The sequence below is a fragment of the Hylobates moloch genome, unplaced genomic scaffold (genome assembly GCF_009828535.3).
Source record: "Hylobates moloch isolate HMO894 unplaced genomic scaffold, HMol_V3 SCAFFOLD_4, whole genome shotgun sequence".
NCBI lineage: Eukaryota > Metazoa > Chordata > Mammalia > Primates > Hylobatidae > Hylobates > Hylobates moloch.
The window spans coordinates 16,050,390-16,592,808 of record NW_026652279.1 but is presented as its reverse complement, the minus strand read 5'-3'; the positions used below and the strand labels follow the sequence as shown (position 1 = coordinate 16,592,808).

General features: G+C 37.2%; 1 protein-coding gene and 1 non-coding gene across 3 annotated transcripts; both read left to right on the top strand.

Annotated features, from left to right (window-relative positions):
- Positions 1–60,660: 60,660 nt before the first annotated feature.
- Positions 60,661–60,763, top strand: LOC116467651 (U6 spliceosomal RNA). The gene has a single exon (XR_004247866.1). It is a non-coding gene; the product is annotated as a U6 spliceosomal RNA (small nuclear RNA).
- A 73,204-nt stretch (positions 60,764–133,967) lies between these two features.
- CNTN3 (contactin 3) lies at positions 133,968–482,682 on the top strand. Of its 2 annotated transcripts, none has more exons than XM_032149509.1 (23): positions 133,968–134,345; positions 225,259–225,393; positions 246,975–247,101; positions 260,349–260,524; positions 318,134–318,229; positions 377,534–377,737; positions 378,937–379,039; positions 379,549–379,733; positions 383,202–383,338; positions 384,304–384,433; positions 386,836–386,986; positions 411,497–411,624; positions 413,238–413,413; positions 441,048–441,165; positions 442,062–442,220; positions 442,320–442,469; positions 443,932–444,002; positions 445,687–445,921; positions 448,651–448,766; positions 459,767–459,953; positions 477,875–477,987; positions 478,606–478,774; positions 480,750–482,682. In XM_032149509.1, exons 2-23 carry the CDS (start codon positions 225,339–225,341, stop codon positions 480,848–480,850), a joined length of 3,087 nt encoding a protein of 1,028 aa, XP_032005400.1. In that variant the 5' UTR covers positions 133,968–134,345; positions 225,259–225,338; the 3' UTR covers positions 480,851–482,682. The 2 variants fall into 2 exon arrangements, with proteins under 2 accessions (XP_032005400.1, XP_058293149.1); XM_058437166.1 differs by having other exon boundaries at positions 442,062–442,136; positions 480,750–482,674.
- The last annotated feature ends 59,737 nt before the right edge of the window (positions 482,683–542,419 follow it).

Here is a 542,419-nt window from a genome sequence, read left to right as displayed (position 1 = left end):
CTTGCTTTATGAATCTGGGTGCTCCTGTGTTGGGTGCATATATATTTAGGATAGTTAGCTCTTCTTGTTGAATTGATCCCTTTACCATTATGTAATGGCCTTCTTTGTCTCTTTTGATCTTTGTTGGTTTAAAGTCTATTTTATCAGAGACTAGGATTGCAACCCCTGCCTTTTTTTGTTTTCCATTTGCTTGATAGATCTTCCTCCATCCATTTATTTTGAGTCTATATGTGTCTCTGCACATGAGATGGGTTTCCTGAATACAGCACACTGATGGGTCTTGACTCCTTATCCAGTTTGCCAGTCTGTGTCTTTTAATTGGAGCATTTAGCCTGTTTACATTTAAAGTTAACATTGTTATGTGTGAATTTGATCCTGTCGTTATGATGTTAGCTGGTTATTTTGCTCATTAGTTGATGTAGTTTCTTCCTAGCCTCGATGGTCTTTACAATTTGGCATGTTTTTGCAGTGGCTGGTACCGGTTGTTCCTTTCCATGTTTAGTGCTTCCTTCAGGAGCTCTTTTAGGGCAGGCCTGGTGGTGACAAAATCACTCAGCATTTGCTTGTCTGTAAAGTATTTTATTTCTCCTTCACTTATGAAGCTTAGTTTGGCTTGATATGAAATTCTGGGTTGAAAATTCTTTTCTCTAAGTATGTTGAATATCGGCCCCCACTCTCTTCTGGCTTGTAGAGTTTCTGCCGAGAGATCAGCTGTTGGTCTGATGGGCTTCCCTTTGTGGGTAACCCGACCTTTCTCTCTGGCCACCCTTAACATTTTTTCCTTCATTTCAACTTTGGTGAATCTGACAATTATGTGTCTTGGAGTTACTCTTCTCAAGGAGTATCTTTGTGGCGTTCTCTGTATTTCCTGAATCTGAATGTTGGCCTGCCTTGCTAGATTGGGGAAGTTCTCCTGGATAATATCTTGCAGAGTGTTTTCCAACTTGGTTCCATTCTCCCCGTCATTTTCAGGTACACCTATCAGATGTAGGTTTGGTCTTTTCACATAGTCCCAAATTTCTTGCAGGCTTTATTCGTTTCTTTTTATTCTTTTTTCTCTTAACTTCCCTTCTTGCTTCATTTCATTCATTTCATCTTCCATCACTGATACCCTTTCTTCCAGTTGATCGCGTCGGCTACCGAGGCTTCTGCAGTCTTCGCTTAGTTCTTGAAACTTGGCTTTTAGCTCCAGCAGCTCCTTGAAGCCCTTCTCTTCATTGGTTATTCTAGTTATCCATTCATCTAATTTTTTTTCAAAGTTTTTAACTTCTTTGCTATTGTTTTGAATTTCCTCCTGTAGCTCGGAGTAGTTTGATTGTCTGAAGCCTTCTTCTCTCAACTCATCAAAGTCATTCTCCATCCAGCTTTGTTCCATTGCTGGTGAGGAACTGCGTTCCTTTGGAGGAGGAGAGGTGCTCTGCTTTTTAGAGTTTCCAGTTTTTATGCTCTGTTTTTTGCCCATCTTTGTGGTTTTATCTGTTTTTGGTCTTTGATGATGGTGATGTACAGATGGGTTTTTGGTGTGGGCGTCCTTTATGTTTGTTAGTTTTCCTTCTACCAGACAGGACCCTCAGCTGCAGGTCTGTTGGAGTTTGCTAGAGGTCCATTCCAGACCCTGTTTGGCTGGGTGTCAGCAGCAGTGGCTGCAGAACAGCGGATTTTCGTGAGACCACAAATTCAGCTGTCTGATAGTTCCTCTGGAAGTTTTGTCTCAGAGGAGTACCTGGCTGAGTGAGGTGTCAGTCTGTCCCTACTTGGGGGCGCCTCCCAGTTAGGCTGCTCGGGGGGTCAGGGACCCACTTTAGGAGGCAGTCTGCCCGTTCTCAGAATTCCAGCTGCGTGCTGGGAGAACCACTACTCTCTTCAAAGCTGTCAGACAGGGACATTTAAGTCTGCAGAGGTTCCTGCTGAATTTTTGTTTGTCTGTGCCCTGCCCCCAGAGGTGGAGCCTACAGAGGCAGGCAGGCCTCCTTGAGCTGTGGTGGGCTTCACCCAGTTCGAGCTTCCTGGCTGCTTTGTTTACCTAAGCAAGCCTGGGCAATGGAGGGCGCCCCTCCCCCAGCCTCGCTGCCAGCTTGCAGTTTGATCTCAGACTGCTGTGCTAGCAATCAGTGAGACTCCGTGGGCATAGGACCCTCCAAGCCAGGTGCGGGACACAATCTCCTGGTGTGCCGTTTTCCAAGACCATTAGAAAAGCGCGGTATTAGGGTGGGACTCACCCGATTTTCCAGGTGCCGTCTGTTACCCCTTTTTTTGACTAGGAAAGGGAACTCCCTCACCCCTTGCACTTCCTGAGTGAGGCAATGCCTCGCCCTGCTTTGGCTCGTGCACAGTGCGCTTCACCGACTGTCCTGCACCCACTGTTTGGCACTCCCTAGTGAGATGAACCCGGTACCTCAAACGGAAATGCAGAAATCACCTGTCTTCTGTGTCGCTCATGCTGGGAGCTGTAGACCGGAGCTGTTCCTATTCGGACATCTTGGGTCCCCAGCGACAACTCTTCCAAATTAAAAGTAAGAAAGAACCCAAGCCAAATTGATTTTTGAGACCAGCATAACCCTAATACCAAAACCTGACAAGGAAAATACAAGAAAATAAAATTAGATCAATATCACTTGTTATCATAAATTCAAAATGTTTATGGCAATACTAGCAAATAGCATCTAACAGTATATGAAAAGACAATACATTATAAACATATGGAGTTTATCCCAGGGATGCAGGGTTAATTTAACATTAGAAAGTCAATCAATGTAAATGACAACGTTAACAGATAACAAAAGAAAAACATACCATCATTATAGTAACTGGAATTATAAAAACACTTAGCAAACTAGAAATATAAGAAAATGTTTTCAACCTGATTAAAAAAAACATTTACTTAATCATAAAATATTGAAGGCTTTGTCCCTAAGATCACAAACAAGGCAAGGATATCTGCTGTCACCATTGTACCAGAAGTCCTAGCCACTGAAATAAAATAAGCAAAAAAATAAAAAATAAAAAGCATAAAGACCGAAATAAAATTAAAAATTTAATTATATCTACATGAGATCATTGGGTATATTTAAAGCAACAAGAATTTCTAAAACATGTACCAGAATTTATGGATTTAGCAAAGCCAAACAATACAAAGTTAGTGACAAAATGTCCTTGTAGTTCTACATCTTATTAATGAATAATGGGAAAAATAAAATCTTAAAAATACCTTTCATGTCAAAATATTAGATTGCCAGGAACAAATTTAGTAAGATCTCTACTCTGAAAACTATAAAATGTTGTTGCAAGAAACCAAAGATGATCTCAATTAGTGCAGAAATGGGCCATGATATGAGTTAAATGATACCAATGTCTATTCTCATCAAAACCAACAGTAGAATGATCTAAATCCCAATCAAATTCATAGTAGGATTTTTAAATAAATGGACTAACTTTTTCTAAAATTTATAATCAAATGCCAACAATCTGTTTTAATCAACGCAATCGTTTTCTTTTTTGTTTTTCTTTTTCTTTTTTTTTTGAGACGGAGTTTCGCTCTTGTCACCCAGGCTGGAATGCAATGGTTGATATCGGCTCACTGCAACCTCCGCAATCTTGAAAAATTAGAAGTCTATATGTGGAACTGTAGTAATGAAGATAGCACTCTAGTGGTATAAACAGAGGCAAATAGATAAATGGAACAGAACAGGGAGTTCACAGAAACACATATTTGACCAACTGATTGTTATCAAAGCTGCCAAATTCTTGTTGAGAGAAAAACCATTTAACAAATCATCTCAGAAAAGCTAAGTATCTGTAAAAAAAGGAAAAAAAAAAGAACATCGACTACTACCTCATATCATACACAAAAATTAATTTAAGAAGAATCGTTAACCTAATTGTAAAATCTAGAATCATAAAGAGTTTGAAAACTATCCTTATGGTCTCTCAAGACACATAAAACACTGACAATAAAAGTTTTTCTAAATGAATATATTGGAATTCATCAAAATACACAATTAAGGAAATGAAAATACAAGCTACAAGCTTAGAAAACATATTTGCAACAAATATGTCTGACAAAAGACTTATATTCACAACAAATGTATATTATATATATAAACATGTATATATTAACCCAAGAGAACAAGAAAAAATGAAAACCGTAAAGAATGAAAAGGAAAAAATTTAACTTTTAATTATATTTATATTACATTATTTTGTACACAATAAAACATCAAAAATTTCCAAAACAGGTGTCAGAATTAGCGAAGCTGGCAAAACCAAAGAAGACAAAATGAGTGAGCAAAATTCCACTGTAGTTCTGTATCTTACTCATGAGCAATATACCAACAATGGTATACCAACAATATACCATTTAATATAAATACATATATATTAACTGCTTCAAACCAATACTAAAAAGAAAAGCAACCCAACAAAAAAGTACAATGTCTGCAATGACACTTCACAAGTACATAACTGGCCGATAAACACAAGAAAAGCTGTTCAACATTGTCAGTTACTAAGCAAATGAAAAGCAAAACCAGGGTGAGATTTCCTTTATTTATCCACTGGAATGGCTAAATTAAAAAAAAATGTTGGTAAGCAGGTGAAATAACTGAAATTTTTATACATTTTGATGGCAACATAAAATATTACAAAAACTTAGGATTCATTATTTTGCAGGTTCTTATAAAGTAAAACATATCAGCACCCTATGAATCAGCAATCCACACTTAGCTGCTATGTACTTAGGGTACGTGAAAATGTATCAAAAATGACTTAAGGATGTGCTTAGCAGCTTTGCTTATAATCGTGCTAAATAAAACATTAGTCAGTGGCAGTTGTGAAAGCACAGCCAGGAAGACTTTATTGAGGACCATCACATTAAGTATAGGAACCAGTGCAACGGGCTTTTGCAGTGGGAGAGAGATTGGGCTTAACTCCAAATATCGCATGAATCAGTGGGAATTTATAGCCACGAAGCAGTGTGGAGGTCAGTGGATAGAAAATTACTAAGAGGAAACATCAGAGGTAAAGGGGATTCTGGCTAAACCAACCTAACAAGATTCGTGTTGAAAACAGGTCGGGGTGATGAGGCATCACCTGCGGATAATGGAGGATGAGGAACCTGACCAGATATTGAGAATGATCAAATATTTAGGATGAGATGTTCTTGCTAAACTGACTTAGCGGGATTCTTTGATAAAACTAAATTTTATAAGAAAATGCACGGATGCGCCTAACAGAAGATACAGAAGCCTGACTAACGTTTGGCTAAGTAAAGAAGGTTTGTCAATAGTCAAAGACTAGAAGCAACCCAAATGCCTTCCTTAGGAGAATGATATAAACAACTTGTAGTATATTCATATAATTAATACTAGTCAGCAAGAAAAAGGAACAAATGATTCATATGTGCAGCAGCGTGGATGAATCTCCACATTATGTTGTATGAAAGCATCCAGATACAAAAAAATACATACTTCATGGAGCCATTCATATGAAGTCAATGAACTGGCACAACTAATCTGTAGTGATAGAAACCAGGGCATGTGGACTCAAGGAGGAGATTGGCTGAAAAGGGGTAGGAGGGTAATCAAAACGTTATTTACCTTTTGGTGCACAGAACTGTCAGAATGCACCAGAATAAACATTTGAGATCTGTGCCTTTTACCACATGTGAATTATAACTCAATTAAAAAAGGTGAATGGGATTCTTTCACAAATGTTCAAGCAGAATTGTTATTTGTTAAAGTTCCATTGTTAATTTCACTTATACATACAAATTAGCTTTCCTCTTAGAAGAGTATTTTTGGTACTTCAGAAACAAAATGCCCTGCCTGGAACAAAGTGCTCTTATGATTCTGCCACATAGAAAATAGTGTTATTGTTGTGTCTCATTAAATATTACTATATGGATTGATGATTTTGTAGAGACTAAATTACCCATGTCTTTAGTACTAATTCTGACAACACAACAATGCAAGTGACTGTATTTATCATTTCTTTAAATGCTTGGGAAAGTGTTAAACACTTAATGTGTTGTCTCATGAGTTTCTCCAACAATTTTCTTTTGCCAATGAAGAAAATCAAGCTCAGAGCAGTTATGTAACTTGCTCATGGTCACGTTGTTTGGAAGCCTGAGCCTGTTATTGAATATAGGTCTAATTACACAAACACTGCTCTGTTCCCTATACAATATTGTCTCTTAACTGTACATGACATCATTTCTTCAATACAACAAACTTATTGATACTTTAAAATTGTTACAGACTGATGTAACACTCAGGGCCTAATTAGAAATGCAAAACCACCAGGACATTTTACATATACCCAATTGTACACGCATATAATACTAATTATATAGTATACATTTAAAAAAATAAAATTACCTATCATCTATAGTGTGGGTGCGTGCGTTTGGGGTGTGTGTGTGTGTGTGTGTGTGTGTGTGTGTGTGTGTATCAAGGGATTTAAGGAATTTGTTGCAGGAGTTTGACCTTAATCTCTCTGCAGGCAGTTGGGAAACAAGGATGGATATGCAGCTGGGGAGGTTTTAGCAAGCTGAGATCCACAAGCATGAGCTAGAGTCCATGAGACAGCAGAGCTGCACCAGTTCTTGTTGACTTTGATCTTGGTGCTGTGTGTCCAGCAGGTGCGGAGACCCTTCATCACAGAGCTAAACACACACACATCCAATTCAGAGTCCAAGAAGGCAATGGAGGATCCAGGGAAAGGAAGATCAGCCATAGGCTGGCTCCTTCCTCATAGCAAGAGGTGAGCCAGACAAGGGACAGTATGTCAGAGTGGCTGCTGCCTCCCTTCTGCCTCTCAGCTCTTCCATAAGAATCTCTCACATAGCCCAGGCTAACCGGAAGCATATCAGAAGGAATTCTGCAAGATGCAGTTCAGCTCAGTCAAGTTGACACATTAGGAAGACACCATGAGTGATTTGCACATGAGTTCTAGTTATAATCAGTTCTAGCCAACGAAAACCTAAGTAGAATTGTAACGGGCCTTCTCCAGAGTGTGAGCCTTGCTTCACTGTTTTCCAGTTGTGTGACTGTGGACAAGTTACTGAAATTCTCTAAGCCTAAGAATCCTCATATGGAAAATGAAGATAACAAGAACACCTATTAATAATACTACTATTAAGAGCAAAAGAGAACCATGTTAAAAAAAAAAAAAAGAAAAAAACTTAGAACAGTGTTTGGTACCTGAAAACCAATCAGTAAATACAACTGTTATTATTATCAAGCGAACAAAATTTTTCAAATCACAAGTAAAGGCGTGTTTTTTATTTAACCGGGTAAGGTTTATCATTTAAAATATCTTACAAATGTGAATTTACAAAATTACAACAGAATGTACCTCTGTAAACTTAGTTCATACATATACATGTAAATATAAATATATGTTTTAAAAATTGCTGAAAATCTGCATGTATCAGTGAAAGTTCAGTTTGAAATAGGTATTTACCAAGTAGTCACAGTGCTAATAACTATCATTTAATAGAAGCTGTCTAAAATAGCCTTTCACTATGAGTCTCTACAGGATTCATAATGAGAGTAGGACTTTGGAATTATATATATACAATCCCAGCTCTCCTATAAGAATCTCTCATGTGGCACAGGCTAACTGGAAACATACAACACATGAAATTCTGGGAGGTGCAGTTTAGCTTACCCAAGCTGACACATTAGAAAGTCATCATAAGTTATTTGCACATGAATTTTTGTGCAGATATATATCTGCACAAATATTGCTGCAAAAGTAGAATTTTTTCTGGTCTATTTAACAATCACATTCTATAACAAAACCAGTTGGTTGTGGGCTGATGTGTGACATTTTAGAAAACGTTGGCGGGGCGGGGGGCGTAAAAATGCTCAGCTGAGCTACAACTAAATTATTTATTACTCTCTTTGAAGGACAGAAGTAGAGCAAGCAGCTGCTCAAAACAAATATCTGATATTTCACAAAACTTAGCTACCAAAGCAAAAGCATCTGGTCAAATGTGCAATGGCGCAGAAGAAGAAGATCCACCTTTATTTAATTATATGCAAAATACATTTATCTATGCAGAAATTTCTAAGGAATTTACAAAAAAAGCTAAGAGAAGTAATAAGTGAGTTTAGCAAGGTCTTAAAATACAAGGTTGACATGCAAAACCGAATTGTATTTCTGTGTACTAGCAAAACCAAATATCAAAATATATTTTAAAATATATTTTTGAAATACTACTTATTAGTGCCTCAAAAAATGAATGCTTAAAAATAAATTTACCCTAAAGTATAATAAAAAAAAATAATAAAAAAATAAAATATATTAAGGCAAAAAAAAAAAAATGACGAGTTAATGGGTGCAGGAAATCAACATGGCACATGGATACATATGTAACAAACCTGCACATTGTGCACATGTACCCTAAAACCCTAAAGTATAATAAAAAAAATAAATAAATAAAATAAAATATATTAAGGCAAAAAAAATAAAAATAAATTTAACAAAATATATACAGGGGCTATACACAAAGAAACTATATAATATTGCTGAGAGAAATCATAGAGCACCTACATAAATGGAAAATTAAACCATGTTCATGGACCAGAAGACTAAATATTATTAAGATGTCAATTCTCTTCAAATTGACCTCTAGATTCAACATTACAGCAGTCAAAATACCTGGAGGATTTTTTTGGAGAGCTTGACAAGCTGATTCTGAACTTGATATGGAAATGTATACAAGGTCTAGTTTAAACCATTTTGAAAACAAAGAACAGAGTTGGAGGACTTGCATTGTAATAAAGCTGGAATAGTCAGTAAATTAGAGTAAGAATAGATATCATGATCAATAGAACAAAAAAAGAGAGTCCAGATACAGGTACACAGCTATACAGCCCATTGATTTTCTACAAAAGTGTCAAGGTAACTCAACTGGGAAAAAATAAATAGCCTCTTGGACCAGTAGTACTGGAACTACTGCATTTCTATGAGCAATAAATAAATAAATAAAGCTTGATCCTTACTTCACAGGATAGGCAAATATTAACTTGAAATGGATCATAAACTAAAACATAGATAAAAATATACAGTTTCCAAAAGAAAACATGGTAGGAAATCTTTATGAACTTGGGTTAGGCAAATCTTTCTTAGATTAGACATATTAAACACTAAGTATAAAAGATAAAAATGCTAAATTGGACTTCATCAGAATTAAGAAGTTTTGTTCTTCAAAAGATATCCTTCAAAAAAGGAAGACAAGCCACTGAATGGGAGAGAATATTTGCAAAACTTATATGATAAAGGACTTGTACCTAGAATATAAAAATACTTAAAAATCAATAAGAAGACAAACAACCCAATTTAAAAATATGGTCAAGAGCCAATAAAGCAAAAAAGACATACACATGGATATGAGCAAATGAGAATATGAACAACAGTATCAGTCATTAGTGAAATTCAAAATAAAAATGCAATGGAATGTTATAACACGCTTACTGGACTGGCTAAATTTTTTTTAAAGTGTCAAGAACACGAAGGAACTGGAACTTTTGATGTGTTGTTTGGGGTGGGAATGCAAAATGGTACATCCACTTTGAAAAGAGTAGGGCTGGGTGCGGTGGATCACGCCTGTAACCCCAGCATTTTGGGAGACCCAGGCAGGTGGATCACCTGAGGTCAGGAGTTCGAGACCAGCCTGGCCGACATAGTGAAATCCCATCTCTACTAAAAATACAAAAAATTAGCTGGGCGTGGTGGTGGGCACCTGTAATCCCAGCTACTCAGGAGGCTGAGGCAGGAAAATCACTTGAACCCAGGAGGTGGAGGTTGAAGTGAACTGAGATTGTGCCGTTGCACTCTAGCCTGGGTGACAAGAGTGAAAATCCATCTCAAAAAAAAAAAAAAAAGGAAAAAAAAGAAATGAAATGAAAAGAGTCTGGCAGTCTCTTATAATGTTAAACATACATTTTCCCACACATCTGAGAACTTTTACTCCTAGGCATGTATCGAAGAGAAAAGAAAATACATATTAACACAAAAACTCATACACCCTTGTACAGTCATATTCACAGTAGCTTTGCTCCTAATAGTCAAATACTGAAAAGAACCTGCCCCCATCAAATGGTAAATAGTTATGTCTGTTATATGTATAAATATGCTGTCATAAGAAATTCATTTCAAAAAAGCTAGAATGAGTGTTTTGTGCCAGATCTTGTGGCATGCAGTAGCGTTAGTCAGTACAGCTATTAAGATAAATCTGGATTTGAATCTATCACTAAGTCCTTTTCTAGGCGTATGAGCCTGGTCTAATCAATCACTGTCTCAGAACTTCTGCTTCCTCATTTTCAAAATAGAAATATTCTCATTACCTATCTCATAAGGTTAGTAATAAGCAATAAAGAACAAAGTGCATGCCTGTTGTGAACATGGGCCATATAACAAAACAGATATTATAGCTGTTGTTTTATTATGATATCTAAATTATTCCTGGGAATGTATTTATTGAACATATTTTCATCATCATGAAATAATTTGGAGATTTATAAAATTTGTGAAAACAGAATTTTGCTTGACCAGAATACTGCATATAAACCGAAATAATATCCTGACCGAAAGTCAGGATATTTATTAATATTGATATGAAATTTTATTAAATAATTCATTCAGATCTAAGTGTAACTGGACTCCTATCCACTGAGTTTTCCCAAAATTGTCAAATGTAGGGAATAAAGAATTCTTTGTCAATGAATATTCTTTTTTCTCTGATAACTTATTTTTGATTCTATAGTAAAACAATAAATATTATCTTAGAGATATAATTTCATATATATTCTAGATCACATGTCGTTTATCCAAGATGTGTCAGCTCTGAAACATCTTTTCCTACAGAGAATCAAAAAAAGGGAGTAGAAATACATTGCAAATGTCTTCAACATAAAAAAGATATATAGATAGATCTTACAGATTGATAGACCTTATTTTTCTGATGATAGATAAGTGATAGAGAAGTAGACCTTACTTTTCTTAATGTAAAAATTCTCACTTGAAAATCAAATTCAGCAAACCGATATTCTAAAATCATTTTCTTTTCTTGACAATCTCTCACTTAGAAACTAGATGTATCAAACAAACCATTTTTCTTTGGAAGACTGAAAAAAAATATTTCCACCAACCATATGCCTAATTCATCTAGAAGCATGAGTATTTGGTGAAAAATAGAATTTACTTCTGCTTCCTCATTCATCTAGAAATGAAATTCCATATTCTATTCCAGCATGAATCTTTGTGATTAGACATTAAGCATAAGTATCTTTCATCCTAGAGCAAAGATTTAGAAGGGAAATAAATCCACACTAACATAAGGCAAATACCAAAACAGCCACCTCAAAATACCAAGTTAAGGACATTACCAAAATTAGAGCAGTCTAGGAAATAAGCCAACTATCTGTTATGATATAAAAAAGATAGAGTAGCCTTTTCCCTTCATCTCTTTACTGTCACTTTCACCTCCACCAAACTATGGCTAAACTGCATATCTGAAATCAATAGCTACAATCTCCTTTGGGCTAAGTATATAATGCCAGTATTAATAGCCAAATATTAATACTCTCATAAACAGTAAATGCATTAAATATTATCAGTCATTGAAGAAGGGATGAGTAAATGAAAACTATTCCATATTCATGGACTGCAAGATACAGTATTATAAAATCTAAGTATTCCTCAAAATGTATCTACATATTAGTGCAATCTCTCAATATCTCTGCAGATTTTTTTGTGGAGATTGGTCATTGACTCCAAAATATTGTGATAATGCAAAACCAAGAATAGACAAGGCATTCTTGAAGACAAACATGGAGGGCTTATGATACCACATGGCAATACTTACTATAATTGAGACAATGAAGTATTGATGCTAGGATAGGTTAATAGACCAACGGAACAGAATAGATTTGATAATCAGATTCACACATATATAATCACCTTATTGGTGGCAAAGGTGATAGTGCAATGCAGTGTAAGATAATTATCTTTTAAAAAGTGGCTTTTGGTGTAGGAGTATACACATGGAAGAAAATAATTATGTCTCCTTCCTTAAAATTTACACAAAAAATAACTTCGGATCTGAATGTGAAAGCTAAAACAGAAATTCATCTAGAAGATAACACAGGAAGGTGTCTTTGTAATCTGAGGTAGTCAAAATTTCTTAAATAATACACTGAAAGAACCTACCATGAAGTCAAAGATCAATAAATTGGGACTTCATTAAACCTCCAATTTTGTAATGATAAAGATTGATAAATTTGACTTCAGTTCATAAAGTCACCATTAAGACAGTGAAAAGGCAAGCCACAAATTTGAAAATGATAATTGCCATTCATATATCTGACACAAGATTTGTATATAGAATGTATACATTATATACACACATACTTATAGTATATATCAATAAGAATATGTATCAACAACAAAAATAGAAACAAGAAATTTGCAAAATACTTTAATTATCACTTTCTGAAAAAAATTCATATGAAAAGATGTTCAACCATAATAATCATAGGAAGATGCAAACTAAAACCACTATGGAATAAGATTATATAGCCAAAGGCTAAGATGAAAATGTCTAATAATCCCACTTACTGTCTAGGATCTAGAAAACCTATCATTCTCATATGCTGATTATCAGAGAGTAAAATTGCTATAGCACTTTGGAAAGCTACTTACTATAGTTTATCATAAATTGGCTCCATGACCCAGCAATACCTCTTCTTGGTGTACATCCAACAGGCATGTGCATATATGTATAGCTAAGGATATGTAAAAGAATATATCTAGCAGCTTTCGTTGAAATTACCAAACACTGGAAATAAGGCAAGTGTCTAGCCACATTAGAATGGAGATAGTATTCTCAAACAGTTGCGTACAGCAATGAGAATAAAGAAATTAACAATAATGCAAATTAACATAGATAAACCCCCTAAGACATCATGTTGAGCAAAAAAAACAGACAAAAAACCTTAAGTATGTATAATTCCATTTGTAAAATAAAAACAGTAGAAACTAGTCTCAGGTATTGGAAGACAAAGTAGTGGTTACATCTGGGCAAAGCAGTGATGACTGAGGGAGGTTTTTGTGGTGCTGGTAATATGCAAATTCTTGATCCAGATACTGACAATATATGGGTGTGTTTACTTTATGAAAATATGTGAAGCTTCACCTTAAGTAACTCTTTCCTGTATGTAAGTTAAAAAAATTTTAAAAAGAAAACCATCACTCAAACTAAAAAAATTAAAAAATGGTTACTTCAGGGATGGGATGGGATGGTATATTTTATTTTCATTTGGTATTAAAATGACTCTCCGGTCCTAGAGTGGTGGCTTACACCTGTAATCTCAACACTTTAGGAGGCCAAGGAAGGTGGATCACCTGAGGTCAGGAGTTCAAGACCAGCCTGGCCAACATAGCGAAACCCCATCTCTACTAAAACATACAAAAATTAGACGTGCATGGTGGCTGGCTCCTGTAATCCCAACTACTTGGGAGGCTGAGGCAGGGAGAATTGCTTGAACCCGGGAGGTGGAGGTTGCAGTGACCCGAGATCGTGCCACTGCACTCCAGCCTGGGCCACAGAGTGAGAGTCCATCTCAAAAAAAAAAAAAAGACTATCTGAATATATTTTGTTTTATCATATGTAAGTCTTATTTTTATAAAGTTAAGATTCATATAAACATATTTATAAATAGAACCTAAGTAACCATGTCTATTTACCATGACTGAAAATCCACGTTCATCTCAGATTTGTCCTCACCTCCAGGGGTTGGCCTCAACAAGTGTAATTGTCCTACACACCACTTTCTCCTGGAAATTGCTAGACCATCGACACCAGCCTAGGTCAACATCTCTATCCTATTGACTTGTAACAAAGAGACTGATAATGTAGTCTTCGACTACAAACATGAAATTGAGAGCTCTAGCGTGGACATGTGCATGGAGAAACAGTTTTGTTGTTCATATAAGAGATGAATGCAACAGACAAGAAACCACATTATCCACAGGGGAGTAAACAAGTGGAATATTTGCTCAAATGCCCGATAGCTCTCCAGTTCCTGATTCTAGACAGTCCTTGGGCTGTCCAGTCACACTCTAAGACACCGTCATGTTCCATTGATACGGTGTCCATTTATTATTATTAAAAGATACATTATCAGGCACAGAATAAGCTCACTTATCTGATATACTAACAGCACCAAGAGAGGCAAAGGACCAGTCAATTTTCATGGAAGCATCAATGAAGTTCAGAAAAGGATTCTAAAAGCAGATTCCTCTTGGATGCGTTCTTGTGCGGGTGAGAAAGGGGCAAGGCTTGGAGAGGGATTTAGGAATTGTGGTAGCAGAGGGTTCTCTGAAGGCATTGAGAGTTAAGGAAAGGAGGGAGGACTAGAGCACAGAAAAAAAAAGATAGAAACTAGGAGCAGCAGTTTTCCACATTAAAAACCCTCAAATAATAACACAATAATCCTTTTTGCGGTTAAATCAGTGGCGGTTATACAAAAGATTGTTTGAATATCATAAGTTAGTATGTAATACCTTCAGCTGTGGACCATTACACATTTGTCTGTCCCTGTTGGCAAAACTGAAGACCTAGCTCCTATACACATAGGAAAATGATACATATTTATAAAATTTTAAAAATACAATTGCAAATTTTAAAAAAGGGAAAATATTTAGATGGTCAAAATTACAAAAAAAAATATGCAAAGTAAAATTCAAATGATACAATTCAAGTAAATCCAGATAGAAAAATTATTAAGAAAATAATGAGAACTGAATGAGAACAAGAGCAATCACTAACTGAAACTTCAGGAATCATGTGAAAACCCAGATATATTTTTATCATATGTTATATAAGTCAATCATCAAATATAAACCTGGTTTGAGAGAACTAGCAGGAAAAATTCACTCTATGTCCTTAGCAGTGAAGATAAAGCTAGAAAGATTTGTGAAAAATGAGTGAGAACTAGGCCAGTGCCTGTAATCCTAGCACTTTGGGAGGTCAAAGCAAGAAGATCACTTGAGCCCAGGAGTGTGAGACCAGCCTGGGCAACATGGTGAGACCTCATCTCTACAGAAAACAACAACAACAACAAAAAAAAAAAAAAAAAAAAAGGAAAGAAAGAAAAAGAAAACACACACACACACACAAACAAACATGGCCAGGCACAGTGGCTCACACCTGTAATCCCAGCACTTTGGAAAGCTGAGGCAACAGAATTGCTTGAGCGTTGGAGTTTGATACCAGTCTGAGCAACATAGTGAGACCCCCATCTCTACAATAATAATAATAATAATAATAATAATAATGACAGCTAGCTAAAGAAGTGACAATTGATATTATAAGACATAAACATTAGAAAAAGATCAGATAAAGAAAAGCCAGAAGAACCATTCTCAGGGTTTGTAAGACAATAACATCACAAGGACCAAAAATCAAGGGAACAGCTAAAGGAGAAATCGATTTTAAAATACTTTGCAAGTCCATAGTAGATACTGATGAATCTGTAGTAAACGTGAATTTCAAGTAGGATCATTTTTGTGTGTGGGACCAGTAGGGATAACCAGAAAGGTAGAACATGGGGTAGAGTTAAGCATAGAACTCAAGCTAGGGGTCAAAGTCATTCTTCCCAGGGTGTCGTTAAATCTTCTTAATGCCCTTGAAAGGTTAAGAATACATCAAAATGCGAAGACCTTTTTTCATGGTTGTGACTGAGGAGGGGTAGAAGTGGGAGGTGATTCAGACCTCTTTATGTCAACGGGCAAAGTATTTAGTGACTGAACCTTTGTTAAAGCCTGAACTATTCAGAGCACAGAAACATTTCATCTATTCATAAAATTGATGCCATTTGGTCTTTCCAGATAACGAGAGTTTTGTGGTCCTAAAGTACTATAAGCAGAAATAGATCCAGTAGGAGATTTATCCTAAGATTCAGAATCATTAGGGTTAATGAGCTTAGGTCAGTGAATTAGGTTGTCAAAGTCAAGATAAAAAGAACTAACTTACTGCAAATAATTTGGAGGCACTCCTTACCTTAAAATAGTGTTTCATTATTTCATGTGGATTTATTCCCTTTAGGTATAGATTTATTCTCACATGATGGACTGCAATAAACAAATGAACAAGAAAGAAAGATGGACCAAATAACTTATAGCAGTGGTTCATAAAGTGTGGTCCATGAACCAGCAGTGTCAGCATGTGGAAACTTACTAGAAATGCAGTCTCTTTTCACCTCACTAGACCTTGTGCACCAAAATTATTTCCCTTAAGTATTTAAAAACAAACATTGTGATATGGTCTCATAATAGAGTTGACATAAAAGAAATCAGGATACTTCCTGAAACTTTGGCACCCCTTTACCGAATTCATTTAGCCACTGCAGTAAAATTTCATCTTTTCCCCCCAAAAAACTTTGAATAATACATAATTTATTTATTATTGTTATTAATATACAGTTATGCATCACTTAACAATGGGGAAATGTTCTGATTAATGCAGTGTTAGGTGAATCTGTCACTGTGCAAACATCACAGCATATACTCACACAAACCTAGATGAGATAGCCTACTACACAACTAGGCTATATGGTATAGCTTATTGCTTTTAGGCTGCAAATCTGTACAGTATGTGACTGTACTGGATACTGTATTGAATACTGAATCGTAACGCAAAGATTAGTATTTGTGTTTCTAAACATAGTAAAGTTACAGTAAAAGTATGGTCTCACAATCTCTTGACTACTCTCATATATGCAGTCAGTTGTTGATCAAAATCTTATGTGACACATGACTGTAGTTGAATTTGAATGAAAGCAAGTATTAGGATATAAGACTGGAAGCATAGTTTGAAACATTATCTTCCAGGCTCTTGAATGACAGGCCTGAAAGTATGATCTTTATTTTACAGGGCAGTTAAAAACCTTTGTTGAGTTTTGAGCACTCAGTAAAAACACAGTATTATAATCTTATGAAACCATCATTGTATATGCAGTCCATCATTGACTGAAGCATCATTTTGCAGTGCCTGACTGTACTTTTTGAATTGTGAATAATAATTACAGTCATAATTTACTGGGCAGCAGTTATATATTCTACTACATTCCATTCTAAGTCATTTCAATTTAGAATTATCACATTGTTAACTCAAGGACAGTAGTCCTGGTATGTGTATCACTGAAGAGACACACACATTTGTCATATTGGTATTTATGTATTTGTTTTCATATGAATTAGAAGAAATAGAGCTTCCATTTATATTTTCCTTTTAAATACAAACGCCAACATGTAGGTACATATAGAAATATTAAGTAAATAACAGGTAATATACAAATATGGAAACAATTATGAAAGTATAAATGGAAAATTAATATTTTGGAGAGATTGCTTTTTATTATTAAATTTTCAAAACAGTGACATAAAATAGGTATTGAAGATCAGAGAATTTATATATAACTTCCCCCAAGATCCTATGGCTCACATATGCAGAGCTAACACTTAAACCCAGAGCCAATACCCAAATCCATGCCCTTAATCTTATGTTAACCCTTCTTACACATTTCCAATATCATACTTCCCTCTCCCCTCCAGCCATATATGTGGTATTAACACAATAACCTATGAATTGTTCTAATATCAATTAATTTCAGTCACTTTACTATGTATTAAAGGAATGCTATTTTAGATATTCTCTATTCTATTGTTATTCCAGGGTTAAACTTTTTGAGATCTTTTTATATAACAATGTAGTTCTAGAAATGAGGATTGTGTCTCGTTATTTGTTTTGTAAAATAAAATGAGTATATAATAAACTGTCACATGCAGCAAAAATCCTTAAATGTGAACCAATTTGGTGATGTATGTTGCTCTGCTAAGTAATCAAAAAATCATACTACATAGAACTTTCCTTGAGAGTGGGAAGGCTTTGATGAACACATTGATTCCATTCATTGCAACTGAGGCATAAACTGTCGGAAGGAGGAAAAGTTGTGGTTCCTATCTGCAAGGAGTTTTCCACGAGTGAAAGAGTGTGAGTGTGTGTGTATGTGTGTCTGTTGTGCACATCTGTAATTGAAAGGGGTCAGGCTAAAGAGGTGAAGGGAGGAAATAATGAATAAAATGTTAGAATTTGGGCAGTCTATGGAAGAATAATAATGTGTTCATACTCTGTGATTTAGAGATGGTGAATTCTGTGATGATCAAAAAGAGTAAGTAATTGGCATAGGGAACTTGGACATGAGACTTCAGGCTTTTGTTACTTATTTATTGCATTTACCCATTTATTCAACAAATGCATAATGAATACTATTAGAGTATGTGCAAAGTGCATTGGGAGGTGCTGGAATATAAATAAATCTATGTCTAGAGTAAAACAGAACAGATTGTCATGGTAAGGAGATCTTTGGAGAAATGCAAATGGTGGTCAGCTTAACTATAAATAAACATTTATATATAAATGAATTAGAAATTGGGAATATATTTGTAAATAATGATACCAATAACTATAAAATGAAAATAAATAAAAGACTGAGATGAACTACATAATGTTTCTAAGACTTTGAATGTCTAATGGATACTGAGAATAATTTTAACAGAGAAATGTTCTTCGTACTCTCCCAAAAGACCTCTAGCTTTAGGTTTTAAAATTACTTTTTCAGAAAACTACTAAATCATACCTAATAAATTCACATTTTTTTCTAAAGAGAAACTAATATCTATTTGTACTTTTCTGAAGTGAACCTAAGTTCATGACCTAGTGAGCACGTAATTTTTCTAAGCATTTACTTTTTTGTGTATAAAATGCATGTAAAAATAGTTGCTACTTTATCTGTCTTCTCATTTGTAATGTCAGTAAAATAATAGTAATTACCCTTAAAGACAGTGTAGGGTTTCAGTGCAATAAACTATGTAAATATCTAGCTCAGTGACTGGCACTTAATTAGGGCTGGATAAATATTAGTTAATTTTATTATTTATTCTAGTTAATTTTAATCTATTTTTGTGAGTTTCGAATGTGTACTGAGAAACTCTGGAAACAGATCTATCAATTGTCAAGTAATTGAATAACTGGAAAACAGTATTAATATGTGGATGTGCACAGAATGCAAAACAGAAAATTAAGAAATAAATTCTAAGAAGAGAATTAGCTACAAATAAGAAAACTAAAGTTCTTTAGAACTTAAAAAATAAATCTTCATAAAATTGAGGTTATTTTGTGGTTACATACATAATTTAGTGTCCCATTAACTTATGGTGGTTTATATCATGGAAATTCAGTGACGTGAAATATAATTAAGAACTTTTTCTTCTTAGGAAAGAGTTACTAGTATGAAACTTGCCCTCCTACTTTAAATAATTAGAAAACTTGACCAAATATAGGGAGAAAAGTTGCTTTCACATATTTGGAGAAGAAGCAGTGCAGAACTGTGATCGCTGAGAGAAAAGTAAGAAATGAGACATTTTACAATTGCCACAGCTTCCAGCTGGAGCCAATATCAGGATCATGCCATGGTTAAGAACTCAAGCAGTAAATAGAGATATTGCTAAGTTGAGGAGACACTAGTTGGAGTTTGGGGAAGCTAAATCAGTTGTGATCTGTGGGACAGAGCATTGGTTGGGAAGGAGTTATAGAGAAAAAGGGCTCCAATAACCTGCATAGGTTTGTTTAGCCTTCAGGTAAATACTAATCGTTACTTTCAACAGAAATATTTCATCAAGTGAGGCAGAACAAAATAAAACAAAAAAAATAAGCAGGAGATCTATAAGCAGAAGCTCCCAACTCACACAGAGCAACTAGATTTTGTTGGGCATTGAGGCAATCAGCAGAGACAGCAGAGTCACCCATTAATATTCAGACTTAACTAGCCTTGGCATAAAGGTTATTCTAAACCTATTCTACCGAAGCTTAAAAAGAAGGATCTTAAGAAATAAAAGGAATAAAACAGATAAGCAACAAATAACTTAACTGCCTGACCAAAGAAACTTCTTCAATGGATATGCAAAAGAGCAGCACACAATATTGTAACCCAATGTCCCCAACCTTTTTGGCACCAGGGACCAGTTTCCTGGAAGACAATTTTTCCACGAATGGTAAAGGGTGGTGGTTTGGGGGTGAAATTGTTACATCTCAGATCATCTGGCATTAGATTCTCATAAAGAATGTGCAACCTAGATCCCTAGTATGCACAGTTCACAGCAGGGTTTGTGCTCCTATGAGAGTCTAATGCTGTAGCTGATCTGACTGGAGGTGGAACTCAGGCGGTAATGCTCACACACCTGCTACTCACCTGCTGCTGCCTGATTACTGACAGGCCATGGACAGGTGCTGGTCTGCTGCACAGGGGTTGGGGATCACTGTTGTATCCTACAATCTTGAGGAAAATCAGTAGGTTTAAAAAATAGAAAAGCAAAGAAAAGACAGAAATGAGGGGTATAACAGAGAAGGACATATGCTTAAGGATTTAGACAAAAACATTATGAGGAGATAAATGAAATATATAAAAAGGAAGCAAATAGAAATTCTAGAGCAATACACAATATTATGTATTTAAATTAACATCCTCTGAGATACTGAAGAAGGAAAGCTCAGCGGGCTTGAAGTTAAAACAGCAGAAATTATCCAAACAGAGGCACAGACAAAATGAAAACTGAATAATAAATGCACAGATATCTGTTTTCAGTTCTGACCTGAAAAGAAGTTGGAATCTGCCCTTATAATAATAATAAAAAAAAGGTAAACAAACTGACAGTCAATGACTTTCTTTGGACCCACTGGTGAACTGAATTTTCAGGATAAACTACCACTCCTAAATCTGGATAAAAAGGAAAATAAAGGGAAACAAAGCAAAGATCTACTTTACTTGGAGCAGACGATATTAACTGGTAGAAGCACTTTAATGGTAATTTTAAAGAATTGCTGGAGGCTGAGTGTGGACTAGCATGAAAGGGAAAAAAGCTCCTGTGGTCTCATTCTTATGCCTGACACTTTAGTGGACTTTACCTCCTAAAACCTCCCTGGATTCTCTTGGGAAAGATCAGAGAAAGATCTTCTTATAACTCTAGAAAGGTGAAGAAAAGAGTAATCATTGTGACATATTCTCAGAACATCCTCCATAACAAAGGTATATTCTTCAAGAGTAAAGTCCTTACCAGAGCCTTCTCCCAGTTAAGGGAAGGTCATTCCTCCTACTGCGGACCCTTCCAGTCTTCCCATCTCCAATTAGCACAGTGAAAAACGAACCACTAGAAAAACACTTGTGAAAGGCAAAGCCCGGCCCAGAAACATAGGCCCAGTAAAAGACTGAGCTTTAATCATAAGATTATACAATGCTCCCCCTCTCCTATACCTTACCACCACGCTAATAGAGCTCCATGCAGTAGCAGTGGCTTACAGCTGAAAAAGTGGCAAAACACAGTATTTGAAGAAGAGAATTAAGGGAAAACCAAAGTCAACAAAGAAGGCAAAAAAAAGACAACAAAGAAAATAAAAGGGGGATTTGAACCCTCTGGTACCTATAGCTACAGCAAATATCAAACACAATTCCTAGCCAGATTAACATATATCCTCACATTAAAAGCATGTCTCCTTTAGTTCCTATTAGATGATAGAACATATCCAGCTTTCAAAAAAAATTATAGGCATGCTTAACAGCAAGAAAAACACAATATGAAGAGACAAAACAAACAACAGAACTAGACACTGGTGTAATACAGCTGTTAAAATTCTCTGACAAGAAATTTAAAATTACGATGATTAATATGTGAAAGGTCCTAATGAAAAACATGAACAACATGCAAAAACAGACAAGTAGAACTACAAGATTATGTCAGAAAAAAATGGAGTAAGAAGTCCTCAAAATGTGCCCCTACATAAAAGCCAGAAAAGCAACCAAAAAATGGGCAAAGACTGTGAGAGTCAACTTTTTCAGAACTCTGGAAATGAACCAAAATCTTCCAGCAATTCAGGGAGGGTTTATTCAACTCACAGAATCTCAGTGAGAACAGTGAGCTTTGTGATAGTCTTACTTAACCTCTTCTCTCAACCCTTGCATTTCTTCACTCTACGTCACTCCTTAGCTCAGCAGCCTTGAAAATAACAGCTTGCATTCTAGGTTCCAGTTTCCATGAAAGCATAGCTGACTTCACTTGCAAAGATTTGTTCTTTAGCTGATCTTTCTGGTGACTACAGAACACTGGCACAAAAGGCTTGCCTAACTCAGAATTGGCCCAGTACCAAAGTCATCCAGAGGGTATTTGTGGAAAACATGTACAGAAAAGCTTTTTAGTCTTTGCTAAGGCAGGGGATAATGCAGGGAGGGTGGGAAGCAAAAAATATACTATCTAAATAGCCTGGGAGGAAAAGCTCAGAAACGAGATGCTTTGGAGAATAAGGGCTAGGTAAACTTCAGAGATATTATTGGGAATATAGAAGGCTAAATTCATTTTCAGAACTGGGTGCATGCTCAGAGAAGATATGAGAAGTCCCTATGGGAGGTCTTATGTCTAGCACACTTTCAGGATCTGCACAAGCAGAAACTGAAAGCTAAGGTAGGGTTGGAAAATACCTGGCTGAGGTGCTCAAAATATACCCTTATACACATGGAGCCCGTCTGCCAAGTCTAGGAAATTTTTTGTTTAAGCAATTAAAAAAAATATTTGTCTAGTCACTAGCTGATGGATAAGAGATCTCAATTGCCACAAACAGCAAAAAAATACAGATTTAAAAAATTATTCCAAAAAGTTACTAAGCAAACAACCACAACAAATCCTAAGGGAGATTAATATAATTTCCAGAGATGCCACATCATGGTATGAAAAGTATTCAGTGTTCAATAAAAAATTAAGAGGCATGAAAAAACTAAGAAAGGATGTTCTATACACAGGAAAAAAGCAGTCAACAAAGCCTGTTTTTGAGAAAATCCAGACATTGTCCTAAAAAGACAGAGCACTTAAGTCAGCCAGTTTAAATATTTCCAAGGCTAAGGTAACCTCATCAAAAGAACTGAAAGCATGGGAATTATACTTTACCAGGTAGAGAATATCAACAAGAAGATGGAAATTACAAAGAGGGAACCAAATAGCAACTCTGCAGGTGAAGAGTACAACAATTGAAAAGAAAATTTTTTTTTTACTTTAAATATAATGAAGTTTTTATTAGAAAAATGAAATGTTTTATTCTTAAGTGAAGGAAATTGAGTTGTGAGCTATTTCTACTCAGACATAATCTAATACAAAAATTAAACTTTGTAGTCATGGAAAAAGTAGGGGTATATATTGAAGTTGATTACCATATTTTCTGCATGAACATTTACATGTAGTTATACAAAAGCTCTTAATAATAATTATTTCTTCACAGTCGACCAGCAGTTGCATTAATTCAAAAGTTAATAGCTGTACTAGAATCTATTGAACGTCTACCTCTCCATTTGTATGATACACCAGGATCCACATATAACCTCCAGGTAACCATAAAAAATTGAGTAGCTAGTATTGCTGAATGCATCTAGGAACAGTGTGACACTTTTCTTTAAAAAAATTATTTTCTTTCACATCGGATTAAAATAAAAATGATTCTACTTAATCTTTAAAGATTTTAGTTTATATGCCATTTGATCTTAATGACTTGAAGTCTGTTTTGTTTCATCAAATCACTGGAAAATGATGCATTCATTTAATATTTGTTAAAAGAATTTAAAAGAAATGCTTAACAGCATATTTGAGGTGACAGAAGAAAGAATCAGCAAACCTGAAGACAGGTTGGTTGAAATTTTCAGGTCTGAGAAACATAAGCAAAAAGGATTGAGACACCATCAAGCGAAGCAACATACATGTAATAAGAGCACCAGAGGGAGAAGAGAAAAAGGGACAGAAAGAATATTTGGAGAAATAATGACCCAACGTTCCCAAATTTGGTGAAAATATTAATCTACACTTCCAACAATTTCAATGAATCCCAAGTAAGATAAACTCAGAGATCCACACTGAGACACATTATAGTCAATTGTCAAAAATCAAAGACAAAGAGAGAATTCTGCAAACAGCAAAAGAGAAGCAACTCAGCTCCTAAAAGAGATCCTTGGTAAGATTAACAACTAATATCTCATCCAAAACAATACAGATCAAGTATATACAGTCATATGCTGCATAACAATGTTTCAGTCAATGACAGCCCACATATAAGATGGTGGTTGCTTAAGATGATATTGAAACATGTGTAGACATTTGACATATGGCACTTAATATTGCCATGGCAGATCAAGTAGGAAGAATAATTGATATTCAGTGATAGTGTGGGATATTTGGTTTTCCATATGAAAAAATATATACAAATGAAATATATATACTATCTATGTTTGTGTAAATACACTTTATGATGTTCACACAACGACAAAATCATCTACCAATGTATTTCTTAGAATGTATCCCCATTGTTACATGGCATATGACTGTAACCATACAGGTGTATATAAAAGAAGATATCAATGTATTTTGGTCTCATCTTTTCTCCTATATGACTTAGAATCCAACTGCGTAAATAAATAATTATAAATATATGTTAATGGGCAAACAATGCATATGGAAGAAATTTATTAATAATACATCACAAAATGGGTAGGGAACAGAGTTATACATGAACAAAGTTTTTCTATGCTATTGAAATTAAGTTGGTGTTAATTCAAACTAGATTTTTATAAATTAAGATGTCAATCATCACTCCCCAGGGCAACCATTAAGAGAATAACTCAAAATAATAAGGTAAAAGAAACAATAGTAGAATTAAAATGCTATACTACAAAGTAACTAACACAAAAGAAGACAGTTGCAAAAGAATTGAGAAGAAATATGACAAATGGAGAACAAATGGCAAGACAGAAAAAGTAAGCCCTTTTTTATCAGTAATTATTATATATTAAATTAAATAGATTAAACTCACAATTAAAAGCAGCGATTAGAAGAATGGATATAAAATCATGATCCAAATATATGCTGTCTAGAAAGACTCACTTTAGATTCAAACCACAAATATGTTGAAAGTACACGGATGGGAAAAGATTTTCCATGCAACTAGTAAACCAAAAAAATGGTTGAAGTGGCTATTAGCCTTTAAAACAAAAATTATTACTAGAGGCAAAATCTGACATAATATAATTCTAAAAGAATCATTCCCTCAAGAAGAGATAACAATTTTAAACACATATGCACCTAAAAGCAGAGCTCTACAGTTAAGGGAACAAAAAACTGATAGAACTGAAGGAAGAAACAAATAATAGAAACAGTTAAATAATAATAGTTGAGGATTTCAGTATCTCACTTTTAATAAAGGACAGAACACCAAAACAGAAGATAGTAAAGAAATAAAGGGATTGAACAACACTATAAACCAAGTAGACTTAGCAGACATTTATATAGCACTCCACTCAACAAGAGTCAATATATATCTTTCTCAAATAGGCATGAAAATTATTCATAATAGACCATAGGTTAGGCCACAAAACAAGTCTTGATGCATTTTCAAAGACTGAAGTCATACAAGCCAGGTGTGGTGGTTCACACTTACAATTCTATCACTTGGAAGGCCAAGGCTGTCAGATCACTTGAACCTAGGATTTTGAGACCAGCCTAAGCCACATGGCAAAACTCATTCTCTACAAGAAATACAAAAGATTAGCTGGATATGATTGCATGTGCCTGCAGTCTCAGCTGCCCAGGAAGCTGGGGTGAGAGGATTACCTGAGCCCAGGAAGTTGAGGCTGCAGTAAACCGTGACTGTGCCACTGCACTCCAGCCTGGGTGGCAGGGTGAGATCCTGTCTCTAAGAAAAAAAAAAAAAAAAAGTTTTTGATGAGGTTGAAGTCACTCAGAGTATGTTCTCCACCCACAATTGAATGAGATTACAAATTAATAACAGGAAAAAGTTGTAAAAATTCACAAATATATGGAAATTAACACACTCCTGAATAACCACTGAGTCAAAGAAATCAGAAGGAAAATGACAAAAATTACTAAAGAATTTACAAGAATGGAAACACAATGTACCAAAACTTATGGGAACTCATGAATGGGTAAGTAAATTAGAGCATATCTAGACAACAGAATATTACTTAGACACAAAAATAGATGAAGTACTGATAAATACTACAACATGGATAAATCTTGAAAGCATAGTGCCAAATGAATAAAGTTAAACACAAAAGGTCAAATATTGTGCAATTCCACTTATAAAACACGTCCAGAATAGATAAACCTATAAAGACAAAAAGTAAATGTTTGGTTGCCAGGGGATGGCAGAAGGAGGGAATTGAGAGGTATGCATTTTTTTTTCTTTTTGATAAAAATATTCTGGTATTGGATACTCTTAATGGACAAAACTAAAATTTGCCAAATTATACACTTTGAAATGACCAAGATAGTGAATTTTACTTTCTGTTAATTATATCTGAATGAAAATGTTTAAGACACAGGTGGATATTGTAAGGGTATAGATGGAATCTCTAAGAAAGATAGAAGAGTAATGCTAGAAAAGAAAAACACTGTTTCAGAAATGAGGAATGCCTTTTATGGGCTTATCAATAGACTGGCCACAGCTGAGGAAAGAATCAGTGAGTTTGAAAACAGGACAAGAGAAACTAGCCAAATTAAAATGCAAAGGGAGGAAGGAAGGAAGGAAGGAATGAGGGAAGGAAGGAAGGAAGGAAGGAAGGAAGGAGGGAGGGAGGGAAGGAAGGAAGGAAGGAAGGAAAGGGAAGGAAGGAAGGAAGGAAAGGAAGGAAGGAAGGAAGGAGGGAAGGAAGGAAGGGAGGGAGGAAGGGAGGGAGGAAGGAAGGAGGGAGGGAGGGAAGGAGGGAAGGAAAGGAAGAAGGAAGGAAGGAAGGGAGGGAGGAAGGGAGGGAGGAAGGAAGGAGGGAGGGAAGGAAGGAAGGAAGGAACGAGGGAAGGAAGGAAGGAACGAGGGAAGGAAGGAAGGAAAGGGAAGGGAAGGGAAGGAAGGAAAGAAAGAATGTTATAGATTTATAATTTTAATGTGAATATGGAACATAGTTTACTTTCACATTAATGAATAGAAAGACTCAATATTGTTATGATGTCAATTCTTTCCTACCTGGTCTAATAGAGTCAATGAAATACCAATCAAAATCCCAGCCAGTTATTTTGTGAATATTACCAAACTGATTCTGAAGTTGATAAGAAAAGTCAAAAAATAGCACAGCCAACAGAAAACTGAAGAAAAAATTTGGAGAACGGGCACTCCTTTAAACTTCAGTATTTAGTATAAAGCTACAATAATCAAGACAATGTGATACTGGCATAAGAATAGACATACATTAATGGAATGGAAGTGATTAAAAACTATCCATATTAGTAATAAAAGGGAGCCTTCCATACAGATCCTACAGACACTAAAAGAGAAAAATAGTATTCAATAGTGAGAAAAATATTTAAGAACAATTTTTACTGATAAATATAAAAACAAATGAAATGGACAAATTTCATGAAAGATACTTTTTTCCTAACACTGATACAACAAAAATAAAACTAACACTGATACAAGAAAAATAAAAATTAATACAATAATCCTGTATCTATTAAACAAAATAAATTTGTTGCTAGCCTTCCAACAGAAGAAAAATTCATACCAAGGTGCTTCACTGAAGAATTATTTAAAACATTTGAGATAAAAATCTTAAATAAACTATTTTCAAAAATAAATGAGAAAAGAACAATTCCTTCTTAACAAGGAAGCATTACTAAGATACAAACCAAGTCAAAGACAATCCAAAGAAAGAAAAGTAATATCCACTGTGAATATAGATGCAAAGTATTTACCAAAATTAGCAAATAATACCTGGAAACACATAAAATCTATAATACATCATGACCAAGTGATATTAAGTCTAGAATTTAAAGGTTGCTTTATCATTAGATATTAATCACCTATGTTTTCAGAATATTTTATAATAAAGGACAAAAACCATTATCTCAAATAATACATAAAAAGCATTTGATAAAAATTAGCACATAGTAATGACGAGAAGTCTCAAAAAAATAGGAACAGAATGAGATTTTCTCAATGCGATCTGACATTTACGAAAAACTACAATATCACATACAATAGTAAAAGACTGAATCTTTTTCCCCTAAGATTGGGAACAGTTCAAGGTTTTCTGCTATCCTTATTTCTACTCAACATTGTGCTGAAAGTCCTTGTCTACGTAATAATACAAGAAAAAAAAAGGTATACAGATTGAAAAGGAAGAAATGAAAATGACATTATTTCTGGAGAGCATGATTACGTGCATAGAAAACGTGAAGAAAGGCTGGGTGTGGCGGCTCATGCCTGTAATCCCAGAACTTTGGAAGGCTGAGGCAGGTGGACCACTTGAGGTCAGGAGTTTGAGACCAGCCTGGCCAACTTGGTGAAACCCAGTCTATACTAAAAATACAAAACTTAGCTGAGCCTAGTGGTGCATGACTGAAGCCCCAGCTACTGGGGAGGCTGAGGCAGGAGAATCGCTTTAACCCAGAAGGTGGAGGTTGCAGTGAGCTGAGATTGCACCACTGTACCACTGTACTCCAACCTGGGTGACAGAGCAAGATTCCATCTCAAAAAAAAAAAAAGGAGAAGAAAACGTATAAAACATTTTACACTATTAGAAATAATAATTGAATTTAGTAAGGCTACAAGATATAAGATCAATATACATAAAATTCTATGGCATTTAAATATTTTCTAGTAACAATTAGAAAATAACTTTAAAATGTCATTTATATATTCATCATAAAACATCAGCTTCATAGAAATGAATGCAATAAAAATCGAGAGATGTCTCTACAATAAAAACTGCGAGATTAAAAAAATTAATGAAGAGCAAAATAAATATGGTGATATGCACTGTTCATGTCTTAGAAGACTCAATGTTGTTGAGATACGAATTCTTCCCTTACTGATGTGTAGTTCCAATGCAATCATGATCAAAATATCTCCTTTTTAATAGAAATTGATAAGCTGATGTTAAAATGTATATGACAATACCAAACACCTAGAATAGACAAAAAAAAAAAAAAAGAAAGAAAAAGTCAAGCTCGAAATAAGAGCAAAGTTCTTACTTGATTTTCTAATTGTTTAAAGCTATAGTAGTTAAGACAGACTTGTGAGGATAGACAAATAAATCAAAGGACTAGAATAGAGAATCTTAAAACAGACTGACAGGTTGATACTCAATTGAAATGTTGACAAGGGTGCCTAGTCAATTTAGTGTAGAAAGCGAAATACGTTTTAACAAATGACTAGAATAACTGAATATCCATATGGAAAAAGTGAACATCAACTGATATTTTACTCCAAGTCCTTGATAACCAAAAAATAATTTATGATAGCTCACATCATATGAAAAAAATGAATTTGAATGAATCTCAAATATAGGCTCAATAAGCCAGGTACAAAAGAGTACATACTGTATGGTTTCATTTATGTGAAATTGTAAAAGAGGTAATATTGATCTACAGGGTCAGAAAGAAATGCAGTGGTTGCCTGGAGGTAGAACTGGGAGGAAATGACTGCAAAGAGAAATGAAGGAACTTTTAAGGTGGTGGAAACAGCTAGCATCTTAATTCATGGTGGTTGAATAAGGATACACATTTGTCAAAATTCATTAAGCTGTACACTTAAGTGGGTTCATTTTATTGCATTTAAATTATACCTCAATAAATTGATTTTTTTAAAGCATGCAATATTTAAAGTTATAATATGGTTAAGAAGCAAACAGTTTCAATCACAAGTTTTTATGCAGACAACACATCTTTAATTAGATCAGAGAAAGTTTCAAGGGCATGGAGAAATAAAGAAATTTTTCTTTTTGGATGTGGGTTTATCTTTTCAATGTCTGAAAAATAGCTTTGTATTTTCAGATGAGTCACAAACATTCAATGCTAAAGACAGGTGCTCTTTCCTGTAGATACACATTGAATCCTATACTTCAGATAAACATTTAAGGAGCTCATGCAGTATTTCAGTCATTCATTCGCCTCATAATCCAATTTATGAGTATTTATGCTGAGAAGTATATATGGACTAGGATTAATGACGGAGAGAGGTAGAGAAAATTGATAGGGATGGAGAAAGAACAATTTATTTTTTATTTTTTATTTTCTATTATGTTTTGAGACAGAGTCTTGCTCTGTTGCCCAGGCTGGAGTGCAATGGTGTGGTCTCAGCTTATTGCAACCTCCGCCTCCCAGGTACAAGCGATTCTCCTGCCTCAGCCTCCCGAGTAGCTGGGATTACAGGCCCCGGCACTATGCCCTGCTAATTTTTGTATTTTTAATAGAGATGGGGTTTCACCATGTTAGTCAGGCTAGTCTCGAACTCCTGACCTCAGGTGATCCACACTCCTCAGCCTCCCAAAGTGCTAGGATTACAGGCGTGAGCCACTGCACACAGCCAAAAGAACACTTTTAAAAGAAGTGGAAATTAGACATTAGTATTGTACATTGCTTGTTAATCTCTGTCACAACTCTAGGTGAATGTACCATTTTCTGTGCTTGTTTTTTATGCAACATCCATTCTGAGACTCAGTAATCAACTACAGGAAATTAGTATATTCAAAAGGAAAAAATTAAAAATAAAAATAGAGATAATTATCTCCAAAAAAAAAGGAAGTTTTTAGGAAGGACGCTAATATAGGCGATTTTGTTATTGTTGTTCTTTATGTGCATTTGACGTGTTCACTTAACAGTTACTGAGCACCAGCTACGGTTGAGAGACAGTGAACATTAGATACAGACTGTAAAACCTTTGGCAAGAATTTGCTTTCTTCAGTTACTTTAGGAGGTCAGTGATAAGGATTAAATGACATGACACATGTCAGTACTTAGCACCCAGTCTGGCACATAGAAAGCAATTAATAACACTTAGCTACCATGGTGATGATAAAGATGGCACTATGAGTTGGTGTAGTACTATTTCTAGCTCTCAAAGAGTATGATATAAAAATAAAACAACTTTTATTTTCATTATAATTTATTCACTAGCAGTATAAAACATGATTAGTGACAATGCCATCAAAAATGTTTTCATTTGTTTCTAAAGGGTGGTTAGACTTCATGTGAAAGGAAGTTTGTTTGTTTACTGAGGAGACTACTTGGAGCCATTCAGAAAGGACCACAGTGGTGGCCTTTGGGTAGACAGTACCATAAAGATTTAGATTTCTAAAACAAAAGGTAAGAGAGGCCTGCCAGAGGGAGGAATGGTATGGGTAAAGACACTGCAGAGAGATAATAGGATACATTAAGAAAACATAGGCCGGGCACGGTGGCTCACGCTTGTAATCCCAGCACTTTGGGAGGCCGAGGCGGGCGGATCACAAGGTCAGGAGATCGAGACCACGGTGAAACCCCGTCTCTACTAAAAATACAAAAAATTAGCCGGGCGTGGTGGCGGGCGCCTGTAGTCCCAGCTACTCGGAGAGGCTGAGACAGGAGAATGGCGCGAACCAGGGAGGCGGAGCTTGCAGTGAGCCGAGATCGCGCCACTGCACTCCAGCCTGGGCGACAAAGCGAGACTCCGTCTCAAAAAAAAAAAAAAAAAAGAAAGAAAACATAAAGTACCATGCTTTGCGTATGGCATGGGGTCCAGCAACGAGATTCCTGCTACTACGATAACTGATAGCTACACATTCCTGGCATTACTTATTTATTAAGTGCTTTATTAGTATTACTTCGTGTAGTTTTTACCTCTCCTGTTTGTCTCCTTCTGTGTTAAATAATTTGCCCAGTTTCTAACGGCTAGTATGGGGTAGAGTTAAGAATTTGAGATCCGTCTGACCTCAAAACCTCTATTGGAAGATTTGAAAGGTATAAGGAAATGTCAAGACTGGCAAAGACTCTAAAGATTTGGGACAAAATTGAGGGCAGGTGTTTATTTCTGGCTAGGTAATGCACTTTACAATTAAGTCAGTGAGAAATGATGGCTTGTGCAGGTTTTGGAGAAAAAAAGCATAGGAAGTTATCAGAGTTCTGTTTTGAGCAACTAAAAATTTATGTAATATTTCAAAATATACCTGATATTGAGGCACATGTGGTAGTTGTAAAATCTGCCAAGGACAGCTATAAAGGCAAATCCTTTTTATAAATCCACCTGACAATTAGCAGAAGCTCAAATTGTTCTTTGGTTTCTGACATTTAACCCTTGCCCTACAAAATGACCTCTTACAGCTAAAAGTAGCTCAGTCTTATTTTAATTTTTACATTTTATCAAGCTGTGATGACAGTGACTAAATCATTGACACTTAGACTTGATGACAGTTAGACTCATGGTTCTTGAAAAATACTGGGTACCGAATTCTCTTTGAAGTTAATAACTTTAAAACATTAGTTGTTAATATTAACGTGAACTCACATGCACTGCAGATGGAAGTGTAAAATCATGCAACCACTTTAGAAGTGAGCTTAGGAGAATCTCAAAAATTAACCCGTACTCTAACTATATGACCCAGCAGTTCTGTTTTTAAGTATTTACCCCACATAAATAAAGCATGCATGCACAAAAATAACTCGTATAAAAATGGTCATACTCTTAATCATAATAACCCCAAATTAGAAGCAACCTAAATATCCATCAACAGAATAAACAAATGTTGATATATTCCTACAGTTGAATATTATTCAGCAGTAAAAAAAAAATTACTGATATATGCATGAAGCTCAAAAACGTGATAAAAGAAAGAGGCTAGACACAGAGTACAGTTTCTATTTATATGAAGTCTTAGAACAAACAAAACTAGTCTATGGAGAAAGGAGTAAAAATATTGATGTATCTGTGGCATGGAGTGGGACAGAAGATATTGATTGAAAAAGGGCAGGAGAGAAGGTCCTGGGAAGATGGGAAAGTTCTATGTCTTGACAGGGTTGTGGATTGCATGTGTATGTTGTCAAGACTCACTGAATTTGACATATATATTTCATAATTTAAATGGGACCTGGCGCTGTGGGGGAGGCCTTGGGAGGGTCTGGCGGGACCCAGGCCGGGGGGGGGAGGGAGGAGGGGAGGAGGAGGGGAGGGGGGGGGGGGGAGGGGAGGTGCAGGTCCCAAGCCCTGCCCCACGGGGAGGCAGCTAAGGCCCAGCGAGAAATTGAGCGCAGCAGTTGCTGGCTCAGGTGCTAAGCCCCTCACTGCCTGCGGCTGGTGGGACCGGCCGGCCACCTGCTCGGAGTGCCAGGCTGGGGAGCCCATGCCCACCTGGAACTCACGCTGGCCGGCAAGCACCACGTGCAGCCCCCGTTCCCGCCCGTGCCTCCCACTCCACACTTTCCTGCAAGCTGAGGGAGCCGGCTCCGGCCTTGGCCAGCCCAGAAAGGGGCTCCCATAGTGCAGCGGCGGGCTGAAGGGCTCCTCAAGTGGGGCCAGAATGGGCGCCAAGGCCGAGGAGGCTCCGAGAGCGATCGAGGGCTGTGAGGGCTGCCAGCATGCTGTCACCTCTCAGTGAGAGATAATTGATCATGGAGGCAGTTTCCCCCATACTGTTCTCATGATAGTGAGTGGGTCTCACAAGATTTGATGGTTTTCAAAAGGGGAGTTTCCCTGCACAAGCTATCTTTTTGCCTGCCACCATGCACATAAGATGTGACTTGCTCCTCCTTGCCTTCCGCCATGATTGTGAGGCCTCCCCAGCCATGTGGAACTGTAAGTCCATTAAACCTCTTTCTTTTGTAAATTGCCCAGTCTCAGGTATGTCTTTATCAGCAGCGTGAAAATGGATTAATGCAGAGGTGATATATGTTTTAAATTGGCCAAATGAATTTGGATCTGGACGTAGTTTTACTTGGTAATGTTTAAAATATTTTTTTGTTTGTTTGTTTTGAGACAGAGTCTTGCTCTGTCGCCCAGGCTGGAGTGCAGTGGCGCGATCTCAGCTCACTGCAAGCTCTGCCTCCTGGGTTCACGCCATTCTGTCACCTCAGCCTCCCCAGTAGCTGGGACTACAGGCACCTGCCACCACACCCGGCTAATTTTTTGTATTTTTAGTGGAGACGGGGTTTCACCGTGTTAGCCAGGATGGTTTTCAATCTCCTGACCTTTTGATCTGCCCGCCTCAGCCTCCCAAAGTGCTGGGATTACAGGCGTGAGCCACTGCGCCTGGCCTTTGAAATATTTTTAGAATAAGTGAAGAATGAGTTGCGGAATGTGTGTATGTATGTGAGAGTGCACATCCCTACTTTATAAATTTATTCATTTGTACCAAAAATCTTCATCGAATGAGTGAATAAAATATGAAATGATACACACCAAAAACAAATGTGTACTCCCAGTTATAAAGTTCCAGTTGAGTGTTGAATTCAAATTGTGACGTCTCAAATAAGCAATAGGTATTAAGAGTCAAGGAAGAATAAGAATATTTCATGTTCACATATTTCAAAAATTGTAGTAATTTGTATCAATATAACAATTTTTAAGAAAAGGAAATTTTACATGTTTACAACCAACGAATTATACATTTTTTAGTTTATTTAGCTATGGGATAATTATTGTTTTCAGGCACACACACATTTACATACAATCACAGAGATGATTTGAAAAAATTTTAAATAATTTGTCACTTTTTTGTTTTTAGTTAAACTTTCAGCTCTACAGGAGTTAATTCCCCAAAATGATTATTCATGTGTTTTTCAGTATACAGAATATAGTTCTGTTCCTTCAGAACACAGAAAAATATATTTTTTTCTATAGGAATATTTCTTTTTGATAGGTAGTCATTTTTTTCAAAATCGCCTTTAATGAAATCTAAATTACATACAATAAAATGCATCCATTATATTTGTATTGTTAGTGAGTTTTGGAAAATGGATATACCCACGTAATTATAACCACATTCAAGATATAACCTATCTATTGCCTCAGAATGCCCCTTGTGGTGTTTCTCAATCAGTGACCTACCCAATATCCATCCCTATTTGACCGTTCTTCTTTTCGTCACTGTAGATCAGGGAACTAAGTTGGTAAAGCCCATAAAATATTAGGCATTTCTTGTCTCCATTATAACCAAGTAAAATCATTTCAACTGGTAAGAGGTAAGAAGTATATAATCCAGGAAACTCTTCCCTGTATTTCACCTTTCCATGACAGTAGTTCTATCTATGCATTCCTCCTCTGCGCAGAAGTGTGGCAAAGGAAAATGATGGCAGCTGAATCTGAACACAGCATATGTTAGTACATCGAAACACTCTTTTCTCTGTTCACGGTTCTTCAGTCTATGATATCGCATCCAAATATATGATACACTACAACTTATATGCAGAAGGTACAAATAAAATAAGCTTTTTTGTCTCCAGTCACTTAAAATATCTTAATCCTGCTGCATTAGTTTGAGGATGGTTTGGGAAAGACCCAGGAAGAGACAGAAGAGTTAAGCTAATATATAATGGCCACATTTTGTGCAGAGAGATTTCCTTGCCACTCCACTGAAGATCCTACAACAATTCAGGCATACAAAAAACATAAGGTTCATTTCACCAATTCATTTCTCAAAAGCAGCTGATACAGAATCTAGACAAACAACAGAAACTGAAATAAAATATTTTTCTTATCCCTTCAGGAAAGTCTGTGTCAGAATCTTGCCATATGGATCCTTAAGGGATACACAAGCCACTGATAGTAAAATTACATCATTACCATCACTTGTACTGACTTAGTCATTCCTGTTTTGAAAATCCTGCCCGTCTACTTTGTAATGAATCTTCACTTTGGTCTTTGGACTCATTTTTGTTACTAAATATTTGTTTAAAAATTAAAAATCTTCCCAGGATTAAGTACAGGAAGGTTACTAATACATACAGGGCTACTGCTTATGGTAGTGAAAGTGTCCTGTGCACAATTGCAGAGGAGTTCTCTATAGGTGATAATGTCAATGCTGTCCTCTAAATTTGCACAGTGCACAACCTAAACCACCACACATGAAAGCCTTGTCATATCCTTAGCATTTTACAATAAAAAATGATCTGCTGATAACTGCCTATTCTCCATTCTATTTTACAGGAGCTACTAAGTTTTACAGTGCTTAATGTTTGATTTGACAAAATTGCAATTTTATGTAGACTTTATATAGGATATGAGAAGTATAGTATTACTCCACAAAGGCTTCCAAATAGAATATTAAAGTAATCATTGTTAGCCAGGTGTGGTGGCTCATGCCTGCAATCCCAGTACTTTGGGAGGCCGAGGCGGGTGGATTGCTTGAGCCAAGGAGTTAGAGACCAGCCTGGGCAACATAGTGAGATCAGGAAGGAAGGAAGGAAGGTCTGTAGTCGCAGTCACTTTGTGATGCTGAAGCAGGAGGATCACCTGAGCCCAGGAAGTGGAGGCTGTAGTGAGCCATGATTGTGCCGAAGCATTCCAGCCTGGGCAACCAGAGCAAGATCATGTCTCAGAAAAATAAAATAAATTGGGTGGGCACGGTGGCTCACGCCTGTAATCCCAGCACTTTGGGAGGCTGAGGCAGGCAGATCACGAGATCGAGACCATCCTGGCTAACATGGTGAAATGCCATCTCTACTAAAAATGCAAAAAATTAGCTGGGCGTGGTGGTGGGCGCCTGTAGTCCCAGCTACTTGGGAGGTTGAGGCAGGAGAATGACGTGAACCCGGGAGGTAGAGCTTGCAGTGAGCCAAGATCGTGCCACTGCACTCCAGCCTGGGCGACAGACCCAGACTCAATCTCAAAATAAATAAATTAATTAATTAAAATAAAATAAATGAAAGAGGAAAAATGGTTGAAGCTTGTGAAGAAAAACCACCATAATCTAGATTTGATCATTGAGTTGTTAGTAATTATAAAAAGATATTTCTGGAAAATTAAGCCTCAAAACCTGTATGTTTCCTTTTTGTGTATAAAAATGTCATTAAACATCATTCATTTGTTGTATTTTAGCATTCAAAATAAATGTCAAACATATCATCTTTGATATTAGACAAAGCATATCAGGGCTGGTTGCTGATTTTAAAATATGTTAACAGAAAAACTAAACTCAGTAAAATATTTTAAAGAGGTATTCTCAGTCAATATGAATGACCATGGCCCAGAGAAACACAGTTTCAAGGAGTCCTGAAGAGGTATATGAAGTTAGTTGGATTACACTTTGGTTTATACATTTTATGGAGGCAGGAGTTATAGGCAAAGACATAATGTGTGAAAGGTATACATTGGTTTGTCCCAAAGAGTTGGAATATCTGGAAATGAGGGCTTAGAGATTATTGATGGATTCAGAGATTCTTTAATTTGCAATTGGTTAAAGGAGTAAGGCTCTATGTAAAACTTGGAGTTATTAGAAAGGAATGTTTAATTTAAGGTAATAATGCTATGTCAGAGTCAGCCACAATACAATGACCTGTTAAGGAAGATTGATGGTCTAAAGGCATGACTTAACACTTGCTTTACAGGGCCTTAGGTCTTATGTATGATTTGGTACTTCTTTGCCACAAGGAATCTGTTTTGGCCTTCTTATGTCCTCTATTTTAACATGAATGTGAGTTACTTGAGTCTAAACTTCAAAAGGGGGAGGGCATAATGAGGACTGTTGGATCTCCCTTTCTATCATAACCAGGAACTTGATTTTTAACATTTCTCTGGGGTCCTCTTGGCCAAAAGAAAGTTCATTCAGCTTGTGGGAGCTTAGGATTTTATTTTTAGTCTACAAATATCATGTCAAAATTGAAGTAGGTTACTTGTAGCCATTAGAAGTAAAGGGGACTACCATGTTTCTAATTGAAGCATGTTCTATATGTTACAGTTTCTAAAAGATCGTCTACTATTTATACAAACTCATTTTAGACAGTAAACTTCAAGATAGTAAAACATCAAATTCACTCAGTATAATTCCCTGTTTTCTTTCCAACACAGTAACAATATTTAGAAAAGCAAAACCGGAGCCTCCTGGCTACATAATGAAGATTTTCCACATGGGACTGAGTTAGTTTGTATACTGTGGAAAATGAATTATTCAATGAAATATATATAAGGGAAGATCACTCTACTTGTAACTCACATGTAATCATGGCTTCCCCAATGAATACGTTTGTCAATGCTTGTTTCATCTCATGTTTCATCTCTGAATGTAACATAGTTACCCTCAAAATATATTTACATGATCTGTAAACCAATAATAATATTCTGAGCCTCCCAAAACACCTGAATGGACCCCTCTTCTCGGCCAGGACATTCCAAAGTTTGCCTGAAAAACTGTTTCAAACCATGATGGGAAGGGAGGGACACACCTCATTATACTCTCTTCCCTTTTGGATTTCAGGAAAAGCTGACCAGCATGAACATCAACACAGACCTTAAATCTGATGAGCAACATTTACTATCTATTCTCTCTGAAGCCTGCTACTGGAGGCTTCATCTGCATGATAAAACTTTGGTTTCCACAACCCCTTATCATCATAACCCAGAAATTCCTTTCTATTGATTCCAGGTTTTTAGATAATAACTTAACTCTTTCAACCAATTGCCAATCAGAAGATTTTTTCATGTAACTACAACCCAGAAGCCCCTGACTCAAGTTATCTTGCCTTTCTGGACTGAACCAATATACGTCTTAATATGTATTTTATTGATGTCTCATGTCCCCCTAAAATGTATGAAACTAGGCTGTGCCCCAACCACCTTGACCACAGGTTGTCAGGATCTCCTGAGGGCTATGTCATGGGCCATTGGTCACTCATTTGGCTCAGTAAAAATCTCTTCAAATATTTTACAGAGTGTGATTCTTTTTGTCAACAGATCTAACATTTATTGAATGTTCCCTATAGGCCAGGCATATGTAAGTGCTTTAAATGTGTTTTCTCACTCAATCCTCTTCACGGTCCTGTAAGTATCCTTAATATCCTCTAACTCTTCTCATTTTACAGATGAGAAAAGTGAAGCCCAGGAATTGAAAGTTTGGCTTGCTCAATATCTCACAATTAAAAGTAATTAAATCAGGGCTTGAACCAAGCATGACTCTAGAGCCAGCCTCTTTGCCTCTACATTAAACTCTTCATTTTAAAAAGCTTGTGTATTTCATCACATTTTCTCTTGCTTTGAAAATATAACTGCTTTGGAACTGAGCAGGAGTTACAAAGCAAAGAGTAGCAAAATATGCCACTTTTGCATAAAGATTATTTTTGATCTGAAAGCAATTGAGAAGATACAGGATTAGCTCTCTGCCCTCCCTATTTGCTTAATAGCAGGACATATAATTGTCACGTTCTCCATCTCCCCAACAACCAGGAAGGACAGAAGTTAATCACTGAGACAACTCTCTTGTCAATCAGCTAGAGACAGCACCAAGGAATCTACATAGCAATTCTTACTAAAAATACCCCTTATCTACATCTAGTTTTCCCATATATTTGCCTTCCCACAATTTGCTGCCCCAAGAAAGTGAAAGTTATGTTCCTTTATATTGTCACTTCTTGAAACATTTGTTGTTCTTTTGTTAAGATGGTATATAAGCCCCAAGTTCTAACTACCTCCTTGAATTACTCATTTCTGAGTGTTCACATGTGTACACATGTATGCTCAATTCACATGGTAATAAGCTTCGGTTTGTTTTTCTCTTATTAATCTATCTCTTTTTAGTCTAATTTACAGAGTGCCTAAGATGGGCTGAGAGAAAAATTTTTTTTTTTTCCTGAAACCATTGCAAAAGAGGAGCATCGGCTTGACCTATAAAATTCTTTCATGTTTTCACATGTAGAAACTGGGAATAAATTCTAAAGATCATATGTTTTGGCTGAGAAAAATATATGTATAATTAGAAACAAAGGCACATGCTAGAGTTTCACAATAGAAAAGACCACATTTTTAAAATAAAAGATACATGAGCCTTGTTACATTTTTTGGCCAGGGCATACCTCCTCGTGAAACTTGGGTCCTTGTTAAATTAGAGACTAGTGGTAAAAACTCTAATTTATAAGCTTTGTGATCAATCTGGTAACTTTATCCAAGCAGACTGTGATGTTACAGAGATGTATCAATTATATAGAAGATAAACTTCAAATTTTTAAGAAAGAGCTTTCATCACTAACTTCTTATCTCATGGAATCATGTAAATTAAACCCTATAATAACCACATACTTGTTTTCAGGTAATTGCCAGATTTGGCTTTTTTAATCTACTCATTAGCCATATTGTTGGCACATGAATTACAGACATTAGAACATCAAAAACAAACTCTGGCAACAGCGCACAGTGTCCCTCATAAATATTGTTATGTATCTAAATGCCAAGTTATATAAAATTGGCATAGAGAATTCACATTTTGGTAAGCTAATAAAATTGATATCCAAAGGCTCTCATTTTTATAACAGGAACACTGTGTATATTCAGCACTTGGGTAACAGGCATGGCTGATGTTGTGAATTGGTCCTAACAAGAGATGGAATGGAAAACTCTACCAATAACCCTAGCTAAAAAGTGCTGAAGAAAGAATGTTAATCCAAACAAGGACTTGCTCTTATTGTCTAATGGTAGCTATCAGCTAAATCTTAAACATGAGAAGATGAAAGAGTCTGGAAGATAAAGTAAAAAGCTATCATGAAAAGAAAATAGAAGGAAAGTAAAGAGTGGATAGAATTGGAAAGAAAACAATGTAAAAAAGATAGCTGGTAGTCTTGTCCCTTGGAGGTGTGGAGAGACTAAGAAAAACACATTGAATAAAAAGTAGGCGAAAGAGATGGCGTTAACCAACAAAAACTCATTAAAGTATGTTCATATCGGAATTAACTGGCACATAAAAGCTCTCACAAAACATTGGGGTTTTTTTTTTGTGTTGTTTTACATTTTTATAATTGCCATTCAGAAAGTTTGTAAAGATGATCCTGATTTGGGGGTCCTGTAAAATAAAGTTGAGTATGATCTGTGTAAGACAGAACAGAAAACAATATATCTGCAGAAAGAAATCTCATCCAAGTGGATAAGATTTAAAGTTACGCCAATTAAAGAGAAATTTGTCAGATACCTAAAAGTCTCATGGTTCTCCATTTCCTGGTATACTTGGCTTGCTGTGTAACAAATACATCACAATTGCTCAGAAATGGCTTCACTGTGTATTAGTTAGACTTTCTGTAATTTCACCATATCTGCAATTACAAAAGGAAGTTATGTAACTTACAAAGAGAAACTTCTAGCAATAAAATTAGAAATGAATTTTTCAGGAAATGTTAATGGTAGTTTTACCATATGATATAGAGAACATTTATTTTATTACTGATATTTAACACACAAAATAAAGCGCATAAATAATACAATCCCTTATGCATTTTTTAAAATGACGTTTGCTCAGAAAAGTAGAAAAGTATTACTTTTTTTTTTTTTTTTTGAGACGGAGTCTTGCTCTTGTTCCCCAGGCTGCAGTGCAATGGCACGATCTCAGCTCACTGCAACCTCCGCCTCCTGGGTTCAAGCGATTCTCCTGCCTCAGCCTCCTGAGTAGCTGGGATTACAGGTGCCTGCCACCACACCCAGCTAATTTTTGTATTTTTAGTAGAGACGGGATTTTGCCATGTTGGCCAGGATGGTCTCGAACTCCTGATCTCATGATCTGCCCGCCTCAGCCTCCCAAGGTGTTGGGATTACAGGTGTGAGCCACTGCGCCTGGCCAAGTATTACATTCCTAAATCAAAACCAATAATTGAAAATTCAGATTTCTTTTAATAATTGAAAGGACTTAATTTTATCTGTCAATAGCTAAATTGATCAAAAAACTCTAAAGGTGGTAGCCATTGAGAATAATTTGAGATGCAGTAGGAAGAATTATTTCCTTCCTCATTGCACCAATAATGTACAGGAAAAATCTCTCTGTTCCCTACCTTTTTGTTTTTAAGAAAAATGCTAAGTTTTTACATGTCCTGTTTGTAGTTTGGCATGGGGGAGGAAGCGGGAGGAAGGGGAGTGATAACTAAAGACCAGGAACCAGAGAAGCTGGAAGAGAAACTGAAACTGTGATAGTCATCAAAAGCAGTTAAGGCATGTTGTCATTTTTTACTACCCTGCTATTTCTCTTTAATCATGCTGTTAGACAATCAATTGTACTCAATTGTCATAATCATAGTGGTTGAAAACTTCAAGTCTACCTGCACAACACAGCAATAGCTATGCAAACATAATTAAATTTACAGAGAAAACTGCATCAATTTTATAAGCAACTTAAATAAGCTTTCAGAGTAGTAGAAATGAAAAAAATCTAAATCATGCGAGAATGAATGCATTAAAGAAAAGATATAACGGTTTTCAAAAACCTGACAACTGCTCTGAATGACAAAATGAGCTAGTGAATTGACTTTTTATTTTCCTGCTGATAGCTTACAGGTATTATTTCGTAATTTGAACAAAACCTTCCTTGTTTAATTGCAGCAGATGCTCTAGCTTTTTTACCTGCTGATCAGTGAATGTTCACGTGTAAAAATCCAAAAGGGTGATATTTTTTGTAGTCGTTTTCAAACAGAAGGATAATTTTGCCCCCATTTGAAAATACCTATTTGCGGCTGGGCGCGGTGGCTCACGCCTCTAATCCCAGCACTTTGGGAGGCTGAGGCGGGAAGATCACGAGGTCAGGAGATGGAGACCATCCTGGCTAACGTGGTGAAACCCCGTCTCTACTAAAAATACAAAAAATTAGCCAGGCGTGGTGGCGGGCACCTGTAGTCCCAGCTACTCGGGAGGCTGAGGCAGGAGAGTGGTGTGAACCCCAGAGGCGGAGCTTGCAGTGAGCCGAGATAGCGCCACTGCACTCCAGCCTGGACGACAGAGCGAGACTCTGTCTCAAAAAAAAAAAAAAAAAAAAAAAGAAAATACCTATTTGCATGAGTAAAAGTAAAAAGCTATTGGTTATAAAATTATTGTATTTCATATAACCTAAGACACCTATAATTGATGATTATAAGAAGAACCAATGATTCATGCTCTACTGAAAATGAGAAAAAGTTGCTCTGATTATCCATTCTTTGATTATCCATTCTTACTACAGTGTCTGGAGTTTTTGTCTTAAATATTGCAGAGCTCTTTTAAACTTAGCTAACATCTTTAACATATCACACTTGTGTACACATAAAAAGGGAACTATAAACCAGAAAAAATGGGTAGCGTATTCTCAAAACATCTTTACTCTGAGAGTACAATTTTCCTGAATGCCTTTTCTACTCATAACCATGTATATCTATGTTTTTTTCCCATATAATATCATCCCCGGACCATCAACAACATTGGTGATACCGTACTTCTCAAAATACCGCTCCCTTAATGTCTGCAGTGGTTTGTTGCTGTTGTTGTTGTTTGTCCCCTAAGACACGCTTCTTGCAAGTTTTGGTTTGGTATTTTCTTGACCATACACATGGAACTAATGAAAGGTTTCAGTCCACGACAAGGATTCATATTCCTTCACAAATGATGCTTTAACTGCAAGGGCAAGGGGCAGTGATTGCCCCTCCTGTCACCACGAATTAAATCCCAGTCTGTGCCTGCACAGCCCGTGCTAACTTGCATTGCCTCTGCTGCCCTGTGGATGATTGTTACATCCTATCGATTCATAGAAACGGTCTGTTTTCAGTGCCACCCAGTATGGGAAAATGTGTTTCTGAACAGCAGAATACATGAAATTTGGAAAAGTCAAACTAGAACTTGTTTTATATTTTATCCAATACACTTGAATATCCAACATGGATAATTTAAATTAAATCATTTTAAAAATTGCTAAATATTTAATCAGGATTAAAGTTTCATTGCTTTGAAGGAGGAAAAATGGTTAATAAAAAATTGCATACTTCATAATTTTCTTTTTGGTGGTTGCTTTTGTTTTTGTTTTCATTTTCTTTTTTCTTAAAATTTTCTTATTTACAGTAGTTGTGATTTAGTTTCTGTCTCACCCAACTAGTGTGTTAGCCCCACCAGAACAAGGATTTTTTTGTCTTTTATTTGCTGATGTACCCCAATATTTAGAATAGGGCTTGCAACATAAGTATTTAAGTATTTGTTGTGAAAAAAATAGATCACAAAGAATTTCGATTATTAATTATTCATTGGAATTCATGGTTGTGCCATTAGTGCTTCTTTTTCCTATACTCTATGTAATTTTATTTACTTTTTATCTTTACCATAACTCTTCTCATATCATAAGTTGTATATGAATGAATCATGAAATTGTGAGGTCAGGAATGCTGGTGTCTTTATGAGTAGGCACTTAGTGCTTATCAGAGGGTCAGGCATAGAGTAGGGGCTCAATAAGTATTTGTAGCATTCTTAGCATTTTAGGAATTATCAAAGTTTATTGAAATGTTCTGCTAAATAAAAATCCAAAGAAATTTGACCAAACTAAGAGTTGGATTAGAGAAGCTACAATTCATCGATGAAACCAAAATATTAAATATGTAACTTCATTAAAAATCAGTATCTAGACTAAATTTTGAAAAACTCTGTTGAGTTTTTATATCAGTCACTGAATCACCCAACAGTCATTACTAGTGATTAACTTTACACACATTGGATTTTTCATATGATATTTTCATATTCAGAGAATCACTTGAATGTTGTCAAAAGGCAGGGATGCAAATTTTATTTAAAAGAAACTGTGGTAGCTACATTACTAACCCATTTACATCACTAATAATAAAAACAATAATAAGAACAGCTCCATGAATGTGTTCAATATGGTCAGTATGAAAACACATAGCCTTGGCTGTCTATTCTTTCCTTTTTTTTTTTTTTTTTTTTTTTAGAAGAGTCTCGCTCTGTCACCCAGGCTGAAGTGCAGTGGCATAATCTCGGCTCACTGCAACCTCCGCCTTCTGGGTTCAAGCTATTCTCCTGCCTCAGCCTCCCAAGTAGCTGGGATTACAGGCACGTGCCACTATACCTGGCTAATTTTATATTTTTAGTAGAGACGGGGTTTCACCATGTTGGCCAGGCTGGTCTCAAATTCCTGACCTCAGGTGATTCGTCCGCCTCAGTCTCCCAGAGTGCTGGAATTACAGGCATGAGCCATCATGCCCTGCCGGCTATCTATTCTTATCAATTAAAGTAAGAGTCTCTCCCACGTAGAACTCCATTAATAGAAAACAGTACTTTAGGAGTTTTCAAAGTTTAATGTTTATAGATAACACTGTTCATGGAAATGTACAAATGATTACATTATAACTCTACTCCTAAAAAAGTAAGACCCTTTTGTAACATGATGAAATAAGTATATAATTTTTCCTACCATATATTATGTCAATAGGGGATTCAGGACACAAACAAGGATATCAGTCCTCTTCATAATCACCTGGAAGGTAATGTTGATCCCTGTCACTCATACTATCCATCTCGATTTGCGAAAAGAGTCTTCATTACATGATGCAAACAGCATGTTACTGCAGAGTGAAGGGGGCTGGTAACAATAAAACCCACCAAATATTTCTGCTTGAGACATTCTTGTAGATGAGGTATTCAAATGGTATCTAAGGGTGAAGAAAGATAGGAAGAAAGGTAAGAAAAATGAAAGAAAGAAAGAGAAAGAAAGAAAGAAAGAGGAAGGAAGGGAAAGAAAGAGAGAGAAAGAAAGAAGAAAAAGAAAAAGAGAAAGAAAGAAAAAGAAAGAAAGAGAAAGAAAGAAAAGAAAGAAAGAAGAAAGAAAATACACTTATGTATGTTTTAAGTCACTCACTTAAAATAGGTAAAGTGTGGTGAGGGTTGGCACATGGTTTGCCTATAGGACGTAATCTTTAGATATAGTTATTATTAATAACAGAAAGAAATGCATTGCAGAATTGCAATTCTGCCAAGTTCAAGAACAAGAACAATAAATACACATTTTGAACAGCATAATGTTGATTTCAGTTGAATTACATGTTTAAAAATAAAGCTGCCTCCTTCAAAATAGGTAAGTCTCTGTCAGAATGTAGCCTGCATCCCCCAAAATGTGTCATTAGTCATATTAAATAATAATGTTTAAAAGCCATAACTCCAGTAAGGGAAACTAAAAATTGACAAGCAGATACTATATTAGAAAAGCAATCAGCTAAACTTAATAATATATAATACAAAGGCATAATAATGTACAATAGATGATCAGTTTACAAAATGTAAAACTAAAATGGTCAAAGTATGAGTTCCTGTAGTAAATATTTCTCTCAATGATACAATGAAGTTGCATTTTGATGCTCAATGGAGAAGTCCCAAAGTGAAATATTTTGGATTGCCTGGAACGGACAGTCAGAAATTTAGAAGGTTGGTTGGACTGTAGAAATATTAAAGGTTCTTTGCCACCTTCTAATATTATTATTGTTTTCACTTTCTATAGTAATGATTAAAGTGAATTAAAGTATCCTAAATGAGCATTCTGCTCTTCCTTACCTCATGCAGACAGGCCTTTGAGGTTTTTTGGAGGAAGAAAGGAGAAAATTAAACTTTAAAAGCAAATAAATAATTCGGTACACCCCACAGCATGTTACCTCAGAATAATGGGAAATACATAAAAACAGATTTATTTTTATTTATTTATTTATTTATTTATTTATTTATTTATTTATTTATTTGAGATGTAGTCTTGCTTTGTCACCCAGGCTGGAGTGCAGTGGCATGATCTCAGCTCACTGCAACCTCCACCTCCTCGGTTTAAGAAATTCTCCTGTCTCAGCCTCCTGAGTAGCTGCAACTACAGGCATGCACCACCATGCCCAGCTGTTTTTATAATTTTAGTAGTGACGGGGTTTCACCATGTTGCTCAGGCTGATCTCGAACTCCTGACCTCAAGTGATCCACCTGTGTTGGCCTCCCAAAGTGCTGGGATTACAGGTGTGAGCCACCATGCCCCGCCGTAAAGACAGATTTTTAAAATCGTAAATAAAGGCCTCATAAAGAGGAATGTACATTTCCCATAACTCATCCTACATATGTGAGGCATGGAAAGTCAGAAGAAAGAATGAAATCAAAAAAGCCTATATTAAAATTAGAGGTCATATTTAACAATGCATATACCTACTGTAAAAGTAAGCATAGCTGTGGTTTATGAAAATCTATGTGGAAAAATGCAAATGATCAATGTCTAGTACAAATCGGAGATCATTGAAGGAAAACAAACTGTTTTGTGCACTGAGTAGCTCTTGTGTTATCTATGATTTCCAAGTTTCAAAACCCTGCCTTCTTCCCACATCAAATAGTTAGCCTTTCTAGTTTTCCCATTGTGAAATGGAGTTTTCCTGAACTGACTGGAGCCTGAGGAGAAAAATCAAGGTTATGCACTCTTGAAGGCACAACCAAAGCTCCAAGTTCAAAAATGAGTTCATCCACCTTCATATGGCTTTCACGTACTGTGCTTTGCCGTAAATGTCTCAAATTCTTTTTCAATACTGCAAAGCCACATATTTTACAAAATATGTGATAACTTCACACATCTGAGATTAGAATTTGGCTGATTGTTCTTTCAAATGCTAAATAAAAACCAGGTTGATTGCTATAGCACTTTGTCAAAGATACCAATTGGAATCCATACATCACAAATGGAATTGGGACAAACTCACACAGGATTTGATGTCTAAATATATAAATTAGTTCTTCAGAAATATCTTTCAGTAAACCGCCATTAAAACTGGCATCTTTCCTAGTGTTAGAATCTCTTTGGTAACATAACTAGCAAAAACTATTTAAAAAATAGTTCCATTGGCACAATCCAAATGTTTTAAATAACATTTGTATGTTTTTAATAGTACCAAACTTTTCATCTTAGAACAACCTTCTATAAAATATTTATTCAATGACATCTAAAATGTGTAAAAAGTCTTTATCTATCATTCCTGCCCTATTTTAACTCTCTACAAAGAAAGCTGTAAATAATAGCAGGAAATAAAATGTGTGATAAATGCGACTGTGTATAAAAATTATGTTGTTTCTAACCAGATTTTGAAGGAAGAAGTATACTTCAGCAGAAGAGAGTTAATTAATGGCATGGTAGTAAATTGTTGTAATTGGCATAAAAATAATCTGTACTGATACTCTTTCCTGAAATGAAATTTAAAATAAATTGAACTTTTTTGGCCACAGCTTTTGAGAAGTTCATGTAGACAATTTATTTTTGCTTTTGGGGACTTAAAATAGACCTATAAGAACACAAAGTGTGGATTGATGCTGAACATCTCAGCAGCTAAACTTTTCTTGTTCAAGATTTGTCCCATCTAAGAATATCACTGGAGTATCTGCTATTCCTTTCTGGAAAAGTTACGATCTATCAGCAGTTATTCAAATAGGGTTGAAAGTGGTCTTTACCTGATTGAGTAATATAAATCTCAAGACGATAGTAGAAAAACAACAGGGGAGGAGAAATAAATCCTTCAGTGACCCGGAAATCATGTAAAACAGCCTTCAGCCCCTATGTATCAGGGTGAAATTTACACATTTTAGCACACTTTAATATAATGCGTGGACAGAGATGAATATTGCATTGGGGGTTGATTTATACTTGTTTTAGAAGTTCCTATAAAACTAATTTTGTGTTTCCTTATAAATTAGTATCACACACCTATCTGGAATGAGTATTTAATGGTAAGCTTTCATTAATATTTAAACTGTAAATGTACACAAAATATGGAAAGCTTCCAACAAACACCATTTTCTGGATAGAATTTTGCCAATTCTTTTGAGTTTAATATTTTTCCCGAAGAATAAATCAAGTAATAATGTCAAGGTATTTCTAACAGCCATAGATCTAGATGTCAAGGACAGTCTGCCATTCATTAATCCATAATGAAAAGTGAAAACCCAAAGAAAAACAGACTATTTCTTCCTTGGTGTCAATTTAATTAATCAAGTAGTTAGACAGTAGCAGGACAGTAGCAGGACAAAAAATGCTGAAACGAAAGTGAAGTAATTTGTCTACGTTGTAGAGGAGGTTGGATTAGACACACTAAAAGGAGCTATGATTTTATGAATCTAAAATATCACAAGGGTAATAAGAATCAGGATCAAAGAGTACTGAGTCTCAAAATAGAGAAGTTTAGTAAAAACACATCATAAACAATTTATAGTATAGAATCCGTATGTGAACTCATATTTGGCTGTAAACCTGCCACATTATGCTAGAGTAGTTGTTGCCGCCTGCCATGTCATCTTGGCACTTGTCACACCAAAGGCTGCTTAACATAAACATATGTGACTCGCTTTGACCTTTGTCTGCCTGTAGACTATACTTGGCCAGTGTGGAAGGCAAACCAGAAGTAGTTGAGAGTTAAATCTCTGAGAGCAGCTTTCAGCCAATGGTGAAAGCGAGGTGATGGATATATACCCCAGCTTCCTTGGCCTTCAGTTGGGATAGCTTTGGTCACAACTCTACCCTAATACCCAGGTTCTCCAGCAGGATTTAGCTCAAGTTGCCCAAAGTGGTAAAATATCTGAACAATGCTGCGCCATTGCTTGGCTTCCTTTTTGCTCTCTAACCCTCTTCCCTACTTCCTACTGGTATCTCTAGGGATCACCTCCTGAAGAAACTACTTACGCAGGACATTTTGTCTTTGGGTTGACTGCTGGGGAACCCAAACGCTAAGTAGATGCATTCATTCTAGAATGAATCAAAGAACTTTATCTGTGATTAGTTAAGTGAGACTGACTAACATTGGACAAGAAAAAGCAACTAGCTAATTATTGACTAAGATGTCATTTTATAAAGTATGAATAAAATGTGTGAATGACAAAATGTTGCTAGGTATTCTAGCAGGATTTCTCAACCTTGGCAAACTGACATTTTGACACAGATAATTGTTTGTTATGGAGACTGTTCTGTTCATGGTAAGATGCTTTCCAACATTCCTGGCCTCTACCCACTAGATGCCAGTAGCTTTTTCCCTCCTGTTGTGACAACCAAAAATGTTTCTAGACATTGTCAAATATACAGGAAGGAGGGCAAAAATCATCCCCAATATCCCCCATTAAGAACCACTGAATTGGCCAGGCACTGTGGCTCAGGCCTGTAATCCCAGCACATTGGGAGGCCAAGCGTGGGCAGACAGCCCGAGCTCGGGAATTCAAGACCAGCCTGAACAACATGGAGAAACTCCTATTTCTACAAAAAGAAAACACACACACACACACACACACACACACACACACACACACGAATTAGCTGGGCGTAATGGTGCATGCCTGTAGTCCCAGCCACTTGAGCCCAGAAGGTTGAGACTGCAGTGAGTTGTGACTGTGCCATTGCATGCCGGCCTGGGAAACAGAGTGAGACCCTGCCTCAAAAAAAAAAAAAAAAGAAAAAGAAAAAGAAAATACCAAATGACTTCACTTAATGCATCCCAATTAAAGTCTTTCAACTACCACACAGTGAATGCTATGTACCACACATTATGTTGTGGATGAAGAAAAAAAAAACACATATATGCCTGTTTTCACCGAGTTTTTCAGTCAGTCAGAGGAAAATAGTGAAAACAATTACCTCACAGTGAGAAACTATCCTTAATTGAGACATTTTCCAATGGAGGCTGTGGTATGAATAATTTCTTCCTTACCCCACCCCCTCCATGTCGTAACTATTTCAAAAGCGTGAGTGTCTGTCTGCAAATTGTGTATGATTTTAGTTCTGATAAAGCAAATGACTGTGATGTTTCACAGTAAAATTTCTGTATGACGATGAGATATCTGCCCTTGGTTCTTACTTCATGGCTCTGTGCTGAAATATGATGGGAAACTGAGCACATTTTGCTGTCTGTCACTACTGTAGCTTTATTCTTTTCCTTTCATTGTTGCATGTACTTTACCAATACCTTCCACCTACCTTCTCCCTAGAAGTTTTATAAAAGAGCATACATGCTGCAATTGAACAAATTCTAATGACTATAATAACAGCAAAAAAAAAAAAAAAGTTTAAGAAGCACTGGAAGGTGATTTTTCTTTATTTTTAGATGAATTTGCTTAGAATTTCTGTGAAGTTTTTCTCCTAACCTTATATAATTTGTTTCTTATGAATCATACTGAAATTGTCTTCACCATGTCCTGGTATGACTGTTGTAGGAGGCATAGTCGGGCTCCCCCTACCCCACCATATCTCTTTGTGTTTACCAATCCTGCAGGTATGGAAGGCCTCCTTGGCTGACACTCTACTTGAGAGCTTTCTCTTTTCCCATAGATCTGTGCATGGGATACACAAAAATTGAAAAGTGCAGCAGCGTTAATGACTCCAGAGCAACCCTCAGCCAATGATGTATGACAGCTGGAGAATAATCCCACTTCTAAGGTGCTTCCTACACTCTTTTATAGAGTTTTCCAAAGGGTTTGAGCCACAGTGCATCTTGTTCATTGGTTTTCTTTCCTTCCATGTCTCACTTCTTCATGTCCCCACAATGTCATCTAGGATCGCATCCCCAATAAAGCATTCCAAAGCACACTGCATTGTAAGAACTCAGCATTTCAACTCAATTTGAAATAATGGATCAAAAGAAAAAAGATCATCACTTTTGAGAGTTAGCAATCTAGCATGAATGGTAGAAATTATTAATAATAAATAAAATATTACTATTCTGTTAAACACTACATTAGATCTGAAGTTAGAAACTCTGGCTGGGGATATCTATGTATTTTCTCCCTATTGATTTTCTTTTGAGGATTGGGAGAGGGTAATGTTACAATAGTATTAAATAAAATCCTTTTGTGTTTTGACTTGTTTTTTAATATCTTGAATATTTTTTAATGCCACCCTGTTCTCTTGAAAGTCAGAATTGGGATAATCAGTTCTCAGAGAAGCATATAAGAAAAATCATAATTTGTTCAGAAAGCACATAATCCTTCTTATTCATACTCTGATCTGATGAAAGCTACATTAGTGGGTAATGTCATCACTTTGGTAGTTCTAAAGACACATTCCAGCACCTGGTATATCTGCAGTGATTGCATTTCTGCAGAAATCCACAGCTGACATTAAGATTAAGATGCTGCTTGGTACTCCACCGTGTAGAAAATGTAAAATCTCCTAGTTGTAGCAGAAAATAGTGGCGTATTGTTGAAGTAACAGACGCTCAAAGTTACTGAAGTAAAGGAGAACAACTGCTATTTAAAATTTAACACATGCTTTATCCGGGTTTTCAAAATTCATATCGCAAGTGGTTTATACAGTGCTATTTTGCTATTTTAGTCTCTGTTAATATAGTGGTGGGTGTAATACACTCTTAATACATAATGTGAAACCATTTTGTGCTCCTTTTAGCTAAACGTGTTAAAAGATAAAATGTGCATATAATTGTGTTTGTGAGAAGAGTGTTTTCAAGTAAAGAAATATTGACTAAAGGAATAGTTTTGCAACTGGGAGATAAATATTTCCAATTTCTTTACTTCTCTAAATACAAAAGATCATATGACAGCACAGAAATGACATGTACATTGTTTTGAACTATAAACTACTTTCTGTGTATAAAGGAACATTGCTTTAGAGCAAAAGGTTTTTTTAATTTATTTTCTTTTTCTCTTGTCAAGATACTTCTCAGAATAATGTTGTTAAGTGCATGAAGTAAAGCACACAGGAATACCAAGGCAACAAATGATTTTTCAAATACAATTAGTAAGCTACAAATAGAACATACATGTGATATAGCAAAATACATGCACCCCTTTAATAGCATATTAAAAAGCAAGATTTAACAGTGGTTCTAATGACCACCATAATTTTTAAGTAAAGATGAGCAATATTTTAAGATGTTTTCAAAACTTATAATGTGATACAAAAAATGTTTGTGATTTCTATTAGCGATGGAGTCAAAAATACTGCTAATACTATAGTGGTTTGTTACATACATGCATAATTAAAGGACTTACTGAAAATACAACTGTAAACTTTGTATATCTTAACACTTAAGTTCACAAACTCCCTGAGTTCTATCAGGAACCACTTGATAAGAACTCCTGTTTTAGAGTATCAATATGACATTGACTGATAATGCTAAAAGAAGCTTGAGGATCTAATCTAACTGAAACTTGTGTTAACAGAGAAGCAGCTAGAAGTTTTCAATGTTCCTACAATATAAGGTTTCATTTTTCAAAAAGAGGATTCTTTTTTTTTTTATACTTTAAGTTCTAGGGTACGTGTGCACAACGTGCAGGTTTGTTACGTACGTATACGTGTGCTTTGTTGGTGTGCTGCACCCATTAACTCATCATTTACATTAGGTATATCTCCTAATGCTATCCCTCCCCCCTCCCACCTTCCCCCCACCCCACAACAGGCCCCAGTGTGTGATGTTCCCCACCCTGTGTCCAAGTGTTCTCATTGTTCAATTCCCACCTATGAGTGAGAACATGCGGTGTTTGGGTTTTGTCCTTGTGATAGTTTGCTGAGAATGATCCATGTCCCTACAAAGGACATAAACTCATCGTTTTTTATGGCTGCATAGTATTCCATGGTGTATATGTGCCACAGTTTCTTAATCCAGTCTATCATTGATGGACATTTGGGTTGGTTCCAAGTCTTTGCTGTTGTAAATAGTGCCGCAATAAACATATGTGTGCATGTGTCTTTATAGCAGCATGATTTATAATCCTTTGGGTATATACCCAGTAATGGGATGTCAGGGTCAAATGGTATTTCTAGTTCTAGATCCTTGAGGAATCGCCACACTGTCTTCCACAATGTTTGAACTAGTTTACAGTCCCACCAACAGTGTAAAAGTGTTCCTATTTCTCCACATCCTCTCCAGCACCTGTTTCCTGACCTTTTAATGATCACCATTCTAACTGGTGTGAGATGGTATCTCATTGTGGTTTTGATTTGCATTTCTCTGATGGCCAGTGATGATGAGCATTTTTTCATGTGTCTTTTTTTTTTTTTTTTTTTGAGACGGAGTCTCGCTCTGTCACCCAGGCTGGAGTGCAGTGGTGCAATCTCGGCTCACTGCAAGCTCTGCCTCACGGGTTCACGCCATTCTCCTGCCTCAGCCTCTCTGAGTAGCTGGGACTACAGGCGCCCACCACCACGCCCGGCTAATTTTTTGTAATTTTAGTAGAGACGGGGTTTCACCGTGGTCTCGATCTCCTGACCTCGTGATCCGCCCGCCTCGGCCTCCCAAAGTGCTGGGATTACAAGTGTGAGCCACCGCGCCCAGCCCTTCATGTGTCTTTTGGCTGCATAAACGTCTTCTTTTGAGAAGTGTCTGTTCATATGTTCGCCCACTTTGTGATAGAGTTGTTTGTTTTCTTCTTGTAAATTTGTTTGAGTAATTTGTAGATCTGGATATTAGCCCTTTGTCAGATGAGTAGGTTGCAAAAATTTTCTCCCATTTTGTAGGTTGCCTGTTCACTCTGACGGTAGTTTCTTTTGCTGTGCAGAAGCTCTTTAGTTTAATTAGATCCCGTTTGTCAATTTTGGCTTTTGTTGCCATTGCTTTTGGTGTTTTAGACATGAAGTCCTTGCCCACGCCTATGTCCTGAATGGTGTTGCCTAGGTTTTCTTCTAGGGTTTTTATGATTTTAGGTCTAACATTAAAGTCTTTAATCCATCTTCAGTTAATTTTTGTATAAGGTGTAAGGAAGGGATCCAGTTTCAGCTTTCTACATATGGCTAGCCAGTTTTCCCAGCATCATTTATTAAATAGGGAATCCTTTCCCCATTCCTTGTTTTTGTCAGCTTTGTCAAAGATCAGATGGTTGTAGATGTGTAATATTATTTCTGAGGGCTCTGTTCTGTTCCATCGGTCTATACCTCTGTTTTGCTACCAGTACCATGCTGTTTTGGTTACTGTAGCCTTGTAGTATAGTTTGAAGTCAGGTAGCATGATGCCTTCAGCTTTGTTCTTTTGGCTTAAGGTTGACTTGGCAATGCGGGCTCTTTTTTGGTTCTATATGAACTTTAAAGTAGTTTTTTCCAATTCTGTGAAGAAAGTCTTTGGTAGCTTGATGGGAATGGCATTGAATCTGTAAATTACCTTGGGCAGTATGGCCATTTTCACGATATTGATTCTTCCAACCCATGAGCATAGAATGTTCTTCCATTTGTTTGTGTCCTCTTTTATTTCGTTGAGCAGTGGATTGTAGTTCTCCTTGAAGAGGTCCTTCATGTCCCTTGTAAGTTGGATTCCTAGGTATTTTATTCTCTTTGAAGCAATTGTGAATGGGAGTTCACTCACAGTTTGGCTCTCTGTTTGTCTGTTATTGGTGTATAAGAATGCTTGTGAATTTTGCACATTGATTTTGTATCCTGAGACTTTGCTGAAGTTGCTTATTAGCTTAAGGAGATTTTGGGCTGAGATGATGGGGTTTTCCAAATATACAATCATGTGATCTGCAAACAGGGACAATTTGACTTCCTTTTTACCTAATTGAATACCCTTTATTTCTTTCTCCTGCCTGATTGCCCTGGCCAGAACTTCCAACACTATGTTGAATAAGAGTGGTGAGAGAGGGCATCCCTGACTTGTGCCAGTTTTCAAAGGGAATGCTTTCAGTTTTTGCCCATTCAGTATGATATTGGCAGTGGGTTTGTCATAAATAGCTCTTATTATTTTGAGGTATGTCCCATCAATTCGTAATTTATTGAGAGTTTTTGGCATGAAGGGCTGTTGAATTTTGTCAAAAGCCTTTTCTGCATCTATTGAGATAATCACATGTGGTTTTTGTGGTTGGTTCTGTTTATATGGTGGATTACATTTATTGATTTTTGTATGCTGAACCAGCCTTGCATCCCAGGGATGAAGCCCACTTGATCATGGTGTATAAGCTTTTTGATGTGCTGCTGGATTCGGTTTGCCAGTATTTTATCGAGGATTTTTGCATCAATGTTCATCAGAGATATTGGTCTAAAATTCTGTTTTTATGTTGTGTCTCTACCAGGCTTTGGTATCAGGATGATGCTGGCCTCATAAAATGAGTTAGGGAGGATTCCCTCTTTTTCTATTGATTGGAATAGTTTCAGAAGGAATGGTACCAGCTCCTCCTTGTACCTCTGGTAGAATTCGACTGTGAATCTGTCTGGTACTCGACTTTTTTTGGTTGGTAGGCTCTTAATTATTGCCTCAATTTCAGAGCCTGTTATTGGTCTATTCAGGCATTCAACTGCTTCCTGGTTTAGTCTTGGGAGGGTGTATGTGTCCAGGAACTTATCCATTTCTTCTAGATTTTCTAGTTTATTTGTGTAGAGGTGCTTATAGTATTCGCTGATGGTAGTTTGTATTTCTGTGGGATCGGTGGTGATATCCCCTTTATAAGTTTTTATTGTGTCTATTTGATTCTTCTCTCTTTTCTTCTTTATTAGTCTTGCTAGCGGTCTATCAATTTTTTTGATCTTTTAAAAAAAACCAGCTGCTGACACACATAGGCTCAAAATAAAGGGATGGAGGAAGATCTGCCAAGCAAATGGAAAACAAAAAAAGGCAGGGGTTGCAATCCTAGTCTCTGATAAAACAGACTTTAAACCAACAAAGATCAAAAGAGACACAGAAGGCCATTACATAATGGTAAAGGGATCAATTCAACAAGAAGTGCTAACTATCCTAAATATATATGCACCCAATACAGGAGCGCCCAGATTCATAAAGCAAGTCCTTAGAGACCTACAAAGAGACTTAGACTCCCACACAATAATAATGGGAGACTTTAACATCCCACTGTCAACATTAGACAGGTCAACAAGACAGAAAGTTAACAAGGATATCCAGGAATTGAACTCAGCTCTGCACCAAGCAGACCTAATAGATATTTACAGAACTCTCCACCCCACATCAACAGAATATACATTCTTCTTAGCACCACATTACACTTATTCCAAAATTGACCACATAGTTGGAAGTAAAGCTCTCCTCAGCAAATGTAAAAGAACAGAAAGTATAACAAACGGTCTCTCAGACCACAGTGCAAACAAACTAGAACTCAGGATTAAGAAACTCACTCAAAACTGCTCAACTACATGGAAACTGAACAATCTGCTCCTGAATGACTTCTGGGTATGAAACGAAATGAAGGCAGAAATAAAGATGTTCTTTGAAACCAGTGAGAACAAAGACACAACATACCAGAATCTCTGGGACACATTCAAAGCAGTGTGTAGAGGGAAATTTATAGCACTAAATGCCCACAAGAGAAAGCAGGAAAGATCCAAAATTGACACCCTAACATCACAATTAAAAGAACTAGAAAAGCAAGAGCAAACACATTCAAAAGCTAGCAGAAGGCAAGAAATAACTAAGATCAGAGCAGAACTGAAGGAGATAGAGACACAAAAATTCCTTCAAGAAAGGAGGATTCTTAAAAGCTGTGGTAGCAATTCAAATACCCACAGGAAATGTAAATGTAAATTAGGAAAATTGGCCAATTATAAAACAATAAGAGTCATAAAGAATATGGTGAGCTGCAGAACACAGGCTCATTCCAGTGGAAATTACGTATATGTGTACTTTACACATACATATTCCAAAAAAAAAGTCTCAGGCTCCAGCTGGTCCAAAGTCCTCCTATACGCAACCTCCTACAAAAAGTGCAAAAGGAAAAGACTGTTTTATACATTTTGTTTGTATAAGCTATTCGCAATTAATATCTTCTGTCTCCCACATCCCTATGTTCATACAAGTAAACAGACAGTATTACTTCTGTTTCACAGGGTAGGAGAACAGATGAGGAATAATCTATGTCACCTAGCTTGCTAGAAACCTTAAGCATAATAGCCAGCATAATGACTTACTGCTAAGATCCTGTGATAGTGAGACATATTTAGGAAAAAAAGTCAAATTCAGCTTAGTGCATAAAGAAACAATAAAACTTACTTTCAAATGCATGCATAAGAGAATAAATCCCTGTGTTCTGAATTCTCTACCATACGTGTTGTGCTTAATTTTTTACTGGTAGGTAATTCTGGTCATAAAAATTCTGCAAGGTAACTGTTGGCATCAGTATTGGATACTAGAACTAGGATTACACAGAAAGGGGGTACGATTACGGAAATCTCAGAGCAACCATTGGCACCATATATTAAAACCATCATTATAACACTGTCTCACATTTCTACTCCCCTCTTGGCATAAACTGAAACTTCTAAAACCAGTACCAACATAGAAATAATCTTTTGATTGGAATGTTGCTGTGTCCAGCTTTATTAATTCAACATCTCAGAGAGTCTTGTGGCCTTTGTATCTCTGTTGACTTTATATTAAGGATATCTTATTTGTGCAGGTTAATTCACTCTGAATCTTTTAAAACTAAAATTATGTGATCCATAACTCACAAGAGAAGCAAACCTATGGAAAAACTCAATTTTGTTTGAAATGTTTTATTATTTTTTACTTAGTCAACTAAAAATAAAATTGAAAAAATACATATTTATACATCAGTGTCAATTAAATAACAATTAAAATCTCCAATTCGCTAAACAATGATACATTGTTGAAAATTTTGATTTAAGCATACTCACCACAAAAAAGTGATGTGTCAGGTAATGCATATATTTAGTCATTCCACAATGCATAAAGATTTTAATATAAAATGTACGTGATAAGTATATATAATTTTTATTTGTCAATTAAAATAGATAAATTAAAGTTTATGTTATTTTTACTTTGTTACAGACACTTTTTTTTTTTTTTTTTGAGATGGAGTCTCACTCTGTCACCCAGGCTGGCATCCGGTGGTGCAATCTCAGCTCACTGCAATCTCCACCTCCCAGGTTCAAGAGATTCTCCTGCCTCAGCCTCCGGAGTAGCTGGGATTACAGGTTCCCACCACCACACCCAGCTAATTTTTTTTGTGCTTTTGGCAGACACAGGGTTTCACCATGTTGGCCAGGCTGGTATGGAACTCCTGCCCTCAGGTGATCTGCCCGCCTCGGCCTCTGAAAGTGCTGGGATTACAGGTGTGAGCCACTGTGCCTGGCTGATGAATTGATCTTGATGTCAATAAATCACTTCTAGTTATAGCTTCATATCACATAGCTTTCAAAATTTTCCATCTACCAAGTAGTTAAAATTAATAGTATATAATAGCTTTGTAATTTTGATTTAAAATGTGATGATAAACGTCTTATTGGTATTTCAAGCTTTAGGAATACAAGCAGAAAACAAAATCGTTAATATTTATAAAGAAAACCCTGGGAAGTGTTAAACTTAGATATTAAGAATGTTTACCTCATTGCATAATAAAGATATTTTTTCTTTTATTTATACAGTTTCTAGCTTTTAACAAAGAACATATATTACTGTCACAATAAAAATCAAACTTACTTTTAAAATGTGTTAGAATTTCTTACTTTTTTTCTTTCTATAGAAACATGATAGTTTATTTCATAAGTGAAGAAAAATAAAGCAGGATAATGGACTAGGAAAACCTGCGGAGGGAGAGTAAAACTAAGATGATAAAAGTCCTCTATAACAAGATAATATTTGATCAAAGGCTGAAGGAACCAACACAGCCACATGTGACAGTGTTGAAAGAGGCTTCCAGGCAAGATGTCAGGGAGGCAGCAAACTTTCAAATAACATGTATTAACACTTACTGTGCGTATTTTCCTTTGTTACTGTTGGGAAGTATGAAACAAAGGTCATGATCTCTTCTCTCAATGAATTTTAACTTGGACCAAGGAGAAAGTGTGCGACAAGTAGAGAAGAACTATAAAACAATTCAAGGTAATTTCTCTTAAATGTGAAAAAAAATCTATAAGTTGTTTTAATCTTCTTTTCCATTTAATCTAAAGTATTTAAAACAGATTTTGCTTTATTACTAAAGCTTGCAATATCTATTCTCCTATAATTAAAAGCCATTCGTCTTTGAATTTAAGTCTTTTCAAATGAATCAGCATTAGTAGTCTATACTTTGTCTATAATTTTTATTTTTAAAACTAATTTGTATTTTTCCACGGTAATAGAAAAACAGACCCTATACCTGTAAATTATTTCTGACAAATCCTGAGCAGACTAAAACATCAAAGTGGCAAAGATATAGGAGATTTAACATTTATGAAATGCTCTTTGTGAAATGCTATTATTGCCATACCTAAAAATGTCTAAGTGTATTTTTCCACAAATTCATGTATGTCTTGCCTTATAATGCCATGGCACACCAGTTAACTTGTAGCATCTTTGTGTGCCAACATTATCAATCATGTGTGAAATTTACTTCTGCTACAGCTGAAGAGCTGTCTTAAACTGACCCATCTGTTAAATGGAATGTTTAGTTTATCAAAATGTGGATATCATGTAGAGTTAAATAGTATAATAGCAAGTGAGCATTGTATCAGGCCAGCCTTGAAAAAGGCTGACCAAGAAGAACTTTGACTTAGGAGAAAGAAGGCAGTGATTAGAGGATTGGGAAATAGTTGTACTCAAATAAAAGATGAAAATAAAAGGTTAACAAGCACCTTGTGCAAAAATAGTGGGTATAGTTCAGTCCCCTTCAAATGTGTTGCTGATACTCTCAGATGAGACTCAGCACAAAATAATTGAGAACTAATGAACAACCACGAATTAAGCTCACCAAATGAAATTTATACAGTGAAATTCTATGAAGCTGCATTAATACACAAATACATTAATTAATACATTAAATATTCAACAAATATTTATTTTCTACAAGGTTAAGACAGGCAATTGTAAATGAATAAACATTTTCCCTGTCCTCACAAGGCTCTTAATTTAGTAAGGATATTAGCAAGTCAGAACATTTTTACAGAACAATCACTTTGGCAGTATGTATACTAAAAGCGGAACATTACGGAGAAGATTTGCATGGCCTCTGAGCAAGGATGACATGGAAATTCAGGAAGTATTCTCGCTTTCCGAAGCTTGGCTTTCAAGAAAAATATTACTATAGAAGATAATATTAAAATGGCTGTGAATATGTATGTACAAACACACATATATAGCTAGATAATACAAGATGCAATCTTATGCGATGCACAAGAAAACTGTTTTCATATAAATGTTAAGTTAAAGGTAAAATGTTGAAAGTACATTTACCATCCAAACACTAACCTAAAAGAAAAAAAAGGGGTCTTTAAAACTGGAAGAAAGAGGTGGAAGAGTCAGTCAAACTGATTCAATATAAGAAGAAGTACCTGTTACTGTTGGCTTTGATGTTGGAGATAGAGAGCCATGAACCAGGAAATATGGGCAGCCTCTAGGAGAGGGGAAAATCCAGGAATTTTGTTACTACAGGTGGCTTGAAATAACATATTTACTAGCTTACAGTTCTGTAGGTTACAGGTGTAATACAGGTTTCACTTGGCTAAAATCAAGGTGTGGGCAGGGCTTCATTCCTTTCTGGAGGCATTAATGCCCTGCCAAGACCTTCATTTTAGCCAAGTGAAATCTGTATTGGACTTGTAACCTACAGACCTGTAAGCTAATAAATCAGCGGTTTCAAGCCACTTGTAGGAACTTGTTAAAGCAGCAATAGGAAGCAAACATATCATGTAATGAAATATTATTCAGCCATGAAAATGAGTGAGTATTGATACATACTACAGCATGGATGAATCTTGAGCACATTATGTTAAGTAAAAGAAACCAGTCACAAAAGACCATGTATTACATTTTTCCAATTTTATGAAATGTCCCAAATAAGCAAGTTTATAGAAACAGAAAGGTAGATTCGTGTTGTGTAATGCTTGGGGCAGGGAATGAAACTGACTACTAGTAGGTAAACGGTTTCTTCTGGGAGAACAAAATGTTCAAAAGTAGATAGTGGTGATGGTTTTACAATCCTTTAAATGTAAGAAAAATGTACTTTGAGTGAGCTATATGTTATGTGAATTACATCTCAATAAAGCAATTTTAAAACAAAGTAAAAAGAAAGTTACTGCTGTAAAGACACATGCACACGTATGTTTATTGTGGCACTATTCACAATAGCAAAGACTTGGAACCAACCCAAATGTCCAACAACAATAGACTGGATTAAGAAAATGTGGCACATATACACCATGGAATACTATGCAGCCATAAAAAATGATGAGTTCGTGTCCTTTGTAGGGACATGGACGAAACTGGAAAACATCATTCTCAGTAAACTATCGCAAGGACAAAAAACCAAACACCGCATGTTCTCACTCATAGGTGGGAATTGAACAATGAGAACTCATGGACACAGGAAGGGGAACATCACATTCCGGGTACTGTTGTGGGGTGGGGGGTGGGGGGGGCGGGGACAGCATTAGGAGATATACCTAATGCTAAATGACGAGCTAATGGGTGCAGGAAATCAACATGGCACATGGATACATATGTAACAAACCTGCACATTGTGCACATGTACCCTAAAACCTAAAGTATAATAAAAAATAAAAATAAAAATAAATAAATAAATAAATAAAATAAAAATAAAAAAAAAGAAAGTTAGAATGGCTATATTAATATCAAAGTTGACTTCAGCACAAAAATATTACCAGAGATAAGGATGGACATTCTATGATGAGAACTATGTCAAATTACCAAAGAAACATAACAATCCTAAATGGGTATGTACCCAACAGCAGAGTTTCAAAATACACAAAATAAAAATTGATGAAATATTAAAAGGAAAAGTAGACAAATTCACAATTATAGTTGAAGACTTTAACTCTCTTGTCTATTTGCTGGGTTTGTGATATGATTTGGCTCTGTGTCCCTACCCAAATCTCATCTCAAATTGTAATCCCCATGTGTTGAGGGAGGGATCTGGTTGGAGGTGATTGGATCGGGGGGCGGTTTCTTCCATGCTGTTCTCCTGATAGTGAGTGAGTTTTTACAAAATCTGATAGTTTAAAAGTGTGTGACGTGACAATTTGCCGCTTGTTCTCTCCCTCTCTCTCTCTCTCTCTCTCTCTCTCTCTCTCTCCTGCTCTGCTGTGGTAAAGACATGCTCGCTTCACTTTTGCCTTCTCTCATGATTGTAGGTTTCCTGAGGCCTTCCAGTCGTGTTTCCTGTAAAGCCTGCAGAACTGTGCATCAATTAAACCTCTTTTCTTCATATAAATGGCCCAGTCTCAGGTACTTTGTTATAGCTGTGTAAGAATGGACTAACACAGTGTGTTTACTGAAAAGACCTGGCAGCAATGAAACTATTACAAAAGGACACCCAGCATTCATATCTTGGTTTCTAAATATCCTCACTAATAAAATGTAGTGGGTGTCTTTGATAAAATGGCTGATTTCAGAAGGATGAAGCCGGAAATATCATTCTCAGCAAACTAACACAAGAACAGAAAACCAAACACTGTATTTTCTCACTCATAAGTGGGTGCCGAACAATGAGAACACATGGACACAAGGAGGGGAATATCACACACCGGGGCCTGTCAGGGGGTGGGGGGTCTAGGGGAGGGATAGCATTAGAAGAAATAACTAAGTAGATGACAGGTTGATGGGTGCAGCAAACCACCATGGCACATGTGTACCTATGTAACAAACCCGCACGTTCTGCCCATGTATCCCAGAACCTAAAGTATAATTAAAAACAAAACAAAAAAAGAACTACGACATGGAAAGTATAAGACGAGCATACAATATTTTGCACCCGATGTAGGAAAGTGTTCAATGAATCATGGGGACATATCAGAACAACACTGAAGTCAGTTTGAAAGGACTACCATGGGCCAAATCTGAGAAAATTGAACAACAAAATACGTGGTCATAGTAATGAATTATGATCCATAAAATAAAATAAAAATCCATAAGTCCATATTGATTTAAATAATAATGCAATAAGCTTTTTCTTAAAAGATAATTCTAATAATAAATACAGAAGTAATAGTAGAAAGAGAAAACAATAGTAGGAAATTATTATAGTAACAATTTTTTTTTTTTTGAGACAGAGTCTCACTCTGTTGCCCAGGCTGGAGTGCAATGGCACAATTTCAGCTCACTGCAACCTCCACCTCTGGGGTTCAAGCGATTCTCCTGCCTCAGCCTCCTGAGTAGCTGGTATTACAGGTGCGCACCCCCACACTTGGCTAATTTTTGTATTTTTAGTAGAGACGGGGTTTCACCATGTTGGCCAGGCTGATCTCGAACTCCTGACCTCAGGTGATCCGCCCACCTCAGCCTCCCAAAATACTGGGATTACAGGTGTGATATAGTAATAATTTTAAGGCAGGGATCATAAATAGATGCTAAAACTAATGGGCAAAGGTCTAAAAGTATCTCCTTACAAGACATTTGTTAAATATAAGGAGGGAATTAATAACTTTTTAGTGGAGAGAACTGGCAGAAAACTGCCACCTTAAACAGGTGACCAAAGTTAATATTATCAGTAACAGGAGAAATTGGCATCATATACCTACTAATATGATGCACTGAGGACACTTTTGTGATATTCCTGCCAAAAATGCATGACCTGAATCTAACCATTAAAAAAATCAGATAAACATATTGAAGCACTTTCTGCAAAATAATTGGCCTGTACTCTTCAAAAATGTCATTAACATGAAAGACCAAGGACTGAGGAAATACTTCAGAAAAAGACTAAAGAGGCATGAAAACTAAATGCACTGTGTGATCCTGCCTTGATCCCTTGACCAGGTCAAAAAAATGATGTCAAAGACACTAATGAGATGATAACATTTGAATAAGGACTATAGATTGAAGTATTGTGTCAATATTAATTATCAGATTTTTATAAGTGTCCGTGATGGTGTAAGAAATTTCCTTGTTTGTAAGAAATACATGCCGATGTCTTTAGAGATTATAAAAGTGCTGTGGACAAGGGGCAGTGGGAGGATTTCTGAAGAGCGTGTAACCTGACTCCGAATGTGATGAAAGGCTTTCCATAGGAACTGAGAGACTCACTTGTCTTTTAGTTTCCTGTGGCTGCTATAACAATTCACTGCAAACCTCGTGGCTTAAAACAACTCAAATTTATTATCTTAAATTTTGCAGGCCAGAAGTCCAAAATGTGTCTCAGTGGGATAAAATGAAAATGTCACTAAGGCTGTGGTCCTTCTGGAGGCCTCAGGGAAGAACCCCTTCTGTACCTTTTCCAGATCCTGGAGATGGCCACATTTTTTAGCACTTTGCCTCAGTCTTTCATCTTTAAAGCTAGAAATGGTGGATCAAAATTTTCTCAAATTGTATACATTTGGCACTAATTCTGCTTCTTCTGCCCTCTTCCAATTTTAAGGATGTTTGTGATTACTCTGGGCCCACCCTAATAATCTAGGATAATCTCTCTAATTTAAGGTCATCTGATTAGCAACCTTAATTCCATCTGCAATCTTAATTTTCCTTTGCCGTGTAGCCTAACCTATACACAGGTTCTAGAGATTAAGGCATGGCTATCTTTGGGTGGCCATATTCAGATGACTACGAAAAAGCTTAATTTTCCTTCTGTACCAGGTATGATACTGTTATTTAGTACAGAAAACCAACTCATATTGGCATGTTGGTTTATTGATTAACGGCATTTTTTGGTTTATGCAACTGAAAAGTGCAGAGGAAGGAGTTAGATTTAGAATAGGCTTAATACATTGATACGGATCAGCTGTTTCTTCCTTGCATTTAAGAGCTAACCAAAGACTTCTTGTTTTCTAATTATCAGGGAACACAGAGAAAGTATCCGTGCAGAGTCAAAAACAGTGTCTGGTTGGTTTTACCTTGAGATTAGGTAACTCATGCAATATGAGTTTGTGATCAAAAAGTGAATTTATGAGACCTGTGACAAACATCTTGGGATCACAAGGGTAAATGACTTAGGGTGACATCAATGTGAAGACAACAGAGCAGAGAGATTGGCAGAAACCAGGGTAAGCAAGAACTTCACCTGAGCCCCTTGAAAAGAAGCATTGTCTGGCCAGAGGACTTTGTCTCTGGGGACAAAAAAGAAAGAGACGCTTGCGGTTATAACATTCAAGTCCCTTCCAATCTCACCAGATGACAAGGCAGCACATAGTACTGTGCCTTAACTTTAGGCTTTGCTGTAGTTTGAGTATTTATTTCCTTTAAAACACATGTTGAAATTTAATCCCCAATGTGGCACTAATGAGAGGTAGGGCTTTTAAGAGGTGATTGGATCATGACGACTCTGTGCTTATGAATAGATTGGTCCATTTATGTATTAATGGATTAATGGGTTAATTTGGAAGGGAAACCAGTTACTTTAGAAGAAAATCTAGCATGTTATTATGCTCAGCTCCCTTGCCCTCTGATGACTGGTGCCAACTGGGGACACCTCAGAGAGACCCCACCAGCAAGAAGGCTCTCACCAGATGTGTCTTGTTAACCTGGGACCTCTCAGCCTCAATCACAAAACAAATAAATTCCTTTTATTTATAAATTGCCCAGTTTCAGGTATTGTTATAAGCAACACAAAACAGACCAAGACAGGCCTTATACAACAGATATTTTCTTCTATTCCTAGTTTGTGAAGAGTTTTTATTATGACTGGATGTTGAATTTTGTCAAATGCTTTTTCTGCATCATTTGGGTTGATTATGTAGTTTTCCTCTTTCTACTGTTAAAATACGGTGCATTTTATTGATTAATGTTCTAATATTTTAAAGCCTTACAATTCTACGATAATTCTCACTTGGCTGTGTGTTGTGTATGTTATCCACAATATATATTGTGTGTATTATTCTTTTTATAGATTACTGGATTCCATTTGCTAGTATTTATTGGGGATTTTTGCATCCATGCTCATGATTCATATCGAACTGTAGTTTTCTTAATTCATACTGCCTTTATCTGATTTTGGAATCAGGATAATCCTGGCCTCAGAACACAAATTGAATGTAATCTGCACGGTCTATTTCCTGGAAGAGATTGTGTAGAATTGTTATTTCTTCATGAAACATTTGGTAGATCTCATCAGTGAAATTGTTTGTGCCTAAAAATTTCTTTTGTTGAAGGTTGTTAGCAACAAATTTAATTCCTTTAATACATATGAGAGTATTTAGATTAACTATTTCATTTTGGGTAAATTTTGGTAGTTTGTAGTTTTTAAGGAATTGGTTCATTTTATCTCAGATGGCAAGTTTATGTTCATAGAGTTGTTGGTATATCACTTTATTATCATTTTTTTATTTTTGTAGGGATATTTTCTTTTTCCTGATATTGATAATTTATGTCCTTTCTCTTTTTATCAATCTTGACAGAGATTTATTAATTTTACTGATCTTTTCAAAGACTCAGATTTTGGTCTCATTGAGCATTCTTTATTTTTCGATATTTTTAATTTCATTAATTTTTGCTTGCTTTGCTTCATTTTACTTGTTCTTTTCTAGTTTGTTATGGTAGAATTTTAGAGTGTTGACACTTTCTTTTGAATTTAAGTATTTCATGGTATAAATTCCATCTAACGACTGTAGTAACTGCATCACACAAATCTTAATATCTTGTACTTTAAGTTTCATTCAAATAAAAATGTTTTCCATTCCCTGGAGACTTCCTGTTTTACCAATAGATTATTTGAAAATGGATTGTTTCATATCCAAATGGTTCAAGATTTTCCTGTTTTCTTTCTGTGAATGATTACTATTCCAATGCTGTTATGATCAAAACACACACTTTGTATGATGTCAATTCTTTTAAATTTGTTAAGATGTTGTTTTAAGACTCACAGTTCTCTCTTGATGAATGTTCTGTATACATTGGAAAAAATGTGTGTTCTGCTGATGATACCAATTAGACATATCGGTTAGATCCAATTGGTTGATGGTGTTTTTCAGTTGTTCTTTAACTTTGTGATCTTCTGCTTCTTAGCTTTATTAATCACTAAGATAGAAGGGTTGAATTTTTTAAAGATGTCTGTGGTTTATCTGTCCCAGCTTTCAGCTTTGTCAGTTTTTTCCTTATATTTTAATTTCTCATTGTTTACTTTGTACACATTTAGGGTATTATGTCTCCTTGGTGAACTGAACTTTATAATTATTGCTGCAAATTTTCCTTGCTGTAATCTTTTTAGAAAGTCTACCTAGTCACTCAAGCTTTCTTTGACGGTTGTTTGCATGGTGTATCTTTTCCTATTCTTTTACTTTTAATTAACTTATATGACTATATTTAAAATTAATTTATTGTGGAAAAAATATAGCTAAATCATGCTTCATATACATTTTGAGACTTTCTCTCTTAATTGTTGTGTTTAGAACATTTACATATTATGTAATTATTGATATGTTTCAATATAGCTCTACTGTTATTTGTTTTTTCTCTGTTTTTGTGTCCTTATTTTCCCTTTCCTGCCATCTTCTGGGTTATTTGAACATATATTTGCATGTCATCTTAATTTACATATTTTAGTTTTTGACTATACAGTGGTTGCTTAACTTTTCACAGTCCCCTTGCAAAAAATATTTGACCACTTTCAGGTGTATAGTCATGTTATGTATTTTATGTACAAACACTAACAATATCCAAAAATATTATATTTTTGCTTTAAATTATCAAATACATTTTAAAGCACCAAATAACAAAATAATTATATGTTTTCCCAGATGCCATGTCTGTTGCTCTTTCTTCAATGTTGTATCACCTCACTTTGTTCAACACATTTCCTTTGGCGGATTTTTTAGAGCAGACCTTCTGATAAGAAGTTCTCTTAGTTTTCCTTCATCTGTATTTCACCTTCATCACTGAAGGGTACTTGCATCCTTCAGTACGTCTAGAGCGTTATCTGTGTATTTCGACTTCATTACTGAGGGATATTTTTGCTGGATATAGAATTTTGGCTTGACTGTTCTTTCCTTTCGTCATCTTAGAAATATTGTACCTCAGCATTTGTCCTCTCCAGAAGCTGCAGCAGGGCACTACCTTGGAAGCAGAGAGACTGGGCTGTCACCAGCTATCACCTTGGCCTTAAAGTTCCCAGCCTCCAGAACTGTGAGAAACAAATTTCTATTATTTCTTTTAAAATGTTATGCCTCCAGAGATTTTTTATGATAACTCAACAGTCATTCAAATTGTTGTTCTGCTGTAATATGTCATGTATCTCTCTTTGCTCTCAATTATATATATATATATGTGTGTGTGTGTGTGTGTGTGTGTGTATATTTTATTATCATTTCTTATGTCTGTAGGGATATTTTCTTTTTCCTGATATTGATAATTTTTTTTTGTGTGTGTGTATATATATATATATATATATATAGTTTTAAATAGTTTGATTTTGATGTGTTTAAAAGAGGACTTAGAAGAGTTATGTTTGACGGTTGCTTGAGCTTCTGAAAGATTTATGTCACCAAATTTGTGAAGTTTTTAATCTTATTATTACTTCAATTTTTTCCCGCACCACATGCTTTTTAATCTCCTTCTGCAACTGCAATGGCATGTACATTAGACTCTTTGATACTGTTCCATAGGTCTGTGAGTGAGGCTCAGTTCAAAAAAAAAAATCATATGTCTTTCTCTTTGTTATTCAAGTTGAATCATTTCTACTGATCCATCTTAAGGTTCAATGACTTTTTTCTCCATCATTTATATTCTGTTATTGACTCTATCTAGTGAATTTGTTGTTATTATATGTTTTCAGTTCTAAAATTTCTCTTTGGTTCTTCTTTATGTCTTATATTTCCTTGCTGAAACTTTCTGTCTTTCCATTTGTTTTAAAACTCTTCATCCTTAACTTGTTAGAGCATTTTTGTAGTAGCTGCTTTGAAGTCTTCATCAGGTTAATTCCGACAATGTATTATGTTACGATTAACACATTTATTTACTTTTTCCAAGTGAATTTAAATTTGTTTGTGTTCTTTATATGGCACGTAATACTGAATGATATTCTAAACATTTTGAATATTACATTTTGGAACTCTGTGGATATTGTGTAAATGTGAGGTAAATGTGTATATTTTTGTTTTGGCAAGTAATCAACTGGGCTGGCCTCATCCTGCAAGTTCCATTGAGCCCTCTATAGAATGTGGTTCCAGGAGCCGTTATGTTTTCCAAGACTCTGCTGTGCTATTTGAATCTGCCTCATGTGTGCCTCACCAGGCAGTCAGTCTGGGACCTGAGTAGTGGGAACTTCTCCTGGACCTTTCTCTGTCTACAACAATGTTGATTTTATGTTGAGTTTCACTGAGTTGAGGTGAACAGAAAACCAGAGGGGGAAAAATGGTAACCTCGCCATACATCCTAAGTCTTCTTTCTCAATCCACCTGGTACTATTCCTATTTTTTAATTGTAGTAAAATAAACTTAATATACATTGTAGCATTCCTGTTTGCCTGCTACAGCTGCCATCAAAAAATTCCTCAGACCAGCTAGCTTCAATAGCAGCAATTTATTTTCTCAAGTTGTGAAGCCTGGAAGTGAAAGCTCAAGGCGACAGTGGGTCTAGTTTCTCCTGAGGCCTCCCTGCTTTGTTGAAAGCAGATATCTCTTTGTTATTTCCCCACATAGCCTTTTATCTGTGTGCACATCCCTGCTGTCTCTTCCTCCTTCTTATAAGTTCCACCCTTATGATCTTATTTAAACTTAATTACCTCTTCAAAGTTCTTAACTCCAAATACAGTCACATTCTAAGGTAATAGGGGTTAGAACTTCAATATATGAACTTGGGAGGGGGGACACAATTCAGTCCATAATACCATCTTATACAATGTAAGTAAAAAATTCAGTAGTATTAAGTACATTAACATTGTTGTGCAACTACCACCGCCATCCATCTCCAGAACTCTTTTCATCTTGCAAAACTGAAATGCTATACCCACTAAACAACTTGCCATTCTTCCTTCTCCCCACCCCCTGGCAACTACCCTTCTACTTTCTGTCCCTAAGAGCGTTACTACTCTAGGTGTTACCAAACAAAAAAGGCTCACTGCCCAATGTGCTAGAAACCAACACTATGGCACTCGGTTTTGAGGAAAGAAAAGCATTTTATTACAGATCGACCAACAAGGAGACAGGAGTCCTGACCAAATCTGTGTTCCTGTGCTGACTTTAAGGCAGTCCATGTATTAGAAAAAAGTTTAGGTGGTGGATTCTGGGATTAGCAGGTGATTGATGGAAGGAAAGGGAAGGTCTGGAAAGTCCTTAGCCATACATGGGTCCCATGTGAAAATTTGAGAAAGTCAGTATGAAACATGTAGTGGAAATTCAGGCTGTGATGTCAGCAAGTTCATTCAATGCAAACTCTGGTGAGCTATATTGGCTCCAATAAATTTCAGCCAATTTTGTTATCATGGAAGTGAAGGGAGTTTCAGCTTTTCAGCAAGTTGTTTCTTTTCTTCTTTTCTGCCATCCTGCAAACTTGACAATTTCTGTTAGTCATGGGTTTCCTTAATTCTTTGGGGCACAACTTTTTAGGTATCTCATGTAAGTGGAATTATTCATTATTAGTCTTTTTGTGACTGGTTGGTTTCACTTAGCATAATGTCCTCAAGGTTCATCCATGTTGTAGGTTGTGTCCCAGTTATATTCCTTGCATGTGTATACCATATTTTATATATTCATTCATCATCAATGAACATTTGGATTGCATCCACCTGTTGGCCATTGTCCATATATTTAATTTTTAGAGTCCTCAAGTAGCTGGTCCAAACCTGTTGTCTTAGTCCGTTTTGTGCGGCTATAACAGAATACCTGATATTGGGTAATATATAATGAACAGAAATTTATTTTTTCTCTGTTCTGGAGGCTGGTAAGTTTTAAGATCAAGGTGCTGGCATCTGGTGAGGGCCTTCTCGCAGCATCATCACATGACAAAGGGTGGAAGGGCAAAGAGCAAAAGGGGGCCAAATTTGCCCTTTCACAATGGCATTAATCCCATCTCAACCTACTTCCTCCCAAAGGTCTGACCTTCTCTCCCCACCAGAGTAACAACCAAATCTCACCATGAGTTTTGGAAAGGACAAATATTCAAACCATAGCACCTGTTCTCCAGGTTTTGTAGTTGCTTTCAATAGGACAGACAGGGTGGAGTGTTCTTACTCTATATTATCCAGAGCCAGAAGCCACTGAGAAGTTTCATTTTAACCTGCAGGAAGACACTCCTTATAGGCATAATAGAAATTGTTCTGTGGGATAGTATTTGAAAGACAGCATTCATCCAAATGTGTCTCCTATTTCTTCTTCTATCTAGAGATAGTTTGTTTAAATAAAAATATATCCACTGCCTGGCATCCTGTTTGAAGATATGCAAAAAAACTTGGAAAAGGTAATACAAAATTTTAAATACGATATTAGTCACTGACATCTTAATGTGACTTTTATGGGTACTTACTTCTTTACAGTTAGTTGAAAAGTGGGACATTGAACAGCTTATGAATAAATAACAACCCACGATGTAAAAACATGCTGTTTTCATTCCCTCTACTTATTGCCTGCCATTATCCTGAAATGATATTTGTTAGCTACTTTGAGATAATTATACATGACAATAAAAAATATTTATGAAAAAAATATCTCTATCAATGGAATTACCTGAATTCCAATCACCATACTAGGGAACTCAGTGCAATTTTTAGATTCTCATTAGGCTTTATTTAAATTAGACACAAAAATAATTTTAAGCCAGAAACTTTCTACAGATGTTGCCTGATGATGCTGAATTGGAGATTAGGTTTACAGGAATGAAGAATTGACCATCTCAGTAAATGCAGTCTAGTTACCAGCAAACAATCAATCCAATTCCCTTAGACCTAAGAAGTTTAAATTAAGCCTTTCCTAATTTGGAGAAGGTTTCAATTGCTAATATTATAATTGCACCTGATTTCAAAGTACATGCTGTAGTTTTCTTTTTTTAAGAACTCATTTTTGGAAATAGAGCAATTCCCTCAGCAGAAGGATGATGAAAAGAAAACAACTGAGCTTTCTCTCATCCTCCAGTTTACCACTATATCTGATACCTGATATAACTAATAATAAACGAACAAGTCCTTTTCTTTTGTTTGTTTGTATGTGTTCCCATATTGTCTTACTACATTATATTAGCAATTAGTGAAGGAGGAATTTGTTCTGCACCTTCTTATTACCATCAACCTATTAATTTACATTGAAACTCCCTCTATGCTTTGCCATTCTATACTCTTCTGTCTTGAGCCATCTGAGGTTTCAGAGAGAGCTCTCATTATCAAATTAATTCTGAAAGAAGTAAGCTTTTGCCCTTCCCATTTTTTCAGGAGAGACGTACTAACAGATGTTCTTTTATATTATACACATACTTCCGTTATCCACTTTGAGGGAGTACATGACTTATCTGCTTTGTGTGATGCAAATGAAGTGTGAATTTGAAAAAAAAATAGTGTCATGGACTTCTTTGTACTTATTTTTTAACCATTTAAATTTTAATAGAGAGTAACCTTTTCCTTATTTCATGTTTAATTAAATCTCTCCCACTCTTCAAGGAAAATAATTTCTTTCCTTCATAAGGTGAATTTGAGACTGCTATTGAACATTTCTTCTCAGTCAATAGCTATTTAGTATCCTTTTCTCAATCAGCAAATGTAGTGCCTGGAAAAGATGCATTAATTGAGTGAATACTTATTAATTGTATGTTTATGTGAAAATGGCTATGTCTCAAAAGATATCATTCTATAAAGTTACTTTATTTTTCAGGGTAAAAGTTAACAAAATTTTTTTCAGATTTCATTTGAATATAAACTAGGAGACAGTAACCAAACACCACCTGTTCCCCAGAAACCTATTGAAAATAAAAATAAATAATTAATTGTTAAAAACAAACTAGGACACAATGTAAAAGAGATAAAATAGTTTTACAGCTATAAGATTAAATTTTTTTAGTTTTGTTTTATAATAGCATTCATAATTTAGAAAAAAACACCACAATATAGAAAACAAAAGTTATTTTTTACTCTGGGTGAAACATCTCCATTAGTCTTTAGAGACTCACAATGTACCATGTATTTCAGATGTCTATAATTACAAAACTTACACAGCATACCTGCTTCTGCTCCGAAAATTTTCTATGATCTGTGATTGTACTGGTGTTGAAATGTTAGAATGTTTTTATTTCAATAAATACAACTCTGTAATAGTATTCTTTCTAAAAGATGAAACAAGTATTCTGAATCTTTGTGTGAGTTGGGGCTAACAATACAAAATGAGCTATCACATCATATTTTTGCTTACTACTCTGTAGTTCTCAGTAATTATTTTGTCCCATTTGCTGAAGCCTGTGCTTTAAACCTACCTTTTAAAGATAAAGAATATTTTGGTTACCTTTTATTTCATGGCTTTGCAATTATAGTAAATATAAAAGATCAAGTCTGTCATATAAAATGATTCATTGATTGAACAAATATTTATTTAGCTCCTACTGTGTCCCAGACACTGTCCTAGATGATTAAAATATATCAGGGAACACTACAGACAAATATTCCTGTCCTTATGGGGGTTACACTTCAGCATGGACGTTAAGAAATATGTGATAAATATAGTAAATATATAATCTAGTGTTTAAAATGATAAGCACAATAGATCAAAGAAAAAGTCAATTGGAGTGAAGGAAAACAGGAGTTGTGGTTGGTGTGGAAATACATGTTTTAGTACTAAACAGATGGTCAGGATAGGTGGTTAAGGGCAGGACAGAAGGTGGGGAGGAAGTTAACACTGGATGTTCTTGGGAAGAACATTCCATGCAGAAAGAATTGTTGATGAAGATTCTAAGGAAAGATTGAGGAGAACAAAGAAGTCATATGCTTGAAGGTTAAAAAGCAAGGAGGGAAACGTCAGGTCCTCGAGGAAGTGAAAGTGCTAAGTATTAGGCTTGATTGCTGTCCACCAACCAAACCACCTCTCATTGCGTTAGGGCTTAAGTTTATATCACCTGCAAAACTTTCAGCTTTTCAAAAATCCCCCATCTATCTTTTGTGAGTAAATATTACAACTGAATATTTAGATTATTCTGAATTATTTTTAACACACTTAACAAATTAAATTGTATAGGATTGCATCATTAAAAAAGGTAATGAATCAGGTTGGGCACAGTGACTCAGGCCTGCAATCCCAACATTTTGGGTGGCCAAGGAGGGAAGATTGCTTGAGGCCAGGAGTTCGAGACTAGCCTGTGCAACACAGCCAGGTGACGTCCCTACAAAAATTTAAAAAATAAAACAATTAGCTGGATGTGGTGGCACATGCCTGTAGCCCCAGCTACATGAGAGGCTGAGGTGAGAGGATCATTTGAGATGGGAGGATTGAGGTTGGAGGCTGCAATGAGCTATGATCATACCACTCTGTTCCAGCCTGGGTGACAGATTGAGACCCTGTCTCAAAATAAATAAATATAGAAATTAAAAAGTAATGAATCAAATATGTTCTGCTTCTAATAGGGGGAATAAACAAGTCATCCGCAACAATCATCCCATTTCTATCTCAACATCTTATTCTGATAGGTTGTTTCCCTGGCTAAGAAGGCTATGAGAGTGGGTCAATGTTTAGAGTTTTATCATTGTAAAAATGTTCACAAAAATTTTGGTTCTAAAAACCAAGTCTCAGACCTAATATTACAAATAACCATAGAAACGAAGCATGCATCCATTGTGTTCCTCTGATTTAAACTGAAAAGAAAGGAAGGAAAGAAGGAAGAAGGGAGAGAAAGAAGAGGAAACAAAGGTATAGGAAGCCTGCACAGTGACTGAGCACACCAGATACAAAATGAGGCTTAAAATCTTGACAAGGCATGTCTACTATTTCAATATAGAAATTAGATCTGTTGAGAAAAAGAGTATAAAATAAGCAACCAGCAAAACACATTCACTTCTCCTACACTTTGACTAAATGAACACAGTTTACTAGAAACTATATGGACATTAAGATGAAATGCCTCTAGCAGTTCTCAAGCAATAGAGGACATTTTAATTGGTGATACATTTTAAAAGCACAATACATTGGACCTTAATGATTCAAACCAAAACCTTTTCTTTTCCAATGTAGCAAGGGCCCAGTCGGCTATTCATTTCCTATCATAAATGTCAGTATGCTTGATAAAGAGCTAAGATTACCCAGTTTAGTATCATTTGGGAATTCAATAATTGTTATTTCCCTTTCATCAGGCCTAGGATGAAGTTCACTTATTTGATGTTAAAATTTCTATAACCCTACAGATTTGAATAAGGGATCTGTCATTTTAAAAACATCAACAGACTTGAATCTAATTAAAACTTGGAATAATATGAAATTCAAAGTCATATGATTGAAACCTTTGCACTAATTGAATTCCTTCATCACTAATTTAGAAACACGCATCAAACTATAATCAGCTACTTTTATTAAGTGTAATAAAACCACAAAGTTTGTCTTATCATCCGTAATAGCTCAGGTGCTCTATTACATGTATAAGGTATTTTTATTTTATATTTATAACCTGCCTATTTATTTTTAACTCTGTCAAAGAGAGAAATGTTTATATTTTAACTAAGGTTGAACTTTAACCTCCTATATAAATTTTAATTCTCATACAGTTAACTTCAAAACATGACAAATTCCAAAAAACTCTACTGTGATCATGTACTATTGCACTTTCCTTTTATATTTCAAGGACACTAGTGATTATGGGGTTGAACAAGCTCATTTTTAAGGAGATGATTCTCACCTCTAATTACAGCAATAGGAAGTGTGTGCATAAACTAATATAGTTGTTTAAAAGACTATTCTCAGCTTGATAACTTAGATAATTCTCTTCCTTTTTGCATCTACAGGTAAAACAGTAAACTCCTTTTACAGTAAACCCTATGGCCTGTAGAATATCATCTTTAGAAAAAAATGATGCCAAATCTAGAGAAAGCACAATCAATTGCCTCTCAGAACTGGCAATCGTCAAGAGTTGGCATTTCTGTACTTTCTCTACACACTTAGTCTCAAGCCAGTGAAATCTGCATCTTTCCTCTTCAGAAATTCAATATAAATTTTAAGTAGAATCCACTAACAAGAAAATGCGTTCCAAGTAACTAACAACTATTATCTTTCCAGAATAGAAATGAAGAAAATTTTGCCAAAATAGCAAACATCACTTATCCTGCTTATAATAAAACCATGGCATTTACAGTTTACTGTATTCTGTGATGCCAATTCACCTCTGCCAATTTCACTAAAATCACATGCGTTTAATAGGGACAACGAAAAAATACAAAAGAGATTTGTAGGTTTCAAATCTCTGCAGAAAAGAGATCTCTAGTGACATATAGCCCAGAAGCTGCTTTTTCTCTTATCATTCTCTTTTCAGCACATATGTTTGTATATAGGAAAATTATATATATATGTATGTATATACAGGAGATGCTGAAATGAATATATTTTGTGGAACTTACAATGTAAGAGGTTCACAAAAATGAAAAGAGAATCCAACAGTGAGGAAAGAAGAAAATATGATGGGGTAGATAATAAACTTTGAGCCTACCAGAGGGTACACTACAGAAGTAGGGTTGGCTTTTGGAAATAAACCTGTATCTTCTGGGACATGAAGAAGTCTAACATTTAATAAATGGCTACCACAATGACCATGATACCATTATCCACTCCATTCTATTCTCTGATGACATATTCTGCTCCTAACGTACCTATTTTACCCTAAAATTCTCAGCTCTCCCAGAACTTTAGCATTCCTTATATTTCAGTGTTCATTCCACATTTTTCATGGGTATCACTTTTGGCGATATAGTGGGATATTTTTGGACACCTACCAGGAGGAGACAATATAATCTTGGTCATCTTTATGTCATCCACTGAAATTTATGGCTGGATCGCATTATCTAATACTCTATCCTACTCATAGTCCACAAAGGTTGGGAAAGTGAAGTTACAACAGCGTTGCTTCAACCTTCTGGCTATTTGCTCTGATTCTGTAAAAGATGCAATGGGCTACACAATTCTCTTGCGATTCGTGGTATCTCATTTCTTGAGTTAGTCACATTGGTGGTACATACCGAGGATTATTTTTGAGGGGCTGTTTTTACATGTTTCAGTTAGAGAGTATATATGAAGTTGTGCAGGAACATTTGCATACTATTAGCAGTGGTTTGCAGATCCTATAAAGTTTATCACTGTAGCCCCAAGTTATCCATGAACTTCAGGTTAAGAGCCCTGGCTGCAAGAAATCCTTAAAGCACTCCCTGCCTACTTTATCCCCTATCAATCACCATACAGACCAGAAGCAGGCAGCTGTGCTGAGTTGCTTTTCACTTCTGTCTATAGGGAGATGAATTATTGACTCCAGCCCCTCCAAGAAACTGGATGGTGTTTGTGCTCAATAAGGTTTACCTTCAGTGAGTCAGTGAATAATATTTTCTCAGTATTTTCTGTGTATGATAACTTATATTCAGCATTATGGGAAGAGGTCAAAAATAAAAACAAAAATTGAGATGTTTATTTTACCATAAATGACCTCAAAATATACTTGGAGATCAAACCCCCTATATGTCCCATATCTTACCCCAATGAATGGTATCTTTATAGACTGACCTTTAATATAAGATTTGTACTTTTCAAATTGGGTTTATCTTTGCAAACATGCTTTTCCTAAGCAAATATTGAACACTGTGTTAGGAATCCCAAGGAGTAACCAAGTGGACATAATATCTACCATACACAGGCTTTTACTTTAACTTTATTAGCATAGCATATTATTTTGTTAATATGTTTCCTATACATAAAGATTTTTCTTCTTTTGTCATATTGAGTTTGAGACTTGAATCATTCTCATCTCCTAGTGTAATTAAAGCATAATTATGCTTAGGACACAGCTGTCATGTCAACTGACTGAATAGTTGATGGGAAGAAAAATAATTTTCATCCCAAGTTAAAAACTACCCATTGCAAAATGTCCTGGACCAAGCAGTCTTGAAGGTCACCACCAACCTAATGTGAAAGAAAGAGCCCTTAATCTAGAATACAAAGACTAGACTCACATCCTGCCTATCAGTGACTGTAGCTGTATGACCTTAGACAATTAATATAACCAATCTGGAGCGATTTCTCATTTAAAAATTGGCTGTAATTATGCCTGCCCTATATACCACACAGGGATATTTGAAGGCCCTATTAAATGATGAGCTAGATCTTCTGTCCTAGATATGAGGAAAAGAAACAGAGAAGAAGAAAAAGAATGTGAGAGCAGATAAAGTAAGTCAGAAATCTTTTCTAAGTTACTACTTTTTATGTTGGCTAGACATTACCATTGCAGGAAATGAAAGCCAAAGAATAGTTTTAAATGTCATGAAGGAGCCATCATTAAAGATTTGTGTCCTCTCTTGCAAACTAGTGCTGCTTCCTAGGTCTCCATTTTCTGATCTGATCCATCAACTGAAAAAAATTGCAGTCCCTAAAACACTACAGTTGTATATTCTTTTAAAAATGAAGCTAATTTTACTATATGCATGAGAAAGGATTTTAGCAGAATACAGTCACCCGTTGGTATCCTTAGGGGATTGGTTCCAGGACCCCTACAGATACCAAAATTCGAGGATGCTCAAGTGCCTTATGTAAAATAGTGTAGTGTTTGCCTATAACCTGTGCACACCCTCCCATATACTTTAAATCGTTTCTAGATTATTTATAATACCTAATGTAATGTAAAGACTAAGGAAATAGTTTTTATACTGTGTTGTTTAGGGAATAAGAATAACAAAAAAATGTCTGTACACATTCAGTACAAATGTAGCTATCCAATTTTTTCCCCAATATTTTTGAACCACAGTTCATTGCATTTGTGGATGCAGAATCCAAGGATATGGAGGGCTGACTGTGTATGTAATCAGTCCACATTCTTATACAGTTTCTTTCTAGTATTTTTGATGATTTTTAAAACGATGTGAATTTTTTTTCAGGTAGCAGCAATAAGGGAACTACCACACTAATAGTGTACTGTGTGCCAGGTTCTAAGCTAAGTTTCTCACATAGTTTATGCTGTACAAACCTAATAATAACTGATGATCTGGATATTTTCATTATTCTAATAAATGAGGCTGATTCTTAAGTATCAGAACCTAGATTTGAGTTTGTATTTGAAGCCATCTCTTTCTGACCAAAAAGCCCACATTCACTTCAACGTGCTGAAACTGTGTAAGGTAACAGGCATTAGAAAACAAAGTTAGGTAAGGCAAAACCCTTGTTCTTAAGAAGTTTACAATTTAAAACAGATGATTAGATGAGTACACAACTGATAAAAAAAAGATTAAAAAGAGAGTAAAAAGAGCTCATATTTAATGATTGTTTATACAATGCCAGTTCTGTGTTAAGCATTTGACACCCCCAACAATCCTATGAGATCAATGTGACTGTCATCTCCACTTCACAGATGGGAAGACTGAAGTTTCAGAAAGGTTATGTAATTTGCCCCCACTCACATAGCTAGGGAATAGCAGCAGTACTGGGACATGAATTCAGACACTCAGACTCCAGGGGCATCTTGAAAACTATTAAGAGAAGCACAAAAGTCAATGGCTAACAGTGTATAAGCTAGCAAATGCTGACTTAGGGAGATAAGAACATAATAATCTTCATGATAACGTATGTGTGTATATATATATGCATGTAAACTAATATATGTTTATGTATATAAATAACTTGAAGGTTTGACTTCTTATCTGGAAATTTTCTACCCAAAGTTTATGAAAGTATCCAAGAAATGAATTCCTTTTGCCTGCTGAAATCTGTCTGGCAGGATTTTGTAGCAGGTAAACAGGAAACGAATTAGAAAGCATGATAAAGGATGGCACCACGTCTCAGAGTACTTGATCCTCCCACAAATACCAAATCACTATGCAGACCTCCAGGCTTTGTCACTATGTAAGAAAGCTGACTGGTTTCCCTCTTCCAACTGTCCTCTGACTTTACATACCCACCATCAGTGCTATGACCCCTACCACATCTTGAGAATTAAAGGTGAATGGGAACCAAGAAAGAAGGAAAGGGAGCTAGTACTAATTTGGAAGAATTGCAAGACAAAGTTCATGATGTTAAAATGTTCAGTCATGCTACACTAAAATGAACTTGCTGAAGCCTTACAAAAATGATCAGGATAAAAGAAAACTCAGGGAGGCAGAGCAGGTGTGCAAACATGGACAAGTGTGCTTACTGAGGCTGAGAGCAACAGATTGTGGTGTTACAGTGTTTTTTAATAGCATTAGAAATTAATGTAGGTGCAATTGAGTCCAAGAATACACACATTTAACATAAGCAAATTATACTCGATGAAGTTAGCAAAATGGGGGAGCCATTTCTTTATTTTCCACCTAGAACTCATCACCTTCAACCCCATCCCCAAGTTAAATCTTAGCCCCCAATAACTCACAGCATAAATCCAGTAAAACTAAACAAGTTACTTTATGGCTGTTAAATCTTGAAAGCACTGGTCAAAGACATTATGAGCAATTTAGCACTGACTTTCCAACCTAATCCTCAAGTAAGCTACAGCTTCACTGCACATATATTCCGATTTCCCATGATTCCAAAACTTCTATCTTAATGTACCATACTATGCATAATAATTAAATACTCTCACCTTACAATGCTATGGCTGGATATAAGGTCAAATATCTTCACTGGTTATATAATACCCATTTTTGTTGAATGTATCTAAGCAACAGTAGGGTGGTTGGACTGAAATAATTTAAAGCACTTTCCAAACCTGGTTTCCTGTGATGGTAATGAGGAATATATTTATATACCAACATGCACCTAAGAAAGCTTATTTGACTCTCATTTTAGTTACTCATTGTCTAACTAATAGAAGTGGAATTTTACAGAAACAAATTGCACATGTATGGCATTTTTATTTTTATATACTCTATTAACATATGGTTTCTTTTTATTTCTATCATACGAAGGAAATAACACAGATTACAAATTGTTCCTTAATGTAGAGGCTCATTCCTGTTCATAGAGCCAATTAATGGCAGAAGAAATGCCTACATTTCCTAAATCACAGAATATGCTGCCATTCTTATCTATGCTACTGTCAGCAACTTTATGATCTCAGTCACCTCTCTGTGACACATTAATCAAAGACAAAGCAAAAAGCCACTCAGACAAGAGAACCAAGGATGAAAAATTGGGTAAAATTGGAATTTTAAAAAATATGAGTCTAATTCTGTGGCTGTACCCATAAGGCACAAAATGGAATGATCAGACACTGATCCTCTTGATGTGATCATTGTGATCAGTCAATTCCAACACAGTCCTTTGGAATGTGACCATGACCAGCTAGCAACACCTGGGTTCTGTTAGATACAAAGGTTTGGCTTGTTCAGCGTCCTTGTTATTTGTTCCCTACTTCCAAAGCCAAACTAACTTCCTTATCCTTTGTGCCTCCCTGTTTCAGTTTCAGCAACAACTTTCCTGCCTGTTCTTATCTACACAGCCCACATCTGCTACCCACTCTGTAAATTACCCCTCCTTTCACAATGGCTTTTCCCACCAAAACTGCCCTTCCTGCCAGTGTAACCACATGCCTGCACCATTCAAGTTAACCAATCGGGTTCAGCTTAGATTTTGTGGTCCAACTCCAGCCAGTGGAGGTAAGACACAGTAGCAGAGACAAGCCGCGTTAGGGATAAAAACCCCTTCCCTCCTTCATTCAGTGTGCTCTCGTGGTGACCACACTTGTGAGCAGCACCCTTTTGCAGAAATAAATTTTGCCTTGCTGAGAAATCCTTTAAGTGCTCATTTTCTTTTTAACTCCAAGCTTTACTTCCAACAGTTCCAATCCTAGCTCCAGAACTTCTGGACTTTGTGTCCTTCTGCAAATCATTTCTCTTCCTTAATCCTTAATCTCCTCAGCTGTTAGAGAAGGAATATAATTAATAACCGCTAAGTACCTGAAAGCCCTAACATTGTTGACCCCCATCATGGCAACCCAAGCCTCAATAACCTTAACAATAAAATCTAGTTTTAGACCTCTCCCTCATATCTCATGGTTTTTGTTGAGATGATTTTAAATAATATCTGTGAAGGCATTTTATAAATTGTGGAGCACTCTATTGTTTGTTTCTAGGTCTTAGGGAGTTGATTTGATTGTCCATATTAATGTTAAGATTTGAAAATCTTCAAATTTGCACTTCTGTTCATACATGTTGCAAACTTACCCCTCTTTTAAAAACAACTGGTTATCCCTCAGTTCTCTATTTTAAACTATTCATCTTTTAAAGAGTTCCAAGAGTTATATGTGAATTGTGGATTTCAGCAATGTTTACTTTGAAGGCATTGGTAAAAAGCAGTCTTCATTTTTTTATAAATTCAATGGATTCCATGAATGGAAATGATCAAATTCAAGGAATTATACCTATTCTTCACAGACTTCAGCTTGCTCAGAGAAATAACCAAAGTTTTGTCTTTAATTTGTGTCTGAAATTACAGGTTAAAGAGATGATAAAAATTGTTGTTCCATATGTAAATGAATATTTGCAACAGCAATTAGCAGAAAAGAGCTAAATTTAGACTAGCAGCCAATAACAAAATTCGGGAAAAGAAACATAATAAAAAAGTAATACTATCAGAATAAAAATCAAAATATTATGATTATTCCACAGTTCTGTAGCCTTAACATTATTGTTCTCAACTTTTAGTTTAATGAAGGTATGAATAGGTATATGCCCATGGATCAATTATTACCTGATACTAGTCTCTTTCTTAAAATTAAAAGATGTTTGTTTCCTATTTTTGCATAAACTAGAGATTTGAGTCTTTCTATTTTCTCTCCTCTTCTGTTCCTTGTCTCCATCATCTTTGTCTTCTTCTATTCTCTACAGCAATCTGTTTCCCTCTGATAAGTCTCATATCAACTTTTCTACATGATTCTGAATGTGATGTGTTACATAATCCTGGCAAAGAGAGATAGGGAGATTACTCCTGGGATTCAGAATGAAAGTGGAAATGGCTCAGGGTCACTTGTGATGCAAGTGTCACAAGGTATTCCACAGATCCACTTAACTCACCCTATATCTAATCACTTTGCCTCTCTGTACCCATATTTGTCTATCCACTATGTGGCACTCCTTCTTTCTTAATATCTTGCAGGCCAATGATTTGCGCACTTCAGATTATTTAACAGTCACCTGAGAAGAGTGTTGAAAATACAGATTTGGGGGCTCTCTTTCCAAAATATTCTAATTTAAAAGACCTAGGATGTGGCCTGGGAAATCACCAAGCACTTCAGGTAGCCCTGATGTAGTGAGTACGTTAGGTTTTTTTGTTTGTTTGTTTTGTTTTGTTTTTAAATTAATTTATAAATTTATAATAACCTGTCCTTGGCTTCTTATAAATGGAATCATTCATATATAATTGGGAAGTTTGGCTCCTGGTATGCAACATAATGCCTTTAGTATTGGTCCATGATATTGATAAATAGTGTTGTTCAAGTCTTCTGTTTTGTTATATTTTAAGTCTGTTTCACAAAAAATAGCATATACATCTAGTTAGAGAATGTCTGAATTTTCATCAGTGTTAGATCATAACATTTAAAAACCAAACTAAACAAAAAAATTAGGTCCCTATGAACATATTTTGATAAGTGTAGAAAAATGTGCCAAGAGCACATCTGGTGCTGTATATTTTGTACTTTTTCTGGCTATATTGATGTGTCAACTTAGTATTCCTGACAATAGTTGGTTAGGAGAACAATGCAAATATGTATGCATAAACTGGTGTTGATGTTGCACCATAGTTTTATAGGTTTCACTATGAAGCACAGGCATATACAACCTTCAGAAAGTGTTATTGGTAAGAATATATCTTAAAACAGAGAGGAAGTTGGAGATATTTACAAATCTGTCAAGTTTATAAGCCAAACGAATAGACACAGTTGTCAAACTAAATCCAATAATTTTATTTTAAAAGTATCCTTAAAAATAAGAGATATGTTAATAAACTATTAAGACCAGAACTAAAAGACCCAAATGAAAAGAAAAAAATAAGTATTGCCAGTGGAAAATTTTTAACTAAAAAAAAAAAAGGTAGTGGTTGGGATAACACAACAGAAATGACTTTTGGGAAGTTATGATAATAGACTCTATTTTCCAAGAGTAGTTATTAACTATATCCCACAATTAGTGATTAATTATACATATAGGATTATGTTTAAATCCTTTGTCTAATATAGTAAATCTTTAGTTTGAAAATGGAAATATTCCATTTTCTTCAGGAATGTCTAATTTACTAAGTATCAGAATGAGGCTTTTATTACTCAATATGTTCAATAATATTTGTGAACTGATTTTCTAAATCCTTAATATCTTTGGTTTTTATAAACAAAGGAAGCATTCGAAGGGGATCAGAAATATGTGAGTGAATTACCATTTAAATAAATTTGATTCAGCCCAGAAGGGACAATAGAAAGACTTTCAGTCTCCATAAATCCACTTTAATGTCAGTAAACAAATGGCCTAAAGTAGTTTTATCTGGTTCTGGCTGTAAAGGGTGAAATGCAAGAAACAAGACCGGGAAAACAGTCCTTTCTGTATTGCAGCCAGGAAAAAGGAACTGGCTTCGATTGTGTGCTGGTATGATTTTAGCTCCTTAGCATAAATGTTATCTGTTTGTATAATCTCCTAACTTAATTTATTCATCTATTTTAATATATTTCTAAAATGTAGTTCTCATACATGGCCTCAATTTCTTTCTTAAATGGTCATAATAAAAAGCCCCAAACTAGTATTATAAATGACTACAATGGAACTTTAAATGATTCATTTAAAGATTCAAAATATGTTGCCCTTCTTAATGATTTAAATTCTGTTAAATTATGTTCATGCTATTTACTGATTTGCATATTAGAAGAAGGCAAGCATATATACATAAACATACATATATGTGTATATGTTATTTCATAGTTGATAGAACTAAAGCAAAGGAGGGGTAGTTAATGATGATAGTGCTAGTAATACCAGATTCATGTATCTGATGCTTGTAATAATAATAATATAGTACTTAACATATGGCTCATAGCTCTGTATCTTCTGCTGTATGAGCATTGTCTCCATTAATCTCCACAGCTCTATAAAGTATCATTTTTATTACCCCCATTTTACAGTTAAATAAACGGAGGCACAAAAGGATTGGGCTCCAACAGCCAGTCTCTAGAGCACATATTATATAATGTAGGTGGATGGCTGTTTATTTCCAGTGCCTAGCAATAGTGGGATCTCAAAAATTTATCCTGGAGGACTAAACGATTTGAAAGATTTGAATGATTAATTTTTTTCCACATTTATGTGGTATTCCTCATATTGGTGTTTCTAGATCAAAAGCCAAAATAAGATTAATCCATTGCATTAGTTCTGCTATTTTCATTCAATTATTGACTTTCAGCTATAAAAGTTTCTATACTGAGGCAATGTTTCTCTATATATAATACAACTTTTTATTTGAAAGTAATTTTGGATTCTCAGGAAAGTTGCAAAGATAGTAGAGCAATTTTCTGAATAACTTTCATCCAGTTTCCCTAATGTTATCTTGCATAATAGCAGGTATAGAACATTTGTCAAAATTAAGAAATTAATATTGGCTCAACACTATTATAATTTAACCTCAAACTGTATTTGGATATCAGGAGCTTTTCCACCAATGAGCTCTTTATGTACTAGGCTCCAATCCAGAATATTGCATTATGTTTAGTCTTCTCTAATCTGTGGCAGTTTGCCAATCTTTTCTTGTTTTCCATGATATTGACAGTTTTGAAGAATATTAGATTTTTGGTAGAATGTCCCTTAATTTAGTTTGTCTGGTGTCTTCAAAGGATTAGGCTAGGTTATTGGTTCTGAAGAAGAATGCCAGAGAGATAAAGTGCCCAACTCATGACATTACATCATGGGGTACATGATATCAATTTAAGTTACACAGAGTATGTCAACCTTGATCATTCGGTTAAAGTAGTATTTGTCAGGTTTCATCATTGTAAAGCTATTCTTTTTTCCTGTTCATAACCTATTCTTTGGAAAAGAGATACCAGGTCTAACTCGTAGTGGAGAATTAATCTCCACTTCCTGGAAGGGAAAATATGTACATATATTATTTGGAAAACTTCTGCAAGGATGATTTGTCCTTTATTAAAGAATGCCTCATTCGCACCTGAAAAGAGAATGAAGGCAGTCAAGAAACCTGGGGAGAAAACCATTATCATAAATTTTATAAATATGATCAATCACTGTGGTCAATTTAGAAATTTGGTCAAGCTACTGGAGTGGCCCTTTCCAATATTCAGCCACTGAGCACATTTTCTACTCAAATCTCAAAGCTCTCTGTCCCCAAGAACCTGGGGAAAAAATATACGTCCTCTCATACTCAGCTACATTATTTATTGTCTTCTAAGACCTCGCCTAAAAAAAAACTTAAAAGCTTTGTATTCCCAATACTACTAAGCTATCAAAAAGAGTGAGGGGAGCAAGAATGGGGTAGATAAAGGAGATGAGCAGGATGTGGTCTCAGTTAAGTCTAGCCTTGGCCTGGTCCACAGTGGGCTCTGGATGTAGTTTCTATCCACTGAAGCAGTGTCTTTGGAGAAGGGAGTAGCTGCCAGCTGTTATTTGCCACCATTCACAGTAGCTGTTAAATGGGTGCACTGGGCTGTAAAAGGAGAATCTAGGTGGGAAACCAATGGCATCCGTTATGTTGTATGCTTCACCTCTCAATTCAAATGACTAAATATTTATGAAGAATAAATTATGCTCCATGTAGATAGATAGAAGGTATTATAATAGATATACATGATTTTATGTAATTGAGGCATGGTTCCAAAACTCTGGAAGAGATTAATAATACACTAAATGTTAATAATTGCCTTCCTTTATGTTTTTCATGTATCTAGCAATAGTGAGATCTCAAAATTTATCTTGGAGGATTAAACTATTTGAAAGATTTGTATACAAATGTTTCAAATGTACACATATACACACATATTTACATATTGCATATTTGTGCACATATATAATGTATATATTACATAACATAAAATGTGTACATTATATATAATATATAGTGTGTGTTTGTATTAGTTTGGAGAATTATTTATTTTTTTCCCCTTGCAGAAAATAGGCAGAAATCTGTTTTGAATGGATATCGTCAAAAATAATAAGACAAATTTTAGAAAGTAGATTAAGATTCAACAATTTCCAGTGGAAAATACTCCAAAGCACTAGAGTATATTTTCACAATCTGTAGAGTACTAAGAACAAAATATAATTCTTTATGTGAAAAGCAAATGCCATGCTTTTCCTGTGTAAATGGCATGAAATTACCCTTATAAATAGGGTATCTGATAGCAAAAAGGAATCACGTTTGTTTAATCCAAGCATTCAAGATAGATGGCTTAGCATTAAAAGAATTCGGAAACCAATGTCTTCAGACAACAAGTGCATGAGTAGCCACCAGTGCATATCTTGTGACTGAAGAAACGTATAAAGATCTGTTGTGCAACAATAAATCAATCCTTTAGAGAAAACAGGAAGTGTCAGGGATTGTAACTAGGTCAGATACAGAATATAAATTCTATCACTTCCTGGTTACTAAGAAGAATTTGTACTCTTCTAAGCATGGAGCAGTGAGGTGATTTTAGGACAGAAAGGTGCTAACACCAAGTAGCATTTATTTTAAAGGCTCAAAGGCTCAAAGGAGAGAAAACATCTCAAAGTTTTGAATAAGCAACTGAATTTATGCCACAATTAATAACTGCCCATAAGTGTAGAGACCATGCCTGATTAGAGTGGTGTCCTTATGACCCAGCTGAGGGCTGGAAATGTAGAATATTCTCCAATATCAGCTGAATGAATTAATGTGGGAATGAATGAATGAAAATATACCAGGAAGCTGTAGAATGATCATCTTTTCCTTTGCTCCTATAAATGTAAACAGCCACATTGCTTAGCAGGCTTAAGTCTCTGTGCTAATTCTGCTAATAGCTACCTCTCTGACCTTAATTAACAGCCTTAACCCGATGTAGCCCTCCTGTTTCATCTGCAAGATAAATTATTCAAAAAGGGTTCAAAGGTCTTCAGCAGATCTAAGTTTTGAAAATTTGCTCTTTAATCAGAACTATCATCTTAGTGCCAAGAAGGAGAACATACAGCAACAATGAAGATCAGTATTGTAAAGTCACTAAGTACATGGACTGAGATTCCAGAATGGTCAGACAGACATGGTTTGAGCCCCATGTCAGCCATCTTCTAGTCTTATGATCTCAAGGCGGCTATTTAACAGTTCTTTATTTATAAAATTCAGATGTGATGAAGAGTAAATAATTTAATTATGTAACACACCTAGCATAATGTGTGGCACATAGTGAATGCTCTCTTTTGTTACTATGGCTGCTGTCAGAGGTTGACAAAGTAACGTGAAGTTCCTCCAAGCAGAATTGTTGTCTTTGCTTTCCTAAGACCAGATACTTTTTTAGTTCTCCAAACTAATAGTGTCATATGAAGTCAGTGTTCTAAGAGCAGACACAAATAATTTAAATACTGTTCTCAAGAATAATTATACAAAAGTAACGAAACTTGGCCAGCCAGGTGACTCACACCTGTAATCCCAGTACTTTGGGAAGCAGAAGCAGGAGGATTGCTTGAGCCCAGAATTTCAAGGCGAGCCTTGGAAACAAAGTGAAACCTTGTCTCTACAAAAAAGAAAAAAAAAAAAAAGGATTAGTAGGGTATGATGTTGGCATGCACTGATGTTCCCAGCTACTCGGGAGGCTGAAGTGGGAGGATCGCTGGAGCCCCAGAGGTTGAGTCTGCAGTGAGCTGTGATCACGCCACTGCACTTCAGTCTGGGCAACAGAGTGAGACACTGTCTAAATACATACAGGTATATACAAAAGTAAGAGAACTCAGGAGATTGTTGTTATGACCCCCACCTCCACATACACAAGTTTGTAGGTTCTTTGATAGTGTGACTATTCCAGGTCAAAAATAAAGATTTTATGTGTGACATTATTTACCTAGGGAAAGTAGAAGCCACAAATATTTTACAGAGAAAAATAATTTTTAAGCATCACATAGTTCCTAATTTTGCTGTTGTAGTAAAGGCCTGTTGGTTTGTGTAGTTGTTATTAATGCTAGTTCACCAAATAGCTTTTCGTTTCTGCATTTAGTCCAGGTAGGTGTATTAATCAGGGTTCTCCAAAGAAACAGAATCATTTATAGTGTGTGTGTATATTAGTGTATATATATATGTGTGTATATATATATACACACACACACACAGTGTGTGTGTGTATACTAGTTTGGATAATTATTTGTTTTTTTTCCCTTGCAGAAAATAGGCAGAAATCTATTTTGAATATATATCAGCAAAAATAATAAGACAAATTTTAGAAAGTAGATTAAGATTCAATGATTTCCCGTGGAAAATCCTCCAAAGCACCGGAGTATATTTTCACAATCTCTAAAGTACTAAGAACAAAACATAATTATTTATGTGAAAAGCAAATCCCATGCTTTACCTCTATAAATGGCATGAAATTACCCTTATAAATGGGGTATCTGCTAGCAAAAGGAATCAAGTTTGTTTAATCCAATAGAAGATAGATATGTTTGTACATATATCAAAGGCCTGAGGGCCAGAGCCAATATGTAGATTCCAGTCCGAGTGTGAGGGCCTTAGAATCAGGAGTGCCAAAGGTAGAAGAGGACTGGTGTCCCAGCTCAGGAGGAATCAGGCAGAAAGTAAATCTAAACTTCATCCACTTTCTTGTTCTATTCAGGCTCTCAATGGTTTGGAAGATGCCAACCCAGGTTGTGGAGAATCATTTACTTTCTTCATTCCATCCAGTCAAATGCTAATCTCTTCTAGAAACACTCTTACAAACACACTCAGAAATAATGTTTAAGCAGATATCTGGGCATCCCATGGCCCATTCAAGTTGACACATGTAATTGCATTTCCTGACTTTATTGATGCTGGCTGGGGCCATGAAATTGGGTGGGATCATTATTATAAGCCAAAGTAATGTGTGCTGCTTTCGAGCTAAAGCATTTCATTCCTAGCCCAAGACCTACCAAAAGTCTCTTTTCCTCTGCTACAGTGACCAGCAATGTTCTAGATCAGCACTGTCCAGTAGAACTTTCTGCAAAGATGGAAGTATTCTCTGTATTATCCATTATAATAGCCACTAGCCACATGTGGCTCTTGAACGCTTGAAACATGATTAAGGAAACTGAGGAGTTATATTTTAAATTTTATTTAATTTTAACTAATCTGCAGTTAAATTTAAATGGTCACCTGTGGCTGGAGGCTACCATATTGGGCAGCATAGCTATAGGAACTGGCGGCTGTCTCTCGGTTCTAGAGAATGATGTAGAACAGAGTCTCCAGCAAGTGTGCTGAGAATTAGAATTAAAACTTGTTTAAGTTCCTGAGACTTCAAGGCTGTTACCAAAGCCTAGCTTAGCTTTTTCTTGTAGGTATGGGTTCCCTTCCAGCTCTTTTAGTTGCTGAAAACTAGCTACCTCACAAACACACCCAGAAATAAAGTTACCCACAGGGATAGTCTCCAACAAACATGTTTTAAAGAGGTGACGCTTCCCTTCTATAGCTGATGGGCACAAAGTTGGACACTTCATCCAAACTGGGATAATTAGATCATCTTTCTTGAAAATTTAAAGACAGAGTGTTTGGGAGCTATTGGAAGCTGAATCATTATGCTGATACTCTTGAATGTGCTCTTTTTCTTACCCTTCATTGTCAATTTTTTGTTTAGATTTAGTGAAGTAACCCAGTATCTTTCTAATACACTCTCCTTTTGGCACACAAAGAATAATAATTAGTACCAAGGAATATGGATTTATATGTCTGCAATAAGGTAAAAAAAAACTTGAAAACTGGATAAGAAAATTGATTTGCTAATTTCTTCAGAGTGCTAGGAGAGTAGAAACTTCTCAAGGGTATTGTGTTTCAGGCCAAGCGCAGTGGCTCACAGCTGTAATGCCAGCACTTTGGAAGGCCAAGGTGGGCAGATCACTTGAGGCCAGGAGTTTGAGAACAGCCTGGCCAACATGGCGAAACTCTGTCTCTACTAAAAATACAAAAATTAGCTGAATGTGGTTGCGCACACCTGTAATCCCAGCTACTCTGGAAGCTGAGGCAGGAGAATAGCTTGAATCAGGAGGTGGAGGATGCGGTGAGCCTAGATCATGCCACTGCACTCCAGCCTGGGCGATAGAGCTAGACTCTGTCTCCATGAAAAAATTTTTTTTAAGTTTTGTTTTTCAGTGCCCTCTCTGATAAATGTATTCAATAAACATGTATTTAGTGCTTATTATATTCTGGATTCTATGCTAGGTACTGAGGATTCAGTGGGAAACTAAACAGATTTGGTCCCCGTCTGCATGGCATGTGATAGAATACAAATAGGTTTGAGTACTCCAATGGAGTCAAGTGTCTTCCACTTCTAAAGTCTATGCATGGAGTCACACTGATGGCTTGGGAGCACTTTATCATAGCTCAAGTGGCTGAGATCATAGCACATGTCACTCCTTCCCTCTCCCATTTTCTGTGCTTAAGAAAATCCCGGCAGATAGAGTGAGCTAAAGATTGGCATTAAGAATTTGGTTATAGGCCAGGAGCGGTGGCTCACGCCTGTAATCTCAGCATTTTGGGAGGCCGAGGCTGGTGGATTACTTGAGGTCAGGAGTTCGAGACCAGCCTGGCCAACATGGTGAAACCCCGTCTCTACTAAAATACAGAAATTAGCCAGGCATGGTGGTGTGTGCCTGTAATCCCAACTATTAGGGAGGCTGAAGCAGGAGAATTTCTTGAGCCTGGGAGGCAGAGGTTGCAGTGAGCTGAGATCACACCATTGAACTCCAGCCTGGGTGACAGAGTGAGATTCCAACTCAAAAAAAAAAAAAAAAAAAGAATTTGGTTATAAAAATATAAATATCCTAAGATATTTTATCCTTACTAGCTTCCCCCAGACATTCATAGGTAATTAATTATTACTATCTTAAGTGATCAAAATAGTGTAATTCCCTGATTAACAAACCATCTTACCAGCAAGAGACAACAACAATAATAACAACAACTATAACATGGTAACAGCCACAGCATTAATTATTCACTGACTTTTATCCAGACAGTATGCCAAGGGTTTCTATATATTTGTCATTTGATCCTTACAGCAACGCTGTGAAGTAGGTTTTATTGTCTACGATGTATAAGTCAGGAAATTGATGAAAACCTAGTGGGAGGTAGAAACAGGACGCACACATAATTATACCTGACTTCAAAGCCTTGGTGTCAAATCACTATCAGGAAAAAAAAAAAAAAAAGAAGAAGAAGAAGGCACAATAACCAATGAGTAATGACACCGGATACACCTCCAACCTGCAGTATGTGAGATGTTTTAAGCTTTTTGAAATAAATTTTTTCCATTTTTTCATGCTGATTCTGTAATTGATGTATTTCAACATATTGATGTGTTTTTAACATTGGTCAACACAAAAGTTTTACTATAATCAGACCTCTTTCTTGGTATTTTCACTGAAGCCTGGGATTGATCTAGAATCAATATTTGAAAACAAAATTACTTTAGCTGCTATACTCACAGTATAAAGGTTTGGGCAAGATGAGAAATAACCACTGCAGTCTCTAAAGTGTATGTTTGTTGGCTATTTAAAGGATACCCAAATCCTGTGGCATTCAGCTTTGTATATGCTACCGGTTCTAACTCAGTAAGTTAATCTTAAATAGTTAAAACATAAAACTCTAGTGGGTAAGCACACAGATACACAGAAATATATACAAATTTCACCTGAATGACAGTAAATGATGTCAAGCTCTGCCTTCTTTTATAGATAAGTATGGTATTATACTAAACATTAGTGAAAATAATTAAGAGTAATCTTTCTGAAGACTTATTATTTTAAAAAAATCCCTTAGAAACTAATACTCAGTTGCGAAGATTACAATGTGGAAAATTATAATACGAGGAAAGTTAATTTGCCCACATTACTGACAGCTAACCAAAACTTGGGAATTCTTCTTAGACAGAATAAATAAAATTCTGCCTGATAAGGCAAATATAGAAGTGTAACTTGAAAAGATATGTAAAAATTGTAGTGAAGTATAGTGCCACTAATATTACATGGTGCCATTTTCTCAAAGATAAATTTAGAATCAATACATTTGGTTTGTAGAAAAGTACACTTTTAATTGGTAAATGGAGAAACTAATTTTCATACTTATCTGATTAGTACCTGTCTGTAGGTTCACATGAAAATATGTTTAAATTTGAAAAGTTTTTCAGAAAACACTGTCGAAATGGGAGAAGTTCCCTTATCCCACTGGCAGGGCGTGTGCGACAGGGCTGTGGCTCCCTTCTTCAGTGCCCTGCTGCTAAAACCCCTAGGGGGAGCATGCAGATGGGCAGGTAGTGGGGGGAGCGTTTTTGGGCTCTGACCCCACTGCAGTGTCTAGGGTTGAGTGTTTACCCTTCCCAAAGCCCCAGTGGGTGGGTGTTACAGTGTGCTCTTTCAGCTTTGCCATCATCTGCAGTTGGCTTGTGTTAATGAGCTCAATTAGACCCTTTGCCTTACCACAAGGACAGAGGGCTTTCTGTATCCTGAGTTCTTGCCTTAATGTCTCAGAAAAATGGGATCACATGTGGGCTTGGAGGATGAGTGCAAGATTGTATTGGGTGGTGGAGGTAGCTCCCAGTGAGGTGGATGGGGAGCCAGAAGGGGGATGGAGTAGGAAGGTGATTCTCCCCTGGAGTTGGGCTGCCCAGCTCCTCTGACCACCCCTGGCTGGATTCCCCTTGACGTCTGCATCTTTTCACGATTGCTGGCCTGCCAGTGTCTGCCAGTGTCTGCTGGTGTTTTCTTCTGCTCCTCTTGACATCCAGCCACTTGTGTGTGTGCCCACTATGGTCCTAGATTTTTATGGGTACAGGATGGGGGGCATGGTGGGTCATAAGGCAATTTGGGGGCATGAAAACAGAAATGCCTGTCCTCATTTAGGTCCTTGGACACAGGACCAAAGGTAGAGCCCTGGCCAGGGACCCCAGCTTTCTCTACCTGGAACTTCCCTGGCCCCCACCATATCACTATCAGAATTCAATATTATTAAATGAAAAGAAGTAAAATTAATTTCTTTTAAAACCACAAGGGACATTGTATTATAACATAATTTTGACCATTAAAATCTGTATCTCCACATCTATAAACACACACAATAGATTCAATACACATTCATTCCAACAAATTCACTGATTTACTCAAAAGCAAATATGTATATCTGGTTTTAAAAATACTTCAATCTATTGTTTTTATATTTGTCTAGTCAGATTTTATTTTGCTTTGGGAAGACTCAAGCTGATTTTAAACACTGTTCTTCATCTTTTTAAAGTCTCCTATCTCTTATTATTGGTAACATTGCAATGATAAGAAAAAAGATCCCTGAGAGAGGAAAAAGTTCCTTATTGGAGTAGTAACCTGGGTTTAATGTAATCATCCTCATTTAGGTAACATTACATAGTGTTGGGATGGTGAGATTAATGAGGGATTAATCACACTGATATATCTTCCTATATTCTTTATGAGATGAATATATTCACCTTTTAAAATATACATTCTATACATATAGTTGCCTAGTACAGTTTAAAAGAGTGATGGATTTATTTATTTTTTGAGACAGGGTCTCACTCTGTTGCCCAGACTGGAGTGCAGTGGCACCATCATGGCTTACTGCAGCCTTGACCTCCTGGGCTCAAGTGATCCTCCTGCTTCCGCCTCCCAAGTACCTAGGACTACAGGCAGGTACCACCATGCCTGACCAATTTTTAAATTGTTTGAAGAGATGAGGTCTTGCTGTGTTGCCCAGGCTGGTCTCAAACTCCTGAGCTCAAACAGTCCTCCTGCCTCAGCCTCCCAAAGTGCTGGGATTACAGGCATGAGCCACCACACCCAGCTGGTGGTGGATTTCTGAGAGAAAACTTTCCTCCAACATGCTAACAAAAAGTTCTCTGCTTTAAGTCATTCTATTCATTGCCACTATCCTCTATTGAATCCCATCCAAAATATTCAAAGAGTAATGGAAAAACATATGAAAATATTTTTAGAAAATAAAAATCCTCCATCTAGTATATTGCACCAATAAGTGTAATAAGTTGTTGGAGAGAGAAGGGTTTACATTTTTCTTTATAGCCATCCTTTATATCTTATTCCAAAGTATTGCTTAGTGGTGAAAGTAAAAATGATCGTTTTTGTCATCTGTGTCCTACATAAAAAGTTTACTACCATAGCAATCATAACAATGACACGTTGACCTCTGCTATGAAAGCCAGATAAGAGTGGTAAAGCACAGACACTGAAGAAAAGTGCCCATTCCACCCTTTATCTGATGCTGAATTGTATGCTCTACTCCAGTTGGGTTTTGTTTTGTTTTGTTTTGATTTTGTATCCTCTCACTGTTTTCAGATGAGTTTTGGTGTGATTCGGAATCTATATTTTTTTAAACAACAAACAGTCTGGGCACAGAGGATAAAGAAATATTGGCTTTTCTGGAGGAAAAGAAATTCATCATCCAAAAGATACCATCAGTCTTGATTCTGCTATAAAGAAACATTCCCTTCTGATGCTCCTACCAAAAAAAAAGTGTGTGTGTGTGTGTGTGTGTGTGAGAGAGAGAGAGAGAGAGAGAGAAAATTGACTGTGTGTGTTTGGTTAAACACCAAAACTAATATGTTCAAATTATTTCTCACTTTCCTTTATCTTTCAGCTCTATTCTGCCTTGCTGAAGACTTGAACATCAATGTATTTGTCCTATGTTTAAATCAAAGAGCTACTTTTGACGCTGCTTTTATTCTAACAGTTTCACTGAATACTACACTTCCTCCCACCAAAATTAATTTGTCTTACAGTTCTCCCTGAATTTTAGATTAATTTTAATTAACTCTTATATTAGTCTTTCAACCAAATGCATTTTTCCACTAGATATATTGTTTAATTATGGGAAGAAAAAATATGTCTTAGTCTTTTGTTTTTTTTCTCTCCATCATCTTTCCTTTGAAGAAACCATCTCCTCACTTTCTATTTTTATAATGATTATGCTGAGTTATAACATTGAGTGGACCCAGTCTTCTCCCCTTAAGCCAAGAGCAAGTGATCCAGGTCCAACCAGGGCTCTGGTGCCAGATAGCCTAGATTAGAATACTGGTTCCACCACTCACTAGCTGTATGACTTCCAGTAAGTTACTTAACTTCTGTGTGGCTTAGTCTTCCCATTTCTAAAATGGGGAAATAGGCCAGGCTAGGTGGCTCATGCCTGTAATCTTAGTACTTTAGGAGGCTGAGGCAAGAGGACCACTTGAGGTCAGGAGTTAGAGACCAGCCTGGGCAACATAGCAAGACCTCATTTATACTTTTTTAAAAAAATTAGCTGGGTGTGGGGGCACATGCCTGTAGACCCAGCTATTTGAGAGGCTGAGGTGAGAGGATTGCTTGAGCCAGGGAAGTGGAGGCTGCAGTGAGCCATGATCAGGTCATTGCACTCCAGCCTGGTCAACAGAGTGAGACCCTCTTAAAAAAAGTTAAGACGGAGAAATAATAGAACCTGTCTCACAGAGCTGCTGTGAGGATTAAAGAGTTAATACATGTAGAGTATTAGCATAGATACTTAGTAAATTATTCTCAATCTTAGTACTTCAATAATAATAATTGCCATTTCAGTTGTCAACTACCATCTGGCTGCCAAATAGAGACAGCTTACATCAAAATGAAGCCAAGATGAGGTAAGTAAGTAGAGCTGAGACAGGAAACCAATTTCTTGATGACAGCATTTGAGCCCTGGACCCAGCTGAGTCAGAAACAGGCCTTTAGACTTCCAATTATGTGAACCACATACCCCCTACTTTTATTTTTGCCTAAGGTCATTTGCATTTATGATTGGTACCTGTTAAGTAAAAGAGTCAGTAAGTCAGTGAGATTGTTACAATAAAAACAGCATCGGGCCGGGCACGGTGGCTCACGCCTATAATCCCAGCACTTTGGGAGACTGAGGCGAGTGGATCACTGGAGGTCAGGCGTTTGAGACAAGCCTGGCCAACATAGTGAAACCACAACTCTACTAAAAATACTAAAAATATAAAATAAAAATAAAAATGAAAAAATAAAAAGCAGCATCAAAAGCAGGAAACTAAATCAATCTACCTGAGAATGGTGATGAATGCAAAGTATAAGCTTTCACATAGGATAAGGTTTTGTTTTGTTTTCTTGTTTTTGCCCCTCCTAAAATGGAAAACTAATTCATGATCAAAGGTACTGTGGGATTATTTGGCCAAATAGATAGCCTGGGTGTAAAATTTTTTGAACTTTCCCTTAAGATAACCTAGATGATTATATATGTGTGTGTGTGTGTGTGTGTGTGTGTGTGTGTGTGTGTGTGTATATATTTTTTTTTTTGACACATTGTCTCGCTCTGTTGCCCAGGCTGGAGTGCAGTGGCGTGATCTCCGCTCACTGCAACCTGTGCCTCCCCGGTTCACGCCATTCTCCTGCCTCAGCCTCCCGAGTAGCTGGAACAGGTGCCCGCCACCACGCCCGGCTAATTTTTTGTATTTTTATTAGAGACGAGGTTTCGCCGTGTTAGCCAGGATGGTCTCGATTTCCTGACCTCACGATCCGCCTGCCTCGGCCTCCCAAAGTGCTGGGATTACAGGCGTGAGCCACTGCGCCTGGCCTAAAGTGTAGTTATTAGGCTAAGTATAAAAGGCATCAAAGGTCTTGCTGCACTGAGAAGTGTCATGACCACCATTCTGAGTGTTGAAGCCTATCTTGGTTTCTCCATGTATACCTATTAAGTTATATTACTTTTTCCCGTATCCATCATGTATCCTGTCCCCAAAATTCCCATCTTGGCTTACCAGGAGTTCTATATCCAATTAATTTAGCCTTTATGATATGTTCTTTTCCTTCTTCTACAAGTTCTTGTTTCATCTTTATGTTGGTTATATATGAAGAATGCATGCATGTCATGTTCCCTGCGTATCTGAAAAGGGTTTTTCTCTGAGCTTTTAACACTTCCCTTTTATTTCATCTCAGAAAAATGTACAATCTAGTTGGGACATCGGGTTCTTTCATAACCATTCATAATGATATTGTGTTTTTTTTATGATGAACTCTACGTAGGTAGATCTGGCCCTCCTACAACTTCCTAGTGTCATACATTTTATATCTGGGAAAAACTTCCAAAAAAGATGGACTATTTCTGTGTTTCCCAAATTTGGTAGCACATCAGCATCATCTTGTTGTGCACAGAATCTGTAACTTTTTCCCCTGAGATTGGAATTCATGGATTTGCCAAACAACTCAAGCACCTGCTTTTCAAAAAGCTCCCCAGGTAATTCTAATAGAGTTCATTGTGAACTACTGTATTGATGAGGAATTCAAGTTTTAGAAAGATCCATAATTGGACATACAACTAGCTTTGGGTAAAGTTTGAACTAGAACCCATTGTACTAACTGCCAAATCAGAACTCCAGGATGCCATGCTGCCTGAAGCTCTATAGTGATCATCTCTTGCAGCCAACTGCTCAGCCTCTTTTATCCCTTGTACAGATCTGAGAGAGAGAGAGAAAGTGAGAGAGAGGAAGTGAGAGACAGACAGACACACACACACACACACACACACAGAATAAGAAAGACAGAAAGAGACAAAAAGAGACACAGAGAGAGGATATATGAAGTGAGTTCTACTACTGGGCTTCCCTATGACATGAATCAATACACACTCTTTTCCCTTAAGGTAATTTGGGCTGGATGTCTGCTATTAAAGAGCGAGACTCCATCTCAAAAAAACAAAGAAAGTGTCCTAAATAATATATATTCACTCCAAATGCTAAATAGGATAAAGACCATATGCAAGTTGAATAAGCTCAACACATACTGATTTGGCATAGAAATTTCCTGGCATCATAATGAGTCGAGTAGTAACAGGAGATGGTCAGTAATGACCAGGACCCTGTACATGAGACAGCAAAGTGTAGGGACTTGCATGATCCAGCAAGAATGGGCACTGGTGTACCAGATTTAACCCGTGGTTCTTGAGTGAAGTATATTCCCCTGTGTTCGTCTTTTAAATTTCCTCCTAGATATGGACCGCTCAGGATCAGAGATGGTGATCAAAGTCAGCAGGTGGCCAAAGGCCTGCAAGAATATCTTGGTTCTGCGTAAGACTAGAAAGAGACGCTATGTTTAGAAAGCCTGGAGAACAGGAATCAGCTTTTGTCCCCCTGTAGTAACAAATCCTTCCCAGCATTGTCTTCGAAACAGGGAAGAGGCAGAATGTGTTCTTTTAAGCGCTAGCTGTAATATTCCTATCTAGGAAAAAAAAATTGCCTTTGTCCAAGAACATTCCTGAATGGGCACATTTACTTATGCAAGTGAAGTCACCTGGGTTCTGGCTGGATGGCTTTGAGATGGAAAAATCAATTGTGAAAACTATTCCATACAAGAAATGTGTGTTTGACTTGCGTGAGGGGAATGAGGAGAAACAGAAAAAATGAGGCCAGGATAAGACAGAGAAGGACTGAGGGGTAAGATGTATGTCACCAAGTGTTGGCCTTAGGCAAAAGCAGGGCAATGTGAAATTCGTAGCTGAATGAGTTTTTAAAATGTGAATGGCTAATATTTAATTTCCATTTGTTTCATAAATTCATAATTCATAAATGTCATTGTGTAGAGTCGGAGTGTAAACTCTCCACTCCACACCCCCCACAACATCCCTGTTACACAGGCCAGTGAGCTGCCTGAGTGGTGTGCAGAGCGTGGTCCAGGCTACATCAGCACTGCAGTTATGGGAGGACAGCCCTGCAGGCGCAGAGAGTTAACAGGGACAGTTCTGAGGCAGCGGGAAATCAGAGAACAAGGTTACCATGAAAGCATATGCTCTTTGGGATTACATCTCAGAGGGAATATTATACTTTCTATGGAAAGCAAGATGGGTTGCAAACTAATTTTATTTGAATCTCACAGGACAGGATCAGTGACTTCAGTTGTTATCTGGGTTATACCTAGAACAAAACTAGTACTTGGTAGTTCTTCCCAAATGACCTACTTCTAAGTGGATTCTTTAAAAGTTGGGAAACCTACTTGCTTTTTATAGTAAAGATTTGCCCTGAGTATTACACATTCTGTCAGGCATTTCAACTAGCACTAATTGTTGGAGTTTGAAAGCCAGAAGGATATCATTTTTTTGCATCTATCATATGCATTATGCAAACTCTAATGACAATACAATTTATTTTAATTACCCGGTGTTGTCTGGAGTGAGAGAAAATAGCCTGCTTACAAACTGACCATGATAAAATCATTCTAGACAGCAGTTCTGAGATCTATAGAAAACCTTAAAAGTATGAATTCTGACCAAGAAATTCTACTTGTAGAGTTTGCTGTAAACAAATGCTCAGAGACATATGCGGTGAAAATTCATGATAATAAATTTGTTGACTAAGTCTTGCCACATCCATACAAAAGATAAAATATGGATGTAACGAGCTTTTAGAAGACTGCTTAATGGCATGGTGTTGGGAGCAAGCCCCCCAAAATCTGGCCATAAACTGTCCCCAAAACTGGCCATAAACAAAACCTCTGCAGCACTGTAACATGTCCATAATGGCCCTAACGCCCACGCTGGAAGGTTGTGGGTTTACGGGAATGAGGGCAAGGAACACCTAGCCCACCCAGGGTGGAAAACTGCTTAAAGGCATTCTTAAGCCACAAACAAAAGCATGAGCGATCTGTGTCTTAAGGGCATGTTCCTGCTGCAGTTAATTCACCCCATCCCTTCGTTTCCCATAAGGGATACTTTTAGTTAATTTAATATCTATAGAAATAATGCTAATGACTAGTTTGCTGTTAATAAATACGTGGGTAAATCTCTGTTAGGGGCTCTCAGCTCTGAAGGCTGTGAGACCCCTGATTTCCCATTTCACACCTCTATATTTCTCTGTGTGTGTCTTTAATTCCTCTAGCGCTTCTGGGTTAGGATCTCCCTGACCGAGCTGCTCTCAGCAGCATGGCAATTATTTTTATAAAGTATGCTTAAAAATCCATAAAGTATATTGTGAATTTTATTTTGTAAACGTGTACATTTGTATGTATATAGGTACATGTACGTAAAAACTATAAATATATGTGTACATGTGGCCTCACTTTTAAAAATATTTATAGTACACATGAGCACAAATAAAAGACTGAAAGCATACCCCTAATAATTTTAACATTAGTTATCTTTCAGTGAGGGAATAGTGAATGATCTTTATTTGTGCCATTCTCTGGATTTTTTTGCAATTTATATATGAAGGATGTCTGTATGGTAGCTTTATAATCATAATCTCCAAAAAATGAAATTTATGGTATTCATATAATAAAATAAAAATAATTTTAATGTTAGAAATAAATATATCACTTTAAAGTGGGGAGACAAAAATTGGGGTGGGTTTCAAAAACTGGGGCTTGAGTTCAAGGGATAGTCCAGATTCCTGACTTGGCAAAGAGCTTAGTAAGTCCAAGTCTTTGATTTCATCTCTAAGAAAATAATATGCTTTGGCATGATTTCCATTTTATCTTATTGATTTAAGTGTATTTTCATCACAAAATAAGCATAAAAATTCCTTATTCTAAAATATTAACAAAATAAATATGTAAATTCTAATGTGAATGTGTCAATGCTCCCCAGTCTTCTAATTTACCCCCTCAACACACACACACACACACACACACACACACACACACACACACACAGCCCTCCTGCGCCCTTTATAATTATAATATATTTTAAAATAAATGTGTTAATAATATATTTAAATAACATGTATGTAAATATATAGTGAATTAAAGATATAAATTAAAATGCTATGTTTTCCCATAAATATTTATATTAATATAATATTATGTCCTGACCATTCCTCTATGTTAATACGTAGAGTTCTGTCTCCTTGTAAAATGTCTGCATATTCTTTTATGGTATTGGGCACTGGAATTTATCCAATGATCCTGCCATTGGGTATTTATTTGTTTCCTATGCTTACAAAATGTAATAAGTATCTGTTTTTTGAACAGGTTATAGAATTTAACATACTTGAGCCTGTACATGATTTAGTGACAAATTTGTGAATAGTTTTTCCATTTATTCTTCAGATATTCACTTGTGCAGGTTTGATATTTCTTGAGTCAATTAAGAATATTTATTTTGATGAGACCTTTCCTCCTCACAATTAAAAGAACTTCATATTTAAGAGAACTTCATGCTCTATGAGTTAAAAACTCAAGGAACTGAAACAGGTCTCTGATTTACTCCCTTGAAAAACATCAAGACTTTTACAGATTTTCATTGTAAAGCCTCCCTCTGATTCCTCAAGGAATTCAAATGCATTTGACCTCTTTTCAGTGGATATTATCAGTGCTTTCCTTTCTAATAGCCTTTTAAAACATGTTCAGTTTATAAGATCCTTCCTCTACTTTGGATCTTAAAATTAATTTATAGAAGCTTTCGCAGGGCTGGGTGGGAGCAGAAGGAGGTCCTTGGGTATGGTCACATGTAAAAAAGAGCTTAGTGTGTTAGCAACTGATCCCTGGCTTCTATTTGATGGTCATTCCCTACATTTTTCCTTTCTACATGCAAATCTTTAAGGAAATACAAACCTGTATCAAAATTTTATACATGTGGTAGTTTTTTCACAAAATATTTGCCTGGGAATTCATGTATTTAGTCAAGATGATATTCACTTTTTACTTTTAAATTTTTTCTGTATCAACAACTGTTCCCTTTTTTCCTTCTTACTTGTGTTTATTCCTGTTTTTTTTTTCTCCTATTTCTAACTCAGACCTGGAATTTGTGTTCACTTGTATATAACATTTTTAGCAGCATGAGTTTTCAGACTTATCTTTAAGCAAGTTTTACGGCTTTTTTTTTTCTTTTTGCCTATGATAAATTCTTTTTTTTTTTTAAATTTTATTTGTTTATTTTTTTGAGACAGAGTCTCTTTCTGTCGCTCAGGCCCAAGTGCAGTGATGCAATCTCCGCTCATTGCAGCCTCCACCTCCCCGGTTCAAGTGATTCTCTTGCCTCAGCCTCCCAAGTAGTTGGGACCACAGGCACAGGCCACCACGCCCGGCTCATTTTTGTATTTTTGGTAGTGACGGGGTTTCACCATGTTGGCCAGGCTGGTCTCAAACTCCCGACCTCAAGTGACCACCTGCCTTGTCCTCCCAAAGTGCTGGGATTAGAGGAGTGAGCCACCACCCCTGGCCTTGCCTATGGCAAATTCTTATAACCAAACTTGTAGTTTCCTCATCTTCTTTCTTTTTTTTGTGGGGGAAAGATGTTGGTGGGGGATGTGTTTTTGTTGGTTTTCTTTGCTGCTACATATCCTGGAGTTACTCTTCCAGACAAACACTGTGTATTAAAATTCTGACTCTTTCCATGATAAAATATGTTTTGTTTGATCATATGCTTGAATCTTAATTTGATTTAGGGAATAGTCTGGATTTAAAATTCTTCTCTTATTGCTCTCTTATATTTGTTGTTACTGAAAACAACCTTGATGCCCTTTAAATTTTCATTTCTTTGTAGGTAATTCATGGTGCTTTGTTCTTTTTCTATTACTCGATGTTTGCCTTTTAAACTTTTTTTTTTTAATCCTTATAATACTTTCTCCGGGATGTCGAAAAACTGGGTACTTTTTGCTTCGTTCACACTGCTAACTGTCAAATGGAACATTTTGCCCTCATTTTCTCTCTTCCCATCTGCATCTCAATGAAGCTTCTAGATGAGTCCTCTTATCCTTCATATCTTTTCATACTTGTTTTCTACCTCTTTTGTCCTTTGCACTGCATTTCCAGAAAATCTCTCGGCTTCCTTTTCCAGCTCTTTAATTTTCACTTTAATTGTGTTCATTCTGCTATTCAGTATTTTTTTTTTTTATTTCACAGGAATTTTTTTTAAGAACTGTAAGTTCTTGAATAGGTTACTTTTCCAGCCTGTTTTTGTGCTTAGGATATTAATCCTCCTTGATCTCTCAGAGATCATTAAAGCATCTTCTGATTCCTCTCTTAATTTAACCCCCAAGTTCTAGTGCTTTTCTTCCATTGTGTCGATTTTCTTCAAATACTTGTCTGCTGAGTACTCACGTTGCAAATTGAGAAACTGATAACAATTACAGGAGCTTGCCCTCAGCCATTTGAGGAAAGTAGCAGAACAAGCGTCTGGACTGGATGTGCCAGTAGCTTATCTGCTGTGGAGAGAACATCCTGTTCCCCTGGGAATGGCCAGCTGTCTGACACAAGGCCTGCTGACATTCCAGCCCTGAATAAACAGCACAGGCCAAGGAAGGCTCAGAGATCACTAACTCGACCATCCTAAATGTAGGGACCCAATTAATCACTCAAGTTACCTTCAATTTTCTGCCCTCACTCCACTGACTCTGAGCCTGAAGCACCCTCAAACAACAGGCCTTAGGTCCCATTGTGAATTTTGCACTATTTTTCTTTGTTCTTATTTTTCTGTCACTTTGTTTGCTCTGTCCGTTTGTTTCTGTCCTCTTATGTTTCACTTATGTATAAAACTCTTATGGATCTCTCTCTCTCTGTCCCCACCTCTCCCTCTCTCAAATTTCAAGGGATGTGGGACAGAAGGGGATGTTAGAGGCATGTGCTTATTTTTCCCTCTGAATTCAGATTCCTCAGCATGCATTTTGTGTATGTTTTCACCCTTGAGTTCCCTTTGCCAAGATTGTCTCACTTACGTCTATTTTGACATGATACAGTGGGTTCATTTTTAAAACCTTCATAATTCATCCCAGAACCAGGTGTGACAGAAATAAATATATAACCTTAACACATAGGCCCACATCTTCCTCAAAAGATTCTTGTGAACATTAAATAGGACAATGTATAAAAGAACCTTGTAAAATGTAGAGTGCTGTGTAAATATGATTAAAATAGTGACTTTCATTTTCAGTTTCTTGAAAGTATGAACCATGTTTTAATCCCTATTTTCTCATAGTGGGTAGTCATCTACTCGACTAATTGATGAGTCAAAATTTGCTGAATGAATGACCTCATTCACATCACATTTTAGTTTCAAAACATCGGAATTATGACAAATATATTTTACATACCTACTAGAAACACTTATCCATGGAGCTAAAATAGACAGTTTACATTTATTCTACACTTAAGATGTATGAGATATAACAGTATATGACAAGTATGTAACAAGATTCTCATTCATCTTAAGTGTAGAATAAATATAAACTGTATATTTATTTTTAAATAAGTTGTGTCCCTAAGATTCGTATGTTAAAGCCCAAGTGTCCGGTACCTGAGGATGTAACTGTGTATGGAGATAAGGTCCTTAAAGAAGTAATTAAATTAAAATATTTAGTCTGGGTCCTAATTCAACATGACTGGTGTCTTTCTAAGAGAAAATTTGAACACAGGCATGTGCATACCTGGGAAAGACCATTTGTGAACACAGTAAGAAGGTGGCTGCCTGCAAGCCACTGAGAGGGGCCTCAGGAGAAACTAAACCTGCCAACACTTTGCTCTTGAACTTCTAGGCCCAAGAACTCTGAGAAAATAAATTTATTTTTTTAAAGTCACCCACTCTGTGATAATTTGCTATGACAGCCCTAGGAAACTAATACAAATGCATTGCTATGCTTTAAAAGCAATATATTTTAAGCCCCCAAACAGCACTGTTGAAGTAGATATATTAATCCCACCCAATTTACAGATACAGTAACTCAAGTTTAGAGTTATTTACTATGGAGATAATAATTCCTTAGGTAAGTAATGGAATAAACTTTGTCCAACACCCCTGTCAGAACTCTTTAGTGCTATTAGGCTTTGAATAGCTTTAGGATGGCCACACATCAATTTTGGACTTTTAAAAATTGTGGTAAAATACATACAACATAAATTTACCATCTTAACCATTTTTAATTGCGTATTTCAGCAGCATTAAGTATCTTCACATTGTTGTGCAACCAATCTCCAGAACTCTTTCCATCTTGCAAAACATTAAAATACTATTCTCATTAAACAACACCTCCTCATTCCCCTCTTTGCTCAGACCCTGGCAACCTCCATTCTACTTTTTATCTCTATTAATTTGACTACTTTACCTCATATAAGTGGAATCGAACAGTATTTATCATTTCGTGATGGGCTTATTTCACTTAGCATAATGTTCTCAAGATTTACCCATGGTACAGCATCTGTCAAAATTTTCTTCCTTTTAAGGCTGAATAATATTCTGTTTTATGTACTTATTCCATTTTGTTTATGCATTCATTTGTCCAGGAACACTTGGGTTGTTTCCATCTTTTGCCTATTGTGAATAATGTTGCTATGAATATAGGTGTACAAATATCTCTTTGAGATTCTGTTTTCAGTTATTTTGGATATATACCCAGAAGTGGAATTGCTGGGTCCTATGAAAATTCTATTTTTAATTATTTGAAAAACTGCCGCTCTGTTTTCATACCAGTGGCACCATTTTACATTCCCACCAACAGTGCAAAAGAGTTTCAATTTCTCGATATCCTTACCAGTACTTGTTATTTTCTTTTTTTTTTCCAATAGCTAGCATAATGGGTGTGAGATACTAATTTTTCACCTTAAACATTATCATTAGCCTGGTGTGGTAGCTCTCACCCATACTCCTAGCTACACTGGGAGGCTGAGGGGAGAGGATCACTTGAGTCCAGGAATTTGAGGTTACAGTGAGCTATGATCATGCCACCGCATTCCAGCCTGGGCTACAGAATAAGATGAGACCCCATCTCTAAAAATAAAAATAATTATTCTTATAAGGCAAAACTTATGTTACAAACCAAAATGCCTGTGTATTCATATACGTGAATTTCTACCCCACCTTAATTCTGCTTATCTTTAGGAAGCAGTATGCCTGAGGCCAAAAGTTCCCCATCATGCCCAAACTGGCTAAGACTGATGGGATTCAAGATGGCAGCTCACTTGACCTCTGAAGAATCCTCTAACTTCATCATAATCTAATTTCGATGCTAAATGGCACTCCCACCAGTGCCATGACAGTTGACAATCACCATGACAATGACGTGAAGAAACTATAAAAAGACAAAAAGAAAGGTTTCGAGGAGTTCTCCGCTCACTCCCAGAAAGACATGAATATTCCTCCTCTTGCTTTTAATGATGAGCCTCTTCTTTAAAGATGCCCTATATCTGTGGCTTCCTGGCTCTCGGGAGCTGAGAATTTGATTTGGGAACCAAACTGCTGCTTCTCAATTCTATGGCCACAGAATTAAGCCTGCACTAATAGATGCTCATTTTTGGTTTTGTGTATTGGCTTTGCAGCATTGAACAGGGAAATACCCTGTTTTTGGAGAGGACCAGCTTTGTCAGTAACGCATAAAAAAATTCATAAATATGGCTAACAAATATAGATACACAAAATAACATATAACAAACAGAGTCACAAAGTGTTTACTTTAAAAACAAACAAAAAATGTCACGTTTTTACTAGCAAATTTAGTATGTGTTGCTTGGATTTGGGTCATTCTCAAAGCTGCAATGTACATTTATATATTCTATTTTTTACAATATTTTTTCTCCCTTTAATCTTCGCTATAATCTTTTGGGTATGGTATTCATTTAATACCATTCTCAGGTATTAAATGAAATGAGGAAACCAACATTCCTCAAGTGTGAATAACTAAGTCAAGACCTCATGACCAGAGAGCAAAGAAAGAGTGTGATTCCAGGATTCCAACTGCAATTTATGCCCTTTTTTCATGATTTCGTGTTGCCACTCTCATTATGTAGTCTTTAACTAAAACTTGCAGGAATCACTTTATAGCAGTATAATACTTGAAAATAGGCAGATGAAACAAATTGTAAAAAAAAAAAAAAGGAAGAATATAAGCTGTTCCTTATCTGTGTAATATAGTAATGTCGACAATGTATGGGTTGTTTTTAGGCACTAATGTCAGGTTAAAGCAAAGCAAAACAAGGACTACTTAATACAATAAAAAAAAGCTAAAAGTATTTGATGCACTAAGATGAATAGATTTAAAATGTCAAAGTTCACAATCCATATGCTCCAGCAATGTAAACTGAGGCCAAAATAACACATTTTTTGAGATTGATTATTAAATATTATGGCTTATACAGGATAATTAAAACATTGTGTGTGTAATATGTAGACACTAATTGTCCTACCATTCCAACACATGCATTCGAGGTTAGTCAGTGAATAGTCACTCTCCCGTTGCTCGGCATTACTGCATTAGTAATAGTAATAATAAAGCAATAAATTTTATTATGCAATTATTACATTACAGATATTTAGATGTAGATTTAGATAGATAGATATCCCTCAAATTACATGGGCTTATGTCCAGATAAACCCATTCAAAATGGAAAACATCATTAAATTGGCTTGTTTTCAGTATAGGATGGGTTTATCCAGAGGTAACTCCATTGTAAGTCAAGGAGTGTGCCGAATGTGTACTGCTTTTGCATTAGCATAACGTTGAAAAATTTTAAATTGAACCATTGTTAAGTCGGGGACTGTGTGTGTGTGTGTGTGTTTGTATTCTTAAAAACAACTATTTAATTTAGGTATCATGGTCCCCATTTTTAAAATAAGAAAATGAGGCTTAGATATTTGACCAAGCTTACAGATCCAGGCAATAAGGAATCAAGATTAGAGTCACCAGGTAGGACTGACCATAAAACTATGTCTTTATCCTCCCTACAGTTTGACAGAGGATGGTTGAACTGTGATCTAAATTCAGCACACATCCCATCAGCAAGTTTTCTTCCAATTGATAATATCTCCAATTGAAATTTTTAAAAAATGTTGTTAAATTGATTGTCTCCTAGAATAGACTTAGATGCAGATATCATTATATCATTTCCTAGTTAGTATTTACAGTTTAAAGGGAGGCAAAGGTATTAATAGCTCCATTATTGGAAAAATATGCCTAGGTTATATGAATACCATTTAGAATGACTAATTCACATAGTCCTGGCAGTATTTGCTTTTTTAGAATTTTCAAAGTGCTGTTCTACTATAAAAGAAAAAGAAAAAAAGTTGCTCTAAAACAAAAATTCAAATGACAAAATTAGCTGAGTAATTGGAAGAGAGAAAGATAGAGTTTGCATTATGTTAATGAAACTGTGGTCCTTTACTGTGATGTTTTACTGAAAATCACTAGTCTAATTCTGCAAGTGGAAAAAGAAAGGGGTTTGAAATAGAAAGAATATGTTCCCATGGAAGTGAAAAAGAAAAAAGTATAAGATCGACAGAATAAGAAATAAAGGCAGATGGGAAGTAAATTAACCTGCAGTTTCATTGCAGCATGATAAAGGGAGATAGAACCTAAAGTTGTATTCAACGTTTCATTCCAGATTGTGAGGAAATATTCTAGCTGTAACTGCTCTTAAGGTGATCTGTTACCAGTAATGAGATGGTTATATTTAGACTATAAATTTGAAGTAGAATAAATCACTGTTTCAGTTAATCAGTGAAATATTCACTCATGTAAAATTCACAAGGAAAGTTTCAAAACATATCTTGTCGAATATTAAATAACTACATTTATCTAGAAGTTTAGTTTACTTTTTTAATGTAAATTAATTTTTATCTGCTCATCTATGGTTTCTGAGTTTAGTTTACTTTTAAAATAAGTTTATTGACAATCTGGTTACAACATCTGTAATACTATGTGATGCATTTTAAGAAAAATGATGTTGGTCCTTTAGTCAACCTTCAAAAGAAACTTGAACACGAGTGAATATTTTGGGGTAAAATAACTCAAATATAATTTTATATCAATTGACAAACCACCTCTTTCTAATTTCCATCTTTTAGTAAAAAATTTCAAGATCAGGATATGATGTGCTGATTTGGGCCAAATCACAAAGAACAGTCTCTCCTTTCTGCACCAATCAAGCACCTGCTTGACTTGAGCCCACCAAACTTGCAGCAGGCATTTTGCTGTTTTTATTTCAATCACCTGTAAAACCCCTCTTATCTCCAAGGTTCAAGGAGACACTCCATTTGAGAGTTTTTCCTATTGCAAAGACCTGAATAAAGTACTCATTCCCTTGCAGTTTGAGTCTTGGAGAATTTTTGAGAGTTCAACACAAGTTTTTAAAATGACACCTTTTAAAATAAATACAATATCATAACGTCCAGTCTTTTGCAGTAATGAAACAGAATCCTAAGGCATCTATGTATTTTAATATATATAATCATGAAAATTAAATAAAAACTGTAGAAATCAGAATGTTGTAAGAAAAATGTATCTATGGTACAGATATTAATTCTTTTTAATTGCAAAAACCACAATTACTTTTGCACCAACATAATACTTACACAAAATGTGGAAAGATTTCCCAGTTGTGTGTAACAAAATTAGTGTTTGTCCATTTGTATTCAACAGTATAAATTCAAAGTGAAGCTTCACTCACAACGAATAGAAATTTTTTTCCAAAAATAATATATAATTATTCCTATGGAAATAATAAAATGATATTTTTATACTTATTCACAGATGGTAACTAAACATTAATAATATTCTCATATGTTCTTCCTCATTAAAAATCATACTTAAAGTTAACGTGACTGTATTCAATCAAATCTGTTGCTGAAACTCTTTAAAAGGCAAAGTCTTGTCTTTTCTGTTATTTCACCTGAATTATTAAGGAATTAACAAACATATGATCAGGTCTGGAATTTAGTTTTTACACTACTTATAAGCTAGTGTGGCCCTGTACTTTTCATGGATGCTGCCTAAGACTTGAGACTCCTGGGTCAGACAGAGACTGTTACTCATAGCACAGCAAGCAACATGAGTATTCGCATATTTGTATCAGTTACCCTTGCCCCCATGTTCCATGGAGAGGGCGATGTGTTGAGTGTTATACACACAGTGGGTTTGTACTGCAGTGAAACACACTGAGCTTGGGGAACCCACAACTCATATAGCAAACAGTAAGTGTCTTAGTCCATTGGAGCTAGCACAACAAAAATATCATAGACTGGTAGCTTAAACAATAAACATTTATCTCTCACATTTCTGGAGTTTGGGAATCCAAGATCAAAGCACCAGCAAATTCTATATCTGGTAGAGCCCTGAATTCAAAGATGGTCATCTTCTCACTGTGTCCTCACATAGCCAAAGAGGTGAGAGAGCTCCCTTGGGTCTCTCATTCAAAAAGGTTCCACTTTCATGACGCCATCATCTCTCTGCGGCCCCACCCCCTAATACCATCACACTGGGAGTGAAGTTTTCAACATACAGATTTTGGAAGTATATGAACATTTAGCCCATAACAGTAAGCAAACCTGCTCTTGTCCAGACAAGATGTAACCTCATCTCTCAATGTTAAGGTTAACAGTTGGATAAAAATTCCTGATAAATTGGGTAAGAGCTTGCAGCCACTACACAGCCAGCCAGATGTATAGAAGAACAAAAGGCCCAAGAGAGATTGCCTCTATGAACTGTCTCTTCAAACACAGATTAGACAATAGAAAAGAACCAAGAAAGAGAAAGAGAGATTTTCTCGGTAAACCAAGCCTAAGCCCTACCCTCAATAAGTAAGCTGTTCTATCTGCACCCTCCATGCTCAAGCACTCCAGCCAGCCATTCTGGTCTCTTTTCACAAGAATGCCTTCTCTTCAATCTCTAAATATTTCTTTCTCATCATTCCGGCCTCAGGCTATATGTAACCTCCTTAGAAGACACATTCCTTACCTGTCCATTTAAATTGGTTACCCTGTGTTCATTACACCCCTCATCATTCTTTGTCCTAGCAACTACTCAATTTTCTTAAGGGGACTTTTCATAATACAAAATATGCATATTTATATATATTCATTGGTCTTCTATTTTTTGTCTGTCTCTTTCACAAGGCTCTAAGCTTCACATTGCAAAGAATTATGATGTCTTGTTTACCTTTGTAGCTCCAGCACTAGTGTTGTCTTGTGACACAGTAGGTCCTCAATACATAGTGGATAAATGACAGAATCAATACAAAGTTTTAATTAATGTGTACATCTCGAATCAAATAAAATTAAGCTAATAACTTAAACTTATAAAAAATAATCAAGATAAAAAATATTCAAGGTCAAAACATACCCTGCCTTCTTCAGTGTTACTTGGTGTAGAGAAGTAATGAAAAGTCTGAGGTCCTTTCTAAAATGGATATTAAGAAATATTTTACAAACTTTTCAATAAAAATATATTCCAGAGTACCCTCTGACTTGATGTATTACACTTAGTTCAGTGCAGTCCACTTAGAGGATTGCTTTTAGCACAGTAGAATGAAGTCCCAAATAGGCAATATTCTCTTTTAATTAAAATATGGAAAGATTATTGGAGGAGGATTTACAAGCCCTGGGTTTTAGTCCTTTCTTCTTTACTAGCTGGTTGTGGGCCCTTAAGCAAGTTATTTTAACTGCTTTAATTCTCAGTTTCCTAATATTTAAAATGTAGTTATAAATAGGTTCTTCATTCACTTTTAAGTTTTGTTATTTTTTCCACAGATAGCATTTAATTTCAGGTGTATTATCTCACAACTTGTTCACCAAAGCCATCAGAGAAATAACATGCACCTAATTAATGTAATTTTTCATATACTTAGGGTATGGTTTTTAATCAGGGTAATCACATAAAAGTGCATTCAAACATTTATGTATATTTATTTTTCATCTACCTAAAATTATTATATTAACTGCCTATTTTGTTCCAACTTTTGTGTTAGGTGTTGCAGACAAAACAATGAACAAAATTGGCATGGCCTCTGTTGTCTTAGAGAGTTCTGGGAATCACAATATAATCTCACACCCATATCTACCCTGGACTAAAAAATCATCCTTTGTCACCGGGCGCAGTGGCTGACGCCTGTAATCCCAGAACTTTGGGAGGCTGAGGCTGGTGGATCACTTGAGGTCAGGAGTTTTGAGACCAGCCTGGGCAACATGGTGAAACCCCATCTCTACTAAAAATACAAAAATTAGCTGGGCATGGTGGTGCACGCCTGTAATCTCAGCTACTCCAGAGGCTGAAACTGGGAGGCAAGATTGCGTCACTGCACTCCAGCCTGGGTAACAGAGCAAGATTCCATCTTAGGGGGGGAAAAAAAAACAGTGATAAAAACAAATGAGTTAAGCTACATCTGGGTAGGGATTTCAGACCTACATAAAAACCCACATATCAATTAATAGTTGGAATGACAGGAAATTGCCATTTCTGTAAGCCAAAAATGGTTGGATACTGGAAATTTCACATGGCTTGTTCAATCATTAATTTTATTCAAATAGAATAAAGTTGGTATCAACCTGTGCTCTTCATTATACCTACAAAGTCCAAGGAAATGCCTGGCACGGTGGCTCACACCTGTAATCCTAGCACTTTGGGAGGCTGAGGTGGGTGGATCATTTGAAGTCAGGAGTTCAAGACCAGCCTGGCCAACATATTGAAACCCCGTTTCTACTAAAAATACAAAAATCAGCTGGGCATGGTGGCACACGCCTGTAATCCCTGCTACTTGGGAGGCTGAGGCAGGAGAATAGCTTGAACCTGGGAGGCAGAGGTTACAGTGAGCTGAGATCACACCACTGCACTCCAGCCTGGGTGACAGAGCGAGACTTTGTCTCAAACAAACAAACAAACAAAAAAAGGCAAAACAACCAAACTCCAAGGAAATAGTAACAGTCTCATACCTGTGGGTTACTTAAAAGACTTTTGAAATATCTTTCATTACAGGATCCCAAGTGAAAAAGCATTCATCTTTTAATATAGGATACTGGCTTTGTGCAAGAAAATAAAGATAGGAAACATTTCGGAATGTGGTCCTCAATTACTTGAGAATTGGGTATGAACTGCCATGAGATTTAGTATATAAAACATGATCAAAGAGCAAAATCCATTTTAGTAAGAAGAATACATGTATGACTATGTGTATAACTGTCTTTACCATTCTAATTAAGAATAACAGAGCTTTTTAGTTTTGGTTTTTTGTTTGTTTGTTTGTTGGTTTTTGAGACGAAGTTTTGCTCTTGTTGCCCAGGCTGGAGTACGATGGGAAGATCTCGGCTCACCGCAACCTCCACCTCCTGGGTTCAAGTGATTCTCCTGCTTCAGCCTCCCAAGTAGCTGCGATTACAGGCGCATGCCACCACACCTGGCTAATTTTGTGTTTTTAGTAGAGATGGGGTTTCTCCATGTTGGTCAGGCTGGTCTCAAACTCCCAACCTCAGGTGACTCGCCTACCTCGTTGTCCCCAAAGGCTTTGTAGATTCTTAGAAACACAATTGATGACCTGCAAAATAACCTTATATTAGAAAAGAACAGGTTTATATTGATCCAGGTAGATTTGCATGAGTCAAATCCTCATGTAATAAAGTCAATGTTATTAGCCTTAAGTTTTAAAAAAATAAAATGTTCTTGTTGTAACCATAATAGCTAATTTTTCAGTTGGCTGGCATTTTCGTCACACCCTTCTTCACATCATAGTAAAAGACTACCTTATGCCACGGTAGCATGTGACTTGGGCCTGACCCTCTTCCAGTTGAACCATCTGAAACTGCCTGTATTTGACCATTTTGAACCTACAGAAACAGGAATCACATATGGTTCAAACCAGTAATTTTTCAACCCAAGCAGCTGTGATTGATCCAAGATGTGAGTATATAAATGAAAACAGGGCCAATCAAATGCCTTTCCTAGATTACTCTTTGTTAGTCCCATGAGGGACAGGCTCATTGCCAGAGTTGCTAAGTTGGTGGTTTGGGTAGCTATGATTCTCACTTCATGCCTAGAGCTTTGCTGATCCAGAGAAAAAGGCCAGTGTAGGGAGGAGATGCAGAGAAGGACATAGACACATAAAGAAAAAATCTGCAAAACAGTGACTCTTCATATTCAGTACCTACGGCCTTAGATCTCCTTTTCTTTCTGAGAACTAGCCTGTATCATTGGCTGCAACATTATGGATATATAAATTCTTTGAGCTAGTCTTATTGTGTTTTCTGTTACTTGCAACTGAAAGAATCCAGACTATGAGAAAGGCAGAAATGTTTATGAAAAAGCTTGACAAGTGCAAATAATGAGGACAAAACAAATTCTAATTTAAGATCTTTCTCTATGTGGCAAGAAAATAAATTGGGACAATCAACTCAACGGGTGTCATTGGATGGAAGAGTTTTTTTTTTTTTCCTCCTTCAGGAGAAAATTGCAAAAGAGATCTGAAAGTACAAAGGTTAATCAACTCAACCCAAATTTGTGTTGAAGAGACAAATACGTGACATAATTAACTAATTAATTGAAATAAGTTAAATAATTAATTAGATTTGTCCTAACATTAGGAAAAAATATCACTGCATGCTGATATTTTTGAAAAAAACAGTTTTATGGTTAATTATTGTACATGGGCTGGGCTAATCTGATGTGAAGAAGTAGAAATAAGAAGGAAAGAAGATACTCCAGCCAAAGTTATAACACATGAATAAACAGACAAGGGTGACATTTTGAAGAGACTTTAAAGGCACTAAGTTCTGCTAAACCAGTATAAATTGTCAAATGTGGTAGAAAGATTGGAAAGGAGAGCCAAGATTGTAAGAAGTCATTGTATAGCATCAACCTGGAAAAAATGCAGCTAACTAAACTTTGTGGTCCTTTTTCCTGTATTGTCATCCATGGCTCTATCTAAGAGGGCTGTATTTACAAAGGTCACATATTTATGTTTCCTATATCGTTAAAGATTACCAATAAAAAGATATGGAAATGTAACTATTTACATCTATATTTTGTTTTATTGGTATATGATTTTTAATATTGGTATAACTGTGTAACATTATGTAGAAAAAAAGAGAGAGAGAGAGAAACAGAGAAGAGGAGAGAAAGAGAAACATCAGAAATTGCACTTTGCTTTCAAGGTCCCTTTCTTGGTGGTAAACTCCTCTATTTTTGATTTAACATCTGAGGATACTTATTTTGCTTATCAAATGATGTCAGACTGGCTTAGCAAGTGCTAGGAGATGTGATTCAGAAAGCAACACACAAGGTCCATGAAAGCCTGAATCTGAACTTGTTACAAGTTGAGGAGAAAATTGAAGTCATAAAGATAATGATCGATAGATGTGCCACCATTCTAATTAAGAACACCAGATTCTGTCAGATGTTTGAAAATAGAATTGATGACCTGAAAAATAACCTTGGATTAGAAAATATCAGGCTTGTGTTGCACCAGGGGCTACTGAGACAGCAGTGTTGGCTGAAATATTCTTTAAACAGTGGACTATAAAAGTGTGGGAAATGGATAAGTTTGACCACTTTCAACAATGTATCATGGCATTCAACAGAAACTAGGACAGCCACACAAATGTTTGTACATGTATAGGCAGACAGAATTAGAAACAAAGTCTGTTGAAACTAACATTCTTCCATTTAAAATGTTTGTCATTCCAAGTGATGATTTAACTCTGATGAAAGTATTCACTTGTTATGAATAAGAGTGTGAGAATATTTTAGAGATAGCTACTTTCTTCTATCTGATGTAAAGCATTATGGAATTCAGATTTATGCTATGTTTTAAACCTAACCTGAAGTAATTTTAGGTTGCTTGTTCCACTATATGAAGACCTTTAAATAAAAGGGTATGTCAGTGAATATTGCCATTAGCATTCTTAGTAATTCACTGTAAGAGGTTATAGCATTTAAATTTACCTTTTAAGCAAAAAGATATTTGTTTCCCTATAATTCAAGTACTGCATAAGTTGACAACCTCTTCTATGAAATTCAGAACAGAAATTTACTAGCTTGTGACTTTCTTAATGGAAAGTACCTTTTAAGCCTCAGTTTTTCAGATACTTAATATTTCCTTTTCTTGCTATTTTGGTTCCTTATCAATGGAATTTACTCTAAGTATATTCCAAATCCACCTGTAGGGAAGGCTTAAAAGAAATATTTCAGATCTCTGAATTCCATAAATTGTAAGTTTGGATATTTTTAGGTTAATGTTCATGAATTTAAATTTCATAAGATATTGTTTATATAAGAAGAGTTACAGAAACGTATTCTCAACGTAATTGCAAAATGAAAGACGTTCATGAGGCAAGTGCACTTCTGATCTAAGTCTTTCACTTCATATCCCAAATTACTTACTTCTCCACATCTGCTGTCATTCTCTTTGTTTTTCCCCCAGTAGAGGGTGCAAAATAGTAAACCTTGAAACTGCTGCAAAAACTTGTATTAAAATCACAGTGATTTGTAAATCCAAAAGAAAAAAAATCTGTAACTGTTTATGGAGGGTGATTCGTTATTAGGAAAAAGGCTAATTAACATTACCTTTCTGAGGAGAGGGTCGTGATTATTAGAAATCATTGAGAAGGCAGTTTCACTTGGGGAATTTGCAAAACCAGGGTCATAATAAGGACAACCTAGACATGAAAGAATCTAATCTTATATTTAGTAAGCATAGCGCAGCAATATTCTTGTATCAATAAATGTATACAATTTTATTTTAAATGCAGTAAAAACACAAATCTACAAGCATTATTTCAAGAGATCTTCACATGCGATTTAAAGTAGAATCTTCTGTAGATATTTTGGACACAGACCACAAATAAATCCGAGAACAGCAATGACTAAATTAAACCATCCAACTCTAGGATGGTTATTTCTTTCACACATTCTCTTTATACCCTGATAAGGCAGATTGAAATGTTGGTCACAATTCTTCACCTTACCTGTATCTATGCCTTTTGTCCCAAGGTATTTCGGTGCTTCTCATAGGCTCAAAGTGTATTTTTACCCACCCCATTGACTTTAGGCTTAGTTATTTTGCTATTTGCACTCGCTCCCCAACTGGATGCTAGTATCATGATGCAAACAAAGGTTTGAAATAGGTTTACATGGTAAAACTTACTGTTTTGCACCTCGGCCATCACCATAAGAAAAGTTTCCCTGGTTTACTATTGCAACTTCAGCTGGGTCCGCATAATCAATGCATGTGGTACAGACAGCAAAATCTATGGTAAGGAGCCGATCCCAGCCCAGGCAGACCCACACTGGGAAGCACAACTGTACAGCCAAGCCAGCAGGACCAGTTGAACCACAGACATATGAGCATGAATAGATGGTTATTTTTAAGCAACCAAGTCTTGGGGCAAGTTGTTACAAGTATTAATATGGTGATAATTAACCAATATGTCAGAATCCATTCTTCCTCCAGGGAACTTGTTTTACAGACAACTCATTGTTCCCTCCATTTCTTATTATAAAAAGTTATTATGGAACAGGTGCAGTGGCTCACACCTGTAATCCCAACACTTTGGGAGGCTGAGGCAGGAGGATCGTTGAAGTGAGGAGTTTGAAATCAGCCTGAGCAATAATGCAAGACCCTGTTTCTAAAAAAAAATAAAAATATAAAAAGAATTATGGACTGAAATTTTTGATCTAGGCCCTGGGGATACAAAAAAAATAGTTCTTGGCTTTTGAAGGGCACAAAATAAGAAAATGTGGCAGGCACATAAACTGATAAATGCAATGGTGTAGTAAAAGAGCCAAAGATAATGTGGTTAATTCTATGTGATTGAAAGTTAGAGAGTGTTGCTAAGGCCAATTTCTTAGAGGGTAAGCGAGCATAGGACAGGCAACAAAAGCAATCCCAAGACCCAAACAAAACAAATATCACAAAGGACAAATTATTTTATCAGGCAGGTTTCCTGAAAGGTGGGGAAAAAAACATCAGATCAATGCTGAATGACCAATATGTTCCCTGCTGGATAAACAAAACACACTCACAAACAATGATTCAAAAGTGTGAAGGAAAAGATGCTGTATTCACTTACTTGAGGGTAGCTCTACATCTTTGCATATGCCTTGAGTGAAGAGATGACCCCAGGTCATTCTCATTTCTGATTTCAAGAACAAGATGATAGTAATAATTATAATTATATTATAAAAAGTCATGTTGATTGGGGAATCACTACATCCTATACACTATTCAAAATACTTGTATCCATTAATTAATGTAATCCTCATGCCAGTAATGTATTTATCATTATTATCCCCATTATAAAGCTAAGGAAACAGAATGTTCAAAAAGGTTAATGATCAAGTCTGACTATAAAGCCTGGCTCTTCATTACGGTCATCTACTAGGATCTATCACCATAAAGCGATAAATATCAGAGAGACTTTTTGGAGTAGAACATACGGCATTGTATTGCTAACAAGCTCCCAAATGATGCTAATGCTGCTGGTCTTCAGGCAGGAGTTTGAGAAGCAAGGGTCTAGAAGGCACCAGAAAATGCCTATACTGCTTGTCCAGCTTTTCTGGGTGGCCACGACTTGTGGGAAACAGGCACAGGCTAGACTCCAAAAATTCGTCTACATCAAAAACTTCTCTTTGCATCCTATTTTCTGCTGGGGATCCACTGCTTAGCAGAATCATAACTTCAAATAAGTCAATGGGGTAGGCAACCAGGGGACTATTCAGACTCTCCTGTTTGACCACTGCACTGCAGTGAAAGTCTGAGGTGCTTAATTCAAATGCGAAGCCCAAGGGGTTTGAACAATAAACTTACCATTGGCTCTTTGTGATCGATACATGACTAAACCTGTGTTGAATATATGATTAAACATCTCAGAGAGGCCACAGCCACTAAAACTCTGAGGCCAAATTTAAGCTTCTACCTTAACAGAGGCCCAGTCTCCCCAGTGACAACTGTCTTTAACAATGAGATGTGATTTCAAGGCTATGTTTTGGGCTCAGAACTGGTAGAAAAACTTCTTGAAAGCCTTATATGGTTAACTACACTCTCTTAGGAGGATGACTATGCCTCCCTAAGACATGACTGAAACTCATAACTTCCAATTAGGCAAAGAATCTCCACTGCCATTCCCCTGGATGCATGGTAAATAAAATCAGGGAGGACTTGATTACAGGGTGTTGGGGGGAAAATTGGGAAGACAAGACGGGAAATGTAGGCTGTGGCTTCTGATGGATGCCTACTTTTCATCTACAGGATCTTACTTTTCCCATGAGTATCACAGTTAATATTTTTTAGGTAGAGTTGATTGCATGACTAGTTCTAAGGGTGAGAATATGGCTCAAGTCTGTCAGTCATGACATTCATCTTCCTCCAATTTCAGAGGCTGGCTCAAGGATAGGTGGGTAAATCAAGGAAGACCAATGAGTGCATCAAGACATCCTTCTGGAAATTATATTGAAAATATTTACATTGCAAGCAGTCTCTTCCTGATGGACTTGAAGCTAAGAACATGTAAGACCGGAGCTGTGAGAGGTCACCAAATGGAGAAGATATGTTTAATACCAAATTCAATACAATGAAGAGAAGAGGCAAGAAAGAAGAGAGAGACAGTGCTGATGAGATGATATGAGGCTCTGAATCTAGCTGTATCTGAAGCTAATGCTAGTCCTGGGATTTTTAGTTCTATGAAGAAATACATTTTCTTTGAATACTTATTGTTTGTTGTCCAAAGCTTTCTGACTCAGACAGAGTCCATATGAGAAAATCAGAATGTAAAGCTCAGAAATGTGTATTTAATTTAAAAGGCAGTTGCAAGTTTCATGAATAGAAGGTGTTGGGTAGGGTACGGAAGTGGTGACAAGCTGTGAAATGAATTTGCTGTTAAGTCAACTACCATTTACTTCAAAAAAAGAGAAAGAGAGAGAGATGGATTGGTGGATAATAAGAGCGATAAATGGATAAATCAGGAAATTCTTTCTAGACTTACTTTACGTATGTATTAAAATATGCAGCAGTCCTCTAAGTCACTTTTACAGTTTGATAATGCAGGTGGGTGGAGGTGTGGATAGAGAAAGTATGTCAGACAACCAGAGGTGTCCTGTTTGTCGTACATATCTGTACAATAATTTTTAATTGCATGGGTTTCAGAATAGAGAGATGATCACATTTAAGACTGATTCAGAAAGACAATAGTGCTTTCCAAATGTCTAATCTACAAAACATTGCAACATATGCAGGAGGTTGGAGGCTTTGACAGTTCTATTTAGCAAGCAGTAAAGAGAGAAATAAGGAAGGAGAGACACATTTTCCCCCGCTCTCCCAGATTTAATGTCCAGAATACTTCCTGACTCATTGTAGCCCATATGCCTCTACCCACTTTATGTTTTAAGACCAAATATTTTATTCTCAAATTGAAGGTAGTTGGACCAAGTGGTTTTCCAGTTTCCAGGATGAAATGTTCTACCACAAGCCAGAAACGGTTTAAAAAATCACCTACTACTCTCCCATGAGTCCCGTAAGCAAACAGATGTGCTACACAGAGAAAATGCATGCATCGTATTGCTGTCTGTGGCATAGGAATACGGTTATTCTAGTAGAAGAAAAGAAATAATGGTATATTGGGAAAATACGTTTTAAAAGAAATATTCATCTTTAAAATTGATATTTAATTAGGGGGAGAAAATAAATGATACATGGAATATAATATAAACATCTCTACTTTAAAAGAATGTTCTCATAATACTAGTTTTTGCCTGTCTTTTACAAACACACTTCGTTTAATTTGGTTTTAGAAATGGGGTTCTGTTTTTTGCATTGATGGGTCTCAGTCAATGATGAGATTCCCTATGACTATTCATTATATGTTACAGCTAAATCTCTAGTGAGGTGTGAATATTTATGAAGGCTGTTCCTTTTTTGATTGGTTCTGATACTGGTAGCCTTATTAAGAATAAGGTTTACAGTAGATTTGCACTCTTAGTAAGCAGGGCAGCGTACCAAACACAGGGTAGAGCTGGAGTGTTTTCAACAAAAGAAGCACCTGGGAGTAGTAAAACTTGGAAGAGTATGAGTAGCCTCCAGGCTGCTTTCTTGTAACGTATGCCAGTTTTGAGATTCTGCCATTCTTTGCTCAAAGTTAGTGATCTAAATTTTAAAAGCAAGAATCCTTTAAAAAAGAGTGGTGGGAAAAGTAGATCAACATTGGGGAAAAGGCAGGTTTACTCTCAAAGGATCTATCACTGAATAATATAGCCATGTGTCTAAGAACCTTATCATCATTTTACAAAACATATGATATAAAAGTTGTTCCTTAAGAGAAAGACATCAATGTAAATAATTACAGTATTTGTGTGTGTGTGTGTGTGTGTGTGTGTGTGTGTGTGTGTGTGTGTGAGATGGAGTCTCGCGCCATCACCCAGGCTAGAGTGCAGTAGCGTGATCTCAGCCCACTGCAACCTCTGCCTCCTGAGTGGAAGCAATTTTCCTGTCTCAACCTCCTGAGTAGATGGGACTACAGGCACCTGCCACCACGCCCGACTAAGTTTTGTATTCTTATTAGAGACGGGGGTTTCACCTTGTTGGTCAGGCTGGTATCGAACTCCTGACCTCAGGTGATCCATCCGCCTCTGCCTCCCAAAGTGCTGGGATTACAGGTGTGAGCCACCATGCCTGGCCTACACTAAGTTTTTAAAAAATACATAAATGCATATAAATGTGTTCAACGAGGGAGGGTGCAACTGTTTGTGAAATTATATTGTTCTCTAGTAAACATGAATTGCCCACACCTTGTTAAATAGATTTCATACATCCAGAATATAGAACATAAGTAGCTCCCAATAGCAAATTTACAGCATGAATCAAAGAAGAAAACATTGGAAAAGGAAAAATAAGAACGAAGAGTATGCTTACCTATTTCACACAAGAAAGCAATTGATCTTCACTAACTCCAAATTAAGATACAATAGCTAAAAAATCAAAGCATTTTTTATGCCACTCAAGTAACCTATTAACTTGAATGTTTTTCACCATTACCCCAAACCTTACATATAAATCCAGAAAATACTATGTTAGTGGAAAAGTGGAATTAAATTTGAAAATTGTAATTATGTAATGGCTTTGCCCAGAGTGGCTTCAGGGTGATATGGCCTGCCCATTCTCATAGCACCACATGCTCAGAAGAGTCCTGTGCTTGCTTTAATGCTATGCTGTAGCTGTCTTGAAATTCTTAATTATTTTATCTTTGAACTTGTATTTTGTATGTGAAATGCAATGAAACAATGCAGCATATGTTTGAGTACAGAATATATGTGCAATGCGCATGTCTGACATACCTTGTTGTGCCATTCACAGATAATGTTCTTCAAGGCCCATGAACACTGATTTCCAGTGCACTAGTGCTGTATGTGTGGAGGTTCAACAAGACCTCAGTTGAGTAAAGAGTAAGCTGATTATTGGGGTAAGCAATTGAGTAAGCAATAGACAACTAAGTAAGTAACTGCAGATAGCCCTGAGAGGCAACACTTTCAGTTGGAATCAGAATTTCACTAGAATTCCAGAAAGAGGCCAATTATATTCTAAGAAATACTAATGACCAAGGAACCTTATATATCCTTTCTCATTTGTATTACTTCCCTGCATTAGTCAACCACTGATGTGAAAATTATGACATAGAAGGACAGTGAAATATAATGCAATTCGTGTTCCTTTTTCTTTCAGTCATTCCTCACTCGTTAGTAAGCCAAAAGTGGAGAGCACTGGTAGAATGTGTGCATAGCAAACTAAATAGCAACATCCAAGTCAGCTTTGTTCAATGTGTTTCCATTGTTCTGGTAAGAAAAATACATAAACATGTAGAAACTACAAATTACGAATTGTATAATTTCAGTGATTCTGTATTTGAGTTAAGTGCTCTTTCATTTAAACTGGCATGGTACAATATAAAGATGAATAGTGAAGTTCATGCTAATAATTAACATTTTAATTATTCTTTACTTAGAATGACATTAAAGAACAAGTGAAAAACATCATGACAAATTAAGAAAGGCCATGAAAGAAAGGAAAAATGTTCATATGCAACACCTGTTTCCTGATTTTTGAACAAGGGGTCCTGCATTTTCAGTTTTCACTGAACACCATGTATTATGTAATCAGCCATGAGCTATGTATAAAATATCTTGGCTTTCATAGGGGAAGAGATCTTCTTCTCCAATCATCTAAGTAACATAATCCTAATTTTCTGCCTTTCTGTGTGTTTCCCCCTCTCGGGATCCTAAGGATGTTAAAGCCTGAAAAATACCCTAAGGAATTTTTCCTAGTGGCAATAATAAGATTAGCCAAAATACTAATAATGATTATTTCAAGGAACTAGCAATATTTGGCAAGAAAAGTTAGAAGCTCTCTCTCTCTACCAGTGGTATTTCTATTCATGTGACTCACTTCTAATTTTAATATATCTCTATTTTCTGTCTTAAATGGTCAACTAACATCTTGCTTGATAACTCTCCTGATGCATTTTATAGTTGCATAACTGCATTGATAGTCATAGTTTCTGCTAGCTTGGGTATCAGATAGGTAAACATTATATTTGGGAGTCATAGTTCATAGTTCATACACTTCTAAACCTGCTTTGAAACCTGAATATACCTCATTAATTGATGTCAAACCTAAAGTTACTTATTTAGTCAGATGGTTGACTGGGAAGAGGATTGCTTTATCAGCGTTTTGATTACTATGTTATTTGCACCTATGTCCAAACCATACCTATACTTTTCTTCCAGTGATTGAGATAATTGTCCTAATAGTTTAAAGATGCCAAAAATCGCTTAAAATTTTTTTGAATCTCATCTTTAAAATTGCTTGTAGTTTAGGATTATTTCATAATTACCAAAGAAATAACGGAAGGAATGGTTTCATGGCAAAATATATTTGTGAACCCATCATTTTGGACAAAAGACTCAAGAAAAAGAAAGCCACCTGTTTTTCATTGATTTCAACTTCTGAAATATTTTGATTATACTGATTGTATCCTGCAACAATTGGACTTAGTTAAAAGAGAAACTATTGGAGTGAGGAGACTTACACAGTATTTTATGGACCATGATAGAAAGTGCTCAGGCAAACAGGTGCTTGGAATAACAAGTGGAAAATTCTAATCCTTGAAACTATAATGACCCAAAGAAATGTTTCATCAAGGTAAGTGCTTTGAATTCTTCTGCCTTGTTTAATGACAGTGGTAGGGCATGAGAGAGGGATGGGAGGACGCAAAATATTTACTCTAGCAAAGTCAGTGGAAATGGCTATCAATTTAGAACCTGCCCACCATCGCGACTAGATGGCTAAATGTTAAAAAGGGGAGGAATTCCATCCTGCAAATGAGCCCTCTCCTCGGGTTGACTAAGAAGTGCTGTATTAGTTCCCCAGGGCTGTCGTACCACAAACTGAATGGCTTAACACAACAGAAATCTATTCTCTCACAGTTCAGGAGGCCAGATGTCCAAAATCAAGGGATCAGCAGGCTTGGTTCCTTCTTGGCAGCTCAGGCGTGGGGAGAATCTATTCCATACCTCTCTACTAACTTCTGGAGGTTTCTGGAAATCCTCAGAGTTTCCTGGCTTGTAGCTATGCAATGCCAATCGCAGCCTCTGTGGTCACATGGCCATGTGTTCTCTGGGTCTGTCTGTCTCTGTGTCTTCATACAGCATTCTCTCCTCTTTGTATGTCTGTGTCCAAATTTCCCTTGTCTGAAGATACAGGTCATCAGATTAGGACCCAGCATAATCCAGTAAGACCTTATCTTAACCAACTACATCTGCAAAGACCCTATTTCCAAATAAGGTAACATTCACAAGTACTTGAGGTTAGGACTTCATCATATCTTTTGGGGGTACACTATTCAACCCACAGTAAATGCTTCTCAATCTTATGTGCACATTGGAATCCCACAGACAATTTAAATAGATTCTGATGCCTGGGTACTGCCCCTCAGAGATTCTAAACTAATCAGTATGAGGTGAAGCCAGGGCATCAATATTTTTAAAGTCCCCCAAGTGAATTCTAATATGCAGCAAAATCTCAGAATCACTAAAGTATTCTAGTGATCGGTTTCTCGGAAGGAATATTTTAGCGTAATAAAGTATATGTTCCGATGAGGAAAATCTCTTCTTTCATTATTTTGACAAAAATGAAAAGAAAATTCAAAAGTCAGTGATGCAAATAAATGACATGAAAGAATTTTAGAATTTTAGAAACCTAACCACTTGAAGTGTGTTCATTCGATGAGCATGTTAACGCATGCTGTATGTGGGGCCATGAGAGAGCACCAAAGGTGGCCTTTAGAACTTTCAACATCAGCTGCTTTTCCTCTGATCTCTGGAGGAAACAAAGGATTCCTTGTGCTTTCTTCAGTTGTAACTTGGTACGGAAATTACTCATTCCCCAAGACACTGCTCACTTGGTAGCAAAGTGAAAAGGGACCTTACTTCTATAGATCAAATGGCCATAGAGAGAAGTTTAACCATATGACCAATTGAATTACTGTGTGATCTTTTATACCAATGATTACTCATATTAAGGCTGCAGTAAGTTATTAAAGTAAAACCATTTCAATGGAGGTAAACTTGTTGAAACAAAAACGACTCTTTTTATCTTCTTTTTTTAGAGCCCAAAACACCCCCTTGATACAGATGCCTATGAATGTTGTCAAAGTATTATTTGTCATACAATCTTATAGATTCCGTCGGGATCTATAAATGAAAATAAATATAAACTTGTTCTTGCTTGTTTCTTAGTCTCCTCCTCCTTCTCCTTCTTTTTGTTTTTCTTCTTTTTTTTTTTTTTAGACAGGGTCTTGCTCTGTCACCCAGGTGGAGTGCAGTGGCGCAATCACAGCTGACTGCGGCCTCAACCTCCACAGTAGCTGAAATTATAGGCACATACCACCATGCCCAGCTAATTTTTCTACTTTTGTAAAGATGGGGTTTCCCCATGTTGTCCAGGCTGGTCTCGAACTCCTGGGTTCAAGTGATCCAGCCACCTCAACCTCCTAAGGTGTTGGGATTACATGCCTGAGCCACAGTGCCTGGCTGGTCTCTTGGTCTTCTATATAATAGTTTCCTATCATCCATAGTATTTTACCTCAACTTCGTTTGTACCACTATTGTAGACTAAATGTTTTTGTCTTCCTAAAATCCATATGTTGAAATCTTAATTGCTAATGTGATGGCGTTAGAAGGTGGGGCCTTTGGGAGGTAATTAGGTTATGAAGGTGGAGCCCTCAGGAATGAGAATAGAATCCTTATAAAAAGAGACCAGAGAGCTTGCTTCCTCTATCTCTGCTGTCCATCTGTGAGGATACCAGAAGAAGATGGCAAGCCAGGAAGAGGGCCTTCACTAGAACGCCACCTGCTGGCATCCTGACCTTGGACTTCCAGCCTCCAGAGAAATTATGAGAAATCAATATTTGTTGTTTAAGGCGTCCCATCTATGATAATTTGTTATAACAGCTGGAGTTGATTCAGGTAACCATTACTTTCATTCTTTATACTGCATCCAAGATACTTTTTTGCCTAATACAAGCCATCCTTCATATATAAGGAGCCATTTCTCCCCACTGTTAAATTACTTTGTGAAGAACTTTTTTCACCCTAAGTTTTAAGAAAATCCTTTGTCTTGGCATATCAACTAAGGTTTATTTAGATATAAAACATTTTAAAGATACACATAAAGCAGAAGTTTAATCTTAACATTTACTAATGTCAGAAAATTAGCATAACAATATGAGCAGAACTAAAATACAAATAAGTAAGGAAATGTTTTGTACATTTTAACAAATGAAAAAAATCTTCATTTTTATTCCAAGAAACGTTGACAGTCTTGGAATGAACATTTTAGGGAGACGATAAAATAGATACCTGTTGAAATCTACCTTAAAAAACTGATCAGCTAAATTAATGAAAGATACATAATTTAATACAAACGCTTACTTTCAATGAAGTGATAAATGTATGTGCATAATAATCTCTTCTTTAAAACATGATATTTAAATGGGAAAGATAGTATTATACCCATTAATATTAGGGGAAAAGAGAACATAGACAGAATTGTTAATTCAAAAACTTATGTACCCAAGAAAGGGTACATCACAAACATTGGGGTGAACGGTCTTTATATATAGTATTCTTTAGCATTTTATGTAACACATTTTCAGTTCAATAGTTGTGAACTTCAACTGATCTCTTCTGTTCCTTATGTTGCAACAACCTCATTCCTACCAAAATGCAACTGATAAACACATTGGTGCACACCTTCTTTACCAACTCTCTTAACTTTGTCAGTGTGTTGCTATTTTAAATTTCCATGAAATCTACCTTTAAAAAACTAATTGAGCGGAGCCAGGGTATTATGGTCAGAAAGAGAAGACAGTCTTCAGGGCATGCTGATTCCTGAATGAACTGGGGAAAGTTGCATGATCTTTGTGTGCCTTAGTTTCTTCTTCTGCCTAGAAAATTAATATTTACTGAGACTTCACTCTGTACTAGCCACTGTTACCTTAGAATAAATAATTCTAAATGGAATTCTATGATTTTTATGACTAAGTAATTCCAATATTGTTTTTAATTTCTATTAGTTTGATCCTCTAACATCTAGGATGTGTCAAGTGGCTTATATGTGAACATGAAAGGTTTAGATTATATCCTAAATCCTCAAAGTTCAGTCTGTGGATCAGAAGCACCAGCAGCATCCAAGAGCTTGGATGAAATGCAGAGTCCCAGGTCCCACCCTAGACCTACTGAATCTGAATCTGCATTTTAACAAGGTCCCCAGGTGATTCATAGGCACATTAAAGTTTGAGAAGTGCTAGACTAGGTGGTTGATAAAATCCATTTGAACTCACAGGGGTGTATAGCACAGAGCAGAGAATCTGGCATTAGATGTCTGGATTATAGTTTGTATAACTTCGAAGGCTGAGCTTCCAAATACATGAGTTTACTTTTTTGTGTCTTAGTTCCTTCGTCTGTAGAAAGGTGATAAAACAGTAGTTTCTTCATGAAGTTGTTGTAAAGACTGCAAAGTACCGAGAATAAGCAAATAATACAGTGCCTGGCATGTTGGAAGTTCCTCAATCATGAAATATACATTTACTGCACACCCATTGTGTAAATATCAGATTCGTGCTGGGAGCTCTGAATGCAACAGTACAGAAAACAAAGCCCCTACCTTCATGAAGCTTACATTGTAGTGAAGGAAATCAGCAATAATCAAAAAAAAGTCATGTAAAAAATTGTCACATAACCATTTGCTCTATGAAGTAAAGAGAATGACAGCAGTGCTGTTATAGACAGGAAATTCAGAAAACGTCTTCGGAGAGGAAAACAAATGAGTCGATACCTGAATTAGTTATTATGTGATTAGTATGTGGAGCTAAGTTCCAGTCATAGTGCTAAGCAATTTTATATGAATGCATATAAAGAATTTTTGACACTGTTATGCACTTATTGTAACAACCTTATTGCCTTACTCCAATTTGGATGCTGAAAACTTATTATTACTCTTTAGTCTGACTCAAAAAACCTCTCAGAGCCATCCACCCCAGCAATGGAGATAATATGACAGTTTTGTACACCCTGCAATTTAATCTCAGCATCTAGATATAAACTAGAACTTTGGATCAGTACCATGGTGATAACAATAAGACTTGTATATCCATGTGTGGAAATTAAGACTCCCTAACCCCTTTTATAGAAAAAGATGTGTTTAACTTAGTAGCTTCGCTATATTCCAATTTATACTTTTACCTAAGAATTTCAGTCTGTGGGTTTAGTAGATATTTTTCTTCATTTCCCTTTGCTACACAATAAACACTCAAACAAATAACTGTTATGTGGTGTCACTGGCATGAAATACCTTCTATATTCCAACACAGATGGGGTATCTTAATAATGGGAAGATGATCTCACACTTTAAAGTGCTTGATTTAAAAGTTGCCATATAAAAAGGAAGTTATTATTCTTAGTTATAATACCCTAAAAAAAAAGGATTTGCCATCTAAATGGCTGCTGAAACTTAACTGCAGAATTGCTTATAATGCTACAATCAGTTGAGGCCAAATTCAATAAAAATTCCATCCGGCATTCACACTGAGAAGACCCACATGTGCCTTTAATTTTTTTTTTTAATTTCCTGGGCTTCTGGCCCAGAAATTGGATGGAAATTGTATTGAAAACTGCTCTTGTGTATCAACTTTTGGTAAATATCAGGTTTTCAGTTGACTCACATTATGCTTTACATTTTGGGCAAAGGGAGGGTATAAAATGATTCACATCTCTCTATATACATATATTTAGACACCTTTTACCTGTCTATGAGACTGTGGCTTATATTAAATGTTCATCATTATTTCTACAATTTTTAGGATCTGCCCACCCCCACCAACCCCCCCACAGCAACCGTAAGACTCAAAATTCCATTAAATCCCTTTCCAGCACTAATCAGCTTTTACTAGCACAGGCAATGTAATCTGAGTTTAGAAATGACTAATTATTTGGAGAGGGCTGGAAGGGGTTAGGGTTTAGATTTCTTTCTAATTTAAAAGAGCTTCTTTCCTGTCTTTCTCCCTGTCATTTTGCTGCCTGGGGCCAGCTCCCCCTCCTTGATGAAAATGCTCTTTCCCTTCCCATTAGACAAGGTATATATGTATATATTAGAAGAAAAATGTATTAGGAGACATCAAGTTGAAAATATCAAAAGAAGAGCCATGCCTGTGATGGCTGTGGGCATGGCAGTAATTGCGCCTGCTAGGTGCAAGGCATGAGCATAATTTGCATGTAAAGTTCTCTCAGCTCCTTCCAGAACACACCAGTTCTACCCAATAAAACATTTTGTCACATGTACGGGGTTTGCCAACATGTTCCCAGATTGCAAGCAAAAAGATTATTTACAGTAACCAATAACAACTGAAACGACCATAAACAACCTTTCTGTACCTGTTCTATTATTTTTTTTTTCCTTTGGCTAAGTAGAGAAACCTTAAGGAGTTCAAATTTACTGCAATTTAATTCTGACGGGGAAAAAGCACATGATTTTTATTTATAGCAGAGTGCTCTATCTATTCCTGTCTCCCCTAACCTCTTTTTAAAACATAAATAACCCCAGAATTTTTTGTAATCCAGCTATTGCTCTTTTAGGGATGAGCAGTTTCCTGATAAAGTGAGAGAGGGCAAATGTGGCCAGAAGTTCCCTAATGTATTCAATAATTCTGTTGTATGCTCATAGAGTAAGGGGGACTGGGGAAAAATCACCTGGTCAAGCCATTCATGCAATTTCTTTTTTTTTGTTATTTTTGTTGTTCTGTTTTGAGACAGGGTCTTGCTCTGTCACCCAGGCTGGAGTGCAGTGGTTCAATCATGGCCCACTGCAGCCTGGACCTCCCAGGCTCAAGCGATCTCCTCCTGCCACAGCCTCCCAAGCAGCTGGGACTGCAGGCACACACCACCATGCTCAGCTAATTTTTAAAGTTTTTTGTTGAGAGGAGGTCTCACTGTATTGCCCAGGCTCGTCTCAAACTCCAGGGCTCAAGGGATTCTCCCACCTCAGTCTCCCAAAGTACCAAGCAACTTCTTTGTGGCAATGGGAAATGCAGGGGGCCTATATGCTGACTTTGCTGTAGGGAGCGGCACCTTGCATCTGACTGACCTGGGTCTTACCTCTTGTCCTCAAACCCCCTCTAGGAGAGTTTTTCCAGAAGTTCAAATTTCATTCTGAATTGCAGGGGACCACACACGTATCTCTTGAGAAAATGATCAAGAGCGAGAAAGTGCAGTTAAACCAGGCCTGGTTTGCCTAGGTTGCTGCTCTTGATGGGGTGTTGCTTCATTCCATCTCCAAGAATCACAGGGAGAGGATCAAGGGGAGGAAACAGGGCCATAAACTGTCAAGTCTAATTAAATGTGACTAGATTATTTAACATGAAGGGACAACATGATACATTTTTAAAACAATGTCAAAGAATTATAAAATGAAAAGTATAAAGTCTCCTCTGCCCCAATTTCAGTCTCACTCACCAGGACTAACAATTGTTAACAGTATCCTTAGACATCCTTTTAGAAATTGTGAATGCGTAAATATGGATACATACACACAAAAGCTTGCCTGCGTGTGTGTGTGTGTGTGTGTGTGTGTGTGTGTGTTTGTAAGCACAAAAACGGTACAGGCACCAACTTTCCTGTGCCGATCAACAGTACATGTCCAAGTTCTAACAATACCGTTTGTTTGTTTATTTATTTATTTATTTGTTTATTTATTTATGCATGTAGAGATAGGGTCTCCCTCAGTCTTTTGGGCTGGAGTGCTGTGGCACAATCATGGCTCACTGCAGCTTCCACCTCCTGAGCTCGAGTGATTCCTCCAGTGATCCTCCCACCTCAGCCTCTCAAGTAGTTGGGACAACAGGTGCGTGCCATGACGCCCACCTAATTTAAACTTTTTGTTTGTTTCTTTGTTTTTTTGTAGAGACAAAGTCTCCCTATGTTGCCCAGGCTGGTCTCAAACTCCTCGGCTCAAGAAATCCACCTGTCTTGGCTTCTCAAAGTGCTGGGATTACAGGAGTGACCCACCCCCGCCCAGCCTCTAAGGATACCTCTTGGAGGTCATTTATGCCAATACTAGTAGATGCACCTTTCTCTCTGCCGCTGTATGTCTCTACCGTATTTTATCAGCCACTCTCCTAATAAAGGACAGGTAGGTTGATCCCAATTGTTTTTCGTACAAGTAAAGTTGCAGTGTTTGCACGAGTTTGACTGGAAGTAAGTCAGCAACGGTTCAGCGCAAAGGCTCAGGACTTCAACAGGCTTGTTCAAGTCCGGGTTCTCCAACCCACCACTGTGAGTATACTTCGGCAAATAAAGGTGGTAAGATCTACTTCATAGGGTCCTTGACAGAATATAGTTGCGATTATTCTCACAACTGACTCATTGAAACCTTTAGCAAATCAATTTCCTCATCATTAAATCCGGGAATAATAATAGATCCAGGTTGCTCTGGGGACTGCATGAACTAATTCATTTAAATAGCGCAGTCTACTACCTGCTACCTAGCGAGCCCTTAGTAATTAGCCGCTTTAATATTAAAATTGGCAATCTTTGCGCACTTGTGGGAGCGCAGCTGCAGGAGGCTTTCCTAAAAGTGGAATTCCTGCCTTAACCCCGTGCTTCCCGGGCCCTGTGTGGCACGAGGCCACCCGGAGGTGACACGGTGACCGTCGCCCAGCCCGCGCCGCCGCCCAGGGCCCTGCGGAGGCCGGACACACGTGGGTGCACGCGGCCGAGCGCAGGGCCGCGCGGGGTCCGACCGGCGCAGAGGCGCGGAGGCAGCGGCAGACGCGAGGCTCGGGACCCAGTTGGCTGCTCCGCCGCGCTCCCCGCCCCTCCCTCCCTCCAGTCCGCCCGGTCTCCCCTCCCTCCAGCGTCCGCGTCGGAGCCGGAGCCGGAGCCGGAGTGGCGGAGGCGCAGGCAGTGCTCGCTGGGCGCCGGCAGCAGCCACAGCAGCGTGGCGCGTAGCGGAGGCGGCGGTGGCGGCGGCGGCGGCGGCGGCGGGCGGGCTGGCGCCGTGGGCTGGGCCGGGAACCGCGCGGACGAGGGCGCTGCGGCAGCGGCGGCGGCTTAACGCGGGCGCGCACGGCGGCCCCCCGGGCCCGGACTAACGGCGGTGGCGGCAGGTGGGCCGGCGGGGCGGACGTCTGGCGAGCTGCAGAGACCAGGTAAGTCCCGGACGCCCGGCTCCTGGCGCCGGCCGGGCCACAGGGATGAGCCACCTGCCGGGGCAAACTTTACGCACTGGCTTCGTGGCTCCTCAGCCTCGAAGTTTGTTTGCAGGGAAATGCACCGGACGGGTCAAGAATAAAAGATGCTTCTGTCATCGGACTTGCTTTGGGGAGATTATTTTTCCCCTTCTGGGGCGAGGATTGGTTTCGGGTTGGGAAGGCTGCATCCCCAGCTGGAGCGCGGAAAATTGAGTGGTAGGTCCCTTGGGCGTGCTCTTCCCGCAGTGGATTTGGCCAGTTAAAGTTGGGGGGGAAAAGTTGTGACTCGTAGGGATGCTAAGGAACAATTCCGGGTGCATGATGCAGAATGTGGGAATGTAATACCTCTTTGCTGGAACCACCCCCCAGGCCCAGATTCCCAGGTCTGAGAAAGCTAGGGTGGAGGATTCTTTCATTAGCGATCAAGTTTTCTAAGCTGCATTTTCTTTCTACTCACAGATCAGCAGCTTGGGACGGAATTCCCTGTCGCGTTTATTTGCCAGGTTTATCTTGATGCACTATAGTCCAAGTTTCTTGAGCTTGGACCCTGGTTTCAGCTGTTTCTGTGTTCTCTGAGGAGCCCTGCAAAGCTAACCAAGCAGGTAACAGAATAGCAGAAACAGAAAACCAGAAGTGCCAACCAGGCACCGGAGTCATAGCACCATCGGGAATTTTTTTTTTGGTCGCGTAAAATGAACGAACAGCTTCTGGGCTCTGCTTGTGCGAAGCTCCGTACAGCTCTCCAATCCGTATGTCCTTCCCTGTATTGCATTTGCTTATTGATTTACAACAAGGAGATGTGCCCAGAGGAATTATTTAATAACAAACGGTGTCCGCTATGTTAAGGACAGCAAACCTCCTTTCAGAGGCAAAGAAAGGGGAACCGAGCTCTGGGAAACGGGTAGCCAGTCTGTTAACCTCAACCCAAGATGCAGGGAAACAGAGCTAGAAAAAGCAACAGACAAGGAGGGAGTGATGTGCAGGAGGGAGGTCAGAAACCCCAGCTCATATGGTGAGTAGGTAAATCCAGAAATAATTTTAAAATGATTAAGCAAGAATAACAAAAAAAAAAAAAAAAAAGTAGGAAGACTGTACGTGCTGTGGTTTCTGTCTACCCCCACAGAGATGAATATCACACTAGCTGAAAAAGAATCCTGATCTGTAAATAGATTAAAAACAGGAATTAATCAGAACAATGAGTCACAGCCCTTCAGAGATTGAAAGGAGGAGTAATTGCCTTTGAAAGAGCTTATATCTCAATATTAAGTCAAATGTGTTACTTTTGCTTTGCTAGATGTATTTACTAACAGTAACCTGACTTTGGCTGCAGTAACCTGGCATCTTGGTTCATGGTTTTAACCATTTGTGGGTCATGGGACTAGGGAGGAAGTTGCCTGCAGGTTAATATTCATATCAATTTGTGCAACATTTGTAAGACGCCTAAGACGTGCATGTCACTGGTGGCAATGGGAGAGGTTCTTGTGAATGTTCATTAAAGAAATCTGATTGGGTTCAGCCTTGCTAAATGGAAGGATGTTGGCTTGCAGATAATAAAGAGTGGGGTCGGGAATTATTGGTCTTTGAACGCTTGCTTGAAATTAGTTGAGAGTCAACATGTGGTTTGAGGACCCCCAAAATGATCAGTATCCACCAGGGAAATATAGCAAATTGCTGTACACTTTTACAAGATGAATAGTAAGGCTGAATGCATGCAAGTGGCCCTCCTGTCTAAAAGTAGGATAACCGAGACACCGACTGGCTAATTGATATGCAGGGTAATAGATTCAGGCTGTGGCCGCCACAGACAATAACATTCAGCCTCATGTCCTTCTCGCTGTCTGGATGTCATTAGTGTCAGCCCGAAGACATGAAGGTGTTAAGTTCATTTCTCCAGGAGAACTCTAACTTTTAAATATTCTTCACAACAAACCAGATAGCCCAAGTGTACCTTAAAATGGCAACAAAGCATTTAATAGGAGCAAAGTGCTGAGCAGTTTCAAGTAGAGCAAAGATTAGCTGTGGACAACAAGCTGTAGACTTTCCTTTGCTGATTTATGTTCAATTTTATCACTGTCACATTTCATATATGCCTAGTTATTACAAACTAATAGCCTCTTTGCTCTGCTTGCAAAATATGCATCTTTCTCTTTTACAAGTTCCTAACTCCTTCTCACACATTCAGTACACATCTTCCAGCTTTGTTTTTACTGCATAATTTTAGTGTCCAACTTGAAGTTCTCGTTAACTCTTAATATGGTTCATGCTGAAATAGTATATAGATATAATTGCCCCTTCCAAACTGCCAGATCTGTATATCGCTATATTGTGGCAATACTACAAAACAGAGAAGCTTTGACTGGTTTCCAATCACCAGTTAGTAAGTTGTTAGCAGTAAAAATAATGCTAATTTTATGTAGTGGAATATATTCAGATGGCAGGAGGATTTATTGATGCTGTGCATGTTTGCCTGCTGTCTCTGATTTAGTTGTCACCACCAGTCTGCCTTTAAGCCTTCTTATTTTAGCAAGGTACTTTGTCTCTATGAAGGTGAGCATCTTTAAGGTGCTCACTTGTAGTTTTTAATATGCACACATGCATATGCATATAATTTTAACATGCATATATAATTAATCACTTAATGCTGGTGGACAATTTCCTTTCTTATGCTTGATAAAAGTGCAATGGAGAATATCATTGTTGCAAAGATGGTTGGCAAGAGAATATGGGGCCACGGAACAGTTTAAGATAGAACGTGTCTTTGAAATTGAGGGGTGACAGATCTCATTCTCTTATCCAATTTGTATAAACATTTCAGAAATGGATCAAGTGTTGTAAATGGTTTTTATCTTATAGTCTCCCCTGCACTCATCTCTTAAACACAGTGGGACATTTCTTTGGAAAAACTGCTGCAGGAGAAATGCACTCCCTGGTTGAAACTTTCTATGCCAAGTTTCAATCCATAGTACATTTTTATTTTCTCCCTTTTATGTACATGTTATAAACAAGAAATAAGGGTTTGTAATAGAAGTGCTGGCAGAACTTTATAGCATTTCAAACAGCTTTGCTACTTGGAATGTAAATATTTGTAGAATCTTTACTGCGCAAGAACCTGCCTTGCAAAGAATGAGGAAAAATGACTATTTTCTTACGTAGGATAAAATAATTCAGTGAGTTTGCATATTTCTTGTTGCAGACATACTGGCATTTGAAGACATAGATTATCTATGTTATAGTGATTCCATAGCACTCTCTTAGGTGCCTTTGTAACTCAGCTTGTAAATTTTCTATGTTCTAAAACAAGAGAACAATTTTGTCCCATTTGTTTTTTAAGTCTCTTGACTTTGATTACCTTTCAGATGTTAAGATATGAGAGCCATATTTCAAAACCGCTTGATTATGTTACTGACAAATGAGGCTGTCGGTATACTGTTTTAATAGGGTAAATAATTCTTGACACCATCACAATACTTCAAGTACTTTTATTTTGGGGAACTAGTACAACTCAGACCTTATGTGTCCTTTTGCTTCTAACCCTGAAATATTTCTCACATTCGCCCACTTCCCGCCATGTTCACCCACGTCCTCCTTCTCCAAGTCCCCATCTTCTCTCCTGGGATAACTACACTGGCTTCCTTGGCTCCTTTCATACTTCTTCCCCCAAATCATCATGCATAGCAGCCAAGAATTTTTTTTTTTTTTTAATGTAAGTTAAATTAGTACTCGTCTACTCAGAATGCTTAAATGGCTTTTCATTGCACTCAGAATAAAATCCAAACTATTAAATATTACCTGCAAGGCTGTGTAGGATTTAAACACTACTGTCGCTTTGACAATTCCTAGCAAGCTTTTAGGAACAAGAGCTTCTTAGACCCTTTTTCATTTCTGCATGTTTGTTGAGCTCTTTCCTATCTTAGGGATAATTCTGTTCTTTTGCCCAGTAGCCCTGTGCAGCCCTAACCCCTAAACACACATACATACACGTGTGCAGACACACAAACTCACAGGGTTTGTGTGTGTGTGTGTGTGTGTGTGTGTGTTTGCGACAGGGTCTCACTCTGTCACCCAGGCTAGAGTGCAGTGGTGAGATCATGGTTCACTGGGACCTCAACCTCCTGGGCTCAAGTGATTCTCCCACCTCAGCCTCCTGAGTAGCTGGGACTACAGGCACACACCGCCATGCCCTGGCTAATTTTTGGATATTTTGTAGAGATGGGAATTCCCCATGTTGCCAAAGCTGGTCTCGAACTCCTGAACTCAAACGATCTGCCCACCTTGACCTCCCAAAGTGCTGAGATTATAGGTGTGAGGCCACTGAGTCTGGCCCACATAGAGTTTTTGACTGCTACTCATATGGTAGGCCACCGTGTAAATATCATTTGCTTAGAGAGGGCTCTCTGATTTCCTTCCTACCCTGAATGAGGGCACCTCTGATAGGTTCTTTCTGTTCATTTCCTTGGTAGTGCTTACTATAACTTGGAACTGTACATTTCCTTACCTGATTGTATGTTTATAATCTGTAAGTACCTTGTAAGCAGTTACCACATCTATTTTATGCACTATTGCAAAGCAGCTTCTGTCAAAGTATCTGGTCCACAGTGGAGTTTGATAAACCTATGACAACTAAGCTTATTGGTTTGCTGAGCTTGCCATATGTAACCAAAGATCCTGTCAAGAAGGTCCATATTCAGCAGAAGTCTGCAGCTGAATTTGACAGTATTCTTTCTGTCACACTGCCCATGATCTCGTACATCTCTTGGACAGCTGCTACTTCAAACCAATCTTGCCCAAAATGGAATTATCATTTTTCCTCTCAATCTGTTTCCTAAGAGCTTAGGTGGTCTGTTCTTCCTTTAGCTATCACTGGGGTCATCAAGGCATCTGGAGTCAGTGGTCTTTGTCACCATCTTCTCCCTTTGCCATTGTAGCCAGTCCACTGATTAAAAATACAAGAACATTCATTCAAGCAATGTGCCAGGCTGGGTTCTAAGTACTTCTTGCCTAAATGCAGGAGATTAAGAAATGACTTTCTCCTCACTCTCTTACTTGTTCCAATCTATTTGATGTGCAGTGCCATAGTAATCCATGAGGCTGACCCCTTGGGTCATTGGACACCCACTGCATAGGGAAAAATATGCTATTGATGCAGCCTGTCTGTATGTGACTTCTCCCTAATTCTCCCCTGATGCTTAACACTCCAACTATAGTACATGGGTCTTTTAAAACTTCCTTGAAAACTCAACATGGCCCTTTTGGCTTCAGTGTTCTTGCATGTGCTTGGAACACCCATGACTTCCACTCCACTCTCTTTATTCCCGTGTTGACTCATTTCTACCCTCAATTCATTGTTGTTTCTTTCATGAAAGCTGTTTACTTCTAACCTTACCATTTGTCAAGGTGATAACCAACCTAGCCATTCCTCCAGGTAGCCTTGACTGTCCCCCTAGACTAGGTTTGACCTCTATGCTATCTACAATCAACCATTTAAATTTTGTTTCTCCTTTAGGGGGTAAATGTATTATGATCTAATTAATATTGTAAAATTGTTTAATATCTGCTTTTCCTGATAGTCTATTGATGGAGTAGCATGCACATATTAAGATTTTGGCATATATTTCTGGAAAGACAGACAGTCTAATCTTTTTAATTGGCATGAAGTTTAGCTATAGTTATAGTGGGGCTTCTTTTTCTAGGGCTAAAATTTATTTTAGTGTATAAAGATTTTATTTTATTTTGCAGAGTTTCTGAGTGACAAATCATTAGTTGACAACAGATGAACATCTTGATATGATCTGAATTTAGAAAATTCTTTGACAAACATATGCTCTAAAGGAAGCATAAGCCAAAGGTTGTAAGCACCGAGGACTGGTCCTTGAAGTAATGAGCTGATTTTAGTGCAAGGAAGTAATGGGAAGTTCTCAAAATTCATTATTTTATTAGAATGAAACATTTGCGTATGAGAGAAATAACTAAATGACTGCATCACAGCAAATCAAAAGCACATCTTCCTAAACCATAAATAATTACTTATAAATGGGGGAAATTTTGTAGGCATTAAACAGTGCAAAGAGGAAGCCCCTGTAATAGAGCTGAGAATACTCTATTTCACTTGCACTGTTTCTCAACTTCTGATGTTTCTGCAGAAATGTTCACTGGGGTTCTGCTGAAATAATGGCGATACCTTAGCCCTTACAAGATCTTCTGAATCATCTCTGGGGTACAGCTTGCTAATCTGCAGTTTTTAACTTTTTATTTTAAAGTAATTTTAAACTCACAGGAAGTTGTAAAACATAGTACAAAGAGTTCTGTATAGTCTTCATCCAACTTCCCCGTATGGTGACATTGTATATATCTGTCCTGCAACACCAGAACCAGGAAATTGACATTGGTACATTACTGTTAACTAGACTGCAGACCTTATTCAGTTGTCATCATTTTTTAAACCTGATTTCATGAATGTGTGTATAGCCCTACACGGTTTTATCCCATGTAGAGGTTCATGTTTCTAGGATTTTAACTTAAAGAACAAATGTCCTGAGAGGTGACATTTCCATGTCAGCGTACACTAATGTGATAATTTTGCAACTGTATTCTAGCATTGGAAAATTCCACTTCCATGGATCTTTTTCCATGCAAATATTTGTCTTGTTCTTAAATATCATGAACTCCTTTACCTTGCAGATGCCTGTATGGAAATGGAAGTCTTGGGATTTTATCAGCCAGGATATGACATTTGGGTGGTTCTCTGTGTCTTTGGTTTGGGCATCTGTGTTGACTTCCCCATGCTACGTTTGAAAAGTTCTGCAGATAGCAAATATGTTTGTTTATCAGTGTGGTCAGACTTGGGCAGGATTTTTATGCCACCAGGGCAGGGCCCCAACTGAATGCTTCATGCAGGTTCTAACTCAGTTGCAGTTCATTTTATTTCTTGCATAGAAATAGTCACTCTTTAAAATAACTTAATGCATTGCAGAAGATGGTAATGACACTTTTCAGGCAATTAAAATCAACCCGAACAATATAGCTAGTGATCTAATCTGATGCCTGCTACTCACTTGGTCTGGCCGCCTCCCTGAATGTAAAGTAGCCGAAAGTTGCTGATTACCAATTACTAATTCCGGTGAATATTCTGAAAGCTCTGGAATACAGATAAGGCATATTTGTACCAAAGTCAGCTGTGTGTGATTGCACCTCCCTCACCCCTGTGCACTCCCTTTGCCTAAGAAGCTTTCACATTTGTATATAGTAGGCAGGTTAATTTTTCTCTTCTTACTAGGGCTTCTATTTATTTTAAATAAAACCGATCAAAAGCTTTGTGCATGGGCTATATGGTTTTGAAATGTGAGCCATGTAGGCCCAAGTTTCTCCTTTTCTTCATTGGAGTAAATAAAATATTTTCTTCATATGTAATGTGGAGATATACATGTTTCTATTTAGTAGTAATGTATTGGGCTGTTGTTTCATTAGTGTTAAGCAGCAGTTGCCCTGTGAAATTAAGTCTGTAAACTTTAGTGGCAACATTAGTTTTTAAAAAGAAAAAAAGGGTCTTAATATATGGGTTTTGTTATATTGTGAAACAAACCATGCATTCTATGAAGATGCTTACAAGTGAAGGGTGTATTTCCATATAATGGGAAATTCTAGAATATAGTCAGTATCCTTTTTAATCTGATAGTGCCATAATTGTCTGTTGCTTTAAATAGTTCTATATTATGACTTGCTTGGAAAATATCATTTTTTGTCATTTTTCTAGAGTTAGGGCGTTTTTCTGAGTCTTGACTTTTTATATTCTATTTTTATAATTGATTATTTCTGTCATTCTTCTTCCTACCCTACTTTGACCTTCAATAACCCAACCCACCCATTCACAAATACATACTCTTACGTGTGTGCATGTATAAACACACAGACACACACCCACACAGACACACACACAAAATGCACAAGACATGGATTAGGATAGGGATAGAGTTAATCCCAAATCATAAACTTGTAAGGGATGAATTACAAACATCTTTTAAGCGTTCAAGCAGAAGAGATTAAAATCAAATGATGGGGAAGCATTTTAGATTCTATATAGGATTAATATGCCCCTGTTTTTAAAGTTATTCAATCTCTTCCTCCTCTGCTGCTTCTTCCTCCATCTTTTTATATGCCTCTCTATATTCATCTCCCTCTTCTTTTCCTTTTTTTAATGTTCTTGTTTCTTTCAGTTGTGTTTTTGAATGGACTCTTCTGTACTGACCCATAGTGGCTGAATGCTTTCAATGGTCTCTAGTGGAAAAATTGCATATGTTTACTCATACTTTTTTTTGAAGGGAGAGGGCAGGATGGGAATAGGGGATATAAAATGTATTAAGTTTGCTATTTAGAGAAAAATAACGTTAGAAAAACATAAAACACACATCAGGCCTATAATAGACTGTTTGCAAGATGGTGGCCACAATACCTTCCTTGGCAGTTTGCATGGTGGCTGTTACCTTCAAGCAATGGAGTCCATTTCCCTTTCCCTTGAATCTGAGTTAGCCTATTGAATTTGAAAAATAAAATGTGGCTCAAGTGATGTTATTGTGAATTCTGCTCCTAAGCCTGGGAGCTTCTATTCTTGCACACTGAGTCTGCCCTGTGGAGAAGTCCAGGCAAGCCTCCTTGAGAAAAACAGGTCACATAGAGGTTAGTAGCCAATAGCTGGCCAGTAGCCAGAACTGGTAGCCAGTCATGTGAGTGAGGCCATCAGTCCCAGTTAAGCTATCAGATGACTCATGTTACACGAGTGGCTCCAGGCAAAACTACCAAACTAATTGCTCAGCTGAGCTCAGGTCAAATTCAAAATCATCAGATAATAAATTCTTTGTTTAAGCTATTTATTTTGGGGGTAGTTTATGTAGCAATAACACACACAAACTTTTTAAAAATTAATATAATTACTTTTAATTGAGAAAATTCTTTATATTTATTGTGTACAAAATGATGTCTTAAAATATGTACACATTGTAGAATGAATAAATTGAGCTAATTAACATGTATTATGTCACATGCTTATTTTTCGTATGGTGAAAAAGCTTAAAATCTATTCTCTTAGTGATTTTCAAGTATACAATACATTATTAGTAGTTATAGTCACCATGTTGTATAATAGATCTCTTGAACTTATTCTTCTTGTCCAAGAGAAATTCTGTGTCCTTCCACCAACATCTCCCTAAACCTCCCTCCACACCCCCTGGTAACCACTATTCTATTCTCTACTTCTATGATTTCAACTTTTTTAGATTCCATATATAAGTGAGGTCAAGTGGTATTTGTCTTTATTTGTCTGGCTTATTTCACTTTACAGAGTGTCCTTCAAATTCATCCAGACTGTCACAATTGAAATAATTTCCTTCCTTTTCAATGGCTGCATAATATTCCATTGTGTGTATATACCACATTTTATTCATCTATTGTTGGACACTTAAATTCGTTGAATATCTTGGCTATTGTGAATAATGCTGCGATGAACGTGGGAGTGCAGATATCTCTGACATACTGATTTCATTTCCTTTGAATATATGCCCAGTAGTCCTATTGCTAGTTCCTATGGTAGTTATATTTTTAATTATTTGAGGACCCTCCATACTGATTTCTATAATGGTTAAAGCAATTTACATTCCCTCTGTCAGTGTGCAAGGTTTCTCCACATCCTCTCCAACATTTACCTTTTGTCTTTTTGATAATACCTCTTCTAATGAGTGTAAGGTGTTAGCTCATTATGATTTTAATTTGCATTTCTTGGATGATTGGTGAGGTTGAACACCTTATCATATACCTGTTTGCTATTTCCATGTATTCTTTTGATAAATGTTTTTTCTGATCTTTGCCTCTTTTAAAATTAGGTTATTTGTTTTCTTGCTATTGAGTCGTTTGAGTTCCTTATACATTCTGAATATTAACCTCTTACAGATGTGTGGTTTGCAGATATTTTCTCTAGTCCATGGATCGTCTCTTCTTCCTGTTGATTCTTTCCTTGGCTGTGCAGAAGCTTTTTAGTTTGAATTGAGCTCATTTAATTGTTTTCACATTTGTTGCCTGTGCTTTTGGGGTTATATCCAAAAAATCATTGCCTAGACCACTGTCAGCGGAGACTTTCCCCTGTGCTTCCTTCTAGTAGGTTTATGGTTTCAGGTCTTGTGTTTAAGCCTTTAATTCATTTTGAGTTAATGTTTGTAAATGGTGTGAGATAAAGGTTTAATTTCATTCTTCTGCATAAATCTAGTTGTCCCAACACCATATATTGAAGAGACTGTCCCTTCTTCATTATGTGTTCTTGGCAATTTTGTCAGAATCAGTTGACTGTAACCGCATGGATTTATTTCTTGACTCTCTGTTCTGTTCTGATGGGATATGCAGTCTGTTTTGATGCCAGCACCATGCTGTTTTGATTGCTGTGCTTTGTAGTATATTTTGAAGTTAGGTAGTGTGATGCCTCCAGCTTGTTCTTTTTGCCCAAGATTGCTTTGGTTATTGAGGGTCTTTTGTGATTCCATATAAATTTTAGGATTTTTTTCTATTTCTGTGAAAAATGTCTTTGAAATTCTGTTAGGACTTGCACTGAATCTGTAGATTGCTTTGGGTGATATGGACATTTTAATAATATTAATTCTTCCAGTCCATAAACATAGGATATCTTTCCATTTATTTGTATCTTTTTCCATTTCAAACTCATTATAAAAAAAAGTACTTAAAAAAAGTAAGTAACTGCTTAAAAATGTGAGATATCTTTTTTGTTGAATAAATGTAACAGTCGGCTTTTGCTTTGATAACAATTCAAAAATTTCCGTGACTTCTAGCAAGCATTACTCATCTGCGTTGCATGAGAGCTGTGGGTCAGCTTTGGATCAGCATTGCTCTTCCATATTGTGCATTGGCTATGTGCCTGCTCTATGTGGCTTCTTCTTCTAGGATCCAGGTTGAAGGGACAGTTTTGTAGTGGATACTGTGGTGCCCAATCCAGGCCCACATATCTATCCACCATCTGACTGAAATATCAGCTGCCATGTAGGTGACATCTTCACTCCCCACTGGGAATTTCCCTTTGCCTTAGGGGAACTGTCTCAGCCAAGGTTGTGCTTCCTCTGGGTAGTGGTCCATAATCAGTGACTGACTGTTGCAAAAGCGCAAAGACTGGAGTTGCCTTAATTTGGACAACTCTGTGCATGTAATTTATATACATGTGACTAAGAATATGTTTTGTGTGTATGAGATCAAGAGAGGAAGCCAAGAGGGGCCATCCCAGCCCTGGAACACCATGTAAGGATCAGCTGAGACCTCAGTTCCAAGTACTTTAAGTTTTAGGGTCCTCCCCTGCCTTTACAGTAGTTTCTTTCAAGAGCACTCCTCAATAAACCTTCTTCATTTCAGATTTTGTCTCTAAGGAGGCCAAGTTAAGAATGACCCTTATCTGGGATATTCTGTTCACATTATTGAGGGCAGAAACACAAGAGACTTAGCTAGACCATGCAATTGCATTCAAAACTTTGGTAGGACTGGTCATATGTCAAGTTTTCTCACATTTCATTGGCCAGAAGTCACAGGGCTAATTAAGGAAGGGGAGGTAAGCAAGTGCTTACAAACAATAGTATAGTTTATATATGTATCCTACCTCTCTTGATCTCATACACACAAAATATACTCTTAGTCACGTGTACATAAATTACATCCACACCCTTAACAAGAACTATGCCCCAAAAGTTCTTATGTAATCAAGTAATCTGACAGGAAGTCTGAGATTTTATTATAGTCTTTACAGCTTATGGCAGAAGTACAAAAAACTAAACCAAACCACTAAAGCTGAGAGTGAATAATGAATATTTGTGAACAAAAATACCATTTACCCACATGTATTAGCTGTTACCACAATAATTCTATGTAGAAAAAAGCACCCCTCCCCAAATTTCAGTAGTCTAAAATAACATATGTTTATATATCTCTCACTCTGTCACATTGGCTACGGTGGCTCTGCTGAACTAAGTTTTGTTTGTTCTTTTTTTTTTTTTTTTTTTTTTTTTTTTTTTTTTTTGAGACCAGGTCTTGCTCTGTGGCCTGGGCTGGAGTATAGTGGTGCGATCATGGCTTACTGCAGCCTTGAACTCCTAGGCTTAAGGCTCGAGTGATCCTCTCACCTTAGCCTCCCAAGTAGCTGGGACTACAGCCATGCACCACCATGCCTGGCTAATTTTTAATTTTTTGTAGAAACAGAGTCTCACTATGTTCCCCATAGTGAGACTCTACTTCCAGGCTGGTCTCGAACCCTGGGGCTGAAATGATCCTCCTGTCTCAAGCCTCCCAAAGTACTGGGATTATAGGCATGAGCCACCATGCCTGGCCTGTTCATATTTTTATGGGTCAGCTGGGAGTTGGCTTATCTAGGCTGGGCTGGTAGGGTTACTTTGCTCAATCTGCAGGACTGTCTGGCTCTGTTGTTTCCATATGTCTCATGGTGGAACTGATTCTGAAGGAGAAGCTCCCTGATGGAAATTATTCTCATGCCAATTGCAGGGATGCAAAGAGATAAGAGGCAAACACGCAAGGTCTGTTAAGATCTTGTATTGCTACTGGAATATTACCGCTTCTGCCTCATACTGTTGGCCATAACAAAAAAACATGGCCAAACCCAAGTCAAGGGTGGGAAATTATCCTCTGCCTCTTTAGTGGGAGGAACTGCAGAGTCACATGACCAAAGGCATAAATACAAAAAAGGGTGAAGAATTTGGGCCAATAATGCAATCTGTCATACCACCAAACCTCATATCCATTAAGCATTGTAAATGCCCTCTAGTTTTTAGTTGCCTTTCAAATTAGAAACAGGAAATGTAAACTGTCACTTTATTGCTTATGAATAAATTATAGCTCTAATTACTGCCTAAGTGAAGGAGCCCTTTGTGAGACCCAGTAACACACAGAGGTGGGAAATATAATGAAATTCTCCAAGAGTGTACCGTTCAATCAAAAGAACTCAGATATGTATTTGGAAATGTAGTGAAGAGCATCAGTTAGTTTTGTCTAGTAGTAATCTGTAAGCTTCTTATTCCATGGAATCTCTGTCTGCCATTTGATAGTTTCTTACCTTGGGCAAATTAACTACCTTCTTTAAGTCTCAGTTTCTTCACCTGTAAAGTTGGAATAATGGTTTCTGCTGTATAAATCTATTGTAAGGAATCTGGGAGATAAGGCCAGGCCCTTAGCAAAACTCATTAGATGCTACCTATTGAGCTCTGCAGTTAGGTTAGTGGTGTTGTCTTTATTATTCACTACCTGTGACATATATATATATATATATATATGAGATGCATATATTGTATATGTAAATATATATGATATACATATATTTATATATGTAAGTCACATGTAGTGAATAATAAAGACAACAACACTAACCTAATAAGAGAGGTGCTGTGTGCTAAAAGAACAGAGAGTTGGGAAGAATTAAAGGAAACTGAGGTAGAATGATCAAGGAAGGCTTCATATGAATGTAGGATTGATGACTCCTCCAGATTTGGAGAGTTGGAAGTCAAAGTACAGGATTTCTGTTTGAAAAAATCTGGCCTGGCATGCTCTCAAACCCACGAATCACTTCCATGGTTGGATTTGAGAGTGTGTTTTAGCGGCTACTTGGTGAATTTTAGTTGCTATAGTGAAAGGCCATGATTTGGGTAGTGTTGACTACTTGAATGTTATTAGAGTGTGAAGGTAAATCTGAGGTCATGGCCTGTTTTGAATCTAAAGTAACAGACTGCACAATGGGGGGATGGATCTGGGTGAATTATCTCTGTAGATGGCTTTTAACTTTCGTTCAAAAAATCTTATAAAGCAAGTCTTAGAATGCATTTTACCAGTGAGACTAAAAAGATTCATAGAGTGCCTCAGGTCAAATAACAGGTTAATGACCTAACCAGAAATGAAACCCATATTTCCCATGTCCAGAAGCAGTGCATTTTTCATTCTAGAACAGCCTCCACTTAGAAGAAAAATTTATGTACCTGTAAATGGGAACTATTGCTTTCTCCTCCGTAGTGATTGAGTGAACTTTTCTACTGATCTCAGACCCCAAGTTGGTCCCACTTTTCTCCACATTTATAGGATTTCATGTATAGGGTTAAAATTGAGTTTCCTTTTCAGGATGTCTTTCAACTCCCCTGTTCACCTTAAACCTTTTTCTTCCTTTCTTTCCAAGGCTGTCTCTCTTTCTCTGCTCTTTAGGTCAGAGAGCCCTTGATTGTCCCACTCTTCTTATCCCCCATGTGATTAATTCGTTTTTCCCTCTCTTTTTTTCTTCCTCACTTGTAAAGAGAGAAACATGGAGATAAATGAAAAACTGTCATCAACGAACTGTGCTTTCCTTTTCATTGCCCTATATTTATGCCTGGAATCCTCTTAATGGTTTTCTTTACTTCTGTCAAGATCATACCCATCCTTTTAAAGGTTCAACATAATGTTCTCTCTTCATGTCTCTGTAGTCCCATCAGTGTTATGTAAAGATCTAGACCTATCTATCCAAATGTTTGCCTTATTGCTATTGAGAAATCATTGGGAGTCATTACTCCCCTTTGGGAGAGAGTCTATCTTCTCTGCCCCATTGATGTTGGAAGGCTTGGTCAGGTGACTTGCCTTGGCTGATGCAATATGAATATTTCACATTCAGTTAGTCATTTCCCACAGAGGCTTTGGTGGCCTGTACGTGGTTTTTTGTATCCTATTACTGCCTGAGTATTACCTGTCACTGCCTGAGCTCTGCCTCTTGTCAGGTCAGTGGTGGCATTAGATCCTCATAGGAGTGCAAACTCTTTTGTGAATTGCGTATGTGAGAGATCTACATGTGGCATGCTCCTTATGAGACTCTAATGCCTGATGATCTGAGTTGGAGCAGTTTCATCTCCAAACTATCCCTGGCCCCCACCTGGTTCATGGTGAAATAGTCTTCCATGAAACCGGTCCCTGGTGCCAAAAAGGTTGGAGAGTGCTGACGTGGGTCGTTCTTACTCATCTACCAAGTTTCAGATTAAATGGCACTTTCTTGAACAGATGACAGTCTTTTGCTCTGCTTTTATTTATCACTCATTACTCTTATTTCCTGTCTGTTTTCCAAATTGAGCAGTATCAAAGCAGGAAACTTGTATTTCTTGGCTACCCCTGTATCCCAGTGCCTGGCATAGAGTAGGTTCTCCAAATTACTGAACAAATTAGATAAAATCCATAAATAACCTACAAACCACTCATGATCTCTCCCTGCTTGAATTCTTGTAACCATTTATATAGTTCAGATTTTTGGCATCACTCCATGTGGATTAATTATGTGTTAAGTGTTATGCTAACCACTTCAATCCTTACAACAAATGAGCAGTGTAGCTACCTTTCTTATGATGCTTTTCATATTGCTTCAACATAGTTATTTTTAGATTTTAAAAATATCTCTACATCTAAATGTTAACTCTTTGTTATGATACCAATTATTTTACTGTATTATATTTGCCTTTTACTTGCCTGTGTACCTATCTAAACTGCGAAATTTCTCTGAGTGCTGGTCACCTATGCCCAGCACACTACCTGGATCTTACTAGACATTTCATACATATTTGATGACTAAATAATCATATTTAAGCTCACATTAAATGGTTGATATTACTAGAATTAATGTTATCTTAGTGCCTTATATGTAGTAGATGTCTCAGGAAGTATTTTTCATTGATTTTTTATAGAATTAGTATGAATTTCTTACTATATTAAAGGACACAGTAATTTTCACTATAACTTAAAATCACATTATATTGAATTCTACTGTAAATTTATTGGCTATCTATGGCTTGGGCGAGAGAGGTCAAGACTTCAGTGAGCTGCGATCATGCCACTGCACTCAGCCTAGGCCACAGAGTGAGACTGTCTCAAAAAAATAAAAATAATTTTTAAAAATTTACTTTATTACCTACAATTCTCTGTGGGTTTGGAGTTTGAATAGGGCTTTCAAAGACATCTCATCTTTGATCCATATGGTGTTGGTTGCTATAGCTTGACTGGGGCTGGAGAATCCAAGATGTCTTCACTTACAAGGTTGGTGCCTCCGGTGGGGCAACCGAAATGGCTGGGATCTGGATGGCTTGCTGTCTCTCACTTATCATCATCCGGCTTTCCAGGTTTGCTTTCTTTTCTCTTATATTCCAAGAGAGGGAAAGTGGAAGCTGGAAAATCTCTTAAGGTCTAAGTCTGGGACTGGCAGAGCATCACCTCTCCACTTTCTGTTGGTTAAAGCATGTCATAAGCCCAGTCTAGAATCAAGAGTAGGAGAAACAGACTCTACTCTTGCTGGAGAGGAGAAGCATGATGTAACCCATTAAAAGGAATTGTAGACTGTCATCTTTATAATGTTCCACTCTAAGGAACTACTTGAGCCCGCATATTTTCTGTGTTTTATTCTAGAAGCTTGCAAGATACACTTAATTGGTATGGGTAGTAGAAAGTTTTACATCTGATGTCTTTTGATTTACTGAAAGTGAACATGACTTGTAAAATTTGAAGAAATCTTTTCAGCTCCTAACTGACTTTTCCTATTTTCTTCATCATTACCACATTTATTTTTAGTATTGCTAGAGTTATCTAATTTTTATGATTAAGGACAATAAACAGAAACTTCTCTTGATGAGTGAATTAGAAGTGTCACCTCCAAAGATGGCTTTTAACATTGTAAGCTTGTTTTAAATATATTGTGATGATGTTTGATTGGCTTTAAAATTTCCATATGCAAAGTACAAATCCCTGAAGAAGAAACTCCCCAGTCCACAGTAATGCAAGTTAGCAAGAAGTTTTCTTCCTATATGAGTGCTGCTCTAACTTCATGTGTTTTTAAAAATAAATGTGCTGATCAATATCATGAATAATTAAGTGAAAGGAGTTGTGGGATTTGGGGCTGTTTTCTTTTTAGTAATTGTAAATTCCATTTCACAAAGCCACAGCTCAGTAGCTAGAAAGAACCACGTCTGGGTTACTCTTTATTCATTAAAAAAATCTGCCTGATAACATGTAGTTCTAGAAAGATTTTTGCTTAGGGAAGATCTTTGAGTGTAGAGAGTTTTTACATGTATTAAATCATGTGAAGAGGTTTATATAGCTAACAAAATCATTCTAAGGACAGTGATAAACTCTTTCTGAAATAGTTATAAAATATGATTTTCTGTTTTAGAACTAAAGCAAGTATGAGTCTGATTTAGAGAAGCTTGTGTACAAACAATATGCATTGACACATTTTTAAATGTCAGACCTGTGAACTGATGGGTAGAGACTGGAGTTTCCCTCCCTGCTTTCATTAAGTTGTAACCTTAGAATTTTAGGTAAATGGAATGGATGGAGTGTTTAAATTGCCTACTTCTGCCAGTGTCATTAGGAACATGGGAGGGATCCAACTGAATTTCAGGGCAACATTGGTCATACTTCACTGGAAGGTAAAGGGATTACTCCCAGGTCATTTGCTGTCCTTATGGCACATAATGATGATGTGTTGAAGATGTTGGATCTCTGCCTCTTAAATAGTAATATCTTCTAATGATGGAATTATACCATTTCCAGATTGAAGAACCTGTGGTGGTCAAGTCCATTGCACATTTTTATTTCATATTCACTGATTTGTTCAGGGGAGAGGCCCACTGATTTCAATTTTGATACTGTATTTTGAGGTGTTTTTTGGTATTCATTGTTTAATCCTTTTTTGAAATAAGAAATACAGTTTTGGATATGTAACCCCAGTATTATGTGTTTAATAGTGCTAGAGACTGGTGGAATTGTCCACTAGCAAACAACTCTAGAGCCTAACAAGGCCACACAGACTACACTAGGAAGTGCACAACAGACTCAATGCTTACAATCTATTCAGAGTTTGCCTGCCCTTCTCAGTGCATCCCCATCTCTTACTGGGTATGTAGCTAGGAGAATAAAATGTTTTGTTTGGAGTTTCATCTCTTCTCTTCCATGCTGCCTACATCTTTAATCCCCTCTATGGCCTCCATTCAAAGTCTTATATTTTTTCTCCACCTCCATAGAGTGAATTATCAGTCACTCTGTTCCAAGTTACTCCGTTCTAGGGTGGCCCAGAGGTGGGAGAGTATTGGGAGAAGAGATATATATTTGATATTTCTTTTCTATTAGAACTTCCAAGTCAGTGAGACGTTTCTCACAAAGCGGGCTTCCTCTTAGCAGATGCTAAAATAATAAAAGCAGCAGCTAATATTTATGCCATTGGTCCCAATCAAGAAACAGACCCGTACACAATTTCGCCCTCCTAACTACGTAGCCTTGGAAAGTTAAACTTAACTAAGCTTCAGTTTCCTCATCTGTATAATCAACCTGTCATAACTCTTGTGAAATTAAAAATAACAGTTGCTGTTACAGACGTACTCGATCATTGATAGTTGTAATTATACTACTCAAATAGGAATAGTGTATTCTTCACATTAATAAAAATCATTTTCCTCCGTATAAGCACGTAGACATTATAGTACCATTAGGAATTCTAGACTAGTTATGTTACATTTTTATATTTTTGGAAATTAAAAGTCACACCAAGTTGTCTTCTATCAACCTTCTATATCTGTCCATTGTTCTTTGATGTTTATAAGCAAATCACCTTTGTACCAGAAGCTGTTATGAAACAATAGAGAAAATAGAGTTTATATTATTTCAACCACTTAGATGCCTTGAAATTTCAGAGAGAGATGATTCAGGAGGCTCTGAGATGAAACTGTCACAAAGCTAATGTATTATGTATGTCAAACCACAAAAAAGTCATTAATTAGCCACAATGCATTATAGACTCCTTGTCATAAATTGTTCTAAAGTGAAAACAAATTTGCCAAGCTATAAAACTCTCAGTTAATTTGCTAGTCAGCTTTGGTGTGACATTTTCTAAAAACAAAACAAAACAAAATGAAAACTCAGCATCCAATAATATATAAATTAGAATATTGAGTCAATTTGCATATTCATTTATATTTTACAAAGCTAAGTTTATTTTAAAACTATAGTTGTGCCTGGAACATACTAGGTATTGAATAACTGGTAGTTTTATGAAGTGATTAAAGGCAGCAATTGCTGAATTAGTAAATTTCACTTTTTTTGTGTAAAATAAGAGAATCTCTTTTTGGGAAGTTTACACAATAAAAATAAGTGCAATTTATGATCAGTGTGACATATAAAATGTAAAGTTTTGTTTAAGGTTTTTAAAAAATCAGTTTATTAAGAACAAGAGAGGTTATTCTAAAGATTAACTTCTTTTTTAGATGTGGGTTAGATGTGACCCACATTTACTGTGAAGAAAATTTCTATCGAGATTTTTCACTTTATTCTCATTTTCCTTCAGGGAAACAGTGACTCAGCATATCACTCTCATGGCCAAGCCATAGAGGACAGCTACTTTCTGAAGTCTGAGGAACTAGAAAAAGTTCTGGTGTTCCTCTTTTTGACTTCTTAAGTAAGAATCGTTGGATACTGTGTGTGTGTGTGTGTGTGTGTGTGTGTGTGTTTCATTCTGTTTTTCTTTTTGCCAAGTGATTTTTAGAGTAAGTGTATTCTTTTTTAACAATTCTTGAGTCTGATTTGAAGCTGCTGTCTACATACATCAACATTTCTCATCATACTCTATATTGCAATCAGTAACGGTGACCTGAAGGTTCTTCCTGTTTAACTCCTTTACTCCACTGAGCTTCTAGAACAGGTGCCCTGCTCCTGCCCCCTGCATTTCTTCTCCTCTCTCATTGATCATTTTCCAGTCTGCCTTCTGATCTGGCCAACATAGAAGTGGCAATCCTGAGGATCACAAGCAGTTTCTTAATGCCAAGTTCTGTGGTTGAGTCCTGGTCCTCATTCCTTCTAAGATCTCAGTGGTATTTCCTGATGGATTTCACCACCACTTTAGCTGCTTTGACTTTTATACCACTGAACTTTTGGAGTTTTTTTGTGTCTCCAGCTGCTGCTCTGGCTGCTTGAGATTTTAGCCTTCTTCCCATGCTTGCTGGTAGATTTTTTTCTGAGCCTCAGCCTGGACTGAATTTTCTTTATTCTCTTTTTGCCTGTTAGGGAGCCCATCCTCTCTACATCTCTGGTGCTTCTGTGTCCTGATTATCTATCCTGTGTTCCTTGGGCTGAGTTCCACAATGCCAACCAAGGCCCACCATTTCCATCTGAATGTCTTGCTCTTGATTTAAACTCAAGGATGTCTGAACCTGAACTCATCCTTTTTCCCAGACATAGCTTCTTGACTTACACTTTCATATTTCTGTCTCAGGACCATACATATTCCCTGTCAAGAAATCCAGGGACCTTGGAGTTACCATTGATTCTTTCCTCACCTCTCCAGCCCACTCACTTATCTCGATGGCATCTTCTTTGCATTTTTCCTTAGCTCCGTCTTGCCAGCTGTTTCCCCGGTTTCAGGCCTTTATTATAACATTACAGTGACTACAGCTGCTGCCTTCCTGGTTTCTCCTCTCCCCAGATCACCCTACACATTACTGTATGAATTATCTTAGAACACAGCTGTCTTCACACCACTTTCCCACTGCAAAACTGTAATAGATTCCTGCTGCTTGCAGGGAAATGTTAAACACACACACACACACACACACACACACACACACACACACACGCACACACAACAAAAAAACTGCCAGCCTGGCATTCAAGGCATCCCACATTTTGACAAACATTATTCTTTCAATTGCTCTTCTTGGAGTTAGTGGTTTTCAAACCTCATTGATATTACTAATAATTTCTAACACCCCTTTATGTACGGACATGAAATAAATAGAGTATGTAACAAACTTACTCATATAACCTCAAAAAAACCAACATAAGGCCCTAAGTATAATAAAAGTAGAAATACAGGGCAATTAATTTGTAATATAATCTGTTGTTTTGGCCTGTAAATGATTAGCCATGACTACACCAGAATCTAAGATGAGGTTGCCAATGCTTTCATCTGCTTGTAATAATTAAGCTTGGATTTCAGAGAAATTAGATAGTAGTCAACTAAATATTTGAGTCATTTTTCTTCATATCTGGCATTTAAAATGATAAATAGTTATGTATATTTGTATATATTTATAACATCACAGTGAATGTGATGGCTGCAGCAGCAGACCAATATCACTGAGTCAAGTTGTTGACTGGCTCCCCATTGAAGGTGTAGTTGGAACTGTTGATGTATTTTGTGATATGTTGGACAACTGTTAGTGACATCTGAATGTTATGAATTCAGTCTTCCTTTGATTGGCATAAAAGTTGCATCTTTATCTATTAAGGTAATGCAAACAATCATTTGTAAACTCAGAAAACAATGAATAGGTTTTTCTCTCATATGACCATCTCATTTGCAAGTCATGTGGCAATTGCATTGCAGGACATCTAGCCCCATGGCCTGTATCCTCTAAAGACCCTGGTATATTCCCCAATCAATGAGTCAACTAAAATGCCCCCGTATGTTTTCCAAAGTGATAGGAGCTCCAAGTGCCGTTGCTCTGAGCACTGCCCAGGCATCCCTGTCTCTCTGTTGTACATTCATTCGCCACCCATTCTTCTTCTTCTCAAATGCTAGTCTGTGCTTAAAGTTTACCATTTGGTCCATTGTCTGCTTAAAAGTGTCTTGTGATAATTGGACATGTATGTTACAGTTGTATATGTTTACTTTACTTTTCCCACATGAATATAGTTCTGTCCTGAATTGGAAAGTATACTTCTGGTTGCAAATGTCAGATGCCCAGGTCAAATTGGCTCAAGCCTCTCTCCTCCACCCCCTCCCAAATGTATTGACTTTCTTTATTGAAAAGTTCAGGATAGATGTAACTGAGCGGAGTGAGGTCCTGGAGTTTTACGATGGTTTTGGGATAGCTGTGCCTGTATATCTGTTTTTCTCTCTTTGCTCATGTATCAGTCCAGCAGGTTAAGTCTTCAAAATCACCTATAGCTTAATGCATCTAGAGCTTATTTCTGCTCATACTGCATATCCACCATAAGTGGCAGATGGAATCTGCCCATTGTAGTTACACAGAGACCCAAGTTGATGGAATCACAATTTTGATGTGTGCTTCCAATCTTGTAATGACGTGAAAAGGGAACATGATAAGTTGTGCAGTTGTTCTCAAGTTTCTGCCAAGAAGAGACACAAATCACTTCTCTTCACATCTCATTGACCAAAAACAGTCTTATGGACATAACTATATTCAAAGGGGTGTATAGTCCTATCTAGTGCCTGAATGAGAAGGAAATAATGACGTTTGTAAACAAATGAGCCCTGATGTTGAACTCAATTGGGCTTCCTTTGTATCTATCCTTAATTGCCTGCCTCCTTCTGCCCCCACCTCCCACCCACGTTACATTACTCTTATGCTTTTAATGCTTTTTTTCCCCTCCATGGAAATAGAGGTCACTTTCCTATACATACCAAGTAATGAAATTAATTCTTTTTGACTAGGTTTGGACTGTATTTCTCTCCTTGCATCTTTGAGAGACAAGGAGAAATGGACAAGGCCCACCTGAATTATATAGAATAAGAGTAGCTGGGAGAGGCAGTTCACCATAGTCAAGTCAAGGCAGGATAGATGCTAGGCAGGCAAACACTACAGATACCTCAGTGCTCTCTAATTAGATTAAAAATTACTTGAGAAAAGAGATTTAATATCTTTTTGTCTGTTTCTTTGGTATGTTCTGGGTAGTGTTCAACATAGGGTCCTGCTTGAGTTACGGCTTTAGTCATTCATTCATTTATTATGCTATTAGTAGATAATGTGTAATAGCTAATAGTAGTTATTACAGTATGTATTGGGTACTTTCTAAGTGCCTTATGAATATGAATTCACTGAATCCCATAACCAACTCGTGAGGTAGATATTACTATTAACCCCTTTGATTAGGTGGGAAAATTGTGGCTCGCACAGGGAAGTAACTAAAAACCAATGCCTCAAAGCTAGACAGTTCTGTAGCAGGGATTTGAACCCAGCCAGTCCAAATTTGTGCTCTATAAATTATTTATAAAGCAATCACCCGATAGAGTTTCTTAATAAATTTTGCCTCAAATTGCATAGTATATTCTTCATGAGTATTGCAGGTTAAAAGACAGAGAAGGTGTATTAATTCTACAAATGAAGGGAAGTGTTTCTGTTAGTCAGTCCAGGCACAGAAGTTTATAGGGTAAAATATACATTTTAGCATTTCCCTGCAGTCTCTCATTTTATTAATGACTTTGTATTTTTTTGATTAAATATTCATTACATGTTTAGTTAGAAACCTCTCCTATCACTATAGAGGAACAAATATTTTGATAAGAGGTTTTCTCAGATTTGGAATCTCTATAGAAAAATAATTTCCCTGGGCTACACACCCTACTTTGTTTGCTGTCTTGTCCTGTGCCAGCCAAGATAAGGATATTTTGCTTTTCTTTGTAGTTTGAAGACATCTAGCAGCTTGTCACAACTTCCAAAATCTTTGAGAAAATGAAGTCTGAATTCCAAGACAGTAATTTTACCATTATCCCAGTGGGTTGGTATTCTACTTGATACATGGTAATTTTAACAAGGAAGTTACAAGAAAAGAATTTCATACTGTGCCTCTGTGGAAAGGTGAAATAAAAGAATGCAATTCTCATTTGTTCTTCTGTAGCTCATTTTGACAGCAAGAAAACTGTCTTAAATGGGCATGAATAGATCCCTTTTTTGTCTATATTTATCCAACATTAAATACATTTTTAGCTTTATTATTTGAAATAGAAAAATCATTGGAGTTTTTTTAAGACAGCCATTTGGTATTTTTGATCATGGATATAAATGTTTTGTCAAGTTAAGTGTTTTGAATTTTAATTTTACAGTGTGCCTAAAAGTGTGTATATACTTACTATTTAATGATCGTCATCATGTAACTTTGTGGTATTTGGTCCTACAAAAGATCGTTATTACTTTATAAGATATTTTGGGTCAAACAAATATTAAATATGGTTCAGTTAATTATACTATGTAGGATGGTCACTTACTTGTAATACTTTACTTCCTTAAGACTTGATTTCAAAATAAGAAATCTAATGCAATTTATGCCCACAAATGTCAATAAATGGTTAATTCTGTAGTTGCCAACACTCCTTCAGCTGTTTTATGGAAAATCCATGGAGTTTGGACATATATATAGTTATTCTTTAATATTTAAAATAATGTGAATTACATACTTCAATTTTGTTTCGATCATGTGTAAAAGCAATACAGAATTTTCAACTTAATTTGTGATTCTCCCAGTAACTCTAGCTTGGTTTCATTTGCACATGTCCACACTTTGTGATTTATGGATACTAACCCATCAGAATCCTTAAATCTAATCACTCTCCATGCATGTAAAAATCTCAGCTACAGTATTTTATTAAACGTAGGTATGCCACTTTCTACTTACCTTCTTTCAAAAAGAATTATAAAACGGGGAAACACTCTGTATTTGTTACCTGACTGGTTAGATGATAAAGGAACAAAAAGGGAAAGACTTATTTCTTCTTTCTGGACTTTGGATCCTGTGTAAATATGTGATGCCTGATCTATAACCATCGTGCAATCATGAGGGGATTGGCCAATTTACTGAGGACATTATGATGGAAGATGGAAAGAGCCAGGGTTGTTAATGATAAGATCGAAATCCTGGCTCTACTGCTTCTCCACCTTGCATCTTGGAGGATGACATTTCTATAAGTCCCAGTTTTCTCAACTCTGAAGTGGAAGTAATAATAGTATCTATTTAATAGGCATGCTGTAAGGATCATATGCAATAATACATATATAACACGTCAAAGTACATTGCAGACCTTATGTGAAACAAGATGTCTTAGTCTGTTTTTGCATTGCTTTGAAGGAAATATAATACCCGAGGCTGGGTAATACATAAAAGAGGTTTATTTGGCTCATGGATCTGCAGACTGTACAAGAAGCATGGTGCTGGCATCTGCTTGTGGTGAGGACCTCAGGAAGCTTCCATTCATGACAGAAGGGAAAGAGGAGCCGACGTCACATGGTGAGAGTAGAAGGAAGCAAGAACTCACTCGTTACCCTCAGAATGGCACCAAACCATTCGTAAAGCACCTATCCCCATAATCCAAATACTCCACACTAGGTCCCACTTCCTACGTTGGGGATAAAATCTTAATATAAGATTTAGAAGGGACAAATATCAAAACTATATCACAAGATTATAATGGACATGCTGTTTTCCTATATATTATCTCATCTGGGTTATAACAACTATGTAAGGTATCAAAGATGAAGCTATGTAAGGTGTCATATTTTATGGTAAATAATGAAATACAAAATTCATTGTGTTGTAGAAAATACAAATAAAGAAATCACATGTAATTATCCAGCCCAGAGATATATTTGATGTAGTATGTAACAATATTTTCATTAATATTAGCTTTGCTGTGATTACTATTATCAATATATGGTGCTCCTGTATTATGATATTACTAGAGTGTTTATGTGGGAAAGAAATAGGTATTGTTCCCTCCGTTTGTCCAAATGAAAAAGCTGAGACTCAGAAGGGATTAGTTCCTTGGTTCAAAAGTCATGCAGATTTCAAGATAAGAACCAGGGACAAGAGCCACGGCCAGAAGTTAGGTCTGTCTACATGTAAAGCCTATGTTTGGAACAACTGTAATTAATTGTTTTCTCTTAGTGCACCCTAAACGAGGGGAAAAATGGAAAAATAGCATCAAAAAATAGCCAGAGCAGTTCTGTCCTTAAAATGTATAATCTTCTCTAATAGATGATTTTCATTTTTGAAAATTGAAGTATAATTAATGCACAACCTAATGCACAACTCTTATGTGTTCACTTTGATGCATTTTGTCAGTTGATTATACCCAGCTAGTCACAGGTACCCCACAGAAAGATATACAAGACTTGCATTCATCCAGAAATTTCCCTCATGGTCATTTCCAGTTAATTCTGTCTCCCCAATTCCCCGCGTCCTCTAAGTCAGCCACTTCTAAATCCTGCTACAGTAGAGTTTTGCCTATTCTCAGACTTCATGTAAATGGAAATGTAATGTATGTATTCTTTAGAGCCTCACTGTTTTGCTGAGTATCATATTTTTGAGGTTTATCTAGGTGGTGTTGCATATATCAGTGGGTTTTTTTTTCTTAATTACTAAGAACTTTTCCATTTTAGGGATAGATCATAAATCGTTTATTCCTTCATCTGCTCATGGACATTTGTTTCACTTCAGCCTCAAGTTATTATTGTTTGACCTATGTTTTCTTAGCTTGTGTGTTTCTCTATCTGGCATCTAACCTGCGACCCAGAGGTCACACTCTGAACCACATCCTTCACCTAACTCTTACACACCAAACCAGGATTTCCCCTGCCCCAAATCACTCTAGGCCAGGTAGCAAACAACTACTGACAGCCGCTATGCCCCAGAGCCTGTTAGAATTGCTTGAAATAGCCCATTCTAAACTATTTTTCTAGCCCTGCCTTCTGCCTCTGAATACTGACCAACTCTGGTGTGTCTCCATATAGCCCTGTGTGGCATGGTGTCAGCCTCTCCATATTGTCATTGAGTCACTTCTGTAAATTAAAATCCCACAGGTTCGAATGAGACAGCTGTAAATATGGATTATATAAGCATTTGTGTTCAGGTCATTTGGTGGATATGTTTTCATTTCTCTTGGGTAATTGCTTAAGAGTAGAAATTCTGTGTCGTAGGGTCACACACACACACACAAATGCATAAATGCATACACATGCACTTGATGGGTATCCACAGTGGTTGTACCATTTTACGTTCCTACCAGCAAGGTTGGGGATTCCCGTTACTACTATCTTTGCTGACATTTGCCAGTCTCTTTTATTTTAGCCGTCCTATTAAAGAAGAAAGTATATCCTACTGTGGTTTTAATTTGCATGGCTGATGCTATAAGCCTCTTTTCATATGCTAATTTATCATGTATAGATCTTCTTTTGGGAAGTGTTTGTTGAAGTATTGCCTATTTTTATGGGGCTTTTTATCTTTTCATTATTTATTTACCTATATTCTTCATAAAAGTGTACTGCTAATATTTTTCCTAGAGTGTGGCTTGTTTATGATTTTTTTTTTTTTTTTTAGATGGAGTCTCGCTCTGTCGCCCAGGCTGGAGTGCAGTGGCATGATCTGGGCTCACTGCAACCTCCGCCTCCTGGGTTCATGCCATTCTCCTGCCTCAGCCTCCCAAGTAGCTGGGACTACAGGCGCCCGCCACCACACCCAGCTAATTTTTTGTATTTTTAGTGGAGACTGGGTTTCACTGTGTTAGCCAGACTGGTCCCCATCTCCTGACCTCATGATGCATCCACCTCTGCCTCCCAAAGTACTAGGATTACAGGCATGAGCCACCACGCCTGGCCTAAATGATATTTTTGTGATGAGAAATATTTAATTTGGGAGAAATCTAGTTTGTCGTTTTTTAAGTTTTGAGATTGACATTTTGTTTGTCCCTCCGTGATCATGAAAATATTCTCATTATATTCTTCTGGAGAATATTTTATGATTTGTTGTTTTATGTTTAGACCTATGATCTATGTCAAATAAATGTTTATGTGTAGAGTAACATAAAGATTGAGGATAATTTTTAAAATGTCAGTATTCGGGCCGGGCGCAGTGGCTCACGCCTGTAATCCCAGCATTCTGGGAGGCCGAGGCGGGTGGATCACAAGGTCAGGAGATCAAGACCATCCTGGCTAACACAGTGAAACTCTGCCTCTACTAAAAAATACAAAAAATTAGCCAGGCGTAGTGGCAGGCGCCTGTAGTCCTGCTACTTGGGAGGCTGAGGCAGGAGAATGGCGTGAACTCGGGAAGCACAGCTTGCAGTGAGCCGAGATCGTGCCACTGCACTCCAGCCTGGGTGACAGAGTGAGACTCCATCTCAAAAAAAAAAAAGCATTCATTTTTTTTTTTCTAGCAACATGTATTAACAAGACTTGCCCCGTGCACTGCCTTGGTGTCTTGGTTAAAAAGAAAAGACCTAATAGTGGGGTCTCTTTCTGAACTCTTCATTCTTTTTTGTTGATCTGTTTGTCTATCTTTATGCAAATTCTACACTGTCTGAATTGTCGTAGGTAGAAATCAGTTAGTGTAAGTCTTTCAAATTTGTTCTTCTTTCAAATTTCTTTTGGCTTTTCTAGATCCTTGGCAGTTCCGCATACATTTTAGAATCATCTTACCTCTTTCTTCAAAGGACCTATTGGAATTTTGAAATGAATTGAATTGAAACTACAAGGCAATTTGGGGAGAATAGACATCTTAACAATGATGAACCTTTCACTTAAAGAATGTAGCATCTCTCTTCATTTATTTAGATTATCTTTAATTTATCTTAGCAATATTTGTGGGTTTTAGTGTAGGAGTATTGAACATATCTGTTAATTCCTGGTTACGTGATTGATGTTTTTATATGCTAATGCAGGTATGGTTTTTAAGCATTTATGTTCTATTTTTTCATTATTATATTTAAAAGTACCAAGGATTTTAATGTATTGACATTGTATTCTGCAGCATAGTTAATTCACGGTATCATTCAAGTAGTTTTTTTCTTTTATAGATTTTATGTTTTTTAAATACACAGTCCGATTATGTGTGAATAATGACAGTTTTACATTTCTTTTCCATCTGAATGCCTTTTATTTTCTTAGTTTGACTTACTACTCCTTCTAGGACCTTTAATATAATGGTGAGTAGAAATATTGAGAAAGGCTATCCTTGCCTTCTTCCTGATGGTAGAGCACAAGTGCTTGATTTTTCCCATTAAGAATGAAGTCATGCTGAGCATGGTGGCTCATGCCTGTAATCCCAGCAGCACTTTGGGAGGTTGAGGTGGGCAGATCTCTTGAGCCTGGGAATTCTTGAGACCAATGTGAGCAACATGGTAAGACTTCATCTGCAAAAAATTTAAAAATTAGCCGATTGTGATGGTGCACGTCGGTACTCCCAGCTATATGGGAAGCTGAGGTGGGTGGGTCACTTGAGCCCAGGAGGTTGACGTCCAGGCTGCAGTAAGCCATGTTTGCACCACGAGTATGATGTTAGTTGTAGGTTTTTTGTTCATACTCTTTATCATATTAAAGCAATTTATTTCTATTTCTACTTGGCTGGTAATTTTTATCATAAAGGTGATTACTTTTGTCTCAATCACTTTCTTAATCTATTGAGGTAGTTATGTTTTGTTAATGTGGCATTTTACACTGGTATTTTGAGTATTAAACCAATTTTGTATTCTGGGACAACTCCATTTTTTAAATATACTAATGTGTTTGATTTGGTAATATTTTTGAGGAATTTTGTATTTTTTAGGACTTTAAGGCATTTAAACATTTTTTCTTGAAAAAATATTGTTCTGTAATTTTCTCTTCTTGTAATATTTGTTAGCTTTTTGGTATCAAGATAATGCCAGTCTCATAGAATGGGTTAAGAAGTGTTCCTTTTTCTTCTATATTTTGAAAGAGATTTTGTAAGATTGATAATATTTTCTTAATGTTGGAATTCACTAATAAGGTCTCTGGCCTGAAGCTTTCTTTATGGGAAGGGTTTGGATTCCAAGTTTAATTTCTTTAATAGATAAAATTTATTTTGATTTTCTACTTTACCTAGCATCAACTGTGATAATTGTGTCTTTGAAATAATTTGTTCCTTATATCAAATGTCGTGAATTTATTGGTTTATACCAATGATGTATAATTATTGTCTCGTCTTATTTTCATTTAATGTTTGTAGCATCTGTTATGATGTTGCCCTTTTCATCTTGCGGTTGGATTTTGCCTTCTCCCTCTCTGTTCTTTTCCCTTTCAGCAGTATTGATAGTGACTTATCAATTCTACTTATATATATTCAAAGAAACAGTATTTTACAGTATTTTACTTTGTTGATTTTCTCTATTATTTGTCCTTTTAAAATGCTTTGTTTGTTACATATATTTTAAGTCTCATTTGTTCCTCTTCTTTTGTTCCTAAAGTGAGAGCTCTGATTGTTGATTTAAAAACCTCTCTTCTTTTCTATTAAGAGTTTAAACTATAAACTTCTGCTGGGCGCGGTGGCTCACGCTTGTAATCCCAGCACTTTGGGAGGCCGAGGCGGGCGGATCACGAGGTCAGGAGATCGAGACCATGGTGAAACCCCGTCTCTACTAAAAATACAAAAAATTAGCCGACCGTGGTGATGGGCGCCTGTAGTCCCAGCTACTCGGGAGGCTGAGGCAGGAGAATGGCATGAACCCGGGAGGTGGAGCTTGCAGTGAGCCGAGATTGCGCCACTGCACTCCGGCCTGGGCGATAGAGCGAGACTCCGTCTCAAAAAAAAAAAAAACACTATAAACTTCTTTTTAACAATGCTTCCACTGCAAACACAATTTTTGTATGTTGTGTTTTCATTTTTATTGATTTTAAAATATTTTCTATTTTATCTTTAATTTCCAATTTAACCCTTGGGTTATTTAGAAGTATGTTGTTTAGTTCTCTAATATTTGTGGATCAGTTTACCCTTTGTTATTTCTAATTTAATTTTCTAAATTTGTTGTCACATAACATACTATTTATTATTTCAATTAGGTGATGTTTTTGTTTTTTTATTTATTTATTTTTTATTATTATTCTACTTTAAGTTTTAGGGTACATGTGCACAATGTGCAGGTTTGTTACATATGTATCCATGTGCCATGTTGGTGTGCTGCACCCATTAACCTGGCATTTAGCATTAGGTATATCTCCTAATGCTGTCCCTCCCCTCTCCCCCCACCCCACAACAGTCCCCAGAGTGTGCTGTTCCCCTTCCTGTGTCCATGTGTTCTCATTGTTCAATTTCCACCTATGAGTGAGAACATGCGGTGTTTGGTTTTTTGTCCTTGAGATAGTTTACTGAGAATGATGGTTTCCAGTTTCATCCATGTCCCTACAAAGGACATGAACTCATCATTTTTTATGGCTGCATAGTATTCCATGGTGTATATGTGCCACATTTTTTTAATCCAGTCTATCGTTGTTGGACATTTGGGTTGGTTCCAAGTCTTTGCTATTGTGAATAGTGACGCAATAAACATACGTGTGCATGTGTCTTTATAGCAGCATGATTTATAGTCCTTTGGGTATATACCCAGTAATGGGATGGCTGGGTCAAATGGTATTTCTAGTTCTAGATCCCTGAGGAATCACCACACTGACTTCTACAATGGTTGAACTAGTTTACAGTCCCACCAACAGTGTAAAAGTGTTCCTATTTCTCCACATCCTCTCCAGCACCTGTTGTTCCCTGACTTTTTAATGATGGCCATTCTAACTGGTGTGAGATGGTATCTCATTGTGGTTTTGATTTGCATTTCTCTGATGGCCAGTGATGACGAGCATTTTTGCATGTGTTTTTTGGCTGCAGAAATGTCTTCTTTGGAGAAGTGTCTGTTCATGTCCTTTGCCCACTTTTTGATGAGGTTATTTGTTTTTTTCTTGTAAATTTGTTTGAGTTCATTGTAGATTCTGGATATTAGCCCTTTGTCAGAAGAGTAGGTTGCGAAAATTTTCTCCCATTCTGTAGGTTGCCTGTTCACTCTGATGGTAGTTTCTTTTGCTGTGCAGAAGCTCTTTAGTTTAGTTAGATCCCATTTGTCAATTTTGGCTTTTGTTGCCATTGCTTTTGGTGTTTTAGACATGAAGTCCTTGCCCACGCCTATGTCCTGAATGGTATTGCCTAGGTTTTCTTCTAGGGTTTTTATGGTTTTAGGTCTAACATTTAAGTCTTTAATCCATCTTGAATTAATTTTTGTATAAGGTGTAAGGAAGGGATCCAGTTTCAGCTTTCTACATATGGCTAGCCAGTTTTCCCAGCACCATTTGTTAAATAGGGAATCCTCATCCCATTGCTTGTTTTTGTCAGGTTTGTCAAAGATCAGATAGTTGTAGATATGCGACATTATTTCTGAGGGCTCTGTTCTGTTCCATTGATCTATGTCTCTGTTTTGGTACCAGTGCCATGCTGTTTTGGTTACTGTAGCCTTGTAATGTAGTTTGAAGTCAGGTAGCGTGATGCCCCCAGCTTTGTTCTTTTGGCTTAGGATTGACTTGGTGATGTGGGCTCTTTTTTGGTTCCATATGAACTTTAAAGTAGTTTTTTCCAATTCTGTGAAGAAAGTCAGTGGTAGCTTGATGGGGATGGCATTGAATCTATAAATTACCTTGGACCGTATGGCCATTTTCACGATACTGATTCTTCCAAGCCATGAGCATGGAATGTTCTTCCATTTGTTTGTATCCTCTTTTATTTCACTGAGCAGTGGTTTGTAGTTCTCCTTGAAGAGGTCCTTCACATCCCTTGTAAGTTGGATTCCTAGGTATTTTATTCTCTTTGAAGCAATTGTGAATGGGAGTTCACTCATGATTCGGCTCTCTGTTTGTCTGCTATTGGTGTACAAGAATGCTTATGATTTTTGTACATTGATTTTGTATCCTGAGACTTTGCTGAAGTTGCTTGTCAGCTTAAGGAGATTTTGGGCTGAGACAATGGGGTTTTCTAGATATCCAATCATGTCATCTGCAAACAGGGACAATTTGACTTCCTCTTTTCCTAGTTGAATACTCTATATTTCCGTGGGTGATGTTTTTGAAACTTGTTTTATAGAGCAAAACATGATCTGTCTTGGTGAATGTTCTACATGCATTTGAAAAGAACATATGCTCTAGTGATGTTGGGTTGGTGTGACATAAATGCCAGTTAGGAACACTGGTTGATTCTGTTTTTCAAGTCTTTTCTGTCTCTACTGTCTTTTTTTTTCTTTTTTTTTTTTTTTTGAGAAGGGTGGTATCTCCTTTTTTATTCATAACTGAAAGTGCTTTTAAAGTCTTCAACTATTATTATGGATTTTCAATTTTTCTCTTTAGATCTGTGAATTTGTGTATCCTGTATTTTGAAGCATTGTTGTTAGGTGCCTACACATTCATAGTCTACTTCGTCTGATATTGGCATGAAATACTAGCTTTCTTATGCTAATTGTTTACATGGAAATTTTTTCAACCTCTTTTTTTTCAAGACATCTGTCACCCATATTGAAAGTGTATTTCTTTAAAGAGCATATAGTTGCTTCTTTGTTTTCACCCTGATAGCCTTTGCCTTTTAATTGCAGCAGATATTCTCTTCACATTTAATGCAGTTATTGATATGTTTGAGTGTACATATCATGTATTGGTATTTATACATAGACCAATGAATGTGTCATTTATTTTATCCTGCCTTGCAGTATTTCAGGGAACCTGAGTTCATATTAATTCACTAATGAAAGTGATGTATTACCTCACTAGAGTCCTTTTGAGGAAGGGACAAATTCACAGGGTTTGAAAATCAAGGCTAGTAAAGCTTTTAAGACTTTTGCAACTAGTGATTAAAATTTTGTGAATTTTTACCCTTTCCAGGAGACATGGAAATGCAGGAAGTTATGAGACCCTTTATATCACTTAGCCTTTCTGTACCTTGCCTCTTTAGCCCACTACAAGTTCTGAATGATACCTAACTTTATGATGGGATAGTCTGAGGGTTGATCATATGCTTATAAATGAACTTGCAAAATGGACTTGTAGAGAACAGATGTCTATATTTCATTGTATGTAAGAAAAGTCCTCTCATTTAACTCTAGCTGACCTAGAAGTAGTTCACAGAATCTTAATTCACTTTAACTTATTAAGAAAAGGGATTCATTGCACAAGAATCTCCTTAAATTGTTTGTTACTTTAAATTTTTACATCAGTTTCCAACAGTGGAGAAACATTGGACTGTGGCATTTAGCAAGAAGTTGCCAGATTTTATTTTATTAATGTATTTTTTTCCAGTAGTATTGGTATAGGTTCAGCTTAAAAAAACATTTTATAACCAGAGTCTGGTTGAGGGGTTATTTAATGGTCTTACCTCTGCTAATAACTTACTGAGCAAAAATGTGGATTTCAAATATGTAGTCATTCATGCTCTCTTTAATAAGGAAATAATAAATATTAAATAGCATCAACTTGACCTTGTAAGGAGGTTGATATTTTCAGTGTTTAATTTGCAAATTGGCAGGGGTTTATTAGAAATTTATTTCAATAAAAGTACGGAACATTTGAAATAAATATATCTCTTTTTTACATTTAAAATGAAACTTTCATCAGTTAGTTAGCATTCATTTGTTCATTTAACAAATACGTATGGAATGCTTGCCTTGTGCCAGGCATGTTTCAAGATTCTGCAAACTGCATATGTTTCAGTAATGTAATTAATATGAGAATATCTAATCACGGATTTCTGTCAGTAACATCTGTCATTAGTTCAAGATAAAACTTTTGGCTAAAATTAATGTTAGTACGTGACCCAAGACCTTAACTTTTACCCATATTATCATGATTATTTTTTGAGATATTCAACCTCCTTTCACTTAAAAAAAAGGCAATAAGTTGTAAATGCTACTAATCAAGAATGGATATGGCTTTCTCTTTTGGGTGAATGAGAACATATGGATGTTGCCGAGAAGGAGTGATCATGAATAATTCAGAATAACTTGAGATCTTGTGAGGTAGTAAAAATGAAATATGCGTTGGTTAAATGAGAGAGAACTATGCTATTTGGGTTTGAGGTCATTTCAGTAACATACACGTACTCTAATTCTTTTTCCCCCCCACCCTTGAGAAAGTATGATAGAATAAGTAATGCTGTGTAGCCAATTGAGGAATGAAGCAAGATACATTTTAATGCAATCACTTGGGAAGTTTTAGCAGTTAGAAATCATACTTCCAGGAAAGAAACTGCTGATATCACTTGGATTAACGACCTGTTTTAGCGAAATATCTCTTCATTTTTATAGTGCATGGAAGCATTTGATACTCATTTGATATTAGTTTGTCCATTCATCTAAAACATCTTTGGCATGGCTCCCTGAATGGCACTTTTCCTAAATTTAGATCGTGATGACTTGACTTTGTGTTTTGGGTGTAGTAATTGTATCTTCTCTAGGGAGAGATGTGTGTTTTGTTTTCCTTTCTGAATGAAGCCTGGGAAGGGTAGACTCTGAGAGGTGTTTATCTACGTCACCCTCAAGTATGGTAAGAGGACTGCTTACCAAGTTGCTGCTGCCTCTCCTTAGGAGGCTAAGGTTGCTCACTAAGATTTGACAGACACTGTTGATTTACCCGAGGAGTAGTAAAAGAAGCTTTTAAGTGGGAGTTCAAGCCCAGAATATAAATATTGTATGTTTCCAGGAGGGAAGTAAGATTTAACGCTTTATTTGAATTTATTTTTTAGAAAAACATGCACTAGTTAAAAAACAGTATGTAGGAAGGAATACTTTCTATATTTCTAAATAGAAAAAATGTCATTACAGGTCAGGAGATTTTTTTTCTTTTCTTTGACCTACCATAAATTTAAAATTATAATGTAAACAATACAGAAAACTTTCCAAATAATGGAAAAAATTTAAGAGTACTTTTAATAGAATAAGTGTGATCACTCTGATTTTTACCTCAGCTACATAAAAAGAACTTCTTTTCTAGTTTACATATAAATGATTAATGTAATTTCATGTCTTATTGATTTATGAAATTTTTTCTTCCTTGCTTGTGTCTAGGTTAAGAATTTTTTTTTTTCTCTGCTCAAGAAATTGTGTGTAGTCTAGTTTTGGGAATGAATTTCTGTTGTTCCATTTTTGCTTGACATATTATCTATAACATTGAATATTTTTATTCGTAAGTGGGAAGGAAGAGGCTATGGAGATGGGAGCACTGGAAGTTTATTTGATATGCCCAAGTTCAGGGGACTGTGTTGTTTTCACATATATGTATGGCAAAATAATTTTTGAAGAAATGAATCTGTGTGATGTTCCTATTGTATTCCTTTGTAATACCTCCCAGGAAAAGTTTGCAACTGTAGATTTGAAGGAAGGAAAATGGAAGAGAGAGGAAAGAGACAAGGAAGGAGGGAAATGAAGCCAAAAGAGGCGGGAGAAGGGGTCTTCACATTAGAAGGAGGCAGAGGGCCGGAATGTTGGAAGGAGCAGACACCTAGGGCCCAACACTCCACAGGAGGCAGACTCTTCTGAAGAGACTTGGGGAAGGGGTTGGTTAGTGTAGGAAGTACTTGTGGTGGAGCTAGGGAAGCTGGACACTGGGTTCCAGGACAGCCATCCTTTACCCACCTGGGCATATCGCTGAAAACTTTACCCACCAGGGCTTGTCTTTGAAACAGTAGAGGCACAAAATTCCAAGGAACCATGTGGGCTTGGACAGTTAGTATCTTCATAGTAAATCACTGGGCTGAGAAGCCTCTTAGAACAATTTCACATGGTTTAAGACAGCCACTATGAAAAATGAAAGAGATGAGGGAAAAGGGGAGCAGGAGTTGATGTCTTCCCCCAAATATCCTCCCTCTAAATCAAAGGACTATAAAAGCCCTGGGTGTGTAGTTTGAACTCTGTGTGTGTGTGTGTGTGTGTGTGTGTGTGTGTGTGTGTGTGTTGGGAGAGACTGAAGAGGAAATGAATCACAGTTGACTATCTCAAAAGTTATCTAATCGGCTGAGTGCGGTGGCTCACACCTGTAATCCCAGCACTTTGGGAGGCCGAGGTGGGCAGATCACGAAATTAGGAGTTCAAGACCAGTCTGGCCAACATGGTGAAACCCTGTCTCCACTAAAAATACAAAAATTAGCCAGGCGTGATCATGTGCGTCTGTAATCCCAGCTACTCAGGAGGCTGAGGCAGGAGAATCGCTTGAACCCAGGAGGCAGAGGTTGCTGTGAGCTGAGATCACGCTAGTGCACTCCAGCCTGGGTGACAGAGCAAGATTCCATCTCAAAAAAAAAAAAAAAAAATTATCTAATCACTCATCTTTAATAGATAGAAAACACTTCTGGGTGGTGCCTCATGCCTGTAATCTTAGTACTTTGGGAGACTGAGGTGAGAGGATTGCTTGAGCCCAGGAGTTCAAGACCAGCTTGGGAAACATAGTGAAACCCTGTCTCTACAAAAATAAAAAGAAATGAACGAGGCAGGGTGGCACATGCCTGTTGTCCCAGCTACTTTGGAGGCTGAGGTAGGAGGATTGCTTGAGTCTGGGAGGTCCAGGCTACAGTGAGCCATAATTGTACCACTGTACTCCAGCCTCAGTGACAGAGCAAGACCCTGTCTCAAAAAAAAAAAAAAAAAAAAAGAAAGAAAGAAAGAAAAAAAAAAGAAAATGCTTCTTGGAAAAGCATTTGCTTTCCTTTCTCTCACAGTGAGCAGTTCTCTCCCTAACATCCCATCTTCACTTTCTCACCAGCCATTTTATCATTTTCATTGATAAGACTAAGTATATAGAGGTAATGTAGATTTTTCAGGAAATGTGTGGCAGAAGCTACAACTTTTGATTTTTCCAATAATTTTCCAAAATGCAACGTGAAGTTAACCCAGTTTGGTAACATGTTTCCAAAGGTGATTGTTGCAAGTGGAATTATTGAAGTTATATGTGTTGCACTGGGAAAAATAAACAGTTTACAAGAGAAAAACAGCATGGCTTCCATGGGTAGTGCTTCCATGGTTCATGCTTTACTGTTGAGAGCAAACCTAAATGGCTTTGTGTTTTATTAAACTGAACCTAAATGTGGTTTGATTATAATGAAACATAAAGCAGGAATTTTAGAAGTTAGATTTCAGTTTTGATAAAATGTTCTAAGCCAGTATACCCTACAAGTCACCCTTTTAAAGTGCACAATTCTGTGGGTTTTAGTATATTCACAAGATTGTGACAACCATCACCACTATCTAATTCTAGAACATGGTCATCACTCTAAAAGAAACCCATACCCGTTAGCAATGACTCCCCAGTCTGTTCTCCCCCTACCTTCTTCTAAGTACTAATCTACCTTCTCTTTTTATGGATTGTCCTATTTTGGAAGTTTCATAAAAATAGAATCATAAAATATGTGGCCTTTTGTGGTTCTTCACTGAGCATAATGTTTTCGAGGTTCATGCATGTCATAGCATGTATCAGTACTTTATTCCTTTTTATGGCTGAATAATATTCCATGTTATACATATAACATATCTTGTCTATCCATTCATCAGTTGATTGACATTTGGGTTGTTTCCACTTTTTGGCTATTATGAACAATGCTGCTCTCAATATTTGTGTATATTTTTTTGTAAATATGTATTTTCAGTTTTCTTGGGTCTATGAATATGAGTAGGATTGCTTGGTCACATAGTAACTGTAGGTTTAACTTTTTGGAAAATGGCCAGCCTGTTTTCCAGAGAGTTTGCACCATTTTAGATTTTACATTTCCGTGAGCAATACTGGAGTGTTCCAGTTTCTCCACCTTCTTACCAACTTGTTATTTTCCTCTTTTTTTTTTTAATTACAGCTATCACTGTGAGTGTGGAGGAGCTTCTCATTTTGGTTTTGATTTGCATTTCCCTGATGACCAATGGTGTTAAACATCTTTTCATGGCCATTTGTGTATCTATCTTCCTTGGAGAAATGTCTATTCAAATCCTTTTCCCATTTTAACTTTGGGTTATTTGTCTTTTTATTGTTGCAATATAAGAATTATTTATGTATTCTGAGTACCAAACCTTTAACAGATACTTGGTTTACAAATATTTTGCCCCATTCTCCGAGTTGTCTTTTCAACTTTCTTGATGGTGTCCTTTGCAACACAAAAGTTTTTAAGTTTGATGAAGTCCACACATGCTCATATGGGTATCATATCTGAGAGACCGTTTCCTAATTCAGAGTCACAAAGATTTATAACTGTGTTTTCTTCTAAGACTTTTATAATTTTCTTTGAGATTGGCATGGGATGGGAGTGGGGGATGGGACAGGCTAAAAAAAAAAAAAAAGCGCTCTTCAATTGTGCACCCTCGGACACTGTCTGCTTTGCCAGTCCTTTCCGTCCCTTTCTCTGAGGCATGGGGTGTCCTAGATCATTTAGGCCTAGAGCATATTAATACATTCATGCTGACTAGGTCTTTCCCAATTCACTGGGTTCCTGTGGGTTCCCTTCATGGGTGTGGGCATGCAGCTCTGGGCTGCAGGCATTTAGGCAGGGAGTCATGTGCCCTGTGGGAATCTACTCTCCCAGGCTTGCCTCAAATGCCCTGGTAATGGAGCTGAGGCCATGAACATCCACACTCCCCACCCTTGTCTAAGTATCAACTGCATTTCAATATGGTGTTTTAAAGATGGCACTGCCCAGGCAGCCATGTAGACCTCCATGAACAGTAGATGAAGTCTTAGACCCTCCTTGTTTTCTAGATAACATGCATCTTTCAATACAGGCAGTTACGTCCTGTCCTGGGCTTCCCCTGGCGTCTCACAAGTTCTCACCCATCATTAGATTGTCTACCATAAGGGGAAGAGCAAAATAGAGGTCTTTTGTTCTGCTTTTAGAAAGTGGAATTTTATAAACAAGTATTTAATTATGCAAGTAATTAATATGTTATTTAATGAAATGCAAAAGTTACAGGTAGGCTTTCTTCGTTGTTACAGAGACAATCAAATTTAACAGTTTAGTGTGTTTGGCGCCCTTTTTACACACATATGCAAAGAAAATGTTAAGTATGGTGTATGTGTTTTATGTAAACAATATCTTGTACCATTTTGCATTTTCCTGTTTTCTTTTAACATTATATTTTGTTATAAATAGATCGAACTTTTCCCTTTTAATTTCTGCATAGTGTTTCTTGGTGGCATCTATCATAGTTTCATTAGCTGTTCTTCTTTGTATAAACATTTATGTTGATCCTAGAGTTTTGATATTACAGACAGGGCTGCAGGGAGTATCATGGGCTATGCCTCCTTCTTCAAATGTGGAAGTTTTCTTTGACATTAGATATTTGGAAGTGCAATTGTTGGTTAATCAGTAAGTGTATTGTACAAGAATAAGTGCATTTTAAGTTTTGATCATTTCAAATTGCCTTCCAAAGTTGTAGTACTAATTTCACTTCCTCTAGTAGTACAGAAGAGAGCTTACTGGCTTACATCCTACCAGTGTTTGATATTATCAGATTTTTAAATGTTTGCTAATTTGATGAGTGAAAAATGATAAAGTATTTTCTTTTAACTTACTTGACCTGGAAAATCAGTTGATGAGAAGAGTTGCAAAGGCTTGGAGCCAGTGGCAGGTGGAGGGCAGGTTGGGGGTAGTTAAGACAGAGGTCATTATGTAACCCAAAGCCACCAGTGAGATATTTCATGTGATACCCTGACTGGAAGGTGAGAATAGCTGCAAAAGACTGCAAGGTCAGAAAGAGCGAAGACATACTTGGGCAACCAGTAGTTGAACAAGAAAAGTGATAAAACATTGTTAATAAAGTATTCATAACTGATATTAGTGAGCCATCCCAAGTTCTGTAAGTTTTGTTTCCCAGTTTCTAAGTATAAAATGATGGTTTCTAATATATGTAATCTAAATAAATGGCAAGATTCTTTTGACAAAAAGCACCAATAAATATGTGAGTTCAAGTTTCCTGTTGTAGCAGTTTTTATTATTTCTGAATAATAACTACCACTTTGTGAACATATACCACGAGAACTTTGCCGAGTGCTTTCTATATATTGTGCAATTTAGCCCTAATCACCCCATAAAAGCAGGCAATGGAATAATTCTCATGTTACAGATGAAGGAGCTGAAGTCATGAGAGGTAGCGTATCCAGGGTTCCACAGTCAATGAGGGGCAGAGATGGGATCCAATTCTTAGGTCTGTACCGCTAAGCTAATCTCCTTCATGTAAGCCCAATGCCCAGGCTGCATCCCAGGGCAATCCCATGAGAATCCTGCAGGTTAGAAGGCAGCATCCCCTGGTGATTTAATGCTCCCCAGCTGAGTCAATGTCTAACTCAAGTGGAGAGCTGCTGCTGCGGATGCCGCTGCCGCTAGAACACTATCTGCAGTACGGTGATGCTTATGATGTGTGGAAATGATATTCAACACTTTATATGTATTAAATGGCTCTCAAACTACTTGTACTGCAACCTAGGGGAAGAAATGCATTCTGTATCATAAACAAGTACAAATATACAGATATATGTAATGGAGAAATTATTGTTTCATGGAAAAGCACTTATCTTTGCAAACGCACTGTGGTGTTTCTATTCTATTATACTTTTATTATCTTAGAGATGCTTCTACTTCAAACGTGAATTAACTTTTCGTTATTATATTCCCAAGGAAAAAGCGAAGTCTACAGATTAAATCCCCTTAGGAGTTAAATACCAAACACATTTCACGTTCAAATGAATTAAATTCTACAGTCAAATTCCTCGTCTTTCAGTTACAAGTTCGAAATTATTATGTAAAAATAGAAGCCCAAGTCCATCTCTCCAATTTACTCTAAGTGATATGTCAGAGAGTCGGTGATTCTTCAGCAGCTGCAAGCTGAGGGAGGAAGACCTCAGAAATTGAGACCAAGACTCTCATATCCTTAGTTTTTAAAGAGCCAAAGAGTTAATACGCCACATAAAAATTTTACATAGCATTGGCCACACTGTAACATAATCAGTTTTATTCAAAAAATTGCCAGTCTGTGTTCTCCAGAGCACTGCCAGTCATCCCAGGTAGGATCATTTTTTTTTTTTTTTTTGTCCTTAGAAGACACTCTTTTTCTTTTTTGCGATTTTTTTTTTCCCCACATTTAATGTTGCAAGAGAGCCAGTTCTCTAAGACCAAGGAGGGTTGAGATAAAACAAGAGAGTTTCTTGATTTCCACTTTCTTTGCAGAATTGTCTACATGAACAGAATACGATCTCTGTAGTAAGAGGTTAATACTATATATTTGCCATACCTGGTAGAAAATCTGCTTTTGTGTACTGCTTCCTAACTCAGAAAATGGCATTTCAGGCACTACTGCTACTTTGCAAGTATGCTAAGCTGGATTCTAAGGTGGCCCACAGGATTCCCCTCCTCCCACTCCATATACATGTCTTGTAGCATCTACTTGGGTATGGGTAGAACTCCACGATACTCCATGATACCATATCCTATGATGTTATTACTTTATATGGTAAAAGAGAGATGTCCAGGCAAGCCCACCCTTGTTGGATGAACCCTCTAAAGCAGAGGTTTTTCTCAGGCTGCTTGCAGAAGCCGGCCGGGGAGGTTATACATAAGAGCTTCCTCTGGCCTAGAAAAAAGCAAACATCCCTGTTGTGAACCGCCTAAGGAGACACTCCCAAGTGCATCCTATGGTAGTAAGATTGGCCTTTGTCCAACCCAACCACCAGCGAGATAATGAGGACCCTAGTCCTACAACTTTAAGGAATTAAATTCTGCCAACAACCTGAGTCAGCTTGGTCAGGGGCCTCAAGCCTCAGGGGAGATCTCAGCCCCAGATGACACCTTGATGTCAGCCTCCTGAGAGCCTGAGCAGAGAACACAGCTAAAATGTGCTCAGACCCTTGACTCATGCAAACCATATGATAATAGTGTGCTGTTTAAACCACTAAGTTCATGGTTATTTGTTAGGCAGCAATAGAAAATCAGTACACAAAGCTAAAGAAAAATCTGCAATGATGGTGGTCCTAATCAAGATCTTATTTAAGATACTTTTCTTTCTTATTCAGTGTATCTCTCTTCATTTTCACTCACTGCAGTGCTGAGTTGAGAGTGAGGTTTCTCTCCCAGGAGAAACGTTCCCTGGGAGACACTGGGCTTGGGCAGTTTTATAACATGAGACAGTAAGAACAGCTGCTGAGGCACAGAGCTGAAACTGCTCAATAACAAGAGAGATACAGGATCAGCGATCTCTGGAGTGTAGATTACACCTCATAGTTTGTTCCACTTTGTGGTAAGGGAGCTGGCTTTCATCCTCCCACACCAATCAGCCATTGGCCTTGGGTCACTCCAAGAGGTGTAATTCCCAGGCATTTTCAGTTTAATGCTTGTGAAGGTGACACAGTTCCAGTAATATAAGGGCAGGCCTGTACAAGAAGTCACAGGTAACAGATATGAGTCTTTAGAGGCAGAGCAGACAGACACTGGGAGCTAGGCATACAGATGCTCTAAAATGGATCTTGGTGGAATATCAGAAATATCTGCTTAATCTGCCAAGTTCAAGGTACCATATGGCTCCAGGCTTAAAGCCTCCCTCCCAGAGCACTGCTCTTAAATTCTTCTGACCTCATGGGCTGTAAGCTTTATTCACCCATCAAGGTTCATCTCCTTTGCCCACACATTAAAGTCCAAGACCCAAAGCCACAGGTCTTTGTGTCAGAAAAGCACGTTTGTTTCACCAACTTAGACATTTGGTGTATTTCATAGTACTCCAAGACAACTCACCAATGGCTGAGGCCTTTGAGAGAGCCCCCAAGAAACAGAAGCCCTTTGCCCGCTTACATTCTGTAATACAATGAAAATAAAACAAAGAAGAGGCTGTGGAAGCCTTTATTACCTATGTATTACCGGTGGAAGCCAGGTTGGAGAACAGAACTTTAGTTTTGTTGGCTAAGTGGGCTTGTTGTTCTGACTTCCAGAATTTAGCAGTAAATATCTACCACTTATAGGCAGAGATGGATTGAAGTAGGCCTTGTTTAGCTATATGTCTCCTCCGTGCTACTCTGAGCATCTTGAAAACTGGTACCCAGAAGCATCCTCAGGTTGTCACCACAGGACCTGCTTCAAAACAGCTGCAGAGCAAGCTTGGAGCCAGGGAGAGAGAAGCATGGAGTAGGCTGAGTTTCTTCAGTTTACCGTTTCCAGATGTACCGGCAATTATGTCTCTCCATATCCCATGGAGCAGGGCAATAAGGAGGTGCCATATTAAGTTAAAGAATTTTGTCCACATGGACGAACTAGTGAGAGAAAGTGTTTTCCCCAAACACATGTACATGTGCTGACATTCATGTGCATACATGTGCTGACATTCATGTGCATACATATGGCAGCAAAGATCATAGGCATACTTAGAGGCAGAATTAAGCTTCCTTTAATACAGGTGAGAATATTCCTGTTTGCCTTCATTAAATCATTAAGTAATTACTATTTAAATGTCATTTAATTTTTTTTAAGTTATCATAGGCGTGAGAGTGGGACCCACTGGGAATCTGTTTTTCAAAAACAGAAAGTTGATGTTGATGACTTCTAAAATGCTTAGAAATTTCTTTCTATTTTGGTTTAGAAAAAGTGGGGGCTGCCTTTGGGAATGTTCTTGGGAACAGTCACCCAGAGGGCCTCAATTAGTAACTCCCAGTTTACAGAGAATGACTGGGAATTGTTAAAATCTTGCTAACGCACATTTTCCCCATTTAGTTTTCATAGATTACCAAGTTTTCAAGGAGAAGGAATCTAGTAAATTATAACCAACAGTGTATTGAATCTACCTAATTGCTTCCTCATTTGTATTCTCCTAGCGCTTTCACATACTCTTAGAACTCCCCTCAAATTGTTTTTGTTTAACTGTGTATCTCCTCCATGCTACTCTGAGCATCTTGAAAACAGGTACCCAGAAGCATCATCGGGTGTCAGCAGAGGAAATGATCCACTCTTTGTCTTCTCAAGATTTAAAAAGGTCCCTTCTTGGAGGATATGCAAGTGCCCCTTGCTCCCTAGTAGCAAAACTGTAGGTATCAGATTTTAGATTTTGTAGTCACTCTAGTGCTTAAAGTGGTATGTATCACACAGCAGGAACTCAAACGTGTTGAAATAATTTCAACTATTTGATAGTCATCTATCAGAGATTCAGAAGTCATACTAGGCCAGGGATGATAGCTCATGCTAATAATCCCAACACTTTGGGAGGCCAAGGTGGGAGGATCACTTGAGCCCAGGAGTTCAAAAAAGCCTGGACAACATAGTAAGACTCCCTCTCTACAAAAAAAAAAAAAAATTAAAAATTTGTTGAGTATAGCGGCATGCACCTGTAGTCCCAGCCACTCAAGAGGCACAGTTGGGAGGATCACTTGAGCCTGGGAAGTCAAGGCTGCAGTAAACTGTGATTGTGTCTGTACTCCAGCCTGGGCAACAGAGTAAAACCCTGTCTCAAATAAATTAAAAAAAAAGAAGCCACATTGTGCTTATAAGGCTTCTGTGGTAGATGCATTATGTGGCCTCTTGTACAGACTGTGCTTTTTGCGCTTTCATATCTGCTACCCTCTCCAGCCTGCTCTGTGCCCCAAGAGGCTGATTTCTATGGACTGCTATAATGGCATTTCTGGCCGTATCTCCTCAAATTCTAATTGGATTCAGCCAGTGGAAAGCAGGACATCATAAGGTGGGAGGAGAGTGCACTGAGGGTATTTGTTCCATCACCTTCTTTCATGTAGGATTGCCATAACTTGTCTGCATTCCTGTACTGGATGCCACAGCTTTTCTTGAGCTGGAATTCTTATCTCCAGGACCTTGTAGCCTCTCTTGCTGTGTGTTGAATTGTGTATCTCAAAAAGATATAAGTCATAATGCCCTGTACCTGTGATTGTTACCTTATTTGGAAATAGACTCTTTGCAGATGTAACCAAGTAAAGATGAGTTTACTGTATTAGGGTGTGCCCTACACCCAATGACTGGTGCCTCTATAAAAAGAGAGACATGTGAAGCCCAGAGGAGACACAGGGAAGAGGACCATGTGAAGACAGAGGCAGGGATTAAAGTTAAGATGTCCTAAGCCAAAGGAAGCACAGAATTCTGAGCAAGCACTAGAAGCTAGAAGAAGCAAGGAAGGATTCTGCTTATTGCCTTTGGAGGGAGTGTGGCCCTGCTGACATTCATTTTAGGCATCTCTCCTCATTTGAACATTCTCAACATTGAGATAATACATTTCTGTTATTTTAAGCCACCTGGTTTGTGGTTAATTTGTTACAGCAGCCCTAAGAACTGAATACACCTTCCCTTTGCTCCCTTCAAAGGGAAGGTGGCCTGGGGGTGGTAACAGCTCTCAGCTGTTGCTAAATTTAGGCTGCATCACCATCTTAGGCTGGTTTCCTTTAACCTTGTTCATATGTTGTGAATAGTTCCTTTATTAAACTCTCCTCAATTGTACCCGTTCCTGCCAGGACAACGGTATTAGTCTGTTCTCATGCTGCTCATAAAGCCGTACCTTAGCCTGGGTAGTTTATAAAGGAAAGAGGTTTAATTGACTCACAGTTTCACATGGCTGGGGAGGCCTCACAATCATAGCAGAAGAGCAAGGCGTGTCTTAAATGCAGCAGGCAAGCAAGAGCTTGTGTGGGGGAACTCCCCTTTATAAAACCATCAGATCTCATGAGACTTATTCACTATCATGAGAACAGCATGGAAAAGACTTGTCCCCATGACTGAAATACCTCCTACCAGTCCCTCCCATGACATGTGAGAATTGTGGGAGCTACAAGTCAAAATGAGATTTGGGTGGGGACACAGCCAAACCATGTCAATAAACCAGGATATACCCAGTTCTCATTCCTCCTATTTTTCTTTAAATTACAGAAACCTTCCCCCTTTACAATTATCATCACATTTTGGCACGGCACAGGCTCGCCAAGATTGACTGAAATTTCCAAGCCCCCTTGTAGTTAAGTGTGTCTAATGTCAGGTTGGAGGATGTGAGTGAAAATAATAGGTTTCATTTCAGGGTTCCATTCTGGGGTAGGTTGAATAACGGTCCCGAAATGTGTCCACATCTTCATCACTGGAACCTATGAATATGTTACCTTCCATGGCAAAAGGGACTTTATATGTGTGATTAATTTAGGGATCTTGAGATGAGGAGAGTGTCATGGATTACCTGTGTGGGCCCAGTGTGATCACAAGGGACCTTCTAAGAGGGAGGCAGGAGGATCAGAGTGGTAGAGGAGATGTGATGATGGAAGCAGAGCTTGGAATGATGTGCTTTGAGAATGGAGGAAGGGGCCACAAGCCAAGGACTGTGGTCAGCCTCTACAAGCTGGAAAAGGCAAGGAAACAGATTTTCCCTTAGATCCTACAGGGAGAAGAGTGGCTCTACTGACACCTTGAATTTGCCTAGAAGACACGTTTCAGACTTCTGACCTCCCGGACACTAAGGCATTGCATTTGTGGTGTTTTAAGCCAGTAAGTGTGATAACTTGTTACAGTAGCAATAGGAAACAAATACAAAAAGGAAAACTACTTGTTCTCCACCCACGTCTTTTTCTTTTCTTTTGGGTTGAAATGTAAAAGTGGTAGAAGGGAGATTTGCCCTTGCAGAGGAGGATGGTGGAGCAAGTTAGAAGGAACCTAGATCCATGGCTCACTTGGTAGCATAGCTCTGGGTTATTAAGTAAGAGAGAAAGAGAAATAATATTCTGTCTTATTGCAGCCACTGTGTGATGTATTTCCTAGTACCAGCCTGTTCTCTAACATCACATATCATTGTTCCACGATGTCCGTATCTTTGGAGTTCTTAATTGCAAGCAGTAGAAACAGACTCTGGCTGTTTAAGCAGAGAGAGAATCTGTTAAAAGGATGTTGGATGAATCAAGGAGAAAATATCTGAGGCTAAGCCAAGAGATTACACAGCCAAGAACATTCAGAACACCATGAACCTCACAGCTTGTATCATGAATATCAGGACCAACCTAAGATCCAGGTACTAGAACTGCAAACTTCTGCTGTCCTTTTATATTCTTCATGCTCACGATTCTATTTCCAGTACCCATACAGGACCTTGTGCCTACTAGGCCCTTCGTAAGTGTTGGTGGAATGAATGGCTTATTGAAACAGCTCTGTAACTGGTCTCCTGCCTTTGCCTTTCTCCAGTACCTTCTCCCCGGGGCAGCAAACACATGTATCTAATCGTGAGGCCACTTTCTTGCTGAAAACATTCCAACAGCTTCTCTTGTTTTTGGAATTTGCCAATTGAAAAGGCTTACATTCTGGCCCTGGTGTCCTCTCTCATCACTCATCATTCTGTACCATATCCTGTAGGTGCCAGCAGCCACTCCCATCCTTGGTCCAAACCTCCTCCACCTCTCCTGCTTCCTGGCCTTACCATTAACTGTTCCCTTGGCCTGGGATCCCCACTCTTCTGTCTCCTTTTGTTTGACCTGCTCATTGTTTCTTATTTCAGCTTGGATATCACCTTGCTGGGATGGGACTCCATCCTTGATCTCCTCCATAATATAAGCATTGTACACACCAGAGTATCTCCCTTGTCACTTGGCTAACAATATTTCATTGCATTTTTAATTGCCTGACTTCTTTATAATATGTACATCATCAGCGAACAGGGACCTCTCTTATCCATTGGGCTTATTGCAGCTCCTGGCTTGGTGCAGACCCAGTAAATCTTTGTTGAATGAATGAATAGATAAACAAATAGCCCAAGAGCAATGTGAATATTGGCTAATATTCCTAGGCTCTAAAAATTGGATGGGAGATAGAGTTAATTCAGGGTTTATTCGGCAAACACACAATAAGAACCGGCTCTGTGTTCAGCCCTGGGATTAGACTGTCATGAAAACGAAGTGTCCCAGGAAATGGTGTGGTGAATAGATAGTCCCACCACAACTGTGCCACTCTGCACTAAAATTAATTCTGTCAGTCTGTGTGTCTTTGTGCCATAAGCTTCCTATTCAAAGTCTGGGGTAGGTGCATTTCCTTTTCAGAGCCTAGATCATGTGCTATACCATGTGCTATAGCCTAGGAAAGCAGGTTTCTGGCAATTGGAGTTTTATTCCAGGGTATTCTGCCTCAGAACTTGGGGACACTTCTTATTTGTAAGAACTTACTGGCTGTCTAGTAGAATTGCTAAAGCCCACTCCACCTGTAAAAGGAATGTTAGGATAACTGTAAATTATTACATATTAATAATAATAATGGAATGAGAAACCTGTTAACATGTTTGCATTTGTAGATTCTACCACATATGCCATTATTAATTCATAATAAACATTCTGGAATTTGGCACTTGTAGATGTAAGCTTTTTTGTCTGCGTTTTAGCTTCCACCATGCAAAGAGCTAATGTAGCATTTTCCCCCACTTTGGGCTTATCGGGTTTCAAGTGAAAAAGGTATTCTGAAGAGGAGAAATGAGAAAGCAGAAACATCTGCGACTTGGCAACCGAAGGAAGCACTAGGAATATGTGGGTTGAGTGGCGGAATGTATAGAAACCCATAGATGGAACCCAGCAGCTGTGGTGGGTATGCTGTTTAAAGCCATTCCCCCAGAAAAGGAACAGTGGGACGATCCGTTATTGAGTTGCATGATGCATTGGAATGTTGAGCTAATCAGGCAATCTAATTGACTGAACATCTGCAACCGCTTTGTCATTATTCTCAAATGGGCATTATCTCTTCGCATGCCAGGGCTGCCTAAGTGTCTCTTAGCCTTTCTAATACTAGCTCGCTGTGGGGTTTACATTTTGACTGCTTTTAATTGCACTAAAATTCAAGTGATCCGCTTTAAGGTCAAATACAGTATTTTTTTTTTTCTGTCTGAACTAGTTGAAGGAAAGGATTGGAAAAGTCGGAATGTCCAGGCAGAGTAGGGAGGAAGTCAGAGGGGCTGCTAATGACTTGGGAGAAAGCACTCTGATAGCACGTTAACATAAAGCATCCAGATGAGTTCAGTGCGGACGCCATGGTAGCAGAAGAGGAGAAACTGTGCAGCCAGTGTTTCTAAGATATAAAAACCTTCACAGGCCTACCATGAACTCATTTTGGAGCAAAAGCACTTGCCTTCATCATTAGTCTCTCGTTTTCCCTTTTGAATGTATTACCTGGATATAATTCGTGTCCATGCTTAAGCCTTAATTATTTTCAATAATCATTTTCTGGATGCAGTTGCCATAGCATCTAATTCTTTGGCAAACACAGAAGGAATAGTGACGTGTGTGCTTTTTAAGTTTATGAAGAAAACATTGAAAGAAATATTTAAAAAGGGAAGAAAACACAATGAACATTTAAAAAGAGAGGAAAACACATTTTGGGAAATTATGAAAATAACACCAGTGCAACCAAAGCAGGTCCTAATTCTGACTATGTAAAACTTTGAATGTGTTTATTTTCACAGCTAGTCATATGTGCTAGAATCCATACCTGCAAACATGTTAACAGTTTTTTTCACTTTGTTTTGTCAATCCTTTCTGCTGGGAATAACAACAGAGAATGATGTGGCTGGTGGAAATATGGGGAAAATGCCAGGAGCCTCATACAGTCTCAGTCCCATGGCTTTAAGTGAATTACTGTCTCAGATGAGTCAGGCTTGGGAAAATAGCATACTTCATACCTCCTGTAAGTTTTTTCTAAAGATCTTGTGAACCTGCATTTTGAATGCTAAATGCAATGCAACTTTTCTTATTTGTGAAATATGTCAGTAAGAAGAAAAATAAATTTTAATTAAAAGACATGATTGTGTTGTTTTGGCACATAAAAGATAGTTTAAATAATCCATTCATTGCAAAGTACCTGTTAAGTTCTAGTGATGCATGAAGTATCATGGAAGGTGGTGAGGATATGATATTGTTACACAGGCTCAGTCTCTTGTAGCTTTCATTCTAGTTGAAATGAGATAAACACTAAACCCCCAAATAAATGAACATCATAAATCCAAGGAATAATTGATCTGAGGAAAATACAGCAATGATTTGTAATGTGGGATGTGAGGGGAAGGAGGATGCTTCTGTGTGGGAGGCCTCTGCTGAGCAGAGACCAGAAACATGAGAAGAAAAGCAAGTCATGGCAGAGTGCAGCACGAGGGAGCTTTGTCGATAGACTTCAGCAAGTACAAGTGCCCTGAGAAGGGGATAAACTTGACGTATATGAAGAACAAAAAGGCAGCTGCTGGGATTTGGGTGTGGTGAAGCAGTCAGAGGGTCAAAGAGAAAGACACAAACCAGAACATGTGGCTCTTGAAGGCAGGATTTTATTTCACGGACAATGGGAAACCATTGAAGACATTTAAGCACGGAGGTAAGTTCTGATTTAGATTTTGAACATTGGCTGCTGGGAGGAGAATAGAATGGAAACAGACTAGTTAAATGTCAGGGTTTTTTTTTTAAGTAAGATTTCTTTTTTTTATATTTTGTTTTTATTATACATTAAGTTCTAAGGTACATGTGCACAATGTGCAGGTTTGTTACATATGTATACATGTGCCATGTTGGTGTGCTGCACCCATGAACTGGTCATTTACATTAGGTATATCTCCTAATGCTATCCCTCCCCCCTCCCCCCACCCCACAACAGGCCCCGGTGGGTGATGTTCCCCTTCCTGTGTCCAAGTGTTCTCATTGTTCAATTCCCACCTATGAGTGAGAACATGTGGCGTTTGGTTTTTTGTCCTTGTGATAGTTTGCTGAGAATGATGGTTTCCAGCTTCATCCATGTCCCTACAAAGGACATGAACTCATCCTTTTTTCTGGCTGCATAGTATTCCATCATATATATGTGCCACATTTTCTTAATCCAATCGGTCATTGTTGGACATTTGGGTTGGTTCCAAGTCTTTGCTATTGTGAATAGTGCTGCAATAAACATACGTGTGGATGTGTCTTTATAGCAGCATGATTTATAGTCCTTTGGGTATATACCCAGTAATGGGATGGCTGGGTCAAATGATATTTCTAGTTCTAGATCCCTGAGGGATCACCACACTGTCTTCTACAATGGTTGTGCTAGTTTAAGATGAGAGTGGTTTGAACTAGAATGCTAGCCTGGAGGTAGAGGAGCATGGATAGATGGAGTATTTCTAAATTTCTATAAATATGTGCATGTATTTGTATGTTTGTATATATGTATCCTTGTCATTTTTATCATATATTTTATTTTTAAATACAAAATTAAAACTCTTAAGGCATTTATAAGCAAGTAAGACATCTAAGGCGTGTATAATAGCCAGCTGCATCTGTGGATATGAGATTACCATCAATAACAACAACATCCATAATAAGTGATAACCCTTATCAGGCAGTCACTCTGTGCCATGCCCTGCACTGAATGCGCTGTAGGTATTAACTTATCTGATCCTCAAGAGGTGGGTGCCATTGTTATTCCTGTTCTAGAGATGAGGAAGGAACTTATACATTAAAGAGTGTGATGATGTGCTTAATGGTATCTAGCCAGTGAGTGTGCTGCTGAAATTTGCACCCTGGGCTATCTCGTTTCACAGCCTGAGCAGGACTGATACCGTATATTGACATCATTTATGGTCATGCAGTACATTCGGGTGACTGAGGAAATAGCATGCCTGTTGAGTTGCCACTCTTTGAATGGATGATGCATGATGTTAGTTTCCTTGGAGGTGCGTATTCTGAACTAGGTGAAATATTTTAGATTTAGGGATATTAGTGTGCCCCAGTGTCTCAGATGTTAATGATTTCATCACACATTAGAGAGTTCACTCCGTGATTCTGGTTGTTGGTCACTGAAATATACTTTGAGAAACTACAAAATTTGTATGTTATTATATTAAGCAATTGCATGGTATAATCAGGAAGTCATTTACAGAGAAGAAAACAAATTGAAATAAAATCAGATGGCTGCATCTTCATTTTTTCTAAGAAGTCAGAATTTTAATCTTTTCCTTTTTCCCCCTTTGAGCAATGCAGAAGTACTAAAACTGTGCTCAGTATTGCTTTTTTTTTTCTTTTCTTTTTTGGTCCAAGTTGGTTGTGTGTGTCTCATTTTATTTTAATCTTTTATGTTTACCCTTTATTCCTGTCAGGACTGACTGCCAGCCACAGGCTCCCTGCTGGTAGAGGTAGGTTGTGTAAGCACAAGGTACACAGCAACTGCCACACTCCAAAGCTCCCTGATAACAAGGAATCCTCTGAGGTGCTGGGGAGCGGGCACTAATGAGGCCCCAAAGGAGCAGGAATGGCCATTGCTTCTCCTTCACTGCGGAAGAATCGTCAACATCTCAGGGGTTGTTAGTACCGAAAAACCACTGATGCAAATCACCGGGTCCTTGCATCTAAAGAATCACAGCTTTTTGGAGCAGAAAGATCGCTCAGTGACTTTTCATCTGCCTTCCTCGTTTTGCTGTTGAGAAAAGTGAGGTCCATGGTAGACAAGGAAACTTTGTAAAGTTTAACCAGTGTCAGAACTGGGGTTTAAGCCCTTTCAGATATGTTTCTTTCTAGTAGTAATATTAATTATGATACTAATAATAGCTACTCTTTATTGAGCTCTATGCTTAGTACTTTTCTATGCCTTAGGTTATTTAGTTATTAAAATGAACTTTGACTGCAGTTACTATTATTATTATTATTATTTTTGAGACAGGGTCTCACTCTGTCACCCAGGCTGGAGTGCAGTGGCACAATCTCGGCTCACTGCAACCTCCACCTCCTGGTTTCAAATGATTCTCATGTCTCAGCCTCCAGAACAGCTGGGATTACATGTGTATGCCATCACACCTATCTTAATTTTTTGTATTTTTAGTAGAGATGGGGTTTTACCATGTTGGAAAGGTTAGTTTCAAACTCCTGGCCTCAAGTGATTTGCCTGCCTCAGCCTCCCAAAGTACTGGGATTACAGGAGTGAACCACTGCACCTGGTCTGCAGTTACTATTATTAATTCCATGTTACAGATGAACAAATTAGGATGTAAAATGTCAAGTAATTTACTGATGGGCAAAGAGATAGTCAATAGTGGATGAAGGACTCAAATTCAGGTTTAATACGCCAAAGACTATGCAGACCATCTCTATGCTGTTCTGTTTCCCATTTGATTCTTAAAATTATGTATGTCTGTCTTTAAAAGTATTCAGCAAGAAGGCTCTGCATACATCAGTTTATCATTTTAGATATATAGCTTAGGGATATGTAGATAAGACTCTAACAGTTGTGAGGAGTGTTGCAAAAATTTACTCCTAATAAGTCTCTTAGATTGCATTCTTTGGGAAATGGACTCTGAGACAGAGATCTGCATATACGAAGTTTGTTTGGGAGTGTCCTCAGGATCAACTCCTGTGTGAAAATAAAGGAAGTAGGATTAAGAAGAGGGAGGAAGGTGAACTATGATGCGTAGTATCGAAGGCTTAGCCCATCCTATGGGGGGTTCTGGGCTGCAATGACCCTTCAGAGTTGTCTCATCTTAAGGCAGGGGACTGGGCCTTCATATATCATGCAAAAACCAGTAATTGCTTGAAGATTATCCCTAAAGAGGGAGATACAGTTTGGGGCAACTCTGGCCACGGGCAGTTCCTAGAGAGACTAAGCTGAGAGCCATCAGCCACCTGTATTTCTAGAGGCTGGGGTAATGAATATTTCATTCTGAAGGGGAACTATTACAGTCCACCCCTTGTGTTCCATACATCCATTTGTTTTGTTTAATAGAGTTTGGAAACAGGTTCTTCAGTGTTCTTGTTGGTTTCTCTACCTGGAAAAATGTACCAGGGGGCAGCTAATAGGACAAAATACTCTTATCTCTGCAGCTGGCCTCAAGGTGGAAATGGACAGTTATTATTTCTGTCTTTTAATATTCATTCTAAGCTCTCTCTGACTAGCATTTCCTTCCTTTTTTTTTTTTTTTTTCATCTGTTGCTGTTGTGGCATGAGAAGCCTGAAGTGACAGGGTGGAAATTATGGCATAAAACTTAATTGTCTCTGGCTGTGTTCCTGGTGGAAATGTTCCCTTTCTAGGAACAAGAATTCTTAAGCCCTTAGAGTTTCAGCAAATAGAAAAAAGAAATTTCCCATATGGATTGCTGAGGCTACTTCTGCTTCTATCCCTTGGTTCCTAAACTTGTATGTCCTACCTGTTGAAGACACAGCATTATATACTAGTCACTGACTCAGGGCGTATATGATGTCCTGGAGGATGATGCCTCATCCATGCAAGAAGGCCTCTACAAGTGGATGTTTCAATCATACTTTCAAAATGCCATCACAGTGATGGGAGAACTGGATATCCATCTGCCAAAGAGGTTGGACCACTGTCTCACACTATTTACCAAATTACTTCAAAATGGATTACAGGTAGAACTCTAACAGCTAAAAATAGAAAGCTCTTAAAAGAAAATGTAAATATAAATCTTCATGGCCTTGGTTTAGGCATGCGTTTCTTAGATATGACATTAAAACCCCAAGTGACAAAAGAAAAAAGAGAAAAATTGGATTTTCATCAAAATTAGGAACTTTTATGCTGCAGAGGACACCAGTTAGGAAGTAAAAAGACAATCCACATAATCGGATGAGATATTTATAAATTTTGTATCTGGTAAGGGACTTATATTAGAATACAAAAAAACTCTCATGATGCAACAATAAAAAGACAAACCTGTTGAAAACTGGACAAAGGATTTGAATTGGTGTTTCTGCAAAGAAGATATACAAATGGCCAATACGCACATGAAAACATGGTTGACCTCATTAGCCATTAGGGAAATGCAAATTGAAGCCATAGTGAAATATATTTCACACCCACTAAGACAACTAAACTTTAAAAGGACAAATATAACAAATGTTGACAAGGATGAGGAGAAATTGGAACTTTCCTACACTGCAGATGGGATAGTAAGATGGTGGAGTTACACTGGAAAACAGTCTGGCAGTTCCTGAAAATGTTAAATATAGAGGTCCCATATGATGTAGCATTTGTACTCCTAGGTATCTACCCAAGAGAAATGAAAACATACATCCATGCAAAAACTTGTACACAAATGTTCATTGCAGCATTATTCACAATAGCCAAAGAGGAAAAATTCTAAAGTCCATCAACTTATGAATGAATAAGCAAAGTGTGGTATATCCATACAGTGGAATATTATTCAGCTACAAAACAAAATTTACTAACACTTCATGAATGTACCTTGAAAATATGCTAAGTGAGAGAAGGCATTACAAAAGATCACATATTTTATGATTCCATTTATATGAAATGCCCAGAATAAACAAATCCATAGAAATAAAAAATGAGTGGTTTCTGGTGACTCCAGGAGGAGAAGAGAAGAGGGGGGCCTGCCACAGAGTGCAAGGTTTCCTTGTGGAATGATGAAAATTAGATAGTGTTCTTAGATAGTGATGATGGTGACACAACTCCGAACATACTATAAACCATTAAAGTATTCACTTAAAAGGTGGATTTTATGGTGTGTGAAGTATACCTTGATAAAGTGGTTATTTAAAAAGTGGGCATTATCACCATAATAAGAAGACAAGCTACAAGCTACAAAAAATATTTGCATTTCTGATAAAAGGCTGTTAACCCAAATAGACAAGGAACTCATAAAACTCAGCAATAGGAAAATGAGCAACCCCACTACAAAATGGGCAAATTAGTTAATTTTCACACTGCTGTAAAGAACTTCCCTGAGACTGGGTATATTATAAAGGAAAGAGGTTGACCTTCAAAAAATGAATGAATCCAGGAGCTGGTTTTTTGAAAAGATCAACAAAATAGATAGACCACTAGCAAGACTAATAAAGAACAAAAGAGAGAAGAATCAAATACATGCAATAAAAAAAGATAAAGGGGATATCATCACCGATCCCATGGAAATACCAACTACCATCAGAGAATACTCTAAACACCTCTACGCAAATGAACTAGAAAATCTAGAAGACATGGGTAAATTCCTGGACACATACATCCTCCCAAGACTAAACCAGGAAGAAGTTTAATCTGTTAATAGGCCAATGACAGGTTCTGAAATTGAGGCAATAATTAATAGCCTACCAACCAAAAAAATCCAGGACCAGATGGATTCACAGCTGAATTCCACCAGAGGTACAAAGAGGAGCTAGTACCATTCCTTCTGAAACTATTCCAAATGATAGAAAAAAATGGTAATCCTCCCTAACTCATTTTATGAGGCCAGCATCATCCTGATACCAAAGCCTGGCAGATACACAACAAAAAAAGAGAATTTTTGACCAATATCCCTGATGATCATCAATGTAAAAATCCTCAATAAAATACTGGCAAACCAAATCCAGCAGCACATCAAAAAGCTTATCCACTACGATCAAGTCGACTTCCTACCTGGAATGCAAGACTGGTTCAACATACACAAATCAATAAATGTATTCTATCACATAAACAGAACCAATGACAAAAACCACATGATTACCTCAATAGATGCAGAAAAGGCCTTTGACAAAATTCAGCAGCCTTTCTTGCTAAAAACTCTCAATAAACTAGATATCAATTGAACGTATCTTAATAAAATAAGAGCTATTTATGACAAACCCACAGCCAATATCATACTGGATGGGTAAAAACTGGAAGCATTCCCTTTGAAAACCAGCGCAAAACAAGGATGCCCTCTCTCACCACTCCTATTCAACATAGTAGTGGAAGTTCTGCTCGGGACAGTCAGGCAAGGGAAAACAATAAAGAGTATTCAGATAGGAAGAGAAGAAGTCAAATTGTCTCTGTTTGCAGATGACACGATTGTATGTTTAGAAAACCCCATCGTCTCAGCCCAAAATCTTCTTAAGCTGACAAGCAACTTCAGCAAAGTCTCAGGATACAAAATCAATGTGCAAAAATCACAAGCATTCCTATACACCAATAACAGGCCGAGAGCCAAATCATGAGTGAACTCCCATTTGCAGTTGCTACAAAGAGAATAAATATCTAGGAATCCAACTTACAGGGGATGTGAAGGACCTCTTCAAGGAGAACTACAAACCACTGCTCAAGGAAATAAGAGAGGATGCAAACAAATGGAAAAACATTCCATGCTTATGGATAGGAAGAATCAATATTGTGAAAATGGCCATACTGCCCAAAGTAATTTGTAGATTCAATGCTATCCCTATCAAGCTACCACTGAATTTCTTCACAGAATTGGAAAAAACTACTTTAAACTTCATATGAAACCAAAAAAGAGCCCCATAGCCAAGACAATCCTGGGCAAGAAGAACAGAGCTGGAGGAATCACGCTACCTGACTTCAAACTTTACTACAAAGCTACAGTAACCAAAACAGCATTGTACTGGTACCAAAACAGATATATAGACCAATGGAACAGAACGGAGGCCTCAGAAATAACACCACACATCAACCACTAGCTGATCTTTGACAAACCTGACAAAAACAAGCAATGGGGAAAAGATTCCCTATTTAATAAATGGCATTGGGAAAACTGGCTAGCCATATGCAGAAAACTGAAAAGGGACCCCTTCCTTACACCTTATACAAAAATCAACTCAAGATGGATGAAAGACTTAAATGTAAGACCTAGGACTATAAAAATCCTAGAAGAAAATCTGTGCAATACCATTCAGGACATAGGCATGGGCAAAGACTTCATGTCTAAAACACCAAAAGCAGTGGCAACAAAAGCCAAAATTGACAAATGGGATCCAATTAAACTAACGAGCTTCTGCACAGCCAAAGAAACTATCATCAAAGTGAACAGGCAACCTACAGAATGGGAGAAAATGTTTGCAATCTGTCCATCTGACGAAGGGCTAATATCCATAATCTACGAAGAACTTAAAAAAATTTACAAGAAAAAAACAACCCCATCAAAAAATGGGCAAAGGATATGAACAGACATTTCTCAAAAGAAGACATTTATGCAGCTTACAGACATATGAAAAAATGGAGAAATGCAAATCAAAACTACAATCGTCTCATGCCAGTTAGAATGGCGATCATTAAAAAGTCAGGAAACAACAGATGCTGGAGAGGTTGTGGAAAAAATGGAATGCTTTTACACTGTTGGTGGGAGTGTAAATTAGTTCAACCATTGTGGAAGACAGAGTGGCAATTCCTCAAGGATCTAGAACTAGAAGTACCATCTGACCTAGCAATGCCATTACTGGGCATATACCCAAAGGATTATAAATCATTCTATGATAAAGACACATGCACACGTATGGTTATTGCAGCACTATTCGCAACAGCAAAAACTTGGAATCAACCCAAATGTCCATCAATGATAGCCTGGATTAAGAAAATGTGGCACATATACACCATGGAATACTATGTAACCATAAAAAAGGATGAGTTCATGTCCTTTGCAGGGACTTGGATAAAGCTGAAAACCATCATTCTCAGCAAACTATCACAAGATCAGAAAACCAAACACTGCATGTTCTCACTCATAAGTGGGAGTTGAACGATGAGAACACATGGACACATGGAGGGGAACATACACATGGGGCCTGTGGGGGTTGGGGGGCTAGGGGAGGGATAACATTAGGAGAAATACCTAATGTAGGTGATGGGTTGATGAGTGCTGCAAACCACCATGGCACGTGTATACCTATGTAACAAAACTGCATGTTCTGCACGTGTAACTCATAACTTAAAGTATAATTTAAAAAAAAAAGGAAAGAGGTTTAATTGACTCACAGTTCTGCATGGCCTGAGGGGACTCAGGAAACTTTCAATCATGGCAGAAGTGGAAACAGGCACCTTCTTCGCAAAACAGCAGGAGGGAGAGAGAGCTTCTGAAGGAGGAACCGTCAAACAGTTATAAAACCATCAGATCTCATGAGAACTCACTCACTATCATAAGGACAGCATCAGGGAAACCAGCCCCATGATCCAGTCATCTCCCCTTTTGGACACGTGGGGATTACAGGTCCCTTCCTTGACACACGGGGATTACAATTTGAGATGAGATTTGGGTAGGGACACAGAGCCAAATCATATGAGACAACATTCCAAAAAAAGATATTACAGATTAAAAATAAGTGTATGAAAAGATGCTCAGCATCATATGCCAGAGGAAATTTCAAATTAAAACAGCAGCGAGATATCACCACACACATATTACCATGGCCACAATCCAAAACACAGGTCACACAGATGCTGGTGAGGACGTGGAGCAACAGAACTCTCACTCATTGCTAGGTGGCAATGTAAAATGGTACAGCCATTTTGGAAGACAATTTAGCAGTCTCCTAAAAAATGAGGCATACTTTTTCCGAACGATCCAGCAGTTGCACTTCTTGGAATTTACTCAAATGAATTGAGAACTCATGTCCACACGAAAATATCCACGTGGACGTTTATGGCAGCTTTATTCATAATCATCAAAATGTGAAAGCAATTAAGATATCCTTCAGTGGGTGAATGGATAAATAAATTGTGGTACAACCATAAAATGGAATATTATTCAGTACTAAAAAGAAATGAGCCACTGGCCATGAAAAGACATGGAGAAACCTTAAATGCATATTACTAAGTGAAAGAAGCAGATCTGGCCAGGCGCAGTGGCTCTTGCCTGTAATCCCAACACTTTGGGAGGCCGAGGCGGGTGGATCACCTGAAGTCAGGAGCTCAAGACCAGCCTGGCCAACATGGCAAAACCCCGTCTCTACTAAAAATACAAAAATTACCAGGGTGTGGTGACATGTGCCTGTACTCCCAGCTACCCAGGAGGCTGAGGCAGGAGAATCTCTGGAACCCACGAGGCAGAGGCTGCAGTGCACCGAGATTGTGCCACTGCACTCCAGCCTGGGCAACAGAGCAGGACTCCATCTCAAAAAAAAAAAAAAAAAAAAAAAAGGAAGAAGAAGCAGATCTGTGAAGACTACATACTAAATGGTTCCAAGTATGTGGAAAACACAAAACTATGTAGACAGTAAAAAGATTAATAGTTGCCAAGGGTTAGATGGATAGAGGGAAGGAAGAATAGGTGAAGTGCTGATGATTTTTAGGGCAGTGAAACGATTCCTGCATGTTACTGTAATGGTGGATACATTGGTCCAAATCCATAGAGTGTAGGACACTAAGAGTGAACCCTAATGTAAACTATGAACTTTGATTGATAATTAAATGTCAGTGTAGGTTCATCAGTTATAACAAATGTACCACCCTGGTTGGGGATATTGATGCTCGGGGAGGATGTGAGCATGTGTGTTGGGGAACAGGAGATCTTTGTACTTTTTCCTCAGTTTTGCTGGAAACTTAACACTCCACTAAAAATAAAACCTATTAATAAAAAGTGACCCTATACCTCTTTATCAGTCTGACAGCTTCTGAGTGTCCTGGAGTGTATTAAGATAAGTGGTCTTTGTGCCTGCATCTCTCCTGCACCTCTTTTGCTGTAAAGTAGGCTAGAGGTTCAAACACTCTGTAAGCCCTTGGATAGTGATGTTAGCTAAGGCTTGAACAGGAAAGACAAACCCATTTCTGGAATATGGATCAATTTTTGTCAGGATGAATTACTGCACCTTCTAAGGTACAAGGAGTCTCATGTAATCAACTTACTGCCAAGTGGCATGTTGGTTTCCTGAAGGCTAGTCAGTATTGGGGACTCCACATTGGACTCTTGATGGCAGGCTGGCATAGCTTTGCTAAGTGAAGAGACCATGCTTTAGGGCCCATCTGTAGCCTCCATCTGTGCTGCTACTCTATTCATGCATTTATTTTGCCAGCCCTATGGAGGCTGATGATAAAAGCTGGCTGCTGGCCGGTACAGTGGCTCATGCCTGTAATCTTAGCACTCTGGGAGGCTAAGATGGAAAGATTGCTTGAGCCTACGAGTTAAAAACCAGCCTGGGCAACATGGCAAGACCCCATCTCTACAAAAAAATTTTGAAAACTTACTTGGGTATGGTGGCACATGCCTGTAGTCCCAGCTACTTGGGAGGCTGAGACAGAAGGATGGCTTGAGTTGAGGAGCTCAAGGCTGTAGTGAGCTATGAGTGCACCACTGCACTCCAGCCTGGGTGACAGAGAAAGACCTGTCTCAAATAATAATAATAGTAATAACAACAACAAGAGCAAAAAGTGGCTGCTATCAACTGACCAAGCAGTTCTTCCTTACCTGAGTATTTGGTGCCTCTTCCAATGCAATTGCAGATGCTTTCTGGTGTTCCTTAAGTTTTGAAACTAAGATCTTCACATTTTGTGCCCACTCCCATGTTTCTGATCACATGCCTATTCCTTATCTACCAGTCTCTTCTTTTAGGCTTCTGACCAAATAGCCAAACAGCTTGCCACTGTCACTCAGTTCATATGTATTCTTCCCTTGGGCTACTTTTCTTTTAACAGAAAATGGATGCCCTGCTCTTGGTGAAAATTTCCATTCACTGCTTTCGTGCAGCATCACCCTTATTGAAGATGAAGTGCAGGAATTTATTTTTGACTTGAACCCACATATGCAGCTAGATGGTCTGACCCAGCTCATGCCTCTTTCCAAATCTACCACTTCCATTTTGTGCTGGATTTCTCTTGTGCCTACCTAGACTTATGACTTGGTGTATCTGACTGAACCCAGGTTATGATGGGCAGTTCTGTCAGAATCATCATGTAATGTACCATTAGCAGGCATCTTTCTCTACTCAGCACTCTAAGAGCTGTTTTTCAAATGGTAAATAGTTCTCCACTGCAGATGTCATGTCCCTGTTCCAGGACCCTGAGGGCATATGCTGTGATTCTCTCATTGGAACTTGCAAGAAACTCTACAATGCATTTACTTCTCGCTCATAGTTCTAATACCATAGCATCTGTCAGGTTGTATGACCCCATGAGAAGGGTCACTTGCACACCACCATAATCTGCTGCAAGGTCTTTTCCTGCTCTGGGCTCATTTAACACTGGCAACCTTTGTGTCCCCTGGTGCACAGCTTAGAGTATTCAGAAGAGGCCTAACTGGTGATGGGAGGTTTGACATGCAGTAATTTTTCCTTTCCTTTGATGGAAATGTCCCAACAAGCCCCAGATCACTGAACCCATTTAAAAAAAAAGTCCAGCTAGGAGGCAGACCTTTAAATCTGGTTAGGATTTTCCACCCATCTTTTGGAACACATGTCAAGGCCTCTAATATACTTGCCCTATGTCGCTCATTTGGTCTGTGTATCAGTCCGTTCTCCCACTGCTATAAAGACACACGTGATACTAGATAATTTATAAAGAAAAGAGGTTTAATCGGCTCACAGTTCTGTGGGCTACAGAGGCTTCTGCTTCTGGGAAGGGCTCAGGAAACTTACAGTCGTGACGGAAGGGAGAAGGGGAAGCTGGCACATTTTCACATGGCTGGCAGAGACAGCAAAGGGGGAGGTGCTACACACTTTCCAAACAGCCAGATCTTGTGAGAACTCTATTATGAGACAACACAAGGGGGGTGCTAAACCATTGGAAACGACCCCCATGATCCAATCACCGTCCACCAGACCTCACCTGCAACACTAGGGATCACAATTCAACATGAGATTTGGGTGAGGACACAGAGTCAAACTGTATCAGTCTGATTAACGTGATGTTGTTCGTATAGTGGACCAATGTAATATTCTGTAGAATGACTACGTTACCTAGGTTGTTTGAGAGTATATCATGTCAATGGGTGAAAGAGTTACCATATCCCTGGGGTAAGACCATGAATGTATGTTGTTGTCTATCCCAAATAATGCCCTAGAAAAATGTAGGAAGCTCAGCAATTCATATTATGAAGCTTACATAATTTTAATGTAAAAGCCAATATTGTATGTAAGTTCTCAAAGCCAGCAGGTTCTTAGAAACTTTGAACTTTTTCTCAGTGAAACAGCATACAGCAGGTGATTGAATAATGTTATTCCCTTCAATGTTGTTTCAATTATAATGTTGATGAAAAAATAATGGTTTCATTATGTATTGTTCCACTTAAAGTCAGTTTCCAAGAACCTATTGGCGACATTGAGGACTTGCTGTATCTAAAGAATTCTAACCAAAATATTAAAAATTAAAATTTAGCAATGTATTAAAAGGATAATAACAATGAGCAAGGAATGTTTATTCCAGGATTACTAAAGTATTTTACTATATAGTCACAGTCAACAAATTCTTTGGAAAAACCATATGCCTATATTAAATGGATACTGAAAAAGCATTTAATAATGTTCAGTTGTCAGTCCTTATTTAATATGTAGATAAAATAGAAATATAAAGTATTTAGATATGACAAAGACTATTTACCAAAAACTATCAAAACCTATATATATTCATCTAAATGGCCAACTACTGAGATTAAAATCAAGAAATTGTCAGAGATGCTTTTCATCACCATTATTTAGAGAGACATAATGTAACCAAATCCATCTGATTTCTCATAAAAATAGACAGTTAGATTGGTGTAACCAAATCCATCTGATTTGTCATAAAAATAGACAGTTAGATTGGTGGACCAAAATATAGAATCCAGAAATAGATCTTGGGGTAGTCGACTGTAAACCAAAGATAGTATTTAAATTTAATGGTGAATGGATGGTTCATTTAGTAAAGTGGCGCTGATGCAAGGGGTTATCCATCTGGAGTGAAATAAAGGTGGGGCCCTTACCTTCTAATATACATGAAAATGCACTATATGGATTAATGAACTAAATATGAACAAAATAAAACTCTTAGAAGGATGTTTAGGAGGCTACGTGTTTAATTTTGTGGAGGGAGAAACATTCTTAATCAAGATAGCCATTCAGAAAATCTAGGCATATTTTCTAAGTAAAACTTAAAAGCTATCATATGGAGAATGTTAGCATAAAGAGAATCCGTGGAAATTATGTTAAGGAAAATTTGTGAAGTAAATAACAGCCAGAGAATTAATATCTATAGTGCACAAATATGTCTTACAAATTCAGGTTTGTAAATTATATTTCTATATAAATAGCTCAATAGGTGAATGAGCAAGGAAACATACCAGCAATTCATTGAAGAGTAAAACCAGGGAGCTATTAAATGTGTAAAAAGATGCTCAAATTCAGGATGGTCATAGCAAAAGTAAAAAAGTGATAACATTTGTTTGCCAGGTAGAAATATGAATAGTTTCACCCTTTCAGTAAAATAATGTTTTTTTTTCTATTGTAACTTTAAAAATTATAAATTACATATATTTTTATTTCTGGGAATCTACCCCATATAAATAAAGGTGTCAATGTGTGTGTATGTGTGTTACCTGATGGCTATCAAAACATTGGAAAAGGTTGAATACATTTTGGTGCATCTACTCATGATAGATAATCATTAAAAATGAAGTGTTAGAACTATCCCAGTTGATATGGAGAAATTTTCATCAGGTGTTACTAAGAATAGCAAGTTGCTGTAGAAATAATATCTGTAAATTTTATGAACCACTGACAAACCCTCAATATATGTATATGTTTGTGCATGTATGTGTAAATGAATATATGTACGTGTAAATGAAATTAAATTAATAAGAGTAGGGAAAATTATGGAAGAATACTTGTTCTATTAGCTTGTTAACCTGGATAAGTGGATGGGAATGACAGTGCGATGTGTATAGACAGAAGCATGAGTGAAGTGGAGAACATAAGTCATAAAATAAAAAGTTAATTTTGCGAAATCAACAGAATAAGGAGAAATGAAACAAAGTAAATGGAAAACTTGAAATTATTTGAATGCTTGTGAACATGAGTATTTGACTGTGTATTAGCCAGGGTTCTCTAGAAGGACACAACTGATAGGATAGATGTATATATAAAGGGGAGTTTATTAAGCAGTATTGACTCACACAATCACAAGGTGAAGTCCCACAATGGCTGTTGGCAAGCTCAGGAGCAAGGAAGCCAGTCCAAGTCCCAAAACCTCAAAAGTAGGGAAGCCGACAGTGCAGGCTTCAGTCTGTGGTTAAAGGTCGAAGAGCTCCTGGCAAACCGCTGGTATGAGTCCAAGAGTCCACAGGCTGATGAACTTGGAGTCCGATGTTCCAGAGCAGGAAGGATCCAGCATGGGAAAAAGATGTAGGCCTGAAGACTCAGCCAGTCTAGTCTTTCCACATTCTTCTGCCCGCTTTTATTCTAGCTGTGCTGGCAGCTGATTAGATGATGCCCACCCACATTGAGGGTGAGTCTGCCTCTCCCAGTCCACTGACTCAAATGTTAATCTCCTTTGGCAACACCCTCACAGACACACCCAGGAACAATACTTTGCATCATTCAATCCAGTCAAGTTGACACTCAGTATTAACCGTCACAGACTGGTTGCTTAAAAGTTCAAGAAATGGGCTGGGCGCGGTGGCTCATGCCTGTAATCCCAGCACTTTGGGAGGCTGAGGTGGGAGGATCATGAGGTCAAGAGATCGAGACCATCCTGGTTAACATGGTGAAACTCTGTCTCTACTAAAAATGCAAAAAGTTAGCCGGGCGTGGTGGCAGGCGCCTGTAGTCCCAGCTACTCGGAAGGCTGAGGCAGGAGAATGGCGTGAACCTGGGAGGCGGAGCTTGCAGTGAGCCCAGATCACGCCACTGCACTCCAGCCTGGGTGACAGAGCGAGACTCCGTTTCAAAAAGAAAAAAAAAAGAAAGAAAAAAGTTCAAGAAATGAAACGAAATTAAGAAGAAACTTTTAAAACTTTCTAAGAGATGGTATGGTTGAATGGCAAGGAGCAGAGATTGGACCCTAGTCTCAAACTTCCCTTTGGGGCCAATGCATAAAGTGTAAACTACTTAGGATCAAGACATCCATATTGGCATTGTGATAGAAATTGTTCTTTAAAAAAACTTATCAGTTTTGGGGGTGGGGATTGGTAATAAATCACACAACAAAAACAAAATTTTAAAAATGGACATTATTTGCTTTATATCACTGAATATCTGGGTACCCCTAAGAAAGTAAATTTAATATTTAAAGATTATCCTGTATCAGAAAAAAGCAAGATCAAGAACTTGTTCCTGAAGTACTATTTAAACAAATTACTTTTCCCTTTACCTTAGTGAACTTATAGCCTAAATTAGTACAGCTACTTGAACTGGGATTATATAAATAAAATAATTATAGTGATGTCTGTGAATAGACAGATGGGGTTTTACAACACTTCAGACATGGTGGTGGAATTTAAATCTCATAAAACTGACACCAAGTGGATTTAAAGTTATGGAAATATCAAGGACTGTGAAGGGATTCCAAAAAGATAGTTTTCACAGAGTCTTAACGATTGAGGAGGATGTAGGTGGTCACACAGCATAAATATCTTCAGAAAATTATTTTGACAGTTTTGAAGAGCCTGAATTGGCATCCCACCAGAGACTGGAGAGATTTTTAAGTAGCTTTCTATTTAGAAATTTTAAAAACAAATAATAGACATCCTACTTTTAGTTTGTGGTAATAGATACTTAATTGCAGTTTATTACTTCTTATTATTTTTGTTTTATTATTACAATTACTTTTACTAATACCAGAGGGTATTTGAAACATTAAGCTGCCTAAACCCCAACCGAATACTAGAGGGTATTTGAAGCATTAACCCTGCATGAACTCCAGCAACCATCCCTAGAACTTTTGTCATATTGCATATGGTGTTTTGGAATGATATAATGTTTTTGGGGATTGCTAATTCTTTGCCTGAAAATTATTATCAAGATTTTTCCATTACTTCCCCATCTTATTGTGCAAGAGATTCATCGGCCGGGCACGGTGGCTCACGCCTGTAATCCCAGCACTTTGGGAGGCTGAGGTGGGAGGATCATGCGGTCAGGAGATCATGACCATCCTGGCTAACACGGTGAAACCCTGTCTCTACTAAAAATACAAAAAAATTGCGGGGCGTGGTGGCACGTGCCTGTAGTCCCAGCTACTTGGGAGGCTGAGGCAGGAGAATCGCTTGAACCTGGGAGGTGGAGGTTGCCTTGAGCTGATATCACGCCACTGCACTCCAGCCTGGGCGACAAAGCGAGACTCTGTCCCCCCCACCACTTTCCCCCCCACCAAAAAAAGTGTTTCATCCAGGACACGTGTATTAAATGAAGATTCCTTGATCTCACACTGATGTTTTCATTGAGTTAGTCCAAGTGGGGAGGAGGGTTCTGTCACTGAATTTTTAAATAAGTGCCCCAAGGGACTCTGGATAAGATGAAGATATCTATACATCATTAAATGTTCTTGTGTTCATAAAACTGTGCTATAAATACTACATTAAAAGCCAAACATTCTGACATGTGTTCAGTAAAGACTTCAACAATATGATCTGAAAACGCAGAAAGGCTCTTTTCAACTTCAAAGTTTCTCAGAGTCAGGCGTGTTATATTCTTGAGCTATTCAGTTATATTGTTATATCGTAAGGTTTTAAGTTCATAGCATAATATATTGAGAAGAAATTCTAATAATGCCTTTTCCCTTTCAGTGCCAACCTGACCTCTATTGTCAGTTCCCTCAATGTATTTTCTGCCCTGTGGTCTGTGATCAGTACAGAGAAATCAGTTTGTGTTCTTTCTGACTCCTGCATTCCTGGAGTTTCTGATTAATTTTGCCTCAATGACTCTACAAACCCCTCCATTGCAAATTGGAAGTTTAACTTGAACTTGTCATTCAAATATGATTAAAAACTACTTTTGAGAAGTGGGTTTTTCAAATATGTTCTTTTAGCAGTCTTTGAACTTGGCCTTCTTTTAAACTGGAAAAACTCGTAATATGAAGACTTGATTAGGTGGTCACAAAATCACTGCCCTCCCCAGTTTCATTTTTTCGACTGTCAGTTTTTCTTCCCGGCTTGAGTGTTCCTGTGATTTTCTGAGAATGGGAAAATGGGGCTGTGAAGTCACTTGTGGCCCACTTACTTGTTTCACTGTATTGCTCATATTTTTGTGGCTGCCTTGATGACAGTGACCCTTACAGTATTTTTTAGGAGGAGGGGTACAAATTAATATCTATACATAAAATGCAAAATCTGCAAGTAAAATTGGAAAATAATACTGAAGATCTAATATGCAGTATTTTCAGTGATCTACTACTAAATTAGTTGATATCATTTTACCTGGAAAATACATAAGCTTATTTATATTCATTAATGTTTCCTATTAATCTGTATTTTCATCTTTCTCCATTTTGGATCTGAGAGTACATTCTCACACCATTCTAACACCTTCTTTTAGAAAACAGTGATAAGTATCCAAACTAGCACTTTGCCTGGAGCATTAAATACCAAAACCCTATCTTGACCAGGTCACTCCTGAGATGTTCTCAGAAGATCTGTTCCCATCAGAAATTAACATTCCCAAGCAATAAATGATATGCTAGTTTTAAATATTATTTTTTGATCATATCATCTTCTTAAATACTCCTATATTCAATTTTATCTTGATTGTTTATATCCTACTTTTTCATGCATTTCATGTACTTTCTGCCTATTGAATACTTTGAAACTTAAGACACTATTTTTTTTTCTTATTTGAGACAAGGTCTTGCTCAGTTGCCCAGGGTGGAGTGCAGTGGTGTACACTCATAGCACACTGCAGCTTTGAACTCATGGGTTCAAGGGATTCTCCTACCTCAGCCTCCCAAGTAGCTGGGACTACACTACAGGCACATGCCACCATGCCCTGTATGGCTAATTTTTATTTTAATTTTTGTAGAGATGGGAATCTTGGTATGTTGACCATGCTGGTCTGGAACTCCTGGCCTCAAGCAATCTTCCTGCCGCAGCCTCCCGAAATGCTGGGATAACAGGCCAAAAATTCATTCTTTCAATCAGTATTTTGTTACATTATAAAGAAAATATAAAGCCATGAGAGAACTTTTTCAATTTTAAAAGTAGAAAGCCATAAGTAGGAACAAAATTCTCGAATCTTTTGAACACTGTTTAAACAATATATATGATTGACAAATTTACACTGTTAGCTACAGTCAAGACTATGATTATGGCCCAGTCATGTCAAACTGAAAAGTTAATTGTTTCTCATTCATCATATTATCTAGTACTACTTAATGCATCTTAGCTGAATAGTTAGTGTACTTAGTGTTTCTCACATCACTGTGTGGATCAGTATGCGTTAAGAACTTTTTCAAAAATGTACATTCTCAGGCTTCAGATTTTGCTTGGGTAGAGGAAATACACATGGATTTTGAAAAATCTCCCTAGTACTAAATCCACTATTTTAATGGTCTGATTTATTTTCTTATAATTATGCAGGTTGCTGCCAGGTTAATTTTCTTAAATCACTTCTTTAAATGAATCTTTGTTCCAAAGCCTTGGTGGCTCTTCATCTCTATAGGATGAAATTTATAATTTTCAGTGTTTCATTAAGCCCCTTTTCACCTCTGAAGAGGCTGGAGTCTACTACATTAAAAAAATTATTTTATTTTTCATCACCCAGGCTAGAGTGCAGTGGTGCAGTGAGCTCACTGCAACCTTTTACTCCCGGGCTCAAGTAATCCTCCTGCTTCAGCCTCCCAAATAGCTGGGACTGTAGGTGGGCACCACCATGCCTGGCTAATTTTTAATTTTTTTTTTTCAGAGACAGAGTCTTGCTATGTTGTCCAGGCTAGTCTCAAACTCCTGGCCAGAAGCAATCCTCCTGCCTTGGCTTCCCAAATGCTGGTTTTACAAGTATGACCCACTGCACCCAGTCCATACTACATTTTTAAACATAGTTTTTCTGAAAGCTACAAACAAGCAGTGAGAGTTGAAAACCAATTTGTGAGATACAAACAATTTTCCATTGTATTCTACCTGAACTCTTTGTTCTAATCTACAGCTTTATAGAGTTTAGAAAAAAATACTATTTTCTTTTATAGTGAAACATTTTTTTCATACAAAAGAATATATGTTGCATGTATGTAACTTATAATGAACAATAAAATAAACTCTCACGACCCCAGCACATAGCTTAATAGGACATTGTCCGTGACTTTGAAGCCTAATTTATGTTCCTCCCTATTTGAGGCTCTTTCCTTGCCCTTGGGGTCACTACTGTTTGGATTTTACATTTATTATTTTCTTACTTTTCCTTTAGTTTTACTATGTATTCATGTAACTCTACGATTGTTAAGTTTTATAGTTTTGTATTTTATGTAAATAATATTATACTCTATTCTTCTGCAGTGTACTTTTTCAATTTGATATATTTTTGAGTTTTGATGAGGTAGATGTGTAAACCTGTACTTCATTGATTCTTTCTGCTATGTGGTAGTGAATCGACTGAATCTTGCTACAGTTCTTTTATCTGCCCACTTACTGAAGGACGTCGGTTTATTTTATGTTTTTGCTATTAGCTATGATGCTGCTATGATCATGTTTGTGCATGTTGAGTAGTGTAAAAGGGCAAGAGTTTCTCTAGTATGGGTGTCAAGGAGAGTAACTGCTATGCCTTCAGCTTGAAATGGAATTGCTATGCCATTTCAGCATGAAAATGGTGATGGCACAATGTTTTCCAACATGGTTAGTATGGACCTACACTCCTACAGTCAGGATATGAGAGTTCCTTTTGTTTCACTGACTCATCAGTACTTGATACCCTGTAACTTTTTACTTCCTGCTATTAGTTTTACCTAGAGTGTGAGATTTTCAGTAATATTTGATGTTACTCTTTTTGGTTTTCTATATTTTATGCAGTGGTTTTGTATTACTAAATTAAAGCAATACATTTAAAGTATCTTGATAGAAGAAATAGGCTACATAACACTCTTACGATTGCAAACATAGAAATTAAATATACTGCCTGTGTATATATGCACATATAAACTAGAATGAATGATTACTTATTAGTATTGATTAAATAGGACCACTTGGCTTTCTAATTTATTTTTTGCATACTTGTTGAATTAGGGATGAGGTATGTGTTTGGAAAAAGAGAAACAGAAGAAAGTTTTTGGCAGGTAGGAGGCAGTGTAGTGTGGAGAAGTAGAGAGGTAGAGCTTTGGGGACCTTCTACCGATATGTCACTTAGCCATGTGCAAATTGCTTGATTACTCAAATTGAAATTCCTCATCTGACAATTGGTATACCAGTAGTACTTACCCTGTTAGTATGAAGATTAATACATATAAAGCGCTTTGTGTAGATGCTGACGTATAGTAAGTAAATACTCAACAAACTTCACTGACTGTTGTTAACTAAGGTGCTTACCATCTGCTTGGAGGAACAGGATATACATAAAGAAAAAAGCAAAGAAAACATATCCTAAGTCCCCAAATCAGACCAATTCATTGTTTATAACCAAATCAATGTTCATATCAACTTGTAGGGAAAGAAATATTAACCGTTAAGCACTATGTAAAGGAAATCCCCTAAACTTTAGAATCTAAAACTGTTCCTTATATCTATTCACACTTCTCCACATGCCCCCACTACTTTTATTGAAAGAGAAATGAGGGGGAATCCATGAAGAAAATCTCGGGTATATGTATACACACAAATAGAAATCAGAGAATTAGGAAGCTCACAGAGCAGCCAGTTTTCTATTTCAGCTATATACTTTTTCAAACATGGCTTCCAGCCCTCAAGAAGGGACGTGTTTTGCTAACTGTGCACTTTCCCAGTTCTTAGAAACATTGTCCCCTGGAGTGGTAACCTTGTAGAAGGCAAGCTTCCATAATAGAATGTGCTTCATGGCGGGTCATACAGGTCTGGATTTTATGTGTGCAGTTCTGGAAGGCTCTCTGCCGAGTCCTTCTGTCACCTCTTCACAGGAAATGGAACCTCCTTTCCGAACAAATACAATGTGGAAATGGGAAATAAAGCCTTTACGTTTGGACTGTATTAAGGGTCTTTCATTGTAACTGCACATTCTTTTTTCCTCCTCATTTCTAATCCTAGTTCTTTACCCACCCACTCCATCCACTCCTTAGAGCCTTAATGGAGCAAAGTATGTGTCAGTAAGCTCAAATGTGAAAATAGGAACGAAGGATAAGCAGCACTTAACAGAAAAGCAGCACCGGAATCCCATCTACAGATATCTATGTAGGGACTGCCTGGATGATGACGTATTATTTTTTTTTTTTTTCATCCCAGAAGAAACTGGTGTTTTCAACTGGTGAAGGAGTCATGTGGCCATTTCAGGAGGTGGAAACATAGCAGCTCAAATTCTAAGATTCCACTGGAGTAGACTCCAGAACCTTGGTGATGGTGGGCAAATCACTTCATTGCCCTAAGCCTTAGTTTCCTTCTTTGTAAATGGAAATAGTCATAGTACTTCCCTCGTATGGCTGGTGGAAAGATTAAACACACTCACCACTGGGCACAAGACAGTCAATAAATGACATGAATTACCATCAGCATTTGACTTTTAATACTTGAAAAAGAAACATTTCTTAGCACCAATATTCAGTACTAACTACTTTTAATAAATTGAACCCTGATGTCCCTAAGTGACAGTCCTGCTTAAAATGGTACATTAAATTGTTGGATCTCAGTGTCATCATCTATCCTGTGCTAGATATGTGTTTACTGATGCTCAGATCCAGGTCTGTGGGAGACCATAGGGTGGAAAGAAAATATCTTAGCATATATTGAAATTAATGGGAGGCTTTCTTTTGAAAATATTAGAAAAAGACCATTTAGATGGTCCTTTTTAAGGTGAAAAATCAACTGAAGTATTTTTCTTTAATGTGAGAAGAGTGACATTTAATATATTTTTGAAAGAGCATGGTACTGCCCAGTTAGAATGGGCAACAGCTGTGCATAATTGGCATAGCTGAGCTGTGTACACCTGGGCTAAATATCAACCTGGAATCTAGCGAATGCAAGGGTTGGGTTGTGGCTACAGATCTTCAGCAATTTCTTGGCTTTCAGTTACGAGTCTCTATAAAAACAGTAGCTTTGTTTTTGATTTCTGTCCTCCACTACTGCCTTAGGGAAGCTTATTTCACAGAAAAGCACCACCTACCAAAGACCTGGATGTCCACACATCCTTTATATCCTTGATAGCATAAAATACGTATGTTTTCAAAATGCTCAAATGATAACAACTTTTATTTATTCAAATACACATGCTCCAATAAAATAGAGCATCTCCAAAATGAACATTAAACAGAAAGTCTTTTAGTAGGATACATTGGAATCCATCCATTTTGTTGTTTCTTGAAAATATGTCTCAAAGCACCCGTTTTGCTAAGTAAAATAATAGATCTCTGACCCTGCAAATAATTGGGCTCAGGAGGCATACACAGGGAGAGAATTTTAACTGAAGTTCAGTGTTCTCGGCTTTCTTAGCTTGTGATAAAACCTTGATCACTCTGCTTTAAAACTGTAAAATTAGTAGATTATGTAACCAAAATAAAGAACATTCTTATTGCACCCAACAAAGTGTTTCACAAACAGTTAGTAATTAATCTGCACAAAATCCTTTCATCTAAGTATCAACACCCACCCCAAGTTTATATAAAAAGCCTCACTGTAGTTGGGTGTTACGGATGTCAGTTGCAACTCATCAGCTCAGATGACACAAGAAATTGTGCCTCCTGTATTACTATAACTCAGCTTTTTTTTTTTTGTTTGTGGGCAAACTCTCATCCTGCTTCCCCAGGTGTCCTGTCACATTTCTGAGCCATTGCAGAGCTTATGAATTATGAAATGTGTGACGAGCAAGACTTAGAAGGATGGGCCATGGGTCATTCATTCATCCATCTATCTAGGTTGTTTCTGTGTACTGTCCCTTCCCCTCAGGCTGCCCTTCTCTGTTTCTGGGTCTTGGAATCTCTTGTAGATCCATCTCCTTGCAAGCTCTGGGTTACAATTCTTCTCTTCAATTTTGCCATTCCCCTGTAGACCTCCATCCCTCCATCTCTGGGAAGTATTGGTCTTGAAGGAAATCTTCCCTTCTCTGTTAATGTACTTCTTGCTGAGGCTTTTGTTGAATAGTCTCAGTGATTTTTTGGAAACTACTTGTGCTTTCGGAAAACAGCTCATTTGGGGAACAACATGAAATTTTGTTCCATCCCTCCTCTGCCTTCCCTGCTGCAAGGAGTCACAGAGCTAGCAAAAGGGGGAGATTTCAGGGAAAATAAAACCAAGTTAAAAATGGTTAAACAACACCGAGGCAAAGATGCCACTGAGTCTTGTTATTGACAGTTAGGACTGGAATTTGGAAGCTCCTTGTGTCCTAGCTAGTGGTTCCCAAATGCATTGACAACCCTGCAGCAGAATTACTTTGGAAAGTTTTTTAAAGATACAAATTCTGGGCCTGGTGCCTGGAAATTATGATTCAGTGGACCAGGGGATCTGTGTTTTTACATAGTTCCCCCACATGGTCTGATATGGAGCCAAGCATGGCAACTACTTCCCTAAATCTGACGTTCATTAATTCAACACATATTGTGTTGAGTGTCTGCTATGGCCTGGGCACCATGATAGGCTTTTGGCTCTTGGGTACTCGTGAGGATGCACGTGGAAATGGCTAGGTGGAAAGTGAGCACAGCAGAGCGTATTTTTATTTGAAGAGGAATCTCTTAATAGTTTCTTCTTGTTGTTAACGTTATCGTACTATTGTTCCTCCTCCATAAGAGTATGTGTTCAGAGGCCTCAAACTCCTGGTCTCAGGACATATCTTGTCTACAGGCAAGTTTTGTTAGGCCAGCTGTGTGTGTGTGTGTGTGTGTGTGTGTGTGTGTGTGTTTTAAATGAAAAGATGACAGGTTTTCAATTATTGTCTAAAACGGAGAAGTAGCCGTCCTTCTTTAGTGAGTGGATAGGCACCTGGCAGCTCAGTGCCACCACCCCTCTGGCACTCTGCTCTGATTTATAAGGCCTACCTGGTTCTTTGATATCCTCAGATTCTAAGTACATTGAGAAAATTGGAATATGTGTTTGTGAAAACTTCCACTTGTTTTTGTCACTCTGAAATAATAGGCTTGGTGAAGGGAACTTGTTCTGCTCCTACAAAATAAAATGTCTCCAAATGTCCATATGGTGGTACCTTATTAGAGGGTCTAAAGAAGCAAGAAGTAAGTAGAGTCCATGCTCTGAACAAACCAGAAATTACAAAGTTCATTCCAGGAGCATATTTATCACAAATGTATTCATCTAGGCAGAGTTCTAGGTACCGAAGAAACAACACTGGTCTGGTATTCAGAGTTGGATCTCTACTGTTGCTTTCAAGTAAATTTAATTTCGTCTCCTAAATCAGTCTTGGGTAGTGGGGGAAATGAAACTACATTGATTACTATTGTGTGATCTGAAATGTGTCAACTCTCAGTTTCACTTCAGTGTTTTCATTAAGGTCCTCAAACTTTTCCTGCTAGTAGTTACAAATGCCTTCCTAATATTTAGTATGTGGTACAATTAGAAAAGGTTAGTATCTGTATGGTGCACTGAGGTACTGAGGAGAGGCTTCTGTGGCCTAAGGCATCCTGTTGACACAGGGCTGAGGAGATCTCCTATCTGGCACAGTCTTTGGGACCCTCTGAACATTTGTTGCAAAGTTTTGGTTCTTACATAGGAGCTCATTCAGGAATGAATGAGGACCATCTCCGTAAATAAAATGTAATACCTTCTTACATAACAGAGATGTCTTTTTCTGAAAAGTGAAAGAGATGCATCCTGTCTCTCAGTGTCCCACTTCCTTCAGTAAAATGAGTAAGAAAATTTTTTTTAAATTTTATTCCTGAATAGAGGAAAATATTGAATTGTTTCTAATACATAGTGTTGCATATTTCTTTGGAGCAATGGAGTGACCAACCCTACGTTTTAGAATTTTAGATGGGAAAATACATTTTGGTTAGAGGTTTCAAGATGGGCTGCAGCTGAGTTGCAGATATATTTGGTTTGGTCGGCACTAATGTCGTGAAGTTGTGATTTTCGACTTCAAAACGTGGCTTGCTAAGGTTAAAAATTGGGAGATCAAAAAATATATTACAAAAATAAAAACTGGAAAATCTCATTAGAAAACTCTGGAAGTCCAGGGTCTTCTGAAACAAAGAGTTCACAGTCAGTCTGGCAGTTCACAATCAGGCTGTCTGGCAGCCCCCAGGCTCGCATTGTATGGCATTGACAGCCCTCGAGGCTGAGTTGGATGTGCTCACACACTCCTGTTCTCAGTCTCCACCCTCCGTATGCTTTCGTATCTGGCCTATCAGACTCGGATGTATCTGCAGATCATTACATACAGGCAGTCAGTTTGTGTCTTTCCCTCTGTCTCCCTCCCATTGTGTTTTATGCTATCATCTTGAATCATTGCTATTTGTATAAAAACAAATGGTGGCTTGTTGCTGCGTGAGTTTGGGAGTACTTCTCCCATCTTCCCTCAGTTGAAGTTGATACTGTGGGTATAAATTCAAGCTGCTATCACAGTTTGCCCCAATTTAGATTTACACTTCCGTGTTGATAGAGTGAATGTTTTACACACCTAGATACAGCCCCTAATAGGTGTGAATTCTAAGCAGATAACTATTCATAGCCATGATTAGCATTTCAAAAACGTGTCAAAATCACTCAATTTGCTGTGATAAAGCAAGTTTTAAAAACACTGTTAAGCAGAACAAGTGTTTAAACAAAAAGATGTAAGCAGCCCAGAAGCAGTGTTTGTCTCTTCAAAATGAGGTAGAGACCTAGGTTTGAGTCCATGCTTTATTTAAGACTGATTTATCTCCAGACAAGGTGTCAATTATATTTAATTTTTTTGAAATCATAGCAGTAACCGTCACAACCAAAATACCAGCTCAGCATATAATCACAGTCTTCATTCTTATAACCAATTTATGTGCACACCATTCCCATTTTACAGTTGTAAAATTTGAAATCTAAAGAGGTTTAAGTATTTAGGTTGGTGCAAAAGTAATCGTTGTTTTTGCCATTACGTTCAATTGCAAAAACCGCAATTACTTTTGCACCAATCTAATAACTCGCCCAAGACTACATATGTATATACTTAACTGTAAGTCATTCTGCCTCTTACACATTTAAAAATGTTCTCTTAGTAAGAAACACAGGTTATTTTAGGGCTCAGTACTTACAGTACATTGCACTTCTATAGCATCATTTTACAAAGCAGTGCTAACTCATTAAATTCAGTATATCTGAATAGTTTCTGTTCTATTCTACTTCATTTGTTTAAAACAAACAAAAGCTCTACATACAGCATCTTAAACACAACCTACAGTTTGAGAAACACTGACATAGAAGCTTAACATAAAATGGAAAGATCTTTTCTGTATTTTATAATAAAAATAGTTCTTTAAGATTCCATGTTTAAAAAATGGTACAGATAAGATTTTTACATTTTGATGTAAGCAAATTACATGAAATCTGTGTGCAAATAATGAAAAAAAAATAAAGTGGGGATATGAGAGGGTGAGTAGAGCTGTAAACAAAACAAGAATAGCAGAATATTAATATTGATTTTTTTTAAGTTGAGTGACGGGCATAAGGGGCTCATGCTATTCTGTTTACTTTTAATTTGTTTGGAATTTCATATGGTAAAAAGGTCAGTTTTAAGAAGTGCACCAAGCTCTTAGATCCTGTTTTCCCACAAGACTCCTGGTTGTATGAGAGCAGAACATGTGAAGGATGAAGTGTGTCCTTTCATTGGTAAAGTTCTGAACAGAAAGTAGCCAGGCTGGATGGTAGCTGATTCTGCAGTCTTCTGATGATGCTAAGCTGCTCTGAAGTTGGGATTCTCACCTTGACATGATTGTCATTTGGTCTGGATAATTGTTTGCAGTGGGCGACTGTCCTGCGGTATGGCTGAGTATTTAGTGGTATCACTAAACCTTAACCCCTAGGTGCCAGTAGCTCATCTGTATCCCTCCCCAGCAAGTGGCTACCCAGAACATCCTCAGATATTGTTGAGTGTCTGCTGGGAGCCCATGTCACTCTCAGTGGAGAATCTCTGCACTAGAGCTTAAAAATATTACCTCATCTTGCATTTATGCCACTCTTGGCTTTGAACAAAAATACAAAGCTTCAGAGGACCACTTTCTTCCCAAGCCTTAGGGTAAACCTGAAACAGATTAAGCCAAATAATAATACCCAGGGATTGACTAGGAAATACTAGATTCAGGCGTCTGTATGAAATTGGGAATGATGGTTAATGTTTTTCTACCTCAGTTATCTCATCTGTAACATGGGGATGGTGGTAGTAAATGACATAACATGTGTGCATATTTATAAAAGCAGTTAGAGTATTGCCTGTCACATGTTCAATTTGAGTGTTTACTATTATTATCTACCTACCACCCATAGTGCCAGAATTGTGGTTTGGATATCTTGGGGACTAAAGTGATTCTCTGAAGTGCTGCATTAGTATTATAGTTATCAGTACTCCTAAATGTATCTGAGTGTTCTGAGCATGTTTGCTTGTATGTTTAGCCTAAGAGAGCTCCCTGAGTAGTTTCAGAGTTAAGAGAAGGAAGTGTGGTGGTAGTATGCAGTTGCTTTCCAGAGCTCCTCAAAATGGAATGACTCTATAAAATCAAACTATGGTTTCTAAATTAATTTACCTATGAATATGAAAATACAACCACAGGCACATAGGACATGCCGAGCATCTGGCACTGGCCAGACATCATCATTTCTGTGACCTCTTGGAGACACTGATAAGGAGCCTCCAAGATGAGCCTGATGGTTCTTCAGAAAATGCCTCCATCCCAGAGCCAGCTTTTCTGTTTTGGCCATGGGATAGGGTTCATCACTTCTCTTCCCTTTTCAGCATACTTTTGACCTTGCTCATGTGATTTTGGCTAAGGTGGAATCATTATCATGCAAGTTAATCCTGAGAAGACTCTTCCCTCTAGAAAAATCAGACCTTTTTCTTCTTACACTTTGAATTTTCCTTCTAACTTTATGAATACAGTAGCCCCCCTTATCTAAGGTATCATTTTCTATGGTTTCAGTTACCCAACGTCAGCTGTAGTCCAAAAATATTAAATGGAAAATTCCAGAGATGAACAATTCATAAGTTTTAGATTGCATGCCATTCTGAGCAGTGTGATGAAATCTCACACCATCCTGCTGTTTCCTGGCTGAGGAATTGAATCCTCTCTTTGTCCAGGGGACGCATGCTGTGGATGCTCCCCACCTGTGAGTCACTTAGGAGTCATCTCAATGATCAAGTCGATTGTTGCCATATTGCAGTGTCGTGTTCAAATCACTCTTGTTTTATTTTTATTACAGTGGATTTCTATAATTGTTCTATTTGATTATTGTTGTTCATCTCTGTCTTATTTCTAAATTAAACTTTATCATAGGTATGTATATATAGGGAAGAATAAAGTATACATAAGGTTTGGTACTATCTGCAGTTTCAGGGATCCACCAGGGGGTCTTGGAATGTATGCCCCACAGATAAGGTGGTCTACTGTATGTTCAGGAATTTTCCAACTTTAAACCATTCATCATGGCTGTCTCTTTACCCTCTACCCATCTCTAGCCATCTCTCTTATTCTCACTTATTGAAAGAATAGCTGATTCTTTCTGTTTCTGGTTCCTCACCCATTATTCACACATCTACCCACTACTATGTGGCTGATCCTTCCCAAAGACTCCACTGAATCTGGGCTTGATAACATCACAAAAAGCATTTATTTAGCAAATTAATTTTCTCTCCTTCCTTCCTGTTTCCTCTCCCCCTCTCTTTATCCCTCCCTCCTCCTGTTTTTTCTGTTTCTTTATGACTTAAAAAATTTATAGAGGTAGTTTACATACCATTAAATTCACTCTTATTAGTGTATAATTCAGTGCCTTAGTAACTTTGATGGTCGACCATCACCACATCCTGTTTTGGAATGTTTGCATCACACTGGAAGGAACGCTCATGCCCATTTGCAGTTATGCCCCACTCCCAGCCCCAGGACATCTATCTGTTTGAATGTTGTCACTCTCTCGCAGAACTGAACACTCTGCACCCTTAGCTTTCCTAACACAGTCCACATGTGAGTCATACTGGGACTCTCAGAATGTTCCTTTTGTCTTCTTCAGAAGGGAGCTCATCTTCCTCTGCTCACACCCTTAACCATTGGGCTTCTCCAACCTTCTCCCTCAGCCCAGTGCTTTCTGGGCTTTCCCCAAGTCATTTCTCTCATTCTCATGAATCACCTATCTGGCCTAGATTTTCCACTGTTCTGTGTCCCTGTGTTTATCTCTTTCCTTGTCTCCAAGGTAAGCCGACCTTTTTCTCTAAGCATGACATCAGATGCTATCTATTCTAGGATGGCGCTGTGATGTCCCCCATTTTCTAATTGTTGGTTGTACTTCCTGCCTATAACTGTACATGGAAGAAGCACCACTCATGAGATGTAACCCTAAGTCAGCTTTCTAGTTTTTCCTGCCTGTTATGGGAGTTCTTCTCTTAGCTCCTTTCCTGCTGCAGATGAAAACTCAGGTAGCCCCACTCACTCCACTTCTGATAATGCTTAGGTAAGGGATACAATTTCAAGCAAAAAAATTAAAATGTCCTGTCTTATGTAATAGTTAAAAGGTAAAACTTGATTTAAAGGGAAAACTAATCTCCCTCCCTGGTGCTAAGCTGGTGCGGAGGGAAGATCTACAGTTAAAGAAATAATGTTTTAGCTTCTTTTCTCACCTAGCTCACCTACAATGCTTCCCCCTAACTCGGTAATTCCAATTCTGCTAAGTTTTTTGCCCAGAAGAGAAGAAAGGAGACCAGCAAATTCCACTTGATGGATCCTGTTGTAGTGGCTTAGCATCGTGTCACTTTGGACTTGCTAGAAGTGCAGAACTGGCATTTTTTTCCAGTGGTTCTTCCATGGGTTCACTTGAGATTCCAAAACACTGGGGATATTTCCCACTCAGTTCCCTGAATGTAGTACTACATTCTCCCTCTTCCCCACCCCAGCTAGCCACTTCCTTCTTTCTCAGCCCCCACAAGTCCAGAGATACCGTAGGTCCTCTGTGAGGTTTCTTTTCCCCAGAAGGGGGTTCTCCTGCCCAGGATTTATAATAACGACATTCCACAGGCACTTACCCGTGTGTGTCTGGCGCACAGGAAACGTCATGTATTCTGTGCCCCTAACATCTCTGAGAATCCCTTTCCTTCACCAGTTGCAACCCTCTATTTGGCTCCAGCGTGTTCTCATTCTCATTTAGTGGTCTCATTTAGTATCATCCCAAACCACTGCATCCCTCCAAAGGCAGCTCTCTGTGGTTTCCTTGATGAGTAACCTTAAAGTGCAACTTAAAAGGAGTACCTGCCTTCCTCTCTGTGAGGTAGAGTTCTTTCCAAAGACACCCCTTTCTCATATCCTCTACTCAGTCTCTGGACAACTCTGATGTGAGTGAGCCGTGAGAACCAGGCAAATGGTTTTGCAGTATCTCCCTTAAATGTTTGCACTTCTTTCTGGCACCTCCCTTTGGGATGTAATACCTGTTGAGTCTTGGTGGTCCAGGAAACTTCGCATGAGCATCCTGTTACAGACCTCTGTCTTCCAGTCTAGAATCTCTTATTAAAATGTAGTATAATTATATTTATGGTCAGTGTGCTTCTTGAGAGTGTAAGTGCCTTGAAGACATGAATTTATTTTAAAATATACTTTCTCTGTGCTTATACCTGACATGCTGCAGGCACTCAGTGAATTTGAGTTTTTCCCCAAGATCGCTCTCCTTCCATGATTATGAGGTGAGGAACAGAATGGTCTGGGCTAGTGTGCACAGTTAGAACTCAGTGTTGAAACTCTTTCTATTTCAGCCAAAAAGTTCTCTTTAGCACTTTTCATTTCATTTACCTTTTTCTACTCAGTGAATTTGAGTTTTTTCCCAAGATCACTCTCCTTCCATGATTATGAGGTGAGGAACAGAATGGTCTGGACTAGTGTGCAAAGCTAGAACTCAATGTTGAAACTTTATTTCAGCCAAAAAGTTCTCTTTAGCACTTTTCATTTCATTTGCCTTTTTCTACTCAACTCTCACAAAAATATTGTTTACAGATTTTTCACATTTTACCATTTCAGGAATAAATTGATTATTTTTCTTTTAAAAATGTTTCATTTCATAATTTATACCACTGTGAACACTAGTGTAATAAATGATTTTAAGAATTTTTGTGGCAGATTACTGGGACATTATCCTTAGTGGTAACCTCTCAGTAGTTTCGGAAAACCTTCAGAATGAGACTGAGGAACCACTCAAATAAGTAAATTATTTTGATAACTATATAAAAACATTTTAATTCTAAAAGTGAATTTATGGCACCCACATACATGTCAAGCTGAAACAAAATTGATTCTTAGAGTTGCCACTATATTTTCCAGTTGGTAAAGTTTCTAAACACATGACCCAGGCAGCTGAGGTAGTGACTATGCAAACAGAATTTCAGTGCCACCTGTTGAGCTCTGTACTGTTTGAAATATTTTAATGTGGAAGGTACACTACTTTTCTATTGTTAATCCGTTGTAAAAGTTTATAAATGCTTTGGATGATAGATATAGGTACACTGAAAAATATTTAAAATTTTTGAGAGACTGTATAGTGAAAATTTTTATCTTTCTATTCTCTATTCCTGACCCCACAGTTTTCCTCCCGAGAGTTAACTGCTTTTAACAGGTCTCATCTATCATACAAGAACTATTTTGTATAGTTATAAATATATATGCTGTATATATATGTACTATATACATCAAATATGGAGACAAAAAATACCCATAATTCTTTTGCACACAGTGTTTTGCACCTTCTGTTTGTGGTTTACTGTGTCTTTGAAGTATTTTCATTTAATCCCAAAGAGAGTTGCTGCATTCTTCTACATTCGTGCCTATTATAGGGGTGGTGCATTACTGCAATGCATATGCTTGAAATCAAGCAGTGGAATTTTTATGTTAATAGTCAAGTCCTTTCCCTTTACGGAAGAAGTAACTGAAATTAAACTTTCAATTGCCAGTTATATTAATACAGACCTTTGAAAATACATAAAATATCAGGTTATACTTTATGGCTCTCTAATGATCTGATTACTTAAGCATTCCATTTGGTATCTATTGTGTGGGGAAAATATGTTGTAAGTACACAGTTTCTATCTTTATTCCTCTTTGACAGATTTGTTCACCCACCTGTGTCTCTATTTCTTTATCTGAAAAATGGGGGGTGATAACAGAAAGATCCCCGTGAGTGGTTGTCAGGATTATAGTGGGTTAATATATAGGAAGCACTTACAGCCATTATGTGCCTCGCACATAATGGGCACTCCATAAAAGTTAGTATTATTACATTACTATTTAGTTTCCTTCCTGCTATTGCAAAATTGTCTTTGCAGAAAAACATTAATATTATATTATATTATTAAGCTATTTTTAAATCCTACGTAAATATATGGTGGCAAGGAATGTTGTTATGTAGACTTAGGAAAGGTACATTCTTCATTACCGTACAAGGAAGTCTGGAATAATTTCCCATTGAATCAAAGGGAAGGAGAATCTACATAACCCTTTGTAATTATTTAAATTTGTCTTTATTCATTTTGTTTCATGTTTAACTTGGAAGATGTCTTGGAAAAGAATAGATCATAGAAGTTGCTTATCATTTAGTTTTCCTTTCATCATTAAATGTGGTAAGACCCTAAAGTCTTAAGTTCCTTTTACGTGTAAAGGTTATTTTTAGGGAAAATAATGGCACTTAAAAATGTTCCAAAAAAGCACCTTAGATTTGGCTACCTTGGAAAAGCATTAGACAGTGCTGTTCTCCTTCAGGGATGAAGACTTGCTTTCAAAATCCTGCAGCACTGTTGAAACTCAGACTTGCTCTTAAACAAAAGGCTTGTCTTGAAACATGCTACAAGTGACATTATTGCATGTCAAGTACGAATACTCATCCATAATTGCGGAGAGGCTTGTAAAGCAGTGTGACCTGGAATTGGCCAAGTTAATTTGAGGTTTAAAGCAAAGCAAGAACGCTGAAGCAAACCCTTTGTAAAGTATACTTAAAAAGTGTTGACATGTTATCTAACATTTTGAAGCATGTCGGTTGGCATGATTAGGTAACTGTGTCTTGTCCCTTTAGCTTGCACTTGGTTGAAACTAGTGGAACCAGTTGAAAAACAGCTTTGTAATTTTTTTCTGGCATAGCATCAGTGATGTTGGTCTTGCCAGAGATCTTCTCTTTGAGTTGAGGACAAATTGAAAGAAGCTCTGAAACCAACACACAGCATCTCAGAATGTTCTGGCAATATTTTTATATTGCCGCCCCATCTACTGCAATATACGTACAACAAGAGCTCTGATTCTGTTTGCTACTACTTATGTCCAGTGATTGCTAGAAGACCAGAAGCAAAAATTAACAGAATGTCAGAGATGACATGCCTCACCATATAAAAAACAATGTCATAATTTAAACTTATTTGTCAAGTTTTTCAACAGTAACCTCAGGAATATTTGTTTCTTTGAACAGGATTTTCCTTTTCTTCAATTTGTATAGTTTAGATTTATTTCCATTTTCATAAAATTTTCATTAATTTATGCATGAAAAATAAGCAAGAAATAAATATTCGAATATACTCACATGAACACACATATCTATATAGGTATACACATGTATACATATGATTCCTATGTAAAAAATTATTTTTCAGTGTAATAAAGCATGGAGTACACACAAGTTAGCTTATATCTGTCGATGTGCATTTGGACTACAGAGATAGATGCGTTCGTAGATTTGGCTGATTCTAAAAAGGGACCTTAACCTATGAAAGGTTACAAATCACTATTTTTTGAAGGTTATTTTCTAGTAGGAGAGAGAAGCCATGATCTAAATAATGCAATAGAAGGTGTTGGAAGTGTTGAGGGTCAAGGGAGAGAATATAAAGTGCTGTAGGTGTTCACGGGAGCACGGGATGACTTCCAGCCGGCATTCACCCTATTTGTCCATTGTTCTGTGGTCAACACAGAACTGTGGGTATGGAAGGTAACATCAAACTGGGCACATGCTATCCTTCCCTCTTTGCTGCTGAACACTTGTGAAGTGCAGGAAAGATGGGTGAGCTGTTTAAGAATTTTGGATTTGGAGCCCAGAGTTCATGTAACATTTATCACCTATCTGGCCAGTTTTCAGCAGGAGGGAGGCAGGGTCAGCATGCAGAATGGATGAACTACATCTCTGGAAGATGTGAAGATTATGGATGAGTGAATGAGTGAGTGACTATGAATGGACAAATCAGTTATGTGATGCATGATTTCTGATCTGACAGGATACACAGTCTCAACAAGCCATTATACTCATTAACTAGTTGACTACCATGCTAGTGTGGTTGCATACCATGAGAGTGAGTTAATGTAAGTTCTAGAAGATTCACAGTACAACACCCATAGGTATCAAACTTTTATCTACTAATAATTGAATATTTTACTATAATAAATGTCTTTAGCCTGCTCAAGTTTTTTTTTTTGGTGAAGATTAGGAATAATATATATTCATAAAATTTGTTTCTGAAGTATCGAAATTGAAGATGACTTTTTGTAGATGCAAGAGAGGGTGGTGTAGTAAGCAATCCTTATGGTTAAAATTGCTGTAGGGTTTTTCTCTTTGAGAAAGAAAATGCTTGTTAGGTATATGTTATCTGAAAGAAATGCTGCCAAATCATTCTCACACCTAAACTTTCTCCACATAAAGAAATGTAACTCTCAGGATTTGCCAAGATGATATTCAAGGTTGTCGGTAAACATTAAAAATAATAAATACGTATCAATATTTCATGATATCTGCAGTCTTAGTAGCAGTTTTGTAAAGTATATGACAAGCCACAAATGGTTTCTTCCTTCTTTTAGAGCAACCAGGCACAACTATTTAGAGCATTTTTGGTTTTGAGTCCAAGGTCTAGCATTTTTTAGCTCAGCTGACATTAAGAATAGATAGTACAGTTGTCAATTTGCACTAAATTTGGGGGCTATTTAAAGATTGCCATGAGAACGTGTTGTGAATATATTAAGCTTTAGCCCTTAAATGCAAATGTCTATTAGCGGGGAAAATTCTAAAGGGTATCTATTTTTTCTTTGGCTTAAAACATTCCTGTGAATAGTAGAATATTCTTATTGTAGCAGATGACATTTTGATTTGTATTTGTCTTGCTTCAGTAGCTTCCTTTGTATTTATTTTAGCTTTGTGATTTCAGAAGTGGGGAGAGCTTTAATATGTCCCCTCTCTCCATGACGATACATGGTGATGCTGAGAAGTCAGATTGTGATTGTATTAATTACCTTCATTATTTATAAAGCCAATGTCCTACTTTAACATTGATTAAAAATAAGCAATATAATTTTAAAAAATCTTCCTGAATGACATTTCTTTTTATCTTCAAACCTTATACAGTGTATGCATGTGTGTACATATAAATGAATATTATATGAGTATTAACCTATCTTTTCTCTTAAATCAAATTCTTTTTCTATTGTTTTCTAGTTTCTAATTTCTACGAATTTGTGGGTGAGAGTAAAATTGGTATGTTGCAAAATGTGTTCTCTTTTCGTCTTGTTAAGCCAGACACAGATTATAATATTTCTAATTTGAATGTTTATTTCAAATATGATTATTTCACCTCCCTGATTAAACTTGCAGTTAACCTTTCAAGGGTTTTATTCTGCGACTGATACCCTTAGCCAGACATACAAGATTGACCCCCATACATCTGCAGTCTCATTTCATACCACGCTGAGCTTTGCCACATGTATTTCATCTCTTTAGTCTTCTTTCTGTTTGTGCAAGCCGAGAGCAAAAACATACCATGAGCACCTAAGCCACAAGGCCTTTGCATATTCTATTTCCTGTGCCCAGAGGTGATTGTTAAAATATTTAACCAGCAGTAGGGCATGCATACTGATCAATCCAAAGTGATATGGGCTGGAGCAGGATTCTGGAGGCCCTCTGCTGAGCCTTTTGGTTGGCTCCAGGGAGGTGTGGTGGGGTCCTGGGACAGCATGGAGATAAGTGGTAGTTGATGGGGGAGTAGTGTCCAGACATTAGCTACTCACAAGCCTATCTGCCACCTCATAAATCCGTACCAAGTACTTGTCTACACTAGGAATATTTCTTCCTTCCCTCACTCTGCAGCACATACACACACCTCATTATGTCATCTCTTCTTTTCTGCCTCTGTACCCCAGTTCCTCAGAGAAGTTTTCCCTAACCTTCCTGATGAGGACTGTTCTCATTTAGGCTTTCATAGAAACGTCTACCCCTCCACTATACCTTTCACGTGGGCAATTTATAAATACCCCATACTCATTTAAACAAGGTGTCACTCTCCATAGTTGATAAACTCCATGAGTACGGGGATTATCAGTCTCCTGACAATCCCATCACCACCTCTACCTCCCTCTAGAATTGTAATCCCAGCACTGAAGAGGTACTCAATAAATTTTTATTGAATGAATGAGTTTTCAAAAATAATTTAGAGCTTCTTGGAACACATTTATATGTTTTAAATATAACCAATGTACATGTTATCTTGGGAATGGATTGTTGGGAAGTAACGTTTTTTGAAAACAGTCACCTTCTTTATGCCCTCTCATACACTTTCCTGAAACAATTTTCAAATGGTGGCCAGATCCCATGCTGTGACTTATCCTTTGGTTCCAGTAGAAATGCTTTTCACTCACTTGATGTCCAGTGCAAAGATTTAATCTCCTGAGTGACTCATTCATTGTTCTTAAAGCTCAGCAAGAAACATTGCTTGAAAGCCTCCTGTGAAAGGGTATTTGGAACATTGGAGCAACCAGTGATGGGTAGACTGTTGTTCTACCTGCAGAGATTTATCAATCAATCTAGTAATTTACTCCTTATCTTATTTATAAGAGTTTATAGTATTCTCTTTTCCCATTACAATATTAGGACGCAGACCATGTATTTTTTTCCAAATGACATAGGGCAGAGCATCATATATTTATTTGAATAGTTTTTGATATTAAAGATGAGGATGATAATGGCAAGGTTACTGCACAATTGTTTGCTAGTTTCCCCTTCCTTTCTTGAAATTCCCAACTACCTATTCTTTTTAAGTCTGTTATTCTGTTATTGCCGAATTCTTTGTAAGTTAGGTTTCGTGTGTATACTGGATAGCTATAACTTCTTTGAAGAAGGAAGTACCAGTTCAATCAATGTACTCCTCAAGCCTTTGCAGTGGTCGAGTCTTACCCATTGTCCCTAGACTTCAGTACGTGTTACTATCATTTCCTAGCTTCTCGTGACTCTTAGACATATATATGTATCAGATTAATGTATCTCATGTTTCACATGCCTTTTATGACTAGTTAGCTTTGTATTTTATTTGATAATTTAAAAAATATTATTGGTTTTCCATTCTTATCTGTCTATCTATATGTGTATGCATGTTTGTGTGTGTTTCATCTTTCTCCTGATTTTTGGACCACGGTTTCCTCAAATGCATGATTAGAAGAAAAACTATGGCTGTCAGTTATAAATTAAATGTAATATAGAATGATTTCAGTTATCATTTAAATTAGTAATTGAAAATAATTGTGGACACAGGATATGTCATTGATTGAGCAGAAGAAGGAAGGAAGGAAGGCAAGATACCTGAGACCCTTTGGTCCAAGCAGGGAAAATCAGCCACTGGAAAGGCTTGAGCAGTATAATGATTGATTGAGGTAGAATGTGTGTCTCTCCCTCGTATATTTAAATTATTCAGTAATTTTGGCCATCAATCACCGGGAACCTGATGCTGTTAAAAATAACTTCAAAAAGCCTGTTTTCTATGCACAGTGTAGCAGACACTACGTGTGCCCTACTCATCCTCTTGCCTTCATCACTCCAGTGCACACACCACTTTTAATAGCTAGCATATGCATTTCTTTCCTTTTTTTTTTTTCTTTTTCAACCTCTGGAGTTACTTACTGCCCTAGTAGGAGGTTGCAAGTACTGGGTAATTACTACTATTATGGGAATTGGTGTAAATACTCCAGCTGCCTTGCCCCTTTGCAAGAATAACTCAGGGATGACTCTTGGATGACTCTTAGGCATGAGTTCTATAGGAACTGGACTTCCAGTCACCCATGGTGTTAGAAGGCTTTATATTTCACCCTTTCTAGGTTGCCTTCCTTTTCCTATCCTGCTTCCCCATCCTGTTTTTGTCCTTCACTTCCCAAGTAAATTACTTGCAGTTGAATTCATTTTGTCTTATTTGTGTTGTGGAACCCAAACTGAGACATGCCGTTTGCAGCAGTGGGGATATCGAGTGAAGGTTAAAGGTCAATGGTACTATTGTAAGTTGTTAACCTGCAATTCTTAGAACAGTAGTTCTCAATTGTATTTTCACTTGTTTCAGATTCCAGTGGACCTGGAGAGAGTGATGCCTAGGCATTCTAGCCGCAATTCCATCTCTTACATCCTACCCAAGAATATATATTAGATTGCAGGCACCTAAGAACGTTATCAGAGGAATGATGACTTAACATATTATTTTAAGTACATATTTTTCAAGTTGTCATATTTTTATTATTTGAATTCTTATTATTTGGGATGTACATAATATCTGATTGCATATGCCACATGTCAGGAACCCATTGTTGGGAACCACTGTCTACAGGAGGCTGAGTTCTCTCTTTGGGTCAGTGACAACTAAAACAGCTCAATCAGTAGCAGCTGCTGAATCAGAGAGTTGTACCCGTTCCTTACTAAAGTAGCAAACTTTAAAATCATTAATTCCCTGTGTGGTACCAACTGAATTTTAGGAGTCCAGAGATTTAGGTCTGTGTATTGTGCATACTTGATCATTAACCATGCAGCTTAACTAGTTTTAAGTGGCCACTCAAAATGACACAAGACTTTCACATAATTATTTCCTCTCAACCAACATATTCAAGTTTATGAAAATTAAAGCAAAAAAGAAAATGGTTTCATTTGCGAGGTTCTCAGACTGAACATTTTCTACCATTAGCATTTTAAAATCTGTTTTACACAGCATATATAATTAGGAGCTTTCTGCAGTTTTCTAAAAAAAATAGGTCTAAGATGGACATTGATAATGCTATCTATAATTTGCATGCTTTATTAGGAATTCAGAAACTACAAAAATTAGTGCTTCAAGATACCTGCTTATTTGACTCTGTTAGTTTTGGCAGAATGCTATCATTAGAGAAAATGGAAAAAGTTAGAATTTTAGGTTAATGTTTTCTTTCTTGAAATTATCTAGCAAAAGTTTTAATAATTAATATATTAAAATTTAATATTTTAGTATTGGTAAGCATTTCAACTTCTATAAGAGCGTTTCCATCTACCTATGAGTTACATGTTTTTTAAGTATCTACCTTTCAAGCGTCCTCTGTTTTGTATCAAAACAGATTTGTTTTATCTGAGGGTTTTCAGTGTCTACAAATGATAAACAGTTTTTACAAAAAGAAGAAAATCTCTTTTTTAAAGCAGCTTTTTTTTTTTTTAACGAACTTCTTTGTACATATATTTTACAGATTAAAGGATTTACCTGAAGACAAAGCATTCTATTCATCAGAGACTGGACAAGAGTTACTCTTGCATTTGGCAATTAAAGATGATGTTTCCATGGAAACAGTTGATCCTGCTTTCATTCATTGGCTGCTTAGGAGGTAAAAAAAAATCCTGTATTTTCTAAGTTGAGGTTAGAAGTATACTCGAGTCATATGCTTATCTAATTTTTAGATGTTGAAATAAAACTCCACCAATAGCAAAGAAAAACAAATGTTTTTTCCCCCAGAAGGAAAATTTAAATTCTCTAATCTGATAATTGGGTTCTTATTCCTTCCCTTATTTTTGTAAGCCATTTTTATTTCCATAGCAAATATAATGACGTCTGATATTACAGATATACTGTAATATTATGCTTTGGTATTATGAATATAAGATCAAATTTGAGCATGTTAATTTGTGACTTTTTTTTTTCCCAAAGGAACTTAAAGAGGTGAGATCTCAGATATAAAGGAGCATATAAATTTAAAAAGTGCTGGTATTTTCATGTTTTACTTTTAGCAAATAACTTATCTAAAGGACCAAAACTGAATATAGATACAATTTTCTTTTTTAATTTTGGAAAATTTGAAATTTAGAATAAAGTAGAAAGAAAAAATGAAAAAAATTATCATCTTTGACACATACAAAAGCAACTATTACAAATCATTTGTTGTATTTTCTTTTGTTAATTTTATTTTATTTTCTGGAGAAATAAGTAAGTGAAGAGTTTTTTTTTTTAAATGTATATATAACTAACTTTTTGTTTATTTTATTTTGTTTTCCCCCTTTTTATGATATTCTCAAGCACCAAAAAAGCTGAAACAATAATACAATGAATGAATACATCTGTAGGTATCATTGAGATGTAGCTATTGTACCATTTTACTGTATTTCTTCTGTAAATATGTGTATGAATGTGTGCTTTTTCCTTTTTTTCAATCTGTCTACTTATTTTGGCTAACCCATTTGAAAGTAAGTTATAAAAATCATCACTCCTAAAATTCAATACTCATCTCCTTAGAAGACCGCTTTTCTACATAAACATAATTTCTTCGTGATACCCGAGGAACCTAAGAAAAAAGTAACTTGAGACTTTTCTAAAAGAAGAAAATGAGTGCAGAATGAGGGCAAACACATGTAATTTAAAGACATGAATAGATTGGAGTAGACTTTTGGGCTCTTATGTCAAAGTTCAAACATGCTTCAAATATTTACATGATAATATATAGCAAAAATCCATAATCAATAATAGTTACAGATTAAAATCTTTAACTTTTAAAAGAAAGATGTGTTTTATAGTTTTTACACATTTTTACTGTGATGCCTCAATTTTGTTCCTAAAACATTTTCATTGACTGCTACTCATCAAGTACTGAGGACAAAAATAATAGTTGTTTAAAAATTTCTGACTTTCAAATGGGCTTTGGAAAAAGTTCAATATAGTAAAACATTTTATTTTTGGAGTCTTTTCTTCATTTATAAAGTTTCAAATATAATCTCTGTTTTAGGAAAAGGAGCAAAAGTCACAGAAAATATACTGCAGCAGTATTACTGTTTATGATATTAAATTTTGTAAAAGCAATGTTGAAATTTTCCAAATAGTTGAGGAGACATTCACAGAAAGACATACTCAGAAAGAGGAAGACATACTTAGAAAGTAGAAAGGCAGCAAAATAAAATGAGATCAGCTTTTAAAAGGTTTCACATTTTTAGTTGTAATTTTACATTATGTGCAATTTGTATTGTGTTTCAGCATTTTTGAGAAATGTTTTACATATTTATGAATAAATATATAGAAAAAGCAGTGTCCACTTTAGTAAGATGTGAAGACATCATAAAGAATTTAAAGGTCAACTTATTCTCTAGATATGGTGGTAAAACGTTTTATAAGGATTTGTAAGGGAGAATTGGATTAATTTACATGTGACAAATTATATGTAATTGTATATATTTGCACATGTATGTACATATGTTTCCGTGTGTGTAATTATACATGTAAATATATGTAATGTATGGACCCCTGAACTTTGTATTTGCCTCTTTAGGGAATTAGAAAGGCAATGGAGGCCTATGTCCATATAAATATACACTGAAGCCTATTATAATTGAGACTACGGATCATACTATATGAGATAATTTAGATTACCTTCATGAAATCATTTTTAAAAAATTATCAATACTATAATGAAGGATAAAATACGTGGTCACCAAACAGGAACATTGGCTTACTTTAGTATTGTAGATTTAGTCATGGACAACACATGCCCACAAAATTCATATATTCGGGCTGCTTGTTTTCACAGTGATAGTTGCAATGTATGCAAACACAGCCCAAGACTGCTGACACACATCTTCAAATGCTTTCAATCATAGCATTCATCCGTTCTATGTCACGCAAATGTGAATGAATTTCTGTACTAGTCTTCCCTTAATAGTGATTAAGGAATGCTTTGAAAGCAAAATAAACTTCTCAAGTTCTTCCTGAAATGATTGAGGAGTATTTTTCATTTGGTGGTTTTAATAACACCACTCTTATAATCACTGAGAAAATGATCAGGAATGCCTCTGGACTGCAGTTAATCTCAAAGCAGATTTGGAACTTTGTGAGTTTGTGGCGTTGGATGTGGCACTTCGAATAAGCAATTGTCATAAACTCAAATGGCTGTCATTTCTTCTGTAGTGTTTGTACACAGTGTAATATGATTTGATAGCATTGATACTGGTGGAATGGAGATGTCACTGATCCCTGCATGTAAATCTTGACATCCTCCATGTTTTTACAGATAAACTTATTTCACATCATCCCCTCTATTGCAGCAGACTAAATCTTGAATTGCTTGTCATTTATACCATTTAAATCTTGACAGTTTATCAGAGTGCGCATGTGAGAATCAGTAAAAGATGCAAACATTGTTGGTGTATTTTGTTCTTATAACCTTGATCATTGGTAACTCCACATATTGGATATTTTGTAAGCTTCATGGTGACTAACAAGGCATGTAGGGAACTTAAAAAATATATTGCAAGTGCTGTTAGAGTTCAACAAACATTTAAGGTTAAATACAACCCACAATTTTATTTAGTCCTTAAAATAGCAGTCTCAAAAGTATTTGTTGATTAGTTAACTGACTCCTGCAAATAAAGTGCTCACTCAAATGAATTTAATTGACTGTTGCCTAAGTGTTAAGCTGTCCTAAAGTACTCACCACATAAAAGTGTTTTTAAAAACCCCTGAGTAGGAAGTCTGTTGAAAGCAAAAGAACGGAAGTTGATATGTTCACAAGGGGTGGGTATCATTGCGGGAGATCAAGATAGGGAGGTGTTTGCCTAGTGACAGCAACTGAGGAGAAGGTTGAAGGATGAAGTATGGAGAATTAAATGAAAGGGGCAGGCTGGAACCCAGGGTGAAGTGGGAGAGCTTACAAAGGATTGAACAGAGATGTGGAAGGATCTCTAGTGCAGCAGGATATCATGGAAATTGAGGAAGCAGTTCAGGAAAAGGGAGAGGTAGAAGAAGAGAATATCGGAGGAAAAGCCACTGAGACTTGTGAGTAGGAAGCCTTGGATTACTGGAATGTAGGGCTTTAAGAGGGGAAGAAAATACATTGAGGTCCATAATACTTTGATAAAACTGAATTATACTTACTTACATGTACATATGTATATAGTTGACCCTAGCACAATATGGGTGTTAGTGTTACTGAACGGACAGTTCAGTAAATGAACCGTCTGCTTTCCTGGTGCAATAAAGCCAAACATCCACATCAAGCCTTTGCAGTGGGAGAAAGGAGAGTGTTTATTTGCAGACAGCCAAGCGAGGAGAATTGGGCAGCTCACACTGAAGACCTGACCTCCTCAGTGGCTTATAAGCAAGAGTTTGTAAAGGTAGTGATAAATTTCAGAAAAGCAGAAGTTAAAGGCCGGATTGTAAGTCAGCACATGCGGGTTATACATTGGTTCGGCCTAAAAAGGTGGGTATCTTGAAGCAAGAGGAGAGGGAGGTTACAGGTCCCTCTCCTAGATGGATTCTGGCTCTCTGATTTTAGTTTGGTTAAGAAAGTGAAGCTTTGTCTAAAAACTTGGAGTCAGCAGAAAGGACTGTTAAGGTCTGGCCTATGGGCATGACTTCCTCTGGGGCCCTCAGGACGAAATTTAGAACCAGGAACTGTGGTCAGGGTTCAGTCCTCATTTCCCCCTTATCTGAGGTCTATAGGCCAGAGGTTCCATTTGGTAAAGGTCCCTCTTACTGAAAAACAGCTCAGGGACATATATTAAGATGTTGTCTTTGGTTTCTAGAGGAGCCAGATATCTTGTGACTCCAACTTCCTTGGATATTGTTTTAAGCTATTACTATGTTCTTACTTACCATGTTGCTCATTTACTTATCAGGGCTAGCTCAGCACCTGGAATTTCCCTTGAAAAAACTCAAGATTTTTCTTTACTTCTATGTTTGGGAAAGCCTGGCAGGCCCCTAAGAAGGATCTCTGCCCCATCTCAATAGGTGTGTTGACTGTCCCCTCAAGTATGAAAATCTGCATATAACTTTTAACTCCCCCAAAACTTAACTGTTATTCTTACAGCCTACTGTTGACCAGAAGTCTTACCAATAAAATAGTCAATTAACACATATTTGGTATGTTTTATGTATTATATTCTGTATTCTTACCGTAAAGTAAGCTAGAAAAAAGACAATGTTATTAAGAAAATTATAAAGAAGAGAAAATGTAGTTACTATTCATTAAGTGGAAGTGGATCATCCTAAAGGTCTTCATCCTCATCATCTTCACATTGAGTAGACTGGGGAGGAAGAAGAAGGGGGGATTGCTCTTGCTGTCTCAAGGGTGGCAGAGGCAAAAGAAAATCCATGCAAATGTGGACTTGTGCAATTCAAAGCTGTGTAGTTCAGAAGTCAACTGTATTTACATGCATAACTCTGTACATTCCAGGCCTGCCCATGTTGTAGATGACAGAGTGGGTTCTAGAGCATTTCAGCTACTTGTTCAAAGTCACATAGCTTGTTATTGACTCAGTAGGGCTTTTTCTAGGCGGCCTGAATTTTCATCTAGGGGGTTTTCAGCTGCACTAAGCCTTTCATCAGTGTGGTGTGTTGTACATTCTTGTGTAGAAAAGAACCAAGTGGTTTCTCCTTGGTGGTGGGTAAGGGAGACTGTTGATACTTATCAGCGATTGGGAGACAGATGTGCATGTGCACAAAGACCTGGGTGTGCACTGAGAGGAGTTGAGGAGAGTTGTCTTTTGAAAATATCTCTGAAGATTTTCAATTAATAAGTGTTCTCAAGGTGAAAAGCCTTAAGTGAATGGTCAAACGCTGAACTTCCCAGGAAGGTTGGGTTGCTGAAAGGAAAATGAATTCTTCCAGATAGAGCTGCTTCTAAGTAAAAAAAAAAACTTGAGGGTTCATTGAGATCAACTGGCTAGGAATTTCCTTGACATGCCAACTGGCTTAGTGAATCAGAATTTCATTCACAGTGTAGATATTTGATATGTTCAAGCCCTGGCTGCTATGTTCACTTACCTTCTTTTTCCGTCTTGAAGACTGTACACTGCTCTTTTGGAATGAATAGTGAACACATACTAATGGTTTCTTGCATCAAATAATTCTTGCTGATTTATTTCACCCACTACTGAGTGTTTGGGAGATTGGGTCCTTAAACAGGACGTGCTTTTCCTTTATAGTATGTGTATGCTATCTTGCCAGTAATGGTATGAGTGTGATGGTGTGAAAATGCTCACCAGTGTGGAAAGAGGCCTTTTCCTCATGATTATCAGTTGCCAGTCATTGTCTTGAAGCTTGTATACAAGTAATGGCCACTATCACTTGACCATCTTCAGAGGTGGGCCCTGTGTGAGGTATTTTACATACGTTTTTCTGTAATTCTCATTTCAACTGTGCAGTGTCTATCTCCCACATACTTTCTATGTTCTGTTTCCTCTGAGTTTTAAAACTTTTCTTTTTGCTTGATATAACATTCAGACTCTATGGAGAGAAAAATCCTGTGGGGTATCCCTTGAGGGTCCCTTCCTCTATTAACTAGAGCACTTTTCCAGTGTTTATTCTTTTCAGACTTCCCACTTACCCAACTCGCTCCCTACATCCAGAAATTCAAAGCTTGAACATAAGAAAATATTCATTTCTAAGGACCATTTCTGCATTCTGTATTACTTTCGAGGCAAAATTCTAACTCAAAAAATGGTTGCATATTTTAATTTGAGAGCTGGCAGAGCTCCCTGCTCTTGTTTTGTTAGTGAGGCCTAAGTTGCTGTGTGTCTTCTCTTTCCCACAGATAGGTTTGTAAATACAATTTATTTTCACTTCTCTGCATTTTGCTTCCTTTGAATATCAACCAATACTAAGTTTGAGACAATGCGTAGTGACAGAACTCTGTGGTTACAAATCTAACACTGGATACTATTTTAAATAGAGATATTTTAAATTTAAAATTATTTTGCAAGAATGATACACAGTAGAGAAAAATCAAGTTACACATGCATCCTTACATATATAAGTATCTGGTTGTGTAATTGGATGAAACTATGGGAGAAGATAGAGTCATTTTATCTTTTGTGGTATTATTCTTATCATTTTAAAGCGTCACGTTAATGAACAACTTTTAGAACTTATTTGCCAACTGTGGTAAGAAAAAGTATAGCCCAGATACCTTCCTAAGGTGGCTGATTGTGTAATGGTTGCCAGTTTTTTCATTTGGCCTAAGACCAACTAATAATGGCTACAAAAACATGATATTAATTTCTTTGAAGAGTGTACAGTGAAATGGCAAATGACTTCTAGAAATGGAGAGATTGTTAGAATTTATTTCTGTATCAGTAGATAAATATACAAATGAAGATTATTCAACATCCTTTTTATTGATTCCTTTGTCTGTCAAATTGTTGACAATTATTGGAGGGTATTATCACTGCCATTGTGTTACAAATTTTGTTGTCCAGTTTTGTATCATTGTGATCCCACTATGCACATGTGATTTCATGTTAGACGGTTAAGGCTGAAATATTGGTGAATATGATATCTTTCCTCAATGTTCTATTAGTTTTAAAAAAATAACACTTTATTAAATATTAAACACTGATTTTTGGTTATCCTACATTGTTGATATTTATCACTTGAAAAGAAGGAAAACAATAAACCTGATGTTGACCAAAAAAAAAAAGTCAAAAAAATTCTGTACCCCTAGCTGGCCATTAGACTTCCCAATGTGTTTCCTACTTCTGCCTGGCAACTAAGGAAGTAAGCTCTTATCTTGACATTTGCCTTATTACTTTCTCTTTCTACCATCTGGGTTTACTTTATTTATAGGACTAGGGGTGGCAAAAGTAATATTCCTACCTGTCACTTTAATAGGAGGCAATTTATTCCTCTTAACTACAAGGACAGTTCAAAACAAACTTTTTGCACAGGCTGACCTGGGCCTCAGCTAATGGTGAGTGCCCTTGTGAAACTATTTCTTTTTAGGAAGCTGCTCTTTTTTTTTTTTTTTTTTCTGGACTGCTTGCACAGCCATTGAAGATCTAGCCCTTACCTGTGGAAGCTCTTGAGGGCTAGTTATGGGGGTGTGAAATAGCGTGTTAACACATGAAAGCATATTCCCTGAACTTTGTGACTGTTTGGTTTCTTTACCTGGACAGCTTTCTAGTGTCTGCTGACCTGAGAGAGTGGAATATGTAGGCTGCCACTTTGTAAATGGCTCTGGTTAATTACTCATTGTTTATTCTAAGCATGTGTACATTATTTGCTCCTCCAATCTTATAAGCAGGGAGGTTGTGGTGAAAGCTGCTATTGGCTGAACTTAAGGCATCAGGCAACTCTGGGATCAGTTGCTGCCATTGTGACATTGATTGGTGTCACTTGTGGACATGGAAGCACTGATACGATTAAAGTTTTAGTCCAAAAGCACGTGAATCCTGGGAATAGTCTTTTCCTTTTTTACCTTGTTCACGGCAACATCATGCATTCTGTCTTGTTCTGAAAACTTTTTGACTTAAAGGGCAGTCTGAGTATGTCACCCAGTAAGTAAAGGGAGATGGCAACATTTGTGTGTTTTTACGTTAGCCTTAAGCTTTTGAAGCAGAGCTCCTAGATTTTGTCTCCGAATAAGTTTTTCATTATTAAATTTTTTAGTGGATGTTAAAATACCTTGCATGACTTCTTCACTCTATGGCAAAATAGAACTTTTCATTCTTATCCCATGAGTGTGTGTGAGCGAGTGTCTGCACACTTGCAAGCGATATTTAAGCTCAGACACATGTACAAAACGAGAGAGAAGTGGTATTAAGTGGAGGATAATTATGTAGATAATTATGAAGCATTGACTGTTGAACAGTGTACTGTGTGGGTTTCTGAGTGAACATCTATTTTTTCATTAAGGAATAATTTTTCTGCAGCATATACAAGGCCACAAATGACATGTTTCTTTCTTTCTTTTTTTTTTTTTTCTTGATTATGCAGCCAAACAAATGAGAATACTCAGTGCTATGGCCATTATTTCTATTATAGGAGAAGAGAAACAACAGTATAAAAAAATCTAATGCTTTTTTTCTTCCCCATGGGGTTTTTGAAAGCTCTTTGCTGCTTATTTTGTTGAGTTTCCTATTGATGTTACTTTGGTGTGTAATTATTTGAAGAAAGGGTAGAAAGTAAATACTTGCTGGAGAATTGTCTCTCAGTGAGAACTGATCCAGTGGGCATTATACTGATTCCCCCTTTTCCTCCTCTTTTTTGAAGTTACTACCTTCCACAGATTAATAGGGACCTTTTGTCTCAGACTTAATACTTGCATTTATTTGCTCAAACCGGATAACTGAACATGGGTACCAGTATTCATAACTACCATGAAGATAATGACAATTCCATCCTATTTTTCAGGCCATGTATATAGGAGGCTATAATGAATAAAATCACGTATTGGACTGCCTTCCCATACATTACAATTCCTCAGTCAGAGGTAATTAAAGGTTTGACGCAATGCTAAGTAAAAAATATGCAATAATAATATCAAATAACATTTATCGCATTGCCACTGCTGCAATGAAAAAATACTGCTTATCTTTCCATCAAAAATCCTGTATTATAGATATCATTACCTTATAACAGTAGAGAATTCAGTGGCTCAGAGAGCTTAAATGACTTGGCTAAAGCTAAATGGAATATTAGTGGGAAAAAAATCATGTTTATTATGGTCCGAAGTCACTGTTCCTCCTAGTAGACATGATCCTTCCTAAAGCTGAGGTCAGCAGAATTTTTCATAACATGCTAGATAGTAAATATTCTCAGCTTTGTGGGCCATGTATTCTTTGTCATAACTACTCAACTCTGCCCTTGTAATGCGTAAAACAGCTATAGACGATATATAAACAAGTCAGTGTGGCTGTGTTCCAATAACATTTTATTTATGGACATTAAAATTCAAATTTTATATAATTTTCACGTTATGAAATGTTCCTTTGTTTGTTTGTAGAGACAGGGGTCTCACTTCATCACCCAAGCTGTAGTGGTAAGATAATAGTTCACTATAACCTTGAACACCTGGGCCCAGCAATCCTCTGGCTTCAGCCCTCCCAAGTAGGTGGGACTACAGGCACACCACCATGCCAGGCTAATTTATTTATTTATTTATCTTCTTGTAGAGATGTGTTGAATTGAATTTCTGATAAAGTGGGATTATACTTAGATGTACCTTCAAGACTTTATGCCTTGAAGGATAAAGGGCAGAAATATTCCAGGAGGAAGAATGACATAAATCAATCCAAGATATGTTATTTGATAAACCAACTTATTTTGCAAGTAATTATATGTGAATTTCTTGCTGACATCCATGGATGTCTTACTCTCTGTAGGGCTGTAGTCTATGACTATGGAAATTGTGCTCTATTGATATGGAACTGCTGAGTTGAAGATTGCTAGACCTTTGATTTTTTGTTTGTAAGAAGGTGAAATTTGACTTTATGCCTAAATCTCTGGATTTTTTTTAAATGAAGCCATTCAATTTAAAGGAAGTGTTTTCTCCCCTCCTGAAATTCTTTGATCCAAATTTAAGAAGTGTTCAAGATAGATTTGGCCCAATAGCCACCATCATGCAGCTCTGTAAACCCAAATTCCCAGTATCTATGATAGGTCGTATACGTATCATATGATTGTAGAATTTGTGATTTGCAAAAACTTGAAAAAAACAAACTAGCCCAGGTACTATCTGAAAAGCAGACCCATAGCTCAAACTGAGATGAAGGGATCGAGATGTGGAATGTGTCCAGGTAGCCAGCAGGTGACTGATTTGAATCCTAACTTTGGAAGATTTAGATTAAAGTAGGAATTGCTTGTTGATTACTTGTTAACTAAATTCATAGCTTGCATAAATGGTTTTTCATAGATTTGGGGATATTTTGCCAAAAGATACATTCCGTAGGAATAGTAAGGCCTTTGCAAATGCTGACCCTTCTTGAAGGTAACTTTAACCACAGTAAACCTTCTTAGAGTAAGTGAAACACCAGGCAGAACTCAGCATTTTTATTTTGTTTTGTTTTAATGTCTCAGGCAGCTGTTACTTTCAAACAAGTCATTAAAATGCAGAAAAGGGACTTTAGTTCAGCACTCTGAGGTTTGCAAAAGATTACTATTAGGGTGCTATTGGTGTTGAAAGTGCTATTTTTGTATGTACTTTCATGAAGCTAGGCCTGTCTTGTACCTGTATTGATGGTACTCAGAAGGGTGTGCATGGGGCGTAGGTGATCAAGAATCTGCAAACTGCCTAACAGAAATAACTGCCTAATGGCAGTGGATGCCTCTGTAAGGACAGAGTGAAGGTGTTTCATGAGAGTCAGAGACACATTCATTGAATTCGCTTCCGTTGTATGTTCATATTTTTATATAATGAATTGTTTTATAGTTGGATGCATAAATTACAGTTGGAGATAAGTGTATCTGATTAGGGTGGTCTCAGGAAAGTCCGAAGTCTTTCTGTGATCAGCTATAACATTTTGTAAATTTAAACCATCTGCAATGATGCTTAAGTAAACACACCTACAGACCCAGGGAGATTCCCAGACAATTGCTAATTTACTAAGTTTTCATATATATATATATGAAAACTTATATATATGTATATGTATATGTATATAAAATAGGTATGCTAAGAGGTTAGAAGAAGTGTGTGTTAAATATGGTCACTATCTTCCGAAAGTATAAAGCCCGGGGATGAGGATGATAAGAGTGAAAAACAAGTAAGTGTAATATATTATAGGATAACGATATTGTGATGAGTAAAATACACAAACATTGTTCTAGGAATTCAGAATGAGGAACGATTACTACAAGGGAGATAATGAGGGAGGATGAATGAAAGAATTGAGAGCAGAGTTTCCTCAGACTTCCTTACACAATTTGGTAGCTTCTCATACATACTGCCAAATGCTTCTTCCAAAACGGTGGTACCAAAAAAGTATAGAGAGATTCCAGTTTAACTCATCCTCTCCAGCCCTGTGGGTTACTTATTTATAATCTGTGCCATTGTTAAGGAAAGCAATAGGAATTAAAAGGAAGCCAGGCACAGTGGCTCATGCCTGTAATCCCAGCACTTTGGGAGGCCAAGGCGGGTGGATCACGAGGTCAGGAGTTTGAGACCAGCCTGGCCAACATGGCAAAACCCCGTCTCTAGTAAAAATACAAAAATTAGTCGGGCATGATGGTGTGTGCCCGTAATCCCAGCTACTTAGGAGGCTGAGGCAGGAGAATTGCTTGAACTCGGGATGTGGAGGTTGCATCACTGCACTCCTGGGCAACAGAGCAAGACCCCATCTCAAAAAAAAAAGAAAGAAAAGGAGCACCACTTTTTTATTCAGAGTGCTTAATAGTCACTTAGAATTAGGTGATTTAGCAAATGCAAAGTGTGTAATACTGGGCCTAGGATCCCATGTTTATTTTCCCTCCATAGGTTGACATTTTAGAATGTCCATATGTTTATTAACTAAGAATATATAATGAAGAGGGATTTTGTTCCATACTGTATAGCTCTAAGAAACAGTGCTTCTCAAAACAAAATAAAATGTGTTTTTGTTTGCCAAAGTTATCGGTAATACACAGTATTTCTCTTCTCCCTGAGGCTACGGAGGTACCAGTTCAGTAGACTTGAGGAGGGCTCTCTTGTCTTTACTGTATCTTGGGCCTAGTGATACTCTTTCAATTTTTAAGATGCTTATATTTTTTCTTACATTGCCAAGGTTGGTTTCGTTCCTAAGAAAAGGAAATGAAATAAATATCTTGCAGTTTTCACCCATTCCCTCCTATAATAATCTGGGGCACAGGTGGCAGGAGAGAAAGTTTCTAGACCAAAGCTTATGAAATTGGGGATAAGAACCCATTGCTGTTGTGATAATATGAACATAGTAGTAGTTTATGTCTAGTATTTTTAAAAGTAGGATAAAGCACATCAGATGGAATAAAATAGAGTAGAATTGAATAGAATATAAAGGAAAAAAATAACAGTCCAGCATGCAGTAAGGATTAGTATTATTTGAAGAAATCATTTTATCAGTTGTATGTTTACTTTATCAGTTGTATGTTTATCAGTTGTATGCTTACTGTGTCTACAGTTAATCACGATGACAATTACATTTTTAATTGTGAATCAATTAAAAATGAATGTAACAAATGTAAGCCTAGGCAACTCTAAGACATACCCCAATCTCTGCACCCCATAGTTCCTGATGTGTTTTGGGGAAAGTTGTTGTAATAGTCTGTTTTCATACTGCTATTAAGAACTACCAGAGACTGGGTAATTTATAAAGAAAAGAGGCCTAATTAACTCACATGGCTGAGGAGGCCTCAGGAAACTTACAATCATGGCAGAAGGCGAAGAAGAAGCAAGGCATTTCTTCACACGGTGTCAGGAAGGAGAATAGCCGAGCAAAGGGAGAAGAGTCTCTTATAAAACCTTCAGATCTCATGAGAACTCACTATCACTAGAACAGCATGGGGAAACTGTCTGCATAATTCAGTTACCTTAACACATGGGGATTATGGGGGTTACAATTCAAGATGAGATTTGGGTGGGGACACAAAGCGTACCCATATCAGTTATCCTTTCCGTTCTGCTTCCTTAGACCTCCATATCTTACCTCACAACCCAACTCAATCCCTCTCAGTAGTCTGGAAGTACAAAATCAGGATCCTCACTTAAGAAAAAAAAACAGGGAGGCCAGGCGCAGTGGCTCACGCCTATAATCCTAGCACTTTGGGAGGCCGAGGCCGGTGGATTGCCTGAGCTCAGGAGTTCGAGACCAGCCTGGGCAACACAGGGAAACCCAGTCTCTACTAAAATACAAAAAGTTAGCTGGGTGTGGCAGCGTGCACCTGTAATCCCAGCTACTCAGGAGGCTGAGGCAGAAGAATTGCTAGAAGCCGGGAGGCAGAGGTTGCAGTGAGTCAAGATTGGGCCACTGCACTGCAGCCTGGGTGACAGAACAAGACTCTTTCTTAAAAAAAAAAAAAAAAAAAAGAAAAGAAAAGAAAAAGAAACGGAGAGAGAAGTAGGTGGTGTTTATACACTCAGACATGTACAAACACAGTGCTGGCTTCTGCTTACTAAAGTGGGGGCAGGAATAGAGTATGCTCTTTTCTACTTTATGAGATTACAGCTGTAAAATACTACAAAATACAATCACTAAGTCGTATTAGTTCTTTTTTTTTTTTTTCTTAGAGATGAGGTCTCACTCTGTTGCCCAGGCTGGAGTGCAGTGGTGTGTTCACGGCTCACTGCAGTTGCAAACTCCCGGGCCCAAGCAATCCTCCCATCTCAGCCTCTTGAGTAACTGGGACTATAGGCATGTACCACCATGCCCCACTAATTGTTATTTATTTATAGAGATGGAGTCTTGCTGTGTTTCCTAGGCTTGTCTCGAACTCTTGGCTTCCTGTGATCCTCCTGCCTTGGCCTCCCAAAGTGCTGTGATTATAGATGTGAGCCAGCACACCAGGCCTAGTGTTAGTTCTTAATAGCTTCTCCATTACAACTAATTTACAAAAGGAATTCTTTATTGGATAATTATTTGCTCATAGAAACAGTGACCTTGAACTGGAGTTTGATATGAAACATTCTTTCTAAGGTACATAAAGGGAATTGTGTCTGGTCCTAACAGGCCTTGACCTGAACCCTTTGTTAAAGAATAGAAACTGTTAGAAATGATGGGTTCCGTAATAGAAATGAAATCATCTCTATTAAAACCTTTGAAAGTAATGTGTTAAAGAAATATTTTAAAAAGAGTTGATTAATGCACTCTTTTCATATCGTGGGTGAGAACCTTGTGAATTTGCACATTTCAAAAATGTACAATGAAAGTATAATAGAAAGAGGGAATGTAAGTGTTTTTTTTTTTTTTTTTTTCAGATAAATGGACCATTGACTGTTCTCCTGGTGTATTGTACGCATTGCATATTGCATCCAACAATGGCATTCTAACTTTTTTTTAATCATGTGGAGTTGCTATTAAGCTGTCTAGCAAGAAAGGTATAATTATGGTCTGAGAATTATAGAAGGATGTCATGGAGGTTCAAAAACATTAAAGCTCACATTCATAAAAAGAAAATAGCGTGAATTTAAATACAGAAAGCAATGAAGTACTATGAAAACATTTTAATCTCCCAAGACTCCAACCCATCTCCTCCCACCCTGTTTTTCTGCCAAAAACATTATGTCCTGCACTATAACTATAAATTAACCATTTCATTCAACTGTAAAGAACATTTCAACAAGCAAAAATTTAGCCGTTGGATTTAAACAATATCAACATAAAACTTTGGGCACTTTTAGAAGTACTCTCAAGTCCTCTTCTTTTACGGAATTATAGTGCAGATTAATGTTAATCAGCCCAGTGAAATAGATCATACCTTTAATCAAACTCTGTGATTAGTTTACAAAAGCAAAGTGCCAAAATCAAGATACTTAACCCTTAAAGACAAACCATTTTGTACGTATATTTTTATATGTGTGGACATTTTTGTGTTTCCTTAGGCAGGTTGCAATTAGAAGATGAATGCAATACTTGGTAAAATCTCCATGCTTTGAAAGGGCTCTGCAATTCCAGCGAGCAGTATTGTTTTACTTGAACATTTGTTTCTAGGTCCTGTGAAGCTTAACCGGTCCCTGTCAGTTCTAATTCCCTAATTATTGAATGCCACTTCCCATGCAATTTCTTTATTTCCTGTTTATAAATAAAACAGGAAATAAAGATTGAGAAAAATCATGTTGTGAACTATTAATTTCTCAATTTAAAGGTTTTCATCACTTCTATTGGTGTTAATTTGCTATCATACTCCAGGTACATGCTATACTCTGGCACTTTTTCTTTTAACTTAATTGCTTGCTAACATTTCCAGATGTGGAAAAGAGACACGTTAGTTATTCCTAATAAGTATTGTATTTTCCTTTCTCATCTGAAGTGTATTATATTACCTCTTCCTTTTTTTCTAGAGCATTGGTTACAGTATAGCTTTTAGCTGCAGGTGACAAAATGCATTAGAGGTTTATTTTTCCAACACATGATGTTTGGAATTATGTGGTTCATGTTGGTTCAGGAATTCAAAGATGTGAGGGATCTGGGTTGCCTTTTCTGTAACATACTCTGTGTGTGTGTGTGTGTGTGTGTGTGTATTTATGCACATATATAAATATATATTTTATACACACACACACACGTATAGTGTTCTCCCTCATGGTGTCCACTTGGTCACAGTAGTTCCCAGCATTGTTTCCTCATGTGAAAGTTTCCATATCAAAAAGGAAGGAAAGCAAGGTCAGCATTTTATTTACTTCAAAACAAAATAACAGTAGAGACTTTTATCTGGAAGTTCTTAGCAGGTTAACCCATTGTTAAAGGTTGAATCGTGCTGCTACCCCACCCACATCCCCAATTCACATGTTGGAGTCTTAAACTCCAGTACCCTATTATTTGAAAATAGGGTCATTATTTAAGATGAGGTCATTAGAGTGGGCCCTCATCCATTACGACTGGTACCCATATGAAAAAAGGGGAAATTTGGACACAGAGACACACATAAAGGGAAGATGATATGAAGAGAGATACAGGGAGAAGATAGCCATCTACAAGCCAAGCAGAGAGGTCTGGAACAGATCCTTCTCTCACAACCCTCAGAAGAAATCAACTCTGCTAACACCTTGATACAGACTTTCAGCCCCCTGAACTGTGAGACAAAAAAATTCTGTTTTGGAAGCCACCCGGTCTGTGGTACTTCGTTATAGCAACCCTAGAAAATGAATACACCCTCTTGGGCTTTTAGTGGTCTCATAAGCCAATCTTCCCCGGCTACCCTGCTTCCCAGCCGAGAATGACAAAGCGTTCGGGAAAGCTAGTATCTCTGGAGCTTTCAGTCTCCGCAGTGAAAGGCGGACTCTAAGGGCTGGGAAGAAGGGCAGGCGACAGCTATTGAGTGGACTACCAGCAGCATCTGCCACAGCCAGTTTTTCACATGTGGCACATGTCTGGCATTCAGATATTTGTTAAAGAAATGAAATATTCTAAGATCGAATACTTTATCTTCCTCTGACATTGGAAGCATATAAATGGAATTTTATTTTGGTCTTGTTTCTTTGGCATTTTCCAGCTTTAAACTACCATTGCCAAAATAGAAGATATCTCATTTCTAAAAAAAAGTTTCCATCTTTTAAAAGTTTTTCCTAAAGAATAGTGGGGCCTAGAATATGGATCTTATTTCACTGGCGGCATATGATTTTACTTTCTTTGACCCCGGCTAGAGCTCATTCTGTTTGGGTTTGATGCCTTGCAAGTGCATAGAATATTCCTTTCTAAATCCATGTCCTCTTAAATTCTGTCTTTAATTGCATTGCCTACCCTTACACCCTGTTGTGATTTACCCTGTGTTTTGAAATGCACTGCTGGCTTTTGTTTTCCATGTAGATATGACGTAAATCAGCAAGGAAAAATAGGACATGCTTTCCTGTTCCCTAGGAATTTCAGATACCATCATTGTCTTTTAGGAATTTCATTTCTTTTAGTAGAGTAATGCAGCTTGCCCAGAATCCCCTGTCTATGTTTTCTTTGTCAGTCTTCATAAAAATTGTATAGAGTATGACCATTAGAATTGATCGTCTGCGGTTTGATCTTTTACATGACATTACCTTAGGAGCTCATAAAGCTTGTACTTACATCCAAAGGGAGTTCTATTCCTTGTTGCCTGTAGGTGTTTGGGGGGAAAAATAACACCTTAGGATTGGATTTTTGGACTTATTAGTCCTGCTCGGAAGTGTGATATGCCCCTTATTTTAGGTTGTACATTTAAAATGGAGCTTTGGAGCCAGACTAGCATGTCAAAAAAATGCACCTGTCACAAAAAGTAAAGTTTAGCATCAATCTGAATGTTACATTGAATCCATTAGTTAGGCAAAAGGCCACCTTCTGTTTTCAGACAGGGTGCTTTTTACTGGTTATGAATAGCTATGTGAATAGTCAAGGCTCTGTCTTTCTGAGGATCAAAATTCATTTTGAAGAAAATGTTGGATAATTTCTTTTAGATTAGCAGAGACTTCAGAATCTATTCCTTTTAAGTTTATATTGCTGGCAAGAGACTAGAACATGAAACCCCAGCATCTCTCATCACCTATTTCATTCCTGTGAAGCAAGATTGAGTGGCCTTGTCTCTTTTCTGAGTATGAAGCATGCACTGACCTGTCACGTTTGATTATTATTTTGCACTTACTTTTTAAGAGGCGTTGGAGGCTCCCAAATGGCTGCTGATGAGCTGAAAGCCTTTAGGAGCCTTACATTTCAGAGATGGCAGATATGTGCCTCATAGGCCGTTAACTCCAGCGCCATCAGGAAATACTGAAGTTGAAAAAGCAGGCTGTTGGTTAATTTTCACCTCTGACCATATTGAGAACAGTGTGGCTTCATGGAAAGGGAAACAAACCAAGAATATGAGGGCTAGGGTTCATATCAGGTCTTTCACCAAGAAACTCTGTTACTATGGTCAGGTCATTTAACCTTTCTAGGCCTCACTTCTTCTGGGGAAGCCAAACCATGTGCAAGGTGAGAAGATGAGCTCTGAAATTAAAATCTTAGCTTTATCAATCACTAGCTGTAAAATAGTATCTGCCTCATATAGTTATTATGAGGATTGTCTCATTCATCTTATTCATTCTACAGACACATATTGAATATCTACCATGTTCTAGGAGCTGAGTATACAGCAATGAAATTCGATACAAATAAATAACAAACACATACATAAGCATGTGTAGTGTTTATGTAGAAAGATCTCGTGAGGTTGTGAGCTGTGCTTTGATATATGTGACTGGTGGAAATGAAGGGTGTATAATGACTTTAGATGAGGGAGAATGCGGATGGTCACATTTAAGCTGAGAAGGTGACATTTATGCTAAATTCTGAATGACAAAAAGAAATCAGAACACAAGAAGAACAAGTGTGTGAGCCCAGAAGTGACACGAAGCTCAGCGTGTCTGAGAAGCAGGAACGAGAGCAGTGTGGCTAGACCTCAGAGATCAGGAGCTGGGGTCGGGGAGCTTGAGATAGGAGAAGCAAAGGATGTAAATAGCTGCTTAGTGTGCCTGGCACATAGTTCATGGTGCCTGGTTCAATAAATGTTAGCAAATTAGTAGTTATTATCCTTCTCTCAAAAGGATCTCAGAAGAAAATGCTCCTGGTAGTTTAACATTTTTATTTAAAATTAATAGTGGCCTCTGGAGAAGCCATGTAGCATCATTTGGGACATGACTTTTATTAGATAATGATGGGATGGACATTTGAGTTTTTATTGTGACCACTTGGAGGAAATTTTTTGAACACCTCTCTTTGCCTTTTTCGTTTAAACCACTACTTTCTTATCTCTACTAACCTTTTTTCTTTTGGTTTATCTCCCCAACTTTCCTGTTATTTCCAAATTTATACCATTATGTTAATGCATTATTGCTTTCAAGCTGTACATACATCAGAATTTGTCAGAAAAAAAGATGCTATCCCATCTCATAAATAATGAAATATATGTTATCAGAAGTAAATCAGAAGCTATTGCACTAGAAAAATGTTAGGAAATGTTCACTATATTTACAAATATTTGTAAAGAGACATCACAAATATTTTCGACTTTCTAGGATGATAAATTCAATTAATAGAACAGAATGTCATTTTTGTTTTTACTTATTATTTCTATTCAGTGAATTGGTTGAGGGGCAAAAATGAAGAAAATAGCAATATTGCCTCTTTTAAATTAGGGGTGTTAGTAGCAATTTTAAAATCCATTTCTTCTGGAAGTTGCTCTTTCCTAAAAAGGGAAACGGAAGCTTTTTTTTTTTTTTCGTTTGTCAATTTCCCCTGATAGATAAAAGTAATGATCAGGTAAAGATCAGAGACTAAGGGGGATAGCAAGCTGCTTTCTTAGAGGATGGTGGGGATTAGGAAGGGCTAATTGTGCGGTGATGTTATGGTGCAAAGTTGCCCCGAGTCAGGTGAGCTGTGAGCTTGCCCTCACTTCTAACAGTCTTTGAGTTCAAGAAGTTTCCAAACTATCCTCATTTTTGATAATTTGCTAAAAGGACTTACAAACGTTGCTGAAAACTGTTATACTCACAGTTATGTTATTTATAGGGAAAGGATCCATACTAAAATCAGCTAGAGGAAGACACTCATAGGACAGAGTCTGGAAGGTTTCAAATGCACAGCTTTTATTGTCCACAGGACATCTGACCCTTCCGGTATCGATGTGTGACAATACTCAAGGAGTATGATAGCCCACCAGGGGAACTCGTTGAGCCTCCATGTCTAGAGTTATTTATTGAGACCTCATTATGCAGGTGTGACTGACTGGTTGCACATGTGGTTGAGCTCAGTCTCCACGTCATTTGAAACCATGTGACCCAAATCTCTCACCCTTAATCACATGGTTAGTCTGTCTGATGTGGCCAGTTTCCAACCCAAGACTGTTGGGTGTGGCTGGCCCCACCCTAACATCTAGTTTGACCAGTCCCCTTCCTAAACAGACATTTCAATCAGCTATGGCATAGATTACCTCCTGGAAGCTGAGGGCAAAGATCAGACCTAGGGTAAGGCCAAATTCCTTACATAAAGGGTGAGAGAGTATCCCTGCACAGACTGGAATCCATTATTCTAAAATGTGTGTTTTACATTCTGCGAAGCTGTGTGAACTTGCTCATGCCACCTAACCACTCTTAGGCGCAGCGTTTGTCTTCTGTTGGGAATAATTATGGCATTTACCTCACAGAATTTTCTGAGGATTAATGAACACATTTGGCAACATAGAATTTACTTTAGAATTTCAGCTTTAGCAGCTGCTATTTTTATCCTTTCAATGATTATTGTAATCATATTGTTATTTTATTGTTGTTACGCTTATGGTAAATATTTTTATTAATGTTAACTGCTATTTGAAGTAGCCAAAATGCCAGTTCATTGTTTTAGGGCCTTTTTTGCTGCTTTTTGATCTCGTTTTCTTTGTCTGACTTTTCATGGATTCTTTGTCTCTTAGTCTGTTTATTCATTCTCTGAGTTAATAGAGACTCCTCTGTAATTTTGCTGAGCATTCCAAACAAAATAGGAAAGCAAAGAGCTTTTTTTGGGGGGGCGAATTTGTTTGTTTTCAGAAATGCTATGGCAATGATTATACAACTGCAGTCCCATAAGCATTTGGTGGTGGCATTATCTTGTTCTTTTTCAAACACGTAGCACAATAGAGAGATTTGTTTTTTGTCTGTATGTGGAAATTCTCCTCAGAGAACGTTCAAGTTCTCTTAGCCAAAGTAGAAACATCTTTAAAAAGACACTTGTTCAGTGCTGTATCTTTCTCTTCAATTTGCTAATAATAAAATGGACATCCCACCAAATATTGAGTGTTTTTCATTCCAAATGGAAAAATAACATTGTCAAGCTTAAGGTTTGCATGCCAAGCCGATTTTATGAAAATACTCAGGTATTGAATTAGTTTTTTTTTTTTTTTTTTTTTTTTTTTTGAGACGGAGTCTCGCTCTGTCGTCCAGGCTGGAGTGCAGTGGCGCTATCTCGGCTCACTGCAAGCTCCGCCTCCTGGGTTCACGCCTCACATCATTCTCCTGCCTCAGCCTCCCGAGTAGCTGGGACTACAGGCGCCCATCACCACGGCCGGCTAATTTTTTGTATTTTTAGTAGAGACGGGGTTTCACCGTGTTAGCCAGGATGGTCTCGATCTCCTGACCTCCTGATCTGCCCGCCTCGGCCTCCCAAAGTGCTGAGATTACAGGCATGAGCCACCGCACCCGGCCATTGAATTAGTTTTGAATTCAGCTTTAGTTTGGCAAAAAGGCTGTGCCAAAAAACTTGCTGTAATAGTTTATTCACCAATCTACACTTAGATGTAGTTTGTTGTAATAAAAAGTAATTGCTGCAGTATGAAGTGATCTTAATATGGCAATATTTTTCATACCAACGTTAGTTCTCATAGAGGTGGTACTATGCTGTTGAGTGGGTTGATTCCCTTTAACAAAACAATGTCTACAGAGCATTTCGCTTTGTAGGCAAATGGAGCAGTACTAGATTTTTACTAGTTGCTTGTTTTCTTCAATGCTGGAATGTAACTTTTTACAATGCCTTTTACTGATTATTATTTTTTGGATGTCTCCCACCCATATAGGTGAGCTTCTCTTACAAGGCCCTGTGTTTATCAAAGAACCTAGCAACAGCATTTTCCCTGTTGGTTCAGAAGATAAAAAAATAACTTTAAATTGTGAAGCAAGAGGCAGTCCGTCACCTCATTACAGGTACAGTGAAAAGTTTGAAAATTCAAATAAAAAAAACTAAACACACTTATGTGGTGATTGTGAATTTTTTTTTGCTTCAATATATTTATGCCATCAGTAAGAAAAAAATACTTGAAGCTATAGTTGTATGATATATTCAACAGATTTAATATATGAAGATTTAAATCTATATGTAGGATATATTTGATTAATTATTGATCATGGCAGAATCCCTAAAGTAAATAATGTCTTTTCATGGATTGGTAGTGCAATTTAATTTATAAACTTGGATTTACATGTACTTGTCAAGAACACATTCATTGTGGGGATGAAATTATGTTTTAAAGTTCATTTGAAATCATAGTTAAACAAATACTTCTGTGTGTCACCTTTTGTTCGTTTACCATTTTACTGGATATGTGCTTGGAGGTTCAATAAGTGTGGAAGAATAAAATGTATTCTTACCAAAGTCATTTTAATGATTTTTGAAGAGAAAACATATTTCATTTGTTAGATGTATATCAAGTTAAAGTCTATATTTTTAAGATTATATAAGCAATTCCTCTTCACTGAAAACTTTCAAACATCATGCAAAGGTATAAGGAAAAAAGAAAAAAAAATCCATACTCCCACCACCTTAAGAAAAAAATATAGATATTTTGGGGATGATGATGGATTATTTGGATCAGATGGGTATTTGTATTATTAAATAACCCAGGATTAATCATTTTTACTCTTAGGAGTGCTTGGGAGACCGACTGTCATGAAGAGATGAATTATTTATAAATTACATGCTGCATTCTTATAAGTGGTTGAAAGAAAGCATTCAAGACACCTTTAAAATAACACAGTCTTTCATGCAATGTGAACATCTACTACGAAAACCCCATTCATATTATTAGTTTGCTTGACAAAACCTTTTCTATAATCTGCAGAATAAGCAAACTTCAGCCAGAATTAATAAAATTTTAAATGTTTAGAGTTGTAATTTAGATCTTATTGAGCCTCTATTGTTGTCTTAAACTATATAAATAATTGAAGCCAATAGTCATTGGTAAATTGGGTCAAGATTGGGGTAGAAGGTAGGTTTTGTAGTTTTGCATCTGGAAGTAATCAAGATGAGTCTCTTTCAACAATATTTACCAACATATTTATTGAGGCCCTATTGTATACTTCAACAAAATAAGCATTATAATTCCAGGTTACTGATTAGAGTTGGCAAAGATGAGAAAAAGTTTTTCTCTGCCTCTACCTCTTTCTATAGAAATAAGAAAGTTATTTAATAAAATCATTTATAAAAGGAAGAAACTATTTCATGAACTAGTTCCATTAATCACACATAAGCATATGCAACATCTGGAAATATTTTCTTCTTATGGGGAAAGTTGAGCAGATCAGCTTAACAATATTTTTTTCCAGCATTTTTGTAAGGCATTCTAACACCTTTTAAATGCATCTGTTTGTTTCTCCCTGAAATGAAAGATTATTCTCATAGACATAGCTGTAAATATGATAAAGCAGCCATGTGAATGACTCGTGTGGGCTATTTTTCTGTTGTCAGTAAAGTTGTATTTCCTGGTGTTTATCATATGAATAATTTGGTGATAAATGTGTTCACCTGAAAAGTTGTCAAGATACAAGATTTAGTGATATAGGAATGTATTTCTAAATGAATAGATTAATTATGTTTGTATAGTTTTATCAAATAGCCAAATGTCTTGAGCTTAGATATCCAAAAATAACCTTGTGTAGTAATTATGTCTTTAAATAATAGGCGCCTATTGTAATGCCATGGAGTCTGTATTTAAATATATTGATAACATGTAAAATGTTGATAAAGAAGTTTCACTGTTTGCATAGTGATTCTTGTTTTATTATACTTCCTGGGATATCATCCTGGCATTTATATGTTGCAATTTTAACAAAATCTGTTACTGAGACTAGGAGATATGTGATTTGGGCTGATTTATTAGTTTTAGGTTTGATAAATGAAGAAATTTAACATGTTTGGTATTGTTTGATGATTTTTGGTTTGTAGCCAAATAGAGCAGATACTTTCATTATAACTTTAAAAATTTTCTAAAATTAAGATTTCTAACCAATATGAGATTTCACTTAAACTAAAAGTTTATGACCACTAGAAATTGAGACCTAGAAAACACAAGAGAAGCTCCTTTCATTCTAAGAAATATCAGACTTGGTTTTAACAAGAGACAACCCCTTGTTATTCATGTTATCTGAGTAAGAAATAGATTGTGCCACTGCAGTAAATGGAGTATGGAATAATGTGGGTTGTAATGACAAATTTATCTTTTTAGATGACATCTTTATTTTTGGCCTATTTTTTCCTACCTTTTAATTTTAATATTCAACTAGGTAATATTTCACATTATTCTTTAAAATGGTCTGGAATAAAATATGCTTGCCTATTCCTATTTTTTTTTTTTTTTTTTTTTTCTGTCACCCAGGCTGGAGTGCAGTGGCACAGTCTCGGCTCATTGCAAGCTCCGCCTCCCGGGTTCACGCCATTCTCCTGCCTCAGCCTCTCTGAGTACCTGGAACTACAGGCGCCCGCCACCACGCCCGGCTAATTTTTTGTATTTTTAGTAGAGACGGGGTTTCACCGTGGTTTCGATCTCCTGACCTCGTGATCCGCCCGCCTCGGCCTCCCAAAGTGCTGGGATTACAAGCGTGAGCCACTGTGCCCATCCCCTATTTTTTTATTGTCCTTCAAAAATCACAAATAAATACTATAAATATATAATGACATCGAGGACATAAAAAGGAAGAATATGGTGGATTTTTTTATATGAAGTCAGAAAAAGTATTTTTTAACATATATAATCGTAAATATAAGCAGATTGATAGAGAGACAGCCAAGGAGGAATATTAAGGAGCCATGTGAAACCACTTGTTAAAGGCAATCCATACCTGTTTTTAAGGATTCAGAATAAAGTTAAAGAATCTTGTAAAAGAATGTCCTTTGAAATCCCAAATCCTGCCTTATAGACTGATGCCAACTTGTGTGAAGAGTGATCTTGTCTTTGTTTTTATCCCATCAGGTAAAGAGAACTCTTAATTGGCCATGTTAGAAATCCAAAAGTTCAGAAATTCTCAAGAGAAATTATTTGTCTTAGGGTTTAATTGAGGATTTTATTCTTTCTTTTGCATTTCCCTGCCGGAGCCCCAAAGCCTATATTTAAAGCTTAATTAGTATTCAGTCTCATTGTAATTGCTGATAGTACTGAAGGAGGTTACCCTGAGGAAGTATTAATACTTTTTCTAAATGGGAAAGATTTTCTTCCACTTTTTGTGGGGTTAGAAATGTCCAACCAACTAATGCTAAGATGAAAGACCACAAATAGGAGAATCCCTGGTCGCTGCTGCTCGTGCCATTTAAAGGGGCCACGTGTTTCAGTGAGATTGGGGTGAAATAGATACATGCCAACAGGGACCAGGCAAATAACAACATTGAAAGAGGAAGGCCTGCCTGAAGAACATATAGACATATAGAATAATGACTGGAAACTGTCCATCATTCAGCCCTAAGCCTATCATTATGTGGTCTAACTGCTTCTCAGCACTGGCCAATTGTTACCATCTAGGAATCCTGGTCCGGTATTACCAAAACTTTCTAAGAGAGTTTTAAAATTTAGATATTTTCATTTTGGAATCTCTAACTTTACTGTTAACTCTGTTTTTCTTTTAAAACATAATGTACACCAAAAAAGGTAAGTCGAAGTCTGAATGTGTCCCATGTGGGCCTTGTATTTCCAACTTTTAGTCTAGCTCAAGACTTAGAGGTTTGCTGTCCAGTATGGTAGCCAGTAATCACATGTGGCCCTTGAAATTTAAATCAATTAAGTTAAATTAGAAATTCAGTTGTTCAGTCACAGAAGCTTCATTTCAAGTGCTTGGTAGCCACGTGTGGCTAGTTGCTACTGTATTTGACAGTACAGATGAATATGTCCAGGGTTGCAGAATATTTCAGGTCGACCTCCTGTCCCACAACTCTTTTCTATAAATGCACTTTCATTTTTCTCTCTTCACAAGGAAGTAAACAGAACATTATTCTCTTTCAGCTCTATAGGAACAGGTAAACAATTTTAATAGAGTGTAAGGAATCTTGGATACAGAAGTTGTAAGGGCTAAATATAATTGCAAAATGGAGGTCTTTCCTGGCCACAGTTGCCCTTAAACATGGTTCTCTACAATGGAGTCACATCCTGCACATATTTAATTTACTGATAGTCAACTAAATGCATTCAGTATAAGAAAGAAAGGGAAAATAACATAATACGCTAATTTCTGCTAACCATTTATTCAAGGAGTGGATGTAAGGACGGGAAGTCTGAGTTTATTTCTTGTCTGTATATTGACACATAGTAATATATATCTAGGCATACAGAGTACTATACATAGTACTGTATTTGGCTAGATATATATATATATACACACTATGTGATGCTATCAATTCTATATACATATAGTGTTCCATTTTTTGAATATATAGTACATATATAGTGTATGTGCTGTATATGCTATATAGTCTGTATCATAATATAGCATATATGTGACATTTTGAAGCATAATTTTGATTATACGCAATTCATCCTTTACATATTTCTTATTGCTATGTAAGATCTGATATCATTATTATTTTACTTTCATGCCTCAAGGCAAGATGAGTCATTGTTCCTCTAAATTATTTTGGCACTTAAAGAAATGAAATCCTTTTTGTCAGATTTCTAAGTCCAGTTCTCTGTGTTCATGCTCAGGTTCAACTCCTTTCCACATCCTGGCTTCTCCAGCTGGTGAGCTCTGGTCCCCACACCCACAGTCAGCCAGGGAGTGTAATTAAATAGCCACATGGTAGAATGAAGAGAAAACACAAACACTAAAGAATATCTACAGTGCCTGAGGCAAACAGAGGTAGATACACCTCTTACTGGGCAACTTGAACTTGGTTGCACTATCATCTCTCCCCAGGAAGCCTTCTTGACATCCTTAGTGCTGGATTCTGTGTTCAAACAATGTGCCCAACCATTGCATTGCATTACCTGTATGATAAAGCTTATCAAAGCAATCAGATTGCCCTAGTAGGCTTAACTCCTTTAAAAGTGAAGACACGTTGAAAGGTGAAGTGTGTTCTTCATTCGTACTTTCCAAATGCCTAGCAAAATAGTGAATTTTTAATTAGTGGCATCAACAAAGTGGTATAAAGTTAATAAGGTGGAAAACAAATAACAGAATTTGGGATTGTATTATATTTCAGGAGTCAAGAATATCATGAAGGATCGCAGGGTCAGAAGTTGTTAATAGTTTATTCTGTAAGATATTCTTAAATTTGTATTGATTCTTATTTTTTGGCTCCATTTAAAGGCAAATTGCCTTGAGGTGACAAAGATGGCTGCCTGGAACTCCAGGCTACTCATTTCTTCTGCAAACTGTCAACTGGAAGAGTAAGGTATCTTTCTAATAAATGTCATCGAAAGCTCCAAATGGTGTCAGAAAAATGTGAAATAAAAATGAAGCTAATCCTGTCAGTAGTCAATACCCAGCAGAGACATAAAGGTTAGATTTTAGATATTAAAGATGATAGTATAACAAAATAAATCACATCCTTTTTTTGTTTCTCTTTCTTGTGTTTTTTCAGTGGTGCAGGGGGAATGGATGTACATGTATTGATCAAACACAAGCTAAATCAGTTGGGTCACATTCACATTCTTAAGCAATTGGTAAGGTTGAGCCACAGAATGTTCTGACTGGCCAGGCCAGGGTCATGTGAGGAGGGCTTCTTTAAAGGAGAATGGAGGAGCTGCTACCAGGAAAAGCTAACATGGCTGCAGGGAAGGCAATAAGGGAAAACATGTGTAACACTCCTTGAAATAATTTTAAGAGAATCCCTGATTGATATGAACCAGGTTAGAACCATGTAAAGTGAACAGTTGTTTTTAATCCCAATGTAGCTCTGTAATCTGTTTTATGTTTTTATGTATGTTCAAAATTTATCGATGAGTGAGAAATGGGAATCCATATCATAAAACACATTTTAAACATTCAATTTTTTTAAAAAACAGCATCGAAACTTTCACTCATTTAGGTTTTTAGCAATTATTGTTGAAGTCTAACTAGTTATTTTTGGATAAAGTATTGAATATGCAAATTCAGACATTCATTCTTTCCAAGGCTGCAATTATTCTCATCACTTCAATAAACATATTAACAAACATTGCATTTGAACACAAACGCATTTGCTTATTAACTTGAAAGCTGCGTCTAAAACCACAAATTGCTTCTGTGATTAAATTTCTAATTTTCCTGTCAAACCCCAAATAAAGTATTGCCTGTTGATTTAACAAGTGTTTAGTGTGGGCATATTTCCTAAACCCAAATCCCAGCGCCCTCCAAATTTTAGTAAGTTATTTTGTTCTTTTCACATTGGTTTATGTCGAAGTTTAAAATGCAACGTTTGTTTTTCTCCAGAATGTTGTTTGTAGGTCCATTGTCCCGACCAGATCTTGTGTGACAGGGTAGATATTCTGAAAGACAATAGCTTTATTTCATCAACTGTGAGGTGAATTCTATTTGGGGCTTATGTTTTAAACTACTTCAAGTTAGTTTTGTTAGCTTCAGTTTCAAGTTGTGATATTGTCTAACCTTATTAGCAAGTTCATATGGAAGACACAGCTTAGAGCCTGCTGCCTTAAATTATACCAATGACAAAATAGATCTGTGTTTATATTCATTATTGTTATTCCATATGCTAGTGTGGTTTTGTGGAAAGGTTGCCATTTCTGATGATAACTAATATGTTAAATAATAATAACTAGTAAGATAAAGGAAAATAATGATGCATTTATTCCCTATATCTTTAAGATTGTTTATTGACAATATGAATGACCACAGTCAGTGAAGAGTATGTGGAGGTTAGTTATGGCTAGGGTAGAGAATAGAATTAGAATGCTTTATTCAAGAAACTTCTATTAGTCCCTGTCATTGTCATGCAGGAAATATGATGCCTGATGGTAGGTATTCAACAGTGATTGAGATAGTCATTATCCAGTGGAGCTTACATACTTTGAAAACCACCTTTTGACTCTTAGAATTTAGGCTTTTTTACTGATTTAACTCATTATTATACAAATTTGTATTTACAGACACACACATACACACACACACACGCATTCATTTTCTTTCTCTCTCTCAAACATAGTTTGTTCTTTGTATTGGAAGGCAGTGATTTTTATACCCTCAGCCATTGATGTTTTAGTTTATTTCCTGAAAGAGACAATGCAAGTTTTTATCATTTAGGAGTAATAACTACCAGTTTTGAAATATCTCCTATGTCAGGTGCATTATGCTTGCTATTCAATAATCAAAAATTGTTGGCCTCAGGGCATGCAGCTGTTTTAAGGAAATTGTATTCAAATTCATTTATAGGTGGAAATCTGCCTTAGACTCCACCATTATATTTTATTAGGCTTGGTCCAATTCTCTCAGACACTACCTTTTCTAGCCAGTGTCCCTGTTGTGTGTAGAGAATGTAACTAAGATTTAAAAGAAGGGGATTGATCAAAGGTACGCTCCCTTAAGTAGGCCAGTAACCCAGGAATTCTAATTCCAGTACCCCAAATATTTCTCTCTGATTATTGACTGAGACACAAGTTCACATAGAACCTTCACACAAACCAGTTTAAGAGCATGAGAGCTCTTTGAGAATTACTAGATTTGTGAAATGTGAGTAATAAATCATTTATCACTTGTGATTCTAAAAGCAAATTCTAATTTGTGTAGAATGAGTGTTTGAGCACTGAAGGCTGACACTGAACTTATAGGATCATTCAACAGTGTTACAACATGATAATTACGCAACAGTGTTTAATCTTGTGACATTTACCACCAAGCTGAAGCTACAAGGCTAGTCTGCTTCTGGAGCACAATGTAAATGTTATATGATTGAAATGCTGGTGTGTGTAGCCCCAAGAGACATGAGGTTGTCTTCTTTTGTTCCAGATCACTGCATTAAGCCTTTTGGAATGGGATTTGGGTATGCAAATGTACTTTTATGAAGTTTTAAATAATTTTCATATTTCAAAAAGATTTCATTCTGATACTTACAGTTCCTGGTGAACTTTTAAATTCCTTGATAAAAGTAGAAATTTGTAACTTTTACAAAGAATTATGAATATACAGAACCAAAAGGCAATGTTTACTACTAAAAGCTTCCCAAATTTATGACCTGAGTGTGCCATTTACCTGTTCCAACTTACTGCTGAATGTTGTGTTCATGAAGCCCGGACAGTTGGATTACAGTTTCCTGCAAAGAAAATGAGTCTAATTTGAAGATTTATTGGGCACATACTTTGTAAAAGAAGGAGCTGAACCTGGGTGTCCCTTCAGGTGTTTTTTTTTTTTTTTGAGACAGGTTCTGGCTCTGTTGCCAGCACTGGAGTGCAGTGGTGCCATCTCAGCTGGTAGCAACTTCCATCTTCCAGGCTCAAGCCCTCTCACCTTAGTCTCCCGAGTAGCTGGGACTACAGGCACGTGCCATCACACCTGGCTCATTTTCACATTTTTTTTGTAAAGATGGTTTCTCTGTGTTGCCCAGGCTGGTCTCAAACTACTGGCTTCAATAGATCTTCCCAGCTTGGCCTCCCAAAGTACTAGGATTACAGGCATGAGCCACTGTGCCTAGCCCTTATTATTCATTTCTTACATGAATGAAAATACTAAATATACTTAGAAATCAGTCCCAAATATGAGTATTTTGCATTGGGAACTTAGGTATACTAGTTTGTTTCTTGGGATAAAATATTAGTAACTGTTGGCAGCTTAGGCCCAGAGATTACTTGCACATTTCAGAGTTTAAACAAAGACAACCCTTTTGAATTCACATATTTTCAGCAAGAGGAAAAACAATATTTAATAAGATATTGAGAAATTTTATATAACCTGGGGTGAGTTCCATTTAATGATGAATAGTATTAGGCAGGAGAAAGATAATAGCATTGCTTTGTTAAAAGAAAATTAACATTCTTCGGGTTATGGCAAGTATAATTTAGCTCTAAAGAGTTTACTAACGCAAATCCACTAATACTTTGGGAACATATTTAAAAATGCAAGAACATATTTTAAAAATGATAGTCTTTGCCTTTTCACATAGTGAAATAATCTAGGGATTGTGTCTGTATGATGAAGACTGAACTAAAGGAAGTGAGCAGCATTTGTGTGTAATGGAACAAATCTTTTCCATTTTGGTTCTTTAGTCAAAACCTAAGGATGATAGTTTTACATCTTAGACACCTAATGAAATAAAGTATATTCCAGCATACTTTATGGTTTCTTAAATCTTTCCAGCTGTTAAATACGTAAGAATAAGTGCTTCTCCATATTTTTTTATCTTTAAAATTTTCCGTATAGCCACTGTACCTTGATTATTCTTCAGCTAAACACAAAAACACAATTTTCAAATGAAGCCATCAGGCATGCTTAGTCAGGCCATAAACATTCTAACTCCTGAGCTAAAAAGTGTTTTTTCCTATGAAAACTGCTCTTAGGTGAGGAAAACTCAAGTACCCTTTGTCATCAGAGTCTTTCATTCAAAAGTGTTTGAACTTAACTGCATCTTTCCTGATTTGTGTTTAGAGGAGTTTTTCCTGCTGCAAGCATTTAGTCAGTTAGTAACTGTGAAATCTCTTACAGCTTAAAGATTAAACCCACCCACTTGTGATTTACTGTCAGCTGTGTTCTTTAAAAGTCAATGTCAGTATGTGTTCTCATCCCACTTTTTGCTGACTTCTCAGGGCAGGTACCAATGTCATCCAACCATATGTGGAAGACATAGTCTGTTCCATGTAAAAGGAGAGGACTAAAAGCATTCAATCGAACATAGAACCAACATGTGCTTGATGGGAATGAAACAAAAGAGAAGCAAAGGGGACAGATGGGTTTGCAGCTTTTGATGGGGGCCTCATCCCATACTAACCATGGCATTTGCCCATTTGTTGAATGCCTACTCTGTGGAAGCACTGAACTGAGAACTTTGCATACATTGTCTGAATAAATTTAAAGAGCAATCCTATTGGATAGATGGCATTCTCTCCATTTTATATGTTAAAAGCTTAGGTTCAGGGGTGTTAGGTAATTTTCCATTGTCATGCAGTGGGTGTCAGGTGAGTCCAACTGATAAACCAATGAGCAGTTGGTACTAAATCCCATTTCATTATGCTGTTGCTTGAAAGGCATGGCTAAGGCCTGGGGATTAGGCAAAGGGGTGGGAGGGAACAGAAACTAGGAAACTAGGGAAAAAATATCTACAAAAATGTGAGCTTCATGAAGTCAGGGACCTTTTACCACAACTTCAGAACATAGAAAATTGCCCAATATAGACACTTCATAAATGTTTTTTTACTGACTGAGAAGAAGGGAGGGAGGGAGGAAGGGAGGGAAGGAGGGAAGGAAGGAAGAAACGCAGGGAGGGAGGGAGGTAAGGGGAGGAGAGGGGGAAGGGCTTTCTAATCGACTGTTGAATATGAAGTAGGCTAAATTAAAAGTGAGCAGTTCTTTTCTGCTTGTGTCTACTGTAGGCAGTTCATGGTTACTTGCTGGGGCTGGTCTAGGTCAGTTCTTCTCAAACTTGAATATGCATATTAGACACTGGGAAATCTTAAGATGTAGATTCTGACTCAGTAGATGTGGGGTAGGGCCCTAGATTCTGCGTGTCCAACAGACTTTCATGGGTGATGATGCTGGCCTGCAGACCATATTGTGTTTCAGAGTATTCACAAATAGTGTGAATGGACACTTTTTCTTTATTTTACTTGCTTTTCTGAATTTCTGTAGTTCTAGGACTTGGGATGGAATAAGATGAAAGAAGGTTTATGCGTGCTCCCAGTTCAAATTCAAACCTTAAGGGTAGACTTAAAATCAAAATGAGACATAGTGACACAAATGTTCATGAGATATGGACTTGATTTGGGAAGGACAATAAGAGAATTACTTTACAAGTAAACCAAACAAAAACCAACAGCAGAAATCTGACATAAATGAAAAAGATGTTGTAGCTTTTTCTTTCTAATTTTGTTCCAGTTCAAAAGAGAAGAGTTGGAACCTCCAGTTTGTTCTCTTAATTTCATTTGGGTCTTCTTATTAAAAATGTTACTTTAAGACCTGAGGAGTTCATATGTGAAGGAAAAAAGAAAAAGTGAGAAAGCCTTGATTTTTAAAATTAGCAAATGATAAAATATTACTTTGAGCAGTACAGAGTAAGCTTATAAACTTACCCATTTTCTTTACTACTCAGTCATTAAAACTTCATTATGCATTATTTCAGATACAGAAAATGATATAGACATACAATAGGGCTTAATGATAAACATCCATATAATTACTTCTTAATTTAAGAACTGAAACCAAAAAAAGCTAAATTTCCCAGTGTAGGCCCCCTAAACACATTCTACTCTCTGTCCCTGAGAGCTTTAAAATACGTTAAAGTTGAAGTTTATGGCCGGACGCGGTGGCTCACGCCTGTAATCTCAGCACTTTGGGAGGCCGAGGCAGGTGGATCACAAGTTCAGGAGATTGAGACCATCCTGGCTAAGACGGTGAAACCCTGTCTCTACTAAAAATACAAAAAAATTAGGCAGGCATGGTGTCGGGCACCTGTAGTCCCAGCTACTCTGGAGGCTGAGGCAGGAGAATGGCATGAACTCGGGAGGCGGAGCTTGCAGTGAGCCGAGATCGCGCCACTGCACTCCAGCCTGGGAGACAGAGCAAGAATCCGTCTCACAAAAAAGTTGAGGTTTATAATTTTCATACCTTTTAAAATACACTTATAATTCACTATATAATATTAATGTATTATACTGTATAATTATATAAAATATATATAATAATTATAATGTATAATGATTATATATTATAATGTATTATACATTATAATGTAGTAAGTATATTTTAAAAGGTCTGAAAATTATAAACCTCAACTGTGTTTTAAAACTTCACATAAATGGTATCCAACTGAATTTTTTAATTTACCTTTTTATACACCATTGTTTGAGTCATCCATGTTTATAAAAGTGGCCCATTTTCACAGTTGTATAATATTCCATTTAACTGTATGCACTTCTATTTGAGATGATGTTCACATTTCATCTCTTTTTATGTTTTCACAAAATATGTGCAGGTTAAATATTGTATATATTAAAGCAACAATTTTTAGATGGCCCATAACATGATTGAAGAACTCTGAGCTGGAATTCAAGTAGGTGCCACTCCTGATCCCACCAATTAATAGTTTTGGGGACAGTTGTCAACTCACACAGTTGCTTTATTAAAATCATTATCTATAAAATGGGCATTATATTTTTCATTTTTGGCAAATTATTATAAAAAATAATTGATATGACCATTGTTATAAAATGCTACAGTTTACGGAACTGATGGCAGTGTATCTTTATTATAAAAATTGGGTCATCTAGGAGGTGGGTGCCCTGTTTTTTATGGTAATGTGTTCTTGAAATTGTGGGATATGAATGCGTATTTAAAGGTGAAGTACTGTGATATTTCAAGCATACTTACTGTTTAAAAACTTTCAGCTTAAAAACTCTTATTTAAAAACCAGCTTCTCTCTTCATTTATCTTTAGGCTTCTCATTGATAAATGTGCCTCTGGGGTTAGTGCCTTTACTTTTTCCGACCCCCTAGGTGGTGTTTATGGTCATTTACCACAGTGTACCATTTTGTAAATGGCACTGTAATGGCTTAAAAAAGTGGAGAATGCCTCGGGGACAGGTATTTACCCAGACAAATTGAAATGGATAGTTGAGCACTTACCCAATTAATTTATTAAATGTGCTCAGTCAATCTGGATAAATCAAAGAAATGTGCTGTTTTCTTCCTTCATTGTCAGCAGGAGCTTGGCCTAAAGTACCTGAGATAATTATCTCAACTTTCTACTTCCTGTTTGCCTATACAGACCTAGCTTAATTTTTCCCCAGTGAACAAATGAAATCATTCCCACCTCCTAAGAAACGTTAAAAACTTAAACTGCTAGATGCTACTCTGTTGTACTTTCTACTGTGCTTTAACTTTTCGTTTCTGATAAATACTTGGGCATATTTGATCTTCAGTTATGTAACACTGGAATAATATATGTATCACTTTTTACTTATATGAGGGATAATGTTTAAAGTAGATTTTATAATGGAGAGCCTTCTTTTAAGTTAAAAATACTAAGGGGGGGAAACCTTGATATTTGTTTTACAGATGGCAGCTGAATGGAAGTGATATTGATTTGAGTATGGAACATCGTTATAAGTTGAATGGAGGAGATCTTGTGGTTATTAACCCCAACAGAAATTGGGATACAGGAACTTACCAATGTTTTGCAACAAATTCACTTGGAACAGTCGTCAGCAGAGAAGCCAAACTTCAGTTTGCCTGTAAGTTTATGTTCACATGTCTAGCAAATCCAACATTAGAAAATATGTAACTTAATTTGTGTAGTTGTTTTGGATTTCAGAAATAATGCGTGGGTTTTATTAATTCAACAAATAGACTGAGAAAGCAATTCAGTATGCTTTTTTGGACATTATGTAGTGTTCAAATCAGAGCTTAAAATGTGTGTATGTGTGTGTATGTCTGTGTGTATGCAGGTGTGCATGTAGGGGTGTGTGTTTGTGTGTGTGTGTGTATGTGTTCTATTTTAGTATTTCACAAGGATTCTATTTAGGGAACAGAAAAGAATGCAGTTGAGGATATTTTTATTGAGCAGCCACTATGTGCATTTTACTATGGAAAAAACGTGAAAGAATTGTCAGACATGGTCCTTGCTTTTGAAGAACTTAGAAAATTCCATCTGACAAACCTGAAAATATTAAGGAAGAAAGACTGTGAGAACAAGAAGAAATTACCATATGTGGTGACATGTTGTTGACTCCTCTGGGGTCTTCTCACAGATGACCTCACAAATTACCCTCAGCACAGCTCCCACTGAGGCCTGGGCTCTGGAAGCTATTTTGTACCATGTTATTTGGACCTGGGTGGACACATAGCCCAACCTGAGAAAGTCACATGTTTTCTCTAGGAAATTTAGACTGGGACCCAGAGGCTCAATTTATTTTTTATCTTTGCTTATTTTCTCTTTTTTTTGTTTCTTTTTATTAGTCTCTCTTTATTTTAGTTGTGTATTTTGTACATAATGCATATCATGATTACCTTGGTTCTGAGATTTCTTGTAGTTATTTACACCTCAATAATTCTGAAATTGCAATGCATGTTTCTTATAATGAGGTAGTATTCTTTCTGTTTTCCCCATAAACTTTTTATTAAATTAATGATGGGTCATTTAATGCCTAGCCTATATTTTAGGCTATATTTAGCCTATATTTTAACAATGGCAAGGGTTGGCTTTGCTTGTGCCATTATTCTGTGTGTTCTGTTTTTCATATTTATTTTGTTCTTTCCCTTGTTTTCTCTTTATTTTTTTCTGTAGGCAAAATATTTTTTGCTTATATCTTCTCTGCATATTTTGAGAGCTATATGTGATGTTTATATTATACAAATTGTTACCCTTAAGTTTACTAAAGTACTTTGTATATATTTCTCTAGTAGACAGAATTTGTTTATTTTTTCAAAGTTTCTCCATTTTAAACAAAGAGTTTGTTTCCTTTTTCCTCTTGTGCTATATTCTGCAGTCTTAGTGCAATTTCCATGGTTATTGATTTAAATTACGTTATTTTAATGTATATAGGAATATATATGTTTGTATATGTATAAATATATACGTAATCGTCTTCTCATAGATAATTGTGTATGTGCATATAGTTGTTAACTAGAATTTTGCCAAAATCTATGATGTGTCTATGTTTTACCTGGCATTAGTGCCAACTACCAGACCTCTTCTTATTTTTATATTCTTATTTTTTTAAATTTCTCAGTAAATTTAAAAATATTTGTCACATTTACTGTGTTACATTAAAAATTTCAAGTATGTTTCATGCTTTTTCATTTTAAGGAATGCAATCATATTCCCTTGAAAGTGAGGACATCATTTGCTTGATAATAAATGTTGAGTCTTGGAGCTGTTTAACAGAGAATTCGGAGTGTTTTGCTCTGTTGTCTTCTGGAACTAGTGCTGCTGAGGAGAGGAAGGTGGCCAGGCTAATTTCTGGTTTTGGGGAGCTCACCACCACCCCTTGTATTTTGGGGTTCACTTGCTTCTATATAGAAGGATTATTTTTTCTTCATCTTTTTAGTTTAAAACATATAGATTTCCACCATATAGCTAAGTTTAGGTTATTTTAATTTACTTTGCTTAGAACTTGAAAAATTCTTTTTTTGTACTTATACATTTTGTATACAATTCAAGAGAGTTTCCTTTTACATATTTTAGTTTTATGTTCAATTTATATTTTCAAATGGCATGATCATTTATATTGGATTTCTTTTTTTGTGTCCCATTCTTTGAAATTCTTTTCATCTCAGCCTGTTCTTTCCTATGATTTCCTGTTCCTGATTCATAGGTGCCACATCTTTTTGTATTCTTTTGAAGATACAGTCAGTTTTCTGAAATGCTATTTATGATCTTAGAGGCAGGGTTTCCTCCACCGCTTCCATTTGGTGTTTCCATTTTTATGCTTAAGTATGTTCAATAGGTTCTAAAACAAATCGTGTCTAAACTCAGTCTTTGTCTACAAGATGGTGTTGGTGGACTACCCAGGCCCTGCAGTCTTTGCCCTGTGAAGAGTGGGAGATAATTCGCAGCCTAATTCCTTGTTTCTAGGACTCATTCCTCTTATAAAGTGATATATACATTCCTCTAGTGATGTTTTTCTACTATGGATTCTTCATTTCATACCTGATAATGTATGAAGAAATATAATTAACTTACAGGTATTTCCTCAGTCAGGCCCTCCTGAAAAGTATGACTTGTATGAGAAAAAAAAGTATGACTTAGTATATGAGAAAATACCTCTAAAATTATCTTGCACCTCTTGCAGTCTGCCCCTAGTTCCTGGCCAGCACTTTATATAGGTAGAGTGGGGGGAAGGTGTTGAATGACGGATGGGATTTTACCCTACTTAGGAACTAATAAGCTAGTCTGTTACTGTTTCATGGATGCTGGAAGAAGACATGAGGCTCCCAGGTCAACGACTAAGGACTTTATTATTCTTAGAACATAAAGCATCATGAGGTTCAGCATGTTTGATTGAGTTCCCCTTAACTCCAAGTCCCACAGAGAAATGCAGTAAGGCTAGGGTAAATACTGCACCCATCTATGAGAAACGTTGGGCTTAGATAATCCATCTCTTTTACAGCAAACAGTAAGCAAGCCTGGTCCTTGTCCTTGTCCTAGAGGGAGACATTACCTTATCCCCCCAGGTTGCTCTCTGCAAACACATCCCTGAGATGAGGGCATGGCAGTGAGCAGTTAGACCGTTCATTACTTCTTGGCACACCCAGCAAAAACTTGCAAGAGAGCCCAGAGCACATGGCAGATTGCCTCTCCCAACAGAAATTATTCATTTTTCTTTGTTTGGTATGGTCCTTGAGTTTCTGAGTTGGGGTGCACCGTGTGAGGATACATAAGGTGACTGAAGTACAAACTATTTTCCTACCTTTATTATAATTCTCCCTTTCATGAAGCAAACCTAAGATGTAACATTGAATACCTTGGGTTTCCCCTCAGTCTGTCCCCCTCTGCTTTACGAGTGTTACTTATTCCCTATATATTGACATTTGATTGCTTAGCTCTGTTGCTGTACAGTGAAATTATATTTTTTGTTTTGTTTTACATTTTTGGTGTTTTTCTAAGTGTTTTATTTGGAAGTTACAAGAAGCAACATTGGGTATTCTTCACGTGACACCACATTGGACTGGAAAGATAAAAAATGTTTTTTAATATTCATGTGGTTGGGACATAGATTTCTGATAAAGAAACCAAAGAAGATGAGAAAAGAAGTAGAAGATATTTACTACATCAGTAATTCCAAATTATTAGCTACAGCAGAGCATTGCTTTAACTTCATAGCCTTGGAGAAAAAGTAATACGCTAACTGAAAGAAGGGATGAGAATGGAGACCCTTGTATTAGTAGGATGCTCATGACTTCAGAGGAATCTTAACTGACTTTGCTGCAGGCAAATGGATGTTCAAGTGCTGTCACTGAAAAATGTTCTCTCTAATTGTTCAATTTAGCTGTGTCTCTTCTCTTAACTATGTTGTATATTTATATGATTAGCCATAAATTCTTTGTTTCTCTTAGCTATGGAGAAAGTACTTCTGTGTCCTTCATGGGTAAATGAGTAAATGAAAATATGGTTGATGCTCCACTTTTAACACTAGTGAAAAACTAAAGAAATTGTATCTTAATTTCCGAGTGGCTTGAAGATAGTGGTTGTGATAAAATGAAAGTGAAAAGGCCATACGTCTGATATGTTTACCCTAGATTTTATAGATTCCCTTTATCACTTATTTATCAGCTAGTTTAGTTTTTATAATGAATGATTTATTATTTTAAATTCTCTTCTTAGTTTTACTGGGATAGTGATGCTGTCTTTCTCCTTTAATATGTTAATATGGTGAACATTTACTAGTATTAGGTGACATTCTATTCCTGGGTTAGTTTCAAGTTGGAGTTTGTGCAGTTTTAAAAAATACTTGGATATTAGCTGTTTGCTAATATTTTCTGTAGTACTTTTGCCTATTTGTCCTTTTCTGGCTATCCTTTTTTGGCTTTACTTTCAAGGTTATTTTCACCTCTAAAAGTGACCTGGAGATCATTCCTTATTTTTTCTGTTCACTAGAATCTGTTGAGAAATATTGGAATTATCTTTTCCTTGAAAAAGATGTATAACTTAGGCTTGGAGTTTTCTTTCAGGAAATGTTTTAATTATTGATTGAATGTATTGAGTATTATTTCTTTGTGATAAGTTGTATTTTTTCGAGGAATTTTATCCATTTCATTTATGTTTTCTAATATACTGGTAAAAAATGTTTCAAAAGTTTTAAAATTATTTTTCTCGTTTCTGCTTTATCTAGACATGTATTTAATGTTCCCTTATAAATATTATCTTGGTACACTTTTAAAATATAATTTGTTAGAATTTGATGTTATTATTCCTCACTTTCAAATTTCTACGCTCTATTTCATTTGTCTCTTTATTGTTCTTCCAAAGTTCTTGTATTTTTTATAGTTCTTTTCTAATTACTTAACTTGTATGGTTAACTTATTATTTTGTATACTTTATTGTCTTCTGATATAAATTTGTATGGTTTTAAATTTCCCTGAAAGTACAGTTTTAGCTGTATTCAGAGAATTAGACATATAGCAAATTTGTTCTGTTTCAGTTCAGTAAATGTTATAATTTCATTACGATTTTCTTTGATTTGTGAGTTATCAGATGTGACATGTATTTTAAATTTCCAAACATGTGGAGTTTTACTAGTCATCTTTTGATACTGATTTCTAACCTAGTAGCCCATTGACCAGAGAATGGACTGTAAGATATTAATTCTTGGAAATTGTTGGTATTTTTTCTGTGACCCAACATATGATTAGTTTTTTTAATAAATGATTCATATGTCCTTAAAAAATGGATATTCTCTAAATACTGGGTATGGTGTTCTCCATATTTTCTTTGGGTTAAATTTGTTAATTATGTTGCTCAAATCACCTATATCATTACTGATGCCTAATCTATCATTTTTCTCTCACATTGATGGTGGCTTTTTTAGTTTCCCCTGGTATTTCTATTTAAACTGTATGTATTTAGTCAATTATTTGTGTCTAAAAATTTAGAGTGACTGTATTTTTTTGTCAACAATTGGTGACACTATCTTCAATAGAGCATTTTGCCTTCTAGTTTATATGGTAATATATTAATATTGTTATATTAATACGGTCTGATTTTTATGTTCTTTTTTTCTTTCTTCCTTTCACGTGGATTGGTTGAACTACTTTCTCCCTCAAAAGCATTGGAAGTTATACATCCTACTTATTTTCTTATAGTAACTTCCCTAGAAATTTTAGTATCTATATTTAACAAAGTTTAAAGTTAATCAATATCTCTAACAATGAGGATTATAATGTTTTAAACAGTATAGCCCATCTAGAGAATCCTATACTCCTTTTGCTGAATATTTTTGCTGAATTTTTAACCCTGTGCATTAGACATTAGTGCTAATGTTCCATTTATCTTCTAGTTTTTCCTCTATATTAGAAATAACGTGAGCATGTGCAAACATCTACTTTTTTATTTTTAAGGAAAACATCAAGCTTTGTCCATATTTTCTCTATTTTTCCTTTTTAGAAGAAACTACTTTCAACATTTTGACTGTCTCTTTTGATATTTATCTAAATTTGTGTGAATAACTTGCTTATATTGCCACTTACTGATTTTTTTTTGAGTTTTAAGTATTACTGTTGACCATTAACTATGCCAGCTGATGCTACAACACTCTCCTACCACCACCTTACCACCACAGCAATATGATGTTGCATTATTATGAGGCTTACAAAAACCATAAATTTTAAGTCATAATTCTTACAAAATACATAAAGAAAAAAAGTCAAATTCACACTGCATTTCACTGAATATGCCACAACTGGATAGAGCCCCCAGTGATCACAAGACAGTTTCTCAAACCAGCCCACATCCTAAACTTCACAGAGGATACAAATTTTAGCCTGCCTGTGTTTGAAACTAGAATATGGGAAGAAGACTCTAGAAGACTGGAACCAGTTTCCAGTTGATTCATACTTGAATAAGCATCATCTTAGGCCATGTTATTATAGGATTTTATTGGGCCATAATTTCAGTTAGGTCAATATTCAGTGTTTACATCAATATGACTTTGTAAAGGATATACAGAGATGAGTTTTGCAGCAACCAATAATTTTGATTATTTTTCCGTTCATGCATGATTTTTCTTTTTCTAATAGCAGTCTTATTACATTATTTTACTTATTGATTTTCTATAATCTCATACTTAAGTCAACCAAAATTTTGACCAAATTTTTAGATGTCCTCTCAGATACTGAGATGTAATCAGATATTCTGTTAGTTTTATCTTCTTGGGGAATTATATCCTAGAGCCATCGGAGTGCTCCAGTTGTATTGGTTTTCCTGTATATCAGCAACAAAATTGTCTTCCTGGGATCTCCCTTCACCATCACTCACTCTAATGATCCCCTACAAATCTCTGCTGTGTCCACCCCCCGACACCCACATTCCACATCTTCTTCTTTCTTGGTGTTCATTGTTTTAGGGTGTCATGTCCTCCATGTCCTAAAAAAGGATGCAGGATATTTTTTATTGTTCTAGAACATGTGTTCTAAAAATTAGTATACTGGCATACTCGAGCAAGAGACTTGGCTTAACTTAGTATGAATAATACGTTACAAATCTTTTTCTTTCAGAATGTTGAAGATCCTTCGCCTTGCTAACTAGCTTGCAGTGCTGTTGTGAAGTCTGATGACATTTTGATTTGTGGTATCTTGTATAGAGAGGCCTATATTTCTCTACGGAAGCTTCTAGGTCTTCTCTTTGCCCCTAGTTTTCTATTATGGCGAAAAACACAGTTACTTTTGCACCAACCTAATCAAATTCCACAATGACTTGATTTGTTATGGGTCGAATTTTATTTCACATCTTGGTTAACTTTGTGGATCCTTATAGTTTCAAAACATGAGTCCTTTAATTATGGGAGACTTTATGATTTCCTGTCTTTAGTTTTCTCTGTTTTCTATTTCACACATATTATTACTTGCATCTTGAACCACCTGGAAAAGATTGTTTCTCTTAACCCTTCCTCCCTCCCCCCAGACAGTCTGTTCAAATTTCCTTCTCTTTGACTTTTATCACTATTTTTAATAGACTACTTTAGTCCTTTCTTTAAACACTTCTATTGAGTTTTTAATACCTATCATAATATTTTTACAATTTAAGAGACTTTTGTATTTGATTTTTCCTTTCTATAGCATATTCTAGTGTAATAGTTGTAATAGCTTCTCATATCCACATCAAGATATAAATGATGGTTATTTGCTTTTATATTTTCTTCCCTCGAACGAACTGTTTTATCCAGGTTGTTTCATTTCAGTTTTGTGTTGGTTTGTTTCTCTCTTTCAAGTGAGAAACCTTTTTGCAACTATCTGTTTATATTTGTTGCCAGCACAAACTTAGGAGTGTGAAACTAAAAGCCTAATGGAAACTTATACGTGCCTGAGCAGAGTTTGTCATCAGGAGGGTCGCTATAGTGTCGGCTCATCTCACTGGGCTCACCTCATTATTACCTCTTTCTTTTTGAGAAAGTCAGATTCCCCAGAGGGGAAAGAAATCCAGTTTTCTTCCTCGAGGGCAGACGCCTCCACTGGCTCCTGGGAGCTAAGTAGAAAGGAGGCCTTGGGGGATTGCAGAATCCAGTGTGCATACATGCATTTAATATACCTTATAAGACCCTCCACAAAACATCACCTGCAGTTTAGACAGCCTCTCCTTACCCCTTTTTGAGAGTAAGTCTCTTCTCTTCTGGTGTGGAGGAGGGCACTCACCGGACTATGTGGACGGGACAGAGAACCTGGATTCCTAACTGCAGCTTCAAATTCTTACCTTCCCATTGTCATATTTCATTTCCTCTTCCAGATGTGCCTGCTACCCCCAGTGCTAAGCCGTTGCGGATTCTGCGCACACATCAATCACTTCTATGCTTTGCTCACTAAAAGCTTAAAAGTCATCTTTCTCCAAGATGCCAAACCATTTAATATCATCACACCTTTTTCTAACATTTACATTTGTACTTTGTTCTTCTATTGTCCTGTCTTTGTGGGTTTATGCCTTTATAGACTATCTCTTACCTACTAGTAAGTCCTAGTTTGGGACTATTTCAAGACTAAGAGAGAAATGACTTGTGTGTTTCCCCTAGAGCCTTATTGTTATTTCAGGTAAGTGATGTTTGTTTAGCTTTACTCCTGTGGTTACTGTTTCCCTTGCACCCATTCTTGCATCTGGAAGCATTTTCCTTCTTTGAGATCTGTATTTTTCAAATTTTTTTAAATTTTTAATTGTTGTGGGTACATAGTAGGTGTCTATATTCATGGGGTATATGAGACATTTTGATACAGGCAGGCAATGTATAAAATCACATCATGGAAAATGGGGTATTCCCCCACCCCAGCATTTATCCTTCATGTTATAAACCATCCAATTACACTCTTTCAGTTATTTTAAGATGTGCAATTAGCACACCTTATTCTAACCCTTTTTATTATACCTATTAAGCATCTCCGCCTCCCCAACCACCCCTAATTCCCCACTACCCTTCCCAGCCTCTAGTAACCATCCTTATTTAAGCCCATGAGTTTTTATTTTCAGATCCCACAAATAATACGCAATGTTTGTCTTTCTGTGCCTGGCTTACTTCACTCAACATAATGACGGAATCTGTTTCTTTTAGAAATCCTTTTACTGAGTTCCTCTTGCTGGTCAGTATTGTTTTATTTTTCATCTCTTTTCCTCTTTGGTCTTAAATTGTGTTTGTTTTGCCCTCATTTGCCAAAAAATAATTTTTCAGTAAAGCGTATTGTTCAAGGCACAGACACAGTAGCTTACTTTCTGGGTCTGAAGCTTATGTTCATCATTTAGCAGCCATGTGACTTTGGGCAGATTCTAAACCTCTAAGGTTCTTCTTCTGTACAGCCAGGATAATAAAATTTATCTCAGTAGGTGTGTGGATTAAGTGAGCTAATATATGTCAAGCACCTGGAACACTGCCTAGTACATAATGCGTGCGATAATCATTTTTATACAATTCTAGAGAGTAATTCTTGGGATGCATGTCTTACGGAAACTGGAAAATTCCCAGCCATATATATGTCTTCCACTTTTGCTTATCCCCCATGCCTATTCTTGGCTCCTCCTGGTTTTCCTTTTGAGTGTATTTTGAATCTTCTCATTATCTATTCTATCTCTTTCATATTTTCCATTCTGTATCTCTTTGTGTTCTTCCATGTTAACTGCTTAGCTGTAGCCTATACTATATTAATTCTTCTGTCATCTCTGCCTAATTTGTTATTAAGCTACCCTTTGAGGTTTTAATTTTAATTAATATATTTTCCATGTCGAGACATTCTGATTCTTTTTCATGTGTTTCTGTTCTTTATTCAGAGTATCATTATTTTCTGATTGTTTGACCCCTGTCTCATTTTCCTTTGTTACTTTATTTGTTTAAGCCTAAAGTATTTAGGTATTCATTCATAGTGTTGTTCTGTTAGATCATAATGTTGCAAATGCTAACCTGTGATTTGTTGATCTGCTGACTCTTGTAGTGAATATTTTTGTCTTTTTAAATTTTTGATGCAAATTTGATCTTTAGCAGAGTTTCTACCTACCCAGACAAACTTGTGATTCTTGTTAGCCTCTGTTTAAGTAGTGTCCTTACCTAGCGGCTGTTAATGATACAGCCAGGAGCCTCAGGGCTATACTGATGTGGGAACTGTCTTATGTTAGTATATTCGCTTGATGTAGCCCACCATAAATAGTCAATTTTCATTACTCATGGTAGTTATGTTCTCTAAAGTCACTGCTAACACTGAATTAATGAATACTGAACTATTGCTCCTAAGGGAAATACAGGATTAGGTTCCTGTGAGCCTCTCCTGTGTGTTTCTCTTTAAAGACAACTTATATATTGTTGCTTCATTAACACTGAACTCATGGCCAACCTCACTATAACTCATACCTGATTGAAGCTCCGCTAACACCTATATTTTCTCCGTAGGGCACATCACAAACTTCTTTCACATAGAAACACTAGACTGCATTTCAGTACTATACCTGGGGGCCATTTGAAACAGCAAGATCACCAAACACAGTGCAAACATATGAAAAATATGGCACAAAATGTATGGTGAAAAGGACCTTTGTTTATAATGAGAGCTGAAACAAGAAGGCAGAATGTCACTTTGGTCAGCTTCGGCTGGGAATGTGCGTGTGAGGAAACCTCACTTTTTCACCACTCTGCACGTGCCTGTGAATGACCTTGAAAGTGCTGCACATACTGATTTTGGGGTTACAAATAAATTTTAGTGAGTTGGTGCATTTTCAAGTATGAAATCCATGAAGAAGAAAAACCGACTGTATATTACATAAATATGAAACCCCAAACCATGTGAGATATAGGCCCAGCAGATTGAATTTTTGGTTGAAATAATGCTCATTTCCACCATTCCTTCTATCTATATTACACTCAACTTCAATGAAAAAGAGATGAACAAATTAATTTTCTAGTCCTTTCCCCATAAGTACAGCCTTGCAGCGATGCAGGATATGTGCAAAACATCTTATTTCTAAATGGCAATTCCCTAGGCTTAAGATCTCATCTCTTCTTTCCACATGGGCAACTGAACCTAAGCTACCAGGTTACCAAACTAATCCTGTCATCCTCCATGCGCTAATTACACTGTTCCAGCAACCACGGTGTAAACTGTAGAATTTATAAGTCTGCTTTGTGGCTTTCTATTTTTGCTTAGATACGCATTTGATTTAATTTTGTTGTATTTTAACCAACATTGCTATGCAATTTGTGGAACTAGAATTCTACCTTTTCTTAAACTCCTTTTTATTTTTTATTCAGTTCTGTTGCTTAGAAAAATAATGTTAGTGAGTGAAGCAAGTTTTGTTTAAGCAATAAGGAGTATTAGGGTCTGGGATGGACCAGAGAAGGCACTTGTATTAGTCTGTTCTCACGTTGCTATAAAGAAATACCTGAGACTGGGTAATTTATAACTAAAAAAGTTCTGATTGGCTTATGGTTCTGCAGGCTGTACAGGAAGTATGATGCTGGCATCTGCTTACATGGCTGGCTTCTGGGGAGATCTCAGGATACTTAGAATCATAGCAGAAGGCGAAGGGGGAGCAGGCACGTCACATGGCCAGAGCAGGAGCAAGAGAATGGTGGGGAGGATCCACACACTTTTAAGATCTGTCAGCAAAACTCACTCACTGTCACAAGGACAATACAAAGAGGGATGATCCTAAACCATTTCCGAGAAACCACCCGCATGATCTAATCACCTCCCACCAGGCCCCACCTCCAACACTTGGCATTGCATTTCAATATGAGATTTGGGGAGGGACACACATCCAAACTGTATCAGCTTGCTCTTTCTAAAGGGGACTCTCATTTGGGCATGGTGGCTTATGCTGGTAGTCCCAGCTACCTGGGAGGCTGAGGGAGGAAAATCACTTGAACTTGGGAGATGGAGGTTGCAGTGAGCTGAGTTCGCACCACGGCACTCCAGTCTGAGTGACAGAGTGAGGCTTGCCATAAAAAAAAATAATAAAAGGGACTATCACTACTCAGCTTCCCATTTTGAGTCATTTTATTACTCCTAAATTTATATTTCCCAGCTTGACCTCTGCCCTGAACTCCAGTGTCCACATCTCTGGGTATCAGTAGACATCTCAAGCTTATATTTTCAAACCATAATTTTGATTTTGCCCATAAACTTGCTCTTTTCTGATGTTCTCCACCTTGGTAAGAGGGCACATTTGTTGTGTTGTTCAGATCCATGTTTCAGCTCTGTCTCTCTCATATTCCACATCTGTTTAGCAATAAATCTGATTGCATTTATCTTCAAAGTATACCCAGAATCTGGCCACTGCTCACTCTTCCACCAGTACCACTTGAATGAGTGTCGGCTCACCTCTCACCTCCCCTGTGGCAAGAGCTTCTGACATACCCTGTAACTATCACTCTTCCTAGTACTGCCCCACTGCTGTAATTTCCTCATCTCCATCCAACAACTAGAATGTTGCCTATAATTTCATGCCAAACATATCAATACCTCCCTGGACAAAACCTCCAGTGGTTTCTCATAAAGACTAGATAAATTTTACTCGTTACCTTTGTTCCAAGGGCTCTGTCCTGGTTCCCATATGTGATCTCCTTCCTCTTCCCTGTACGTCTCTCACACTGATCTTGCCTTACCTTTAGGTGCTGTGAATATTTTCACCCAGACCCTTCCCCCAGGTCTGTACAGTTTGCTCCCATCATCCAGGTCACTGCTTCAGTATCGTTTCCTAAAAATTGTTTTCTACCATCTGTATTTTCACCATAGTTTTGATTACCTGACATTTTACATCTTTTCTATTTGTTTATTTTTGTCTCTCTTACAGATTAAAAGACTATGTTGTTCACTGCTACGTTCCTACAAACCGGCAGTGTGCCTGGAATGTAGTAGATGCTCATTCAATATTTGTTCAATAAATGAAATGATGAATGAGAAAATGCAGGACCATATTATCAAAGCTAATCTCTTTTCAAAATAAAGCAGAATCTGTTCTTTACCTGAATTGTCTTGACATTTTAAATGTTGGGGACTAAATTTAAATTTTATAAAAGCAGTAAATAGGCCAATCCTGTAAGCATAAAACAAAACAAGTCTGAGGGCCAGATATAGCCCATGGGTCACTGGTTAATGATCTCTGACCTGGAAGTTGAGAGCAGATACACTATGAAATTAAAAGGATTTTATTAGATTACGAAGGAGTCTGCCCCCTCACATAACCAGATATATAAGATAGCATCTAATCAGCCTGGGATTGGTTTATTTTTGCCTTTTCTCTGCCTGTCTTTTTTTTTTGCTTTTCTGTTTATTTTGCCATCTTTTTATAGAAAGCAGAAATTGACCACATTGCCCCTATCAGCAGAGTGTAGCACATTATTCACTTTTCTTAGATTATATTTTTTTTAATTTTTTAATTATTACAGATTATAATATTTAGAAGCACATTTAGACATGGAAAGAGAAGTTTGAAGAAAGATTAAACAAATGCAAACAGTTTTAAGGATGAATCCCAGCGTGGTTGGCTATATCTGAAAATAAAAATTACCAACAATTAGCTAAAATTGTTGTGTTGAAATCAGTAGAAGCCTAATTTTCTCTGAGTTATAGGCTGTGCTATTTCTCATAACTAACTAGTGTGGCTAAAAATGCAAATTTCATCTTTGAACATAAGTGACTTTGATCACATCCAAAGCTATGATGGTCTAAAACCAAGTTAAATTTAAAGCCAGATGCTACAACTCAGTATGCCATTCATAATATATGAACTTAAAACAAAACTTTTTAGTCAAGCACAATGCTTTTCAACCTAGTCTCATTAGAAAGTTGTGACTTTTTAAAACCAAGTTTCCGTCAAGATTAACATTTTATCACTAACTTCTCAGCCTATGTATTTTATGTCTTTCCATATAAATGGAACATATTTGTTATTTGCCTTTTAAATCATAAAATCTTTTAGTTTGTACAATAACTGAAGATATCTTAGGCTATCCATGGTCTCACAATATTATTTCAGTCTCTATATTATCAGGGGAAGAGTTGGCTGAGACGATTCCATTGACAGGTAACTTAATCTAAATTTTCACTGGACTTGCTATGTTTACCTACGTATTCTTAGGTTTTTAAAGTGCATATATATGAATGATTGATACAGAGTGGGCAAAGTATGCTCAAATTAACTGTGATGTTTCCTAATCAATTTTCTCCTAAAAGCATATTGATTACGAGTTTCCATCTGTTGGACACTCTGTTGTGTTGGAATACGGGAAAGTAGTGCATTATTTGAACCACTGAGGTTGAGTTGAATTTGGAATCTTCATCACTGAGATCATTATATGAGCATAGCATGTTCGTAATTCAACAAGTGGCCTAATCATAGTAGCATAGCCACCAGACATAAAGAAAGGATTTTCACTGTGGAGTTATAATGATAGCGTGAACAACCAAAAGAAATGAGAGAGACTTCAAAACTTGAGTTCATTCATTTATTCAGTGAGCATGGATTGAGCCTTTTCTGTGTGTTAGACTCTTCACAAAAGGCTGAGCATTTAGGAACGTCCTTGTTTTCATGGAACTTATGGTCTAGTAGGGAATAGAATGTCATCAGATTAATGCACAAATACATACAAACTGGGACAGATACTATAAAGGAAAACACTAGCTTTCCATTTCCCCATGATCCATCTTCAGTAACTAAAATTCAATCTCCATTCTTCCACCTTCAAGAAAGGTGGAAGAAGTGAGAAAGAGCCCAGTATGTTCTAGACTTGAATCACATGTATTTCAGTATAGCCAACAAGTCACAGAATGACATGAGATGAGTTGGCAGAAGTGGTCACAGCCTAGATAGTTCAAGTTTATGTAAACCATCATATTCCAAGCACTTTAGAGGCCCATAAACAGTGGCATATTTTGATGTATAAGATAACGCTAGGTGCTCTGTGGCAGTGAGGCTAGAGAGGATCAAGAATTCAAACAAGGAGAATAGTAGAAAACTAGGAAATGGTTACTTTTGTTTATAGAGTTCATGATTGTTAAGGAAGAAATCGGATTTTAAAATCTTGAGCTAAAAATGATAAAATGCAGTAATGTATGGCATGTGGGGAATGTGGAGTATTTTTCTTTTTTTTTTTTTTATTATACTTTAAGTTCTGGGTTACCTGTGCAGAACTTGCAGTTTTGTTACATAGGTATACACATGCCATGGTGGTTTGCTGTACCCATCAACCTGTCACCTACATTAGGTATTTCTCCTAATGTTGTCCCTCCCCCCGCCTCCCACCCTGCACAGGCCCTGGTGTGTGATGTTCCCCTCCCTGTGTCCATGTAATCCCAGCACTTTGAGATCGCACTGAGGCTGGCAGATCACAAGGTCAACAGATCAAGACCATCCTGACCAACATGATAAAACCCCATCTCTACTAAAAATACAAAAATTAGCTAGGCATGGTGGCATGTGCCTGTAGTCTCAGCTGCCTGGGAGGCTGAGGCAGGAGAATTGCTTGAACCTGGGAGGCAGAGGTTGCAGTGAGCCGAGATCATGCCACTGCACTTTAGCTTGGGCAACAAAGCAAGACTCCATCTCAAAAAACAACAACAACAAAAAAAAACAGAATATGTTTTGGCGTGGTGTATTTTTCTCACTGAGTTGGATGGATAGTAGTGCAGTTCACAGCAACATTGGAAGACCAGTATATTTTTTTGAGTGGGGTAACAGGGAGGAGGAGTTGAAACTGGTTTATGAAGATCATGTGTTTGTTATTAAACACATTGATTTAATGACATCCTGTACAAGTAACCTGAAAAGTATCTATTCCACCTAGTTTCCTTATAGAGTGGTTAATCAGGCAGCCTTGTCATTCATGTTTGCCTGGGCCATACTCTGCCCAAGTGCTCCTGGATGAAATCCACCCAAGGTTTTTTTTCTTCACTTAGGGAGCCTGGCCCAGGTTTGACTGTGACAGCATGTAGGGAGAGGTGACTTTCTGTCTTTCCCAAAGAAGGCAGCTTTTTATAATTCCTACACAGGCACTGTATGTTCTGACCATGGTCCTGCTGCTCGCTGGGGATGTGGTGAGCTGGAATGGAGAAGGACAGATTCAGGCAATATTTTTAAATAACAACTTTTGAGATATAATTTACGTACCATGTAAATCCCTGTTCAGAGTATACAATTCAGTGGTTTCTAGTATATTCACAGAGTTGTGCAGCCATCACCACCATTAACTTTAGAGCGTTATTATTGTACCCCAAAGAAACCATGCCCATTAGCCATCTCTCCATTTCCCCCGAAATCCCCCACTCCAGCCCCTAAAAAGCAGGAATCTACTTTCTGTATTATGGGGTTGCCTATTGTGTACATTTTATATGCATGGAATCATGCAGTGTGTGTTCTTTGATGACTGTTTTAAGGTTCTTCTTACTGTAGCATGTGTCAGTACTTCGTTCCTGTTTATTGCTGCATAATATTCCACCAATTAGCTGTATCACATGCTGTTTATCGATTTATTAGTTGATGATCATTAGAGTTGTTTCCCCTTTTTCATTGCTATAAATAACGCTGCTGTAAGCATTTGTTTACATGTTTGTATGCAGAATATTTTTTTATTACTGTTAGGTATATACATACCTAAGAGTGGGATTGCTAGGTTTTAGGATAACTCTACATTTAACCTTTTTAAGTAAATAGCAGACTTTTATAAAGTCACTTCACCAATTTACATTCCTATCAGCAGTATTTGAGGGTTCCATCTCCTCCACATTCTAGCCAACATTTGTTATTGTTTGTCTTTTTATTATAACCATCCTAGTGGGTACAAAGGGGTATCATATTGTGGTTTTCATTTACATCTCCCTGATGACTAACAATGTGAGCTTGTTTTCACGTGCTTACTGGCCAACTGTATATCTGCTTTTGAGAAATATCTATTTAGATCCTTTGCCCATTTTTAAATTGGGTTATTTGTCTTTTTATTATTGAGTTGTTAGAATTCTTTATGACTTCTAAATACAAGTCCCTTGTCAGATACATGCAAATATTTCCCACCGTTCTGTGGGTCTGATGAGTTTTTGAGTCGTCTCTTTAAATCTCTGGAGTCGGTTGTTAGGAATCTTTTGTTCTTACTAGACTGACAAGGGCTATCTTCAATTTGAGAGTCATCTAGCGGGGTTAAAATGACATCCTCTACTAATCACCTCAGTGGCTTAGAGTGGACGGAACCCAAGATTAATCCTGGAAGACCTGGGTTGTAGTCCTGACTCCGCTACTAGATGGGAGTCTCTTGTCCTCTCTGGGCCTCAGTTTCTTTATTTGTAAAGAAGGATCAGTCACATTATTTAAAATACTCTTCTGTTCTACCCTTCTGTGATTCTAAGATTAGAATTTATGGTATGAAACAAATTTAAATTGTTTCTAGTGTGAAACAACTGAGAGCTTTGGATGAAATATTTTTTCTCTTATTTTTTTAATTGAGATTTTCCCAAGTATCATAGTATAACAATGGCCTTTAGGATACTCTTGCCTTTTTCCCTGTAAAGCAGTACTTGTTGAAACTAACAACTAAATGACAGGCTTGGAAACCCTATTTTTGTAAAACGATGTAATTCAGTTTGGAAAATAATGTTTAAACCCCTCCCAAATCTGTCATCTGGAGGAGACTCATCTGTCACGTGTATATAGATGGTGATCACTGGAAGTGGCACTTGTTTGCTATAACCACAGGTTTGTTAACGCTAGAGAATCCAGAAACCTCCCTATTCCTGTGTTGAACTGCAGTTGCATTCGTGGAAATCCAATTGATAGTTTAGTGTATTTTTTTGTTTTGTTCTCAGCTGTGGGTTTGTCTTATCTCAATGGTTTTAGCTGATGCCATTAATAAAAAATAATCTGTTAATTCAGAGAATTCAATTAAGATATTTACCCCAGTGGTGTTGGTATTAGAATGGGGTCATCTCCATCAATATGGGCCCATTGATGGATATGAAATTCAGTAAGTTAGACTCTTTGGTACTGATGATAATATGCCTGGGAACTGAGCATCTAAAAGATTTCTGATGTCCTAGTGACATGTATATTTAATTTTTTAAATTGTATTTCATTAAAAAAATCTAGATTTTCTTTGATATGTAGCCTTGGCTGGCTCCCTTCCCTTTTCTGTCAGTTACAAGCCATAAGAAACATCTAGACTCAAGATTTTGCTTGAGATATCAATAGCATTTTAACATCTGTAAATGTGGTTTTTGAATACAAAGCATGTTGTATGTATCATTGCAGGGATCAAAGGGAAAATGTTGATTAGCTTTCTGTAAAGCTGATTCTGATTCCTTTCAAATTGAGTATGATTTTATAAGACCTAAGTCCTGTGAAATCCATTCTTATTGGAGTCCAGTATCCCCGAGACTTAGAAATTTCCCAAAGCTGGAGACATCATCAGCCCATTTGGCCCTTTGATTAACTGGCGTTCTTCCATGCAGGTTTTCTTTTGTTCCAATTTAATGCCATTGCAATAGAAGTAGATTGAATGCTTCTTGGCATAGATCAGTTTTATTTTCTTGAACCTCAGAAAGATTCTTGCTTAGAAATCATCTGCCTGTTGTTTTGTTTTACTTTCCCTCTTTGGCCACTGTAGGAGTGTTCGTTTATTACTGTTCTGTTGGGATTTTCTTTGTCACTTCTAAAGAACTCTAAAAGCAATTTCTTGTCTATAGCAGAACAGTTATGGCTTGTCTGTGGCAGAAAGGCTTGCCTGGTGAAGGCAGCAGCTGCTTGGGTGGTATATATAAAGTTAAAACCAAATGGCTTGTGAAAGGCTAGAATTGAACTCAACCCCTTAATTTCAGATAAAGCACTATTCTATGTGTGTGGTGTTTTGTAGTGTATCGTGTACCGTAATTTTTAGGCTGTTGTGTTCTCTTGCTGTAGCATGCTAAAAATAATTCTGTAATTTCTTCTTCTGTGTGAGCATCTATTTAATTGAGTCCTGGTTTAATGCTTATCCATTATACTGCTGTGATTCTATTTTGCAAATGTTGGAAAATGTCTTTAAAACCATACCTGAAACCCTGTAATTTTCAGAGTAATGATCTCTTTTGGAGGATTTTTCCCTTCCCCATCCCCCACCATTTTTGTTAGGTTTGGAGTTACGACTTCAAATCAAATAGCTTTGATAAGAATATTTCCCTCTACATCTTTTCATAATTCTGCATTTGGTAAAATAACTCTTATTTTTTAGTCATTTTAGGGTGATTTAATTTGCAGAAGATATCCACTATCATTTTTTGCTTTTGTGAATTGTCTGCCATAATCTTTCTCTGTTAAAGTGAAGAACATGTGACTCAAGAGTATAGTATATCTTTTTTGAAAAAAATTGTATTTATATCTTTTTTGAAAAAATTATATTTGCTATAAATTGTACTTCAGAACTTTAATTTCAAAATCCCAAAAATATGGTTTTAAAAAATGGAATATTTCATCACTTTGGTTATTTAATTTGGTAGGGTTATTAATAAAAATCTCCCATAGAGAACACTAATAAATTATCTTCTTTATATGTGCAGACTGTGATTAAAACTGCTGTCTGTCACTTTCCCACTAAGTTTCTATTTCTTTGCACTCAGTAATACTAATACATAATGATTTACAGTCGATAGGTATATTCATTTCTTTTACATATCTTTTTTATTCCTAATATCTTGATTGTAGCCTCTTGATCATCAAGTTGAAAATTTTTATGTTAAATACAGTCTCAAGTTATTAAATTTGTTTTAATGCATTCACTGAAAATCTCTTCTAAAAATCTACATTTAGCTCCAGGTTGTCCAGTAGACAACTTGTTAATAAAATGTCACATTCAACCCACAATTTTTAGGTACGTTTTCCTCCATGCCAACTCATCTCGGCTTTAAGTTCCCATTAGAAGAGGTATTAATGAGAAGACATATAATTATACATTTTCCAGTTTTTTTCTAACACCAAAATAGTCATGCCTCTTAATGCATAATGGTACTTTCAGCGTAATAGTTGGGGAATCGATAGAAATTTCATTATCATACTTTCTTCCTTTTTTGACTGTGAACTATGAACATCTTTGTTATTGATATTTTATCCACGGTTTTTCTAACACTGCATTTTGGTGTTGTCAGCAGCTCAAAATCCTTTTGTCTTCAATAGGCCCTGAGTCCCTGTGCAAGAAAGTGTCCAGCAAGACTAATGTTATGCCACTTAACGTGTTTATCTTTCTCCTTCATCTGTAAATTCTTCGTAACTTTGCTCTTGGTGTGACTCACTTGCCCTCCCACTAAACTCACACATTGTCTCCATGTTTCTCTCCTTCTGACAGCATCTTTTTGTGTCTGCTCAGGTTCCACTTGTTTTAATTTGGACTCTTTCCGTGACAAGTAATAGAAACTCAATGCAGAACTGGCTTAAGCTCTACAGGGAATTTTTGGCATCTGCAGCTCAAAAGTCTTGGGTAAATTGGCTATAGTCCCAGCTGGATCCAGGGGTTCCAATGGTGCCTTCAGGCCTTGGTATCTCTCCATCTCTGCTTTTTTCTCTATTGCCCTCGTTCTGGGGCAGCCTCCACCTCCTGGATATCAGCCAGCATCTGAATTTAGCAGTCTCAGGAGACAGGAACTTGCTTCTCCTTCAGGGTTCAGACACATATCCCAGGCATAAGCTTGAAATAGGAGCCCTGCCTATCCCTGGACAGCCCTGCAACCTGCTGTCCTCACACACTGGCGGGGTGGGGCAAGGGAGGGTTCTGAAAGTAAACATGCTATTGTCAGAAAGAGGGGTGGATGCCGTAAAAGCAAAGACATGTATTGTGCCACAGACTTTTCTTTGTATGGAGAAATTCTTTTTTTTTGCGTACAATGACTTCTGGATAGATATAAGAAGAAATGAAAACAATCCTCAATTTATCATTCTTTCTAGATTCTTCCATTAGAAGACGTCAGCAGAGAAAAATCGTTTCAGTGCTGTTTAGTTAATTGAAGGCTGTAGTTGGAGCCTTTCCAGTATTGTCTGTTTTTACCTTTTATGGTCTAGGTTTTTTGTTTGTTTATTTGTTTTTGTTTTAAATCATGTACCGATACCCACACTCTGACTGAATCGTGAGTGTAATAGTAATGATAAAGACCTTTTTGTTGTTGTTCCTTCTACCTGTCCACACAATACTTAATACTCTGAGTGGAATCATTTGGTATTCTTTGTATCCCCAGAACAGAACACCGAGCCTGGTGAAAAATAATTTTGGAAGTTAGCTTACAGGCCTGCTGTGTACCAGCCACTTTTATAAGTTAAGATCCAATTAGTTTTAACAGGAAACTGACATTGTCAGAAGGTTCTTAGGGAATGCTTATTTACAAATTTGAACAGGATCAATGGTAATAGAAATAATAAAACATGGTACATATACTCTTGGCTAGAAATCACCATGACTTTTCCCTGTGGATTTTGTTTCAAATTCAACAGTTGTGTCATGTGGACATCCAAATTTAGGTGCCTCTTGATTTGATGCCATAGAAAGTGTGTAGCACCAACTGTGAATGATTGTTAATGTAAATCAATTAATAAATAATAACTTGACTCTAATTAAACCTCTAGGTCTAACTACCCATTTAGGGGATAGAAGTACAAGTTAAAGACATTTTAAAAAGAGATGCAATTAACCTATTTTATATTGTAATTAATTTAACAGCACAAATGACTGATTTTCTGCAATAGATAAATGGCATGAGCGGCCGGGCACGGTGGCTCACGCTTGTAATCCCAGCACTTTGGGAGGCCAAGGTGGGCGGATCACAAGGTCAGGAGATCGAGACCACGTTGAAACCCCGTCTCTACTAAAAATACAAAAAAAATTGGCCGGGCATGGTGGCGGGCGCCTGTAGTCCCAGCTACTCGGAGAGGCTGAGGCAGGAGAATGGCGTGAACCCAGGAGGCGGAGCTTGCAGTGAGCCGAGATTGCGCCACTGCACTCCAGCCTGGGTGACAGAGCGAGACTCTGTCTCAAAAAAAAAAAAAAAAAAATGGCATGAGCAAAGGAGGAGAAGGAGGAGAAGTAGTGCAAAACTGCTACAGATTTTTAGAATATTGTGCCACAAATTCATAACTATATAATATGGATTTTTTTCTGAGTAGTCACTTTTCAGATGCCACCTACTGGATCTAGTAGCTCCTAATTAAATATTTGTGACTAATATCCTCTGGACTGGGATATAAGCACTCTGGGGCTTGGCAGCTGGATTTTAAGCTGTAAGCATATCCTTCCACTGGCATTCTTTCCTTTAAATCCTTCTGCCCATCTCATGCCAGACCACTGTTATTATACATTTCTGCTTTTGTATGTGTATATACCATCAAGTATTTCAACAAAAAAGAAATCAGAATATATTAGCTTGGGTTCTATAACCAAGTTTATTTGGGGAGCAATGGATGACACATTCAGTTGAGAATTATGGGGGCTGCTTAATAAATGCAGATTTTATGATTTTTTGCATATGTATTTTTGAGCTATGGTAATTATAAATTATACTTGAGCAATTATTATGGACCAAGCACAGTACTAATGAAAGCTTTTACATGGTAATCTCATTGGATCCTTATAACAACTCTATGAGGTAACACAGATTGCAAGAGGGGAGCTGTATTGAAAGCCTACTATTTTTCATTCTAAAGTTTATGTTTTGACTACTGCATAGATTTTTGACTCTGGTGAAAAAGTACTATGGAGAGGATTTAAGGCCCAGCTAAGTTTAATAGGCAACTGACATTGTCAAAGAGTTCCTGAGGAATGTCTTTTTACAAATTTCAACTGCATTAAATGTAATAGAAACAGTAAAAACAGATACATATGCTCTTGGCTAGAAACCACCATTTCTTTTCCCTGTGGATTTTGTTTTTAAATTCAATAATTGTGTAATATGAATTGATTTAAAGCTGCTGGTGGACAACATAGAAGACTTTAGACAACAGCATCATTTCATTAGAGAGAAAGTGAAGGGTTTGAATAAAACATGCTGGCTCTCCAGGAGATGTTGACCTGGGAACAAAACAACAATAACAGAAAACATGTTTTTCAGGTTTCCTTAAATGATTGACCAAGAAACCAGGCAGAACAGTGTTAAAGTGGAAACATGTAAAGGTTTCTAAGATAGTCTTGTCCCTGCTGTGAGATATGTCTGCATGAGGTGCAAACTCATTTGACATCTTGTGTAGGAGGAAATCTAGAATCCAGAAAACCAATTAGTTCCTCATAGTGGCACTCACGAAGGGAGTCAGCATCATAATGAGAGAAAGAACCATGGATTCTAACAGCAGGAGGCAGGGATAGGTGTGCCTCACTCTCTCTCCTAGCTGCTAGGAATTCTGTTACCTATATAGCCAGCTTGTAATCTTCATTCAGTTTTACTTACTAACAGAAATTGATATCTATTCCTATTGAAGTTATCTATCAGCCATTTTCAGGTATTCATAGATGCTAAACTCTATGGGAGAGACAAAAAAAAACATGCCACAAACTCATAAGGTTTCCACACTTATTTCAGAAAAGAGACATACACAACATACAAATTAGTAAAGTCTAGACACTATAGAAAGCAAATGCATATCATCACTGGCCATCAGAGAAATGCAAATCAAAACCACAGTGAGATACCATCTCACACCAGTTAGAATGGCCATCATTAAAAAATCAGGAAACAACAGGTGCTGGAGAGGATGTGGAGAAATAGGAACACTTTTACACTGTTGGTGGGACTGTAAACTAGTTCAACCATTGTGGAAGTCAGTGCGGCGATTCCTCAGGGATCTAGAACTAGAAATACCATTTGACCCAGCCATCCCGTTACTGGGTATATACCCAAAGGACTATAAATCATGCTGCTATAAAGACACATGCACATGTATCTTTATTGCAGCACTATTCACAATAGCAAAGAGTTGGAACCAACCCACATATCCAACAACGATAGACTGGATTAAGAAAATGTGGCACATATACACCGTGGAATACTATGCAGCCATAAAAAATGATGAGTTCATGTCCTTTGTAGGGACATGGATGAAACTGGAAAACATCATTCTCAGTAAACTATCGCAAGGACAAAAAACCAAACACCGCATGTTCTCACTCATAGGTGGGAATTGAACAATGAGAACTCATGGACACAGGAAGGGGAACATCACACTCCGGGGACTGTTGTGGGGTGGGGGGAGGGACAGCATTAGGAGGTATACCTAATGCTAAATGACGAGTTAATGGGTGCAGGAAATCAACATGGCACATGGATACATATGTAACAAACCTGCACATTGTGCACATGTACCCTAAAACCTAAAGTATAATAATAAAAACAAAAAACAAAAACAAAAACAAAAACACACACACACAAAAAAAGAAAGAAAATGCTTAGTGGCTCAGGGTTGTTACAGATCTTCACTGAACTAACGTTTACTGCGCTCAGTTTGATGTTGTGTTATTTAAATTAATAATCCTTTAATGAGCAAGTTCTAAGTGCCAGTAACTATGCTAAATGTGCGGGACATAAAGACATGCTTCTTGCCCTTAATCAACCCACAGTTTATCGGGAATGACACATGGATCTACAAGGAAGAATTTGAAGAAATTATGGAAGCACAGAGTAGGAGGAGATTAACAGGGCATGGAAGGATATGAAAGGTTTCAGATTAGAGATGCATTTCAAAAACATGTAGCTCTTTAAATAATGTGAGGACAGGCTTTATCCTAAGGAGAATAAGGGGATCAAAGGTGAATCAGAGAGCTTATAACCGCAGGAAGTTTACAAACTAGAAGGGGAAATAGCATAGGATATAACCATTGAAAAGGAAATGATGTGATCCTTACTTTAATATCAATAGAGGACAACAAGAGTCTGGGGGAGTCAATCAATATATTATGGAGTAAGTGTCCTAGGAAGTAGCTTCCTAAAGAACACTAGGGCTACGGAGCAGGACTGGTTGGCACCCATCAGTGGGATTTACTGGCTGATATTCAGTCTAATTTATTGGTGCCTGTGTTACACAGGCCATTAAAAACTTTGAATATTGACACTGCTTTAGATTTTTGGAGTGGTATTCTAGGCATTAGTCCATTTTAAAGCAAAGGCATAGACATTAAAGTTCCTATGGATACTAGGGAGTAGTTTTATTTGAGTAAATTTTGGATTAAGAGTAAACGACATTAGGTCTTCTATGTCTTTGTATGGAATTTGAGCCTTATTTCACATTGCTATAAAGAAATACCTGAGACTGTAATTTATAAAGAAAAGATGTTTAATTGGCTCATGGTTCTTTAGGCTGTACAGGAAGCATAGCAGCTTCTGAGGAGGCCTCAGGAAACTTACAATCATGGTGGAAAGTGAAGGGGAAACAGGCGCATCTTAAGTAGCTGGAGCAGGATGAAGAGAGAGTGAGAGCAGATGTTCCACACATGTTTAAACAACTAAATCTAAGCACTCTGTCATGAGAACAGCACCAAAGGGATGGTGCTAAACTATTCATGAAGGATTGATCCTCATGATATAGTCAACTCCCACCAGGCCCCACCTCCAATCCCCAATGGGATTACAAATCAACATGAGATTTGGGTGGGGACACAGATCCAAACCGTATCAGGAGGCATAGTTTCCTTAATATCCATGTTGTCTGTATTGCTTGTAGTTATGATGCAGAATTGAGAAACATAAGTGGTCTTGACAAGAAAATACTCATTAAAAAACTGACCACTTATGAAATCATCCCTTTGAAATATCATACTTATTTAACACTATTGTCTATCATTCCAGTTCCTCAATTTCTTGTCAGACCATCTTAGTTATTGTCTGATACTGTAACTATCTAACAATATGATGCAAAGTAGATACAAAAAGATTGAAATAAAATTGCAGATTTTACTAATGATCTCAATGGATCTAGTTTGGGAAATAAATACATGAACCTATTATCAATTTTAACATTGCTAAAAGAAGGATATCCAAATTTAGATGCCTCTTGATTTGATGCCCTAGAAAGTATGTAGCACCAACTATGAATGATCGTTAATATAAATCAATCAGTAAATAATAACTTGACTCTAATCAAGCCTCTAGGTCTAACTACCAATTTAGGGGATAGAAGTACAAGTTAAAAGACATTACAGAGATGCAATGAACCTATTTTATATTGTAATTAATTTAACAGCACAAATGACTGATTTTCTGCAATAGATAAATGGCATGAACAAAGGAAGAGAAGGAGGGCAAAACTACTACAGATTTTAAAAATATTAGCAACTTAAATTCTATAAAATATTAAAAGATTTATACATCATGACCAAATTGTTCAAATAGGGTTTATCCCAAGAATGCAAGTTTGGTCTCACATTTGAAATTCAATCAATATAACACATCATCATATCAGCAAGGGAAAGAAAAGTAATTGTGTGATCATGTCGATTGGCACAGAAAAAAAAGCCTTTGATAAAATTCAATACCTATACATGATAACATTTCTCATGAAATCAGAGGAATTCAAGGTAATTATTTTAACTTCATAAAAAGCATCTTCAAAAATCCTAAAACTGACATTGTATTTAATGGTAGGAAACTGAATGGTTTCCTAATAAGGCTGGAAATGAGGCAGAGATATCCATACTCACTTCTCTTCTTCCAGATAGTACTGGAAATTCTAGGCACCACAATAAGGCAAAAAAAAAAAAAAAAGAAATGAAAGGCATATATATATATATATATATATATATACACACATATATATATATACACATATATATATATAAATAAGAAATAAAACTATCTCTACTTTTAGATGGAAACTGTAAAAACTGTCTCTACTTTTAGATGATAACTGTAAAATCCCAAGGAATCTACAAAAATATCCTAAAACTAAGTGAATTCAGCAAGGTCACAGGATACAAGATCAGTGCACAAAAACCAGTGGTATTTTAATATGATAGTGAACTGATGTAAACCAAAGTTACCAACACAATATCAATTACAAATTGCTTTAAGGAAATGAAATACATAGGTGTACACTTATTCCAAACGTGCAGGATCTTTAAGCTGAACATTGTATAAAGCTGACAACAGAAATCAAAGAAGACCTAAATATAATAAATGGAGAGACATACCATGTTCATAGATGAAAATATTCAATACAGTAAATATGTTAATTCTCCTCAAATTGATATGTAGTTTTAATACAGTTCCTATCAAAATCCCAGGGAGGTCTTTTTGTTTGCTAGTTAGTTTTGATTTGTTATTGCATACAAAAAAACTTATTCTAAAATTTATATAGAGAGGCTCAAACTGTAAGGTAAAGCAATCTCAACAAGATCAAAATGTGAAGAATCTCCTGAGCAGATACTAAGGATTACTATTTAGCTACCATTATCAAGACTGTGTTGTGTTGGTAGAGAAGACACGTGGATCAAGGAACAAAATAGAGAATCTGAAAGTAGACCCACACATACATTCTCAACTAATTTTTTGACAAAGATACAGGGACAATTCATTGGAGGAAGGGTACCCTTTTCAACAAATGATTCTGGAGCAATTGTACAGTAAGACTTGGAGAAAATATTTCAAACCACTGTGTGCAATAAAGGTAAACTATTATGTTAACTGAAAAAAGTTACAGATATTATAAATAATTCTGAAGTATTTACAGTAAAATAACAAGCTGTTGTGAGAATGTTTTGAAGTGCTCCAGGAAAAGTATAATAGCCCAAGTTTATGAAAGTGAATTAAAGGTGTTACGGAAGAATAATAAAAGGCATAACCTTGTTTGTGGGTATTTGGGCACAACACATGAAAGGTTAAAGACAGATTTTAACTGAGAACTACTGGGTGAGTAGGAGGTGAGGAGGAAAATAAAAAGGTAGAGGAAAAGAGTTTCAGCAGAGGGCACAGCATGTGCAAAGCCTTAGTGATAGGAAACTCAGCAAGCATAGGACATGCAGAGTTCCGAAAGAAGTTTAATGTTTGAACCCTAGAATTCACAGATATTAGTGGAGAGACATGAGACTTCGGAGATAGGCAGGACAGAGATCTTGCACCCCTTCATAAGTCAGTAGAAAGCCATTGGGCATAAATTAAGCAGGTCAGTAGGAGAGTGAGATTTGCACTTGGAAGATTGTCTGGGCTCTTTGCTATTAATAGAATGAATTCATGATGGTGGCCTTGGTAAGGATCTTAGCTTGGAGATGAAGAGGAAAGGATCAGGAAGTACGCAGAGGAAGAAGTAACAGAGGTTGGTGATAGATTGATTCGGCATGAGGAAGAGTGAGTGAAGGATGATAGTGAGGTCCCTCTGGGTCTTGAAAAACATGTAGGAAGAGGCAACATGGGGAAAAGGGAGAAAGCTCCATGAGGGAAAGTTATCACAAACAGCCTGGTATAAGGCAGGGATAAGGGGATTCAGGGACTGACCCCTGAGGAATCCAGTCAGTCTGGAATATATGTGGAACACTCAGTCAGTAAAGTCAAGACAGCCAAACTTCACATGAAGCAGATAATTCTAGCAGTCTTTCATTGAATAAAAATATAGCTCTAGTATTTAGGGATACCTAAATTGAGACTAAGAATCTACAGTTGGTCTGCAGCTTCCAGCTGGAAGAGAACATATGTGGAAAGAAAACTATGTTTCTGTTGAGTCTCTAAGCCTATGGGCGTTGGAACCAAACAGACCAGTTTTTGTTTTTGTTTTCTTAATTATATATGTTAAAATTCACACCACTTAATGTATAGATCTATCAGTGTTGACAAATATGCCAGTGACAAAATCAAGCTACAGAATAGTTCCATCATCCCATAATGTTTTCTCCTGCTGCTCCTTTGTAGTGAAACCTCTCCTATCCCTTACCTTTAATAACCTCTGATCTCTTCTCCATCTCTGTAGTTCTGTTATTTCCAGAAGGTCATGTAAATAGAATCATACAGTATATAGCTTTTAGAGTCTGACTCCTTTGTGGGTCATATGGTCTCATAGCTACTGAGTTCTGCCTTTGTAGTATGGAAGCCACAATATGTAGATACATAGGTGTGGCTTGTGTTCCAATAAAACTATACTCATGGGCACTGAAATTTTTGTTTCATATAATTTTCACATATCATGAAAAGTTATTCCTTTGATATTTTTTTTCCAGGTACTTAAAATATACAAGCCATTTTTAGCTCTCAGACCAGACAAAAACATGTGGCAGGCTGGATTTGGCCCTCCAGCTATAGTTTGCCAACTCCTGAAACCATTAGCCCCGGGTATATTGTAAGTCCTGAAAAAGATAAACTACTTTTATTATTAATGACTTTATAAGTTTTTTGATTTTCAATTGGTAATCCCAGATATTTCTTCAGCAGAGAGCTGTGTTCCTGGACCTCTTCCTAGGCCTCGTCAAATTGCCAGCTATTCCCTTCTTCAGTCTCTATAGAATTACTTTTACTGATAGATTGACTGAGGGTGACAGTTTGTCTCCATTTGTCTGGAACACTCTTAGTTTTCACCTATTTACCCTGCTTCACGCCTAGTCTTATTTTTATTTTCAAAAGTGTCTTGGTATACATGATAAATTATATGGTCAAGCCAGGGTAAGCTCATCAGAGACTCTAGAAGATGCCTTGGTGGATGTGGGTGTGGGTGATGCTCTTTATAAGAGAGTTATCTTCATGGGGACATGTAGAACTCTTTTGTTCTGATCTTGATGTCAGGTGTGATTGTGTTTCATTTAAAATTTCTTAGATCCTTTGAATTTGTTTGTTGTCCTGTATTAATTTATCTCTCCTCTGAGCCATGCAACATTTTTTTCTTAAGGAAAGGTGTTAAAAATTTAATGGATTTTATATTCTATCTGACTTCATTTATAAATTCTGAATTTAAAATATTTTAATAGTGAGTATGCATGTGGCATGTGATAAATCACAGTAAATCCTTTTTCACTGATTTTGAAAGGGTAGTAGAAATGACTCCATAGCATCTCCTCCCCGCTATACTACAAATAACATTTTATGTTTGAATATTGGGTTTATTTTTGGGGGGTGGCTCTTGTTCAACCTGGCTGAGGTCAATGATATTATTATATAATATCTATTCAACAGATGAGATTATTAAGTCTCAAAGAGTGAGGTAATTTTCCTTAGGCACATAGTTGATGATAAAGTATAAAAAGTTTTGACCAATTGCTTGTAAATCAATGGCTGTTAACCCCTATGCATACATGACCTCTAAAATTTTATCATTTTTTAATGGAAAGTTATTTGCTGAAAACTGTTTCCCATTAGGAGTAAATTAGACTTTTGCAAACAATCAAAACACTTTTTCATTGCTCTCTTACACTAAATGGTGATTTCTTTTTTTCCAACAAAGACAATTTTATAATCTTGTTTATGAAGGGATTCTACAAAATATCAGGTGTTGTTAATATTAAAACAAAATAGGCCATTAATGGGAATCTGAATTTTGTTTTTTTATAGAACTTTATAAAATATGACATTTTAATAATATTAAAATAAATGTGACCATTAAACAGACGTTGCATATTTGTGAAAGAACTTTTAGAATTTTGTGTTTATTGGCCATTTGAATTATTTCATTTGCTTTATTTTTATAGTATGTAGAATGTACATAAAAAAACTTATTGGTAAATAGATTTTATTTTTCCTTTGAGTGTAATCTCAGTAATTCGATCTTTTGACATAAAAAGAATATTTCAAACTCTCTGCTAGATGAAATGAGCAGCATATTTTCATGTGCCAAAAAAGTTTTGAGCTAAGTCATAACAAGGAAAAATCACAGCAATTTTTTTATTGAAAATGTGAATCAGCTACAATGAAGTTTCATACCAGTCATTGGCTTCCTATTTAAAGAAATGCTCAGCAATCCAACTGTTTTGTTTTAGGCAGTTTGCTTTCCGCACCTGCAACCTGTGTGAATGTCGGATACTTTCACCAGCACATACCTCCTAATGGTAAATGAACAGATGATCTTTTTGGGTTTTCATCCATTCCTCCATGCTGACATTGTTAGTATTTTAACATTGTAATTTGCTGCTACAAAAGAAACACATCATTTTTCATATCTATTCCTCTCATGTTGAGATCATTAATGCAACATAATCCTAATGTGTTGCCAAAAAATATATACAGAGAGCTGTCTTTAGGATTCTCTAGATTTCAAATTTCATGCTACTGCAATAAATTTGGAGTCAGATGCCCCTGGCCTAGGAAGATGATAGGGGTTTTGTAAAGCAGTTTAAAAGTAACTAACTAAACGTGAATATTCTTAAATTGCTTTTTTCTTTTTTTTCAGTAGATAGCTCTTCATTTAAAAATAATATATACACATGTAAAACATTAAAGTTATACAATAAAGAGGATGTCTCCCACCCCATCTCCTAAGTCTCCAAGCAGCAATTGCTATATGCCTTTTCAAGCCTATGTAAGTGTAGACATTTTACAGTAGTAATACGAAGAAGAGTGCTCAGCACCTTACAGTTTTGGAGATTATTCTGTTTTAGAGCATATGGCTCTGATTTTTTACACATATGTGTAATAATCTATGGCAAAACCAGTTAGATTTCAGTGTGGTTCTCCAGACTAGCAGCATCAGCTTCACTGGGGAATTTATTACAAATGCAGATTTTCAGGCCCCATCTCAGACTTGCTGCTTCAGACCTTCCTGGGTGGGGCAGGGCCACAGGTAGTTTAACAAGACCTCCAGGTGATTTTGATGCACGGTGAAGCTTGAAAACCAGGGCTTCAGATAAACCATATTCTTTCAAGAATCATTTAGGTTGTTTGCAGCCTTTTTCTTTTGTAAATAGCACTGCAGAGAAGATCTTCGTACATAGACCTTTATAGGGAGAGTCATAGAAATTTATCAGACTTTCCAAAGTTGCACCAATTTACATTTTCACCAACAATAATGTGTGAGATTTTTCTTAGTATTTCTGAGACCATTTTTCTTGAGATTTCCTTCTATGTTTTTATAACTGCAAGATTGAAAAAATTTGTTTTGTTTCGACTTTATATAAAAAACACATGTATTTTTTAAATGTTTCAAATATTTACAAAGCAGAATATAAATTGTTTTCTACCAAAGAAATATAGCTACCGTTTACTGAAAGCCTACTGTGTTTTATAAACTTAATTCATTTCATTTTCATGAGCCTCCCAGCAAAGGACAATTCTTGTTTCTTAGGTAAGGGCTATTGGGAGGATAGGCTCAGTTTGATTTATTATCTTGCTATTAAATGATTGTGTAACTGCATATGATCATAACAAATTATTTTTTTATTTTTTTATTTTTTTATTATACTTTAGGTTTTAGGGTACATGTGCACAATGTGCAGGTTTGTTACATATGTATCCATGTGCCATGTTGATTTCCTGCACCCATTAGCTCGTCATTTAGCATTAGTTATATCTCCTAATGCTGTCCCCGCCCCCCCCACCCCCCACCCCACAACAGTACCCGGAATGTGATGTTCCCCTTCCTGTGTCCATTAGTTCTCATTGTTCAATCCCCACCTATGAGTGAGAACATGCGGTGTTTGGTTTTTTGTCCTTGCGATAGTTTACTGAGAATGATGAAACTGGAAAACAAATTATTATAAAAATAAGAAATGTACTTTAACATGCTTTTTGAGAAATATATCATTAAATTGCCTTGTGGTCCAGAACATTAAAATACTTCTTTTGCTTCATGATATTGTTCCCAGAATATTCCTATGAATGCAAAGTTTCTGTGTAGATATTTTTGACTTACTATATAGCAAAGTATTCAGCTATTCATTCTGAGTATTTGATAGAAAACCAATTAATGCCAAGTGGCTTTTGGTAAATGTCTGGATTGAAACGACTTCAGCCAACCCAGGCTTACATTTTAATGAAAGCTAAGGAGCATCAGAAGGTTTTCCTGCATAACATATAAATTACCGCTTTCTGCAAAGTTTCGAAAGGTGTGGTCCTCAGATCACTGGCCTGACTTATCTGTTTCTTATTTATATAAGGTGCTTTATATTTAATAGATCCAAAACCCCTTCCCTAACTACAGAATCAGAAATTTTAGGAGTGGGGCCTGGAAATTTGCACTTGAAACCTGTTTCCGAGCTGATTATTATAAATAAAAGTGGATTTCTTTCTTCTCTTTATCAAAAACTGCCATTTTTTTGATTCAGCAGAGATGACTACAGAGATTACTGTTCTAAACGAGTATATAAATAATTCAGATTTAAACTCTGTACTGCAGTGGTATGATTTACTTAAGACTCAGAACCTCCTCTAAAAATGATTAATTTTCATTTCTTTTCTCTTACTTTGTCTTCCTTGTGGCAGGATGTCAGTTGGCAATGAAATGGCCCCAGAGCAGGCACAATAAGAAGCCACAAAAAATTACATTAATTGTTATTGTATAATACATAGATATTTCTTTATGATTTATACTCAAGGGCTTCTGTAAAGACCTGAGTTGGCTTACGGAAGGAAATTAATCTAAAATAGGACAAGCACAGATAAAAATAGAAGGAGACCATTTAAAAGGATTTGAGGCACCTGGGAGACATTAATTCTAACAGCTGGGAAGTGTCCTGATCGCTGAAACCAAAATGGAAACATGTTGGTTTATAAATTTTTCATCTTGGGTATAGAAAGCATACACAATTATCAGAAGAGGCAAACTTTTTCTTACAACTAAGTAAAAGATGAATATGTGGTATATAGTGATAGATCTTGTATAACAGAGAAAACAAAAACTGTTTTTCAAAGGATATAGAAAAATAGTTATGAAATGGACCATTCTGGTAGACTCTGAGGGCATTTTATTAAACATAGCCATAAAAGACCTTTCTGTTTGAGCTGATACTTTATAATAATAGCAAATATTTATCCTGCCTTTGCGTATGTTATTTTATTGTCTTCACAACCCAAGAAATGTATGCAACATTGTTCTCCTTGTTTTATAGTTGGAAACCTGAGGTGTGTGTAGGCAAGCTAAATAATTTATAAGTTCCTCAGGTTGGCAGGTGTCATTCTGTCTTTAGAGCTAGTGTTATTACACTCTACTTGCTACATGTTTGTCAGATATTTCTGAGTTGTTTGCTTTGTGATAACATGAACTAAAATAATACAATACACATTTTGGAGAATAAGGATGAAGAGTGAGTTCATGTTTACATCATCATAGTCTCGTTTATTTTCTAGACCAAGACAAGTGTCTTAATCACATTATCTACATAGTGTCATGAGATAAAGCCCCTAGTGTCCAGCAGTTCTGCTTTTACTCTATATTGTTGGTTAAAAGAAACTTATCTACTTGTTTGTCTTGTTTGGCAACATACACAACATAAAATTTGTGTTCAGAATGGACGTAAACACCAAGAAGATGAAATTATACTCCTGCTCTCAACTAGACACTGGGCTCCCCTATCCATGGGAAATCCATGAATCATATTGAGTAAGTGTATGCATACTTGGTTAAAAACCTTAGAATTCTGCTGCATGTAGCATAGAAGACAAAGCTTTAACCTGGAAAATCTTAAAGCAGATGTTCCCAGCTGAGTGTCTCATCCATAACATGACATCAGGCAACGGTCTACATGCATCATCCAATTTTAAGCTGGGCTGCATCCTGATGGGTCTGCCAGAATGAGTTATTCCCCTAGTAGCTGAAAAACATTGACCTATTAAGATTGTTTTTATCTGCTTATTTAAAAATGGTTCGTGTTTTTACATAGAGCAATTTTAACTTGGGGTCCAGGTGAGTCCTGCCCTTACTCTTAGCAACTTAGAACAGAGCAGGCCCTTATGAACTCTCCACCTCAGGGATGATAACATCTGCATATTATGTGATTTGTCCTGTGTGAGAGAGTTAATGGTAAATCTTAAACTTGAAAATAGGACAGGTTGTAAGGGTATTATCATGCCATCACTGAAATCAGAAAGAAAATCTCAGACCTGTTAACTAAATTCAACTTGACATGTTTTGGGGAGCATCTTAGCTGGTCTTATTTTCCATGCAATTGCTCTTTCCTTTCATTCACTTAATTGACAAGAGCCATCTTTTCGACCAATGAAAAATGCATGTTGGGCTAGATGTCTTCCTTCTATTTCTTCCAGATCCACCTTCCACCCTGCCATATGTCCCAGGGGACCCATATGGACTACATCTCTTGCCTTCTGGCTTTTGGGTGGTTTTAGCTAATGGGAGGCAATGGCAGGAAATCGGAGAGTGGGAAGAAGAAAGGTCAGGATATTTGTTCCCCTGGCTTCCTCCCTGCTGGATCACCATATGTTGTTCAGTAGTCCTCCTACTGGAGGCCACAGCTCCTAACAGTACCCCTTTCTGTACAGCTGCCCTCTCTGGGTTCTGGGAACCTCTCTTCTCCTTACTGTTCAAGCCTAAGTATGGTGATGGTTCCCCACTGTCACCAGCCTTGCAATACTACATCATTCTTCTTGGCTTCTTTCTATCTTTCTCATTGTCAGGCGCTCCTCCATTTACCACATTGAAGTGTGCCATCTGTACACTGCTAGGAGACTGATGAATACGCATCTGTGAAATAGTTGTAAATGAAACAAAAGAAAGAAAAACGTCTTTGAAACTTTTCAACTGCTTCGTATTACATCCATATATAATAAGAGCTCATATGGAACATTTCTACAGAAGATATTAGGGAGAAATTTATTGCCATGCCCTAGAATGCAAATCTGTCAGTCTGACTTAAAAAAACTTGTACCCTATGACCCTGATCTCTGGGAATGCATGTAGGAGTATTTTGGCTTCCAGAAGTAAAATACTCTAGGCTAGCACTGTCCAATAGAAATCTAATGTGGGGCCACATATGTAACTTAAAATTTTCCAGTAGTCACATTTAAAAAAGCAAAAAGAAACAAGTAAAATTAACTTGAATAGTATATTTTATTTAACTCAGTATTATTTTAACATATAATCAATATAAAAATTCTTCACAGGATTTTTTTTCTGTACTAAGTCTTTGAAATCCATTTTGTGTTTTACAGTTAAAGCAAATCTCAATCCAGACTGCTACGTGTCACTGGCTTAGTAGCCACATGTGGCTAGTGGCTGCTTTACTGGACAGCACAGCTCTAAGGTTTATGATATCAACATTTAGTAAAAGAGTTTCTCCTCTCTACACACACACACACGAATTATGTTGTAAGCTATTCCCCTGTCAATCTCAATAAACCTAAAGACTTGCCTATCTGATATCTAAATGCATCTCTTTTTTCTGTCACAATTAATGCATGCAAATCACTTAGAACAGTGTCCAGTGCATAATAAAATTTCACTTATGCTATTTTTGTTGTTGGTTCTTAAAAACCTCCTGAGGTAGTTCAGGTACGTATTACTACCATCTTACATATGAGGAAACTGAGTCACAGATCAAATAAGCAACTGGTCCAGTCACACAACTATTAAGCATCAGATCATGGACTCAAGGCCAGTTCTTCTGACTCTACAGCCAGAAGAATGAATGTAATAGAAGTCAGGCAGCTGAATTTTACTGGTTTGACTAGTAATCAGGAGGACAAAGACATGGCCTTTAAGCAGTGCTATCATGTGTGGTTGTGACAATTAAGTGCTGCACAAGTGCCATTCACATTACTGTTTCTGTGAATGATACCCTCTTGAGTTGTGCAGTGCACAACCTGTGAAGTCCCACATGGCAGCCCCAATTTCAGGTTTATTTCTGCCAAAAACTGAATTTAGACAAATTGTGAAACCTTTCCATCTGTTTTCTTTAAACACCAATGAAGAATGTTTGCTGATGCTACCTCAGCAATCCTGTCTTGTCCTGTGATTCTTAATGATAGTGCACATTCTTTTCTACTAGCATTCTTCATTTTTGTTCCATTTGATTTGGCAGTGCACGTTAAGAGGCTATATGAAATGCATTACTTTCCAACTTCATGCCTTAGTAATGCTACGTTTGCTTACTGTCATAGTTAAATACATATCTTATTAAAGCATTTCTACTTAATTTCATTGATTATGGTAGAAGGCTTTCATAAAACAAGAGCACTTTGGGAGGCCGAGGTATGTGGATCATTTGAGGTCAGGAGTTCAAGATCATCCTGGCCAACATGGTGAAACCCCATCTCTACAAAAATTAGCCAGGCATGGTGGCAGGCACCTGTAATCCCAGCTGCTCAAGAGGCTGAGGCAGGAGAATTGGTTGAGCTTGGGAGGCAGAGGTTGCAGTGGGCCGAGATCCCGCCACTGCACGCCAGTCTGGGCATCAGAGGGAGACCCTGTCTAAAAAAAAAAATGAAAAACCAAAAATCAAAGCAAAAAAGTAGTTACAATGTTTCTATATGTTATGGTCAGAAGACTAGGAAATTTTAGAAAGCGTTGCATTGCAAACATCGTGTAACCTCCTAACTAAAATATATCATCAGTGCATTAAATATTATGAATGCCATTAGTGGCATCAAGCATACTGAAAGACAGATATTCAATGGAGCAATACTGCAGTAGTTGTCTAGACACTACATACTTTATTGAAGTGATTCTGTTTGCTGACTTCAGGAAAAATAGTTGTATTTAATCCCTTCAAGTCTAAGAATTTTTATCATCTTTTCATATTAGGATGTGTGGCATTGTGGGGAAGATATTTTGGGGCTGTGTAAAAATATTCATAATTATTTATATTTCCTATTTTCCAATCTTATTCATTTGTGGATTTTAATTAAGATTAATATTTTTATGGTTGATAATGTCCTTTAATTGAACAGCGAAGAAACAGCCCATATTCAGCCAGTACCTGATAGGCTTATAATTGATAACATTTAAGTTTTTGCTGAAAATACCTCAATTAAAATGATTTTCGTAGGAGTAGACCAAATCTTCCTTAAACTGACAATTAATAATAAAGCTGTCCCACATTTAGTTTAGAGTACCAGTTTGGGTGGGGAAAGGGGACACCAAGGCAAAGAATCTTTGCTTGAAACAAGAAAGTTAGCATTGTTGGACATTAAAAAAAAATATGTCATGACCTAGAAACTTACAGTAAACAAGGAAGGTCTATTGTCAGGTAGATGAAAAGTTCTGGGAAGAAATGTGGAAAGGCTTTCCCATAGCTTTCTGGAAAATATCTATTGCTCAGGCCCTCTGAAACACAAATAGCTTGTGTGAGAGGTGCTCAAGACTCTATTATTAAGCACCCCTTCTACCCTAGACATAACATTTTCACTTGTTTTATTTATTCATAGTATTATTCACCACTTGTTATGAGTTGAATTGTGCCCCCCAGCCCCCCCAATAAGAGACATGATGAAGTCCTCCCCCAGTGCCTCAGAATGGGACGTTGTTTGGAAATAGGGTTGTTGCAGGTATAAGTAGTTAAGATGAGCCATACTAGAGTGGGGTGGGCCACTAATCCAGTGTGGTTGGTGTCCTTATAAGAAGACATCCATGTAAACACAGAGACACACAAGGAGAATGCTATGTGACAATGGAGGCAGAGATTATAGTGATGCATCTACAAGTCAAGGAACACCAAAGTTTGCCAGCAACTACCAGAAGCTAGAGAAAGGCAAGGAAGAATCCCCCTTCTGGTTTCAGAGGGAGCATGATCCTGCCAACACCACGATTTTAGAGTTCTAGCCTTCAGATTTGTGAGACAATACATTTCTGTTTTTTTTTAAGCCACGCTGTTTATGGTACTTTGCTGCTGTGGCAGCCCTGGAAAACTGATGCACCACCCACTAAGTATTGGGTCTTAACCGAGAGTTTCTTGTCTTCATGAAGCTCACAAAGTACTTAAAAATGCTATGCTCTGATAAGGAATCTATTAACAACGACCTCCTAGGGGAAACAACACCTAAGTTGAGACTTGAGGGGTTAATAGTAGTTAGCCAGATGGAAAGAGTAGAGGAAGGAAGGCCTGAGAAACAGAAAAGAGTGTGTCCCATGCCACAGAGAGAAAGGACTTACATATGACTGAAGTGCAGATGTGCCACAGGGGATGGAGAGATGGTGCAGAGAGAAAGATGGGACTCAGATCATTCTAAACCACATCAGCCATGCAAAGGAGTTTGGGTTCATCTTAAGGCTAGTGGGGAGCCACTGAAGGAGGGGAGTGGCAGGATTGGATAAGTGTGTAAGAAAGATGAATCTGGCCACAGTTGGTAGACTGGATGGGAGGAATAGGAGACTGGTCAGGAGGACAAGTTTTCATTTGTGCATAAGCAGCATGTTTGGACTTGAATACTCATCACTGGAATGAAGCAGGAAGTAGGTGGTGAGACGGAAATGATCCAAGGGCCCAGAAGGAAGAATAGCGCCAGACAGGCTAGGGACTGCCCAGGGCTTCCCACTGTCCAGCTCTGGAATTACAGCTCTGTCTCTGGTGGATGAACTGCTTGGTCTGTGCCTTTCTTTACTCCTCCAAACCCAAGACCTTCTCCTTAAAGCTGCTACTATCCTCCTTAAGGTTGAAGTTCTTTCCTTCTCCTCCACCCCAAGGCCTTCCCACTTGCCTTTCTGATTAAACCTGAATGCAGGTAAGTATAGAATCCAGGGGAACTGAATGCAGGGATCTGGTTTTGTAACTTCCTCATTGGAGGCAGATATGGAATCTATAAGCATATTGTTTAAGGGCATGGGCTGTGGAGCCATGCTGTATGGGCTTAAGTCCCAGATCTGTCACTTACTGTGTGACCTTGGACAAGTCACCTGATGTGATTATGCCACAGTTTCATCTCCAAAGCAGAGAAAAATAAAAGTACCTCCTACCAGAATTGCTGTGAGAGTCATGCTTTGAATTAACTCAGCAAAGAACTTAAAGAAGTACTTAGCACTTAGTAAGATCCAATTAAATGTGAGCTATTATTATAGTTGCTGAATCTTTGCACCACCCATGGAGCTATGGGGGAACTCACATACAGGCTTGTATGTTAGCCAGTCCCTATAGATGGGTGATGCATCTGAATTAAGATTGTGGAAATAAGGTAAAAAGGAAGACAAGGATTTTAGAAATACATGTAAGAGAAAATTAGGTAATTGATTTTATGCATGAAAAATTTATAAGGAAGAAACAAAAAATGTGCTAGACCTTAAAAGGAAATAATTATTTTTCTTGGGGTGGAAAGCAGAGGAAGAAGACCATCATGAAACGGAATTTTTAAAGTGTGAATAAAATAGGCTATTATTGGATAAAAGTGAGGAAGGAAGGGTGTTAGCAGCAGCAGCCACAGTATGTACAAATGCAAGCAGAGCTGACATGTTTAGTGATAGACCTTAGCCTAGAAAAAGAGAAAGGTACTGGAGGTATTTAGCCAGAGGAGAAGAGACTGATTTATAGTGGTGGGCCACCATGAGTATAAATAACTCTTAGCACACGGGATATAAAAATAACCTCTCTCTGTCTTTCTCTCTCTCTCCTCTGTGTGTGTGTGTGTGTGTGTGTGTGTGTGTGTGTACTTGCATGCACTTACCTGTTTGTTTACAAGGTTACCTTGTCATCTAACAATTAGATTTCTGTGTATCAAGGGGAGGTTTCAGAAGGCAGACTTAGATTAAATGGAGAACCCCATTTTCAATCTATTTTACTGTAAAAGCCTCCTACCTCAGTTTGTAATAGTTACGCAAAAAATGAAATTGAGTGGAATAGGAACATAGAGACCTTTATGTGTGGAAAGTCAAGCTTATGGAATATATACTTGTATAGAAATATTTTCTATGAGAATGGTAACCTAATTTGTCATGTTAGCTAAATGCAAAAGATAATTTATTTATAGGGAGCAATTTTATACATAGGATTGATGGAGTGCATTTCTCCTGCCAGTTTTGAGATTTCTGGCATTTTCAATAAACAAACAGGGCCAAAGGATAATATCACCCATTTAATAAGTTGGTACATTTATTCCAACAGACATATGTTTACATTTGTCCCATTTTCATCTCATTTTATCCTCCGTATCAGCACAGTTGCCCTAATTGCTTTCTAATTTGTATACATTTTTGCACTTAAAAAATTTAAACTAAGAAATCTTTTTCAAGGACTTCTTAAGTACCAAAGGGTGGGGCTCTACTAAACTAATGTATCCATGTGTCAACCGGCATCCTGTGTAATGCATTTCTGAAGTACAAAATTGCACTCATTGCACTCTTGCTCTTGGCTTATTCTGGATCTCAGATAAAACTTATGAAGAAAACAAGTAGTATGAATTTGTGCTTGTGTGCTTAGCCAGAGAAACAAAGGCAAATGCATATTCAGAAATATACTGATAGCGATGTTTCCATGGAAACAAGGATGCTATCATAATATTTATATCCCTCTATTATGCTTTAGTTAGTTTATTTTGGGGTAAGGTGTTAAAATGATAAAATATATGACTTTCTTTTCTCAAAAAAACTGTATATTAGGTTGATGGCTTTTTTCTGGGTTAGATGTTTTTAAAGGCTTATGTCATGAAAACTATCAAGAAGTCACATTAAAATATTTAATTTTAATTATTCCCCATAAGTTATAAATTACATTCATTTGCTTGTTTGTAAAATTTTGAAATTGGGATACATGACACAGTAAGTCTCACCCAATGTTAAAGTTAGGGGTAGATACAGTCATCCTTAGGTGTCCGTGGGGGATTGTTTCCGGGACTCTCATGGATACCAAAATCCAGGGATGCTCATGTCCCTGACATAATGGCATGGTATTTACATATAACATAGGCACATCATCCTGTATACTTTAAAACATTTCTACATTACTTATAATATCTAATGAATGAAATGCTTTATGAATTGTTGTTATGCTGTATTGTTTAAAGACCAATGACCTAATGCATATGAAGCTTAAAACCTAGGTGACGGGTTGATAGGGGCAGCAAACCACCATGGCACATGTATACTTTTGTAACAAACCTGCATGTTCTGCACATGTATCCCAGTACGTAAAGTAAAAAAAAAAAAAAAAAAAAAAAGGAATAACAATAGGAAAAAAAGTATACATGTTCAGTGCAGACACAATTTTTTCTAAATATTTTTGATCCACAATTGGTTCAATCCACCAATGGGGAACCTATGGATACAGAAGGCTAACTGTACATGCATTTCTGTACATTCCACAGTTATATTTTATGGGAGAGGTTTGTTTTTTTTTTTGTTTTTGTTTTTGTTTTTGTTTTTGCTATTTGCTTTTTGAGCTTTAAGTTGGCGATTCAAGAGCTCTATGGTAGGAGAATAGAAATCAACTATGCAAGGTAGGGATCGAAGATATTATTAATCTCCCACCAATGGACATATATTACTTGTCTCGTGTAAGATTAATATGGGGTATAAGAGAGTGAGATCTCGTATTGAAATCACTTAATACATCTATTTATGTACTTAATACATAATATGTGTGAAGCAGTGTTTTCTGTGCTCAGGATGTAAGAATGATCTGGAAAAATGTCCTTGGTTTTGTGAAGCTTACATTCTAGTTAGTAGGGAAGGTGGGTACTAAACAAACAAAAAATGCACCGCAGAATATTATACAAAACTTTGAAAAAATGTGCAGGAACATAGGGTTATATAAACTGATAACTAATGGAAGCCAGTTATACCCAAATATGGTGTTGTCATATACATTTTAAACGCTTTGTCTCATTTATCATTGCCTTGGGTCTTTATATCAAACCTCAGGGGGTTCCTGGGTAGGTGTTATTCCTAGTTGCTGAGAAAGAGAAACCAAGAAACTGCATGGTTAAGGAACCAGTTGGCCAGATTCGGAAGGTCACAACACAGGCCTTTTTCACTCAGCCTTGTAGGCACTTAATTAGAGTTGTTGAATAAATGGGTGAATGATTCAAAGAATGAACATACCTAAATATGACTTTCAAATTGGACATACTATCTTTTTCACCTTTTGTAGGTGAAGTTTCTAAGGACTGAAAAGGAATCAGGAGCTTAAGCTTTAATTTGGTTGTGATGTTTCTCTGTTTTCTCCCTCTTAGAAAGAGGATGGGCCATCAGCCTGGCTCTGACACTTAACCAGCAGTGTGATCTTAGGGAAAACCTAATCTCTCTTGGCCTTGGTTTGCTCGTGTAAAAATTGGGAATAACAATATCAGTATTGCCCATTTCACAGATTTTTTTTAGTATCATATAAGATGAAATATATGCGACTTTAGATGATCATACTTTTTTATTTTTTGGAGTGCAGTGGCTCAATCTCAGCTCACTGCAACCTCTGCCTTCCAGGTTCAAGAGACTCTCCTGCCTCAGCCCCCTGAGTAGCTGGGATTACAGGCATGTGCCACCACACCTGGCTAATTTTTGTATTTTTAGTAGAGGGGGTTTTTCCATGTTGGCCAGGCTGGTCTCGAACTCCTGGCCTCAAGTGATCTGCCTACCTTGGCCTCCCAAAGTGCTGGGACTACAGGCATGAGCCACCACACCCAGCCTGATTGTACATATTGAAGTCATCATTGATCCTTTAAAAAGTAATCTTCATTTCACTTGAATTAGAGAAGCATTTTTTCCCAGATACTTCATAATCTTTGATGTCCCTCTCTTATTTTGATGAAAATTTTCAGTGTGAGTTATCATACCATTAAAGAAAAAAAGAAACCTAATTAGTTTCTTTTTAGATAGGAAGTATACTCTTTGAATGCCAGATCACAGGAGTTCTCACCACCTGTGAACTATGCTATTACTCTGGAACTGTGTTGTTGCAGGGTGAAGTGTTAAAAAATGAACTATTTGTAACTAAGGGTAAGGATTCTGTGTTCAATATTTTTGTGTTGAGTCAGGAGAATTATTGCATGTGCTAATTTATTTTTATTTTTCCATATTGCTATAATTGATAGAAGTCAACTTATAGCATCTTATATTCATTGCAAAAATCACATGTGTCTTAAAAGCAACTATTTTATGAAATTTCTAAACAGGCTCAGTGACGAATATATTTAGCCAAACACAGATGCTAAATATCAAGAGCTTTAAGACTCTAGTGTTGAATTCAACAACTATTATTAAACAACTACTCCACTAACTAGGGGGAAGGAATAGAAATTATGGTGTTCTTGGAGAGACAGACATGCCTATAAAAAGCAAGAGGATAAATACAGGTAAACTAGAGTAGTTGTGAAGGCCTCAAAGGAGAAAGCAATAATTTAGCTGGGCTTGGAAGACAAGTAAGTCTGGATAGATGGTGGCTGGGAAAAGACATAGGGTTTATCTTTGCCTAGAGAGGGGGAGCAACATGCTAACACTTATTGAGCACCTGCTGTATTCCAAAATCTTTGCATTTATTTTCTCATATAATCCTCTCAGCTGGCCTGTAACACAGGTTATGTTATCTTCATTTTTCAGTCTAAGATCCTAAGTATCAAAGTGTCTAAGAAATTTGTGCAAAATCACAGAGGGATTCAATCACAGAGTGGTGGATATTACCACTGAAGTCTAACTGCAAATTCTTTGCTGAAGAAACCACTGAGACATTTTAATCTACACTATTAAAAAGCTCTTGAAAATGTTTGAGTACATAATTAAGATAACTGCATTGAAGTGGTGTAATTTGTTCCCATATTCAGAATAATGTCATTTTATATGATCTCTTTATTTCCAAATTGGAAAGGAGATGTTACTAAGTGAGAAGACCAGGTACATCTTTGTATAACTAATGGTTAAAACTCCTCTATGGCATACCCAGTACAGTGGTAAGTTTTGGAAATATGATATTGTGTAATAGTCTTGAAAATACAGCTTTCTTTATTTGATAATGTTTTATGTAAGAACATTGGCTTTTTCTATTGCCCCATTGAAATCCTTTTAACATGTACTTTGCACAGAGATTTTCTGAATTATCTCAAACCTCTGATATACCACCTGGAGGTCTTCATTTCAAAACAAAGAATGTGATTCCTGCTCTTGCCACAAAAATGGGAAAAAAAAGTGTAGTTTTGAAAGAAAAATTCTAGGGCTATATAGATGTATATATATATACACACACACATATATACACGCTTGAAGTATAAGAAACTCTTTTTAGAAAGCAAAGAGTTAGTTGACTTTTCAGTTTGTAGTAACTGTTCGTGTTTTAAACTTTAGTATTGTAAAATTAACATCCATAATCAAATGGGGAGAGTTTTTGTTGTTGTTATGTGTTTTTCCTAGAATAGATACTTTAGAAGAGCAAAACTGTCAATAGCAGAAACATGAGTTTTTTTTTTATTTTTATTTTTTTGAAATGGAGTCTCGCTCTGTCACCCAGGTTGGAGTGCAGTGGCGGCGCGATCTCGGCTCACTGCAAGCTCCGCCTCCTGGATTCACGCCATTCTCCTGCCTCAGACTCTGGAGTAGCTGGGACTACAGGTGCCCGCCACCACACCTGGCTAATTTTTTGTCTTTTTAGTAGAGACGGGTTTCACCATGTTAGCCAGGATGGTCTCAATCTCCTGACCTCGTGATCCGCCCACCTTGGTCTCCCAAAGTGCTGGCATTACAGGCGTGAGCCACCGCGCCTGGCCAGAAACGTGGTTTTTAATTTTATTTGTTTGATTTAGCAAATGAGCTTTTTGTTTTTTAGTTTTTACTCAGTACAGAAGGGGCTTTCTTATTTGATATAGTCAGAGGCAGTACTCTGTTATATGAAAAATTGTTTTAAAACAGGTAATCATTTTTAAAAGGTATATAAATACCATAAACAAGTTATTTTGCTTTGAGTCTGCAATGTGTATGTTTTTTGTTTTGTAATGTGCCAAGCATTCTTCTTTGAGAAAGGGTTGGACAGTAGGAGTTCACTTTATTATTTATATAAGCCACACTCATTATGAATTTTCTGTGATTTCCAGTTGCTGTTTTACTTTGCAATTGAGTTATTTAAAAAATATTTCTGAAACAATCTGGGTACAGAAATAGAATAAACAGAATGAAGATTTTTGTTTTGTATTTTCAGCTTTTATGGTTGTCTTGCCCAATCTCTTTTATCTAATTTGGCACTGGTTTTGGGGAGAGGAAGGGTGAATTTCCTTTATTGAGCTTTTCAAAAGCCTTTATATTTGTTTTTATATAAACAACAGATCCCTTTTTTCATATTCATATTTCTTCTTTTTTTGGTATTTTTCTAATAATTTCAGGGAAATTGTTACTAGCATAATTAGTTTTGTTAACAAATACATCTAATTGAAATGACGAAAGCAGAAGGGTTTGCTAGAGATCAGCTACCAGGCACAAGCATTCTGTTTGCCCTGGACAACTGACAGTACCATAGAGGGAGTGGATCGTACTGCTTAGGTTGAGGCCATCTGTACTGGGTAGGTGTGGCGTGAGGTCTGTGGAAGGCAACAAGGGGAGCTGGAGAAGGATCATGCCCTCAGCCTTAGTCTGACTGAGCAGACAAACCTACAATGCTTCCATAAACATCCAAAATATTCAGAGAAGCTATCTTTCACATAGGAGGAGTATTTTTAATTAGACCTTGAGGATTATTAGTAAATGTAAGTTGAAAGGAGAAAGAGCATAAGCAAAGAGTTAGAATCAGAAATACTCTAAGTGACAGACTATGCTCTCTTGTCCAACTACCCGGAACCTAGGCATAAACTTCATGTACACATGCATATGCATACACGTCTGTTGAATAATTGAATGAATGTTAGGACAGAGAATGTGGACTTTCTTTTATCATCTTGGCAATGGGAAATATGTATATAGGTGTTTTAGGAGGTGTTAGAAACTGAGAGTGTGTTTTCTAAAGAAAACTGAACTCTTTCTGTAGAGGATAGATGGACTGGATGGGAGGAGAGAGGCTGCAGGTGGGGAGACCAGCCTGAGGGTTGGATGGACCTATTGCATAATACAAAGATAAAAAGAACTGGACTTGAAATCAATGGGACTGGATGTGATCTCAGCTTTATCAGTTATTGTATCATGTTAGTCACATTCCAAAATAGCTTTCAGCCCACAGTTTTCTAGAAAATGCAAAGTTAATACTTTTAAAATAGAACTTTTGTGAAAAATAAATGAGTTAAATTGAAGAAAATCTCTATCACAGTGTCTAGCAAATCCATCCATCCATTAATTCCTTCATATTTCCATATACTCAGTGTTGATGAAGCATGTTCTTATGACAATGGGAATCTAAGGTGTAAAAGCCAAGCAAGCATATGGGCCCATATGCTTCATACGTGACAGCTGAATCTGCATTATAAAATAGTTCCAGGCTGAGTGTGGTGGTTCATGCCTGTAACCCTAGCAGTTCAAGAGGCTGAGACAGGTGGATTACTTGAGCCCAGGAGTTTGTGACTGGCCTGGGCAACATGGTAAAACTCCATCTCTACAAAATAATACAAAAAACTAGCTGGGAATGTTGGCACACACCTTTGGACCCAGCTACTCGGGAGGCTGAGGCATAAAAATCTCTGGAGCCTGGAAGGGAGAGGTTACAGTGAGCTGAGATGGTGCCACTGCACTCTAGCCTAGACGACAGAGCAAGACCCTGTCCCAAAAATTAATTTAATTTAATTTGAATAGTTCCAGCAAAATTGATATGATAGTAGTGAAAAATCAGAGATAAATCAGAAGAGAAAGCCTGGGTTTTGTAGAACAATTAACTTGATCAAATTTAATGTATTGAGCAAATGTAGGAAAAGAAAGAGCCAAATTGGATGTGGGAGTCTTTGAGAGAATAACAAGAGGGAAGTTGGAAGAGGAACTATAATAGAGGAAACACCAAGAACATAGGAAAATGCAGTGTCAAATATGAGATGGCAATTGGACATCTAAAAAATATCTGGAAGGCATGCAGAAAATGAATGTTTTGAATGAAAATTTGATGGACATATCATTGATATATACACAGTGGTAGGATCTTGAGACTTGGTGAGTTTCCTGAAAGAATGTGAAGAAAAATGACAGTACCTGTCATTTATTAAACATTTATAAATTAAGCAGTGTTTTAAGTAATTTACACGAGTTATCCTATTTGTTCCTTGCAACAATAGCAGAGGTAATTGTTGTCTTATCCTTAATTTACTGATGGGGAACCTGTGGATCAACAAATGAAGTAATATGCCCTGTTCAAATAGCTAGAGAGTCAGACAAGGGATTGCACCTAGGTTTGTCTGACTCCACAGGACAAAGACTTGACTTCAACCCAAGTTAAAAATTGAAAGGAAACAGATGTTCATGGACCTCTGGGGGTGGGCAGTAGAGAGAGTGTTCAGAAAAGTTGGACATGAGATCATTGGAAGATGTGTTTTATTTTTAAGATGGGGTGAACTGTTCATGTTTGAAAAACTGTAAGGAAGACAAAAGAGAGATGGAAACAGGAATTGTTATGAAACCAGAGACTCAAAAGGAAAAATGAAACCTTGTACTTGTATCATTGTTTCAATTTTTCTAAAGGCTTACAGATCTGGGATGCTAAGGTTGCTCTCTTGAAAAGCCCTGTGAGTTTCAAAGGGCGGATATTGTACCCACTTTACAAATAGAATGTGTGAAGACACAGGGCAATCAAGTGACACACCTATAGATCTGCAGGCCTGGATTATGGTCAGAATATCCTGATGTTCCAATTCCTGTGTTCTCTTCCTAAATTTCACTAGTAGAAAGTTAGGAACTCTGCAATGCAGACACCAATAATTTAACTTTGGCAGGAAGACCCATGATGGAGATCCTAAGGAAAATGAGATGATGGATGCTTATTTCAGTCATTCTTTGACGACCTACACAATGCCAAGAAATATGTGACAGTCTAGAGATAGAAAGATGAAAATGACAAGGCTCTAATCCTGGCAGAACCCCCAGAATAGAAGAACAAGGTGGGAAAATATAAAAGTATAGAAAATAAGAAAGAACAGCAATAATTTCAAAGATTTCAAAAAAGGGATGTGGCCAAAGCTGGTTTGGAGGATAAATAAAAGTCTTCTGTGTCAGTGAAAGAGTGAGAACCTTATGTGCATGGCATGGGCTAGCATTTTTGTGCTTGGGGAAAATGAAAAGTTTGTTGTTGCTTAGTGTATGTGGCTGGGAGTTGACAGTGTTGGAGCAATGTATGGGAGGCAGATGAAGCTGAATCATGAAATACCTATGTGGAAAGGTCTTGCAGAGTATACTTAGGTGCTTAGGGTCCACCCTGTGCCTACGTTTTCCAGGTTGTGTTTCAGAACAAAACAACAGATCCTGAGGATGTTATGATCTTATTAGATGCTTTGCTACATTACCTAAATAGGCTTAGAAAAATAAGAAATACTTCAGTCTCTGCTTGGAGACTTACAATGCACACCTGTTTTAAAGTCTCTCAAAAGGCTCAGGCTTAAGGAAAAAATCTGTTTGTGGTAGACATTTTTTGACACCCTGTATCACACCTCTGATGCCCACCTCCCAAGCATTTGCAGAGCGGGTAGACAGTTCCTTGCAGGTTCCTAGTAGAAGCTCTGATGGAGATGAGGGAGTTGTTGCCCCCAAGGAAATTCCTCCACTGTTGGGGTTGGAAGCCTGTATATACCCCCAACTCCCATCTTTCAAATGGATGATTCTGGATGGCATTTTGTATGGTTGTCAGAGGTTCATTTGAAAGCAAGTTCTCATTCACTACAGTAGCAACTTCGGTAATGTACCCAGATGTTGAATTTTCCTCCATCTCTCGCCTTTCCTTCCCCACTGCCTCTAAGATCACCCCACATAAACTGTGTCACCCAAGTCTTTTTGGAGGCTCTGGCTTGTGAGAAACAAAACTAAAACACTATTGAACTTTTGTTGAATAAGCTATTATTTTTCATAAGGATAAAGTTTTACTTTCCTAAGACACACTTTGCCATGGGAGAGTTTTCCGTTAGGGGCTTTATACATAATTAAATGTTTTGAGAATTGGACCAGCAAGAAAGGGAACAAGAAAGGAGGAGACACTTTGAATTTGGGTGTTGGGGAATAGAGCAAGAAATAATGAAAATAATGATTGAGTTTTGAACATGCTGATACTGAAGATAACTAAGAGTCAGTTGTTTATGTCTAATATTCTGATTTAGGAGATCTTCTGAGTGCTTCTGCATGTGCCATAATGCAGGAAGGAAGGTGTGGTCATTCACTGAACCCGGATTTTTTTTATTTTTGTAGTGGGCATGCTTTAATGAGATTTATCAACTAATTGAAACTTTACCACTTGATTGCGAAACTGAATTGTTGCATGGGATTCTTTTTTATAGCAAGCTTGTCCAACCTGTGGCCCATGGTGGCTTTGAATGCAGCCCAACACAAATTTGTAAACTTTTGTAAAACATTATGAGCTTTTTTTGTGATTTTTTTAGCTCATTGGTTATTATTAGTGTTAATGTATTTTATGTGTGGCCCAAGACAATTCTTCTTCCAGTGTGGCCTAGGGAAGCCAAAAGATTGGACACCGCTGACTTACAGTAAGGGTGAAAGCCGTAACTGAATTGCAGTCTTGATTTTGATTGCTTTTCTGGGTATGTTCATTGGGTTTCTTCTTAGCTTTTGCATGGCAGTGCACAACTTTCTTTTATTGGCAGCAACCTGATTCTTTCAAAGGCAATCTTGTCCTTTACACTGTTCATGTAATGATTTAATTTGATAACTACCAATCACTAAGCATTTCAACATTAAACATTAAGGATGTTTAAGATATTATGTATGGAAGACTATTACATTGCCTGTGTCTGTGTTCCTGGTACAGATTATCACTACTGGATAGTATTTTTCATTTTAATTGAAGAGGTAACACTTCACCTCGTAGCATCAAATAGCGTTGTGTTATACAAGTAGTAAAGCTCACATCCAGTTTTCAGTGACAATGATTTTATTTGCTCTTCATGCTGTGATCACAAGTAGATATAAAGCATTTTGAGGCAGAGCTCTTCAGTTTTTAAATGTTGAGACCATTTAGTCAGCTGGCAACCATTTCAGATATATTGCCACTATGATGTTCCATTTTAGTTCTTTTAGAGGGAAAATGGCTTGTTTTACTTTGCAGTCTCTTATTGACATCTTTTTTAATATTCATGTGCCCAATTGCACATATGGCCTTTTCAGCATTTGCCATAAAATTCTCTACATAGAATTATTTGGTCAAATACATTTAGGATACTTTGTAATAGCCATTCCACTTTAGTAGACATTATCCGTCCATAGTTTATATTAAGGTCTCTGACTTATTCTGCATAAAGAAACTCATTTAACTTGGCTTGACACAAGTTTACTCAAATTCACTTGTTGGGAAATGGTGGTCGTTCTTCTGGTTGATTTCAAGTCATACAGAGACAGACTTGTGCACTATACCCCTGCAGTTACACCAAGTGATATTTCACATACTCTGCTTGATAGTTCACTACCTAGGTCAATTCAGGTGAGAAACCAGCACCAACAATATGTAGGAAGGGGAAACAGATTGAGCACAGAATGTCAGAGAAAGTCAGAGTGACCCCAGTTTCTTTTCTCCATATGCATTGATGGTTTCCTGGGATTTTCCTTGCTACTGCGTGGGAAGATCAACCTGAAGAGCAGAGCTTGGGTAGGCAATAGAAAACCTGGCCCAATATAGAAAATTAACAGACGTGTATCAAAGTGAAGACTTTTATACACCAGAAATGGTCCATGTGAATTTTTACAAAAAGCTAGTCACAAGGAGTGTTCTTCCCTAAGGGCTCTGCACACCTTTCTTTGATGTCGACTTCAGAGATACTGGCCCCATGTTGTGGCTGGAGCTTTGGGCTCTGGTAGAGTAGCACACACAGCTGATGGCCAGAAGCAGGGTCAGTGAGCCACTTCTATCCTGTAGGTAATGTGGGGGAAGAGAAAAGAAAATAAAAGGAAATAAGGAAATATGGGGAACTGGATTTTATCTTTGCTTGTTTGCTTATTATTTTTTAATTCATATTTCCCTGGTTTATACATACTCATTATGTATGTGTATTTAGTTCTAATTTTATCACATGGATGTTCATGTGTTGACCACCACAGTCAAGAAAGAGGACAGTTCAGGTCCCATGACGATCCCTCATAGTGCTCTTTGATAACGACACTCCCACTCCTCCCTCCACCTTCCCTAAACATTGGCAACCACTAATTTATTCCCATTTCTGTTTTTGTTTAAATTTTTTTAAGAGAGGGGGTCTCACTATTGCTCAGGCTGGTCTCTAACTCCTGGCCTCAAGCAATCTTCCTACCTCAGCCTCTGGAGTTGCTGGGATTACAGTTGTAAAACACCATGCTCAGCACTAAACCCTATTTCTAAAATTTGAATTTTTTAAAGTTTTACATAAATGGAATCATATAGTAAATAACCTTTTGGAATTGGCATATTTCTGTCAGCGTAATTTCCTGAAGATTCGTCAAAGGGGTTCGGTGTATAAAGATTTCATTGCTTTGAGTTGCAGGGTAGCATTCCATGGTACGGATGTAGCACTGTGCATTTAGCCATTCACACATTGAAGGAAATTGGGTTGTTTCCAGTTTGGGGTTGTTACACATAAAACTCTGTGAACTTTTATGTACAGGTTTTTGTGTGAACAAGTGTTTGCATTTCTTTAGGATAAATGCCCAAGAGTGCAATTGCTGGTCATATGGTAGAGTTATGTGTGGTTCATTTTACAGGAAACTAAAAGGCCTGTTTTCCATATTGGCTTTGACATTTTACACTTAGGAAGACAATGTCTGAATCATCCAGCCTCCTTACATCCTCTCCAAGATTTAGTGCTGTCACTGTTTTGTTTTTTGTTTTTAGCTATTTTGGTTGGTGTGGAGTGATAGCTCATTGTAGTTTTAATTTGCATTTCCCCGACGTCTAATGATGTTGAACATCTTTTCAGGTCCTTATTTTCCATCTGTTTCTCCTCTTCAGTGAACTGTTTGTGTCTTCTTCCCATTTTCTAAAGGAATCGTATGTTTTATACTATTGAATTTTGGGCAGTCTTACTTATTCTGGATACTCTTTCATTAGTGGATAAGTGGTTTTCAAGTATATCCTCCCAGTCTGTAGCTTTTCTTTACATCCTCTTCACTTGAGCTTTCATGGAGCAGAAGTTTTAAATGTTGATGCAGTCTGGTTTATCAGTCCTTCCTTTTAAAAACCATTCAACTGGTGTCAAGTCTAAAACTTTTTGCCTAGCCTTACATCCCAAAGATGGTTTCCAATATTTTTTAAATAAAAGTTCTGTAGCTTTATGTTTTACATTTAAGTTTGTGGTCTATTTTGAGTTGGTTTTTCAACTGAGTAAAGTTTAGGTTGATTTTTTTTTCTCTCTTTCCATTGAATTGCATTTTTTCAAAAATCAGCTGAGCCCATTTTTGTGAGTCTATTTCTGGGTTCTCTGTTTTGCTCTATGGATCTGTGTGTTCCCCCTGTGCCACTACCACAAGGTCTTGATCATTGTAGCTATATTATAAGCCTCAATGTCAGATAGAGTGATTCTTCCTGCTTTGTTTTTAGTCTAGATTGTTTTAGGCATTCTAAGTCCTGTGCCTTTACATATAAATTTTTGAATAAGCTTGTCTTTATCTACAAAAAAAAAGAACAAACCCAAAACCATGCTCATATTTTGATCGGAATTATATTAAACTTATACACTCATGTGTCACTTAATGACAGGGATATGTTCTGAGAAATGCATCATTAGATGATTTCATCAAACATCATAGTATGTACTTATTATACCCAGATGGTATAACCTACTACACACTTAGGCTGTATAGTATAGCCTGTTGCCCCTAGACCACAAACCTGTACAGCAGATCACTTTACTTAATTCTGTAGGCAATTGTGACACAATGGTGAGTATTTGTGATTCTGAACATATCTAAGCATAGAAAAGGTACAGTACAATATAAAAGACAGGAAATGGTATATCTATACTGAACACTTACCATGAATGGAGCTTGCAGGACTGAAGGCTGTTGTGGGTGAATTGGTGAGTGAGTGGTGAGTGAATGTGAAGGCCTAGGATGTTACTGTACATTACTGTAGACTTCATAAACACTGCACACTTAGGCTACACTGAATTTATAAAAATATGTTTCAGTAATAAATTAATCTTGGCTTACTATAACTTTTGTATTTATAAACTTTTTAATGTTTTATAAATTTTGACCCATAATAACACTTAGCTTAAAACACACATTGTAAAGCTTTACTAAACTATTTTATTATACACTTATTCTATAAGCTTTTTATTTTGTTTTCTTTATTAAGTGTTTTTACCAAAAACATTTAAAAACACACATGTTAACCTAGGCCTACACGGGGTCAGGATCATCAGTATCACTGTCTTCCACCTCCACATCTTATCCCACTGCAAGATCTTCAGGGGCAATAACATGCATGGAACTGTCATCTCTTATAATGACAATGCCTCCTTCTGAAAAACTCCTGAAGGACCTACCTCAGGCTGTTTTATGGTTAACCATTTTTTTCAATTTGTGAAAGTAATATATTCTAAAATAACAATAAAAACATAGCATAGTAAATACATAAACCCCTAACGGTTGTTTAGTATCATTCTCAAGTATTATATGCTATACATAATTTTATATGCAAAACTTTTATATGACTGGCAGCACAGTAGGTTTTTTACACCATCACCACAAACACAGGAGTAATATATTTCACTACTATGTCATGATGGCTATGGTGTCACTGTTGTAAATATGGTCTGGCCATATATGTGGTCCAGCATTTACCGAAATGTCGTTCTACAGCGTATGACAGTGTATTAATTTGGGAAGAACAGCAATTATGTTGAATCTAACAATCCATGTACATAGTATGTGTCTCCATTTGTTTAGGCCTCTGCATTTTTTTCTTTTTCATTAGCATTTTGTCATTTTCATTATACAGATCTTTTGCATGTTTTGTTATGTGTAATTTACCTGAGTATTTTATTTTATTTGGAAAAATTGTGAGTAGTTTTGAGTTTTTAATTTCAATTTTTGCATGTTTATTGTTAATATGTAGAAATTGTATCCTGTGACCTGCTTAACTCCCTTGTATTTCTGATGCTCGGGGGGAAAGCACTCGGTCTTTCACCATTAAATTTGGTGTTAGCTGTAGTTACTTGTAGATGTTCTTTATCATCCTAGTTTGTGTTTGAAGTCCAAAATTGGACTATATATAGCTTGACTTACATTTGGGTGACACATATAATCTTCCACTAGATATTTTAATGATCTGAAGCTTTTCAGACATTGACACTACTCTTTTCTCATAGTTCCTAGTGTTGCAAAAAAGGAGAAAAGTCTCACTATACCTTAACTGTAACATGTATGTTCTTATGCATCTATGTTGCTCCATCTGCCTCAGAAAAATGCCCACGCTGGCCCTCTGACTGCTACTACTACTGTCCGTCTACTTGGCCAGGTTCTGCTTGTTAAAGCCTTGGTTACACCCATAGATTAACTATGCAGTCTTCTGTGTACTTACCACCTTTTCAGCAAAGTGCCACTTAAAATGTGCCATTACAATTAAGTTATTTTTCTTTGCTTCCTGATGCTATGTCCATGAACTGGCCATATCAGATATCCAGAACAATATTCCTTGCACCCGTGCACTGCAGAAAGAGTAGCCATGCATGTCTCTAGACCAATGGGCAGATCTGTGCCAGCTATATTTGTGCTTAGGCAAAAGAGATTTTACCTTTGGAGGAGACATTACTGGTTTCTGTAGAATTATTCCATACATTTTTGCATATTCTAGCTAAAATCAGTGATAGAAAACGTCCACACTGTGAAATTATATGGCAGAAGATAACAAGGAATTGGACAGGAAGGCAACAATGATGATACATACTTGATCATCAAAAAATAATCTTTGGAAATTCCATGTATGAGCTACATTCTGATATGATGTACTGCCCCATTTAGCCATTGGGAAACATTTAGGTGGTCCAGTTTTGCAGTTCTAACTCAGTTAGTTACATTCCAAGAGCCTTAATGTTTTGAGAATGTTGCATTTTAGTTACAGATTTAAGGTGATACAACGCTATGTTATTGTATCATTTCTGTTGGATAGGCTGTGGTGAAAATAAGTCCATCAACTGTTTTTTCTTCTTTTCTGGGCACACACAAGAGAGTTTTGCTGAATCACTTTACTCCATATTTATAACCTAGCAATTTAATACTATTTTTCAGTAACAATAACATGAGGCACATAGGCCCTCTTATTTCTCTCTGATATACTGCGATATGGTCCTTAGAATATCCCTAAGTGTCTACAGGTTCTGGTTTTATCAATTTGAAGATAATTATCTTGCTTTTTATATTTTTCAAAGAAAAGTTGAAAATCTCCAAGTTGTATTGTAAAATACATATACTGCTTCACTCTGTATAGACACCACTTAGGCAATTTATATCAGCCCTTAAGAGCTATGAAGTGAATATATTCTTTCAGAAATTGACAGTACAATTGTTCTGATACAGAAAGTGACACCATAGAGTATATTAACTGTGTAATTCACAAGCATTTTTTATAAGTCAGAGTTTAGAGAAACAGATCTTTCTTCCTCTTTCCCTATAGACTAAAGCATTTTTAAAAACGAAGTCAACAGAATTTTCTCTCTCCTGTAATTGAAGTTGGAAAGAATGAATCAGTATTTGCTGTACTGGATTGTCATTGGAAGAAATTAAATGTTCTCTAAAAATAACCGCTGGTAATCAAAATAGTATTTGCACTTGATGGCTATTTTTTAAACTTTTTTATACACTTGAAAAATTCTTTGGATGCTTATAAAAATAATTATTTTTAGCCGCTATAAATAAAAGGGAATATGCTGATTTAAATTACTGTTATCCTTTAATTTCTACGTTCTTGGTAATTTCCAGTGACAATATATCTTCCACAAAGCCCTTCAGAATATGGGAAAAATAGGACTTGTACTCAGAAACTGAATATTTTCAAATATTTTTGTAAATAAAAATAATTATAGGTAGAATAAAATCTATTTAGGCTATTTACGATAAAATATTTTAGGAGGGAAATTCATGAATAGTTGGTCATTATTACAAGTTGAAGCTAAAAGTATTCATGATATGGTGAATCACTGGTGAATGTGAAAGTCATATTTATGTTTATTGTTGATTTAGGATATTTCATTTCCTTTTTTCAATTATATTGTCTGGTTAGTTCATTCCAATATACACTTTGTCTTTGGATAGTTCATGCCATTTTTGACACTATTTCAGCAACATGGGATCAGTGGGTATATATTTATATTGTATTGCTGAATTTCTAGAAGCTTTAATAAAGAAATCAGAATCCAGCTTTTCTACCTCAAAGCAAATGGTTTTCTCTCTAGGTTCTTGGAAAGAGATTTTAAAATTGTTTTCCATGCATGAACAGAAAACCAAATACTGTATGTTCTCACTTATAAATAGAAGATAAATATTAGGTACTTATGACCATAAAGATGACAAAAATGGACCCTGGGGATGACTACAGTGGGGAGGAAGGGAGAGGGGTAAGGATTAGAAAACTACCTATTGGGTTCTATACTCACTACCTGGGTGATGAGATCAACCATACTCCAAACCTCAGCATTACACAATATAACCACATAACAAACCTGTACATGTACCTCCTGAATCTAAAATAAAAGGTGAAATTCTAAGCAAATAAAAATAAAAATTTTTAAAGAAAACAAGCAAAAAAAAATTATTTTCTAAGAGAAAGGAAGGTCTTGGTGTAAAATTTGTCATTTAATTGGCCTTTCTGAAATTCAGTTTTGTTTTGTTTTCAAATCAGATCTTGAAAATTTTAAAACCAAAATGAGGAGTACAGTGTCTGTGCGTGAAGGCCAGGGAGTTGTGCTGCTCTGCGGCCCCCCACCACACTCTGGAGGTAAGTCATGCTCTGTTTCTGCTTTTCATATTTATTAAGGTTCAGAGCAAGGCCTGCAGTGCATGTACTGTTATTGCATCTGTAAATTACTCTGAGAAACTTGATAACCTGAGCATTAGATTTCGTCTGCTGAGTTGGAATATGAGGAACTCCACAAAAAATAGTCCATCCAGAGAAGTTTCTAAACAGTTGACTCATTGACTTTTTGGGTTATAAAGACAAGAGAGATCACATTTGCTTTGGTTACCTAACGGTGCTAAACAATGCTTTGTCATTCCACCATTGTCATTTGGTTTTTAGTTTTATGCCATGTCAAATTGGATCTTTCTGTTTGTCTGCCTCTCTCTCTCTCTCTCTCTCTCTCTCTCACACACACACACACACACACGCTTATTAGTATGTGCCAATAAGCCTTTTTATATATGTATTATCTATATATATATATACACACACATAGAAATGATACGTGTGTATATTCACATCATTTACATTGGGGCTTTGGAATTGCAAATTTTATGCTATATTGGTATAAATTGAAATATTACTAGAAATTCAGAACCTTACCAAGATAGTGACCTAGAGTAAAAATGAACTTCAGCACGTATGAAAATAATTTTATTATCTCCCCAGTATGAGCCTAGAGTGCTGGTTTGATTTTCCTATCGTGCTGTCTATTGCGAACTTGGTCACTTGCAGGAACAAAGAGGGCATCATTAATGAATAAATCACTGTTCTCAGAGAAACACACATTTTGTTATTGAGAGGATGAGGATTACTGGGAGATAAACAAGTTAGAGTGGATCTTTCTGACCAGAAGCAAAACTGAGAAGTCTACTTCTCATTGTAGTAAAACTTATTCAAAGGAAAACATGCTGGACTTTATTTGTTCTGTGACATACAAATTACAGTCCTTTCTACCCAATGAGTTGTCAATTTTGATCACAAACCCTCAGCCCAATAAAACAGCTATCTCCCATCTTCAGGATCTGGCCACTTGAAATTCGTGAACCATCTGGAGACTGCAGACTTGGAGCTTGATTAACAAATAGGATTGCCATCATGTGGTCTGCTGTGCGTTTAAATTGTCTTCTCCAATTTATTTCAAGAGTGTTCGTAATTGCTGGAATCTTGATGTTTCAGAAGAACTTTAAGTTTGAAGGGAAGCACAGAGCCTCTTGATTGCAAACAAAGTAACAGAAGTCAAACTGTCTTGACAAAAAATTGGGAGTTTGCCGGATCACATAACTGGGATGATCAGATGGCTTCTGGCAGCACTGTGAGGTTTTACAAAGAGATACGCCACCCAGAAGGACGTGCTGCCTCGCCATGGGGTGTGGGGTTGGTGGATGACCTCCAGCTCTCACTTCTTCCTGGTCTGCCCCAGCTGCAGAGAGACACTTGCCCACAGTCACACCCCTCCTGACGAAGCCCACATCTAGTGACTGGGCAAGGCTGGGATATGAAGGGTCAACCATTTCTGACCAACCCTGGGCAATTCTGATTTAATCCATAACTTTCTGTCAGGGTGACCATGTCTTTGTTGGACCACATCACAATTCAGTTTCTTTCTCTTCCCTGTTGAATCCCAGTTTTTTCCTTTCATGGGTTTTGATCATTGATTAAAAGCTTTTATTCCAAACTCTATTTAGGGGTCTGCTCCCTGAAAACCCAATCTGTTGGATTCAGGGATTGAACCAATTCCATAAACAATCCATTTGTCTCTGTATTTCTTGACTCCACTTCTCTCCATGTTGCCTCCATTCTCATGTCTATTCCTTGAGGAGGCAAAGGTGGCCTCTGACCGCTCTAAGCTCTGTGATCCTTAATGCTAAATATCCTAATGAAGCAGACACCCTGTTTCTCTATGGCTCCTGATTCTTTTAGAATCAGCCTTATTTATGGGAGCCCTGAAACTGAGGGCGTGATTCAGTCCACCAACTGACAAGCACTGGAAAGAGAAAGAAGCAGTTTCTAAAAGAAGTATTTTATTATGAGAAAAAAGAGGGAGATATATAAGATAGAAATAAATAATTGCTAAAACTACGTCTAGGAAGGAAGCATCGAAATAATTTAAATTTATATTGTCTCAAATGAACATAACATAATAGCTGGATAGTCCTGGTTGTGATCAGTTTTATAGGTGTTGACCCAATTTAAAATTCCAACTGAATGATTTTGTTTAAGTGTTATTATGATTAGATACATTTACTGATCGGAAAGGAGGAACTTTTTGGTTGCCTAAGTATGCACACAGTGAACATGTCTTAGTAAGCTGTTGCATGAAACATGTCCCAAAAGATGAATCTATTCAAATGTTATAAAATTGGAGAACTGTTAGCCCATCACACCTATCCTAAATAATGATATCCTGATCTTTCTCTGCCTTTGGTGACTTCAGGTAGTCCTTTCATTTTTTTTTTTTTTTTTTTTTTTTTTGAGACGGAGTCTTTCTCTGTCCCCCAGGCTGGAGTGCAGTGGTGCAATCTCGGCTCACTGCAAGGTCCGCCTCCCGGGTTCATGCCATTCTCCTGCCTCAGCCTCCCGAGTAGCTGGGACTACAGGCGCCCGCCAACACGCCCGGCTAATTTTTTTTGTATTTTTAGTAGAGATGGGGTTTCACCGTGTTAGCCAGGATGGTCTCGATCTCCTGACCTTGTGATCCGACCGCCTCGGCCTCCCAAAGTGCTGGGATTACAGGCTTGAGCCACCGCGCCCGGCCAGTCCTTTCATTTTTAAAACACTAGGTTGGGATGACAGTGGAAGTCAAATAGGATTATAGGTGAAGATGGGAAGAAATCTTCCCAGATGTCAGATATGAGCCCATAAGAACCCAGAGCATGCATAGGAGAGCAAATAACATTGACCAAAAGCATACTTCCCTAGTTCCAGATTGTGCAGATTTAGATGCTAAAAAATGTGATACTCGTTGATCCAAGTATCTGTAATGCTGAGGTATTCACAATTCACATCCACTGTCTTAACACATTGGCTTATGAGCTTCTTGAGGGCATGTCTATCTTGGTGTTCTTCTGCACCCAAGAGCCTAGTGCAAGGCTGGTTTGTAACAAACAGTAAATATTGGTTGAACAAATGAACACATTCATGTAAGGAATACATTTTTTAAAATTTGGCCAGTTATACTTGCTTTTTGAGAATTCACTGGAAACTTTGTGGAGATATAAGCATTTAACAGCCAAAATGCCCTGGGTGCCAACCAGACAGGTGCGGGCATTGACAGATCGGAGTAAACTCTGTCCACAGCAGCTGGTATCAGCCCTGCTTCATCACCTTTTGACTTATGGCCTTTTATTCAGTAGAGGGTGTGAGCCAGGTCAGAGAGCAGCTGAAGCTGTACCTCCAGGGTAGATCAGTACAAGTGGTGAAGGATTAATCAGAGAGCTCATGGCCTGCACTGTGGTCCATTTGGTTTTCTTCCCACAGAGTCGCACAGTCCCTGCAGGACATGTGCTTGCCCTTCTCTGTCTCCCACACTTTGTATTACCTATATTCACTTCACATTTCTTCATTTCTTCTTGGTTCCCTCTCTGTGGTTAGAAATGTTTAAATTTGTTATTTTTCTGATTACTGAAGGCACAATCATATTTTATTTATCTGTTGTATTTCCTCTTATGTCAGCCTAACAGAGTAAGCAAAGAAAGGCAGTAATAATAATAATAATAATAATAATAATAATAATAACCACCACCAGCTGGGCACAATGGCTCATGCCTGTAATCCCAGCACTTTGGGAGGCTGAGGCAGGCAGATTGCTTGAGCTCAGGAGTTCAAGACCATCCTGGGCAACATGGTAAAACCCCACCTCTACCCAAAATACAAAAAATTAGCTGAGCATGGTGGTGCACACCTGTAGTCTCAGGTACTTGGGAGGCTGAGGTGGGAGGATCGCTTGAGCTCGTGAGGTAGAGGTTGCAGTGAGCTGATCATACCACTGCACTCCAGCCTGGACAACAGAGCGAGACCCTGTCTCAAAAAAAATAAATTAAATAAAAATAATCATAATAGTATTAGCCTCTGTCTATTGAGTGTTGCTTAGATGCCAAGCAGTATTCTAGTCCTTTGTAGAAATTACCTGCTAGTGAGATTCTTTTTGGGTAAAAGTATGGGGAGGAAGATAAGTGACAATGTACAGTAGAGTCTGGAAGCTGAGCCTGCAGATGCTAAGAGCATGGGCTCTTAACCACCTAGTGTCTAGTGCCTTGAGCCCAGACTTCCTGCTTAGAAATGGCACATGAGGCACGAGGCCAGAAAGTAAGCTCCAGCACAAAACCCTCCAGCTTTTATTGAGGGCTACAATTTGGGAGTTTGCAAAGTGTGCCTCAGAGAGGAGGCAGCCAACCTAAAATCACAGAGCTGTGAAGAAGTAAAACTAGAACCTGGATGCTCTGACTCATGACCAGGGCTCTTTCTAGTATGGCATTCTCTAAACCAGCACCCTGTTGCCATTCTCCAAATGAGAAGGCACAGAGTCCTCAGCAGAAGTGACACTGTCCTAAGCCAAAAGCTTCTGACATTTCAAAATTGGAGACAGTACAGTTCATGGTTTTGTTTTAATTTTCCAGCCCATTGTTTAACACATCAGCAATGCTTAAAATCACATTAGCAGAAATATCCCCAGAGTTAACTAAATGTTTTGACTCATAGTAAAATTGTGTTAAAATCTCCTTTTAGTGCAGTAAGCTTATAACTTTTTTTGTTTGTTTGGGATAAAACCCAGAAATGTTTTCCATAACTAGATTAGGAAGATAGATGTGGAAAAAGCCTAAATAAGGATCCCAAAGTGTGGAAACTGCATATGTTAATCATATTTCCTTAATTCGTCGATGTAATTTACAAGATAGTGTCAACAACTTGGGGCAGCTTTGCATAAGAGCATCTGCCATCTATTTGATACCATAATAATAAAAACTTGTTTTATGGTGGGAGACAATGAGGAATTTTCCTAGGAATCCCTGTAACCTTGCAGCAACAGACTGCTGTCATCTGAGAGGGTTCTTATCTCCCCATCATTCTGTGTCATTTTCTGCCACCGCCCAGTCATTGCTTTCTCTGCAGAGCAATCCAGCAACTCTATGAAGCGGGAGGAATTAACCTCCCAAAATTTGTCAGAAAACAAGGAAATCAAAAGCCAGAAATAGAGGACTGGACATGCATCACCTGTAGCATAATTATTAATCTAATTATCAGTCATGTGAAAAGCTGGGAGTTCGTGTTAATTACCATTCAGTTGCTGATGTCACCACACAATCATTAGACATTGAAATACACGAGAAAAATTACCCTGTTTTCAGTAAGGTCATAAGACTAGTCCATGGGCACCTTATGATAAATACTAATTGCTCAGGAATTCATAGGTTAATCAAGTTATTACATACATGCATGTTAATAAAGAGATGAGTTCTGTTCAACAATGGCTGATAGAAATTTATTCTGAGTAGAAAACAGGCTTGAGTCTGTCCCAGTGTTTAATCAGCAAATGACTTTGGTGTCTTGATTCAGCTTTCCATATCTCTGCTATGCACATATTCTTGAAATGGAAGTCTTGTACACTGCCATTCACATATTATAACAACATAGCCCTTGGGATGGAAAAAAGAGAATGTGAGATGCCAAACAGCAGGTAATGGAGGCTGAAGTGACATTATGCTAAAAATTGCCTTGTAAACCCTGGTGTGACAAAGGTGAGAACTGTTAGCAGCATGCCCAGATGGCATGAGATTTACACCTTCTGTATCAACATCTTTATTTTTTTTTTCTTTACCCAAGACGGATAGACTGAAAAACAGAAGTCAGCTCAGGTAGCTTAGCTGGCAGAACCTGAAGAAAATGCACTAAATAGGCATTTTCATCTCTAGGAAGACTTGTCCAGTTGCTAGAGTCTCCGTCAAGGCAGTGAGACCCATGACTTCTGTTTTTGGATGTGATTATGTCTCAAAACAACAATTTCCTCAAACAGTTTAATCTGTAGGTATAATACAGCTTCATCTTAGGTACACAGTTTTCCTTGAACAACACTTTGCTACTGTTCTTCAGGTAATAAAGTTAAACTTTAAAACAGGCCAGGTGCGGTGGCTCATGCCTGTAATCCTAGCGCTTTGGGAGGCCAAGGAGGGTGGATTGCCTGAACTCAGGAGTTCAAGACCAGCCTGGGCAACATGGCGAAACCCCCTCTACTAAGATACAAAAAAAAAAAAAATTAGCCAGGCATGGTGGCGCGTGCACCTATAGTCCTAGCTACTTGGGAGGCTGAGGCAAGAGAATCGCTTCAACCCTGGAGGCAGAGGTGTTAGTAAGCCGAGGTGGCGCCATTGCACTCCAGCCTGGGCGACAGAGTGAGATTCTGTCTCCAAAAAAAAAAAAAAAAAAAAAAAAGATTAAAAAAAATTTAGAATAAAATAAACTTTAAAACATTAGCATTTTTCAAAATCTTGAAGAATGCATAATGTATGTATAGGTAGTGTCAAAATAAAAAAACACAGAGGTGAATCTCTAAATTTGATGCTTTATTTGGGAAGAAAGAATATGCTTTCTTTCGGGGCATGGTGGCTCATGCCTGTAATCCCAGCATTTTGGGAAGCCAAGGCGGGCGGGTTGCCTGAGGTTGGGAGATGGAGACCAGCCTGGCCAGCATGGTGAAACCCCGTCTCACTAAAAATACAAAAATTAGCCGAGCATAGTGGCAGGTGCCTGTAATCCCAGCTATTTGGGAAGATGAGGCAGGAGAATTGCTTGAACCCGGGAGGCAGAGTTTGCAGTGAGCCAATGTCACGTCATTGCACTCCACCTGGGCAACAGAGTGAGACGCTGACTCAAAAAAAAAAAAAAAAAGAGTATGCTTTCTGCTGTGGACATGGTGGCTCATGTTTGTAATCCCAACACTTTGGGAAGCCAAGATGGGAGGATCCCTTGAGGCCAGGAGTTTGAAACCAGACTGGGCAACATAGCAATACTTTGTCTCTTTAGGGGGAAAAAACAGAATTAAGAATATGCTTTCTGGCTCCCATCACATTTGCATCAGAGGTCACTGTGTAGACTGTTTCTCCAATAACCCAGTAGTTTCCACCTTCCCTAAAGGAGCAGGTGCAAAAGTTGCATTACAGCGGCACTTATGTCACCACAAACGGCAAGATCAAGACTAGGAAGCAGATGATTGATAGGCTGTTGAGAAATCGGCATCTGTACAATAGAATATTACTGCTTATGTATTGCTCCTATCCTGGGGATAGGTTAGAATGTCATGGCAAACAGTTAGGTAATCCATCTGTAGACTGAATGAATCTCAAAATTGTGAACTATTTTTTGAATATGTCAATACTGATGTGACTGTTGACATTTTCAGGAGTTCAGAATATTAACAGATTCATAGTTGCATTAAGACAAGTATGTTCTGAATCAATTGACACATAAACCTTAGCTGCTTTTATATGGATAACTATAAAATATTTTGATCTCTAAAGGAAACATTTGTTGTAGTATATAGACCAGTTTGTAGTTGGAAATGGAGATGAAAATCTTGAAGTTCTCCGAAGTGCCTGTATGTGGAAGCTGTGAATTTAAAATATTAATTGAGCCTGCCTTCTAACTTTCCTTTTTTTCTTTCTTTCTAAGTCTGTCCATCCAGGCATATTCCATCCATCCATCCATCCGTTGTATTTATTCATTGATTTACTCAAGTATCCATCAAATAGCTATTTATTTGTGGAAGATGTGATATGTCTTATAATAAGGTTTTACTGTAATAAATATGTTTCTTCACTTGAATAAGATTGATATTAAATAAGAGAAAAACTGAGCATATTGCTCTTGGAGTTGGTAGAAATATATCCAAACTGATACTTGTCGAATACTGCCCGAAACCACTCCCCAAGAGAAAAGCACTGAGTTCAGTTTGCGGGAAATAGGAAGATAGATACGAATTCTGTCCTCAGGTACATATGGTCCCACAGGGAATGAAAATGATGAGTTTGCTAGTGACTAGTTAACCCTAGAATGACAATAATAGGTGCCATTATTGCTGGCCAGACGCAGAGCTTATTGCTCCTAACAGAACTTCAAGGAAGAGAGTATCGCTCTCATTCTACATTGACAAGCCAAGGCTCAGAGCAGTTAGGTGATTTGTCCAAAGCCATGTCATGGTAGATTTGGGCACCTAGGTCTGTTGCTTTCTTTCCTTTTTTTTTTAGAATGTCCCTCTGTCATCCAGGCTGGAGTGCGGTGGCACAATCTTGGCACACTGCAACCTCCACCTCCCCGGTTCAAGCGATCCTCATGCCTCAGCCTCCCGAGTAGCTGGGACTACAGGCACCCACCACCAAGCCCGGCTAATTTTTGTATTTTTAGTAGAGATGTGGTTTTGCCATGTTGGCCAGCCTGGTCTCGAACTCCTGACCTCAAGTGTTCCACCCACTTCGGCCTCCTAAAGTGCTGGGATTACAAGCATGAGCCACTGTGCCCAGCTGGTCAGTTGCTTTCTGATGGAAAATGTTCCTGTGCTCACAAACATTATAGGCTTCAATTTTTTTTTTATTTACAGATTTTCCACCTTCTAAAACAGTGTTTTTCAGACTCCTTTAATGGATACTCTGTAACAACGAAAACCTTTTTAAGCACCACCCTGCCACAATCACACTCACACATATACACATATGAAGGAAGCAGAGAGGGTACATTGCAAACTGGGCACCTAGAGCTATACTGCTTGAGTTCCAATTCTAACACTGACATTACAAGCTATGGAATTTGGAACAGGTTGCCTAACCTCTGTTTCTCTTATTTCTTATCTGTACATGGGGAATAATCACAGAACCTTTCCTTATAGGATCATTGTGAGTATTTAAGAAGGCAATGCATGTGAATTGTTTGAAATGTCTGATTTATTTATACACATACAAATATACTACCATCTTAATATGTTTATGGAAAAATGTAAAAATTTGAAATACTTAAATAAAAGTAAATCTATGAAGGGGATTAACTATACTTTCTTTCTGTACCCTGGGGGATTGGCTGGGAATATCTGAACCCCACTTTAGAAAACATAGTTCTAGAAAATGTTTGGGTTTCTTTCCTCACTGGATTATCTGTGGTTGAGGAGGAAAAAGTTAAAACAATTATGTTTAGAGAAAAGGAATGGAGATGGCTTTGAGATGCCCATCCTGTACTAGCATCAGTGACCCTAGGGGCCCAGCCAGCACATTCCAACTGACTTCAACCGATTGGCCCAGGGAGGACACCTGCCACAAGATGAGCCAATCAGATGCTGTCTCCTGGGAGTTTGATATTTGACCTGTGAGCCTACAAGTCTGAATTTGAGAGTTTGGAACAGAGCCTTCCTATCATGTAGATTAGGCAGCCAAGAAAGCTGATGCCTCAGGAGCAGAGATGTAGCCCGACAGAAACAAGAAGAGACCAGGGGCAGAGATTAAGGAGGAAAGACTGCCTGGCCTGCAGGCTCCCCAGCTCTCATTTCTTGGTAGCTGTTTTCTAGCCCCTGGGTTCTATGAAACAGCTTGTGTCTATATATCACATTCTGATCCTTACTTAGGCTGACTGTGGTAGGTTGTTGTTTCTGACAAACAAACTCATAACTAATGCAATGGACATCATTTTAGGATGATATGTGTGTATGTATGTAGTAATGAAACTGATGCAAGGAGAATAGGAAATTTAATTTAAAAAATAAAGAAACAGCAGCTATATTTTTTGACAGCTGTCCCTGGGGCTGTCATAGCATCCCTTTTGGATTAAAGTCAGCATGGAACATACCACAAAGAGCTCTGGAAAGAGTCAGAGTCATGGAAACACTTCTAAGAAACTGGATTCATTCATTCATTACAACTTACACTTTCAGTCTACAGGTGAATTTCCCCCAAGCTTCAGAAATGCCCTGACCATTTCTTACATTGTCCTCACAGCAGCATGGCTTCACACTTCCCCCTTCCAGTTTATTCCCAGATCTGCTAACTGGCCTGCAGTAGTAGGATGAGAAAATCATTCTTTCTCACTCTGAAGACGTATGAGTCTTCTTGCTCTGATTCCATCCACCAACAGACAGAGGAGCCTTAAGCCCATCAAAAAATTACATATGGAAACTTAGGGGTTTAAATCCACTGTTCGAGAGATAGTGCTTCAACAGAATTTATTTTAATATGGCAGAGTCCTGACCGATGTTTTCTGCTTTAACTAAAAAATTAGCTATAAATCAAGAATGGTAAAGGCTTTGTCTCTTATCCCAAAAAGAAACAGAAGGACCATTAGTTGATGCTTTTGGTCAAAAAAAAAAAAAAAAGAAAGAAAGAAAAAAGAAAAAAAAAGACTATAGCAAACACCAGGTGAGATCCAAGAATTGATCTGTGCACTAGCAAGTGGGGGCAATAAAACATTGGTTGCTTCCATTGCAGTGCATTTGTGTGCACCTGTGTTTTAATTAATATTACATATGCTGCTGTAACAAAGAAACCTGACAATGTATTAGATCAAACTGATGGATATTTCTTACACAGAAAAGTCCAAATCAAGTGTTTTTGGTCATAGGGCAGTGTTTTGTAAACTTTACTGGCTCATTTAGGGGGCTTGTTTAAAATGTACATTCCACAGTCTCACTCCCAGAGATTCTGACCCCATAGGGTGGGGTCTTTCCTGGAAACCTTCATTCTTTATCAGTGACCCAGGAGAGTCTTGATTCAGATGGTTTTTGAGTCACACTTTGAAACACATTGTCTTCAAGTCATACAAATGTAAATGCTTTCAAAAACCATTTAAAGGAATAGAGAAATATTTATGCCAGAGCAAGTACAAGAGTTGAAGTATTTTTGTGGGTGGATTTTATTAGGTAGGACTTTTTTTAAATTTTATTATTATTACACTTTAAGTTTTAGGGTACATGTGCACAACGTGCAGGTTTGTTACACATGTATACATGTGCCATGTTGCTGTGCTGCACCCATTAACTCGTCATTTAGCATTAGGTATATCGCCTAATGCTATCCCTCCCCCCTCCCCCACCCCACAACAGTCCGCGGTGTGTGATGTTCCCCTTCCTGTGTCCATGAGTTCTCATTGTTCACTTCCCACCTATGAGTGAGAACATGCGGTGTTTGGTATTTTGTCCTTGCGATAGTTTGCTGAGAATGATGGTTTCCAGTTTCATCCATGTGCCTACAAAGGACATGAACTCATCATTTTTTATGGCTGCATAGTATTCCATGGTGTATATGTGCCACATTTTCTTAATCCAGTCTATCGTTGTTGGACATTTAGGTTGGTTCTAAGTCTTTGCTATTGTGAATAGTGCCGCTATAAACATACGTGTGCATGTGTCTTTATAGCAGCATGATCTGTAATCCTTTGGGTATATACCCAGTAATGGGATGGCTGGGTCAAATGGTATTTCTAGTTCTAGATCCCTGAGGAATCACCACACCGACTTCCACAATGGTTGAACTAGTTTACAGTCCCACCAACAGTGTAAAAGTGTTCCTATTTCTCCACATCCTCTCCAGCACCTGTCGTTTCCTGACTTTTTAATGATGGCCATTCTAACTGGTGTGAGATGGTATCTCATTGTGGTTTTGATTTGCATTTCTCTGATGGCCAGTGATGGTGAGCATTTTTTCATGTGTTTTTTGGCTGCATAAATGTCTTCTTTTGAGAAGTCTCTGTTCATGTCCTTTGCCCACTTTTTGATGGGGTTATTTGTTTTTTTCTTGTAAATTTGTTTGAGTTCATTGTAGATTCTGGATATTAGCCCTTTGTCAGATGAGTAGGTTGCGAAAATTTTCTCCCATTCTGTAGGTTGCCTGTTCACTCTTGTGGTAGTTTCTTTTGCTGTGCAGAAACTCTTTAGTTTAAGTAGATCCCATTCGTCAATTTTGGCTTTTGTTGCCATTGCTTTTGATGTTTTAGACATGAAGTCCTTGCACACGCCTATGTCCTGAATGGTATTGCCTAGGTTTTCTTCTAGGGTTTTTATGGTTTTAGGTCTCACATGTAAGTCTTTAATCCATCTTGAATTAATTTTTGTATAAGGTGCAAGGAAGGGATCCAGTTTCAGCTTTCTACATATGGCTAGCCAGTTTTCCCAGCACCATTTATTAAATAGGGAATCCTTTCCCCATTGCTTGTTTGTGTCAGGTTTGTCAAAGATCAGATAGTTGTAGATATGCGGCATTATTTCTGAGGGCTCTGTTCTGTTCCATTGGTCTATATCTCTGTTTTGGTACCAGTACCATGCTGTTTTGGTTACTGTAGCCTTGTATAGTTTGAAGTCAGGTAGCGTGATGCCTCCAGCTTTGTTCTTTTGGCTTAGGATTGACTTGGTGATGTGGGCTCTTTTTTGGTTCCATATGAACTTTAAAGTAGGTTTTTCCAATTCTGTGAAGAAAGTCATTGGTAGCTTGATGGGGATGGCATTGAATCTATAAATTACCTTGGGCAGTATGGCCATTTTCATGATATTGATTCTTCCTACCCATGAGCATGGAATGTTCTTCCATTTGTTTGTATCCTCTTTTATTTCATTGAGCAGTGGTTTGTAGTTCTCCTTGAAGAGGTCCTTGACATCCCTTGTGAGTTGGATTCCTAGGTATTTTATTCTCTTTGAAGCAATTGTGAATCAGAGTTCACTCATGATTTGGCTCTCTGTTTGTCTGTTATTGGTGTATAAGAATGCTTGTGATTTTTGTACAATGATTTTGTATCCTGAGACTTTGCTGCAATTGCTTATCAGCTTGAGGAGATTTTGGGCTGAGATAATGGGGTTTTCTAGATATACAATCGTGTCATCTGCAAACAGGGACAATTTGACTTCCTCTTTTCCTAATTGAATACCCTTTATTTCTTTCTCCTGCCTGATTGCCCTGGCCAGAACTTCCAACACTATGTTGAATAGGAGTGGTGAGAGAGGGCATCCCTGTCTAGTGCCGGTTTTCAAAGTGAGTGCTTTCAGTTTTTGCCCATTCAGTATGATATTGGCTGTGGGTTTGTCATAGATAGCTCTTATGATTTTGAGATACATCCCATCAATACGAAATTTACTGAGAGTTTTTAGCATGAAGGGTTGTTGAATTTTGTCAAAGGCCCTTTCTGCATCTATTGAGATAATCATGTGGTTTTTGTCTTTGGTTCTGTTGATATGCTGAATTACATTTATTGATTTGCGTATGTTGAACCAGCCTTGCATCCCAGGGATGAAGCCCACTTGATCATGGTGGATAAGCTTTTTGATGTGCTGCTGGATTCAGTTTGCCAGTATTTTATTGAGGATTTTTGCATGGATGTTCATCAAGGATATTGGTCTAAAATTTTCTTTTGTGGTTGTGTCTCTGCCAGGCTTTGGTGTCAGGATGATGCTGGCCTCATAAAATGAGTTAGGGAGGATTCCCTCTTTTTCTATTGATTGGAATAGTTTCAGAAGGAATGGTACGAGCTCCTCCTTGTACCTCTGGTAGAATTCGGCTGTGAATCCATCTGGTCCTGGACTTTTTTTGGTTGGTAAGCTATTGATTATTGCCTCAATTTCAGAACCTGTTATTGGTCTATTCAGAGATTCAACTTCTTCCTGGTTTAGTCTTGGGAGGATGTATGTGTCGAGGAATTTATCCATTTCTTCTAGATTTTCTAGTTTATTTGTATAGAGGTGTTTGTAGTGTTCTCTGATGGTAGTTTTTATTTCTGTGGGGTCGGTGGCTTTATCCCCTTTATCAGTTTTTATTGCGTCTGTTTGATTCTTCTTTCTTTTCTTCTTTATTGGTCTTGCTAGCGGTCTATCAATTTTGTCGATCTTTTCAAAAAACCAGCTCCTGGATTCATTAATTTTTTGAAGGGTTTTTTGTGTCTCTATTTCCTTCAGTTCTGCTCTGATCTTACTTATTTCTTGCCTTCTGCTAGCTTTTGAATGTGTTTGCTCTTGCTTTTCTAGTTCTTTTAATTGTGATGTTAGGGTGTCAATTTTAGATCTTTCCTGCTTTCTCTTGTGGGCATTTAGTGCTATAAATTTCCCTCTACACACTGCTTTGAATGTGTCCCAGAGATTCTGGTATGTTGTGTCTTTGTTCTTGTTGGTTTCAAAGTGCATCTTTATTTCTGCCTTCATTTCATTATTTACCCAGTAGTCATTCAGGAGCAGGTTGTTCAGTTTCTATATAGTTGAGCTGTTTTGAGTGAGTTTCTTAATCCTGAGTTCTAGTTTGATTGCACTGTGGTCTGAGAGACAGTTTGTTATAATTTCTGTTCTTTTACATTTGCTGAGGAGTGCTTTACTTCCAACTATGTGGTCAATTTTGTAATAGATGTGGTGTGGTGCTAAAAAGAATGTATATTCTGTTGATTTTGGGTGGAGAATTCTGTAGATGTCTATTAGGTCTGCTTGGTGCAGAGCTGAGTTCAATTCCTGGATATCCTTGTTAACTTTCTGTCTCGTTGATCTGTCTCATGTTGACAATGGGGTGTTAAAGTCTCCCATTATGATTGTGGGAGTCTAAGTCTCTTTGTAGGTCACTCAGGACTTGCTTTATGAATGTGGGTGCTCCTGTATTGGGTGCATATATATTTAGGATAGTTAGCTCTTCTTGTTGAATTGATTCCTTTACCATTATGTAATGGCCTTCTTTGTCTCTTTTGATCTTTGTTGGTTTAAAGTCTGTTTTATCTGAGACTAGGATTGAAATCCCTGCCTTTTTTTGTTTTCCATTTGCTTGATAGATCTTCCTCCATCCCTTTATTTTTAGCCTATGTGTGTCTCTTCACCTGAGATGGGTTTCCTGAATACAGCACACTGATGGGTCTTGACTCTTTATCCAGTTTGCCACTCTGTGTCTTTTAATTGGAGGATTTAGCCCATTTACCTTTAAAGTTATTATTGTTATGTGTGAATTTGATCCTGTCATTATTATATTAGCTGGTTATTTTGCTCATTAGTTGATGCAGTTTCTTCCTTGCATTGATGGTCTTTACAATTTGGCCTGTTTTTGCAGTGGCTGGTACCGGTTGTTCCTTTCCATTTTTAGTGCTTCCTTCAGGAGCTCTTTTAGGGCAAGCCTGGTGGTGGCAAAATCTCTCAGCATTTGCTTGTCTGTCAAGTATTTTATTTCTCCTTCACTTATGAAGCTTAGTTTGGCTGGATATGAGATTCTGGGTTGAAAATTCTTTTCTTTAAGAATGTTGAATATCGGTCCCCACTCTCTTCTGGCTTATAGAGTTTCTGCTGAGAGATCAGCTGTTAGTCTGATGAGCTTCCCTTTGTGGGTAACTCGACCTTTCTCTCTGGCTGCCCTTAACGTTTTTTCCTTCATTTCCACTTTGATGAATCTGACAATTATGCGTCTTGGAGTTGTTCTTCTCGAGGAGTATCTTTGTGGTGTTCTCTGTATTTCCTGAATCTGAATGTTGACCTGCCTTGCTAGATTGTGGAAGTTCTCCTGGATAATATTCTGCAGAGTGTTTTCCAACTTGGTTCCATTCTCCCCATCACTTTCAGGTACACCAATCAGATGTAGATTTTGTCTTTTCACATAGTCCCATATTTCTTGGAGGCTTTGTTCATTTCTTTTTATTCTTTTTTCTCTAAACTTCTCTTCTCGCTTCATTTCATTCATTTTGTCTTCCATCAGTGATACCCTTTCTTCGAATTGATCGCGTCGCCTACTGAGGCTTCTGCATTCGTCTCGTAGCTCTTGTGCCTTGGTTTTCAGCTCCATCAGGTCCTTTAAAGACTTCTCTGCATTGGTTATTCTAGTTATCCATTTGTCTGATTTTTTTTCAAAGCTTTTAACTTCTTTGCCATTGGTTCGAATTTCCTCCTGCAGCTCGGAGTAGTTTGTTCGTCTGAAGCCTTCTTCTCTCAACTCGTCAAAGTCATTCTCCGTCCGGCTTTGTTCCATTGCTGTTGAGGAGCTGCGTTCCTTTGGAGGAGGAGAGTCACTCCGATTTTTAGAGTTTCCAGTTTTTCTACTCTTTTTTTTCCCCATCTTTGTGGTTTTATCTAAGTAGAACATTTTAAACTCTAAAACAGAAGTGAACTTTGTAGCTTACATGGAACTTTGATACTCATTTATTTATAAGCTAGGTAATTTCCATCTCAGCAGATTTTTCTCCCTGAACTTTAGCTGTCTTGGAGAGACAAAAGTATGAGGATAATTTTTAAAAAACTTTTACAAAAATGCTGTCTTAGAGAGCAAAGTTGCTATTCTGCCTAGTTGTGTAACTGAAATTTCCTGGCTTTCATCCATCCACCTGTCCAGGTGTGGAGTAGCTGGTGGGTGCTTCGCAGTCAACTGCACTGATGCTCACAGAGACTGAGCACCTCTCTCACCACTTGGTTAAGGTTTTTTGGCTTTTGATCCTCACAGGCACTGCTTGGCACCTCACCCCAGAGTAGTTTGGATTTGTTTTTGTTGTTATTGTGCGTCTGTGCCTGTGATTGTTGCTGTGTCTGAAGGAAAACCCAGATTGGTCTTGTGGGGAGGGAATTTCAAAATTGTTCCCCTTCCTTTTGAGATCTGGCTTTTATTTAAAACCTGTTTTTCCTCATTAAATTGAGCAAGTTGGACTTTGAAATGATACCAGGGTTAAAGGTCAAAGTGGAATGAATCATACATGAAGTTTTCAGTAAGAATTCATTCACAGAAACTCCACAGTGATCACCTTTCCCTATTCCCGCAGGTCTGCAGCAGCCAGCCAAGTGATTCAAACGAAAGGAGGGCTAGGATTTGAGGCTTGGGCAATTATTTTCCTGGTAACAGCTAAATCTCTAAACAGCATCAATTACTTTATTTGCATTTTTTAAAATATAGAGGATTCAGTTCTTTTTTGAGTTTATTAAGGATTTGGCACATGCATTTCCCATTTGCTGGTTACAGTTCCTACCATGGCTTTTTTTCCTAACCGTAGCTAAGTTAAATTCATTAGACACAGACACATTTTGTATATGAAACACGTGGAGATATTTTTCACTATTCATATGAAATTTGCTCTGCATCCATTAGCTTTCACTAGGTTATGTTGCAGCAACAAACAGCTCCAAAGTCTCAGAGGCATCTAAGAATAAAGATTGATTTCCTATCCATGTAGCCTCTAAGCAGTGGGTTGGCTGAATCTGTATTCCATGTGATTTTGTCATTTTGAGAAAGAGTGGTCCCTACCTGGGACGTGGCATTTTCATGACACAGAGAAAATAAAACTGTCTGAACTATGGAAGCTGTTCACAGGTGGTATAGACATCATTTTTGCTCATTTCATTTCCCAGAGTAACTGTTAATGGCCAGTGCTGACCAAATGGGCCAGAACTGTCCTGCCACAGAGAGGAGCAGCAAATAATCGTAACGTAATTCACCATATAGTCTCTTATTTTTTCTTGAGTTATTTGACCTTTGTAGTCTTCCTTTCAATTTTTCCATATTTGACAGAGATCTGCATGTGATAACCAGTCTACATTATTCCAACTCTACTATAAAGAAAATAATATATAATGAAAAATGGTATAAAATTCAGTATAGAAGGGATTGTGGTAAACAATGTTCCACCTGGAGGGTTCATGGGCTACTCAGCTCCAGTGGATTATTGCCATGGAGAAAGTAAATTTTTAAAGAAAAGCCAGAAACTGTATGCTGGTAAAATTTTCCAATATTTTTTAAATGGTGTGGATGAAACACTACATGGTTTGAAGGTGCCTTCAGCCTACAGGACACAGCTGAAAGTCTCCTCCTTTAAGGACATTCTTTACTGATAATAAAAAAATGAATAATCCTCATTCACTTAGCAATCTGAGGGAATACAAATATGAGAGACAGTCAAGGGGATGCTTTATAACAAAGTCTTTAAAAATCCACTTTTCGTTAGATTCAGGGGTACATAAAATAATTCCAAACACAGCTAATTAAAGCAGCTAATTATAGGCCCTTGGAGGCCTGTAGTATCTGAAAGTAGCATCTCAGTCCTGGAAATAGTTTTCCAAATTTGTTTTACATACTTTTTCTGAAGTAATTAAACATTCTCCCCTTCCAGTCTAGTTTGCATTATTACTTTTCTTAGCAAATGTTTTATGCCCCCAAAGTGAGGATAAATCAGTCAGCTAAGCACAACAGAGTAGGGGAAGTCTAAAGAGTGAGATTCTATTATACATAAATAGAAACTCTGTAATATTTCAGATCGTTTTTACCTGGAAGAAGGTGAATTTGAAAGATCAGTTGACAGATGTCAGCTAAAGCTCAGTTCCAGTGAGGGCACATCATGTTCCCCAGAGTAACCACCATAACTAAGCAGAACTATACCTAATTCTATTGTAGCTATAAGTAAATCGCTTGTTTTTTTCTAATGCAAATTTTATGTAAATTCAGAAATTTAAGGACTTTTCCTTTTTTTCTAACATATGCAATGTTTTCAGTGACATTATTATATCTGAAAGTATTAGGTGTTTTGCAGCCCACTCCTGTTACTTCTTCTAAATTCTGATTTGGTTTTTATGCAGCCTTCCACATTCTGTCTTTACTACTACCATTTACAGATCATCTTCCACAGCTAAGTAACATTGTTAGCACTGCCTTCCTGGCAAGACTATCTAATTGATGGGTTGATACGTGAAATACAATTGGTAAAGTCTGTGTTCTCAGCAGAGACTCCTTATTTTCTCTCATGGTTTTATACTTCTGTCAGCATATGTTATGCTTAGACATCATTTGGGTGACATTGAGCAGCATTTTCACACTGTGTTCTTGTGGAACGGTAATAGGCCCCATGGAAAAGTATGAAGACAATTAAAAAAGAAAACTTTTTCAAAAATGCTAGGGAAACAAGAATGCATCTTTCTTTTATTTCTCAGAGCTTTTAATGGGATAATATTGATTTTACCTATCAAAGAGGAATAATCCAGCGTGCAACATTTCCTAAACTTACTTGAGAAGAAAACTGTTTGTTTATGGAGCATCTTGCAGGACCAGATGTTCTGAGCAGCACACTTCAGGAAGTGCTGACCTCGCTTAAAGATAGGGTTCACCAGTAATTTCCAAAATATCCTCTGCCGAGTGCTCTAAAGGTTTGTGAAAATACTCAAGGGGGCAGCTTTGTATACAAACCCTAATTTTCATAACTTTCTCTTCAAATACAGTGATTTTTTTTTTTTGCCTATTTTAAATGTTATTCTTCCATATGAATATTTTTAAAGATAGGACACTGGGCTGACAAATTATAAAGAAAGAGGATAGGACACTGGGCTGACAAATTATAAAGAAAAAGAAACAACAAAAGGAAGAAAGGGATGGATGGAGGAAGCAAGGTAGGAAGAAGGAAGGGAGGGAGGGAGGAAAGGATAGAGAGGGGAGTCTCTCCTCTTATTTTATCAGTGAGTAAGTAGAGTCAGTTGCCTGAATTTATTCAGATTCAGCTTGACTGTTCACTTCTTGATACGTTAGTGGGTCATTTCTTTACTACATCATTATGAATTCTGGAGGAGAAAATTAAGGGATGCTTTCACTAGTTAATGTACTTCTGGCATTTGTAAATTCCGTTAATTATGTATGGATCGCTTTACATCTGTTCTAGTAATAACAGGCTGGTGTTTTCTGGTGGGGAAACTAGTCCATCAATCATCTGTAATCATTGATCTTCAGATAAGGGGACCTATTCTGGCAGGCTTACGGTAACCATAGTGTGTTTTCAACTCTACTGCCAAAACATATTGTATCCCACAAATCTCTTAAGAAGGCCTATTCTGTTTCCACTTGAGACATGAAATGACATCTGAAGTGGTGATACATGTAGACTTAAAGCAATCTTTTTCAATCATTATAACCTTTAAACACCATTAACTTCCCCCAGGATTCTTTGACCTTTTCTCTCTGTATTATGCTTTTTGACAACTCAGAGAGAGAAGCAGTACACCTGACATCTGGTATAAACATGACATGTTAATTCTCAGCACACACTTATTATTGTCAACCACTTACAGATACTCACATGGTGTGTTTTGTTTTTCCTGTGGCTCTCACATGAAATCTATATGGGTTTTCTTAATCCAGTGCTAGTAAGCAGTAAAAGTTATTTTTGATTTTCATAGCTGTGGTTCTGAGTCTCAGATTCACAGGTTAGGCGGAGGGCAGGGGTTGGACAGTCCTGAGCCATACAATGGGAGGATTCTGTTCTCTGCATTACAAGAGTAGAGAGTAAGAAGAATTTATGGGCTATTAGAACAAGATACGGATACATAAAGAGAATTGTAACATCCACAGGTGCAGTTAAGGCATTCTGAATCTTTCTATGAGTGGAGTGTAGGAGAAGCAAAATTTCGTATTTCCAAAATGCATTGATTCACACTTCATCTCATAAAAGGTGTTAAAGAATTCATGACTTCTTTCTGACCCTTGGTGAAGTATGTTGGAAGTAGTATTCCAAGCTGAGAAACATCAAGTATCTTCAACAAAATTGAAAGAAATGCAGTTTTGCTAAAACCAAGTCATCACAATTAGAACATCATAATGCAATGAAGACATTTTCCAGGAAGTAAAATGAACGAAAAAATCCAAATTGAATGGATATTCCAATAACTCTAAGTTGCAAGAGCTTCACAATAAGCTAAAAATTGACTTCTTAGTCAAAGAAAGTGGCATTAAACAGATATCCTGTGAGTCTCAGTTGAAGTGTCATGTAGAGAAAAGTTAAAACAAAAAATATGAGACTGTTCTGTCCAAGGAATAGTTTCTATGTATAGTTTTGTGAACTTCCAGTTCTTATACACGCGCTTAGGGACAGACTTCTAAGATAAATTGTAATAGTGTGGAACAACCAACAGTTGGATTAATAGTGCTGTTAAAAAAAAAAAAAAAAACCTTTAGACAAAATAAATGTAAGAGAGTTTATTTGAGCAAAGAATGATTCATGGATGAGGCAGCACAAAAAACTGGAAGAGGTTCAGAGAGCTCTGCAACAAAAGTAAAAGAATTTTATATGCTGATCATGAAAGCAAATAGAGAAATTACCTGATTGGTGATAGCTAGGTGTTTGCCTAATTTGGGTACAATGTGACCAGGCATTCACCTTACTTATCTGGATATGACTCAGTGAGAGATTCCTATCTGTGTAACCAGTTGCGTGCTTGGCTGTTCATGATTGGCTAAGTCTTGCTTTGTTTGGTTTTAGTCAGTTAAAAAAATGTTTCCAAGGTAAGTTCCAGTTTGTCTACCTAAGAGCTCTGGTCTCGGAGACAGCCTCAGGCGAATGGCCTTCTTATTTACTTTAACATGACCCAAGACCATGGTAAGACATCCTGATAAAGGGCATAACATATAGCCCTTATATATATGCAAGGCTCTTCATGGAAGAATGCTTCTTCTAAGCTGTGTGTAGTGCATTGGCAAAAGAAATAGAGAACCTTTACACTTGAAATAAAAAATAATATAATACAGTGAAGAACTGTATAGACAATTTTACTCTATGTTAGTTCCAGAAGGATACTAGTTAAGACTTTGGGAAAACAACCTTCAATTGCTCTTTATGAAACAGTGGTGTGACTTCATTAGAAGACAAAGGAGAGATGAATGATATGAAATTCTTCTAAGATCAGAGAATGCAAGAGCACCTCATGTAGGGTAATTACTCTGAAGAAGGCAGAGGAGATTCTTACAAAGATGCATACAAGATTCCAAATGAAAAGTCTAGAACATAAATACCCTGTCTAATTACAAAAGGTTAATACAATCTCTGCTATAAATTGGGAGATGAGATATGAATGCATATAGTTGAGAATGGCCCTCGAGATCTGGCTGTATTAGGAAATGCATTGGCAAGGATCCAAAAAGCAAGCCAGTTTTGGGCCTCAGTTATGTCCCCTCTAAATACAGGGATAACTTCCAAATCTCAGTTAAAAGAATTAACACATGCACTGCCTCCTGAGTGAGCATGCCGTATCCTTGACTTTCTTTTTCTGTGATACCTTTGAAAAACCAACCACTGTTACTGTACCTGGGAGATAATCCAGGATAAGACTTACTCAGTGCAAATCTTTTATTAAAGGCCTACGACATTATGTTCTGGAGAATTTTGTTTTCCTTTTTTTTTTTAACATTAGTTAGATCAGATTTTCAAAAGCATCTCAGAAATATTCCTAGTCTTAAATCCAGGGATTTATATAACACAAACTTGCAAGACCAGTGGGAAATTAATTTCCTTTGAAGCACATTAGCTTGAAGTTTGCACCCTCCCACAGTGGAGCAGAATTTATTCCAATGTTGTTGATGACCTCTCAAGGTCCTACCTTCCCTGAGCTATAAGCTGACTGCAGAAAGCCAATGATTGTCTGGGCCATTCTGGCTAACCTGGAAAACATCAAGTCAAAGAAAGGTTAACTGGAGACTCACCATGCTGCTCACAACCACCAACAACCATTGGGGAACCTATTGTGCATATGGCCTCTATGATATGTTTCCTATCATACAGGAGAGAGAACACAGTTCTTTTAAATGTCAGCAAGTTCTAATACTTTATTAAAATGAGATACCTTTCAATGGATGCCCTGAGGTGTGCTACCATCAAGTATGTATTTGTCAGTCTTTTTCTTTTTTTACTTGTATATATTCGTGGGGTACAAGTGCAGTTTTGCTACATTGATATATTGCATTGTGGTGAAGTCAGGATGTTCAGTGCATCTGTCACTATACTCACCAAGCAACTGCCCATCGTCCACTCCCCAGTGTTTTCCAAACTTGCTATTTTACGAAGCAAGTTTCGAGGTCTTTTGCTAGACCTAGGTCTTCTGCTAAGAATATTTGGCCTGGCCGGGCACGGTGGCTCACACTTGTAATCCCAGCACTTTGAGAGGCCGAGGTGGGCAGATCACCTGAGGTCAGCAGTTTGAGACCAGCCTGACCAACATGGAGAAACCCTGTCTCTACTAAAAAAAAAAAAAAAAAAAAAAAATTAGCCAGGCATAGTGGCACATGCCTGTAATCCCAGCTACTTGGGAGGCTGAGGCAGGAGAATCACTTGAACCCAGGAGGCTGAGGTTGTGGTGAGCTGAGATTGCGCCATTGAACTCCAGCCTGGGCAGCAAGAGTGAGACTCCATCTCAAAAAAAAAAAAAAAAAAATAGTATATTTGGCCTGGCTGTACTTTACCCACATCTTCATATTCTCTCCATTGTGATGCTTCTAGCACCCACACAGTGTATGTATTCTGGTTTATGGTTTTTCTAAAGTTCCACATTTATATATCTTAGCATTACATAGAAAAATAGAAGAAATTCCAATTTAAATTCTAAAACTTAACATCCAACGTCCTGTTGTAAGAGAGAATGAAAGATCCCTTCCATTCTGCCACATTATTCTGTACATCCTCGATTTTGAGAATATGCTTCTGAGCAGGAGAATTTGTACTTTTCTTTTATTCCTTTTTATACTTTTCAAGATTCAGCATAATAGACAAGGTAGAGTGATCATTGTAGTCCTGAAAAAAATTAGTAAGTACATGTCCTCTGCTGAAATTCTCCTATATGTCTTTTTATTATTGGTTTCTTCCTCTAGCAGAAACAAAATAATTACTAGCAATGAGAGATAATGTGCTGTTATTTATATTTTAGCCATTTCCCTTTGTATGTGTGTGTGCGTATATGTCCGTACCTACACATACATAGTTTCTTTTCCTTTTGGCGAAATTATAGATTTGCTAAGGAAGTAAAGTATCTGGATGAAGGAAAATTACACATAGAAAAAAATAAGCAATTTACTGGTGTACAGTTGCCATTGCATACAGTTAAACTAAGGAATCTAAAAAAAGTAAGATTTTAGAATGAACTGAAGCCTTTCTCTTGAAGATAATTTAAAAAAAAACACGTAGTTCAGTGTGATTTTTTTCAAATAATAAAAGCAACGATGCTTATTATAGAACATTTAGAAAATTTAGCATGTTTAAATAACAAAGGTAAAATCATATTACCACAATGTCAAGATAACCCTCATTTTGGTCTATTTATTCTCAGTCTTATTTTTTCCCTACACATTTTCCCCATAATTGAAAACTATAAAGACAAATTTGTACTTTTAAAATTACCATTATAGTTTAAGCACTTCACAATGTTAGTATAAACACCTTAGAAACAATCTTTGTTGTAAAAAGAAATAACTTTAAAATAATATCTTCGAATCATTGCTTATCTTTTAAGGCAATTAGCATTTTGTTTGTCTTGTATGATACATTTTTTCCCTAATTTGTCACCTTTCAACATTATATTTTGTAGATTTTATTTTGATTTGCTGTTTTGCACTGGAATACTCAAAAGACACTCATAGCATTATAACAGCAAAAGACTAAGTAATCTAAATGACCAACAATAGAAAAATGAAGAATGAGAGGCTACTGCCCCTAAAGTGGATCAAGATTATCTATCAGGACAACAGAAAGCAGTATCCTTACTAATAAAAGAGCAATGGGATGATCTTCCTGGATAATTCAAAAATGGCTCTTGTCATTGTATCTTCTGAGAACTCATGAACGTCACCCACAAATCTACTGAAACTAAAATAGTGTCCCACACATTTACAAATAAATATAGAAAACTGGATAGTCTTCTTGGATACTAGCCACAGTCATTACAAAAACAATATGTAAATGGCTATATAGGCAATACATGTTTAAAAAGGTATGTGCAGTTTATGCAGAAAGAAACAGCAGTTTACTGGAAAACATTACAATTTTAATGCTGGAGATAGAAACCATATTTCTGAATATGAAATCTCATTATTGTAAAGATAGAAATTTTTCCCAAAGTGGTATACAAATAAGAGGTGCTTGTAATCAAAACCTTAAAATTTTTGGAATAATGATACTGATAATGTATTTAGAAGAATGAATTTATTTGAAAGATTTTTTTGGAATGAATTTATTTGAAAGTTGTTTAATATGGGAACTTGCCCTATGAATTACTAAAACAATATGGAACTAAAATAAATATAGCACTGAAATATTATAGTTATTCTGTAGGAACAGGGCAGTAACACATAGTGATGAATCAAAAAATTGATCCATGTATGTGTGTATGTATATATGTATCTGCAAATATATCTATATGATATTGTTGTATGATTAAGGGGGCATTTCAAAGAAGTGAGAGAAAGAGTAGATTATGGATGAGTGTGGAAATAACTGTCTATTCATTTGGCATAAATGATGTTAAATCCCTTTCTTTACATTTAAATTTAAAAATATTATTCAGATACTAAGATAAAAATATAGATAAATATATTTTTAGTGTAAGGATAAGGCACACTTTACCAACTATGACTCCAAAGACAGAAACCATATATAAATCTAAGTGACATAATGATGGAATATGTTTAATAGAGTAGTTTGCCTAAATACTGACTTTTTCTTCTTTTCTTCTTTCTTTTCATTTTGGTCTATGGAGATTTTTTTAGAGTAGGGGAAAAGAAATGAAAAATATGATGGATTCGACTAGAATGGTTTTCACTCTAGCTATGGAAATTGCTTTACCTGTCCTTACCACTGGTGCCCTTGAAGGACAGTTCACATGAAAAAATCACAATAATCCAAACTAGTGACTGAGTTTTATATAGACTGTTGTTTTATAACTGCTTTAGTATTCAGCAGTATCACGGTGGGCATGAAACACACAGTAGAAAAATCTTGTCTGGTTTCCTTATTTTTCGGATGAGGAAACTGAGACCTCTGTGGGTCTGAGTTTGATTTAAGTAATGTCATATGGTGTATGGCAGACCCATACTAAAACTTAGCTTTCCTGATAACTCTAATTTTTTTTCCAATACAGCATGCTATCTCCTGAGTTATTTTAAGAACATGTTGATGTCTACAAGGAGAAATCGTTTCTGAACTTTTCTGAGAAGGAAATAGACTTAAGTCTCTGTTGGGAGGAAAAGATGGAGTTGTTAGTCAGAGAGAGATAAGCATAGAAATAATTTGGTATGTTCAAGGTGCCGTAATTAGATAAACAGAGTAACAGACATTGAGAAAATTTAACAACCATCTTCCTTTTCTTTTATTTATACAATGTGTATGACATCCCTGACACATTGCAAAAGCAATTAGTTGCTGAACTTAAAAAAATGTTTGTAAGTTCCCCGTTCAACCAAACTGAATTAAGAAAGAAAATTCCTGATCTCTTGGCACTTGCTCCACAGAAGAAAGGACTCCTCATAAAGATAAATTTAGCCCAGCAGTTTAGGTAGTTGCTTATTTTCTGTATATTTATTTTGATGCTACTATATTCAAAGTATTGTATTGGGGGAGAGGGTGCTATCAAAAAGATAAATCAGAAATGGTTTATGATGTGTAGGAGGAAGATTTAGACCTAGATTTAAATAAGAAAAGACAGAGAATAGTGAGTCCTGTAAGAGCAGAATAGATGAAAGTATTATGAGTTTGGGAAGAAGGAAGATATCAGGGAGGAGGGGGGTGAGTAGATTTATTTTACATGATAAGGGGTTTCCTGATTCAAAAAAATAAAAAAAAGGAAAGAGAAGAGTAGACAGAGCAGGGAGTCTCAGTCAATCCAGAGACAAAACAGAAAAAGAGAACCAGAGAGAGAATTAAACTTTTCTATTTTAATGAGTTTACACACAAATAAGAAGAATAAGGAGATCAGAATATTTCTAAAAGCCCAATAACTTTCTTTTGGTTTCATGATCACCTTGAATAGGCTCCTATTTCTTATAATATTTTAATAAAAGGATGAGATGTTAAAAATTTAAAACGGAAAATTTAAAATACTGAACACAAACTGCTTTGTGGTAGGCGGATGTTGTAGAGGAAGTTTAAACACCAGATCAGGTTGTGACAGGATTAGATCTCACATTCCTTCCTGATTGCTGTTTCTGCTTTCCTATCACAGAACTAGAGAGAGCTTCTGAACTGAAGTTTCTGGGTCGAGTCTGAATTCTGGTTTCGTTCCTGACTCAACCACCCAGTGCTGTGTGACCTTTCTCAAGGGATAACCATCAACCTCCTAACTCCCAAAGTTGCTATGATAATTAATTCAGAAAATGAGAGTGAAGCACCTTTGACATGTAAATATCACATGAGCTCTATTCTTCTCTTTTTCTCCTACCTCGTATTCTGTCAGCAATTCTTCTCAACAAAATATTGCAGTTTTGTTGAAACTGTCCGTCTCTGTTACTTGAGGAGTCCCCTATTTGATTTCCGATTTCCACCCTGGTTTCCTTCTGCAGTCATCCTCCATACTGTAGTCAGAGTTAGGGCTTTAAGATGTAAATTCAATCACATTACTCCCTTGCTTGCAACACTTCAGCAGCTGCTTTTCACAGGTAAAGTCAGGTCTAAATTCCTTACTGTTCTCACAAGGCCCAAAACATCTGGACTCAGCGTGCCTCACAATGCCTCTGATTTCACTATCCTAACCCTTCAGATTACCTAGAATTATTGTCCTCTTGCTCCTCCCAGAACTCACAGCACCATGCCCAGTGTTAGGGCCCTTGCATTAGCTGTTCCCTCTGCTGTGAAAGTACACTCTCGAATCTTTGCCTGGCTGACTCCCCCTTGCCATTACAGGCTGAACAAAGAGGTCCACTTTCCTGATATTGCATCTAAAGTAACCTTTCTTTCCAGTCACTCTTTATCATATCACCTGGGTTTATTTTCTTCATAGCAGTAATCATTTTCTTCCATTATATTGCTTATTTACTTCGTGTATTTTAAAAAGTGTTACCTGTTGACCACCTTCAATTGGAATCCACCTCCATAAAAATTAGGGCTTTGCTAAAGTTTTCAGCACTTATCCTCAAAGCCAAAAATAATGCTTAGTATATAGAAGGCACTCTATTAACAGATGCAGGTATCTGCTGGAATTCTAACAATGTCATTTGCCACCTACTTTATTCAAGGTCATGTGTTACAGGAGGTTTCTATTATAAAGATTAATCAGATATAGTTTGTGATATAGAAGAAGAAAAAGGAATGCTTCTAAATAAGGTAGAAATTGATGAGTTCCAAGAAAGATTTACATTTTATAAGATTAAATGATATTTAATTTGGTGGGCTACTAGTAGGAGAAAAAAATGGCCCATCGTTAAATCCCAAACTAAACAACATTCATTCTTGTCATAGTTTCATATCCATCCCTTAAATAGTGCTCCTGTATTTTTCACTGGAAAGAGGAGAGAAAAACACAAACCTTAGGGGTTTGGGGATGTAGCCATAAGACAGCAACCAAAAAGCTTGTTTCCTTTGAGGTTTCATGCCTTACTTTGAAGATTCATGCAGTTTTTGCATTCTACCCTATAATATATCCACATGGTAAAATTGAAGCCCTGGGAAAAGCATGTGGAGTGAACCCCAGGGCCTAACATTTCACAGGCTGCTCCTGGGGAGCATCCCCTCTAATCTAAGAAACAAAGAAGACCTTGTATCTTTTACAGAGCTTATTCTGAAAAGATGGGCTTTACTCTTCAGTGTTTCCCAACCAAAGCCTATTGCTTAAGTGTAAAGTGATTACAGATACAAAGGTTGGGTTATTGGAGAAAGATGAGTCTGGTTACAAGAATGGTTATTCTGGAAAAATGATGCACTGAGTAGCAGAGGTGAGAGTGGGAGAAATGTGAAGATTGGGGAGCAGTTATCAAAATGTTCGCAACTTCCTGTCACCATAGCTCCTTTTAGCATTCCCTGGCGTGAGTTTAATAGCCCACATTACATTATGTTGCTTAATAATTATGCTCTAAGAGGTAGTTATGTTCCTCAGACCCAATTTACTAAGAGAAAGAAGTGTCTCATACATTGTAGCATTATTCTTTTGAATGTTATTTTTAAATGTTTCATTAGTCCCTTAAATCAGCTTGTTTCAGACAACTCTATGTGTGTGTGTGCACGCGCGTGTGTGGTGTGTGCACTAGAGAAAGAGAGGAGAGAGTGAATATGAGTGGAGAATGTGTAAATTCAACTTGAGCTATTAAAGCCCTGTGACTTGGAGCTGAATTGCTTTCAAACATTTTCTATAAATACTTCAATTCTCTTTTTTATCTTGAGTGCATGCTTTTATGAAAACTAGTTTTGTTACAGTAAGGACAGTTTGAATCTTTTTTAGTATGAACATTTAAAAATCTTGGTTAAAAATCTCATCTTGTAAGTGATTGAGTTTCAAGAGTAAGTTAATTTGGATCTTACTAAGCGGTGGAACTAGAATGCATTAAACCTTTTTGGGGGGGACATTTTATTAATAACTGAGTTTATTTCATAGTAGCCAGGCACATATAACCTGTCAGTTAAGAAGCCTTTGTCCATTACAAGGCCACAAGTTTATCCCTCTTGAGTTTTTCTTCCCTCCTCTTTTTACACAAACATTAATAGCTTTAATAGAAGCAGTGAAAATTATGAATCTTTTCTTATTTTGAAATTCAAGTTATAGGGAATCCTTCTTTGCTTTGATCTTATAACTAGTATTAAACACTGACCCACAAACTCATGCAAACATAAATGCCATATTAAAGTTTCCTTTGGTGTGCAAATCAATCCTTAAAGTCTTGTAGTTGTTGCTGGAGTCTTACAAATGTTTCCCAAGAGTTGAAATGTTTATATAAATACCTTTGTAACTCAAGGTAATTACCAGCACTGATTTATAAAGCTGAATACCCAGAGCTTTAATTTTGTGCTTTGTACAGATCACTTGGTATGGCAAATATGGTAATAATAATCCATAAATAGCCCTCTAATTTTTAAAAAATAAACAACTAGAAAGGGCTTTGTCCTGTTGCCATAGTTGCAGAGAATCGTTGATCACAATCACACTCTTAAACCTAAGATGGCCGGATGATTTTCATAATGGCCTGCAAGTGCAAGTTCATATAAAACTTTCTGAAATACACCTTTCTCAAATGGAAGTTTTCCACACTAGAGCTCTACAAAGGATTATTATTTTGCAGGCTAAAGAAAATGTGTTAATGACTAGGGATTCTAATTGAAAGAGTAATGGAAGATGCAAGACTTCTATCACGACCCCAACTGGGACGGTGCTGTTCTCGAGAAAGCAATTTAACAACAGCTCTGAACTTCGGTGTTCCCATCTGTTAAATGGAGATTGTTAAGAACACTGCCTGTTTGAAGATAAACAAATGAGAAAGTTAAAAGAAAAAGTAATGGAGTCTTTGAAGGAGAAGAAAGAGCCTTACGTTAATTTGCAGATTTTTTTCTTTGTGTAAAGTTTACTGACAAATTTTAATTAGACACATCATTCAGAAATTTATTTTTTAATGATTTTGTAACCCAGTTATAAAACTCTATCCAAAACAGCTTAACCATTTGATTTGTGTACACTAATAATGACTTTTTAAAAGATTCCTTCAGTGTAACTAGGTCATTGAATTCACCAAGCATTTACTTTACACTTATTCTGTGCTGGACACAAATGATAAAAACATCAATAAGACACCATGGTTGCCTTCATGCTGATCATAGTCTAGGAAGGGCAGGAGACATATAATAGAAACGCATTTCAGCCATGTGAGTAAAAAGTAGAACAGAGAATACCAGAGGCTGGGAAGTGCAGGAGGAAGGGGGTTGTTGTGGAGAGATTTGTTGAAGGATACAAAATTACAGCTAGACAAACTTACACTCCCACCAACAGTGTACTTATTAGTTCAGCTATTGTGGAAGATAGTGTGGCAATTCCTCAATGACCTAAAGATAGGAATACCATTTGACCCAGCAATTCCATCACTGGGAATATACCCAAAGGAATATAAATCATTCTGTTATGAAGACACATGCATGCATATGTTCATCAGCACCATTCACAATAGCAAAGACAGGGAATCAACTGAGATACCCATCAATGATAGACTGGATAAAGAAACTGTGGTACATATACACCATGGAATACTATGCAGCCATGAAAAACATGAGATCATGTCATTTACAGGGACATGGATGCAGCTGGAGGCCATTATCCTTAGCAAACTAGCACAGGAACAGATAACCAGATATCACATGTTCTCTTGCATAAGTGGTAACTAAATGAGAACAAATGATCACATGGATGGGGGGAACAACACACACTGGGGCCTATCAGAAAGTGGAGGGTGGGAGGAAGGGGAGGATCAGGAAAAATAACTAATGGGTACTAGGCTTAATACCTGGGTGATGAAATAATCTGTACGACACACCCCTGTGACACAAGTTTACCTATGTAACAAACTTGTACTCGTATCCCTGAACTTAAAGTTAAAAATAATAAAAGATAAAAAAAACTTACAGCTAGATAGGAGAATAAATTCCAGTTCTCTATAGCATTGTAGGGTGACTATAGTCAATAATAATATATAATTTTGAATAACTAGAAGGAAGATATTGAATCTTCCCAACACAAAGAAATGATAAACGTTTGAGTTGGTAGATATGCTAACTATCTTGATCCGATCGCTATACATTGTATGTATTGCAATATCACTGCATATCCCATAAATATGTACAATTACTATGTGCCAATTAAACAGTTTTTCTTAATTAAAAAATTAACCATGTGATAAGTGATCAATCAAAGCTTATATAAATTGCAATAGGGATAAACAGGTGGGAACCACAGGTTAAACAATCTACTCATTTTTCACCCTTACCTAAGTGTCTTTAATGCCTTGCTAATGGTATGACTTCTCATCATTGAAACTCACTATACCAAAAGTAAATTATTTTAGAACACTGTTTGACACACGTTTTAAAAGTTGATCTAAATGAATTTTTAAAATTTAGACAAAAACCATGGGGAAAAACAAGTACAGACATATCTCAGAGATATTGTGGTCTGGGATCCATCTGTACCACCTCAATAAAGCAAATATGGCAACAAAGCAAGTCACATAAATATTTTGGCTTCCTGATGCATGTGAAAGCTATGTTTGCTTATTAAATGTACAATTGCATTATGACTAAAAAACAATGCACATACCTCAATTTCAAAATACTTCTTTGCTAAAAAATGCCAACAATCACCTGAGCTTTCAGCAAGTTGTAAACTTTTTGCTGGTAGAGGGTCTTGCTTCAGTGTTAATGGCTGCCGACTGATCAGGGTGGAGATCACTGAAGGTTGGGGTGATTGTGGCAGTTTCTTAAAATAAGATGACAGTGAAGTGTGCCACATCAGATGACTCTTCCTTTCACAAAAGATTTGTCCATAGCATGCAATATTATTTGATAACATTTTGTCCAGAGTAAAACTTGTTTCAAAACTAAAGTCAGTCCTCTCAAACCCTGCCACTGCTTTATCTACTAAGTTTATTTAATAGTCTAAATCCTTTTGTGTCACGTCAACAGTGTCCAACAGGATATTCACTAGGAATTGATTTCATCTCAAGAAACCACTTTCTTTGCTTATCTACGAGAAGCAACTCCTTATCCATTGAAGTTTTGTCATGAAATTGTAGCAATTCAGTCACATCTTTGAGCTCTACTTCTAATTTTGTTTTACTTGTTATTTCCACCACGTCTCAGTTATTTCCTCCATTGAAGTCTTGAACTCAAAGTCATACATGAAAGTTAGAATCCACTTTTTCCAGACTCCTGTTAATGTTGATGTTTTGACCTCTTCTCATGAATCACAAATGTTCCTAATGGCATCTGGGATGATGAGTCCTTTCCAGAAGGTTTTCAATTTACTTTGCCCAGATCAATCAGAGGAATCACCATGTATGGCACCTACAATCTTGAGAAATGTGTTTCTTAAATATTATAACTTGAAAATCAAATTTACTCTTCCTTTCACTTGAACACTTAGAGGCCATTGTAGGATTATTAATTGGCCTATTTTCAATATTATTTTGCCTCAGGGAATAGGGAGGCCCAATGAGAGAGAGAGAGAGAGAGAGAACACCAGTTGATGAAGTAATCAGAACACATAGAGCATTTATTGCCATCTTATATGAGCACAGTTTGTGGAGCCCCAAAACAATTACACTAGTAACATGGGCTGCAGAATAGATGTATTTGCAGGCATGTAAACAGCATTTATCTCCTTGTATATCATCAGAGCTTGTGGGTGCGTCGTTAGTGAACAGTAATATTTGTAATGGAATGTTTTCTCTGAGCAGTAGGTCTCAACAATGGACTTAAAATATTTGGTAAACCATTGCTGTAAACAAATATTCTGTCACCCATTTTTGTTCTTCCATTTATAGACCACAGGCAGAGTAGATTTAGTGGAATTCTTAGTAACCCTAGGATTTTTGGAATGGTCAATGAGCATTGGCTTCAACTTAAAGTCATCAGCTACATTAGTTCCTAACAAGAGAGTCAGCCTCTTCTTTGAAGCTTTGAAGCCTTGCTTGATTTCTCATCTCTGGCTATAAAAGTCCTAGATCACATCTTCTTCCAAGAGAAGTCTATTTCATCTATATTGAAAGTCTGCTGTCTGCTGTTTAGTGTAGCCATCTTCATCAGTGATCTTAGCTGGCTCTCCTGGAAAACATGCTGCAGCTTCTACATCAGCACTTGCTGTTTCACCTTGCACTTTTATGTTATGGAGATGACTTCTTTCCTTAAACCTCATGAACCAACCTCTGCCAGCTTCCAACTTCTCTTCTACAGCTCCCTCACTTTTCTCAGCTTTTTTTGTTTGTTTGTTTTGTTTTGTTTTTTGAGACAGTCTCACTGTGTCACCAGGCTGGAGTGCAGTGGCGTGATCTCGGCTCACTGCAAGCTCCACCTCCTGGGTTCTTGCCATTCTCCTGCCTCAGCCTCCCGAGTAGCTGGGACTACAGGCACTCGCCACGACGCCCAGTTAATTTTTTGTATTTTTAGTAGAGACGGGGTTTCACCATGTTAGCCAGGATGGTCTCGATCTCCTGACCTCGTGATCCACCCGCCTCGGCCTCCCAAAGTGCTGGATTTTCCCAGTTTTTATAAAGTTGAAGAAAGTTAGGGCCTTGTTCTGGATTCGGCTTTGGCTTAAGGGAGTGTTGTAGCTGGTTTGATCTTCACTCAAACTTTCTCTAAATCAGCAAAACGCTGTATCGCTTTCTTATCGTTCATGTGCTTACTGGAGTAGCACCTTTTATTTTCTTCAAGAACTTTTCTTTTGCATTCACTACTTAGTTAAGCATTTGGTGCATGAGGCCTAGCTTTCATCCTTTCCTGGCTTTTGACATAACCTCTCTTCCTTACTACACTTAATCGTTTCTGGCTTTTGATTTAAAGTACTCTTCCTTTCACTTGAACACTTAGAGGCCATTGTAGGATAATTAATTGGCCTAATTTCAATACTGTTATGTCTTGGCGAATAGGGAGGCCCAACGAGAGAGAGGAGAAAGAGAGAGAGAGAGACAGGGGAAACACCACTTAGTAGAGTAATCAGAACACATAGAACATTTATTAATCAAGTTTGCCATCTTACATGAGCAGGGTTCATGGAGCTCCCCCAAAATTACAATAGTAACATCAAAGATCACTGATAACAGATTATCATGACAGATGTAATAATAATGAGAAAGTTTTAAATATGCAAGAAGTATCAAAGTGTGACACAGAGACATGTAGTGAGCACATGCTGTTGGGAAAATGGTGCCAATGGACTTAGTCTACACAGGGCTGCCACACACCTTCAATTAAAACACACACACATACACACACACACACACAAATATCTGCGAAGCACAATAAAGCAAAGCACAAAAAAACAAAGTAAGCCTGTAATGTCATGAAAACCTCTCTGCTAAATACTTTTTATTTTCACATTTTACCCCTGGCAATAACCCTGTGAAATAAGGAGTATTATCCCACTTTTCAGAGATAAGAAAACTCAGGCTCAGAGCAATAAAATAACTTTTTCAGAGTTGACTAGTAGCCAGCACGGCCTGGATTGTATTTTTCTAAATTAGGCGCTTACATAAGCTTTACTAAATACTAGCCACTATCGTAAATTCTTTATAAATAGGTACTCATTGGAAGCCAGACTCTTGTCTGTCTTGCTGTTTTGCTCTAATCTCAGCATATTTCCCATCGTGTGTGTGTGTGTGTGTGTGTGTGTGTGTGTGTGTGTGTGTGTGTCATTTTTTCAGATTACCTAAATCAAGTCAGTCTTGGTTATGTTCTTCAAAGCATGTATGATGCCCTTAGCTGTTGATTGGGTAGAGTGGTTTGATTACATGAATTCTATTCCCAAGCTCGTGTATCATCCTGTACTCTGGGGATACAGAGATGAAGACAATGTTCCTGCCCTGTGATGCTGAGGGTCTAGTAGGAGGAACAGCAAAGGACATTGTAGGGAAGCAATAAATACTCTAGACGTGTGCATGCAAGTATCTGATGTAGACTTCTCAAGCCACATTGTTTATTACAATTTAAAAAAATCATTAGATTAATTTATATTATTTGCATTTTATCTTATTAATTTGTTCATCTATATTTCATTTGCATTGCACAGGAAACATTTTCCATATATTAATGTAAAATAAAAGAGTCTTATATTTACAGAATCCTTTTTCTTTGAATTCGAAGCACTTCCATGCACATCATTTTACTTATCTTCACAGCATAATAACAAAGAATAATTAAAATCCTATCTTCTTTTAAGATTAAAAGTCATTAATAACGAGTTGAAAGAAAGCAGTGGTTTTCTTGTTTGTAAAGGTTGTTTCAACTTTTGTTGCAAAGGCGTAAAAGCCTTTCTCTAACTTTGCTAGTTTCACACCATCTTTTTTAATCAAATGACTTTACAGAGAGATTAACTTTCATTTCAACATTTGAAAAATTATGTGTATCTCTAGATAAACAAATACACTTCTCTTAGTGTTTACTTTTCTTTGCTTCTTTCTTTTCACGGAAAATTTAGATAACAATGATCATCTTCATAGTGAGTTTTTACTGTCAACTAGAGAGACAAATTGAGATTGGATGTCATCTCCCAATAAAATGTACACCCTTGATGTCACTTGAATGATAGATCTTTTGCCATTTTGCTCTATACTAGATTTAAAAATTAAGTCGGCTATTTCTGTTCTCTAATAGCCTTATAATACACTGCTTCAAAATCACATCATTTTGCTTTGACTCCATGGTTAATTAACATCTACAGAGTCTATGTACTTTATTCAGACTCACTATATATTATTTCCACTAATCAAATGTAGTTTTTTTCCTTCAGTTTTATAGTTATTAACGTACTACCCTTTGAGTTTTCACCTTAATAAACAAGAAGAACAGTTTTGTCCATAAATTTAAATCTCAAGATCCCTTACCTTGTGTAAACTCGTTTCTATATTAATTTGAGTTGAGCATCTCCACAGACTTCTCTAATTAGATGAATTTATTATTATTATTCTTTCTGGCTTTTCCCATGAGGAATAAGCAATTTTCTGAGTGTTTCTTATTCTGCGGCACAATATCTCCTCTACCTAATATCTCATCTTTTACCTTTTGTTATTGAGATTTTTATAGAATGTACTTTTGTGATGCTCTAAGTGCTTTGAATCACAAGTGTTGATCTATCTTTATTGCTATTAAACTTTCAGAGATATATCAGCTGCAATTGTGCTTGTCATTCTGTGTTCATTGATGGATAGTAAAAGGTCAGGTTCAGCATTAAAAGATTCTGCAAATGGAGCAGGGAAACTTGGCACACTGCGGCGGATTTGGAATTACAGATCTCTTTCTGGCCCTCGTTTCCTCTCTGACCTCAACCCTCCTTTTCCCATTTCTCTCTGTGTTCCAGCCACACTGGCTGTCTTGTGTGTTCCTTCTACCTGGCAGCCTCAGTCCTGCCTGAGGGCATTTGTCCGAGATATTTGCACAGCCCGGAACTCCCTTATCTTTTCAAGGTTGCCTCCTCCCTGATAATTACATTTTGGTTTAAGTGTTAGCTCCCTAATAACACTCCCTCTGCAAATTATCAAGAAAGGGAAAGTCACATGCTTTGAAAAATATACCAGGGAAGGAAAAGTGAATTTAAGAGAAGGAAATTAAGTTTTAGAATTGTGTGAACAGATTTTCAAAATTATGAGATAGCAGCACATACACATTTAAACACCAACAATCACATCTGCGCTGCGGGTTGGGAGTGCATAGTGACGTGCATTCTGGCTTGCAGTCATACATTGGTTAGTCAAATGCGTGTTCTCAGACACAGACCTCCTGCTCCTAGTCATGTATTAAGAAAAAAAAAATCTCACACAGCTCAGGATGGATTCATATTTGAAGACGTTTTTTTCAGTCTAATTTGGACTGTTGAAGTAATGGAAGCAAGCTTGGAGTCCATTACTGGGATAAAAGATAAGTTAAATATGGCGGATGCCCTTCATGGAGTGTCGTACACAAGTTAGAAACCACAATAAAAGGTACAATGTGGATAGATCTTAAAATAGCACCTTTTGAAAAAAATTAAGATAGAAATTAGATATATAATACAGTACCATTTATGAAAAAAATACATAAACCAAATTGCTGGGAATGTTCTATACCTTGATCTGGGTGATACTTGCACAGGTGAATACATCTGTAAAAACTCACCAAGCTGTCCACTTAACATGGTGCACTCTACTGTATGAATGTTAAACCTAAATTCAAAAATTAAAAAAAAAAAAAGCTCTGTCCCTGACTACCCTGCTCAGAGTACTTCTCCCAAGTCCATTTCTATTGCATCGATCTTTAACATTCTTTTTGTAGCACCAATCATCACTTGGTATCTTTCTGATATATATTCGTGTGTGTTCATTAATGGACTACCTCCCACTACTAGCATGTAAGCTCACTAGGACAGGGAACTCCTCTAACTTGTATGCTACTATATGCTCATAAGCACCGAGTTCTCTCTGTCTTGTTCTGCTATACAATATTCTCTCGAACTAGTATCTCACCTTTTGGCTTTTAGATATTAACATTTTTATAAATATTCTTTTATGATGTTCTAAAGCCTTAGTGATTGCTGAATAGATGTTTATTTGTTGAATGAAAGGAAGGAAGAAAGAAAAAGAAGAAGCAGAATGGAAGGGAGGGAGGGAGGGAAAAGGAAAGACAAAAGTAAAGAAGAATGGCAAAAAGAAAGAAAGAAAACAGGAAGGGAGTGAGGATATGCAAGTAGACCAAATGCAGCCATTATCTTGTCAGCTCTAATTTACTTCATCAGTAATTCCCTTGCCTCTGTTGGAGTAACACTCCTTAATTAATGTCCTTGAGTTAAATACTTCACATTCTTAGAACCTAGTTTACATGTTCTCTCGCTGTTGTTTTTTTTCTCCTTTGTCTCCTTCCTTCACTTCCGCTTTCTTCTTGGTTCCTCTTCTTCCCTTTTTCCATCACTTCTCGTATTTTTCCCCCATCCCAGGGCCTATCTCTACTTATCTAAGCAAAGTCACATTGCAATTCTCATAGAAATTAGAAGACAATGTCTTACTTAAGAATCTAAGTATGGGAGTCTGGGCGCTGTGGCTCACACCTGTAATCCCAGTACTTTGGGAGACCGAGGTGGGTGGATCACTTGAGGTCAGGAGTTCAAGACCAGCCTGACCAACATGGTGAAACTCTGTCTCTACTAAAATACAAAAAATTAGCCGGGCTTGGTGCACGCGAATGTTGTCCCAGCTACTCTGGAGGCTAAGGCAGGAGAATCGCTTGAACCCCGGAGGTGGAGGTTATAGTGAGCCAAGATGGTGGCACGTGAATATAGTCCCAGCTACTCTGGAGGCTGAGGCAGGAGAATCGCTTGAGCCCCGGCGGTGGAGGTTATAGTGAGCCAAGATCGTGCAGCTGCACTCCAGCCTGGGTGACAGAGCAAGACCCTGTCTCAAAAAGAAGAAACTATGGGAGTACAAAATACTAACAAGTAACATTTATTGAGCATTTAATTTCATATGGGCCACAGAGATGTACTTTACATATATTAAGTTATTTTATCTTCTCCACAGCCCCATTATTTTCCCCATGTTACAGTTGGGAACATAAGCTCAGAATGTGTAGCTTGCTCAAGGTCATCTAATTGGTAAGCAGTAGAGCCAGATCAGAGCCCATGCACCTGAGCAGTACTTCCTACTGTCCCCCAGCATAGTAAACAAACATTTACTAGTAACCAAATCTACACATTTTTAGCAGTGTTATGTCTTTATGGTAGTATAATATTCCATATCTTCTTTAATCTGAAAAACTCCCATTTTAAGGAGGAAGCATGCAGTAAGAGAAAGCATAGATGATCCCGGGGGAGCCTGTTTGCATCAAACAAGGCTGCTACCTTCCATGTAAATCTCAAGATGGTCATCATGTTTTATGGGGCTGCCAAATCCAAAGTTATTAAAACCCCTTCATTCATATTACAAGCTATTATGTGTTTAATTCCTCTGGTAAGACACATCTCTGGTAATTCATGACTAAAAATGAGTTCATATTATCATATGATAAATAGAGTAGCGGCAGAAAAACGAATAAGTGTAAAAGGAAATACTTTCAGAGTACACAGTGCCTTTTTAATGTCTTTAATATCTTTTTGCCTGTATTAACCTTTGTATCATAATTCTGATTGCTCAGTGACACTCACCCATTTATCTGAACACTGCTAAATCTTTTATTATTATCCCATTACCACGTTTATAATGGTGTAATTTGTGTTGGGGAAGCATCTGCTAAGTGTTAAGTAGGCATTTGAAGAACATACGGGTGGGTGGATCCTGTCAACTAGGAAAGGTTTCGGGCTGACCCGATTTGCCTGACAGGCTGTGGCTGCCAGTGTACGATTCCAAGTGAGGACTGCTTACCTTCTGTGACTTCTGCTTTCCTTTCCCATGCCTACCTTTCAGAGTGTATTGTAGAGCTTCCAAATGGGTTAACTCGATTTCTTGATTTTTTCCCCCCAAAGCAGCTCAAAGCTTTCTGGGGCCTGATGGAAGGAAGAACATTGACATAGAGAACTGTGGAAGCAGAGCCAATTATTCTGTCATCAAATAGCCTTTTCTAAAAAAAAAAAAAAAAAAAAAATGCATACTGTCAGCAGACTGATAAAGTAAAAACAGCATGCTGTTAGGGCTGTTTAACATTTTTCTTCTATTTAGTCAAACCCTTGAACAAAAGCCCACATTCCAGACCTCAGTCCCACCCAGGTCAAATACTGCAGGATTTGGGAATCTAGGTCTATTAGAGCCCTAAGTCAACTGCTGGAGTAATGCTTCTTAGTGAGATCAGTTGACTAAGAGACGATACTTTTGTTCTTGTTAGTTCATAGGGTACCTTCTGAAGATCATTGCATATAATTCTTCATACCATTTCACTAGAAGGAGAGGTGATGGAGGCATCTGAATGGGGGGTCAGTTTAAAAGAACAGATCTGAAGAAAGGCGAAGGTTTAGCGTTGTCTCCTACAAACTATCACCATGCTTGTTCCCAAGAATCCTAATTATGTCCTTCAGGAGCCCATTATTTATTTCAGAGAGAGTAAGAAGGCTTCCTTCCAAGTCATTAGGTTTGGGATCTAACTTGTAGCTTCATTTCTCTCTTTTTTCTTTGGCGTATGGAATAGAGCTTGGATTTAGGAAGGAGAAGGGGACAATAATGGCCAGTCTGAGTTAGTGTGTGTAGAATTGCTTAGATTTGCGGAGCAGGGACTTAGGAATTATGCGGGGTTCAAATCCTGCTTCCCCCACTTATTATCCCTGAGATCTTTCACCTTTATGGGCCCCAATGCTCTCATCAGTAAAATGGGGATAATACCTACTACCTGATGGGATGGTGTGAAGATTAAAAGAGATGTCAGTGTGCAGTAAGATAACACATGACACAGTCAATTCTCGGGAAGTATTAGCTATTACTGTCACTCCTGTAACTATTAGTATTGTTATTATTACAACTATAAAATACTTTTCTCAGTATAGGTAAGGGTTTTCAAAGCATAGGATGTAATGCACAAAAATAATGCCACAGGCCTTTTGGGACTTATTTTTATTTATCATGTTTGTTTCTGTAAAATGGTTTTTAAATAGACTTTTATGAGAGTCAGACATAACCTTCCCAAGAAAAAAGGAGAATACCTGTTTTCCCTTATGTAACTAGAAAGCTCTTACCTATTGAGCAATGTGTTAAAATAACTTCCAGAATTAATCCAATTTATTAATTCAGCGACCACATAAAGGTGATTTGATTTAATTGTCTTTAAATACTAATGTAAAAGCCAGTATAATCCCATAAAGTTTGCCTATAAATATCTACTCATATACAGTATTTGAGAGATAAAGATCAGTAGTTTTTAATAATTAAAATTCTATTTTTAAATACCTCAATTTCTCCTCTCAGTAACTTGCACACAAAGTTGGTTGAAGCTGCATGTTGACTGTATGAATCCAAAATGAAAAATTAATCAGTCGCATAAGACGAACAGCCAGAGTACATGTATCGATCTCTAATATAGAAAACTGCAGGGATTAACTTTAATAATCAAATTAAAGTGTGGTAACTAACATAAGAAATGAAAAACGGAAGTGGTGGACTAGCTGTTTTTTAAGTAAATATAAGTAATTGATAAATCCTTATAAAATATGATTTCTCTGATTTTATCCAGGACTTCCTATGGTATCAAATACAAGGGGTTTCTTTGTTGAAGTTGTAAAGGCCAGTCCATTTTATCTTGCCTGTATGCTTGTAGGCAATTTTGTGGGATGCCCTGTGAAGAAAAAAGGGTAGGGCATATTGTGTATTCAAAGACTATTTTTGCTGTTTCTTAGAATATAATTTATCAGGAAATGCGTGTTAGACTAAATATAATTACTGGGATTTATTTTATAGATTTTTGAGGGTAGAGAAGATTTTAATAAAAATAAATCTATTACTGGATTTTAAGAGCTATTTTCTATGTTTGTGTTTTTTCTTTTTTAACAGTTATGGAAACTTCTGTGTACTCACTTGCTATAATTTTTCTTAAACTGAATTTTTGAGTCATACTTACATACTTGAAATTGAAATTCTAAAATCAGTGATTTGAAAGCCACTCAGTTTGAGTGTATCTGATTCTCAGAATTACATAATTAATATTCTGGGGATGCTTTATATACTCAATAAACTTCTAATAGATTCTCAATAAATATTTACAGTGTAGACTTTTTATTTAAATTCATGTACATTTTTATATTTATCATTGTTAACTGGTTTTTGCTGTATGTTAGGTGCTTACCTTTTGAGAAACACTAGGATGATTTTAATTCAGTGAAATTACATTTATCAGACACTGTCCTGGCACTGTGATGGACTAATGACTAGCTATTCCAAGAGCCAGTGCTAGACCATCTGCCTCAGCCATCAGCCGGGAGGGCTACTGTGGGTCCACCATCCACCTTTAAACATTTCCCCTTTAACCCAGGATGCAAATGTATCAACTACAGGAGAGAAAAGAACATTTTTAATTACCAGAGTCCCATTTTATAGATGAGTTAGAATGTTAAATATAAATTAAGTTTCTTTTCCTACCTTGTTGTATGTCATCATCAAGCTTCGAAAGTTAAGTAGAATGGAGACCTTTCTCTCATACTAATCAATTAATATCTGGATACCACCCAAAACAATGGCATGGGGATGAGCATTTAATGAACAGCTGTTCTGATTTTAAAGGCAAAACAAGTTCTCTCTAGCCACATAGGGAGGTGATGAGGTATTTCCACGACTTAAGATTAGAGACAGTCTAGTGACATTCAGAAATAATTATTCCCATTTGGAAGTAGCAAGCTGGAAATAGAACTCCAAATCACTGCTAGCTTTTGACACTTTTCAGAGCCATAGACCGTCTCCCAGCTCACTCTGCACCACCTGTACTGTGAACCCCTGCCTTCATGGCAAACTTAGCTCTATCCGATTAATTTAGCAGAAAACATGCTGTCTTTTGGCATTTCTGCATTTTGAGTATTTCTCAGAAGCGAAGCTCAGTCCTATTAACTTTCTATTCAAGGGAGACCAGATGAGTTTTTTGGAAACATTTTCATTGGCTTATATTCTCTTGAGAGTAATATTTTAATCCTCTTTTATTTCCTGCATTGTTCTTTTATTTTGCTCTGTCTATAAATATATACAATTTAGTCAGTTGTTTTGATGGTTTATTCTTGCCACTTTCCCCATCTATTTTTAATATATAATAGTATTTATGCATCCAGGAGTATTTATCTCTGTGTCTCCAAAAATTGCAGCAAAACACTATTAAAAATCAGCTTCCGCCATTCAATCTGGTTGGCCATAGGAGTCACATCTCCACACAACATCAGTTTGGAGTTTCTTACTGTCAACGAAGCACAGTAGACTTGTTTGACACCTACTTGCATCGCTTTCCACTGCCAGTATCTTAAGCTCCTCCAGTTGTTTTTGTCTGCCCGCTCGTACACTATTTCCTCACTTCTTGAATCAGAAAGGGCTGGTTCACTGCAGTGTATGTGGTATCCAGCCCTGGCTCTCTGCTTCTCCCACAGAACCTACATTTTGATCCTCCTTTGTAGGATACCCTCTGAGGACAATGAAGCAAGACCAAAATGACAACAAAAATAAGAACACTAACCACGAACATTTATTGAACACTCATCATTTGTTATGCATTCCTGTATGGACTTGGTATGCATTATCTTATTTAATCCACATGACACACCTATAAGGTTATCATTTTAATTTTACAAACAAGGAAACTGAAGAATAGAGAGGAAAAGAATCTTTCCCTGGCTTACAGAGCTAGCAGATACCAGAACCAGGGTTGGAACTTAGTCATGTGTTTTAATTGTTGCTTTTAATTTGCTTTGTTTGTTTTTTGTGTATGTGTCTTCTGTTTTGTTTTGTTTTTGTGACAGGGTCTCACTTTGTCATTCAGGCTGGAGTGCAGTGGTGCAATTACGGTTTACTGCAGCCTTGCCCTCCCAGGCTCAAGCAATCCTCCCACCTCAGCCTCCTGAGTAGCTGGGACTACAGACACACACCACTACGCCCAGCTAATTTTTGTAGAGACAGATTTTCACCATGTTGCCCAGGCTGGTCTCGAACTCTGGGATCAAGCCATCCACCTTCTTCAGCTTCCCAATGTACTGGGATTACAGGCATGAGCCACCGCCCAGCCATATGCTCATGTTTGTAACCACTACCCTAGACCTTCTTTTGTACAAAATGAAAGCTGTAGAGGAGATTTAAGATTTTAAGGGTGAGAAGAGATCTTAAACACCTGCATTCCCCAACCCTTTTGAATTCTTGGATACATTTTAACTGTCAAAATGTTACTGTTGCTCACATGATCGAGCAGCTACATAGAGAGGACAGCTTTGTGTAGTGGTTCAGGCTCTGACTCACACTCCCTGGATTCAGATCCTTCCAACTATATTATGTGGGGCTTCCTCCATTATCTTAGTTACCTCATCTGTAAAACAGGATGATAATAGTACTTTCCTCCTATACTTTTTTGAGGAAGAAATAAGTTAATATGTGGAAGTTGCCAAGATCAGTAATTTGGCTCACAGTGAGAAGTCAACTTAGCTGATTTTATTGGTTTTCATGTTTTTGAAAGAGAAATTATGTGATACCCAAAAGTTATGATGAATTCAGGAACACTATTTGGCTGAAGTATATTTTTGTTAATCACAGTATCGCTCACACGTTTTAAAAAGCAAGACCTGCATACATATTTTATAATATAGAATTAGTTCAGTCTCTCCATCAACCACAGCATGCATATGCATTACCTAATCCTTGTGGAAATTCCACAGACCCTAAAGAATTCACATCCCACAGGTTGGCAACCAGAGCTGTCTCGTGCAACCCTCTCCTTTTTCAGGTAAGAGAAAAAGCTGAGACCAGAGAGTTTAAATGAATTTATCAAAGGGCACATACCTAGAGGACAAAGACAAGTGTAAACCTCAAATCCTGTGACTCCAATGCAGAGGTCTGTCCTCTTTCCAAAAGCACCCAAAAAGCTCATTTCAGGTTACTTTAACAATCAGAGATAGCAATAGTCAAACACTTTTGTGTCCTTAAACAGTATTTTGTACTCTGAATTTCTGTTCTCTACATTAGCTTTGTTGTTTCTCCTTGTTAAGTGACAGAGAAACTTCCCTTCATATATTCATATATAAGAGGACAAAAGGAAATTTGGAGAGATGTTCTATGTTCTGTCTACCAGCCACCATTAAAGGTCATCCGGCACCCTAGGGGATGATGGCCAAATCCTTATTGCTAAGACTGTTCTTATTGCCTTTTTTCACATTTCCTCTGGGGACCAAATGGTACAAAAGAAAATTTGCTAATTTGAATTTGAAAATCCTTCTCTAACGAGAAGTGATAAAATTTATTATTTTTATCAGAGCCCAAGTAAGATAAGTGTCTATGAGTGACAGAAATAAAATATAGCTATGAGGTTGCTTGATCTAAAACATGGCACTCTAAATAGCCTGTGATTTAACACATTCAAATCAGACCCTAGAAAGGCCCTTCAATACATGCCAGTGGAAGATCAACTAATTGAATTAATAAAATAAAGGGATGAAAGAAATAAACATACTTATAAATATCCCAGAAGATATGTTGTTGAGATAAAATTTGGTACAAAACAAATATGAGCAGTTCAGTAATTCCCAGAGCCCTATACAGCATATGGTCTCAGAAAAGACAGAAAAAGTGTCTAGAAACAGAGGACTCAAGTCCCACAGAGTAACCAAAATAGATGTGTTGCTTTTACTTGTAACAGAATATGAACGGCCAAAGTGTAAATGACGGAAAAGATCTTTATATGACCTCAGTTAATATTAAGAAAAAGAATTTTCAAAAACCAAGGTAAATCATCAGGACAACTTGTTTAATAGGAATTTATTTTGAAAATAGGGAGAATAAATGGAAAATGTAATATTGAATCACTAGTTGAAGAAATAAAGTTCAGTATTTCTCCGTTTGAAAGAGAATCAATGAATGAACATTTGTGTCAAACAGATTAGAATTCCTAGGTAAGTTTATTCTGGACTTTGATCAAGGCAGAATCTAATGCTCTTTTACTGCAGATCTACATATTTGCTTCTTGGAAAGAAAAGCATTTTATCATGTCGGCGGAAGAATACTCAAATGATTGCTGCTTTTTCTTTTCACAAGGAGATCTGTTTCCTTTATTAGAATTGCTTTATACAAAAATGTGTGGAAGAGGGAGCAGGTGGTTGCACTGCATTTCCTTGTATTGTTTGTTTCAGGTAAATATAGTTGGAACTAAAAAATGTCAGGGGACAGTGCTCTTATAACTTCTATTATAGTTGTTTCTTTTTTGAAAAATATAAACAGAAAGAAAATTATTTAAGTAGTAAATGTAAACTTTACTACAGCATAGGGATAACTGTAAATAGAACCATCATATTTAGATTATATTAAATATTCAGTTTGGTTTGAAAGGCTAATGCCCTTTCTACCAATTGAGGACTATGGCATGAGCTTTGAAAGCTTTCTGCCTCAGGCAAAAATGAGCTGAGCCACTGCTTTGAAGTTGAATTAGGACACATTTGCTTTTATTTCTGTAACTCTATCTGCCTCAGTGAACTGTTGTGTAATTTTGAAAATCACAATGAAGCCAATATTCAATCAATTCAGTACTTTTATATTAGAGCAAGAATCAGATTAGAATAACTGTCTCCTTAAAAATGAAAAGGGCCAGGTGTGGTGGCTCATACCTATAATCCCAGCACTTTGGGAGGCCGAAGTGAGTGGATCGCTTAGGAGTTTGAGACCAGCCTGGGCCACATGGTGAGACGCTGTCTCTACAGAAAATTAGAAAATTAGCCAGGCGTCATGGCATGCACTGTGGTCCCAGCTACTCAGGTGGCTGTGGTGGGAGGATCACCTGAGCCCTGGAGGCCAAGACTGCAGTGAGCCATGATCTTGCCATCACACTCCTGCCTGGGCAACAGAGTGAGACCCTGTCTCAAAAAAGAAAAGAAAAGAAAAAATCTGAGATCTGCATAGCCCTGAAATACAGTATTATAGAATTCCTTGGTTAAAATTTTGCCTTTGATATATGGTACATCAGGATGCCTGTCATTCATTCTTACATCTTTACCTTTACTGACCAATTCAACACACATCTATTACTTAAAATGGTGTGCTGGTGAATAGATAGGTGGAGTGTTGAAAAATATAATAGGGATGAAGAAAACCCATTTAAATAACAAGAATATGGCTCCTACTAGAAATTATTTTTAGATTGAAATGTCTTTATATCACTTAAATGACATAAACAGCATCATTTCTGGGAGGCTCATAAGAACAGGGTATGAACAGAATAAGAGCAAGTTTTATTTTCTTGCTAATTTTCACTTCTCACTGTCTAACTTTCCTTATTCTCAAGTAGTGGTAATTGTGAAAGAGACTCTGAATTAGACTCTGAATCAGCTATTTCTTCAGGGGTAAATCTTTAATTGATCAGAAATTATTTATTGCATTGATGTATACTGCAAAGGAGGAGCAATTGATAGGAAAGTATCAAATATAAAATAATGATAATGGAGGATTTGATAAAAAGGCCAATTGGTCAACGTAAAAACTGCTTTCAATCAAAGATCAGAAAGAGACCATTTCTGAAGAGATATCTGCACTCCCATTTTCACTGCAGCACTGTTCACAACACCCAAGATAGGGACTCAGCCTAAGTGTCCATCAACAGGTGAATGGATAAAGAAAATGTTGTATATATACATGGTGGAATGTTATTAAGCCTTTACAAAGGAGGAAATTCTATCGTTTGTGACAACATGGATAAACCTGGAAGACATTATGCTAAGTGAAATAAAACCAGGCACAGAAAGACAAATATCACGTGATCTCCCTTACACTTGGCATCTAGAAAAGTCAAGCTTTTAGAAACAGAGAGTAGAATGAATAGTGGTTACCGTAGGCTTGTGGTGGGGGAGCGGAGGAGGGGGAGTGGAAAAATGTAGGTCAAAGGGTCCAAAATTTCAGTTAGATAGGAGGGACATGTTTTTGAGGTCTATGGAACAGTACGGTGACCATAGTTAGTGATAATGTATTATGTAATTCAAAATTGCTAAGAGTATATTTCACCACAAAATAAGAATAAGTATGTGAGCTAGTTGATATGTTAATTAAGTTGATTTAAGCATTTTGCATTGTATGCATATACCAAAACATCACACAGTACCCCATAAAAATATATAATTATAATTTTTCAATTACAGATAAACATTATTATTATTACTTTTTGAGACGGAATTTTGCTCTTGTTGTCCAGGCTGGAGTTCACTGGTGCAATCTGAGCTCACCTCAACCTCCGCCTTCCGGGTTCAAGCGATTCTCCTGCCTCAGACTGTGGAGTAGCTGGGATTACAGGCATGTGCCACCATGCCTGGCTAATTTTGTATTTTTAGTAGAAACATGGTTTCTCCATGTTGGTTGGCCTGATCTCGAACTCCTGACCACAGGTGATCCACCCGCCTCGGCCTCCCAAAGTGCTGGGATTACAGGAGTGAGCCACCACTCCTAGCCAATAAATATTATTTTAAAGATTTTAAGACTCAAACATTAAACAAATGAGAATTTTAACTGAAATCTGAATTTGAGCAGTAACCTTATATTTCTTCATGCGTATTTCTCTACATCAGGAGGGCTTTTTTTAGCTAAATTATTAAAATTGCAGAAAGGCTGTTGCAATTATTTTTTCAGGCTTTGAAAGACTTTTCTACAGAGTCATAGAGTGATAGTTTTTTTTCCTGGACATATCTCCATAGCCAAGATAGACAAGGATTGGAAAGATAGTGTAGGGGGGTAGGAATGAATGTATGTATAAACATATATATTTATTACTGAGGTAGTACAAACACTATTTTTATTACTCTTTTCTATCACTTTTCTCAAAGCCTGTAAAACTGCTATCTGTATTTGACTTCAATCTAAGGTAGCTATGAAGTCTCCAGCATGTCCTTTAGTGCCTGAAGAAATTAGCATTTATAGAGCCCTACTGCTTTGAAGGACGGACTGGGGTTACTTTTGATTATTGGTTTCTAGGGGCATTCTTTTTGTCATGTCTATTTTGCATATCCAGACATAACTGCATATCCTTTCACAATCATGTACTTATATAGCCACTATTTCTTAAGTGTCAGGTGGCTCTGATATATTTTAATTGTGCAATTTATAATGAAGCCATCACTTATTATTTTAACTGATTCAGAAAAGGTATCATTCAGAAAGAGTAAAAGATTCCTTTTAAGATAAGGGTTTTTTTTAATGGTGTTTAACTCTATTTGATGAATAGTTTGATGTGCTACTAATGGTCAATAGTAATACTGTGCGTGCGTGTGTGTGTGTGTGTGTGTGTGTGTGTGTGTGTGTGAGAGAGAGAGAGAGAGAGAGAGAGAGACAGAAAACCATTTCTCTAGCTTTCTAAGGAGTCATTCATTGTCCTTGGTAAGAAGACCCTTGTGATTTGGCAGGGTGACTTCATCTTCTGCTAATGACCTCATTTCTGTTTACCAGTGAAAATGGACATTTTATTAAGCTTTTAAAAATCACCCGTAATGCAAGAAGAGAACAGTGAAGCCCCATGATATTCCTTAAAGGAAAGAGTTTAAATTTTGATAAAAGAAAATGAGATGTAATATGGAATGGACAGTGTTATTGTGATGCAGCACCTTTATTCACTAGCCCTTAATTATTTCGGATATTTTATTGCACATTTTCTCTGTCTGTATGGTTCTTTTGTATCATTTGCAACCTGATGAAGCCCCTCCCTGGAGTTAGCTTCTGAGAGTTGGTGTGGGAATGATAAACCAGAAGCACTACCTTTGGATTCATTAAGGGATGGGCTTTCCATAGTTAGGCTGTACTAAAGAAAATTTCTATTTTGCAAGGGCAGTGTAAATTTTGCATATCATTTTAATAGCAAGGCAGGTCAATCAAATCGTAATTATCTACAATTAGCACTCACATGAGATGTAAGCTTCTTTATCTTCTCCGGGACTGAACTGAAAAAGAAATTGTTATTTACTGTCACCGAAGTCATAGAAAATGCTTGCTATTCAATATAAGCGATGAGGAAAGCGTGAGTCTGGCAACAGGGCTTTGGCATAAATTTAAGATCTGCACACCAAAATGCACGTTGTGTCAAGCGTGGCTATGTGCAAAATGTGCTATTACAAAGCACTTTCTTTCAGCACACAAAGCAGGTCTTGGCAATGAAATGTCCAGTGTTGACAGCATTTTGGTTTGGAGCTAATCTTAAGATTCCTTTCTAGCATTTTCAGGAGCTCTGAACTCTTTTGAAAAGGTACATTTTGATACTAAAAATGAGGAAGTAGGAAGAAACGCATTATATTTCCCAGTTCGTTCTATCTGAAGTGCCAGTGCTGTCGTTTTGGGAATCTTTTCTTGAGCCTCATCACTGTACCAGAAAGTCCAGGTACAAGCTGGAGGTTGCAGGAACTGCAAGCTGGAGACTGTGGCATGAGGGAATTGTCTAAGCTTCTTAAAATATTACAGTAACTCTATCCAGCTCTCACTATGTCACATTCTCTGCTGTGAAAATTTAAACTCCTTTCTTTAGCAATGCCATGCCTCTTTAGCAGCCTTGCCAAAGGAAGGAGGTCAATAAATGTCTCGCCAATGCTGTTGCTGGTCCTCTTCAGTACCCCCCAAGCCATTGCTGGGCATCCTGTTTCGAGTGTCTTTGAATTTGGTCCCATCATTACACTTCTTCATCTTGAGATGTCTTTGGAGCAAGGAGTGAGGGGTTGTCAGTCCCACCGAAAGAACTTGAACTGGAGATGAGAGAGGGGATGTTCCCTTTAAAAAAATTCCTCATGAGAGAAAGAAAGGATACAGAATGCAAGCAAAAATACAAAATAGCTTCCAGAGTTGCTCTTCACATTTTTTGCATTTACAGATATGAAGGTAAGCACTTCAGTTGGGCACGTGAAGGACATTGCTATATCAATAGCAGCTGCCATGGTACCAGGAAAGAGACATTTGTTAGGAAAGGTGCTTCCCTGGAAGAAGCATTAATAATGAAGACAGTGAGGCAGGTGGATCACCTGAGGTCAGTAGTTCAAGACCAGCCTCATCAACATGGCAAAACGCTGTCTCTACTAAAAATACAAAAATTAGCCGGACATGGTGGTGGACACCTGTAATCCCAGCTATTCGGGAGGCTGAGGCAGGAGAATCACTTGAACCTGCAAGGCAGAGGCTGTAGTGAGCTGAGATCATGCCACTGCACTCCAGCCTGGGCAACAGACAAAGACTCTGTCTCAAAGAAAAACAAAAGTGAAGATAAGGGGTGGCAATATATTGTACATTTACAACGTGATGAAAGATGCTTGTACCCAATGGTGTCAGTTCCTGAAAGAAAATGGTGGAACTGAATATAGTGGAATAGTATCTCAGGAAACTGTTATCTCTTGGGTAAGTGTTATCTCTATTACCCAGTAGAAATAGCTCATATATGCTCAACTAAAAGCAGAGACTAAAACAAGAGAGAGAAAAAGGAAATAGTGAGTACCAAAGTCTTAGGGGCCTAGCATGAGCTTTGTGAAGCTTCGTGTAGGAGTTAGGACACCATGGTAGCCCTACAAAGGCAAGAGGGGAAAAAATAAAATAAGACAGTTAAGGGATTGTCAAGCTCATAACTTGATCTCTAGATATCACTGACCTAGGACAAGGTTCAACAAACCTTTTCTTAAAAGGTCAGATAAACATTTTAAGCTTTATGAACCATATACTCTCTTTTACATCTACTTAACTCTTTATAGCATAAAAGCGGCCACAGACAATAGTAATTGAATGAGTGTGATTGTGTTCCAATATATTTAGTTAACAAAGCAGGCAAGTTGTAGTGCACTAACCTCTGGCCTAGAACCAGACCTAAAATATGAGGTGAGAAAGGAAATAGCATTTTTAATGTTTTTCCTCCTTGGTCATTGTTCTCCTTATCTTAGGACCCTCACAAGTCAGACTTGGTAGTATCCTAAATCAGAATGGATTAGTAGACATTTATAGTCTAAACAAGGAAACATACAATATATAATAGTGTCATCCACAAAGCAACAACTTACAATACAACTTTTAAAAGATAATGCAGCGAAATGTTAAACATGCTGATAGATGTCTTTTGCTTTACAGTGCAGACTCTTCAATCCTAACCATTGACTATGTGTTATTTGAACCTTAAATTATCCTTAGTTTTCTACATTGTTTTAGATCATTGGGTACATACAGCATCCCAGACTTTCCACCAAAGTGGTGTGATTTGTAAGCATCAGAGCAAAATTTTCTTCCTGTTTGTATAAATCGGTGATAAAAATCTTGAATGACATCAAGCAAGCTTTCACACACTTTTAAATATGCTTTGTTTTAAAGTAGGTCAGACTTCCCAGTTGGCATCACAGAAAATGGCCCAAGTTACTTTTAAATTTTGCCTAACTGCAATTTTGTTTGACATAATTTCTTCTGGAAAGTGGCTATAGAAGGATTAAATGTCCTTCATAATAGAATTTTACAATGGAACTACAAATAAAAACTTAAATGTCAGTATTATATGTATTAATGTATCTCCAGGTAAACACCAGAGTGACATATTTCATGTTAAATTGACTGGTCTTATACTTAAGTGACCAGCGAAGGAATGTAGCTAGAGGCAGAATGTCATTTATCACATATTACTTTTTAGAAAGCAGAGTTTCAGGACTTCATTTTTTAAATTTATGGCTTTGACTGGTAAAACTTCTTGGCTTTTGAATTAAAAAAAAATTCATATTCCTAGTATTCACATAGCATTGTTAATAGAAAGCCCACTGGCCATATAGTTTGGCATAATGTGCTTGTGATTAACACAAGAGGTTGTGAAAGGTTTTGTAAAGTCTAGCTTGTTTGAGTATATCAAATTATCGTTTTTATTACAGCTTTTTATTTATCAAAGTACATAAAATGATTTTGAGAAATCTCCAAAGAATGCTGATTTGATATGGATTTTGCTTTGATACAATTAACATTTATTGCAAATGCAGATTTTTATGATAAGTAAACTCTGATAGTATTACCATAGATTTTTTTTTTTACTATATTCAGAATGTATAAATCACATTATTCTCAAATATTTTCAGTCAGAATGATATATATTTACATGTATATATAAACATAGTCATGGAGGCAATAAATGAAAAGTTAGTGCAGCTCTTCTCTCTAAGACATAAAAGTTATGTTTCATTCCATCCATTAAGAGAAAGTCTATAAACAAAGATAGGTGCTACAAATTTCTGCATACCTCTCATGACAGTGTACAACTCTATTAAATGCAAATTTGTTTTTTTTCTATGTCTTCAAGGGTGTGAATCTTTGAAAAGAGTAATCACTCATTTATTTGTTTGGGGGTTGTAGTTTGATATCTCTTTTGGAATACCTCAACATTATATTGATTTTATAATCATATTAAATAAAATCTGATTCTTCTTGAGGCTTTTCAATTACAGCCTTTCTTTACTTTTTTTTTTTTTTGTCTCTGTTTATCTGTATTTTTTTTTTTTTTTAAATTCTAGCCAAAACACTTAGCGCCATACCTGGCATATAACAAACACTTGATCACTGTTAGCTATCATCATTTGTGTTAATTTCCTATTGCCAATATAACAAATTACTACAAACTTAGTGGCTTTAAGTCAGCAGTCCCCAAACTTTTTGGCACCTGGGATCTGTTTTGTCGATGAAATTTTTTTCCATGGACTGGGGTGGGTGTCGGGGAGAGTTTAGGGATTATTCAAGCACATTACATTTACCTATTGTGTACTTTATTTCTGTTATTATTACGTTGTAATATATAATAATTATACAACTCACTATAATGTAGAATCAGTGGGAGCCCTGAGCTTGTTTTCCTACAACGAGATGGCCCCATCTGGGGGTGATGGGAGACAGTGACAGATCAGCAGGCATTGGATTGTCATAAGGAGCACATAACCTAGATCCCTCACATGTGCAGTTCACAGTAGGTTTTGTGCTCCTATGAGAATCTAATGCTGCTGCTGATCTGACAGGAGGCAGAGCTCAGGAGGTAACGTGAGCAATGGGGAGCAGCTGTAAATACAGATGAAGCTTCACTTGCTTGCTCACTGCTCACCTCCTGCTGTTTGGCCTGGTTCCTAACAGGCCACAGACCAGTACTGGTCCGTGAAAAAGGGAGATTGGGAGCCCCTGCTTTAAACAACACACATTTGTTCCCTTACAGTTCTGCAGATTAGAAGTCCAATGCAAGTCTCATTGGGCTCACATCAAGGTGTCAGCAGGGCTTTACTCCTTGGGGCTCTAGGGGAGAATCCATTTCCTTCCCTTTTGCAGCTTCTGGAGGCTTCCCATGTTCCTTTGCTCTTGGCCACCAGCAAGGGATTATATGGCTTAGACCTCTGCTGGTGTAGTCATACCTCCTTCTGTGACTCTCCTGCCCCTCTCTTTCCCTTCTAAGGTCCCTGGTGATTACAGTGGGCCTACCAGAATTCACAGCGAGATGGCTAACTTAATCACCTTTGCCATGTACATTACTTCCCTATTGCTCTTGAAACAAGTTACTACAACACAAATTTATTTTCTTACAGTTCTAGAGGTCCAAAGTCCAAAATCAGTTTCACTTGGCTAAAAATCAAGAAATTGGCAGGCCTATGTTGCTTATATAGTTTCAAGGGGGCAATCTGTTTTTCTGCCTTTCTGGCTTCCTGTGGCCACCTGCACTCCTTAGCTCATGGTCTCTTTCTTCATCTTCAAACCAAGAGCACAGCACCTTGAAATGTCATTCTCTGGCTACCATACCTGGTTCTGTGGTCATGTTTCCTTTTCCCTTACTGTGACCCTCCTGCCTCTCTCTTATAGGGACTCTTGGGTTTACATTAGGCCGATCTGGATAACCCAAGATTGTTCCCATCAAATGGTCTTTGACTTAATCATGTCTGTGGATTCCCCCTTGTCATATCAAGTAACATATTTTCAGGTTTCAGGCATTAGAGTGTCGACTTTTTCTGGGGACAGTTATTCTGCCTACCCCGCCATTATTAGGCCCAGACTCTCTCTTAAGCTTACATTTGAATCTGCCAGCCACTCACTGAACATTTGTGTCTAGACCCTCTGTCTGAGTCTCAAAAACTATTTTTACTATACCTTTTTCCGGCCCCAGAGTGGCTCCTCCTACTTTTCCTGTTTCTTCCATTTCTCCAAGCTCAAAACCTTAGAGTTAGTTTTTCTTTGTTGTTCGTCAAGGATCTTTACTCTCTTGATTTTCTGGGGTTGTGTTTGGGAGAATTGGTGGAGGAAGATCATTGGATTATTCAGTTACATATCATCATTTCAATAGGTAGACCATATTATTTTGCTTTTAATATAAAATTATGCTTATTGTGCTGCTGAGATACAAAGAGAAAGGGAGTGTTTATAAAACCATTTTTTAAAATGGCTTTCAATACTATCAAGTATATAGGATGTGTATTTTCTGGACAGTTTTTTTTTTTTTTTTTTTTTTTTTTAGACGGAGTCTCGCTCTGTCGCCGAGGCTGGAGTGCAGTGGCACAATCTCGGCTCACTGCAAGCTCCGCCTCCCGGGGTTCATGCCATTCTCCTGCCTCAGCCTCTCCACGTAGCTGGGACTACAGGCGCCCGCCACCACGCCCGGCTAATTTTTTTTTTGTATTTTTAGTAGAGACGGGGTTTCACCGTGGTCTCGATCTCCTGACCTCATGATCCGCCCGCCTCGGCCTCCCAAAGTGCTGGGATTACAAGCGTGAGCCCCCGCGCCCGGCCTTCTGGACAGTTTTATACAGATCACTGAAATTTTGCATTGAATGGTTGTTCAAGAATGTAAGCCCAGTGTAATTCAAGGGATATTAGTATACCACTCTGAGATAGACCTCCAAATTTGCCTGATTTCACTAATTCCTAAACGAAGGATGCAGAAATCCTAACTTCGACAAAACAGAAGCTTCTTTCCATTTGTTTTCAAGGTTTATATGAAGGTTTAGGCCTGCACAGCAATTTGGCCCATAGAGACGGTGAAATAATTTCTTCTTTGGTGGTGAAATCTGTAAATGGTGAATTTTTTTCTTCTTCCTTCAGTGGGGATCTCAGAGTAGCCTCACACTGTTTTTCTCTGGGATGCTGTCTTGCCTTCACTTGTCTGGAGGGCAGGTACCAAGAATCAATCAGGAGTCAGTTTGCATATTTAAAGAATGGGAGTGACGTGAGGGGATTGTCTCAGCGGAAACTGGGGAGAGGGACAGTTATCCCTAGGAAAGGAAGTCAGTGAAAATGGGCGTTCTCTCAGAATTCAAGGGGGAGGAGCAATTTTAAATACAGAGGAGAGTCTGTTACTCAATTTCAGAAACCCCATGTTGAGATTCCCTGAGACACATACACCAAGATGGGACTAAGGGATCAGACTTATACAAAAAAAACTGGAGAAGTTTTTTTATTAAAAAAAAAACAAGTGGAAAAAAGGTGAAGGAGCAGAAATGGGCAGAGAGCCTCAGACTGTGAGTCAGGTCCCGTGTTGGTGAACAGAGAGTGGGGAGGAAAACTTGCTTAGGAAGAATGTCAGACTACAGCACAGTTCTGAGGATACTGTAGCCGTAAAAATGGGGAGTTGCCGAGCCAAAGTTGCCCATTAGAGAAATCCTTCATGGGGCAGGAACGAGCCAGCATTAGCACCTCCATCCAGTTCAATACTAGGAGTAGCGCAAGGAGGTGTGTGGCCACAGTGCTCCTGGGGTAGCAGGTAGAGGCCATCAGTCAACTGTGTTCTGTGCCGTAGGTTCTCTTGAAGTGAAACCTAAGGAGGAACCTCCATGTCTGCACCCGTCTATACCTTGATTTGTGCCTATCTACTTCATGTTCATTTTGGGAGCAGCCTTAAAATGATTTTAATTTTGGCTTCCTTCCTTCTCCTACCAGTCAATCAGTTACTGTGTCATATAGCCAACGCCACCACAGTATCTCTATAACTATATAATAATGTTTAAGTATCAATAATATTAACCTTTAGATTAAAATAAACATTATAAAGGGAGTTATGCACATATTTTGAGTTAAACATTTTGAATCAGAATTATATTTGTGATATGTTGCATGGAGTTATTGTTCATACATTCTTATTACTGTATAGTATTATCTTGCATGAATTCACCGGATTTTTGGTTTTCTGACTCTGAATAATAGTTCTTTTTCTCAGCCATTTTTTTAAGTATAAACTGGGTTAATAGGATTGACTTTTTATTCCTAATGCCCTGCTAAGGACTGCTATATTGGAGAACAGTAGATATCTGGCTGGATAAAAGGGAGAAGGACAATCATGTTAGTTTCATGTGTAGAACACTTTGAAAAGCAGAGAAAGATTGCTTTCCCTCCTTTACTGCAAAGTGAGGTTGCCGGAGTTGGGGAATGTTGGGGTGGAACTGGATGCTTAAGAGCAGCAGGAAGACCCTGAAGGGCTCTTGCTATAACAGCTGCCAGTTTTAACAACTGCAGAACAAACTCAGCCTACCTTGCTAGTGTTATTTTCCTCTGTGGTTTATTCAGTACTATTGCAAGAGAAAAGCATCATTAGGATAGGCATGAGAATAACCATAGAGTAATGTTTGAGATGCATTTATTTCATACAACCCAATAAGTGATTTTAGAGCTCACGACTTACCACATTACTGACTGAAATTTCATGAAACATTATACCACTATGACAGCATGATTTAAAAATCAGTTTGAGGTTAAAGCCAATGTTTCTGGATGTCTGTATAGTTTGCAATTGCCTTGCTAATTTTTGGAAACATCAAGCATTTGCATTGTGAATGGCAATTAGTCATCATGTTTTATTTCTTCTAGGTCCTTAGCATGTTCTCTTCTCTGCTGGCCTTTTCCCGTGTTCTTCACTCTACTTGGAGCGCTTTTATCCCTGCTTGTTGGGGTGTTCTCCTGTCCTTTAAGGCCTGTTCTTCAGCCATGAAAGAATGGCACCTGTCCTTCCTCTGAAACTCATGGGAGCTCTCATCTAACCCTTCTCCTTATCTCATTGTTATTTGCATATTGATTTACTGTTCCCTTTACCAAAAAGAAAGACCTTCACCGTTGGAATTATCTCTTAAATATATTTAAACTTGTTATTCATTAAATTTATTTTGATTCCATGTTTTCCAAAAGTTTTTTTTTTGTTTTTAAAGAAACTCTATTGGGAAAGCACTACAGTAATGAATCAATACAGTAGAGTTAATGCAACTAAGAGAAAATAGGGCTCAGGAAAGCAGGAAGCCAATGAGCCAACCACAGTAACTGTGCTTAAATTTCAACTTGGCACTGAACAACCTGGGCCTCCAGAACAAAGTGGCATATTATTATCTAGCCCTCATTATCACAAAAGAGAAAAACAATGGTTCCTTTGCAGAAAACTGATTCACCTTGGCCATAAAGTTCAAGAAAACTCTCATACTGTACTTTACATAGATGTTAGTCAGTAGCATAATTGTATCCTTAACTAACTCCATGAATCTTTATTGAGGACCTACTAAATGCCTTTGAGTGTTTCATTTTGCTAATTTGGAGGAGGGAGAAGGGCAGGTGAAATAAAAACTAACATCGCTTGTTTAACAAGTGATAGGAGGACAGACAAGTAAGTAGAATGTTACATACTGATAAGTGTTTTAGTTGAAATAAGCTTAGAATGACTCTATATAGGAGCATCAATCCAGAGAAGGAGGATTAAGGAAGAGTTCACTTGAGGAGGTGATTCCTTATGTTGGAACCAAGCTTTGAAAACCATTTGAAGGTTATCTCAAAGAATGCGGTTGGTGTTGAAAGTGGAGAAAGCCAAAGACAGGACAGAGACAACAGGAGTTACAGGCCCCAGAAGCAGCATGTGCAAAAGACTCAGGGACAAAAGAGAGCACGGGGCTTCTCAGAGGCTAAGGTTTTCAGCAGGACCTTAACCATGAAGGGCCTCATATTCAGGTTAAGCAATTTTGCATTATGCCTGAGAGGTTAAAGAACTTCGCTAAGTTTGATGTCAGGAATTGACGTGATTAGATTGTTAATTTTGAAATATTATGGTAGAGGCAGGATGGAGATACGAATTAAAACTGAGCAAGACCAGAGAAGCTTGTTAGAAGGTGCCTGAAGCAGAGATATTATGACAGTAATAATATTGTCCCACCAGGATGCTAATCAACGGTGTCCTCTATAATAATAAAGAATAAATTGAGAGTTATTTCTCTTAACTGCTTCTCTTCATGGCCTGCAACAAAAACACTCAGCACTACTTGGAAGTAAAGTTGATGTTTGTATAGATACATTAAGGACACAATGGAAAACTGTCCTTAATGATGGAATTTCTTTCTCTCTTCAACAATTTTATTAGAACTGTCATATGCTTGGATCTTCAATGAATACCCATCGTTTGTTGAAGAAGATAGTCGGAGATTTGTCTCTCAGGAGACAGGGCACCTCTACATATCTAAGGTGGAGCCATCTGATGTGGGAAATTACACATGTGTGGTGACAAGTATGGTGACAAATGCCCGAGTGCTGGGCTCTCCAACTCCTTTGGTGCTACGTTCTGATGGTAATGAAACTTCTCCAAGTGCAATTCTGAGTGCAAATGGTGCTGAGGCTGCAAAAAAAAGCAACTGGGAAAATGTAAAAAGTACATCTAGAAGAATTGTCACTTCGTGTTTTTTGGCACAAAGACTATTTTATGAGTACACTGACAAAAATGATTTGATAAATCACAGTCCTTATGCATAATTCTTACCCAGGGCAAGCTTCATAATTTGCAGGGACCAGTGCAAAGTAAAAATGAGTGCCCCATGTTCAAAAATCATTAAGAATTTTAAGACAGCAATGGCAAAGAGTTAAACCAAGCATGAGACCCTTCTGAGCCCGGGGCTCAGTTTGCACTCCCATGAAGTCACCTGTCCTGACCTTTGCCAGCTTGAGGTTTTTAAAGCTCTGGATATTTTGTTATAGGCTAAAAGGCATCACTAAAAAAACCGTTAAAGAAAAAAATCTGTTTCATCAACACCTTGATGGCTGTTTAAGGGGAGTCTATGAGCTGCCGAGGAAGCAGATCCGTAAGCCTGGGTAGTTGACCCATTTACACAAAACCATATCTGATACAGCGTAATGCTATGACCACAAAGCATTGAAGCACTTTTTTCCAGTCAGTTATAATTGAATTTGACCTTTCCCATTTATGAAGTCATTGTTTCTTAACTCCAGGGAGCCATTTAATAAGTTTAAGATTGGTATCTCTGCTACTAGGGTATCATTAAGTAAATTCCCTGCCATAATTTTTGTTCTTTAGGGAAATTTCAGGAAGCAATAATATATATGTCAGTTTGACTAGCAATGTCAAAATTGAATACACAATTTCAAAGCCTCCCATTTTGTGTAATGTAAAAGGTTTAGTGGTTTTCTTGGGACTACTCTGTACGTGGTAACCTATGAATCAGCAAATCCAAAGTTCTTAAATTTTTTTAATATTGCATGTTTGACCCAAGTTAGTTCAGGTTTTTTAAAGCTCTGGATATTTTGTTATAGGCTAAAAAGCACCACTAAAAAATTATTAAAGAAAAAATCTGTTTCATCAACAACTTGATGGCTGTTAAAAGGGAATCTGAGCTGTGTAGACTAAATTTTATTTAATTGAAATCACTAGAAGAGCTGGTTCAAAATGGGAGCAAAAGAAAGTTTTATTTAAGAAGAACGAGGCAATTCTAAAGGAAATATTGAAACGATTAACTTTATATTGTGGATTTATAGGTGTGATGGGTGAATATGAACCTAAAATAGAAGTTCAGTTTCCAGAAACTCTTCCAGCAGCTAAAGGTTCGACTGTGAAATTGGAATGTTTTGCCCTTGGAAAGTAAGTTTTATAACATTTACTCCTATGTGCTGAAATATTAGGTTGCTATAAGAAATCAGGATGGTTTTTGAAAGATTCTTCTTTTTTATTTTCTAAAATTTACTTTCATTTTGAGGCAAAGGAAAAATAAAATGCAGGGGAAATGCACATATAAAATTTAGTTTGAAACTTTAATATTTAAAGTCGATTTGAAGAAAATTACTCTGCCTGCCTAATTTCATAAATTGGTGGGTGTTTTTTTTTCTTGTTCATTTGCTGTAATCTAATACAGTGGGGCTGTATTAGGCTTTTTGCTTGAAATCATGTCAAGAAAAATGCAGTTTATTTTATTAAAATATCAACTTAAAGAGTTAAGTTAAATCTTTTTATCAGGTTTATATAATTGACCATTGGAAGTGGTTTTCTGCCTTTAAAATCTTGTGCCTTCTTGTTCAATCTTAAAAGCTTTATTTTCTCAAGTCGAAAAGGCTTCCAGACAATAGCAGACAACTTGATGATTTTCTTCTTAGTCCCATACCTCAGATTAATTGGAGAAGAAGTGATGGGCTGCCATTTTCCAGCAAAATTAAATTAAGGAAGTTCAGTGGTGTGCTTGAAATCCCCAACTTCCAACAGGAAGATGCAGGTTCCTATGAATGCATTGCTGAGAATTCACGAGGAAAAAATGTTGCCAGAGGGCGTCTCACTTACTATGGTGAGCATCTGCTTTGGGCAAATTGGAGTTTTAGCTTTTACTTTCTCATCTATAAAATATGGTTGTTGTTTAGGGGTGAGACATTATAGCAGAATCCCAATGTTCAACTTGTTGGTTAAACGTTTTGTTCAACATTTTGTTAAGTGATGATAAACATTTATCATAGGGGAAATTAAAAAGAAATAAATTTTTGTAATGAAGTTGGCGACATAATATATTCATTTTGCATTTTAAAATGATTCATACAAAGATGAAATATTTCATATTTTTTCCTAAGAATAACCTCTCACACACTTAAACACATTAGAGAGAGATCTCTTTTCTGTTTGTCTTCTCCTCTAGAAAACAGGTTTTGTATCTTTCTTTGTTACCGCTACTAAAGAGAAAAAAAAAAAAAAAACTGCCTTTTGAGAAAAGTTGCAATTACTATATTAAGCAAACCACATGAACTCTGGCTCTTGTTGAGTTCTTCAGTGTTATTCTATCCCTTCCAATAATGTATCTGTACTCTGTTTGCTGCCTTTAATTTGCAATCACTTTTATTTGATGTACTGCTCATTTGGGGTAAGGAAAGAATAATAATGTCACCTTTATTTAGAGTCTATTTGTAGGAAAATTAGATTGCCTTTTTTTGAAATTTGTTTTCAAACCTCTTATTTTAAGAAAACTAGGTTTTTGATGAAAACATGACTTAGAAAAAATAAATATATAATTTTACAAAACGGACTTATAAAATATATGGAGACATATATATTCAGCTCAGTGAATATGTATTTGTAATTTAATCATTACAAACATTGTAAAACTAGTGGGAATTGACCACTCTTGTAAAAGGTAAATTGCATTATATTCTATTTATTTTAGAAATTGGAAATTGAAACATCTTGCAATACATCCTTGGATAGCATATGTGCATGTTGCAAGGAAGAAAAGTTTGCAAAGGCAAATACTAAAATTATAGGTCTTATGACCCCCCCACCTTGAAAAATATGAAGTCTACCAGTGCATTACTTCTGGCATGATTAACACTTGTTATTATATTGTAAGATTTTAGGATCTGTCAGAAACAAATGGAGGCATTGTTTGGTAGCATGAGTCATTCTGTTTTGTAACTCTCCCATCTTGTTGCATAATTAGTTTAGAATGTATAGCACAGAACTTACCCAGGTTTCAAGGTCTTTGGGTTCCTAGGATTCTGTGGAAATAGAGGGTGAGGGAGCAAGCACTTAACCCGTGTGGCTGTCCAGCTCTAAGGCCCCAACAAAGCAAGTAACCTTTTCTCATACTCTAGCTTAGTTCCTTCCTTCTGCGCAACCACTACTTGATCTAGGATAAGAAGTGACCATTATGGGAACACACAGGATATTCCAAGTGTATTAATGTTTCAGTAAAAGTATTTTTAGCTCTGTTACCCTGTTTACATAATAAACAATTGTATGTTTCATATGATGAGGATATCCAAAGCTAAATTGTCATTTAATTACCTTGTCATCAGGCCACAACCCGGTTTCTTTGTGATTACTTTTTCTGCCCTTGTCTATGTTTTTTCCCTTTTTCTGCATGTTAGTTTCCATTATGATCACAAAATGGCTGCCAGCAGTGACTAGCACATCAGTTGTTACTCATCCTTCCTTTCTCCAAAACATCTAGAAGTCCTCTCCTCAAACCTCACTGGCTACATGTTCATTCCTAAACCAATCACTGGCAAGGAGAAATTAGACTAGACAATTAAGTGCTTCACTTTGGAACAGAGAATAATGTCATGTTTCTATAGACAATGTGAGGTCATGGAAGAGTGGACAACTGGATTAAAAATTGGTATTATTTTAGGAATAAGGAAGAGAGGAAATGAATGCACAATAGAAAACCAACAGTGTCTGCTATACTTAGTAAAAGAGGTAGACTATTACTTTAGTCCATTGTGTAGGTAATGTGATACATACCTAAAAAATAAATCAGAAATTAATGGCATAAAGCATTTCATGAAAGTTGCCTTACAATTTCTGTTAAACATTAATATATTAAGTAGATGCCATGCAGTTCTCTGGTTATCTGCTCTAATATTTCATGTGAAAAATAGTCTGTAGAATATTTGCATCTCATATGATGCAATAAGGGGAGAAATCAGAATTGATGTGGCAGTTATGATTTCAGGATTATTTAGTCCAGCGAATTATCCTCCCATTTGGAGAAGAGTATTACTATGGGAAGCTTGTGGGATTTTTTTTTTTTTTTTTTTTTTCCAGAAACTCAGGTCTCTATAAGAGGCTGATGTGTGAGTCTATTCACCGTCATATTCCATCTCAGGCTGATCATTCCTGAAAGAAAAAGAAAATGTGTTTTAATATAGAGAGAAGTGATTTGGTACTGAACTGCACTTCATACTGAGCAAGTTATATATATATACACACACACACACCTATAAAAGAGAAAACTTAGACCAATACATTTTCTGTAAAAGCTAAATAGCCATAGTTTCTTTTCAGTTTCATTTATAAAAAAGTAATTTTATGAGCTAGAAATGGAAAGACAAATCTTCCCATGGTTGCAATTAAATAGAAATAGATAAACTGTTTCTCCATATGGAGGATGCAAATGTGAATCCCACAGTACACATCACATGCATAATGCAATGTGAAACCAGTAAGACATGTCACCTCCCAGTTTTGGATTTAAAAGACAAGCTGAGACTTGGCTGGGTATACTGTATATAGTAAGTGACTTTCATTGTAAGTGGTACGATGCTTTCATCTGTAAAATGAATTTTCCAAATACCCTCTAAAGCATAAGTTGAAAATGATAAATTCACTTGATTCAACTTATTTGCATATGTAATTTAAAGTTGCATCAGTTACTTCTTTTTCTGGCAAAAAATCACATGATTCAAGTTGAACCAACTTATCCATCTTTTCCTGCTTTGATCTTAATTCACTCAGAGGTTCTTAAGATGCTCACTGGTTTGTATTTAATTAAGTTATTTCTAACTTGTGGAAAATATTTTTTCCTCGGCTTATAGAAGTTTCTCTCCTATGGATGTTAATTTTTAGTTCATAATTAAGAACAATATATGCTGTCATTCACTTATTAAGTTATCATCAGTTGTGATCTCATGATTCAAAAATACACTTGGAAAACAAATCAGTTTTGTGTACCTGTATTACTGTCTACTAATAGATATCTAAATAATATAATACAGTGCTCAGAATTTTGAAAATAGAGAAAGCATACTTAATTTGCCTTAGGAAATAACAGATTGCAACATCCATCCTCAAATGTAGAAATGTTTCATACAGCCAATGAGTAGATACTTAGTAAATAAAATATAATTCTAGCCTCTGTTCTCAAATCAATCTGTTTCTCATTATCATGTCCATTTCTATTAGTCCAGATAAGATAATAAAATAATAAAAACATTTTATTTGCTGGGTGGTTTAAATTTCTTTTCTTCTCCCTTTTCTTTCGTTGAAGCAAAGCCCCATTGGGTTCAACTCATAAAGGATGTGGAAATAGCCGTGGAGGACAGTCTTTATTGGGAATGCAGGGCGAGTGGCAAGCCCAAGCCCTCCTACCGATGGCTGAAAAATGGAGCAGCCCTAGTGCTAGAGGTAAGGTAACATGGATCTAAAATGGATTTAGAGGCCTGGTAAATCCACCCTTTCCTCACGTTGTGTTTAGCAAATGCTTTCTTTAGTCTCTAGTACCAAAATAAACCATTGAGTTTGCACACTTTCCTTTACTTCTAAGCAGCGGTACAGGAGGAAAAATATCAAATCAAGTACCAAGTCTGCCAGTGAGGAGAGCTTTTCAGCATGGCATTTCACTGGGAAGAAGTCACGGTGTGAATTTAGTCTGTAAAATAATCTACTGTTTTTTGGTATTGAAGTTAGAGAAGGCCTTACTTTAATCAAATTTAGGATATAATTTCCTTTTCCTGTTTGACAACTTGGTGTGTGGCCTCTGGAGAATGAATGTATCTATTACTTGGTTACCTTGTTATGTAAGTACTTATTTTCTCCATCACTCTCCTTCTCAAGCCATGTCATTTTTGCCCTTTTTTTATATACTAAGTCAATTATGTTCTTTCAATTTCCATACCTAACCTTTCATACTACCTAGAAACTCTGGTAAATACATGTGTTTCCCAGAAACCTTTCTAGTCCACAGATTTTATAATGTTTTTAACTTGCATGATTTGAAAAAACATAGTGAAAACATTTCCAACTGATGGCATAAAAATCAACCTCATAAAACATTTTTTAAAGTCATGGTACATTTTTAAGAAACTTTAACTGTAGGGGAAAAAGTGAAATGGTTGCATATTTTACCTCTTTCTTTGTTATCTATTTTATGATATACTTTTGGACTGAAGGATGTTAATTCATATTTCTAATGTGTAGCTATTATGTAAATTAGTCTTTCACATTTAAAATAAGGATAAGGTTAAATTTCAGGCCATCCTGTCTAATACTCTCAGAAAAATGCAGGAAGTTTGTGTATGCGTGAAATGATAGTTCATTTTTATTCTAAAGTGGTATGTTTGTTTATATGAAAGATTTTTATTATCATCTAGGAGAGAATACAGATAGAAAATGGTGCCCTTACAATATCAAACCTAAGTGTGACTGATTCTGGAATGTTCCAATGCATAGCAGAAAACAAACATGGCCTTGTCTATTCCAGTGCTGAGCTCAAAGTTGTTGGTAAGACTGATTTTCTCTGTTCTTCTCTTAATTTTTTGTCTTAAATCTTTCATTATTTCCAGAAGCAGTAATATTTACTTTTCACATTAGGTTCCTACATCTAATAATATCTACAGTATTACAACACGATCATTCAGTTTCTAATCAAGGCATACCTTTTAACAGTTTCTAAGGAAAAACAGCAATTATGGCCAGAATTGAGGACCAAGGGTTAAGTTAATTAACAGTAGGAATCAAATATTGGCGTAAGATATCCTTATCCACCTCCAATATTACCAACTAAGCAAAGCCTTTTAGGAGAATAAGTGATTTTGGTGTTCTCTCTTGCCATTCCGTAATAGCAAATACCAAAATTTGAATCAATCATATTTGATTCAAAAAGAGTTGCCTTTGCCTTTAGTGGCTCTGTTAGAAGCCCAACGAATTAGATACATTGAGGCTTTCGTTGTCCAAGCCTCCACTACTTGAAATTATAGATGATCTTCTTCTTGTACTTTAGGTATAGGAGAAAAGGAAAATGTTCTATCATATTTAAAGCAATTGTCCAGAAGAACATTTACATTGCAAATGATTGAAAATCCAAGCAAAACGCCATGGCATAGTATAGCATAGCAGAGATGAATGGAAGGAAGGGAGGAAGGGAGGAGGAGCAGGAGGGCTTGCTCATCAGTCCATGTTATTAAAATGGAGAATTTGGATTTCAGCATAATTTGGTCCAGCGTTCAAATATCATCACCATTATCAGGTTCTATATGATGTTTCCCAATGAAATGAATGTATTACCGTGGTCATTCTAGTGGAAGAAACACGGCTGTCTTAATTGCTCAAAGGGAAGTCAAAGTGTTGCATGCCATTGGCCCGATATAACCTGATTTGGGTTAATACTTATTTCTGAACCAATCCATATGGTTAGCAAGTGATAAGGCCCTGCATGATTTAAGTCAGTGTTTCTCAACCAGGGACAATTTTGCCCTGAGGGAAATTTAGAAATGTCTGGAGATATTTTTGGTTGGTGTGGGGAGGGAGAGGACCAGTGTGTGGTATTAGCATCTTGTGGGTGAAGGACAGAGGCTGCTAAATATCCTGCAGTGTACAAAATAGCTTCTCACAAAAAATAATTATCCAGCCCAAAATGTTATATGTCAAGAGTGACTGAAAAACCCTGCTTTAATGGGCTCTCTCATCTCTAGTGCCTGGCAGTTAGAATTGCATCGTCTGTACCAGGAGGACTGATGCCTGGAGGGATGATACACTGAAAATCTGGCTGCTGTTATCCATGATAGAGAAGTAGCATATTATGACAAAAAGAGGGAGGAGTTTGCATATAAGTATTAACTTGAAATACTGTAATTATATTGTAATAAATTAAGCTGATGAGCCATAGTTTATCCATCTTTAAAATGGGTGGGGTCCTACTGTGTGGGATTGTTGTGTGTGAAGGAATACAAGGTGCATAAACAAAAGATTGTTTTCAAATATAAACAAGTTTTTGTTTTAACAAAAATCACTCTTTTAGGATTTTAATTTTTAAGGCCAACAACCTCTGGATTCCATGTTTTCTTTACCACGATCACATACATAATTACATAATATGATTCACTCTAAGATTTCCACTAATCAAATAAATAAATTGTTTTCACTTGGATTTGCCATAAGACACAGCATTAGCTATTTGGGAAATGCACTATGTTTTTAACGTTTTTCACATTTGCAGTAAAAGGAAGAGTGATTTTTTTTTATTAACATACCCTTTCATTCAAATGATACAATATTATGTATCTTAAATGTTCAAGTGTTGTTTCAGGATTAACATCCCATGAATTATTAGCATATGTAATATTTTCTACACATTATTATATTTCATACAATATTATAGCATTTAAAATAATATGTGCATAATATTATTTTTCCCCAGTTTGGAAGTCAACCTAATAATTTGAATATTTTATCATAGAACTTGATACATGCATATGTATGAGAATATTAATTCAGTGCTTAGCCTCAGTTCTCAAAGCTTTTGCTGAGCTTTGTTGAATGCCAGGCACTGTACCAAGTGCTATGTCCTAAAGGTTAGCAAGAGAGACGACCCTGTTCCTGTCTTCGTGGAGCTAACATTTAAAAACGTTCTATACCAAATGTTTTCCTTACACATGATTGAGCTACTTTGAATCTTCACCATAAACTAAACATTTCTGTATAAAGTAATTGTCTCACGATTTAGACTTGCTGGAAAACATAATAGCATGAATTATCCTGCATGTGGCACACAATAAGCCAAGTAAATCAAGCACTGACACCCTGAATGTAAAGAAAACTTTTAAAACTGTAAAAGTGGACCTTTGAAATTGACAAGAAGTTTTGTAAATGATCCACTTCTCCTTCTCTCCTTTCTTGCTTTTCAGCTTCTGCTCCAGATTTTTCAAAGAATCCAATGAAGAAGTTGGTTCAGGTGCAGGTGGGCAGCCTGGTCAGCTTGGATTGTAAACCCAGAGCCTCCCCAAGGGCACGCTCTTCCTGGAAGAAGGGGGATGTGAGCGTGCAGGAGCATGAAAGGTATTCTGATGTCCAGAAAAGTGGTCATTTACTTTCCTCTCACTTTCCATACTGATGTCAACATAGGTTTTAAATATGAAATGAAACAAAATAGCATTTCAGTAGCATGTGAGATCTTTAAGAACCAAAATAGTAGTATTTTTGTTCTTTAATACCTTTGTAAGAGTATTCAGTTTTTTGAAATCTAAACACAGAAAATATATCTAAGGTCTTCCCACATAGAATACTTTCTCTTAACAAGGATTTTCTTCCTGAATCGCTGGAAAGACTCAACCAGAATGATGAAGGAATGTTGGTCCCAGAAGCAGATCCACATCCCAGGACAAAGAAGAGAAGGATATATAATAACAGCACATGGCAAAGAAATAGAAATATTACTGTTATCCTGTACTCAAATAATTTAGCATGACTGGTATTTAGTTTAAGCAAAGGTATCCCTGGTTTCCTGGTTGTAATTATAACACTGAGATGAAGAAGCAGGATGGGCTTAGTGAAAAGCACAGACTCTGGAGCTAGACCACCTGGATTCAAATCTTCATTTTTGCCTTTACTTGCTCAGTGCTGTGACCTAATCTTTCTGTGCCTCATTCCCTTATTTGTTAGTGGGAATGATAATAGTTCACACCTAATGTCAAGAATTGTTATGTGGATGAAGTACATAAATATTAATAAAGCGCTTAGGTAAACACCTGCCAGAAAGTAAGCATAAGTGTTGGCTATTACTGCTGCTTATCTATTATAAATTTACCATATATTTATTATTTATTATTACAGTTTATTGAGTATTTATTGCATGGGATTATGCTCAGAGTTTGTGATAAGCATAATAATTGGCCCCAAAGCATCCCTCTCCTTATCCTAGAAACCTGTTACTATGTTATATTACATGGCAAAAGGTAATTAAATTTGAAGGTAGAATTAAGGATGGAACTAAAGTCGTAGTGGTTGACTTTAAAATAAAGAGATTATTCTGGAATATCTGGGTGGGTCCAAAGTAATCACCTGAGCCCTTAAGAGAGGAAGAGGAAAGCAGAAGGATTGGTCAGAGACCTGTGATAATCACAGAAGAGGCAGGAGAGACCTGAAGCCTGAGAAAGACCCTGATGAGTGTTGCTGGCTGTGAAGATGAGGGAAGGGGCCAGCAGTAAAGAAAACAGGGACCTGGGTTCCATGACCACAAGAGGCTGTATTCCACCAGCAACCTGACTGAGCACAAAATGATTCCAGATTCGCAGCCCTTCTGAATCTTGATTTTAGCCCATTGAGACCTATACTGGACTTCTGACCTCCAGAACTGTAAGAGAACAAATTGTCATTTATAACAGCAATAGGAAACTTAACACAGACCACTACGTGAATTATCACCTTTAGATATTTCTACAGCTAATGAGAAAACAGAAACTTAGTGGAATTAATTTGCCTAAAGTCATATAGCCAGGATTGGGAGCCATTCTGTTGGACTCTAGGACATAACCACTAAGCTTTATCAGTGCCACATTTTGTACAGGGAGCCCAGAATCTTTGAGGTGGTCTCAGCCATTGAAGTCATAGAGTCCAAATTATTACTTTGGAAAAGAAAGGAATACAAACAATAAAAAGTTAGGCCAAGAAATGTGGATTTGCTTTTCTAAAATCACAGCATCAGATTGCACATGACCAGGTTGAACGGCTTTTAGATTATGGGCCCAAAGGTATATTTAGACAAGTTGGTTACAACAGCACAATCTGCAGTTCCTCCAGTATTTAGCCGAAGATGCCTTCATTAAAAGGCAGACACAGCAGGATGACAAGATAAAATTGTGAATTGAGTGGTTCAACACAATCCAGCCAAATGCTAGGCTGCACAGAATAGATTTCTGGAACAGGAGGTTAATTAGTGATTTGCAGTTTGATTTTGTAAGCCAGTTTAAACAACTACAGACTTGTGGCACAAACTAGTTAATTTTGGCTATGCTAGAAGTTAACTCTTCATATGGAACTGCTGACATTTTTGTGTTCAAAAATTTTTTAATTGATTCAATAATGTACATGAATTAGAGATTATTTCCCATGGATATCAATGCTTTGTACAATGCTAAATCAACTTGTCCTCATAGTAGCAAATACAGTAGGTAGAGGCTTTTAATCTTAATTTTTAAAGGGGATAAAAGGATTAAGAGATTTAGCTAGTGACACACAAGGAGATATTTATATCCACATTGTATAGTGATGGTGCTGGTAAAAGTGTATAAGTTCCAGGATCTAACCTGGAATTTCTGATTTAGCCACTTAATGCTTTAACCTATACTTAATACAAGTATAGATTCATGGCACAAACTATTTAATTTTGACTATGCTGGAAGTTAACTCTTCCTTTAGAATTGCTGACATTTTTGTGCTCAAAGATTTTTGAACACAAAAATTTAGTGTCATTAGATCAGCTCTGTAATACCTCTGAACCTTCGTTTCCTCTTCCATAATATAGAGATAATATATCCTTCCTTACATAGTCACTGCAAAATCAGGATTTAGCCTTATATTTGTACATATACATATACTGATCTCTAAGAATGAGATCATGTTATAAATAAAATTTTGAAAATAAAAGTGGCTGAAAAAGAATTTTTTTGTTTGTTGGTTGGCCGTTCATTGGTTGGTTGGTCACTGTGAAGGCTGACAATCAAGGCTACCTGGACTCTCCGTTCAGCAGGGATGCAGGCCCTGCTGTCTTGCTGTCCCACCACTCTCAACTCATGAACCAAAACCACTGTTTTGCGCCAGCCTCCCAGTGACATCCCAGGCAACAGCAAGGAGGAAGGTAGAAATAAGAATACACTTCCTTCCCTTTAAGAGTCTTCCCAGAAGTCCCATACAACACTCTTTCTTACACCATACTAATCAGAAATTCATTCCCTGGCCACATTTAACTGCAAGAGAAACTGGGATATACAGATTTTTTTTTTTTTTTTTCTGGGCAGGAATGCACCCAATAAAAAAAATTGAGAGTGTGTTTTTAAGGAGAGAGAGGAAAATAATTGCTAACCCAGCAGTGTCTCGTGGTAACAAAAGTTAGTTCTCTGTCCCTTTCAAGCCTTCTGACACTCTGCTTTGTATGATATATTTCTAATATCTCCCCTACAGATCATAAGCTTTCATATATGAAGATATCCTTAAAAAGAGGGAACATATTTAAGAGAGGTCCGTAGTGTTCCAATCCTCCTTAGATCTGTGGTTTGAATTTTGTTTTTGTCTTTTTGGACAGCAAAAAACACTGATGAGCCAGGGCCTTGATGCTTAGGGAGAAGCCTGCTAGAAGCAATTATCGAACAAGTTGCGGACTTGAACCTTCTCCAAGTCCATGGGAAATCAGAGTGGCCGCAGTCATCACTTGGCAACGAAAGCCCCGTATCCATCCCTCTTGACTTGGTCTGCAGGCTTCAGCCAAATCAGAAAAACACATTAAATGGTAGATTTATTGTGGTTGTTAGATCATGGATTGTTACAACTTTAAAAATGCGGATTCAATCTTATTTGAAAGAGAAATGAATTCATTGGTGCATTAAAGAAGAGAAGACAATGTTTTGATGGGATATTTATGACAAAATTTGAAGTGTATTTGATTTTTTAGTTTTTTTAAGTGGTTAATTTGGACTTGTTGATGAATAAGAAACTTACGATAAAGATGAAAGCTTTCTCTAGCCTAACATAGAGGCCACTGGCAGCAAATACATTTTGATTAAGCCAATATTCTATATATGTATCATTCAAGATCTAAATCAGAAAACAATCAAAGGATTAAATACTTTTCTTAAGCACTGAATAAACTGAGGCCGGCTGCAGTGGCTCACGCCTGTAATCCCAGCACTTTGGGAGACCAAGGCAGGTGGATCACCTGAGGTCGGGAGTTCAAGACCAGCCCAACCAACATGGAGAAACCCTGTCTCTACTAAAAATACAAAATTAGCTGGACGTGGTGCCACATGCGTGCAATACTAGCTACTTGGGAGGCTGAAGCAGGAGAATCGCTTGAACTTTGGAGGCAGAGGTTGCATTGAGCTGAGATCGCACCACTGCACTCCAGCCTGGGCAACAAGAGGGAAACTCCTTCTATTAAAAAAAAAAAGAAAAAAGAATTGGATAAACTGATAAATGTGCCTTCTATGTAAATCATATAATAGATTTGAATAATCGGCCAGGCACGGTGGCTCACGCCTGTAATCCCAGCACTTTGAAAGGCCGAGGCAGGCAGATCACGAGGTCAGGAGATCGAGACCATTCTGGCTAACACGATGAAACCCTGTCTCTACTAAAAAGTACAAAAATAATTAGCTGGGTATGGTGGCATGTGCCTGTAGTCCCAGCTACTCAGGAGGCTGAGGCAGGAGAATGGCGTGAACCCGGGAGGTGGAGCTTGCAGTGAGCCGAGATCATGCCACTGCACTCTAGCCCGGTGACAGAGCGAGACTCCATCTCAAAATAAATAAATAATCATAATCCACCTGGTTTATAAATTTTTATAGCAGCACAATAACAGCTTTGCAATTATGAATCAGCCGTGATCATATGGATCTCAGTCAGTGAGGCACCTCAATTATAGAATCGCTTTGAAGAAATGAGAGTTGTTTCTTTCAAGTATGGAGAGCATTTCAAGCTAGAGTAGTAAATGGATTACTGCCCAGCAGAGGTCTTCAAAAAGCTGCTATGAGTAGATAACAAAGGCTTATCCTTCGAAAAGTAATTCCTGGGCTCTCACAGTTAAGTTCACATTTGGAAATACCTTGAGTACCTACTATATGCTAGGCACTAGATATTTGTTATTTATCAGATACATCTATGCCATTGTTTGTAGCTTTTCAGGGTATACAGACAGGTAATAGGACAGGTACAATAAAACTCAGTTGGCGAAGTACAGGATGTTCAGGGATCACCTGGGAAGGCTCTTATCTCCAAAAATTAGGGATCAGGACAAGCTCTCTGGAGAAGGTGATGTCTGCAGCAGGACTTGAAAGATGACCGGGGTTTTTGTTGGAGAAGAGTATTCCAGGAAGAAGGAACAGCATGTGCAAAGGTACAGAGGCCAGTCATGGTTTGGGTACTGCCTTAGTTCATTTGGGCTACTATAACAAAATACTAGATTGGGTAATTTATAAATAATGGAAGTTTATTGCTCACAGTTCTGGAGGTTGGGAAGTCTAAGAACAAGGCACCAGTCTGGTGAGGGCTGACTCTCTGCTGCATAGATGGGGCCTTGTTGCTGCATCCTCACATGGTAGAAGGGGCAAGGCAGCTCCATTCAACCTCTTTTATAAGGGCACTGACCTTATACCCCTATGTCTTAATAACTTCCCAAAGGTCCCCCTTCTTAATACCATCACAATGAGCATGAGGTTTCACCATGGATTTTGGAGGGACATATTCAGAGCATAGCAGGTACTTGAGTAACTGATTGTTCAGTGGACCTCCATTTTAAGGTGCCATGGGGGGTAGTGTGCAGAGACAATTGGGCAGTAGAGGTAAGCAGGGGTCTTATTGTCAATGACAGTGTATGCTGAATTAAGGAATTTGGGCTTTATTCCACAAGCACTGGGAGGCAACAGAATAAAATCAAAGTAGAACACATACAGGATTAAATTTCTGTTTAAAAAAGAGGACCAGCAGGGTGTGGTGGCTCACGCTTCCAATCCCTGCACTTTGGGAGGCCGAGGCACGTCGATCATTTGAGGCCAGGAGTTTGAAACCAGCCTGGCCAACATGGTGAAACCCCATCTCTACTAAAAATACAAAAATTATCTGGGCATGGTGCACACTTCTGTAATGACAGCTACTGGGGAGACTGAGGCATGAGAATTGCTTGAACCCAGGAGTTGGAGGTTGCAGTGACCCGAGACCTTGCCACTGCACTCCAGCCTGGGCAACAGAGTGAGAACCTGTCAAAAAAAAAAAAAAATCACTGGTACCAGCAGATGGTTTGAAGTGGTACCAGGACTGAAGGCAAGATCCCTCATTAGCAGCAATCCACCAATCTGAGCAAAACAGTATTACAGCCTGAACTAAAGAAATGACAGTGGGAATGAAGGGAAGCCTTGAGGAGTTTGAGAAAATGTTACATCAACAAGACCTGTTGATTAGAGGCATGATTTGAAGAGAAGACAGGAGTCAAGGATAAATCGTAGATTTCCAGGTTAGGATTCAGGGAGCATGGCAGACCCATTCAGTGTGACAGGGAACCTTATAGAAATGGCAGAAATGAGGGCAAATAGGATAAGTTCAGTTTGGGATTGGTTGAGTTTGAAGTACCTACTGAAAAGCCAACTGGATATATCCGTGCATACAAAGGTTGACTGAATGTGGAACTTAGGATAAAGACTCAGCCTATAGAATAGAGATTTATGTGTCATAAGCTTGGAGACAGTAGTTGAGCCACTGTAGTGGATACAACTTTCTAGGAAGGGTAGATGTCATTAAATGGTACAGGCTGTACAGCTTGCCTCTGAAACTCTTGTACATACAAGTTATGAGTACAGAGAACTGTGTTACGGTCTCATTTAGTGATTTAGTGATTGATTTATTAAGTAAATGTCAAGTCACCTGGTGCTCAACTATTCTAAACTTCATAATTACTGGCATTCAGTGTTGAGTAAAGGTTTTTCTTTTTCTTATTTTGGCTTTTTTTGTTTGTTTTATATTGGTATTATCCAATCCAATATTGGGTAAAGTTATTCTGCTTTTTTTTCTCCCTGCAGCAAGAAACGTTTTGGAATAAACAAAAATATCCTGCCTTTTTCAGTATTCAGTAGTATTTCACCAGGTGTCAATGTTTTTGTGCTATTTCATTTATTCGTTCACTTAAATCCACCTACTTCCAAAAGAGACAAATCAAAACTGTATGTTTTGTCACTTTTAAGGAAACTAACATTGAAAAAGACCCTTGAGAATGTGAACAGGCATGGTTTGTGAGAAAGAGCCAGTTGGCATATTTTAAAGATTATTTAACTTATCTCTATCACTTAGTGGTACTTAAAACATAGTAGCTAATTATTTTTTTAAATGGGGTCCTTCATTTGAACGCTATTGCTTATAATAGTAAATATTTTATTGCAATAACCTCAGTCAGAAGAAAGTAAAAGAATGGCTCATTGCTTCTAATTAACACATTAAAATTATTTCAAATGTTTTATGCAACATTTAATGCTATCGAAAATTAAATGCCTTTTAAAGAAAGAGTGAATTTTTTTTCCAAATATGAATAACTATAATCCAGGCAATGTTTTTAAAAGATATTACCCAATCTTAATGTATTTCCTGCACATAGATAAAAGCTGGCATTAAAATGCAGTAAGCATTATATGCTGTATTATTAGATTTATATGACATTTTTGAAAAAGGAGCAGTTTTAGGGAAAAAATAGTGATCACTGCTTGCCAGAGGCTGGGAGTGGGTGTAGAGGTTGACTCTCAGGGACACAGAAGGATTTTTGGGGTGAGGGACCTGCTGTAGCTCATGATTGTGAGAGATGACATAACTGCATTCATCTGTTAAAATGCACAGAACTGGGCATCAGAAGAAGGTGTATTTACTGTATTTAAATTATGCCTTAATTTTAAAAGTTCCATGCAATTTTACATTCATCTCCACCCTGATCAAGTAGTTCCATAAAGGAGTTTAAAAGCTCAAGAAATGCCCCTAACTGGCCACCTTTGCCATTTGTGAAACACTGAGTAATGAGATGATGGTACTTATAGCAGAATCTAAACTTTTGCAAATCACCAGGATGATTCTGCCAGAGCCAAGACTGCTTAGCATTTCTGTCATTGCCACTCCTAGTGGCCACAGCGTCGCTTTGATAAAGATGTATCTAGAAACTCTGTCACTATCCAACAAATCTGTTTTAGGTGGCACTTCCCCTTGGCTCAAGCTTTTAAATAAAGAACAGGGATTCCTTTGCCAAAGGAATTGTGTCTATCTCCATCTCTTCCCCCTCCCCTTACACTACCTGGCTCCTCTCCTCACAGTGGAGTCCACTTTTCTTCATACTGTTCAAAATGCTGCTCCCACGTCTCTCAGCCTTCCACTGCCCCCTTCATCCAAAAGCCTGACTTTATTTTAATCTTCCCCTTCATCCATGGTCTACCCATCCATGGTCTACCCATGTTCCCTTGCAACTGTCAGGTAGGTGTGCAAGCTCAGTGAGTTTCAGTGAATCTACCCTCAGATACGTAGCTGAGATCTCAGTGAGTCTTTTGCTCTTGTATCTTACTTTAATCTCTAACTGTTGAACCTTGAAGCACAGGGAGAATTTTATTTCATATGTGGATGCCATCATTTTAAAAAAACAGATAGATTGATGTCCCTGCCTCCTGCCTGGAAGGAAGGTACACCATGTTGTTTACTAATTTATCATATTGTTATTTTTCGCTGGGTATTATGTCCAGCTCTGGGAATACATAGATGAATAAGAGACATCAAGGAGCCATCAAAAAGCCCACAGTCTGTTTAGAATGTGGATAACTAAATCATCAATTACAGTGGAATAGACTATATGATTAAGGTGACCATGGAAGTTATTCTACAAACTGGCGCATTTTAGAAGGGAAAGGGGGCACTGTTAGTAATTACCTCCAAGACAACACATGTAAATTAGGACTGGCTGAGCATACTGGACATTGCCATCCTGCCTCTAGTGAAGGTGTTTATAGAGACTGTTGCCACATGGTCTTTTAAACCAGTAAGAAGCAGAGAGAAGAGATGCTGTCTCAGCCCTGGGAAGCAGGAGAGCAGCTCCATGAGGGCAGAAATCTCAAAGGAAGGGATATAAAATGCAGCAAAGCAAAAGAGTAGGGAACATGCTGTCCAAACAGAAAGGATTGCCCAGGCAAGAAGCAAAACTGGGTATTTATTCTTTTATTCCAGTTGTGTCAGTGGCAAAGTTCACATATGATCATGAAAATAAGAAAGCCTGGCTTGAGTTCTTCCACAGATAGAAAACCATTCTTCTTCTTCAAAGGAGGTGAACATTGGAGGTGGATCTCTTCTCTTAAAGGGATGATTGAGATGCCTGGGTAAATAAGCAAGAGTTCTAGAGAGTAGAGAACAGCTTCCTTCCTGACCTGGCTTCCCCAGCCCATACCTCCATTTCTCTTATGCTTTCAGCTGGAAAAAGAAAAGGAATGAGGTCCTTTGCCAATAACTCCCATACTCTATGAGAAGATTAAGCTGATTTAAGAGTGAAGATAATCAGGAGAAGAGTCAATGAAATCCCAGAGTTTGGGTTTGGGATGGGGCTCATGGTGTGATAATCACCTCCTCTCTCCAATACCCTACCCTCCACCACCAGCACATACCTACAAATCTTCCCCTATTAGCCACCAGACAGCTTCAGTTTCTGTGTGGGTATTTGTATCATTATTTACATGAATTATTTATGCCTAATTGGCATGCATTGTAGGAATTTCTATGCACATTATTCACTGTGTCAGATGAAGTTAAACATACGTCTTACTTGCTTCTTTAATTTTAGCATATGGAAAGGGCAAAGCATGGAAGTCAGAAAGATGTGGGTCAGATCTTGGCTGTGTCACTTGCCACCTATGGGGTGTTAGACAAGTTACATAATTCCTGAGCCTTGGCTTCCTTACTGGAAAATGAGGCCAGGAATTCTTAAACAGAGTTAGTCAGCCTCGTGGGTGGCATTTGTGTGGCACACGCTCTTAGTGAGGGATGAGTTAAAGAAATTGGTTTCCCTGATAGGCAGAGAAACCCAAGGTTTCCTGTGGACAAATTATTTCCAACTTTGTCGCTGCCTCATTTCTCTCACATTCTGCAGGACCCCCCCCCCCCCCCACTTTTTAAATCTCAGTGGATTGCAATGATCAAAATAATGTGTGTAAAGTATCTACTATAATGACTTCTCTGTAGATGCTCAGAAAAAGGTCCTGATGCTGTTAATATGACTTTCATGTATTTATTTATCTACTTATGTCTTTACTTACTTAACTGTAGGTTCAGAAGGCAAATGTGCAGGTTTGTTTCAAGGGCATATTGTATAGTGCTGGGGTTTGGGCCTCTATTGAACCCATCACCCAAATATAGTGAACATGGTATCCTATGAAAACGTGGTTTTTCAATCCTGGTCTCCGTGCTTTCCTCCCCACTTTTGGAGTTCCCAAGGTCTGTTGTTTCCATATTTATGTCCATGTGTACCCATTGTTTAGCTCCCACTTTATAAGGGAGAATGTGCGGTTTTTGATGTTGTGTTTCTACGTTAATTACAATAATGACCTCCATCTGCATCCTTGTGGCTGCAAATAACATGATTTCATTCTGTTTTATGGCTGTATAGTATTCCATGCTGTATATGTACCATATTTTCTTTATCCAATACACTGTTCATGAGCAACTAGGTTGATCCCATAACTTTACTCTTGGGAATAGTGCTGTGATAAACATAGGAGTACAGGTACTTTTTCATTAGAATGATTTATTTTCCACTGGGTAGATACCCAGTAGTGGGATTGCTGAGTTGGATGGTAGTTACATTCTTAGTTCTTTGAAAAATCTCCATGCTGCTCTCCATAAGGATTGAAGTAATTTACATTCCCACTAACAGTATATGTGTTCTCTTTTCTGTGTACCCTCACCAACATCTGTTGTCTTGACTTTCTAATATAGCCATTCTGACTGGTGTGAGATGGTATCTCATTGTGGTTTTAATTTGAATTTCTCTGATAATTAGTGATGCTGAGCATTTGTTTCATGTTTGTTGGCTGCTAGTATGTCTTCGTTATTATTACTTAACTGTTTCCATCATGTTGCTCAGATGCCTTAAGACTAATAAGTCTGAGCTGAAAAGAAAGGTAAGTACAGACCTTTCTTTTTTAGAACAATCAACTGAATTGCACATTATTTAAACTTTCTTAAGTAAATTCCACCCAAATATTATTTTAAACAGATTGCTGACACATGGTCTCTAAAATCATGTCAACTAAATTTTGCAGATAACCATGCAGTTCTTAGATCCATATTTCAAATTTGGTTTTCATGGATTATAGAAGTTAAGGCCATCTTAAAATATATTTTGTCAGTGTTGTGATTTTCCTTGGGGAATGCAGGTTAACGAATCTGAATGTGCTGGGGATTTGAATCTACTTCAAGCCAGTGCATTGTTAGAACTGGATAAATAATTCATATCTTTGCCCAATATAAATGTTTTATTTACAGGGAGTAAGTACCCATACCATATTCTTTTGGTCATATAGCATTTCTCACTCAGGCCCAAAAATCCCACATGCATTTAGCCATAGACCAATCCCTGTTCTGTTTCCCTGCTCTCGCTTGAAATTCAAAGAAAAAAATATTAACTCAATCATAGAAACACCCAATATCATTACCTGCTACTTTTGCATTTTTTTCTTCATATATATATATATATATTTTTTTTTTTTTTTTCTTTTTTTTTTTGAGACAGAGTCTCACTCTGTCACCCAGGCTGGAGTGCAGTGGTGCAATCTCGGCTCACTGCAAGCTCTGCCTCCCGGGTTCACGCCATTCTCATGCCTCAGCCTCTCCAAGTAGCTGGGACTACAGGCGCCCGCCACCTCGCCCGGCTAATTTTTTTGTATTTTTAATAGAGACGGGGTTTCACCGTGGTCTCGATCTCCTGACCTCGTGATCTGCCCGCCTCAGCCTCCCAAAGTGCTGGGATTATAAGCGTGAGCCACCGCGCCCGGCCTCTTCTAATATTTTTAAGTTGGGGGAAAAGGAGCTTTCTCTAGAAGTAAGAATATTGACTGTTTTAACAAAATCAAGATGCAGTACAAGAGTTCATATATCATTACCTTTTGAATAATTTTGAAAAGAAAGAAGAGAAAGAAGCAGGATTCTCCTTGCATTCTGTATTTGTAGTCTTGCAGTTTTCTCTGGCTGGAATGTCTTTTCTTCTCAACCGAGAAAACCCTTACATATCAGTGAAGGTCCAGCTTTATTGTTACTTGCTATGGGAAGCCTTCCTGGAGCTGAATAGGCAAGATTAATTGCTCTTTCTTATGTGTTACCACTTTGGTTTCTTTATATATTCAGTAGTATCACTTAACACAGTGTATTATGTCTGTTTGTGTAGAAGACCATCTTCACCTGTATTCTTGCAAAGCCTTCACCTTATCCCTCTTTGTACCCTAAGTCTCTGCTTTGTACATGTTTGTTCATTTCAACATTCATTTATTCTTCAAATATTTATTTAACATCTACTGTTCCCATTAACTTTTGCTGCATAACAAATCACTCTAAAACTATTTTTTTTTTTTTTTTTTAAGAGACAGGGTCTCGCTGTGTCACACAGACTGGAGTACAATGACATGATCATAACTCATTGCAGCCTCCAATTCCTGGGCTCACGTGTGTCTCCTGCCTCAGCCTCCAGAGTGGCTAGGACTACAGGCATATGCCACCACACCTTGCTAATTTTTATATATTTTTTTATGGAGATGGGGTCTCAGTGTGTTGCCAAGGCTGGTCTCAAACTCCTGGCCTCAAGCAGTCCTCCTACTTCTGCCTCCTAAAATGCTAGGATTACAGGCATGAGCCACCATGTGCCCTGCTAAAACAATGTAATGGTGTAAAGCAGCAGTCATTTTATCATCTCTCAAGGTTTCCATGGGTCAGACATTCTGGCAGAGATTGATCGACAAGGCAGTATTTGCTCAGTGTGTCTCCTGTGGCTGCGGTGGGATGGGGGCTGGAGTCAGCAGCTGGAAGATAGGTGTACATTACACTCTCTCCTCTCATGAAACCCAAGGCCTATGCTTGTGGTCTCTCCACATGGGCAAGTGTAGGCTTCCTATGCTATCATGGCCTCAGCAAGAGTCCTAATGCCTACCTAGGGCAGCTAAAGGCATTAAGAATGAATGTTCAAGCTAGCAAGGTGGAAACTGAATTGCCTAAGCTCTGAAGACACCATCACTCTCCCTGCATTCCACTGGTGACCAGTGAGTCACAAGCTATCCAAATTCAAAGGGAGAGAAGTTAGGCTTTACTTTTTTCCCCTCAGTTTTATTAAGGTGTACTTGACAAGTAAAAATTACATATATTTAAGGAGCAGTAGGTAATATTTTGATATATGTATACATTGTGAAGTCAGTACCACCATCAAGCTAATTATCATATCATATCTATCACCGCACGTAGTTACCATTTTGTGTGTGTGTGTGTGTTGAGAACACTTAAGATCAGCTCTCTTAGCAATTTCAAATACATGATACAGTGCAATTAACTATAATTCCCATGCTGTATACTAGAGCTCCAGAGCTTACTCAGTCTGCATAACGGAACCTTTGTCCTTTGACCAGCATTTCTCCATCTTCCCCATCCTCCAGCTCCAGGCAATCACCATTATACTTTTTTTTTCCAACTGTAAAACATTCCACATATAAGTGACATCAAACCTATGTCTGGTTTACTTCATTTCACATAATGTCCTCTAGGTTCCTCCATGTTGTGACAAATAGCAGGATCTCCTTCCTTTTTAAGGCTGAATAATATTCTGTTTACATATGTACCACATTTTCTTTAGTCATCCATCAATGAACCTTTTGGGAGAGTGGCAAGGATTTAGTGGGGCAAGAGGGTTGAGAAATACTGCGTTCACCTTTTGGAAATGCAATCTGGAACACCTACCATGTGCCCTGCCATGTGTAAGGCTCTGAGGACATCACAATGAATAAGACAGACATGGTCTTTTCTTCATGGAGCTTGCGTAAGGAACAGAAAGAATATAAATAAGTGGAAAATCCATAAATGTTTTTTTTAGCAATAAAGAAAAAGAAAGTATCATTATATGGTACGTTTCAAGAAAGGCCTTGTGGGGTGGGCTCAGTGGCTCACACCTATAATCCTAGCACTTTGGGAGGCCAAGGCAGGAGGATCACTTGAGGCCAGGAGTTCAAGACCAGCTTGGGCAACACAGTGAGACTCATTTTGCAAAAAATGTAAAAAATTACCCAGACATGATGGTACACACCGGTAGTTTCAGCTATTTGGGAGGCTGAGGCAGAAGGATGGCTTGAACCCATGAATTGGAGGTTGCAGTGAGCTGTGGTCATGCTGCTGCACTCCAACCTGGATGACAGAGCGAGATGGAGATTTGGTTTAGGGTCACAGTAGTGGCAGCTGAGAAAAAGAGACTGTGTATTCTTGAGGTAGAGCTGGATGAATTTGTACTTATGACATAATATTTCTTACCTAATGATCACATTTTATGTTTGTTGCGCATGAATTATACAGCTCCCAACTTGGCCTTTAGACTGTATCCTTTGTGGGAATAATTCTTACTCATACTTGTATTTTCCAAAACACTTACTGCATTTTAAGTACTCAACAAATATTTGTTGAAGTGCATTTCACTCTTTCTTGGACAGCTTCCCATGTCTTAAAAGTACTTACAATTTTCCAATTTAATTTATTGCAACTATTTCTTAGAAATGTAAAAAATTGATTTTTTTATAGATTTCTACTTGAGGCTTTCTATTAAAAAATATGGAGTGTGCTATATTTTAGTATGTTCTTCCCCCTCCCTGAAGCCCTTCATGGAAACAGGTGAGTGGATGGATGGATGGATGGGTGGATGGATGGATGTCAAATGAGATGTCGAGTGAAGCGCCGTTTCCATTGCACTTCTGTGAAAGATAAATGAAAATGCAGATTGGTAATGATGATTTCTGCCTCCTCTATTCTGATCCCTGGAGAGGACTTACTCATAATTTATGATCTGTTATATACAAAGTCTACAGAATTGTTGCACTGAGGTAAATTTCTCACTGCCTCACTCAAAACAATTCATTTTGTACTTTGACCCGTTTTCCACTTTGTGATCTTACTTGTGTATTTTACAATTCTGTCTTAATGCAGATTTCATTGCTCGAGTAGTATTTATGGGAAGATGAGAGTATCTGACCCTTTTTGAGTCTGAAATTCTAAAAAAAAATATATAATTGAGGTGGAATATATAAAAATCTATCGTGTTTTGGAAAAGAAGAGATTATTTTCTAACCTTTTACATTCAAATACTAAAAAAGAGACACCTTTAGCTTAAAGATTATTTTAAACACTTATTTTTTCCTAGTATTTATGAATTTACTTGAGAAAATAGTAGTATTTCAAAGTTTAATAAAATCTTGTTTTTTTAGTTTAGATAATTTTATAAACTTATACTTTATTGTATGTATTATTTCTTTGTTACTCTAGCCTACTTTTAATAACTTTATATCTTCTAGTGTATTTCATTTACTTATGTCATATTTCACAAAGATTTGAGACAGTTTATCAAATAATACACAAAGTGAACACTGAGGAGAAAAAATATGCCAGTGTTCCAGTTGCCTAGAATGTAAGTTTCTTTAGAACAGCATAAATCCTCACCAGGGAATCTTTATTGCTTATGACAGAGCAAGGTCCATGTTAACACATATTTGTGGAATGAATATATGAAGTTAGTTTACAAAATATATACCAACTTAGTTGAGATCCACAATTTTGGCTGAGAGCTTTGTGGTAACAAATGAATAGAGAAAAAAATACTGTGAATTAACAATCCACAGCATCTGTAAGATGAAATAAAACCATTTGATAAGGAGATACACAACTCCTCCTGGCCGAGAAATGTTATGTGTGTGTCCAAATCCAGTGGGTGCCCAGAGAGAGAACAGTGAGTAATGTAGTACTTATACTCCTCATACTTAAAGTGAAATACAATCAATTTTAAAGGTTAATTCTTTTACCGCTCACAACTTAAGGGTAACTTTGAATATTAACACTCAAGACTCTTGAGGAATACATAGGCCACATTTCTTTTAGCTAACTTTCCATGAATATTATTTCTCACCATTTCTCATTATTTCTCACCATTTCTCATTATTTCTCATGTATGTTTTTAGAAGCCTTGGAGTAGATGTTATTTCAAGGTTATACTCAGAATCAAGAACCCAAGATACAGAGAAGGTGCTGCAGTGCAATTGAAGAGTCAGATGCTTAAACAAGTCCATTGAACTAGCACTAAAGTTTTATTACCTTACGAAAGGTGTGTTGGCCCACCAGAACCTGCGCTTGACTAGTTGGTGATAAACTCTCTGCTTGGAGGAGGGACAAGAATGTTCAGGTTGTCAGGACTGAGATGTTACTGGGAAAGCAAATTGAAGCCCTCTATATTGTATGAACAAATGTGTGACTCAAGACCCAGGTTCTTGAGCAACATTACCATTTTGTTTCTTTGCAAGATAATTTGTAAGGAACCCATCATCAAATGTACACAATCATCATAAAAGAAAATGTCAATGAAGCACTTCTAGAAAGGCTAGCATTGAAGCAGCTAAGACAAAGGGGTTGCAAACCTACTTCTGCGTCATTGGATGAATGGAATTGCTAGCAGAGGTTCTTAACCTGAGGCCCATATATCTTAGATGATCTGATCCCCTCCTCAGTTGTATGAAAACTGTTATTTTGTGTGTGTGTGTGTATGTATACATATGTGCACACACGCATTTGTTCTACAGAGAGGTTTCCCAGATTTTTCAAGTGCTCAAAGAACCTTGTGTCCTAGAAAGGTTAAAAACACTGTAATGGCCGGGCACGGTGGCTCAACGCCTGTAATCCCAGCACTTTGGGAGGCTGAGGCGGGCGGATCACGAGGTCAGGAGATCGAGACCATCCTAGCTAACACGGTGAAACCCTGTCTCTACTAAAAATACAAAAGAAATTAGCTGGGCATGGTGGCGGGTGCCTGTAGTCCCAGCTACTCCGGAGGCTGAGGCAGGAGAATGGCGTGAACCGGTGAGGCGGAGCTTGCAGTGAGCCGAGATCACGCCACTACACTCCAGCCTGGGGGACAGAGTGAGATTCCATCTCAAAAACAAACAAACAAACAAACAAAAACACTGTGTAAGGTTGTAAATGAACTACTTAAATATCGATGGATATTAATAAAAGTGGATGACTTTGGAATTGGAATAAAAGGGCAAAACTATTCTATCTTGCAAGAACTCAACAGCGGGGCAGGGTGTTAGTTGGTCCACTCTTGATCTGTGATAAAACCTTGTCCTCTCTACATAGAAGATTATTTCTGAACTCTTCATATTTGTTGAGACAACAAATATTTATTGAAAAAAACTACTATGTGCAAAGCACCAACATTTCATAATTTGTATCCTTTAAGGGTTTGTGAACTCTAGCTGAGAATTAAGTTAAGGATATTACAAACAATTATTAGCTAAGAAACAACCTAACTTAAGAATGTATAGGAAACTGGCTCCAGAAATCTTGGCAGCAGGCATTCTACCATCTTGTTAGAGCAAGTGCTGGGATGAGTGAACTAATGATTATTTTTGTCTTTTTGCTGTAAATCAGAGTCTGAAGAGGAAGAGTCCAATGGACGTGGCTTAGAACATTTTCTCTCAAAGTGCATTCCCTGTATCAGCAGCACCAGAATCACCTGAGAACATATTAAAAATGCAAATCCTTGTGCCCCATCCCAGACCTAATCTGATGGTGGGCCCAGCAGTGGGCATTTTAAAGAATCCGCTAGGTAACTGGTACACAGTCAAGTTTCAAAAATACTGACTTACATGTCTAGCCCATGGCTAGGATAGGACAAGGCACCGTGATTCATAGCCCTATCAAGACCGCATTCAATAGGGGCAGAGAATTCCTCAAGGAAGATCAATGTTAGTTGCCAAAGAATGAGGAATCAATTCTGGACAGTCGAAAAATATTCAGCACCCTCTACATACCTTGAGGTGATGAAATTCGTCTTATGCATAAAATGCAGTTGTCTTGCACTTTGACATTAGTGTGGAATGACTTCCATTCCAGGGCTTCTAGTCTCGAAGTAGAAGGACAATCACTGGAGTAACATTTGGATCTTTCTCTAATGACTCCCCAGAGAAAGTGTCTGTCTCCTAAATTTCTGTAGAAGACCCTGCCACTCTAGCTCAACTTTTCCCCTTCTTTCTCTTTGGTGTTTGCTGAACATAGAGAGTGGATGTATTTTGCTGTTCTCGTTACCATGCAATAATGGGGCTTGCCCTTACGGGGAGGGCCTGAGGTTGTCTGCCTGTGCCAGGAATGTTAAGCCTGCCTAATTCTGGAGTGAAATATCAGGAAACCATTGCTGCTCATCTAAGCGGTTTTGCATCAGCTTTATCTGTAATACAACTAATAAAGCCGACATTTTTATTTTCCCTGATTAGACTCATATAACTCTCTCTGAGGCATAGAAGAATAGTGTCAAGTATGAGGGGCCTTTGAACCTTAATAATTATCCCCTTTGAAGTTTTATTTTAATACATAAGACATCAAAGAATTATTTGTCTCATTTGTCTGTTTTCCTTTGTTTGTGTTACCACTTCATGCATCTGAGTATTTATAATTTTTCCAAAGACTCCTTTGTATAAGAATGCAAATGTTTCAGATGGGAGTATTGCCTGGGCCTTACGAATTACTTAGATGATAGTTGTATACAATCATTTAGACTGGAAATCCCCTTATAGGGGTCTTTTCTTCTATAGGTTTGAGTCCATTTTGGTAGGAAAAACTATTCGGTCATTGTCATAAAAGTGATTTTAGCTCTAAATATATTTGTCATGTTAAGATGCATTTAGAAACATTTTATAGAAGTGAAAATGTTCCTTTATTTTTGACTTTCCACTTATGAATATGTGGACCTGTTAAATGATATGAATTCATTGTCTTTCTCTAGGTTATAGAGTGGAGCCAAGGTCCGTCTTCTCTAGGTGTCTGTTCCGTAGGATGTGTATGTTCAACAGAATCACAGAGCTGCTTGTTACTAGCCTGGTACTTACTCAAAGTTAGGATAATTACTGCTGATCTCCTCCATTCTGCTTCTCCTTTCCTTGGAGATTTACTGACCAATAAATCACTATACTAACACTGTTGAATTTATAACACGAAAGCCCAAAATAGGATAGGTAGAAGAATAAAAACGCTAATACTATTTTCCTAAATACTGTTTGCAGGTTATCATTGAACTCAAGGGGGAGCAGTTATTTCACCAATAATGTGGGGGTGAGAGCAGTTGTAAATGAGAACATATACAGTTGTAAATGAGAACATATACTATTTGCTCTTTTTCTCTCATGTTTATTTTCTCATACATTTTCATCATGTGTATTTGCTTTTCTTAACTGTCATTATTTATCCTGTAATATATGCATTGTGAGTACTTTTGTCTTACATCTAATTGTAAGCATCCATCTCTTAGAATATGTACTCAGAAAGTACCATCTAAAATAGCCTTGTTATTTTCTACACAGCAGTTTAATCATTACGATCTCATGTGATTGCCACTCCACTGAGATATGCTTCCTGAGAAAATGTAGAGTTGCAGTGTGTTTGTTAAAATTCAAGTTGAATAAGTTACCGTAATGATCAGAAGAATATAGGCAGGGAAAAACAATATTTTCAGAAATTCTGCTTTGCCATCCATAATGCTTCAGACTTTTTCCATTCTAAAACACACTGCATTATTATAGATGCTTAAATGTCATCATAAAGCACAGGTCAGTGTTGCCTAGACAACAGTATACTTTATGAACAAAGTTTTTTATCAGTCATAAATTTAATGCCATCACTATAATTACAACATGAGCCATTAGAACAGCTTGGAGCAATTACATTTACTTATCCCAAACTAACCATAGATTGCACAAAGTTAAGTGAAATAATTAACCTCCTACTACAAAAGGAAGTACCAATAAAAAGATACAAATACAAGTATATTATAAAACGGATCAAGGAATTAAAATGCCACAGTGATTTAAATTGCACGTTTCCCTAAGCAAACTGGAGCACTGCATTCCTGAATGTTAATTTCATAAATTGTTATTTAACATTTTGTGCGAAGACAAGAGTCACTCATCGTTATCTACATTTTCAGCTCTACCCATTTGCAGATAAACCTGTTCTCAGAAAGCTTAGAAAGCAAATTCGTTTATAGTGAAGTGGTATAAAATTTTCACTTTGAATCTCTGTAGGGAAGCGTGGGTTATTGAAGGTTTTCTGTTGAGAAACAATTACTCCATTCATTTATTGAATATTGTTTATTTTTATGTTGTGCAAATGCCCTGTGGGCCTCTTAGAACTTACTGGAAGAACCAATTTAGGAAGAAAATATCCAATTAGTTCAAATTTTTACAATATACATAGAAATTGCATTCTTTGAGAGTCAATATGTTTGCTTTGAAGTCTTTGTGTGATTCTGAAGGTGTTAGGGTTTGTCTCATTTCAACATGGGCATGATTTGCTTGACTTGAAATTTGCTTAATTGAAGTTACTAAACCTAATACACCAAAGGATTTCTAGTTCTTCCTCTATTCCTAGCACTTCCGTATTTGTAGTGGAAACTTAGCTGTTACACTAATTCATTGCATAGAAGAGACCTGAAATTACCTACCTCTGTTTTGTAGTTTCCAAATCAGAAACTATCAATTTAAGTTCAATAATGTTCAGTCAACAAGAGGCATTTTTACTTTGTTTTAAGGCTTACTAGTCGTAGAAGTCGTAGATCCCCAACTTCTTGAAGCTTCCCATTCTATCTCTAACCTATAATTTAGGGCAGATTAATTTGCCTTATTATTTAAATATCTTCCCAACCTTTTGATATAATCTGCCAGCTTCTGGTCTTTGCATATTAAAATTCTCCATCACATCTGCATTTTCTTTTTAATAACAATGATAGGTAAAATTTCTTGAGCAACACTATAGATCAAGTATCATTCTCTTTGGGTGTCATGGCCCCAAAATTTTACTGATGGGATTAGCGATCAGATGGGTTGGGAGCATGGCTCTTAATCATGCTCTCTCTTTCCTCCAAGACTTCTCTGACGGTTTCCTCTCTCACTCTTTTTTTCCATCCCATTATCTTCAGTCTCCCCCTTTCTATTGACTTATTCTCTAACAAGTACAAGCATATTCGCAGTTCTCTTATCCTGGGAAAGGCATTTCTAAATTCTCTTTCTTCAGTCTTCTATTGCCTTTTTTTTTTTGCTACATATATGTAAACAACCTACCTACATATGTGTACATAGTATTTCCTTGATATCCACCAGACCTCCATGGATGCTGAAGCCCTTACACAAAATAGCTTGGCATTTGCGTATAACCTATGCATTTCCTCCCATGTACTTTAAATAGTCTCTACTTATAATACCTACTACTAGGTAAGTGCTGTGTTAACAGTTGTTATACCGTATTGTTCTGTCATTTGTACTTTTTTATTGCTGTATTGTTATTATCTGTTTATTTTCAAATATATTCTATCTATGCTTGGTTGAATCTACAGAATCTGCAGATGCAGAAACCGCAGATATGGAGGGCTGGCTATCTATCTATCTATCTATCTATCTATCTATCTATCTATCTATCTATCTATCTATATCCAATTAGTTCACACATATATGTTTGTGTGTTTGTATTAGTCTGCACACTTTCTGAATCAATTTGCTTGTTATTTATAAGGCGTCAGTGCCTTGCAACCCAGCTTCGCTAACCCCAACTCCTCTGCAGTGACTCTCTAAAGGCATATTGTCATTTACTCATTCAACAAGTTTTATTTTTGAATGTCTACTCTGTGCCAGGCACTTTTCAAGGGCCTACAATTTTAGTGGTGAGTGAACTAGATATTGTCCTTTCCTCCAGAGAGCCTACAGTCTACTGGAGGAGAAAAATATTAGTCAAATAATCACACAAATATGTAATTGGACACTCTATAGATGCTATGAAGAAAGCACAGAGAATGTTTTGATCAAATACAGGAAAACCAAATCCAACTCATGGTTTCAGGAAAGTAAGTAAAGTCTGAAGGATGAATACAGGTCAACCAGGGAGAGGAAATAGTTTTTATAAAGGCCCTGAGACAAAAAGAAGCAAAAAAGCCATTAAAAGAAGGCTTGTGTGATTGGAGAAAAGCAAGCAAGGAAAAGAATTCATGAAGCCATATGAAGTTAGAGAGAGGCAGAGGTCCTGATGTGAGGATATGGTTCAGGCTTAGGATATAGTTTGTATCTCCCAGGCAATGTGACACCAAAGAGGAGGTTCTAAGCAAGGTTTGCCTGGACAGGTGGAGGGAGGAGGGCAGGATCACATGATCAGATTGACATGTCTTTAAGTTTTTTCTCCATATTCCTTAAAACTTCCAGTCTCTATACCATAAATTTTTATTTAGTTTTACTTCTCTCCAGGGTTTCTTCTTTAAGTTAGTATTACACGCTCATTAGGAAAATCTTTGTTGTCAGATAGGCTAAGATATAAAGAGATTTTTTTAAGTTATTTGATTATCTTTTCCAGTAAAGTTATGGGAGGGATTTCACATGCAACAAAATGCATTGCAACCTTCAGGGTCCCACAAGAAGAATCAGATATGTCCCTTTTTGTTTTGTTTTGTTTTTAATTCCTATGAAAGTTCTTGGAATTTTTGACCTTTCTCTGTAGTTCCTCAAGTTGGCATGCAGTGCCATGGTTCCCTGATGAGCTTTCTGTGTCATTGCTCTCAAACCTTTTTATTTTAAATATACCTTAACGCAGTTTTAAAAAAACATATGCACAACAAACCGTAATAGATAGCTGTACCCAGGATCATGAACCTGTGTGCTAGCTCTAACTCCACCGTGATTTTCTCACTGAAGGAAGTGTAAGCAGGATGCAAATGAAAGTGAGTAATGGACTATAAAGTAATACATATATAAAGTGATGGGTGGCAGTCTCCTATAGTCTACTGGAGGAGGAAAATATGGAGATATATCTATATATACACACACATACATGCATATATAAATAAAACAGAAAATCTATATCTTATACATTTTTATACAGAAACTCTTGTAGTAACATTTTTGAAACACACCTAAAAATTTTGCAATAAACATTTTTACAGATTGAGATCCTTCATTCTAGTCTAATGTCCTCCGTATTTTTCCTATTTATTCTGCTGAACGGCCCAGAATTTGGAGGCATTTAGTTACCATAGTTGGCATATATGATGCCATGCTGATACTGAGGTTGCAAATATTTTTAAGAAGTTTACCATCCATTTTCACTCATGTGTCAAAAATAGGAGCCATGAAAGATAAAGACACTCAAGTGTTAAATGCATTATGTGGATAGTAATTATTTTAGGAACTCAAAGAAAGAGAATATAATTATGAGTTGACAAATTAGGGCAATAAAGATACAGGGATCAGATTAATGACAGGTTAATCCCATCTCATTTTTTTCGTAATTCAAATGACACCACTTCTAAGAGGCTTTTCTGATGCACCCTATCCTAGAAACCATTCCTCCTAAAGTAATTACTCTGTATTGTATCACACTGTCTATCTCCTTCTGAGTACTTCTCAAAAATCAGAACTTCATATTTTTACTTATTTAATTATTTGTTGTTGATACGGTTTGGCTGTGTCCCCACCCAAATCTCATCTTAAATTGTAGCTTCCATAATTCCCACATGTTGTGGGAGGGACCTTGTGGGACATGATTTAATCATGGGGGCAGTTTCCCCATACTGTTCTTGTGGTAGTGAATAAATCTCATGAGAATTGATGGTTTTATAAGGGGAACCCCTTTCGTTTGGTTCTCATTTTCTCTTTGCCTGCCACCATGTAAGACGTGCATTTCATCTATTAGCATGATTGTGAGGCCTCCCCAGCCACATGGAACTGTAAGTCTGTTAAATCTCCTTTTTGTTATAAGTTACCCAGTCTTGGGTGTATCTTTAGCAGCAGCATGAAAACAGAGTACTACAGTTGTCTCTGCTACTCACTGGAATATTATTCCATGAAGGTGGAGACTTTTTGTCTTGCTCACCCCATAATCCCAGGTTCTCTTATAGTGCCAAGTGTATGTAAAGCACTCAGTTATATTTCCTTAGTTAGTGAGATGCCAAAGCTTTAAGTACTCTAAGTGTACACTCAGAAACTCTAAGGTAAGGTTTATTGGATTTGCCCAGGCTCTTTTCGCTAACTCACAGGGGACCACCCAAATGTTCTTTTAGAAAATTTCGGTTTCTATTGGGGCGACTCTCTTAGTTCATAGTAAAAGACGTGCAGCTTCTCGTTTCTCATACACTGTTTCAAATTTGAGGGACATAGTGTTCTGCCTACTTTGTATTTCCTTTCAATCGATTAGGCTAACTCCATGAATAATCTACCACAATGTATATTAATATTTTTGGAAAACATTTCATACTTACTTGATAAGTGCATCCTCTCAACTTAGGTGTAATAAGTAATGCTGAGTAAAAATATTGAACAAAGTTCAAATTAGTGGAGCATCTTTTGTCATCCAATGCTGTGCGTGTGTTTATGTATGTGAGTGAGGGGTGAATTTTCTTTTTTTTGTATTCCCAAAAAGCTAAGGACTGGTTGATCATGCCTTAAAAATGCTAGCTTAAGGCAACACGTTCTGTAAAAATATATATATTCATTTGGAAAAAAATGGCTATTATATATTTATTTATCTTATTTGTCTTTTCTTTAGAATTTCTTTGTTAAAAGATGGAGGACTCAAAATAGCCAATGTGACTAAAGCTGATGCTGGAACTTATACCTGCATGGCAGAAAACCAGTTTGGGAAAGCAAATGGCACAACACATTTGGTTGTTACAGGTAGGTCCATTTCTAAAATATTGCTTTACATACGGATTCACTGTAAGATATATTATTATGATGAAAGTAACTATGTGTTTCACAATGTTCAGTACACTATGAAGGTAGAACCTGTATTTGCACTTACGTTATTTTTAACAGGTGAAACTCAAGGGAACAATGTTTCCTTAGCACAGCACAATGTGCACCAGGGAACACATTAGTTACTGTGCTGGGTTGATAGGCAGTAAGAGTTACAAATAGCATATGTTGTTGATCTTGTTCTATTTTATTTTTAAATAAAATTCTATCATGTCAGGTCTTTTGGATACATTTTGTCCTTTTCATTATAGTGGATTTTTTCTGGAGATGTTCAAGCCCAGGAAAGAACAGGATATAAATAAGAATTGCTTAAAGTTGTGGATATATTTTGTTCATTTATCCATTCATGAAAAAATTGGAGCACCTACTCTGTGCCAGTTGCTTGGGCTGTATCCTTGAACACATTGTCACTAATACTGTCCTCATGAATCTTACCTTCTATAAAAGGAGAAAGAAAATAACAGTAGGAATAAGAAAGAAGAAAGTTATTAGAAGGCAAAAATTGTAAACAAGAAAGAGATGCATAGGGGCAGAGGTAAGTTAGAGCATTAGAAGCAGGATGATCAGCATAAACCTCACTGAGAAGGAGAGATTTGGAAAAAGATTTCATGGAGATGAAGGTGTCAGTTAACAGATTTCTTAGTGATAATTATGCAAGCAGTTTGTAGACCTCCTGAGGAATTATTTCAGTTGGATTGAAAAGTGGAGTGGCTGCAAGGTTTTGAGCAGAGAAGTGCATGATGTTAAATACCTTTTGATATATCAGTAGGATGGTTATGAGGACCTTGGTGAGGATGGGGGTTGGGAGGACCAAAGTCTGGCTAGACTGAGTTAAAGAGGGAATTGACTAGCATAATTGTAGACAACATGCATAAATGACTCTTTTGGAGACTTTTAGTCCAACGTAGTGCAAAGTAATGTGGAGTAGCAGTGGGAAAATGGGGTCAAGAGAATTTTAATTCATGATAGACAAATGGAAGGTAGGTGGTGACGACAGGGAGAAAGAAATGTGCATGTCGACATTTGCGTTGGGGAAAAACACATTAATTAGCATTTTAACATAGTACCCCTCCTTCTTGTACCTATTCTAGCATCTTTTGCATTATATCTTTCAAATCCAGGCTACCATTAAATGTCTGTTTAGAATTTGATGGTGATGTAATTTCTAGTCAAAGTTGGTGAAAACACAGTATTTTCTATTTCTACCCCTACATTTCAAAGAACAGTAAAACTAAGTTGAAATTGATTTTGTTGATAATAATATAACTGTTGTTTACACATGACTTTAATTTTTAAACTTACATGTCCTACAAGTTCAAATATCCTAATTTCTTTAACAAGAATTTGTGGATCCAGTGAAATGTAGCTCTGCATCAAAATGCCTATTTTAATGTTGAATACTTTTAATTATTTAGATTTATGTATATGCATCTACAAACATACACAGTATGAGTTAGATGAACAGTCTGCCTGTGCAAGTCTCTTTTATCACAATAAAATGCTGTTTTTCTGAAAAAATATTTCCCCAATAGAACCAACGAGAATAACTTTGGCACCATCTAACATGGATGTTTCTGTTGGTGAAAGCGTCATATTGCCCTGCCAGGTACAACATGACCCGCTGTTAGACATCATCTTTACCTGGTATTTCAATGGGGCCCTTGCAGATTTTAAGAAAGAGGGATCTCACTTTGAGAAAGTTGGTGGGGTAAGTTGTGGCACTTTCTTCATACTTTTTATATTGCACATGTCTCTGGCACATAGAGAATGCTCTAGAAATGTTTTCTAAATAAGTGGTTTTGGTTGAGTGGTTCTCAATTCTGTTTGGATCTAATTTTATTTTTGTAATTACCAGAAATTGAACACATTGACTTCAACGTATAATTACAATTAAAATTGATGTGTGTTGTTAAGTGTTACTTTTCATTACATTTTTTGTTGTTGTTGTTAGTACCCTATGGAAAGGAAGATTTTCTTTTACAGGTGTTTGTTTTCAACATGACACATATGTGATGAACTGGGAGAAAGCTGCACTTACTAAGTGTCTCCTCCAGGTGCTTGATCCCAATTAATGTGTCAGGCCAGGGTGCATCATCACCGTTAATCCTCACAATTGTACCAGACATTAGCAGTAAGACGCTTCATTGTACAGGTGCACAAACTGAGGATTGGAAGTTTATCAACTTGCCCAGAGTCACTTAGCTAGTTAGTGGCGGAACTTAAAGTCCAGATCGGTGTGTTTCCACAACACAGATGCTTTCTAATGTTTCCATTCTGTCTCCTCTTTTGTGATGATTCCACATTAGAAAGAATTACAGATTTTAGGGGAAAATTGTCCCTTTGAGGAGAATGGTCAAGAAGTGGCTTAATGCTGGTGAGCCACACAGATTAACGGTAAGCCTCACAGCATGTTTATGAATCTGGAATTGCAAAGCTAGCTTCCCTTGTGGGACTGTTTGCACTGACTCAAGGACAGCTTCATTCTTTTGGTAAAGAGGTCCGTGGTGGACAGTCAAGTCTGGTTTTGTCATTATGGACTTCACATACAGGCCTCAGTAAAGCAGAAAGCCACATGATGGTCAACTCAACTGTGCTCATTTGACAAAGACTTCTTATTAAATGTATGTATTTGTATACATTGGCATGTTAACATATTAAAATCACATGCAACTTAAAAGGATGGGATTTTGAGTTGAATTGTGTCCTCCCAAAAATAGATTCTTAATGTCCAATACCTCAGAATGTGACCTTATTTGGAAATTGCCTTATTGTAGAAGCCATTAGTTAAATTAAGATGAGGTCATCCTGGATTAAAATGGGCCCTTATTCAGTATAACTGTTGCCCTTTTAAAAAGAAGGCCATTTGGACATAGACACACAAAGAGGAGAATGCCATGTGAAGCACAGACACAGAGGAGAGATGGACCAATTAGGATGAAGGCCCAGAACGCAGGTGTGCTGCCACAAGCCAAGGAATGCCTGGAGCCACCAGAAGCTGGAAGAGGCAAGGAAGAATTTCCCCTTAGAGATTTTGCAGGGAGCGTGGCTCTGCCAACACCTTGATTTCAGACTTATAGCCATCAGAACTGTGAGAGGATACATTTCTGTTGTTTTAAGCCACTGAGTTTTTGTTACTTCGTTACGGCAACCTTAGGAAGCTAGTATAGAAAAAAGAAAGGTTTTAACAGGAAAAGAGAAATTGAGACGTTTAGATACCTAACCACAATTAAGTATAATTTTAGTACCCTTTCTATTGTCTATCACCCAATTTATTCCATTTTGGAATTACTACTTTTCTAATTGTTCTGACTGATTCACAGCTTTTGAGAACTTCACCAATTGCTAAAATCTTTTAGCTTTACTTTTACTATCATTGTAGATGTCTATTTATTGTTAAATTGTCACTGCTTTTTTCTGTCATGATAGAAAAAGGCATATGCCATATTCTGAGCTAGCTCTCTACTCCGTACTCAGGCTGTCTTAAAATTTAACAATTTCTTTTTCCTTGGGCCTCAAGAAGAAGCCTAAAATGTTACTTTCATAAAGACTCCTTACCCAATCTGGGAAAGGCTTCTCTAATCCAGCTCTTCTGCTGCTTGTAATTATTGAAGAATTCCATTTGAAACATTAGTCACCTTTGCCATTATAATGAAGGTAATTATGTTTGTGATTGATTTCTCAGCTGGATTGTGAGCTGTTGATAATAGTTTATCTAATATGGTTCCTCTATCTTAGCTACTGCTAAATAAATGTGTAATGAAAGACTAAAAAATCCAAAGTAGTTTGATTGTAACATGCATCAAACAGTTACAAAGGAACTCTAAGACTGAGCCAGATTGCAGCTATCTTTCAGAAAAGCTTGGAGTTCAAAACATTCGAGTTTAGAATGTAATTTAACTATCTTGATTTACATAGCACTGATAGATTCTACAGAAGGCATAAAGTCATCTCTGTACAAGTCAGGTGTCTGAAACCTGAAATTTCATAAATTAATGCTATCACTTGCCAATTCTGTTCTTTCTCTAACATGCTAGTTCATGGCCTATGAATTTTTTATTGACTTGTGCCATTAGGAACTTAATATTCTCCCATCACTATAAAACAGTAAGCCATACAAGATGACATTACCCTTAAGCACAGGCAATTAAGTAAATCAGTTTTCTGTTGCATGAGAAGGGAATCATGTAACAAGTCTTGTCCTCTGATTGTGTATTCATTGCAGCATGCACATTAATACAAAGATAGTCTGCTTGTCTTTTTCCTCAGTGGGTTCATAGATATATCCCATTTGCAAAAGCAGCAAAATGTGAGCAAGGAGGCTGGTAAGTGGGAAAGTTGCCTAGAAAGGTGGATAGTAAGAGGCATGTTTTAAAAAGAGGTTAGGGGTAGCTCAGATTATAGAAAATACAACTCATAGCTTTGAATTGAATCAGCCAATTATTGGGACTATGCTAATTATCAACACCCATTCATTTGTTTTAAAAACACGGCCTTTTGGGAAAAAAAAGCTCAGAAAGCTCCAATAATTTAAACCAGATCTACTGTATAGATTTGAAATTGTGCCAAAGGAGCACGACGACACCAGTCGCAGATTTTCGCACAATTGGAATTATACGTTCAGAAAAGCTTTATGAAAATAAGTGTCTAAAACAAATTGGCTCGTCACAAAGGAGGAGTAGGGGTCCAAAGACAGATTTCAGTCCATGATCATGGGGCGAACCAAAAAGTCGTATCATTAAATCAGCAGGAAAAGACTTCCACATAAGTTCCTGTTTGCCAAGAAAAGTTCAATCATAGGCACAACGTGGTTTGGTTTTGGAAGTGGCAGATTTGTATTCAGATACACAAGAGTTCTAGGCGCTGTTGTTTGCTGGTTGATGCCCATGAGTGAGTGAGTCACATAATTTTTTGGTCTTATTTTCTGATCTTTTTTCACATCTGTTTTTAATACAGTCACATGTTGCTTAACGATGGGGATACATTCTGAGAAATGTGTTATTAGGCAATTCCGTCCTTATGTGGACATCATAGGGTGCACTTACACAAACCTAATGACACAGCCTACTACACACCCAGGCTGTGTGGTATAGCCTATTCCTCCTGCCCTGCAAACTTGCACAACATGCCACTGCCCTGAATGCTGTGGGCAATTTAGCAGAATGGTGAGTATTCATGTATCTAAACGTTGAAACAGTACAGTAAAAATACGGTATAAAGGATTTTCAAAAAGGAGCACCTGTATAGGGCACTTACTGTGAATAGAGTTTGCAGGACTGGAACTTGCTCTGGGTGTCAGTGAGTGAGTGGTGAGTGAAGGTGAAGGCTAGGACATTGCTGTATACTACTGAAAATATTAGAAACACTGTACACTTAGGATACACTCAATGTATAAGAAGTATTTTCTTTCTTCAATAGTAAATTAACCGTAGCTTACCATAACTTTTTTACTTTATAAACTTTAAACTTCTTTAGACTTTTTGACTGTTTTGTCATTAACACCTAGCTTAAAACACACATTGTACAGCTATACAAAAATATTTTCTTTATATCCTTTTTCAATAAGGATAAGCTTTTTATCTGTTTTTAATTATTTTTTCATTTTAAACATTTTTGTAAAAAATGAATACACAAAGGCACAGGTTAGCCTAGGCCTGTGCAGGGTCAGGACCATCAATATCACTGTCTTGTGCCTCCACATCATGTCTCACTGGAAGGTCCGCAGGGGCAATAACATGCATGGAGCTGTCATCTCATAGGACAGCAATGCCTTCTTCTGGAATTCCTCCTGAAGGACCTCTATGAGACTGATAGTTAACTTTTCTTTTAATTTGTAGAAGGAGTACACTATAAAATGGCAATATAAATTATGGTATAGTAAATGGTGTAAACTATTAACATGGTCATTTATCATAATTTTCAAGTATTATGTACTGTACATAAGTGTATGTGCTAGACTATTATATGATAGGCAGCACAATAGGTTTGTTTACCTCAGCATCATCACAAAAGCATCAGTAAGGCATTGTGCTGTAATATTATGATGGCTACAGTGTCATTAGGCAATAGAAACTTTTTTTTTTTTTTTTTTTTTGGAGACAGGGTCTCACTCTGTCACTCAGGCTGGAGTGCAGTGGCACGATCTTGACTCACTGCAACCTCCACCTCCTAGGTTCAAATGATTCTCCAGCCTCAGCCTCCCTAGGTGGGACTACAGGCATGCACCACGGTGTCCGGCTAATTTTTGTATTTTTAGTAGAGATGGGGTTTCGCCATGTTGGCCAGGCTGGTCTTGAACTCCTGACCTCAGGTGATCCGCCCATCTTGGCCTCCCAAAGTGCTGGGATTACAGGCATGAGGCACCAGGCCCAGCCAGCTCCATTATAATCTTATGGGACCACTGTCATATATGTGGTCCATCCTTGACCATAAAGTCATTATGTGGTGACACATAACTGTATTTGCCCCATTCCCTCTTGCCATGAGATCTCTTTCCAGAACACAGTTTTCTCTCTTTTTTGCCTGATCTACGTATCTTCATATATGATGGTGTGAATGTAAATAAGAATGCGTACACTATTTCACATATGCAGAATCACAAGAAGAGATACAGGCCTAGCTAGATGTTTATGGTAGTGTTCTATCATACCTATATTTAAGCAATGAATTTTACTCCATTATTTACCCCTGTATAACATCTTTGTTTCCTTACTTTTAAATAGAGCTTAACGTCCATCGATAGGAAAAGGGAGGTAATATTCCAAAGTTCAAGAGAAATCAAAGAACACTGTTAACTGGTATGTGAAGACCTAGGGCCTGGTAATTTAAGTATGATTTTACAAATGTTGAGGGATAATTTTGACTTGCTCAGTAAGCTAACTTTTGGACTTACATGCATTGTATGCCAGAGGCTCCCTACAGATAGAAACTTTTGTACGTAAACACACTAGTTTACCCCATATTGTAAGGATGTTTAAATATATATGCTTTGATAAACCCTATGTGGTGCAGTTACTTTAGAAATAAAGAATGTCCAGAGCCAAGGTGTACAGTCTTACCAACACTTTGTGCAACTGGGTCTATGATGAATTAGAATGTTTGTGGATAAAAGTCACTGGAAGCAATAAGAACTTGAGCAGTGACAACCAATCTGCCATTCATTTAAATGGCTCACTTCAATATGATTTATTTCCCACAAGCCACAATTTCACTCTGGTTACAGCAGCTACTCATGAGCTTGAGATTTGATGTATTTTTCAGCTCTCAGTGGCAGAAAAGAATATCTTTGAAATTGATCTTTTGTGTGATAATACAAGTGGCCACTTTGACTTGATTTATTTCATCGAATTATTTGTGTGTGAAGACTGAAAGTTTGAAAACAGCAGCTCTTTATAACTATGTAAACAATTTTATGTAAAGGAAAGCACTCATTCTCCAAACAACTTCTGGGGGTATTCAGAGTTTTTAAGCATATCCCCATTGGACTATATTGTGCATTTTGTATCTTGTCCAAATTCAAAGCATCAGCTGACTTGAAATAATTATTAAGAGAATGTACCCAGAAACAAATTCACAAAAGTGGGGATGAGACCAGAGGAATTATTATTTATCTTGAACCCACATCTTTGAAGCATGACTCCTCCCATAATGTTATTTGCTGGTAAAGAAATAAGAATTCCCCAATTCCAGCTGGAAAAAAGGGGTAATGCACAAAACTGTTGATGTGTAGTTATTTGCCTGACTCATCATTTACTCAACCAGGCAAATAAAGGCTCAGTTCCTGCTTAAAGTGTGATTGATGTCCAAGGGCTGTATTTATCAAGTACAATATTTATGAAGATGAATGGTCCAAAGCCATCCCCAGTGGAAATCCTGTAAGGTAGACTTAAATTTACAAGAATAAGTCAAAACAAGCAACATGTGACTTCTTGTACTAAAGCCCATAAAAACAGCAGAGTTAAAACAAACCAAGGTTATAAATGAAATGACATAAAGGAAAACATATGCAAATATTTATTATGTAAATACAACAGAAGGAGAGTGCAACAAATGTTAATTTCCAACAAAGAATAATTCCTGGCAAACCTTAAAAGCAAAAAGTATAAATTTATTTTGGAAAAATTTCTTTTTATCATGAAAATCAAATACCTCAAATAACGTACGATTAAAACATATCAGGTCAAGAACAAAGAACTAGTAAGAAATAAAACTGTGTAGACTTTGAGAGCCCTTCTTTCAACTATCAGTAGATCAATTTGCTAAGAATTAGACAGATTATTTTGATACTGTAATTAATTGAAGTAACAGAAATATATGAAAAAATAATCCTACAGATAGAAAATACACACTCCTTTTTATTCTTTCTATATCTTTGCAAAATTTGGTTAATAAAAATAACAAACATATGTACATAAATAAGAAAACAAATAAAATTCATATAATATCAAAAAGCAATTGATAATCTACAGAATATACCAATGAAGAATAAAGAGAAAAGAAAAACTAAAATTAGACATTAGAAAAAGAATATAAGAGATAAAAAAGAAATGTAAAAACCCAAAGGATTACATATTCAGGTCATATATATGAAATTCCAATTAAATGACCGATTTCTGCAGAAATATAAATCTTCAAAATTTAAATTTAATTAATTTAAAATAAAAATGAAATTAAAATTGTCTGCTTAGGTAGACTCATTATTATGAAAACTTGCAAATCAATTTTCCACCTCCACCAATAATAAGGATTTTAGGGCTAGATAATTTTACTGGTAATTTTTGTTTTTCAAATTTTAAGGAAACAGATAAATATTCTGTGTTATGTAAACTATTTGACAACATTAAAAGTGTGAAATATTTTTAACTTATTTTGTAAGTCTAGCATATTCCTATGAACAAAACCTACCAAGATAGTGAATACTTAGTAAATACAAACTGATTACATGAATACAGTAAGAAAACTTAAGGGAAATTTTAGCAAACCAGATTGAACATTATATTCAAAGATTAACCCTGCCAGGAGTGGTGGCTCAGGCCTGTAATCCAAGCACTTTGGGAGGCCAAGACAGGGGGATCACTGAGGTCAGGAGTTCAAGACCAGCCTGGCCAACATGGTGAATCCTCATCTCTACTAAAAATACAGAAATTAGCCAGGCGTGGTCACACATGCCTCTAATCGCAGCTACTTGGGAGGCTTGAGCCAGGAGAATGGCTTGAACTCAGGAGGGAGAGGTTGCAGTGAGCTGAGATTGCGACATTACACTTCAGCCTGGGCAAGGAGAGAAACTCTGTCTCAAAAAAAAAAAAAAAAAAAAAAAAAAAGATTAACCCTTCATAAGCTACTATAGGATATCCCAGGAAATGTACATACATTGTGTCAGTAGATCTAATAAAACAAACCACAATATTCTCGATTGATGCTAAGATGACCTTCAATAAAAATAATGACCAATCACTGACTTTTAAATTCATATTAAAATAGGAACAGAAAGATACTTCTTCCGCATCCCAAAAGTGTCTTTAAAGGAAACATACCGGAAATATTGTTATTTAAATCATCAACAAGGTGAGGCTACAGACAAATATCATTTGGACATGTTTAGGTCAATGCAATAAAGTATGAAACAAATAAAAGGTGACTATGAAAATAAGGAAACAAACATTATTTCAGGACAAAATCATATTAGGGCTACTCAAAACCCAATAGTATCAACTCTAAAATTTTTTATATTAGGGCTACTCAAAACCCAATAGTATCAACTCTAAATTTTTTTAAATTAATGACTTCAGTCAACAGCTTGGATACCAGGTAAATTGCAAAAAATAATAACTTCCTTACAGCTAGATAGGAGGATATTCATAGCTTTCTTACAACTAGTTGTCTATAGCACTGTAAGGTGACAATAGTAATAATTTATTGTATGTTTTCAAATGGCTAGAATACAGGATTTTGAACGTTCCCAACACAAATAAATGCTTTGAGGTGATAGATGCACTAATTATTCTATTTTGATTATTATATATCATCTACATATATCTAAATATTACACTGTAATGCATAAATATGTACATTTATTATGTGTCTACTGAAAACATGTATTAACATTTTTAAGTAATAGTTTTCCTTTGTATCAACAATAACCAATAAGAAAATATAACAGGACGAAACCTCCCTGAAAAGATAGATAAATTCATGTTAATAATTTGCACAAGAAGTATGTGAGGCCTACATAAAAGCACCTACAATACTTTCTAAATTTGGCCAGAGATAGAAAGAGAGATATAATGACAGACAGAGAGGGGGAAAGAAACATGAAATATTCAATATTTCCAGATGAAATAAAACAGGCATACATTACAAGATTTTAATTTTTCCCAGGTTTCTCCAAAACTTTAAAATACTACCAATCAGATCTCAGTTTAAACAATTCTGAGTGCTTAGAGTAAGAAATCAAGTAGGGATAAAAATAGTTAATAGCATTTTGAAAGACAAGTAATGATGCCTCATTAATTTCCAGAGAATATTCTGGGGGTATTTGCTCAGGTAGGAAATTACTAGATCAGATTGGTGTGACACACATACAGTTTCATCATTCCAAAATCTGAAACAGAATGTCAGCATTTGAAACCTATGCCTTTCTCCTATATACCATTGATCTTTATCTCTGTCTCAATTACATCATCTGCAGAATTGAGATGCTGATAATACTTAGAGGTATTTGCAAAGTGCCAAGGACAACAGAAGTTAGCTCTTTGGGGTCATTACTACTGCCAGCAGTAGTGGTAGTGTTATTTCTCAATTGTTCCCCAGGAAAGCTGCAGCTATTTATGTTCCCATCAGTACTAGTAAAGGGGTCCTGTTTCCCCATATTCTTTTCTGCACATGAGTTTTTCCTTCATTTTTTTAAAATTTTTGCCAACAGATGACTGAGAAGCCGTATTTCATTACCCCCAACGTCTCATTTCTCAGATTAATGAGATTGAAAATCTCTCCATTTGCTTATTAGGAATTTGGATACTGAGGAAAGATTGGGAATTATAACTGACTCCTCCAAATCAAGAAAATTGGGAGTTAATACTAGCTCTTGTGAAATACAAGATTACTTCATCAGAGAAGAGCAAGAAAAAACTACCTTTCGTTTCTAGCTAGAGAAATTCACAACAAAACCTAGTTGACTGGATTATTGTATAGGATATTAATTTAAAAGAAAATCTAGTGTAGAGTAACATTCAAAAGTTATAAAACAAAATGCAGACTGCTTCAAGACAACTCTCAGCTAGATAAGATTTTTTTTTGCCAAAGACAAAGTAATGAAATTTACATGTGCATATTAGATTTTGTTTATATTTTTAATAGACATGCAACAATTGTACATATTTATGGGGTACAAACTGATATTTCAATACATGTATTAATGTGCATGTATCAGATTGTTACCTCCTTCATGTGTCCTTTGAAGAGAACTCTTTGGAGCACAGCAGGAAATCTTTCACTTACACACAAATTCCCAATATATATACTAGTTTTCTCTCACGGTATAGGCTCTACCTTTTACAGAGGGAAAATTTTATGTCACTTTTCTGTTAACTTTGTCTATTATCTCTTTCATATATTTTTTTTCATTTTCAAGTAATCAAACAAGTCTATCTTCTTCTTTGGCTAAGAATTTTCTTTAGTTTTCTTGGATTGAGTGGGATATAAAGCTAGGAGAATTTGAGGAGAGACAGACAGAAGATTTTGGAACCAATGTTCATAAGGGTTACATACAGAAGACTATTTTGGGATGTTAGAGAGGTTATGCCTCTGGGAGAGAAACTTTGAAAGAAATACAGATATTTAAAGAAAACTTCTGGCAGATTTTGCTGTGAACTTCATCATGTTTCATGCAAACCTTCAATAAAATTACATCACTTGACAATTCTTAGAAGAGTTGGTTTTGGCCGAGAGTGGTGGCTCAGCTTGCAATCCCAGCACTTTGGGAGGCTGAGGCCAACCAGCCTGGCCATCGTGGCAAAACTCCATCTCTACTAAAAATTAAAAATCAGCTGGGCAAGGTGGCACACACCTGTATTCCCAGCTACTTGGGAGGCTGAGACAGGAGAATCGCTTGAACCCGGGAGGCAGAGGTCGCAGTGAGCAGAGATTGCACCACTGCATTCCAGACTGCGAGACAGAGCAAAACTCTGTCTCAAAAAAAAAAAAAAAGAAAAGAAAAGAAAAAGAAGAGTTGGTTTGAGAGGGTGTGGGTTATCTGTGTTATTAATATCTTAGGATTTACTGGAGTTCCACTATTGGAATTCATATTGAAAAATATAAGATACCACCAAAGAATTACTAATGTGTATGTTTATGTACATGTGAGTATATTTGTGTATATACCAGCATACAAAAATCCAAATACAGTAATATTTTTTTTAAATCTCTGAAAGTTCTAAGAGAGTCAGTAGTAATTCATTTGATATTGTTTATAATTCCTTCGGTTCCTCCACATTTTAAATATCCATAACAGATATTTACCTACATCTGTGACTTGCAAATTTAAAAAAAAATCTCATCTCTGGGCGGCTGAGGCTGATGTTTACTGGTAGAAAGAGCTGCAGTTTATAATTTTGCCTTATTTTGTTTGACAAAGGCTGACAGGATTAAGGTTCATGAGTACATCTTGCAAAAGGAGACTGAAGTCAAAAAAAGGGCTAAATGCAATAAATTCAATAAATAAATAAATCATATCAAATGAGGAGAAAAATGGTATCTGCTGATGATAGCTTTACCTTTACTCATGCTGGCTTAGGTAGTTTTTTAATGGCTGTATTGAGATGTGATTCCCATACCATGCAATGTATCCACTTAAAGTATAAAATGCAGTGGCTTTTAACATATTCACGGAGCTGTACTTTCATTGCAATAGTTAGTTTTAGAATATCTTTGTTATCTCAAAAAGAAAGCTCATATCCGTTAACCATAACTTTCGAAATCCCCACCCTTCACCCTCAGGCAGAGGCAACCACCGATCTACTTTCTCTATATACCTATTTGCATATTCTGGACATTTCATATAAATGGAAACATAATATGTGGTCATTTGAGATGGACCCCTTTTAAAAAATAAACTTTATTTATTACACAGTTTCTAAGGTTCATAGTAAAATTGAACTGAAAGTACAGGAAGTACCCATGTGCCCCCATCCTCCCACACACACACCCTCCTTGACTATCAACATCCCATCCCAGAGTGGCACATTTTTTATAATCTATGAACCTACGTTGACACATCATTATTATCCCAAGTTAATAGTTTACATTGGAGTTCATTCTTCATCTTGTGCATTCTATTGGTACAAATGTATAATGGCATGTATCCACCGTTGTAGTATCTCACAGAATAGTTTCACCACCCTAAAAATCCTCTGTACCCTGCCTGTTCATTCCTTCTAGCCCTCCTAACTTCTGGCAACCACTAATCTTTTTATTGTCTCAATAGTTTTGCCTTTTCCAGAATGTCATATTGTTGGACTCATATAGTATATAGGCTTTTCAAATGGGCTTGTTTCACTTAGTAATATACTTTTAAGTTCCTCCATGTCTTTTCATGGCTTGATATCTCAGCTCATTTTAGTGCTGAATAATATCCCAGTATCTGGATATATCGCCGTTTATTTATCCACTCATCTACTAAAGGATGTATTGGTTGCTTCCGTGTTTTGACAATTACGAATAAAGCTGCTATATACATCTATGTGCAGTTTTTTATTGGACATAAGTTTTCAGTTCATTTTGGTAAGTACCGAAGAGCATGATTTCTGGATCTTATGGTAAGAGTATGTTTAATTTTGTAAGAAACTACTGGACTGTCTTGCAGAATGGCTGTAACATTTTGCATCCCCACCAGTGATAAATGAGAGTTCCTGCTACTCTACATCCTCGCCAGAATTTTATGTGGTCAGTATCTGGATTTTGGCCAATGTAATAGACATGTAGTGGTATCTCATTGTTTTAATTTGCAATTCCCTAATGAAATATGATGTTGAACATATTTTTATATTCTTACTTGCCATCTGCATATAGTCTTTGATGAAGTGTTGGTTCAGGTCTTTTGCCTACTTTTTAATCAGGGTGTTCATTTTTGTATTGGGAAGTTTTAAGAGATTTTTCTATATTTTGTCTAACAGCCCTTTGTCAGATTTGTCTTTTGCAAATATGTTCTCCAAGTCTATGGCTCATCTTCTCATTCTGTTAACGTTGCATTTTTTTTTTTTTTTTTTTGAGTCACCCAGGCTGGAGTGCAATGCCACAATCTCAGCCAACTGCACCCTCTGCCTCCTGGGTTCAAGCAATTCTCTTGCCTCAGCCTCCCAAGTAGCTGGGACTACAGATGTGTACCACCACACCCGGCTAATTTTTGTATTTTTAGTGGAGACTGGGTTTCGCCATGTTGGCCAGTCTCATTTCGAACTTCTGACCTCAGGTGATCTGCCCACCTCGGATTCACCATTGAACCCGTCTGGACCTGATGTTTTCTGTTTGGGAAAATTATTAATCATTGATTCAATGTATCTACTATATGTAAGACTATTTGTGCTATCTACTTGTTTTTGTATAACTTTTGGCAGATTATATCTTTCAAGGAATTGATCCATTTCATCTACGTTCTCAAATTTGTGGACATAGCATTGTTCATAATATTTTTTATTATCTTTTAATATACATAGGGTCTATAATGATGTTTCCTTTTTAATTTCTGATATTAGTTATTTGTGTCTTCTCTTTTTTTCTTAAGTAGCCTAGCTAGAGATTGATTGATTTTATTGCTCTTTTCAAAGAATCAGCTTTTGTTGATTTTCTTTGTTGACTTGCAATTTTCAAGTTTATTCATTTTCACTCTTGTTTTTTTTTAATTCCTTTTACTTTGGATCTTATTTACTCTATTTTTCCAGTTTTCTGAAGCAAAAAGCTTAGATTATTAGTTTGGGCTCATTCTTTTTGCTTTTATATGCACTCAGTGACATAAATTTCCCTCTAGGCGTAGCTTTGACTATATTCTACAAATTATGATGTTATATTTCTGTTTTTGTTTAGTTCAAAATCTCTTTTTAATTTAAAAACACCTCTTATTGAGATAAAATCATAATATATATAAATTTTATTTTTTTTCAAGTATTATTTTAGAATCAGTGGGCACACATACAGGTTTGTTAAAGGTATATTGCATGATGCCAAGGTTTGGAGTATTTGAATCCATCGCCCAGGTACTGAGCATAGTACCCAATAGTTCTTCAACTCTTCTGCCCCCAGTCCTCCTCCCTCTTGTATTCTCCAGTGTTTATTGTTCTTATATTTATGTTCATGTATACCCAATGTTTAGCTCCCACTTATAAGTGAGAACATTTGGTATTTGGTTTTCTATTTCTGTTAGTTCACTCAGGATGATGGTTTCCAGCTGCATCCATGTTGCTGCAAAAGCCATGATTTTATTCTTTTTCATGGTTGCAGAGTATTTCATGGTATATATTTACCACATTTTCTTTACCCAGTCTCCCATTGATAGGCACCTGGGTGGACTTCATATCTTTGCTATTGTGAATAATACTGTGGTGAACATATGAGTGCATATGTGTTTTTGGCAGGATGCTTTATTTTCCTTTGGTTATGTACCTAGTAATGGGATTGCTGGGTTAAATGGAGTTCAGCTTTTCCTCCTTTGGGAAATCTCCAAAATGCTTTTCACAGTGGCTGTACTAATTTACAGTCCCACCAACAGTGTATAAGCGTTTCCTTTACTCCACAACCTTGCCAACATCTGTTATTTTTTTACTTTTTAACAAAAGCCATTCTTACTGGTGTGAGATGGTATCTCATTGTGGTTTTGATTTGCATTTCTCTGGTGATTAGTGATGATGAGCATTTTTTCATACGTTTTTTGTCCACTTGTATGTCTTCTTTTGAAAAGTGTCTGTTCATGTCATTTGCCCACTTCCTACCAGGGTTATGCTTTTGATTGTTGATTTAAGTTCCTTATAGATTCTGAATCTTAGACGTTTATTGGATACATAGTTTGCAAGTATTTTCTCCCATTCTGTAAGTTTATGCCCTTGATCATTTATCTTGCTGTGCAGAAGCTCTTTAGTTTAATTAGGTCCCACTTGTCAATTTCTGATTATGTTGCAGTTGCCTTTGAGGACATAGTAATTATTTGCCAAGGCCAGTATTAAAAAGAGTATTTCCTATGTTTTTATGGGGTATTTCCCTATAAAATATTTTCATAGGGTGTTTCCTAGGATTTTTATGGTTTCATGTCTTACATTTAAGTCTTTAATCCGTTGTGACTTAATTTTTGTGTATGGTGATAGGGAAGGTCCAGCTTCATTCTTCTGCATATGAATAACCAATTATCGCAGCACCACAAGATCTTTTTCAGTTTCACTTGAGGTTTTTTCTTTGATCCATGTGTTATTTAGAATCTCCATGTGTAATTTAATCTACAAGTATTTGAGGATTTTCTAGCTACTGTCCTGTTATTGATTTTTAGTTTAATTCTATTATGGTCTGAGAGGAGACACTGTATGCATTTTTTATACATTTACATTTTTAAGGTGTGTTTTCTAGCCCAGTATGTGGTCTTTCTTGGTGAACATTCCATACGAGCTTGAGAAAAATGTGTAACCTGCTGTTGTTACTGGAAAGGAATCCCAATCCAGACCCCAAGAGAGGGTTCTTGATTCTTGTGCAAGAAAGAATTTAGGGTGAGTCCACAGAGTAAAGAGAAAACAAGTTTATTAGGGAAGTAAAGAAGCAAAAGAATGGCTACTCCATAGGCAGAGCAGCCTTGAGATCTGCTGGATAACTATTTTTATGGGTGTTTATTGATTATATGCTAAACAAGGGATGGATTATTCATGAGATTTCCAGGAAAGGGACAGGAACTTCTCAGAACTTAGGATTCCTTTTCCTTTTAGACCACATATACTAACCTCTAGACATTGCCATGGCATATGTGAACTGTCATGGCACTGGCAGGAGTGTCTTTTAGCGTGCTAATGCATTATAATTAGGGTATAACGAGCAGCAAGGATGACCAAAGGTCACTTTTATTGGCATCTTGATTTTGATAGGTTTCAGCTGGCTTCTTTACTACATTTTGTTTTACCAATGAGATCTTTGTGACCCGTGTCTTGTGTCAACCTCCTGTCTCACCCTGTGAATAAGAATGCCTGACCTCCTGGGAATGCAGTACAGAAGGTCTCAGTCTCATTTTACTTTGGCTGTGACTCAAGATGGAGTCACTCTGATTCAAACCCCTCTGCCACTGCTGTTGGATAAAGTAGTCTATAGATGTCCATTATATACAATTGATTGAAGGTACTGTTGAGGTCACCTAAGTCTTTACTTGTTTTCTGCCTGTTGGATCTGTTCATTTTTGATAGAGAGGTGTTAAAGTCTCCAAATATGATACTGGATTCCTCTCTTTCTCCTTGAAGTTCTATCAGTATTTGCCTTACATATTTTGATGCTCTGTTGTTAGGTAAATACATGTAAAGAATTGTTAACATCCTCTTGGAGTGTCCCTTTATTATGTAATGCCCCTCATTAGCCCTGACAACTTTCCTTAATCTGAATTCTGCTATATTTGAAATTAATATAGCTACTCCTGCTGTCTTTTGATTAGTACAATCATAGTATATATTTCGCTATCCCTTTTAATCTATGTGTGTCTTCATATATAACGTAGGTTTTTGTAGACAACATGTAATTGGGTCTAGGCTTTTTGATACATTCTGGCAATTTCTATCTTTTAATTGATGCATTTAGATTATAGATATTCAAGTAATAGTTGAGATATCTGCATTAATTTCTATCATATTTCTTACTGTTTTCTATTTTTTAATCTTGTTCTTTGTTCCTTTTTTGCCTTCCTCACTTCCTGCCATTTGTGATTTAATTGGGAATTTTATATGATTGCATTTTCTCTCATTTCGTAGCATGTTGCGATGTCTAAATATTTGTGTCTTCTCAAAATTTGCATGTTGAAATCCTAACTCCCACAGTAGTGGTCTTAGAAGGTGGAGACTTTTAGAAGTGAATAGGTCATTGGGGCAGAGCCCTCAGGAATGGGATTAGTGTTGAAGGAAATTAAAATATTTTCCCCAAAATATATTTATTTGACATATTTTGAAATGGGTACTGCTTGGCCATCTGCACAAAAGTGGCTTTGCAAAGCTGTTGTAGTAAATGGGGAAAATTTGGATCTCTAGATAATCTCCATTAATGCAGCCATGCCCCTTTTCTTTTCTATGGCTTTCCCCAGATCCAGGAGAGATTGAGGGTCTGACACATTTAGAAGTCTGAAATGAAACATGTCTCATCTGTTCTCTCTGAGCGAGGCTTCATGTATATACAAGGCGAGCTTTGCCATCCAGACACTTCTCCCACCTTCCATAACCTGTTTTACTAAGCCGTCATTCTTTCTGTAACCTCAAAATGGTATATAAATTTCTGTGACCCATTTGGAAATTGGATCTTCATACAGAAGACTCCCACATATACACAGAAAATAAATTTGTATGTCTTTTCTCTATTAATCAACTGCCTCATGTCAGTGATTTCTAAGCAAGTGTTTAGGGAGCCAAGAGTCTATGGCTTCCACATCTCTCTATGGAAAAAGTGTTTTTGAAAATTTTCACTTTTTACAAAATTCTTTTTTTTTTAATCTTTCATTTTCTGTGATATGCCAAGGTGTTTTGTCTGTTGGGTTTTCGTTTGCTTGTTTTAGTTTTTGTGACTTTCTGTTTTCTTGGGGGCATATATTCTACTTAGTGTTCTCTGTGCTCCCTAGACCTGTGATTTTGTATCTCACATTATTAGAGTGAAACTCTTAGTCACCATTGCTTCAAAAATTGCTTTTTTTTCCTTTCTCCCTTTCTTCTCTTTCTGACATTTCCATTATGTGTATGTTATACCCTCGGTAGTTGTTCCATTGTTCTTGCATATTCTGTTCTGTTTTTTTCAGTCTGTTTTCCTCTGTTTTGTAAGATTCTATTTTTGTATCATCGAGCTCAGAAATTTTTTTCTCAACCATGCTCAGTCTATTAATAAGCCAGTCAAAGTCATTCCTTATATCTGTTAAAGTGTTTTCAATCTCTAACCTTTTTTTTGTTTGTTTTTGATTCTTAGAATGTCTATCTTTCTGCTTGCTTTATCCATCTTTTCGTACGTGTTGTTTATTTTTTCACTAAACCCCTTAACACATTAACCATAGGATTTTAAAATTCCTGGTCTCATAATTCCAGCATTCCTGCTATATCTTACTCTTGTTCTGATGCTTGTTCAGTCTCTTCAAACTATGTGTTTTTGCCTTTTAGTATGCCTTGTAATTTTTTGTTGAAAGGCAGATGTGATGTACTGGGTAAAAGGGACTGCCACAAATAAGCCTCTAGTAATGTAATGGTAAGGTGTGGGGGGGAGGGAAAGAATGTTGTAGGTCTCAGTCTTCTAATGAACGTATGCCCCTAGACTGTGAACTTCACCAGTGCTTCTCAGTCTTTTTCCCTTCTTACATGGAACAGGATGGCTTAAGGGCCCTGGAGTTGGCTATTTTTCTCCCCTCCTAGACTCTTAGAAAACGCCAGCAGATTAGGCTGTAGCTGCTGAGGGCAGAGCATTTTTATTTATTTTTTTTTTATTTATTTTTTTTGAGACAAGAGTCTCACTCTGTCACCCAGGCTGGAGTGCAGTGGTGCAATCTCAGCTCACTCAGTTCTGCCTCCCGGGTTCACGCCATTCTCCTGCCTCAGCCTCCCGAGTAGCTGGGACTACAGGCACCTGCCACCATGCCTGGCTAGTTTTTTGTATTTTTTTTTTAGTAGAGACAGGGTTTCACCATGTTTGCGACGTTGGTCTCTATCTCCTGACCTCGTGATCCGCCCGCCTCGGCCTCCCAAACTGCTGAGATTACAGGCATGAGCCACCGCGCCTGGCCCGAGGGCAGAGCATTTTAAGAACAGAATATTCTAATGTATCTCAAAATGGTCTACTTCCCCCCAACAACTACCAGAAACATGAGGGGATTTTTTTTTTCCAATATTCACTGTGAGGACCCAGTAGAACTCTCTGAGGCAAAATTAACACAAGTGTGCAGCACCCCCTGTGATTGGCTCTTCCTGGAGTTTTAACTCACGGAATTGTCCACACTGAACTTCCAGCAATTACTCGATTATAGTTCATGTTTTCCTGCCCAGCGCTGGTTCTTGGGGATGTTTCTACTCCAAGTTGTGATTATCTGTATCCACCTGTCTGTCTGATTAAGGGGAAGCCGTTTGTCCTATGACCTCACTTCTCTGCCAGATCTAAGAATTAGTTGTTGATTTTTCAGTTTGTTCAGCTCTTTATTTGTTGTTAGGAGAGAGTGACATCTTCTAAGTTCCTTACTTGCCCATCAGAAACCAAAAGTCAGGGTACCTGGCCCATTTTTTAATTGGGTTACTTGTCTCTTTATTGAGGTGGAACTGTTCATGCTGGCTTAGATGGTTTGCTCTAATTTCAGAAAGAAAATTATTCTACTTTGCAAGGCATGACATTTAATTATAACATTTAATTGATCTGAACATGATTAAGAAAGTGAATAATAAATGGTTCATTTGGGGTTATTTAAAATTTTAGACTCAGAGACTCAGGAATGTTAGGTAGATTGGATTTTCTAAATTATTTTTATGGAAAACATTCTGATTTTATAAACCTTTTTTTCTTATCCTAACTTTAAAATTTTAGATCATGCACTTTACCAGGAAAATAGTCTATTGATAGTCACAGCTGATATCAAACCTAGTCTTTCCTTCTTTATCTTTTTCAATATGACTTTGAGATGAAAAATTCACACTTCTGAAGTATCAAGAGAATTGCCAGACTACATAGGTCTGTGATTGTAATAAAAATAGTGTGATCTCTTTGGGAGCAACTCTCCTGGGAGAGGTATAAATTTATTCTCTCTGAGCCATTGGGAGTTCTTTCTCTGGTTTATACACAGGCTACTGACACAAATTGAAGGGTATTTAGTCTAGAGTTTTGCTTTAAATAAATAAATAAGCTATCTTGGATTCTTGGCACTGTCAGCTCAAAAGAGCCTGCAAGGATGAATCTTGGTGAATAAATACCCCAAACTCACTGTCCTCTCTCCCTCAGATCTTGTAAAAGGATCCCAAGAAACTGGCAGAGTATAAGGGAACCTTTCCCTTTGGTCCATATAGGTCAGCTGCCCAAGGCAGAGGCAGTATGGCAGGTGCAGAATGGATCTGGAAGGCTGTGGCAGATTGTGTTTTCCAAAGATGGCTGCAGCAACATATCTTATCCAACATGCTGTTATTACAGCATGACTTTGACACTGCTCCCTATCAAGTAGTAAAATCTATCCCTCTCCTCCTGAAACTTAGTATACTTTTGTGAATGTTTTGATCAATAAAAAACAATAGGAGTGATACAGTATGATTCCTGAAGCTAGTTTCTAAAAATGCATGCACTTCTACCTTGTTCCACTAGCACAATTACTCTTGGTATCCAGCCACTATAGTATTAAGAACCCTATGCAGCTGTGGACAGGTCCTTCTCAATAGGAACCAAGGTCCCAGCCCACTAGTCCTGCTGAACTCCCAACAGCCAATGCCAACTTGCTGGTCAAATAAACAAGCTTGCCAGTTTCCAATCAAGCCCCCCACCTAGTGAAGTGTCCAATGGAGATGAGTCCTCAGTGATGCCTGTTCAACTTACACATTACTAAACAGAAAAAAAATGATCATTTTCTAATCCACTAAGGTTTGGGGTAAGTTGTTATATAGCAATAGTAATTGAAACTCAAAGTAAATTGAAACTCAAATGACATTTGGCATAACATGATCAAGTTTCTATGAAACAATGGCTCTTTATTCCTTTATGTCAGTGTGTTTCTTTTCTCTTATGTAACATTCATATCATTCTACAAGAGGCAGATCTACTCTCTATACTTACAATATAAAGGTAAGACAAAAATAATGAGATTTGATCCACAAGTTAAACTGTTACTCAGTGTAAGCTCTTTTGACTTGAAATATTTTAATTCAATGCAAGAATTGTCACATCAATCAAGAGTAATCCTAGAATGACTGAGGTTGATTAGCAGTAAATTTATGTAGGTATCTATAGCAATTTAACACCATGTTGAATTACGTCAATGACTATTGCTTTTAAAATTATGATGAGCACACCAAGGCAATGTCATGTCAAGGAAATGAGCCTTGTGCTTGACACATAGTACCTGTTTCAGAAATACTAGTTTTCTTGCCCATCTCTCAAGGTGAAAATATGTATAAGAGTGTTGCTTTCAGCTTATGAGTTCAGCGGTATACAGCCTACACAGCCTACCTAGATTATTAGAGTTAGGAGAAATCAGAGCAATTATCTGAAGCCTTTTATACCTTCAAGAAGAGTAAAGATGAGGAATGCAATATTCCAGGAGGTTTAATAATTTTTTTTACCCTAACTCCTCGTTAGAATCACCTAGAGAGTCTCCTCTTTCTAGTCCATTTTAATTTCTAATTGTCCTGGATGTGACCTAGGTGTTTCTGGTATTTTCTTAAAAAGATTTCCCAGGCAAATTTACAGTACAGCCAGCACTGAGAACTAATGGGTTTAGCAAACTGGATAGCACAGTGTTTTTCAAAACACAGACTCTGTACTCAACAGGTAGCATTAAATAATATAATATAGAATGAGAGAGTCATTCTATTTTCAATTTTATTTCAATCATTTAGATTAAATCAAGGAGAATGGCCAAGGCGGGTGGATCACTTGAGGTCAGGAGTTCAAGACCAGCCTGGCCAATATGGTGAAACCCCATCTCTACTAAAAATACAAAAATTAGCTGGGCATGGTGGCACATGGCTGTCATCCGAGCTACCCAGAAAGCTGAGGTGGGAGGATCACATGAACCCAGGAGATGGAGGTTGCAGGGTGCTAAGATCATGCCACTGCACTCCAGCCTGGGTGACAGAGTGAAACTCCATCTCAAAAATAAATAAATAAATAATAAATAATAAATAAATAAATGGTTAAACATGATATTAGGCCTGTCATTAGCTATTTTCTAATACTTGCTAATCTTTAATTAACAGAGCAAAAGTCTCTGGCTCAGGGACTTTGACAGTGTCCAGCTTAGTGAGCATTTAAATTATTTTGGACAGTGTCTATTTATATAATTTTCTACTCATTATATTAATTTTGGTAGGTAACTATGATTTTGGTGAGCAGATTTCTATTTAGGATAAAAATATATATTTTATATGTCAATTCCCACATTAAGTTGAAGGAAGTTAATCAGTTTAAGAAAAATTAAGTAATAATAGAACATTTGGTACCAGGATATGGCAAAAACAATTGTGAAGACATCACTCTAATGATTTAAGTGTAGAAAACACTGGGTTAAGATTGCTGGGACAACAGACTAGGCATCCTGAGATCACCAATTCCTATAACATCAAAATCAACACATCGCACTGGCCAGAAAAAAAAAAAAATTCCCAAGTTGTGAATATGAACTTGATGTTGAAATTAAAAAGCTGATACCTTTGAGGCACCGCGGGCACTGGACGCAACCTAAAATATGCATGAAGTGCCTTCAACCAAGTTTTTGTGATCTTTGATGTGTCACTCTTTTGAAACACTTATGATGGAATAAGCTGGGACTCAAAATCCTGTAATGGAGCAATTATTCCAGTTTATTGGTACCCAAGAAATTCGAGCAAATTTTGATGTTAACTGATTACATCTTACCTGTCTTAAATATCACCTGTTCAGACAACCATGTGACAGTTGAAATTGTTAATCAGTCAGAAAAATTAAAACTGTTTACAATGTCAGGGCCTGTTTTCATGTTTCAGTGACTGCCAATTCTTTCTGCTTTTTGGATGAGCAGCATACATTAGTAACGAAGGTGAACTTGATGCAGCCATTTGGCATTGGTGGGGGCAAGGTTTAATCTGTGTAGTCAAAAATGCAGGGGTGGGCCATGTCACCACCTGTTCCTTCGGGGAGTCTTACAGAGGAAAACGCCAACCAGGTTCCAGAAGGCACTTACAGGTTCGACTGTTTTCAAGGCACCTGGAGATGATTTACATGTAATGTCAGGGTTTGGAAGGCAACCCAGTGAAGGAATGAATGATTAATATTGGACACGCTGCAATAACAGGCTGTGTAAAGTGATAAAAAAAAGAGGACTGCTTACTCAACCTCAGTTCCAAATAGCCATCAAAATGTAATTTTTTTTCTTAAACTGGAAAATTATGCTTCTTGGCAGTCCAGCGGCAGCATTTACATTGAGAGTGCTTACTAGCGAATTCGTTTTTTGCTTATAATTTATTATACTGAAAGTTCATACAACATTTGCAAGGTTCAAGAGGTTCCCCTAATTCCAAAGTTTATTTTAAACCTTGATTTTAGCATGTGGTAGATATCACAATGTATTTTCAGCCTACCTGTAATTAGTGATGATCTTTCTGCTTATTTGTTTTTATCTGGTATGGGTTATCAAATCAGGTAGTGTTTTCTTTCTTTAGTGCAGAGTGGTTTTTAAATTACATCAAAAATTCCATTAGTGTCATCATCTAAGAAAATACAGGGGAAAAGTTAATCAGGTCCTCTCCTATTTCATTTGATACACACTGGCTTTTCCCTTAGCATTTATTTCAAGGATGCTTTGGCTTACAAATCCATTTACTGTTAATACTTGTAACATATTATGGAAATATGATTTGGTTTTTTCTAAGAGAAACCTGTATGATTAGATGGACAAATAATTGAATAAGAAAGTAATTCTAGTTAAGTTTAGTAGATATTGTAAAAATACAAAAAAGAAAAAATATTACTGTCATTAAGATGTAAATATGAACTTGAAGTCAGCTACAGTGAACTTTTTATTTTCTGGGGACAGATTAACAATTTGTGGATTAACTCTACCCCTGACATTCCTGTCCCCTGTCCACCCCATTCAGCTCTCCTTCTTGAGTTACTCAAATAAACTGTGTTCTTACCTACCTTAGGTCTTTGCACATGCCTAAGTACCCTAGTGTAGTTTATTTTTTTACCCACTTTTCCTGGACAACTTCTGCTCATATGTTAAATCTTAGCTCAGTGAGCAGTTCACTGAAACCCCAAAAAGTTCTAGTTTCCCCCAATGTATTTTGAGTTTACATTACATTATAATTTTACATTGATTTGTGTAGTCGTTTCATTAATGCCTGTCTTCCAACTCTATGCCCTATGGACATAAGGACCATTTTGGATTCCCAGCAACTAAAGTAGAATAGTTACTTTATAAACAGTTTTTGAATGAATGATCTTATTTTTAATAGGTGGTGCTTTGAAAAGGGATCTCAATTTGTATGACTTAGAGGATCATATCCTGCTTCTTACACTCCTATGTAAGATACTGGAATAGACCTCTCTCACTTCCAAAAACTCCTTTCCTGAGTAAATTGTGGACAGCAGCATAGAAAAAAAGATGTGCTTTCTGGAAAACAGAATTACACTAGTGGGCTTTGAGGGGAAGTTTTAGCAAAATAGAGATATGAGGAGAAGAAAGTAAAGCTATGAATTTGCACCTTCTCAATTCTGGTCCTTTCTTCTTGAAGAGGTGGGGAAAAAGGAAGTTTCGGAAAACAATGCAAACAAAGACAAACTAATTTAACAGATAAGCTATTTTTTGTTCAAAATATTATTAGTGTTTCTAAGAATTTATCCAAAGATGGTTAGTGTTGTGTTATTTGAATTATTTTATACTCTAAATAATGGCAAATATGTTTCTTATTATTTCTAAATATTAGATGCAAGTTTATTTATAAATATGGTAAATAATCCATCTAGTACTATTTCATCCCATTTCAACTAATTTTACCGAGTTTTTTTTTTCGACATTTCTCTCTCACATCCTTTATCACATTTAATTCATTACTAACTATATTCTCTAACAATGACAAATTGATGAGGAAAAGAATTAGTTTGACATAAGTGAAACTTCCTTTTGTAGTTTCTTTTATCTTTTTTTTTTTTTTCCTTAAATGCCTGGGAATACTGAATTGCATCTTGATAAGGAATGATACGATATGCTAGTAGCATTTTAATTAAATTACTATTATTAAATGTTTAATTCCTATGAAAGAAGTTGAAGTTTAGAATTACAGTCATGTTACTTGACTTCTCCCATCTATGACCCTATTGAAAGCTGAGCATTTAGGGGTGTAGTTGTGCATAATCATAACTGCATTTTGGTAAGCATTGTGTTCTACCAAGAAATGCACAAGTCATAAGAGGATAGCCCAATTCATTTTCACAAAATGAGCACATTCAAGTGACCAGCACTGAAAACAAGAAACAGAAGATGACCCGCTTCCTAGATGTCCTCATGGTGCTTCATCTCAAAACTACCATACCTCCAAAGGTAGCCACAATCCAGCCTTCTTATATGATCAGTCATGATCAAATACTCCTTTCCATCTGGTTTATATCCTTCATGCTTTTGAAACTCAACCCATGTTGATCTGTGTAGTTGCAGTTCATTCATTTTCATGGCCTAATAGTATTTTGTTAAATGATTATTCCACTTCTTATTTGTCTATTTTACTGTTATAGGGTTGTTTCTATTTTTAGCTATTATGGATAATAACTATAAACATTCTTGTAAATGTCTTTTGGTAGACAGATGCATGCCATTCTGTAGGGCATATACTTAGGAATGGAATTGATGGGTGATAAATTATATGTATGTCCTGCCTTCGTAGATGCTTCTAAACAATTGTCCAGAGTAATTGTACCAATTTACACGCCTTTCAGCAATAAGAGTTCCAGTTCCACATCTTCAGCAGAACTTGGAAATGTCTGTCTCTTTCATTTTGCCATCGTCTACACATGGCATATGCTATATGATTTTATTTAACCTTTGTGGATTACACTTTCTAAATTTGTAAACATAACTTGTTTCACATGTTTGTACCACCTTTTTACCCTAACTTGAGTTTGCATTCTAGAAAGCAAGGGCCATGTGTTAGACACTTCTATGTCCTTGAATGAATCTAACGTAGCAAGCAATGGATGCACTTTTGTTAAGATAAGTCTTGTCTCTATGTAGTGCTCCCTTAAAAGATCATAGAGTGAGAGAGCGATAGCATTAGAAGATGAATAATACAAATATATTTTATTAATGGAGACAAAAAATAATGAGAGGATCTCTCTTATATGCGGTCAAATTGTATTCTCCATTTATGTATTCATACACTCAACTCCATGTTGGGGCTGAAAAAAATTCATTTCCATTTCTACTTGTTTTAGTTAATTGCTTCCTTTTTCTACTGTGCAGTGTAAAAGGATAATTAAAAATTATATTTCCCCTAACTACGTTTATTTAGGAAGATGGCTTCATTTTTTATGATGCAGCTATTTCTCTTCACCTGTCAGTGCCAAGAGTAAACAGAAGTCAGAAGTCCAACACCAAACTTTTCCTTACTCCTTCAAGAAACAAAGCCAGCCATTGTGTCTAAAAGGTGTATCCAGATATGTGAGGACGTAAAGTCCTGACACAGTTCTATTTTACCCAGATGCCTTCAAAATAAGCAAACAAAGGTTGGCAAGAATAACAACCTTACCCCAATGCCTTAGATGGCATTTAATAGTAACAGTTCTTCACTGAAAATAAGAGATTTCCATAGAAATGATAATCAACTTCCTGTGAGTATATGAAGCTTGTAAAACCTGAGAGTTTCTAAAGGTCAGCAAGCATTAAAGGTTTTTGTCCTGGGGATACATTTCTAAATAACCCTAGGAGAAGGAGAGGGAGAGAGGGAAAGAAAAAAGTTTTAACTTGATGAAAGTAAAACATGCAAGCTTAACAGTTTCTGGATTATCATTTAATTACAACCATCAATCATTTCCCATCTGTCTTCTTCCAGTTCTCACAAATTTCATCTAAAACTATACAATACAACTAACAGAGAACATGCAACCCATTAAGAATCCTAAAGATGGGAAGCAACATTTAAGAAATTACCCTATAAAAGATTTTAAGAAATTACCTAAAAATAGGGTAGTAGAATTCATCTTGCAATATATACTACTAAAATTCAAGACAAAAACTTTTCTTTTAATTAATAAGATAAATGCTACTTATTGCTTCTTTCTCTTTACCAGTTCTGGCATGAACTGATGATCATTTTCCAAGGGCTTTGGTTTCGAAATCATTTTATTACAAGTCATATTTTTACTAATGTGTGAAACTGGCTTGCAGTTAGTCTTTTTATTAACACAATTTTACATTCTCTTAAAATGAGGTCCATTTAACATTGAGCTTTTAGAAATATAATTGCTCTGTTAATTAGCTCTTGGGGAATGCCGGCAAATGTCTTTAAGGACAGCTGTTATTATTATTTATTTTTTGGAGGGGGAGACAGAGTCTTGCTCTGTCACCCAGGCTGGAGTGCAGTGGTGTGATCTCGATCTCGGCTCACTGCAACCTCCACCTCCCAAGTTCAAGTGATTCTCATGCCTCGGCCTCCTGAATAGGTGAGATTACAGGGGCGTGCCACCACACCCAGCTCATTTTTGTATTTTTAGTAGAGATGGGGTTTCACCATATTGGCCAGCTGGTCTCGAACTCCTGACCTCAAACGATCTACCCACCTCAGCCTCCCAAAATGCCGGGATTACAGACTTGAGCCACCGTGCCTGGCTAGCTGTTATTTTTAAGGTTTAAAATGTTTTAATTTCTTCTTATTGAGGAGTTCTTGCTTTCATGCTGACTGTCCCTAACTTCTGCAGCCAAGGAATTAAACAGCTTTAGGCTTTTTAAGCTCCAATGTGTTCAGACAAGTGTTTCAACCGTGGTAATCTGCTTGTCGTGCTGCATTTATCTCCTACTAGATACCCACATGCGTCCCTCTTCTTCTCAGGCAGATAATTGCAAAGGGGTTGGAACCAGAGAAAAGAGTTGAGCTGGTGCTGAGCAGTGGATATAAAAAGAAGTGTCACCCTGGTGGAAGTAAATAGACTCTGAGACTGTAATCTCTGCCCTTATTTATTTTTGAAACCATAAACGCTCAGGAGGAAGCTTGTTGTTTATTTGGCTACAGAAATCTTTGACTGCCGTCATGTATGGTTTTTAACTTGTTTTTATTTCCATACATTCCATTGTAGCAATCTACTCTCTTACACCACCTTGGTTTGCTCCCTAAATATAGTTTTCATTGCAATGTTGTTGTTTTTGGCCATAGACTTCTAACTTCTTTGTGTTTTTTTTTTAAAAAAAAAAAAAACAGTGTATTCATTACCTGTTTTCCCAACAGAGTTCATCTGGTGATTTAATGATCAGAAACATTCAGCTGAAACACAGTGGGAAATATGTTTGTATGGTGCAAACGGGGGTGGACAGTGTTTCATCTGCTGCTGACCTCATAGTAAGAGGTAAAACATTTATGCCTCCTTGAGTTTGTAACTTCACATCTTAACAGCATTCCTTACTGGAGGAAAAACCATGATGAGATAGTATGTGAGCATACGAGTTATAATATTGATTTCATCCGCACTCATAGACCACAGAATATGACAATAGGGGTGAGTGCTAATTCAAAGAAATAAAAATCTGAACTCTGCCCTTCAAATAGCTCTCACTGTAATTGCCATTCCGCAGCTGCTGCCAAGCTGATGTGTTTTTTTTGAGCATGTCGTTAATTCAGTGATTGTATTTAATTTGAAAGAGAATATTGTGCTGTGTGTTTGCTTCCAAAATAATCAGGATTTGGGAATAATTGTATGTAGGACAATTTTCTAAAAATAGAAAAAAAGTATTAGGATTATTCAGAATGACTGAGAAAATTTGCCAACCTGAGCTGCTGTCCAGGATACTGATTTGCTACTGGGCTGAAAAATGACCAGAGTGTTTCATAAAATAAAACACATCTAGATATCAGATTGGGAACTACAGAGATAAACCAGTGGATTAAAGGGAAAGGCATCACACCAGGAGAAAAGGACACTGAATTTAGAAAGGTACAGGAATCCTGCTGAACAGAGGCTTTAAAAAAAAAAAAAAGTGAATATCATCTGCAATCAGAGAGTATTACGGTTTGGGAATTACTGCCTCACATCCAAATTTAAGATCTAACAACAGACATGCAGGGAGGGGGAGTAGAGGGAAGTAGTTGTTCTATTACCAGGTAAATGGCCTTTTCCCTAAGTGCTTTTGAAATTGGGAAAAGTCAGAGATATTGAAGTGGTCATGTGACATTCTCTTCTCTTTGATGGGAGAGGATGACATTTATGGAATTGCTACCCAGTGTTTCCATTTGTGCCTTCCTTAGGTTCACCTGGACCACCAGAAAATGTGAAAGTAGATGAAATTACAGATACAACAGCCCAACTCTCTTGGAAAGAAGGTAAAGACAACCATAGCCCAGTTATATCCTATTCTATCCAGGCTCGGACACCTTTCTCCGTGGGTTGGCAAACCGTCACAACAGGTAAAGGGGGAGAGGCAGATGTCATCTGCACATGTATAAACGGATTTCAAGTCAATGCTAAAGCAGGCAGACTCTTACCTCTGAAATATTCCTTTGTAGTGCCTGAGGTCATCGATGGGAAAACACACACAGCCACTGTAGTTGAGTTAAACCCATGGGTGGAATATGAATTTCGGGTTGTAGCCAGTAACAAAATTGGAGGTGGAGAACCAAGTTTGCCCTCAGAAAAAGTAAGAACTGAAGAGGCAGGTTAGTGTTTTTGTTTTCTGAGTAACGGATTAATAGATTTCTGTGTACTTCCGTTTCCCTTGGCCCTGAACTCCAGGCCAGCAGGGAGTCGGCCTCAATAATCCATTGTTGCAATTATCTGACCTTTCTAATGGCAGAACCGGCCATATGGCATTTGTCAAAAGAAACACATGGAAGTGATTCTGATGTAGTGTGACATTTCTAAGAGTTCAGTTCATTGTAAACGATCATTAGTGCATGTTGGGTGAATATGTTTTTGTCACTTAAGGTTGTAATTACTATCTGACATAGTTACCCTGTTAACAAGGGAAGTGCTGTTTTCATTTATAACAAGCATTGACAAATTGGTAGGATAATGACATTTGGGAGTTCTGCTGCTAGGAAATCTCATTTTGCCACCAAGCTTAGTGAACGAGCTTAAGCAATTGATGAATAGGTATATTTTGTCACTTCAAGTGTTGAATTAAGAAAGAATCATTGATAGGAATTTCCATGTGAGACAACTATTCACATAGACCATAAGACTGCTTTTACTATTCTAAAAATATCCTAGCATTAAAACTCAAACTAGAAAGTGTACATAGCATCGCATTATAGGGACAATTGAGACCTAAAGATTGCCTTTTCAGAATCTGTAATATTACTTAGTATTAACTAAAATGAAGTTTGAAATAGAGCGGGTATATCACTTTAGGAACTCAGCTAAGATGGAAGTCATCAAATATGTTTCAGTAATTTTCATGATGCTGTTTCACTCACAACAATGCACATAATGTTTATGTTAGGAAATATGAGAAATAGAGGAACTGTGCTTGTCCTGGTGTTCTGGTCATTTGTTCACACAAAACATATTTTAGGGAGCACCCTCTCTGTGCTCAGCACTTTCTAGCTGTTGCAAGTACAGCTGTGACCATAGCAAAGACCCACCTTCATGGGACTTACATTCTAGCTGTGTCGTGGGGTTCACTAAGCCTAAAGTTCTCAGTGTGAGAATCTGATGCTCCTGTGAAGTTTATAAATAATACCTCAGAACAAGATTCGAGGGTTTGAGTCTGGGTCATCCTTACATATAGGCAATGTTGTTCTCAGAATTATATTCTACTTGGAATAGTCACAAGCTAAACATTCATGCTGGATTGATTTCCCATCATCTCCGGTGAATCACTTTTTCTTGTTTTATTAACTCTCATACTAGCAAAGTATCTTCCAACTTGGTCATGTTTTTATTACTGTTTGAGAGGTTCTGAATTTTTTTATGATTTCATGTAAATATGTTGTTTGATGATCTCATAAAAATATGTAAATATATATAATATATAAGTATTATGTACATAAACACCCATATGTATGAATAATATGCCAATGATGAAATTATTTTAAATTTTAAAAAATTGCATTGTCTTTTAGATAAATATTACTAAATGCAAGTACCATTTCATCTCTGTTTCTCTGACCTGTGCAGTTCCAGAAGTGCCTCCTTCTGAAGTCAACGGAGGAGGTGGAAGCCGGTCTGAACTTGTAATAACCTGGGATGTAAGTGTTTGGGCAGCATCTTCCCCATTAGGGTGTTGCTGTTCCCATGATCTTTATGGTTTCCCAGGTGGTGGTGCCAATGGTGCAGCTCGTGCTGGTGGTGGTGCTGGGGGTGTGGCTGGTGGGTGCTGCTGCTGCTGGTGGTAATATAGGTGGTGGTGGTGGGGTTAGTGGTAGTGGGGCTGGTGGTGGTGGTTGTAGCCCTAGTAGCTAATATTTTTTGATACTTTCTCTGAGCCATCCACTGTTCCCAGCATTTAGCATATATTTTCCTCATGTCATCCTTGCAACAATTTACAGATGAAAATACTCAGGCTCGGATATAAGAAATAATTTGCCCAGGGTCACCTGGTTGGTAGACAGAGAGATGAGTTATGTTGTGGCTGTTGCCCCCCAAGCTCCCCGTATGACTTTCCAAGCAGCTGTGCAGGCCCCACTGGTGAAGTCACCTATTCCAACAGGTGCTTGAGTTTGTTTCTTTCCTGGCCGTTCTCTCAGCCATTGGCTTACATCATCAGTAGGAGAAAGGTTAATAGGTTTTAAGTCAAAAAGTACTAGAATTACTTGCAGTTTTTGAAGATGTTGATGATCTGTCAATAAAATTTTTGACATGACTTAAGTATAGCTTTGAGTTTAACTCGTTAATATTTTTTTTCCTTTTTTTTGAGACAGTCTTGCTCTGTTGCCCAGTCTGGAGTGCAGTGGTGCAATCTCGGCTCACTGCAACCTCCACCTCCTGGGTTCAGGTGATTCTCCCACCTCAACCTCCCAAATAGCTAGAATTACAGGCATGTGCCACCATGCGCAGGTAATTTTTGTATTTTTAGTAGAGACGGGGTTTTGCTATGTTGGCCAGGCTGCTCTCAAACTCCTAATCTCAAATGGTCCAGCTGCCTTGGCCTCCCAAAGTGCTAGAGTTACAGGGATGTAATTCGTTAATTTATAAATCAGTATCTACTTCCTTTTTTTTTTTTTTTTTGTTTGATGGAGTCTCTCTCTGTCACCCAGGAGTGGCGTGATATTGGCTCATTGCAATCTCTGCCTCACAGATTCAAGCAATTCTCCTGCCTCAGCCTCCCGAGTAGCTGGGACTACAGGCACATGCCACCATGCCTGGCTTATTTTTGTATTTCGAGTAGAGACAGGGTTTCACCATATTGGACTGGCTGGTCTCAAACTCCTGACCTCATGATGGCCACTTGCCTTGGCCTCCCAAAGTGCTGGGATTACAGGCGTGAGCCACCGTACCGGGCCTTTTTTTTTTTTTTTTTTTTTCAGTTTTACTTAATTGTTCTTAATCACCATTTCAATGTTTCTTCTCATAAAGTCAACATTAAGAATTAGATAATTTTTATTTGACTTAAGAGATCAGATATTTTCAACTGAAAGTATATCTTACTATTAGAAACTCAGACTTCAGCCATAAGATGATCAGCTATCTGAATAATCACAGAAAATTCCAGTTCATTATCTGGATGGTTATGAAATGGTGACATATGTCTGTTTAAAAGCAGCTGACATGACTCTCCTGCTGATGTTTTTCTCCTTTTTTCATCCAACTGCTTAATACAATGTAGTTGATTATTTGATGACTTTTACAAATAAATGCCTGTGGATTACAGCTACATTCATTTTTGCCTTGCCCTTATGTGTAAGGGTGATTCAGTATGTCTTTCCTTTATAGCCAGTCCCTGAAGAACTACAGAATGGTGAAGGTTTTGGGTATGTTGTTGCTTTCCGCCCTCTTGGGGTTACCACCTGGATCCAGACAGTGGTGACATCCCCCGACACCCCAAGATATGTCTTTAGGAATGAAAGCATCGTGCCATATTCACCATATGAAGTTAAAGTGGGTGTTTATAATAACAAAGGTGAAGGACCATTTAGCCCAGTGACAACAGTGTTCTCTGCAGAAGAAGGTATGGAAAACATGACTGTGTATCAGTTCCGCCTAATAATAATTATTTGTGCTCCAAAAACTGATTTGGAGTCTCGTTTTGACTTCAAATCTATTTATTCCAAAGAACAATGATCTAGGTAGTAGTTAGATTCCCACTGCAAGTCATAAAGATCAATCATAAATGACTTGAAGTATAAGACTTAATGGATAGTTAGAGGATGTAGCTGTGAAAGGAAAATAAAACCTCAGGACCCCAGTTCACTAGGCCAAAAGGAAGAAATTAAGCTGAAAGCCGAGTCATGCAACAAAATGCCTTTGCTTTTGTTCCTAACCAGATAGCTACAGATAAAAGGTTAAATCTCTCTACAGGTAGCTACTCTATGTTCGCCTTGCCTTATGTGAAGTGCTGATTTACTGAGCAGGAGACCTAAGTGATTAGCCTCCTATCTGCTCCTTTTCCCTTGCAACACGTGGATTACCATACCCTTCCTCTTTCCACTCCAGCCCACTCCAAATATTAAAGCCCTCAGATTCACCTTTGGAAATGGACACAGACCACAGACTGTTTCTGTGAACCCGTTTTTTTGTTTTTTTGTTTTTTTGTTTTTTTTTCTTCTGGGCATGTCCTTAACACCTTGGTAAAATAAATCACAAAATTGGTTGAGACCTGTCTCAGATCATAACCATCAATTTAAAAATCTGTTTATGAGGAACACTTCCTACGTTCCAGCTTGTGAAGCAAGGAAAATGACAGCCTTACCTTGAGGTAATAAAAATACACCCCTTGGAGCTACCCTAGTCCTAAGTTGCACAGTGGTTCCCATGGCCTGAGAAAAGGATGTTACTGGATGAACAGTCAGGAGCAGTGGTATCTCATTCAACAGATATGCAATGTGCAGGTTGGAGGGATATGAACCTGCTGGTGGAGATACAGACATACTTCACTCTGGACCCATTCCGTTTCTTTGCCTTTCTTTTATACCTGTCTCAGATATTGAGACATCTACATTTTGTCTCATGACTGCTTTAGAAAATAATCAAGGTAAAAGAATTATACAAAGTTGCCATTTCATAGATCAGCAAAAACTATTGGCCATCTCATGTAGTTCTACAAAAAAAAAATGGCAGAAACTAACATGTATTGAAGTTTTACTACCTGCCAGACATTACCTAATTTGATATTTCAAATAAAAAATATAGGCACTATTATTTCCGATTTACAAATGGGAAAATGGAAGCCTTGTAAAAGAGAGTAATAAATTTGCCAAAATTCCTAATAGTGAGTGGTACAGCCAGTATTTTAACCAAGGGCCTTTGCCCTTAACTATTCTGAGCTCACGAAATATATCAGTGTACCCCCTACCCTCCAGACCTGACGGTAAGTTGCAAAAAGTGGCCTGCAGTTGTCACTCCTAAGAATAGTAAGTAGAGTTGATTTTTCTTCGGATCCCCGCCCCTATTCTTGTCTTCTCACTTTTGGTTGAGTTCTGAGAGGGATCTTTTTTTTAGGACTATAAAAGTCTTTGCAGAAGAGTCTTAAATTCATAGCCACGCGTCATTTCTAAAAGCTGCCAGGGATTGCAAGGGCAAGTCAGGGGTCTGGCGAGTGATGGCAATTATCCAGGGAGTTTTCGGACCCTGTTTACCTGTGCATCCAGGACCTAGGTGCTGGCAACTGGAAAAGAGGGGCAGCAACAGCCTCTTACCCATTGTTGCCTCCCTCATTTTTCTTCTCCTGTTATCATTTTTGCTCCCACTGAAGAGTTAGCTAAAAGTCTTTCTGTTCAAACATGAAAAATGAATTGGGCTTACCTAAGAAAGGAGCAAAAGATTTCTGTGAAATCTACTAGGGTGTCTCTGTGAATCCAAGGGAGAGTTATGCAGCAAACCTCACAAAGAACTTTAATCAGAGAAGCCCTGTAACCTCAGAAAATGGTCTGCTCCTCTAGAGCACCTGCACTGGATCGATGGGCTCCAAGTACTCCTCGACTCTCCAAACCAAGTTTCAAATTATCAGGAGAGACGATCTAAGAGGCCCAACCTTAGACCAGGAATTCGTCTTAGCATCAAGCCACCTTGTCTGAGAAGCAGGATCATTTGACAGAGAAATGCACCTGAGGGAGGGGAAATTCCTGCTCAGAGCTGGGTCCTGAGAGGGGAGAACCACTGTGAACCCCATAGAATCTCAACAGTGCTTATTGCAAAGGGGAATCTTCTTGCTATATAATAAGCCACCTGCATTTCTATCTACTCTTTCAAAACAGCATGCCATGCACCACATTCCAGTTGTCTCTGTTGGCCTCGCTGGAGAAGGTACTCACTCAGTGTTTATTGTGTAAATGAGCGTTACTTAACTTAGACCTTTGTTTGGCAAAATGAAAACTAAGTAGCATTTGTGGGCAGAGAAGTTCCCAAGCAGTAGGAATGAGACGAAGGGAAGGAAATAAAGACAAGGTGAGGAGAAGACAGGCAAAAACAGGAAGATAAGGAAGATGCCAAGAAAGAGGTGCAAGGGAGGAAAGTATAGGTTGCCACGGCTGTTTAGCAAAGAAAAGCCTTTGGCTATGATGCCATCTTTTCCTAAGAAACGGAAATGGACCAGTGTCTCTATTTTCAACATATGGTGCCAGAATATTTCATACAATTTTCAAATATGTAAAAATGCTTTTATAAAAATAAGAACGTTAATCTGTGTTTTAAACTAACTGCCAAAATTATCATCATATTTCAATATCTGTTTCCGAACAGAGCCTACAGTGGCCCCATCTCAAGTCTCTGCAAATAGCCTATCTTCCTCAGAAATTGAGGTTTCATGGAACACCATTCCTTGGAAGTTGAGCAATGGACATTTACTGGGCTATGAGGTAATTTCTTTTTGGATTAAATTGTGTATGTGTGTTACCATGCTACTTTGTCTGCTTGCATTTAAAACAATGACCTCTTATTTGAAGTTTGTCTTTGGCCGAAATTTTTTTATCAACACGTTGTTTCATCTGATGTTCAATGTATACTGAATTTAACCAGTTGAATGAAAATAGCATTAGTTGGAGTAGAAAAGGAATAAAAAAGGATATGAAAGGAAATCACGTATCATGTGGGCCAAATATTTTAGATGGGTTGACTAAAAAATAAGGGCGAGATTGAATTGCAGTATTAAGTTCATAGAGTACTTTCGTCAACAGGAAGCCACTGTCCTCCAGCTCTTTGTCTTAGTTTCTTGGTGGCTTTGTTACATTCTGGGATTCTTTTATAGGCTCTAGAGAAGCCAGCTGTCTATAAGATACTTTGAGCCTTCAAAGACCTCTCTGTTTAGTGAAATAGGATGAAACATCTGAAACAGAGGATAATGTAAGACCAAATATAATGAAGGTCTGACTAGGTCACCCAAACAGGAAATGTTTGCATTGTCAAGAAGGATGGGACATGTTGAAAGTCTTCATAAGGGTAGTAAGGCTTAACAGGACTTTCAAGGGAAAGTAAGTAAAGGTGGAAGGAGTGGAAAACATTCTGGATTAGCCATGGCATGATGAAAAAGCAGAGGAGTAGAGGCCCACCTGCCAAAGGTTCCTGTTTGGAAAGGTGACTTCAGATAGGCATGGGAGGACCAGGTCACAGGTGGCTTTAAAGGCTAAGAATAACCATTTGAACTGGGTCCCCTATTTAGTAGTGAGCAGTTAGAGGAAACTGGGAGCAGCAGAGCTGAGAACTGGCAAGATAAATAAAATTCAAAGAAGATTTTGCCAACAATGACATTGTGGGATTCATAGTTGTGATTTCATCCCACCCACAGCTGTCTTCTTATGAAGCTTCCCTTCAAGCTTGCCTGAGGAAGCGTGTAACTCCTGATTCAGTGGCAGGCTTACACGGGCAGGTTTGCATCACAGGGGCCAGGTACCCCTCCACTTGCCAACACACCTTCAAATGAGGGCTCCAGGATGGTGTCTTGATCAAATGTAAATTCTCTGTGGACTGTGAAGCCTAGCAAGTCAGATTCTTGTTTGAGATATTTAAATAAGAAATTATAGAGATTATAGTTAGTGAATGTAATGCAGTAGTGTGTCAAATTTAGGGCTCAGTTCAGACTTCTCAAACTAAGGCCATGGACAGGCAGGACAAAGCTAATCTGCAGAGATGAGATACACTCTCATGCATACCTTAAGAATGGAGGAGACAAGGGCCCGTGGAATGTGCAAGAGGGCAGAATAAGCCAGGTGTGATGGCTTGCACCTGTAATCCCAATACTTTGAGAGGCAAATGCAGGAGGACTGCTTGAGCCCAGGATTTCAAGACTAGTTTGGGCAACTTAGTGAGACCCCCATCTCAACAAAATATACAAAAATCAGCCAGGCATGGTGACACATGCCTGTAGTCCTAGTTACTTGGGAGGCTGAGATGGGAGAATTGCTTGAGCCCAGGAGGTCAAGTCTTCAGTGAGCCGTCATCCTGCCATTGTACTGTAGCCTGGATGACAGACTGAGATTCTATCTCAAAAAAAGTTGGGGGCAGCCAGAATAAAATAGCTCTTTGACAGTCATTCAGTTCTCAAATGACTTGGCCTTACTCTTTTTCATAATGTAACCTTGCCCTTCTTTTTAATAGATTCTCCTTATATTTGAACTGCCTTGAGAGAGTTTCTGTTCCTTCCAACCAAACAAGCATTGACTTGAATTAATATTAACAAGTTAAGAAAAGAAAGGATAAGGAATAGAGCAATGATGCTCAAAGTATGGACTGTGAACCCCCTACAACAGAATTACCTGAAGGTGTTAAAATTGAGCTCCCACAGCTCTCCCAGAACCCACTCAATCCAAACATTTGGGACCAGGTCTTGTTAGTGTATATTTTTAGTAACTATCTGTAAGGAAACATCTTCCTGCACACTTAAACATAATAAACACTGGTCTTGACACAGCGAAGCCTGATCAGAGACAGAATAGTCCAGACTTAAGGAAGAGAAAGAGAGTATGAAGAAGTAAAACACCACATAAATACAGGAGAACAACTTAATCCGCATCTTTTAAAGGAAGCCAAGAACGGCTGGATGCAAGATTCCTTTAATTCCATGACAATGGATGTAAGCAATGAAAGATGATGGGGAGCCAACAGTAGCTCCCTTTTGGTTACAGAACTGGCAGTGGCATTGGCAATGGAGGTAAAGGTATATGGGATGGAAGGAGCACAGCTGTAAGGGAGTGTGGCTCTGAGGCCAGTCCCATAGCAAATCGCAATTCTACCACTTGCCACCTGTGTTGGGAAAATTACATAAACTCTGTGAGCCTCATTTTCCTCACCTGTAGAATGGGAACAATAATAGGCCTAACCTCAGTAGGCTATTGGGAGGATTGGATAAGATTAGTTATGTAATGAGATTCTCATAATTTCTGGCTCTTTATTTATTTATTTACCTATCTATTTATTTTTGAGATGGAGTTTCACTCTTGTTGCCCAGGCTGGAGTGCAGTGGCATGATCTCGGCTCCCCACAACCTCCCCATCCCAGGTTCAAGCGATTCTCCTGCCTCAGCCTCTCGAGTAGCTGGGATTACAGGCGTGCGCCACCATGCCCAGCTAATTTTTGTATTTTTTAGTAGAGATGGGGTTTCTCCATGTTGGTCAGTCTAGTCTCGAACTCTCAACCTCAGGTGATCTGCCTGCCTTGGCCTCCCAAAGTGTTGGGATTACAGGCGTGAGCCACTGCACCTGGCCAATTTCTGGCTCATGATAATAAGCAGTCAGTAGGTGTGAGACATCCCTCAGAAGAATTTCTGAGACATTAATGTATCTATTTCTCCCCAGTAAATATTCTGTAGCAAATAATTGACGGTAAGCTCCCTTAACTCAAGGGATTATGCCAAAAGCTATCAAAAGGAGTTGCCTGCAAGAGCAGGCAAACTCCTTCCTAGCTTTGTTTCAAAAGTTCAGGCCATTAGGCAGATTGTTCCATGTTTCTTGGAGGGTCAGAGGAGAGAAATTGCAACTGAGGAAAACATAGAAGAGAAATTTCCAATGACATTGGCAGAAATAAATGTCTGAAGTTTACAAAGCCTCCTGGGGCCTACATCTTTCTAAGGCAGTACCCAGGTTGACGGCAAGATTGAACAACTGTGTTTCCCACGCTCAGCAGTGATTTCTCACTCGCCAAACATGGCCCCCAGCTGCTAGAATTAAAGGGCTCAAATCAAACACAAAAATAAGTGATCTTGGGGGCTTTGGGAAGGGAGCCACAGGAATGACTGTGGCTGAATCTCCCATTAGCTGAGCAGGATATGGAATTCAATGTTTGATCAAATTTATTTAAAGAAAATAAACGAACACTGCCGGGCGTGGTGGCTCACACCTGTAATCCCAGCAGTTTGGGAGGCCGAGGCGAGCGGATCATGAGGTCAGGAGATCGAGACCATCCTGGCTAACACAGTGAAACCCTGTCTCTATCAAAATACAAAAAATTTTTAGTAGAGAGGAACACTTTTATACTGTTGGTGGGAGTGTAAGCTAGTTCAACTATTGTGGAAGACAGTGTGGTGATTCCTCAAGGATCTAGAACTAGAAATACCATTTGACCCAGCCATCCCATTACTGCGTATATACCCAAAGGATTATAAATCATGCTGCTATAAAGACACATGCACACGTATGTTTATTGCGGCACTATTCACAATCGCAAAGACTTGGAACCAGCCCAAATGTCCATCAATGATAAACTAGATTAAGAAAATGTGGCGCATATACACCATGGAATACTATGCAGCCATAAAAAAGGATGAGTTCATGTCCTTTGCAGGGACATGGATGAAGCTGGAAACCATCATTCTCAGCAAACATATCTCAAGGACGGAAAACCAAACACCGCATGTTCTCACTCATAGGTGGGAATTGAACAATGAGAACACTTGGACACAGGGTGGGGAACATCACACACTGAGTCCTGTCGTGAGGTGGGGGAAGGGGGGAGGGATAGCATTTGGAGATATACCTAATGTAAATGACGAGTTAATGGGTGCAGCACACCAACATGGCACATGTATACATATGTAACAAACCTGCACATTGTGCACATGTGCCCTTGAACTTAAAGTATAAAAAAAAAATTAAAAAATTAAAAATAAATAAATAAATAAAAATAAAAAAATTAGCTGGGCATGGTGACAGGTGCCTGTAGTCCCAGCTACTCAGGAGGCTGAGGCAGGAGAATGGCATGAACCAGGGAGGCAGAGCTTGCAGTGAGCCAAGATTGCGCCACTGCACTCCAGCCTGGGCGACAGAGCGAGACTCCGTCTCAAAAAAGAAAAAAAGAAAAAAAAAGAAAATAAATGAACACATATGGAACTCCTTAGATGAGAGACTGACATGCACACTCACCATGAACAATGTTGTCCTTTACAGAAATCATGACAGGATCATAATTCTTGACCTAGTCGTAACTTGTAAAATAGTTAAGAAAAATAAATGGAAGAATATACATGAATGGCTTGTGGGATTCCAAACTGAACAGAGTGCTAGCAGTCGCTGGTGGTTGTTGAACAGCTTAGGGGCAGGTAGATGTTGATTTTTTAATGTAGTCATGCACTACATAATGATATTTCAGTTTAGGACAGACGACATATACAACAGTGGTCCGCTAAGATTATAATACCACAATTTTACTTTACCTTTTCTATGTTTATGTATGTTTGAATATACAAAAATGTACCATTGTGTTACACTTGCCTACAGTATTCAGTACAGTAACATGCTGTACAGGTTTATAGCCTAGGAGCACTACGCTACACCATCTAACATAGGTGTGTAGTAGGTTATACCATGCAAGTTTGCATAATTGCACTCTACAATGTTCACACAATGCAACAACCATCTGATGATACATTTCTCAGAATGTATCCCTGTCATTGTAACACATAACTGTGTATAAATTTAGGTCAATAAGAAGTCATCCAGATAAGGTTGTTTTATAAGAAAGGAGAATTACACCATTATTGGTCACACCAAGAAAGAGAGTTTCACTGAAAGACAGAAAATTTAAAAATCCTCATAGAACCGTCACAGTGTCTAAGTCCACACCATTTTAGAATTAGACAAACCTGTGTTCAGATCTGCTAGTTTGAATACAAACTCTACAAGGAGAAGGTAACTCGGCCTTTTTCTTCATTGATCTATCCCATGTGCCTGGAGTAGTATCTGACATACAGGAGGCATGCAAAAAATATATGTTGATTGAATAGCTGCAGTTTGGGCTCTGCTACCCTGTTGCTGTATGGCCTTGAGCAAGTTGTTCGAGTTCTCCAAGGCTCAGTTAAAATAGATAATAATAACTCACAGCATTGTTTGCATATTAAATGAGATAAAGCAGCTATTGTCAAAATGGCCGAAAGAGACTTCGGGCTTTCACTTTTCTCTGTTTTGAATATTGGGCTTTGGAATGAGATTGTACTGAAGAAAAAAAAAGCAAACCAGTGAAGTAACATATTACTATAGCACAATCCCAGTGTGGGACCCAGTGGCCACCATTTCTAATGCATGCTGATATTGCCATCAAAGTGGGGCACAGAAAGATGAGAAGAGCTATGGGAAAATGGGACTTTCTTGAAATTAATTACATGTTGAAATGCATTGCCGCTTGCCTGTTTGTGTAAAGAGTAGCAAATAGAATGTCCAAATGTAGCATGAATACAGTATTGAAAGGAAACAACGATTAAACATTTCTTCCCCAAATGCTTGGTAAGTATAAAGAAAAATGAAACAAGCTGAAAGAAGTACTAATTGGGAAAATCTTACAAAATAATTTATGTAATTACACCAAGATAAAAATATGTCTTTTCTTAGTTTCAGTAATGATTTAAAAATTAACCTTGGTAGGGGGAGAAGGACTTGGCAGAGTATTTAATTATCAGTCGTGTGGCTAACTTTCTGGGTTGCAGTTTCCCCAGTTTGGCTTTAAAATTGTTAATAGCTCCTTCCTTTCTCTTATCTCAGTGAGGGTTGATCATGTGCCATGTGGCATGCTGAGCACACATCATCGTTAGCATCTAGACTAATTTTCTTTCTGATTTGACCAAGCAGTAGTTGAGAAGCTCGTTTCCCTGGGCTCCAATTTATTTCATCAGCTAAGCCGTTACACTCAGGCTCAGATCTTTTCTGGTGCCCTTTTGGGTAGGAACAAGAGATACAGACATGATGAAGAGAGGCAGAAGCCTTTAAGTTCATGGATCCTGGGTGCCTGAGGAATGAAAGCTCCCACGTTCTAGTGCAGTATCTACAGTCCATTTCTTTAAAGTCCTCTGTTTTGAAAGAACCAAATTTGGGAGAATGATCTTGATAAATGATTAAAACAAGTCTACACTTGTGAAATGACACAGATTAGCATATTTTGGAGGAATCAATCTTTTTTTTAAGTTTGGCAGAAGAATGTAATTAATGTGCCATAATAGAATGCCAAACTTAAACTTCATTGATGCCTTCTTCCAGCCTCCTGTTCCAAACAGCTGTATGGAATGTGTTCCTAATATTTCACATTAGAATGAAAGATGATGTAGGTCAGGCGTGGTGGCTCACACTTGTAATCCCAGCGCTTTGGGAGGCCGAGGAGGGTGGATCACCTTAGGTCAGGAGTTCGAGTCCAGGATGGCCAACATGGTGAGAGACCCTGTCTCTACTAAAAAAACAAAAATTAGCCAGGCATGGTGGCAGGCACCTATAATCCCTGCTATTCAGAAGGTTGAGGCAGGATAATTGCTTGAACCCAGGAGGTGGAGATTGCAGTGAGCCAAGATCGTGCCACTGCACTCCAGCCTGAGCAACACAGTGAGACTCTGTCTCAAAAAAAAAAAAAAAAGAGAAAAGAAAAGAAAAAAGATGTCAAATATGTGAGTACTTTTTTGAGACTCTGAAAATCTCACTGTAAAAAAAAAGACGTATGCATTAGGTCTAATTCCCTGCAATCGGGCAAAGAATTCACTCTAGCACAAGTTGAATGCACATGGGAAAATAGGATACAGACAATTGAGGCATACTGAAACAAATATGACAGGCAAAAATGCATTCAAGTGAGTATAATGCAGACTTTTGAAGAGGGTCAAAGGGTTGGTTTTACTGGAGAGAGCCATAGCAGTAGCCTTTCGTGAGTGAGGGTTGCCTAAATGGTGCTGTTGTCTTTATTAGGCAAAGATATTCCGTACCAAATGGTGGCTCAGCATTGGGGAATGCAGGGTAATAAATATCCCAGCCTCTCTTTGCTTCCACCCTCCCATCACCAGCATCCTATTACCTACACCCAGCTAGAAGCCACAGGGCAAAGGAGCCAGAATGACAATAGTTCATACCAGTCAGCTCTCCTAGGGACTGAGAGCAGAGTGAAGAAGAGTGGAAGACAGATCTGGAGTTGTCTTCCTAAAAGACCTTTAATGCATTTTTACCTGCTTTCTATTTATTTAAATGTGTCTGGTCTAACTGCTAAGTTAAAATATTTGTCTTTGAAAATCTGTAAGTATGAACATAATTCTTTTTGTCTATTAAAAGAGTATTTTTGATATAATACCTATTCTTTAATGGCTGAACAATGCCATTTTAATAGATTATTTTTACAAGCTGCATTTCATTTTTAAATTTAAATTAAGTGACATCTCTGATGCAGTGGTATTAAGGACTCTTCACAATAAGAACATTCTTTTTTGGAAAAATCAAATTACTGGAACTAATAGGGATATTTTTAATTCTGATATTTCTCAACTGTGTTTCTGTTTACTTACCCAAATAAAAATATATTGGTTTGTGAAATGGTTTTATGATTCTGAAGGAAAAAAAAAAATTGTATTGCCTTATCAAGAAATTGGAGTTTTGATGTCTCGTGGATGAATACAGTATTGAGACTTGAGTACATAGCCTGGTGAATCTCTGCCATAGGAAGGAGGGAGGCATTTTTAAACTATATTCAGGTCATTCAACAATTAACAGAGACATAGATCAATGGAACAGAACAGAGCCCTCAGAAATAATGCCGCACATCTACAACTATCTGATCTTTGACAAACCTGACAAAAGCAAGCAATGGGATAAGGATTCCCTATTTAATAAATGATGCTGGGAAAACTGGCTAGCCATATGTAGAAAGCTGAAACTAGATCCCTTCCTTATGCCTTATACAAAAATTAATTCAAGATGGATTAAAGACTTACATGTTAGACCTAAAACCATAAAAACCCTAGAAGAAAACCTAGGCAATACCATTCAGGACATAGGCATGGGCAAGGTCTTCATGTCTAAAACACCAAAAGCAATGGCAACAAAAGCCAAAATTGAGAAATGGGATCTAATTAAACTAAAGAGCTTCTGCACAGCAAAAGAAACTACTGTTAGAGTGAACAGGCAACCTACAAAATGGGAGAAAATTTTCACAACCTACTCATCTGACAAAGGGCTAGTATCCAGAATCTACAACAAACTCAAACAAATTTACAAGAAAAAAACAAACAACCCTATCAAAAAGTGGGCAAAGGACATGAACAGACACTTCTCCAAAGAAGACATTTCTGCAGCCAAAAAACACATGCAAAAATGCTCATCATCACTGGCCATCAGAGAAATGCAAATCAAAACCACAGTGAGATACCATCTCACACCAGTTAGAATGGCCATCATTAAAAAGTCAGGAAACAACAGGTGCTGGAGTGGATGTGGAGAAATAGGAACACTTTTACACTGTTGGTGGGACTGTAAACTAGTTCAACCATTGTGGAAGTCAGTGTGGCGATTCCTCAGGGATCTAGAACTAGAAATACCATTTGACCCAGCCATCCCATTACTGGGTATATACCCAAAGGACTATAAATCATGCTGCTATAAAGACACATGCACACGTATGTTTATTGCGGCACTATTCACAATAGCAAAGACTTGGAACCAACCCAAATGTCCAACAACGATAGACTGGATTAAGAAAATGTGGCACATATACACCATGGAATACTATGCAGCCATAAAAAAATGATGAGTTAATGTCCTTTGTAGGGACATGGATGAAACTGGAAACCATCATTCTCAGTAAACTATCGCAAGGACAAAAAAACCAAACACCGCATGTTCTCACTCATAGGTGGGAATTGAACAATGAGAACACATGGACACAGGAAGGGGAACATCACACTCAGGGGACTGTTGTGGGGTGGGGGAAGGGGGGAGGGAGAGCACTAGGAGATATACCTAATGCTAAATGACGAGTTTATGGGTGCAGCACACCAACATGGCGCATGGATACATATGTAACAAACCCTGCACACTGTGCACATGTACCTTAAAACTTAAAGTATAATAATAATAATAATAATAATAATAAATTCAACAGCAGTTAATGGTTGGTATGTACAGGCTTTGCTGCGAGCAGTTAAAGATATGGTGATAACCAAGACAGACAAGCCTCTGCCTCAGGTGTGTGAATCCACCTTAACATCCTTTCCCTCCTGCTGTCTGCTGGGTGAGGAAATGCAGTTAATTCCTGTCCCAGGTGCACATCCTCACTGGCAAACCAAGGCATAGTCACCCACGACTGCTCAAGAAGATAGCCTGTATCTCTCAGGTGTCCAGCAATGAAAAATGATTGCGAACCACAATTCAGTCTTAACAACCCTCTCCCCGGGAGTGGGTTTGCCTTTTATTTTTCCTGCACTAAACTCAGAGTGAATTTGCAGTAGGAAAATTGCTGCGTTTCTTCAGTTCTGGAAAATTATCAGCCTTTTTCCCTTTGAATATTGGTTTTTCCTCAGTCTCTCCTTCTGGAACTCCAGTTAGAACTTTTCATTCTACCTTCAGTGTCTCTTAACTTTGCTTTTGTAATGTTTATTTCTTTATACGGGCTCTGTTCTGGGTTAATTAATTCCCTTTTCCACCATAAGTCTTCAGCTTAATTCTATCACTGATTTTATTTTTTTAATAATTGTAATTTTTTAGGTCTAAGAGCCCTGCGTGTTATTTTTCAAATCTGATATTTTTTTAAATCTTCTGTCATTGCATAGTAGATTCAGTTTCTTCTTTAGTAAATCTAGACATTTTAAACAGAGTTATTTTAAAATTTGTTTCAGATCAGCGTATTCCATCTTGTCTTCCACTGGTTGGGTCTGCTGACATTTTCTTGCTAGCATGGTTCCTCGTATGCTTTGTAATATTTGTCTCTCTGCTTATCTTTCGTAGATGCTACCTTCATCTTCTGTCAACCTTACATTCACTCTTTTCTGAACAATTACACTTCCAAATTTTGTTCCCTCAGCCTAGACACTTTTTCTTCTCCATCCCTGTACTGTAGTTGTGCCTGTCAAATCCAGATTAGCACAGAGATAGTCTGTTCTTTCAGTTGTAGTACTTTGACTATTTAAATCCAAAACACAACTAAGAAGGAAAACGAGGTTATCTTTTGTATTTCTTTCTTTTTTCCACATTTTTAAAAAATGATCTGGCTTGTGTAAACATTTTTGAGCAAAATTTTATAGAACACAGTAATACTTACAGAAAATTGGCAATATTAATAACACTTTGTTCCTATTTTTAATTTTTTACATATATATATATAGATATATATATATCTCCCCTTCATTCTCCCACTTATAATATCATAGTCTGGCTTGCTCAGCACTTGTTCTGTTTGAATTTATCTGGTTCATATATTTATTTGTTCATTATTTTTCTCCTCCTAGAGTCCCTTTTCTCTGTCTTCACTGCTGTGACACACAGCCTAACACAGCACCTAGCACATAGTAGGTCTTCAGTAAATATTTGTTGAACAAATCAGGAAATAAATCAGTGCCCATTGTAATGAAAATCACTCAATGGAAAGGGCAGAATTTTTTTAAGCCTTCACATGTTTGGTGTCTTCCGCCCACCAGGTGCGGTACTGGAATGGTGGTGGAAAGGAGGAATCATCCAGTAAGGTGAAAGTGGCAGGAAATGAGACATCAGCCAGACTACGGGGCCTGAAGAGCAACCTGGCCTATTACACGGCTGTCCGGGCTTACAACAGCGCCGGCTCCGGGCCGTTTAGCGCCACAGTTAATGTAACCACCAAGAAAACGCGTAAGTATATTCTGATTTCTTTGAATGGTAGGGAAAATAGTTTGCATTAAAAATGATAGCCTTCTCTGTTATTTGAAATGGACAACCCAAGTCATTAGTCTCACTAGATTATATAAACCTAACTCCAAAACCTTAAAACTCAGAGCCACACATACCTTTATCTTCATGATATCCCTAAATCTTTAGGTAGAGTGTGAAAATGAATGTGCACCTTCTGAAAAAATCTTAGTGTGGGGTGTTAGGTTAAATCTATCCCCTTTCCTTTTAAAATAAGATATGCTTAGTTGGGTTTATTTTCATATATTTTTAGTTTCCCAAAGCTTGAGGATTTCTGATAAGCATGAATAATAAGTTAAAATTAATGCCGAAGAATCAGGAGTGATTTTTCCTTCTTTAGCTTTCTTTTCTACATAATTCAAAAAATGACAATGTACATTAAATGGTTATCAGCAAAAGATGATGGTCCTGTGAATGTGTTGATACTTTAAAAAATCTAACCAGAGTTGTCAGTGTTGCTTTCAGAGCTGAGTTTTTGTTAGCTGTGTATTCACAGGTAAATTTGCCAGCTGCAATCATGAGTTACAATGATATTAGTCTACAAGAAAGTCAGTGATTTACAATTTGGGAATGTTCCACACATATTTCAGTTAATCTAATAGCATAGTATACGTTTAATCATTGTGTTTTATTGTTTTATTTGTACTTACTCACAATGCAAATGTTTAAGTTACTATTGTCATTGCCCTCATCATAGCTAATAGTGATTGAAAACATTATGTATCCCAAGTAATTTATGCTCATTCCCACATTTAATCCTCATAACTACTCCCAAGAGGTAGGTGCCATTATTTTCTCTATTTTAAAGGTGATAGAAGTATGGCTTGAAGGGATTAGGTAACTTACCCACAGTGATACCATACTTTTACTTGCAGAAAATTGTTTTCTTAATTTATTTTTCAAATTTCTTAATTGAATAAAAATGTTTGCTTAACTAACTTTATGTAAGAATGAGACAATTTTTATGCTAGGTTGCTAATTTTGTTGATGCATTTCTGTTTCCATATCATTTCCAATTTTTTGAAAACATGCTTTTTTGTCTAAAATTGCAAAGAACTCCAATAATATAAAATTGAATATGATTGGCTAGCATTTTTTATGGTTAACTTAAAGTAACGTGAGACATAATTCTACTACTTTAGATGTTAATTAGCAAGTGTAAATTTGATTAGAGAAGTTTGTGTGTTTATCTTTGTGTTAGCTATGGAAAAAAGAGTGTGGCTAACAATTAGCTAGTACAATGAACATTGCAGAGCACAAATTTAGCAACAAACCGTTTGAATTTCTATAGCAAGACCCATTTGTAAGCAACAGACTAATGTAACAATTTAACATGATCCTTATCTAATTATTATAGGAAGTCTAATCTACCTGTTTTTCATACCACTTGGTTCCTGTTAGACCAAAGAGCACATGGGTTTAGAAATACAGAAACAAAAAAATTCTGTATTTACAACCCTTTACTAAACATGTTTGGTTTTCTCAACAATTCTTACTGAATTAATATGGTCTAAATATACATCATTATTTATATATTCCAAACACAGCATCAATCAAAGATTCTGATTGGAAAAATGTATGCAAACAAGTTTGTCTGGCTCTTTTCTCTGACTTAATAATTGATGTGATTACTTGCTAGAAAATTATGATTGTAAAAGACAGTGTAACATCATGGTGGTATCAGTGAAGAACTTAGTGGATTAGTAAGACAGAAGGAAGAGACTGATTAGAAATCAATAGAAATGTCATGATAACGTACAATGAATGAATGAAAATTTTAAAAAGAAGCAAAATCCCTTTGTAATTTAGAGATAGCGTATAAATGCCCAATCCAAAGTAGAAATTTGCACAAAACAGTGATGCTGATAATTATGGTTGACACTTAATGAGCAATTTCCAGTCATGGTTCTAAGTCATTTTCATGTATTGATTCTTAATTCCCACAGCAATATCATGACTTGAAGGTATTAGTATGCTTACTTTAGAGAGGAGGAAGCTGAGGCATATGGAGGTTATATAACTGTACTGAGATTGCAGAGTAAGTAACAGGATGGGCATCCACATCCATAGTCTTAACCACTATGGTATCCTCTCTTTCAACCATATTGCTAGAATTTCTTCACTCATTTAATACCTTTATTTATTGTGATTTTGCTCTGTGCTTAGGAACTGGGTAAGATGATCACAGGTGGTCATGGCTTCTCTGCTCATGGAGCTTTAGTTTGATGGGAAATCCAGCAACTGAATGAAATCTCTCAAAAACAATGTTCTGCTATTATTCAACTGAATAATAGGAGTTCATCCAGAGTCTTTAGGTTGATCTGTAGATGCTATTAAGGACAATGTCCTACGTTGGGTGGGAAATTCATATAGATCATTAAAATCCCCAGTCATCCTAAAATGGCATATAAAGAACATATGTTAATTTTTAAGTTTTATGTTAATAATTTTTAAATATGTACCAAAATTTCAAGTAAAACAGAATCTCTTAGAGCCATTAATAGTATTGTTACTGGTAGCTCTAAATAGTCTTCCTAAGCTTTGACATGGTTTAACTGCAAATCCTATTTAAAATTTTGGTAAGGCTCTTATGATTATCACTATGAAGAGAATTACTCGTCTGCCTTGGCGTAAAGAGCAGAAAGAACATTTTTGATTACGTGCTTGCTATCTCTCTTCCCCTATGGATTCTAAATTTTACAGGGAAAGAGTCCTTCTGTGTCTCATTTACCCAGCCACAGTGCCCAGCACAAACCCAGCACATAGGAGCAGCATATTAAATGTTGAATGGATGAATGAAACCTAAAGAAGCAAGCCAAACCTCAAGTGCTATTATTAATCAAATGTACTTCCTCTTGACTGCACATTGCAAATTCAAAACATGCTACAGTTCTTTACCATCTCACTTAAAATGTGCAAGTTTCATGTACTCATCATTATGGAATTTTGTATGCAAGGCTTTAAATCAGTACAGATTTTAGATGATATTTCTGATTAATGTAAAGTAACACAAGGATTCTCAAGTACTGTAGCTTCCATTAAACACTTAATTTTTGATATCCAAATACTTGTGTTTTTTAAAAGCATTTTAAAGTTAAACACTAATTAGCCTCTTTAAGTAATCTAAGATGGGTTTCTGTCACTTGCCACCGAAAGAGCAAACTCTCAACAACATCTTTCATCTCAAGGGACTGATGAAGAAAATTTGCAGATGGCTTAAAAATGATAAGTTGCATTAGTTTCTAAAAAGAAACATTGAGAATTTTATGTTGAGTTTGCAAGAGATAATCTGTAGGATAAATATTCTGCTTTGTATAATCAAAAATTCAAGTGGTAATTCTGACATTCAGTATGAATGGATCCAGACACTCAAAACAACATTTGCCAGAATCATGTAATGAGATCTCAAATTTAATAAAACTGAATTCTTGGTTCTCCCCCCAACCCATTTAAATCCTCTCTCTTCTGCGATCGTCCCCATTTCCATAAATTCCACTCCAATGTTTCAGTTACTCAAGCCAAAAATCTCAGAGTCACCCTGGAGTCATTTTCTCTCATACCCTACACTAGATCCAGAATCTTACTTCTAGATTTATCAAGAATTTACCACTTCTGGCCAGGCACGAGGACTCACGCCTGTAATCCTAACACTTTGGGAAGCCAAGGTGGGATGATTGCTTGAGCCCAGGAGTTCGAGACCAGCCTGGGCAGCATAGTGACACTGTCTCACTATGCTGAGACAGAGAAAAATATGAGAATTAACCAGCTGTGGTGGTGTGTGCCTGTACTCCCAGCTACTCAGGAGGCTGAGGTGGGAGGATTGCTTGAGCCTAGGAGATCGATCAGAGCTGCAGTGAACCATAATTGTGCCACTGTACTTCAGCGTGGGCAACAGAGTAAAACCCTGTCTCAAAAAATAATAATAAAAATAAAAAATAAAATATACCCCATTTTACACTGTTGCCACAGCAAGGCAAGCTGCCTCCAACTCTCTCCTGTAGATCAGGGCAATGGCCTCTCACTGTTCATTCTGTTTCTGCCTTTGCCTTGACATCCTGATAATGTCACTTCCCTGTTCAGAACCTTTTTGTCACTTCCCATCCCACTCCAGGTAAATGCTAAATCCTTAAAATGCCCAATGAGGCCTTATACAGTCCACTCCCCAATCTCTGCTCTGACTTATTTCCTATTCTTTTCCACCTTGCTCATTCCACTTTACTTCAGGACCTCTGCATGTACTGTTTCCTGTATGTCGAAAGCTCTTCCTCCAGATACCCACATAATGCACTCCCCCATCTCTTCCACGTCGTCACTCAGATATCACCTGGGTGCCACCTGACTGCAGCTCCACCTTTCCTGATGCCCTCTTCTCTTTCCCTGCTTTATCCTTGTGCATAGCCTCAGAGACACCACACGTACTGTATCTCATGGCTACTCACTTCATCATTGTATCCCCAGGACATCGTTGTGTCCTGCCTTAGCCGGAGTGTCAGCCCCTTCAGGGCAGAGCTATGGCCTGGTTTGATCATTGCTCTGTTCCCAGAGCTCTACTCCAGTGTTTAAGTAATCATAGTCAGTGCCCAATAAGTGTTTGTTGAACAATGACTCTCTCCATCACTGTCTCTGCTCCACGGCAGCATCACTCTAACCAAGTTCTGTCTTCGTGGTAGAAAGATTGCCACCAGCACCTCAAGAGGACTGTTGTCTCTCGGCCAATCACACTGGGAAAAGTGGGCAGCTTCTTTCTGATTATTCTACCCAGAGCTAAGTAGGCTTCTCATTGATTCATCTTGGGCGAACAACCAACTGTTGTTTCCAGTGGTGAGAAAAACTGGACCAGCCTGGCCTGAAACACACACCCAGACTCCCCTGGAACAAGGGGATTCTATATTTTTATGCCTTTGCTAATTATTATATGTGTGAGTATACTTGGGGGAAAAGAAGAATGCCAAATGATACAATCACTTTTGCATTTGAGTCTTTGCTTTTCCAAATGAAATGCTCATCCATGTAAGTGGAGCCAAAATCAGTTACCTGAATGTAAGGAAATCAAGTAGGTATGCCTTTTTTTTTAATTCAACTTTTTTTATTTGTTTTTTAATTTTTGTGGGTACATTGTAGGTGTATATATTTATGGAGTACATGAGATCTTTTGATACAGATATGCAATGTGAAATAAGCACATCAGGAAGAATGAAGTATCCATCCCCTCAAACATTTAGCCTTTGAATTGCAAACAATATAATTACACTCTTTAAGTTATATAAAAATGTACAGTTATTATTGACTATAGTCGCCCTGTTATGCTATCAAATAGTAGGTCTTAGTCATTCTATTTTTTGTCCCCATTAATCTCCACGTATCCCCCTCACCCCAAATCCCTCGCTACCCTTCCCAGCTCCTGGTAATCATCCTTCTACTCTCTCTGTCCATGAGTTCAATTGTTGTGACTTTTATTTTATTATTATTTTTCCATAGATTAGTGGGATACAGGTGGTTTTTGGTCATATGAGTAAGTTTTTTAGTGGTGATTTGTGAGATTGTGGTGCACCCACCCCCTAAGTGGTATACACTGCACCCAATTTGTAGTCTTCTGTCCCTTATCCCCCTCCCAACCTTCCCCCCGAGTCCCGAAAGTCCATTGTATCATTCTTACGCCTTTGCGTCCTCATAGCTAGCTCCCACATATCAATGAGAACATACGATGTTTGGTTTTCCATTCCTGAGTTACTTCATTTAGAATAATAGTCTACTATCTCATCCAGGTCACTGTGAATGCCGTTAATTCATTCCTTTTTATAGCTGAGTAATATTCCATCACATATATATATATACGTATATATGTGTGTGTGTGTAATATATATATATCTCACAGTTTCTTTATGCACTCATTGATTGATGGACATTTGGATGGATTCCACATTTTTGAAATTGTGAATTGTGCTACTGTAAACATGCATGTGCAAGTATTTCTTTCATATGATGACTTTTTTTGCTCTAGGTAGATACCCAGTAGTGGGATTGCTGGATCAAATAGTGTTGCTACTTTTGTTCATTAAGGAATCTCCACACTGTTTTCCACAGTGGTTGTACTAGTTTGCATTTCCACCAGCAGTGTAGAAGTGTTCCCTGATCACCGCATCCACACCAACGTGTACTGTTTTTTGATTTTTTACTGATGGTCATTCTTGTAGGAGTAAGGTGATACGGCATTGTGGTTTTGATTTGCATTCCTTGATCATTAGTGGTGTTGAGCATTTTTTCATATGTTTGTTGGCCATTTGTATATTTTCTTTAGAGAATTGTGTGTTCATGTCCTTCACTCACTTTTGTATGGGATTTTTTGGGTTTTTTTCCTGCTGATTTGAGTTTGTTGTACATTCTGGATATTAGTCCTTTGTCAGATGACTAGATTGTGAAGATTTTCTCCTACTCTTTAGGTTGTCTGTTTACTCTGCTGACTGTTGCTTTTGCCATACAAAAGCTCTTTAGTTTAATTAAGTTCCAGCTATTTATCTTTGTTTTTATTGCATTTGCTTTTGGGTTCTTGGTCATGAAATTCTTGCCTAAGCTAATGTTTAGAAGCATTTTCCCAATGTTATCTTCTAGAATTTTTGTAGTTTCAGGTATTAGATTTAAGTCCTTAATCTATCTTGAGTTGATTTTTGTATAAGGTGAGAGATGAGAATCCAGTTTCATTCTCCTACATGTGGCTAGCCAATTATACCAGCACCATTTGTTGCAAAGGGGGTCCTTTCCCCACTTTATGTTTTTGTTTCCTTTGTTGGAGATCAGTTGGCTGTAAGTATTTGGGTTTACTTCCGGGTTGTCTATTCTGTTCCATTGGTCTGTGCTCCTGTTTTTGTACCAGTACCATGCTCTTTTGGTGCCTATGGCCTTATAGTATAGTTTGTTCTATACTATACCTCTAGGTTTGTTCTTTTTGCTTAGTCTGGCTTTGTGGGCTCTTTTTTGATTCTGTATGAATTTCAGAATTGTTTTTTATAACCCTTTGAAGAATATGGTGGTATTTTGATGGGATTTGCATTGAATTTGTAGATTGTTTTTGGTAGTATGATCATTTTCACAATATTAATTCTACCCATCCTTGAGCATGGGATGTGTTTCCATTTGTTTGCACCATCTATTATTTCTTGCAGCAGTGTTTTGTAGTTTTCCTTGTAGAGGTCTTTCATCTCCTGGTTAGGTATATTCATAAGTGGTTTTTTTTTTTTTGGCAGCTATTGTAAAAGGGGTTGAGTTTATGAATTGATTCTCTGCTTGGTCACTGTTGGTGTGTAGAAGAGCTACTGATTTGTGTACCTTAATCTTGTATCTGGAAACTTTGCTGAATTATTTTATCAGTTCTAGGAGTTTTCTGGATGATTCTTTAGGATCTTTGAGGTAAACCGTCATATCATCAGCAAACAGTGACAGTTTGACTTCCTCTTTACTGATTTGGATGCCCTTTGTTTCTTTTTCTTGCCTGATTGCTCTGGCTAGGACTTCTAATACTAAGTTGAAGAGGAGTGGTGAGAGTAGGCATCCTTGTCTTTTTCCAGTTCTCAGAGGGAATACTTTCAACTTTTCCTGATTCAATATAATTTGGCTGTGGGTTTGTCATAGATGGCTTTTATTTACATTGGGGTATGTCCCTTGTATGCTGATTTTGCTGAGAGTTTTAATCATAAAGGGATGCTGGATTTTGTTGAATGCTTTTTCTGTATCTACTGAGATGATCGTGTGATTTTTGTTTTTAATTCTGTTTATGTAGTATATCACATTTATTGACTTGTGTATTTTAAAACATCCCTGCATCCCTGATGTGAAACCTACTTGATCATGGTGGGTTATCTTTTTGTTATGTTGTTGGATTCAGTTAGCTAGTATTTTGTTAAGGATTTTAGCATCTATGTTCATCAGGGATATCAGTCTGTAGTTTTCTTGTCTGGTTATGTCTTTTCCTGGTGTTAGTATTAGGGTGATGCTGGCTTCATAGAATGAATTAGGGAGGGTTCACTCTTTATCTTGCTGAATAGTGTAAACAGGATTGTTTCCAATGAATGTCTGGTAGAATTCTGCTGTGAATCCTTCTGCTCCTGAACTTTTTTAGTTGGTAATTTTTTAATTACCATTTCAGTCTCGCTGCTGGTTATTGGTCTGTTCAGGGTATCTAATTCTTCCTAATTTAAGCTAGGAGGGTTGTATCTTTCCAGGAATTTACCCATGTCTTCTAGGTTTTCTAGTTTATGTGAGTAAAGGTATTCCTAGTTGCCTTGAATGATCTTTTGTATTTGTGTGGTGTCAGTTGTAATATCTCCCGTATCATTTCTTAATGAAGTTATTTGGATTTTCTCTCCTTTTCTTTGTTAATCTTGCCAATGGTCTATCAATTTTATCTTTTTGAAGACCCAGATTTTTGTTTCATTAATCTTTTGTGTTTTTCTATTGTTTAAATTTCATTTAGTTCTGCTCTCATTTTGGTTATTTCCTTTCTTCTGCTGAGTTTGGGTTTGGTTTCTTCTTGTTTCTCTAGTTCCTTGAGGTGTGACCTTAGATTGTCAGTTTGTGCTCTTTAAGTCTTTTTTATGTAGGTTTTTAGAGCCATGAACTTTTCTGTTAGCATTGCCTTTGCCGTATCCCAGAGGTTTTGATAGGTTGTGTCAGTATTATTGTTCAGTTCAAATAATTTTTTAATTTCCATCTTGATTTCGTTTTTGACCCAGTGATCACTCAGGAGCAGGTTACTTTTCATGTATTTGCATGGTTTTAAAGGTTCCTTTTGGAGTTGATTTCCAGTTTTATTCCACTGTGGTCTGAGAGAGTGCTTGATATAATTTCAATTTTTTAATTTATTGAAGCTCATTTCATAGCCTATCATTTGGTCTATCTTGGAGAAAGTTCCCTTCACTGTTGAATAGAATGTGTATTCTGTGGTTGTTGGATGGAATGTTCTGTATATATCTGTTAAGTCCATTTGTTCCAAAGTGTAGTTTAAAACCATTGTTTCTTTGTTAACTTTATGTCTGGATGACTGTCTAGTGCTGTCATGGAGTATTGAAGTCCCCCACTATTATTGTGTGGCTGTCTATCTCATTTCTTAGGTCTATTAATAATTGTTTTATAAATTTGAGAGCTGCAGTGTTAGGTGCATATATGTTTAGGATTGTGATATTTTCCTGTTGGACAAGGCCTTTTACCATTATATAATGTCCCTCTTTATCTTTTGTAACTTCAGTTTCATTAAAGTTTGTTTTGTTTGACATCAGTAGCTACTGTTGCTTGCTTTTTGTGTTCATTTGCATGAAATGCCTTTTTCCAGACCCTTTAAGTTTTTATGTGAGTCCCTATGTGTTAGGTGAGTCTCTTGAAGGCAGCAGATAGTTGTTTGGTGAATTCTTACCCATTCTGCAGTTCTGTATCTTTTAAGTGGAGCATTTAGCCCATTTAAATTCATTGTTAGCATTGAGGTGTGAGGAACTATTCCATTCATTGTGCTATTTGTTGCCTGTGTACCTTGGTTTTTGGGTTTTGGTTTTATGTTTTAAATTGTAATTTTGTTTTATAGGTCCTTTGAGATTTATGCTTTAAAGAGGTTCTGTTTTGATGTGTTTCCAGGATTTACTTCAAGATTTAGAGCTCCTTTTAGCAGTTCTTGTAGTGGCAATTTGTCTGAAAAAAGACTGTATATCTTTCTTTTATATGATGGTTAGTTTCGCTGGATACAAAATTATTGGCTGATAATTGTTTTGTTTGAGGAGGCTGAAGATTGGGCCACAATCCCTTCTAGCTTGTAGGGTTTCTGCTGAGAAATGTGATGTTAATCTGATAGGTTTTCATTCATAGGTTATCTGGTGCTTTTGTCTCACAGCTCTTAAGATTCTTTCCTTTCCCTTAATTTTAGATAACCTGATGACAATGTGCCTAGGCAATGGTCTTTTTGTGATGAATTTTCCAGGTGTTGTTTCTGGTTCTTGTATTTGGATATCTAGGTCTCTTGCAAGGCTGGGCAAGTTTTCCTTGATTATCCCCCCAAATATGTTTTCCAAAGTTTTAGATTTCTCTTCTTAGGAATGCCGATTATTCTTAAGTTTGGTTGTTTAACATAATCCCAGACTTCTTGGAGACATTCATATTTTCTTATTCTTTTTTCTTTGTGTTTGTTGGATTGGGTTAAATTGAGGACCTTGTCTTCAAGCTCTGAATTTCTTTCTTCTACTTGTTCAGTTCTATTGCTGAGACTTTCCAGAGCATTTTGCATTTCTATACATGTGTCCAGGGTTTCTGGAAGTTTTAATTTTTTGTATTTATGCTATCTATTCCATTGAATATTTCTTCCTTCTCTTCTTGTTTCATTTTTTGGATTTCCTTGTATTGGGCTTCACTTTTCTCTGGTGCCTCCTTGATTAGCTTAATAACTAACTTCCTGAATTCTTTTTCCAGTAAATCAGGGATTTCTTCTTTGTTTGGATCCATTGCTGGTGAGCTAGTGTGATTTTTGGGGGTTGTTAAAGAGCCTTGTTTTGTCATATTACCAGAGTTGTTTTTCTGGTTCCTTCTCATTTGGGTAGGCTCTGTCAGAGGGAAGGTCTAGGGCTGAAGGCTGTTGTTCAGATTCTTTTGTCCCATAGTGTGTTCTTGATGTAGTACTCTCCCCCCTTTTCCTATGGATGTGGCTTTCTGAGAGCCAAGCTATAGTGATTGTTTATCTTTCTTCTGAGTTTAGTCACCCAGCATATCTGCCAGGCTCGGGCTTGTACTGGGGGTTGTCTGCATAGAGTCCTATGATGTAAACCATCTATGAGTTTCTCAGCCATGGATACCAGCACCTGTTCCAGTGGAGGTGGCAGGGCTGTGAAATGGACTCTGTAAGGCCCTTAGCTTTGGTGGTTTAATGCCCTATATTTTTGCTGGTTGGCCTGCTGCTGGGAGGTGGTGCTTTCCAGAGAGCATCAGCTGTGGTAGTATGGAGAGGAACAGTTGGTGGGCCGGGCCCTAGAAGTCCCAAGAGTATATGCCTTTTGTGTTCAGCTACCAGGGTGGGTAGGGAAGGACCATGAGGTGGGGGCAGGACTAAGTGTGTCTGACCTCAGACTCTCCTTGGGCAGGTCTTGCTGTAGCTACTGTGGGGATGGGGGTGAGGTTCTCAGGTCAATGGAGTTATGTACCTAGGTGGATTATGGCTGCCTCTGCGGAGTCATGCAGGTTGTCAGAGAAGTGAAGGAAAGCCAGCAGTCACAGGCCTCACCCAGCTCCCACGCAATCCAAAGGGCCAGTCTCACTCCCACTGTGCCCCCACTGACAGCAAACAAGTCTGTTTCTAGGCTGTGGGCAGGCAGGGTTGAGAAGTTTCCCCAGGCTACCCACCCCCCAGCTGGGAAAGAAAAGGGATCTAATTCTTCCCCCACCTGTAAAGTCTGCACGCCAGATTCCCTCCCTCCCCCAAGTTCTTGCCAGGAAGCTTCTTAACCAGTTCAAATAGTTACAAAGTTCAGCTGGAGATTTCCTTCTCCTTGTGGTGGTTTCCTCGTGCCTCTGGCCACCCTCCCAAAGGATCCCTGTGATGCCAGGCAGGAGTGGCCTGCTTGGGGACCCAGCGAACTCACAGGGCCTTTCCCGCTGCTTCTTCTACCCCTGTATTTCACTTAGGTCCTAAACTGACTAAGCTCTCAGCTCGAGGTAAGGTCAGAATCTTCTCCCATAAACTAGACCTTCAGTTTCACCAGTGGGGGTATGTGTTTGGGGGTGGAGGACCTCCCTCTCCCACTTCCACAGTTTGAGTGATCACAGTATTTGGGGTGTCTCTTGGGTCTTTCAGGAGCAATCCACTTCCTTCGGAGGGTCTGTGGGTCTTCTCGGGTTTCCTGTTTTATTCCTGCAGTTGTTCTGGAACTAAAATTCACAGTGCAAGCCTCCACACGCTGCTCTGTCCGTCCGAGTCGGAGCTGCAGTCTAGTTCTGCCTCCCATTTGCCATGATCTGTTCCAAGTAGGTGTGTCTTGGGGAAGTGAAAAGGAAATGTGAGTAAGGCAAGCATTGAACGAATGAGTCTGAATATTTCAGAAGGTTTTTATTAAATGACTATTCCTACCTCAAACACAGAATTTGGAAGTTCTACCACTTTTGTATATATGACTTAACTGTATAATTGTCCAGTCTAGGTTTTGGCTCAGGATACACGTTATTGCAAAGTTTCCCAAATTTCACGTGAGCCACCTATTTTGCCATTTTTTCCAACCTTTTCTATTTATATATATCTACTTTTTTTTCTTAAAAATTGACCTTCTATTTTTACTTAAATTTTAAAAAATGGAGACTCGTTTTTTGTCTGAGCAATGGAGAACCAGTATCATTGCCAAAAATAGATGTTAACCAAATAATAAGTTTAATAATAGTACAACGAAAAATAGATCACCCTCCTTTTTAAATACTAGGAATATATTCTTGCCTATAGAAACCTCCAAACCTGCTCCCTCTTTGTTTGTGATGTTAGTATAGAGGGGATATTAAAGACCTACTAGCCCCCAAATCTAACTTTCTCTTCAAGCCATGGGAAGATTACAAGGGAATTTTTCTGCAGGTGACTGAATGCTATTTGTTGGCTTTTCTGCACATCACATCCCCCAGTGCATGTGACCTAATCATGTTTGTATATGACATACCATAAATCACACATATAATGGAATATAAGCCTATTAATGTGCATTCTTCAGATTCAGGAGGGTTTTTTTCCCCACCTATGGGCTTCGGCAAAGTTATTCCTGGTTTTGTAAGCTCTGAAGAAACATAACAATATAATATTGAACTTTACCAGTATTCAAACAGGAAGTTTCTGCTAATATAGAATCAGGAAAAATTCTGACTAAATGTGTAAAACTTATGAACTTCATTTTGTGAGAATTTTGGCACTTTTTTGAAAATCTGCCCCACTTGCCTGTGAATCTTCTAGACCAAGATTGTCCAACCCACAGCCAGAGGGCCACATGTGGCTCAGGACAGCTTTGAATGCAGCCCAACACAAATTCATAAACTTTCTTAAAACATTAAGAGATTATTTTGTGATTTTTTTTAAAGCTCATCAGCTATCGTTAGTGTTAGTGCATTTTATGTGCAGCCCAAAACAATTCCTCTTCTTCCACTGTGGCCCAGGGAAGCCAAAAGATTGGACACCCCTGCTCTAGACAATTGTAAGTGTTCTACTTATAGTTTATAATCTCACATATTTTTATTATGCAAAGGAGAACTTTTGATCAAGGAAATTCCTAGACATCGAAAACCAAAAGTCAAATAAAGACCTTCCCTGGCGTTCTAGGTTGGGTTTCAGATGAATTAAAAAGTAGATGATTTTGTTGTGTTTTAAAACATTGTGTCAATTTCTTTTGATAAGAAATTAGATCCATTTATAATAGTTTTCAGTGATTCCGAAACAACTGTATCTTATTATTGGGGGGGAACGTAATTGGCTTTTGTTTTTGATTATATGATGATTGCACAACTCCACATGTTTAAGCAGCTTAATTACAAATGTTAATAATTATCTCAAATGAATTCCAAGTGCAAAGCATAACTTCTAGCTACTAGTTATAACAACTTTTTATCATGTAAGTCATCTCATTACCATCAGATGGCCAAGAAAAAGAGTTGAGAAACATACTGAGTTTTGTATAATTAATCACAGCAAACATATGTTCTTAAAATTTCATATTTTGAAAGTAAATGCCAGCTTCACCGTTACCACTATGAGACATCACCATTGAAAACTCCAGGCAATAATATTCTTTAACAACCTCTACTTTGTATTATATAAAGGCAAACGTTTATTTTAGAAAATTTGGGGAAAAAATCTATAGAGAAAAAATAAAATTCACTCATAATCCTATCACTCAGAAATACCATGATTAATATCATTTGTCTTTCCTTCCAGACTTCTGTTCTATGAAAAGTTTCTCTTATACAGTGGAGGTTATGCTGTGTATTTTGTTACCTATATACTGTATCGTAACTGCCCATGGATGATATTCCATTCTGATGAACGCCACAATTTATTTAACCATTTTCCTGTGGATAGACATGTCTTATATTCCCAGCTTCCCAGTTTCATCTAATCATGGTTATATGGTAGTAATCACTTGTTTTCAGGCAAGTATCTGCAGAGTAAGTAAAATCTATGAAGCCGATGTTGAGGAGTCTGGAAATCAAGTGCACAGAGGATCATGATGGATGCTTAAGGAACAACAATAATAAAAACCTCTTGAGAGAAAGTTATTTCATTATGTAACACTTAAAATTACTGAAATGATTGTGTGTATCCTGTCAATTAGTGTTGTGATACAAATCTAGTGATATGTCATCATTTTACTAGGATGAGTTTTTTACCAGTTTTTTCTAATTTAGCATTCTGCCAACAGTAGAGGTTGACAGGAAAAACCTATAGGATATGAATGTTGACAAATGATTTCCAAAAAATTTCAAAATGTGGACTACTTACCAGTTTAGATCCAGTAAATTTTGGAATTCAATCATCCTATTCTGGGTTGCACTTCCACACAGGTTCAAATACAAAAGTAAAATTAGAAGTCCCAGAAGTTACACTATCAACTATCCCCTGCTCCATTCCTACTTCATTACTTGACTCCATACCTTTAGAAAAGTTCATTGTGTTGCTTCAGAGCTATCTAAACTGCTTGTTAATAGCTATGCCAGATTAGGCTAGTCCAGGCTGAGGCACCTCAAATCCCCAAACCTCAGTGGCCTAAAACTACACTTTTTTTTTCTTCAACTCATACTATATGTTCATCATGAGTGAGATTCAGATCTGATCCATTCTGTGTGCACTCCTGAACCCAGAATAATGGAGGAGCCAATCTCTGGGACATGGCAATCTCATGGCAAAGAGAAAAGAGAGGAAAGCAAACCATACTCCTCAGTGACTTTTATAGCTGCCACTTGGGGGTGGCCTATTTCCCTTTTGCCCACATTCCATTGGTTGAGGCAAGTCCTATGGTGAAGTCCTATATCTGTGGAATGCCAATGAGAAGGAGAATTATGCCCATCTACAGGCAGGGAACCACAAGTCCCATAGCCAACGCCAACATCAGTGAGAGTTAGGCAGAGAAGCATAACCCTCTCAAGGCCCAGAGGACTTAAACAGAGCTGGTTTGAATCCGCATAATACTTCTCACTAGTCGTGTATCTTAGCAAGCTTTTTTAAACCTTTCATTGTAGTAAAGTACACATAACATAAAATTTAACATACTAAACATTTAAAAACATACAGTTCTATAGTGTTAAGTCGTTTACATTTCTGTGCAGTAGATCTCTAGAACACTTTTCATCTTGCAGACCTGGAACTTTGTACTTACTAAGCAATTCTCCATTTCCCCTTCCACCAGCCTCTGGCAACCAGCATTTTATTTTCTATCTCTATGAATTTTTGACTATTCTGAATATCTCAAATAAGTAGAATTATAAAGTATTTGTCTTTGGGTGTCTGGCTTATTTCACTTAGCATAATGTCCACAAGGTTCATCTATGTTATAGCATGTGTCCAAACTTTATGTTTTTAAGGCTGAATAATATTTCATTATAGGTAAGTACCCCATTTTGTTCATCCACCCATCTTTTGAATAATGCTGTCATGAACATGCTTATACAATCTTTTTAAATTCTAACTCTCTGGGTCCAGATTACGTATGTACAGAAATGGGCTTTATTACAATGCAATATAATGAGGATTAAGTAAATTATATTAAAGTACATTCTGTAATGCCTAACACATTATAGACGTGTACTAAGTATTAGTTACTAATAATAGCATTTTGAACATGGGTGAAAGTTTATCTGGTCCAAAATTTCCCAAATACTGTTATTCTTACCAGTGGTAGTAAGAGATGATTTTAAGGTAGTTCATGAACATTATAAAAATTTAGAATTTTTATATAAGGCATTAAATTCATTTATTTTAGAGAGTGCCCAAAAATGTAACTAGCACATCAAGCTAATTATTGTGTGAATATTATTGAGATGAAGCTAAAATAGGCATTTAATTTTTCTTAAACCAAGTTTTTTTAAATAGCAAAACATGACAAAAATGAGACAAGACTACCTGACGTTTAGAAAACAGTAATATGATTCAAAAAGAACAAAGTTAAACCCTATTATTTCTTTTTTCTTTTCCTTTTTTTTTTCTTTTTGTTATTTCAAAAAGTATTCATTTCAGGCTGAATTCATTCAGCCCACCTATTTTGTGACTCATACAAAATAAACCCAGTGTTCCATTTGTAGTCATTTCTCCCTGAAGGCTGATGTTGGTATAGGTGATTTAACCAAAATTACTCAAAACTTTCTTTAGCCTCCAAACACACACCTTTTGTTACAATAGACCATGCTGTGGTATAGCTCAGCTGCATCAAACCAAACCTGTCCCTTTATAGTGCTGTCAGGCCACAGGGAATCACTGGCTTTGGGAAAATGTCCTAAAAATTGTACATTCATATTATTTGAGTAGCCAGAACATGGTCATTAGTATTTCAACCCTAAGCAGCTGCTATAATTTTGTTGTTGTTGTTAGCAGAGCATTGCAGCTCAGACAATCTTAGCTGACCTAAACTCATTGTGAATACTCACATCACAGAATTTTAAAGGCAACATAGAATAGTGTTAAAAGAGACAAAAAGCAAAAGAAATCCACAGGGAATACAATCTTGTTTGGTGTCATTAGACTCATAAATGTATTTGAGTTCTTCCTATCTGTAAGTTCAGCTGTATTTCCCCTATGGCATGAGTCAATGATGTTTAGAAATTTCTCTGGATAGCCAATGTTTTATATCATTCTTCCATTACAAATTCAGTTAGCCAAATCACATTCTGTGGTTAAATCTACAAATACAACATATTTCAACACTGAGGGCAATTGTGATGCTGTTGTTGAATGAATAATATTATGTTTGTTGTTGTTATTGACAAGAAACTGGTTTTTCCAGTGCCCTATCTGTGTTGCTATTGACAAATGCTATCGGCCATCCCTCAACACCCTCACCCCTTAGCATTAGTTTACAGTCCAGCGTTCATGAAAAGGAACTAAATTGTGAATCTAAGTTTAGAAACCACAGAGAGTTTCATTAATCCTCTAATGGAATCCTCATTAACTTTTTAGCGTTTTGCCTTATTTTTCTCAAAAATTGAGTTAAGCCTGGAAAACGAAGACTTTAAAATATAGACTCTCTTGCAATTTTTCATGTGTATAGCTATTACTCCATGGGAATAAATCTAAGTAATTCTTATTTTTGATTGCCTCACATTTTGCCCATCTTATCATACAAGGCTGGCTCCAAAATCACGTACACTTCATTTCACACAATTTTAATCCGTCCATTTGGCAATTTCTTCCAGCCTCTGTATGCGTCAAAATAAGTCCCGCCGCCTTCCTTTCTTGGTTTAGGAACAAGCAGCCCTCTAGTGGTAGATAGAGGAATTTCCTTATCCCCCCCTCAATGTGTTTTCAAGGAGATTCAGTAAGTGTGAAATGCTCTAAAGTGTATGATGAGTATGATAAAATGAATTATCTCACACATTAATTGAAATGCCTTTTTTGGGACTTTTATTTTAGATTCAGGGGTACATGTGCAGGTTTGTTACATGAATAAATTACGTGTCACGGGGGTTCGGTGTATGAATGAAATGCCTTTCTAAAAAAAGGAAATTTATATACTCTGTTATTTTTTTCTGATTTCATCCATTACACCAAACATTACCAAAGGCATCCCGTTCTGCTTCCAGTAGCTTCCTATAATAGCCGTCATCTCCTCCGTGTAAAATATCTCTTGTACTTTGATCTGTTTTAATTTCTCATTTTGCATTTCAAGCTCCCAGTCAGCCACCAGGAAATGTTGTTTGGAATGCCACAGACACTAAAGTGTTACTTAATTGGGAGCAAGTTAAAGCCATGGAGAATGAGTCAGAAGTAACAGGATATAAAGTAAGTTTTCTCATTTGCAATGCTTCATTTTCGTAATTTTGGCAGTACTTTTCAAGAGAAGCTAGGTATAAGTGAATTTTTCTATATATTGATATGGTTTCTGTAATCTAATTTTGACAAAGATACCAAGCTTTCCATAAAATGGGTAATTTTTCAAAATAGCTTCTTAAATATGGTTTCAAGTGAAAGAATTCTGCTCAAGTGGGAATCTTGGACACAATGTTTCCAAATTGTGTGTTAGTTTGCTACTATTGATGCTCATCTATATACTACTGCTTAAAAATAAATAAATAAAATATTGGCTCTGCTTCCATGGTCAGGCATTCAAGGTCCATACACTTTGGCCCTGTCTTATCTCTCTAGCCTCATAAATACACAGCCCAGCTGGGCTTTTCCATGGTAGAAGTTCACTCTTCCCAAGCCTCCCTGGTTTTGAGAACCTCATGATTCCGCCATGTGCTAACCTCTAATCAAAGACTTACAATTAGAGTCATGAATGAAACTTACATTCTAGTGGATATAGAACGACAAAATTAGTTAATTTCAGAGAGACAAGTTCTATGAAGGAAACAAAAATGGGCAATATAACAAGTAAGTGTATTTGTTCATGCATTTTAGGTTTTCTATAGGACTAGCAGTCAAAATAACGTACAAGTGCTGAACACAAATAAAACTTCAGCTGAACTTTTGCTGCCCATTAAAGAGGACTACATTATTGAAGTCAAGGCCACAACAGATGGAGGGGATGGGACCAGTAGTGAACAGATCAGGATTCCACGAATAACCAGTAAGTTGGTGAAGCCATTATTTATTGACATCAGTGTTACTATCCCCCATAGTGAGTCAATCAGTGTCCCTCTGTCCATTCTTTCTTTCCAGCAAGGCTTTCATCCAAATGCCAGTAAGGTTTTGGCAGGTGAGACATGGGCAAGTGGAACCCCTCAAGAGTGGTGCAAAATAGGGAGAAAAATATGAGGGCATGAAGAAAAGATGTCTAAAAATATTTAGCAAAACTTCATTAATTTGATTTTTTTTCCTCATTCTGAGTTTTACTTAAATTTGCCTTTGGATCTCCTATAAAAGCAGAATTCCCTAATCATTTCTTTTAGATCTTTAATAGTCTAGTTATTTGCCTCCTACAAATTATAGATAAATCTTACAAATTCTTTAAATAGAATAATTAACATTGTCAAAGTCCTAAACCACTTACCTGTGCCAAACTAAAAGACTCCTTAAAAATTCTTCTCCTAGTTTCCAAGGAGGTTCATACTAATTTTTCCTTTCCAAATCCAAGTAAAACCTATTTTACTATAGAAATTATATGTTTAGAGTTGGAAACAGACTTTGGTATGCATATTTTATCAACTGCCAATACTAGAATAAATTTTATCCTCACTTTTAAATCCCAGGTCTGGAGTTTTCTGGCCTCAGTTTAACTATTGTAGGTCCATTTTGACTTCATATGCTATTCTATAGTTCTTAGTGACATAAATGACTTTGTTCCCTGTTTCCATTCATTAGCATGGGCAATCAGGACTAAAACTTTTGTCTTTAATCTTGGAAAACAAAATGGCAGACATTAGTAACTGAAGAGAAAGGGAAATAGAAAACTTGGAGAAATTCTGTCTTTCTGTAAAACCATAAAGGCTGCCATACCTAGACTAAAACAAACAAAGCTACACTAAGAAAACAAGGACTACTTATTGCAGAACTGAGTTCTGCAAAGTAAAAGTCTGCAGAACCCATCTTGGACTACAGAACTCTCTAAAACTCTATGCACTTCAATAGAGCAAAAGTAGAAATTAAATTTAGTTTATTATTGTTGTTAATTTAGGTTTTGAAATAATGAATATGTGCTTCTTGTTCCCTGAATGGTGCCAGGCATAGAGTTAACATTACAATATGGGCAAAGTGGCAATTTTAAAAGAAATATGTTCTAGGCTTTTGCAGGGACAGATGTTATTTTAGCATTTTAGGGCTGCTGAGTCAAGAGTAGCCTTTTCATCTGACATCTGCTGTCTTGCTGAGCTTGCAAGTGACCACACAGGGCCATCTCTATGAAAACGAAGCTTTTATTTATTGCCTTTTAAAAAGATTATGTCTTATATTATGTGTAATAATTTTTCTGGAAATGCATAAAATAGAAACAAGCACAAACTCTTCGAACCCTTGCCCAATGAAGCATTCTTTAATTAAACCATTGAATTATCTCAAAGTTGTTTGTAATCAAGTATAATTGTTTTCAAAATGATTAAGTTGTTTTTCCAATTTCAATTAAAGTTAAAGAATAGTAGATGAACAAAGCCTGGAATCATTTAAGAAAACTTAAACACACTACTATTTTTATAGATACTCTTGGCAACTAGTATATGCTGCACTGGTAAATAAAATGAAGGCTAATGACAACTTGTGGTGCCAGGATAGGTTCATGCAGTGATTCGGTTTTGATAGGAGAGGTATTGCTTTTGCTCTGTGTCTTAGTCCCTTTTGGCTTCTCTAACAAAACTACATAGACAGGTGGCTTATAAACAACAGAAACTTAATTCTCACAGTTCTGGAGGGGAGTCTGAGAAGCCCAAGGTCAAGTTGCTGGCAGATTCAGTGTCACCTCTCAAAGGCCCTCACCTCCTAATACTCTGACATTGAGGGTTAGGATTTCAACAAAGAATTTGGGGGGAACACCACAAATAGCCAGTCTCTAGCACCCTGTGATTACATGTTGGTACAATCCTTATTAATGAGCTGTTCATCAACTTTGACAGGTATGGATGCAAGAGGATCCACTTCAGCCATCTCGAATGTCCACCCTATGTCAAGTTATATGCCTATAGTACTGTTCTTAATTGTATATGCCCTGTGGTGATATTAACTCCATTTTATTATTTACTGGAAAGTTAATTTGGTTACCAAAAAAAGTGCTTTCATGAAATGCAGTGATTATGCATGTTTTTTTCAACTCTTATTTTTAACTTTCTACTTCATTATAGGTAAATATGAATATAATTAAAAAAACAGTAAATCCTTTTAGGGGAATCTGAAATGCCTTAATATTAACTTGATAAACCAAAGGAAATTACATATTACATACTTCAGACTTTTGATATAAATGTTCTTAAGCTATGAGTTTAAGCACTGCCTGTGGATAAAGACTCACACTCTCTCACATGTACACACACACGCATGAGAATTTCTTTTTACACTGAAAAACTCTTTCATTTAATTCAAATGCTGTTTCCCCATTATAATAGCATTATTTGAAAGACTTAACCAGTATCAATTTGAAATGCTGATTCAAGTCCCCAAGGATTAAAAATACATTTTAAAAATTATCTTGTTGGAGAGGAGTGGCATGTGATTCAAAAGAGCATTGTTGGGAAACGCTGCTGTGGTGCTTAGAAGAATGATGTTTGGTTTGGTATACTGCTAAATAGTTGTCAGACTTTACATATCACTTTGCTGTCTGTACCTCTCAATTATTCCTCTATCAAATATGGAGATAATAATACCTATCTGATCAGACTTTGCCCCATGAATTTTTTTTTAAAGATAAAGACGGAAGTATGAAAGTGCTTTTGACACCCCAAATGAAATTGACCCCTGCAAAATATTAGTATGAATTTATTTAATCACATAAAAGTCATGAAGACAAGCCAGATTTTCAAGCTTCATTTTGTTTCATGCAGTTATATTCTAAAATTCAAATGATCACATTTTATTCATTCTCAAAAAAAAAATTTTTTTTAATTAAAAAAGGAATTGTTTCCTTCACAGCTATGAACAAGCTTTCAGGTTTTATTAAAACCTAGAGGAAAAAATCAGGAATGACCTGAATCTCAACCCAAATATTAAACAAAATCCACATAATCCCTCATTTCAATTTCCAATTCCATTAAGGGACCCTCTCTTTTTGGATGGCAGAAATGGGTTTTTAATGAAATCCCACCATCTATCTGAGTGAGTCTGGCAGGCTTTTTAGTTCCTGAGTTAAATTTGTAGTAGAACCAAGGCGATGCTGCTGACTTTGATATGTATGACTCAGTCTTTCAATATGTGATTTTCAAAAAATTGTTGAAGACATGACTTCATAGCAATATATCGAGAATAAATTAAAATCGGCGGATTGAGTATTCAACATTGCAAAATCAATTTTTTACCTCTTTCCTACCAATTTCACATTCTGCAGGAACTTGTTCATATTTTCCAACGATATCAGAATTAGAAAACAGGTCATATAACAAGAAAGATTAAAAATTAGGGAAAATCTGATATCACCATAAAGCACTATTTTACATTTAGAGATTACATTTAAGATAAAGTCATCATACACAAAAACAATAAACATTTATAACTTTCTCTATAAGGTCCGTATATACTGTATATATTGAAACAATCTGAATGACTAGTAGATTTCATATGAGCATTGTTATTTCCACTTTCTGCAATACTTGTATTTTATGCTACATGTAATGAAGTTGGACCTTTTTATTATTTAGTAATTCCTATATGTTCCTATACTTTTCATTTTCAAGATGATTGCTCTATTGTTTCATGTTGATTCTAGCAATATATCTCCATGAGATATGTACTTTGTTTCATATTGAAAAGTATAAAATTTATCTTTCAATTCCTGTGTGTGTATCCTATGGTTATCTGTATGTATTATTTTCTATTCTAATAAAATTTATAACAAGCAAATGCGTGTGCAGTATTGATTGCGGTACGGTCAAAGAAGAATGTCTACAGGGGGAATAGGAGACTACCATAATAGTTATGCTAAGGCTATCATTTCTTAAACTTTTCAGCCGACATTTAACTTTTCCGTCTTTTAACAGGATATTTAAAAATATTTTTATGCCCTACTGACTTAATAAAATCAGCAATTTGAGACAATGACCTGTACATGCTACAGGTATTTCAGCTGTGGGGAGAAATGGAAGAACGGGGAAGCAGAAAATTCACCTAATAGAATTATAGCATCTAATTTTGTCTGACTTTATTTGATTACACATGTCTATTCCCACATTTTTGACAAGTATTTTCTTAAAATTAATATCAACGTATCAAGTTGTTCATAGACTGTCTCATTGGTATCAATGCTAGAGACTCGCTTTTAAATAATCCTTATGATAGATATTATAAATATTTGAAATATTTTAGCAGAAGATGTTTTTAATTATACAGTTTTAAATGTTATTATTGATGTAAGGAGAACGACAGCTAAAATATCAATCATTTTCTTACATGATAATTGAAAGATTTGTTTAAAGGCAGGAAAATTAAGTGGGAAAACTATGTTATAGGGGTTGTGTCTGGGTGTGCATGAGTGTGATTCTAGATTTAAACCCAGTGGTAATGGGTGCATTAGTATACCTTAATGAAGCGGAATGACCCAGAAAATATGCAGAAACAGATGATAGCACTGAAACAGTGGCAATGTCCTCTCTCCTGCAGAAGGCAGGGCTGATTGGCATGGCAAAATCAGAAAGTCAGCTTTGAATCATACTGCCTTCCAAATAACACCTTTGCCCATTTCTGGCCATGTGATCTTATTCAAGTTCCATAGCTTCTCTAAGCCTCAGTTTCTCTATCTGCAGAACGGAGGCCATCCTAGAATTTTCCTCACACAGTGGTCAGATCTCCAGCCAATGCTAAACTCTGTGCTGACGTGTTCTCTTGTGAACTGAAGTGATTGGTGTTACCAATGTCAAGGGCTGAGAGGCAGTAAATGAAATGTGTGCGGATGCCTAGAGCTATCATCTTCCCATCAGTAGGCAAATAGATACAATGGAAGACAGGAGACATCCCCCTGAAGATGTTTTTGCTTTTAAATTTTGAAAGCTCTCTTTATATCTCATTCTGCTGAGAAGAAAACTATGATTCCAGGAGTTCCTAGGAGATAGGGTAAAGCTATTCTGGAATCAGATTATTTTGTCATTGAAATATACCATTGATAATATTAAATAACATATATTTCCATGCCAGACTCTGAGATAAGCACTTTGTGTTTGCTAAATTAATCCTCACAATAATCTCATTAAGGGCGGGGGCAAGTGGCTCACACCTGTAATCCCAGTGCTTTGAGAGGCCGGAGCAGAAGGGTCACTTGACGGGGGGAGTTCAAGACCAGCCTGGGCAACATTGCGAGATCTCATCTCTATAAAAAGTAAAAAATAAAATTAAAAAAATCTCATTAGTTAGGGTCCATTATCAAGCCTGTTTTACAGATGAGGAAACAGGCTTAGGACAATTAAGTAAGTTGCATAAGGACATCCTAGCGAGGTTGTAATGAAATGGGATTCTAACCTACACAGTTTGGCTGCAACCTCTGAGCTCTATGCACAATTAGACTCTTAATCCTGCTTGAAATCAGATTCACCAGATTTAGAGGCTCTGAGTAGGCATCTCGAGTACCAATTTGCAGCGTACTTTGTTCTATTATTTATCATATTTTAAATTGGGGAACAAAAAAATACGTGAATACTCCCTTCAGCTGTTGTAAATTTTGATATTCTCTAATTCGTACACCAAAAGCTATCCAAGCTAAAACTGACTCAGATCCAAAATTCTTTAAATAAATAGTATACAAAAATTTAAATTTTCATTATACATTAAAGAAAAAATTTGAACATATTGTGTGTTGGTTTTCAATAGTTTCATTATTTTCAATGAAAACCAAACAGCTTAATTCAGTGACATAAATAGAATGCAAAATGATTAGGATGTTACATGTTCTTTTCTTCCCAATTAAAATCCCCCCTGCTGTCTCATATTCTCATAATGCTGGCTTTTTTTGTTTAAAATTAATCTTAATTGGGTTCATTTTTTCTGAAGTATTTTACCCTTTTTAAAAATGAAAATTGTGCTGATATTCATTATAATTTGGATACACTTCAGTAAATATTGGAGATAAAATCAAACCACAGCATCAATTACAAAATTAGTAATTAGTAAATTGTACCATTCTTTTGAAAGAAAATATGTAAACAGATTGGGATGTGGTTCATTTAAACTGTTAGGTTTTTCCACTGTTTTTATTTGAATCCAGTGCCCTAATTTAACATGTCTTGCTTTACTTGTAGGTGATAATTACCTCTTGAACTTGCATGGAGAATTAATGCATGCATATTGAATTAAACTTGTAAGTAAATAATGCATCTATTATTTGTCAGTCTTCATTCTTATTCGTTATTCTTACTCCGCCTGCTGAAATTATCTTAGAGCCTGAGAATTCTATTTTGATCCAGAATACTGTGAGGAAGAGCAAGAATGAGGTGCTGTATAATTGGGCATTACCTGGAAAATACAGAGACTAATGATAAGGAGGGCAAATTAGTGGCTTTACTTTGGCATTTGACAGTAGAATGTGACAGACACAAAGCTAATGTAGAATGTATATCTAGACTGGCTAATGAGAAAGTGGAAAATGTCCATTCAGTGTGATGATCGTACTGGCATTTCTGAAGCATCCAGGCAAAATTGGCTTCCCATCCATAGCTAAACTTTAAAGATCGTGCAGTGAAATGTTCACTGGGATCGTAATCCCTGGCACAGTACTCTTATTGTGCAGGACTCATCTTTATGTGCTCAGTACATATTTGTTGAATTAAACCTGTGGATTTGTTGTTTTCTGTCACTGTCTCTTATTTTGTTTGCTTAATTTTTCCTTCTGTGCTGCCTCTAGAAATAATAAGAGATGACGATTAACAGAATAAGAGGCCTTACGAAATTTATTTGAAATGTAGGCCATCTGCATTGAGAAAATTGACAAATTTGTTCCCAGTCATTGATGTGGGTTGAAATCCTAGCCACGCCCCTAAATAATTGTGTGACCTTGGGCAAGCAGGTGAATTCCTCCAAGACATAGAATCTTCATCTCTAAAATGGCACCAATAAAAAGACCTGACCTGGAGGATTGTCATGAGGAATTACATGACCTAATCACAGAAAACTTTTATCATAGCTTGGCTCATAGGTACTCAATAGCATTGTCTAACTTAATAATATTATTGTTATTAGGCTTTAAATTCTGAATCATTGTTTAAGGGTCTATTGTCAAATACACATAATGACAGTATCCATCTGAAAGGATAGTTCATTCATCCAGAGTTTCAGATGAATCACTCATCTTTGGACTAGAGATATGACAATCTCCTTCCCTCAGAGACCTTACATTCTAGTGATAAAGCAGGGGAACAGGGCTAGAGAGAAATTTGGCGGTGAAAAAGGTATATGCCCAGGCCAAGTATGGTGGCTAATGCCTGTAATGCCGGCACTTTGGGAGGCCAAGCAGGCTGATCACTTGAGCTCAGGAGCCCAAGACCAGCCTCGGCAGCATGGCAAAGCCCCATCTCTACAAAAAATACAAAAATTAGCCAGACATGGTGGTGTGCACCTGTGGTCTCAGCTCCTCAGGAGGCTGAGTTGGGAGGATTGCTTGCACCTGGAAGGCAGACGTTTCAGTGAAGCGTGATCACACCGCTGCACTCCAGCCTGGGTGACAGAGTAAAACCCTTTCTCAAAAAATATATATTTGTGTGTGTGCATGTGTGTGTATGTGCGTGTGTGTGTGTATGCCCAAGTAGTTGTAAGGACTAAAGTATGTTTATAGAGCTTTGAGCACAATGCTGGGCACACAAAAGAGCTCCGTCCATACGGGCTGTAACCCTTAGTCTCTCAAAGCAGGACCCAGGTGGCCAATATCTGATGATGTTGCCACAAATAGCCAGCAATCTTATTCAGAAGGACAGTATTTAGCAAAATGTTTGATCACAGATTAAAACCGCTGCTTGTATTTTAGGAATGCTTCTGCCTTTAAGTAAATAAAGCCTTTGTATGATTCGAAGTGTCCCCCGTGTATTATACTAATGGAACTGAAACGAGTCACTTGATCTGGCAAGTCTGGTCTAGGATGCAGACAAGTTGTGAATGCTAGTCTGAAGAACCTGAGGGGCTGAGGAATTTTACAGTCTTGGCACAGAGCAATACATTGAGTAAAAGGAAGTCATGTGAAGTGTCTAATAGGTGCCCCCATTTTGAGAACAGAGTAGTGTTTTCGTGTTCTTACCTGGAGCAGTTTACCTCAAACTGCCAGGGCTACTACCCTTGAGTGACAGACAAGGTCCTGTTGGGATTGGAAGCTCTAAAGGTGATCTTTTTGGCTTCTACTACCATATGAACAAAAGCCATCTCCCTTTAAAAATTAAACACAGTTTGTCTCTGTGCAACCTCTGACCACGCCCTTTCTGTAGGAAAAGCCCATTTCTTCCTTCTGCCACCCCTTTTCTAGAAGAGGAGATGGTAAGAAATGTGAAAAGAATCTGGGCGAGGCAGTGAGGAATAATCTGGTTGCCTCATTCCATCACTCAGAAGATTCATTTCATAGCAATGAACTAATATTAAGAGGGAGAAAGCGATGGATGTGGGTCAAGATTTGAGTCTAAAGAAAAGCCAAAGGGGAAAATAAGTGGAAGTTCTATTCTCCAATGTAATAATGATTGAAAATATTTCACTCATTTTCAATGACATCTTGGCTTCACTGACTTCACTGAAAAGTCATTCGAAGAGAATTTTCTTTAAAGTAACACATCCTCATACTTCTACACATGAGACTCATTAAGTCCTGCAGAGCTCATTCTGTTTATAGCCACCGTGCTGTTTAAAAGGCAGCCAGCAAGGCTACAGGTGTTTCTGATGCTGGATAAGCCCCAGCTGCTAAGGAGAGAAGTTGGAACTCAGAATGCTCCCAAGCAACTGGCAGTGACTTGCTGCAGATGGGAACTTGCCTTGGGGAAGATTTTCCAGATCTGAGCAACATATTGGTAAGGAAATTATGCAGAGCTGTGAGCTCAGCACTCTAGTCTTGATAGTTACACATAAATTGTATTTTAGGAATGATGACAGAGAAGAGTTTGGGAAATGATTAAGATTATGTGCTTTGGGCTGGGCGCAGTGGCTCACGCCTGTAATCCCAGCGCTTTGGGAGGCCGAGGCAGGCGGATCACCTGAGGTCAGGAGTTTGAGACCATCCTGGCTAACATGGTGAAACCCCGTTTCTACTAAAAATACAAAAAATTAGCCCGGCGTGGTGGCACGCGCCTGTAATCTCTGCTACTCGGGAGGCTGAGGCAGGAGAATCGCTTGAATCCGGGAGGCAGAGGTTGCAGTGAGCCAAGATTGTGCCACTGTACTACAGCTTGGGTAACAAAAGTGAAACGCTCTCTCTCTCAAAAAAAAAAAAAAGATTATGTGCTTTGGAATCAGCTAGCAAGTCTTGGCTCTGTCACTCATTTGCTTTGTGCTTTAGAGTAAGTTACTTAACCACTTTAAATTTCTTCCCTCACATATAGAATGTAAGTGAGAAGTACCTGCCTCTATTGTGTGATAATTGCTCTCTCTCTCTCTCTCTCTCTCATATATACACATATATATACTCTCTCATATATATGAATATATGAATATATGAATATATATGAGAGAGTATAATATATATAAATAATATATATAAAGTTATTATGACAGCACCTGGACAAATAAGCCCTCATATTCCATACTTATATTCAATTTTCTTTTCTTTTTTTTTTTTTTTTTGAGATGGAGTCTTGCTCTGTTTTCCAGGCTGGAGTGCAATGGCTCAATCTGGGCTCACTCCAACCTCTACCTCCCAGGTTGAAGCAATTCTGCCTCAGCCTCTCGAGTAGCTGGGATTACAGATGCCCACCACCACACCTGGCTATTTTTTGTATTTTTAACAGAAATGGGTTTTCACCATGTTGGCTAGGCTGGTGTCAACCTCCTGACCTCAAGTGACCTGCCCACCTTGGCCTCCCAAAGTGCTGGGATTACAGGCTGAGCCGCTGCACCCAGCCTTTTATTTGATTTTTGTTTTTCTCTCATTATTCACAATATTGCAGGAATTAGAAGGTTGGTGCCAGATTCTTAATACTTCAAATGCTTTGTGCATCTTATTCTGTATTTTATGTCATTTTCATTTATCCCATTAGTAGACTTGCTTGCTACTCAAGATGAAAACTGACACAGCAAATGCCAGATTGAAGAGATGCCCACAGCTGTTTCTGAGGTTCAAAGGGGAGATCAAAAAGGAGAAACTGCCTTCTTTCCTTTACTCCTCAGGAACAAGTCCCCCAAATAGTCATATATAAATAATGTTAGGGCCATGAGTCCCCAAGCATTCAACTCCAGTTATTCTTCCTTGAGACTCCATGGTATTTATAAAAGAAAAAAAGTGCCTAGGGAAACATTAGACGGTTTTCTCCCTCGTCTGTCATAGCATCTTCAGATCTCAGTGCTTTAGATGTCGTAAAGCCTTTGTAGGTAAAGAGTAAACTTGACTTTTAGATACCCTCACATTTTCATGAGCGAAACATGCATGGCATCTCGGCACAGAGTCAGCCTTATTTATATTTGTGGGGTGTTTTTGAAAATTTGAGCTAGACTCATATGAAAACAGAGTTTGAGCTCAACATTGTGATTTCAAAAGAAAATTTCCTTAATTAAGCATATCGATCTGATCATTTTTCTTTTTCATGGACAAACGTCAGATCCGTTGTCACTTCCTAAACAATTAGTCACTTTCCTACACACAGAAAATCCCAGGAAACTTTTCAGCCATTAAACTAACTGCCTGGAAATAGAAAGTCTTTGAAGTCCTTCCCAGAAGCATGTTTTGAGTCTCTTTTTCTTTTTAAGTGTTTATGCTATTTTTAATTGACAAAAATAACTGTACATATTTATGGGGTACAATGTGATGTTTTGATACATGTATACATTGTGGAATGATTAAATCAGGCTAAGTGATACAGTCATCAGGCCTCACACTTATTATTACTTTGTAATGAGAACATTTAAAATCTACTCTGTTAGCAATTTTGAAATATACAATACACTCACATTAACTCTCTTATAGTCACCATGCTGTACAATAGATCACTAGAACTTAGTCCTCCTGTCTATTGGAACTTTGTGCCCTTTGACTAACACCTCCTCTTTCCTTGGTAGTTTCTTGAGTGTCCAATGTTCTCTAGGCCCAGAGAAGCCCTGTGCACAGTTGCTTGTGATAGATGGGTGACCTTGCTGTCACAGAGGTTTAGAAATGCCAGCTTCTCCTACAGCTTCCTGTATGAGGACATCAAAGGCTATGATCTGGGTACGGCTGCATGGTAGACACTGGAGTATACATGGAAATGCCTTATTCAGAGAATTATCTTTAAGAAAATTTTAGCAGAAGAGTGAGGAATGTGTTATCAGGTATTCTGTCTATATTACAATTTTTTAAACCTTTCTAAGTATCAAAATTAGACCCCTCCCTAGGTATTTTGAGTCAAAGTTTGTCAGGTTGAGGCAAAAGTCTACAGATTTTCAGCTAATGAGTCAGATTTGGTATCCAATGTTCGAAAAAGCAAACAACTGAAAAGTATATAAAACAGGACAAGAATATTTAATAAGAAAAATAACATGTAAAGTAAAATCAGACATCAGGATTAAAATCTATAAAGGAATGAATCTAATGAAAACACTCCTTTTTAGATTTAAGAGTTTAAAAACTGAAATGTACAACAAAATTTGTGCTAAGTAGTATGCAAAGGATATTTAATGCATCATTGTCTGTGAGAGAAAAACTATTGAGAACAATCTAAATTCCTCAAAAAGGGAAGAGATCAAATATGAGACAATAAAATTATGCTGTGGATTAATATATAGAAGTTTAAAAGAAATCTGCAAGTAAAAAGTAAGCAAGGCAAGCTGAATATGTTGTCATTTATATGATAGCTTTAAATAATATTACCATAGGTATACATTCATGTAAAAAAAGCATAGTTTGAACAGTCTGGATGGAAATACGTTAAACTGGTATTAGTGGTTACTTCTGGTATGGAATGGCTGTATTGGGATTACGAGTTGTAGTCTAAGGTATATTTTGCCTTATCCAAACTGCTTCTATTAAAGCATTCACCTTAATTAAAATGATGCATTGTATACTTTGTTATTTGCTTAGGTGTATATAAAAAGTGGTGTAACAGTATTACAAAGTTATGATAAATAAGCAAGATTCACGGGATATAAGCATAAAACATCTTTTTTTTTTTGGTCCCACCACCCGTTTAAATCTTCATGATGTTAATTGTTTCTCTGCTACTGAATAAAATTTCTGGCAAGTCCAGTGATATGTCTGGTCACTTTTAAGTGTTCTAGACCATAAATAACTTTCTAACCTAAATTACTCCCAAGAAAACAATACAAAGCTCCTCCCCTCTCTCAGCTCAGGTCTTTTGCAGTCCATCAATCTCAATGGGAGAGGTGGGCTTAGTTATTTCTCCTGTTCCTTCATCTGGAATTGCTCTCACTAACCATAGCTTCTCATCAGAAAAGGGGTGAGGACAAAGGAATGCACTTAGTACATCAGTACCTGCTGGGCATTTGTTTCCTCAATTTGTGACTGTGCCAGATTAAAGATGACTGGAAATTCTTGACCCGACCCCATCAAAAGATGACATCATTTCCCTCCTTTTCCATCTGAATTGGCCAGTAGCTGCTTTGTCCAGTGGAATGTGATGAAAGTGATGTGAACCTAGCCTAGCTAGTACTGAGCCTAGCCTGTAAAAGAGCTGGCACCTCCCATGTTGGTCTCTTGGGCCCCTGAACTGCCATAGAAGATGTCTGACTGTCCTGAGAGTCACCATACTGGGGGAATCTCAAGGACCAAGGAGAGTCCATTGAGGTCACTTTCATGGGTTCTTTGGAGACATCATTCTAGCCACCACCCTATATAGGGAGCAGTTGTTAAATACTTTGACTAAGGAACTCCATGGTCCCTTTGTCCTCCTCACCATTACACATTTTGGATCTATTCATCCAGCGTATCTTTGCTGAGCTTTGTTGATTCCTCAGGTGGCATTTAGAGATAGGATTAAAGATATCAAGTGTTTTCTCACAAGGTTCCCATCGTATCCAAGCAATGCACTTAGGTATTCATTGCCTCACAAACTCGAAATTTACAAGTGAGACCAATGCAGCAGCAGCAGATTTTTATTCTGTTCCAACTCCAAAAGGCTGGCTGGACTGTTTGTCGTATACGTATAGCTTCATACAGGAAATACATACTAATCCACTGGGATGTCAAAATACAGGTGGTACACAAAGTGGTTTGAAGCTTCTCTCTCAGATTGAGGTGAAGGGAAAGAAATCCACTTTCTTCCTAACTAGGGGGAGAGGAATGGTTTTGAGAGCCAGACTCCAAACCCTCTAAAAAAAGTTCTCTATTCTCTCACCCCTAAACGTTTTATGCTAATGTTAGGGCTCAGAAACTGATACCCTAAAATATGATGCTTTGACATGCTGAACTGAAGAAGCAGCATAAAGGTCTCATAACAATTCCCACCCCAACCACCCCACATACCCTACCTCCTGCCTTTCAATCCTCGGTGTCTCCCAAAGCACAGGATGAAGTTGTACTCTGAGGTTCCCTTATACGCCTAAAGCCTGGATCTGCCAAGGGAGAAAACAATTACCTTTGGTCCCTTCTCTGAGCTTTCCTTAGCTGAACTCATATCACAGGAAGGAAGACTGAAATCTGTCAATGCATCTGGACAGACTTTTGTCACAAACCGTTGTCTGCTCCGCGGGCCCAAGAGACTTTGTCTCAGGCCATTGTATGTTCCTTAAGTCCCTTAAGCTCCCTTGAAATTTACTTACTTTCCCCTAAAATCATCCACCCTTCCAGTCTCCGTTTCCCCTCAGAAATAGGGTATATAACCATCTGTACCCCAATGCATGGTAGGGCAATCTCTCTGTGATTTTCATGCCATGCACGTTAATAAATATGTATGCCTTTTCTCCTCTTAATCTGCCTTTTGTCAGCTGATTTCCTGTGAACCTTCAGAAGGTAAACGGGCAGTTTTCTCTTGGCCCATACGCATATTTAGCATGAGTCAAGAGTTTGAGTCACAAAGCTTGTTTTGCCCATTCTGTTTTGATGTCTCACATGGCGTTCAAACTCCACACTCTAAAAGGTGGAATCAAAGGTCCACAGACTGGGCTAGGTGCAGTGGCTCACACCTGTAATGCTAACACTTTAGAAGGCCAAGGCAGGCTGATTGCTGGAGTCCAGGAGTTTGAGACCAGCCTGGGCAACACAGCAAAACTCCAGCTCTACAAAAAATTAGCTGGGCATAGTGGTGTTCCTGTAGTCTCGACTACTCTGGATGCTGACGTAGGAGGATTGCTTGAACCCAGGAGGAAGAGGCTGCAGTGAGCCATGCTCATGCTGCTGTACTCCAGCCTGGGTGACACAGCAAGACATTGTCTCAAAAATAAACAAACAAAGACTGTAGACCTCATCTAGGATATATATTTTAGATTCTAATTCTGTAACATTTTCCTTTTGGTTGGCTTGAGCCTGTTTTTATTATGGGGCTACAAGCGTGGCAGCAAGTGAAATAATGCCACCCAAGGCAAGAGTCTTAAGGAAAAGACAAAACCAAACATTTGTAATCCTCAGTCCTTAGAGCCAAGAAGGTAGACTAAGATAAGACTTAAAATACAGGATTTCCTCATTGGTTTACACATACGAATGCTTGATGATATAAGCAGAAATTTTTCTTTTTCTAATTTTAAATCATTCTTGGACCCAAATAAAAAAGGACAATAACAGACTCTGAATCCGAATAATCCGAATGATATAATAAAGCACAAGCCAGACCTGCATTTCTAGGCAAAGGGGGCAAATGCAGGACTTTCTTTTGGAAATATTTGGTGATTAATCAGAACAGGTCAGAGGCGTTCTGAAATGCTTGCTTCGAAGGAAGCCCTGAAATCAAATTAAGCCTGTTAGATAAAGCACAAGGAAAAGATGCGTTATACAAAATTTGAGTGTTGTGAAATTTTTTTTTTCGTTTTACTTACCCTTTCTTTCTTCCAAAAATATTCTTTAACTTTTAAGCTTTAATCTCTAAAGATCTGGGACAGCGTAAAATATACACAACTGAAATGGAAAAGAGAATATTAAAGACCGAATACAGAAATTATACTGAAATGAACTAAAGTTAGTTGAGCAGTATAGGAGTATATGATAATTGGTGCTGTACAGATAGCAAAGAAGAAAAATATATTTGAATAAAGAGCAAGTAGAAATAGACTATGAATGTCTTACATAAAAATTAAAAATATTTCAGAAATGGAAGTGCTTTTTTTTTTTTTTTTTTCTAAATTCTGGGGTGACCTAGAAGGCAATGGAAATGCTTTTGTTGAGTGTTTGTGTTTACACTACGGCATGTGCTTATGTTTCTGTCACTGTTAACTTGAAAAGCTTCTTTAAATTTGACTTGTCAGTGTAAAAATATCACTTGGCTTGCGAAACAATTGTCAAGTATATTGCATAGATATGCTGGACATTGTATAGCTATCTAGTCTAAAAGCTATTTTTATCCTTAAGAGTTAATGGAAATCAAATTTAGATAGTGTGCTGGAAAAGAGTAAACTTTTCTCTTTATTGTGAGAATGTAAAAGTTGAAACCATCTGTCAGGCAGTGGCACCTAGGAATTAACTTCAGACAATCAGAGATGAAGTTTGGCATGAGAACAAGCATTAATCTGACAGCTTTATGTCAATAATAATTAACAATGTATGATTTGGGGAAGCCAAATAGGTTTGTAGAGAGCCAAACCTTAAGAAAATATATTTTCTTGTTTCACGGTAATATGGATTTTTCTATTTATGTTTGAAAAGTTTATTTCTATTATGTATTTATATACCAAAATGTGTAGTCCTTATTTATTTAATAAATTGTGCCTTTAACATTTCACTAGTGGCTCATAAAAGCATGTGATGATGGTTTATTCTGCACTGCCTTGTTTACTTAGAAATTGGGTATATATTTAACTCTTGAAAAGCATTCCATAAATACCATCTATAATAAGAGTTATCAGAGCATATATTGATTATTGGTTTGTCTATCTACTCAAATGTCAGTAACTATCTGTAGAGCAGAGAATGCATTTTATTCATCTTTGTATGTCTGGCATATAGCATACGGCTTGGTAATTGGTAGACAATGAATATATTAAAAATTAATAAAATGAATGAATGAATGAGAGTTCCAGATCACTCTCTTCCATCATTCAGTCAGAGGTAATCTTTTCTGTTGCTTCCTATACTCATCTTTAATAACTGACATTTCTGCATGAATCATGGGGAAAGATGTTTTTTCCCTTAATTAACCAAGCACTACATAGTTTCTCTTTCCTCCAACAAGAGACAGAAGTTAAACTAAGATTCATGAATGATTAAGAACAGTGGTAAAATATACAGTGTCTTTTAAAAATAAGCCCATGATATGACTTGCTGAAATATTCTTGTCTCTATGGTCTGTTGAGGTAAATGATTTTAGATTCCCTAATCTTCAAAATGAGGATAATAGCGATAGCAATTCAATAAAGTTATGAGAATTCACACAGAATTCATGTAAAGCACAAAGCACAGAGTCTGACATGTATAGGAGCTCAGTAAATAGTTGTTCTTAACTGTGACTTGATGTTTTGATAGAGGATGCTTTAGAATAGGCTCCTATCAAGATTACAGAAAACAAGTTACAGAAAAACTCATTCTGTTCTTAGACTCTCCTATGCTTTTTTAGCATAAACAAAAGGTTTGCTTTTCTTTCCATTTTCTTCATTGCAATATTACCTCTACGTTGTCTTACGTATATTTAATGTCTCATTGTCCATATAATATTTTCAAGAAATACTCAGTAAGAACATGGGACTTTGATCGTAAAACATCTAGTGTGGCTTTGTGGTGTCTATGTTTGGGAAGCTTAGTCTTAATTCCTTCTATGGTTAACAACCTCTCATCTTTTGGCTCAATGACTATAAATCCTAGCACTTTGGGAGTCAAAGTGGGCAGATCACTTGAGCCCCCAGGAGTTCGAGACCAGCCTGGACAACATGACAAAATCCTGTTTTTACCAAAAATACAAAAATTAGCTAGGATTGATGGCACAATTGTGGTCCCAACTACTCAGGAGGCTGAGGTGGGAGGATTGCTGAAGCCTAGGAGGCAGAGGTTGCAGTGAGCCAAGATCACACTACTGAACTCCAACCTGGTTGACAGGGTGAGACCTCATCTCAAAAAAAAAAAAAAATTGTGTGTGTGTGTGCATGAGTGCAAGCATGTGTGTAAGTGCACACAGGTGTAGGCTTTATATTGTGATATCAACCTTGGCTCTGCAGAACTATAATCTTTCATCTGTGACTCATTTATTAATGAATATCTGATTATCTATTGTGGATGGCTGTTTGTGCTAGGTACTGGGATATAGCAATTAGCAAGAAAAATTATATTTCTGTCTTCATGGAGCTTCCATTCCATAAGTAACAGGCATTAAGCGAATGACCAAAAAATTAGTTGAATAACTATAGACTGTTGAAGAATATAAACAGAAGTGGATAATAATGGCAATGGGAGGAAAGTCAGAGGAGATGGGAGATTTCAGCAAACAAGCTAAAATGTGACAGTTTCTCTCTCTTCTCTCTCTTTCTCTTTCTCATTACGCATTTCTCTAGTTAACCTGTCTTTTGTTATACAGGTGTCAGCCATGACCATCTAATGATGAAGAGAAAAGATATCCCCTTTCTTCTCCTACATTTGTATTGATGAATTTAATGGGGAAGAAATGAGAAATCAGAAATAAAGGATGCCAACTTACCATGTTTTTGTTTTGTGTTTGCTTGGCAGCCCAAAGTAAAACTTATGAGCTAATTCATCTTAGGTCATTAAAATAAAAATCCCTGTAGGATAATCCACAAAGACATTTCCTTTGAATGTGTACTTAGTCTTGTGGTTTATACCACAGTTATAAACATTGCCTTCTTTTTATGTAGATTGTATACCATTTTAAACAAAAATCTAGAAATTTATCCTGCCTTTATAGCAAGTTAACATTTTTGGTCTAAAGTTAATTTTCATCTTTATTAAATTAATATACCCATACAACTTTTCAAATTACGTTTATTTGAAAAGATATCATCAAATTATTTTTTAAATAAAGCAGCTTAAGAAATCCAGGTGAGTTCTTACGTGGATAATGCTTCCAAGTGTGGTAGAATTGTTAGCATATCAGTACTTTTTTTGGCAATGTATAAAAGATATGTAATCCTAGAAAATGTAGATTTTTCAAATACCTCTTAAGTTTATTTGTAGGATGTTTTGTTGTAGGGGAAAACAAAGGTTCCAGTGAATTTCTCCTAATATTTCTAACAGCTAGGATAAGATACCACTCATGGACACTGATATGGTTTGGCTGTGTCCCAACCCAAATCTCATCTTGAACTGTAGTTCCCATAATCCCCACATGTCTTCAGAGGGACCCAGTGGGAGGTCACTGAATCATGGGGGTGAAGAAGGACATGTTTCCTTTCCTTTCTACCATGACTGTAAGTTTCCTGAGGCCTCTCCAGCCATGCTGACCTGTGAGTCAATTAAACCTCTTTTTTTTATACATTACCCAGTCTCAGGTATGTCTTTATTAGCAGCATGAGAACAGATTAATACAGACACATTTTAGACATTTACAATCACAGAATGAGTAAAACAAGGGGAATGTTTTATATATATCTCTGTAAGTGAGTTGGTCCTCCAATTTTGACATACGTCTATAACTGATAAATAGTTGAACCATCATTAATATAACTGTTTTAGTTAATTCTTGACATTTTTAAATGCGTCCTTGATTTAGAATATGTCCATGCCATTGATATTTTATCAGTTTTATCTGGTATCATTATCTAGAAAGGAGAAGCTCAGCATTATATTGAGTTACATTCAGTTTTAACTTTACTAAATACTGCAAAATTTCCACAAGCCAGCAAGCAGAAGGCATAGCTTATTGCCCTTTTACTTCTGTATTACACAATATCAAAAACATTTTATCTGTCAGTATGTGATTTCTCTAGTGACCTTTGACATTTTTGAGCATATATTCTCATGCATCCTTAGAGGTTTCATGCCACCCCAATAACATGCTTCTCTGTTGTTTTCAAATGCCTCCTAAAGCAAAAGGTTAATGATCAATAAAATGCACTGAAATGGTTCTTTTTGCTGCCATAGCTCATCTATTTTTATTTTCACTCAATCTCCATGCTTTTAATATTTCCTGAGCAGCTTTTGTTTTTTCATTTAATGAAGAGTAACTAATGCGCTATTTTCTCTTTATAAAGTAACACTCTCTCTAATAGAATTCTATCCATAGGGACAGTTGTATTCAAGATGCCTTTTATTTGCCCTACAACAGTGGTTAACTCATCATTTGACAATTGTGTGCCTTTAAAAATGAAAGGTTGGGCATAAAATCTCCCATTTGCATGAGTTTGCATAAGGTTATAAAATCCATATAAATGCTGTCTGGCTTACAGAACTATGGCACTAGCATTGGATGCTAAACAGTGATCTAAAGCGAGGCTTAGAAAACTGTAGCCAGCAGGGAGCCTGGCCCGCAGCTTGTTTTTATGAATAAAGTTTTATTGAAACACACCCATGCCCATTTGTTTATGTATTGTTTATAGCTGTTTTTGTACTACAATGACAGAGTTGATTAGTTACAACAGAGACCATATGACCCTCAAAGTCAAAAATATTTATTTTCTTGCCCTTTACAGAAAAAAATGGATGCTTGCTTATCTAAATAAATTTAAGCCTGTTTCTCATTTTAGACTATGTAATTACAAGAATATACACAAGGTGACAAATATAGCTTGTGAAAACCAAGATGTTTATCACATAATTTGAGGGGCTATGGAAGGTTCAATTTGCAAAGCAAAACATGAACTATTGCCTCTTTTAACACATTAAACCCCAATATTAGTCAATTTAGCTTATTCATTTAATCAATATTAGTCAATGTTTGTATATGCCTCAAAAATATACCAAATGTAATAAATGGCTATACTTAAGGAGGGAAGGAAGGAATTTTGACTCTTTATTCTATGTACTATTTTAGTTTTGGAATTGCTCCACAGTAGATGTGTGACATCTTAGTATTTTCTATTAAATACATTGGTTATTACTGAAGACTATGTCCTTCAATAGCCCTGTCACAACCCACTGCCAATTATATTCATCACTTATGTACTTTAATTAAAAATTTCCAAGATTTCTGTTAAAATGTAGTTATTAAATAATACCACCTTATAATAATGTGAAACACAAAGGACTATTACAGGCAATATTTCTCTTGAGCTCCATGGTAGCCTGACAAAATGTAGCCAATAGTTTATCCACTTTATGGACAAGAATAACGATGTTTGAATTGAGTTTGTGACTCTTGTGTGCATATACAGATGATTATGGAGATGACCATTCTGTTTCTGATGTTAGAACAATAGCTTAAAAGAGTCTAGTAAGTTTGATTACTTTATCTCTCCTTTAAAAAAAGAAACAAAAGAAAAGCAGGTCATGAGTGGTTGAGTATTACAGCCTAGGTAAGTACAGTTTGAGTATCCCTAATCCAAAAATCTGCAATCCAAAATGCTCCAAAATCCAAAACTTTTCAAGTGCCTACCGTAAGTAGAAAATTCCTCATACGGGTACTTGCCACAAACTTTGTTTCATGCAAAAATTATTTAAAGTGTAATATAAAATTACTTTCAGACCATGTGTATAAGGTATATATAAAACATTTATGAATTTCATGTTTTGACTTGTGCACCATCCCCAAGATACCTCATTGTATATATGTGAATATTCCAAAATCTGAAAAACTCCAAAATACTTCTGGTCCCAAGAATCTAATAAAGGGATATTCAACCTGTATCTAGATTTATCTAGGCTTTTGACGCCCATCACAAATGTCTGCCCCCAGTCATTACAGTGTAGTGCTTCCCAGTAGGTTAAGTAGGTACCCTTAGGCTAGAATGAATTGATCAAGAACATTTACTGAAGTTCTCTGTGCACACATCTGTTTCTGTGCTTTTGAAAAATTACTTAAACCAAAAGTTATTGTGCACCCCTATGTATCAGACCCACCGTGGTGCTGGGAATTTATAGAAAATATACAAATTGTTACTTCTCTATAATCCTAAAAATCTAATAAAGCTAGTCATTTGCCTTTTCTCCTCCCACTTACAAGCACCATTTTTATAAGTATCCTGGTCCATCTGTGTGCATGTCTGTAGGTTTGTGTTCTAGAAATGAGATTATTATAAGTCTGAAAAATAGATATATTTAATATTTGTAGGTATTGCCAAATTACCCCCCAAAATGGTTCACCAAAATATTTCCATCAACCTTTTAGCCAACTAGCCGTTTTCCACAGTTTGTTTTTTATTAAGGGATTTCCTTAGAACCACTAGCATTCCACTTTATTAAAATTCGTCCAATATCAGTACACATAAGGCCTATGTCTTACATTTTAGTTGACTACTCTGAGGTTTTTAGCATATTATGTCTTTTTCTTTATACGGGAATTTAAATATAGCTAATGAATTAATATAACTAATACTTTTTTTTTTTTTTTTTTTTGAGACCGAGCCTCGCTCTGTCACCCAGGCTGGAGTGCAGTGGCGCGATCTCGGCTCACTGCAAGCTCCGCCTCCCGGGTTCACGCCATTCTCCTGCCTCAGCCTCTCCGAGTAGCTGGGACTACAGGGGCCCGCCACCACGCCCGGCTAATTTTTTTTTTTTTGTATTTTTAGTAGAGACGGGGTTTCACCGTGGTCTCGATCTCCTGACCTCGTGATCCGCCCGCCTCGGCCTCCCAAAGTGCTGGGATTACAAGCATGAGCCACCGCGCCCGGCCTACTAATACTTTGTAACTATAAAAGGGAACAAGTGTATTCTCCTTTTATAGGGAAGTATTCTGTGAGGTCCCTGTCAGAAAACATGTATGTCTGTCCTGACTTCTGGTTTCATGCCTTACATCTTTTACCTTGGACAAGGTAGTTCACGGCTTCGGTCTTAGGTTTCCCATCTGTCAAATGAATGTTGGATTAGATCATCCGAAGTGTCCTTGTAAGTTTAAATTTGCATTAGTATGTAAATATGGAATAAAGAATAATGCGTTGGTTATTGTTAGTTTTTTTTGTTTTTTTTTTTTTGAGACAGTGTCCCACTCTGTCACCCAGGCTGGAGGCAGTGACACGATCTCAGCTCACTGCAACCTCTAACTGCCGAGTTCAAGCAGTTCTCTGCCTCAACCTCCCAAGTAGCTGGGATTACAGGTGCCTGCCACCACATCCAGCTAATTTTTGTATTTTTAGTAGAGATAGGGTTTCACCATGTTGGTCAGGCTAGTCTTGAACTCCTGACCTCGTGATCCACCCCCCCTCGGCCTCCCAAAGTGCTGGGATTACAGGCATGAGCCCCTGCGCCCGGCTGCTCATTGTTAATTCTTGACTTTGTTTTTTTCTGTTTAAATATCTAATAATTTTGATTTAATTTTCTTAGAAGAAAAACACAAATCAAAAGCCAGGACTTCTCAATTGTTTCTTGCTTGAATGTAAGGTCCATCGGTTTCTATCTTCCTCACTAACATATTGCGCTCTCAGCACATACTAAGTTTTTAATGGATGAATAAAATAAATATGTAACTCTTTTAGCTTTACTTTGTATGTGTGAAACTATTCAACAGAGCAAATCAGAATATTATGCAAATTTTTATTTCAAACTTGAATATAATATCAAAGAAGTTATAAACAAGGAGTTGCTTAGTCAAAGTTCTTCATACTTTTTCCTATATACCAGTCATATTTTTAAAAATTATAATAGTTTATTGAAAAAATAGCTTTTGGGCTGGGCACGGTGGCTCATGCCTGTAATCACAGCACATTAGGAGGCTGAGGTAGGCAGATCACAAGGTCAGGAGTTTGAGACCAGCCTGACTAACATGGTGAAACCCTGTCTCTACTAAAAACACAAAAATTAGCCAGGTGTGGTGGTGTGCTTCTGTAATCCCAGCTACTCGGGAGGCTGAGGCAGGAGAATCACTTGAACTCAGGAGGTAGAGGTTGTGGTGAGCCAAGATCACACCACTGCACTCTAGCCTGGGCAACAGAGTGAGACTCTGTCTCAAAAAAAAAAAAAAAAAAAAAATAGCTTTTGGGCCAGGCACAGTGGCTCATACCTGTAATCCCAGCACTTTGGGAGGCTGAGGTGGGCAGATCATGAGGACAGGAATTCAAGACCAGCCTGGCCAACATAGTGAAACCTCATCTTCCCTGAAAATACAAAAATTAGCCAGGTGTGGTGGCACACACCTGTAGTCCCAGCTAGTCGGGAAGCTGAGGCAAGAGAATTGCTTAAACCTGGGAGGTGGAGGTTGTGGTGAGCCAAGATCCTGCCATTGCATTCCAGCCTGAGCAACAGAGTGAGAGTCCATCTCAAAAAAATATATATAGCTTTGGATATTTTTGAATGTAATCATTATGGGCATTTCCACAAATCTGTGCATGTAAAATGATTCTAATATAAAATTTAAAATTTATGTAACATTGTGTTTTTTGAGGAGATTGAATTGGTATTCTCTACTTTGGATTTATTAAGTATTTATAATGATAGATCACTGAGTTGTTGAAATATAACCAAGAAATCTAACTCTTGATTTTGTAAAACAGCAATGTTCATTTTAATTTTAACTCATTTACTCAGCAAATGTTGACCACCTTCTATATGCCAGGTATCACATTGGATGCTGGGAATTACAGCCAGTAAACAGGCAGAGGAAAGTCCTAGCCTTTTGGAGTTTACACGCCTGTGAGGTTTTATTATATCAGGAAGTGTAATGGTTAAGCATAATAAGGCTTTTGTTCCTTTGAGAACCTGAGACTTGTCTTTGTCAGGGTATGCTTTTCTTATTGTTGTAGGAAAAGACAACATACTGTTTAGAGAAATACCTTGATCTAAAATAATAAATCTACTTTTGCTTAAGATAGTGGTATAATTTAACCTTTATTCTTCTCTAAGGATCTTATGGAAGCAATGATTTTTTCCCTGGAGGGAAAAATACACTGAAGTCATTTAATTTGGTACACAATTTCCAAGGGCATAGGGATCCTCTTGAGTCTATCAACAGAACTAAAAGCTCTGACCTAAATCAGCTGTTTGATGATTTAATAGAATTAAGGATAATGTGCTATTAGACATTTATTGAGTCATTTTAAAATCATAAATCCGTTATATAGTTTATTCATTTAGTGATCTATTCAATACATGCTTGATTAAATACTAGTGCTATTATATGCCAGACATTGTGCCAGTCAACATCATTATTTTCAAGCAAATTTTTATATGATTGTTTAATATGTGAGTTTCATCACAAAGCCAGTCAATGGAGCCTCTTAACTGAACCACTTCAACATTTTTGTAAAATTCATAATCAAACATTTGTGCATTTGCCTTCCAGTTTTTATCAGGACTTAACCAAACAAGAGACAATTTGTTTCATGCGTTCATCAGGATGGAAACAGGAAGATTTGATTATTTATTAAAAACCTATATTTTATGCAAAACAAGTTAAAGTAAACATAAACTGCAGGGTAACTCATGTTACATTCCAACGTATTTCCTTTATGAAGTACAAAATTATGCATAAAACTAAAAAAAGCAGCAGCTTCACTCACTGAATTTCAAAAGACAAGTTGTTCAACTGGTATACCTGTCAAGTATCTGTAATAATTTGAAGCACCATATTAAATAGTGCATATTTTAATTAACTAATATAGTTTAATTTTTTCCAAGTGGCATTAAAAAGTTTTAAGGTAATAAGCATCACTAACTTTAGATCAGGTCTTAATGAGACCAAATGACACCAGAATTATAAGTAGGGGAGTATCTGTCACAAAGTGATGCACTGATTTAAAATCAACATACTCAGGGATCTTATGGTTACAAATGAGATTTTAGTCCTGGAATTGACTCTTCGTGGCTAGCCTTTACATCCAAGTATTTTTCCTGTCCATGATTAAGTAGTTATAAGAAACACAAAACCTTCTTTTTTGAGGTTACTAATTTCTTACAAGTGTAATCCAGTTGGATTATGTGATATTCCAAGTTTACAGAATTTTTAATATCAAAACTACCATAAAATGTAAGTTTCCATGTGGGCCTGTCAATAAATCATGATCTCTTCAAAATATTAAGAGAGAATTATTGATCTTCATTCAATAAAAAGAAGAAATACATTAAGAAGGGGGAAGAGTTTAATATATTACATTTCTTTTGTAAGCTTAAAATGGCAGGATAATCCATTCATCTGTAATAGATTTTTCCTCAAATTAATTAGCAATGCATATCACCAAACTCAAAAGTTTAAATAACTGAAAAAATAGTGTTCAACTTACCTTGTGGGTTCCATTTCTAGCAATGTGGCAGTAGAGCAGTGTATTAGTCTGTTCTCACAATGCTAATAAAGACATACCCGCGACTGGGTAATTTATAAAGGAAAGAGGTTTAATGGACTCACAGTTCCACATGGCTGAGGAGACCTCACAAATATGGCAGAAGGCAAGAAAGGGACATCTTACATGGTGGCAGGCAAGACAGCATGTGCAGGGGAACTTCCCTTTATAAAACCATCAGATCTCATGAGACTTATTCACTATCATGAGAAGAGCATGGGAAAGAACTATCCCCATGATTCAATTACCTCCCACCACGTTCCTCCTGCAACATGTGGGAATTAATGGGAGCTATGATTAAAGATGAGATTTGGGTGGGGATACAGCCAAACTATATCAAGCAGTTATGATCAACCCTTCTGCTAAAAACAATAAAAAATAAAGGAATACACGTGTAGTCTAACAAGAAAGTACCAAACTTAGGCCAACAACTGAGTGAAAACAAGAACCTGAGAATAATAGGAACAGTGAAGGCCAGCTTTTATCTTGAGGGCACGTGAGAATCCTAGTTTTACTGAGTATCATTTGTTGACATTTCATGGGATTGGGGTGGGTGCTGGGACAGAAAAAAAAAAAAAAATCCTAAGGCTGAATCCAAGTGGGAAAGTCAAGGCAGAGTTCCTCTTTTCTTAACAGTGGGGACTCAAAAGTGCTATGCTCTCCATATAACTGTGAATTAGCAATAATTGTGTACCTGAGTGAAAATAGGGAAATTGCCTATCTCCAAACTTGGTACTGACTGGAGGAGTAAAATACCTCCCCTGAAAATAAATAAGCACACAATTTGCCATTTGCATGGCTTCCACATAAATGCATACTCTGTGGCCAGTAACACCTAAGGCCATGAATTTAGATTTAAGTGTTTCCAATGTTCCTCTGCATGTAAATGTTGTTAAGTGTTTTCTCTACATGTAAGACTTCTGCCAGAACTAGATGGCAAATCCCCCCAGGAGGAATCCTCTTTCCTTCAGTGCCTCAAAGAAGCTCCATATGTAACTTTACAGGCAAAATGGGAAGCAGACAGTTAAAAATCAATAGACATATTACAAGGAAACAAGGCACCATAATGAAGGCCATCAGAAACAACAGAAAGAACAATTAAACTCACCTTACTTATAAAATGTATAAATTGTCATCATTGGGATAAAAGTAGTAACTCATTACCTTAGAAAACATTTAATTATCTTTCAGCCATAAACATTTCATTTCACGATTTTCTAAGAATATAGAATGCTAATCTTTACTAATAAGATAGTATGCATTATAACATACTCATTAAACTTTGGGAGTAATGCAACATCAGAGAGGCTACCATACCTGGGAGACTGGTTTTATTTCACTTATGGAGGGAGTATAAAGGATGAAAACATGGACTCAAAATCAAAGGTCTTTAATCTTATAATATACTTGCCTAAGGCCCCATCAAGTAGTATATTTAAACTCTAAGCTTTTCAGTATTCATTTGCAAAATGGTCTTCTAATATCCATATTACCAGTAGCCACAATGGGTTGCTGTGAGACTTGAGACAAAATATATGAAGAATTTATCAGAGCTCACCATGTAATAATCTTTTGTTTCATCTTATTGTAATTCCCATTCTTGCTCTTCCTGAGCTAGCCCCATAAGACACAGTAATTTACTCCCCTATGTTTTATGGAGGGTAAAGATGGTCTGCTGCCACTGTTGTCAATGAGTCAAATTTATCCCATGTATTTACTCTTCCTAGGTTCATGACTCCTAGTCTTCAGGTAGGTAAACTGGGCCTTTAATTTATGCACTTGAAATTATGATGCATAATTATGCACCAGGTCTCAGGAAAATCTAAGGACTCAATAAAGACTCATCTATCAGGTAACATACAGTGACACAGTCACACACCTTCACATTGCTTAGGCTCAGATACCCTGTGAAAGATCATCTCCCACATGGACACCCTTCTTGGGCTCTAACATCCCACACTGGGTAGCCTCTGCATCCTGCTTGAACTCTGACGCCCCATGCCAGGCTACCTCCTCCACCACACCACTTATTCTTGAAGATGGTAAAGACATCTTCCTCATTTTTTCTCTGGTCACCACAGTGCCTGCTATGCTTCTGACCCCCACCTTGCTCACCTCTACCTGATCACTTTAGGCCTGAATTATTTTAGAAGGGAAAGGAAGAGCCATACCATCCTAAAGTTAATCATGAGGAAAATGAGGCCAATCAGTTGATCTTGGAAGCAAACTGAAAGGACCTTTATTTTTTGAATTCTAGAACATACACTTATTTAAGTCTCCCAAGTGCTGTTCAAATATTGAAGTCCCTTTTGTTTCTGAGGATGTGAGTATAGAACAGAATGTAGGAAAATGAATATAACAGATTAATGCATTGAGTTTATTTGGACAAATAAGTGGGGACAGCACCCTCAAGGAATCTCAAAATTTTGAAAATTAGTTTTCATTTCAATGAAGGAATCAACTGTTTTCTTATTAGAAAGAAATGCGCGATAGAATAGCAGGGTTTCCAAACACCGCATATTCTCACTCATAGGTGGTAATTGAACAATGAGAACACTTGGACACAGGAAGGGGAACATCACACACTGGGGCCTGTTGTGGGGTGGGGGAAGGGGGGAGGGATAGCATTAGGAGATACACCCAATGTAAATGACCAGTTAATGGGTGCAGCACACCAACATGGCACATGTATACATATGTAACAAACCTGCATGTTGTGCACATGTACCCTAGAAGTTAAAGTATAATAATAATAATAATAATAAAAGGAAAAAAAAGAACAGCAGGGTTTCTTTACAGGAACTTATATTTGAGATTCGCTGGCTAATTTATCTGAGAAATGGTTTCTTTCTTAACACTTTTCACTTGTCAAACTCCCTGATATCTAAAGGCTGTAAATAATAAAGACTTTGTTAAAACTAAGTCCCTAGAATGCACTTTTGAGGCTCTTTAAAACTTAGCTGGACTGTATTCTCTTGGGTATTGTAAAGAAAGTCTTTTGAGTGATTTCGGCATGTCTGCTTTGAAACATAAGGATCTTGATTAAGACAAAGAGGAAGAGGGACTCTCAAGAAGAAGCTGAAATTGCTGTGTGTTAGAGAAAATGAATGATGCCCTTTAGGCTTATATCTGCTGTTTTATATTTTAAAAATTTTCAACCATCCTTAGCATATCCACATATGGTAAAGCACAAATTGAAGTAAAAATATTATTGTCCCTTCTTCCAACTTCTTCTGAGAACAAGTTTTAAACTAGATTATCTTTCTAGGAAATTTTCATTTGTAGCTAAGGTTGTTCATTCCAGATATAGGAGCTGTTAATATCCAGGTTCACAGTAAATTACACACTTCGTCTCCTCAACAGAAGAGAAATCTTATCCCAGCCCTGTTCATTGCATTACATAATTCCATATGAAATTTCTAGTATAATTCTCTTTTTATTACTCAGAACTCATTAAGAAAGAGATGTGCATTAAAACAATATACACACAGTAAGTGGTATGATTTTCAGGTGAAAATAAGTAGACACCTACTTTGTAACCTTTTATGCCATCGGTTTGACATTTCTATTGGCCCACAAATATGTTAGGCTGTTAATCAGTTTCACTCACATACAAAGAGACTCTATTTGAATATTTTTAAATTATTTTTGGAAACATAATTCCAGTGCTTTAATATAAGTTTTCAGTAGCTTTGCTGTATTTTATTTTGGCTCAAAAGAGGAAGAAGATGGAGATTTTCACATTCTTATACAAATACGATGTCATGAGAAATAGTCCATAGGATTTATTAGAACTGCATAGGTAATGGCTTTTCTAAATAATTTACAGTTGGAAAATAAACTGGATAGCTGGGAGAACTGATCATTTTTAAAGACAAGTATTTCACTGCAAGTAGATGCTGCTGCTGAACAAGTTGCTGTAATTCTCAGTAGTCATATTCAGTCTGAAAAAGTGATTCTATGTCTGGAGAGCAAGCTACTTGTGTCCCAAGTACTAAAGATCATGCAAGAAAGCTTTTCTTGAAGGTGACTTTTGAGGTTTGGGTTCTTAATTCAAATCTTTAGTTTAATTGAGGCTAAACTATGCCATGAACATTGTGAAATCTTACAATGATAAGAAGGATTCAGAAAGTATCCATTTTTTAGTAGTCAAGAGTTCAGATTGGGGTTCATACCTTCTAGGGTTCAAGTCTCTGAAATGCTGCTTACCAACTGAATGACCTTGGCCATTACACCTTACTGTAAATTAACCTTCAATTTTTGACTATTAAAATAAACAAAGAGATATGTGTCTAAGATAAATATGCTTATATATTTATAATATAAAAGTATGTGTATATATATATATATATATATATGGCACCTGCTTCTTAAAGTGGCTGAGGATTATGTTACAATGCACTGCAAATTATTTATCACAATGTAAAGTAAGTACAGTTGTCTCTCAGTATCCTCAGGGTATTGGTTGCGGAATATCCTTCAGATAACAAAATCCACTGATGCTCCAGTCCCTCATATAAAATGATGTAGTATTTGCATATAACCCATGCACAACATTCCATATATTTTAACTCATCACTAGATTACTTGTAATACCTAATATGATGTAATGCTATGCAAACAGTTGTTATACTGTATTGTTTAGGGAACAATGACAAGAAATAAAAAGTCTGTACATGTTTAATACAGACACAAGTTTTTTTCTTGAATATTTTAAATCCACTGTTTTTTCAATCCATAGATGAAAAATCCATGAATATGAAGGGCTGACTATGTATGGTGATACGGTTTAGCTTTGTCCCCATCCAAATCTCATCTTGAATTGTAATTCTCATAATCCCCATGTGTCATGGGAGGGACCCAATGGGAGGTAATTGAATCATGGGGGCAATTACTTCCATGCTGCTGTTCTGGTGGTAGTGAGTGAATTCTCATGAGACCTGAAGGTTTTATAAGGGGCTTTTTCCTCTTTTGTTCAGCACTTCACCTTCCTGCCACTGTGTGAAGAAGGATGTGTTTCCTTCCCCTTCTACAATTATTGTAAGTTTCCTGAGGCCTCCCTAGCCATGCTGAACTGTGAGCCAATTAAACCTTTTACAATTTCCTTTATAAATCACCCAGTCTCAGGTATGTTTTTATTAGCAGGATGAGAATGGACTTAATATAGTAAACCAGGTAGTAGGATGCTGCTGTAAAGATTCCTGAAAATGTGGAAGTGATTTTGGAATTGGAAACAGGCAGAGGTTGGAATAGTTTGCAGGACTTAGAAGAAGATAGGAAAAATGTGGGAGAGTTTGGAACTTCCTAAAGACCTGGGGGTCTCAGAAGACAGGAAGATGTGGAAAGTTTGGAACTTCCTAGAGACTTGTTGAATAGCTTTGACCAAAATGCTGATAGTAGTATGGACAATAAAGTCAAGGCTTAGATGTCTCAGATGTAGATGAGGAACTTGTTGGGAACTGGATTAAAGGTCACTCTTCCTATGCAAAGAGACTGGTGCCATTTTGCCTCTGCTCTAGAAATCTGTGGAACTTTGAACTTGAGAGAGATGATTTAGGGTATGTAGAGGAAGAAATTTCTAAGCAGCGAAGTGTTCAAGAGGAAACAGAGCATAAAAGTTTGGAAAATTTGTAGCCTAACAACGTGATAGAAAAGAAAAAACACATTTTCTGGGGAGAAACTCAAGCCTGCTGCAGAAATTTACATAAGTAATGAGTAGCCCTATGTTAATTGCCAAGACAATGGGGAAAATGTCTCCAGGGCATGTCAGAGCGCTTCGCAGCAGCCCCTGACATCACAGGCCTGGAGGTTTAGGAGGAAGAAACAGTTTCATGGGCCGGACCCAGGGCTCCCACTGCTGTGTGCAGCCTAGTGTCTTGGTGTCCTACATCCTACTGTTCCAGCCGTGGCTGAAAGGGGACAAGGTACAGTCCAGGCTGTGGCTTCAGAGGGTGAAAGCCCCAAGCCTTAGCAGCTTCCACGTGGTGTTGAGCCTGCGGGTGCACAGAAGTCAAGAATTGAGGTTTGGGAATATCCACCTAGATTTCAGAGGATGTATAGAAATGCCTGGAGGCCCAGGCAGAATTTGCTACAGGGGCACAGCCCTCATGGAAAACCTCTGCTAAGGCAATGCAGAAGGGAAACGTGGGGTCAGAGCCTCCACATGCAGTCCCCACTGGGGCACTGCCTAGTGGAGCTGTGAGGAGAGGACCACTGTCCTCCAGATCCAAGAATGGTAGATCCACTGATAGCTTGCATCGTGCACCTGGAAAAGTCACAGACATTCAACACCAGCTGTGAAAGCAGTAAGGAGGGGTTGTACCCTGCCAAGCCATAGGGACAGAGCTGCCCAAGGCCATCAGAGCCCACCTCTTGCATCAGCCTGACCTGGATGTAAGACATGGAGTCAAAGGAGATCATTTTGGAACTTTAAGGTTTAATGACTGCCCTATTGGAGTTTGGACTTGCATGGGGCCTGAAGCTCCTTTGTTTTGGCCAATTTCTCCCATTAAGAATGGGTGTATTTACCCAATGCCTGTACCCCCATTGTATCTAGGAAGTAACTAACTTGCTTTTGATTTGGCAGGCTCATAGGTGGAAGGGACTTGCCTTGTCTCAGATGAGACCTTGGACTTGGACTTTTGAGTTAATGATGGAATGAGCTAAGACTTTAGGAGTCTGTTGGAAGGCATTATTGGGTCTTGAAATGTGAGGACATGAGATTTGGGAGGGGCCAGGGGTTGAATCTCTTCTTCAGTTATAGTTCTCATAATCTTCACGTGTCAGGGGAGGGACCTGGTGGGAGGTAATTGAATCATGGGGTGGTGACCCCCATGTTGCTGTTCTCATGATAGTGAGTTCTCACAAGATCTGATGGTTTTATAAGGGGCTTTTCTCCCTTTTGCTTGGCACTTCTTCCTGACACTATGTGAGGAAGGATGTGTTTGCTTCCCCTTCTACAATTATTGTAAGTTTCCGGAGGCCTCCCCAGCCATGCTGAACTGTGAGTCAATTAAACCTCTTTCCTTTATAAATTATCCAGTCTTGAGTATGTCTTTATTAGCAGTGTGAGAATGAACAAATACATATGGTAAGTTCTCTATTAAGTGTAGGTCTTATAAGTGATAAGGCAGAATGAGTTCTTCCAATCAGGGCTTAAAATATAAGGAGTATTATCCTGCATATTATAGAAACATGTTTTGTTAATCATGGCCAGTTTAGCAATTTACATTAAAATACTCTTTTCCAAATATGACTTTGCTATGAAGCTATACTTCCCCTGGCTGAAGGAGAAAATAACTCCCAAGCTAGTACAGGGAAAAGTAAGGGAATATCTCCCCAGCTAGTAGAGGGAAAAGCAAGGCCCATATACAAATATTTCAAAAGTAACAATTTTCTTAGCATGAAATGGATTCTTTCTGGTACCTAGCTGATATTCTGAGAATTTTGCTGATAGCTTCAGACTGCCATAAAAACGTGGGTTTTGTAGATACGACTCACTGGCTCTGCTGACGACACCTGAGCAAACGCATTAGGACATGACATTGTTATACAGCTGATTGTTGCTAAAATCAGAATTATATTTCATAGGGTTAATCAATAGAAATCATTAACTAGGGTGCCACATAATTAGATTTAAAAAACAAAATATAATGTATGAGGAGGTCTTCAGAGTAAAACTTAGCTGCTATTTGTTTTGATTATTGATTCCTTTCAGTTTAGTCTCCTTATCTAGTCTCTGGTTAGTCATCTGGGCAGAGCCAAATGGAAATCTATTATGTTTATTTCTTTCGGTTTCAAGATAAAGACCACGACAACTATAATATCAGTTGATTATGTGAATACTCACGGATTAGAACCAGAAAACAATTAGAGAAAAAAAAACATTCTCAAGGCTAGTTCAAAAGCTCAGCCTTTCTTGGTGGATTTATTGCCTTTTGGTCCTCCCCTACCCTGGTCTTTGATTTCAAAGCCTAATATAAACATAGTACTATGTGGCCTTTACAGATATTAATGATCAACATGATTAAAAGTTGTGTCAATTTTTCTGAACTTCAGACTTATAGAGAGAAAGACCTGAATTTCTGTGATACCTTCTTTTAGATGACCAAAGGAATCTCAAACTGAAAATGAACTCATAATCTTCCTTATCCCTGTGCTTGGAGTATGTAAACCACCATTCATATCCTTGATAATTCCCTCTATCTCATCTCTCATTTTCACTTCACCACCAAATTATCTTGATGATTTTTCATTCTGAATGGATATCACATCTGCCCCCATTTTTTCATGTTCACTATCATCATTTTAATGCAAACCACCATCATGTCTGGCCTGAAATATGGAAATAGTTTGGTGCCTCCCATGTTAGTCCTCTCCAATCCATTCTCCACATCACAGCCAAATAGATCTTCTTAAAAATCACATCTGCTCATACCACACCTAACTTGTAACCCTTCAAATCTTTTCTATTATTCTTAATGTAAACTTTAAATCTTTGACAAGGTTACCAATGTGATGGCTTCTATGTCCTTCCCTCCTCCTTACTCACTCTGTTCCAGCCACACAGCCCCCTCTTCTTCCACCATGCAAAGCAGTTTCTTATGTTAAGTTCTTCTTTCCTGCTTTCCTTCTCCCTGTATTATTCCGTGGTTCAAACGATCCACTCTTATACTTTCTCCTGGAAACCTGTATTTTCCCCTCATATTATTTGTGTCATGAGGACAATAACTACATTTTGTTCATATTGTAGCCTTGGTACCTAGTCAGGTGCCTGGTAGAGGTACTAAAATAGTTGAATAAGTGAGTGAGAGAAGAAAGAGAAGTAGATAAGGATTTTTAGATCATTAGCTTCAAAGGTAGGGTGCTTTTTATGAAGTACACCAATTGTTCCTCTAAAGACTAAATGGGAAACATGATTAAATTTAAACCAGAGTAGTTTACACATGAAGAACTTAGCCAACGGGGTCATGCAAAAAAAAATCTGTCAAAGATTTGACTAAGACATTCCCCTGCATATCTGTATTAATGCTGTCTTTGAACATCTTGAAAACCAGTGATTACAGGAAAACATACGGTAGTGATAAAGTCTTGTGCATTTATTATGATGTCATATGTTTTGATATGAGACAACTTTCAAAATATCATTGACGTGTTTGTCTAGTTGAGTCTTTGATATGCGGGCTTCCCAATTCCCTCAACCCTAATCTGGCTGTCACCACTTCTGCTTGCTTAAGGTGGAGTACTCTGGAACCAGGTGCACTTCAATTAATGCTGAAATTTCCATTTCAGATTTATTTCTAGTCTAAATAAACTAAGCCGAGTGTTTTGAAAACTTCAAAATTTCATAGTGCCTGAAAATCACTCCGTGGCAGAAAGCTGACATTATGGGAAAGTGCACACACAAGCACGCCCATTCCCTTCTTTAATCATATGTAATCCTTATTCTCTCTCTCCACCTGCCTCCTGATGGAGGAGTCTGACAAGTCTTGGGCCAGAGAGGTTCTTGTTCCTATGATGCCTTGCCGTTTAAAACCAATGGCAGTGGGGCCCAGGCGTGGTGGCTCATGCCAGTAATCCTAGCACTTTGGGAGGCCAAGGCAAGAAGATGGCCTGAGCTCAGGAGTTTGAGACCAGCCTGGCCAACGTGGCGAAACCCTGTCTCTACTAAAGACACAAAAAAGAAAATTAACCAGTCATGGTGGTGCACACCTATAGTCCCAGCTGCTTGGGAGGCTGAGGCAGGACAATCACTTGAAAGTGGGAGGCAGAGGTTGCAGTGAGCCACCGAGATCATGCCTCCAGCCTGGGCAACAGAGTGAGACTCTGTGTTAAAGAAAAAAATGGCAGTGATCAATCAGTAAGGTTCTGGAGGCTCCAAACTGTGCCAGGCATTAACATCTGGGTGCTGAATTGCTTGGTAGTCTGGGAGTGAGTCAGGAAGGGAAGGACTCACTTGTCTCAGTGAAGTGGCTATTTCAGAAACTGTACAGAAGTGTTTTTATATGTAAACAAACAGCATAGACAATGTTGTAAGCAAAATATCAGTTCTGACCCAGACTATTCCTTTTAATTGCTTGATCCATAACAAGTTTTGTCGGCAAAACTACCGCTGTTGTTTGTTTAGAACATTTTACTTTGAATATTTTAATTTGAAGTCTATTTTGAAGTTTTGATCAAAGTTTATCATTTGATAATGATAAAATAGATATTATCTTTTACATCATCAGCTCTCAGTGTGTGGTCTCCAGACCAGCAGTATCCATATCACCTTGAAACTTGGTAGAAATATAATGTAAATTTTCTGTTTATACCTAGAAGTACTGGGGTAGGGCCCAGAAATCTGTTTTAAGAAGTCCTCCTGGTGGTTTGGATGCACCCTCAGCTTTAGAGTCACTGCATTCGATCATCAATTCACTCCACATGTGTCAGAATATCAGCACTTCTGACAGTGTTAGAGCCGCGCAGGTGTTTGTGAGTTACATGGCTGCTGAGCAATCAGTGGGCTCAAGCACTAGCCAGTAACTTATTCTTGAGCATCTACCTCCCAGCAGGCAACTCAAAAGCATCACAAATGATATGTATCCTAGACATTCACAGTCACTGCTAATTATCAAAATCATAAAATGTAAACCTGTGAATGTCAGTAGTTTACTGTATTTATATAAAGCATTAAAACTAAAGTGGTGAAAGAGATTTTTAAAGGCTGAATAATTAATAGGAGCTGGGTTTACATTCATTTACTCGCATTCAATTTACTTTTTAAAAATTGAATTTTTTTGAAAGCAGGTAAAATGGTGCTGCTATTTTTAAAGAAACTCTAGAAGTCAGATTATCATTCCACCTGGGAAGGACATATCTATAAAAAAACTCTTGGTCATTATATTGTCCTCAAAAAGAGCTTACTTGAAAAATTATAGTTAGAATGTAAAGATTAGATTCCAAATCCTTTTCAAAGGAAAAAGATACATATAGTTTTTCAGGTCATTTCTGAATTCAGTGAGACTTCAATCATCTCTCTATCCATAGGTGTCCCCGATTCAAACATCACCACATACAGCAAAGAAATATTCTGAGTGTTGGCCGGGCGCACGGGCTCACGCCTGTAATCCCAGCACTTTGGGAGGCCGATGCAGGTGGATCACGAGGTCAGGAGATCGAGACCATCCTGGCTATCACAGTGAAATCCCTTCTCTACTAAAAATACAAAAAAAAAAAAAAATTAGCTGGGCGTGGTGGTGGGCGCCTGTAGTCCCAGCTACTCGGGAGGCTGAGGCAGGAGAATGGCATGAACCTGGGAGGTGGAGCTTGCAGTGAGCCAGGATCACACCATTGCACTCCAGCCTGGGAGAGAGAGCGAGACTCCGTTTAAAAAAAAAAAAAAAAATGTTCTGAGTGTGTTTGTACTGGTTCTTACCCAAGCTCAAATTTTGTTTTGAAATGCTCTTATTACATATTCATTTCTCTTCTTGAAAGATGTACTCTAATTATATAAAATCTGCTCTTTATGGATAGGAATTATAGTTGAGCAATAAAAATAAAAAGTTCAAGGGTAGAGGTCCAAGCCTATAATGGTTCATAGAAAAACAAACTTTGACAATGTACTGGATAAATATTCTCATCTGGAAGTATCAATCACAGCTCCAATTACACAATGGGTGTGAAAACTCTTGAGTATTTATTTAAAAAGCCTTTGTTCCTTTAAGCAATTTTCTTTTAAATTATAAATATGTTCTCCTCTATTGTGTTATGTTTAGGTGCATTTATATCTCTAGGCCTTTATCCACATTTTGCTTTCTTACAGGGGGCAGAATGTGCTTCATTTTCCACTTTTGTATAACTTCAGTTACTGCTTCTAACTCTAAAAGTCCAATTCTACTTCTGCAAACAGCTATTGCTCCTGTGGTCAGCCTGTGATGTTTGTCGTGGGGGCTCTGAAAAGTGTTGTCTGCTCAGAGCCTCATTATCTGTAGAAAATTGCACCTTCCTCCTTCCATGTGTTTTTATTCTACTGTCGTTCTAAGACCTGGCCTACCATATGGTTGTACAGATTGGATAAAGGATAAGGGTGAAATATGGCTGAGTTCCCCTCTCCAAGCTCTCACCCTAGAGGTAGACTGTGGTGTTCTGGAGGAAGAGAAACATTTTGAATACATCTACACTGAGAATGTGCCTCCTTGTAAATATCTGTTCCATGGCATATTAAGCCATCCTTTCATAAAGAAATACCTGAGACTGAGTAATTTATAAAGATTTAATTGACTCATGGTTCTGCGGGCTGTACAGGAAGTATGGCAGCATCTGCTCAGCTTCTGGGGAGGCCTCAGGAGACTTACAAACATGGCAGAAGGCAAAGGGGGAGCAGCTGTCTCACATGGCAAAAGCGGAGCAAGAGAGAGGTGGGAATGGTGCCACACACTTTTAAATGACCAGATCTGATAGGAACTCACTATCACAAGGACACCACAGATTGGATGGTGCTAAACCATTCATGAGAAATCTGCCCCCACAATTTAATCGCCTCCCATAAGGCCCCACTTCCAACATACACGAATACATTTCACCATGATATTAGGGTAGGGACAAATATCCAAACTAAATCACATGAATAGTACCTTTTTATTTTTCACACAACCAAATGAGCCCTGCTCCCAGAGTTGCTGGTGCTCCTGTCCCTGATCTAAAGGCGAGCTCATGTTTGAAGCAGGTTGAATCAGTGCCCTCATTTTGATGCCAAATGTGGGAAGAAAATACTTACTGAACACATTCAAGGTGCTAGTGACTGCTTTTGATGTTTTAAATAATTTTCTTATTATCATCCCTATGTTTTAGAGGAGGAAGTAAGGTTTGGTTCAATATTTGGTCCAAGATCTTTGTGTTAAAGCATACAAAAACAGGGATTTATAGCTCTCAGATCAGTGTTCTGTGTTCCTCACACACTGTAACTGTGATCTGGCTATGGCACTTGCCATTTTGTTATTTCTGGATATAATTCTCCAAACAAACCGATTGATGAGAGATTTTGTTGTAAGAGTATAAAACGTATGTTTGAGTTACAACTAGTACATTTACCCTAGTGCTGGCTGCTCTCAACTCACCATTGAAGATAAAGCGTAGCTTACTCATAGACTTATGATTAGTCTACTATTTAATAAAATTAGAGGTGACTGCATAAGTTAGCATTCAGCTTTAGCTGCTTATCACAAGAATAAAAATAAAAGTGAAAAAGCAAAGGAATTTTTCTCCCTCACATAAAGCATTTAGTGTTAGGAAGTCCAAGTATGATCTGGTAGTTCTAAAAAATGTCCAGGTACCTAAGACCTTCCTATCCTGCTGCTGGTCACCTCATGGTCCGAGATGGTTTGTTAGAGTCCTATCTATCTGCACTCCAGGTCACAGGAAGGAGGAAGGAGGAAGGGGATGGAGGGAACTTGCTCTTACTTTTGGAGAGATTCAATCAGTAACATATAAATAAACACTTTCACTTCAATTAGAACTTGGTCACATGACCACATCTAGCTATAAAACAGGCTGGAAAATACACTCCTTTAGTTGGGTTGGCATGTGTCCAATTAAAAATTTGTATTCTTATAAATAAAGGACAGACGACATCATGAAAGGCACCTGGTAGGCTCCGCACAATGCTGTTTTGTTGGGGGCTCACCTGAGCTGGGAAAGGAAACTAAATCGCCAGATATTGGGAGAAGCTGATTAAAACTCAAGCCAAAAATGGAAGCGGTAAGCCTGTAATCACTAATTGCCATGGTATATCAAAGAGTGTAAGATAGGAGAAGGCGCCAACTCATCCTGCTCCGTTTTCCTCTGTTTCCTCTGTGTAATTGTTTGTCTGTTGAAGGTCAGATGTATCAGTATAGACTTGGGAGTTGTGTCACTGTTGAAGGAGCACTGAACAAAAGGTTCCAGCAGTTTTGTAGACCCTGAAGTGAAGGAAGGCAGAGGAGGGCTAGGAGTAGAAAAGTACTTGGTGCTGAGACTGATTGGGAAAAAGTGTCTTCAAGGTTCCCTCTCCACTACAGTAAGGAGGGCTTAGTAGAGACACCTGTTGAGAACCTCTGCCCAAGGCCTCAGGCAAGGAAACCTCGGAATGAGGTCTCTGGGCTAGTGATGTGAATATATTAAGAGCACGACTGGCCAGGGAACCCCAGCCCTTGATTGCAACTCTCTTCGGAGGCCCAGTGCACTGGCTGTATACCACGTTGGGGTAGGAAGGGCAGATTTGCCCCCAAGCTCTGGCAAGGTAAAGTCTATGTAATTGCTTATGGTAGGGCCTGAAAATCCCTATTTAGGGTTGCAAACAGGAGCATGACTTCACTAACTCGTGTTTTCCTGCAGCTTCTCCCACCTCTTTAATATTCAGCCATGTGAACTGAAAGCTGCACTGTAATACATAACCTCTTGAGTTTTCATCTTAATTAATTTTTTTAATGTCATTTTATTTGCCCACTGGGTAAACTTACCATTTCAGTAGGGAGGAGTGGTCTTTTTGTCAGTTTCATCAAAACATCGCTTTATTTTGTATCTCATTGGTTTCTGTATTTAGTTATGTATTCAATATCTACCACTGATGTTTTGTAAGAATATGGTAATCACGGATCTGCTGTGTTGCAGTGTCTAGCACAGGAATCTTTCTTTCCTCTTTCTTTCCCAGAGGCAGGCCCTTTCAGTCTCCTCTGTTGGAATTAGGCACCGTTTCTATTATAGTGTGGGGCATGTGTTATGTGTCCCCAAAATAATTGTTGATTTATATAAAGATGATCTCGATTTTTAAGCAAAAAGAAGCTGAAATTCCAAAAGGCAGTAAAAGAAAGTGATGTAAAACATTAATATATATGTAATGTGTTAACAACAGTGCTGTAATAGAAATCTAGAGAATGAATGAGAACTTTCCTCAGGACCCTGGCAGAGAGATGAAGCACTGGTGTTGGCCATAGGACGATATAAAGGCATAGTTTTCATTGTTCATTGTCATTTATTCCCTTTGTACATGGCCGGTGAAGATACAGAAAGAAAGCTAGCTAGGCGCGGTGGCTCATGCCTGTAATCCCAGCACTTTGGGAGGCTGAGGCAGGCAGATCACGAGGTCAGGAGATCGAGATCATTCTGGCTAACACGGTGAAAACCTGTCTCTACTAAAAATATAAAAAACCAGACGAGGTGGAGGGTGCCTGTAGTCCCAGCTACTCGGGAGGGTGAGGTAGGAGAATGGCATTAACCCAGGAGGCGGAGCTTACAATGAGCCGAGATCACGCCACTGCACCCCAGCCCAGCCTGGGCGACAGACCGAGACTCCATCTCAAAAAAAAAAATAGTAATAATAATAAAATAAAATAAATTAAAAATAAATAAATAAAATAAAAAAAGAAAACCAACAAAAGAGGATAGTCAGATATGAGAACAAAGGGGAAAGAGGAAAAGATGATGAAGGCTGCTGTGGTCTGAATTTCTAAGTTGAACTCCTAATTCCTAAGATGATGATATTAGGAGGTGGGGCTTTGAAAGGTGATCAGGTCATAAGGGCGAAATCTCCTTGATTAGGATTAGTGACCTTATAAAAGAAGCCCTGGAGAGACCCCTCACCCCTTCCACCATGTGAGGACATAGACAGAAGACATCGTCTCTTAGCTGGATATTAGGCCTTCATGAGACACAGAATCTGCCTTGATCTCAGACTTTCCACCTTCTAAAACTGTGAGAAATAAATTTCTGTTCCTTATAAGCCACACAATTTATGGTATTTTATTATAGCAGTCTGAGTGGACTAATACAAAGATTTTCAAGCCGCATGTTGAAGATGTGGAGTTCTGACTCTGCTGCCAATCATTGCTATGCATATTATTGACCAAAAAGGAAAACCACTAAAAGAAGGAATTTGCTTGTAGAATGGAGATATAGACTGCAAAACTGGTGTTAAGCATGCTAGATTTTAGGTAAACATGTATGTAATGAAAATATCCAGCAAGCAGTTTGAGATGTGTGTTAAAATTAAGAGGGCACAGGTCCAGAGATGTTGACTTGGGCCATTATTCAATTAATGATTATCATTAAATCACTAAACACACATACACAATAAAATAGCAACCATCACAAATACAAAAGCAGATAAAAATCACCACAGGGGAAATATGCAAATCAGGTTTTATCTAACTCCACATTGGAAAGCAAAAGCATACACCACTTAATAATAATGGTGAACACCATAGAGATGCTATCTCTTAAGAATTCCAGCATAATTCTTAGTCTACAAAGTGCTGCACTTAGATTATGTCTTATAAATATACTTTGATTTTGGCGTTCAGCCACGTGAGAATTTGACTTGATATTATACCCTGAAGAGGAGTCCATTTCCAAAATAAGAGCAATATAGGTTAGAAAACATAATATTATTATTTGGAATTAATAAAATCAGGAAAAGAGGGGTATAGGCAAGGGAATGTATTCGGGACTGACTGTGTTTCAGTTTCTTGTTAAAGAGACGAGACCATTTTGCATTGCAGGATTCTTGAGATTGGCTGATTTAAAAGGGTGAAAATAGAGGCTAGGTACAGTGGCTCATGTCTGTAATCCCAACACTTTGGAAGGCCGACTTGGGGGCGGTTCATGAAGTCAGGATTTCGAGACCAGACTGACCAACATGATGATACCCTGTCTCTACTAAAAATACAAAAATTAGACAGGTGTGGTGGTGTGTGCCTCTAACCACAGCTACTCAGGAGGCTGAGGCAGGAGAATTACTTGAACCTGGGAGGTGGAGTTTGCAGTGAGCTGAGATCACGCCACTACACTCCAGCCTGGGTGACAGAGCAAGACTTGGTCTCAAAAAAAAAAAAAAAGAAAAGTGTTCTGTTTCTTTGTAAAATAATATATTTTCCCTTGACCATTCTATTGCTTAAGAATAAACAGACTTAAATATTTCTTTCAATAAAACATCAAGTTTGTTTCATAAAAGATATTTCAACTCTTTAGTCATATATTAAACTACTGATAGATTCAGCTTGTATCAGTCTAGGTCATTGTGTCCCTGGGAAGCATCAGCTCCTGCCCCTGGATACGCACCAAGATGATGCTATTCTCTTACTGCTGAACTGTTGTATCCCTTGGAGTCAGAATAATTTATAACCTAAATCATCTAAATGTTATCCCTGCCCCCCATAAATCATAAGCTTTGACCACTCTGAATGTAGGAACAATGTGTGTCGTTTTATTTTTCATTTTGGAATTTGGGTTGCTCACTCTATGGCACAGGTATAATTTATGTGTGTTTGTGGTACACTGCTACATCTTGAGTTCAAAACTCTTCTTGTTTATCTTCTCTTTCTCCTCAATGCATCCTTTAAGGTTTTCATCAGAAGGGTCAAATGAAATGTACAACCTAGAAAATTATCTTGCTTTCTCTAGACAAACTCACTTGCCAGTCTTTCATAGAAAGATTGCTAGATTGTATTTTGGATATGATTACCTTTCTAGAAATGAAGGGTATAGAAAGACTGGTGATAGAAACCCTTTTTTATACTCTCCCTTTAATTTCTGTTCAACGGCACAATGCCCTTTCAGGCACCACATCCCAATCATTCATTAATATCTCTTCTCAGGTTTAGATCTTACCAGTAAATGATATGGTTTGGTTGTGTCCCCACCCAAATCTCATCATGAATTGTAGCTCCCATAATCCCCACATGTTGTGGGAGGGACCTGTTGGGAGGTAATTGAATCATGGGAGCAGTATTTTCCCACGTTATTCTTGTGATAGTGAGTAAGTCTCATGAGATCTGATGGTTTTATAAAGGACAGTTCACCTGCACATGCTCTCTTGTCCCCTGCCATGTAAGATGTGCCTTTGCTCCTCCTTTGCCTTCCACCATGTTTTGAGGCCTCCTCAGCCATGTGGAACTGTGAGTCCATTAAATCTCTTTTTCTTTATAAGTTACCCAGTTTGGGGAATTTCTTCATAGCAGTATGATAATGGACTAATACAATATCATATCTATTGTTCACTGAAGTTAAGATGTAAACTCTTCCAAGTTCATTTACACTTTTAAACTTTGTCTGCAAAGTGAAATGAAAATTTGGCTTCTCACATGGGAATTTCAGGATTATTTCAAGATCATGTGCACATAAATCTGACTTTATGGTAGTATTATAAACATATTTTTGTACAAGAGAAGGGTACCAGTACTGCCCACAGGACAGTTTAGATCCTCTCTCCTTTCCAAACATCTTATGAAAAAAAAGGGAACTTAAAAGTTTCTTCTTTGACTTTCTTAAATAGTATATGTTTCTGAAAAATGAATATTTCCAGTGTCAGAGAGTTAAAACTGCCTGTCAGCAACTTTTGAATAGTTAACTACCACAGTGATCCCATGTGTACAAAGCATCCTGTCTTGTAATTATTAGAATATGAAGAAAGAGGCAATTCATATACATCAGCACAGATTGATTTATTTTTAGAATAAATAATACTTGACTACTTAAGGGGGAAAGAAAAGTTAGACCCCCCCACTTCATAAAATGCATCTAAATAAACAATAATAGAATACTAAATTTTTAAATATATAATAAATATTATATAATACTGAGTCATAAAAGAATAATAAGAAAATAACATATGAAAAGAGAGGGTTTTTTTTGAGACGGAGTCTCGCTCTGTCGCCCAGGCTGGAGTGCAGTGGCGCAATCTCGGCTCACTGCGAGCTCCGCCTCCCAGGTTCACGCCATTCCCCTGCCTCAGCCTCCCTGAGTAGCTGGGACTACAGGCGCCCGCCACGACGCCCGGCTAATTTTTTGTACTTTTAGTAGAGACGGGGTTTCACCGTGGTCTCGATCTCCTGACATCGTGATCCGCCCGCCTCGGCCTCCCAAAGTGCTGGGATTACAAGCGTGAGCCACCGTGCCCGGCCGAAAAGAGAGGTTTTCTAAGTAGAAAGGCAAAGAAAGAAGCATAAAGGAAAATATACATATATTTGAAAAAAGGTTGACGTATTCTATATGTGATTAGTAATTAGACAAAAATGAGAACACTTGGGTACATGTATTATACAATAAAGTTAATATCTATAATGTATAAAGAATCCTTAGAGTGCAATAATAAAAAGGATGTATGACCCTATAAAAATAAGCCAAAGATATGAATTGAAGGCATTCACAGAACTAATAAATGTAAAAAGTAACAAGGCCAACTTCATTAATATTCAGAGAAATACATTTTAAAAGAGAAAATTGCAATTTTTTACCTATCAGATCGATCAGTCCTTTCTTTTATCTGGTGCTTAAACAAAGAAAAAATGATCTATTTCAGCCCAATAGAAAAAACTAGCTGTGCTGGATTTCTAGAAAGATAACATGTTGACTTCCTTCAACATGTTCCTTCTAACATGGATTTTAAAGGGCACATTTATCCATATTTAATGAAAGTGTCCAAATATTAAAAAATAGAATAATACAGTGAGGTCCCAAGTACTCATCAACTAGATTCAACACTTATCAAGATTCTAAGGCAATTTTGATCAATTTTTTTTTACTTTATAACCTAATCTTGGATATGATGCAAATATATAGTCTGTTTCAAAAGACTTGTGTGCAAATGACTTGGCCCTGCACTTCAACTTCTATGATGTTATTCTAAGATAATCTGGAATTGGAATATTGATTTATGTTCCATATGTTAAAAACAATTGAAAATAGCTTAAAAGTTTACTTTTTCTACATGAATATTTATGCTATTCATAAAATCAGGCAGAAATGAGTTGCTCTGCTTAAACAAAGAGTTGGGACTCAGTCCAAATCATCAGACTCCAATAGCCCTGCTCTTTTCACAACTTTTCCTAAAAACTAACAGGTATTGGCTCAGTGATTTCATACTTGGATTCATATCTTATAAAAGCTCCAAGGTTGATGCTATGGTTACCCCTATTTCCCAGATGAGGATGAGTAAATGGCTTAGTACTAACACACTGAAGTCACTAGCATCTGGGCACCCAGCCTCCGGAGCTTCCATGTTAAAGCACTAAGCCAATTACTGCTAGGCCAAAATAAGAAAATAGAACTGCTTAAAAAATGGAATAAATAAAGCATGAATCCAGAGTGATGAATCCTGACAACATGTCTATTATTTAATTAGCTTTGTGTTGTTTTTTTCATATTGTCTAACTAAAGCACATGTCCTACACATATTTGTAAAGAGCCTGATCTGTAGAAAAAAAATGGTATTTCAGTTCTTGGGTAGGACTGAACTTTTGTACAAGACTTTTTCTTGTTATTGTTTATATATTTTTATAATAAAATATAGTTACAAAAAACCTCACAAAGCCAATGTATGCCTTAAAAATTATTTCACACCAACCATTTTGTAACTACCTCCATGCTATGGAATAGAATTTTGCCAACTCCTTCAAAGTCCTTTCTGTACGTTCCTTCTCAATTATAACTTCTTCTCTCGTAAGTAACCACTATCCTATCTTTATAGTAATCATGTTTGTTAGTTCTTTTTATCACCCAAATGTGCAACTGTAGGCACTTTAGTTTTAGTGTTGTCTATTTATTTTAATACGATATATCTTTTAAGTCTCTCTTAATCTGTAGTTCTCTCTCCATTCTTTTTTTCCTTGCAATTTATCAGCATAAAATTATTTTAAAAATCATCCTTTATAGGTGGTGACAGGCTTTGCCTGTAAATAAATTCAGCTGTTGAACATGAGTAGTTATACTGTGTTCAAAGATGCATGAATAAAATCACCCTTTAAACCTCAACAAATAACTCTTCATTTCAGGTCCCCTAATGTGAGTATTTCTCCATCTTTATTTATTTTACTGCCAATTTGGGGAGGAAAATTGTTTGGAAATTAAATTTAAAAGTTTATTACATTTTATGAAATAAAAGTGGTCGAATAGATAAAATGAGGCTATCTGGAGTCTTAACTGCAGGTAGCAGAAGCTCACTGTGGCTAGCTAATGGATAAAGGGATATTTGTTATAATGACCCAAGACTGTTTCAGAGAATCAAAAGCTTTGACTGAGTGGGCATCAGTAGTAGAATGCCAGTGCATCTTGAATTAATTTGGCTGCAAATTATCTGAGGACTTTATGGAAATTTAGATTCTGATTCAACAGAGCTGGAGTGGGGCCAGAATTCCTGTACTTCTGATGACCTCCAAGGTGAGGTCAATGCTATTGGCCCATGGAATACTCTTTGAGTAGTGAGAGACCACTCATCAACTGTGTCCTTCTGAGTGGTTTCATGTTTATTGCTATGGATGCTTTCACTGTATTCACCCATCAGAAAATAGGAGGAAATAAATGGTGTGGGAAGGAGGTAATACAACAGGTATCCTTTACTGTACCCCAAGATGGAAACCCCAAAGAAATTCTGTTTCTGTTGAACACAGAAACATGGGCTAAAACAATCATGAGGACTCCAGAGAAATCACACCTGGAAGTAATCAGACTTCCCCTTCTGGCTCCATCTACCATCTTGCCAATATCTTTATCCATACCCTCATTCCTAAATCTTCTCTGCAATTGTATGAAATGAAGTTCATAATAGCAATTAGAATCTGCCTTGAGGGAACAGATAAATCTATTCTATTGCTTCCTCTGTAAATGGAATTATCATCCCTCAAATTTTGTGTATGAGATAGAAAGTTAAAAGCGTGGAGCATGGTGGGCTGTCCTGGGTTGATTATTTAATCTTAACTCTGTCTCCCCATTAAGCACGCATTGTTAAATGAAGTAACACTCAGGCTTAGAAATTATCAAGCAGGTGTTTAAAAGACATCAGTATGCATTTCTGTTATAGTCTAATTAGTGTTCTAATACATTTTACAGTACAGTCATCATTATTTCTTCTTCATTAGTTGCTGATATATTGCATAATGCATCTTATTATAAAAATTTCCCTACCAAGTTTGGGAAAATATGGCTACCCACAAGGAAAAAATGCTGCAAATATGTATTCTTTATTCTTATAAACATACAAATTAAAGATAAATATACAAAACAGCTTGTAATCCAGATAATATATATTTCTATATGACAAAATAAGCTTGTAAATATTTATGTTTATCCAGTTCTATTTACTCTGAATTGCAGAATGAACTTCATATAGTTAGAAGGATGAGCTGAAGTTACTGCCATCACTGTCAGGGAACTACTTAGTAATTAAAATGAAGTATTCATTTCTCCCCTACACACTCCTACCGCCACACACATAGTTTGACTGAACATTTTTATACAGATAGAAATCAGGTTACAGGAGGGTGAGCCCTGAAAAGGTGATATAGGGTGTATTAAACCAGGGGAGGCCAGGCCTGGTTGCTCATGCCTGTATTCCGAACACTTTGAGAGGCTGAGGTGGGTGGATTGTCTTGAGCCCAGGAGTTCTAGACCAGCCTGGGCAACCGGCTGGTCTAGAACTCCTGGGAGACCCTGTGTCTACAAAATATAAAAAATAAATTAACCAGGCATGGTAGCACCCCCCTGTGATCCCAGCTAGTCTAGAGGCTGGCTTGAGCCCAGAAGGTCAAGATTGCAGTGAGCTGTGATCGTGCCACTGCACTACAGCCTGGGTGATAAAGTAAGACCCTGTCTCAAACAAAACAAAACAGAAAGAAAGAAGAAACAAGGAGCCATCCTATCATTTGGTTACAAGGGCTACTTGGAGGCTGGTGGTGTAGGCATGAACCTCAGGTCCTTTATAGAACAGTCTGTCTAGTCACACCTCTTTAACTTCTGCACCGTTGAGTTACTTGACTGTAGCATTTAGGTCAGCTAGTTCAATTTGGGAATAGCTCCTCTTTAAATAAAACAAAATCCATACTCTCCAAGGTATAGCCTTTAAAAAAAAAAAAAAACTGCAGATGGAGAAAAGATGCAGCGATGAGCATCCGACACAGGTAACGAGCTCTGAGGTTTGCAGACTCTATTCGTTATCCTGAGATAATCAATATTCTAGGTATGATACAGCTTCACAAGCTCGCTGTCTAATCCTCATTCCCAAGCACCTAGTCTGTCTGCCTGTAGCATTAGCTGGAAGTGTGAAAAGCAAAGATAAAAATTCAAACGAAGCGTAATTTAATGTAGTATTATATTTTGCATTAGATTAAACATTTTTATGGCTTTCTTTCTTTAAATGGTGTTCATTGTTCTGATTATAAAAATAATAAAAGGTCATTGTAAACAGTTATGAGAAACCAAAAAGTATAAAGAAAATAAAAGCAATGTGTAACCTCAAAAAAATACAACCATAATTAGATATCCTCTAGCATATGTATTTTTAAAGGAGAGAAGAGAGATATTATACTCAAAAAAAAAATCTCTCCTTAGGGAGAAATAAAATTTAAATTAAAATTAATTAATTAGAAATAATTTAAATTTAATATAAATTTTCTCCTGGTGCAATGTTGCTAGCAAAAGAAAAAAAAAAAAGAAGTTGGGAAACACCACTCTAGCAGACACAAGTTTAAGAGCCAGAAGCTCAAATTGCAAATTCAGCAAATATTTGTTAGGCACCTGTCATGTTTTGTACAGAGTGCTGAGTACTTAAGAAAGTCTAAAAGAAAACAAATTTGTCCCTCTACATTAGTTAGGATGTTTTGATTTTTCTTACAAAACTCCAATGGAAAAATTGTTTGAATAAGTACATTTGTTACTGAACCTACTTGTAGAAGCCCGGTGACATGTCAGCTCTAGGTGTGGCAATTTCCTTAGATCAATTATGTCACCAAAGACATGGGATGTTTCATCTTTCCCTTCTTTCATGATGGCTGATCATTCTAGTTCTGTAAATCCTGTTCTGCAATACAGATTAAGTTGCAAAAATATGAATAGTCACAAGTTTATTTATCACAGTCAACAAAGTTGAAGCCTGTGAGTTTTCGCTTTTTGTGATTGATCTCATGGTTGCTTGCTGCTGCCAAGATTTCAAATCTCATCTTTCCCAGTGTCTCTTTCTTGGCAAAAAGACCTTTCCCCAAGCCCCAGCAGCCCCCCTCTTCATGCCCTCTTAATGAGGAATGAGATCACGCACCCTTCACTTCATCAATTGTTAACAAAGAGAATGAAGTTTTCAAAACTGAATTAAACAAAACATCTCAGGTATAGTCTCTTTTTAACAGTTTTTAATTTTGTGTGTGCAAAGCTACTGGCTGAATTAACAAGTTTACATACAAAAAATGATGTAAGGAAAACTGAGAACTTACCAAATAAATGCTACATGTTTATATTTATCATCCAAATAAATGATAATCAGCCAAAAGTAACAAATGTTTTAGAAGACTCAGTGTGGGAAGTGTTTGAAAAGAAACAAATTACACAAGTAATAAGAATAAAGAGTATTCGAAAAAAAGTACCTGAATGCTGTGTATTTTCATTTAGTTTGCTCTTTTTGCAGCTCATGGATGTGTTGTAATAAATGCTCAGACTCATAGTGTTAAGAATTGAATACATTATTCTTTTTGAAAGTATTTTATTCCAAAATTGTACTCAGCTTATTTTAAAGAAGATTTTTGCAATAAAATTTTGACATGAAGATAAAATCAAGTAAAATAATAGTAAAGAGAGCCCATTTAAAGGAGGAAGAAAATTAATTTTACTGGAAAGCTGAGTTTATTTAAAAGGAGCTAAAATTTTATTTTTAAACTTTCTTGCAGTGGATTATAGCAATGTCTCATAATGAAAGCATAGGTGTTCATATGGGGAAAGAAAAATCCAAAGTTGGTAGGATTTCAAGGATGCTGAAGAGTATTTAGTTTTTAAGTAAATTTATTTACAATAGCATGCATATGGTACAGCATACAAGTTGTATGTCTACAGCTGAATTCATTTTTCCACAAAATGAGCCCACTCATGTCACCATCACCTAGAACATTAGTAGCTGTCATCAACCCTGACATCCTTCCCCAGTCACAACCTCGCAACAGTAACTACTATGTAATGTCTATCTCCACAGGTTAGTTTTGTTCATTAAACTTTATTACACTTTTAAGTTTAAACTTTATTAAGTGTATTAAACTTCACATAGATAAAATCTTGTATCCTATATTCCTTTTTTCCCTTTTTTCTGGCTCCTTTCATTCAATGTTATGCTTGTGACATTCATCCATGCTGCAAGTAGTTTTGTTTGTTTGTTCTCATTATGTATAGTATCACATTGTCTAGGTATAATGTATTTAATAATGTAAAAATGTTATTTATTCATTTAGTGAAAGGGGCATTTGGGTTGTGTATTAGTCTGCTCTCATGCTGCTAGTGAAGACATACCTGACACTGGGTAATTTATAGAGGAAAGAGATTTAGTCGACTCACAGTTCACATGGCCAGGGAGGCCTCACAATCATGGCAGAAGGCAAATGAAGGGCAAAGTCATGTCTCACCTGGAGGTAAGCAAGAGGGCTTGTGCAGGGGACCTCCCATTTATAAAACCATCAATATCATTCGACTTATTCACTACCATGAGAGCAGTATGGGGAAACAGTCCCCATGATTCAATTATCTCCATCTGGCCCCGCCCTTGACATGTGGGGATTATTACAATTCAAGGTGAGATTTGGGTGGGTGGAAAAACAGCCAAACCATATCAAGTTGTTTCTAAATTTTTGCTGTTTTGAATAGTGCTGCTATGAATATTCTTTTACATATCTTTTGGTGTATATACAGACACATTTCAAGTCTGTTTAACCCAAGAAGATGCATAGATTCAGCTCTTGTAGATACTGTCAAACAGTTTTCCCAAGTGGCTGAATCAATTTAAAATTGAAACAATTGACAGTGACAAATTCAGTTGTTGTACGTCCTCACCAGCACTTGGTATTGTCAGAGTTATTTATTTTGCCTCTAGTCTCTCATTGTGGCTTTAATTTGCACTTCCCTAATGACTAATACAGTTGAGTCCTTTCTCAGAGGTATGTAGCCTATTTTCACATCCTCTTGTGTTAAGCAGTTGTTCAAACTTGGATGGCAATGAGTTTCCATCTCATATACTCAAAATAAACTGTTGTTTGCTGCTATCTTGTGTCCTATTTTTAAAAACATTTCTGAAGTTATACCAGGGTTCATTTGGAAAGGGGTCTATGATAGCTTTGTGATTTCTGTCATGGGTGGGAAAGGGAAGATGCCATGGATTTGCAGACCTTGATGTGGATCCTTGTACAAGAGAATGAAGGAAAGGGAAGTAATTTTTGAAAGCTTCCCATTGAGGAATGGTTTTAAAGTTTTAAAAATTTAATGATATTAAAGAGAATAGTGGAAATGACTTTAAAATTGCCCTTTATTGTACTTCTTAAAAAGTGCTTAGTCAGTAGCTAGTAGAGCTGTAATTCATCCTTTTGTAATGTATTAATAGAAATATGTTGCCATCACAGAATAGGACGGAAACCATTTCTTGTGGTCACAGAATAGGACTGAAACAATATCTAGTTCCTATACCTGGTTTAGCATCCAGCAAATTATACATCCTCAAATATTATTTGAGTGAAATAAGATGTAGCAACAGGATATGGAATATTAAAGTCACTTGTCTACTAGTTAGAGGCTGTAAATGACCAGAAGAGTTCTGCCAATTACTGTCAACTTGCTGACATATAACCTTTAGTGTTAAGCTTATCACGTTTTCAAAATGAACAACTCAATTATTTTTAATTGAAGGAAACTGAGTAAGACCCATTAATCCAACAAATATTAACACACACTAAATTCTAAAGAAGAATTTTTTAAAAAACACTACCCCTGTAATGAAGGATTTCACATTGTATAATAGTTCTGATAACAAATACCCAACAAGTACCTAAAACATAAGTTGTCCAATAATGAACTTTTTTAAAACCTCAGCAAACTTGCCGTCTCTCTTGACTTTTTCAGCTGAACCTCTTTATTTCCTTCAATGCCTAGATGCTTTGGAATCAGTGTCTTGTCTTACTTCTCCTTTAAACCTCACATTTAAATAGCCACCAGTTTCTCTCTGGAAATTTATTTCAAGTCTGTCTACTTTTCTTGGTACACTGCCTTAGTGCAAAGCTTTTTTCTACCTCACGTGGATTAGTATATGTTCCTCATCTTTTATTCTCGTCACTGCATTGTCCCCATTCCAGTGTATCTTCCATAGCATTGTTAAGAACAGTATTATATTATTAGAAGAAATCTAGTGCTGCTTATGTAACACATAGGCCATGATGCGATAGCTCAGGCCCTGGTCATGGTGTGTGATGATATGTCAGTCTCTGTTTATCCTGATGCATGAAGCTGCTGGAAACCCATCTCACTCAGTTTACATCTCCTTCATTTTGACTCTAGATCATCTACAGTATAACCCCTTCCCTGTCCACTGTCCCAAACTCTCTCACCTTCCACCACTCTCTTCACACTCATTTTACCTCATCTGCACTGGCTTTTTTGTCAGTCCTTCAACAGATCAATGACTAACAGTTTCTGCTGTAGTTCTTCATATTCCCTCTGATATTGTCATGACTCACTCCTTCTTTATCTTCCAACTTCTGCCAAGGACATCGAAAAGGCCTCACCCTATCTAAAATGCCTTCTTGGATAACCCTCTGTTAGGTAGCTCTTAGTCCCTCTCAGCTCCTTACACTGCCCTCACTTCTTTATTCTTAGCTGTTATCAACACCTGTTATATTATATCTATTGTCTGTTTTCTCCTCCTTCTCATCAGGATGGAAGTTCTATGAGGGCGGGGTGTGTTGTATTCGGTACACTGCTATTTTCCCAGCACCTATAAAAGGTTTGATTGCATTGTAGTTGTTCAATACATGTTATCAGATGAATTGATCACATTGTCATTGTTGAATACATATTACCAGATAAATGAATCAATGAGTTGACTGGGCACTGATGGTAAAGATGGGCTTAGATATACTCATAATGGTGTGGTTTACATGTTGGTGAGAAGATGAGACGAGAAACAAATGAACTACATTCTTATATTTTAACTAGGTATTTGATATTGTTTGACATTGATAAATCTAGCAACATCAGTATAAATGTACTACTTGGTACTTGGAAGTAGTCGTTAAAAGAGCTAAGATTAAAATGATCAAAAGTAACTGATTCTGTGTCCTTGGGGATAGGATGAAGAACAGAGTAGAACTGGACACAGTTGCTTCATATTTGGTACTTCCATGTAAATTGTTCTGACTTTTTTTTAGTTTAAGATTCCAAAGTTTCAAATAGGCACCTTTTCTCTTCTTACCACCATGATCCACTTGCAAAAATAATATATAAGAAGCATGAAGAGGCCGGGCGCTGTGGCTCATGCCTATAATCCCAGCATTTTGGGAGGCCAAGGCAGGTGAATCACAAGGTCAAAGATTCGAGACCAGCCTGGCCAATATGGTGAAACTCCATCTCTTCTGAAAATACAACAATTATCCTGGCGTGATTGTGCGTGGCTGTAGTCCCAGCTACTCGGGAGGCTGAGGCAGAAGAATTACTTGAACCTGGCAGGCAGAGGTTGCAGTGAGCAGAGATCATGCCGCTGCACTCCAGCCTGGGCAACAGAGTGAGACTCTACCTCAAAAAAAAAGAAAAAGCATGAAGATGGCAAAGGCTTTAGCAAAAAATCTCTACATTACAAAGGAAGTCTATAAAATCTTTTAAGGAAAAAAGGAACAATTGATGTAACTGAGTATCTGTCACGTTAACTATCACAAACTGCGCTAGGAGAGGAAATAAATAAAAACAGAAATTCAGGCTAAATTGGTGAAGTAATTTTGCATTATTCGTGAGAAGACTTTGGCATTGAAGTTAAGTGCCTACCATAAATCCATCTAATCTAGTTTTTTGATCCTTTCCTTTGTAAGCCTCCACAATAAAGTATATAAAGCAAGTTATGAGGAAAACTTGTAAATAATCCTAGTTATTTAAGTAGCCTAATAATTTCAGATGATCCCAACACATAACCTTGTTAATGTGCATTAAAAAATCCAGAAACCTGTAGCTATGATAAAAAAAACCAGTTATATAGAAATATAAACTGAGGTTAATGAAATCAAAAACTTGAAGACAGGGTCCCATCTTAGTACCAATGATGCTGAAGATAATAAAGCAATTTAGTAGGTGGGGCATGACAGTCTGTTTCACGGAATTGTTTTGAATGGATCTCTGGATTTGACAACTTGTTAAAAACAGGCTGGGGAACAATGGAGCTAATATTTTGTCTTGAGGCTCCTCATTCAAGGAAGTTAAGGTTGATAAGTAAAAGCAGGACACCACATAGAAATGTCACTGAGTGAAAACTGGATCTGAAATAGCCATTTATTTTGACATATATTGTAGACTAAAGAGTAACTGTTGTTTGTTCAGTATGCAACACATTATTGAATGATGTCAAACAGTGTATCAGAGTTGAATGCCAGCCAACCTTTTGACAGACTTTTGATTATCAGGAAAGGAATTCAAGTGCATTTATGGTATGTAGCAGATATTTTTAAGAAAGAGCCAAGCTGACCTTAAATTAAAATAATATCATGCAGTGGGCAGTAGCAAAAGCAGTACAGAATAATCACTATGACATATTGAGAATTAGTTCATACTAACAACATTTTGGATGACGGTATAATTTCTTGCATATGCAAACTATGTTTTCTTACCCTCTCTATCTCTCCAAATGAAAGATATGTCAAAGATTTCTTCATGAGGGCATTGGAGCACGCAGCCAGAGGAAACCAAAATGGAAAGGCAGTTTCATATAGTTGATAATAGTTTAATGTATGGGCATTTATTTTTGAGTTGACATATTGGTCATCCCATATACAATTAGTTGCGTGTGAATTTCAATTTGTGCTTATCTGGAATGTTGTTCTTTCTATGAGGTAAGCTGATTGACCTATTTATCAACTAAGTGTAGAAAAGCTATTGTGCTTTATGACCTCTGCAGGTATGTCCATCCATGTTAATGAACCATGAAGGAGGGTTTGAAAACCCATTAAAATAGCAGTGCACTACATACCTGAATGACAAGTCCTATTCTGTAATAAATGACCAATATCTCAAATATTGAAAATCCCTTTGTAGTACACAGGCAAAAATAGCTTAAAGTTATATTTTAGCTGTTGTAAACAAGCAAGTTAATATTTGAAGCTCATTATTTTATGAATTACTCCTACCAAATATTTAGAACTGTGTTTTTTTAGAGCTCTAGATGATATCTGGTTCAACTTGATTCATTTTACATAATTAAAAATCAGTGAGTGTGAGTGACTTCCTAACAGTGGGTCATACTCCTCTCCGCTCATCTCCTGGAGTATAGTGAAAGTTACATCACATCATGCTTCCTCTGTTTTCCTTACCTGTATTTTCTTGGGTGTCAAATAAAGCTGGGGTTCCTGATCCTCCCAATATGTTCCTTTGCACTCTTGGGCCCCACATCTGAGCTTTCCTTCTCTCAATAGATAATCTACTACGACTTTAGGATCTTCAATAAAACATGTAGGGGTAGAGGGCATAGTGATGCATGAATATTTGTATTGAGTTACTAGCCAGAGTATTCTCTAACTCAAATGATATTTTTAGCAGGGTATAACTAACCCATGGTTCTGCTGTTTGCATAGGTAGGCTCATTTGGTATCTTCATTGCTTCTCTCAACCTAAAAGACAAATTTATTCTTGATAACGTCTTATTTTACATTAGTACAAACGAGGAATGTGTTCACATTAAACAATCCAGAAAAGCATACAAGCAAAAAAACAAGAAAATAATTTTGTGTGGGATAATTATCCAGACCCTGACCTCCCAGCCCCAATCACTGGAGCTGGCACTAACTTTGCGACCTAGTCCCCATGGTCACCATTTATTGAACCAAGGTTGATACTTGACTCAAGGTAAACCAATAATATACTTGTCATTTTTGAAATCAGAACTGCTGGTCAGTCCTGCTGATTGCTGGAAGTGAGAACATGGGAACCTGGGTATAGAGGGGTATTCAACATCTTCAATGTGTACCCAGAAACAGAGAATGTCAGTCAAGGGAAGATAATAAAGCAGATCTTCAGAGAAGCAGAAGAGTTGACTAGGATGCCTTGAGGAAAGAGGAAGAGTCCAATAATATAACTACCTTGTTTTCCAAAGGCTTTCCATTGTCTAATTACCATCCCTCATGAGGCCCAATTGTACTTGCACTCTCAACTTCATTTTGATACTCCTAGATTCTTGTAATACATTCATCTTTTTTGCTTAAGCTCACTTCCTGTTTCTTCTACTTACAATAGCTTTTGCAAGGAAATTCCCAAAATGCCTTTATTTAGTGATAACCCAAAATCTCTGTGTCTATACATTAAAACAGGATTATATGGTACATTATACTTAATTTTTAGTGTTCTGCTTCATTTTATATATCATAAACATTTTCCATGTTATTAAATATTCCTCTATGAAAATATTTTAATCACTTTGAAGTATTCCACTATGTAATTAAGCAAAACTTGATTTATTTAATTCTCCTTTGGATATTTATTTGCTTTTTGACTTTTTACTGTTCTAAATTACATTGAGGTAGACATCCTTAGAATGAGTTCGTCACATTCAACCATTTAGGAAATATTTCTAGAGTTAACTTGGCTGCCTCAAATAGTATGAGAACTAAATCTTTTCTAACGTTGCCAAATTCGAGCTTATAGGCAATTAAAAAACTCATTATCAAAAAAACTCATTATCAAAAATACAAATATAACCAAAAGGTATCTATACTTAGAATAAGGGCTGGCAGTAGAAAAGGTTTGATGGCTTAATTCAGATAGGCTCAGAGTTGACTCCAAGCTCAGCAAGTTAATGCTATACCTTGGTCCTTTGACTTGAAAGTAGGGTTAATTTTGCATACCTGAAAAATCCCCTGGGGAGAATAAATATGAAAATGATGCAATATACCTAGTGTAGAGCCTAGTCCATTATCAAAGTTCAATTTTAGAAGATGGTACTTTTGGATATTTTATTGGTAGATATTTTATGTAGGTAGGGATCTAAATTTTTAATCATGATTCCTATGCTTTAGAACTCAACTGCTTACTTAAATTATAGTTTAATTGTATCATTCTTATGTTTAATTAAATCTAATGATTTTGTAAAGGATAAAGAGCTAAGTGACTTAATAGAGACTCTCTCTCCAGAGAATTCTGAAGACTTTAATGGAAGTAGAGGCGTTCGGTTAGCTGGTTAGGGTTTGGTCTTAGGTGAAGGCCTTATGTGCATTTAATCTGTGAACAGTGTCAAGCATCATTTACTGAGCATTCATTCTATTAAAGCGATTTCAGTTATAAGACCTATGCACAAGTGTCTGGCTTGGTTTTCCTGGGTTAGTCACTTTATTATGTAATGGTTTTGTTGTTCATATGTGTGTATTTTTCCCCAAAAGCCTTTGCTAGCTTTCAGTGATTTATTTTCAATAGTAAAAAAAAATATTATAACAACTCCATAATATACAACCACTAAGGTTTACATCTGGGGTAGCAGCAATAAAAGAGTTTCTTAGAAGTCTCAGAAAGATGATATTTATTGGGTTGCACAGGTATCCCTTGACGGTTGCCAAGGCTAAGATGTGATCATCTGATTGGTTTAAGCCAAAGTCATATGATCCACTCTTGAGCTGAATGAAGAAGGAGTTGGCTCCTGAGAGAAAAATCTAGGTACATTTATGAGAAATAAAATGGAATTAATGCTGATAGAGAAAATGAGCAGATATCCACTGCATTCTAGTACATGGTTCCATTGGTAGTTCCTGTCACATACCTGAGAACTTTTCCACACACCTGATAGTCTCTCCCCACCCATAGAATAAATCAAGTCCTATCTATCCTATCTCCTACATTTTTGTATAATCTCTTCTCTACAATCTATCAATAGGATTATCGTCATGTCTTGTTTTGACTATTGAAACAGTCTCCTACATGATCTCCCTTTAACAACTCTGAGTTCCATCTTCCCAGTTTTTCACACTACAGACAGAATTGTTTTTATTTTATTTATTTTATTTTATTTATTTTTTTTGAGACAGGGTCTAACTCTGTCACCCAGGCTGAAGTGCAATGGCATGATCATGGCTTACTGCAGCCTTGACTTTGTGAGCTCAAGAGATCTTCCCACCTCAGCCTCTCTGTACTCAAGAACTTGGGAGTACAGGCACGGGCCACCACACCTGGCTAATTAAAAAAATATATATATGTAGAGACGGGGGTCTCCTGTGTTACCAGGCTGGTTCGAAACTCCTGGGCTCAAGGATCCTCTTGGCTCAGGCTCCCAAAGGGTTGAAATTATAGGTGTGAGCCACCATATCCAACCCAAATCACGTTTATAATAAGCATATATGAGTTGGCAATTTCCCTGCTTAGCTTAAAACTCTTCCAGTTCTTCCTTTTACTCTTAAAACATAATTCCAAATTATGGCCTAAAAAAGTCTTGTATGGTCTGATCTCTCCCTCCAGACAGTTTTGCACTTATTACTTCTGTTCTATTCAATCTGGTTTTCCTGTTCTTATGACATATCTCATAGTCTTAGCACCATGGTAAGAAAGTCACTTATATTCTTACTTGTGTCATTTTGTTGAATCTCGAGAATATTGAATGCTATTATTATTCCCATTTTCAGATTAGGAAAGTGAGGCAGACCAAGAAAGTTAATAAATAGGTGGTGAGGCCAAGATTTGAACACAAGTAATCAACCCCTGACCCTACATTCTTAACCATTCTACCACACTGCATCTAACTTACCAGGTAATAACTTTTGTGTAGTAGTCATGAAAGTTATAATACACTCAGAAATATCTATTTTGCTCTCTGTTTAGTTATCAGTTCCTAGCATAATTCTGGGAGTGTGGTAGTTACTCAATGCATATTTGTTAAATAACAAATAATGCATTCCTGTGTTTCTGAGTTGTTCTGCTGAACTTCCTGTTTGAGTGAACTGTATTCCCTCAAAATAGACATAGGCCAATAAAGCAGGGACTGTTGTCTTAGGGGCCCTCAGTGAAAACTTGAGAATTCTTAGCCAGCTGCCTCTGGCAATCCTGATGCCGAATCACTCTCTGATCCTTCCTTGCTTTAAGCAATTCAGTCCTTTGGGTGGAAAACAGGCTGATGGCTACCTTAAAATGGGGCTTTCCAAACATTTCATCATGGAAGATGCTTTTTTATTATTTTGTGATTATTTACTATATTCATATGGTAGCCCCTTATTCCCCAAGTTTTTTTTATGTGTGTTATAAAGCGCAAGTAAAGCTTAATCGTTTTTCAAAGTTGCATTAACCAGTGAAAAGTAGTGTCCCAGGACTGTTGATTGGAATGAATTAAAAAGTATCTCCATGCAGAATCAGGTCATTTCATCTTAAAAAAGAGAAAAACAAATCCAATGATGAAAATAATCAAAATTTGCAATTTCTACATCAAAATGTATTCTGTATCAGGTACTATACTAAGCATTTCATGTGCATTATTGCATTTAATTATTGTAGAAATGATACACATATTATTATCTCTATTTTGAAGAATGGGCAATTAAGGCTTAAAGAGGCTGAATGACTTGAAAGTCACTATGAAGAAGAGAAGAGGAGATTTAAACCTGGGCAGAACTGAACTCTTAATGACATAATATAACTTCTACCAATATTCAACATCTTGTTTTTCTTCAATGTCACTATTGTCATTTATTACACAGTTTCTATTACACCCTTAAAATAACCAAAGGGAGTGCAGTACTTCCCAATGTTAACAGGGGCCTCAGGATGGAAACCACTAGTCTAATCTCCTTTATGTAGTATACACCAGTGGTTTTAGGCTGTTACGTATCTATTATCTTTTATTTCTGACAACATAAGCCTGATTTTCCCTTTTTGAACTACCCCATCTCCATAGCATGCTGTGTTGATGGGATCAGTCAAAATGCTATGTTGTACTCTGGGCCAGAAGTGGCACTGGGCCCAACCAAAGTCAATTAGATTCTCTCTCCTTGGGATTTAAATATTTAGATTAGTTGTAGAGGACAAAGGGTTCAAGCTGATTTATTCCAATGGTGACCCTGTAAATAATGCCATTAGTTAGTGCTATCTGTAAACCTAGAAGTACCCTGATTCATATCCTTTTAGAGAAAAAGCCATTCCTTTCATTCTGTGAATTATCCTATTTCCTTCAAACTGACTTTGGTGTGTGAGTGTGTGTGTATGTGTGTGTATGTGAGAGAGAGTGAGAGAGAGAGAGAGCATGTGTGTCCACATAGAGTATCTTTCTGTGGTTGTAACCAAGAAAGTCACAGAATTTGCTTTTTCTTGAGCTATTCTTTTTTTTTCTCAATTCTTCCTTTATGGCCGGCAACCCTTGTTTTTACTCTTCTCCCAAATTTAAGCCAGAAAGCAAAGGCAACAGAGAGATCTAATAAAATTTGGAAGAACTAATCAAATTTACTTGAATGTACTACATATTTTCTTATTTCCAGACTTCAGATCTGTTGGTCAAAAACACAAAGTTTACCCAGCATATCTCTTGGTCTAGTGTATGGTTTTAGAGTTTTTAATTTTGGAGGATCTGAAGCGTTATTTTTGGTCACTGCCAGGATACTATTCAGACTGAAAATCTAGCATGACATATTTAAAAACCTGATATAAAGTTGTTCATTCATATTCCATTTCAAGACATAACTAAGTTGAGACAAACCAGATTTTCTCAGCTATCAAAAGACAAGTTCTATCTTATGAAAGTATGTTTTAACCACCAACTTAAAAGTACATTCATCAGAAAAGCAACAAAACACTACCTAGTGTGAAAAATAGCCATGGTTTGGAGCCAATTTTGCTCTATGAAATTTTGGGTTATACAGCCTTCTCAGTATGTGGCCATTTCTCCTGAGAATCAATTATCAGACACCAGTTCAGCTTATTTTGCAATAATAATTAAACAAGCATTTTACCCCTAAAAGACAAATTTTACATTTTTTTGCTCATTATTTCACTGAAATACCTCTTTCCCTGGGTAGAGTTGTTTGACTTTAAAAACCAGTAGCATCAGTATAATCCTTAGAATCTAATAAAGATTCCATCAGTGTAAAATCATTATCCTTAGGCAGAAAGGGAATGAATTCAATTATGATGTTGGCTGAAAAATTGAAAGCCTTTTTAACTTGAGGGTGGAAAAGTTGTAGTACATATTAAAATGGTTAGTACAAAATTTGTGCATCTAGGCTAACAAATGCTAATATGTTCTTTTGTTACCCTCTAATTTATATGATTCATGTAAGCCTCCAGCCAGTGAAACTTATTCTAAATTTCATGTGCATTAAAAAATAGCAAAGCAATGAATTGTGAAGTTATTAACATTCATGTCTACTTGCATTATTAAGCCATACACATCAAATCTGGTAGTACAAGTAAAGAAATGTCATAATGAAGTACAATAGCGTTTAATCAAGAGAATTTCTAAAGGTCAACAAAGCACCATATGATACCCGTCCATGCATAACTGCAATCTGAAATAAATATCCAAAGTGACACAATAAGAAAAAGTCCAATAACTGTTCCAGGTACTGTTTCTGTTAATGAAAAGATTTACCATTCTAATGCTGGAGATAAAACTGATTCTGATCCCAAATCATATATGCTGCTTCCTAAACTAATTACAGATTAACAAGGAGATAAGAGAGTACTAGCACAAAAGACATTTGTCTGCTTATTTACCTTCTACCAGTGAGTAGATGACTGATGATCCCAATACAAGCTTAAAAAGAGCTATTCAACTTTCATCGTCTCTGGGAGCCACAGGCTGCACAATTTAAGTGACAAATAATTTACTAATATTTTCTTACTTGTAATGATGTTTTAGGTGCTTCAGGACAAGTATTCCCATCTTAATACTTAAAATCCGCAAATATTTGACCCCTCTAAATATTTCATATTAACATTCTAAGGACTAATATGCTTTCTCACTTTGTTATGAGGCTTTACTGAGGAAGAATAACAAAATAAATGGCCATATAACTGCCTCACGTTAGACATAGTCATATGTCTATTTTTAATACTTGCAGATTTTGCAATTGCTTTAAAGGTGATTATAGTTTGCGCAGCTGGAAAGACCAACAAGGGAACTAAACCAAATTTAAGATGGTTGACGTTGATTTGTGCCTGCAACCACTGTTTACTGCAACTGTTGCTTTTAACTGCTGCCCTTCACACTTGAATTTGACCCTGTAGTCATAGCCAAAGAAGGCCTTCTTCACTCTTTTATAGACTCATGCCTGCCTAGGCCATCTTTTACCATTTCCCAGGAGACTCTGGGGACACAACCCGATTAGTAAATAGGCTCCAGGTTTTCCTTAAAGACTTTCTTTTGTTGCTTCTGTTTCCTAGAACTCTCCGCGCTGCCCAGCTCCTCCTGCTCCCATCCTAGAGCGTTTGCTCTGTTTTACCAGCAAGACTGGTTCACATGTCCTATCTACTGCCCAGGTGGAAACCAAAGAGGAGAGATTCTTGGATCATAATACTTGAAGATTCTAAAAATTCTAGTTAAATAAAATCATGATTGGAGGGCTAAATATGTAAAATTTGATGTTCAAAAAAGTTTTTTATTAGATAAAACAACATTTAGTTTTATTTCCTCCATTCAATATATGTTTGTTCAATAGCTGCTTTGTTCTGTGGTGAATACATTATATCATTTGGCTACTGAAAATTTTATTGAAGTATTTTATATATACACACACACACACACACACACACACACACACACACACACACACAGTATACACGTCATAATTCAAGAACATGTTTTCTCAAAGTAAATACATCCATATAACCATCACCCATACTTTTTTTTTTTATATACTTTAGGTTTTAGGGTACATGAGCACAATGTGCAGGTTTGTTACATATGTATCCATGTGCCATGTTGGTTTGCTGCACCCATTAACTCGTCATTTAGCATTAGGTATATCTCCTAATGCTGTCCCTCCCCACTCCCCCAACCCCACAACCATCCCTGGAGTGTGATATTCCCCTTCCTGTGTCCATGAGTTCTCATTGTTCAATTCCCTCCTATGAGTGA

What these genes read in the sequence shown, in the direction of transcription:
- CNTN3 (XM_032149509.1), top strand. Translation starts at nt 225,339, where the DNA reads ATGATGTTTCCATGGAAACAGTTGATCCTGCTTTCATTCATTGGCTGC. An exon ending in AACTTGTAATAACCTGGGAT is followed by an intron (nt 444,003 to 445,686) that starts GTAAGTGTTTGG and finishes TTTCCTTTATAG; the next exon opens with CCAGTCCCTGAAGAACTACA. An exon ending in TGTAACCACCAAGAAAACGC is followed by an intron (nt 459,954 to 477,874) that starts GTAAGTATATTC and finishes TTGCATTTCAAG; the next exon opens with CTCCCAGTCAGCCACCAGGA.